Source organism: Tenrec ecaudatus, chromosome 2 (assembly GCF_050624435.1).
Source record: "Tenrec ecaudatus isolate mTenEca1 chromosome 2, mTenEca1.hap1, whole genome shotgun sequence".
Lineage (NCBI taxonomy): Eukaryota > Metazoa > Chordata > Mammalia > Afrosoricida > Tenrecidae > Tenrec > Tenrec ecaudatus.
In genome coordinates this window covers 250,220,343-250,756,764 of record NC_134531.1, presented here as the reverse complement: position 1 = coordinate 250,756,764, position 536,422 = coordinate 250,220,343, and the positions used below count along the sequence as shown (strand labels likewise).

The window sequence follows — 536,422 nt, the reverse complement described above, 5'->3', positions numbered from 1 at the left end:
GGAAGGTTGGCAGTTCAAATCCACTCAGAGGCACCTGCGAAGACAAGGCTGGTGATCTGCTTTGGAAAACTTCTAGCAGCAGTTCTACTCTGATGGGTCCTCCTAAGTTAGAATCCTCGACACCACCTAAGACCCCATGGCCATTGAGTCGATTCTTACTCCCTAAAGCAGAAGTGGGGAACCAGTTTTCTGCCGAGGGCTATTTGGATTTTCACATTATTCGAGGGCCATACTAGTCAGACATTCCATTCACTCACCCCTCGAAGAGCTTCTCTTGGGGGAGATGTGGGATGTTAACTGGTATTGGTGGTTTCTCAGCCCTTATATGGTCCCTGAACCGGACATGCCCCAGTGCTGCACTAAAAGACTGGGGAAGCCAATCCGCCCTTGGGTCAGACTGGGGAAGCCAATCAGCCCTTGGGTCAGACTGGGGAAGCCAATCAGCCCTTGGGTCAGACTGGGGAAGCCAGTTCAGCCCTTGGGTCAGACTGGGGAAGCCAATCAGCCCTTGGGTCAGACTGGGGAAGCCAATCAGCCCTTGGGTCAGACTGGGAAAGCCAATCAGCCCTTAGGTCAGACTGGGGAAGCCAATCAGCCCGTGGGTCAGACTGGGGAAGCCAATCAGCCCTTGGGTCAGACAATTTTCTGGAGCATCAGACAGGGCCCTTCCAGGAGCCTCCCAGCCAGTGGGGAGACAGGAGTAGTGGTTGACTCCTCTGTGCGCCAGCATTACTTCTCTCCCTTCATACATTTTCTTTTCTTTCCCTCGTAATAGTTTTACTGTCTGTAATAGCTTCTTTTCCCCCCAGGTCATTTCTACTCTGACCCAGCTATTATAAACACTTGAATGTTATTACATTAAAAACTAAAGCAAAAATCCCTCCCTCGATTATAACTCGTCAGTTTTGTGGAATGATCATGACCAATACACCCCAAACCAAAGCCCACCACTTTGGAGACGCTTCTGACTCACAGTGACCCTACTGATCAGAGTAGAGCGACTCTCTAGAGCAGTGATTCTCAACCTTCCTAAAGCCGCGACCCTCATGTTCCTCATGTTGTAGTAACCATAAAATAATTTTAGTTGCTACTTCATCACTGTAATTTTGTTACTGTTATGAATCGGGTGACCCCTGTGAAAGGGGTGTTCGACAACCCCCCCCCAAAAAAAAAAAGGGCCGCAACCCACAGGTTGAGAACCGCTGATCTAGCGTTTCCAAGTCTTTAAAGAGTGGCTGATGGGTTCCAACCACAACCTTCCAGTGAGCAGTCGAGTGCTTTGACCGCTGCCCCACCAGAGCTCCTTCCATTATCTACAGCCGTTCACATTGGGTTTACATGAATATAAAAATCCGCCCTCTCCTCTCTGCTGGATGACACCTACACAGGACCACCATGAGGGTTCAACCAGGAAGGCCGTGTCGATATGTCTCAGTAGCTTTTAAATGTTAAAGGCAATTCCCTGTAAATTGTGGGTTGACTCATCATCTGAAGCTCCAAAGTAAAATTTTAAATATCCAAACCATTCCTTATTTGGGAGAGAAGTTTTCAGCATGGCATAGGAAAAATACATTTGTATTTGAAAAGGTCATTTGTAAAAGTTTGAAATTGGTTGTGCTGCTCCCTGGTGTAGGTGCTGACATTCTAAAGAGATGTGTCTTGGAAGCAATCTGCAAAGGAGCAAACCAGAAAGTCAAAGGGCAGTGACCACCCATGCTTTCTCAATTGCTTCCCATTCGGCCCTGAAGAGAGAGCCAGCTGGGCCCAAGACATGTTTGCAAAGGAGAAATAAATCTTTTTCCAGCTTTTCACTTAGGCACATACTAACAGCTGCAGGTAATCTCATCTGGCTTTAAAAACCAAGAAACCATTCCAAGTCTGCTGTTTGCTTGCGGATGACATCCTTGACCAAGAGAGGAAACGGGGTGGGATTACAGTGATAGACTCCCATCTTTTCCTCAAAATTAGATGGACGCAGTTGGAAAACACACCGGTAAATGTGGTGTATTGGAAATGTGTCTACGTCCAATCAGAATCCTTTTTTACCATCAAGAAAACTCTCCTCTTGGCCTGTGTCTTCTACTTATAGGATATTCGAGTACCATTTCGTCTCAATTTTTTAAGAAGAGAAATGGGTTTATTAATACAGGATTCACTATTACATAACAAACTTTTTCCCATCAAAAAATGTTCCGACGTTCGTTTTTGAAGCTGGTAGCATTTATGTGGCCTAATACCCTTTGAGTTGGTCTTGTAATGAGTAAGGAGAATGCTGATTTGGGGCTGATGACTGACCGAGGGGCAACGTGGATTCACTGGGCTCCTTCTGCTGAATAGCTTCATTGAAATGGCTAGGAAGAAAATCAGATAACTGGTTTGTGAGACTGCATTTATCTGTACATGCTTTGGCTTGTCATTTCTACCGAGCAGAAGAGACATGGTCTCGGTAGTTAATCCAAATGGCCCTTTTCAAAGTAGCTTCCAACTTATTTATTGGTTGTTATGCAATTGCCTATATATATATATGTTTATGTGTGCATATTAACTATCAGGCATATGCTTCTAGCTTGTACATTGGAAAGGAGCAAAATTTATGCCAAAGACTGTGTATTCTACAATGGTGCTAATCTCAGAACTAAATGAATTACTCCATTTAATTTTTTAAAAGAGTTTTAAGTAATTATATATCTGGTGTTTCCCTTCTGAATGTTGCACATCATGTTAACACCGTTGTGTGAAAAACAGGAGAAACAATCATGCGTTCTCAACTCTGGGGATAATGCTACAATCCCTATTTAACTAGAACGTTTCCATGGGAAATGGACTAACCTATCATTATTTAAAGACAGAGTATTAGTGCAGTATGACATTCCCACGGGGAGAAGAATGTCTGGAGTGGGGGACTATTCTCAAGTATTTTACAGAATACTATGAGCAGTAGACTGGTGACTTTCATTTTAGTTCCCATGATCGAGTGGAGATTTGTCACTAGCAAATCAATTTTGTATTTAAATTTTTGTACTGATTTGAAAAGAAAAAGAGGTCTTATTAAATATCTTTAAAGTATGTTTCTTGTCTTGTTTTTATCTCTTGACCGACATTGCATAAATCTCAGAACTTGTCAACCCCCTATTGCATTAGTTAGGTGCTAGAACCAAGACCTAAAATAACAATAGCTTATACAGGACAGCTTACTTCTCTTTGACACAGAGTTCCAAGCTTAAGCAGTTTGGGCTTCACATGCTGGTTCTAGTCAGGGTCCCAGACTCCTTCTATCTCATGGCTCTTCCACCCTAGAGTGGTTGGCCTGATCATTAGGGTTCATCACAACCACACTCACGCCCGCAGCAGCTAAAAGGTACCGGAAGGGTGTCTTCTTTCCCATCAGCTGAAAGGTACCGGAAGGGTGTCTTCTTTCCCATCAGCTGAAAGGTACCGGAAGGGTGTCTTCTTTCCCATTGAAGAGTGAACCAGAAGTTGCAGACACCATTCTTTCCACACGGCGTCGATCTGAATGTCATCCCATCGCCATAAGTGGCAGGAGAAGGTGGAAAATTGAATATTCTGAGTTACTTGCTACAAATCAAGGTGTTTTTTTTCATAAGGAAAAGGTGGAGAACAGATATGAGGGGAGAATTGACTCTCTGTCATAGTGATCATAAAAGAGAACATGGCTGCTCTCATCTTTTACAAAAAATACCATCAATGACTCCCTCTCTGCTATGTCACTCTAAAGCTAAATTATTTTGTAAGGAGACAGTGGTGACTGGTCCTAGAGAGCAGAGGTAGGCTTGTTTCGAGATGTACAGGTTTAATAAGTACCAATGATAAGGAATGACTCCCTCGGTGATGAATTATCAAACCCCAAATGATCATAATTTATCAAATAGTAAATATCAAAAGAATATTACAGATGAGATTATTCAAATTTTTTCATATACCACCTGGATGGAAATTCAAGAGCACAGCTTCCATTCCCATATAGCTATTTCTATTTCATTTGGTGGCCAAAAACCCATCCATTATATCAGTCCGTCACCATGTTGACCTACACTATTGTCACAAAAGTGTACAGAAGTATGGATTCATAAGATGGGGGCTGTGTTAGGCAGGGTTCTCTAGAGAAATGAAACCAGGACACTTAGGGTTATATATATGTTCATATATATTCATCAAGAAGGAATATAACAGCTAATTAGTTCACACAGCAGTAAAGAGGCTTCAGTTCAACGTCTGTGGAAATTAATATACTGGAAGTCTTTCAACTCATGTGGGCTGCCAGGTCCGGCATCAAGGAAGCAGACAGCAGAGTCCTCCCCAGGTCAAGGCAGGCAGAGTCTGCCTGCAGAGAGCAGGGTTGGTCACCAACAGTCAGTAGATCGTGAGCTTAGTGAAACAGGCCCAGATGGGATATTGAAGGCAAACAATGCAAGGGGACAGGATCCACCAGCCTTAAGCTTAAGCAACATACACACCACCAGCGTGGCAAAACAGGTTTCAAAGGAGCTTCAAGCAACATGATCCACGGGTTGGCCTAGCCCACAGGTAGTATAGCTCACAGGTTTAGGCAGAGAACTAGCTACAGCAGCAGCAACCACGCTCCGGCACTTTCCTCTCTCATCACCAGAGAGCAAGAGAGAGGAGGCGGACCTTGCAGAGCCATTTATCTCTTTGCACTCCAATCAAACTGCACCTGATGAATCCAACATGTTCCTATCGGCCAGGTTGGCACGGTAAACCTAACTATCACAGGGCCAGAATGCTGGACAAGCAGGCAAAATCATCATCATGATGACTAAATAAAGTAACTGAAAAATATGTGTCATATTTACAGTGGGTCTACTGTTAGTTGCCATTGAGTCAGCTCTAACGCATATAGACCTTACAAACAAAGGAATGGCACTCTAACCAGGGCGACACCATGAGGGCCAATTTGCTTGAGTCCAGTCGTATACCAGACAATATTCTTTCGTGATATGCAGGGTTTCCGTTGGCTAATTTTCAAAAAAAGATCGCTAGGTTTGTTTTCCTAGTCTATCTTAGTCTGGAAGTTCCCCTGATACTTGTGCAGCATGGTGAGTAGTTACAATACTAGTGACATCGCTTCTGGCATCGTGACAGTATGAATGTTGCCACAACTGACAAACTAAAAGATGGGTGGTAGGCAGCGGGTCCATAGTAATCCTATAAAGAAACCAACACTAATAAAACAGCATTCTCAGCCTCTATATTCTGCTTGATCCTGCCAGACACTGTGAAGGGTGTGAAAGCAGCAGGAAGCCCACAGAGGGTTATGAAGTGGGAAGTTGGTTTCCAAGTGACGTACAAACAATTCTAGGATAGTGTGAGTGGATGTGTACATGCTAGCACAATTCTTGCTGCTTCCTTGCTAGGAATGTCTTCTCAGACCTGTCTGCAGGATAAACTCTTCCCAGCCCGGCAACACCTAGCTCAGGCTTCATCTCATCCTAAAACCTCTGTTGGACAGATTTCATCTTTCTCACCCATGTCTCCTCACTGCCTCCTTCCTTGTACCTTCTCTCTCTCTCTCTCTCTCTCTCTCTCTCTCTCTCTCTCTCTCTCTCTCTCTCTCTCTCTCTCTCTCTCTCTCTCTCTCCTTTTGTAACTTGGTCGTTTGCCTGTTCCCCTTATTCAAGTGTGAGTATCTTGAGAGCAGGCTCATTTTTCTTTCATCTTTGCATCCACAGTCCACAACAGAGTGCAGGTCCAGCACCATGGTTCACAGACAATTAGTCTCTCAAGGATGCAGCGGGCAGTATCCCTAAAATTGATGGGTGTCTCAAGTATAGCAGTGAACTCCCTTTCTGCTCTTGGATTCAGACATTATACAGAAGCTCAATATTGGAAGGACCTCAACATCCAATCATTTTCTGGAGGAGATGATTTTTAAAGAAATGTAGAACTTGGATGGGTGATGCACGAGGTAATAGAAGGAAGACCATCTCAAGAGGGATATTTTCTCTTTCAATAAAAGCAAAACCCAACTCACTGACATTGAGTCCATTCCAATTCATATCCACATGATAGTACAAGGTAGAACTGCCCCTATGGATTTTGTAAACTGTAACTCTTTAGGAAGAGGAGAAAGCCTCATCTTTCTCCTTCTATAATGGACAGAAGTGTGTGTGTGTGTGTGTGTGTGTGTGTCCTGAATGAGGGGAGAAAAGGCAAGAAGGCTGAGAGAAGGGAGGATAAGACTGAGATAAGATTGGAGGATCTATTCAAAGGTTAATAGCAAAAATATACTTTATAACTAAAGGAGATGTAGCACATCATATTACAAGTAAGAGACGTTTTTGTATTTTATCTAATAGGCAGTAAAAAGATACTATATGACCTAATTCCTGCTCACTGTCATTGAATCAATTCTAACTCCTGGTGAGCCTATAGTTCTTTAACTACGGAAGTAATATTAGAAATGAATATTTCAGAAAAATTACTTTCATGACTCTTTAATGATGGGAGGGAGTGCTTCAAGCACAAGGCTCCTAACTGAAAGGCTGGTGATTTGAACCCACTTTCGACTCCAGGAGAGTAAGATGTGGACGTCTGCTTCCATAACCGATCAGTGATCTACATATGACCCCCTCCCAGGGGGATGGACAACAGAAAAGCAAGTGAAGGTAGAGAGCGGTCAGTATAAGACATGGACAAAATTGATAATTTATAAATTAATCAAGGATTCATGAGGGAGGCAGGGTGGAGGAGGGGGGAAATGAGCTGATACCAAGGGCCCAAGTGGAAAGAAAATGTTTTGAAAATTATGATGGAAACATATGTACAAATGTTCTTGACACAATGGATGTATGGATGGATTGTAATAAGAGCCCCCAATAAAAATAACTTCTTTTAAAAAAGGAAATAGAAAATGTAAAAAAGATTACATTGGAAACCTGTGGGGCAGGTCTGCTCTGGCGCAAAGGGCCACTGTGAGTCGAAACCTACTAGACAGCAACAGGCTTTGGGTTATGAAGACAATATTGAAGAAGAAAAGATACAGTATCGCCAGAGAATCCAGAGGGTGGGTTAATGATACAGGGCCCTGCCCATCTCACAAGTAAGGGTCAGTTTGGGTGTTGTGTCAGGGTTTAAGGATTTCATAACAATAAAGCTATGTCAGGAAGTTGGAACCAAAATAGAGAAGAATGGGAAAAAATGAAGAGAGCAACAGAAAAACTGAACTGAACTTGAGGACACTGCCAGGGTGGTCTTAGAAGGATGAGAAGCACTATGAATCAAAGTTGGTTTTCACCCATTAATGAAGTTGGAAGACAGGAATAGTGTGACAGTCCACCATGGATGTAGGGGGCAAGCAGAGCCATTCCAGGCAAGGAAAGGAGGGAGATAACTGGTTAGTTTGTTGATATCTCAAACTTGACCTGATAGTGGGAGATGCCTGCGCATCAGACGTGCTTTTGGCAGGAAGATGGCAGGTGGGTCCCTGAACTGGAGAGGGGTCTGGTGGCCTATAGTAATATGGCAGAGGGAAAAGTCTGGCTGGAAAGTAATAGTATCATTTGCAGACAAAAACAATTAAGTGACTTTAAGCTATCCTCTTTAACTTATCCCAGGACATCAATTTTATTTAATAAATCCTTTCATCAAAGATTATAGTAATGGCCCATGAAGCAGACATTACCCCCTCTACATGTACATATTAACAACTACTGTGAGAGAGGAAACCTCACTTCAGCTTGCATCAGCTTTTCAAGATTGGGGGAAGATAGAAATGACCATTTGGTTGCTGCCTTACAAAACTGTGCTAAGGTCACCCCAAATCAATAGACATTCCTACCTGGGTGATTAGCAAAACTTACTGGAGTTTCAAGTCAAGAGGGTTGGAGGGGAGCATGCAGGTCTCAAAGAGCACACGTACATTTCTATTGGTAGAAAAATGTTGAGGATCAACCTCCCATCAAGAAAAAAAAATGTCGTCGGACAAGGCAAGATATGACAAAATAATTTATAAGTTATCAAGGGATTATGAGGGAGGGGGGAGTGGAGAGGGAGGGAAAAAAAGAGGACCTGATGCAAAGAGCTTAAGTGGAGAGCAAATGCTTTGAAAATGATGAGGGCAAAGAATGTACAGATGTGCTTTACACAATTGATGTATGTATGGCTTGTGATAAGAGTTGTATGAGTCCCTAATAAAATGCTTGAAAAAGAAAAAAAAGAGCTCAACAATACTTATAAAGAGCCCAAGGGGAGGATATGTCTGGTACCGTGTTCCTTATTAGCCACTGCTGACCTAATTTCTCTCCAGCCATTGGCGACCCTGTGCATGTACTATAGACAACTGGAACAATAGACCCTGTTTTTATGAGGCACACAGCATCCTTCAAAAGCCACATGGAAAGGACTTGATGCAGAAAACCCACGAAGTGAACAGGGCTCTACCTCAATTTCACCTGTAGCCCTTGGACTTAAGTCTGAAACTTCAGAGTGTGAGAAGCAGGTGGCTTTTATATCAATGATATAGAACTGGCACTTTGGCTCGGATCGCTTGCTTTGAGGGTGCCCGGTGAACGGTGCGCTGGGACTGCCATATATACTTACCATTCTAATGCCCTCCTTTTTTATGTATGAAGATATGTATTAATCTGGCCAGCCTCGTTCTGCCACTGTCAATGAATATTGCTGAATAACCATATTCATTAATTGAATAGTATTGAATATGGTTATTCAGTAATATTCTATGAATATGATTATTGAAAACTTGCCTGATTGCCAACCCACATTGTTTGGGGAAGTAGTGTCAAGTCACTTAGGAGGTCAATCTGTATAAGTCAATAATTCATGTATTGCAGTTCATAGCCAGTTTATAGGTGCCTAATCTTTTCTCAGCTGTGCTCTACATTCTATATCATTGGCAAGATTCATGACACTATCAACAGAATTGCTTTATGCCCTGCAGAGATGACTGATAACATTCTCTAACATGAAATGACAATGCTATTTCTAAGGTGAAGCAGATTATATATATCATGAATATATGGATGGACGCTGGGCTTGAACATAATTCTAGCCCCAATATAAGAATACTTAGTTCTTATTAAATGACCCTGCTTAATATTTGCTCTCATGAAAAGATCACTGAAGATATAGTTGCTATATAGCAAAGTGTGGTGAAGAAACTAGATGATGCCCAGCTATCAGAAAGAATGCGTCTGGGGTATTAAAGACTGGTCTTCAAACAAGCAGCCATCTAAGCAAGGCATCAGCTACGTCTACATGTAAGAAGCACAGCAGTCTGGGTGACCCTAAAATAGCCAATAGTATAATCCAGATCTGAGTGAGGGAATGGTATCACAGCTTAAATTTGAACACCCATTTTGAAGAAGGCTATAGATGACAGTGGGAGCCCGAAATGCATGTGCAGGGTCCACACCTAGATTAAGCCTCTGATTATTAAACAGGCAGTGTTGTAGAGATTATTGTAGTAGATCAAGTTAAGCTAAAATGTGGTCTTTTATTTGACCTCCCTTTTGACTTATTTTCAAGTTGTATCGGGTATTTGGTTGGCTGTGTGTTTTTAGTGTGAAGGGGAAATACACGTGGAGTAAGCTTCCAGTGACTCTCCTTTGCACACAGACTCGGCTATCATGCAGAGTACAATAAAAGTGGATCATGGGGAGTGTGGGTAGGCTAAAATTCCACACCTTATCATTTAATCTCCCTTTGGCTCATTTTAAAGTTGTATTTTTAAATATTTTCTGCTTTCTTTTTTAAAAAAGAAATCATTTAATTGGGGGCTCTTACAGCTCTTATAACAATCCATACATCAATTGTATCAAACACATTTGTACATATGTTGTCATCATCACTTTCAAAACATGTTCTTTCTGTTTGAGCCCTTGATATCAGTTATTTCCCGCCCCTCTCTTTTTTTCCTCTCCTTCCCCCACCCTTCCACTCTCATAAATTCTTGATAAATTAGAATTATTATTCTTTCCATATCTACCAACATCCACTGTTTTCCATCACCCATGTTTCTGTTGTGTCCCTCAGGGGAAGAGAGGGATTTAGTTATGCATCAATCATTGGAATCCATTCTCTCTTTCTTCCCCTTCTCCCTCCACTTTCCCCCTACCCTTATGGCAGCACTACTCCCATTATTGTTCAACAGGGGATTATCTGCCCTGGATTCCGTGTGTTGAGAGCTCTTATCTGCATCAGTGTACATGCTCTGATCTAGCCAGATTTGTAAGGTAGAACTTGCGTCATGAGAGTGGGGAGGGGAGGTGGCAGAAGAAACATTAAAGAACTCAAGGAATGTTGTGTTTTGTCTGTACTATACAGCACCCTGGCTGGCTCGTCCATTCCTTGTGACCCTTCTGTGAGCTTTATTCTTCTTTCTTTTCTTTCTTTATTCTTTTTAAAAATAAATCATTTTATTGGGGGCTCTTATAACAATCCATATATCCATTGTATCAAGCACATTTGCACATATGTCGCCATCATCATTTTCAAAACATTTTCTTTCTACTTGAGCCCTTGGTATCAGCTCCTTTTTTCCCCTCCCTCCCCCATCTGCTTTCTTCTCAATTAAGGTTTTTCTCTATTTTATTTTGTCATTGTTCTTTTTGTCTCTTTGGTTCTTGTTTTTGTATGTGTCTGGGCAGGTGGAATCTAGAATTGGTGCATCTATAGAGGTAGTCACTGGACAAATGGCTTGCTGAGGGTCTGGTAGGGGCTTAGAGAGAAATGGGGAGCTAATAACAAGGAGGGCAAGAAAGAAGAAAACGCTCTACAATTGCTTGTGGTGATGATCATACAATTCTTCTTGATTTGCTTAACTATTGAATGGCAATGATATATGGGTTATGTTCCAATAAAACTATTTTTATGTAAAAATAATACAAAATAAAACGATTTTTAAAAAGATACAGCAACAGTAAATTTCATTATAATCTATCTGCAACAATAGTGATTTCCAAATGAAAAGTTGACACAGAATTCATTTACATTTCAGGGGAAATATTCTTTTTTTTAATCATTTAATTGGGGGATCGTACAACTCATCACAATCCATCCATTGTGTCAAGCACATTTGTACATTTGTTGCCGTAATCATTCTCAAACATTTGCTTTCTACTTGAGCCCTTGATATCAGCTCCTCATATTTCCCTCTCCCTCCCCGCTTCCCCTCCCTCCTGAGCCCTTGATTATTTATGAATTATTAGTATTTTGACTATCTTACACTGTCCAATGTCTCCCTTCACCCACTTTTCTGTTGTCTATCCCCCAGGCAGAAGGTTATATGTAGATGCCTGTAATTGGTTCCCCCTTTCCACCCCACCTTCCCTCTACCCTCTTGGTATCGCCACTCTCAGCACTGGTCCTGAGGCGATCATCTGTACTGGATTCCCTATGTTTCCAGTTTCTATCTGTACCAGTGTACAGCCTCTGGTGTAGCCAGGTTTATAAGGTAGAATTGGGATCATGATAGTAGGGGTGGGGTGGGGGAGGAAGCATTTTTAAGAAATAGAGGAAAGTTGTATGTTTCATTGTTGCTACCCTGCACCCTGATTGGCTCATCTCTTCCCCACGACCCTTCTGTAAGGGGTTATCCAATTGCCTACAGATGGGCTTTGGGTCTTCACTCTGCACTCACCCTCACTCACAATGTTATGATTTTTAGTTCTTGGATGCCTGATACCTGGTCCCTTTGACACGTCGTGATCACACAGGCTGGTGTGCTTCTTCCATGTGGGCTTTGTTGCTTCTGAGCTAGATGGCTGCTTGTTTACCTTCAAGCCTTTTAGATCCCAGATGCTATATCTTTTGATAGCTAGGTACCATCAGCTTTCTTCACCACATTTGCTTATGCACCTATTTGTCTTCAGTGATCATATTGGGAAGGTGGGCACCCACTGATATGATTTTTTGTTCTTTGATGCCTGATACCTGGTCTCTTCTACACCTGTGGTCACACAGGCTGGTGTGCTTCTTCCATATGGGTTTTGTTGCTTCTAAGCTAGATAGCTGCTTGTTTACCTGCAAGCCTTTAAGACCTCAGACACTATATCTTTTGATAGCCAGGCACCATTAACTTTCTTCACCACATTTGCTTATGTACACATTTATTTCCAGCAATCCTGTTGGGAAGGTGTGTATCACGGAATGACAATTTAATGGAACAAAGTGTTCTTGCATTTAGTAAGTACTTGAGTGGAGGTCCAATGTCCATCTGCTGCCTTAATACTAAACCTATAAATATATGCATGGAGCTCTATTTCACAACCATCCTATATAAATATATTTACATATGTTCATGCCTATATTTGGACCTCTATAAATGCCATTTGCCTCTTAGTTATTTCTTATATTTCCCTTTACTTTCCTCTTGTCCCACTATCATGCTCTGGCTTCATTTGGGTTTCAGTAGTTTCTCTTGGTTACATTGCCCCTGCTGAATCCCTAGCAGGTCTCTCACACCCTCCTTGCCACTAATTTTGGATCACTTGTTGCTCCCTTGTCCCTGGGTTGTCAGCACCACCCCTTTTCCCCACCTCCCCTCCTCCTATGTGCCCCCACAACCATTGGTCCCATTGTTTTCTCATCCAGACTGTTCATCCAGCCTATTTTATCTGGATAGATCTGCAGAGATAATAATATGCACCCAAAAAAGACAAAGCAACAAAAGAGAACACAATGAGGACAACCAAAAAGAAAACCAATGACTCAGAAAAGAATAAATTAAAAGAAAGAAAGAAAAATTTAAAAGAGAAAGAAAAACCTGTTAATAGATCAAGGTCTGATTTTTGACCTCTAGGCATGTCCTCCAGTCAAGTCCGATGGGGTGCCACGCTCTGGCTCCAAAGTCTATCCTTTGCCTCCCCACCCCCACCCCCATTGCTCTGCTTCACGCCTTTAGTGTTTTGCCTTGGTGTCTCAGGGGAAAATAGTCTTCTTAAAGGTCTTCGTGACTCTTTAAAAATGTAAATCTTCAACTTCATCCCGTGTTGTCAAGAAGAAGGCGTCTGTGGCATGCCGTCTTTCGGCAGAGAGCTACAGAGGTTGTAACGCTCTCTGGTGTTTTCTTTGCTTTTCCAACCAGTATTTGTGCCAGGAGAGATTGCAGTCTCTGAAAAGTTGTTATTTGTAGTGTCAACATGGCTTCGAGTATGCTTTGTTGCTAGGCACATTTTTCCAAATTATTGGGAATAAATATAAAGGCACTAAAATAAAAAATGGGGACACACCATCCTGCTTTTAGTGAGTTATTCAGAAGCTTCTTGTGTGAATTACTGAAACACCAGGACCATCTAGTAATCACATTTTCCTTTGAGGCATCCTGTGGGAAGCCACAGCTCTCGCCGCCATTACAAGATGGCGCCAGGCAGTCAGGGCGGTGGCCCAGTTAAGTGGTAAACAACCACTTAGAGCATGCGCACTGCTTAGATGACGTAGTCATAACTCCACCCTGGAGTATGCTAATAAGGGTTCTGGCGAACGCACCAATCAATGCACAGCATGTCCCCATAGAGCGCATATAAGCAGCAGTAGTTTGGGGCTTCAGGGTCTTTTTCCGCATCTGCAAATCGAACCCCCATTAAATGCCTGTGGAAGAATCCTGTTGTGGTGCGTCCTTCTTGCTGGCGAGACTGAGTGCGCAACAAGTGGTGCCGAAACCCAGGAACAACCACCTCCGGCACGAGCGGAGACCCCCTGTCATCAGGGAGGATTCAGAACCGCACGGCATGGGAAGAAACGGTAAGTTCTGAGAGACATGAGCCTGAATGATTGTTAAGCCGCTTGCTGGTGCTTGAGTGTCGGCGTGTGAATACTTCCGCTTTCGGTTTTAATGGCGAACAGCCAGCCACCTTTTCTTTATCGCGCATAAATCGGGTGTAGATAAATCCGTGCGCGCCCGTGTGTTAAGTCCTTGTATAAGCAGGCAACATGGGGAACGCGGCAATAAAGACTATGGTTACGGCTTTCGATGCCCTATTGAGAAAGAGAGGATTAAAAATTTCAGAACAGACTTTGTGTAAATTTGTAAAAAACATAGATGAGTTAGCACCATGGTTTGTTTCCACAGGCTCGCTAACATCCGTGAGCTGGAATAAGCTAGGGCGAGACATAGACCGAGCCACTGAAGCCGGACGGCTGAAGCCGGGGATTGGACCCATTTGGAAGCTAGTGAAAGCATGCATTGAGGACAAAGAGTGTGAGCAGCCATTGCGCCAAGGGCAGCAGGCTTTAGAAGATGTTCAGGAGAGCATGTCAGTAACAGAGCGGGAGGAAGAACAAGGAGCTCGTAGGAAGCAGCACAAAGCTGTTAAAAATGAGGAAGCTGCGCAGTTAAAATTAAAAGAGGAAGTTGATCAACAGAAGAAGAGCCGTGCCCGCCATTCGGAGCCCTTGTACCTGTGGCGAGAACTAGAGCTTCTTGAGTTATCAGAGGAAGAAGAGGAACAGTTAGAGGAGGCAGCCGCTCGCTACGAGGAGGGACGGTCCGCGCCACCCCCTTATAGCGAGAACAGGCAGAAAGGGTGTGGATACTCCTTTTGCCCACCCGGTACCCGCAGAGCAATACAACAAATGTACCCAGTATTTGAGGACCAGAATAATGCTCGTTATCATACGCCTTTAGAGCATAAGCAAGTGAAGGACTTAGCTGAAGCAGTAAGATCTTATGGTGTCAATGCAAATTATACTCAGTCCCTGATTGAGAGACTTACAGGCAATGCTATGACACCTGCTGATTGGACTTTTGTTACAAAAGCAGTCTTGACGACAGGACAGTATTTGGAGTGGAAATCTTTGTGGCAGGACCTATTAATGGCTCAGGCTAGGGAAAATGCCGCGGCAGGGCAACCCGCATGGAATTTTGAAATGCTGACAGGTCAGGGAAGATGGGTTAACAATCAAACAGCCTTCCCAATACAGGTATATCAACAAATAAATACTGCCGCGAGCAAGGCATGGAGGACCTTGCCTAATAAAGGAGAGGTTAGAGGTAACTTAACTAAAATTATACAGGGACCTACTGAGCCTTTCTCAGATTTTGTCGCCCGTATGATGGAAGCGGCAGGAAAAATCTTTGGAGATCAGGACACAGACATGCCTCTCATTGAGCAGTTAGTTTTTGAGCAGTGTACTAAAGAATGTAGAACAGTTATAACGCCCTGGAAGTCCAAAGGACTGCAGGCATGGATGAAGGCTTGCAGGGAAGTTGGCGGTTCTTTGACAAATGCAGGATTGGCTGATGCAGTATTGGCGGCCCAAAAAAGAGGCCCCCTAAAATGCTTTCAGTGTGGTAAGGAAGGACACATTAAAAAACATTGCCCTACTGGCACCGCGAGTCAAACTGGGATAGGGACCAAAAGGACCCCAGGAGTTTGCCCTCGGTGTGGTAAGGGTAGACATTGGGCCAACGAATGCAGATCTGTGAAAGATAGCAAGGGGCGCCCCCTAGAGCAAAATGACCAGGAGCCAAAAAACGGGAAACGGGGCCCTCGTCCCCAGGGCCTGCAAATGTATGGGGCAATCCAGGAGGACAGCCTCCGCCCACTGGGGAGGCCACTCCCAAAAGGGCCACTGCGGGATCCGCAGGGGTGGACCTCAGTGCCACCACCAGAGCAGTACTAACGCCACAGCAGGGATGCCAGCCCATCCCTATGGATTTTTATGGTCCCCTTCCAGAAGGCACCGTAGGCTTGCTGCTTGGTAGGTCCTCCACCACCTTAAAAGGCTTAATTGTGCACCCAGGAGTCATTGATCAGGATTTTACGGGACAAGTAAAGGCAATGTGCTCCTCCCCACGGGGAATATATGCCATCTCACCTGGAGACCGTATCGCGCAGCTCTTGGTGTTGCCTAGCAAGCATGCACTGTTCCCAAGTACTAAAGTTAGTAGAGAAAAAAATGAGCTTTGGATCATCAGGAGAAGCCGGGGCCTTTTTCTCAGTACAGTTAGATCAACGCCCAACTTTGACATTGGACATTGAAGGGAAAACCTTTGAAGGTATATTAGACACAGGGGCAGACAAAAGCATTATATCCACCAAATGGTGGCCTTCCTGCTGGCTGGTAACACAATCTTCACAGTCTCTACAAGGACTCAGGTATGCATCCATGCCTATGATAAGCACCAGACGGTTGCACGGGAAAGCTGAGGAAGGACAATCAGGCCAGTTCCAACCATATGTCCTCCCCTTACCTGTAAATTTGTGGGGAAGGGACATGTTGACAGACCTAGGATTAGTACTAACCAATGATTACTCACCTATAAGTCAAGAACTTCTGCAAAAAATGGGATATGTACCGGGAAAGGGAGTTGGGAAACACCTACAGGGTCGTCCTGAACCAATAGAGGTAGCAGTGAAGAAAGATTGCACAGGTCTGGGTTTTTCCTAGGGGCCACTGCGGAGCCGCTACCCATTCCGTGGCTCTCAGCAGAGCCAGTTTGGGTACCACAGTGGCCATTCCCAGTAGAAAAATTAATTGCGGCACAAAGGCTAGTTAAGGAACAGCTAGAACTAGGACATTTAGAACCATCCGTGTCCCCGTGGAACACACCCATATTTGTTATTAAGAAAAAATCAGGGAAGTGGAGATTGTTGCATGATTTAAGAGCCATCAACGCCCAAATGTCACTCATGGGCCCTGTGCAGAAAGGCCTCCCATTGCTATCTGCAATACCTAAAGGCTGGACCGTCATTATAATAGACATTAAGGATTGTTTTTTCTCCATCCCTTTGCATAAGAAAGATAAGGAAAGATTTGCCTTTACCCTACCCTCCATTAATCATGAAGAACCTGACAAACGCTTTCAGTGGCGAGTTTTGCCACAAAGAATGGCCAATAGTCCTACTATGTGCCAGTTATTTGTGGACCACGCCCTAGCACCCGTCAGAGAAAAATTTGGTCAGTTAAAAATCTACCATTACATGGATGACATATTAATAACTGGAGAAGAGGAGCCAGATGTGCAGCAGGGATACAGCGAGGTAGTTAAGGAATTAGAATCCCATCAGTTAGCCATAGCACCAGATAAGGTCCAACAATCTTCAATTGGACAGTTTTTAGGAGCCACAATAAGCCCATGTCACATAACGCCTCAAAAATTGACTATACAGAAGGATCAGTTAAAGACATTAAATGATTTTCAAAAGTTGCTAGGAGATATCAATTGGCTCCGCCCATATTTAAAGGTATCCACTGCTGACCTTAAGCCATTGTTCAATATCTTGGAAGGAGAAAGCCATATTACTTCTCCTCGAGAAATCACTCCTCAAGCCCAGAAAGTATTAGAACAGGTTGAAAAGGCCATTTCTGAAGCGCAGTTAGATAGAATAGACATAAAATCTCCTTTTCAGCTGTGCATTCTAAAAACTGCCTGTGTGCCTACTGCCGTCTAGTGGCAGACTGGGCCTTTGTTGTGGATCCATGCCCACTCCTCACCTTCCAAAACTATTGAACACTACCCTTCTATGGTAGCCACAATGGCCCTAAGGGGTGTTAAGACAGCTATTATGCATTTTGGAAGAGAGCCTAGCAGCGTCATTGTCCCATATACTAGTGAACAAGTTTCTACACTGTGCACCACTACGGATGAGTGGGGAATTTTTAAATGCAGTTTTAATGGACTAATAGACAACCATTATCCTAAACATTCCTTGTTGCAATTTGTGACTGCTCATCCAGTAATTTTTCCCCGTAACACTGTTAACAACCCCATTAAGGAAGCTTTAGACATTTATACAGATGGCTCTAAAACAGGCAAAGGATGTTATGTAATTAACAATCAAGTGACTACATTACAATTTTTAGCTGATGCACCCCAATTAGTAGAATGTTTGGTGGTCTTAGAAGTTTTTAAGAAATTCACGGAGCCAATTAACATCATATCTGACTCCCATTACGTAGTCAACGCGGTGTCTAAGCTGGAAATTGCTGGCTACATTAAGCAATCCAGCAAGGTAGCAGACATCTTGTCTCAAATTAGAAAATGTATTTTGCAACGAAAACACCCATTTTATATTCAGCATATACGTGCTCATAGCTTGCTCCCGGGACCCATGGTAAAAGGTAATGATTTGGCTGATCAAGCTACAAGAGCTTTCCCTGTGTTAACTAAATCCCACTTTGAACTTGCTAAAGACTTTCATGAGCTGTATCATGTGCCTGCTGCCACCCTACGCATTAAGTTTCCAATTACTCGCGCAGAGGCTTGCACTATTGTGTTGCAGTGCGCCAAGTGTGCAGAATTTATTTCTAAACCCTCGGTCGGGGTAAACCCTCTATGCGTCCGTCCTCTCGACATCTGGCAAATGGACGTTACCCACGTATCTGCTTTTGGAAAGTTGCAGTACGTGCATGTGTCAGTGGACACCAGTTCTGGCATTGTACATGCAACACCCCTAACGGGGGAAAAATCCAGCCAAGTAATTCAACACTGCTTAGAAGCCTGGAGTGCATGGGGCAAGCCCACCATGTTAAAAACAGATAATGGGCCTGCATACACTTCCCCCAAGTTCCGACAGTTTTGCTTGCAAATGCAAGTGAAGCACTTCATGGGTTTGCTGTACAATCCCCAAGGGCAAGGAATTGTGGAACGATGTCATCGCACTCTAAAGCAATATTTATCAAAGCAAAAAGGGGGAATAGAGACCGTGACGGTCACTACCCCTAGAATGGCTTTATCTCTAACCCTTTTCACCCTAAATTATTTAAATTTGGATGAGAAAGGCCAATCAGCTGCAGACAGACACGGGCAATGGCCAAAGCCACCAAAGGAAATGGCCCGGTGGAAAAATGTCCTAGACAACAAATGGTATGGCCCGGACCCCATATTAATCAGGTCCAGGGGAGCAATTTGTGTTTTTCCACAGGAAGAAGAAAACCCGATTTGGGTGCCAGAGAGACTGATGAGACTAATTAAGAAGGAGGATGAAGATAGTGGGAGCAGAAAGAATGAAGAGGACAGCGATCCATCCAGCGCTACTATTGACGCTAATGGTGATATGGGCCCTGGTAGCACAGGGAATTAAGAACAGTATTGTGTCTCAAACCGTTGAAGCGTTACTGCAATGTCAGCGTGTGGATGCCCATCTGACCTCTGGCATTTTATTATTAAATCAAAAAACAGATTTGCTCCAGCAGCAAATCAACCAGCTTACCACTATGGTACAATTAAGCTGTGTCTCTTCCACCACAGCGCTTTGCATCACTCCAGTGTTATATGATAATTTTAGTGCATTGAGTGCTAATATTTCTCAGTATCTCACAGGACAATGGACCAAAGAGTTGAACCAGCTGCAAGAAGACCTCCCTGAATCAAGTTGTCCGATTGAATGGAACACGCGTGGAACCCCTTACCCTTGAAACTTTTTCTTTTTGGCTTTCATCTGCATTTTCCTACTTTAAGGAGTGGGTGGGGGTGTTTACATTTGCTGCAATAATGTGCTGTGGAGGAGTGTTGTTGCTATGGTTGCTCTGCAAACTTAAAGCTCAGCAAAGGCGTGACAAGGTCATCATTGCGCAGGCGCTCTTAGCGATTGAGCGTGGTGGTTCCCATGATCTTTGGCTTTCTTTGTTAAAAGAAAACTAACCCCCATAAGTTGTCAGCTCTTGCACCCCAAGGGGAAGACTCCATTGCACTGGGAAGAGTGACAGAAATTGGATCTTGGCCAGCCCTTGCACCATGCGGAGCTCTGCTCATTGCACGCATCAGGGTGACCAGATTTGGGTTCTTATATCCATCTTGATCTCCTGGGGCTGCTGGCGGCTCCGGGGTGGATCGATGGATTAGGCCTAAAATAAACAAGAAAGGAGGAGATGTGGGAAGCCACAGCTCTCGCAGCCATTACAAGATGGCGCCGGGCAGTCAGGGCGGTGGCCCAGTTAAGTGGTAAACAACCACTTAGAGTATGCGCACTGCTTAGATGACATAGTCATAACTCCACCCTGGAGTATGCTAATAAGGGTTCTGGCGAACGCACCAATCAATGCACAGCACGTCCCCATAGAGCGCATATAAGCAGCAGTAGTTTGGGGCTTCGGGGTCTTTTTCCGAATCTGCAAATCGAACCTGCATTAAACGCCTGTGGAAGAATCCTGTTGTGGTGCGTCCTTCTTGCTGGCGAGACTGAGCGCGTGACAGCATCCAGCACTTTTCAAAAAAATTTTTTTCTTTGCTATCTTCCTGCAAGTAAAAATAGATTTTTATTAGGATCAAAAGCATTTCTAAATTAAAGCTTATAATCCTGTGGAGACCTATATTTCACATGCCTTTCTCAAACCACCAAGTCCTAAAAATTAATTTTGTAATGAGTCTAGCCACCTCTGGCAGGGGAAGGGATGGACGGCAGCGGCGTGTACATCTGCTCTTCATTCGGGTGAGGAGAGATGCAATGGGGACAGCTGACTGTGTCTTTGAAACTCTCTAATTGTCTCCTACTATTAATAGTCCTTCTGCCTCCCCAGAGACCATGCTACTTTGGCCCATCCCCAGCCGCCAGGAGAGAGGAGATTAGGAAAAGTCTGCTGTCTGCTCAGAGACGGAAAACACACCTCAGCTCCTCTCCTGCCCCACAGGCGACCTTGACTCTGTTCCTGACCCTCCTTCAACCTCAGCTCACCTGCCAAGATCAAGTGCAGACATCTCTCTTCTCCCTGAGTCTGGATTGCTGACATTGAGGAAGGTGGGGAGAAAGAGGATCAGTGGCGACCACTACTGCGTCCCAGCCACACACCAGAACCAACTGTGTGTTTTTAGGACATTCCTTGTTGATCGCAGCTCCGTGATGATTCCCGCTTGATAGGCGAAAAAACGGAAACAGAGCCGCTGGCCTGGGAGGCAGGCAACATTCAAGGTCAGATTGGAACCCAGCTCTTTCTGGCAAAATGATTGTGGGCTTTGTGGCGGGCCCCGTGGCTCCACAGGAGAAAGAGGGAGCAGGTGATGTATCCAGGAAAGAGCCACCAATGGCCACCAGGTCCATTTCGACGCAGCTTGTGTCCGGGATGGAGGTCGACCGACTCCGTTGGCTCCTGCTGGTTGATCCCAACTGCGGGGCTCTCCGGTAGCTGCCCCGTGTGCTTCGCCCGATTGCCACCAGACCTCTCCATACACACGACCATCTAGAAAAACCTCGTAGGGCGCTTCTGTTCTGCTCCCTGGAGTCGCTGTCAGTTGGAACCCCTGCCTCACACAGGCCACACAAACATCTGGATGGCACTGTTATGCCACTCTTTCTGACATGATTGAATTATTGAATTATATGACCTGTGGAGGAAGTGCTAATAAAACTATTTTTTAAAATCTGGATTCACCGAGGGGGAAGGGAGACAGCAGCCAGTGTAAAATATGGAAATAATAATAATTTATAATTGATCAAGGGGTCACAAGGGTGGGAAGGGGAGTAGGGAGGAATATAAAGAGGAGCTGATACCAAGGGCTCAAACGGAAAGTAAATGTTTAGAAAAGAATGATGCCAACTCATGTACAAATATGCTTGATACAATTGATGTCTGGATTGTTAGAAGAGCTGTAAGAGCCCCCAATAAAATGATCTTTTAATGGACGTCTTAAAAATCTGGATTCGTAGTCCACTCTTAGCCATTGCACTAAGCTGCTTCAAAGAAGAAGATCACTTTTCTTCTGCCTAAGAAGCAAACTCACATACACACTAGTTAAGAGTCTGAATATTAACTTGCCAAGAAAGAGCTGCTCTCTGCTGTTGACCTTACCAGAGATGTCCAAAATATGCAGCAAAGGCAAGGCTATCGTGAGAGGGTCATGGTGATACCCCACCCCTAAAGACCAATAGGCGACATCATGATAAATGGAGAAAAAACATTGAAGTTGTCAAGTATTTCGTCTTGCTTGGATCCACAATCAATGCTCATGGAAGCAGCAGTCAAGAGATCAAACACACATTGATTTAGGTAAGTCTGCTGCACAAGATTTCTTCAAAGTGTTGAAAAAGATGATACTTTGAGGACTAAGTTGCGTCTGACCCAAGTGATGGTATTTTCAAAAGTCCCATCTGCGCAGGAAAGCTGGGCATTAAATAAGGCAGACCAAAGAACACCAGTGCATTTGAACTAAGATGCGGTTGCATAATTCTGAAAGTCCCATGGACTCCCAAAGGTGCAAGCAGACTGTCTTGAAAGAAACACAGTCACAATGCGCCTTGGAAGCAAGAGCAGTGAGCATTCATCTCCCATACTTCAGATGCATCCTCAGGAGTCACCGGTTCCTGCAGCAGGATAACATGCTTGGTACAAGTGTGGGGATGGTGCAAAATCTGAAGGCCCTCCACAGAATGGATTGACACAGTGGCTGCACTCATTGGCTCCAACATGAGAACAATGGTGAGGAGGGGGCAGGCCCTGGGGGCGTTTCGCTCTGTTGTGCATAGGGTCACCCCAAGTCAGAACAGACTCAATGGCACCGGACAACAACAAGGTACAAAGCCTGGATGTATTCACCTGCCAATTGTAATCGCCATCCTAGTGTAGATGGTCATTAGAAATGACCTCCAGCAAAGAAATCCTGGGCACCACCGAACAAATACGCACACCTGTGTTTATTGCAGCAGTTTCCATGACAGGACAAAACATGGAAACAACCCCAGACCCGATTCTAGAGGAAAGAATAAGCAGATTCTAGTGTCCTCATATAATGGAATATTATGCATCAGTAAAAAACATTGACAACGCTCCTAAACACCGTAAGACATCAGCAAAACCAGAGAACATTATGCTTAGCAAAATTAGTCAATCTTACTGAGATAAATATTTAGTAACACCATTATTATAAAAAAAGAAAAAGAAATGTGGCTTTTGCACCAAAAGAGAAGGCTTTGATGAGGATAGGGAAGTCAAGGGTGGGGTGGGCACAGAGAGGCGGGAGGGACAATATCCTGAGGCTAGAAGGGGGCAAGGTGGGCATGGGGGTGGGAAAGAGAACCACATGCATGGAGGGTCTCATGAGATATTGTTGATTTCATTTGTTGAGATAGGCTGTGTAACTATACACAGTGTGCATCTTTAAAACCCAAATAAATAAATAGTCCCTCCGGAGTCCTTATCTCTCAATCCTAAATATTGGTCTGAGTGGTGAAAAAATAAATTTTATCCAAAACGGACTAGAAATAAAACTGAAATGGACTTGGAGCCTTTAGAGACGAGCGAGTTCATTTCAAACATAGGCCAAAAGAGGAAGAGAGAAATGACCTCCAGCAGGCTCCTTCCCTTCTGTTGCGCACCGCTTTCAAAACAAAGCCAGAAAGGCTGTCCATTCTCACTGCTATATAGGGTCTCTGAGGTTGCACATCTCCATCGGAGTAGATTATCCTTCTCCCAAGAAGAGGTTAGTGGGTTTGAACTACCGCACTGGCAGTTAGCCACCCGATGTACCCAATGGTGCCACCTGTTCACCAGTTCCGTGAGGGTCCCAGCGGCACCCATGTGGCAATCCAGAAAGCACAACCCTCAGCGGGTGAGGCAAACCCTGCAGTGCTGCAGACTGCGGTGGGCACGGCTTCAAAGGCACCGCCTCTGCTTCAGCGAGCCTCACTTCTAGGGACCTAAAGCGCTGGGTTTTCGTTCCTCTTCAAGGTCGAATATCAAGGTCAAATATGTATTCTCTCTGCCAATGTTCTGTTTCTTAACATCAAGTTAAAGATCGGGGTTTTCCTCCTCGTCCATCTTTACTGAGCAAATTACACACTAAGATAAACAGAAGTACGTTTGGCTTCGGCCTCCTGACTTCACCAGACCCCGTGGGGAGAAAAATAACAATGTACCCTATTGGGGTTCACAGAAGAGTAGGATTATGGTTTCTACTACTTGCAGGTCCACACAGGACAAGGCCTCCCTCTTGTGGTCAGAGGAGGAACAGCCTCTCCACAATTTTATTAGGTTGACTGCTGTGGGTGGATCAAAGGAGGCCTGCACAGCTGGGCTGGAGAAAGATGAAGCTGTCTGCTCCTGCTGGAATCTGCTGAATGAAAATGGTTTGCTTTGTTCGAAAGTGGGTTGTCTGTGTCATGATGTCTGGGCCATCATCTGGAAGCGAGTCAACAGCAGAAATCTGAAGTCATCTAGAATTGTCTTTATTTACAGGTCTAGACACTGCTGCTGACTGCCTGCATTTGTGTCGAATGGCTCCTCTGGTTGGGCTAGTTTGTACTTTCCTCGTGTAAGGGCTGGGTTTAGGTGAGCATCCCAAGGAAGTAAAATGTACCGAACTTTTAAAGATTTAGCCTCAGAAATCACAGAGCATCATTCTACGCTAGTTTCTTGGCCGAGGCAATAAAAGCCTGCCCAGGTTCAAGGGGAAGAAACGGAACATAGACACCCCCACTCAATTGGAGCAGAGTCGAGATCACATTTTAACAAGAGTGTGAGATGAGTGAGATCGGCAGTCATCTCTGGAAAATACAAAGAGCCGCAATACCTATCAAGTTTTCTGGGATGGGTACTGTGCAAATCGGAAGGAAGTCTTATCTTTCATCCTTGAACTACACAGCAGGGAGGAGAACTCAACTCCACCTCGCCAGCTCAAGGTCTGTTGTCATGTGGCAGAGGTCAGACGACAGGCCTCCACATTCCACCCTTTTTAGGGTGGTCTGTTAGCAACATTTCTCCCACTCTTCGCTTCTATATCCGTTGCAATGATGATTCAGAACTCACAGACACTACTCAAGATTACGGAGGATTATTCAAGAAATTTACAGGTGTCCAAAAGCCAGGATCAAAAAACATTAAAGATACAGTCATTGAAATATATTAATTAATTAATTGCAAAGATACAGTCATTGGCCCAAAGCAACACCTCTCTTAAGCCAGCAGCCACGTTATTTTCTATTCCTCAGACTCCTTGGGCCAGGAAGCCGGCCCACTGCTCTGTCTCTTAGTCTTAACACTGCTCTTCTGTCTCATGGTCTTATGGTCTCCTGGCCTCAGCCTGCGGTCTTCTGATGGCTCCCATGCTCTGTCCTAGGGTCGCCATGCTGCACCTCTGCTGCCACTTCAGACAGAGACCTTGAGCATGTACTCCCATGGCACTTCTTCCTTGATGGTCCTCGGCATTCTCTCTGTTCCTGCTTCCGAAATAACTCATCCTTATAGCCAGGGGAGTACCAGCTAAAACCGACCAATCCCCTCTATTATAGTTATACATGCCCTATTCCCATTGCCCCACCCAATCATTTGATGGGGTTACAGGTTCATGGACAGAAGAGCCATATCAAGAAATGAAATTTCACCAGATACTCTCTGTTGGATATAGGAAACATGGGACACAAAGAACCACCCATTGCTTTAGGTCTATGTGCACACATTTCCCCCCAGGTCGCAGACTGCTACTTTACTCACTTCTAGCTCTTAATCCAGCCCAATGCCTCATTCGCCTGGATGCACCCACGGCCAGACCCCCACTACCATTGAGTCAATTCCTACCCATAACAGATTTGTAAGGCCATCAAGCTTTAGGGGAGGAAACAGCTCCATCTTTCTCCCTTGGAGTAGCTGGTGTGTTTGAAACACCAGTCTGTTGGTTAGCATTCGAATGCTTATTCCTTAGTGTCAGCAGACCTGCGTCCAAGTCTGTTTTTCCTGGTATCAAAGCACTCCTGCCTCCATTCCAAAGAGGTGATTACATGCATGTCTTAGAGCTCTCTCACTCCTCCTCCCTGTGCTCTAGCTTGCTTCCCTGACAGTCCATTTTCACCTCCTCCTAGCAACCTAAAGGCGAATCTGTCTTAAGCATGTCCCTTCAGCTTCTAGGGTTGGTCATGGGGAACCCTCCGTACATGTGAGCTGAGGTAGGTAATGGACCTGGAGCTCAGGACCACCTGTTCACATAACTGACTTGTGAGTCCTGATCCTGCTTGGAGCTGGTGGCGTATGTTTGTTCTTTGGAAGTCCCTGGTGCTTTCTATAGTCATTGCCCTCACCATCATTCAAATGCATCGATTCCTCTTCGTTCTTCCTTCTTCATTGTCCAACTGTCATAAGCACATGAGGCAATGGAAAATACCATGGCTTGGGTCAGGTGAACCTTAGGTCACCAAATAACATTCTTGCTTTTCAAGACTCTTAAGAGGCCCCATGCAGATTTCCCCAATGCAAGGTGTCATTTGATCTCTTGACCACTGCCTCCAAGCACATTGATTGTGGATCCCAGCAAGATGAACTCCTTGATAACTTTGACCTTTTCTTCATTTATCATGATGTTGCCCAGTAGTCCAGTGGTGAGGATCTTCATCTGCTGTACATTGAATTTTAACCCATACTGCAATCTTTGATCTTCATCAGCAAGGACATCAAGTCCTCCTCACTTTCAACAAGCAAGCTTGTGTCCTCTGCATATCTCAAGTTGTTAATAAGACTTCCTCCCTTCCTGTTTCCACATTCTTACTCATATAACCCAGCTTCTCCAATTATGTACTCAGTGTACATATTCCCAGGTAACTATAACCCTAAAAATTTGGCCAGCATTGCCCCTGAATATTGCTAGTTGATCTCTTGCCCTTTGGCATGTATATATTTTATTTGAGTATCCACAATACTTACCATTTCTCTGTCGCTCTCTTATGCCACCAATACAACGAATCGATGCGATGGTTGCACAATAGATCCACATCTTTTGGAACTATAGTGCCACAAAAGGAGGCAGAGTTAATTAGCTCTGAGAATGTTCCCAGCAAAATGCTCACAGCCCCGAGTGACTGTGAACTCGGTCTCCCTTTTCCTGATAAGAATTGAATAGAACACATTTATTTGCCTCATACAAACTCACGTATCACGTTTTGATTCTACTAAAGTTCTCATCAATATCTATGCTTTGGGACACCGTGTGATGAGTTCACAGTCCTTCAAGTACTGGTACCAGTTGCGTTTGAGCACATGCCACCCCATGATGACCCCACATATGTCAGAGTAGCATGAGTCGCCCCACGGTTTTCAGTGGCTGAATTTTCAGAGGTAAATGTTCAGGCTTTCTTTCAAGGAAACTCTAGTTGAATTCAAACCTCCAACTCTTGGTTAGCAGCCAAGGACATTAATTGTTTGCATTACCCAGGGTCTGCTAGTTACAGTGCCTGTGCCATTGAATCACTTCCCACTCAGAGTGGCAGCGTGTTACAGACCCCTAGTGTTTTTAAGGTGATAATCTTTACAGAAGCAGCCCACCACATTTTTCTCCTGTAGAGTGGCTGGTGGATTCAAACTGCTGACCTTAGCTGAATACTTAACCTCAGTGCCCCCAGGGCTCCTAGTTTAGAGTAGACTACTATCATTTGCCAAGGCCCACCTGATTATGGAGGAATCATGCTCTTTAACTGAACTACCCTTATCATTCAAGTCTTTTAGGTTTCTACTTATATGAGATATTGCTTCTGAGTTACAATTGTTGCCAATGAATGGGGTGGGTGGAGTCCATTTCAGGGGCTTCCATTTGGCCTTTCCTACCACAATGTAGGACTACAGAGCCAGAGGCCAGAGAGCCAACATGATAGTTTTATCTGCTGCTAGATATATCTATCTAAATCACAGCCACTGAGGAAAGGCCCATGTATAATGTTGCTCCATCTACTGGGACAATTGTGAAAGAGAGTCAGGCAAGGATTCTATTGTCATGCTCCTGTTTTCCTCCCTCTAAAGAGGGGTTGGGTGGCAGTTCAGGTTCCCTGATATCAGTGTCAGTTCATGGTGTATTTAAGGGGTGGTTATCCTCTGAACAATGACTCTGATCAATGACCGTGGTCCCCATAATAAAAGTTTAGGGAAATGTTTATTGTATATGCTTGTGGTATTGCAGGTGCATTTCTTTAAAGGGACCCATATTCCCTTTAACCAACGAGCTCTGAGTTTAAGACCTCAATCATATCTGGAAATAGGCCTAGAGATTTTGCTTTTCCTTTATGGCAGTTGACGTCAACCATCTGCTCACCAGCTTTATTTTTGTTTGTTACCTAAGTCAAACACTTCATCCATTAACTTCCTCTCTAGCTAGGAAAAGTCTAAGATATTGTGATATTAGAATGAAGTCCATGAGTAGTCCCAACAAATAACACACTCGTGCTAACAAAAGGACTGGTGTTTCCAGTTCATCTAGAGGTATTTCAGGAAAAATAACAAAAAACTTGGGAATCTACTTCCCCAAAAGTTAGGTATTCATATATCCCAAAGAAGTGAGAGGCAACACAAACAGACCTATGCTCTCCCATGTTCATTGTAGCACAGTTCACAATAACAAGAAGCTAGCATTAGAAGACTGGATACACAGACACTGGTACATACATGCAATGGAACACTGTGTATCCCTGAAAAGCAGTGATGAACACATGAAACACATCATGATTGGGAAGACTTAGCACCCACGGTGCTGAGTGAAATTAGTCAATCACAAAATGGCAAATATTGTATTCTATAAAATTAAACACCAGAACAAAGACAAGCTTCTGCTGTTTCCCAGGCAACAAGGTACTGTGCCTGCCTGGTACCCATGAACCATAGACCACCCCTTATGTGTATATCTGGAAAACCACTTCAGCAAGGGATACTTCACCTCAACTGAGTCAATTTCCTAGGATGCATGGAGAGGAGAAGACCAAATAATTCCTGCCATATAAAATTCTTCTATAGTCCCCGACACAACGGCTGGAGCCAAAGTGGGTGAACAAGTAAATGTGGTGAAGAAAGCTGATGGTGCCCGGCTATCAAAAGAGATAGTGTCTGGGGTCTTAAAGGCTTGAAGGTGAACAAGCGGCCATCTAGCTCAGAAGCAAAAAAGCATACATGGAAGAAGCACACCGGCCAGTGCGATCACGAGGTGCCAAAGGGACCAGGTATAAAGGCATCATGCAAAAAAAAAAGATATATGTGTGTATATGTATATATATATGTGTGTCTATATATGTATATGCGTGTATGTATATGTATATATGTATGTATGTATGTATATATATATATATATATATATATATATATATATATATATATATATATACCATATTGAATGAAGGGGGGAGTGCAGAGTGAAGACCCAAGGCCCAAGTGTCGGCCAATGGAGATCCCCTCACAGAGGGGTTCAGGAGAGGAGATGGGTCAATGAGGGTGTGAGGTAGTACCGATGAAGAACACAGCTTTCCCCCGGGTCCTGGATGCTTCCTCCCCCCAACTACCGTGATCCGAATTCTACCTTGCAGGGCTGGATAGGGCAGAGGTTGTACACTGGTGCATATGGGGGCTGGAGGCACAGGGAATCCAGGGTGGATGATACCTTCAGGACCAGGGGTGTGAGGGGCAATGCTGGGAGAGTGGAGGGCGAGTGGGTTGGAAAGGGGGAACTGATTACAGGGGTCCACGTGTGACCTCCTCACTGGGAGAGGGATGGCAGAGAAGGCGGGGGAGGGAGACTCCGGATAGGGCAAGATGTGACAAAATAACGATGTATAAATTACCAAGGGCACATGAGGGTGGGAGGAGCAGGGAGGGAGGGGAAAAAAAAAGAGGACCTGATGCAAAGGGCTTAAGTGGAGAGCGAATGCTCTGAGAATGATTGGGGCGGGGAATGTATGGATGTGCTTTATACAATTGATGTATGTATATGTATGGATTGTGTTAAGAATTGTATGAGCCCCTAATAAAATGTAAAAAAAAATATTCTATAGTCACCCCAAATTAGCAGACACTTCTACATGAATGATCAGTGAACCTCATAGGAAACCCAATTCAAGAAATGGTGGTGTGGGCATGTCTGTCTCAGAGAAAGCTACTTCACTTCAGTCAATGGGTAAACCAGGTAGGGCCACCTGCCACTGGGTTGCCATTCAACATTAAGTGTAGATAGCACCAATGGAAGAATAAGCCTAACATCATGTTCCTAGATGGACACAGATACCTAATTTTTATTCATCTTTGGTAGTTGTGTTTTGGCTGGGTTGACTAGAGAAACTAATCCTGTGACATTCATATATGTATAAGAAAGAGCTTTATATCATGAAGCTTTATTTAGCAGAAAAACATCCATTCCTGGTCCAACTCAAGTCCATAAGTTCAATACTAGTCCCTAAGTCCCTCTTAAGACTCATGAAGTCACAAGCAACAATGTAAATTGCAGGAATATTACAAGCTAGTGGGTGCAAAGTCTTGTGGATTCAGTGGCTGAGGACACATATCCATGGCTCTGGCTGCCGTGAGGGTCAGCCAGAAGGAAGGTGAAGGTAGAGAGGGTGGGGAAGGCTCACAGCACCTATCTTATAAGAAGGGCACACCCACAATCAGGCTGTGCCCTGATTGACAGACTGACTACCACCCCTACACTATTATATATCTTCAAGTTGACATGGAATTATGTAACCACCACAGTGACCCAGATTGTGTACTACAGACAATCAGGAATTTAACTGTCTTTTCTTGAAAGGACAACATCCTTCATAGACCACACTGAAAAGGTCTGATTTGGAACTGGATTTTACCTTAAACACACTGGCAACAGATTAAAGAAACCGAAACACTCCCTTGGTCCTAAGGCTAAAATGTGAGAAGAAGCAGATGATTACTATCCCAAGGCTATGGAGGAGGAAGTGATTGGACTTCCATTCAAAATTCTTGCCCTGAGAATGCCCAACAAATGGCAACTCAAGACTACTGTACATGTGCTATTTCTATGTATTCTCTTTGCCTTTTTATGACATTTTTAGTCTAGTTATAGCTTTATAAATTAATATTATTGAAAGTTTTGCCCTCTCACCAACCCTTATTGTTTATATAGTGTCCAGTTTACCTAAGTTGTTCACCTGTACAAATCAACAATACATGTATTTTGGTTTCAAAGAGTCCTATATATGTATACTTTTTTCTGAACAGTGTTTTAGATTGTATACCCTTGGCTCAATTAATTATACTATCAATGGAACTGCATGGGCCATGGGGATAATTTATAATGTCCTTCAGCAAATTAGTAATGATGTCTATAAAGTGAGCCAGAGGCTTACAAAACCAAAAATATGTGAATGGACTTTGAACTCACAGTTAGTTATACCCCTAATCTAAGAGCAATTAGCTCTTATGACATGATTCTGCTCAATGCCTTCCCCATGAAGTGATCACCCGAGATACGAGTGCAAGCAAAGTGCGGTGAAAAAAGAAGATGGTGCCTGGCTCCCAGAACGAATAGCAGTGGGTCTTAAAGGCTTGTTTTTTAAAAAGCAGCCATCTAAGTGAGGACTTAGGAAAGCCCACACAGAAGCACAACAGCCAATGTGACCTAAGAATTGTAAATAATAATTGAAAAAAAAAACCCAGAGGAGGGGACAGTAAAAGCCCAAAATTCATTCTCAGGGTCCTCCATGCAGATTGAGCCCAGGTGCATAGGCTATGACTGTGGACCAGGAATAGGAATGGCCTTGTTGGAAGATGACTACAGTTGGAGTTAGGTCAAAATGTGACACCTTGTCACTTGGTCAGCCTCTTGCTCCAAATGCATCATTATTCCAGTTTTTAATATTTTCTATCCTGTTTTCGATTAAGGTTTTTTTCTCTGTTTCATTCTGTCATTGTTTGAGTTCTGATTTAATTTTGTATGTTTTCCTGTAGATGAGACCCAGGATAGGTGTTTACCCTATGGAGACAATAACTAGATTAATAGTTTCCAAGGGTCATGGCAGGGGAGATGGGCAGGAAAAGGAGAACTAACAACAACAAGTACAAGGAAATAATATCTTGCAATTGATTGTGGTGATGCTTGCACAACTCATTAATTTGATTGAGCTGTTGAGATGGATGATATGTGAATTGTATGTGGATTTTGTCAAACAAAACAAAGCAATGCTGTGTCTTGCACCACCTTCAGAATTATTGCTCTGTTTGAACCCATTTCACAGACACTGAGTCAGTCCATCTGTGATAGTTATATAACTGTCAATTTTAAAGAATCATGAGTGAAGGGGTGGTGTCTAGTCTGTCAATTGGATCATAATCAATGAGGCTTCTGTGTAGGCATGGCCTTCTCGTGAGAATTCTGGGAAATCTGGTATTTCCTCCTTGGAGGTGGGAGACTCTCTGCCACTCCCTGGGAGACATAACACATAGACCCACCCTGATGCAAAGACCCCTGCCAGTGCTGAGATATTTCCAGTGACACTGGATCCAAAGACTTTCTACCCACTGGCCTGTGATCTTCTACACTCGGCTTCATTGCATGTGTTTTGTGAGTCTAAAGAGGACTTTATAGATTGATATCTGAAATATGGGTTAATATTGGACTTATGGACTTGATCTGGACTGGGCTGGGATGTTTTCTCAATGTTCAATTGCTCTAGTATATACATCTCTTTCTTGTACACATATGTTTGTCCATGGATTTGTTTCTCTAGTCTACCCAGACTAACACACCATCTTATTGGGGCTCTGCTGTTTGTCACTGGCACTCTATTGATGCAAGAACACTGACAAAATAGTGATTACAAGGTGCCCCACTAACTGCAAGATCAGCAGTTTGAAACCCCTAGCCACCACTCGAGAGAAATATAAGGTTTTCTACTTCCATAGAGAGTTACAGTATCTCATTAGGTAGTGGGTGGACATCGAGCCTGTGCTCAAGCTTCCCCTCAACACAAGAACACTTTGTTCTGACAACCTGACATTCTGTGATGCTCACCCTCCTGACACAATCGCTGAAGACATAATGGGTGCACAAGCAAATGTGGTGAAGAAAGCTGATGGTGCCCAGCTACCAAAAGATATAGCATCTGGATCTTAAAGGCTTGAAGTTAAACAAGTGGCCATCTAGCACAGACGCAACAAGACCACATGGAAGAAGCACAACAGCCCTTGAGATCATGAGGTGTCGATAAGATCAGGTAGTAGGCATCAGAAGACCCCCAAACAAACAAACAAAACATATTGTTGAGACTGAGGGGTTGGGGCAGAGATCCAAAACCATCTGTAGACAATGGGACATCCCCTCATAGAAGGGTAACAAGGAAGGAATGAGTCAACCAGGGTGCAGTGTAGCACCAATATAACACGAAACAATCCTCTGGTTTCTTGAGGCTTTCTCACCCCACACCATCATGCCCCCAGTTCTGCCTTTCAGTTCTGGCTAGACCAGAGCATGTACAGTGGTACAGGTAAGAGTTCATGATACATGGAATCCAGGTCAAATAAACCCCTCAGGAACACATATGGGAGTATTGATAGCAGGAGGGAGGAGGAAGGTGGGGAGAGGAGGGGAAGAAGGGGAAACCAAACACAATGATTGGCATATAACCACACACACTCCCTAAGGAGAGGAACAACAGAAACTGTGGGGGGAGACAGCAGTTGGTGTAAGATATGGAAATAATACTAATTTATAATTTATCAATGGGTAACAAGGTTGGGAAGGGGGAGGGAGGGGAAAAAGAGAAGCTGATACCAAGGGCTCAAATAGAAAGTAAATGTTTAGCAAATTATAGCAACTTATGCACAAATATACTTGATACAATTGATGTATGGATTGTTATGAGCTATAAGAGCCTCCAATAAAATGATCTTTTAAAAAGAAAACAAAATTACATTATCTAAAACCATAGGTATAGTCCTACAGCATCACCATGGTTAAGAGTGGACTTGAGGGCAGTGAATTGAGTTCTACTTGATCAACCATGATGTCCTTTTCCAGGGACTTGTCTCTCTTGATAACATGTCCAAAGCATGTGAGACAAAGTCTTGCCATTCTGGCTTTGAAGGAGCATCCTGGTTGAACGTCTTTTAAGAAAGACATATTTGAGGGGGGAAAAAAGAATAAAGAAAGACATATTTGTTCTTCTGGAAGCCAATCCCATAGTTTATATGCATCAATTCTTGTGTGGTCTTCCATTGTCATAGTCCATATTTCACGTACACATGGGGCTCTGGTGGTGTAATAGCTACACAAGGTCAGCAGTTAAAAACCACCAGCCGCACTGAAAGATGGGGCTTTCTACTCCTGTAAAGAGTTACAGTCTCAGAAATTCAAAAGGGCAATTCCTTGCTGTTCTATAGGGTTGCCATGAGTATATATCAACTCAATGGCAGTGAATTTTGTTCTGTTCTGTTTTGTTTTGGGGTGGGGCAAGAGGTTGGGGTGGTGGGACAGGTTGGGTCAGTTTAAATAAATGTCTTCAAAGTGCTCTCTTTGCTTTTTTAAAAAAATCATTTTATTAGGGGCGCATACAACTCTTTTCTCAATCCCTACATGCATCACTTGTGCCCAGCACATTCGTACATATGTTGCCATCATTACTCTCAAAACACCTGCTTTCTACTTGAGCCCTTGGCATTAGCTCCTCATTTTTCCCTCCCTCCATGCTCCCTGGTTTTTAATACTTTCTTGTGCAGCTTATTTACCCATGCATCATGAGCATGTGTTAGTCCAGGTAGACAAGAGAAATAAATTCATAGACACTCATATGTGTATAAGAAAGAGCTTTATATAAAGAGTAATCGTACATTAAGAAAACATACCAGCCCAGTCCAGATCAAGTCCATAACTCCAATATTAGTCTATATGTCCAATACCAATCTATAAAGTCCTCTTCAGACTCACGAAACACATGCGATGATGCCAAATGCGGGAAGATCACAGGCCAGTGGGTGGGAAGTCTTGTGGGCCCAGTGGCGTTGTAAGTATCTCAGCGCTGACAGGGGTATCCACGTGGCTTCTCCAGCTCCCAGGGCTGTGGCTGCATCAGGGTAGGTCCATGTGGCTTCTCCTAAGGGATGTCTCGCAGGGAAGTTAATGAGTGTCCCATCTCCAGCAAGCTATTTATCTCCTTAGAGCCTCCAAGTGAAGTCATCAAGCTGTGACCTGATTGACAGGTGAACTTCACCCCTTCACTCCTAAGTCTCAAAAGAGACAGCAGATTGTGTAAATACCACAGCATGGTTGTGGATCCAAGTAAAATGAAATCATTGACAATGTCAATTGTTTCTCAGTTTATCATGATGTTGTCTATTGGTCCAGTTGTGAGGATTTTTTATTTGATTACATTAAGTTGTAGTCTATATTGGACTATATTACTTGGTCTTCATTAGCAAGTGCTTCAAGTCCTCCTCACTTTCGGCAAGCAAACTTATGTCCTCTGCATACTACAGGTTGTTCATAAATATTCTTCCAATCTGCATTTTTCTTCACACAGTCCAGTCTCCCAGATTATTTGTCAATGTATTGCTTCAATCATTTAAAAATTACCTTCAGCAAATTTTTATTTGCATGTAACATTATTATTGTTTGATAGTTTCTGCACTCTGTTATATCACCTTTCTTTAGAATGGTCACTACTATGGATCTCTTTCAGTTGGTTGGTTAGGTGGTTATCTTCCAAATAAACTAATGCTTCCAGTGCTTCATTAGCTTGTTGAAATATTTTTATTGGTATCCTGCCATCAGTTCCTCAGACCTTGATTTTCACTAATGCCTTCAGCTCACCTTGACAGGAGCTACCAGAAATTCAAGCGAGAGAGGACATGGAAAAAAGGATATTATTGATGACGCCAGATGCATCATGGCTGAAAACAGGTAGTACTAGAAATATGCTTGCTCGCATTTTATTGACTATGCAAAGGCATCAGACCATTTGGATCTTAACAAACTATACATAATGTGTTAGAGTAGACTAGAGAAACAAATTCATAGACACTCATATGTGTGTAAGAAAAAGCTTTATATACAGGAGCAGTTGAATATTGAGAAAACATCCCAGCGAGTCCAGATCAAGTCCATAAGTCTGATATTAGCCCATATGTCTGATATCAATCTATAAAGTCCTCTTCAGACTCATGAAACACATGCAATGATGCCAAATGCAGGAAGATCACAGGCCAGTGGATAGGAAGTCTTGTGGATCCAGTAGCGTTGTAAGAATCCCAGTGCTGGCAGGGGTCTCCACGTGGCTTCGATGGCTCCAGAGGTTTGGCTCTATCAGCCTCTCTCCATGTGTCTTCTCTACAGGGATGTCTTGCAGGAAGTATGCAAGTGCCCCACCTCCAGCGAGCTATTTATTTTCTTAGCGCCTCCAAATGAGGTCATCAAGTTACTACCTGATTAACAGGCTAGACTCCACCCCTTCACTCTGAATCCTCAAATTTACACCAGATTATGTAACTACAACACATAATATTGAGAAGTCAAAGGTGAGCTGAAGTACCATTGGTTTTTGATCATATGCTAACTTTTGAAATGGCTGAATGATGATATATTCTTTTTGGTACAGTGACCTGTGCATTCCTACCATCTTCTTCTTCATCTTCTTTTTAAGTCATTTTATTAGGGGCTCGTACAGCCTTTCTCACAATCCATACATCCATCCATTGTGTCAAGCACATTTGTACATTTGTTGCCATCATCATTCTCAAAACATGTGCTTTCTACTTGAGCCCTTGGTATCAGGTCCTCATTTCTCCCCCCCTCCCCACTTCCCCATCCCTCATGAACCCTTAATAATTTATAAATTATTATTTTATCATATTGAGCAGTCATACACTGCCCGACTTCTCTCTTCACCCACTCTTCTGTTGTCCACTCCCCAGAGAGGAGGTTATATGTGGATCCTTGTAGTAATCAGTACCTCCTTTCTACCCCACATTTGCTCCACCCTTCTGGTATTGCCACTCTTGCCACTGGTCCTGAGGGGTTTATCTGTCCTGAATTCCCTGTGTTTCCAGTTCCTATCAATACCAGTGTACATCCTCTGGTCTAGCCAGATTTGTAAGGTAGAATTGGGATCATGATAGTGGTAGGGGGAGGAAGCATTTAGGAACTAGAGGAAAGTTGTGTGTTTCATTATTGCTACACTTCACCCTGACTGGCTCCCCATCATTCTTCTATCTATGTATCTATGTATCTATCTATGTATCTATCTATGTATCTATCATCTATCAATCCAAAATAGTGATGAATTGCTTGGAGGAAAACTTCCCCAGCTTAATGAATAAAACCAAGCAACTATCCAGGAGGCCGAAAGAATGCCAGCTAGACTGAATCCCAATAAGAAGTCACCAAGAAATATAGTTGTTAAACTATCCAACTATGAAGAAAAGGAGAAAATAATGAGAGCATCTAGGGAAAAACTAGAAACTACATATAAAGGCAAGCAGATAAGGATATGTTCAGATATATCAGCAGACACTATGTAGACTAGGAGACAGTGGAGCAGCATATTCCGAAAAGTTCAGGAAAATAATGCAAACCCAAGAATGCTCTATCCAGCCAAATCATCATCAAAGTTGATGGAGAACTGAGAGTCTTTCCGGACAAGGAAAATATCAAATAATATGCTAAAAAGAACCCAGCACTACAAAAGATCCTCACTGAACCAGTATGTGTATAACAACACTCACCTAACACATACAAGAGGCCACCACAAAGAACAACTCTACCCAGAGACCATTAAAGGGAAAACAGCTCCTAAGACAGTACAGGCTCAACCATGGAAAGAAGGCAAGAATGAACAACAAATACATGTATGCACAACCCAGGGTCTATAATCTTCTTTTGATGTTTCCTGAAATTGCTCGATATTTTACCCATTAAATTCTTCAGAATTACAACTCCGAGCTGATGATTTTTTTTCTTCAGTTCTTTCAGCTTCAGATATACAGAACATGTTCTTTCCTTTTGTCTGTCTAACATCAGGTCTACACACATATCATTATAATACTTTACTTTGTCATCTTGCTTTGCACTTTGAAATTTTCTCTTCAGCTATTTACTTCATCATTTCTTCCATCTGCTCAAGCTACTCTATTCAAAAACAAGTTTCAGAGACTTTTCTGACATCCACTTTGATCTTGTCTTTCTTTTTTTCCCTTTCTTCTTAATGCGGGGTTGCAATCCTAATCTTGGATAAAATTGTCCTCAAAGTGCAAACCATAAAAAGAGATAAGGAGGGACACTATATAATGCTCAAGGGAATTGTAGACAATGAAATCACAGACTTGACAATTATAGTGGATGACTTCAACATACCACTCACTGAGAAAGATAGGTCACAGGGAAAGAAACCCAACAAGGAGACTGGAGAGCTAAACTCCACAATTAGACAATCTGACCTGATAGATATTTACAGAGCTTTTCATCTAAATAAAAATTAATTCACATTCTTTTCAAGTCCCCATGGCACATATTCGAAGATAGACCACATACTGGGGCATAAGGCAAATTGACATAAATTTAAGCACATTGAAATAATACAGACCTCTCTCTCTGACCACTGTGCCATAAGGTTGGAAATCAACAAAAGGAAGACAAAGAAAACAAGAACAAACAATTGGAGATGAATAACTCTCTACAGCAAAAGGAGTGCGTACTGGTGTAGATAAGAGATGAAATCAGGAAATTTCTAGAAGCCAACGAAAATGAGCACACAACATACCAAAACTTATGGAACAAAGCAAAGACAGTTATCAGAGGAAATTTGATAGCAATACATGCACACTTGAGAAAGGAAGAGAGACTCATGATTGATATGCTGGCACAAAATTTACAACAACTAGAACAGAGTTCATCAGGACAATCCTACTAATAGCAAAAGAAAAGAAATTATAAAAATCAGGGCTGAGATTTAGGAGAGGGAAAATAAGAAAACTATGGAAAAAATTAATATTGCCAAAAGTTGATTCTTCGAAAGGATAAACAGTATCGATAGATCACTGGCAAACCTAACCAAAGAAAGGAAGGAACAAATTTCAATAGCAAGAATAAGCGATGAGAAAATGATTAGGTCAAAGAATGTACAGATGTGCTTTATACAATTGATGTATGTATATGTATGGATTGTGATAAGAGTTGTATGAGTCCCTAATAAAAATTTTTTAAAATGTTAAAAGTTAAATGGAGCTTTATAGGTCGAAGAGAAAAATTATGACAAATGTTCACTACAGTGTGATTGGAAATAAAATGTATTTTTTTACTTAAAAAAAAGAATAAGGGGTGAAAGAGGGGTCATCACAACAGACCCTAATGAAATCAAAAGGATAGTTACACAGTACTATGAAGGATTGTACTCCAATGAATTCAACAATTTGGAAGACATGGACAAATTCTTGGAAAAAAACAATCTCTCCCTAGACTATCCTCGATGGACGTCAGGAATCTCAACAGACCCATAGCAATAGAAGAAATACAAAAGGTTATCAAGGGATTACCAAAAAAAAAAAATCCCCTGGACCAGATGGCTTCACTGGAGAATTCTACCAAGCATTAAGGGAAGAACTAACACCAATCCTACACAAAACTTTCCAGAACATAGAAAAAGATGGAAAACTCCTGAACTCCTTCTATGAAGCTAGTATAACTCTGATACCCAAACTGGGCAAGGATCCTACAAGAATCGAGAACTACAGACCAATATCCCTAATGAACATTGATGCAAAAATCCTTAACAAAATACTAGCCAACAGAATACAAATGTATATAAAACAAATAATTCACCATGACCAAGTGGGATTCATACCAGAGATGCAGGGATGGTTCAACATACGAAAGACCATTAGTAATATTTGTCACATTGACATGAAAAACTATAAGAACCACATGATAATATTGATAAAGCATTCGACAACATCCAACACCAATTCCTGTTTAAGAGACTTGAGAAGATAGGAATGGAAGGAAAGTTTCTCAAGGCAACACAAGCTAGATATGTAAAACCAACAGCCAACGTGGTAGTCAATGGAGAAAAGACTAACACAACCCCACTGAAAAAGGGGACCAGAAAAGGATGTCCCTTGTCCCCACTCTTATTTAATATTGTGCTGGAGGTTTTAGCTAACAGCACAGGACAAAGAAGAGACATCAAAGAGACATCTGGGGAAGGAAGAGGTGAAATTATCGTTATTTGCAGATGATATGATTTTATATATGGCAAATCCCAAAAGTTCCTCAAGGGGAGTACTGGAAGCCATAGAGGACTTTGCCAGAGTGGCAGGATACAAGATCAACAAACATAAGTCCATCGGACTATTATACACATTGGATAAGACCACAGAAGAGGAGATCAAAAAGATGGTACCCTTCACAATAGATAAATGCAAATCGAAATATCTAGGGTGTACCTGCCTAAAAAAATAAAAAGATCTATACGGGAAAACTATAGAGTACTATTACAAGAAACCAAGAGCGACCACAAAAAATGGAAGAATATTCCATGCTCGTTGGTTGGAAGACTCAATATAGTTAAGATGTCAGTTCTACCAAAAGCAGTATATAAGTTTAATGCCATCCTGATACAATTACCCTCATCTTTCTTCAAAGAAATGGAAAAACAGATTTCCAATGTCATATGGAGAAGGAAGAAGCCCAGAATTAGCAGACAACTTGTGGGGGGAGGTCAGATGCTCACAGGCATCCTCCCTGAAGGTGATCAGTTGCCAGACTGCAGTGGGCCCCACTCCCTGCTATTAAGAACAATGGATGCCTGCAGTCATCTATTTGGTTCCAGTAGATAGGGTTTACTGGAACCCTACTGATAATGGTTCTTATGGAGATCTAGAGAATAGGTCAAAGTTAAGCTGCCATCCTAAACCTAGGGTCCGCCCATCTTGTCACATGTATACGCCCAATCCCTCCTCTTCCTATTGCGTGTATGTCCCTAGACGACCCCCTCTCATTACTGTATTACCTGTAGCACAACACCTTCCTGTGATGTATGTCCTCACCTGAAATTAGGGGGCTTGCATGTACCCAGAGGATATAATAAGCCTAGGCTAGCATTAAAGATGGCTCTTCCCCTCCACATGGACCACCAAGCAGGGCTGAGGTGAGCATGCTACCATGAATAGTGTCTGACTCCATTTATTTCAATACTTCTCTTCTCTCATGCTCTCTATAACTTTTCTATGATCTTTACTTATTATCGCTGTACAATTGCGCCTACTGGACCTGTAATGATGTGTTAGGGGCTGGCTTCCCCTGAAAAGAACTCCTCAAGAAGAAGGACACAGTGGGAGGGCTTGCTTTACCTGACTTTAGCACATACTATACAGCCACAGTTGTCAACACTGCATGGTATTGGTACAATGACAGATACTCAGACCAATGGAAAAGAACTGAAAACCCAGAAATAAAGTCATCAGCAACTGATCTTTTATAGGGACCCCCAAAATATCAAATGGGAAGCCGATGCCCTCTTTAACAAGTGGTGCTGGAAAAAAAAAAAAAAAGGATATTTACCTGCAGAAAAATGAAGCAAGACCCTTATCTCACTCCATGCACAAGAATAAACTCAAGGTGGATCACAGACCTTGAAGTTAAACCCCAAACTATTAAGGCCATCAATGAGGGAATTGGGATCAACTTGAGAACTTTGGCACAGGGAATGCACAGGCTATCAGCAATAGGGAAGGACACGCACACAGAGGAGGCACAAATTGACAAATGGGATATACTGAAGATAAAACACTTGTGTACATAGAAATAATTCACCAAGAGAGTAATAAGAGAGTCCATGGACTGGGAAAACATCTTTAGCAATGACACATCAGACAAAGGCCTTATTACTAAAATCTACAATACTCTGCTAGCTTCCAAAAAAAATAGCCCACTTGAGAGGTGGGCAAAGGACATGAATAGAAGTTTCACAGGGACAGAAATCCGAATGGACAAGAAACATATGAGAAAATGTTCCCAATCTTTAGCCATAAGAGAAATGCAAATTAAAACAACAGTGAGGTACCACCTGACACCCTCAAAGGTAGTCCAATTCAAAAAATCGGAAAGCAACAAGTCTTGAGGGGCTTTGGGGAGACAGGAATTTCCATCCACTGCTGGTGGACCAGTAAGTACGTACAGCCACTATGGAAATCAATCTGGTGATATCTAAAACAGATGGAAATAGAGTTACCCTATGACCCAGCAATTCCCCTACTGGGCATATACCCAGAAGAGGCAAGAAACAAACCAAGGCCAGACATCTGTGCTCCAATGTTCATTGCGGCACAGTTCACAATTGCAAGGAGCTGGAAGCAACCCAAATTTCCATCAACTGATGATTGGATTGAAAGCTGTGGAAATACATACAATAGAGTACTACGCATCACTAAAAAGCAGTGATGAACGTGTGAAGCACATAGCGGCATGGGGATAACTGGAGGAAATCATGCTAAGCGAAGTAAGTCAGGCACAAAAGGACAAGTACAACATGAGCCCGCTGAGGTATTAAAAAATATGCAAAAGGGGCATAGGGAAAAATCTACTATATACAAAGATTCTTGGGGTGAGGACTGTGTAGTATGACAGAGACCAGATCAACTCTAGGGATGCACATGGTAGATCCCTGGGGAGGAGGTGGGGAAAGTAAAAAAGAAGGATGAATATAAGAAAAGGGGAGCAGGGGCATGGGACGCTAACCCACCCAAGGGGAGGGTATTGTTTATATCTCCACAGGGAAAGAGGGACCAGACTTCAACCCAGTGCCTCAAGGTGTGAGTGCAACATTCCGGCGTGGAGTAGGGAACCAGTGGAGAGGTCTGGGAGGCTGGCCCCAGTACCAAATATTAAGTGGATTCCTGCCTCTCCCCCCAGAAGAATTTGTTTCAAATTATGACATTGATTCTGCAGTTCCGGGAGAGGGACATATCTGATCTGAGCACACGGGAGCAGATGGAGGGGGAGGAGGAGAGAGTGGAGCACAGCCTGGCTCACCAGGCTGTGCGGATTATGTTCCTGATTAGAGTAGCCAGTTCACAGAGAGGACAACATGGCTGGCCTCACTATGAGACATCATGCTCCTCACTGACCCATGGCGCTACAGATGACAGCGCCAGAGACACAGTGTGGGAATTGCGCCTGACCTGATCCCACCACACTGAGGCAAAGCACTGGGGGAGTGCAGCGGAACAGCAAGGGAATAGAGCGGCAAGGTCCCCAGGGAATGCTGAAAGTGGCCTTTGGGGCCAGGGCCTAGTGCCCCAACATACTCGACTGGAAAACACTTCTAAAGGCCAACAAATGACCCTTGAACTAAATATGAGCTTTCCTTTCTTGATGTGTTTTGTTTTGTTGTCAGTGGTTTGTTGTTGTTGTTTTGTTGTATACTGTTTCAATGTTTTCCTCTGTCTTGTTTCTTTGCATGCTATTATCTCCACAGGTCTGTCTAAATAAGATAGGCTGGATGAACGATCTGCAGGAAAAAATAGCAACTGGACCGACAGTTCTGGTGGGACTTGGGATAGGGGCAGGTTGGGGGTAAGGAAGTGGTGTTAACAAACCCAGGGACAAGGGAACAACAAGGGATCCAAATTGGTGGTGAGGTGGGAGTGGCAGGCCTGGTAGTGAATGATCAAGGTTAAGGTAATGAAGAGGTATAGCTGTAACCCAGGTGGGGCCGGAGCATGATAGTGGGGCAGGAGGAAAGTCAAGGGAAATAGAGGAAAGAACTAGGAGGCAAATGGCATTTATAGAGGTCTAGACAAAGACATGTACATATGCATATATATATGAGAATGGTGAAATAGATCTATGTGCCTATATTTATAGGTTTAGTACTAAGGTGGCGGAAGGATCTTGGGCCTCTACTCAAGCACTCCCTCAATGCATGAATACTTTCTTCTATTAAATTGGCATTCTATGATGCTCACCCTCCTGACACAACCGCTGAAGCCAAAGCAGGTGAACAAGCAAATGTGGTGAAGATAGCTGATGGTGCCTGGCTATTAAAAGAGATAGTGTATAGGGTCTTAAAGGCTTGAAGGTGAACAAGCGGCCATCTAGCTCAGAAGCAACAAAGCCCACATGGAAGAAGCACACCAGCCTGTGTGATCACATGGTGTCGAAGCAATCAGGTATAAGGTATCATCAGGGAAAAAAATCTTACCACAGTGAATGAAGGGGGAAGTGCAGAGTGGAGACCCAATGCCCATTTGTCGGCCACTGGAGATCCCCTCACAGAGGGGTCTAGGGAGGAGATGAGTCAGTCAGGGTGCAATGTAGCATCGATGAAGAATACAGCTTTCCTCCAGTTCCTAAATGCTTCCTCCCCACCAACTACCATGATCCGAATTCTATCTTGTAAGTCTGGATAGAGCAGAGGATGTACACTGGTGCAGATAGGAGCTGGAGGCACAGCGAATCCAGGGCAGATGATACCTTCAGGACCAGGGGTGTGAGTGGTGATGCTGAGAGGGTAGAGGGAGAGTGAGTTGGAAAGGACCAGATTACAAGGATCTACATGTGACCTCCTCCCTAGGGGATGAACAACAGAAAAGGGGGTGAAGGGAGACGTTGGACAGGGAAAGATATAACAAAATAATAATTTATCAATTATCAAGGGCTCATGAGGGAGGGGGGAGTGGAGAGGGAGGGGAAAAATGAGGACTTGATGCAAAGGGCTTAAGTGGAGAGCAAACACTTTGAAAATGATGAGGGTGAAGAATGTACAGATGTGCTTTAGACAATTGATGTATGTATGGATTGTGATAAGAGTTGTATGCGTCCCTAATAAAATGTTAAAAAAACAACTAGTCATAGCTATTATTGTTTTGGACAGTTCTTCAACTGAGTAGACGTGTATCCGTGGGCAACTGACAAGGCAAAGTAGCAAAACAAGTGATAGAAGAGATCATTCTTTCTATGAGGTGAAATTGACTCGACGGAAGTGAGTTGAGTTCTACTTGATCAACCATGGTGCCCTTTTCCAGGGGCTGGTCTCTCCTGAGAGCATGTTCAAACATGTGAGATAAAGTCTCACCATCTTTGCCTGTACGGAGTATTCCATTGACATTTTCCAAGACAGATCTGTTTTTTCTTTTGACAGTCCATGGTATTTTCACTATTCTTTGCCAGTACCTTAATTCAAATGCATCGATACTTCTTTGGTCTACTTGACCGAAGTCTTTTAATAAGGAAGACTTATTCACTGTCCAGGTTTCACATGCATATGAAGTGACACAAAATACCATGACTTGGGTAAGGTGCACCTCAATCCTCAAAGTGACATCCTTGCTCTTCAGCACAATAAAGAGATCTTGTGCAGCAGATTTAACCTAATGCAATACATATTTTGAATTTTTGACTGCTGCTTCCATGAGCATTGATGTGGATCCAAGCAAGATGAAATTATTATTGACAACTTTGATTTTTTTCTGTTTTACATTGGTATGGTATCCTATGAAGAGACACATATTTGTATCCATTTCAAAGAAAGGTGACTCAACAGAATGCTCAAATTATAGAATATTATTGATATCACATCCAAATGAAATTTTGCTTAACATCATCCAACAATGGTAGCAGCAGTACATTGAAAAGGACATGCCAGAGGTTCTGGCCAGATTCAGATGTGGAAACAAGGGATATCATATCTGATTTCAGATGGATCTTGGCTGACAGCAGGGAACACCAGAAAGATGTTTACTTGTGTTCTGTTGAAAACGCCAAGACTTCTGTGTGGATCATAACAAATTGTGGATAACCTTGAGAAGAATGGGAATTCTAGAGTATGGCATTGTGCTCATGTGGAACTTATACATTGATCAAGAGGCAGTTGTACAAAAAGAACAAGGGAATACTGCATGGTTTAAAATCAGGAAAGGTGTGTCAGGGTTGTATCTTCTCACCATACTTATTCAATCTAGATGCTGAACTAATCATCAGAGAAGCTAGATTATATTTGAAGAATTTGGTATAGGATTGGAGGAAGGCTTATTAACAACCTGAGGTATGCAGATGACACAACTTTGCTTGCTGAAAAGTGAGGACTTGAAGCACTTGCTGATGAAGACCAGGGATGGCAGCCTTCAGCATGTATTACAACTCAATGTAAAAAAGACAAAAATCCTCACAACTAGACCAACAGGTAACATCATGAAAAATGAAGGAAAGTCTGAAGTTGTCAAGGATATTGCTTTGCTTGGATCCCCAATCAATGGCCATGGAAACAGCAGTGAAGAGATTAAAAGATGCATTGAATTAGTTAAATCTGCTCACCAGACCTTTTTAGAGTATTGAAAAGCAAGGATGTCATTTTGAGGACTGAGGTGTGCCTGCCACTTACAATCCATGCCATTGCATTTTCAATTGTCTCATATGCATGTGAAAGTTGGACATTGAATAAGGAAGACTGAAGAAGAGTAAATACATTTGAATTGTGGTGCTGGAGAAGAATATTGAGACCACAATGGTCTGCTACAACGGACACACAAATCTGTCTTAGAAGGAATATGGTCCAAGTGCTCCTGAGAGGCAACAAAGGCAAGACTTCATCTCAGGTCTTTAGACATGTTGCTAGGAGAGACCAGGACCTGGAGAAGGATATCATGTTTGGGGTGAAATAAAAGTAAAATACAGGGGTAGCAAAAGAGAGGAAGCTCCTGAACAAGATGGATTGACAACATGGCTGCCCTAATGGTTTCAAGCATAGGAACAATTGAAAGAAAGGTACAGGACCAGGTAGTGTTTTGTTCTGGATTGCAGAGGGTTGCTATGGGTCAGAATCAACTTAATGGCACCTAAGAACATCAAGTCGTAGAATCCCAGAGGTAATGATCAACGTTATGCAATGCTGCTGTGAAGTTATGTAAGATAAAGACAGCAAATTGAATGTTGGTATTAGCCTGATTTAAGTCAATTGGTGATCTTTAAATTTTTTTTAAGTGTTTGAGTTTTTTTTGGTGATAATGCAAAACTTTATTTTTTGAAAAATCTTTTTTTTCTTAAACAATTTATTAGGGGCTCATACCACTCTTATCACAGTCCATACATATACATACATCAATTGTATAAAGCACATCTGTACATTCTTTGCCCTAATCATTTTTTTTCTCTTTTCTTTTTTTACATTTTATTAGGGACTCATACAACTCTTATCACAATCCATACATATACATCAATTGTATAAAGCACATCCATACCTTCCCTGCCCCAATCATTCTCAAAGCATTTGCTCTCCACTCAAGCCCTTTGCATCAGGTCCTCTTTTTTTTCCCCTCCCTCCCTGCTCCCCCCTCCCTCATGTGCCCTTGGTAATTTATACATCGTTATTTTGTCATATCTTGCCCTATCCGGAGTCTCCCTCCCCCCCCCCCCCTCTGCCGTCCCTCTCCCAGGGAGGAGGTCACATGTGGATCCTTGTAATCAGTTCCCCCTTTCCAACCCACTCACCCTCCACTCTCCCAGCATCGGCCCTCACATCCTTGGTCCTGAAGGTATCATCCACCCTGGATTCCCTGTGCCTCCAGCCCTCATATGTACCAGTGTACAACCTCTGCCCTATCCAGCCCTGCAAGGTAGAATTTGGATCAAGGAAGTTGGAGGAGGAAGCATCCAGGATCTGGGGAAAAGCTGTAGTGTGTTTGAGATTTTTAAATTTATTTTTAAAACATTTTATTGAGGGCTCTTACAATTATTACAATCCATACATCACTTGTACATATGTTGCCATCATTCTTTTCAATACAATTACTTCCTATTGAGCCCTTGGTATCAGCTCTTCTCCCCTCCCCCCCCACTCCCCTACCCTCGTGACCCCTTGATAGGTTATACATTATTATTATTTTCATATCTCACACCGACCACTGTCTCCCTTCCCCCATGGTTTGCGTTGTTCTTCTCCCTGGAGGAGTGCATGTAGTTATGTGACAATCATAATTGGTTCTCCCTTCCTGGAGTCGGCTCCAATCCATAGCAACTGTATACACAACAGAAGAAAACACTGCACGGTCCTGCACCATCCTATACCTGAGGCAACCACCATGTCAATCCATCTTGTCGAGGGCCTTCCTCTTTACCAGTGCCCCTCCACTTTACCAAACACGATGTTCTTCTCTAGGCACTGGTCTCTCCTCACAAGATGTCCAACATATGAAGACAAAGTCTTGCCATCCTTGCCTCTAAAGAGCACTTTGGTCATACTTTACACAATACAAATCTGTTTATCCTTTCATCAGTTCGTGGTACTTTCAAGATTTTTCCCCAGAACCACAGTTCAAATGCATCAATTCTTCTTCAGTCTTTCTTATTCAATGTATATGATGCAATGGAGAATATCATGGCATGTGTCAGGGGCACCTTAGTCCTCAAAGTAATAACCTAACTTTATATCCGAAAGAGGTTTTATGGTACAGATTTCACTATCTCTTCAATATCCGAAAGAGGTTTTATGGTACAGATTTACCTAATGCAGTACATCTTTTGATCTCTTGATTACCACTTCCATGAGCATTAATTGTGGATCCAAGAAAAGTAAATCCTTGATAATTTCAATCTTTTCTCCATCTGTCATGATGTGACCTATTGGTCTAGTTATGAGATTTTGGTTTTCCTTATATTGAGTTGTAATCCACACTGAAGGCTGCAGTCCTTGATCCTCATCAGCAAGTGCTTCAATTCCTCCTCACCTTCAGTAAGCAGGGGAGTGTCATCTGTATACTTCAGGTTATTAATAAGCCTTCCTTCAATCCTGATGCCAAACTCTTCATATAATCAAGCTTCTCTGACGGTTTTCTCAGCATATAGTTTGAACAAGTATGATGAGGATACAACTCTGATACATACCTTTCCTGATTTTAAACCATGCAGTATGCTCTGTTCACACAGCTGCCTTTTGATCCATACACAAGTTCCACATGAGCACAATGAAGTGTTCTGGGATGCCCATTCTTCTCAAGGTCATATACTGTTTATTACAATCTACACAGTCGAATGTCTTTGCACAGTCAATGAAACACATAAACATCTTTCTAGTATTCCCAGCTTTCAACCAAGATTCATCTAACATCAGCAATGATATCTCTTGCTCTATAGCGTCTTCTGAATCCAGCCTGAACTTCTGGCAGTTCCCTGTCAATGTACCGCTGTAACTATTGTTGGATAGCATCAAGCTCAATGATTTAACCTGCTGTAAATAGAGATAGTTTCTGATTTATAACAAGCCATACTTACCAGTCACACAACAGAAAATGGTGAGATTAAAATAAAAAAATTCTTTTCCTCAGTAATATAGACTACACTAAAAATTGGAGTGGATGTTTCAATCTTTTCGTGCTATCCTTTAAAGATAAAGATTGGATTTATAAAGATATTGCTACTAAAAGGCAAGGGTAATGAAAAAGGCACCAGCTTTACGGAATCGAGTTAGTTTGGAGGGGTGGAGACTTATAAGTAAGCCTGCCTAGACAAATTCTATTTTCCTCTACTTTGTGGTATTTAGAAGACCGGGATATATGCTACTAATCTTTAAACAACCACTCCAAGCAGTGCCGGTGCCCTGCTTGTGTTTGATTTTGTATATGATTTTCATTCGAGCGCACGAAGAACGTCTTGAGCACCAGAGTTCCCAGTTAACTTTATAGCTGGCCCCAGCTCTCGGCGCCCAGTGGCTTTTCCGCCCATCCGCGCCACTTCATGTTGAAGATGAAATGACGCTGTAATGTGGGCTTTTCTCTCATAAGCTGCAGTTGGATCTCTTTTAACTCCTTCAGTCCACAAAACGGGTTAACATGCAGCCTGTGGAGAGTGGGGAAGGAGGCTCTAAACTCTCAGGGCTACTTAAATCTCCGTGGTCAGAGCCTCCCATGAAGAATAGACTTTTCTTTCTTCATGTCGTCTAAAAAGTGAACAACAGGCTCCACAGTTCTGGTTACGTACCCGGGTGCACGTCTTGTAAGGGCAAACCGTACAAACACACAGATCTCCAAACAAGTGACACGAGCGAAAACACAAACACGTGCTCCATTCCTTGAAATGAACCCGAGAAAAAAATGTCTTAGCGTTCTGCGTCACACTTTCTACAATATATTTTCAGCTCATGAGGACCAATTAATTTTTTTCAAGATGGAAATATATCTTTGTTTATGCAGTTTATCGTCTTCGAATTTTGGGGGGAATGATTTTTGGGTTTCGAGATTCGTTTTACCTCGCCCACCGATTCAGATGTTGAAACTGCGGCGGACCTGACAGCGACTACAAGAGAGGCGGAGCGCAGAGTTGACGTCATCAGCGCGCGGTGGATGCGCCCGCGCCTGCGCAGTGGCTCCTCGTGCGGCACCGCCGGCTGCGCCACACGGACTCGGTTCGCTCTCTCCCGCCGCCGCTGCTCCTTTCCCCGGTGTCTGCTCGCTGCGCGTCCGGAGCAAGATGGCTGACGACCTCGGAGACGACTGGTGGGAGCACCAGCCGGCCGGAGCAGCCAGCAGCCCAGGTACCCACTTTGCGCGCGCTCCCGCAGGCCCCCCCCCCCCCCCCGAGACTGTGCCGTTCCCGGAGCCGCAGCGCGTGCTCCTTGTCGCGGGCGCCGCACGTGAAACTAAGTCGCATCTTCGGGCTGGTCCGCGGGGCTGCCCAACAGGCGGAAATCTTTCCCCGAACTTTTCTCTCCCGAGCTTGCATACGAGTTTGTGTGAAGGTTCACAACGCAGTGGGCTAGATTCTGAGCTCCCTGCCATGGAGTCGATTCCGACTTACAGTGAACCTCGGACTGGGGAGAACTGCCCCTATGGGCTTCGCAGACTGTAACTTGACTGGAGTAGAAAGCCCCATCTTTTTCCCGCTGTGCCGCTGGCGGTTTCTTACTTCCGACTTGGCGTTTGCCAGCCTAACAGGTAATCACTGCGCCATGAGGTCTTCAATACTTCAGTTCAAATCGCTGCTGCAACACTGAGACTGTGCGGTCGCATTCGTACTTTTTGATGTCTGCTTATTTCCTAAGGTGGGTGAGAAGGTAAACGGAAAGGTATCTGTGATACACTTGAGCATAGCATATTTGGCACATACTATGTGGACAGTAAATATTAACTATTGTTTTTCATGGTCATAATTTGGAATACTATTGCCAGAAAGGGGCTAAGTGTATTCGCTTATTCTACACATGAGGAAGATGAGACCCAAAGATGTCAAACAGTTGGCCCATTCACATAGCAAGTTACTGTCAAAAACACTAGACTCCAGGTAACAACACAGTCCACACATGACTTCTGTGTGTATCCACTCAATGTAGTGGGCCTTGTATCAAGGATTGGAGTCTCATAAACTAACTTCCCACCCAAGTCTGCCATTGAACTCTTTATGTCCCATCGGGATGAAGATGTAACGATGCTGCTATCACTCTATAAGATTTGCCTCTCTTCTCTGCCAAATTGTAAGATAAAACCAAAATCTAATTCATGTTTTCAGTTTTTACAAGCCCTTGAGGCATCTGTGTGCAAACTTTGGTTGTAATGCATTGTAAAAGATCCATTAAAAACACCAAAATTAAAAAAAAAAGACCACACCAAAATTCTGTTTAAACTGAATTGCTTCCAAAAGGGCTGACTTCATCATTTTATACGATGTAGCCATTATAATCCATGCTCACAGTTTAAAGAGAAAACTCACAGTTTAAAGTCTTGCTCCTAGCAAATATCTATCTGCGTCTGTAGCCACAATTCCCCACCCCCCTCCACCCCCCAGCACTGGTAGAGCCCATAGCTACTTTTATTCTCCCCAACTCTGGTACTATGGATCAAAACTCTTAAGGAAATAGTTGAGTTACTCTTTAGTAGTAGGGGAAATAGCATTGAATGAAGGATCTTAATTCTTGAATTCTAGTCTTGGCCTTCTAATCGCCAGGTCAACAGTTTGAAACCCAAGCTGCTCCATGGGAGAAAGATGAGGTTTTCTGTTTCTGTAGAGAGTTAGAGTCTCAGAAAGCCACTAGGGCAGTTCTGCCCTATAGGGTCAGTATGAGTTGGAATAGACTGTGGCTGTGAGTTTGGTTTTTTAGATTTTGAGTCTCATCTCTGCCCCTGTGACGCTCAAGTCTGAGGAAGAAAATCAGTGCATAGTATTATGTGCCAGATGTTTCCAAAAATCCATAGCATCCTTAAACAGTGTTGCTTTCATTTTGGCACGTGAAGAGCTGAGTGTCAAGTAATATTTTGGAAACATGAGAGAATAGCATTCAAAATGTGGTCTGTGATGTTTGGATTGGAGCCAAGAGGAGGAGGTCTTTGATCATTCATTTATGGAGGAGGTTGCCATTTGTTTTCCCCTATATTCCATTACCAAGAACGTTTCTAGTGACTGTTACCCCGGGGCTCAGCTAGAACCTGCAGACACAGAGTTGGGAATGACTGACACACAGATGGCTTACTTGCAAAGCGGAACTTCTTAGCAATGTGTGAAGCTCTTACGTCCCACTTCTTTTGAAGAGGGCTTTTATCATTCTGATTCTTTGATGTCATCTCCTGTCAAATGTCGTAACTAGAGAACTGAAGTGTGCAGATATTTCTGTGTGCAGTGATGGGGACAGGAGGGCTACAGACAATAATGCCGCTGGTATTCTTACTATGTGTCAGATACTTTTGATTGCATTACAGGAACTAAAAGAAAAAAAAGCCAAAACAACTCACTGCCACGGAGTTGATTTCAGACTGACATAGGATAGGGGAGAACTGCCCCTGAGTTTCCGAGACTGTAATGGGAGTAGAAAGCCTCATTTTTTCTGTCCAGGAGTGCCTGGTGATTTTGAACTGTCACCAGGAATGTAGCTCATTTAATCTGCTCAAAAACATCATTTCATAATTACTGTTCCATTTTATAGATGAGGATGTTGATTCTATCAAGTCCTGTTGAAATGTCAAGTGGTTTGTACAATGGAATTTACTTGGTAACTGGGAAGCTTGAATTCATATGCAACCATTTTCAAACCAGAGTTTGTGCACTTATACTTCTAGTAAATAACATTTTGGATTATCAGTGCTAAAAGTATCTAGAATAACTCCTTTATCCATATACACCATTATCAACTTATATCTGTTAAAGCCCTTAGTCTCCCACTAGTCTCATTCAAAGGACATTTGTCCTTCAGCTTCAAATAAGCAGTTTCTGCCATTGGACTTTGAGGAGTACCTCTGCCATGAACCTCCGTGATCCTGGAGTGTGAGACTCCCATCTTGGCTGCCTTTTTGATCTCTTTACAAAGTTATGTCATAGCAAGGTCGAATGTCATGTGGCCAAAACTCAACAATTACATTTATTCCCCAAACCTGCCTTTTCCCCGACTTCCTTATCTCCATGCATTAAACCACTGACTACTCAATTTCATATACCAAGGTCCTGATTTGTTCATCCATTTCCTTTGCTCTGCACATTTGATCTCTCAAGTCCTGGTGACACTTCCCCTTTAATTTATCCTGAGTCCCTACTTCTGGTTTTCTTTGTTATTATCACCACCAGTGTGTTTGTTAGCATTCTTTTTTGCCTTAACCACTGTAAGTAAACTCTGAGCCGGCCTCCTATTTTCCCTCTTGTTCCTCTATGGATCATACTTTATTCAGCACCCAGCTGAATCCTGGTAAAGGGATAGCAGGCCACATTCCAGCCTAGAGCCCAGTGGTCACAGAATACTATTTAGATTACTTTTCTAGATCTTCTGCCTGCTCCTCACTAGTGGTCTTTGTTCAAGCCGCACCGCCTTCATTTTGTTTAAACTCATTGCTGTTCCTTTTCCTATCTGTGCTGAACTGCTACTAACTCATAGCAACCCCATCATACTGGGTAGAACTGCCTCTGCGTTTTCAAGACTGAAACTTTATGGACGGAGCCCTGGCTGCATAGTGGTTAGCATCAGGCTACTAAGCTTACTTAAAGCCAGCAGTTCCAGACCACCAGCTGCTCTGCAGGAGAAAGCCTAGGCTCTGTACTCCCTTAAAGAGTTACTCTCAAATCCACAGGGGGCAAGTCTTCACTGTGGGAATTAACTCAGTGCCAGTGCTGGCCCGCAACAGCGGCTTTCTTAATAGGAAAACCTCAGTTCACACATCACATCTGTTAAGCCTGTTTAGAGTATCCGTGACCTTACACCATTATTTCCTCACTTTCTTTTAATTATCTACAGAGTCCTTAATAGCCAGTTATATTTGTCCTTGTTAAATTATTGTAATCCCCACTAGGCCACAAGCTCCATGGAAGCTTAGAGTTTGTCTTATTTATTGTTTCCTCAGGGCCTGAAGTCGTGTCCCAGTACATAGTACTCCCAAACCAAACTCACTGCCACCCTGTGAGTCAATGCTGATTCTTAGTGATGCCCCCTGTGGGTTTCCAAGACTGCCTGTTTGTGGGAATAGAAAGCCCAGTCTTTCTGTGCGTGGAGCTGCTGGTGATTTTGAACTGCCAATCATGAGGATCGCAGTCTACTGCTTAACCACTGTGCCACCAAGGCTCCTTTAAAAGATACTTATTAGCTAATAATTCATTAAATAACTGTTAGTAATTCACAGCCATACCCAAGAAACCTCGTCCTAGAAGTTCCCCACCTGAAGAATCTTAATGTGTTGGGAGAGTTGGTGGAAGCTTGCCCAGGCTTTGCATGTTGCTTTTCCTTTCTAGAAGTACATTTGAAGTCTTTGTTGTATAACAACAACCTCTATTTACGTTGTATACTAACCACATTTGGGTTTTGTTTGACAAGTTATGTTTATTTTAAAAGAACAGCAAACAAACTTGCCTTGTAAATGAATTCTTTGATACTTCTAAAATGAGTATTGCAGGTATTTGGTTATTGCTGTTGTAATATACCAGAGAAATATGGGGCTTTCTACTCTGTAAAGATTTCTTTTTCTCTCTCTCACTGTCATCGAGTCGATGCCCACTCATAGTGACCCTACAGGACAGGGTCAAACTGCCCCGTGAGTTTCTGAGACTGTCACTCTTTCCAGGAGTAGAAAGCCCCAGAGGAGTGGTTGGGTGTTCAAGCTGCTGACCTTGAGGTTAGCCGCCCTGTGCGTTAACCAGTATGGCACCAGGGTACCTTTCTTAAAGTGTTATAGTCTTAATCACTCACAGAGGCAGTTCTGTCCAATAGGGGCACTATGGGTCGGCTTTGACTCGATTGCATTCTAAGTTTATATTTTATTTTGATTTTTTTGTGATATAGTTTTGTATTACTTTATTCACGTTGTATCAGCTTCTATATCCTGTATTCCTGGAAATAATTAAGTGGAGGAACACCTTGCATCTTTCCTTTAAGCCTGAATAACTTTTAATTAATTTTTTCCTTTTCTCAGTCCAAAGTTAGTCCTATATAATCTTTTTATGTGTAGACAGCCATGCAGAACAAATATTGTGTTGCATTTTCTGTATATAAAATGTAGACTAAATACAGATGCTGATGACATATAACAGAAGGTCAGCTTCAGGGCATGCAGTTTTCAAAATTATTTATTGAGTTCTCAAGCTAGACCTTATTTTATACTGCGTAAAGGAATCTCAGGAGAGGAAAACCCAACACAATCAGCTTACATGGTAAGATTTATCCGTTAAGCATGAGCACAAAGACATTCAATCAAATGCCAAATACGATTCTTAAAACATGTTCAAGGGCAACTAACAGGAGCAGGATGGCTTTCAAGGGGGAAAGGGAACAGACAACTACATTTATCAGTCATGAGTCTGGACTTTAACACGTAACAAATGGCCCAGAGACCTCCATGGGCCTAGTTTATTCTATACACTTCCCAGGATTCTTGCAAATGACTGAGTATTCCTTGACAACAGTTAAGAAACTATAAAGGTACCAATTTGCACATCTTTTCCCAAATCCTATGTGAGTAGTAGGTCCCGATGCAACTTTGAAAACTAAATGTCTGTGAATCTTGAATAATAGCATTCAGAAGTTTGCATGGCCTGGAGAGACTTCTCCTTCTCGGATTCCAAAGCGGCACCTTGTGTTGTTCGTAGTGACTTTGAGTTGTGTTTATCTGATGTTCTTTAGTTGAACACTTAAATACACTCGCAGATTTATACATCTTATCAAATATATCACATATAGCTTGAAATAAAATTTCTTTGCTTTCATAGGATTTTAAAAATAATTTTTAAATTGCTAGTATTACTTACAAAAAGTCACTTATCAAGTCTCACTTAAGAGCTTATTGCATTTCTGTTAGTATGGTTCACACTAGGCCAGGATTCAGGCAGCTTTCTTTATGAAGGTTAGACAGCAAACATTTTAGGTTCTGCAGGTCAGGCTGTGTCTTTAACAACTACTCCACCCTGTAATTATAGCATGAAAGCAGCCACAGGTGACATGTCAAGCGATGGAGTGTGGTTCTCCTCCGATAAAACTTTACTGATGAACAATGAAAATTAAGTTTCAATCAGTTGTCACATATCACCAAAGATTAATTCTTTGAAATACCCCCCTCAATTATTTAAAGATGTGAAAACCAACTCACATACTACTCTAGAAGATAAAGGGAGGGATTTGACCTGTGGGACCTTTGCCAGCCCCTGCCAAAATTGGAAACACACCTGAGAGTCTTTTCATCAGTGACCCTGTCACCAAAGCATAATTATTCATATATTAGCTGATTTGTTTTCCTATTTAAATCAAGCACTTTTATTTCAAAAGGTTACAGAGAAATTAGTTCCTGATCTTTCTAGTGAAGCTAAATAAATGTAGGGTTGGGGAAAAGGGTCAGCATAGAAAAATCAGGCTATACATTTTTTACATTCTTTTATTAGTCAGATTTATTTTCATTCATTTAGATTACCTGCTTAATGTTTCTTTTCAGTGAATCCCTTCCAGAGTTATTAGCACAGCATCTTTTATTTTCATAGTTCTTCAGAGAAGCCACATTTCTACAGAAACAGGGCTATGCTCAGGAAGCAGTGATTTAAACTTGCTTGTGGTACAGGGCAAACCCCATTTTGTTGAGCTTAAAGTAGTACTTCTGGTTGTTAGTTGTAGTTACGCATTGCTTTGAGTAAGCATGGTTTGAGTTTACAATCCTGTTAAAATAGATCTTTGTTATTTTATAGACTTATCTTAATGGAATTCAAACTATTACCATTTAAAGATATGTTTCTTCTTGTTCCATTAGAAGTATAGTTATCATACTGCCTTATTTTGGGGGATTGGGTGAAATGATCATCCCCCCTACCCCCGTGCACCTGTTAAGATTTCCTGGGTGAGGGGTAAAAGGTTCAGCACTTGAAGGCTAGCCAGAAGATTGGCAATCTGAACCCTCCTATGAAGAGGCCATGGAGACAGGCTGGATATATAAAGGTCACACCAAAATAAAACCCAGGATCACTGCCATTGTGTTGAGTTCTGTGTTAGTCCGGGTTGACTAGAGAAACAAATTCATTTATTCTCCTAGGTGTATAAGAAAGCTGTATATAAAGAGTAATTGTACATTAAGAAAACATACCAGCCCAGATCAAGTCCATAAGTCCGATATTAGCCCATATGTCTGATACCAATCTATATAGATTCCTCTTCAGACTCTTGCAAAACATGCAATGACTATAAATGCACGCCTTTGTCAGTTGACACCGGATTATGTAACTGCCACAACTCTGATTCACGGTGACCCTACAGGAATTGCCCCTGTTGGTCTCTGAGGCTGTACCTCTTCACTAGAGCAGAAAGCCTCCTTCCTCTCTGAGGAGCGGCTTGTGGTTTCCCTCGGCTGACCTTGTGGTTAGTAGCCCATCTCGTATCCACTACAAGACCACTGCTCCAAAAAAAGGGGTACACATCTTGAAAATTCTGGGAGTGGTTCATGGATGGCTGTGAGTCAGAATCAATTCTTTTTTGTAGTGCGTTGTCTTTCCTGCTCTTCAGCATATTCCAACTTGAAAACATACTCTTTGGTCTCCGTAATTTCAAGTTTTGAAGCCTCATCTATATATAACGTGTGTGCTCCTGGTCAAGGTCAAACCTAGTTTGGGAGGGGCATGGGTGGGAGCCTCGTTCTGGCATCCTCCCTTCCCTGAGAATGTACCGAAGACTCCCTCTATGTCAGGCACAGTGCTAGCACTCCACATGTGCTTTCCCACCTGTGTCCGTCCCGCTTCCCTCCATCTGGCCTCACTCTTGGCTTGTTTTTGTTTTTTTATCACATTCATTTGTACTTCATTCCCTTTTTTTTTTTAAAACATTTTATTAGGGGCTCATACAACTCTTATCACAATCCATACATATACATACATCAGTTGTGTAAAGCACATCTGTACATTCTTTGCCCTAATCATTTTTTTCCTTTTCTTTTTTTACATTTTATTAGGGGCTCATACAACTCTTACCACAATCCATACCTATACATACATCAATTGTATAAAGCACATCCGCACATTCCCTGCCCCAATCATTCTCAAAGCATTTGCTCTCCACTAAAGCCCTTTGCATCAGGTCCTCTTTTTTTTTCTCCTCTCCCCCCGCTCCCCCCTTCCTCATGTGCCCTTGGTAATTTATACATTGTTATTTTGTCATGTCTTGCCCTATCTGGAGTCTCCCTTCCCCCCCTTCTCTGCCGTCCATCTCCCAGGGAGGAGGTCACATGTGGATCGTTGTAATCAGTTCCCCCTTTCCAACCCACTCACCCTCCACTCTCCCAGCATCGCCCCTCACATGCCTGGTCCTGAAGGTATCGTCCACCCTAGATTCCCTGTGCCTCCAGCTCCCATATGCACCAGTGTACAACCTCTGCCCTATCCAGTCCTGCAAGGTAGAATTCGGATCATGGTAGTTGGGGGGAGGAAGCATCCAGGATCTGGGGGCAAGCTGTGCTCTTCGTCGGTACTACCTCACACCCTGACTGACCTATCTCCTCTCCTAAACCCCTCTATGAGGGGATCTCCAGTGGCCGACACTTGAGCCTTGGGTCTCCACTCTGCTCTTCCCCCTTCATTCAACATGGTATATATGTATATACATATACATGCACACACACACATATATATACATATATATATATATATCCCTTTTTTTTTTTGCATGATGCCTTATACCTGGTCCCTTTGGCACCTCGTGATCGCACTGGCTGATGTGCTTCTTCCACGTGGGCTTTTTTGCTTCTGAGCTAGATGGCCGCTTGTTCACCTTCAAGCCTTTAAGACCCCAGACACTATCTCTTTTGATAGCCGGGCACCATCAGCTTACTTCGCCACATTTGCTTATGCACCCATTTGTCTTCAGCGATCCTATCATGGAGGTGTGCAGCCAATGATATGATTTTTTGTTCTTTGATGCCTGGTAACTGATCCCTTCGGGACCACTCGATCACACAGGCTGGTGTGTTCTTCCATGTGGGCTTTGTTGCTTCTGAGCTAGATGGCCGCTTGTTTATCTTCAAGCCTTTAAGATCCCAGACACTATCTCTTTTGATAGCCGGGCACCATCAGCTTTCTTCACCACATTTACTTGTTCACCCGCTTTGGCTTCAGCAGTTGTGTCGGGAGAGTGAGCATCTTAGAGTGCCAATTTAATAAAAGAAAGTATTCATGCTTTGAGGGAGTGCTTGAGTAGAGGCCCAAGGTCCTTCCGCCACCTTAATACTAAACCTATAAATGTAGACACTTAGATCTGTTTCCCCATCCTCATATATATGTTTGCATGTACATGTCTTTGTCTAGACCTCCATAAATGCCCCTTGACTTCCAGCTCTTCATTCCCTTCTATTGAAGTTCATTCCCTTCTTATGGCTCTCCTTTAACTTCGCTTTTCCACACCTGGCTTTTAACTTACTCTTATAGCTTGCCTGCTCAGGCTGTGACATAGTACCCTACACTTTGGCTCTGCCCCAGCCTGCAGCTCCTCCTTCTCCTTTAAATTGGGGTGGGTATCTGGTTAGTAGTCCGAAGTCTCTCCCATAGCACCACCGGGCTCCGCAATAGGGGTGAGTATCTCTTCTGTGCGTTGACCTGGGCTCGGCTAGAAAGGAGAGTGCGCCTCATCTGCTGCCTCTATCCCGGGACAGAGGTGCAGGAGCATGGTCTCGATCCTCTCAGATTCCTTCCATTATTGTGTCTCCAGCTCTCGGTGCAGGATCCCACAGAACCTTCAGGCCTGCTCTTCAACTCACAGCAGTTTACCTCTGGCCCAGGCGGTGTGAAGTGTAAAACTCCTGTGTCATCAGTGCCTATTTGACTTAGAGCAACCTCGTGTTCCTCTCGCCACCCAAAATCACATCTCTCGCTTGATTCAACCACAAAAAGATTTCAGGGTAATAAAAAAATAATTTTTCTAATTTACTGATGGGATTATATCCAGCCTTGTAGATAGCTAGTTGGACTCATAGTATGATACTTTTATTCCCATTTTAATTTTGCAGAGCAATGATTCATATTCTGTGAAATATATTAATATTGGCAACCTTTGAATCCACTGCCTTGATGGTTACAGAAAGTAGCCATGGCCACCTGACCTGATCCCACCACACCGAGGCAAATCACTGGGGGAGTGCAGCGGAACAGCAAGGGAATGGAGTGGCAAGGTCCCCAGGGAATGCTGAAAGTGGACTTTGGGGCCAGGGCGTGGTGCCCCAACAGACTGGACTGGAAAACGCTCCTAAGGGCCAGCAAACGATCCCTGAACTAACTACAAGCTTTTCTCTTGTGAACTGTTTTGTTCTGTTCTTTTTCAGTGGTTTGTTTTGGTTGTTTTGTTGTCTGGTTGTATACTGTTGCTTTGTTTTCCTCTGTCTAGTTTTCGTGCATGTTAGTGACTCCACAGGTCTGTCTGAATAGGACAGGCTGGATGAACTATCTGGATGAAAAACAACGGGACCGACAGTTCCGGGGGGACTTGGGGTGGGGGGGTAGGGGGGGTAAGGAAGTGGTGTTAACAAACCCAGGGACAAGGGAAAAACATGGGACCCCAAATGGTAGAGAAGGGGGAGTGGCAGGCCTGGTGGGAAATGATCAAGGGTAAGGTTGCTTAGAGAAGAGGTATACTCTAGCCCAGGTGGCGATGAAGCATGGTAGTAGGGCAGGAGGAAGGTCAAGGGAGATGGAGGAAAGAGCTAGGAGTCAAAGGGCATTCATGGAGGTCTAGACAAAGACATGTACATGCAAATATATATAGGAGGATGGGGAAATAGATCTTTGTGTCTATATTTATAGGTCAAGTATTAAGGTGGCGGAAGGACCTTGGGCCTCTACTCAAACACTCCCTCAATGCATGAATACCTTCTTTTATTAAATTGGAACTCTATGATGCTCACTCTCCCAACACAACGGCTGGAGCCAAAGTGGGTGAACAAGTAAATGTGGTGAAGAAAGCTGATGGTGCCCGGCTATCAAAAGAGATAGTGACTGGGGTCTTAAAGGCTTGAAGATAAACAAGCGGCCATCTAGCTCAGAAGCAACAAAGTCCACATGGAAGAACACACCAGCCTGTGTGATCGAGTGGTCCCAAAGGGATCAGTTACCAGGCATCAAAGAACAAAAAATCATATCATTGACTGCACACCTCCATGATAGGATCGCTGAAGACAAATGGGTGCATAAGCAAATGTGGTGAAGAAAGCTGATGGTGCCCGGCTATCCAAAGAGATAGTGTCTGGGGTCTTAAAGGCTTGAAGGTGAACAAGTGGCCATCTAGCTCAGAAGCAAATAAGCCCACATGGAAGAAGCACACAGGCCAGTGCGATCACGAGGTGCCCAAGGGACCAGGTATAAGGCATCATGCAAAAAAAAAAAGATATGTGTGTGTATGTATGTGTATATATGTGTATATGTATATATGTATGTGTATATATGTATATATATATCATATTAAATGATGGGGGAAGTGCAGAGTGGAGACTCAAGGCCCAAGTGTCGGCCAATGGAGATCCCCTCATAGAGGGGTTTAGGAGAGGAGATGGGTTAATTAGGGTGTGAGGTAGTACCAATGAAGAACACAGCTTTCCCCCAGATCCTGGATGCTTCCTCCCCCCAACTACCATGATCCGAATTCTACCTTGCAGGGCTGGATAGGACAGAGGCTGTACACTGGTACATATGAGGGTTGGAGGTACAGGGAATCCAGGGTGGATGATACCTTCAGGACCAAAGGTGTGAGGGACGATGCTGGGAGAGTGGAGGGTGAGTGGGTTGGAAAGGGGGAACTGATTACAAGGATCCACATGTGACCTCTTCCCTGGGAGAGGGACAGCAGAGAAGGGGGGAAGGGAGACTCCAGATAGGGCAAGATATGACAAAATAACGATGAATAAATTACCAAGGGCATATGAGGGAGGGGGGAATGGGGAGGGAGGGGGGGGGGAAAGAGGACCTGATGCAAGGGGCTTAAGTGGAGAGCAAATGCCTTGAGAATGATTGGGGCAGGGAATGTATGGATGTGCTTTATAAAATTGATGTATGTATATGTATGGATTGTGGTAAGAGTTGTTTGAGTCCCTAATAAAATGTAAAAGAAGAAAAGAGAAAAAAATGATTAGGGCAAAGACTGTACAGATGTGCTTTATACAATTGATGTATGTATATGTATGAACTGTGAAAAGAATTGTATCAGCCCCAATAAATTGTTAAAATAAAAAAATTAAAAAAAAAAAGAAAGTAGCCATGGCCATCTGAAATGGTTTGCACTAAAGTCTAGCAGCTTGATTCCACAGTGGGAGCATAGCCTACTGGAACATTGGGACAGAACGCTGCGCACGGGTCAGTATGATCACTGCCCCAGTGATGGTCAAGTAGACGGTGAGAAGATAAGTACAGCAGCTATGCGTTTTGTTGTTTCTTTCCTCGGAGCTAAGAATTGCCACTCTCCCCCTCCCTCCCTTTCTGTGTTCACTAGACAACTCATGGACTGTTCTAGTGAATTCAATCCTATCTAAGGCAGATTGGGTGGATTTGGTGAAGGGGAGGAGATATGCTTGGAATTGTGTATATGATTTTGTGTGTGTGTGTGTGTCTACACAAACATAGACGTCATAATTATAGATGAGCTGCCCTGTCTGGATGATCTGATCTTCACCAGGCCCATCCAGTTGTGAATGAATCAACTGCCAGTTGGCAGCTTCACCGGGAGGGAGGCACGGCCCTTCCTCGTTGGGCCTTTCATGCTGGTCATTCCCTCGATCCAGGTGCTGCTGTAGGCGATTGTATCCAGACGGTGCATTGGCATGGCTTACCTCTTCCCTCCCGTGTGGAGGAAAGTGTTGGAGGTGACAGTCTTTATGATGTGGAGCTTCCCCAAACCAGCCTGGCGAACAGGCTGATCCGGAGGTCCTGCGGGAGCCACGGCAGAACGTTGAGTGATGTTTGCAGATTTTGATTTAGGAATGCATGCTGGGATTCTCTGCCTGCAGCCCTCCTTTATCTGCAATGGAACAGAAAGACATGATTCTTAATGGTAGAGCTGGTGGAGAAGCAGACTTTCTTCAGAATGTCAAGTCAGCTGGGAGGATTTGGTTTCTTTGAAAGCATAAAACAAAAGCTAGTTAACCATAAACTGTTGAAGAAAAGAAAATTCAAAGCATTTCTGCAAACATGCTGACCATGTGCTGGTGTCAGATCTTTGGTAGTAGATAGCGAGAGAGACAGCGATGAGTAAGTATCATGTGGTACCTGCCGCCTGGCAAGCAGGAATAGCTGGAGATAAAACAAAGCACTGTGCCAAATTAAGCTCAAATTGCCACGAGGTTGCCAAAAAGAAGTTAATGCCAATTGAGGGGCCCAAGAGAGCGTCGGAGAAGAAGGTAGCATTTGATTTGAGTCTCCAAAGACTTCTAGGGTTGTAAACCGTAGAATGAGGAATGAGGCAGGACGTTCCAGGGTGAGGGACTACTTTTGCGAGAAAGAATGAGAAAGCTTGTGGCAATAATCCTGAGGTAGGCACATTGTAGACATGGCAGAGAAACTAAGTTTCTCCCAAATAAATCACATTTTAGAGGAAGAATGGGACTAGACTGTAGGCAGATAGTGGAAGTTGCACTTGCTGTAAAGGCAGTAAGTGTAAGGACCTGGAGCTAGGGAGGGATGGGACTCTGGGTTTTAGGGGAGATGGCCTGGAGGCAGAATGGTTGTGGTACTGTTTCTTCCCTGATTACTGAGGACTAAGAGGAATCTTCAGGAGCTTGAATGGTTTAGACTCAGGGGTTAGGTTAGTTGAGTGGGAAAGAGGGAAGACATACCATATATACTAGAGTATAAGCCAACCCAAATATCAGCCGAGGCACCTAAATTTACCACAGAAACTGCATGAAACATGTGCTGGCGATGGACCATAAAACTTTCCTTGAGTTCTTTAATGCCTCCCCTCCCCCATCATGATCCCAAATCTACCTTACAAATCAGGCTAGACCAGAGGATGTGTACTGGTACAGGTAGGAACTGGAAACAGAGAATCCAGGTCAGATAACCCCCTTAGGACCAGTGGCGAGAGTGGCGATACCTTGAGGGTGGAGGGAAGGTGGGGTGAAAAGGGGGAATCGATTCCAAGGATCTACATATAACCCTCTCCCTGGGGGACGGACAACAGAAAAGTGGGTAAAGGGAGATGTCAGACAGTGTAAGACATTGACAAAATAATAATTTATAAATTATCAAGGATTCGTGAAGGAGTGGGGGGCGGAGAGGGGAGGGAAAAATGAGCTGATACCAAGGGCTCAAGTAGAAAACAAATGTTTTGAGAATGATGATGGCAACAAATGTACAAATGTGCTGAAAATGGATATATGTATGGATTGTGATAAGAGCTGTAAGAGCCCCCATTAAAATGAAAGAAACAAAGACAAAAAAGGAATGAAGAAAATGTTCTAAAACATTGTGGTGATGATTGTACAGCTCTTCTAGATATAATTGAACTATTGAATTCTATGATATGTGAATTACATGCCAATAAAAATGTTGGAAAAAGAAAAATGTGCTGAAAAACTCGGTTATCCATGAGTATATATGGTAATTGAATTCAGTCACATAGAGATAGCTCTTATTTTCCTTTAAAAAAAAAAAGAAATGTTGAGAATGTGCGTAGCAAAACCACACCATTCAAGACCCAAGTCACAAAGCCCCCCACAATTCAAGTTCCTGCATGCACACTTCAGTGGCGTCGAATTGAACAGCATTTCCACCCTCCTGTTTGACATGAACTGCCCTGAGCTTTCTGACCAGTCTTTCCAGTTACTCTGCTCCCTTTGGTCCCATCTACGTAGTTCACAAGATCTTAATTCTCAAGGCACCCTGTGTTAGGCAGGGTTCTCTAGAGAGACAAACCAGATTGCTAGTAATTATATATAAATATATTTATAAATATAGATATAATACAAGAAATGAACCATTAAATTATATACAGATAGATAATACAAGAAATTAACAGTTAAATTATAAAGCAGTGAGACACTAGCAGTCCTTTAAGGCTTGAGAGCTGCCAGTTGCCAGTCCCCTTCTGTAGAGAGAGCTGGGCTATATATATCCAGGCAGCAAACAGCAAGGCAGGTCCCCAACTGTCATCAACTGTCGGTCCCCAGCTCCAGAATGAACATTCCAATCGTGTGGGCTTAAAGGGACCTCAACTTACAGCGACACAGTCCACAGGCTAGGCATCCCACAGGTAGTGTGCCCCTTTAAACTGAGGCACAGAACAAGCAAGGCGAGGCTCACCGAGCCATTTATCCCTCTGCCCTTCAGTTAATCCTACTTGTGTTTATCGGCCAGGCTGGCACAATGAACTATAGCACACTCTTTTTAAAAAAATATAGTTTACTGTTTGATTTTAAGAAAATTTCAGGGGATATTTTTTATCTTGGTTTCAAGGTTTAAAGATTATCTGAGGGCAGTGGTTTCTAGGGTCACAGCATCTCTCTAAGTCCTGAAAGATTGGATTCTATGAGAATTTGAAGTTTTCTTCTACGGTTCATCCTGAGGATTCTTTTATAATACTCAGTTACCATCTCGTTCTGCTGGTCTCCTGGCCAAGGGAGAGTAATTGTTCCTGGAGCTGGACGGTCACATACTCGATTTCCATCGCCTCTTCCTGAGGTCCCCTTTCCCTCTGCTGCTCCAGGTGATAGGAGAGACTGCCCTGGACAGCCACTTACAAGCCTGTGAGATGCCAGGCACGCAGCCAACCGGGAGACAGACAGAATCACTAGGTGTGTTATTGGCTCACTTAGCTGGATGCCTTATGAAATTACCATAAACTTCCAAACAATGAATGCTCTTACTTTTATTTTTAAGGGGAGAAAATTTTCTTGGGTGCCATTTCTTGTTGGTAAAGAGATGAATGAGAGTGCTCAGCTAACTAGCTCTTTCCCGTTGTAAATCAGAGCTGCTTCTTAATGCTTTAACCCCCTTTTGTGGCATCCTTCTGTTCCTGTGGTATGCTTACAAATGTAAGTGTTAGACAGCACATTAATACATCTCAGATTTATGAACGTTTTTGATGGGGACTCATCTTACACTGTTTTCCGTTCTTTAGAACTTGTGTTTCGGCAACAAATGTGCTTGACATAATGGATGTATGTATGGATTGTGTTAAGAGTTGTACGATCCCCCAATAAAATGATTTTTTTTAAAAATAGGAAAAAAAAATTTTTGTCGTGATAGGTGCAGTAAAATTCCTTTGTTTCACTATTCAAACTTTCTGCCAAAGTTTTGCTTTGTTTCACAGTGAGATAATCACTACATACACTTGACTGAAAACGTGGATCCTTTCGTTAAGGATCCTTCCCATAAACTGTACGGGAAACATGCCTTCTTTTGTCTCATTGTCTCAGTATTCTCTGCACATAGGTTCTACAAGAGTGCATGGCTCACTGACATCTCTGCTGTGTTTGTTTCTGAACATAGCAAATGAGTTGTCAATCTTATGAGACCGATATTCTTCTTATAAGTGGTGTTCCTGTCCACTCTAGTGCTAAATTGCTGCTTCGGCCTTTTACCCGCAGAAAGACATTTGTTTGTTGTTGTAGTCGTCAAGCTCAGTGCCGTCAGGCTTTGGTGAGATGGACAGCCTCAGTGCTGATTGTTGAGATCCATGGTGAGCTTTATTAAGTCGATAATAAATGGATTTTGTGGTCGCTATGAGTCGGCATTGAATCGATGCCAGTGAGTTGTTTCATTTTTGTTTTACCTTTGCCTTAACAACTTTGATATCTGTTCTCAGATTTAGTGTAGAACAAACTAAGTGGAGGGTCTATTAATTTGCAGTTTGGCTTCTTCCCCCTAGACACGGTGATTCCTTTGAACATCTTCAGTAGCCTCTCGGAGTCACTGGATGTGAGGTGAGGCAGGTGGTGGGTTCTGCTATTCGTGAACCATCTCTAGATGGAAGGTTTAGGATTTTTTTCACCGAATATTGCTTCCTGAAGCCCAGCAATTACCTGGAAGGATGCTTAACTGGAAGGGGGATTTTAAAACACTCCAGATGTTCAGTGTTCATCCCAGTACCCACTCACTTCGGTTGCTGAGCAGTGTGCATGTTGATTTTTAAGGCTCTCCCAGTGTGTTTGTTGGTAAGTGCTGTAGAGCCTGCTCCAACGCATAGCGACCCTGTACATCCTTCGCCACCCTTGAAATGGGGTTTAGGTCTGAGCCGATAGTTGCAGCCACTGTGTCACCCAGCCAGCCAGCCCATCTTGTTGAGGGCCTGCCACTCTACTTACCAAGCATGGAACTGATCTCTCCTAACAAGTCTGAAACACGCGGACGAAGCTCCCCATCCTTACCACAAAGAAGCTTTCTAGTTGTACTTCTTTCAAGACAGATGGTTTGTTCTTTGGGAAGTCCATGCTACTTTAAAATATTCTTCACCACCACCCAAATCCATATGCATCAATACTTCTTCAATCCTCCGGATTTCAGTGTCCAATTTGCATATGCATCTGAGATGATTGAGAATACTATGGTCCGGATTACCTTAGTCCTCAACAAACCATCCTTGCTTTGCAGCACTGTAAAGAGGTCTTGTGGAACAGATTTACGTAATGTAATGTGTCTTCTGATCTCTTGACTGCTGCGTCCATGAGCATTGATTGTAGATCCAAGCAAGACTTAAGCCTTGACAGCTTCAGTTTTTTTCTCCATTTATCATCATGTTGTCCCCTGGTTCAGTTGTGAGGATTTTGGTCTTTACATGAGTTATAATTCAAACCGAACCCTGCAAACCTTGATCTTCAAGTCCTCCTCACTTTCAACAAGTAAGGTTGTGCCATTTGCACATCACAGGTTGTTATTAAGCCTTCCTGTAATCCTGATGCAGCATTCTTCTTCATATAATCCAGTGTCTCTGATGATTTTCTCAGCACACAGATTGAATAAGTATGGTAACATTTCCTCATTTTAAACCATGCCAAAAGTGATTAATAGCTCCTAAAATCTGTTGAAAGGAGGGAGTGGTTTACTAATTGGGCTGCTAACCACAGTATCAGCAGTTCAAAACCACCAGTCCCATCGAGGAAGGAAGATGAGGCTTTCTACTCTGGTAGAGTTGCATTCTTGGAAATACACAGTGAGTTGGAATCCAATAGATTTGGATGTCACAGAGTTTGGTTTTGGTCTCTAAAATCTGCTGATAATTCAGTTTGCATGGAACGCAGTATTATTGGGGTTTCTTTTAAAACAGCATCGGTACTGTGTTTTTGTGAAGACAGTGTGGCCTCCAAATTCTTGGTGTCCGATTGTTTCTAACACACCTATTGTTTTAGCTCTGTTTTCAGTGCGTCGTTTTTACCTCTAGGTGGCAGCAAAGGTTGGCTTTTGTATTTACTAGGCCAATGCTAAAAGGTCATTTCCAAATCTTTAAGAAAATATTTTTTTCCCCTTGCATGAATTTTGTTCTTGGAAAATTTTCAGTATATGAGGTATGAGGCTTTAAAATTTGTCATCTCTTGGATCATTTTTATAGATCATTATGTCAAATAGCTCCAAGAAAGTTTTCCAAATTTGGAGTGCATTTTAGAAGAGGAATCTGCATATGGCTCTTTTAAGACCACACAGTGCACGTTCTACACCGACCTGAAGGCTTCTGGGTTTTATCAGAAAGCAGATGTCTTGGAGGAGAGTAAGGAGGAAAAAGAAAGACTAACAAAAATGTTTGACTGTTTACCATGGAGATCGTGTTTTGGAATGGGTTGCAAGTGTCCAGAGGATGCCAAGTTAAAGGAGCGCGGGTCATCCCTTCTATCTATCGAGGGAGCTGGAGAGAGCAAAAGAGTGGATTCATGAAATATTTTTCTTAAATTCTAAAGGTGTTTTATTTGGTCCACGGGTTCTTAAAACAAGAGCAATAAAAATCTTAGCCGTCTACAAGACTCCCTACATGCAGTGAGTCACTGATGGGATTGGCCAAAAATTGAAGAGAAAACTTCAACATGTCCACAGTTGAACTAGAAATCTTAATTTTCTAGCCTGCTTTTCTACTTGACCCTGTCCTCTTTCACATTCACTCACACTCACTCACTGCCATCGAGTTGGTGAAAATGCATAGTGACCCCATAGGACAGGGTAGAACTGCCCCGATGGGTTTCTGAGACTGCCACCATTAATAGGAGTAGAAAGCCCCATCTTTCTCCTGAGGAGCAGCTGGTGGTTTCAAATTGCCGACTCTGCAGGCCACTAGTAACCACTATGCCACCAGGGCTATCCTGAGGGGCAGGCATGTTGAACTGAACAGAAGAAAATCATCTTTCATGGGGAATTGGTTGGATCCTAGTGAGACAGTTGGAGTGGAGATGTTTCCTTTATTGCACATGAAACTAAGTGTGTGCTTTGAGCTTCCTGTAACTCTGTTGACAGTGTGTTCTATAGGAAAGTTGTGTTCTTGTGTTCCCTTGGGAGTTCTCTTGACTCCAGGGTCTGCGAGGCTCCAACCAAGACTACCAGAGACTTGAGATCATTTTGAGTTTTGTGCACCAGGGACAATTCAGGGCCCCCTAATTCCCTCAGGACCTGAACTCTGAGTGCTTAGTCAAGGCTACGTGCCATCAGAATGACATTGGTTTGTACTTTTGTTTTATCTGTGTTAGTGGAAAGGTACATAAGTCATGATGACAGATTCTGTGATAAAAGGAGGAAATGCTAAACAAAAAAAATCTGAAATATTGTCTCTTCTGTTGTCTTTTATATTGTTTGGCAAATCACTGCTATTTTGGGGGTGGGGGGGGATTGGGGATGAGCAGTGGAAATAACATCATGAATGTGGCTGATGGCCCAACGTTTCCTATGCTCCTTTGACTGCTTTCTCTCCGCTTTCTCAGCACTTCCCCATTATGTAGTAAAACGTTTATCACCCAAGGCCTTACAGTTTTATATGACAAAGTGCCTGAAAAGGAACTCCATCGTTTCATTAGCTCATGGCCATTCACCTTCTGTGAGAGAATACTGGGTTTTAAACTGAATACCAGACTGTGATTTATATGAGGAAGTTGTCTGGTTTCTGAGGTAAGGGCCAGAGTAACTTGGTCCTTTACGTTATAATGGAACATGGTTTCGTGGTCCTTCATAGTCACCTTCCAGTTCCCTCTCTTACACCTAGAGCCTGGGGGGAAGCCTGCGAATAAACTTTAAAATACAGTTTCACAATTCTCTTTAAGTCATTTGCTTTCAGAAATGTAATCACACATAAACGTGTTAGAAATCTACGGACCTTGAACAGTTGTCTTTCTCTGTTTACCCCCTTGGTATACATCTGTCAGGCCAGTGTTCTCTTTCCCTCGTGCCTTCATTTGCATGTCTCTGAACAGTTTTATGACAGATTTACAGTGTTAGTAGCGCTGACCAGCCGTATGTCTTTGAGCAAGCCAGGTAGCCTCTGCAAGTGTCCGTAGAGCCAGGCTTCTTGGATTGTAGAGACACTGTGTCGGAAAGTTGCTGGCACATCCAAAGGGACAGATGATGTTTGCTTTTGCTGATGCTATCACCATTGTCATCTTTGGTTTTCTCTCTCTATCCCTAAGATGCTGATTTTCATCATCATAAATTACCTCCTTTGATTGCCCTACTTGTTTCCTGTTGGATCCCTTCTATGCTTTCCTCAGGTGTGTGGCTAGCAGTAGGAGTAGAGACAGATGAATGAGTGCTGCTTGATTCCTGAGCTGTGTACCTAACCATCTCTGTTCTGGAAAAGGACCCCCCCTCAAGTATTATTTCCCCTTTGTGTCTTATTGGTCTGCTGGCAGTCAGGCATTCTTTTCAGAATCCATCCAAAACTATGCATGGAACAATTCTGCCAGACCACCTGTAAAGTCCTCCAACATTTTTGTGATCCTATGAAAAGAGCAAATACACACGAGCCAGCTTTGGCCACCAAGTGAGTCACTAGCCATGTGAGCCTTGTCACTGACCTACAGTGTGCCATGAGCCTTGGGGCCACAATGGTTACCCTATGGTTGGATTTTGTTCCTGAGTGTGACATAGGTCCTGCCTAATGTGGGGCAGCAATCCTAAAGTTTTACATACCTGAGACTGGTCAGGAAGCTTTTCAAAATGCAGATTCCTGTATTGGACTGAATAGTTATAGAAAAACACGGACTCCCCGGTGATCCTTCATGCAGGCGGTTAGGAGAAACCCTGCTCCAAAGGGTTTCAAACACACATGATAACAGATTCTCGTTACTAAAAGATTTTGGCATTATCGGATAGGGGTGAAAGATAATTAATTATAGCACAGACAGAGCAAAGTACTATGATAAGTGTATGAAGGGTTACTTTAAAAACCCTGGAATCTCTCAAAGCTATGTCTTTAAATATTTTTGCAAAACAACCTGTCACCTTCAAAATCCTCTTCATTACACTTAACACATTAGTCAAATCTGTGGTTCCATTCTTGGAAACATTATTCAAACTCATCTATTTGGATGGCTGACAGCATCCTCTTCATTTTTTTTCTTCACCTCTTCTACATGGTCAAAGCTGTCTCCTTTCATGCCCCTCTGCCTTAGCAGAAACAGAAGTCACACGGAGCGAGGTCAGGTGACTAAGGTGCATAGAGCATGAGAGGCATGCTGTTTTTTGTTTAACAACTGACACTATGATTGCTGTGTGAGCAGGTACATTTTGGTGGCATAACCATTCCCCATGTGCCACAAATCAGGCCTTTTTGGTCACACACTGTTGCGTAATCTTTTCAGAGCCTCTAACTAGAAACATTGATGAACAGTCTGACCTGGTGGACCAAACTCCAAATGCACTGAGTCAACATTTTCATCCTCTTGGAAAGTTGACGGACATCTAGAACAAGGTTTGTCATCAATCGACATTTCACCTACTTTGAAACAAGAAAATCACTCATACACTTGAGTTTTTCCTGTAGCAATGTCCTTGTAAATTGTGTTCAATATCACAACAGTTTCTGGGCATTTTTGTCCCCAGCAGGAAACACAATTTCAGTTGCACGCTGTTCTCTTAAATCAGCCATCACAATAAACGGGGTTTGAGCAAAACTGGTTTCATGAAACAATTCACTGTGACCAAAGAGAACCTTGCCAGGTGACGCCACTGGGTGCACTAACTCAGAGCGAATTGCCTGATGCAGCCTAATGTGAAAAATTCGCACTACAAGGGGTAACCCTTCGAAAACCCAGGGGAAGACTGAAATCAGAAATGATATTTGAAGAATGAGTGGGATTTGAGTGTGAACATTCCAGCTTTGGTAGTACAGTAGGCGACATGTTGGACTGCTGTCTACAAGGCCAGCAGTTTGAACCCACCAAGCTAGCTCCTCAGGAGAAAGGGTAATCCAGTAAAGAGTTACAGTCTCTGAAATCCACAGGGCCAGTTCTACACTGCCCTAAAGGCTCACCATGAGTCAGTTGACTTGATAATAGTAAGTGGTGAGGGTATGTCCCAAGTTTCAAATGTAAATAAGGCAAGAGCTGGGATGGCCATGGTAGACATTGTGGACTTTGACCTCTAATGAATGATAAGACAGTGATGGTGGAGGGAAGGAGGGATGTGTGAGTGCAGCTGGAGATTTGTCATGGTCAGAAGTGTGTGTGAAGCTATCCGCAACAGGAGAAAGCGTGATTAGAGGGAGAGGAGGGGGGAAATATTGAGTGTTAATTGCTTTACAGTACTGTCTGTAGCAGTCTGGACTTGGGTAGCAATAACGTAAGTTAAAAAGAGGAGTAGAGAAAGAAATTGCAGGGCGGAGGGGCTGATTGGAACAGGCAGGTACATGGAAAGTAGAGAGTGGTGAACCATCCCCAGAAGTAGGGCCAAGAGCAGCTCAGCAGACCCAGTGAGGGATGGGCACTCGCTGACTTTAAAGTTCCCTGTGCATCTGTTCGGGAGGCCTTGAAAAGCTGGAGATGGTGCTTTGAGGATCATCACAGAGAAGTTGTGATACCGCTTCAGTTGTGGTACACTGACCTGCCACCCTTTGCTTCCACATCCCCATTCCACAGTCTGAGAGGAGAGTTTTTTCCAGGCCCTGCCTTGTGCCCAGAAGGCCACCAGCCCTGATGGATTGGTAAAAGTGTAACTGGTCCTGAGAACAGGGGGCTGTTGGAACAGTGGGTTCCACGTTGAGCTGCTAACCACAAGCCTGTCAGTCCCCCCTCAAGGAAAAGATGAAGCCTTATGCTCCCATAAAGCTTTACAGCCTCGGAAACCCCAAGGGACAGTTCTATTTTCTCTTATACAGTCACCGTGAGTCAAAACCAACCCCTTGGGAGTAAATTTTGAAAACGGGCTCCTTTACGGGGAGGCATTTTCTTCCTAGTGCACAGTGACTGAACCATTGATTGGCCTGCTCAGTGGAGAGGAAATCCTGCCCTCCCCTCAGTCATTGTGTCTGAGCCTCGTAGACGATGACATAAACCTGGACTGAGCCACCTGCCATTCTGCCACGCTTTGCTGCAGAGGTGGGCATTAAGGACAGGGTGTTTCCCCCCCCCCCCCCCCCCCCGCACATTTCCTTCCTCACTGGCAGTCTGAGAAGACGAATAGGGCCATAGTTGATAGGTCCAGCCCGAAACATAAAAAGAAGTGATTGTCCATTGTTCTTCTCGTCCATTCCTTGCCCTTCTTAGAAACTAAAATCAGTGGCCTCGACAGCCTTTCCTGTGCTCTACATCCCATGAAGCAGGCATGGGGAAGCGGTTTGGATTTTAGTGGCCTGATGGCAGTGAGTTTGGTGGCCTTATTATGCTTTTATGAATTCATTTAACTTTTTCATATTTTCCAAAATTTCGGTAGTAGATAGGTATTCTGTGGGATACAGAGGTTAAAGCAGTCAGCTGTTAACCCAGTGACTGGGCAGTTTGAATCCACCAGCTGCTTCCCTGAGAATTCCAGCCTTGGAAACCTCATGGGACAGTTCGATCTACTCTGCCTACAGGATCACTGTGATTTGGAATCGACTCCTCTTGGTGGATTTTAGATATTTGTTATTTTCATAATCAAGAAAAAAATGTATGTAAGAACGTGGAGCTGCTTATCATGTGTCACAGGAGCTCTGGTGACGTAGTGGGTTACACAGTGAGCTGGAAACTGCAAGGTCAGCAGTTCGAACCCACCAGCCATTCCTCTGGAGAAAGATGTAAGGTCTTGTACATCCATGGGGCAGTTCTGCTGTGTCCTGTAGGGTTGCTAGGTGTCAGAATTTACTCCATGACTGGGTTTTGTTCCAGCCAGAGAGGCCTCCTCAGCTTGATCCCCCACTTACCCTCTCCCTGTTGGGTGTTTCGCTCACTTTGTGGACCCTTTGGTGATGTATGATTTTCAGGAACTTCTGTCTGTAAAATGGCAAACTGCACTTTTGGAAGTTTTATGTGGTTTCTAAACTGTGAAGCTTTTGCCGATTTGTGTGACTTCAGGACTGTCCCATCACATTAAATCTAGACAAGGACAGCATTTGCAGCCAGCAGAGGAGAGAAAGGGATCCAGCTGTGGGCGTGTTCAGAGAGGAGAAAAACCAACCGCTGGCCCACCAGTAGGGGAGAATAGAAATGTGGCTGCAAGTGACGTGAATTGTTGTCTGTTAGTGTGAAGTGGAGACTACTTAGAGGCTTTCCTTTGAAACTGCAGTTTTTATATGGGATTCTTTCTTGGCTTGTGTTGTAATCCTGAATTAGGATGAACAATGTTAAACTCCAACACATCTTCCCCTGAGCTGGGAAGCAGTGCTTATTTTAAAAAATGATTTTTGAGACTATCATTCCCTATTAAGTTATGATATTGACTGAGAGGTGGTTATCCTCCATTAGAGTATACCATATAAGGAGATTTTTCTAGGCTACTGCATAGTCTCACCCTCTCTGGGCTGAATTGGTGGTGCCTGCTTTTAAGAGCTAGACGTCGATTCAGGAGCCCTGGTGGCATAGTGGTTTACATGTTGGGCTGCCAACTGCAGAGTGAGCAGTTCCAACGGACCAGCCGCTCCGGGAGAAAGACACGATTTTCTACTCCATAGGGGCACGGTCTTGGAAGCCCACCAAGGCAGTTGTATAGGGTCTCTGTGAGTCTGAATCAACTTGATAGCAGGGGGAATTTTTTATTTTTAGTAAAGTTGTGTAGTTGGTTGTGCCACAAGGTCAGTTGTTCCAGTCCAGCAGCCGTTTCGAGGGAGAAAGATGAGGCTCTGTTCCCCTAAAGACCTACAGCTTTGGAAACTCTACTGCTACGGTTGATATCAGCCAGAAATGCCATGATGGCACTGGGTTTGCTTAGTTCTTGATGCCCTCTTCTGAAGGTTTTGAGTCATTATCTGGAGTCCCTGGGTTAACGTGCTTGGCTGCCGACCCCAAGCCCAGAAGTTCCAGTCCACCTTGGGATGCTACAGATCTACTTCTGAAAAATCAGCCATAGAAATCTCTATGGAGCAGAGTTCTAGTCTTGACACCTAGGCGGGTCACCATGAGTCCACATCAACTAATAATAGTTAAGAGTCGCTAAGGTGTATATGGCTGTGATGTACCCAGGGATCATGTTCACTCACATCTGATGCTTGCACTCCAGCTGTCTCCGAGGCCAATCTGGCAGGAATCTCCTACTGTGTAAACACTGATGGGCTGTCCAAGCTCATGGTTCATGCTTGGCATTTGTTAGGAGTGGGATAGATTCCCTGAGTATAAAACAACACAAACTCACTGCCGTGGAGTTCATGCTGACTCATAGCACCCCCTGTGCGTTTCTGAGACTGTTAACTGTTTACAGGAGTAGAAAGCCCAGTCTTTCTCCCAGGGAGCTGCTGGTGGTTTAGGGTTGCGAAGTGCTAATCATGCGGCTCGCAGCCCAGTGCATATCCACTACACCACCAGGGTCTGTCTAACAAGACTCTTGCTTCTCTTTAGTTCTGCTTTCCCCCATCTGCTATCCTGAGCACCATCCCTGGGGGTCAGCCTTCTCTGCGCCTGGCCTCCTTTGGGACTTAGTTTCTCACATTCATTATCTTGGTGCCCGAGTTATGGCCTCAAGGAAGTGGGACGAACCTGGGGAAGAGAGAGGCAACTCACTCTCAGCTGTGGCGATCACGGGAGGTTTCAGCAGAAATGAGGCTTGAACCATATGGGCTGGGATTCAGGCGATGGAAAGAGAACTCGGTCCGTCCATGGAGAGGAGTTGGGAGGAGGGAGGGCTGATTGGGGGCATTCTGGATGTTCTGGTGCAAGTGGCAGATTTGTGAGGCAGAGCATAGGGAGGGAGCGAGGGAAGAGAATTGAATACAATTTATTGTGCTTTCTTACTGAAGTGGCTTCTCTGTACATCGTCGAGGAATGAGGATGAGACAATGAGTGGAATCCTACCTGTGTCCACACCTCTCTCTTGCCACTGACGAATGGAATGGCCTAGAGCAGGAGTCCTCAAACTCTTTAAACAGGGGGCCAGTTCACTGTCCCTCAGACCTGTTGGAGGACTGGACTATAATTAAAAAATATGAACAAATTCCTATGCACAGTGCACATCTTATTTTGAAGTAAAAAAGCAAAATGGGGCAAAAACACCTGGCGGGCTGGATAAATGTCCTCGGCGGGCCGCATGTGGGCCGTAGTTTGAGGGTGCCTGGCCTAGAGTAACTTTCTTTCTCAGCATTTAACAATTTTTATCTCTAAAAATTGTGATTATATCCACTTCTTAGTGTTGAAAAAGTTAATGGAATTCTGTTATACGAACATTTAGCTTTCTACTTGCTCTTTTACGTTCCCTGACTTCCCATAAGCCTTCTGTGAGAACACAGTGCTCTCTCCAGCTCAGAGCCCTCAGAGCCTGGCCCGGCCCCGCCCTCTCAGCTGTGCTATCCTGTGCTGTTTGCTGCTCCTCAGGTGGCTTTCTACCATCTTCCCTCACCTCACACCCCTGCTTTCGTGGGCATCCTCCTTGTCTCCCTCTGTCCCTGACCGCCTTCATCCTCCATGCCCAGCTCAAATTTCATCCAGTTCTGAAACCTCATGCCTCCGCTCCCCCGCCCCAGCACACCAGCTCCTCCAAGTCCTATAGTGGAGCACTTCCCTTATAGTTCCTTCTCTAAGTTAGGTTTCTAAGTACCTTTTAAGGTAGACCTCAACTCCTACCTTACATTCCAAATCTTCCATCTTCACAGATGTCTAGCTAGCAGTCAGCAGCATTGGATGCTGGCAAATCAATATTTGTCAGTACATTCTTGTAGGTGATTTGTTCAGGACTGTATTTTAGTAGAATTAATTCATGCCTGTGGTAGCTATTATACATGGGGAATTGAAACTCCTTAGAGAGAATGCTTTAGAAAGGTTAAAACAGTAGAGAGGGATTTTTATCTCTGTAAAATTCTTTGGAATCCTGCTGAAACCCCCCTTTTATTTCCTCTCACTGAGGCAAATGTAGTTAATTGCCTAGCTTTCCCTCTCTCTCAAAGGCTTGCGAGAAATGGGCAGCTCATCCAGAAGTCTAGTGTATATTTGTCTCCAATAAAGGTCCCATTTTTAAGCAAGGTATCAGTACATCTGCAGATGTTTAAATATGCACGTGCCCTCAGCTAACCTGTCACTCTTTGGGGCAGGTTTTTAAATTTGCGGCTTCTTTTTATCTGATGGAAGGTTCCTCTGTGCGCACCAGGCAGGGAGTGTGCAAGGAAGTCATCACAGGTTTCCCATGGCAAGTGAGGTGAAAGAGGAATTGGTTTATAGAGTCTGTTGGTAGGGCCATATCGCTAATAGCTCTTCTCTTCCTGTGGCAATTTTACTCTCTCTCTCCACTCCCCAGAAATCTTTGTCTGGAAAATTTTTTTTTTGATGGCGCAGGGGGTGGGGGTCAGAGTGGAGACATTTTTGTTTGACACAGTTGGGAGGATGCTGGTTGGTAGCGACTAGAGATGCCCTTAAACACCTTGCAGCGCACAGGCCACCTCAACAACAAGACTCTAACCTAGCCCCAAATGGCAATAATGCCAGGACCAAGAAGCCGTGTTCCAATGACAACGGCCGGTTACAGCACGGCTTAAAAGAATTGAACTCCTGGACTCCCGGACATTTTTTAAGACTACAGGGTAGTTATGACACTTTCCTCTATCTGAGGAAAGAAATTGAATGTCAAGATTGTGTAGGGAAAGAAGCGCATGAAATAACTGTCCTGCTTATTTGTATCCCAAACTTGTTTCTTTCCAAAGGGATGCTAAATGATTAAAGGAGAGTTGGCAAGACTTAGAATTTTAAAAAAATCGCTGGCAGTCAGAATTAAACGTGATCTTAGAAAGCACTAAGTCCAGTTGTCTCATTTCATCGTAGAGCTTTAGTGCGTAGAGCTGGGCCTCAAGGCTGACTTGAAAAGCCTTGGCCTAGAACCTGATCATGGGTTCCCAACCTCTGTATTCCTCTGTAGCCCTCCTTACCCTCCAGTTTACTAGTAGACATTTCAAGTTTGTTACTTAATGACATGTTGTCAAGTACCCTTGTTTCTTAGCTCAGTTTCTTGCCCCTTTCATACTCCCTTTAAGGACGGAGAGCCTTTTTGGTGATATAGTGAGTTAAGTGTAGATCACTTACCTCAAGATTGGAGGTTCAAATCCACCAGCTGCTTTTCAGAATAAAGTGAAGTTATGTGACCTTGTGAAAGAATTAACCTCCAAAATCCCTAGGAGCTGTTCTAGTCTGGCCTATAAGTCTCAGTGAATCACAGTGGACTAGACACCAGTGAGTTGGCTTCTGTGTCTGGGAAAACCTGCCTCATTGCTGGGCAAGAGCTGGGCAGTTCAGTATGACACGATCAACGGATTCATCAGCTGATGTGAAAAAGGGAAGATGCTGCATGCCACAGAGCCAGCCGCGTGAGGGACGTACCACCTAGAAAAAGCACCTTCGCCCTCCTTGCTGCTGAAGGATAGACAGAGTAAGAGCAGCCCTGTTGATCTCGGGTCTACATTTACATACAGATGGCTAGTTATCTGAACATGATTTAACCTTTAAGGAACAACATTCTGCAGCAGGAAAATGAAAGAGGGAGTGCGGAAGTCTCCACAGGAGTCCCTGGGTTATGTACATAGTCTCAAGGCACTCAGCTGCTCACTGAAAGGTCAGGGCTTTGGATCTACCCAGATGAAGGAAGGCCTGGGGATTTTCTTTGGAAAAATTAGCCATTGAAAAAAGCTATTGTGAGTGGGTGAGGGGAGACGTTGGACGGTGTGAGAGAGACAAGGGTTCATGAGGAAGAAGGGTGCGGACAGAGGGGGAAAATGAGCTGATACCAAGGGTTCAAGTAGAAAGCAAATGTTTTGAGAATGATGATGGCAACAAATGTACAAATGTACTGACTCAATGGATGTATGTATGAATGTGTGTATGATTTTGATAAGAATTGTACAATCCCTCAATAAAATGATTTAAAAAAAGAAAAAAAGCCATTGTGACTGATATGCTGCTAATTTTTAAATTGTACACCAGTGGAAAGCAGAACTGGCAAAAATTGCGTGATACACATATTTACAATGATTTTAAAAGTAGAAATGGAAAGAGAGTAGGCCGAGGCTGCTTATGCAGTCATGGGATTTGGTTCTTTGTCTTAAAGTTTGAGGTCATGGTTTCCAGGGACATCCCACTTAATTGGCCTAATGTGTTTATGGTTTCTGCCTCACCTCCAGCTTCTTTGTGCATGGGGTTTTCAAACCTTGCAAGCAGCCACTACAGGCTACAGCAGTGGGTCTCTCTCTGTTCGCCTGGAACTACAGAGGAAGGAGAGGCCTGGAGTACAGAGGAAATGGCATGTGTGGCTAATTGCCTCCGTGAACAGCTACCTCCTTTGCCATGAGACCTGAAGAACAGATGGTGGCTATATACCCTTGCTGAACTTTTGGATCAAAGATGATAGACAAGAATCCTCATCAAAAGGGGACAAATGTAGAACAGATTCTCACATTCTTATGGAATCCAGCCTTTCTGGAATCATGGAAGCAAGAAAAAAACCAGAAACTACTGCCCTAAAATAAGCTTTTTAATCTTTACACTTAAACCAAAAATAGGCCCTAAAATCCTTTAAAAAACCTATAGTCCCCCCCCCCAAAATAGTTTCACTTAACTAGTAAAGAATGTTAGCCTTGTGCCTTGTGCTCTTTTAAGGTGGGCCTCAATGGGATGAAACGGATAACTTATGGTAATGGGAAAGGAAGGTGAAAATGAATTCATTCTGCATGTAGAAATTGTCGAATTGGCGTGTGTGTTCTGCTGTGCATGTCTCAACAAAAATCAAATATATACATAGAAAATGAAAGAAAACCTGATGAACCACAGTTCTAACACATGAGGGGGCACACTGAGTTGATTTGTGTCGAAATTGCATCATAGTTCGTTGGTAGTTGGTCTCAGGTACCAAACTAAAACCAAACTCACTGCCATTGAGTCAGTTCTGACACACAGTGACACTGCAGAAACTGCCTCTTATGAGGTTCCGAGACGGTGACTATCTTTGGGAGCTTTGAAAGCTCTGTCTTCCTTCCGAGGACGGACTGGTGTTTGAGAACTTCTGACCTTGCAGAAGACAGCCTACCTTGTAACCTTCCCCACCAGGACCATTGGCGCTGTGTGTGTGTGTGTGTGTGTGTGTGTGTGTGTGTGTGTGTGTGTAAGGCAGCAGGAAGCTTACTAAATTACCAAATCTTCCAAGAATTTGCTTAAAATATCAGATTCATTTATTTATCTTGCCCAGTGACTGACAGTGAAATTTAAAAATGAGACAGGAGGACTATCTCTGGGCTGACTACAAGACCAAAGGTTGGTCAGGAATATGCTGTTATGACAGTGTTGTGAGTGTAAAACCTGGTGTCCTGATGGAATGGTGACAGATTTGTAAGTACTGCCGCATGAAGGGTGTTAATTCATTATCAAATTAGAAAGTACTTAGGAGTTGGCCGGTTAACTTGCGGAACGCCTGAAGGATTCTGTACCCTGCAGTGTTGCCTTTGGGAGAAAGCCTGCTCCGCCGATGTGTGTGCACAAAAGGCTTACCTTATTGATGTAGCTCCAAAAAGTAGAAAATGCCTATCAACTGGAAGGCAAAGTGTTTGGAGTTTAAGCTAAAGGAAAATGAATTTGAAGGGGGTTTTAAGGTTTGGGAACGTTAGAAAATCGCTTGCCTTCTGCACATTTGCCTCACTATGACTTCAGGTGAATGGAGCACTTTGTTTTGGTTCACCCAACTGCTCTCTTTAATGTGTGTTCTGGAGCAGTCCCAAGGCAGGCTGTAGGGTTACATTGAGGGCCTGGGAATCTGGGAGAGAAGCAGAGCTGTAGGTGTCAGGCGGCCTGCCACAGCTCAACCAAAGAGCGTGCCCTCTAGGCTTTGCTACATTAGAGAACTGGGAACTTCCCCACCCAATAAAATGGTAGTTCTAACTGAGATTTCCCTTTTGAATATTAAGAAAGTGTGGGGGAATGAGCATTGGGTTTGGCATGCCAGCCACTTGTGGTTAGGTGCCATTGAGTCATAGGGACAGAACAAAGCACTGCCCAGTCCTGCGTGATCCTCCCAGCTGTTCTTATGTTCAAGCCCATTGTTGTAGCAGCTCTCAGCTCATCTTGGAGGGGCCTCCTCTTTCACTGACCTGCTCTACCAAGCATGATTTCCTTCTCCAGGGACTGGCCTATCCAGAGGATGTGAGACCGTCTCACTTGCTTTGCCTCTAAGGAGCATTCTAGCTGTCCTTCCAAGACAGATTTGTTTGTCTTTTGGCAGCCCACGGAGTTTCTCACCAGCACCATATTTACATGGATCAGTTCTTAGGTCTTCCTTACTCAGTGTCTAACTTCCACATGCTTAGGAGGTAACTGAAATGCCATGACTTGAGTCAGGCACACCTTAGTCCTTAAAGTAACCTCTTTGATTTTCAACACTTTAAAGAGGTCTTGTGGAACATATTTTCCCATTGTACAATGCATCATTTGATCTCTTGATTGCTCCTTCCATGGGAAAATCAGCAGCTTCTATTTTTATTCCATATATCATGATGTGACCTATTGGTCTAGTTTTAAGGACTTTGGTTTTCTTTTAATTTAGGTGTAATACATACTGAAGGGTGTAATTTTTGATCTTCATCAACAAATGCTTTGAATTCTCATTACTTTCAGCAAGCAAGGCTGTTATCTGCATATCATGGGTTAATAATGCTAGCCACCAGAGGGCGTTATAGTACCAGTTCCTGGACAGGTGTAATTCATCCTGTTGGCATGGGGCTACTCTCGGGACCCATTTACCAATGCCTATCAATACAGAAACTCCTGAAGCCATGAAACCCCAATTTTCTTGGGCAGAAAGCATGTTAAGATGCAGATTCTGGCGTCATAGCCCTCTGAGCTTCTCATTTGCTAGCTCTGGATAGGGATTCTCATACAGATGCCTTGGACTTTGAGAAGCACTCATCTTAAAGTTTGGGGCATGCATTTTTACCTGTTGATAACTTTTCTCTTGTGATTGCCAGGGAAAATAACTACCTCGAAGGGGAACAAAATAAAACCTTACTAGCAGAAACTAAGGGGCAGGGAAACCAGGGTGCTGGTTAGTTTAGAGACCTCCTTCTCCTGCCTTTGTCGTAGAGGCTTCAAAGGAGACTCACTTTGCAAAGATTCAGAATGAAGAAGTCACTAAAAACATGTTTTTGTTTTGTTTGGTTTTGATTTTTAAAACATCATTTTATTAGGGGCTCTTACAGCTCTTATAACAATCCATACATCCATTGTGTCAAGCACATTTGTACATATGTTGCCATCATCCTTCTCAAAACATTTTCTTTCTACTTGAGCCCTTGGTATCAGCGCCTCATTTTCCCTCCCTTTCCTCCCCTCCCACCCTCATGAATCCTTGCTAAATTATAAATTTTTATTATTTTCATATCTTACACTATCTTCTGTCTCCCTTCACCCGTGTTTCTGTTGTTCATAACCCTGGAGGCGGGGAGTACACCCATGGATTTGAAATCTACCTAAACTTAGAGTCAACTGCTTCTACAACTGTAAGTATTTTCTTTATTTTTGAAAATCATTTTGTTGGGGGCTCATACAATTCTTATCACAATCCATCCATACATCCATTCTGTTAACATATATACATTTTTTGCCATCATCATTCTCAAAACATTTGCCTTCTACTTGAGCCCTTAATATCGGCTGCTCATTTTCCCCCTCCCTCCCCACTCCCCCCACCTCATGAACCCTTCATCATTCATAAATTATTATTATTTTGTCATATATTACACTGTCTGACGTCTCCCCCCGCCTTCTTCTCTGCTGTCCCTCCCCCAGGGAGGAGGCTAAATGTAGATTCTTGTAATCAGTTCCCCCTTTCTACCCCACATTCTCTCCACCCTCCAGGCATCGCCACTTTCACTATTGGTCCTGAAGGGGCCATCTTTCCTGGATTCCCTGTGTTTCCAGTTGCTATCTTTACCAATGTACATCCCATCTTGGATTAGCTACAGGTGTGCCAAAAATGAGCTCCCTCTGCCCCCGGCTGCCTGGAGGCAGCTAGGAGAGGTCTGTACTGATGGGAATCCATTGGTCAGTCATCTCTATCTCATGGATGCGGCTTCATCCCTTTTTCTGTTTGTGCTAGTATGTAACAAAGGTTGGGAGCACAGGGAAGACTTTGTTCTTGAATGCCTTCTAGTTTCTTTTGTTGGTAATTTTCTGACCAGTTGATCACTGCCCTTAGAAACTCAGTGTGGACCTTCTCTTGATTTTTGTCTGGAGAAAGATCTTGTGCAACAGCATTGTTAAGGTCTACTTTGACGGGCACAAGATGAAGTGTGCAGGTCTTTCTAAAATTCCAGGTCAAGGTGGCTTAAAAATAGTTTTGAAAAACACTCAAACCATCATGTATTTTGTCAAACAGTTGGGTCACTGCTGATTGCCAAGATAAATGTGTTTAAACCGAAGCTTCCTCATTCATCAGCAGCCTCGGCATTCACCCAGATTTACTTGATGATGATGCAAGCCTGCAGCGCTGGTGTTGTAGTTCATCACCATGGAAGTGTTTCTGTCAACAAAGCCTTGCTTTGCTATCATGAAATTGATTTTGCAGGGGGAAAGAACATAACGCTGGAAGATTCCTTTCACTTTCAAAGATCTTCACAAGTTCGTCTGAGTGTCTAAATGAATGGTGCTTAAAAATCAATAACTGGCAACAAAACTGACCGTACTAAATTCACATTTAAAGGGCTGGGAAAGGGAAAATGGCGATGAGCTACTTTTTTTCTGAAATCATCTCTTTGGAATGTGGCTTAGGGACCAGCTTGGTAATTTAAAGCGTTCCTGAGAGCTGATGTTCTCTGCTCCAGAGGCTGTTATGCTCAGGGAGCCCCCTGACTTTTTCTATGAGGCTTTTCTCGTGTAATGTGTTACATACTTTGTGAATTCAAAATACATCTATAATAGTACAGCAATAATTGAAGAAATTCCCGGTACAGTTTCCCTCAACTACCCAATATACTGTACTGTATGTTATTAACTAACCAACCTAAACCCTGCTTATGCTAGTGTTCCTGTCTTTAGTTTTTATTTGATTATTGAAAATTAAAAAAACAAAAACAAAAATCCAGTACAAATAAATTGTAAAATGCTGAATGCAGGGCCACCTACTGACCAGGGAGGAATTCACATTGTTTTAGGACCCAATTAGGGAGACCGAAAAAGGGCCACATTCTTGCTTTCTTAGAGGTCAGAGCTAGTGGCTGACACCAGGTTTGGATGTAGACATAATGAAGGGCTTGATTGTCAAGGGAACTCCTACGTCTAACTGCGTTTTCCCAGGCCGCCTGCCACAGCTCCCAGCTGTTTGCGTTCACTGATAGGTTCTTACATGAGCATTATTTAATACTACGTTATCCAGTTATTTTTCGTGGACATTGACTAAGCATCTACTATGTGCCAAGCTCTGTGCCAAGCACTAGGGACATTAAGACATATCCATGTAGGTAGTTAATGTGCTTTTGAGATACTTCGATGGATGGATTTTGATATAGTTGAACCACCACCTCCTCAAACATGTCAGAAAGTTGACTGGGGGAAGTAGGTCCTGAGGTTGTGGTTATTGGAGTGTGTGTGTGTGTGTGTGTGTGTGTGTGTGTGTGTGTGTTCATAGGAAGGATTAAGTGACATAAACAAAAAATAAATTCTATGCATGCCAAAATGTAAAACTAAACGACCCCAAGAAAATCCAGCAAGCAATGGTAAAAATGACAAATTATTTACTGTTTTATAATGTTAAAGTACTTCACCAAGACACGTTGCAATCAAATTAATGTGCGTTATGGAAATGAAATACATAAAGATGTATTTATACAAGTGCAGACTAGACTACATATTTTCCATACAGGTATGTAAATGAAAAGATATACAGTAAGTGCACACTTGATGTGACTATGCAGGCAACAGTGAGTTTTAGATACTCTTGGAGAGTTCATGCACAAACCTTCCCAAAGTACAAGTTCGGTCAGTCTTTTGGGGGACTTGGAGGGATGTTATGAAAGGATTACGTTCCTTGCAAGAACATCAGCCTGGACTGAGTGCAAGTGGTCAGTTATATATATTACTTACTGTAATTTGTGATTGTCGAGGAAGAGGTGTGGCCGTTGGTGTAATAGTGATACTGCTGGTGACTTTATTGGGCGATTTGCTTAGTGCCCCATTAGTTAGGCCTGGAGTTCGGTTATCCTGCAGCGGGGCCAACGGGCTGGCCGGTCTCACGGGGTTGGCCACAGCTTGCACGTAAGGACTTCCTAAGTGAATGTGGATTTTATTATCCTCAGTAGTTATCACACTTGAACTGTTACTGTTTGAACGTTGGAACTGCCACGATGCCTGCCGGGAGTCTGGGGTGACTCTGAAAATTGCGTGCTTGGCACTGATTTCTATTGGCTCAGGGGAGCGTCCCTGCTCAGGAGAGCTAGCTGAACCAGTCACAGCCAAAACCTGAATAGGTGACATTGTCCTTTCGGGGGTTACAGAACCACAGGACTCTGGTGTCTGCGCTCTGGCAAAGGTTGCCATGGTAATCGGGGGGATGCCCTGCTCTAGGGTGGCAAGGCCTTCGGTAGAGGTTCTGGGTCTCAGGGGTGTTATGGAGGCATTTTGGAGGATGGTTATCCGCTGCTTTGGAGTGCCACAGTTCGGTATCACCGCTGTGCTGGTGTAGGAGTGCGGGCTCTCTGTAGTCGGGCTTGTGATTTCAAGAGTGGCTGTGTTCTGGACGTGGTCTGGAGTAACTTTTATGTGAAGCGGCTGCCCAGGTGTATGGCTCAGGACCAGATCTCCAGGCTGCACAAAGTTGCCATTGGGTTTAGTTTGTATTCTTCCATTCTGAGGGTGGCTCTCCTTGGCCTTCATCCAAGGAATCCACAGCTTCCTGTTAACAGGACAGGGCGCCGACGAGTTGCACGTGAAGGACAGCACTGGTTCCTCATCCGTAGGATCCTCGTCCTGGTCCTCGCTCTCCTCGTACAACTGACCGTTAATGACTGCTCGTTCCAGAGGAATGAGACTCTTGTAATCAGGTGGTTCATTATCTACTACTTCTGTCTGGACTTCTTTAGAAAAAACTTGAGGGTCAGAGATTCTTCTTCCATTGAGACTCGGCCGGAGGGTCTTACTGTAATGTCGGTACCGCTCTAACTCTTTAGTGAGGTTTTCGATTTCTCGTCCTAAATCCCTGTTCCTGGTCTCTTGTTGATTGAGTTTCTTTTGTAGAACTGAGTGATCTCCTTGGAGGTGACATAGTAGGTCTTTGGTTGCCATGCACTCGTGCATTTGCTCTTTTAGTGCGTCCACTTCTCTGGAGAGGTGTCCGGACTTAGTTTCCTCTTCTTGCAGCCTTTTGAAAAGCAATTGTTCGTGGCTGGACTCAGTCTTTTCTGCTAACTTGTGCTTGGCCAGTTCTAGTTTAACATGGTCCAGCTCTTCAGACAAAAACTGTGCTTTGTCTCGTTCGCTGGCGTACCTTCGTTCTAGGGTCTCGTACTCGTCTTCTGTTCTCATGAGGTCATCCTCAATGGCCTTCATGTCCTTCAGCTTCACTTTCAGTCTTTCTACTTCCTGAGAGAGCTCTTTAATCTTATTGTTTTCCTGGTGCAAGGTTGTTGTGGACTTCCCAGAATCCGGTTTGACCTTGTTTCTGAGGGAATCTCTCTCACTGGACTCCAGGGACTGGAGCCTGTTGTTTAGCATGCTAACTTTGGCCAGGAGGTCGTTTCCTTTCTCGGCCTCTGCCTGCAGCTTGTTTTTGAGGTCATCTCTCTCCTTGGTTACGCTGTATATCTTTTCTTCCACATCCGTTTTGGACTTGAGTGCCTGTTTAGTTTCCTCAATTAACTTCTGGGTAACCGTGGTCACTTTACTTTGCTCCACTTGAAGCTGAGACACAGTCGCTTGTAACTTGTCTTCCGTTTGCTTTAGTTTCTCACTCATGGTCTTCCGTTCATCTACAAGCATCACAGTTAACGTTTTCAATTTAGTTAAATCCTCTTTGAGGGTGAATTCGGCCTTCTCCAGCCGACTTTCAATGGCTTCGAGCTCTCTGATCCTGACTTTCAAACCCTCCAGTTCTTGAAACAACTGCTTTGTGGTTGTCCTCTCTTTTTCTAAATTGCATTTCAGAGAGTAACATTCATCTTTGCTTTTGTTGAAAGCATCTTCTAATTTTTCCAGAGCCGTAATCTTTTTACTGAGTTTTTCAACATCGAGTTTAAAGTCTTTACTCTGGGACGTTTCCTTCTCCAGCCTCTTATTGAGCTCTCGGCACTGCTCCTCCATCTTTATGAGCTCTTCGTCCTTCCCCTCCATTTCCAGCACGCGCTTCCGGAGCTCCTCCACCTCGGCCATGATACCGGAGTTCCCATACTCTCCGCTGCTGATTTTCTCTTTGATGTCTTGCAGCTCCTCTTCTGCTTTTCGTAAAGACCTGTTGGTCTCTTCCAGCTCATCGACTTGCCGGCTGAGTGCCGCCAGCTTTTGTCTGAGCTGCCGGTTTTGGCTGTCCTCGTTGGTGAGCTTCGCCATAATTGCTTCTTGTTTCTGGCGAAACTCTGAGGCCTGTGTTTGCAGTTCTTCCTCTCGTCTGGTGGCCTTCTGCGCTTCCTCCTGAGCTTTGGCTTCAGCAAAGGCTAGCTGAGCATGTGTTTGCTTTGCACTTGTGGTCAGCTCTTGGATTTTCTGTCTTTGAAGGGCGAGCTGAATGGTCAGCCTTTGTTGTTCGTCCACCACCATCAAAGCAAAAGATTTCAATTTGGTCAGCTCCTCCTTCAGGGCAGTGACCTTCTTTTCATTTTCCTGGTCCTTCTGTTCTTGGGATTCAGTTTCTTGGTCAATCAGCTTCTTTAATCTGGCGGGGAGGGGACCGAAAACATAGAGCACATTCAATTTTGTGATTGGCACTTAAGTAACCTATCAACTATGATCAAATATTTAATGATTTAGAAAGTGTATCTGTGTGCACAGAAGATGGAAAAGAATTTCTGAATTTGATGAGGGAGGAAAATCTTGATAACTGCTATCTCAACTTCACGTTTACAGTTGTTGGCTATTAACCACTCAGTTCATCAGAAGCTGAAATAGAAGGTTAAGACAAGAATATTTGGGTCAGATTGCTTGTATAACAGGTAATCATTAGGCAGCCTCGCCTAAAGGCTGTGAAATTGAGAATCAGTTGGGCCTGACTTTAGAATAGGCCTATTCATACTAACTGTTTAAGATGAGCATTATCTAACGTCACAGGCTGCAACTTCCTCATATTGCAAAATGGGAACCATAATTGCACTTACCTTGGGGGGGGCGACTTTAAAAAAAATTGAGAATTTTGCCTATGATCCTTCTCACAGTCTGGCATGCCTTAAGCATTTAATAAGTGCTGGTCTTTTATTATTATTGTGATTATTAGCATGCGTAACCAAATGGTGTGCTTGGATTATTACAATCTGTGGTACATTGATGTTTTATATTCAACTTCCTGCTTCTTAGTTAAGATAAAAGTTTATTCATGTTTCTTAGAAGAATGAATTGGGAATACCCTTCGCTCTGCCAAACTCAACTAGCAGGACACTGTCTTAGGAGCCCCTCTCTTTAACCCCCAGGCACTGTAGGGAATTTGAGAGACATCTGCAGGGTTGGAGTGCTCATAACATGGGAGAAGCATGGGGTCAGCGGATCTTTTATCAGGATTACAGCGATTCCTTCTTAAATATGACTATAATAACATGCTATCTCTTTCTTGTACATTTTAAGTTTGTTGGCATAAGGGGGGGCATTTTACATGCAATATAAACTCTCCTTGCCACATACTTTTCCCCCACAATTAAGATCAGACCTTCAAATTTGTGGCCCTCTTAATTACACTGGGAATGGACTGATTATAGGGAATGGAATTACAGAATGGCATATTGTTATACAGAAGCTAAAATAGAATGGAATGCCCAAAGAATTGAACTAAGAGATTTGAATGTAAGTATTGTTTTCTGGGAAAACAAACAGTTCATAATATTTGCACTTTTATTTTTTCTATGAAGAATGAGTTAGTGATCCAATTCATGTCTTTAATCTTTACCACCGACTGAATGGTCATTTTGAAAGTTGTATATTTAAGTTTCAGAGAACATTTTTAAAAGAAGCTAACTTGGGATTGTCTTCTTTCTTGGAAATAAAAGAGTCCTTGTATTTGAAATCCACATATATTCTGTTATGTGATTGCACTACATAAAAGAACATACTTAAAAGTAATTGTAAAAATAATTTTTGAAATTAATAATTGTTTACTGAGAAAATTGCCAGCTTGTGTGTGTGTGTGTGTGTGTGTGTGTGTGTAGGGGGGGGCTACACTACTTTTATTTTTTCTTTCTGTTTTGAGAGCATGGCAGGAAGCTGGCCTTAGGGGCTGCAGGCGGAGATTCAGAGGGTGCTAGAGTGATAAGGAGTTTAATGGTCATGAGTTTGGTGCTAACTGCAAGGGTAGCAATTTGAACCCACCAGCCTCTTCTTGGGAGAAAGATGGGACTTTCTACTCCGGGCAAGAGTTAATCTTGGAATCTCACAGGGCAGTTTCTACTCTGTCTTATGGGATCACTGTGAGTGGGTCAACATGGACTGGAAGGCAGTGAGTGAGGGGCGGGGGTGATGTTCTCCTCCAGGATGGCAGGGTTCTTGCTCATGGCTCTGGCTGTGGACAGCTCTGCAGCTCCTTCCTGAGTGGGTGTGAGACTTCACAGCCATGTGGTAGGGTCCATGGATAAACTGCTTTCCTGGTGAAGTAGTTAGAACAAACTTTGGCTGAGTGCCTCTTCCTTCCTCCTTAGCATTAGAATCACATTGAATGGTTTTGACAACGTGTCAAGCATAATTGCAGGGAAATATTTCCCCCTTTCTATGCCACCGTTCTATAGTTTCGAGACAGTTTCACAAAAATTTTCAAGGTGTCTTTTCAACTATAACTCAGCAATATGCATTTCAGAATGTAAGGTTGTTTTGCAATATAATGAGAAGGGCATCTGATGGAACGGCGATTAGTGAATCTAGGCAGCACAGTAAGGGCGAAAGACGCTTTGAGATTTTTTTCAGTGGTTTTCCTTCTGTTCAGTGCTTTCCGCAGTCTCCGTGCAAGCATGATGTGCCTTTTGTTGCCTTCAGCAAATAGACTGGCATTCTCCTCTGCTCGCAAGCACATCTTATATGGGGTTGAGTAGGCAAATAAAGCTGATGATTTGAGTACACTTGCTTCAGCATTTCTTCACTGCTTGTTTCTCAGTAACCTGCCATTTTCCTGGACCTCTCCTATCAGCAGCCTCGTTCTAGGAGGGAAATGGAGTCTTTACACACACACGGGCTTCAAGTTTCAGAAAAATGGAATTTTTCCATGCACTTTATGGAGTCCTCTTGGATTAACTAGGAACATTATTTTCCTTAAAAAAAACAAACCAACCCAAAATTTTCTTTATGAAAATGTGTTATGTCTTTCTACCACTCTGTATGAAGGCTGACTGTTAACTGTCTTTTAATCACTTGAGGTCTGCAGTGTCTCATTCAGAACTCTTGAACCCTGTGTTTTCAGAATTCTAAGGCTTGTGAAAGTTGAGAAAGGCGGTGAGGAGCATTCCTAACAAGGCCCTGGACTCCCGCCTCATAAGCCCACCCTGAACATTTCTGTGAACAGTTACACTGAGTGAGAGAAAAAACCAGACCAACCCCACTCACTGCTATCAAGTCGATCGATGCTCACTCAGAGCGACCCTGTACAACAGGGCAGAAGTGTCCCTGTGAGCTCCCCAAGGAGCAGCTGGTGGCTTCAAATGGCTGTCCTTGCATTGAAGCCGCCCAATGGATAACCACTACACCATACCACACCTGTTCACTTGGCTTTGCTGCCATATCAATTCATATAAGGAGAGGTTTGGTTGATGCACTTCCTCAAATGAAAGCTAACTATTTCCAATATTTTGGGGGAGTTTTGGGATTTCAGGCACAGGATTGTTAAGTGTGCAATAAACATGTACAAACTACTAGAGTCATTGTGTGAGATGGGGTTGAGTTGAGGTTTCAGTAGGATCGGGCTTGAGCTTAATTTCCTGTCTGTTGGCTTTCTTTGGATGTTGGGGAAGTGCTTTTTAGGACTTTTGACACAGATCGGAACTCTCCAGATCTGGAATTCTTCCCCTCAGAACTGTCTAGCACAATCATTGCTCCTTTTTTATACAAATCGTTTCTGTTGGCACCTTTCTCCGGGGTCATTATCTAATCTATGGCAGAGTGTCTCGGGCCCAGCATGTAATCCTTAGCTGTGGGCCATCTGTGTATTGCAGAATGTTCTGCCTTGTCCCTTACCCATTAGGTGCCAGGAGTAACTCCCTTTCCCCAAATTTGATAACCAGCAATGTCTCCTGACACTGACAGATGTCTTCTGGTGGCAGAATTACCTGTGATGAGAATCACTGATCTGTGCTTGGGTATGTGTGGTCGTGAATGGATACGTGTATTAGAAACTGCCAGTAACTTGGTATAGACCCGGGCTTCTCACAATGTGGTGTGCTTTTGAATCACCTGGGGATCTTGTTAAAATGCGGATTCCAATTCAGTAGTGCCTGCCCTCCTGACTGTATGGGGTGGTGCTCTTGTTAGGTGCCACAGAGTCGACTCCGACATAGTGACCAATGTATGACAAAACGAACGCCACCGGGTCTTGATTCATCTTCACTGTAGTATGGTTGTATCATTCACATAGCAAATATTTTCTGAAAACTGGATGTTGGCAGGATATTAACTCAGCCAATTGATGTATTGGTGTTTATTGATTATGCCCTGATATATAAACATAGACTACATTTCTGATGTACCTACATATGTGTTTTCTATTGTTTGTTTTTAAGAGCGGGCAGGGTGTGGCTAAGCGGATTGAAATCTATCTGCAATATGACAGCTAAAATTCTCATCTCAAAAGAGCAGTAAATAAATTTAACTTCACTTTGTGATTTTCCTGAAATTGCCCACAATACAGGAGATATGTAATGGCTACCGTTCTTTGATGAGTGTCTGTGCTGTGTTGTCAAGCACAGATGTTTGTACATCTATCAATTGTGATTCTAATGCTTTCAGGGTTATTTGCTCCATTTTAACACCATGGAAATTGAGGTACAGAAAGGTTTAAAAGGGGCAAAGCCTGAGCTGTTCCCCTATACAGATTAACCCTCCAACCAAGACCATCAACCACGGCACAAGACTGGCCACATACAAGGTGCCTTGTTCAAAGAACACTCTCTGCATAGAGAAATTATCCACTTCAAGGAAAAAGTCTCAGTATCATTATGTTTGCATTCGACCAGATAGTTTATATTGGTCTTCAAGTATTTGCTGAACTTCCTAAAGTAATTTTTAAAAGACAACCATCATATATTTTGAAGTTGACATCTAGAGTCTTTTTGTCCAAACTTAAAATAGGTGTAAAATATATCTTTTTAACGTCTATCCTATAACCTAGGAGCCTTAGTGGTGTATGGTGGGTTACCTGTTGGGCTAACCAGAAGGTCTGTGGTTCAAGTCCAATAGCAGCTCAGAGGGAGAAAGAGGAGCCTTTCTGCTCATAAAGACTTACAGCTCCAGAAACCCACAGGGGCAGTTCTGCTCTGTCCTAGATGCTTGCCATAAGTCAGAATTGACTCAGTGGCAGGGGATTTCGTTTTTTTCCGTTTGGTCATATAACCTGATGGTGTTCACTGACCAAATCAGCCAACTCAGATATTCTTTCTGAAAAAGCATGCCTTCATTTCTCAACTGAATCAAATGTGTAAGTACACATCCCTTCTAAAAGCAGTAAGGATGAAGCCCAGGATGGGTAGATCCTAGAGACAGCGACCAGGTGAATGATTCCTAGGGCTGTGGCAAGGGGACAAAACAAAACTACTTTGTCATCAGTACTGACTCAGAGTGACCCAGTCGGACAGGGTCAAACGGCTCTGTGAGTTCCCGAGACTGTAACTGTTCACGGGCAAAGCAAACTCCACTGTTCTCCCTGAGATGCTGCTGATCTCAAACCGCCAACCTTTGGGAATTGCAGCCCAACTTGTAACCACTCTGTGGCAGGGGAGCTTGGTGGAGGAAAGGGAAGTAATAATGGGTACGAAGAAAGTGTTCTAAAATTTATTACACAACTATTTGCAATGTTTTTAAACCACTGAACTGTATGGTAGGTGAAGTACTCGTCCATAAAACTGTCAAAAATGAATGAATAAATAAAGGCTGCAAGGCGCAGGTGCTTGCCCTGAGCTAGTCCTGGATGACAGAGCAGGGTGCTGTGCCACCCAGTGGTTCTTTCGGAAGCTGCTCCTAGGGGACTTTCCAGAGCAGGGCTTTTTATAGTTGCCACCACCTCCCTGCCCGCCCCATCCTCCTCTGCCCCAATTTTATTTTTGGTGGAAGTTTATACACCAAATTAGGCGCTATTATTCATAGTGGCGAAAACTTAGTTATTCACATAGCAAATGCTTACTAGGAATGGGATTTTGGCAGAATATTAACTCAGCCAGTTGTATTGGTGTTAATTGATTATGCCTTTTTTAGACTCCATTTCTGACCTGACTAGCCAAGTGTTTTATTACTGTTTGTACCAAAGGCAGTGTGTGGCTAAAATGGACGGAAATCTACCTGTGATACTGGGAAAAAGTCTAAATATCTTTGACAATTTCCACAGATTCCTCAGTGACAGTCACATGTATCACAGTGCATCAGTATTTCTCGTTCCGTTTGTTCCCTTTCCAGTGTTCCTGTTATCCTCTCTTCTTTGCCTCTGAGTAATTGTTGACCATTTGGTCTCATGACTAGGGCTTTGAAGTAGGTACTAGTCTTACAGATAGTATCTGTTAGCTGCTCCACTCCACTGTTTGCTAAAATGTGATCTTGGTTCTAGGTTTAAAGTGACCCAGGGAGGCCTCTGTTCTTTATTGTTTCTATTGATCTGGAGTTTTTTGAAGAAGAATTTGCGTTTTCCATATTGCTCTCTCATGTTCTCTGTGTTCAGCTACCGTGCGTCTGGTCAGAATGGTCAGTGGGGTAGCCGCCCGCCTTCTGACCTCAGGGCAGGTGAGAGAGTGCCGTGCAGACATGTCCCTTCTCGGAGCCTTGGGTTACCTTGTACTGTTTTGCTCCCGGCGAACAGAGAGAGTCCTAGTTAGTCTCCAATAGGCAAGCGTTCAGGACCCCAGCCAGGTAGCCGTCCCAGAGAGGCCTCCCTCCTAAGACGTTGCATCGTAGTGAGATTTTGCCAACTAAGAAGGTCATTTTGAAAGGATTGTTGAAAAAGGAGAATTCACATAAGACAAACACTTTTACTAGGAGAAGTGTTTTGAAGAAAATGTGTGTGTGAGAACTGAGCATGTGGCATGGGATTCCCTTAAAGCTCTCTATTCTCGGGGAACCCTGGAAAACCTTTGTGTGTCCTCAAGGGTACATGCACCCCACTTCCCAAATTGCTCTCTTGCAATACTCAAGTTCAAGTACTGACACCACGGGATTATAAGAAACATTAATTGAATCCTATCCAATAAAAACAGGTTGTGGAAGCTGGTTTCATGGACACAAATGTGAGGTAGTTAAAATCCAAACTGGCTTAAAGCGGTATCTTATTACAGCTTTTGAGTTTCTATAATTGGTCCAAAACTGGTATCACTTACTGTGGTTTATCACTATTATTATGTGTAATACCATTTCCATGTGTGTTTGTGTGCATGTTTTGTGTTTCCTTCAAAAATAACACATCTGTCATCTTGAGTGTTCTTTGGTACTAACAATAATGCTGGTTCTTCACTACAAATTATATATTTAGAGGTCTTTTTAGTTTTTATTTACTCACAACTATGTCAGCACACATGTGTTGCTGTAGTTTATCTCCCTCTATGTGTGACACTAATTAGTGTTAGTAATACACATCATATAAGACACATGAAACAGATGGTGCTTCTAAATGCTACAGTGCCGTGACAACTTATATGCAACTCTCACCACTTTTGAGTTTATCTTTGTTTTGCGCATCACCATCAGCCCTACTAAAATACAAGAACCCAAGTTTGATTGTCTGATTCATTTGTGACTCGTACAGTGTCTACCGCAAAGCTCTCATTACACTGGAGGGCTACCAGTGAATGCTGACTGGCTGAATGAAAGGAGGAACAGACAAATAGGTCTCTCTGTGACAATACTATAGCCTTGCCCTAAATGGTCTGACTCATATCCCTAAGAAGATAACGCTGGTATTTACCATAGACCTGGTTTTTAGGCTTTGAAGGAAACGCACAGTTGGTGGCTTCTAATCCGTGTATGATTGTATATGTCATAGCTGTAGAACCTCTAGACACAATCATAACTATGAGAACAGCTCCTTCTCTTCCTTCTCCAAGCCCTGCACTAGAACTGTAGAAGCATGCTCTCTTGAGGAGAACTGGTGGGTGGCAAATGCGCATGTCCCAGCCCCTCACCCTCCTTTGCAAACAGAAGAGTGACATTTTAATTTTTATCTGAGTCCACCATTCCAGTTGGACGAATGTTTGTTGTAATCCACACGGAACATTACATCAACAGCAAATGCAATTGAATCCGTTACAAACATCAGTGATGCTTCAGCTTTTTCAGATTCTCATGACAATTGGCCTGTAAAACTATGGGTGATTATAAGCCATTAGTGACCTTATTTTCTTTCTCTAAGGTTCAGATCAAACTATAATTAGGGAATACCACCGTGATGTGTTTAGCTTCTTAGCACTCGTTTGAAGGTGGCAAATAATTGCATTTGCTGTGTGGATTAGCTGTGTGCACATTCATCACCCCACCCCCTTTGCTTAGAACAAAGGGCTGTAAATAGTGCTCGGGTCTCGGCTCTGCACAGATGTACAGAGAGGGTTCCTGTTCTAGGCAGAGTTGGTAGGCTGCTGGGAAGGAGGGAATCGATCTGGTACAATTCCGTGCAGGCTCCTGAGCAGTGGCACAACTCATTTGGATTCTTAACAATCCTTGAGGACCCTTAAGTGCCTTGATTGTGTGGACTGTGTCAATATTTACTGAATTAGATACTAATGCTAAGATTCTTTTGAAGTATTTATTTTAGAAACATAAACTCATTGTACATTAAGTAACACTTTTATGGAAAACAACTTTAAAAACTAATTGAGAGGAGTTCCATTGCTTGATCCTTCTGCAAACTCTTTAAATGTCTGGCTTTTTGAAAGATCACTCCATATATCCCATTGGCTGTCAGAGAAATAACACCATCCATGTCACATAGCCTCTGGAAAAGTTCTTGTACACCGTGGGACGAGATTAGAAAAGGCAAGTAACATCTTAGTTTAATAGCGTGACCTCACAGACCCCTTGGAAGGGGCCTGCCCTTGGAGAAAAATTGCAAGTGGCTCTTCCTGAGGAAAAGCCTCTGAGTCAGCCTTCTGCTTCATCCTGCTGACATCGCTGTTGTCAGTGATTCAATGTTTCTGTCCTCCATAAACCAGTTGTTCACTGGTCCCTAATTTGGATTCTACTCAATGGCAACTAGTTTCGTTGTCTTGGTTAGTTTGCCGAATAAATTCCCAAGGTTGTTTATCCTACCACTATCTTTTTTTTAGGGGGTGGGAAATCCCCTGGCAATTAAAATATTTGTACCATATTCCATAATCCAGGATTAAGTCTAGGTATCTGCTTTTGCAGTCTTCCAAGATTGTTCCAGGGGTGGTGGGGTGGTGAGGAGGGGGCGGGCTATGTCTTCTGTTGTGGGAAATATTATTTTCACTCGCTTCCACCCCTTCCTGATTGAACAGGTGTTACTGACTGACTGATTTTGCATCTATCTACAACTCATGGAGAGACTGTGGCGGTCCGATAGTGATGAAATCTCACTAGCATTTCTTCTCTAAGATGTAGTTCTCATTATTGGATTCTAGTAATAGCAACTGTGCCCGTGATTTAATAGCCACAGGGTTATAGCAGTTTGCAGAATAATTATATGAAGTTTAATGAAAAGTTTCCTTGGGTTGAGATAACTTTTTAGCACTCGGGACTACACTTTGTTCAATGAAGATTTTCACTGGTTAGTGTGGTTTTTAGGAGCACCCATAGAAATAGCTGTGACCAATCCCTTGGATTTTCTTTATTCTAGGCATGCTGCTTCCTTTTATTTCCCTCACAGTTTTTTCCTTTTTTTTCAAATCACAGCTACAGCATGCCATAATCTTAATGTAATGTTCAACTCATTTAACGCGGTCAGCAAGATCCAGAAGAACAGCAACCCTTTTTTTGGGCATCTGCCAGTCGAGTGTGAGTGTATATCTGTGTCTACTTTATGTCCTTATTACTGAACATCCTGTCATCATCAAGATCATTGAAAGACACCATAAATGGGTCCACGTCCATTAAGCTAGGTTACTCTCTTCCTCCATTATGAAAATAAGAATTAGGCCCTGGCCCAGTGCAGGGTGCTTTAGGTTAATGTCAAGAGCAAATAGAGTGAAAAATGGGGTACTGTAAGTCAGGGCTCTTCAGCATCTGACCCTTCTTGTTTGGCTCCCCTGGGGTCAGGGAGTGAAATAATTAGATGCAAATCATCAAATGACCTATAATTAGAAGGTGCACGGAAACTTTTAGCAGAGAGGCAGAATTTTGAGCAAAGTTTAAGAAAGTCTCTAGTTGAACTGAGAGAATGGTCTTGGCAAATCTCACTTAAATAAAAAAATATTTAAGGGCAGAGAAAAGTGCAAAGGAATTGACTGGGACAAACGTGGGCCTCCTCAAAAAACAAACAAAACAAAACTGCTGAACCAGTGAGGCTCTAAGACCATGAGAGGCCAGTCTGAGAGACCATGGGCAGAGAGCTGGGAGAGTTGGCAGCTACAAGGACAATACTTTTATCTGGAGACCTAGAGAAGCGCCGTGGAATCTGGATTACGGAAGACCCTGTGGGAGACTTGCAGGAGTACTCAGCCTGGGCATGGGAGAGTCCGTGGGACCGGACTGGGCAGTGGCAGTGAGGGCTGGATAATTCCTAGGTACCCACAGAGCCTCGGTTTAGTGGCTTGCCCCAGGTACCTAACGGTTTCATGACCACTCTCTCTAGTCTATGCTCTGCGGTGTTTCAGAACATGTTCGTCGTATTCCTAACACATGATCCGTGACCTGTTAATCATCAATCCGTACTCTGATTTACGTTCTCTAATTTGACGGTGCGTCTCAAACCCCTACCCCAGCAAGTCCCCAGTTGTAAACAGCAGTGCACAGGACAGGCCGCTGAGAGACGTGCGGGAGGGGAGCACTGACTGGCAGGGAACGCTCGCACCTGCACCTGACTAAAATGTCCATGCTCCCACCCATGGCGAGTCACTCAAGCAGTGTAACCCAAAACCCCACTTTAATTTATGGAAGGACGGTCAGATTAAAGCCTTCTTTCTCCACAAGAGGGTCCTTCTGAGATGAAATAAAGTCATACTGAGGACACCTCCAAACCAAGAAAGCAAATTCACTTCAATTGAGCTGATTCTGACTCATAGTGACTCATAGAACTGCCCCTGTGGGTTTCTGAGACCTTTAACTCTATGAGAGTCAAAAGCCTCATCCTTCTTCCTAAGCACACCTAGCACACAATAAATGTCAGTTATTATTACAGGTCTTTAAGTGGTACAAATGGTCCACAGGATCAGCCGCCAACTGCGAGAATACAGGTTCAAGTCTTAACCAGGTGTGCCTCAGAAGGAAGGCTTAGTGATTCACTATTTCTAGTCAGCCGCCATTCAAAACCCTGTCGGACAGAGTTCTACTCTGACATACAGGGCTCATCATGAGTTGGAGTCCACACCACAACTGGTTTTGGACGATTAGAAATTGAAACCACCCCCAGTGGCAAGGCACCACAGAACACGTTAGCCACACAGGGGCGAGCTGGAGTGGCTAGTGAAAGCCCACTAGGACATAAGATATGGCTGTGTAACCCACTAATTGCCACCTGCCCTCAAGCCATTTAGAGATTTTCCAGCCACGTGCATCAAGATTGTCATTTTAGGGCAGGGTTTCTCAGTCTCAGCACTATTGGTTCGTTAGCCTGAATCATTCTCTGCGCCGAGCATTTTAGGATGATTAGCATCCTCCCTGGCCTCCACTTAGTATCAGTATCCCAGTAGTAGTCAGTAGTATCAGGAGGTCAGTTGTAATCAGTATCCCAGTACCTTCAACTCACCTTTGACAACCCAAAACTCTCCTGAGACATTGGCAAATGCCCCCTGAGGGGTGGTAAACTGTGTTACTCAACTCTCACTGTGCTGCCCTTGAGTCAGTGCTGACTTAGAGCAACCCCTGTGGGCTTCCCTCCCAGACTAACTGTAGAACGCTTAGCCTTTCTCCCGTGTAGCTGCTGTCATTCACATGGCAGCCCAAGTGGTAACCACTCCACCACCAAGGCTCCTTACAACTGTGCTAGGGCATGTTGATGTTTGGGAACACAACATTGACTCTGTGTGTTAGTTGTCTGCCACTGCTTTGTATCTGGGACTAGCCACTGGTTTTCATTTCTCTTTTTTCCACAGATGTACTCTTCTGCTCCTCTCCCTCCCTGGAAGAGAACAAGGCTTTGAATGTGCAGTAGCCAATGAGATGCCAGACTAACACAATGGATGTTAATAGCTGCCCTGCTCATCTTCTCCCTGCTCTCCATTCCTTGGGCGTGAATATGCCCTTTCTCTGCTGGGATCAGACACTCACCGACCTGTCTGGTTGGGGACCTAGAGGCGGGGTGGGCTGACTGAGTTGGCACAGGTCTCGAGAGACCAGCCTTTTTCTGTGTGTTCTACATTAAAAATTGTGGAGAAGATGGTTGGAAATATTTGGTGATGGTTTTCAAGCTGTTCAGAAGAAACTGCTCAGGAAATATAAAAGATTGTATTTGTCCAAGATCACTTGAGATTTCCATCTATTCATTTGGCTGACTTCATTTTTTATCAAATCTAAATTTCAGTTCTGAATATATCACAGGATTCCTAAGCTGAAATATTAAAATATTTTTATGTTGATAAATCCTTCTCTTCCAAAAATGTGTGTTAAGAGGTGCTGTGAAGGGTGCTTTTCACAGCCCATCCTGCATCTGCCTACTTGCTTCCTCCCTAACCTGGAACCACTGACACTAGACTTTTATATGCAGTTTTATATGGACTTCTGTAGTTTCTTTATATGAATAAACGGGCAAATATAAGCATAGATTCACTGGCAACACTTGCTTTTTGCAGTGAACCCTATCTCAGAGATCATTCCATGCAATCAGGCTCTTGGGTAGGAACAGGACAGGGATATCAAGATCTATACTGGCTGTTAAATGAATCTTTACCACCTCATGATAATAAAAGTAAAGACAATTTACAGGGGCTTGTATTTGTTGTTGTCACTACTGTGGTGAGATATGGGAGTCATGCACGTTTCTTGTTTGTAACTTTTAGTGTTACGTACATTTGGATAGTAGTTATCTGAGTGACGTAGATGGCACTATGGTGGTTGTGTCTCTTTATAATGTCTGGCTGTAGCACCTGCATTTGTTTTCTTCATTGAAAACGGAGGCAGCTAAAATACCATACAAGGCTGCTGATACGGTAGCCCGGGAACTAGAATGCAGCTGCTCAATCCCAACTGCTCTCCATGCCAGGCCTGGCTAACACAGTGGAGGAAACAAGCCAACTGTGAAACTGACTACTCTGTGCCACGTGATCTTATTTAAATCCTTGTAACTAACTTATTTGAGGTAAGTTGGAGTGTTCCCATTTTACAGGTGGGGGAGGGACAAACTAGGTTTTGCAGAGGGGCTCAATATTTTTCCATAGAGCACAAATAGACAAAACTAAAATTCAGGCCTTATCTGACCCAGGTCTGCAAAAAGGTTGAGTGCTCTACTGCTAACCCAAAGGGGTGTCGTGTCAACCCCTCAATGGCTTTGAAGGTGAAAGGACCTGGGTTCCCTGCTCCCATAAAGAGTACAGCCTAAGCAACTACACTCTAGGGCCATTCTACTCTGTCACGCAGGGTTGCTGTGATGCGGTGAGTCAGAATTGACTCACCCACATCTCCCTGCAAAGCCTGCTTTTGTTCCACTTCCTCAGGCTCCAAGTTAGAAAGCCCACATAGGAGGGTGGACCTCAGAAGGTTTACTGTTGTCTTCCCTCCCCCCCCCCCCCCCAATGGCATCCCTGCTCACCTCATCTAGTGCTACCTGGGTACTGTTTTTTACTTATTATCTATTGGCTGTCTCTTTACGAGAATGCAAACTCATGCAGGTTGTGTGTGTGTATTATTCAACTGTTGGTCTATTGCATTCACTGCAATTTTTCCAACTCAGTACCTCCTACTTAATAGTCAAGCAGGATTTGGTAAGGATTTGAAGAAGTTCCCAAATCAAATTATCGAGTTGATGCTGACCCATAGCAACCCTATAGAACAGGGTAGACCTGTCCATGTGCGTTTTCAGACTGCAACTTTGGGAAAGCCCTGTCTTTGTTCTGAGGGGTGACTGTTGGTTTCACACCGCTGACCTTAGAGTCCAACTCAGAACCACTTATCCACCAGGGCTCTTTCCTTGAAAAAGTACTTACTCTGCTTTTAAACCATGGCCCGGGCTAGGGGATGTGTGTAACTGGAAGCAATAGGAACAGAGGAGTTCTTCCTTTCTGTGGTCTGTGCATGATAGTATTGTCATTTATTGAGCAATTATTATATCCCAGGTATCATGCTAGGCATGTCATCCTAAAGAATAGTCACACGAGTAAGGAATCGTTGGCGCTCATTGAACAAAGAAGCAATTGAGGCTAAGAAGTTACCGAAGGTCTCAGAATGCCAATACAGCTTTGACTCCAAATTCTGTTGTCATCCCTCTGACATTCATGTGTTCCTCCTGCCGCAGATACTTTATGCACTACCTTCTCCTGTGAGTACGTGCTGTAACAGTCCGCCTGGCCAGGGCAGAGTCACCGCCACCAGCAATCGACTGTTTTGTCACAGGATTTTCTGTGGGTTCATAGCTACTTGAGCCTTGATCATGAGACATTAGCAAATAGTCTCTAAATGTAGTAATATAGCAAGTTTGGTCATTTGGCATAAATTCATAATTATTTTTGGATGGTTTAAGAATTGTGGCTTTGCCAGTAATAACATCTCATGTTCCCCAGAGGAGGTGAATTTGTCATAAATGCCATTTCCGCAGAACATTTCAAGGAACTTAAAGTTCTCGGAAAATACTTTTAACAGGCAGCCTTTTCTCAGAGACTTCAAGGGCATAACATGATATATTCATGTGTGTGTGTGTGTGTATGTGTGTGTTTAGCTCATTAAGTATGTTTTATATATGTATTTTATTGATCAAAGTCTGTTTCTATTTAAGTGTTTCTTTTGTGGCCTGAGGGAAGCAGAAATGGATGCTTCAGGAAAATACTGGTATAGCTGCAAAATGTCTTAGTTTAATCCCCATTAATCCCTTTTCTCTCTCTAAATCCCAAGTTATATATATTACAAATAATTGTTTTGGATGATTAGTATAACTCAGTTGCCTTTCCTTAAAAAAGAAAAAAACTTATAGTTTATCCTTTTTTGACTATCCTGAGCCAAAAAGGAAATAAAAACATAGAAGCCCCTGTTCTTGTAACGTTATTTATTCAAAATGGTTTTCCTCTTTTATTTGGTTTTCATACGTTAGTTCACTGGCGATCGTTTGTCAGATTGAGCCTTGGATGCCAAGGCAGGGGCCAGTCAAGTGCTGGAGTGGCTGAGTTCACTGGCTGTCACCTCTCTGGAGCCTGGCTGCCTACAGGCAGCAGATAACTGGGTGTGCTTGGGAAACCAAACGTTAGTGGGAAACTCGAACTTCAAAAATTTGAAAACCACTACAATACAAGCTTATCCATGACTGTAGCTGCTGAAGTCAGATGGTGTGCCGTGGGAAACAGACTAGATGGGAGACCAAAGGGTGTCAGATGTGGAACATTTTGATCCTTAGAGGACCTTCCCGGCCCTGCCCAATTTCTGTTACCTGACTAAATCAGTAGACAAGGAAATTGGGGGATAGGGACACTCAGAGGGCCACAGCAGCAAGCGGGTGGCACTCTGCTGGGTGAACACATCAGTGAGCATCCCCATATATGTAAAGATTATAGACAGGTTGGAAAGCATTATCCTAGAACTGTTTGGAACATAAGTGTAAAGGGCCGTTTTATTTTGCTGGTCTGCTTCATATGTCCTCTTGCATGCAGCATAAAAGCTAACAGTGGTTTGGTCATCTGAACCTTGTTTAAGTTCCCCTTGACTGACAGTCTAAAGAGCGTTTGGGTTACATTTTCCTTTTCTGCCATTTCGGAGCATTGGGAAGACGGTATGTGAACGTGGAGCTTGACCCAATGTCCTCTTTAAGTTAGGACTGTTAACGATGCAATCGTGGGTGCTTAAGGGAACTTTACAGCTTCCACCAAAACAAAACTCAACTGCCAGAGTTCATTCCGACTCATCGCAACCCTAGGTTACAACTGCACGTGGGTTTCCAAGACTGAAAAACTCTTCATGGGAGTAGAAAGCCTCCTCGTGCTCCTGAGGAGCGGTTGATAATTTTGGACTGCTGACCTTGCTGTTAGCAGCTCAATGCACAGCCGTTCTGCCACAGGGTGACCTCAGCTTGTCCAGTGAAGAGCGTTTCCATCGTGATGTAGTGGTCATGATGAGAGCAAGGACTTGGAACCTACTCTCTCGGCCCTGGGTCACTGCTAGTTCTGTCCCTAAGCAAGGGCCTTACCCATTTTGTTATTTTGCGTCTCTGGAGAAAAGGTCTGTTTATCGAAGAGTGAAAGTGCTATAGCTTACTTCATGAATGTGCTACTTGGGCTGCCATCCTTTTTGTTGTGCTGCCCTGTCTTAACTTTGTGATTTGAATTTTAAGACAAGACAAGCTATTTAGGTTTTTTTTTTTAAACTGGAAAAAGTGTTTTTGAAAAGGGCCTTTTAAAAGCACATTTCAAATGTACCCATTTTACAGCTAAACAAAAAAATAAAAGCAAAACCCCTGATGCTTGAATGAATGCAAAACCACGTCTCGGGAAAAGGACCAAATGCTGCTCCTGACTTACTGACTCTGTTGCCTATCACCTCTGCAACAAACAACACAGTGATCAATGAACAATACAATTCAACCAGTGGAGTGGATAAAGCCTCCTCCGATCTACAAAAACGATGATGCCCCCAGGCTAACCTTCACATAGCCGCCTTTCTTCCCTAGTGCCCAGGTGATGCTGTGTACAAAGCAAAATGGCAAACTGCATTTTTTTCCATCAGAAGAGGTTTTATGACTGTCGAGGCTATGGTTCATAGCTATATGGAAAACTTTAAATGGAATTTCATGAGATTCAGGTGTATTTTTGGTTAATATGTCAACCACTTGTCCTTGAAGTCTATAAATGCTCTGTAAAGGTAAAGAAGTAAATTTTGTTTCATGTTCTGACACTCTAAGAGCAGGAAACAGTCTTTTCAAGAAAGAACCTAAGATGTGAGGAGACTGTTAGTTTTCCAAAGAATCTTTATTGCTTGTCTGGTCTACATCATTTAGTCCAAGTTGTAAACCTTGTCTTGGAGGTTGATTTTTCACTGTCACTTGTGTGCCTCTGGGGTGTGGTAAGACTTACAAAGTGAAGCAGGGTAACGCCAGGCCAAGAAACCTGTCTCTGGCCTTTTGTCTTTAGCAGTCACTTTATTTCAGGCGACTGATTTTTTGTATTCCCCCTCCAGGTAACTGAAAAAGTTCTCTTTAGGAAAGTTCGTGGGGATTTCTGACAGGAGGGATTTCCTTCAGCTGTGGAATCAGGTTCACGCATAACCTGTCCTTAGAGTGTAATAAGGAGCCCTGGTGATGTCATGAGTTATGTGTTGGGCAACTAACCACAAGGTTAGCAGTTTGAATCCACCAGCCACTGCATGGGAGAAAGAAGAGGCGTTCCACTCCCTTAACGATTTGCAAGCACAGAAACCCGCAGGGGCAGTTTTACTCTGTCTGTAGGATCACTGTGAGTCAATGACTGACGCAACGCCAGAGAGTGGTTGTTTTTCGCTTAAGTTTGGTCACTAAGTAGCAATTTCTTCAAGTTTAATCTTTTATTTTGACTTCAAGTAATGCACCTGTCTGTGGCGTCCTATGAATGTCTATTTCCTGTCTTGACCATGGCTGGTCTTGAATCTGTTTAACCCTAGCGGTTTCCCTTGTTGAGCCCCGACAGCCCTTAGACCAGTTTCATGACGCAAATGCCCTATATTATTTTCTGCCTCTTGCTGCTTTTTTTGGGGGTGGGGGGAGGTGTTGAAGGAGCCCTGGTGCACAGTGGGTTAAGTGTTGGGCTGCTGGCCAAAAGGTGGGCAGTTCAAGCCCACCAGCTGCTCTGTAGGAGAAAGATGAGGCAGTCTGCGTTCATGAATGTTTACAGCCTCAGAACTCCCATGGAATAGTTCTTTCTGCTCGGCCCCATAAGGTGACTATGCATTAATTGACTCAAAACAGTTGGTTGTTTATTTACTTTTGCTCTAGCGGTATGCTCCTGAAGGACTGAGATCTCTGTATCTGTCACATGGGCTTGAATTTAGTATGTTCTTGATTGGGAAGTGAGAACCATTAGACTGAATAGTGTCTAAAGTTCTCAGAACTTGCTTCATGTTTTTCAAGCAGAAGGATATAGAAAACCATTCACTGGGCTGGATAATTTAACTCGGTCTCTGATTCATTGCTCAGTCCAAGGAATTGTATGTGATATTCTCTGTAAGAATGATGTTATGGGGCATACTTTTGGTGGAGACAAGTGGAAAAAAGTTCTGACCCTTAAATGCAAAGTCTCCATTTGTCCCAGAGATCAAGTCCAACTCACATCTACCGTACAGAACAGAGTAAACTGCCCTGTAGGGTTTCCAATTCTGTAAGCTTTTTGGAAGAAGACTGCTGCAACACCCCTCTGTGTAGCAGCTTGTAAGTTTGAACTGCCAATCTATTGGTAATAGCTGAATGATTTAGCTACTGTGCCACCATGGCTCCTTATAGAAATAATAACCAAACCAAATAATCGTGCCTTCGAGTCCATTCCAACTCAGTGACCCTATAGGACAGGGTAGAACTGGCCCTGTGACTTTCAGAGGCTGTAACCGTTGAAGGGACTAGAAGGCCTCGTCTGTCTCTTGTGGAACAGCTCGTGGTTTAAAAGTAAATAACGTTCCCTTCTGTAGCACAGGGTTTATCTTCAAATCTCCACGGAGTGACTCCACTCCCTTCTGGAATGTCCCGGGAACAGACGATCCAGGTGGGGATAAGGGACTTGCAAGCATCTCAGCGCATGGCCTGTAGTCTCCAGAAATGATCCAGAAACTTTCTCATACTCTCTCCAGGCTTGGAGGCCAAGCAGCTCCTTCCTGTTCTTCAGCTGCATGAGTAGCTTAATACACTAGTCTTGTCAGCCCAAATGGGATGAATGTTTTACATTCCTCTTAGGAGATCTCTGCTCAGAGATTTGTTTTTTGTTGTGATTTAACTTTTAAAAAGCATTTTGGAGAGAGAAAGGAAAAAGAAAAACGCACAATGTAGTTCACCTTTAAACTTGCTCCGTGGTGGGCCATGAGGCAGAGCTACCCAACTTGTGGGGCTGACCCTCATCTTTGGGGCTGCTCTTGGTACGAGATTTGGAGCTCTCAGGTTCAACTGCCATCCAACCCAAAGCAAACACACTGCCGGCGGGTCATTCCAGGCTCAGAGCAACCCTGTAGGACAGAGTAGAGCTGCTCCCAGGTTTTCCAAGGCTGTCAGTCTTTACGTCTTTGTCCTGGTGGGTTCAAATCACCAAGCACTTTGGTTGCTCAACCCTCTGCTCCACCAGGACCCCTTTTAAGTGCTACGATTATGCTCATCTTTAATCTGTACTAACTACAGATTTCTTTTCCCACAATCATCCATTTTCTGTAGCTGATTTCTCTCTATAATGATGACTTGCAGCTTGCTTTTTTTTTTATAGCTTCTGCCCTCCCTGATCAATTTTCCTCTGGGACTAGTGCCCACTCTATAGTTCTTACCTAATAGTGCTACTTAGAGGTGGATGTGATTGTTTCCCATGTCTCGCTTTGTGGAAGCCAGACCTGTCTAAGGCTCACCCAGTGAGCCTAGAAGAGTAGAGCTCGGACTTAGCAACCTTTATTCCTGCTCGTTCGTCTCACCAAGGAGTCACACCAGGGTTGGAAGTGGATGATCCTGTATTCCGATGTAACTTTTAAAACACTCCCACACTGTTTATCTTTACTTAGTTATTGTCAGCTGAGCTCTTATCTATGCTGCCACATCAGTCCACAGAGTGTAAGAGTGTCTTGATCGAAAGAGCAGGGACGGGGGCTGTGACAACAGCTGTGGACAGGCAACATCGGTGATCTTCACTCACTACCATCGAGGGAGCAGAGTGAAACTGCCCCTGAGGGTTTCTGTGGGCGTCAATCTTTATGGGAGTCAAAGCCACCTCATCTCTCTTCCCCAGAGCAGCTGGTGGATTCAAACTGCTGACCTTGTAGTTAAGCAGCCTAACTTGTAATCCATTCCACTGCCAGCACTCCGTTTGGTAATCCTAGTCCTTGTCATTACATGGTGCCTTTCTGTGCTAGTGGGATAGTGACCTGGTGTGATGTGTGCAGGACTTAGGCGCTGGGCCTGCTGGGCAGGCCGAGCACAGTGGTCTGCATACTCAGTAAGTGTCCTCTGACGACGAGAGAGTGGCCAATCGTGGGTTGACTCCACAGGTTAGCCTCAGAGTTCTCTAGCCTGGTCACTATAGAAAAAAAAACAAACCTCCCATCACATAAAGCCTGGGCAGATACGCTGGGCACAGAAGCCACAGAAATCTTAGAATCAAAAGACAATCTGCTGGTTTCCAGTTCCTGCAAAGACAAGCCGGCTGCGTCTCCCAGGCCTTGAGCGGAGGCAGAGAGATTAGGGAAATTCAGAGGAACCCTTCATTAAGGACAAAAACCAATGCACTCTGCTCTTCAGAGTTTGCTTCCATGCCCCAGGGCGATTCACCTGGACCGCTTTCACCACCTTCACTCTCATTATATTGGGGAGGGAGTTAAGTACGGTGGGTGGAGGTGGGCAGTGCATCGTGACACATCTGACTTGTTCTGCTTACACAACACACATCTCCCATCTAGTGCAAAGCAAATTCCACCTGCCGTGACTTCATCTGGGGCCTCAGTGGTTTTCTAGGTTTTGTGTTAGTAAGTCAGCTCTCTCTGGTTACTCCAAGTAGTGGCAGAAAGGGGTTTCAGCCTCTTGTGGTAAAAAAATAGTCTATAAGAAGGGACCCTGCTTAGCTCAGTTTCCAGAAATATGAATCAGTGTGGCTTACCAAGTGAGACACTTTTCAACTGTAAATCATTTGTTCATACAACAACCCTTCTATGACCTACCCACTACTTTTTTAAAAAAGTCCTTTTTAGCCATTGGGGATAAAACTGGTTGGAAACTGACCAAGTACTGCCTATAAGGAGTGTGTAGTTCTGTGGAAACCAACCAGCCAACCCTATCCAACCCATAGGAACCCTACAAGACAGAGCAGAGCTATCCTCGCGTAGCTTTCTCCAGTGGAGCGGCTGGTGGACTCAAACCATTCAGTTGGTAGCCGAGCACTTAAACCACTGGGACACCAGGGCTCTTTTAGTTCTGTGGGCACACAATAAGCAGTCAGCCAAGGTGTGGTTTCTGCCGGGGACAATGCCCGGTCTGAGGGAAAATACCGCGGTGTCCCCCAAGAGCTCCCAGCTTTCCTAAGGGACCTTCCTATAGTTTTTGAGGAACTTGTTTTAAAACGACAGTATGGAGTCAGTTTGAGTTTTGCTGGCAGGGTAGGTGTGAGGAGCGCAACATGTTTGTTTAACTGGCGGATACCAAGAAGCCACTTGTCAAGTCATGACATCCATGATCATGACATGCAAGCACACGCCCTCCCCAGGGCTCCTCTCAAGCCTCTAGTCAGGGACTGCGCTTTCAGCAGACCCAGCAGCGCTCAAGTGCATTGGTGGTTTGTTTCGTCTCTCCATTAGCCTCCTGCTTCACTGCTGTGACAAATGGGGTGTCCTCAACTATTAACCTAAAGGGTGACCTACGGACTCCTGTACTGCCTGTGGAGCAGGTCTACTCTGTCGCACACAGGGGTCCCTGTAACAGCATTGACAGGATGGCAGCAGTTTTGGCTTTGCAGTGTTGTGACCCAGGGCAACTCTGGGCGATGGGTCACCTCCCTCCTCCTCTGCTTTCTCTTGGGGCTTCCCACTTTCTGTCTGTGATGGGCTTTATCTCCACATCACCATTTACAGGGCCACAGCTGTTTCTGGATGTTCCCTTCTCTCTTGACTAATTTAAGGTGAAACAAAAGGTAAGCGGAGATCCAAGAATGGGGCAGGCTCTGGCTTTGCCTCTCAGTAACTCCATGTCTCACAATGTAGACATGAGTGTCTTCCGTAAATCACAGCACCTGGGTCAGATGGCCACCATGGTTTCTTCCAGCTGTCAAGTTCTGTGGCCACTCTGCAGGTGCGCATGTGTGTGCATACTCTCTGGGGTCTGGGGCATCTCACTGTCCACATGAAAAAGAACTTAGCAAGGCATTTCTCACACCCAAATGTGAGAGATGTGTATAGTAAGGCTCTCTTTTGCTGATAAGAACTATGCTCTAGGCTTGAAATGGTATAGTTATCTTAAACAGAAAGAAGGAATACGGTATATGTTCATCTGCACCTCTACCTATCGCATCCTACTTACCTACCACCTACCTACACACATACCCCTGCTACCCATATCTCCCACAGACAGCTATTCATTCATTACTAAATAAAGTCTCAAGAGTGGGTCTTCTTTTGGAACATAGGAACATAGGAATGTTAGGGGAACATAGGAATGTTAGGGTGTCCAGACTAATGGAAGAACACTGCTAATGTGTTATTCTCTGGTACTGAGAAGTAAACCTGCTACTGTCCCATCTGAACCTGCTAAAGCATCCTAGAGGACAAGCATGAGAGAGTGCTTCTCCCGTACCTGAAAAAGAACCAGGGGCTTTGACCTCTAGTTTTTCCCCAGCTTTCCCAGTTAGAGGTTATATTAGTGCAGATGAAAGTTGGCAGGGGTTGGAGAGTTGGGGTGAGAAAAGAATCTCAAAGCTGTTTTTAAGGGGGTGATGGTAAAAGAAGCATATGAGAGGATTTCCAATACTGTCGATAAGACCCCATGAGGAATCAGTACATGTAACAAAATGATTCACTACTTGAATGTCCTGTCTTACTCCAGAAGTAGAAACTGACCAGAGGAAGCTCAAAAAAAAAAAAAAAAAAACAACCAGAAAAGGAAACCTCAAAGTGATTGGCTTAATGGCTCAGACATACTTGAGTGATGGCAGCTACGCCGTAGAAGTATTTCTTGAAAGGTTTATGGTGCTGACTGCCTATGCAGTGACTCTTCATCTTCAAACCCCACTTAAATATCATTTACGGACACTAAGCCGTCCATTTGAAATTGAAGTTAAATGTGTAGTCACATTCAATTTAAATAAATCCAAAGAATTTAAATGGAGGCTATGCCCAAGAGAGTAAAGTAGTATGTGTTAGTTTTTCAAAGATACTGACATGGAAAGCAACAGATACGGGGCATTTCAGTTCCTGAAAGAGATGGAGGCCAATATGCTATTACGACTTCTATGACTGCTCAGTGTCCAATTTTATAAACAGTTCGCTCCAAGCCCCTATTCCTTCTTCCATAAAATAGGAGGGGCTGCATTTTTTCATCCTCTGTTCACTTTGTAAGGTTCTTCCTGGGCCCTGAAGCACTGGGTACAGATAGAGCATGGCCCAAGAAGAATGAACTTTATTAATTACATCAAGATCCATTTATTACCAGAGGCACTTTTTTGGCTTTTTTTTTTTTTTTGAGGGGAAGAGGCAACAGGGAAGTCTACAACTTCTTTTTGAGAAATCAAATTAGTGGGAAAAATTAAGGTCAAGGTTTGATTTGTATCTTTTTACTTGTTTCTTTCATATTGGCTATTACTGTAGACTTCCTCCTAGTATTGGAAAAATACAAAAACACTAGTATTTAACTGTTAAGGTTAGTCACCATAAATGGACAAAATTAGTTTCCACAAAATTTGGAAGTACATAATTAATGTGTTTTATTTGCAAGGGTAAAATTCACATTTTTCCCATCAAAACACATTTCTTTATATACATTGTCCCAAGGACTATGAAATACTCAGACCACTGTGAGAAACTGTAGCTACGATTAGTCTCATTTAACTTTCAGTTTTAAAGGGGGCTCTTAGAGGGTGATTGTTCTCTGAAGCATGCTTTTTAGAGTTAATAAGTGGGAAAAGGTGTGGAAAATTGAAGTATGTCATTTAAAATTTTTGTAAAAAGTGAAGCCTGCCGACTTAAAAAAAATTAATTGCAGACTGCGGGTAACACAGCTGGGAGAGCTTTGATAGAGGTTATGATTTTCAACAGTTGAGCTGTAGTTTATGGTACAGATGGTACTTTGGGTATAACTGAAACAATAATTAATGGTTTCTATTTCCCTCCTCCTCTATTAGATTCAAAAAAGCAGAATGACTTTTTTTCCCAAGGCAGGAATTTTTCCGTTTCCAATTACAGCCTATATCAAATAAACAACCTTTCTACTGCATATTCCGTACTTCTCCGCAGTGGCCTGGGTGTTGGCCCCTCTCTATCTTCTCATTATGGTAGGCTTCCCTTAGGTTTCAAATAATAGTTTTGGGGAAATCCTACTTCTCAGTGCTAACCTGCTGTTTATATAGTCTATCTCCAGGCCAAATAACATGTAATTTTTCTCTTGGTATACTAAAACCAAGGTTTGTATTGCACCATACAAAATTAGCAAAAAGGAAAAAAAACTTCTTATGAAGCAAAAATGATAGACACCGATGTCCCAGATTTTTAAAAATATGGAATCACAGGAACTACTAGAAGCATATATAGAGCCCCAATTTATCATAAATAAATTAGGATGTGACCTTGTATTGTCAAAGAAATATAACCACATTTGAATTTATGACACATTTCTGATAACTATGCTGCTCTGCTTTTTGGTAAACTTTTACTCTCCATTCCAAACAGATCCTATGTGTTAATTCAAATGCCAACAATAGTAAGCATTTTTCAGGCTTTTAGTGACTCAACAAAAGTCACAGCCCATGAATTCTGACTTTGCACGGTGTATACTTACAAAACATATACAAGGTTATTTTAAAAGGGGGTTAATTCTGTCACATAGTTCCTGAGCTTTATTTTACAGTCTGTTCAGGCCAGATAAAAATCGAATGATAAATCATTTTTTATCTCCTGTTCATTGCAGTGCTTTACGCTAGGCATTGCCTCTTTCATTTTCATCCCCTCTGTTGATGTTTCTTTTGATAGGTACAATGCTATGGGGACTTTAAGCATCTGCAGAGTGTTCAGTTATACGGGATAGCTGCTTCATAGCGGTAGCCTGCTCAAGGTGTAGAAGTGACTAATGATAAAACTCTTCTATACGGGTTTCCTTGTCAAGGATGTTTTTAGATAATCAACTACCATCCAAAGCTTCTAGAGAGGCTAACTTTATCTGTTTTCAAATGGTTGCCATTTGTCCAATGACTGAACTTCAATGGGAAGTTAAAGCTGGGATCCCTACTTCCTTGAAAAATTGACGTGTACTTTCCAGAAAAGCATCTGCAATTTTTACAACTTTTATTTGGTTTTTATTTGAAGCCATGTTTCGTCCTAATCCCAAATGTCTTCCAAACATTTCTTCTTCCCTTACTAAGATTTATAATAAGAAAGCCTAACAAGCGCACTACCATGTTCAGCTCTCTGTTCGTTAGCAAGGCACAAGGGCAGGAGTCTAAGACTCCAGGGCAAGATAAGATCAGAACATTGACTTGTATTACAATATATCCTCCCCCACCCCAGCCCCCTCTTTCCCCAAAGATTTCTTCATACAAGCAGGATTCAATGTGCAGCTCGCTTGGAAAGCGTATGTTAACAGCCTGCCCTGGCGTCTCAACATTTAAAATTAAACCCCAAATCTGGTTTCTTGGCTGCGGAAAACTCTGGGAGTCTCGTATAAACTGGAAAAAGTTTTGAGCCCAGAGTTACTGACCACTCTCAGCGAGCCTTGTGTGCCGTCGGTGGTGCCGGGACCACTTGAAAAGTCACCGCCGGTCCGCCCCGGGCTTACCTGAGCTGCCTGCGCAGGGCCGGGCCGGGCCGGGCCGGGCTGGGCTGCAGTCGCGCGGCGCCGCGCCGCGCTGGGAGCCGGCGGTGTGCGCTCCGGGAGCCGCCCGAACAATGCGAGCCGGACGGCGAGCGCGCCGGCCTATGGGCGTTACGTCACTGCGCTGCCTTATAAGGCGCTCCGCGTGTGCGGCGCGGGCGGCGGGGGCGCTGGTGACAGCCAGACCCTCGGCGGCGGCGGCGGCGTGGCCCCTCGCCAGGCTCCAGCGGACGCTCCGACCTTGGGAGCGGATCGCGGGCCCCCTGCTCCCGGGGGAGAGGCCCCCAGAGGCCCTGCTGGGCTCACCCAGGGTCGGGCCCATCCACTGCCCACTCTTCTCCCTCTGGGTCCCTGAAGCCTCTGTGATTAGTTTGGTTCCTTAAAACACACACCCTGTTATTCCTGTTGAAAGTCCCGTCAGAACACTTTGTTACATCTGGGGTGTTTTTGGTTGCTGGGGGGCGGCGCAAGAGGGAAGGGAGAAGTCAGTCGTGTTTTTGGAGACATTTCCAAGGGTAATTTAGACTTCAAGTCTCTTTCCTCTTTGTAAAGAGTAGGGGTCCTCAGAGGATAGTATTTTACTTCCTGATGATGTAACTACCAAACAATTCTTCAAGTGATGATGGGAAGGCCAGATGAAATCTGATTTTTTTTTTTTGCAGTGTTTCTCCTGAAAGAACCTCCCCATCCTTCATTTCTGCATGCTAGTGTTTTTAAGTATAGCAGATAAAAGTCAGTTTACTGGGTAGGGATAATATTTTCAAAGAAGTTTGATGTTTTGCATTGTGCCAGACAAAGTGTAAAAATAAAAGTTAGAACTATTTTAATCCATTGTGTTTTCTTCTACTAACCGACACAACAAATAAAGCCGGAAAGAAAACCAAACCAAACCAAAAACTGACCAACTGCGTATGATAGAATCAAGCCGCTTTCCCTGCTGAGCATCAAATTGACTTGTGGACATCCTGTTTCTGGTAAAGGAGAGTTACCCTCCTAACTACCTTGCAGATTAGGAAAAGAAGTGATTGCTAAACCTCAGCTCAACTGTATCAATCTGCTAAGTAAATTAGAGATGTGAATGCCATGTCTGTAAGCTCCAGATGAATCGAGTAGTTTCAATAGCTTGAATCTATTTAAAACTTTTAAAATGACATTAAAATAGAATTGCTTCCTATTAGGATGTGCTTATGTCTATGGAATTATTGTTTCCATATGTTTTGTCAAACAGGACTCACGAAAACAATGTGCTCGCTGGCTTTTCTCTGCGTAGAATGGGGGAAGACTGGTTGCAAGCGGTGTGTGTAGTTTGAAAACGGTGTGGAATCAAGGTCCGGAATAAACACTGCCTGCTAAACCTGTGTGCTCACTGTGACGGTTCTTCCAGATTACTCTCTCCAGACTGAGAAGCCTAAATTGGCACTGTTTCTGGGCAAGTACGTGACCATACTCTTCTGAATGAGCTTCACATGGGATATTTGATTTACAGCTTTCAGATTTGGGTTTGTGCATTCTATTGCTCTCAGTGACATGTAGTGTGATCTCTGCCTCCCATGTTTGCCTCAGACCTATGAAGACCTCTTTTTGAGACTTCTTAAAATTGTAGATGAGATCAAGTGACGGTTAGTCAAGTTCCACGAGGCGCAACTACCTGAAGCTTGGCTCTGAATTGGCAACATAAAGTGCCTTTCACCCACTACAGTATTTCTGTTGCTTGTTTTGCCTCCGTTTCCTCTTGATAGCCAAGTATGTTTCCTTCCGTTGGCAATGCCTGCTAGTTCTTTCTCATATTTTTGTAGTTACTCTGCCTTGAGTTTCATTCTGTTGGCTTCCAGTTCCCCTGTGAAATCTGCTCGTTTTATTTCCTTCTTTTCTTTGGCTTGGGTAACCGAAGCAAGGAGAAAGTCTAGGCTGTCTAGAGCGCGTGCAGGAAGGGAGAAGAAGATTGGGATGCCTCTTTCTTTAGTACCTTCCTTGGTACTGTGCTAATAACTCCCTGAGCCATTTCAAACTGAAGGGAGAGTAGGTGATTACTCTCCTTAGGAGGCAGTAAAAAAGCAAAATCTGTTGCCATTTAGTTGATCCCAACTCATAGTGATCCTACAGGACAGTGAAACTAAGAAGCTGACAGCCTCATGGGGTTTCCAGTCCTGAAATCTTTTCATGAGCAGACGGCCACATATTGGTTCTGCAGAGCAACTGGTGAATTTGAGCTCCACGTTAACTATCAAGCTACCAGGGCACCTTCAGGAATCAGTAGTAATATTTATTGGCCATTTAGACCATGCCAGACACAGTGCTGAGTGTTTTCTACATGCATTCTGTCATGTGATCATCAGAACACATTTCCTAGGGAGGCTTACCTATAGTTTGCAGTTGTAAAAAAACGCATTTGGAAGGGTAAAGTGGCTTGACCAATGTCACACTATAAGAAATAATAATTTTAAAAGTAACGATGTAGAAATTTAAACCAGTACATTACACAGCTGACTTTAGTGTAGATTACAACTCAATGTAAAGAAAACAAAAATTCTCACACCTGGACTAATAGACAACATCGTGGTAAATGGATAAAAGATTTTGCTCAGATCCATAGTCGATGCTCACGGAGGCAGCAGTCAAGAAATCAAATGAGGCATTGCATTGGGCAAATCTGCCGCACAAGACTTTTTAGTGTTGAAGAACAAGGATGTTGCTTTGAAAAAGGCTAAGGTGCACGTGACCCAGGCTTTTGTGATTTCATTTGCCTTGTCTGCATGTGAAAGTTGGACAAGGAATAAGGAAGACTCCGAAGAAGCGATGCATTTGAATTGTGGTGCTGGTGAAGAACATTGAACATACCATGGACTCCCAGAAGAAGAAACAAATCTGAGAAAGAACAGACGGACGGCCCCTTAGAATCAAGGTTGGCCAAACTTGGTCTCACATACTTTGTATGGGGTAGCAAGGTAAGACATCATGCTTGGTAATGTGGAAGGTCAGCAGAAAGATCATCAAGGAAGTACTCAACATAATGGCTGCTACAATTGGCTCAAAGCTGACAGAGATTGTGAGACAGTGCAGACTGGGCATCACTTTGTTCCGCTGGGCTGAATGGATGGTACCTAACAACAGCATTACTCATACAACCTTTGTGATTCAATGGGGTAGGGTGTTAGCGGTTGGTTCCATTCTACCATTCTTTCGGTGTTGCGTTGAGGGCGAAAGATGGCTTCTTTTGTAAAGACTTAGTTCCGTGTGGTTGGGCGGAGTCAGACTCAACTGGAGGGCAGTGGAGGGTGGTGGTTGTTCGGTATACAGCTGCCATCCTGCTTTCTCTTCATAGTTTTTTCTGAACCTCTCAGTATTATTGATGAAGGAATGTTCACATTTAATTAAGCTGTTCTGATCTTTATTTTCCAGAATGCTGACTTAGAAAAGTGAAGACGCTCCCCTTTCACAAGGCACACCTCAGAGCCACCCTGCCTGGCTGTTTAGTTACGCACTGAATAACCCTAGCAGATGTTGTTCACATTGTGGATTTGTTTATGTGCTGCATTTTCTGGAGTGTGGCAGCAAAGCATCTTGTTCTCATAAAATTGGGTAGTTAAGATCATTGTTTTCACCAGTAAAAGTCAAAGGGCGTGGGGAAGGGAGACTTTTATCTAATTGCCACAAGAACACCTGGTTTCTGGATCACCAACTGCAGCCCACCAGCCATTGTGGTCCATTGGCCGAGGGAGCGAATGAGCAGACTTCTACTTCCCTGCCTCTTTCTACTGACACTCTCTTTGGGAAGTAATTTTTGTTCTCTGTCATCTGTCACATATTTACTCTGAAAAGAATAGAGTTATGAGTCTTTGTCCCTTAGTCTTGGCTGCGAAAATGTTACTTTGTAGCCAGATTCTACCCAATTGTTGTGCCGCTCTTCATTTTGTAATCAGGAAATTCCGTTATACCTACAAATTAAGGTTCCTTTTACAGTTAGTACCATCACGAATAGCTTTAAGTTGTTATTTGGAAATTATAGTACAATTAGTCATTGCTCTCTAAAATGGTAGAGTGACTTATTGGTCAGTCTACTAATATTTTAGGGAACAAAGGAGAACCAAAATCTCAGCTATAATGTGTGGAGCAAACTTACTAAGTCATAAATAGAATAAAGACAACACAAACATAAAGACCCATCATCCAGATAATGGGAGGTCATAATGCCATCCAAGGAGTTAACATACCAAGACTGCCACCAAATTGAGTCCGACTCATACTGGCCCTATAGGCAGTAGAACTGCCCCATGTGAGTGTCCAATACTGTAACTCTGTATGGGAGTAGACAGGCCTGCATTTTCCCGCAGAGCTGCTGCTGGTTTTGAACTGCCGACCTTTTAGATAGCCCACCATGTAATATCCTTCTGTAAATGGAGCACTCAAAATTTAAGCTCTAAAACACTTAGCCACAGGTCAACAATTCGATTCCACCAACTGCTCCCATTGACTTCTGTGCTTCACCAGGTGAAGCAAGGAAACCCTTGTTCAGTAGAATCTGCTTGCCTCATTCACAGGAGGCTATGCTGTTCTAGTGAGCAGAGGGACTGGTGGAGAGAATGGAGAATTGATAACTTGATGCCACCATCAGAATACTAAAGGAGAAGTAGAAAAAGAAATAAAAATAAAGGAGAAGTAGGAAAAGCCTGCTGTTTAGGACCAGTCCATTTGCTTATTTATTCCTACAAACATTGGTTTCCTTAGTAACTAATAATAGTTTTGAGAAATTGTTGAACTCACAAGCATTACTGTAGGAGTGAAAACCCTTGAAGCACAGAAATTAGAGCTGGGAAAGACCCATTCGGTCATCTTTCCTGTAGGTTGCCAGCACACATTGTTCTTAAGACTGTCCAGTACATCTCTTAAAGGGGCCCTGTCAAATCAAGTGATGTCTTGTTTTTGTTTGTTTTTTTCAAAGAAGACAGAGATTTTCCCACATACATGTGGAGCTTCCTTGATTTTAGGATAAATATTTGTGGAGAGAGATCTCTTGGTACAAAGTACAATAATTAAACAGGTTACATTAGTTGAAAGTCAGTGGAAATACTTTAGAATTCTACTGGAATAGATTTGGCCACTAAGGGTAAAATGAGTGAGTAAATTGGGTTTATGTATTTCTTTCATTGTCACCAACTCAAATAGAACAAATATGCATGTGGAATCGAATACAAATCCATTGAAATGCACCTTAGAGGGCCGGGGGAAATAAAGCATTTTGGAAGATGAAGATTCTTCTTATGACGGAGTCATGTTCTAATCCCTCTTCATGGTCATTGTGCTTTGTCCCTTTAGATAGCTCACTGCTTGGTGTGAAGCTTATGTTCTTACAGTAAAGTCCTGTCCTTCTTTCAGGCAACTTCTTCCAACTCCCAGCAGAACAGAGTAAGCCTGTCTCCTCGATGCAGTAACCACTGCATTTTATCCGTCTAGATGTTTCTGTGGGAAGCATGAAACATGGAGACTGGCTTGATTAAGCTATGTGATTAAAATCGTCCGAAAGGGTGTATCTGATACCCTACTTAATGTTGGAACAATCTACCTAGGTTATACTAACTACAGAATTAGTTCTGCAACAGTGATGAGCTAACTATCCAGTTCATGGGTCAATCCGGTTTTTTGTTGAACGTCTTTTAAATTGGAGGTCTTTATATTACTGGTTAGCAACACAAGCCACTAATATTGGCCATGTCTTGCCAACTCTGGTCCAAGATTTAATGGAAAGGTATGAACATCCAATCTTAATTTATGTGTTAACATGTAATTCTTGACTACTGCCAGTTGGTTTTGTACATGGGAAATCGTGTCACAAGGCATCTCAATGGCATGATAAAATGTCCGCCTGGAAGAGATGTCAAAAGCCAGTAATCCATCCTTAGACTGAATGCTCTGTCAAGTGACCGTCATCCTCTGTACCAGGATGAGGTGTGCACACTTCAGTGTCATCTCCCCAGTGATACAAAGCCCCAGTGACTTATGCTTTCCACAGAGAGTCCATGCCATTCCCACTGTAAACAGACCGCTCTACCTTCCACTGGGTGTTGCTGGCCTTTTCACAGTGCTGAGAACAAATGCTTGACATGGCAGCATTGGAAGCATTTGAAGCAGTTTGTCCTGAATCTTCAGTTTCTGTGTGATGTAATCTGAGTCCTCGGATACTCTGATCCCAAAAGTTTAAACAACTGTGTTTCTGTATTATTCCCTTTTATAGGGACTAAATTTTTCTCCATAAATCTTTACCTGTTCCCTTTTAGAGTCAGTTTCTGTGTCTGTGTACGGTGTGTACACATAGGTTTCACAGCATTTTGGACAGTCGCCTCGTACTAGTCAGTCTGCCATTGGCTTACTGATAACCAAACTCCTGATGAACCAGCGCACATCTAAGTACTTTCATCATGTACTATATCCTGCTGGCAGCTAGGATAACTTCTTTGTAGTAGATCTGTGTTGTAACAGTGGCGCTGATGGATAACACCTGGAATGCTTAGTGGGTGCCAGGTGCTACTTCTTTACATCCACACGGTGACCCAGTGGGAGAGCTATGTGAGCAACCGAGAGGTGAAGTAACCTGCCCACGGTGCTAGTAAACAGTGACACTGACCGGACCTTGAATGCTGACTGATTTCAGCAATGTCCGGTCGCTTGGCTTGTGGTCGGATTTGGACGTGGTGGATACAACAGTATGGAGTTAGAACTTTGTATCTCTCTTACCAGGAGCCCGGTTCTTTAGGCCTCCACGCTGGAGTGGTAGAAGGAGCCCTGATAGCATGTTAACCTTCTGCCTGCTTTAGGCACTCTGTATGTACCCTACACAGGTGGCCTTCGGCCAACCTGAAATGGTACCTGAAAAAGCACTGTGAACCTGGCAGCAGGAGATGATAATCTATATACAAACTTCCACCTGCGGATTCTGAGCTGTTGCTTCATTTTCTATGCCATTCATTTCACTGCCACTTCTGCAGCCAATGTGTGTCCGGGATGCCAGTGGATGCTGTTTACAGTGATAAGATTTCAACTCGGGGAGTTTTAAGGCAGCTGCGTATTATATTGATAAAGCCTGGGTCTGGAAACTACTCTTTCTTGTGTTTACTCACCCTGGCTTCGTTACCTACCCTGCCCACAAATATTATTTACTAAGGGCACTTCTCCCTTGGGAAAACATATTTAGCCCTGGGAGTAGGGGAAGTTGGGTCTCTCGAGCTTGCTCTGCGGACTTGAGGGGTGAGGATGGCAGTGCCCAGTTTCCCCTCAGCTGTGAACCGTGGCGTGACAGTGACTTCTTGGCTAAAACACCATTTTAAACAGTACTGATAAAGACTGCTGCAGTTCAGTTCTGAAAAAGAGAAGTGCCTTTCAGGTACGATGCCTGGCTACTGCCTTAAGGAAGGGAGAAAGACAACAGCCCCGCCTCTCCTCCACGCTAAGTGCCGGGAGGACCACCTAGCCAGCTCTTGCCATTGACTCTCAGTGACTTATGATTTGGAATCAGATTTACTTCCAAATGCTAGTATGTCTTGATAAGACTGACAGAGGAGCAGATTTATCGCACGATTTCTACTCCGTCTTATGAGTCTGGCTCTATCTCAGCCGTCTGTCTCGTGCAGTTCATCTCTCCCCTTGCTGCTCAGGACGTAAGATTCTGTGTTTCATTTCCTTCAGGACCATTTACTCGAGTTGATACAGGGTTTCAAATCCCAAAGCCCATTAGTATCCTCCAAAAAAGCTAAGAACTTCCAAGCACTTTAAATCTGAGCACTCTTTCAACGTGTTTTTGGTTATTTCTTTTTATTTTTCTGTTTTTAATTCTTAAGATGCTCTCACCTTCTATTATTTTTTCTTTTTCGTCAATGATGTTTGACCTTCCCCCGCATACTTATCCATTTCTTTGCTCCGCATCTCTTTGTTTACCCCAGACTTCTATCTGGGGTCACATTTCTACATCCTTGGCAAGTGCTTTTGGTGGAAGTCTATTCTTCGCACATTCTCTGTCCATTTATTTGAAAATGTCTTTATTTTAGCCTTGCTCGGGTACATTTTTTTATTCAGTATAGACGTCTAGTTTGACAACTACTTCCTCTCAGTTCATTGACATTATTTCACTGACTTCTGACTTCCCTCATTAGTGTTGAAAAGTCAGTCAGTCATCTGTTTGTCATTTGTCATTCCTTTTCTCCTGCTACTTTAAAGTCTTCGCTTTGTCTTTGATAGGCTACAGTTTGACTCTGTTGTGCCTAAGCCCGGGGGCCATAGTTGATTGCATGTGGGACCACTAACTTTAAGGTTAACGGTTCAAAGCCATCAGCTGCTCTGAGGGGGAAAGAATAGGCTTTCTACTCCTGTAAAAAGATACAGCCTCAGAAACTCACAGGGGCAGCCCAAATTGACTCCATGGCAGTGAATTTGCTTTTTGGTTCAAGTATCATTTTATTTGAATTGATCCTTCCTGGTTTTCTTTGAGATCCTTTCATCTATATATTGTTATTTTTCTTTAGTTCTAGAAATTTCTTAGCCACGCTAACTTTTCAGATATTGCTTCTGGGCATTTTTTCCCTCTTCTTTCGTTTTGAAACTTAGGTTCATTAGACTTCTTTACTCTGTTCTTTACAGCCATTCACCATGGTTTCAATTGTTCCATTTCTGGCTCTTGATTCAATATATATATTCAATACAATTTCTTCAGATGTGCCTTCCAGTATACTAATTCTTATTGCTTGATCTGCATTTGTTGTAGCACCTAGAACTCATTAGCTATTTCATTATCTAGCATTTCATATTTACAGCAGCAGTAAAAAATGTCTATCCTACTCTTTCCTGCATGACCAATCTGTCTTACAGTAGCAAACACTGAGGCTAGCCCCGAGTGGTTACAGTCAAGTGTCAACTTAGTTGGCCCAAGAGTTTTCTGGTTGACGGTTACGAAATGAGGGAACGTGGCAGGTATGTGATCATTTAACTTGAGCGTTGGCTGGTGATGTAGCCACCCCCGATTTTGCGATCTGATGTGGAACCAAACCATGTTAGTAATTGAGCAAATGGTGGGTTTTTTGGTCATTTAAAAAATAATTTCTTTTTCTTTCAACTGATCATTTCCCGTTTCTATCTTTTATCATACTAAATATGTTAAGTGCTATCTGACAAACTTTATCTAAAATCCTAGTAGCTTTGCGGTTTCTTCAGTTGTTTGTCCGGGTCTCAGTCATTGTATGTTATTATCTGGTGCTTTTGGATTTTTATTTTAATATAAACGCATATGTCCTAGAACTTAATGTGAGAATTCTTGGATTTCAAGGTGACTTTCCCCGCTTTATTTCTGGTGGTAGGGCTTTCTACTCCAGTCAACAGCCCTCAATCCACTCAATGTGTCCGCATTGAGTGGATGGCAGTGAGACGGGGTCAGTTCAGGACCCCTTTAAAGTGCAATCTAAGGCCCAGAATAGTTTCCCAGACCACCCAGTTAGCATGGATTTTGGCTGCAAATTGTTACGTGGGTTGGCTTTATTATTACAAATTCTCAGTGGGGCTTATTTTCCCCTTTCCTTCCAGGGCCACAGTTTGAAGAAAGCGTTTTCTTTTCTTTCTTACACTGGCGACTTTGCTCTTTTAGCAGTCCTAGCATTCTGTGTCCCTGGAGCCGGGCATTTCCCATAGACAACGTCCTGTCTTAGAACTCTCTTGGGCTTTGTCCTCTGCCCTCGGGGCCCAGGGTTTCCATGAAGATTAAACTTGTCTTTAGCCTCTGAGTAGTCTGAATAACTTAATATCCGGTGGTCTTATTTAAAAAAAATTAATGGGTTCCATTTGTCATTTTGGGGGATTTTTGTTTTGTTTTGGATGTGATAGCTTGGTGTAATTAAACTTTCACTCAAAGAAATAGGCAATAGAACAATCTATACATAATAAAAAAACACACAAGAAATACCTAAAAGTAAATATTTTAAATTAATATGTTACAGTCAAGTATTTGGTCCTTTATTCTAAGAAATGGAGCCTTAGGTTTTATGTCAGGTTGTATGTTCAGTCAACTTACCAGTCAACCATATTGTACTTTCCTGCATAGCTTCATTGAACCCTTGGGAGCATTTGGAAACCATAGAGGCCTCACAGCGGATGCCCTCCAGTTGATTCTGACTTAGAGTCCCCCTAGAGAACTGTCCCTGTGCGTTTCCCCAACACTGTAGCTCTTTAGGGAGTAGAAATCCCTGTCTTTCCCCCAGTAGAAGCTGGTGGTTTTGAACCCACCACACCGTGAGGGCTCCTTCTCATGGAAATGATGTCACTCTGAGGAAGGGAGCTTATTTTGAAATAGAAAAACCCAAGAAAGGGAAGTTTTGTTGTAGCTGTGTTGTTTTTCGCAGAGCACTTGACAAATAGTTCGTAGAGCAGATCATGTATGGCTACTTAACCTGTTATCCTTCACCTGATACATTCTCCAGGTCTTCTAAATGGTCCAGAATGGGAGGAAATGGGATATTAATGTTTAGGACTCCCATTGATGCAAACAGTGGCAAAATGAATCTTGAATCACCTCAACAAAACTTGGAGGTTTGAGGCAAGCTCCAGAGGTGGCCTAGTGCCTCTCCTCCACCTCTCTGGTTCTCGTGGCTTTGTCTTCTCTCCTTGAAGGCTTCGTCACCACACGCTTAGGAAGACAGCATAACAGTGCCAGACACCACGTCCAGACATGCAGCACAAGTAGCAAAGGGATCATTTCTCCTGGTCTATCATTAGGAGCCAGCACACCTGTCCCAGAAGCACCCACTCCTCCTGCAAACACTTGTCCCTTTACCTAATTGGCTGGAACTGCCAGAAGGAAGAGGAGTAGCATGACTGATGTGCGGATCAACCAGAGTTGACCCTTGGCTTAGGCATAGGGTCACTCTACCTGAATTGTGTGAACAGGGGAGCACTTTCATAGGAAACAACCAACAGTGTCTACTATAGATCCTTTGTGTTTATTTTTATTTCATGGTTGAAATGTGTGGAAAAATTACATAGACATATAATTTAAAATATTGGAATATTAGAACAATAGTTCTAGTAGTTTTATTTTTATTCTGCAGGAATTCTATCCTATTTCTGCTGTTAGGCCTTTGTCCTCTCGTAAATCTGAAGTGGAGGCCTTTGTCTTCTTGTTCGTAGATCTGAATCAGAGAGCTGGAAATTCATTTAAGTAAAGGCAGTTTGAAACTCGACAAGGAATGTTATAATTTACTACTGAAATGTACTTATTATATGAAATAATATAATGTAGAAGTATTTCTATGTGTTTTCTGAAAGAGTTCTAGGCCTCCTTATACTTGTGCTGGCTGATCTTGTTTACTGTTTTACAAATGACTACAAATTGATGTCCATTTGCCTCTCCTGAGATCTAGATCCATTCACCTAACTTTTCCAGAGTTGCCTCATGCTAAATATGTACAGAAGTGAATGTGCTACTATTCTCTCCAGATCTGCTTTTCTTGTATTTATTAACTTCCTAGCACCACTGACTACTCAACCAGATATCTGGGAGACACCCTAACCCCCCATCCTCCCACCCCCCTATCCCTTACCCTCTCCTTTGGACCCGTGTTCTGCTTTCTCCCTCAGGTTTCTCTGACACCGGTGTGTCCCTGCCAATCCGTTCTTCACATTGTGGCCAGGATCACTTTTCTTCAAGCCCGGTGTCATGTATTCTTCTTGCTTCTATTCTGTCACCACCACTACCGCCACCACGCCCACGTCTCCATGACATCTAAGTCTGCGTACAAATTGCTTAGACCGGCACTGAAGACTCCAGCCTGGCCTCTGCTGATTTCCCTCTCACAGTCTACCTTCTCTAGGGGTCCCCTGTAAAGTGTCCGTGTCATTTGATGTAAATGGAAGTGAAGGTGTGTTCACTGTACATAGACAATGTCTCCATGAGTGGATGAGTTTCATTTCCCTCCTTATAAATTCTAAGGACACTAACCAAACCAACCAACCAGTTACCTTTGAGGTGAATCTGACTCGTGGGAACTCTTATTGCTCCAGAGCAGAGCTGTGCTTTCGAGCAGCCCTGCTGAAGGAGCTCAGCGGGTAAGTGACTGCCTGCTCACTGATGGATCAGTGGATTGAACCAGCCAGCCACTCCAAAGGATATTTACAGCTTGGAGCACCTCAAAGAGCAGGCCCACCTCATCCTATAGGCTTGCTCTGAGTTGGAATCAACCTGATGAAAACAGGCTTGGGTTTTCACCTTTGAGAAATAGATTGACAGACCTTTCTTCCCAAACATCTCGGAGTGGATTCAAACCCACAACCTTTTGGTTAGTAGCTGGGTGCTTTACCATCTGTGGCACCTGTGGACTTTAGTGGGTACACTATTGGTCTAAAATGACCTTCACTTAGATTATGGAGACACACAAAAACTCAGCACATTTCTGCAGCACAAGCAGACTCATTTAACTGGTATGGATGTTCACATTGTTCTCTTAAGATTTCCAGGTGACCTGTATATCATTCTGAACGAATGGATGGTCATGAGGTAGAAAATGGGATAGATTCCCTGCCTCTTGACATTTACGGGTGATAGTTGCTTGGAGGAGTATTAATGTGGAAGTGGAGTTGGCTTGGGGAAGAACGAATTATGCTTGTACATTAATGCAGTGTCCCTTGTGTGTGGAGGAAGAATTGCTGGGTGGAGGTGGTGGCTGGAAAATGTGAGAGTAAGATGGCACTCAGGAATTCTGTCGTGGAGGAATGAGATGAGCATTCACTACGGACGGCTAGTCTGGTGCCAAGGAGGGACCGACTGAGTAACTGCTGTGTCGTTCAGATGGTCATGTTTGTTCTTTCATCTGTGTTCACTGCTCTTTGAGCAGCAGGAGCCCTATGTTTTTGCTGTGGCACAGTAACACCATCGCTCACTCTCAAGTTTATCCCTGCTGCAGTGAATACGACCTGAAGTCGTAGTAATTAATCAATCTTATAAATACAGAGTTTAGATTATGTTTTAGGTCTGCTGGCTCCCTGTGGACCAGCTAAAAGCCTCGGCTCAAATAAAACCCAATTATTAGCAAATGTGGCCCAGGTGCTCATTTCAGACTCCAGGTGAGCCCCTTCCCATTCTACCTTGGCAGCCTGGAGCCGACCAGCCCAAAGAAAACAAAGTCACTCTGGATGTGATTCTTGCTTTCCAGGTGTCACCTTCTCAAGCAGGGTGCACGAGAGAACCGTCGCCCACAAGTCAGGTGCTCAGCCACTATTGGATTACCCAGTAGCAAATCAAGCACTGGCTTACTTGTGCACATTTACTGATCTCCAGTGGACAAATTCACTTTTTTTCCCACCACACCAGAGCATCTTCTTCTAGGTCTGACTGTCTCCTGCCCCTCTGCCAAGCCCACAACACCTTCTTACAGAATCAAAACCTTTTTTCAAATGTACAGAACAGTAAGTAAACACAAGTAAGACTTCACTTACCTAATGTATTAGTCAATTCACAGCTTATAGCATGCCTTCCTGTGTGTGTCGTATTGTGGCTACGAGGGGTAAACGTCACTGTATTGTATTCTGAGCTGTCCCAGGTTCAAGCATGTTCTTTTAGACAACTTGCATTCACCCATGTTCACTTTAGGAAAGCTGAAAACATCCCTCTCTGACAGATGAATCTTAATTCAGCTGGCTTTGCTTTGGCTTCATGGATTTTGTGGCCTGTCGCTTTTTACATTTTTATTTTTATTACTGTATCCCATAGTATAGGCACAGTAATATCAGTGGGTTATATTCAAGGTACTGTATTTCCTTTCTGTTCGTGGACAAGGGCTTAGTCTTTTGGCTGCTCTCCTTTTTCAGAAGAGGCCAAGTTTCTAGTCTTATGTGCTGGATATAATTTAAGGAATTTAGTTTAATAATAACTATTAATCTGAAGCAATATTTCTTGAGCTATAGATTGGTTTCAGTAAACCCAAAGAGGATTATCAATACAGATGGAAATAAGTATTCATTTCTTGTTACTGTACATATAAAAACCAGATTCCACATTTTATTTCCTTAAATCTTTGTTGGAAAACCCCTTCTTCTTAACTAATCTTCATCCGATTCTCATCTTGACTCAGGCCAGACCCCTGGCAGCCCAGACCCACGAAGCAGGTGCCTCATGAAAAGTAGGCAGTTCAATAAATGTTGGATAAACTCTAGCAGTGACTTCTGGGAAAGAATGTGGATGTTTGGTGGGGGTTTGATAAAGGAGCCTTCCTACTTCTTATTGATTAAGCATGGAGCTGTCAAGAGTCCTCCCCACACCCTTCCTAGTAGAAGCACGCATGCGGCTTCATGAAGGGAAGGACCATTTCTAAGCATGAGTTACGGATGTCTTTGTGATTACATATCCCTCCTAGCAATTGAGGAATAAGCTTTAAGGAAAAGGAAGTTAAGAGAAAGCAGAAGTGTGAATAACTGCTAATGGTGCTCTCTCTGGCTCCGGTCCGTCTGCCATTTCATCATACATAAAGGGGGTAGCTCAGAGATTCCTTTCCTGGCAAATAAGTGGCAACACATGTTGGAAACAGTGAATGGAAACTATAGGGGGGAAATGACAGGCATATGGCAATAGGAAGGCAAGGAAAACTTTGTTACCCTAATGTTAGCCACGTGACTGGTATGCTCTAAACCCAGAGGTGCTGCTATTCGTGAGAGAGTCCGCATGCCCCATTGGGTGCAGTGTTTCTGGGCAAGGAATGCATGTTTTCTGGGTGGTTTTTTTCTTTTCCCTTGAAAGGTGGTCCTCACCTTAAGCCATCGAGGCTCCATACCGAGGTCTTGGAAAAAGGTTTGCAAAGGTAAGGATAGAACCTAGTCAGGAAATAGGACCCTTTATTAAAGCCCGAAAAAAAAAAATCGGGCCTCTTTAAGAGCAATCACTTTTATGGGTTGAGACCAGAGGAATAGGCCCTAAATTACTGTCTTCAGAAGTGCTCTTCATTTAAGCGAATGCTTGTAATTCTACAAGGACGATGTTTATGATTCATTTGTTGCCATAGCAACAGAAACTTTGCTCCATACAGTTTCAGATTCGACCATGTACCTTAAAGGGCAAGGGCTTGATGTTTTTGTTCCACAAAGTATTCATTAATCAATGTTTATATTCCAACAAATTAAAAACACTGATTAACTTTGGAGAAGACGTGTTCTCAACAGGAAATCCTGTATTTGAAGGGCACTAAAGCCCCTTTCCATTTGTTTGCCGAACTTGGCTAATACCTAGGAAATGTATTTTGAGTCTCTAAAATGTAATTATAGCCCCTTATTGTGCTGAAGAAAAGTGCTAGAGGGAAATGGGGCTCTCTAGCACTCCTCAGAAATGACTGTGATATGCACTCTTATGAAGCCTTTGTTCCTAAGGTTTCATGAACTCTTTAATAAGGCTTAACCTCAAATTGGAAGTTATGAAGATTCAGTTAGAGGTATTATTGATTAGAGTATTAATAATAAATGGGTAAAATGGACAAAAATAATAGACTCATAAATATGTATATATCTATAAATATGCTTTAGATACATGCCACTATTGCAGGAAGGAACCCGGTAGTTCAGTGGTTCAGTGCTTAACACTAACTGAAAGGTTGGTGGTTCCAATCAAGCAGCTGCTTTGCAGGAAAAAGATGTGGCAGTCTGCTTCTGTTAAGATCGTTTCAGAACCCTGGGGGCAGTCGAATAGAACTCGACTGCATCAGCAGGCACCCACAGTACTGGGTTAGGCCATGGCTCAGAACCCAGCTACTCTCCCCACCTTCTCTCCACCACATCCTGTTCATTCTCTGTATTGTGTTTCTGTAGCGTTTGTACTAAATAGTACTATTCTGGGTCATAATGGTATTTCTATGCCATTTGCCCAGGAAGCACCATACCACTTTTACAGTCACACCAGCGGTGTGTGGGGGTGCATTCTCTCCATACCCACAACAGCATTGGTTTTCTGCTCTTTTGAACTTCACAGTCAATTCTGGGGTGAGGGCGGTATTTCATTGTTTAGATTTGCTCCTCTGGTATGTGATCACAATCATTTCTTAGTATGTTTGTTGGACGCCTGAATGTCTTCTTTGGTAAACTGTTTGTTCATGTCCTCTGCCCATTTTTTAATTAGGTGTTGAAGTGCTGTTGATCTGTAGACATGTTCTATAGATTTTAAAGATTGGTCTAGAGAAAGGGTTTTTTGGTATGTAGTTTTAAGAAGGTTAAGCTAGGGACTTATTCTTTCTCTAAAAATAACTCTTAAAGGTTCTGATGTTCATTGATCTTTATATTACATCATATAAAGAATCTGCTCATCTTATGTTGAACGGAACACATTTGGTTATAATTTTCAAAAGCAGGGTACTGGTTTCCAATGTGAAGTTATTAAACTTTGCAGGTGTTTTGGCTATTTCCTATCAGGATGCATCCTTCTAGGCTTTGTGAGCATTAGTCCTGCTCGAGACTCCAGAGCAGTGGTTTTCAACCTGGGAGTCTCGACCCCTTTGGGGGTCAACAACCCTTTCAAAAGGGTCACCTGATTGATAACAGTAGCAAAATTGCAGTTATGAAGTCTCAATGAAAATAATTTTATGGATGGGGGTCACCACTACATGAGGAACTATATTAAAGGGTCACACCATTAGGGAGGTTGAGAACCACTGCTCTAGAGTCTCAAGTTAAAAGAGGCCATTGTGCTTTTTAAGACCATATTGAGAGACTTCCCCTTTCAATCTTTTTACAAAGAAGTTCCCCATGGATGGTATCGCACAGACAATTAAAGTAGTCAAAACGTATTGCACACTAATGGAAGCTGTAGGTGTCTGAAATGACTGTGGCAGCTGTTGCTTTGGCACGCAGTCCCCAAACTCCTGTTTCCTTCCTTTTTCCATAAGATCTGTCTAAGATCATGACGTATGAAGTATATTGTTCCTAAAATGTGGTGATGGGCATTTTGGGCTCCCCGCTCCTTATGGATTGTGACTCCCCCATGACACTACCTGTAGAGTAGCTTATTTGAATGCACAGTATCTCCCAGGGATGCCCAGCACTCGCTCTGACCACACTCCCTTAGTGTGTATTTTGGGGTCTCCATTTGTGTTTGTGTGACCTCTCTGCCTCCATTCCCTTCTATAAAACGGGGATAGGAGAGTGCCTTTGTGGTAGTGTTGTTGTATTAGATGAGTCACTATTAGTAAAGGCTTAGAGTATGCCCGCAGCAGTGGGTGTTTGGTGAGTTTGCAGTTACTGTGCATTCTTAAGATGCTGTCAGTGGCACTCTGATTGTATTGGAGAGTCAAAGGCCTATAAGAATAAGATCAGAAACGTGTCTCAAAACTCACTGCATGCGAGTCAGTTCTGAATCATGGTGACCTCCGTAGGGCAGACTAGAACTACTCCTGTGGGTTCTGGAGACGATAAGTCTTCATGGAAGTAGGAAGTCTCATCTTTCTCCGCGGAGCGGAGAACTGCTGGCCCACTGCACTTTGCAATCCAACCCATAACCAACCACGATTCCTTTAGAAGCAGGTAGGCTAGTGGAAAATATGTAGGTTAGAAGGCTGAAGACCCTTAAGATCTTGATTCTGTAATGACTGTTGGATTTTAGGAACACCAGATAACATTTCTGAGGGTCATTTTTCAAAAATCGAATGATCATTAAAAATGTATAGGTCTGCCCTCCCGACACAACTGCTGAAGCCAAAGCGGGTGAACAAGCAAATCTGGTGAAGAAAGCTGATGGTGCCCGGCTATCAAAAGATATAGCGTCTGGGGTCTTAAAGGCTAGAAGATAAACAAGCGGCCATCCAGCTCAGAAGCAACAAAGCCCACATGGAAGAAGCACACAAGCCTGTGTGTTCATGAGGTGTCGAAGGGATCAGGTATAAGGCATCATCAGAAAAAAAAAATCTTACCATAGTGAATGAAGGGGAAAGTGCAGAGTGGAGACCCAAGGCCCATTTGTTGGCCACTGGAGATCCCTTTGCAAAGGGGTCTAGGGGAGGAGATGAGTCAGTCAGGGTGTGACGTAGCACTGATTTAGAATAAAGCTTTCCTCCAGTTCATAAATGTTTCCTTCCCCCCAAATATCATGTCCGAATTCTACCTTGCAAGTCTGGATAGAGCAGAGGATGTACACTGGTGCAGATAGGAGCTGGAGGCACAGCGAATCCAGGGCGGATGATAGCTTCAGGACCAGGGGTGTGAGGGACGATACTGGGAGGGTAGAGGGTGAGTGGGTTGGAAAGAGGGAACCGATTACAAGGATCTGCATGTGACCTCCTCCCTGGGACCGGACAACAGAGAAGTGGGTGAAGGGAGACGTTGGACAGGGCAAGATATGACAAAATAATAATTTATAAATTATCAAGGGTTCATGAGGGAGGGGGGAGCAGGGAGGGAGGAGAAAATAAAGAATACCTGATGCAAAGGGCTTAAGTGGAGAGCAAATGCTTTGAAAATGATGAGGGCCAAGAATGTACATATGTGCTTTACACAATTGATGTATGTATGGATTGATAAGAGTTGTATGAGTCCCTAATAAAATGTTTTTTAAAAAATTATAGGTCTGTGATTGATTTCAAGTGCAGTCATGCTTGTGATGTTCCTACCGCTATTCAATGGTATTTGGCTATCAGTTCCTTTCATTGTTGGTTTTTAATAGTTTGGTTTTTTTTGTAGAAGGCAAGGACAGAAACTGACACTCACCGAAGTTAGGTTAAGTAGGGTTAAGTCTGGTGCCCAGGTACTCAATGAGTTCTGGTGGTACAGTGGGTAATATCCACGTCAGGCTGGTCTGGGACCACAGGAGAGAGGTGAGCCTTTCAGCTCTTATGAAGATTTCAGCCTTCATAGGACAGGTCTACCTTGTCCCATGAATTTGCTATGAGTCGAGATTGTCTTGATGGCAGTGAGCCTGTTGTAGAGGAGGCAGGGCTGGGCCTGTAGTGCACGGCTGTGCGTGACTGGAAGGGCCTCAGGCAGGGAACTGGAACCTGGATTTAGTCCCATGTCGAGTCGCATAAACTTTGATAAATGACTTCACTACTTTCTGTATTCTTTTTGCCCCTTGCCTGAAAATGGAGATAGTCCAAACCCAGCTAGACCTATTTGGCAGGATTTCAAGATGAAATAAATATAAATGGGTATGAAAGCTTTATGAAATGTGAGGATGTGACGAGGGCAGAGATCTTCACCTGTTTTGTCTTTTGATGTTTCTGATGAATCTAGAACAGTGCTCGACGCATAATAGATGTTCAGTAAATATGTAGATACATCCACACATAATAGATGTTCAGTAAATATGTACATACATCCACATATAATAGATGTTCAGTAAGTATGTAGATACTTAACACACATAATAGTTGTTCAGTAAATATGTAGATACATCCACACATAATAGATGTTCAGTAAATATGTACATACTCAACACACATAATGTTCAGTAAGTATGTAATACATACACACATAATAGATGTTCCATAAATATGTAGATATATACACATATTCATACATGTCACACACAGGGGGACTTAAAAAAGTTCATGGAAAAATGGAATGTTTTTACCTTTTTTTAAAACATTTTATTAGGGGCTCATACAACTCTTATCACAATCCATACATATACATACATCATTTGTGTAAAGCACATCTGTACATTCTTTGGAACTTCTTTACTAACCTTTTGAAGCCTGTGACTGTTCATGTAACCTTTACAGGAACCCTTGTTTTATTGTTTTATTTTTGATTAATTTCTTATTGTGAATTAGGCGTGGGGGCTATATTTCAGGCTATAATGTATTCCAACAGTTCACACTCCCCTACCCCGCTCCATTCCATGTGCTATCCTTATCCACCCCCTCCCAGGTTAATTTCACCCTCTCTTGGACCTCTCTCCATTTCACTCAAGTCAGTACCTAGCAACCTTCTAATCCATCCCTTCATCGTCTCACCCTTGCCCACCCTCCTTGGGACCCACCAAAGTCTGCTCCCTGGGTTATCTTCAGTGTGCTCCAGAAAGCTTTTAGGTTAGGAACTAGTGTCCTACCCATTCAATAGACGAAGGAGAAGAATATCAGGTACTCGCTCGAACTGTATAACAAGCCTGTTCACTTTGCAGTAGACTGCCAGCCATCTTTCTCCCACAGAGTTAGAGGGATCTTATTCACAGGTAGACTGTGATTCAGCCTATCTCCAGTGGAAATGTAACATCTCAGCAGGGCCTCAAACCAGATTGAACCTATTCCAAGCCCTGGTTCACACAAGGCCACCTTTTAGTTAACTACCAAATACTTCACCATGGGCCTACCAGGCTCTTATGCTACATGTAAACTAGTAATTTCATAACAGTTAATTGGCCCAGCCTTTTCTCCCCCCACTTAATGTTCATTAGAACTTTCATAATGTACCAAATGTGCTGTTCTGGGTTTCATTGCCTAACCCTGCCTCGTTCTACTCACCCACACAGATCTGAAGGTTGGTACTCAAACTTGGCAGCCCATTGGAAATGCTCGAGCACGCTATCAATGGCCAGGTCTCAGAGATTCTGACTGATTGGTAGGACTATGAAAGCCCCTCTGGTGATTCTGAAGTGTAGCAGAGTTTGAGAAGCAGGAGGCTAAACAAAGGCAATGGCCTTACCCTGGAACGACTGGGAGCCGAGGCTCAAGGCAGTCTGAAGTGTTTCGTATCGGAGATTGTGGACAGATGGTGGAAATGGGATGGGAATGCTGGTGAAAATGAGTGTGGCATTTACCCAGTTATTGAACTGTGCATGCTATTCTTTTAATCTGTCATAAAAAAAGATGATCAAATAAGGGTTAGCATTGTTTTAGGGATGAGCTTTATATGCCCGTGAATGTATTCAGAAAGCTGAGTGGGAAAACCAGACTGGCCGCAGAGGGAATAGGATAGCATCTACCGTGAGCTAGGAGCCCTAGGGGTGAGCCCTGGTGCTGTAGAGTTGACGCCTTGGACATGGTCGGGAGTTCAAAATCACCAGCAGCTCCGCAGAAAGGCTGGGCCTTCTATTCCAGTAAACAGATACCGTCTCGGAAACCCACAGCGGGTTGGCACAAGTCAGCATCGACTCAATGGCAGTGAGAGTTAGGGAGACCAGTGTGCGGCTCCAATGAGAGGAGCTAGACTCTACCAAACTGTTTAGGAAAATTGTTATTTATTTCAATTGTTTATGGTTTATTGTCTCAAAACGTTAATGCCAATTCCTCAGAAATGCAGTGACGAGGGATGACTCATTTTAGCTCACGTCAAAACAATGCAGTTTTGTAATTTTCCTGTCCCTAGAGACACTAAACAAAATGTCTCAGAATGAAACTGATTGAGTGTTTTCAATTATGCACTTTAGCTTGGCGACTGGCCAGCTGCCCCACAAGTTCCCTGCACATGCAGACCGGTGATTTGCACTGACAACAACACTACACATTTTATGCTATCGTTGGTATGCATTCTCAGCCGAACAGTCTATGGGCAAAACAGTCTCTTTCCATAGACAATTTGTGTAACTGTTCTCTCGGCCAAGTGATTTTTCTTTTGTTCACCTTCAGACGGATGTATCTAATGCATAAGGTATTTTTCTTGCTGACAAGTAGCACAGATTCCAACAGGCTTAGGAATAGTCTTACATATGTCTGTATCTGTGTGTTTGCGTATATGTAATACATATATTGCATACATGTGTATATATATATAAAGATGTATATATGTATGTGTGTGTCTTTAATTACCAGCACCTGTCTTATGCTTAGTATAATGTTTTACGTATAGTAGGTACACAAATATATGAAAGAGACTTCTAAAAGTTTATGGAAAATTTCCATGATCTTTTTCTTTTCCCCCCAGGATCTTTTAAATCCCTTTCCCCATGAATTTTAAAAAGTCCTTTCTTATGTAGTAATGATAGTAGTGATGCCAATAAACAAAATGGAACAAGGAATGGCCTTGTCATTTTTCTTAGTTTTTGTCTGCCAGTTTTATATGAGGCCTTACAACATTCACTCTCAAGCCAACTACATTTTATTTTTTAGGAGCAAAATACTTAAATGGTCAGTTTACTTTTACTAGTCTTCTAAATAATGGAGCTATTTATGATGTAAGATCAGGTATTTCTAAGAAACATTTTCATCTGTATAATTGGCTGTTACAAGTAGTAATCAAGACGTGCTTGGTATCATGTGGGATATTTTGATTGGCATGTCAGGTCATTCATGACAGTTTGTATCACTCCCAGCATATAGAAAAGAGTAAGTTCTCAGTAAATATGTGTTGAGTTGAATTGAACACATGGATGTTAAACTCATATTCTACTCATCTGCCCAATTCCAAGAGCTCTGTTTTCAGATGCAGGTCTCTGAAAGGGCATCAGAAAGGTAGGAAAAACTTAAATAGCTTCTGAGTGATTCTGTGGCATGGCAATAGACTGTCACGTTAAGGAAACAATGAGTGTGATACGAGGAAACATAGACTAAAGGTATCCCATGTTGGCCCACTCTAAGATGGGAAGTGGTATGAAAGACAGTAATGGAAGTTCATATATATATATATATATATATCTTTTTATATATAACGTGCTTCAGGAAGGGATTCATGATCTTTTTTAAAAAATCATTTTATTGGGGGGGGTGTCATACACTCTTATCACAGTCCATACATACATCAATTGTATAAAGCACATTTGTACATCCGTTATCCTCATCATTCCCAAAATGTTTTTGTTTTTTGCTTTCCATTTAAGCACCTGGCATCAGCTCCTCATTTTCCCCTCCCTCACGGATCCCGCCTCCCTCATGAACCCTTGATAATTTATAAACTATTATTTTGTCATATCTTATGCTGTCTGATGTCTCCCTTGACCTACTTTTCTGTTGTCCCCCCCCCCCCCCCAGGGAGGAGGCTCTGTGTAGGTCCCTGTAATCGGTCCCCCCTTTCCACTCCACCCTTCTGGCATTGCCACTCTCAGAACTGGTCCCAAAGGGATCATCCATCCCGGATTCCCTGTGCTTCTATTTCCTATCTGTACTCCTCTGGTCTAGCCAGATTTGTAAGGTAGAATTGGGATCATGAAAGTTAGGGGGTGGGGGGAAAGATAGGAAGCATTTAGGAACTAGAGGAAAGTTGTATATTTCATCTTTGCTACACTGCACCCTGACTGGCTTATCTCCTGCCCACAACCCGTAAGGGAATGTCCAGTTGCCTACAGATGGGCTGTGGGTCCCCACTCCGTACTCCCACTCATTCACAATGATATGATTTTTTTTTTCTTTGATGCCTGGTACCTGATCCTATTGACACCACATGATCACACAAGCTGATGTGTTTCTTCCATGTGGGTTTTGTTGCTTCCAAGCTAGATGGCCTCTTGTTTACCTTCAAGCCTTTAAGACCCCAGATGCTATATCTTTTGATAGCTGGGCACCATCAGCTTTCTTCACCACATTTGCTATGCCCCCATTTGTCTTCAGCGATCGTATTGGGAAGGTGAGCACACAGTGGTATGGTTTTTATTCTTTGATGCCTGATAACATCCCTTCGGCACCTCATGATCACACAGGCTGGTGTGCTTCTTCCAAGTGGGCTTTGTTGCTTCTCAGCTAGATGGCTGCTTGTTTACCTTCAAGTCTTTAAGACCTTAGACACTATATCTTTTGATAACCAGGCTCCATTAGCTTTCTTCATCACATTTGCTTATGCACCCATTTTGTCTTCAATGATTGTGTCGGAAAGGTGAGCATCATGGAATGCCAGGTTAATAGAACAAGGTGTTATTGCATTCAGGGAGTACTTGAGTGGAGGCCCAATGGTCATCTGCTACCTTAATACTAAACATATAAATATATGCACATAGATCTATTTCCCTAGCATATAAATATATTTACATATATACATGCCTTTACTTTGATCTCTATTAATGCCTTTTGCCTCCTAGCCCTTTCCTCTATTTCTTTTTACTTTCCTCTTACCCCACTATCATGCTCAGTCTTCATTTGGTTTCAGTAATTCCTCTTGGTCACATTATCTTTGATCACGCCCTACCAGGCCTCCCACACCTTCCTCACCACTGATTTGGATCGCTTGTTCCCTTGGGGGTTCATGAACTATGTTTCAGTAAATATGTGGCACATCCGCATGTTTTATTTTCTGGTTGGAAACGTCTTAAAGAAGCACAAAAAGAATGATTATTAGGTGACAGCCTTTTGAAAAATAATGGTTAAGCATTTGAGTTACTACCACAAGGTCAGGAGTTCAAAACCACCAGACGCTCCTTGGGATAAAGATGGGGCTTTCTATTCCCATAAAGAGTTACAGCCTCCAAACCCAAAGGAACAGTTCTACCTTGTCCTATTGGGTCGCTAAGAATCAGAATCAACTAGATGGCTGTGTGTGTGTGTGTGTGTGTGTGTGTGTGTGTCTGTCTGTCTCTGTGTGTGTGTAAAATTTAAAATTAGATTGTCAATTGCAAAGACTACGTAGAAAAAACACTGCCAACAAGTTCGTTCTACCTCGTGGTGACCTTGTAGGAATGAGTAGAACTGCCCTATAGTGTTTCTGAACCTGTAGCCTTTTTAGAAGTTGCTGCTTCATGATTTTAAACCACCCACATTTCAGGTTGCAGCGCACACATAACCCACTGTGCCACCAGGGCTCCGAGTGCAGTAAAATCGATGACACCATAAGCAGTGGGGCAGGTCAAACCCACTCTTGTCCACTCTTGTCCACTCATGTCTTGGAATGGCTAGAACTGAAAGCATGAAGGAAGTACTTTTACTCAAAGGGCAGCTCATGTGAAGTGTTCTGCCCCTCTGGTTAAGAACATGGGCAGTGAAACTGTGGCACAGTTGGCAAGTGCTTGGCTGCTAACCCGGGTGGGTGGGTGGTTTGAACCCATGAAGCACCTACATGGTGCTTCTGCTACAATGGGGGCAGTTCTGACTCAGTTATGTGGGGTCACTATGAGTCCAAGTCAACTCAAGGGCATACAACAACTGTATCTAATTTTTGTGACCTTGAACACTTTCCTCTTTTAGAGCCTCAGTTTCTCCAATTGTAAAATGCTAATAATGATATAGGTTTCATTGGGTTATTATGAAGATAAAGGGTTATGTGCAAAACTCTTAACAGTGGCTTAAATAACCACTCTCTTGGTATGTCTGTGTGTTTGTGTTTGTATATTGACAGAGGCGGCTGAAATAGAAGTAGATTTATAATAATTTTGATATTTGTGGGTAAACCACAAATAGGCTACTCATCTTCTAAGCTTGCATCTTTATCGGGTCCTACATAGCATCCTTTGCAGCCCCCAACAGCAGCGGATAGGGACCCGGAGCTGGTTGGACCACGGACCTCGCCCCACACAGTGCTCATTCATTCTAAGGCACTTCCTCCCGAAAACAACCGTTTCCCACCTGCTTCATCTAGGTATTTGTACTAATTTGTCCTAAATGAAAAACTTCTTCATTTGGTAATAGAAAAGCATGGCTTCAAGTAATAAGAACAAGTCCAAGCTAATGGAGTTGCGCAAGAGTTTTGGCCAGGAAAAGTAACAATTGAGATATGCATCTTGTTTTTCTAAGCAAATATTCCTACTTCAGAATCTGAGTGGGCCTTAATCTGTTTACCTGGCTTGGGCAACCCAGTTTCCCTACAAGTACTTTATATTTCTGGCAGCAGTGAGTGTGATGGATGTTTTTGTTATTGTTGCTCTTAATAAGTGTGTGGTTTTTATTCTCACTGTACACACAGGTCTGTAAGAACCATAGGCCAGATGGTTTCACCATTAGATTGCACTTATTGTGTTCTTTTTATGATTTGCTAATGTATTCATTTCTAATCTTGGGAAAGATCTTTCCGTCAGGGAGAAAAGCATTGCTCTCCCATGGAATCCTTACAACCACTTTACATAATAGAACCTGCCTGGTGAAAATGAAATCCGTTCCTATCAAGACAGTTTTTTAGGGGGCCAGCGAAATTATTGAATGATCAAGCTAAAAAGGAGACCTTTAAAAAATATGTGTTAACTTGTGAAGGTCAACAAACAGACCTTGAACTATTTACAGGCTTTCCTTTTTTCATTGTTGTTGTTTTGTTTTCTTTTATTGCTTTGTTTTGCTGTCTTGTTTTTTGTGCATATTATTATCTTTGCAAGCCTATCTAGATAAGATAGGCAGGATAAACAATCCAGAGTAGAAAATAACGGGATGGACCGTTCTGGGGGGATATGGGAGTGGGGAAAGTGGGGAAAGAAAGTGGTGTTAACAAACCCAGGGACAAAGGAACAACAGGTGATCCAAAATCGGTGATGAGGAGGGTCTGGGAGGCCTGGTAGGGCTTGATGAAGGGCAGTGTAACTGAGAGGAATTACTGAAACCCAAATGAAGGTTGAGCGTGTTAGTGGGACAAGAGGAAAGTAAAAGGAAATAGAGGAAAGAACCGGAAGGGAAAGGGTACTTATAGAGGTCTTAATACAGGCATGTACATATGTAAATATATTTGTATATGAGGATGGGGAAATAGATCTATGTGCATATATTTATAGGTTTAGTATTAAGGTAGCAGATGGACATTGGGCCTCTACTCAAGTACTCCCTCAATGCAAAAGCACTTTATTAACCTGGCATTCCATGATGCTCACCCTCTCATCACAATCGGTTGTAGACAAAGCAGGTACATTAAGCAAATGTGGTTAAGAAAGCTGATGGTGCCCAGCTATCAAAAGAGATAGGGTCTGGGGTCTTAAAAGATAAACAAGCAGCCATCTAGCGGAGAAGCAACAAAGCCCACATGGAAGAAGCACATCAGCCTGTGTGATCACAAGGTGTTGATAGGATCAGGTATCAGGCATCAAAGAACAAAAAAAATCATATCATTGTGAATAGGGGAAATGCGGAGTAGAGACCCAAACCCCATATGTATGCAACTGGACATCCCCAACAGAAGGGTTGTCGGGAGGACACAAGCCAGTCAGGGTGCAGTATAGCACTAATGAAATATACAACTTTCCTCTAGTTCTTTAATGCTTCCTACCCCCCTCACCCCCATTATCATGATCTCAGTTTTACCTTACAAATCCAGCCAGACCAGAGGATGTACACTGGTACAGCTACGAGCTGGAAATACAGGGAATCCAGGACAAATAAACTTCTCAGGACCAATAATGAGAGTAGCAATACTAGGAGGGTAAGGAGAAGGTGCAGGGGGTGGGGAGAAAGGGGGATCTACATATAACCCCCTCCATCGGGGACAGACAACAGAGAAGTGGGTGAAGGGATATTTCAGACAGTGTAAGACATGAAAAAAAAATTCAAGGCTTTGGGAGGGAAGGAGGGAGGGGATAAAATGACCTGCTGATACCAAGGGCTCAGGTAGAACTCAAATGTTCTGAGAATGATGATGGCAACAAATGTACAAATATGCTTGACACAATGGATGGATGGATGGATTGTGATAAGAGTTGTATGAGGCCCCAATTAAATGATTTAATATGTGTGTGTGTGTGTTGAGTGTTTCTTTAAAATAGGACATTCCATTGAAATGAAGTTAAAAGGCCCAATTGTCAGCTTTTGGTTGTTGTTAATTTGACGGCCCCCTATTCTAAAACTAGTGAACCTTGGGAGACCCCTGCTTTTCTCCTGCATTTATTTCCTTTTCTTTATGTCTGTTAGGGCTTCTCTTGGATCTATTGACCCCTCTTTTGTAGAATTGTTCTGTCCACCTGGAGTCACACTCATTTTGCCTCCCCACTGCTGTCTAGCAACTACCTGCAGATTGTGCCCCAGGGCTCCTTGTCTTTTCTAGGACTTGGCTTCATTTGCCTTCTCTTATCGCAGTGTCTCCTTGTCTCGGTTAGCTTCCTTTCTCCATCTTCACTCTTCTATATTACCAGCCTTTTTCTTCCCTTCCAGTCCACGGCCATCTTTTAGAAAGAGAGTTTCCATATTCACTGCACCCACACCCCTACTGCCTCCCAAGCCTGGAGGTCTGGATCAGCCGTTTTGATGACATGCCTCCCCTGGAAGTCATTGGTAATGTCACCCTCCGATTCAGCAGGCCTCCCTCAGCTTCATTCGCTACCACTTTTCCATGCCCACTAACACCGTCTTTCTTTGACTGATTTTCTGTTTGTTTGTTTTTTTCTGCCTTTCCGGAGGAATACGTTTGTTTTTTCACAGTCCTTTTCTTTCTACACACCCCTCATTGCACCTCTTTGGCTCTTTCATATATTCCTATTTTTCAATGTACCCTTCCCAAATACTCATCTTGAGTTGTATTCTCATATGTGCAATCACTCCTAGATGTCTCAGGAGTTTCTCACATTCACAAATAACTTGTCTGCCTCTCTTCCTCGATTGCTGATCTTCTTCCTCTGATAAACCGTTGCTGCTTCCAGTCTATTCATCCCCAGCACGTGTGATATAGCATAACTTTGTAGTATAATCATTATTATTATTATCATCTGCATTTTTCTAATTATTGAGTTATGGCACAGTAGTTACATGTTGGCTTCTAACCACAAGGCCAGCTGTTCAAAACCACCTTCAGAGAAATATGAGGCTTTCTACCCGCATAAAGAGTTGTAGTCTCAAACACCCACGTAAGCAGTTCTACCCTGTTCTGTAGGGTGGCTGCTATGCGGTGAATCCGACTTCATGACAAGCTCACTGTTTATTTGCACATTATTTATTGTGTAACTTGCAAACAGATCAAGATAATAGACTATTTCTAACGGCAGCAAGCTTCCTTCTGCAACCTCCTGTTGATTTCTACCCATTCCTAGGAGACAACCACCATTTTCATTTCTATTACCATAAATGTATTCTGCCTGTTTTGGACATCCTATAAGTTGACTCTCATACTTTATGGGAATGAAATTTCATACAAATAGAACTCATGAGAAATGTATGTAAATTTTAGTTCTACGTTCTAGGCAACACTTGATATTGACTTTTTAATTTTTGCCTTTCTAGTAAGGAGATACTGGTATCACATTAGTAGTTTTAATCTGCATGTCCCAGATTAATAATGTTGAATTTTCTTTTCACATGCTTCTTAGCTATTTGCAAATTCTTTTTCATGAAATGTCTCAAGTTTTTCCCCTATATTTTAATTGGATTATCAGTCTTTCTCTTGCCTTCTTGATTTATCATTCTTTTTCCTTAAAAAATAGTTTTATTGACATATGACTGACATATCATCCATTTCCATAGCTCAGTTGTATTAAAAATGGTGTACAGTAATCACCACAATCAGTTCCAGCACCTTTTCTTCCCTCTTGTCTTTATTATTGGCGCCCCATAGAAGCTCTCTATATATTCTAGATGTGACTCTTTTGTTGCTTAGGTTTGCAGATATGATTTTTCATCCTGCTACTATGTGATTACTATTCAATCTCTTATTTATGATTAATGCTTTTTCTGCCCCTTTAAAGAAATCCCTACTTTTTTCAATGTCATGAGGATAAAACCAAGGCACAGAGAGGCTAAGGGATTGCTAGTTGTCCTCCAAACATCAACTGTCTCATTCCGCTTGGACATGTGTATGCCCAACCAGACATGACTGCCTTTTGCTCCACCCAGAAGTACTGTGAGTTTACACCAACGGAATGTGAACAGACAAGACAGCCATCTCCAACTTGAAAGCGAGGCATGTTTCGTGTATTTTGCCCATTGCTCCCTCCTGCGTGTGCTGTAACGAAGACATGATAGAGCCTCAGTTTGACCACTTAGATGAGACAGCACTCTGCGTGATTTCACTGAACAGAGCGTGCTCAGAGTTGACTTAAATAACATGGGGTTTTATTTAAATAATTCTTAACCTTTTCAGATAATGAACATGTATTTAGGCACCATACCTTGGAGGCTCTTTGCTAAAGTTATTTAGGCTTTGCTCCAAGAAATACTCAGACACAGTTGGTATGCAGTGGGAGCAGCCCTACAACCTGGACCTTTTGTCTTGTTGTGTTTTGATTACTTGGCCACACTGCCATTGTGCTGCTGCAGTGTTTCCAAACTTCCGATCGATTTCCCTCTTCATTTGGCACTTGTAGCTAGCCTTTGTTCTCTGACACATAACATGGCAGTGTCCACTGTTTTTCCATGTCACCTGTCCGTAAGCCAAACCTCACCCACACTCTTTCCCAAATTTGAGTCCCTTTTTGCTCTGATCACCTTCCTATGTGCCATTGTTTCAACTTGTTTCCCATCTCTTTCCATCACCCTCTGACCTATGCCTATCTTTCAGTATGCACTTGTAATGGCACCTTTTCCACGAAGCCATTCTTGATCTCCTAATCAGCTGTCCTTTCTTGATTGACTGCCTGGATGAGTCTCTGCTCTCAGTAACTACTTTCAAGTTCATTAATAATGAGTGACATGATAGTGTAAGATATGACAAAGTAGTAATAATTTATAAATTATCAAGGGTTCATGAGGGAGGGGGGAGGGGGGACGGTGGAGGGAGGGCGAAATGAGGAGCTGATATTAAGGGCTCAAGTAGAAAGGAAATGTTTTGAGAATGATGATGGTAACAAATGTACAGATGTGCTTGACACAATGGATATATGTATGGATTGGGATAATAATTGTATGAGGCTCCAATAAAATGATTGAAATAAAAAAGAAGATATGTGAATATTCCAGGAGCTAGAGATATCGAGTTAATATTTAAAAGTGTTCATCTAGTCCCGCATTGAGTTTAGCTGTAAATTCACGCTCTGTCCCCATTAGTTCTCTAGGGGAGGTCTGATTTTGTAGATCAGAGCTGGCAAACTTCCCGTGCTGTGTTAACTTCATCTGCCTTAAGTATCGGGGTATCATGGTGCTAAGCACTGACATACTATATACCATGACCGTGACCCCACTAGTCTTTTAGCAAACAGTGCTTTCTGAGTGCGCTACAGTGAGGAGCGGCTCAGATGAGCAAAGAGAAGCTATTTTCTGTTCGAGGGATTTGACGGAAACCACTATGTGACCAGCTGGCTTTACATGGGCTCTCTTGGCATCTGGAGAGAACATTTGAACCATATTTGAGATGCCACCGTGTTCCTACCTCCAAATGCCATAGTTGGAGTTTCTGCTTCAATGTGCTTGGGGTTGGGCGCAGAAAGCTGCATTTTTAAATAGTTCTCCTGGCTGTTCTGCTGCTCCCTGATTTAGCTTTGGGAACCGCAGTCCAGATCCCAATCAGACCCGAGTCCTACTTCTCTTCTACAGTTAGCAGCAGCGTGTCCTTGGGGTAGAAGTGGCTTCGTGCCTCTGAGCGTCAGTGTGCTCGTCCGTAGCATATGGGTCATTAAAGCACCTATGAGGATGCAGTGAAGCACTCCATCTCAGATGGTCAGTACAGGGCTTAACAGTAAGCAGTCAGTCCAAGGTGACTGGTATTGCGCTTGCTACAAATTCTCAAGTTTTTTATATCTACCTTTGTATTGTTTTTGGACCTCACTCACTGCCACTGAGTCAATTCTGACTTACAATGGCCCTGTCGACCAAGGTAGCTTTCTGAGACTGTAACTCTTCATGGGAGTAGAAAGTCTCAACTGTTTCCCGAAGAGCAGCAGGTGGTTTCAAACTAATAGAATTCACCATCTCTACCAATGTCTGCGTGCCCTGTGTGTGTGTGTATATGGTCTCTCTCCTAATGACTTTCATAGCTTTACAGGTGCCGCTGAAAGTCTCAGGTCAAAATCTACTCTGACCCTTGTTCCTCTCCTGAATAATGCACTAACTAGCCACTATATACTGAAGAATGAAAACAACAACAATAAACTATTAAAGGATTGGGGGTGTGTGTATAGGGCAAAGAGAGTAATTTTCAAATAAGTGGAATAGCTCAAGTGTCATAAAGTAAAGGAGGCCGTTTCACATTGCAGCTGCAGATGGGAAAGTACGGAGAACCAATTTTTGTGAAATCTTTACCTTCCTCACAAAATTACTTCTCTTTTCTTCTTAACCACCAATCGAGAATCTTCTGACTGTCCAAGAGAGAATGGAACAGAGGCTCTCTCTCTGCACCAGGGCTTGGTATCAAAGGAAAACCATTCCCTGTCATCAAATCAGTGCCAGCTCCTAGGGGCTCTATAGGACTGGATAGAACTGCCCGCCCCCCCCCCCCCCGTGGGTTCCTGAGACTGTAACTCTTTTATGAGAGTAGAAAGCCCTGTCGTTCTACCAAGGATCAGCTGGTAGTTTCGAACTGCTGACCTTGCAGTTAACTTGCAAAATAAACTTTGTTTTGAAGCGTGTTTCCATATCTTCATTAAGGAGTGATGTGGAACCCTTGGGGGGGAAGGGAAGGGAAGGGCCAGGTAAGGCTGGGAAGAGCCCTGGCATCACAGGGTTTTAGAGCCACTCCCTTAAGTCGCCATTGTTCGCTAGGAATTTATTCCCAAGGGTAACAGTGCCTAAAGAAGAGTCAAATTTTGGAGCAGAAATATGCTTTCCGTGAAAATGGCAAGGTGTCTTGGTTAAAGCAGCAAGTCTCCAGGGCAAGGGAATGGAAGGACTGGCCTGAAGAATTTCCTTTGCATAAAGAAGTATTTATGTGACTAACTATAATGTCAAATGAGGACGTTATTATATTTGGGCTCATGCATCATGCCATTTCTCTTCATGGTTTGAAAATCCCATCTTATTGAAAATTTAAGGGAGCCCCTCAGAATTCCTGTTGCTATCAGCTCTGAGTAACTTCCATAATATGTACTTATAGTCTGTCACATTTTGATTCCATTTACACTCAACTAGTTATTGAATTCTCATCTTGTCGCAGGAGTAGATGATGAGTGTCATGGTCTACCACTCCCTTCCTGTGCTGAAATTTTAATTAGTTTGATTGGTTGAAAGTTGTGGGCTTCAGTTTGGGGTAAGTTACACCTCTCTTGCCCCATTATTCTATCACATATCAGTTACTAGAACCCTTGGGATTTTAAAAATATACTTTTTACTCTTTGACTCATATGGACTTAAAAGCTTGTCTAAAGCTGTGTGTGGATTTCAGAGGCTTAAGGAGGATTAAAAGGGCTATAAAAATTTAAATAACTTCATCCAGTGAGCATGTTTACCTAAATGTGTCATCAAATATCTCAGCTTTCTGGTTAGAAAACCGGTTTGGGACAGACTGACTCATGCTGTCAACTGATAGAATGCAAACACGTTCAGAGTTCTCCTGGCGAGACAAACACAAGAGTCAGAAACAAGAGTCCTGTGAGCTTTTAGAGGTGAAGCGTTTCATTTTCTAATAAATCTTCCTATCACTAAGATCTTTCAAAATAAACAAGCACATGTCTTCACAGTCGTTAGGTGTGAGGTGAGGTGACTTTTCACTACTGTATCCTGTGCCTCTTTGCCACTTTTAAAGGAAATCATTTTAAAGGTGATGTGAGAAATATTAGTAGTTAGTCTTTACACTGATAAAAATGTTCAGTTATTCTAACATGTTTCCTCCATGTGTAAGTGAACATTTACTATGTGTACATTTTCACTGTTGAGTGGAAGATTGCAAATTCATTGCCAAAATAGGTGTCTACAGGTGTTTTTCTCTGTTAATCCTGGTTAAAGGTGCGAAACAGTATGAGTTTGGCCGCTTTACAGATGGCAACGTCCCAGCATGCATGCTTCATTGATTTACTCAGGTGACCCACAGCTTGGGGCCAAATCTCAGAGGAAGGATGGTCAGCGATCCCTCAGCCAGTGGTATTCTCTAAGTAAGGTTAGCTGGGTAACCCTGTTAGGACAAAGAGATGGGGATGGGAATGTCTTTTTGGCACCATTGAGGGTACAGTTAAAATAAATTGACGCTCCTATTCCCTTCTCTTTTCCAGTTAGTCATATCTCATTGCAATTTGTCCACATCTTGCTGTAATTTGCCAGGTTCAGGACAGAGAAAAGGGATGAGATAGCATATACCCACACCTCCTTTTCTGGGATTGAAGATGGAATGAGGTTTAGTTTTCCATTTACTTCAGCCACAGAAACGTGTATTCCAGAACAGTCAGAGATTATATACCCACTTCCAGGAGATAAGCAGGCATGTTTCAAGATTACACTCTTTTGTTTCTGTAGGTGAATACACGACCTGCCATTCAGCGATGCTTGGGATGACATTTGGTCTGATTTCCTTCGCTTTGTTATTAAGGAGGCATACACGGCTGAGAATTTAACACCTAGGACATGAAAGAGTTATTTTCTCCTCCAGAAGTTTTTGATATTCTTTGCCTCTTACTTTGTTTATTGTCCCTCAAAGGAATGGTGAGATTAAGCAAGGGAATTTTTCTGCACGAAGGAGCCGTAGAGTTCTCCATCTGTAGGTACACAAGTAAACATGTGAAAAAGCCACCATGCAGCCTACTCTTCATGCTCCCTAATGGCTTACTGCTCTCTTGTTTGCACATATGGCTAGAAGGCAGCCAGAATGTTCTTGAGTAGATGATTAGCTGGGTTTTGATTCATCAACCAATCTGTTTAGAGGCTTAATTTACCACAAAGCAAATGGCAGGTGACTCCACAGGGGAATTCTATTTTCAATGACCACTTCTGCTTTAGCTCCTCTATTGGTTACAAATTTAATATCGGAATATTTGACATCTTGAATAATGTTGTTGTGACAGTCACACGTGATTTTTACCCTGCCACATTTTTCCATTATATGTAATCCTCTGCTGTGATGGCACTGCTGTCGTGAAGAACTTATCTACTCAGAGCAAAGCAGAAAACATTAAGCCATAAAACTGGCAAAACTTATTTTGCTGGCAGTCAAGATGGCGGCCTGATCACACAGAGAGGGATCAGCCCTTACTCTACTGTTCTCCATCCCCTCCCCACTTCATGATCAGAAGAATCCACCATTCATTCTTCCACGGACATCACCCAGCAGTTAACTATCCCTTACACAGCCCCACCTCCCTGCCACCCCTAACAGCTGCACCACGACGTCAAAGAAATCACAGAAAGAAAATTTGGGTACACACACACACACACACACACACACACACACACACACAGCCACAAGAGACACAGACACAAATAAGTGAACAACACCCAGACCTAAACGAGTTGCTTATTTAAATCTGGTTAATGTGTTTCTTCTAGAACATAACTCTGAACTACCCCTATATCAGAGGCCTCAAAGAGGACTGCCAATGCTGTTGGGTAAGCGCTGGGCTGTGGAATGCAAGGTGGGCAATTCAAACTCCACCAAGTACCCAACAGAGACTGTCTGCTCCCATCGAAATTTAGTCTCAGAAGCCTGATGGAGGGTGGCTACAAGTCCCAAACACCTCATTGACTGTGGCCTTGGTTTGGGGAATTTCAGTCACAAAACACTCCGATATTTCAAGCTGTTATCACTTTATATGTTTTTTAACATCACGTCATGTTCAACAACCCCCCTGGCTGAGGTATATGGTTAATATATTTGGCTGCTAACCAAAATATTAGAGGCTCACCCTACCTGGAGTTGCGTTGGGAGAATGGCCTCACTATCTGCTTTGGACATTCATGGAAATGAGTTGGAAAATACCCTAAAAAGTGTACACATTTGATAAATAGGGAGAGATTGAGAATTGGTGAGTAGGAAATGAGTTACATAAGAGAAATAGGGACGGATTCTTACCCACTCCAAACCGATTGAACTATTCAAGGGGAATCCAACAAAGAGAAATGGGGATTCAATAATATCAAACATGTTAAACTTGTCAGGATCATTTATGACCCCCCTTCTTCCCCCCTCCACAAGTATTGTGAACTCTTGCTCAATGCTTCGTTTGGTGGAGAAGATAAGCCTGGATTTGGACACTAAGGTTTTGTAAAGGCTTGTTAAGGCTTTGGAGCTGGCAGAGAAAGAGAAGCAGAAGTAGCTTTGGGAAGACTGTGCGGCTTGAATTTAATGAGGAAAAGAAAATATACTGAAATCATATTGGCAAGTATATAATACTCCTGGGGAATGTTATGATCTTTAAGCTGAGTTTCATTATACATTAGATTTTGTTTGTTTCTCTCAGAAATAGTTCACCTCTAAAATCAAAGCTTAACTCAGTGGGTAGTCTGATTCTTGTTAGTACAATCTTTTCTTTTTTTCCCTCATCACATCGTGTTTAAGGCACCCTTGTTGGGGCAAATGGTTACTGGGTTGCTTACCCAAATGTTAGAGACTCCCCTCCCCCTTACCTGGAGTTGCCATGGAAGAAAGGTCTCGCTATCTACTCTGGAAGAATACGCCGTTGAACATCTCCTGGGGCACAGGTGAACTCTGACATACTTTGGGGTCACCATGAAATGGAATCAGTTTTGTTTTGTTTTCAGTGATGCATAAAGTGACTAAAGACTAGTCCTAGGCAAAGTTAAGAAGTAGAAGGGGTGTTGCTTGTTAGTTTGTAGTTATTCTATAGCTAATGTTCCTGCTGGAAGTTTTTGCTTTCCTTGCTTTTTTATTTCCCTTTTTGGATCATTCTTTTCTCCAGTGTCTTGACAAAGGACACACGTCTTCCTAAGTCTGCCCTCTCTGGGACAAGCATTGTCTGCTTCTTCTAACCCTCACAGTTAGGCTAAGTAATAGGAAGTAACCCAGAAAGTCATTCATAAGATACCGGTGGAAAATCATAGCATGAAAAATAGCAACATTCCTGTATTTCATTTGTTCTTTCCAGTGTGTGTGTGTGTGTGTGTGTGTGTGCTTTAACTTCTTCCATGTGTTAGACCCTGCAGCAGGAGCTGGGAACAAAACAAATTTCAAGCCTCGCTACCCTTTGGGGGAATATGTGATTTCTGACAAATGATTTTAGGCAGAAGGTGTGCATGCAGTGGAGGTTTTGGCACATTAGCAGAGCCTTGGTTTTTGTATATAAGGTAGGCTGTGCGCTTCACAGTACCATCACACTAGGCTTGCCTCTTAGCCAAGTAGAATGATTCCCAATAAAAGAAAAGAAGTCTGGATGATTTTTAAAAAGTAAAATTAAACAGAGTTCACTGGGCAATGTTATGTACGTAACTCAGCGTCAGGGTGTGAGGTCATCAGGACAGTAATGGAACCTGTGCTCTGAAGGAAGTAAATGCAGCGGTGCCTAGAGGATGGTCCCTCATCTGAAGCTCCCTGGTCCTTCTGGTACCAAGAATGCAGCGGTGCCTAGAGGATGGTCCCTCATCTGAAGCTCCCTGGTCCTTCTGGTACCAAGAATGCAGCTTTGCACTTAGCGTCCGTTTCCTGTGTCCTAGAAAATGTGCCCCTTGAAGAGAGGGTCTGGCTTGTAGTCAATGTCACATCCTTAGTACGTGCAGTGCAGGGCCCATCTTTTAGAGATTAATTACATGCTTTCTGAGCAAATTGAAAGCGTGCACTGGTGTGGTACAAGGTACATATGTAAATTAACTGCTTTGAAGAAGGATGCAAACGCTCACTGAATGCCTTCTGTGTGCTTGGCACTATATGGAATATTTTATAATGCTGTGTACCACGGGGCTTCAGAAACTTTGTGGAAAAATTCTACGGTCTTTTAATTCAACTTTTCCACCAACTTTTCGAGTCCCCCTTCCCTCCCCTTTAATAATTTGGAAATCACAGGGACCAATGAGATCCATATTTTTTTCTTTTCTTTAAACAAATGGTGAACATGAGATTTAAAGAGATTAAATGCATTGCTCAAGGTCAAACAGCTAAAAGTGGTGAGAACCTTGGTCTAATACTGGAGTCAGTGCTTTTACCTCAGATACAATATACTCTTCCAAGGGAGGGCCCGTCTAAGCAGTGAATCTTACTCCTTCCTGCTCACTCATCACTTGTGCCAGTCATCTCCATCAGCAAGCCTGGCTGGCCAAAGCTTTTTGGCTTCCTCTTTTTGTAATCTGAAGAATTAATACTAGCCAGGAAAGTTTACCTGTGAATGACATAATCAGCATATAGTTTAATTCTAATGTTCCAACTTGATTTCCATTTCTGAGGTCAAAATTTCCATTTTGATACGGTGTAATGACTCTTCTTCCTCTTTATGTTTTATAGTCCGGATGGGACAGGGGTTTGGAGTTGCCTTTCCACATGCAGTCTTTGGCTTCCTGTTTTACTGGGTTGTTAAGCCAGTCGCTGCAAACTAGTTAGTAGATGTATTCATCCAGGCCTGTATGTCCTGCTTTCTCCTGAAGCTGTGCTGCCGCTCGAGCATTACAGTCTGTAAGCTGAGTTGTGAATGGCCACACTTGGGATGTATCATTAAAACAGTGTCGATGCCATAGAATCAACATGTGCATCCCTCCCTGAATTATCTATAAAGTACTCAATGGTGGTCTTTTCAACTGCATTAGGATCCTGCTTTAAATTTTTCTGCGCCTTCCAGAACACCATCCAAAAGGCTGGGGCGTTTAGTAGTGCTGGTTCTGAAATCTAAGCCAAACTACTGCCGTTGAGTTCTGACTCATAGTGACCCTATAGAACAGAGTAGAAGTGCCCCTGTGGGCTTTGAGGCTGTAGATCTGTACAGGAGCTGAACACCTCATCTGCTGAGTTTGAACTGCTGGCCTTGCGGTTAGCAGTGCAATGCATAAGCCACCTGGGCGCTATGGCTATTCCAGAAGCATCAACTATGCTATGAGAACAACTAGATTGTGGTCTAGCTCTACTGAGATTTAGCAGTGCAACTTTGACATTTCTTTGCTAGAACTCAGTGGGTCTCACTTTTCTTGATTCCAAAATCAGAAGGTGGGTTTAGAATGCTGTGTTTTATAGCTTAAATTTCAGGACTCTCAGATTTCTGTAATTTTCTATAGTTGTCTGACAGATTGATTCATTGTAGTGGCATAGCATTAACAGGAATAGACAGTTCGTAAGTGGAACGGATTTGCAAGGTGATGTTAGGTTCCGTTGTGAGTATGTAGAACATTTGAAGAACAGTCTGGAGAAAGATGGGCTTTCTATTCCGATAAAGAATTAGTCTCAGAAACTCATGGGGCCGTTCTACCTGTTCTGTAGAGTTGCTGTGAGTCATTATGGACCTGATGGGAGTACATTTGGTTTTGGTCTGAGGCTGTACACAAATCTAGACGTCCTTTAAGGATGGAAATACAAACATGGACGTGAAAGTGGTGGTAGGTGCACCATAATTCTCCCTGACCTCTTGTGGAGCCTGGGTTAGAATCACAGGCTTGAAGTGAAAGGCTTACTTGTAATGATCATAGAAGTACAGATTTTCAGATCTGAGAGAGATCTCCAAATCATATAGCCTGTTCCCTTTGTTTCATACAGGTAGAAACGAAAAATTTGAAACATTGAAATCACACAGCTAGTTTCTGATCCGAGACCAAGACCCTCACTGTGCTTGTTGCCTTTTCTTTTAGACACTGTTTAGAATTTTTGTAATATTCTTTTGTGAGCAATCAATGAACTAATCATTATACATCCAGACTCAGACCCAAAATGATATGTCAAAGGGAAGGCAAAATAATCAACTAATATCATCACTGAACCCCAATTTGGACCTTTACATGGAAACCCCTGAATTATATAAATTGTAAGGATATGGTTTTGTGGCATCTGTAGAAAGTTAAGTCATGGTGTACAGCCTTTCCCTCAGAATTGTATGATGTAGCTAATCTCTCTGCATCGCCACCCAGATCTTATGCTAGGTTTGGGGGCTGTGAGGGCAGGGCTGATCACGTTGGCTGTATAGAATTAACAGTACCGAAACACATTGTGGTTGGTCTCCGTGTTGTACTTACAAAGAACTGTATTCCATGACAGAAGTCAGATGGAGAGCTGGTTTCCATTGCACCGCCTGCAAGACGTATTCTTGAAGCTGTGGAGTATGTATAACCCTTGCCAGAAAACGGAAAGGAAATGATTGCATTTAAGGACAACGTGTGCCGCAACAATAGTTTAGTGTGCATGAAATTCAAAACTGCTGGCTTTACAAATAATGATCTAAAAAATACTGAGTTATGCTTTGGGGCATATTCTTTAAACCTGAGATTTAAGACCTTGAAAATCCTAAGGGCGATGGTTGTAAGACATCGGATTATCTGGTAGAGCATCCCCGTTTAGGGTGCTGACTGACTTGGCCTGGGTGTTCTGTCTTCACAAGAATCCCATGCTCTTAACGCTGTTTTGCATGGCGGGGTCCTTTCCCCCTGCATATTGTGATCTCAGAGTTCCTTAATGCCATCTGCAGTAGTACCTTTGCTTTGCAGAGTGAAGAAACTAGTCAGGCTTGGATGCAGGTAGGGACCATATCTACTTTCTTCACCTGTCTAGGGCAGGGCTGACTAGTGACAGGTATTTATCCATGCAGCTGCCCTAAAGTCTGCTCGAAGCAAAATTCTTACTCCTTCATGTAAATACTTCAAGGAAATACCCAAATCCTCAGAGAGGAGATTGGATGTTTTTGGAAGAGAACTTTACAAACAACCCAATGTCCTGAGCCAGCTCACTGCCATCAGGTTGATTCTTACAGGTTTCTGAGACTGAACGTCGAGCGGAACAGATTCCTTCCTCCCACAGAGTGGCTGGTGACCTTTCTTTTTTTTAAATCATTTTATTGGGGGCTCTTTACAACTCTTATCACAATCCATACATCCATCCACTGTGTCAAGCACATTTGTACATTTGCTGCCATTACCATTCTCAAAACATTTGCTTTCTACTTGAGCCGTTGGTATCAGCTCCTCATTTTCTCCCCTCCCTCCTCGTTCCCCCCTCCCACATGAACCCATGATAATTTTAATATTATTATTATTTTGTCATGTCTTACACTGTTCAACGTTTCCCTTCACCTACTTTTCTGTTGTTCATCCCCCAGAGAGGAGGTTATATGTACATCCTTATAATCCATTCCCCCTTTGTACCCCACCGTCCCTCCACTGTCCCAGTATCGCCATGCTCACCACTAGCCCTGAAGGGATCATATGCCATGGATTCCTTGTGTTTCCAGTTCCTATCTGTAACAGTGTACATCCTCTGGTCCAGCTGGATTTGTAAAGTAGATTTGGGATCATGATAGTGGGGAGAGGGATGGGGAAGCATTTAAGAACTAGAGGAAAGTTGTATGTTTCATTGTTGCTAAGCTGCACCCTGACTGGCCCATCTCCTCCCCGTGACCCTTCTGTAAGGGAATGTCCAGTTGCCCACAGATGGGCTTTGCTTTCCCAATCTGTGCTCCCCTCATTCACAATGATATATGATTTTTTGTTCTTTGATGCCTGATACCTGGTCCCTTTGACACGTCGTGATCACACAGGCTGGTGTGCTTCTTCCATGTGGGCTTTGTTGCTTCTGAGCTAGATGGCCACTTGTTTACCTTCAAGTCTTTAAGACCCTAGATGCTACATCTTTTGATAGCTGGGCACCATCAGCTTTCTTCACCACATTTGCTATGCACCCGCTTTGTCTTCAGTGATCGTGTCAGGAAGGTGAGCATCATGGAATGCCAGTTTAATAGAACAAAGTGTTCTTACATTGAGGGAGTATTGAGTGGAGGCCCAATGTCCATCTGCTACCTTAATACTAAACCTATAATTATATGCATAAAGATCTATTTTCCCATCATCATAAATAAGTCTATATTTATATGTACATACCTGTATTTAGGCCTCGATGAATGCCCTTTGCCTCCTAGTTCTTTCCTCTATTTCTTTTTACTTTCCTCGTCCCACTATCATGCTCAGCCTTCATTTGGGTTTCAGTAATGCCTCTCAGTTACATTGCCCTTGGTCAGCTCTACCAGGCCTCCTATACCCTCCTCACCACCGATTTTGGATCAGTTGTTGTTCCCTTGTCCCTGGATTTGTTCACACCACTTCTTTTCCACCACCCCCCCATCTCATGTCTCCCTGGAACCATCAGTCCTGCGTTTTTTCCTCCTGATTGTTTATCTAGGTATGCTGATAATAGCCCAGTGCTTACTCCAGAGTGCCACTCAAGGCAGAAGCAGGGTCAAATATGGTTCTGCTTAAGAGAAGAAAAGGGAGTATCTCAAATCATCTTTCAGCCGCTCTACCTGATGCAATCTGGAAAATAGGCCGGTCATAATGGAGGCCATTCAAGTGATGAGAAATCTAGGTTTACAAAGTTGCTTCAGCCAACCAGAAAGATGTCGATATGCTTTGGTCTTTACTAATGTCTAAGTAGCAAAGGACAGGGCTCAAGGTGTGGTCAAGGCGGCCTGGTACATCCTGGCGACTTTCTTTCATAGGCTTTAATCCCCTTCCCACTGTTCCATCTATTGCGACATGGTCTAGTCAGGAGAGCAACAAGGCGTCTAAGCTTCCCATGACTCCTCCTCATTCTGTGGCTTGGAAGAAGCCACCATTTGAACTTCTGCTTTGTCAAATCGAAATGTCAGCCTACTTGGCCAACGTACTATGAAACGTAATTGAAGGACCCCCTCCACACACACATTATCATGACCCTAATTTTACCTTACAAATCCTGCTAGACCAAAGCATTTACACGGTTACAGATCAAAGCTGGAAACACGGGGAATTGAGGACAGATAAACCCCTCAGGACCAATAATGAGAGTAGCGATGCCAGGTGGGCAAGGGGAAGGTGGGGGGAGAAAGGACGGAACAGATCAGAATGATCTATGTATAATTACCTCCCAGAGGGACGAACAACAGAAAAGTGGGTAAAGGGAGACATTGGTCAGTGTTAAGACATAGAAAAATATTGATAAATTATCAAGGGTTCATGAGGAAGTGAGGGTGGGGTGGGGTGGGGGGAATGAGGAGCTGATACCAAGGGCTCAAGTAGAAAGAAAATGTTTTGAAGTTGATGATGGCAACAAATGTACAAAGGTGCTTGACACAACGGATGGATGCATGGATTGCAATAAGAGCTGTATGAGCCCCCAATAACATGATTTTTTTTTAAAAGAAAAGCAATTGAAGGCTGTAAAGAGAATTCATGGTGGAAGCCATGTTGTTAGATTTTCCTTAACGTTTGTTTCCCACTTTAGTGACTGTCTCAAAACCAAAAATGGAGTCCAATTTCTGGTTGGTTCAGATACATGGCTGTTTTAGTAGTCTGAAAAAGAATGCATGGTTTCTTAAAACATGGCAACTTTTTCTTTTGCTTCACAACCTCCCCTCCCCACTCCCCCAGGGGAAAGAAAAAAAATGCAGAAGTCTTTTGAAAGTACAGGCAAAATTGGCATTTCACTTATGGGAAAATTTTGCAAAGCTACACTGACTAAAAGTGAGTTTTGTTTTGGCTTTTCCTGTGTAGCCATCCAGGAAGGCCAAAAATCACTGGCATTGCTTTTGTGTAAAACCTTTCACATAGACTCCACTTGTCATCCAGCCAAATACATATTCAGGTCATGGGTGACACACACACACACACACCCTGGAGCCGGTCATCGAACAGAAAGCCGTCATGACATGTGGATATAATCCTACCTCATGGACAGATGCAAACCACAAAGGTTACACCAAAGGAAACTTTGCATTAACGTCCTTGGGACTGGGGTTTCCTGAACTGATCCTTGCCCCCACCCACCCTCCTTCAGTAGAAAAGCCAATTGCTTACTGATTACAACAGCGACATCACTTGGCAAACATTTTGGCCTGGACTCAAAGTGTGACATCAGGCTCCTTTCGGGTTTTCCACATAAAACCAATTCTCCAAAGAAAACTCAGAAAGGGAGCTTTAATTTTAAATTCAGTTTTGCATCCTCTTAAGTCTCACTAAGACCTGAATACTGTATTTTTTAATTTTTACTTAATTTCCAAGCATTCCAAGTATTGTTCAGTACTTGGAACACAGTAAGTGTTAAACCTTGGCCACGTTCTTCAGAGCTTCAATCAGATAGACATTTACAGCTGTGCTCACCCACCCGCTTTTTGGGGGTGATATCTTACTTTGATTCTCTCTACCCAGGGTCGTGAGTTGGGTGTAGCTTGCGCTGCTTTGTTAAGAGAAGGAAGTAAACATTATTCTTTGACCCCTTTGGACAACTTAATCTAACTTTTGTGAAGGGTGGCTGTTTGCTTGCAAGGAAGTACTCTGAAATGTGAAGGAATCAATATCTGTGTTTGCCATGCGTCAGGCATCAGCATCCGTGTTTGCCATGTGACTGGCCCCTCCTCCTCTCCGTGTGTTACCTGAGATCATTCAGGTTTCCTCTACTTCCCCATCTGAAGTGGAGTTCATGCTTAAACAGGAAGAAACCATTTCGGTCTCTATAAACTCCATGGCTTCTTCAGGAAAGCAGGGGAATGAGGAGGGCAGATGTTGCAAACATGTAAACAAGGGGCGCATGATATAGACACTATGAGAGTTGAGAATAGGTTTAGCCTTCTCATACCCTAGCCTGGGAGCTCCACCTGGAAGCTGTTCCTTGACCAACAGAAACAGTTGGGCATTTTCTTCTGTAACAGCAAAGAGCAATCTGAGTATCTTAGGCTGGGTTCTCTGGAGGAACAAAACCACTGTAGTGTCTTCATGAACTGGCTTCACAAAATTCATGGAAAGATTCCATTATCTTCTAATTTCAACTTTACATGAACTTTTCAAAGTCTCTCTCATATATAATAAGTATAGAGAGAACAATTTATTTGAAAGAAATGGCTCATGCAGTTGTGTAATCTGACAAATCATAAATAGGTGGGTCAGGTGTCAGGCTGGAGGGTTCATCTGGCTCACGTGATTGTGGGAGCTGGTGAACCCAAACTCAGCAGTCAAATGACAGAGCTCAACTGGTGATAATTTAGAGGTCAGGGGACAGTGAATCCCATGCAGTTTGAAAGAAAGTTAGCATTGCCAAAACATCCATCTATAAGGTAAGGTATTGCTACTAGGGTTCCAGATCATACATGCACAATTTATTCCAAACACAACACGTGAGCAGTGAGTGACTGCAGACAGGTGCTCTCAATAGTAAACTTGCTTTCGTTTTGTTAGGGTCACCTTGTAAAAACAGTGACTTTCAATGGGGATCTGTAAGCCAGTTAAGTTCAAGGCAGGTCCACTCAGATGGTTATGGTGACTATTTGAGAGAATTCTCAAGGGATACTCTGGTAGATTTTCTAGAAGAGTGAAAGGCTTATTATAGAGAAACTTTAAGGAAGCAGAAAGTTACATTGCTGAGAAGAAGATTGAGGATTTCCCCCCATCACAACAATATACCTGTTTATTTTTCGAGGAAAGCAAGGACTGTCCTAGGAGAATTTCATTGGGAAATCTTCCATCTACCCTACAGCCTGACTGTTCCTAAAACTTAAAGAATGTATATTTTAAAATAACATGATATGAATACCTTTAGGATGTCCAAATTGCTGTTTTTATGTAAATTGAAGAACAAAGCATTCTTCCATAAAGTATTAAACTGTGGAGAATATGTTAAGAAACAGTAGCTTCCCATTGTGATATTTGTGTTTAATAAAGGTTTTTACAATTTTTTCAGTAATACTTTTTTAAAAAACTTGTGTGTGTATTGATCAGGTCATCGCTCCAAGGAAAATTATGTTTTTACAGCTGATTGACTTTTCAGCTAATTGATTGCTCACATCAGATCACAAGATGGAGGATGATTATATTATGTTATAATATATTCATATATTATATAATAGGCATTCCTATATAATATACTAATATGATTTGTTAATATATTCTATATAATATAATATATGATATATATATATATATATAATGTCATATAACACATTAAGAAAGAGCAATCAGTCCAGTGCCAGCCAAACTACTGAAAATTATAGCCAAGTTGACACATAACATTAACCACCACAGTCACTTTTACCTAAGCCTGGGTAATGACATGTTCAATTTAATTATGTTTCAATACAAAGAAACCTTTCTTATTAATGTTTTTGCCTTACAAGGCTAAGAATATTATTTTCATTTTTTCTCCTATACTCCTATACTTGTAGCTAAAATATTCTTCTTTTTAAGACATTTTATTAGGGACTCATACAACTCTTATCACAATCCATACATATACATACTTCAATTGTGTAAAGCACATCTGTACATTCTTTGCCATCATCATTTTCAAAGCATTTTCTCTCCACTTAAGCCATTTGCATCAAGTCCTCTTTTTTCCCCTCCCTCCCCGCTCTCCCCTCCCTCATGAGCCCTTGATTATTGATAAATTATTATTCTGTCATATCTTGCCCTGTCCGGCATCTCCCTTCACCCCCTTCTCTGCTGTCTGTCCCCCAGGGAGGAGGTCACATGTAGATCCTTGTAATCGGTTCCCTCTTTCCAACCCACTCTCCCTCTACCTTCCCAGTATCGCCCCTCATACCCCTGGTCATGAAGGTATCATCCACCCTGGATTCCCTGTTCCGCCAGCTCCTATATGCTCTATCCAGACTTGCAAGGCAGAATTCATATCATGATAGTTGTCGGGGAGGAAACATTTAGGAACTGGAGGAAAGCTGTATTCTTCATCGGTGCTACATCACACCCTGAACTGACTCATCTCCTCCCCTAGACCCCTCTGCAAGGGGATCTCCAGTGGCCGACAAATGGGCCTTGGGTCTCCACTCTGCATTTACCCCTTCATTCACTATGGTAAGATTTTTTTTTTCTGATGATGCCTTATATCTGATCCCTTGGACACCTCGTAATCACACAGGCTGGTGTGCTTCTTCCATGTGGGCTTTGTTGCTTCTGAGCTAGATGGCCGCTTGTTTACCTTCAAGCCTTTAAGACCCCAGACACTATCTCTTTTGATAGCCGGGCACAATATTCTTAATATATTGATTCCATTGTGTACACATGGTATTCCTCCTAGTGTTTTTCTTCTCCTTAGCCTGCGGTTTTTATTTGTTTCCACTGATTCTGTTTCTATTTTTCCTCTTTCTTCTCTGAATTAAATCTACAACCTTTCCCTTTCAGTATTACTGCCCTTTCCCTCACAAACTCATCCTCAAATTTCTTCTGGTATTCACTCCAGTTTTTCCCAGAAGATAGTAGAGACAACAGTAATGACCAGAACGACCCCCCCCCCCCCGTGGCCCTCCACATCCCAGACAGCCCTTTTCCTTCATATGATAAGCCTGTAGGTAGAGACACACAGCCCATACCTCTTTGTTGCCCGTGACAAGCAGCACTCTGGCCATTGTCAGTAAGTGTTAATACTAATGAGAGATGAAGGGAAATGTCTGTGTTCAGCAAATTAGTGCCAAAGAACTGTCAAATGAGCCACAAGAGACAAGCCACGTGAGTTTAGAATTATGTTTTATATAGCTTTGTCTTCTTGAATATCACATCTTATATTGGAATGTCTTAGTCAGATCTACCCTTGATACTGTACTTTCTGTATTCCTCCAATCTGCCCTGTGGCTATTTATTTCAAAGATCCTGAGGATGAAGTTAGTTACCAAGGCCCTCCTCCAGGTAGTGAGTGGAAAACGAACCTATTCATGAATATGGGAAACATAGACTTGATGTGAGAACTGTGAAGTCTCTGGAACCCTGGTCAAGTGTCTACTATAAGATGTATTTGGAAGAAAAATGTTTGCCATTTGCATCGATATTGGTGCAACGTCAGTTTTCTAACCAGCAGATGAATTAGAAGTAGTTAATGAAAACAGCGAAGACTTGCGGCAGTCTTCAGAAAAGGGAGCTCACTCGGAATGTTTACCCCCCTGCTATCCATGATGGCTGGAATCCAGCATCATCAGTTCAGTAACTCACATAGGAAGTCCACAGGAAAATAACAAAAGTAAAATGAGGGCCCTGTAAGAACTGGCGTTTTATTTTCTCTCTTTAGGACCCATCTGGAGAATTGGTTGTCCTTTCAACGTCGCCTATGTACTCATACTTTATCAAGTGATTCAGAATAGTGCAACAAAATGGAGTCCCCTGTTATAAAATGCTTACCAACCAATTTCTCTCTTTCTAGCCCAACCTTCCCGAAGGAATGGTCCACCTTTGAAACTTCTGTGTTCTCATTTCTTTTTCAGAGTTTGGCTCCTCCCGCACTGTGTTATTGATGTGACTCAGTATGTTTTCCAATGTCCTCCTGATCTCTACATCCTGGGGCATTTCTCATCCTTTTTGGGGTTTTTACATTATTTACTGCTATTTGACTTCCCGCTCTTTCTTCAAAGTTGTCCCTTGCTTGGTTTCTTATTTTCTCTTCTGGCTGTCCTTCACCTCCACCACTCTCTTTGACTAATTCTCTGGAAAACCACCAAGCTCTGCTTTTCTCCAGGGTTCCACTTTCAGCCTTCTTCTCTCCTCACTGTGTCCACACCCACACATCAGCTGCCACCTGCTGCAGATGTGGAGTGAAACACATCCTTTTCATACCTCGATTCCCACCTGTGGCTTGTCTTTATCATTTTCCCACACTGTACTTTGGAATGCACTGCGGGTACCTCCTACCCAGATGTCTTAAGCAGAAATCATCTCTTACCTTCCTCTATGTTAATGCTTCTCCCCCTTGGATGAATAGCCAAGTGCACAGCTGTGCGGCTCATCCTGCCCTCCAGTATCTCATTGGCCACTAAATTATTTGGACTATGAAGTAGACTTGGAAAAAGACCTGATGATGTATTTCCGAACACTCCACCAACGTGAATCCTCTGGTCGATCCCATTGTACATTGGGTTGCCCTGTGTCAGAGGCCAACTCAAGAGCAGCAAACAACACCAGCAACAAATACATCACAAATATTGCTTGTGTACAGCCCAAAGGAACCTATTACGTTGACCTTTCTTCTCCGGGGATTTGCTTCCTACATGGTCTTCCAGGCCCCGGTCTAAAGCTCCTTGAGTCCTACTTCCATGTTGTGTCCACATTTTTCAAAGAAAGCATATCTGATCATCTCATTCCCCTTATAATTTTTCATTTGCTCTGTCTTGCTATATGCCTTCCTATAATATAAAGTGCAGCTGCTCATGGCTAGCCTTGATTTTTCTCATCCTTCAGTTCCAGCGCATACTACATTATAGCCACGTCATCACCCTCTGTCTCCGGAGGATCCATTCCCTCCGTCGCCATAGGTTCTTAGCTTTGCACTGTTAGAAAGGAGCCCAAGGGGCACAATGGAGCACGCATTGAACTGGTAGCCACCAGATGCTCTATGCAAGAAAGATGAGGCTGACCTGCTCTGGGAACATTTTCTAGTCTTGGATACTGTATATAGGGTTTTTGTGAGGTAGAACCAGCTCTATAGCGGTGTCATTTTTTGTTTGTTTGTTTGTGTACAATTAAACTTACTTCTACCCCTGCCCTAAACGAAGTGTCCTACATGCTCTCCTACACCCCTATCCCCCTTAGCGACCAGACCCTCGTCATCTCCTTTGAACACATCATGCAGGGAAGCTGCCTGGCAGAGTTAGGCCCCCTCCCTGTAGGTTTCCCCAGCCCACTTCACATCTGGTTATTCCTGCGTTGTGCGAACGTTGCCATTTCCTAGTGCTGTACTGGGAAAGCAGCGACAGACAGTGTTGCATTCCTCCTGATCTACTTGGCACCTGGTGCAGTGCCGTAGCACCGAGTGAGGGGTTAGGCTGTCTGGGTTTGCAGAAGGGGTCTTGTCTTCCTCAGGGCAGCCTTACCTTTCACACTCCTGTTCCAGTAAGCTCATGAATTCATCACTCTTCTTCATGTATTCTCGATGCTTTCTCTTCTCGTCCTCCAACTCCACCAGGGTTTGCCGGTGGGATTTTTCGACTAGTAAAAGCTGTTCCAGGATTCGACTGTAAGATTCCTTATGTTTTCCCACAACTTTGTCCAACTACAAAAGAAAATATATTTGTAGCTTGTTAACCACAAGGTGTTCATAATATGGTTACTCTTTGAAAGACCTAACTTTTCACGCATTAATAACTGAGAAATGGGCTTTGGCTTCCTTGTGTGGTGTGCAGCCTGACTTTTGTTACTTGACACTTGTCACGTGTATGAACACACTCAACACAAATGCCATCTTTTTGTGGTGTTGCGGATTTCTAGAGCGAATAGCTGGAACCGGTAAGAATGGACTTGATTGCATACAACAATGGCCAACATGGGAATGCTTAATTTCCACATACCTTCCTTTTGACTCTGGTCCTTTCTCCAGAGAAACAGTCCTCAGTGAATGATAGAAATGATGAGAGTCCTTGGTTGACCCCGCGGAGGCCCTAACCCCCTGTAGTCCTTTACAGTATAAGTCTCTGGACATTTCAGACCTGTACCTTTCCACCTTACTCACCCAACCTGCCATACACTCGAGTATAAGCCGACCCAAATGTTAGTCGAGGAGCCTAATTTTACCACAAAAACTGCACTAAAAATGTGCTGAGAAACTCACCTGATACACGAGTATATACTGTAGGTTACATCGAACCAACAACCTACGTGCTGTCTGAAGCCTAGAAACTCTTTCCCCCTACTCCTCCTCAACAGCTTTCCTCTATTGCTCTTAGGTAGAATGTTTGGTCTTTCTTGTCAGCAAAATGCCTAGCTCTCAGGGCTTTTTTTCCTCATATCCCGTGACTACTGAGGGATGACTTCACATTCAAGCACACTATGGATTCTGTACAGCCACCACGGAGGTCACGCTTGTAACAGCAGTGATCAGAAAGCTGCGCCGAAGAAAAGGAGAGATTTACTGATTCTAAAGATGTTTTAGATCAGACTTCAAGTTTGACTCTGCGCCTTCATTTCTCCATGCCCAGAATGCCTCTGAGAGACTGTGCTAAGACTGAGCGAGAGAAAGAGAGAACTAGGTCTGAGAAGTCACGGTTTTCACTTTAGTCTCCTTCGCATTCTCGATAGATCAAACTGTGGGCCTGGTCCCACCTGAACTTTCAGTTTTCACCATGTGTACGTCTGCGTGTAGCCAAGCCACCTAACTTCTGTACTGCAGGTTTTTCAGTTAGTAATTAAGCACTTGGGTTTGGTACTTTCTAAGATTAGTCCCAGGGTTTTACAAGTCAACAAGTATTTATTAAGTGCCATTACCTAGTAATATGATAGTTGCCATGGAGAATATAAGAGAACTTTGAACTCTAAAGTGTTTAGACTCTTACTGAGATAAGATAAGCACATATAAAGCCACTTAGCAGAAGGAGGTCGGGTAGGAGCTCTCTTGAGTGTAGTGGGTTACAAGTGGAGATGCTAACTTCAAGATCAGTAGTTTGAAACCATTCGCCACTCTGCAGGAGAAAGGTGGAGCTGTCTATTCCTGTAGCGACATAAAGTCTTGGAACCTAAACCCACAGCCATCCAGTCAACCCTTACTCAGAGCAACTCTACCGAACAGAAAAGAACTGCCTCTGTGAGGTTGCAAGACTGGAGGTGTTTATGGGAGTAGAAAGCCCTGTCTTTCACCAGAGGACCTGTGGGTGGTTTTAACCGGTCGGCCCTTCAGATTGCAACCCAGCACATCTAGAAGACTGGTTTTTACTCTGTGCCATAAGGTTGTGATCGGCTCAATGACAGTGAATTTTATTAGTTTATAAGGTGGTGTATCATTAAGTACTAGTGAATGTTGCCATTTGCAGGCTTCATGATCTGCCAATCATTTCAGTAAGTGTCAGAGAGTAGAAAGACAGCTGTTAAATGTTTTCTGGGCAATGACAAACTTCCTGTGAATCAATTCAGCCTCTCTGATTCAAGTCCTGTGCCAACCCCGTCATAGAATCAAACTGCTTGATGAGGACGAAGGAAGCACAATGTATTCTATATTAGGTTGGAATTCTGATTAGCCTGTCTTGGACAGAGGGGATGAAAACCAAAGACAATTTGCATTTTTGGTTGCTTTTTATCACAATTTTAATGTCCATATTCATTTAATTTTGAGCTAAAGAAAACTGTTTCAAAACTCCCAGAATCACAGGCCACCCGATTAGGGTTTGAGGGATTTGACCTTCTCTTTCTACACGGCTCTGGTTCTCTGGTCCTTCCATTGGCTCCCAGGAGCATTAGCATCCTTTTCTTTGATTGCACTGAACAGACTGGGGATCTAAAGCTGGCCCTGAGAACAGAGAAATTGTTTGACCTTTTCAGTAGATCAAAGGTATAAACTATACTATTTATAGATGTCCATCTTCTTCCTCTCTCCTGAAACCTGGCTTTCCTTGCCAACACTGGAATCCTTAGATAGAGGCTGTTTGTTCGCTCGATGCCTCATTATCTCAGAGTCAGGAGATGGGGGCGTGATTGTCATGGCTCTGCTCTGCCATGGCTAGACCCCTCCTCATTTGATCCTCCTTCTGAATGGGCATTCTGCTTTCCCATTCGCATCCTGGTCATCTACTGAGCGTGAGGTCAATTGTCCTTGATTTTCCTTTCCACCCTTAATCATGGTATCATTTCGGGTGATTTTTAGATTTAGCTAGAACTTCCAGATTTAATGGAATCTTCTTGATGTAGCTGAAAGTTTCATTTCTTTTTTCCTCAAAGCAGTCATTTGGAACAGATTTCTCCCTCTGAGTCCTGAGACCTCAGCTTATCTTTCCGTTCTTAATCTTAACAAGTGCTTCATTAAGAAAGGGCCCTACTGGCACACATGCTCTTAACGCCTTCCCCTCCACTTCTGGTGCTCTTAACTTACCTCTGCATGCTTAACCTCTTTATCTGTATGCGTTTTTCTGCCTGTCTTTTTGTTTCTTTCCAGAATTTGTTCTATGTATGAGTCTCCCTCTCAGTTTTGGCCCTGAAAACTGCCTGCAAATATGATGAAATCTTCCCTTTTGAAAAGCACATAGATTTGCTCAGACACGAAAGGAGAAACTATGAAACGAATGAAGCTTAAATTTCAGGGCTCTTGACTTGCTCAGGTGCCTCCAACACCCCGTGAGGCTCCCAGCGATATGCTTGCCTCGTGCTGTATTGGGAAGAAGATGAGACTTTCTGAGTTAGAGTCTCTCTGCAAACCCACAGGGGCAGTTCTACTCTGTCCCATAGGGTCTCTGGGAGTCAGAATCGACTGCAACGCAGTTAGTTTTAGTCCCGTGTTGTTGTTTTTTTAATGTGTAAAAGTAATACATTTTAATTAAGAATTAGGAACCCTGTCCTTCCCTCCCCCCCCCACCATTTTGAGATATTCTCTCTCAGAATAAATTGTCTTGGAATAACCCTGAACATTTCAGGGGTTCTGATAAGGAGCCCTGTTGGTACAGTGGTTAAATGCTCAACTGTGAACGAACTGAAAGGTCAACAATTTGAACCCCCCAACTGCTCCACAGGAGCAAACTCTGGCTGTCCACTTCTGTAGCGGTAACATCCTGGAAAACCCAAGGGCCAGATGTGTCTCTTCTATGGGTTCCTTATGAGTCAGAATTAACTCAACAGAAACTGAGTTTGGATTTTGGTTGGGTAAGAAGATCAGTGAGAGGTTAGAGTGATGCACTCTTATGTAACTTTTATGTGAGCCGTCTTGGTCAAAAAGGCTTCCAGGCAACCCTCTTAGCCGCCACTGTGCTATGTCACTCAGCCATTGGACAATTGCAGGGATGGCACTGCGAGAGAGCATGCCCTTCAGTTCTCAGTGCTGGAACTTTGCTTGGGGAGGGACAAGGTTAAAGAAAATCTATGAAGCAGGAAACCAGTCTGGAAATTTCCCTTTTCATTCTGGCTTTGGGATTTATTTTTTTTTTGGTGGTGGGGGGCTTTCATGCATACACTCGAGAGGGTGCTCTTTTATCTAATAATTGTATGTATTTTCTAGTTAGAAGATTTTATGATACATAGTTCACAATTGTATTAGAAATAGAAATATTTTATTCTCTCGACCTGACTAATCCTATTCCTCTTCTGGATTTTTTACTTTCCTGACTATCTAAATTTCATCCTTCAATTATATTCTCACATAGAATTTTGTATTTTTTCCTATGAAGGTTAACATAATGTGTAATTCTATACTCACTGATTATTGTTTGTCTGTCAGTCCTTTAGATATTTAATACCCTGAAAGCAGGAATCACACAGTTTTTAAAGATCAACTCTTTGATTAAAAACTAATTAAATGAATGAATAAAACTAAACTTCAACGCTAAGTTATCCATTTGTTTAAAATAAATACTTTAAGGAATGCCCCCAAGATTATGCCTTTAAGGTGCTTACATTCTTTTACACCACCTTGATAAGTTCAAAATCTATGGCATTTTCAGTGGCAGTTTTTTTGGGAGAACAAAGAATACTTTAGGCAATTGATTCTGGGTTTTTTTTGGTGGGGGGGTTGCTTATTTATGGAGTCTTAAATGAAATGGAATAGATTCTCTCTGCGGCATACTCTTGACTTTGACTTCTTTCTTTCCTTGCTCTGACCACTTTCCATCCCCCGTCGTGTCCTTGGTCTAGCTCACAGGCCATCACCAGCTTTGCATCATGAATCACGATTGCTACCCTGTCATGTAACTGAGAGCTGCTTGCTCTTTTAAGTCATTTTGCCTTAAGAACAGTTAAACCCTCTGTAGTTTACCCTGGGCAAGGTTAACATTTTTCAGACTTTTAAAAGTAAAAGGAGGGAGATGGTAACAGGCCAGGCAGGGTAGGGAGCAAAACTAATGGTAGGATGATGACAGCAGTCTTACACAAATAACATGTGCAGTTAGTTCTACACTCTTTGCAACATGTTGGTTTCCATGTTATGTACATGTGCATGTTATTTTGGTAGGCACATTATGTACAGAAAATAGGATTGTTAGTGTGCAAATTCCTTAATCTGATGTACAGATAGTGTAGGTCCCTCCGTTTCTCTTTTCTTCAGCCCTATCTGGGGACTCAGACTTAGGATTCTGCCTTACTGTTCGTTGTCTGAGTATTCCTCTCAGTTTCACTGCGAACTGTGAAGAAGAGGACAGACACGAGATGGTGAGGCAGCTGGAGATATCTGGGCTTCAAGGAATTGGAGCGGCAGTTCAAGGAGAAAAGGATATTTCAAAGGGGAGAATGGAAGGCAAGCAAAAGGAGAAGGTTAAATCATGAAAGCAGGAATATGAACTTTGCTTAATTAGTCTGTGTGTGTGCATGTGTGCAAGAGAGAAAAAGAGTCTATTGAGAGAATAATTTTTAAAATGGGATTTACAAAGCAGGGTTAGATTATAGATAGCTTTTAGTGGCACTTTGTGTAGCTAAGATTCCACACCCTTGGAGAGTCCAGAAAATTTCAATTTTGCATGTGTGTCACAGAATTATTTTGTAAGCATATCTTTGGAATTATTCTGTTTAATTGTACATTGAAGTGTTGAGGGGTTTTGCCTTTTGTGGAATTTTGTCATGAAGTTATTCGGTGACCATTAATTTGCATTTGAGCTTATACAGACCGGAGAATTTGTGTCTGCTGTTATTTCACAGTCAGTATGTTTAGAGCCAGACACAGTTTTAACACTATGGAATAGAATTTAGCTTCAGCTCCTCTTGTTTAAAATTTGGATTAAAGCACAAGTCAACAGACGTTGGGTGGTCGGTCGCCTCCTCGTCCCTCATAGATCCAAATCCACATGACCAAAGTTCTTCACAGTTTGGCAAGATGGTCGTCTCCTCTCAGGAGACACCCAGGCTGTGAATAGCAAGGACATTAGAGGTCAGTGCTGAGGGAGGTTTGCCAAAGCTCATGTGGGGGAAATTTGTCCAAAACTGCTTTCACTTTATCCAGCCTTCACTCCTAGTCAGTTCTTCTTAGCAAAATTGAAAAATTATAAAATTTTCCATTGAAGTCTCAGAGGAAAAGAGAATAAACTAAGAGTGCCAGAGAGCTTCAGACATGTCAGCAAGTGAAAGCGCAGTCAGTACCCTGTTTGTCCACAGTGGTGGCCACGTGGAGACTCTGCCCTCTGCCATTGTAGTGGTGGGGAACACTTGGTGGGGGCAAGCTTCTGGCTGCCATTAAAATCTCACAAAAAAGATGGTACATGTGAATCTAAACTCTTTATGTTTTAAAAAGCTCTATTTCTTGGGCATTTCTTCAGATCATTTCCCTTCATGCTAAAAATTAACTTCTTAGTCAAATTTAGTCCTTTTTAATTTTTTTAATGAAGCTTGAATAACCTTCAGACCCCCAAAGAAGTCCAGGCTCTTTCCTCTATATGCTGCATTGTCTACCCAACTATTTCTTGGAAGAAAACTCAGGTGATCTACATATGAAAAATCAATCACTGAAAACTCCCTGGAACACACGCCTATTGGAACACACTATGGTGGCTATGAGTCAGGGTCAATTGGATGGCAATTGGTGATTGTGGTGTGTGTGTGTGGTGGTGGTGGTGTTTCAGGGACAGGACCTGGAGAGAAGCAAATCCTCTTATACTGTGATTGATTTCTGTCTGCTGTTAAGAACCACACCTAGTGGAAGCACCGTCACTGGGATCCAGTCCTCTCTGTCGGAGCGTATGTAGTATTTGAAGGTTATTGCAGTCTGGCCTGATCTGATTCTGCTTTGGGGAGTTTGTAGACACCTTAAAGTAAAAAGAAACTGCAAAGGAATTACAGTTCATGTCCCCCACCCCAGCCCCAAGGCCTCATGCGTGGCTGGCACCCTCTGATGTGCCAAGTACCTCATTCATTGGTTTCTCATAGATGTCCTCCTGCCAGGGGGCAGATTTTGCTTGAAAAGCATCCCGTTGAAGAGCCTCGAGCACCTTTTTTGGAGTGACAAACCCATACTGAGCTTCCAGCAAAGCCAAGTCCATTTTTTCAGCCTTTAAAACACCTATGACTTCATCTCGAGCCTGTAGGAACAAAAGATATTTCAAGAAGCCTGCTTCTCTACCAACGTCTCAGCAAGGGATTTCTTGATAGCTGGCAGTATTTCTTATTATTCCCACCCCCGCCCCCAAAGGTAAGCATATCATATTTGATTAGAGCGCCTTTTGGAAAAGATAGCAAGAATGGTGCCCTTTCATCCTTCTTTATAAACGATTGACGCATTAATAATTCTTTAAAAAACGATTGCTGCACAGCAGTGTGTGTGTGTGTGTGTGTGTGTGTGTGTGTGTGTGAGAGAGAGAAAGAGAGAGAGAGAGATAGATAACATGATACCCCTCAGTGAGCTGGCATGTGTGTTTTCAGCATTAGAACATAAGATTGTTCTTCATTCTAGTAGCTATTTTTAGTTTTTTGGTTGTTGGGTTTAAAAAAATTTTTTTAATGCAGATTAATAATACCAGAGTGAGACTGGGAGCCAGTTCACATAGAGTACAAAGGCACCTATTGTTATTAAAAGCAACCCAGAAGTCATCTGGAATTATTGTTACTGATACATGCCTTTGTGCTGAAGCTCAAGAGTAACATGGGCAGAGGATGTGACCTTTTACAACATGCATTCCAATCCCATGTCATAACGACAGCCCTTTTAAATGTGATTAATTGCCTTTCAAGCTAGCAAAAGAGAATCCTGCGTATATGTGCATACTCTTTGCTTACATGTACACACAAGTATGAACCGCTATTACTGTGGTGGCATGCACCCCCAATTCATAGTCAGCCTTCCCTTGAAACATGATGGGAAGGACTCCAACCAAGCTAACCTGCAGTTCGCCTTCCAGAATGCTGAGGAGGAATAACAGGTCATCTCTTGAGAGGTCTTGCCCTTGGTGGCCATTAACCTGGTGTGAATTCTCGGGCTTGGGACATGGAGCGATTGCATCCAACTCACTGGCTAGGCCTCTGCTTTGCTCTCTGTGCTTCATTCCCTCGGGACCTTGGGAACTATGGTCTTTACTCTGTCCCCCAAGTTGCTTTGCGGGTGAGCCCGCCTTGTCGCCGCTTTTGGAACGCATTCTTTAAGACCTGGGAAGAGGAAAACCAATGTGAAACTCTTAGTGGAAGTGGGATTTTAATAGGGGTACCAATTACTGTTTTTGAACAACCAAGCATTCTTTATATTTACCTCCGCCAAAGACGTGATCTTTTGATGTCTACAGCAGAAAGGGGCATTAGCAGATTCATAAATCATGGTCTTATTTACACTTCTGCTTTTAAAATGAACACTTTAAAAAAAAGTCTCTGCTTTGATCAAGCCCACTTATGTCCATAGATAAACATTCTGTGTTTGAACTGTGTCCCGCAAGCATTCCAACTCAGGGGCCCCGGTCAGATCTCCAGCCATGACTTAAGTGGTTACTTAAGTTGACACTTACTTAACATGATTACAGAATGGTAAGTTGTTCATTGTTCTAACTTTCTGCAGATTCAAATTATAGTGTTTCATTAAGCAGTTATTTATGTATTTGGTTATGAACCTTTTAGTCATTGGTATGTTAAGGCAGAAGCATCAATGTGGGCTTTTTTGTTGTGAAAACCAACCCTAGTGTTAAAGGAATGAAGGCCTGGTTGCTGATGTAATAATTATCCGAATTCATGTACAATGGCAAGAAGAATTATTCCACCCTTGAGACTTCTAATGGAGAAAATATCTGTTGAGCCTTGAGTCATCTTCGTGCTGTGCAGGCATTCTTCCTTGCACGTTCACCTTCTTCTGGACTTTATCTTTTCTTTGTAATAATAGAGGTTTCAAAATAACAATAATTATAACAGAGGTTTCTCCTGCTGTCTGAAAGCAGAATATTCCTATGAAACTCTTCTTAAACTGAGATGTCATAAAGCAAAGAAGCAATTGCAATTAATTTAATTAATGGGGAAATTTTTTGAGCATTTCCAGACCTGAAAAAAATTATCTACCAAATCATAAAAACTAATATAGAAAACATGAACATATAATGATAAACCAACATGAACATATTGCATTAACAGACAGTGCAAAGTTTAAATATGAATAAGAGGTGAGTTATTTATATAACTTAAATAGTGCATATTCATCAAAATGCATAAGCACAATGGAATAAGTATAAATATGAATCTCAAAAATATAATCATGAAAGGAAACACAAGTTGCAAAAGACATGTTAGCGGTGTTGTTTGCATATGGTCTGAAAACACGCAGTGCAATACTAGATGCATTGTTAAGGTGAGGCACTGGGTGTGGCTCCAGGGACGGAACCTGGCAATGCCTCTCCGGCTGCTCAAGGTGTGTGCTGCCTCAGTAACAATTGAATGAAAAACCAACACTCACGCGAAAGTGGAACTCCTCCAGATTTATTTCACTCCTTGAAAACTGGTATTAATACAGACCTTTCATGAAAGTGACATGTCATAAAGTGAATGTTTGAAATGTAGGCTGTAAGATACAAGTATGGACTGTTGCTGAACAATATATATATAGTACTTGCTTTGTTGTATGTTTTCAGACCTAATGTAAATGACACATTTTTGAGATTTATTCAGAGTGCTTTGTAAAGTAGATTACTGCAGATGTAGTTAGGTTAAAACATAATTCCTCTGGGCATCTACTCAAGTCCTCTCTCAACATAAGAACACTTTGTTTTAATAACCTGGCATTCCGTAATGCTCAGCTTCCCAACACGATCCCTGAAGACAAAATGGGTACGTAATCAAACATGGGGAAGAAAACTGGTGGTGCCCGGCTATCAAAAGAGATTGGGTTTGGGGTCTTAAAAGCTTGAAGATAAACAAGCGGCCATCCAGCTGAGAAGTACCAAAGTCGACGTGGAAGCACACCAGCCTGTGTGCTCATGAAGTGTCAATGGAATCAGGTATCAGGCATCAAAGACCCAGAGCAAAAAATCATATCAATGTACATGAGGGGGAGTGCGGAGTGGAGACCCAAAACCCATCTATAGACAATTGGACATCCTCTTACAGAAGGGTCACAGGAAGGGACGAGCCAGTCAGGGTGCAGTGTAGCACCAGTGAAACATACAATTTTCCTCTAGTTCTTTAATGCTTCCGCACCACCACCACCCTCTATCATGACCCCAATTCTACCTTACAAGTCCAGCTAGACCAGAGCATGTACATGGGTACAGATAAGAGTGGGAAACACAAGGAATCCAGAGAGATGTACCTCTCAGGACCAATATTGAGAGAAGTGATACCAGGGTGGTAAAGGGAAGGTGGGGGAGAAAAGGGGAACCATTCACAATGATTGGCATATAACCCCCTCCCAGGTGGATGGACAACAGAAAAGTTGGTGAAGGGAGACATAGAACATTATAAGACATGAAGAAGAATATTAATTTTTAAAAACACTTTATTAAGGGCTCATACAAAACTTATCACAATCCATACATATACATACATCAATTGTATAAAGCACATCTGTACATTCTTTGCCCTGATCATTCTCAAAGCATTTGCTCTCCACTTAAGCCCTTTGCATCAAGTCCTCTTTTTTTCCCTCTCTCCCCGCTCCCTTCTCCCTCATGAGCCCTTGATAATTGATAAATTATTATTTTGTCATATCTTGCCCTATCCGGCGTCTCCCTTCACCCCGTTTTCTGTTGTCCGTTCCCCAGGGAGGAGGTCACATGTAGATCCTTGTAATCGGTTCCCTCTTTCCAACCCACTCACCCTCTACCCTCCCAGTATCGCCTCTCACACCCCTGGTCCTGAATATATCATCTACTGTGGATTCCCTGTGCCTCCAGCTCCCATATGCACCAGTGTACAACCTCTGCTCTCTCCAGACTTGTAAGGTAGAATTCACATCATGGTAGTTGGGAGGGGGGGGGTGGGAGGAAGCATTTAGGAACTAGAGGAAAGCTGTATTCTTCATCGGTGCTACGTCGCACCCTGACTGACTCATCTCCCCTAGACCCCTATGTGAGGGGAACTCCACTGGGCGACAAATGGGCTTTGAGTCTCCACTCTGCACTTCCCCCTTCATTCACTATGGTAAGATTTTTGTTGTTCTGATGATGCCTATACCTGATCCCTTTGACACTTCATGATCACACAGGCTGGTGTGCTTCTTCCATGTGGGCTTTGTTGCTTCTGAGCTAGATGTCCGAATAATATTAATTTATAAGTTATCAAGGGTTCATGAGGGAAGAAGGGAAGGGGAGGGATAGGAAAAAATGAGCTGATATCAAGGACTTAAATAGAAAGAAAATGTTTTGAAGTTGATGATGGCAATAAATGTACAAATGTGCTTGACACAGGGATGGATGTATGGGTTGTATGTGAGCTGTATGAGCCCTCAATAAAATGATTAAAAACAAAAACAAAAATGTAATTCCTCACTATATGATGTCCCCTTTGACCAATTTTAAATTCCTTCCCATTTTTAATATTTTTTGCTTTTGTTTTTCTCTGTTTTATGTTGTCATTGTTGTTAATTTTTTAAAAAATTTTGTTTTGTCTTTTATTTTTGATTTGTATGTTTTTCCATATATGAGATTAAGGAGAGGTAAATCGACAGAGACAGTAACTGCATTAATAGTTTTCTAGGGCCATACCAGGGAGGGTGGGGGAGCTAACAAAAATCAGGAGCTAGAATTACTGAGTATGAGAAAGAGAAAGTGTTCTAAAATTGACTGTGGTGACAATTGCACAACTCTTTATAATACAATCGAACTGTTGAATTTATGATATGTGAATTATATATCAATAACACTGTCAAATAAATAAATGATATATGCCCCCCAAAAGAAAATAGAATTGTTCCATCTATCTATCTATCTATCTATCTATCTATCTATCTATCTATCTATCTATCTATCTGTGCACTTTTGGAAGCCCCCTGCTATGTCCTTATTCTCCTAAAGGGAATAACAACTTACAGCAGAGCTGGAAAGTTCTCTTTGTTCTAACTCTTCATCACCAATTACTTCTTGGATTTAAAAGATTTCCAATTTGATCAGAATTCAATTTGCTTGAATTTTGCATCTTAGCATTATTAGTGAGATATGAAATCTTTTCATATGTTCTTTTCGGGTCGTTTGAGTTTCTTATTAAATTGTCTGTTCCATTGCCTGCCTATTTTTCCTTTGTCTTGTTTCCCCTGCTACTCTCAGTACATGTAATACATTTTACTCCAGTGTTTCATGGAAATAACTCCTAAAACAGGGGTCATGACAAGTGCCCTGAACTAATGAAGTCGAGCGAAAGCAATTCTGACACTGACCGACCATCTGATTTGGTTAAGACAGCGATCCCCTCTGGGCCCAGGGACCTAATCTGTGAGGCGAGAGGGGCGGGGACGTGATCGCCCTGACTTCTTGTACCTGGAATTTATAATGGTTTCTCTCCACCGTGGCTTTCTTCTAGTAAAGACCACCATTAGTATATTTAACAGAGATGTTTGTGTGCATCTACATCTTACTGGAAACCCACAGGAATCTAAATGCTGCTGGAGGATATCAGTGAACCTTTATTCGACAAATTCCACCAGAGCTGAGATTACAGTTAAGGAAATAATCCTGGTACTAATTTTCAGCTGAGGATAATTTTCTTTCCGCACCATAGCAATCAGACAGGGCTTGAAGGTGTTTATTGCCTTACATGTTTATTGTTACATGTTTTATTTGTCACTTGCAGACCAACTATCAACTGATACTAAAGAGACACCTTGCCTTAAGAGTGCAATATCCTCCTGGAAACGTTTAACCCCCCCCAATTTCAAAATTGACTAAGTCCTATAGTGTCCTTTCTGGAGCCCTAGCAGCATAGTAGATTACATGTTGGGCTGCTACCTGCAAGGTCAGCAGTTCAAAACCAAGAGCCACTCCTTGGGAGAAAAAGGAGACTTTCTGCTCCTGTAAAAATGTACAGCCTCAGAAACCCTTGGGGATAATTCTGCTTTGTCCTATGGGGTGGGTTGTGAGTTGAAATCAACTAGATGACAATTATATATATATATATATAGTGTGTGTGTGTGTGTGTGTGTGTGTGTGTGCTTTCTGTAAGACTCACACTCCTCAGTTCACTGTGCTACAAGTTTATTTACTCTCTTGGCTTTTGAGGGTAGAAAGCTGGTGGTGGAAATTGTAGTGATATTCTTATTCTTCATGGTCATCAAGTCAGTTTTGACTCATGGTGACCTGTGTGTGCAGAGGAGAACTGCACCACAGGTTTTCCAAGCTTTGACCTTTGTGGAGTAGATGCAGCCTCATCTTCTTTGACTCCCCTTAATGAACTCAAGCTGTCAATATTTTGGCTAGCTGTCAAGCACTTAGCTCTCTCACTACCAAGGGACTTCAATAATATAGATGGCTATTAATTATTGACCAACACTTGTCTGTCAGTTTTCCACGGTAGCTTGTGTGTTGTTGTGATGCTGGAAGTTATGTTACTGGTATTTCAAACACTGTGCCAAAACCAAAGTGAAAAGGTTTCAGTGGAGTTTACAGACGATGAAGAAGGAATGAGCTGTTCTCTGCTGAGGAAGTAGCCACTGAAAACCTGATGGATAGCATGTAAACCTTGTCAAATACTGAAGGCCTATATAGACAGAAGCTGAACATTGTCAGAGCCAGTGCCAGAAGATGAGCCCGTCATCCCAGAAGGCACTCAAGATATGCCTGAAAAAGAGCTGCTTTCTCAAAGTACAGTTAACTGTAATGGCATGGATGGAGTCAAGCCTGTGAGTTTAAAGCCTCAGGACCTTCATTTGCTGATAAAGGCAGAACTCAAAATGAGAAGAAACAGCTGCAAACATACGCTCATCGGAACTTGTACAGAGTATGATTCTAGGAACAGTAGAAGTTGTCCAAATTAAGTGGAATGCATAAAAATTGATATCTACAACATCCACGAACTCAAACGCACTGTTAGTGGTCATTTTCAATCAGAATGTCATATGGTTTACTGTGCCAGGAATGACACAATCAAGAGGAATGATGTTGCTTTCATTGCCAAACGGACATTTCAAGATCTAGATGTACCATGCTGTCTATGATAGGATTTTCTCTATCTGCTTTAAAGGAAATTCAATCAATACAACTATTCTTCCACCAACTATTTACCAACCACTAAAGCTTTTGATGTAAAAAAAAATTGAAGAATTCCTGGAGATTGCACAATGAACTTTTGGAAGATGAACAACTTCATTGCAAATAACTTCTCCAAATGGAATACATAGATCAAATTGACTATATCTGTGGGAAGAGAAGATAAATATCACCAACTAAAACCAGGCCGACATTTAACTGTGGAACAGACCACCAATTGTTCCTATGTCAGTTAAGGTTGAAGATGAAGAAAATGAGAACAAGTCCACAAGAACCAAGATATGACCTTGAACATATCCAACCTTGATTTTGAGAACATCTCAAGAACAGAATTGCTACATTGAACACTAATGACAGAAGACTTGGTCAGTTGTAGGAAGACATCAAAAACATCATTCCCGAAGAAAGCAAAACTCATTCAAAGGACAGGACAGAAAGGACCAATGTGGCTATCAGTAGATACTCCCAAACCTTTTTGCTTTGCATCATATACTAGCTAAGGCAAATGGGAGAAATGATGACGTCAAAGAGCTGAACAGAAAATTTTTAAAGAGCAGCTCAAGAAGATGAAGTAAAATATTATATTGAAATGTGTAAAGACCTAGAGTTAGAAAACCTCTCAGCATCTCTAAAATTGAAAGAAATCAAGAGAAAAAAATCCAAGCTTCAAGTTGCATTATTAAAAATGTATGAGTAACATACTGAATGAGGTTGGAGGCATCAAAATAAAATGCATATAATATACACAACCACTCTACCAAAAAGAACTAGTCGATATTCCACCATTTCATGACATAGTATATGATTAAGAACTAAGCTGCACTCAAAGCATTAGCCTAAATTAAACCTGCAGGAATTGATAGGATGCTAATTGAAATGACTCAAAAAGCTGATGAAGCACTGGAACACTTACTAGTCCAAGCCAGGATATTTGGAAATAACTACTTGACCAACTGTCTGGAAGAGATTCATATTTGTACCTATTCCAATGAAAGGTGACCCATTAGAATGCATACATTATAAAACAATATCATTGATATCACATGCAAGTAGAATTTTGCTGAAGATAATCCAACAACAGTTTCAGCAGTATATTGACAGGGAGCTGCTAGAGGTCCAAGCTGAATTCAGAAGTGGATGTAGAAAAAGGGATATCATTGCTGATGTCAGATGGACCTAGCTGAAAGCAAAGAACACTGAAAAAAGTATTTATTTGTGTTTTATTGACTATGCAAAGGCATTCAACTGTGTGGATCATAACAAGCTAAAGATAGCCATAGAAGAGGGGGAATTCCAGAGCACTTCGTTGCACTCGTGTGGAACTTGTACATGAATCAAGAGACTGCAACGGGAATAGTTATGGGAAATACCTCCTGGTTTCGAATGAGGAAAGATGTGTGTCAGGGTTGTATCCTCTCACCATACTCATTCAAACAATATGCTGAACAAGTCATCAGAGTATCTGGATTATATGAAAAAGCATGCAACAGAATTGGAGCAAAGCTTATTAACAACCTGTGATAGACAGATGACACATCCTTGCTTGCTGCAAATGAGGAGGACTTAAAACAACTGCAGCCTTTAATATGGATTACAAGTCAAACTAAAGCAAAATCAAATCCTCACAACTGGACCAATAGGTAACATCAGGATCAATGGAGAAAGATTGAAGTTGTCAAGGATTTTGTCTTGCTTTGATCCATAATGTATGTTCATGGAAGCAGCAGACTAGATATTAAATGATTTATTGCACTGGGAAAATCCGTTGCACAAGACCTTTTTAAAGCGATGAAAGCTTAGGATGTTATTTTGAGGACTAAGGTGCACCTGACCAAAGCCATAGTATTTTCTATTGCCTCATATACATGCGAAATTTGGATATTGAATAAGGAAGGCTGAGGAAGAATTGATGCATTTATATTATGGTATTGGTGAAGAATAGTGAAAGCACCATGCTGACTGCCAAAAGAACAAACAGATCGGTGGTAGTACAGCCAGCATGCTCCTTAGAGACTTCCTCTCACATTCCTTGGCCAGAGATGCTATACCATGCACTGCCAAAAGAACAAAAATCTGTCTTGGAAGAAGTACAGCCAGAATGCTCCTTAAAGACAAGGATGGTGAGACTACATCTCATATACTTTGGACCTGTCCGGAGAGACCAGTCCCTGGAGAAGGACGTTAAGCTTGGTAAAGCAGAGGGGCAATGAAAACGACAAAGGCGCTTGATAAGATTGATTGACACAATGGCTGGCAGAATGGCCTCAAAGATTAGAACAGGACTGGGAAGCATTTGTGTGGTTGTAGATAAGATCACTATTAGTTTCAATTGACTCAATAGATCAAAAATAGCAACAATATTACTTATTGAAGGATCCCTAGTGACTGTCAGATAAGTATTTGGCTGCCAATTTCAAAGTCTGAAGTTCAAATCCACTAGTTACTCCAAGGGAGAAATATGAGGCTTTCTGTTTCTGTAAAGATTTACAACCTCAGAAGTCCTATACAGGATTGATATGATTCAGGATTGACTGAGTGGGAGGCCTGGAGATCTACTTCCAAGCTGATTCTCACTCATAGTGCCTCTATATAGGGCTCCCACGGGTGTAAATCTTTAAGGAATAGACAGCGTCATCTTTCTCCTGAGGAGCAGTTGATGCATTTAAAGCACCGACTTTGTGTTTAGCAGCCTGTGCCTAACCAACAGTGTCACCAGGACTCCTTCAGAGTATATCTGTTCAAAACATGAATATCACAGACTGCTTTATTTAGAGACAGCTTAGTATATAGAAATAAGAGTCATTCCTGTCTTATGCTTAATCTCCATCCATGTCTTCAATGCGGTGCCTGCATTGGTATTTCATAGGTTAATGCTACTTCTTCTTCTCTCAGATGCTTATTTATGCCTGACAACCCACCCATTATAACGATGCTCATCATTCTGTGAATCAATCCACAGTTTGAATCATCTTACAGCTCCGCTGAAGCTCAATGGTTCAAGGTGGGCTTATTTACATATCTGGTTATCAGCTAGGTGAGAGAGTGGCCTCAGCTAGGTTTCCCATATTTTCCACATGGTTTCTCATCCCTTAGTGGGCTAGACCAGGCTTCCCTACTTAGTGGCCTTGAGGCAGATTCCAAAGAACATGAGCGCTGAAGCTCCCAGGCTTCATGTTGCTAATCAAAGGAAACCACACGGCCATCCAGATTCAAGAAGTGGGGAGAGAGATTCCACCTCTGAATGAAAAGAGTGTAAATTCAACTGCCAAAAGCCTGGGAAGCGTCACTACCACAATCTACCAAAGCTACAGACTCAGCTTTCCATGGAGTCTACATCAAAGGGCAGTTTTAAAGAGAGGTAGGGCACTTTTTAGTCCTGACTTCCTTTCTTTTAGCTCCCTAAAAGTCCAAGGTTATTTCCGGGATGCCACTGATACAACCCTGTGTTTTTGAAACTTGCGCCCACATTTTCCCATGTGGAGCAATGGCCTGTTGGTCAGCCTCACCATGCACCCTGGTGATAAGGATTTCTCTGCCACCATTAATTTTTCAAAGTATGTCATCTAGGATTCTCAGACAGTTTAAGGCCACCCTCCACGGAGTCAGACAACTTCCGGAACGGAGCTCTGCACACCCCTCAGATGCCCTCACCTCACGCCTGAAGCTCTACCAGGAGAGGGTTTGCAAGGGTTGATATGTATTAGCGGTAAAAGTTGACGTCTTGAAGCATTTTTAGTATTGTGTGTATTATTTTTTTTAAGTGGCCAGGGTTTTTCTGAGGCCACCAATCCTCTTTGGGACTAGCGGGTAGAGTAGCATCGACGATTAATGAAGTGGTGCTCACATTGGATACGTGAGTTGCTCACAGACCCGTGGGGTGCAGACTTCTGGTCTTCTGAAGAATGTGTGTCTCTGTGTTGACTGTGGTGGAGTTTCCTTGCCCTCTGCCAACAGCCACAAAATGTGATCCAGTAATGAGAAGTAATTAAGTTTCAAGAGGAAGAAAGCAAAGACATGAATTTGATGACACTCTCATGCTACCTATTATCGGTGACTTCATCGTTTCTCTTGGCAAATTCTGAATGCACCTGTGCTTGACACAGGAGAACGGACTAGGGAAAAGAAGATAATTTTATAATAGCAACAGTGGTTCGAGGTTTCCAAGTTCACCACGCCGCGCCCCCCCCCCCCCACCACCACCACCAAGGAAAAAAAAGCGGCGGGGGGTGGGAGGGTGGAGCGGGTGATGGAAAGTTGCTTTTGTTTCTACCAATTATGATACACACTTTTCTCTTTTCAAAAAGTGCTGTCAGTGCCACAATGCCTGATGCTTTTCCGAGGAGAAAACCTGCATCGTTGTCAGCTTAACAGAGTGATAGGTGTTGTCTGACCAGCAGCCATAGAGGCAATCAATGCAGAGCGGTGTGCTGAGGACCAGGAAACCTGGGTTCTGATCCCAGGTCTGCCTTTAATTAGCCAGCCTCTGGGGTTGTGGCTTATAAAATGAAGATTTGGGCTACCTTGTATCCCCCCTCCCAAGCCCCACCCCCAGGGTCATTTAGTACCAGAGTTTCTGTCCCTTGACCTCTGCCCTCTTTCTCACCCCGCTGAGGGCAGGGTTCGGCACGAAACTGGATGATCTCTGGGGTCCTGGGACTTCCCGCTTTAGAAGTCTGCCATTCTCTGTTGTCTTGTATCTATGGCTACAAGTACAGTGCCGTTGGCAGTAGAAGTGGTTTCTGCTTTGTTTTTCCAAGTGGTGACCTCGGTCAATTGTTCTTGCGTTGAGGTTGGTTGAAATTATGGGGAATCTTGGTAAGGCTGGATCCATACAGGAGGAGGACAAGGGGAAAAGTTACTAAATTAGTTAGTATTTAATTTAGTTATAGGAAATGGCCAATGTAAATAGAAGGTCCATTCTACCGGTCTCATTCACATACACATCTCTAGCTAACTCCTTACCCAATTCTGACTCATAGCAACCCAATAGGACAAAGTAAAACTGCCGCTGAGGTTTTCCAAGCCGGTAACTCTTCATACAAGTAGAAAACCTCATCTTTCACCCATTGGGCAGTGGTGATTTTGAACTGCTGACCTTGAGGTTAATAGCCTAATGCATAACCACTACCCCTCCAGGGCTCCTTGATAGTCAAAACTTACCACATATACTCGAGTATAAGCCAACCTGAATATCAGCCGAGGCACCTAATTTTACCACAAAAACTGCATTAAAAATGTGCTGAGAAACAGCTTACACACGAGTGTGTACGATCTGTGTTACTGTGTGTCGCTGAGCCAATTCCCACTCACAGTATCCCTGCGGACCAGAGCAGACGTCCTCATAGGATTTCCCAAACTGGAATCATTACAGGAGGGGATGACAGACCTTTCCTCCCACTGGGTGGTGGATTTGAGCTGCCAAACTTTATGTTAGCAGCCACGTTTTTAACCACTTTAGTTCTTTCTAAAACTGCTTGTTATCCCCATTTTCTAGAGGAGGAAACTGAGACTCAGAGTTCTTAAAGAAGAACTGCTAGAAACTAAGAGAGCCACTGAGCAGCCTGACGCCGGCAGTTTGACTCGAGCCCACTGAGTCGTTGGGCTTCATCTGCTTAGTCATGCTCTCCTAAGAAAGCTTACCTCCTAAAGCCTCAGTATGGTTTCACGTTTGTGGATCCCATGACCATTTGTGGAGCACCTTCCAAGTCAGGTATTATGGAAGGCAATTTTGTCTAAATTAACCTATTTTCATATCCTGATTAATGTCATAAATGATAATACAGTTAGAGTGAATACTGCTTATAAATAACTACAGAAAAATCGGAGTAATAAATTCATAGACCCCTGGCCTTTCAGCATTTGGTCTGTACAGTGAAGATCTTTTCCTAAGTTATTTGTATATATAAGTTACATTTGAATTCATTATTATTCTTGAACTATATGCTTTTAAAGCCACCTTGCTGTCATTTTGGCATGGCAGGAGCCCTGGCCTAAGAGAAAGAGCAGGAGAATATAGGCAAGATGGAAATAGCTTTAAGTCACAGCTCCCCAATACTAACACTGTGGCCTGGAACAAGCTGCTAAACTTCCCTAAGTCTTCCAATGTAAAACAGGGATAGTGACTCCTGCTAATAACTTTATTGTTCTTATCTGGGCTTTGTCGTTCTTGTGTGTGTTTCTGTGTCCAACAGAGTTAGACCTCAGAAGAGATTTATGAATGACTGATCGATGCAGTGCTGGTTGGCGCTGAGTAAGAATTCCCTCCCTCATGGTAATAAGCACATTGGGTAAACAGAAGAAAGGTACTGAGAATCTAGAAGTAGCCAAATACTACTGTTTTCAGTGCTTTGAATGTATTACCTCATTTAATCTTAAAGTAGGAGCCCTGGTGGCACAGTAGTTAAAGTGCCCAACTGCAAACTAGAAGGTCGGCAGTTTGAGCCCACCAGCCGCTCCATGGGAGAAAGATGTGGCAGTCTCTTCTGTGAAGACTCACAGCTGTGGAGACCTAGTAGAGCAGTTCTACTCTGACCTATCAGGTCAATAGGAGTCCTGACAGGGTTTACTCTCAAAAGAGTTCTAGCCTCTAGTACATTAAAAGACTGGAGGAAAAGGTTTGTTAATGGTAAATTCCTGGTGTAGACTCTCATAAGAGATATTAGAGACAAAAGAAATAATAATCTTTCACTTTCAGGGGAGTGCTGGTACATACACAAAGCTCGTAGAATCTCTGTCTGGGTTAGTGTGGGGTGTGTGTGGGTGTGTGTATACTATTAGGTGGTGAAGTGAGATTAGGTCCCTAGGACTAACTAGAAATATCTGGCTTTTGTCAATGAATTTGGAACAACTTCTGATCCCTTCTGCTGTAATTCTCCCAGCTCCCCATTACATACCCTTACATGCATAAAATGAGCTGAATATTCATGAGCAAAACTAAATTCATTGCCATCACTCAATTCTAGCTAATAGCAACTATATAAATTACAATAGAGTTTAGAGTACCCCTATACAGTTTCTAAGGCTGTCATAAACAGAGAAGTAGAGTGTCACATCTTATGAAGCAGCTGGGGGATTTGAACCATAAACCTTTACATTTGCAGCTAAACTTAAATGACCAACTTGCACATACATATGATGCAATGTAGAAAACCATAGCTTAGATCAGGCACACTCTAGTCCTCAAAGAAACAACCATGCTCGTCAATACGCTAAAGAGGTTTTGTGCAGCAGATTTACCTAATGCAGTATGTCTTTTGATCTCTTTATGGCAGTTTCCTTGAGCATTGATTGTGGATCCAAGTAAGACAAAATCCTTGACAGCTTCAACCTTTTCTCCATTTATCATAGTGTTACCGATTGGTCCAGTTGTGAGGATTTGGGTCTTTACATTGAGTTGTAATCCACATGAAGGCTGCAATCCTTGATCTTCACCAGCAAGTGCTTCAAGTCCTCACTTTCAGCTTGCCAGGCTGTGTGATTTACATACCCCTGGTTTGTTAATAAGCCTTCCTCTAATCCTTATGCCTAGCTCTTCATCTAATCCAGCTTCTCTGATAATTTTCTCAGCGTACAGACTGAATAAGTATGGTTAAAAGACACAGCCATGGAAAACATTCTTCCTGATTTTAAACCATGCCTTCATTTCCATTTTCTGTTTGCACAACTGCCCCTTGATCCATGTGTTAAGTTCCTCGTGAGCACAATGAAGTGTTCCGGAATTCCCGTTCTTTTCAAGGTTATCCCCAGTTTATTCTGTCCACACAGTCTTTGAGTAGACACTAAAACAGAAATAAACATCTTTCCGGTGTTCTCTGCTTTGAGCCAAGATCCATGTGACATCTGATCAGAGTGATAGCTCTTGGTTCAAGTCCTCTTCTGGATCCGACCTGAACTCCTAGAGTTCCCTGTCAATGTGGAATGATCATAAGTAAAGCTTGTGTGCAATATCAGCGATAACCTTCGATGGCTTGAGCATTCTATTGAGTCACCTTTCTTTGGAATGGGCATACATTGAATAGGGAAGACCATAGAAGAATAGGATGCATTTATTTCCCTGCCTTTTCTTTTTGGTAGCACTCCTAATAATTATTAGCTTTGTTATTTTTTTATCTATCTGTCTGTCTATTTATTTATTGTGGGGTTTTGACTTTTCTTTTTTATTGTGCTTTGGGTCAAAATTACAGAGCAAATCATTTTTCCATCCAACAAATTATACACCTTTTTGTTTTGTAGCATTAGTTGTAATCTCCTCAATATGCCAGCACTCGTACCACTTCCTCCCATATCTGTATGTCCTTCTTCCCTGTCTCAGCCTGTCGCCTGAGCTTGGTTTTAGGGTAAACACTGCCTTTTGGTCTCGTGTAGTTGATTGTTCAGAGGAGTACATGCCCACAAGTGTTACTATTTACTTTATGGGCCTGTCTCCTTGTGTATTGGCGCAAGGTGATCTCCAAGGGTGGGTTTAGTTCCAGGTTTGAAGGGTGTTTCAGGGCCATAGTCTGAAGGGTTCTACCAGTTTCTATCAGACCAGTACGTCTGCTGTTGGCTTGTTGTGTTTTAGTGATTTTGAATATTGTTCTACATTATTCTCCCATTCTGCTCAGGTACTCTACTTTGATCTCAGAGTAGTGGAGGCTGATCCCTTGTTTTTTTGAGTCTTAGATTTCCTTCACTCTTTGGTCTGGGAGAGACCAAGAGTTGTATCTTAAATTGCTGCTCACGACCTTTGCAGACCTACAGTAGGTTGTGGGACATCTTTGTGAACTGTGTTTATGCGATTGATTCCATTGTTTTCTGAAAATGTCATCCTAAGGCCCCAAGTCAAGTTGCTTGCCTCTGGCTACATATTTATCATTGCTCCCTGTTTATTCTGTTAGATACATGGATATATTTTCAGCACATTCAAATACATATGTGAACATATTCTCTGCCAAGGCTGGTTATGTGCCTGGGCATAGCGCCATTGGCCTGCCCATGCCTGTTTAGATTGTATGTCTGTTTATGTATTCATCCATTGATTATGGTTTGTTATTACTGACATTGCAGGATCATGTCTGTAACAGGATTTACCTTTGTTGTGTGTAATTCTTTTCCCGTAACTCAATATCTTCTTTTGTTTTAGTGATAATGTACACCTTGCATTGTGTACAATGCCTTTCCCTTCACCCCGATTAATATGTTTGCTACTTTTCTGTACTTTTTATAGCAGTACACTAATTGTCCTCTGTGATTGACTTACTGCATTTAGCGTGATGTCTACCAAGCTTGTCTATGCTGTGAGTTGTTTTCCAGGTTCATTGTTGCTCGTGAGCCTTGTTTAATAGTCCACCATGTGTACATACCATAGTCTGTTTACCTATTCATTTGTTGATGGCCATTTAGGTTACTACCATCATTTTGCTCTTGTGAATAATGCTGCACTGATTTTGGGGGTGCATATGTCTGCTTGTGTCCCAAGCCGTATTTATCTAGGACATATGATACCTAATAGTGGGATTGGTGGATCAAATGATGTTTCTTTTTCCAACGGTTTAAGAAAACATCCCGCCATGTTCCACAATGGTTGCATCATTCTATAGCCGCACCCCCCACCCAGCAGTATATGAGACGTCTATATCTTTACACCCTTGCCAGCATTTGTTCTTTTCTGTCTTATGTTGTTTTGTTAGCCATGCTGGGCTGAAATGTTATCTCCTTGTTGTTTTGATTGGCACCTCTCTAGTGTCTACTTTCCCCAAGCTTTTCTTAAGGTTTTCTGAGACTAATCCCTCAGAAGTGGACAGCCTGCTTCTTCTTTCACGTCTATGCTTTGTGTGGAAGCGCCAGTGAAACCTGTTCGCTGGAGTTTCAAGGACAGGGGCATAGCTTCCAGCATCACAGCAACACACAAACCACCACACTGTGTCAAAAAGACAGACAAGTGTTACCAAAAAGTAGCATATGACAAAGAACAAATGACATTGAAGAAAGAAGTTCAAGCCATACTGAAAATCATGGCATAAAACAAGAATCCAAGAAATGATAGAATACCAATGGAAATGTTTCAAAAAATTGATGCAGCACTGGAAGCATTCACTAGTCTCTGCTAAGAAATGTAAACAACTACCTGGCAAAATAAATAGATAAATAAATAGACAAACAAACAGGAAGAGATCCATAATGTTGCCCATTTCAATGAAAGGTGACCTAATGGAATGATTGGACTATAACAATATCAAATGCAAGTAAATTTTTTGAAGCTAGGTTTTACATTATTGCAGCAATACAACACCAGGGAGCTGCCAGAATTCAAGCTGGATCCAGAAGTGGTCATGACGTGTGGGATATCATGACTGATATCAGATTGATCTTGCATGAGATCAGAGAACTCCAGAAAGCTGTTTACTTGTGTTTACTGACTGTTCAATGGCGTTTGTTTGGATCACAACAGAGGATCACACCGTGAAGAATGATGAATTCTGGAACACTCCATTGTGCTCATGCAGAACCTGTACATGGACCAACAGGCAATTATTTGCATGAAACAAGGGGCTCCTGCATTCATTAAAATCAGGAAAAAGGTATTTCAGCTTTCTATACTTTCACCATACATATTCAATCTGTACACTGAGCAAATAATCCAACAGGATGAACTCTATGACGAACACAACAGCAGGATTAGAAGAAGGTTAATTAACAGCGTGCAACACGCAGATTACACAAGTTGCTTGCTGATGAGGAGTTAGGACTGAACGTACTTGCTGATAAAGACCAAAGAATACAGCCTTCAGTATGGATTGCAACTCAATGTAACGAAAACAAAAATCGTCACAACTGAAACAATGGACAACATCACAGTCGATGGAAAAGAGACTGACGTTGTCGCGGGTTGCATTTCACTTGGATTCACAATCATGGAACACTCGTGGAAGCAGCAGTTACAACAAATGTGATGATGGATTGGATTGGGCAGAACTGCTGGAGAAGACCTTTTAAAGAGTGAAGTCCACTTTGAGGACTAAGGTGTGTATAAGCCAAGCCACCCCTGGTATTTTCCATTACCTCATCTGCATGTGCAAGTTGGGCAATGAATAAGGAAGCTGAAGAAGAATTGATGCATTAGAATAGGGTGTTATCGAGAATGATGAGGGAAACGAATGTACAAATGTGCTTTATGCAATTGATGTATGTATATATTGTGATAAGAGTTGTATGAACCCCCAATAAAATGATTAAAAAAAAAACAAGAATAGGGTGTTATCGAAAGTACCATGGTCTGACAAAAGAACAAAGAAATCTGCCGTAAGACACAACCAGAATGTTCCTTAGAAGGGAAGATAGTAAGACTTTCTGGCCTGTACTTTCGAGATGTTATCAGGAGTGACCTGTCCCTGGAAAAGGACATCGTGCTTGGTAATATAGCAGTAATATAGAAGATCGGTGAAAAGGAGGAAGACTCTGAATGAGATGGGTTGACCCAGTGGCTTCAACAATGGGCTCAGATTCACAATGACGGGGCTGGTGGGAAAGCAGCTGACATTTAGTCCTGTTGTGCTCAGGGTCCCTATGAGTTGGAACAGCCATGTGACACCTAATAGCAATTGATGCCACCAAGCATTTCTGCATGTGTTTCTTGGCCCACCTGATGTCTTCTATGATGTCGTTCTTGTTCCTGTCTTCTGCCCATTTTTTAATTGTATTTCTTTTTATAAGTACAGGACATTTAAGGCAGTGCCATTTAAGCTCCATTTGTTGGGAAGTTTTAGGGATGGATTATGTTTATCGCTAAAGCAAGTTTGTACTAATTGTTGGTCTCTCCTAGCCAAGGGACAAAGCTGAGAATGATCTAGACCCACAGTCCGAGCGTGCTTGATATCCATGCTTTGCTGAGTTTAGGGAGCAGGCTGTCTTCTAGCTTTAAATGGCTGTTTTCATGTGCATGGAAACGTTAAGCTGTAACTTAGGTCCCTTGAAAGGATATGGAAAAAGATGTGGTAAGATTATGGGGTTCTCAGCAGAGGTGGCTGGCCCTTCATAGTAACTGTCTCATGGTAAATGTGATTCATCTATGAAAATACCGGCTGTAAGTAGACATTAGCAGGGCTCAGTTGCTGAACAGCCAGGCTGTGCCTGCAGAGCCACATGGGGAAAGTCCTGCTGAACATTTTATTTGGTATATATATAAAATCGTGTCTTCTTATTGCCATAGCTACTCACATCTGAAGATACCAAGCCTAGCCTGCTGCAGTAAAGCTATCTGATTACTAAAAAAAGACATGTTGAAAATAGATAACCTAATTTGGCAATCGACCTCTTTATCTTTTCCTCCCATTTTCAATAAAAGTTACTGGAACATTTCTCTTAGTGATATTTTCCCTTGTAGGGGTATGGGCAGAGCTTCAGAGAGGGGAATGTTAAGTGAGGTAGTCTAATCCGGGTCCTTATTCCCAAGGATTCTGTTTGAAGAACATGGTAGTTGCAGAAAGAAAACTGAAGCAAGAGCTTTAGAAGCCATCCATCCACACAGCACTTAGCTATCCATTATACACAGCCCAGCATGTCAGAACGCGCCTTTCTTTACTTGAATTAAACTCCTGGTTCTGCCTCTGGTACTATATCGATCAAAACCAATCTTCTCGCTACTCTGCAGCCCATCAGCAGGAGGTCTGTGTTCCTTTTCCCAAATAGTGTACCCTCACTTTCTTCAGCCATTCCTTCTACCGCCTAGTTTTGCCCCCCACCCCCCCCCCCACAGTCCTCGTGCACATGCTGTCCTCATGTAGACAAACACTTCCATATACTTGGGTCTTTCTTGGAGAGATGTGTGAAAATAGGCCTTTCCTAAATATGAAGCACAATTAGAGTAATGAATTAGTGTGAGTAAATATTTAGAGAAGACCTCAGCAGCCTGACATAGGATTTTAAGTACAGTTCCAGAAAGTTGATCACTGCTGTCGAGTAGATTCGGATTCATGGTGACCCTGTAGGACAGAGTACAATTGCCCCATTGTGTTTCTGAGACTAACTCTTCTCTAGGAGTAGAGAAAGACATTTAATAGGAGGTGCTTAATGAAAACGTCCAGTTTAGCTGACGGTGAGTACTTATAATAATCCCTTTCATGTGTGCATTCCTTGATACCTCCATAGAGCAAGATGAGGAATTTAAGTTTCAAAAAATATGTGTAAATTGAGCTAATAGATGCTGGAGGCAGAGAAACCTGGTAGTCTGGTGCCTCTGGGTTCTCTGTTTCTGTGCTAGAGTAATGGTTGCCCACGTACTTTTTTCAGCTTAAATGGCCTTTTTAGTCGCTTGTCCACTACATGTTGAAATCAGAACAGCTGGGCTGGAGATGCAGAATAAACAGCCTGCCGCTGAGGTCTCATAGCGCAGACTTAGATCTTGGCTTTTCTCAGCCGCACGTTCTGAAGAAAGGGCTCAAAAGAAATATAAAAATCTCAGAGTATAAATAGTTGATTTATCCAAGTTTTCCATTACAAATCAGTGGCTCTTTAAAGATTCTTTTCTCATTTAAAGTTGAAACAGCATTGGGAATGTTTTCCAGATCACGGTGGACTAGAGCAGAAAAAGGAAATTATTCTCATACAGCCTAGTGTAAGTGCATTTTCTAATGCCACATTGCCTGTGCGAGCTCAGAACTCGTGAGAAAAATCGTACGATTCTTTTAACAGTGTTCGAAGGGCATTGTGGTCTGTATTTCTTCCCACTCTTATTTCTGGTTTTCCTTAGAAATACAGCAGTATTGAGCCAGTCACTTAACCTTTCTATTCTCTTTGAATTATTGTCCACATTGTCTGATCCCCTTTGTCTGTAGCGACTGAGTGACATTAACCCATAAGCCGTTAGTCCCATGAGCTTACACTTACATTCAGGACATACACCAGGACTCAAATCTTTTGCCTACTGTTCTGTGGCTGTTTACATTGAATTAGTCCCTGCTCATCGGCCAAACCCTCCTTCTTCCATCCAGCTCCTGGAAAAATATGATTGTTTTTTGAAAGATATAATGCATCTTCCCAAAGACTTAAATCCTCTCATACATCTGTGTTAACTTTTTCACCATGTAGGTAATGGCAGATCACCTTGAATACCTATAAGCCCCCTCTTGGCTTATACCTACCCCAGACTAATAAAAGTCTCAGAAATGAACAAGAGATTCCAAGGAGGTCAAGAATTCCTCTCTCTAGATTGAATGTGCTCACTGTCTTGTGTCCTCCTTTATCTAAGCACCCGTGACTTAAACAGAGAGATTGTGTGATGCAGAGAAAAAGCTTGCAACCCGAAAAGCCCCTGGACCTTGTGGACCTTGTCACTTCGCCTTCTTTCCCAGCATCTCAGGGGTATTCTTTAGCAGAGAGTAAGCTTGCCACCTTGCCTCCCAAGCACATACATCTAGACGGACACATTTCGACGGTCTCCTATTAGGAGAGGAGAAGGAAGCTAACTTCCTGAAAGCTCCTTCTCTCCCCAAGCAAAAAGAAAGGAAGATCAACGATATTTGAATATGGAAATTATTGTTAAATACTGCCATCTAGTATCTTTCCACCGATTCCAAATTATTAATTGTGTTAGATGTATTGTTCGTGAGAGAGTATCCTTTTATTTTTTTGCATGGATTATGAGGTATTCAGCATGAAATAGCTTAAGGTATTGGGTTTTACTTTGAAATTTCTAAAGAAAATAAAGGCACAGGTAGGGCTAACAGTGGCCAACGACTGCAGGTTGTTGAAGATTGGTGATGGAAACATGGGTTTTGTTATATTCTTCTGGTCACTTTTTGTATTTTTGAAACCGCACCAGGGCATAGTATTGCACACGTAAACATTTTAAGAAATGGTTTTCTTGAGTTTTGGGTTGTGCGTGCGTGTATGTGCACGTGTGCGCGCGCGCAACAGCGGAGTGGTGACCCTGGAGGAAGACTAGATGTGACGCAGCATCAGGGTTCATGTTTGAGGCAGAGACAGAGAAGCAGCAGACTGAGCTAAGAGAGAGAAGGATTTTAAGGAACAGATTTCTCATTGACCTAATTTTGACAAATTTTGCCACTGCTCAGAAATATTTTGGAACTTGGGTTTTGGAGTTCTCTGCCTTAGCCATAGCAAGGCCTAGTCCTACGAAGGTGGAGTTGATTTCTCACAACTGGGAGCGTTTCTTGAAACCAAATATGGTCCATTAAGGTTTTGTTTGGGTGAGCTAATACTGGTTTTAGCCAGAAGAACAAATTGTGATGTTAAAAATAATGGCATTGATTTGGTGGATGAACTTTGAGTGAGTTCTGAAGGCATTTCAAAGGCAAGCTGCCGAAAATGTCCACCATTATTCTTAAGCAGAACAAACTGTAAGGTAAAACCTTGGACAAAGTCACACGTGTTGAATTTTACTCGTCTATCTACTTTAGTTCCTTGTGCAGTCGTTGGTATCTTAGAGCGCCTGGTTGTTTTCTAGCATCCACCTGTCCTCTCTGGGAGGGGGTGGAGGAACGAGCACCGGCTTTGCACCCACCAGCCCGGGTTTCAGTACCCCCTCCATCACAGCAAGCCACGCAAGCGCTCTGAGAGCACAATGTCTTGCAGAGTTTTAGGGGAGAATTTCAAACCAAATTTGCTGCACTAATTCCACCTCCTAGTGACCCTTTGGGGCAGAGTAGAGCACTTACATCAGCAAACAGCCTCATCATTCTCCCTCGGGATGCTCTTGGGTGTGAGCCGCCTGCCTGTGCTTAGGAGCCCAGTGCTCAGGCCATTATGCCAGTAGAGGTCCTTGGGGAAAATTAGTGGTGTGGCACAGGAGAAGCGAAATTGAGTATTTCATTCTAGCAGAGATGTGATAATGATTACAATGTTATCACTTTGGGTTTAGCTAACACACTTGCCCTTCCTCTTGGGAAAGCAGATAAGCAAACACAAATGGATATTTGTCTGGCAGGAGTGTAGCACTTGGCTCTATCTCCCTGAAAGAAGACAGTGAAGATTCAGTGGTAGAATTCTCGCCTTGCATTCCAGAGGCCTGTGTTCTCTGTCCACCCAGTGCACCCAAAATGCAGACACCAGCTGCCCATTAATGGAGACTTGTGGGTTGCTGTAATGCTGAAACATAGTTTAGCAGAGCTTCCAGACTAAGGCAGACTAGGAAGAAAGGCTTGCTGATCAACTTTGCAAAATCCGCCAATGAAAACCATGTGGTTCAGTCCCACTGTGCGGCCACTGAATCAGGAGGTGCGTGAGCCAGTGGCACACCTAAAAGCTCCAACCACCTCACTAAACGGGGCATTGGTGGTTCCGGAGTAGAAGGCTCCCTCTCCATGCAGGAGGCTTAGACTAAGTCAATCTAGGAAGGAAGGCTTGGCAGTGTACTTCTGAAAATCAGCCAAGGAAGACCCCCTGGATCATAGCAGCCCGACTCCCTACTCTGATTGTGGATCTGGCTTAGGCCTGGGCAGGGACTCGTTTTTTGGGGGGTGAGGTCACCACAGCTCGGTGGCCACCCCAGTGATAGCTAATGAACAACAAGACAGACCCCCCGGCCAAGAGATGGCCCCATGCATGACGGAATTCTTTCACAGTCATTGCCAAGCCTGTATTTTTAGAAAGTGCCTTATTTTGCGCTGAGCTGAGATAGAGATTGGGAAGTGGAGAAATTGGATTTGATCAGGAATCAATGCCTGTTTAGCAGAAAGGTGATAGGGACCGAAAGTCCTGCTAGTTTGGAGAAACTTGACCAGAGGTGCCGGGCTTCTTGGTTCAAACAGGCTAGAAGTGATCCATCAAGGTGGTGAAGGCTGCTGACTCAAAGCAATGTACACACGCAGGCTTTTGCTGGCCAGCGCTCCCACCAACCAACGCTTTAAACCCTTCTCACGCAGGAGCCCTGGTGGCGTCCTGGTTACTTACTGGGCTGTGCTTTTTAAGGTCAACAGTACACCACCAGCCTCTCCACAGGAGAAAGATGGGGCGTGTTCTGTTCCTATAAAGACGGAAACTCACAGGGCCAGTTCTGCACTGTCCTGTAGGGTCACTGTGGGCTGGCATCGACTCAGCGACAGTGCACTTTGTTTTTCCAACACAGCAGTAGCATGCAATGTACCGTCAGTCTAGCCAGGCCCTGTGCTAAAGTGCTACGCACACAGTATTTCCTTTGATACTTAAAACAGTCCTCTGGGACCAGAACTACTAATAGTCTGCACTTGATAGGAAACTGAGGTTTTAAAAGGTTAAGTCCGTCTGCCCCAAGCCACAGAGCTGGTAAGTAACCGAGAGTAGGAATTCCAACTGCTTTCAAAGCCCACCTGGTGTTTGCAAGCCTATGTTGTAAGGCTGAATAATGATGTGTGTGATGATGGGAGAGACATCCCCTCAGCCATTATGGTGTCACTCCAACCGCATCTGCATAACTCAGAAGAGCAGGGCCTCTCGCCTGCAGCAGCACTCTTAAGGAGAAAAGAGGCCAGGGAGAGCGTTGGAGGGGCAGGAAGGCAGGTGTCTGTTTGGACGAACCTGGGCTTGAGGCACAGTAGGAATTAAGATCATGCCCCATTCCTGCTCTCCCATTATTGAGCCGTCTCATCTAGACGGTAGGGACAGATCTACTTTAAGTCAAAAAGCTTCCAGGAGGGTGCTGTGGAAACCACTTACCACAACGGAACACCTGCCCTAGGTATCGTGGCTCTGCTAGACCCAATGATTTTGGCTCAAGTCCTGGGAGCTGAAATCCAGTGTCAAGCTTCTCCTGTCCTCCTCCAAGGCAGGATGACCGCCCCATTCAGCTTCCTCGTGCTCGTTAGTGAGGGGAGGGGAAATACTCAGACTCCTTCCCAGTACTTTGAATAGATGTGGACTTTGGATACTCCCAATTGAGCCGGGCCTGTGAATAACATGAACCTGGGAGTCTGACACCCACTGTTGCAGCATAGGACAGCCAAGAATGCATGTTGACCATGGAGGGTGGCCGCTGCCAGGAGCTATAAGTAAATAAATGGATGTCAGAAGCTTACAATTACAGAGAAGTGGGGTGGGGTGGGGCAGTAGACAAAGAATCATTACTCTCCCCTGAGTATGTTGCTTTGGCTGTTTGGGTAATGATTGTGAAGCGTTTACATAGAGACTAAACTAAGCTCTTTGTGTTCTCTGCAAAGTGGAGCGCTTGCCAAGTCAGTTTCAGCATGCAAAACCCAGACCCTTCTTCTTCTGGCATTGAGGGGCTGCCCCTGCGTTTGCTGGGGGTCGGGGCAGGCAGCCTACCGACATAGAAAGGCTTTATAAGGAAAGAGAAGGCAACTTTTACCCTCTCTGACAAAGCGGGTAGAGGCGCACTCCTATCCTCGACTCGGCCTTTCCCACAGAGCCCACAGCCGGCCACAGGAGCACCACAACAGCGTGTGACTCATCCATCGTCCTTTTCATTTCCTCTGCCCGGCAGCTTCGTGCGAAAGGATGTATTTCTTCTGTGTGCGCATGCAGGTGGTGGGTAGCTTAATTCCTGGTGATAGCCATCAAGAAGATAACGTTCCGCGATGATGGCCTTGGTGCCATGGCTTAGGATGTGCTTTGCGGTTAATGGTTCACAATCTTCGAGCCCAGGAACCCCTGGGAGCTTTGAGATCTGGGCCTCTATAGTCCATATACCGAACTCATTGTACGGAGGCCAACTGCATAAGATGTCTCCAGCACAGTCAGAGCCAATAGTCTGGTCGACAGCATCCAAGGCATTTACAAGTTTGCAGATTTGTGGTTAGATCTCGTCTCCATCAATGGCTGGAAACGTTTCAACCATGGGAAATTCTGTTTTGGGAAAGGCAAGGCTGGGCAGACAGTGTCTGAAGGTCTTTCATGATAGCAGTTAAACTTGAAGTTCCCATTTCCTTATTACATCCAATCGACTGTCTCTCCAGGACAAGTTATCATGTGTACTGCAATGACTTTCAAGTACAGGACATTAGTATGACTTAGCTTGATAGTTTCTGCCTGTGTCCTGAGGCCTGGATGCAGAGTATTGTTATGTGTCCTGGCTATTACCCGAGAGAGATTCTTTCTTCCAGGGTGCCGGCTGCAGCTTTTAGAACAGCGCTTTGCTGGCTTTCTAATAGCACCATCTCACCAGCTGTAGGCTTGCTCTCCATTGGGGGTTGCTGGGGCAGGGTGGTGGGGAGGATCGGTGTGTGCACCTCATTGCACAGGTGACAATACGTCCTCACCTTCTACTGTGAGCGCTTTGTTACTGTCATTCCTGATCGCTTTTCTTCGTTCTTGTCTGGCCATCGGAGTCCCCAGCGGGGCAGTGTTTACCACAAAACTTGGCAGTGCGACTCTGCCCAGAGGCACCATGGGAGAAAGGCCTGGCCATTTATTTCTGAAGCTCAGCCATTGAAAACACCATGGAGCTGTTCAGTTCTACTCTGATACACATTGGGTTGCCATAAGTCAGGATTGATTGACTGCAAATGGTTTGGTTTTTTTTTTTCCTTTTAAAAATATTCTTTTTTTCCTAATTATGAAATAATCTATGCTCTGATGAAAACATCAGAGCAAGGGAAAGAGAACCAAACTCACTGCCATCACGTTGATGCTGAGTCATAGCGATCATGGAGGGCCGAGTAGAACTGCCCCTTCGAGTTTCTGAGAGCAAACTCTTTAATGGGAGTAGAAAGCCCTGTCTTTCTCCCCCAAATGGGGGAAGCAAACCCAACTAGTAATTTTAAAAAAATTGAACCTTAATCCAACCATGCTTGAAATGACAGCCCTTTCCCTTCTGTGTTCTTTCTCGTAGGCTTTTGTCTCTTAGTCTGTGTTAGTCTGGGTAGACTAGTAACGTGACCAGATTTCAACATTGGCAAAGTGGGACACCAGTGGGACACCACTGATAAAACTCATATCCTGGCGAAATAGCCACATGGCAGCCGAAAACTGTTTACCCTAGCTGGTCATGCATTCTTTCTAAAAATCGGGACTGTCCCAAGAGACACTTATATGTGTATAAATCCAGAGACACTCATATTTGTGTAATCAAGAGCTTTATATTCAAGACCTTTATATACAAGAGCAATTGGATATTGAGAAAATATCCTAGCCCACTCCAGATCAAGTCCATAAGTCTGATATTAGTCCATATGTCTGATACCAATCTATAAATTCCTCTTCAGACTCACGAAACACATCCAATGATAATGAATGCAGGAAGAACACAGACAAGTGGGTGGAAAGTCCTGTGGATCCAGTGGTGGTGGAAGCATCTCAGTGATGGCAGGGGTCTCCACCTGGGTCCCCCAGCATCAGCATAGCTCCATCAGGTTGATTGTCAGTAACGTCTCTCAACAAGTGAGAGGGTGTCCCACCTCCAGTAAGCTATTTATCTCCTCAGCTCCGCCAAATGAGGTCATCAAGCTGCGACCTGATTGGCAGGCTAAACTCCACCTCTTCACTCTTAAGTCCCAAATAGCACACAGTCTATGCAGCATGCAAGACAAGGTGACCAGACATCCGCTTTTGGCGGGACAGTCCTTATTTTGAACAATGTTTCCCACGTCCTGCGGCGGTTTAAAAAAGTCCCGATTTTTGGAAAGAATGCACGACAAGCTAGGGTAAACAGTTTTCGGCTGCTATGAGGCTATTTCGCCAGGATATGAGTTTTATCAGTGGTGTCCCACTGGTGTCCCGCTTTGCCAGTGTTGAAATCTGATTTGGGGGTTCATTATCTGCCATGGTTTTTGTTGGCTGCATAGTACTTCATTGTATAGCAGCAGTGTTCTTTGTTTAACCTGTCTCCTATTATTGCATATGAAGTTAGACATCCCCTTTGCGGTCCTGTTTTGTTTTGCTTGTTTTATTTCCTCCTTCCCCCTTTCACCTTAGAAGTCTATGCTCTATGGAAAGCATTCAAGATAAAGAGGAGCATTAACCACTTATCTAGACGTTATGAAACTGGTTGGAGACCTTTGGGAACTGCCCTTGACTCACAACGATATCTGTGTTGTTCAAAAATTGTGGTTATAGCCTCTGTTAGGCTTCATCACAACTCACATTTTTCTGTCTCCTCTACACATGAAACACTCAAAATGATTTTGAACGTTAACAAAATATAGAAATCTTTAGATGTTATTCAAGTAGCCACTAGACCCTCTTTTCAGACCCCAAACGTTGATCATTGGAAATGAAGTACAAATTGGGATATGTGTCCAAGTACTTTAAACAGTGATTGGGTATTTATGTTCACACTTTGTTTTCCCTTCATAGAAGTGGCTGCTAGTATAATTACAGATGATTTCATTGTGTATTTTAATTCCAAAGATGAGATCCAGGGGGCGGGGGAGTGTATTTCCAACAAAATTAAAAGCAAAGCAATGGAGACACTAGTGGTAGTAAAAAATAGTTTTCCTTTTAAAGCAACAGCCTTCTATCTCTGATTCCTAGAGTTAGTATGTCGTCATTTTAATACTTCTTTGTTACCAAAAACAAGACTTGTGTATAAAACCATAGTTACCAAACCACGTGCCAAAAAGTACCATGCCGCTTGCAACACACACAGGGCACCAACTTTGTTCTAGAAAAGATGGCATCGGAATCATCAGATGTCATCAAAGAGTGATGAGCCTTGGGGTGTTCATCCCAGCCCCCCTCTACCTAGCCTCGGGTGGGTCTGCCTCTCTGACTAGTGCTCACCGCTCTCTGAGAGCCGGACCTTCCTAACAAGGCGGTCTTTGCAAACATGACCAATTCTTTTAAGTGGTGTACAGAATTCCTTAGCAATTCTATTCCCCAAACACTGCTGCTAGCTGAATGCCATGGAATAGTCAAAATTTTAGCATGTACATTGCAAAAAAAAGGCTGAAAGGAAAATTTCCTAAAAGGGAAAGGAAGGGAAAAGTTCCGTTTGAATCAATAGTGAGAATCTAGTAACTTAACAATTGGTTCACTGCTCTAAAGACCATTTTAAGTATAAAAAATGATAGCCTGAAAGGTAGTATATTATTTCATACAGTTAATATGTAAATGAGAACAATGAAAGAGATTCACAAAACTAGATTATGTTTTTAGAAAGTTTTAAAATATTAGTAAGAACTAATTTTTCTCAGGTATTAACCTGAGAAAAAACAATAGGGCTTTCATTTAGGATTTTTCTGTACTGCTTCCTGACTGGCGTCCTCACTTGCAGTGTTCTTCGCTTTCAGCCAGGCCTCATCGGCTGTGTGTTTTCTCCTTAAGCATCTTTGCTCTGTTGGAGGGAGCCCCTTCCTTTAGAGGGAGACCGAGGAGAAAATAGCCGTGCTGGACAGATGAGAAGCAGCTGACTACTCTTCTCTGAACATAGTAAGGTTATCTGTAAGAAACCGCTCCACTTATGTTGAGTTTGCAGCAATTGTTCTGACAAGACTTTTAAGCTCTTTGAACACTTTCCAGACTGGCATAATTCACTCAATATCTCGTGGGAATTTGCAGTGGGTGGGACACAAAGCTGAGACGTTTGACAGCACGTCACCCCTGATTGTTCGGCACTTGTGCTCTTTATGTTCAATGCTTGTGTACTGAAGTATTAGACACACGGGGCTAAACATGTATTGTTTCATCGAAAGAATAACAAGATTTATGAGATGAATAAATACATATATTAAAAGCTAGTTCCTTCTAGTTGTTTATACCCTTGGAGGGAATTAGCATTATTACTGCAGGGACTTGGAATCCGCAGTTGCATGGATGACCACTAAGAAAGAACATCGAATGTAAATTTGTGATGTCCACATTGGGTGGCTGCCCCGCCACCTACCTTGGAGAAAACCCCGATTACAAGTGCTATTTAAACTACCAATTCACCTAACGCAACCAAAAATTAGGTATCAGTTCTGCCAAACCAGTGCGAAACTGGCTGAATCCCACCACTTACCTAGAGAAGACCTGTTGACCTATTGGTATTTTCATGTTGTTTGTTTTAATAAACAAACTTTAAATAAAACTCTTTAGCATTGGCAGCTGACTACATACCTACTTCCTTATGCTTTAGATTTTTTTTCCTTCTGCTCTATCTAAATGCTCGCTTGGCTCAGTTAACATGGTTCATTTCTTCACTTGGAGATGTCAAGGATACCCGACTGTCTAGTTTTCCACCAATAATGCCAACTTCAACAGGCCACTTCACTCTCAGTATGTTTGATCAGTTAATGACCAGAAAAGCAAATGGCCCAACCGGCAAGTGAACTTCTTCTCTGAACAATAACATGGCTGCGTTTCAAAGTACTTACTGTTTTCCTAAAAGGTACAAAGAAATGCACGGTGCTCATGTAACATTTTCTAATCAAAATGTACAACCCATTTGAACGGTAATTCCAATTATACAATAGCATATTGTTTTTGTTCTTTTAGCCATTCTATGCCAAAATCTAATTTCTACTTTTTAGAAATTCTGAGTTCTGTGATTCAGACCAAGGCTGATTTTATATATGTAGAAGTAATTATTTCCGTCTATGTTACAAATTCTTCCCTTAAATCCAATCCAAATGATTACCAATGAGCTTCTTTGCAACTGGTGTGTGTGTGTGTGTGTGTGTGTGTGTGTGTGTGTGTGTGTTTGAGAGAGAAGGAATGTGTTGATATTTTTAAATTTATAGATAGACACTTAAAATAATACAGAGTAAATATGATGTCACAACAAACAGGCATAGGTCTCCTTGCCTTTGGTTTTCTCTCACTTGGAGTCGCTATATTAGAGGACTATAAGTTGGCAACATTTACAAAGTACCATTAACCACAAGGAACACCCTAGGAGAACAGCAGATAAGACTGTGCCCTAGTTTCCTGCCTGATTCCCACGCACTATTATCATCTTGCTGGTCCTACGCATGGCGCGAAAGAACCAGGAGAACTGTGCCGAGGACTGTCCCCAACACGACAAAGCACATTCCTCGCTCATCAGAAAGCACGGCTGTCCTACGAGGATTTTGTTGGGACACTTGATACCATGCAACCCACTGCCTTGCTCTCTCCCTTCCTCACTTCCTTTGATTCCCCGGGCTCAGAGTACATTTCACAAGATGCTGACGTAAGTCCCTCAAGGAGACCCAACTTACCACGTGGACGTGGTTTACAGGGAAAAGCGCAGAGTTCCTGGGAGTAGTGTAAGAGAGATGGAAATAATACCCCCTTCAAATATGGATAGGCCTAGATAGAGGATATGCCGAGATAACATAGTTCCACATTTTGATGTTTTTGTTGAGTAAACGTTTGTGGCTTCACAGAAATGCATTTTGACTCATCCTTGTGGACCCTTTCTTTGGAATCGGCACAAACATGGGACTCTTCCAGTCAGTTTGCCAGGTAGCTGTCTTTCCCCCCAATTTTTTAAAAATGTCTGTTCCCAAGTGCTTCCAGTACTGTTTGAGTTTGCTGAAACATTTCTACTGGCATTCCAGTCTTGCTTTTCGCCCAGGTTTTCAGTGAAAGTTAGACTTCTTCATTCCATACCGTCCTTTCTTGATCATGTGCTGTCTTTTGAAATGGCGGTAACTGATTCTTTTGACAGCACCTGACTGCTCCTTCCATTATTGACTGGCGCTTCCTGCCTCACACAATCTCACTCATCGAATCCTCCACTACTGTGCTTCTTGAAGCTTGAATATTTTCTTCCTTCCGTTTTGCTGGAGATGTGTTGAACATGTTTTTCCTTTGGGGTCTCTTACTCTCTGTCTTTGCTCATTTCATTTTTATAGTGCTTTACTTTCTCACATTGTCCTTTGAAAATTTATTTTCAGCTCTTGAACTTCATCATTTCTGCATTCCCTTTAGCTACTCTATGTTCAGGAGCAGGTTTGAGAGATTCTTAATGGTATTCACTGTAGTCTGATCTTTATTTTCTGTCGTTTTAATGACTTTTTTATTTCCTCCTGTCTGGTGTTCTTGACTTAATTCCACAACTCATCTGGTTTGGTCATTAGTGTCCAATGTGACAAATGTGTTCTTGCGGTAATCTCTAAATTCAGATATAGAGAGACCCCTTTAATACGCCTTAAAAAAGACAAAGACTAGACAAAGAGAATCATCCAGATGAGGGAAACCATCGACATTTTGTCTAAATGGTTTCCAGTGAATTCATGGCTATAGAGCTAATTATAGAGGACAGGAAAGAAAGGCAGTCACCACAAAAGCAGTATGGACAACTGATTAACTCAGCACTGCTGCAGATGGGATTATGGAAGCAGGGATTATGGAAGCAGGGAGAGGAGAGAATGAAATACGTAATTGTGGCTTTTAAAGGTTCACAGGATTGGGTCTGGGCCGTCAGCCCCCTGACTACTTGGGGTTCTGAGTCATAAGTTTATGTACCCCAACCTTAAAAAGATGGCATGTAGTCTTAGCCCAGAAATCATTTAAGAACACACCTAGCCAAGTTCCCTAATTCTCCTGACAGGCCCCTGGGGTAAAACTGCCCCTCTCTGGGCTAACCAGGGAGTTGTAGTCTCCTTTCCAACACACACTGCCTAAGGTCCAAGCTGACAGACACATAGCAGGTGAAAGGTCAGAAAGGACCCAAAGGGAGGCTGAGTTTATGTCAAGACTCAAAATGGAATTAAGGCTTTTACTGTAAACCACCACTAACCACTGTCATCGAGTATAACTCATCGCGACCATATATAGGGTTTCCAAGACTGCGTATCTTTACTGGAGAAGCCAACCTCCCATTTCTCCCCCAGAGTGAGCTGGGCCCCAACACTGACCCCCCAGAGTGCCACAGCCTTCCACAAATCATGTGCTGTAGAATTAAAGGTACAGCTAATACACCTTTCAGCTATAGAATTTTATAAATACTATCAATAGAATTCTTAAAATGTCCTCTTCTGTGGTTATTTGCTGCTCCAAGCAGGAAAGGTCCCGTGGTGGCGGGGGTACTGCTACCCAGCCGTCATTGCTCATCTTCACATCCCCGGCAGTCAGAGAGCTAGAGCACCCATTCTTGCCACACGTTTATAAAAGCTACACAGTGCAGTCTTGTCATTGTGCCTTCTCTTTTTTTCTTCTCTGCTCATTGAATTTGGTGATGAAGGCATAAATGGAAATTCAGAAAGAGCTCTTTGGGCTCAAGAATTTTAAAAATAGCCTGAAGACAGTACCCTTAAGAGTGTCAGAAACACTGCTGCCCGAGATGACTGCATTTGACTTTGTTCTCAGATGAATCAAACCTTGTTATTAGGGTCTCCAAAGCCCTGCTTGATTTGGCCCACGGCTTCAGCTCTTACCACTCCCTCTTCAACCTGCTGCTGCTGCAAATGTGGCCTCAATCTCCTAGTCACTCCGCACTCAGCTTTCTGCCGCCCACCCCAGCCTGTGTTCCCATGGTCCTCTGTACTGACCACTGCCCTTCACTCTGCATCTGGAGAGCAACTCCCATCAGCCCTCAGCTCTGGTGGCACTTCCTCCGAGAGAGCCTCTCTTATCTTTTTGACTCGTTCTTAATTCTTCAAACTAGATCCTGTTGCATCTGTAATTTTTGCTCACCTCTGTGTTATTCTCTAAAGAATGTTTGTCTTCCACTAGCTAGCTGGTTCATACTAGCTGTTTGATTGTGGCCCAAGGTCTCTTTGCTCTGTTACATTTCTGGTACCTAGCTCTATGCTTATTATGGACACAGCCAATTGAATGAATGGGTTTGTCTTGAAGTTATCATCAGATGACCGGATCTTGTTTAAGTCCAGTTTCCCTGGTATAAACCTCATGGCCCAGCGCCAGCTGTGGTCATGTGTTAGAATACAAGATTGAAAAACTTGGGAAATAGCAAGGAAGCAGTACTTGTGTGGAACCTTGACTGACTGGCCTTATCTCACCACCACCATGTTGGGCTCAACTAAGGGATACTTCCTTTTTATTTTTTTCACTTCCTTCCTAATAAGTGGTTCAACTGGTGCCTACGTCAGGGGTCAGCAACTTCTGTAAAGGATCACACTTTGTAAGCTACATGGTTCTTGGAACAACTGCTTAGATCTGCAGTAGCCAGAAAGCAGCCATGTAGCTTTATGTAAATGGACATGACTGTGTTCCAAAAAAACTTTATTGATTTGGCCATATGGTGCTGATCCCGGACTTATATGACATTGTGAAACAATCTGACGGGACCAACCTAAGCAGTTGAGTATGTCTAAGTATATACAGAGGAACTAGTATTGACTTTGACACTATAAAATAGAATAGGTTGATGTATACAAGCATTACCAGAGACTGTGAATGTGCTGAGGGTACATGGACTACAGTCTTGGCATTGCAATTATGTAATAAGGGCAATAACATCTACAACATCTGTTGTATTCTCTCTGATCAGAAACAAAATGGGTGTCCTAAGTCAAACCAGGGCAATGTGAATGGAGTTATTTCGGGCCCTGGCTAGATGTCTAAAGTATTTTCATACGGAGTGAATTATAGTATTGGACTGAAGAATTTGAACATTTCCCTCAGCTGTTCATCAATAGTCATCTTTTCTGTTCAAATCCAGGAGACAAAGGAGTTTTCTCGTCCCCACCCACAGCCAGTCCTGGGCCTTTGGGGCTCAGCTTAAGGGTAGTCCCCCTGGGACATGGGGGTACTGTTCATGGTGTGACCCTTTGCTGGGCATGCCTACACAGTAGGGTATGCTAGGTCCTCTAGGGTTTCCCCTATGGGCTCCACTAAATTTCTTTTCTTCCCTTTTGCTTAAAAAAAGAGAAAGTTTTCTGACCGATTCTACCCCCAGCCCTGCAATTTCCGACTCTAAAAACCAGTGTAAAGAATTCATCATCCTATTCATGGCTGTTTTGGTCATTGTGGGAAAGGAGCGTTCTCAGTTTGTTACATTTCTGGTGCTAGGAAACACTGCTAATTCTCAAGAAAGGATCATTTTCTTCTTCCCACCCCACATTTCTTTATAAATCTGTGCTTGTTGCACTGACAAAACATACAACTTTCCTCTAGTTCTTCAATGCTTCCTCCCCCCACTATCATGACCCCAATTCTACCTTATAGATCCGGCTAGACCAAAGCATGTACACTGGTACAGATGAGAGCTCTCAACATAGGGAATCCAGGACAGATAAACCCTCAGGACCAATAATGAGAGAAGCCATACCATGAGGGCAGGGGGAAAGTGCAGGGAGAAAGGGGGAACTGATCACAATGGGTGAAGGGAGACAGCAATTGGTATAAAATATGAAAATAATAATAATTTATAAATGATCCAAGGGTTCATGAGGGAGGGAGGGAAGGATGGTGGGGGAAAAATGGAGCTGATACCAAGGACTTCAGTAGAAAGAAAGTGTTTTGAGAAGAATGATGGCAATATATGTACAAATGTGTTACACACAATGGGTGTATGGATTGTGATAAGAGCTGTAGAAATCCCCCATGAAATGATTTTAAAAAATCAGTGTTTGTCAGGCATAAAACCAACCAAACATCTAACTCACTGCCGTGTGGATTTTGAATCATCTCTATCCTATCGGACAGGGTACAACTGCCCCTGTGGGTTTCTGAGTCTGTAACTCTTTATGGGAGAAGAAAGCCTCATCTTTCTTCCACGGGGCAGCTGATGGCTTCAAACTGCTGCCCTTGCAATTAGCAGCCCAGTGCACAGCTCACTGTGCCACGCGAGCTCCTCAGTGTTGAGCTAAGAGGGCTGAAACCGACAAGTTTATTCCAAAGAGAAGATGCAGCTGGCTTTATTCTTGCAGATTTGATTTAACTGGATCGCGTTAGTTGAGAATAATGTTCATTTTGAATTATGGTTTTTGCTTCGTAGTGGCAAAGTGAAAATGCTAGGGACTTGTATCCCCAATGTGGACAACAGAATTACACATGGTTCTGGAGAGAATCCAGAGTAGAATCATTTTGATTTGTGTTTGAAGGGGTTGGTCTATGAAGGTGAATTTTCCAACTGTTGCTTTTTCCTGTTGAATGCTAGAACTTTTTTTCTAAAATAACCGTTTTGATTGAAATATTTCCCTGCTAACTTACAAGGTTCAGTGTTATTTGTATTAGCAACATTTGAGGCATTAAATAATAGCCTCTTGGGGTATTTTGTTTCTCTCATGCCTTTGTATCAAGTCTAGAAGGTACTATGCTCGTATATACCCAGTCATTGGTTTACTGCTCCCATCTGCCTCTACTTTCTGCTCTTCTTCTAGTTTTTGCCTCTAATCTACCATGGAGGCAGCAATCCTGTGCCAACACAGTGCTGAGGTGTGAAGTGGTTCCTTGGCTGCTGAAGTGTAGGAAAAGCTCTTTTGGCCACAGGTGTCTTTACATGCTTTGATGAAGTTTAGGGTTCCAGGAGAATTGTGTCACAGAGAAGTCTTCGTTGGCACAGTGACCCATTTTGTCTTTGAGTACGGTTTTAAATCTGTACATTATAAGATGTAAATCAAACCCAGCCCATCTCTGCCAAGGTAGCCTACTGAATGTCCCTGTCAGGGCTATACATATCTTAGGAAGATACCACAAATATCTTTGTAACACTTGTTCTTCATCCAGTTCTACTGGAAAGTAATTTTCATCGTTAGGGAAGCTCAGTTCCTTTCCTAGACACGGGATTTATGCTGACGAAAAAGTGCCTCAGCCTACCCACATGAGCAATAAGCCACATTGTTCAGTTGTAGCCTTCTAATCGAGACCCCAGTGGCGGTGTGGGCTACACGTTGAAACCAGTTGGAAACCACTAACCAGTCCACAGGTGAAAGATGAGGCTCTCTCCTCCCATAAAGATTTTCTGTCTTGGAAACCCATAGGGGCAGTTCTACTCTGTTCTATAGGGTCGTTATGAGCCAGAATCAACTCAATCTGTGGCCGTCAGTTTGGTCTTTTCTTCAATACCCAAATCTCCCCAATCTGAAAGTGGAAGGTAGCGAGGCATCTCTCCAACACTGACCTGCTCTGTGGTTGATCTAGCTTCTTTCACCAAATAGCACATCTCTTCAACCACTCCTGCAGTCCGCTTAGAAGTCTTTTTATTGCACTGGTATCAAAGTTCTTTAATTATACATACGGGTGCCTCTTGAAGAGCAAAAGGAGGAGGAATCTTCAGTTTGTAGCAAACCACAGGCTAAGTGCGCTGTCTGTAATGGGGTCATTGCACTGAAGCTTGTTTTATAGCGCGGAAGCCGAGGCTCAGAGGTGAGGCGCATAACCAGTGTCACAAAACTTACAGATTGCCGAGTAGGCTTTGCGCCCCGGCCCTTTGGTTCCACAGCCCACTTATCTCCTGTCTTTCTAGGGCCCTGCCCCCTAGAGCCATAGTGGGCTGCTAACCCAAAAGGACCGCAATTCAAAACCACCAGCCACTTCTCAGGAGAAAGATGAGGCTTTTTCCTCCCCTAAAGGCTTACTGTCTCAGAAATCCACAGAGGCAGTTCTACTCTGTCCTGTAGGAATCGATTTGATGGCAGTGAGGTTGCCCCTAGCACAGAAAAGAGATTAATGGCAGGTACACATTGAACTAATTTGTAATCTCCCCTCCAACTCATGGGATAGCTGTCTCAGTGAGAGTAAGGGCCCTGGTGCTGGTCGTACAGGAGTTAATGGCAGAGTTATAGCAGGAACCAACATTCTCAGTTCTTAGCTTCTCCAAGCCTCAACTTCCTCATCAGAAAATAATAATCATGGATTCTAGATTGCCGTCGCAACAAAAATGAAGTGATTTTTGCAAAATGCTTAGTATCGTGCCTGGCCCTCAATAAATGTTATAGGAGTCTTTGGGAGGGACCAACAGTACTCAGCTGCTAATGAAAAGCTGCAGTTTGAGTTCATCTTGATGTGCCTTGGGAAAAATCCCTGGCAATCTATGGACTACAATTCTACCCTGACACATAGGGATTCGCCATGACTAGGAGTCAAAATCGATAGCAACTGCTCTTTGTGTTATAGTTAGTTATTGTAGCACAACAAAGGTAAAATGTCTTTGAAAAGGAAAAAAAAATTCTCCTCTACTATAATACATTTGGCTGTTACAAAGATCAAACAAAAAACCTCCAAATTCACTGCCATTAAGTCGATTATTAACTCAGTGACCCTCTAGGACAGGGTAGAACTGCTCCTGTGAGTTTCCAAAACTGTATAACTCATTACAGGAGTAGAATGCCCTATCTTTCTCCTGAAGGGTGGCTGGTTTCAAATTGCTTAACTGTGAGGTTTTAGCCCAATGTGTAACCACTATACCATCAGGCTCCATTGCAAAGGTACTATTATACTGATGGTAAATGAATGGATGTCTTCTCTCTTTTAATATTAAAGTTAGTTCAAAGCTTTATCCAACTCTTAAGGCAGTGTATCCCAATGTGGGTGATAGCGCCCCCTGGGGGGCATTTGAGGGAGCCTCCTGTGCATCTAAAGCAGATGCCTACACTTTATCCTCAATTGTGGGCTCTAGAAATTTCAGAGGTGGCTGCTGAATATACTTTTCTTTTCCTTTCTGAGAAGGAGACAGTAGGTCAAATAAGTTTGGAAACTAATGGAGTGATTATACAAGTGGTTTCAAGTCCTCTTCCAACTCTGTGACTACAATAAACAAACAAACAAACCCCACTGCCACTAATTCAATTCCAACCCTATGTAGGGTTTCTCTCTAGAGCAGTGGTTCTCAACCTTCCTAATGCCATGGCCCGTTAATACAGTTCCTCATGTTGTGGTGACCCCCAACCATAAACTTATTTTCCTTGCTACTTCATAACTGTAATTTTGCCACTGTTGTGCATCAGGTACCTCTGTGAAAGGGTCCTTTGACCCCCAAAAGGGTTGTACCCCACAGGCTGAGAGCCACTGCTCTAGAGCATAGCAACCCTATAGAGGGTTTCCAAGACTGTTAACCTTTATAGGAGCAGACAGCCTCATCTTTCTCTTAAAGAGAAGCTGGTGGATTTGAACTGCTAACCTTGTGATTATCAACCCATTGCTTACCCCACAGGGCCGCCATACTCCACAATGCCAACAATGTTTTTTGGTTATTTTTGTTTGTTTTTCTCATTAAAAATTCTAGGTTTGCACTCAAGTCTTCTCTATAATAATGAAGTAGTATACTCACCCAGTGGCACAGTGGTTACAGTGGTTGGCTGTTAAGCATGAAGGTTGGTGGTTCAAACCAACTAACCTATCCGTAAAAGAAAGATGAGTCATTCTGCTTCGGTAAAGAATTCAGCCAGGTAAACCCTGTGAGGCAGTTCTACTCTGTCCTACAGCGTCGCTCTGAGTCAGCATTGACGGCAACACGTGTGGATTTGTTCACACAGAGGACGTGAGCAGGGCCCGTTAGCAAAGCTGACCACGGCTTTGATTTTCAGAGTTGTAAATGGCAGGAACAAACAGTGAGGCCTTTGGAGTATTTGTTTTCCATGGGAAGATAAGATTCCAGCAGCATTTTTAAAGAAGGAACACAAGTGCAGATCATTGATTTTTTTTTTCCTTTTTAATATTTTTTAGCAAAGGCCTGTAAGGAAATATTTGTTCTGTGCTTGGTGTCAGGAGACAATAAATAAAGGTAATTATCGAACCGGAATTCAGTAGTCTGCATTGCATCAGGAAGCCATTTCACCGGAATAATTCTTATTAATGCTTGAGATGCTAACAAAATCTACAGCCCTAGCCAGGCATTTTATTTTGTGTGACTGTCTGGGAGCACTTTGGCTTCTACCATGTTTCCTTGGCTGTGTCAGTGTTGCCCATCTCACGGGTCGGGGATCTTAAGAACCAATTGTTAGACTGTTAAGATCTCTGGCACCAAGCCTACTGCCATCGAGTCCTTTCTGACTCATGGTGAGTACAGAAAACAGTAGAACCGCCCCTGCGGGCCTCTGAGGCTGCCAGGCAGCCCAAAGCACAATCCACTACTCCACCAGGGCTCTTGCTTCAGTGCCAACTTGTGGATTCAAATGATTTTAAGTTGAATAAAGTATGTACCTTCTCCTTACAGTATCCTGGAGGTAGTAAGGTGGAGTTCTCAATAGTCTCTTCTTCATTTTTAGAGCGTACAGATAATGACCATGTGAAACAAGGGCCCTGGTAGCATAGTGGTTACACTCTAGGCGCTAACCACCAGGTCAGTGGTTTGAAACTACCAGCCCCTCCTCAGGAGAAAGATGAGACTTTCTTTTACCTTAAAGATTTGCATTCTCTGAAACCCATACGGGTTCTGCTCTGTCTTATGGAGTCAGCAACGACTGGATGGCAGTGACTTTGGTTTTGGGAATCATGTAAGCAGCTCAGGAAAAGACTCACATATCCTCCTCGGGTTACATGCACCATCTTCATTCTCCCCATGCTCCCAGTGCTGAGCTCTGGCACCTGATGCACTGTGCTATGGTCTGTTCTCTGGCTTGACTCCCACCTGGACTCTGGGGACCTTTTTAGCCATGACTGAAAGGTCCCTAACACCGTTCCTGGCCCTTTCAAATTTTCACAGCAATTTGTTGACCGACTTGACTGATGAACTTAGATTGTCTTTAAGCTTCAAGTGGGTCCGTACTGTCAGTAAGAGGTTCGTTCATTCTTCGTTGCCTCTGACTCATCCCCAAGTCATGATTCCAAACCTTTTCCACCCCGTTCACGCTCACACACTAACCACTCTTGCCCTTGACAAATAGGCATACCTCTTTGTTTCCTTCCCCGCCACAAAACCCCTCCACTTCTGCAAAGATTTTTTTCTTCTTTCTGTATCGGTATGGAGGAGTGGGAGAGGAGACACACAAAACCTCCTTCTGGATTTCCACATCTTCCTCCTCCATTTGAGCCTTAGGTCATGGGCCTCTCCTGTGGAATCCTGTCCCATCAAATACCTTTTTTTTCTTATCGGTAGCTATAGCGCCTTTCTCACTGCTGCCTCATTTCCCTCCCTTCCCAACAGCTCTGAGTGTCCATTTTTCGGATATAACTTCAGCCTTCACGGGCCACCCCTCACCACCAACGCGTCCAACTTCTCTCCTACCTTTGCATCCCCTCAACTTGTTGGGACCTTCCCCTGACTTCACACCCGCTACTGCCCTCAACAACGGCTCCCTATTTTCCAAACTAGGATTCTCATGTGTTCTTGTGCTTTTCCGGGCCTCTGAGGACACTTTCGTTTTTTTCCTGCTACCTGGGCTAGGAATGTTTGGTGCCTCCACCCCCACCCCCCAATCTTCTATTTCACATCTATCCCTCTGTAGGAATGTAAACATTGTGTTCATATTTTAGTTTAGTTTTTTTTTTTTTTTATACTCGGGACAACATGAGATAGTACATAAAGCCCAAGAGTAACTTGGGACCATTCGTCAGGGCATTCTGATTGGTCAATGAGATGTTGGTGTAAGCAAAGAGGCAAGCCAGTGGGAAAGTATGGAGAGTAGCAAAGGCGGCAAATGAGGCCACATACACGGGGCGCAGGGGAGTCTTATTTTTAACGTGTCGAGTGCCGCACATGCGAAGCACTGACAGAAAGCATCTAGCTGAAGAAAGGCCAACCCAAGCAAGACTTGGAGCCAGAATGTTCTGGTCTCTCCCAAATAGTTATGACATTTTCTGGAAATGCGAATGCAGAAGTTATTTATTTACATACATGTACAAGGTACTCATTATGTTCCTGTGTGGTAGTGTCACCATGATTTTTTTTAAGGAACCAAAAACATTGCTTTTAATCATTTCTTCCATGCCATTCATAATTAGGAGATTTCCTCTCTGGGCGCCCCCACCCCTTCCCTCCCACCACGTGAACCTCCAAGAGCAGGCTCAGCTCTCAGACTGGTAGTTCAGCTCCCTGCACTCATTCAGCCTGCTTCTCTCCTTCTTCCTTTTGCAAAATTAAGCCGCATGCCCCGGACCACGTAGACCCTGGTACTCGATGGAGTTGGCTCTTGCTTTCACGCAGAATGGAAGCTCAGGTTGAATTTAAAAGAGTGATAACTGGAACCCATCTGTGGCTGCACCGATGGACTCAAACCTAAAGGACCAATTGTGAGGCTGGCCCAGGCCCTGGCAGTGTTCCGTTCTGTTTACATAGGGTTGCTCTGAAGCCGAACTGCCTCGCTGGCACCCGACAACAGCAACAGAAAGGGCTATCACCCTTCTACCATTGTGCCACCCTGCAGTGACGTGTGTGTGACCGTGAGACTAGTGGACAGGTGACAAGGAGCCTCAGGCTAAGATAGACTAGGAAGAAAGGTCTGGTAGTCTAGTCCAAAAGTCAGCCAATGAAAATCAAATGGATTGCAACAGAGTACTGTCCAGTATGATGCTGCAAGGTAATCCCCTGGGGTAGGAAGTCACTCGTGAAGGTGACCTAGGAATGGGCAGTGTGTTGTAAGGTTCCCATGAGTTCAAATTTAACTGATTTCAACTCACGAAGGAGACCTGGTCATGTAGTGGGTTACAAGTTGGGCTGCCAACTGCAAGGTGAGCGGTTCAAATCTACCAGCCACTCTACAGGGGAAAGATGAGCTATTCTGTTCCCATAAAGAGTCCCAAAAGGACAATTCTACCCTGCCTATAGCATGAATATCAGTCCAAATCGGTTAGAAGATAATGAGTTTGTTTTTTTGGTTTTTTTTTAAGGAACAATACCAGAGAGACAAATAACCAGTCCCCAACTTCTCTCCGTGTCTGTTTTTACTGCTCCCACATGGGCAGAGCCATGAAGACTGTAGAGCAAGGACTTGCTGGTACACCAGCCACGAGAGAGCTGCTGCAGTAGTCGGGTGTAACTGGAGCCCAGCAGGAAAGTGCTTACACAGGACTCAGTCTCACCTACATGGAAAGAGGGTGTGTGCTGTGCTTTCCCGGGAAGGGTAGAAGCGGCTCTGAGTGGCCCAGTGGATGTGTGAATCTACACTGAACAGAATTAGATAGCTTTTGAGAAAATGCTTCATAAGAGGTGAAACTAGATTTCAATCATGATATTCATGCAGAGGAAGAAGAGAGTTTGAGAGAGAATTGGCAGTGTGCGCATGGGGCTTAGAGGCCCAAACAGGGCTCATTTGGGGAAAATGCTCAGTGGATCTTGACTTCGAGCTTGAGGTGTGGGGAGGCTTGCGGTGTAGTGTGAGTTGGGAGAAGCCACCAGCAGGAAACTTCAGAATGAACTGAAGATTCTTTCTGGCCTTCACATGACGTGGATTCTGACCTTATGACTTTATGTTAGTTAGTGGGAGGGCATTAGATGTTTCCAAGCACATGTTCTTTCCATGAAACGGTGGTAATGAGCTCTGTACAAGTAGGTACTTGTGAGTAAATGAACAGCATGTTGTCATGCTTTGATAAATATTTATTCAATTTTTAGTGATGTATGAGCTATAAGTCTAATAGAATTGGAAGGCATGTTAGAAAGTGATCATCATTTTTGGCAAATGTCTTTATCTAAATGGTTAAGAAATTCCTGTTTTCCTTAAACAAATATTATATGCTCTCCATGAATATTAAAAAAAAAAAAACAACGAGGAAGGGTTTGGAAATTGTGCTTTTTCGCCTGGCTCTAATTTATTGTATGGGATGCATCACTTCAGAAGGCTTTTTCTTAGTTTCCCCTGTGTAAAATTTCTTTTGCAGTCCGATAAGTTGAATTGATTACTCTGCAGGCCAAAATGCTGCAGTCCCTAGAGGCTGCAATAAAGACACTGCCTTTCCAAAGACAGAGCTTTGTTTGTGTTATTTTTTAACTTTTATTGGGGGTTCTTACAGATATTATAACAGCCTATAAATCAATTAAATCAAGTGAACTTGTAACTATGTTGCCATCATCATTTTCAAAACATTATCTTTCTACTTGAGTCCTTTGATATCGCCTCCTCTTTTTTCCCTCTCTCCCCAGATAGAGCATTTTTGAACAGCCAGTGGACCACCAAATTGGCTCACAGAGGCCAGGGAGCAGTTATATAAAGAAGAATTTAAGGAAAGAATTGTCCTATTATAACATTTTGGTTTTGTTTAGAATTACATAGCAGTAAGATTATGAATAGAATTCTCTGGCTGAGACCCCAAGCTGATAAACTCTGATACAAATAAGACTCGGGCCACCCCAGGACATGCAGGGGAGGACATTGAGGGGCCTGCTTGAGCCTCTTGCAGAAAAGAGATCAGGCTAATTTAAACATGGTTTTTATTTGTTTTCTTCCTATACCTCTGACTTTTATAGTTATGAACTCTACCACCACCTGGTTATGTACAAGATAGGAAAAGTTGGGGACCTCAACCACCTGGACACTAGACACAGAAGTAGCTCTTTTCTCTTTGAACAAATAGGCAATTATTACGGATTCCTGTGTGTGCAAGGATGTGTACACACATTTGCATTGAGCTAGATTGCACACCTTTTAAATTATGCCTCTCAAAACCCTCTGAAGTAGGCTTCGAATCCCCATGTTATAGCTGATGGAACCCTCATTTAAATGTCAGAACCTGGACCTTCATCCAGAGACCAAGACTCTCAGCCTGGTGCCCGTTCCATGCCTGCTCAGTAGTTAGACAGGCACACCTTTGTCCCTGCAGCACTAGTGGAAGCCACAGTCTTGATAAGGAATATAAAAACCCAGGAGGCTGCCCTAGTTTATCACTGTGAACGGAATTTTCCTCCATCCTATTTCCTTACTGACCCTGAGCTTGCCAAGTCTTTCTTGAGCTCCTTCTTCAATCCCTTGATCTCGCCTGCAGTGGGTGGAGACAGGGCGCTGGGATAAGGCGGAGAAGGCTCGGGTTATTGTTCAGGCTTCCTTTTAGATGAGGTAGTAGTTTCTGTTACTCGTTTTATGTTTATTTACTGTCTGAATCCACGTCAATTTATGTGCCCTTGGCTCCGCACTGTGGCTTATGCATTTTTGCGTTGTTAATATTTCTAATTGGTGTTTTGAAAGCAGATGTACGCTGCGTGTTTGGCAGATCAACAAAGTGGAATGTACAAAGAGTCGATTTTTAAAAGTAACCATATAAGGTGAAAAGTTCCTTATTGTGTGGGTGCGTGTGTGTGGAGTGCAGGTTTATCAGGCATGATATTCATGAATATTTATTGTGGCAGTTTACAGTACAGACCCTTGAACCCCTCTGGGTTATGCACAGCCTGAATGATGTAACCTCAGAACATGCAGTAAGTCTAAAATTGAAACCCTTTCTCCTCACGGGAAGTTCCTTGAAAGTTGTAAAGTTAAACTGCCTCTTCCAGGCTGAGTGGGGTGGGATGCAGAATGCCCCAGGGTTTCAGGATTTACTTCTCAGGTGACTTGTCCCCTGGTTGGAATACTGGGTTCCATTATTTTGTGGCTTGGAATCAGTTAGAAGGCAGTGAGGTTTATTTTTAGAGTATTCTTCTGTGGTGACATTAATGTGCAGCCTTTGAGACTTTGTATGTTCCCAAGGTTAGGCCCTTATCCTACATTGAAACCATGATAATATGTCAACATTTTTTAATTTTGTGAAAAAGCTTGAGTTATTTTGATGCACAGGACCACAACAATAATAATCTCAAACACTAATAGGAATGTCTTAACACACACACACACACACACACACACACACACACACACCATCTGCTTTGGGGAGGTCAGCTTGGGTTGCTACCAATTGTGACTACTTACAATGGGAATTGCTCTCCTAGGTTCCTGACACTGTCAGAGGTTGAATCTGCCTAGAGAGGGTACGATAATTCGAGCAATGGTACATCAGAGAAGATTTTAAGTACTCCTGCTTCCGGGGAAACAAGTTGCCCAGCAATGTTGCCAGGCCAGTGAATGCTGCAAACTGTCCATGTCCATGGCCTGAGTCCCAGGCTTGACACCTGCGTGGTTTTGCTGGAGCAGAGTTGGTTGATCCAGCATTTAGATGTGTTCAGATGATTGCTCCTTCAGGGCAGAAGGGGAGAAGATAAGTAAAGAATGAATCGAGGTGATCATCCATTGAACCTGTGCTGGAAAGTCCAGGAAGTATAAACAGGATGGACTGGTATTTAAGGATCTAGCAGAGGCTGGGGGATGGGGGTATCTCTGGGTCCAGAAAGAAGTGAGGTGGAAGTAAGGGCTTGAAAACATCCAGTGTGCCACAGGGAGTACAAGGACTGAGCAAATAGTTTGACTTTGGTTTCAGTGGAGGGTTTTAAGACCCCTCCTTACTTTGGTCACTATTATCTGAACATGAATCAATAAACATGTATCCCCAAAACCACAATAAAAATTTTAGCTATGCGTCATCCCCTGGCCCCCTCAATCTGGGCACCTATTGGTATGAACGAAGACACAAATTACGTTAGCTCGTGTAACATGTGCACATACGGTTTGTTCTTTAAATCTGGCTTTATATTCATTTCTACTAAATATCATCTTGTTCATTGTAATTTACATCTCTCCAGCCTGGGAAGATCTTTTGGGGCCCCAATATATAGACCATTGATATGAGCCATCTTCCATCCAGGTTCATTTGATAAGTTTGTCTTCATCTAGGCTAGCGATTCTCAACCCGTTGGGGGTCGAACAACTCTTTCCCAGGAGTAGCCTGATTCATAACATTTGAAAAATTACAGTGATAAAGTAGCAACAAAAATAATTTTATGGTTGGGGGGGGTCACCACCACATGAGGAAGGTTGAGAACCACGGACTTTGGCCCTAATAAAATGGTCAACTAGAACAGGCCAGAGCTCTTAGGTACAACCAGTCAGGTTGATGTTTTAATTTCACATGACTTTCTAAACTTCCATGCCATGTTTGTATATTGAAACATGATCATTTGCTAGTTCCTTTGCATACTTAAATGAAAACAGAAGTCATAGATTAATTGTTTATGCTGTAGATTTACATTCCTAGTAAGATGTGCCATGGAGGTTTTTAAACCACTCACCCATTGCCATAAAATCCATTCCAGTCTAGTGACCCTACAGGGCAGAGTAGAATGGTCCCTTTGGGTTTTCAAGGCTGTAAATCTTCACAAGATCAGAAAGCCTCCTCTTCCTTCCAAAGAACAGCTGGTAGATTCGAACTGCTGACCTTGCGGTTAGCAGCCCAACACACAACCCACTATGACACCAGGGTACCTATTGAGGCATTTAAGCAATGATAATGCTCAGTGATATAAAACCATTATATTTTATTTTATTTTACTTTTACTCATTAATTTGTATAGTTATTCATGAGAAGGTCAGGTTTGTAGGTTCCTTGAGAACAGGGGCTATCTGTAACTTTCCCAGTATCATCTAGCCCAATATAAGGCACATGGTATTCAGAAATAGAGTTGGAGTGATCTTTAGAGGACAGTCTACAAGCATAACAGATGAGGGAGTCAAAGACCTGGCAGAAAAGTGGGAGCGCCTACACTATGGAAATAAGTAGATGCTACAAAGCAGACTTTATACACATACACACACACAAATACACATATGTTTATATATTTAAGTACATACTTTTCTCTTTCATCTTTTTTCCCCCTCTTGCTCCACTGTTAGGTTTACCCAGCACTTACCTCTTAGTAATTGCCCTCAGATACAATTCAACTGATCAGACATGACCAGAAAAGTTTTGCCCTACTCTCCATCAATTTTAGAATATTTAGCTCCCTCACCCCCCATGCCCCTCAGGAGCCATCGATTCAAATGTTGACTTTCTTAACAGTTCAATTGGCATGCAATTCAATAGTTCAATCACATCATTAAGAGTTGCACAATCATCACCATATTTAATTATTTATCTTTGTATTCCCAATCAGTCCTTAATCATGTTAATGATCAGCATCGGACCTTAACAAATTTTGCACCTCTCCGTGTTGTTGCTGTTAGTTGCTTGAATCAATTCACACTCGTGAGTTGATTTTCATTGGTGGCGAACAGTGTGTTACAAAGTAGAACAGCATTATAAGGAGTTGTTGGCGATTAACTTAGTGAAAGCAGACGGTCAGTCTTTCTTCCATAGTACCTCTGTGGGCTGGAACTGCCAACCTTTGTGGAAGCAGTGGAGTACAAACTACTTGTGGCACCACTCTTTCACAGTAGCTAGTTTTTCATACACACATAGCTCCGTTCTTGCTCGCTTTCTGTTTCTATTCTTTCTCCTCGTTTTCCTGGGGGCTCATAAGGCTCTCAGAACAGTCCATACATTGGTTGTATCAAGCATATTCTCCTTTTCTTCGTTTCTCCCCCTTCCTCTCCCCCTTCCTGTTCTCCTTAGGGTAAAGCCCAAATCCTTCCAGATATTTGTAAATTAAAATTTTTTTTACTCTTTGGCTATGTAAAGTTTTAAGACTTAAAACTTATCATTCAGCCTCGTGGATTTCTCCTTCAGAAATGACTACTGTTCTGTAGGGCCCCATCAAAATAGTTTGGACCCTTAGTCAGAGTCGTAATAACTGCAATGTGTCAGGTTAGAAAAACTCGTGGGAGCACAGCGTCTCTGTGAAGTTATTCGAGCCACCTGTATGAGACGTTACTGAAGAGAATGAACTCAACGGAGCACGCCGTACTTGGACAACACTGCCGTTTACTTGAACGGAATTCACTCAGGCTGGCAGCGCGCATTCGGAGCTGGCTTGATGGAGAGTCCTGGATGGAGGTCGGTGGAGTATGCTCAGTTGAACCTTGTAGCACCCCGGAGCTGCTGAGGTGCAGTATTGGATGGCTCCTAGGTGATCATTGCCTTCTTTGGAGGTTTCCTTTTAGGAAGGAAAAAGTCTTAAAGAGAAGGAAAGGGGGACAGACAAGAACTGTCCAAATGGAGAAAGGATAGCGTTCTCAGGCGGTCTTTACCCCTAAGAGAGACTGTTCGGAAAGCTTGGATTCGGTCCGGCAATGGATACAGGCACCAGACTTCTGGATACTGCTCCTGGCTCTTACTACTGCCTCTGACTTTCAGCAAGTCAGCTGACTTCTCCTGCTGTAAAGTAATATTCCCACTGACATTACTACTTAGCTCATAAGGTTATCAAGAGGATAATGGTGGTAATAATGTCTTGTGTTTACACCATTCCTTTTACAGGGAATTTGAAGTACTTTATATATGTTGAGCATGAAGCATCTTCTCATGAGGCGTGTTCACTTTAGGAAATGATCTGGGGCTATCGGGTCCTGCGTTTAAGGCACTACAGGGAGAGAGATGGTCCACAGTGATCCAAAGGGTCAAGTGCATTTTTCAGTCTGCTGAAGGCTTCAACTTTTTTATGTGAATTAAGCAAATGTGGGGTCCTCATACATCTGGACGGGAGAGCTGACAATGACATGGGCAATCAGGGTAGTCTCTAGTGCTATTAATTGGATGTTTTTATAGGCATATAGAATTGACCTTTCACAGATAACATTGTACTGAGAGACAACTCAGTGTTCCTTTTAACGATGAATGTGACGCCGTTTCTGTCATTCCCAGAGTAGTGTACCATATGACTGTCCAACTCACAATGCACAACCAATCCAGTGCAGCTCACCAATACCTAGGATATTTCTCTTAATGTGTTCCCTTCATTTTTGATGCCTTCTAATCTAAGCATATTCATCAGTGACCTACTGTGTTTCTAATTTCCCTGTAGACTTTAGTATATGGACAAGAAGGGAAGAGAAGTGTAGACATTGAGAAAACAATCCAATTCATCCAGAAAATGACAAGATGTTCTATACATGGGATATGAATTGGAGATGGTATAAGAAATAAAATAGGTAAGAAAAAGCGATAGTGCTAAAGTCAGAAGCTAGAGCTTTTTGAAGGGCCTTTCCCCCATTGTAAAAACATAAACATCCTCTCTACTCTAGCCAGCCATTAAATGGTTTTAAGCAGCAAAATGCTTGAGCACATCATGGATAAATGCCTGCAAGCATGAAGTTAAAGGGCGAAAGGACTAACGACAAGAGGATGAATTAGAAAGCGATTACTGCCATCCCTGTTAAGGAACAGGGCTTGGCCACAGTCCCGCCTGTGTGATTGAAGAGGAGGGGTTGCATTAATGAGAACTGGCGTTTGTGCCTAATGGGATATGGGATAAGAACGCCAGTAACTGAGGTAACCACACAGAAAGGAAGCTTGTTTGGAGGGGAAATGGGAGGCCTCTGGCATACATTGAGTGTCTGGGTCTGTAACATCCAGCTTGACTTGCAGATCGGTAGCCCACAAGGGTGGTCTTACAGGAGATGCCTTACTTCCAAAGCTTCCACTTTCCTGGTCAGTACTTATCCTGCGGCCACATCCTGATCTAAGTTGCAACCAAAGTGTGGAGACAGAGATCTAGGTAGTCTGTGGCTTTGGACCGAAATCCAAAATCAAATCTACTGTTGAGTCAAGTGTGACTCACGGGTACCCTATATAGTGTCTCTAAGGCTGTATGTGTATCTTTATGGAGCAATAGTTTCAGCTTTCTCCTGCGGAGCTGCTGGTGGATTTGAACTGCTGACCTTGTCATTAGCAGTCCAAAGCTAACCTGTCAGTGTCACTGGGACCCCCAGTTTGGAGCTCCCTGCAAAAAACAAAAAAATTCAAACTCACTTTCAATGAGTCAATTCTGACTCATAGTAACCTTAAAGACCCACATACAATTGCTCCTGTGGGTGTCTGAGGTTTTAAATGTCTACAGGAGCCGAAATCCTCCGCCTATCTTTCGTGGAGTTGCTGGTGGATTTGAACCGCTGGCCCTTTTGGTTAGTAAGGTTAGCATTAACCACTATACCGTATAGCACCTTAGCTTTGAGCGCAAACTCAACACTCACTGACATCGAGTCTAAGGGAGCTCATAGTCAATGGACAGGACAGAACTGCCCTGGTGAATTCCTAAGACTAGAACTGTGTATGAGAGTCGCAAGCCCCTTCTTTCTCCCGCAGAGAGGCTGGTGATTTTGAACTGCTGGCCTTGCTGAATATAGCACTACACCACGGGTGTTTGGGCTCACTGTAAACTCAATTCAAGTTCACTGCCATTGAGTCAATGCTGACTTATAGTGATCCCCTGTGGGTTTCCAAGACTAACTGTTTACAGGAGTAGAAAGCCCAGTCTTTCTCCTTCAGATTTGATGGTGGTTTTGAACTGCCGACCATGGTTAACCACTATACCACCAGTGTTCCATGGGCTTTTGGCAAGGCTGACTTAATTAGAACCTCACCTTATCTAATCATGAAAAAGTCTAAGACGGAGCCAGTGGCACCTACTGACCTCCAGTTACTTCCCCAAAACATCATCCTCTCACCCACAACAAAAGGAATAGCATAGATTTGTAGCGTAGTAAGAGTTATAGTTTTGGAAACCCACTGGGACAGTTCTACCCTGTCCTGTAGGGTTGCCATAAGTAGCAACCAACTCAATGGTGGTGAGTTTGGTTTTGGAGTCCCTGACATAGCCATATACCATCTGTGTAGTGGGCATATATCACTGGGACACCCATTGGGGAGCATGTTCAACAAAGGAGATACATGGTTTTCTACTAGAAGGAGCCGGGTGATTCAAACCGTTAAGCACCCAGATGCTAATGGAAAGACTGGTGGTTCAAGCCCAGCCATCAGCTCCACTGATGAAAGTGCAGACAATCTGCTTCTCTAAAGATTCCGGCTAGGAAAGCCTTGTGGGAGAGCTGTACTCTGTCTCATGAGGTGGCTCAAGGTCGTAATTGCCCTGATGGCACCCACGGACAACACTGATAGTACGAGTAGGCTTCAGCAAGCTTGTGGACAAAGTGAATTAAATGATAATGGAATGTTCCCATGATCTACTTGAAGTCTGGGCACCTGAAAAGTGACATCAGTGTGACTACTAGAAGGATCTGGTATAACAGGAATTCCTGGGTAGTCCAAGCAGTTGATCCGCCAACTGATAACTGAAAGGTTGAGATTCCAGTCTACCCAGTAGAAAGGCCTACAGATAAGACCCAAGAAAGGCCTCCAGGTCCCCTTCTGGAAAAGTCAGCTACTGTAACCCCCTCGGAGCGGTTTTACTCTGTTTTATACACCTGGCTGGGGGTGGGGGATGGGCTGCCATGAGTCAGGATCAACTCATTGGCAACTGATGCTGGTAGTTGTCTTAACAGTAGGTTCTGAGGGTAAAGGGAACATTGTAGAGAGAGATAAGTAGAGGGGATAGTCCTTGAAAACAAGTTTCTAAATAAACTTAATAAATCCCTTGAGGGACTGGAAGACAACCAGTCTTTCCTTTTCCCTGAGGTTGAAATAGACTTGACTCAATGGGGCATCTAGACTTGACCATTTACTGAATTGACTTAGCTTCCCAGGATTTGCATGGGGAAAAGTAATGCCAGGGCAGGATTACCAGACTGTAAATTCATCAAGATGTCTATGATATCATACACCATGAGACGCCAGTGTCCTGCAGCCGCATTGGAAACCTCCCAGTTTGATTTAATACTGGTAATCCATTTTATTCCTCTCCAGTGGTTATTGCAATAATAACAGATTGGTGGCACAGCCCGCTTTCTGCCTCTAGTGCTGTCTACTGCTGGGCATAGCTGCTCTCAGTCATTCTTTCCAGGGTAAATAGCAGTTCATGTTTCCAGGGTCTGTCGTGAGATCTTTCTGTGCTGTGAATGAGCCCGTGTCACCAGACTATTGGGAAAGATTTAAGGGACTGGTGAAGGCAAAGACCTGCCTAGAACAGCCAGAGAGGCATCCCCTCTGTAAGCTAGGTTATTTTATTTATTTTTGGGGGGCTCCTAAGGACATTGAGATTGATGGGGTGTTAATGATCTGAACTTCCATGAGTACAGGGCAAGAAAAGTGTATCACTAGCAGGCTTTTATTTGGGGACTTTTTCTTTCATGTTAGATATAAAGAATGAACTTCTTTGTTGTGAGAGGGCGTGTTACAAGGCAGTAAACACGTCAGTGGAAAGCATCTTTTGATCTTCACGCCTTTGGCAATAAAAGCTGAGAGCTGAAACAGTCCAGAAACTGCTTAAAAAAAAACATTCTCTTTTATCTATTCACAAAATTAGGGCAGTACTATAGGTGTAAGGATGGAAAGTCATGACTGAGAAAGATGCAGGGCAAAATGGGGCCACCTGATTGACAGAAGCTGGACTTTGTATTTCAAGATTTTATTACTAACTTGTTAAAACCTGCCAGAAACCAGGAGTGCAAATCAATTGCTTTCGTTCTTCCTATGATTGCTATAAGAAACTAGTGGATGTATTTATAGTAGGGTGTGTGAACATTTTTTGAGACCCAGTTTGAGAATAGTTTTAATAAGTGGCTAATAAATAAACACTGAATTGTGCACGTGCATTTATAGCTTTAAAAGCGGTCCTGTTTTACTGTACTAATTCTGTTCATCTCATCTCAGAGTGATTGTTAATTCAGTCTCCCTTTAAGTATTAAACCATACATTCACCACAAAAATATCCGATGCAGACACAGATGAGAATTAGTCTTTTACCTTGCTCATTTTCACATTTTAAATTGTGTTGTCACTTTTTATTGATAAACATTTTATGTTTGCTTCAGTACATGGAGCTTGTGCCCCTCAAATCTTATATGCATTCTGTTAAGTGATACCAAAAGCCAAACTTAATCCGTGGAATCATTTCAGACTCATAGCAACTCTATAGGACAGAGTAGAGTTTTCAAGCTCCTTTGAGTTTTCAAGACTGTGAAACTTTCAGTCATTGACAGCCTCTTGGCCTCCCACTATACAACTATTGTGTTCAAACTGCTGACTTTGTGGTTAGCAGCTCAATTCTTGGCCCACTATGCCTGTAAGGCTCCTAGAAAATTAATAGATACCCCCCCCCCCACACACACACCAAAAAATAAGTTCATCATGATAAGACAAATCATGAACACATGATATACTTGCTAAAGGATAAATGACACTCCCCACCTTGAGTAACAGCAGTGAAGGCCTATATTTGCGATGTGGGCATTCAGTCAAATATCCACTGCCTCTCTCTGTAAGCCTGACGTTTGAGTTTCCAAGTGAGACCAGTGAGGGTCTTCCTTTACTATAGAAATTAACTGTCCTATCCCTTTATAGAAGGGGCACACGGAGGAGACGAGCCAGTCAGGCTACAGTATATTACCATTGAAACATACAACTTCCTTCTAGTTCCTTAATGCTTCCGCCCTCCTACTATCATGACCCCAATTCTACCTTAGAAATCCGGCTAGACAAGAGCATGTACTCTGGTACAGATAAGAGCTGGAAACATGGGAAATCCAGGACCTACAAACCCCTCAGTATCCATATTGAGAGTAGTGATACTAGGAGGGTAAAGGGAAGGTGCGGGGAGAGGGGGAATAGATCACAGTGATCTATCTATAACTTTCTCCCAGGGGAATGGGCAACAGAAAAGTGGGTGAAGGGAGACTGTGGTCAGTGTAAGACATGAAATAATAGTAATAATACTTTATAAATTATCAAGGGTTCATGAAGGAGGGAGGGAGGAAAAAATGAGAACCTGATACCAAGGGCTTAAGTAGAAAAAAAATGTTCTGAGAATGATGATGGCCACAAATGTACAAATGTGCTGACACGGTGGATGGATGCATGGATTGTGATAAGAGTGGTACGACCCCCCAATACAATGATTTAAAAAAAAGAAATTAACTTTCCATCGTGGATAATATATAATTAATAAATAACTTTCCAAAGATTCTGCATGATTTTCAGGTTTCTTTCACTTACTATTCTTGTAGTTTACAGTTCCAAATAAAAGAGAATTTGATGCAATGTACCATATTTCTTTCAAGCTGCAGACCAAACAGGTACTCCCTGAATGTTTTTTGGCGACAAATTGGAGGACTGTGCTATTTAAAATGGCTTTTTAATTTAAAAGTTAAACTTAGTTCTTGTAATTGCTTGTAAGTATTGGACAACATGAATATTTCCATTGGATTATATGGAGAGGACAATTTATCATGTGAGGGCTTGTCACTTTTATCTCCGCGGAAGCGGGTGCCAGTATATACAGTTTGTACTTTCAAGGCCAGGTTGATTTATTAGGGTTTGGACCTGCAGCCTTGAAAGGGTTTCTTAAAGTGCTGATTTCTTTGTAACCTTAGTAAAGGCCGTGCTTTACGTTGTTGACTTTTAAGGTTTCCACTATCAGGTCAAGCACATTGAAAAACAAGAACAAAGTCCAAATTTTGAGGACACAGCCTACTGCTTTATGATATGTAATTAAAATTCATTACATATTATTCAACTGAAAGTATAACTTGGCCCTCAGGAATCCAGATGAGCTGAGAACGAATGGGTGGAATGAGCTTCAGGGAGAGACCGCGAGCATTTCAGTGTTCTCTTCACATGGTCTTTGGTGTCTGACACACCTGGGCTTTTCCAGGCTAGCTATTTCCTAACTCTGTCAATGTGGACATATTATTCAATCTATATGAATTTGGAGACTATGAACGAAATACCACCTTCACATAGTTATTAAAGGAGTTAATGTGATAACAAAAATCAATAGTTACCATCAATTGTACTAAGTATTAGTGTTCTAGGGACTATGCTGAGTATCTTAAATGGTTGGTGAATCCAAAGTATCTTTCCAGCAACAGGCCTTCAACTCTCACCTGCTTCTTCTCCTCTTCACGCTGAGCTTACCAGATTCCGCAAGGGAAAGACTTGTTGCTCTAGAGGTACTGGTTTTACTCACTCATTTGTTCATTTTCGTTTTTTTTAATTTAATTTTAATCATTTTATTGGGGGCTCATACAACTCTTATCATAATCCATACATCCACCAATTGTGTAAAGCACACTTTCACATTCGTTGCTCTCATTCTCAAAACATTTTCTCTTCACTTAGGCCCTTGGCATCAGCTCCTCATTTTTCCCCCTCCCTCCCTGCTTCACCCTCCCTTATGAACCCTTGATAATTTGTAAATTATTGTTTTGTCATATCTTACACTGTTCGACATCTCCCTTCATCCACTTTTCTGTTGTCCATCCCCCAGGGAGGAGCTTATATGTAGATTCCTGTAATCGGTTCCCCCTTTCCACCCCACTGTCATTTTCAATTAATCCATTCCAGTCTATTCCATAAATACACAATGAACTCCATCGACTACACAACAACAACTACAACAGCATTCCAAGTACTGGGGATGCAGTAACAGGAAAGGTTTCCACCTTCCTGGCAGGAGTCTGATGGCAGACTTGCAAACAAAGAGTGTTCTGATACTTCAGCAGTCATTGCTGCTAGCTGCCATCTAGTTAGGGTTCAACCCATAGCCATCCTATGCACAACGGAATCAAACACTGCACGGTCCTGTGCAATCCGCACAATTGTTCCTGTGCCTGAGCCCATGGTTGCAGCCACTGTGGCCATCCTCTTTCTTTTTCCACTGGCCCTAATCAATACTATAAAAAACATAAATTAAGCAGATAGCAAGTGATGGTCAGAATAGGTGAAATGGCGGAAGAGAATGCTCTATTTTGGAAAGAGTAATTGGGGAAGTAGCATGTCAACAAAATCTTGAGTGTTGTCAAGATCATTCAAATAGTTATAGTCTTACAATGTGAAAGTCAATATACACCACACCAAGGCAAAACACTAAGGGCGTGCAACAGAACAGCAAGGGGAACAGAGCAATGAAGTCCCCAGGGAATACCAAAAATAGACTTTGGGGCCAGGGTATGACACCCAGCAGACTTGACTGGAAAACACTCCTAAAGCCCAACAAACAGTCCTTGAACTATCTACAGGCTTTTCATTGTTGTTGTTGTTTTGTCATTGGCTTTTTGTTGTTGTTGATGTTTTTTCTTTTGTTGCTTTGTTTTGCTCTGTCTTGTTTTTTGTGCACCTTCTTGTCTCCGCAGATCTGTCTAAATAAGGTAGGCTGTATGAACAATCTGGAGGAGAAAACAACAGGACTGACGGTTCCTGGAGGACATGGGAAATGGGGAGGTGGTGAGAAAGGAAGTGATGTTAACAAACCCAGGGACAAGGAAACAACAGTGATCCAAATTGGTAGTGAGGGGGGTGTAGGAGGCATGGTAGGGATTGATCAAGGGTAATGTAACCGAGACGAATTACTGAAACCCAAATGAAGGCTGAGCATAATAGAGGGGCAAGGGGAAAGTAAAAGGAAATGGAAGAAAAAACTAGGAGGCAAATGGGCATTTATAGAGGTCTAAATAAAGGCATATACATATGTAAATATATTATATATGAGGATGGGGAAATACATCTATGCACATATATTTATATGTTTCGTATTAAGGTAGCAGATGGACATTGGGTCTCCACTCAAGTACTCCCTCAATGCAAGGATATTTTGTTCTCTTAACCTGGCATCCCATGATGCTCACCTTCTTTACATGGTCACTGAAGACAAAGCGGGTGCATAAGTAATTGTAGTGAAGAAAGCTGATGGTGCCCAGCTATCAAAAGATATAGCATATGGTGTCTTAAATCCTTGAAGGTAAATAAGAGACCATCTAGCTGAGAAGCAACAAAGCTCACATGGAAGAAGCACACCAGCCTGTCGAAGGGATCAGGTATCAGGCATCAAAGAACAAAAGAATCAAATCATTGTGAATGAGGGGGAGTGCAGATTGGGGACACAAGACCCATCTGTAGGCAACTGGACATCCCCTTACAGAAGGGTCGTTGGGGGGAGATGAGCCAGTCAGGGTGCAGTTTACCAATGATGAAACATACAATTTTCCTCTGGTTCTTAAATGCTTCCTCCCCACCACTTATCATGATCCCAGTTCTACCTCACAAATCTGGGTAGACCAGTTGATGGACACTGGTACAGATAGGAACTGGAAACACGGGGAATCCAGGACAGATGATCCCTTCAGGACCAGGGCTGAGAGTGGCGATACCAGGAGGGTGGGATGGAAAGGGGGAACTGATTACAAAGATCTACATATAACCTCCTCCCTGGGGAATGGACAACAGAAAAGTGGTGAAGGGAGTGGGTAAGATATGACAACATAATAATAATTTATAAATTATCAAGGGTTCATGAGGGAGGGGCATCGGGGATTGAGGGGAAAAATTAGGAGCCGATACCAAGGGCTCAAGCAGAAAGCAAATGTTTTCAGAATGATGATGGCAACAAATGTACAAATGTGCTTGACACGATGGATGTATTTGTGGATTGAGGTAAGAGTTGTGGGAGCCCCCGATACAATGATTAAAAACAAACACACAAACAGAAAAGCAAGTCAATATGCATTGAATTTAGACAGAAAGGTCATTTCGTTATTGCCGCTGCATTCATGGTCGCATTGTTTTCTTTTTGAAATGGACTAGCAATCAAATAGTAACACGGTGCCTCTTTCATTTGGTATGAAATAAGGAAATAGAGCATAGTGGAGCTATGCAATTGTATGGTATTGTTAGTCTGCTTGATCTCATGGCTTGTAAACACTTGTCAGTCTTGCTTGTAATTAAATAATCACACAAAAATCATATATAAGGACTAAAATAGAATGGTCAACACCAATAGCCAGACTTCTGTTGGACCAAAGCTTCACTCCAAGAACTGGCACTTTTGCTCGTTCATTTCATCCCTTTAAAAATGTCACTTCATTACCTTTTACCCTCCATAATTTCTGAGCAGAAGTTTTCTAGAAGTCTTTGCTTTACTCTTCTGTGTATGTCTTTTTTTGGCTCCATTGCAGATTTTTTTCTTCATTTTTAGTTTTCGGTAATTTGATTATTATACGATGATGTTATGCTAAGTATTTACTGTACTCAAGTCTTCGTTTCTTAGCCTTATGATGTGCCTCCGATTATTTTGTTTTTTTTGTTTGTTTTTTTTTAGTTATGGCTTCAATTTGCTTCTTCTGTTGTGTTCTCCCTCTTTCCTTCCTAGAATTGCAGTTAAACATATGCTAGGCTGCGATTGTCCTTCAGCAATTGGCTATTCTTCTCTGGGTGTTTTTGTTTGAGGTGGGGTTTTTGTTTTGTTTTTCATTCCTTTGTCTTTGTATTTTAACTTGGATAATTATGCTTACTTGCCTTCAATTTCATTGAGCTTTTCATCAGTTCTCTTGCGGCTATTGATAGACCTGCCAAGGCTATTAATGCGCTCATCATCTTTATTGCCATGTTGTTGTTTTTATTTAAAACAATCCCATTTGACTTATATTTTTCACCTCTCATATGAATTTCACCATCTGTTCATTCATGCGGTCCACCTTTCCTGTAGAATCTTAAACACATTACATATAGTATTTAAAATTCAATGTCTCAGTCACCTCTGCATGTATTTAGTTGATTTCTTTGTATCTTGTTATTGTTTTGTTTGTCTTTCTTGTGTGTGTCTTATAAATTTTTTACTGATCTCAGCCATTTTGCGTAGGGTGGCAAAGACCAAGACATTCCCTGTGTTACAGCAGAGACAAGGTTGAATCGCATGTATACCTAGAAATAGGCATGTTGCTTCCCTGGTAAGCAGTTGGTTTGGAACATGAGTTAATCTTACCAGCAGGTGGGCTAGGTTTGCGTTTGAATACTTTCCCCACACTCCCAGGTGTAAGTTCTTATAGTGATAGCCTGTGGGGACTCAAAGGCCTTTTTCAATTGTATCACTGCTTTCCGCCTTCTCGAGGTACACGTGCACCGTAGGCGGGCTTCTCACTTTATGCTCTTGCAACTTCCACAACAGCAGATTGCGATGCGTGTCCATCATTACTGGCTCAACTGATGTTGTGAGACAGCGATGCTCTCTGTTGTCGTGTTTCAGCCTTAGTCTTGGCAAGGTCTTGGGTCTTTGATCACGGACAGTGGGCTTTCTCACTTTTCTTGCCCTTCTTCCCTAGAGTATCTTTGGTGGATCTTGTATAGGAGAGGAGCTCCTTCCCCTTCAACAGCAGTACTAATTACTGTCAGGTTGATGCTGACTTCTGATAACCCCATATGCAGAGTGGAACATACTCTGTAGAGTTTTCAATGACTAATTTTTCCAAAGAGCATCGCTATACCTTTCCGTCATGGTGCCTGTGGGTGAATTTGACCCACCAACCCATGGCTAGCAGCCAAATTAATCACTTACACCACCAACAGGAGTATTGGTATGATGTTAGGTACTATTAAGTCAGCTCTAATTTATGATGACTTTGTACAATTGAAAGAAACTTTACCCAGGTTTGTCCCACCCTCACAATCATTGATATATTTGAACCCCTTGTTCCTGCCACTATGTCAATTCATCTTATGGAGGGGTTTCCTTGTTTTCTCTGAGGTTACACTTTACCAAACATGATGTCCTTTTCCAGTGGTTAGTCTTTTCTAATGTTTCCAAAGTAACCCAAAACCAAACTCACTGCCAACGAGACCGTGCTGACTCATAGCAACCCTGTAAGACAGGGTAGAACTGCCTCTGCGGGTTTCTGAGATTACAGTTCTTTTTAATTATTATAATTTTATTATAAATCATTTAATTGTGGGTTCATACAACTTTTATCACAATCCATACATCCATCCATTGTGTCAAGCACATTTGTACATTTGTTGCTATCATCATTCTCAAAACATTTTCTTTCTACTTGAGCCCTTGGTATCCGCTCTTCATTTTTCCCCTCCCTCCCCCTCATTCTCTTGATCATTTATAAATTAATATTATTTTTTTTTATCTCTTGCACTGTCTGATGTCTCTCTTTAGCCAATGCAATTCTTTTTGGGAGGTGAAAGTTCCATCTTTTTCCCAAGGAGTGGCTGGTGGTTTTGAACTTCATACTTTGCAGCATAACCTCTGTGCTACCAAGAATCCTGTTCATAGCAAGACAAAAACTCAAACATTTGCCCTCTTCACTTTTTAAAAGTTTTATTGGCATATAATATATGTACTGTACCATTCAGTGGTTTAAATATATATATTAAAAAGATTTGTGCAGCTGATACCAAAGGCTCAAGTAGAAAGCAAATGTTTTGAGAATGATGTAGGCAACAAATGTACAAATGTGCTTGACACACTGGATGTATGTATGGATTGTGCTAAGAATTGTATGAGCCCCTAATAAAATGATTAAAAGTAATAATAAACTACAGTGAAGAAAAGAAAGAGTTGTGCTATCAGCATGCCATCAATTTTAGAATACCTTCTTCATTCTAGTGCCCCTTATTACAACTTCCCATGATCGTGCAGATTTCCCTGCCATAAGCTAAGGAACTATTGACTCTATGGATTAGCCATCTTGAATTTCATATAAAAATCATATTAAAAAATCCCAACAATAACACCAAAATGAAAGAGAAAAACCTCAATCCATAAACTAAAACATTAAAGAAGGGTCCAGAGGGAAAAACAATACCATTAAATTTTAAACTAACTATAGCCGCTGCGATCCACTCTCCAGGTGTACTATTCACATCCCTAGTCTAACAGGATCTGAGGGAATCCACATGGGGACTGCAAATGAATTTTGGACTTTACTGTCATCCATCGCCTTCTGCAAACTGGAGGATCAGAATTTAATGTCTATTACAATTTCCTCTTTTGATCCTGGATCTTCTTATTTATACTCCTTGGATACGATGGGGTGCTGTGCTTCTTCCATGTGGACTTAGCTGCCTCCCCAGGTAGATGATTGTTTGTTTTAACCCAGACTTTACGACCTCCGAGCCACGCTCATTTTAAGTATTCTGACCGTACTTCCTCCACCACACATCTGCTCATTCTTTTAGCAGTCCGCGGTCTATTCAGTATTCTTCTCCAACCCTAATTTCAGTACATTAGATCTGCTTCATTCTTCCTTTATTATTGTCCAACTTTCACATAGATAGGAGGTGAATGAAAATACTGTACCTTGAGCCAGGCTCACTTCAGTTCTCAAAATGACGTCTTTGGTCTTTAGCTCTTTCAAGAGGCCCTGCAGCACATTTTCCCCAGTGCAATATGCCATTTAATTCCTTGACTGTCATCTCCATGGCTATCGATTGTATATGTACAGTCCGTGGCCCACAGGAACAGAAGATCTTTAATTGGGCTGGGATGGTTTTCCACTCCGCTTTCAGGATGATTTCCTACTCCACTTTCAGGGATAGAAGGCAATTTTCTCTTTGCCCTTTCCTTAGCAACAGGGGCTCTTCACTTTGGCAAAGGGAGCCATGTCCCCACACAGCTTAAAGCTTCTGGGTGGAAATTAGGATTGTCATACCTTTTCCTCACTGGGGACCAAATTCCTAGTCTAATCTCTCACCAGAGAGGGGGCTTTCTCTGGGTTCTCACCTTGACCCCAGTCTTTCTCGTGGTAGATCCAAGGAGAATAGACTGTGAATAGGTTTTCATTCCCCTTTGACCCTCCCAGGAGTCCTACACTTTTGTACTAGCTTACCATTGCATTTCAACAATTTTAATACGTGTAATTGAATCCTGCTGAAGTCCTTGCAGTGCCTTGTGCCTCATTCTCTGTCTCTTGTCACAGGTGAGCCAACTGCACATTCTACATTTCCTTAGAAAGGCCTGTCCATCCTTCGATTTTAGACTCTTTATTTGTCCTGTTACGTCAGTATTCTAGGATCAAGAAAAATGTGATTTTTGAATTGTACCAGGATCATTTATTTATTGAAGGGTGGAGGTGATACTCTTTCCAGTTTTTCATCTAATGTGTAAAATCAGAATTATAATCCAGTTGTGTTAAAATTTTTCTGCAGATGTGCTGTAAAGGTTTCACCAAAAACTGTAATTCTACTTTTATAAATATTTAAATTTCAAAATTGCCATAAAAACAAAGTAGCATTCCAACTTTAAAAATATATAGCATTCCAACCTAAGTAATAGTGCTCTTCTGTCAGCGTGCATTTTCCCCCAGATCTTTTGAAGTCTCCTCCTACTTTGTCACATTATCTTTGAATGCCTGGCACTCATGGTATTGAAGAAGGATGTGGTCTGCATGGCCAAATTCAGCCCCATACATGTCCATACATGTCCCCACATGTCCACACATATCCATACATGTCCACATGTCCACACATGTCCATGCAAAGGCCACGTCTGCAAGCCCACATATACAGCACTCAGTTATATGCCACAAAGTGGCAATAATACCTATCTTTGTTCCCTACCAGTTGAGGCAAGAACAGTGATTAGGTAGAATATTGCCTCATGGCAATATGGTGGAGCCACATTTTGTTTTGCTCCTGGTGTGCACTTAGCAGAAGCAACATAAGCAGTTTCTTGATATTTCTAATCATTCTACTTTAGGTTAAAAAAAAAATTCTTGCTACTCCTGTTTCAATCCTTTGGATCAATTTCAATGAAGGTTAAAAAACCTTTTGCCACTATGTATCTATGTGAATGGAAAGTTCCTTGACCTTCTAATAAACAATAATGAATAGGCAAGGTAGAGTTTGAGGACAATTGAAGCCTGCAATTACCATTTTCCAAATTATACATTTTTGTATAAACCTTCTCATTTCTTACACTGACAACCTTATGACTACATTATACATTTCAACTTGTAAAATAGATGTAAACAATTCAAAATCGCTTTATGAATCTATTTATTATAATTCTGGATAATGTTTGATTTTCAAGAAGCAATTGTTAAAATATACCACCTCCCAACCTAGTACCGAAAATAAATTTGATTTTCACTGGCCTGCTGGAAATAAGAATAACAATATTACTAATATTTGAGAAGAACTTACAGTGTACCTTTAATTTTCTAAGTATTTTACATATAATTTATACTCATGTTAACGCTATGAAGTAATTAATATGATCATCTCAAACAACCAGATGAGAAAACCAGACATGCAATGTGTGTGATATCACACAGCTAGTAATAGAGCCAATTTAGGCATTCTGGTTCCAGAGCATGAGTTGCTACCATGAATTATATTGATAGACAGAATGTTAAAGTCTGATTGCATTGTGAAATTTGATTTCTTCAAATGTTGTTTTTCTTACTAGCTCTAGCCTTTCCTTCTGTCTCTGTCTCTATCTAATCTCTGCCTCTACGCCCCCCCCCCTCCTCTCTCTTCTCTCTCTCCTCTCTGTTGCTTTACTTTTATTTCCACTTGTAGATTAAGTGAGAAATTTGTTAATTATCCTTGGAGATCAGTAAGACTGAAGAAGTTAAATTCTTTTTAAAAGTAAAGGCCAAACTATTGCAACAAGATTGGTGTAAGCAAATGGGCTTTGTTCTGCTCCTAATTTCTGAATGAATATAACATAGTATTTATATCAACAGAGACTTTGTCATTCCCACTGCTTCCACGTGTAACTGTGGACATTGTCCTTCCTTCTGCACTCTTGCAGAATCAGTCAATAGCAAGGGGTGGAAGATTAGGTGGACTTGGACCTCTATATCTACTGCATTTTGCATTTTTGGACTCAACCAACCAGGCATTGAAACTAAAAACAACAGCAAAAGACAATTGTTAAAGAAATCCTTCATAAGCTAAAAAGAAGAATAGGCTATTTACCTAGCATTTACACTGTTTTAGGTACTGCAAGTAAGCTACAGATAATTTTAAGTGTACAAGAAGATGTACATAGGTTATATGTAAGCACACCAAAACCAACCACACTCACTACCATTGACTTGATTCCAACTCACAGTGACACAAAAGACAGAGTAGAGCAGCCTCCTTGAGTTTTTAATACTAGCACCATCTTCCCCCTTGAGTTTCTAGATAGCATCATCTTTGTCCCATGGAGCAGCTGGTGGATTTGAACTGCTGACATTGTAGTTAGCAGCTTACTATGTAATCCACTGCACCACCAGCATTGGTTGAGTGTAAAAAATACTTAAAAACCTAAACTCCCTGCCATCAAATCAATGCTGACTCATAGAGACCCACCCCCAGTGGGTTTCTGAGACTGTAGTTATTTATGGGAGTATAAAGGCCTGTCTTTTTCCGGCAGAGCTGCTGGTGGTTTTGAGTTGCCGACATAGCAGTTTGCAACCCACTTTGGAACCAATATACCACCTGGGTTCCTCCATTTATATAAGTGACTTGAGCATCTACAGATTTTGGTACCAGAGATGGTAGAGGAGCCAATCCCTGGGCGTACTGAAGGATGATGGCTTTTCCTGAAAACATGACTGAACTCCTGGGAGTTTCTTTCTCATTCACAGCTCTTGGAGCTCACAGCTGGAGCTGTGTGGGCTTACTAAGTGATGGTCAAAGTCTTTCCCATGGAAGTAAAATCCCTGAACAATAGTATTTAATTTTAATAGATATATGTTTGGCTCGGGTTTCTGGAAAAATAGTCTTTCTAGAATGAAGAAATTAAGCAAAGTGCTTTTTAAATTTTTTAATGAGTCCACATGTCAGAAAAATCAAGTCATTGAGAATCATTAAATCAAACCCAGGATGAACAGAACCTGAAAGGACTTTAATTCACTTTCACAATATGCCTATTAGTTTTATTTTTGCTAAACATGATGGAGTTGAAAGAGGGAAAATAATTATATCCAACAGCTCTCATGTATTTTCTCTGAAATTCCAGACATTTTCATTCAGATAATCAACTGGTATTTTAGCCTGGAAATAAAACATCACATAATAGTCATGAGAGGATACTTTCCTAGACAGCTATACTTGGCATAAAACATTGAAAATTTCACATTAAAGGACATGATTTTCCCACCTAAAGTTCATTAGGTTTACAGGGTAATATTAAACATGAATATATATTTTGCAGAAATCATCATTCAAAACTTGGTCCTCATTTTGCAGTATAGCATAAATTGAAGACATTCTATACACATTATTTGAAACTAACTTTCATTCATAATTTGATCATTTCTCTCTGCAGCAGATTCTTTTTAACTATCACTTTAATGGGAAAATAATTTTGATGAAGGATCTTCTCCAAGTAATGAAGAAACGTAACTATTTGGGGTAGCCATGTTAAAGGAGTGGGAAAAGTAAATCAAGAATCCTAATGATAGTACTTTTTCTTTTAACTATGCAGTGACTCAGACTCACTGATACTAACATACAAACCAACTCTTTTTATATGAGCAGCGTATGTTGTGTTGTTATTAAGTGTCATCAAGTCCGTTCTGACCCAAAATGACCCTGTGTACAACAGATCAAACATCGCCCTGTCCCGCACCATCCTCACAACTATGTCTCTGTTTGAGCCCCTGTTGCAGCCACGGTGCCCATGTGCCTTGTTTCAGGGTGTTCCTCTTCCTCACTGACATTGCACCTAATCAAACTGGATGTCGTTTCCAAGGTACTGGTCCAAAGCATATCAGGCAAGTTGCACCATCTTTGTCTCTAAGGAGCATTCTGGCTGTACTTTTTCCAAGACAGACTTGTTCATTCTTCTGGAAGTCCACGGTACTTTCCATATTATGCACCAACACCGTATTTCAAAGGCATCAAGGGTTCCTCTTTCTTATGCCTTGTCCAGTTTCGACATGTGCACAAGGTGAGGGAAAATGCTCTGACTTAGGTCAGGTGCACCTCAGTCCGCAAAGTGGCATCTTTGCTCTTAACTCCTAAAAAGTCGTTTGCAGCAGGTTTTCTTTTTTTTAAATCATTTTATTGGGGGCTGGTACAACTCCTATCAATCCATCCATACATCCATTTTGTCAAGAACATATGTACATTTGTTGCTATCATCATTCTCAAAACATTTGCCTTCTGCTTGAGCCCTTAATATCTGCTGCTTATTTCCCCCTCCCTTCCCCCACCCCGTGAACCCTTCATCGTTCATAAATTATTATTATTTTGTCATATGTTACGCTGTCCAACGTCTCCCCCCCCCCCCATCTTCTTCTCTGCTGTCCACCCCCCAGGGAGGAGGATATACATAGATTCTTGTAATCAGTTCCCCCTTTCTATCCCACATTCTCTCTACCCTCCAGGCATCGCCACTTTCACCACTGGTCCTGAAGCCTGAAGGAGTCATCTGTCCTGGATTCCCTGTGTTTCCAGTTGCTAACTGTGCCTATGTACATCCTCTGGTCTAGCCAGATTTGTAAGGTAGATTGGGATCATTATAGTAAGGGGGTGGGGGGGAGGGAGCATTTAAGAACCAGAGAAAAGTTATGTTTCATCGTTGCTACCCTGCACCCTGACTGGATCATCTCCTCCCCACAACCCTGAAGTAAGGGGGTATCCTATTGGCTACCAATGGGCTTTGAGTCTCCACTCTCCACTCACGCACATTTTCAATGATATGAATTTTGTTCCTTGATACTTGATACCTGATCCCTTCGACAGCTCGTGGTCACACAGGCTGGTGTGTTTCTTCTACGTGGGCTTTGTTGCCTGAAAGCTGACATTGCCCGGCTATCAAAAGATATAGTATCTGGTGTATTAAAGGCTTGAAGATAAACAAGCGGCCATCTAGCTGAGAAGTATCAAAGCCCACATGGAAGAAGCACACCACCCTGTCAGACCAAGAGGTGTAGAAGGGACAAGTTATCAGACATCAAAGGGACCAGTTATCAGACATCAAAGTTATCAGACATCGTATCAATGGGTGCCCAGCTCCCTGATACGATCAATGAAGACACCAGGGGTAAAGCAACCCAGTATCAACCATGTGCACTTCCATGTTGTGTTGGAAAGAGCAGAGGCTAGAGAGACAGGCAGAGCAAGGCAGGGAAAGAAAGCCTGCCACGCAAAAATGCTGGCACTTCTTGGGGACCATGGCAAGCCAGTGAGTGATAAAATTTATACCAGAAATAAAAAGGGAAGCAAAACAATGTGTTTGCAATGGCTTGGCAAGATTTGAAGAGGATCCACAGACCTAAACATGGGAGACCTGAGACTAGTTGAGTGGTTCAGAGTTAAGAGATGTTAAAGAGCGAGTAAATATACTTAAGTGATCTGTTTTCATCTCTAAAAGTAATTCAGTTAGGTGGACCCTTCTGTGGTGTTTCCATGAAAGGAATTTCAACAGCAACAACAACAAAAAATGCATAGATGATTTTAGCATAAAGATCCTAAAATATGGAGCATACACAGTACAATATCCTAAACAGACTTACTTCAACTTCAGATTTTATTAAAATAATAATAGAGTGGTAGCCTTTGGATAGAGAAAGATGGTCAGGACTTAAGGTGGATTTCTTTATGGACCAGTTGACGTACTTTGTTGGATGGCCTACTCCAAGCCATTCATTTACAAAAGTATAAGGAATAACAAAGAGATTCATTACCTTTGCTGGAGAGCCAGTTTGAAGCACGTAATATGCATGTATACATCATGAACCTAAAAGAAAGTACTGCAAGAAAAATAGAACAAGGCCAGAATTTCCATGTATAAATTATTATGCCAGATGGTCCTTTTTAAAATTAATATTCTTTTTTTCAGTCCCTCATAATTTTACCTAATGTCATCCTTTACATAAAATAAGAAATGCAAGGATATATATTTTTAAAAGCCTCACCACTGGAAAGTATAAGAAATAAATTAATAGAATAGTAAAGCATTCAGGATTTATATCCTAAAAACAGTATATAAATACATAATGCCATTTTTAGTAATTCTCTCAAATTCTTTTATTTTGTAGAACTTACTTGAGAGAGAGGGTTCTACCTAAACTTTCTTTATGTTCTTTCATGACCATCTTTATGAGTAACAGTAAAAAGATAAAGCATGCATCTGGGTAACCAAATTTCTTAGATGAGATAGATTCTAAAGCTGTTCAATTGTGTTCCGTTTTCTCATGGGATAATTTCTATAAGGGAATTGATTTTCAAGGGTGATGAACCAGAATTATAGTTAGGTTGTTCATAGTGGAAAAGATCAATGTTTTCCCATGTTTTTCGTTTGTTTGCTTTTTGTTTTGGTAAAGGCTCAGTCTCATGCAGAATAAGGGGAAAGCCACTCGTTATGAAAATCCCACTTGAAAATGGTTGTGATTTAAAAAGGAAAGGATCAAATCTGTCATGGAATGAATGTTAAATGCCTCTCTGCGTATCAATTAAAAGCATTCAAATAGTGTTAGCTGTTTATTCTTGCAAGGAACATGTACAACCGCACCATTCAAAGCACTACGCAAAGCTGCTTAAACTGTGGCTCCAGAGCCCATAGGAGGTCTCATAACTGAATGGGGGGGGGGCTTTACAAAACACCTGGCAACTGTACACGGTTTCTGAACACAAAACGTCCAAAAATTAATTCAAAAGCAAACGTCTAATTAATCAAGGTGTTTGTGGCTTGCCCGTGTTGAAACTTTTTCAAGCGACAAGGGGTTGCCAGTGGAAAAAGTTTAAGAAGGCCGCTATCAATGGACACATTTAGTTAGGGACACAGATGAGGACACAAGTAACCCAAACCAGAGGTTGAACTTGGCTCGAGCTCTAAAAAGGGAAAACCCAAAGCGTTATGAAGAGTAAGGTGGAAGAAACTCATGTGTTCGTTACGTTGGGAATGTGAACCCGAAGGATAGGGAGGAACAGTTGAACTGCTCTAGAGGATAGGGTATTTGGAACATGCATTCCTTAGAAGGTGCAAGCAGGTGATGAGACATCTGCTTCGGGTGCAGCCTTACTAAATGTAGGGAGGCTAATAAAGTGACGCAGTGCCAGAGAGCTGGTAAGGGCTATGGAGTGTACTGGACACTCGGAGCAAGTTTAGCGACACGAGAAAAGATTCTATGGGTCACAGCCAGATTGCCTGGATCTCAGACTGGGATCTACTATGCTGTGTGACTTTAGACAGCTTACTTCCTAAACTCTTTGTGTCTTGGTTGGCTTATTCCTGAAAAGGGGATCATGGTATGTGAAAAGCTAGCGGAAGTTCATTTTTTTTTTGTTTTCCAAATTTTAGAAAAATAATGTACCACAATGTGTTGGATATGTTACATAGCTACCCCCCCCTCCCTCCAGCAAGGTCTAAAGCAGCACCTTTTAAACCACTATCTGTATTCCCACATTGAACCTTCTGTGAATTTACAGTAAATCAAATGAAAATGACACATAACTTCATACACATGCAGTTGTGCTTTTGCTCAGTGGCAAAAACTTGTGAAAAACCACAGGAACCCACTGCTGTTTGGGATTTTGGAATTGTAGGTAAGGGGTCTGTGATGCTAGTGTCACAGAATGAAGTGAAACTAAGTAAGACCATCTCTTTACAGGGCTCGCACCCTGTCTTGCCTTTGGTAAGTGCTCACTGCCAGTCTCCCTTCCATTGTGATCAGTGGTCTGTCTGTCTATCTAGGAAGAGCCGGAGAGAGTGAGTAGATCCAGGTTGGCGGCAAGTAACCTGACCCTTCAGTACTGGTGAAGTATAGTATCTGATGGGCACCGGGAATCCTCTTCATGCACCCGTGCAGGGGCCGTATGGCATCATGAGGTCAGGCAGCACTCTGAACTGGAGTGAGCAGAGGAGCTAGTCAGCCCAGAGAGGAGGCCACTGGAGTTGTCCAACCAGACGAGGTAGCATGTAGACCCAAACTACAGAGGAAGAGATGTCGAGGTTGCTATTTTCTACAATACTTATCATCTCTAATTTACAATATTATGTAAAATTATGTATATTATTTATTGGTTCTTCCACTAGCATATAAGGTCCATCAGAGTGGGCTCTCATTTGTCGTGTTCATTGATATAGCCCAAGCACTTAGAATACTGTCCAATGCGTAAGTATTCAATGAGAACTTACCAAGCGAATGAAAATGCTAGAAGAACCAAAGTTGACTCATGGTTACCATGGGTGAAGGAGGAAAAGTTTTTGCTTAGGGGGGCACTGAATGTATATTAATGGTAGTGGAATAATTTGGGGAAAGGTATCGCTAAAAGTTGTACAACACAATATATAATGGCACTGAATTATACATGTAGAATTTGTTAAATTGGAGAATGTTTAGTTGTGTATATTTTGCCACAATTAAAAATAATTACACTAATAACAGTGAGTACAAGGAATAAGAATGTTCTAAAATTGACTGTGATAATAATTGTATAATTCTTCTTGGTGTGATTCTTCTATTGAATTGTATGATATGTCGATGAAGTTCCAATAAAACTTTTAAAAATAAGAAAAAGAAGATGCTAGGAGTAAAAAAAGCTCTGAAAGCAGTTGTATAGCATTTAGTAAGTTTATACGAGTTAGCAGAGTCTAAAATATTTCGTGAAAAGAGCAATTATTAAGAGCTGCAAATATCCTCCTTTTTGACTAAAAAGCAACTAAATAGCCCTAGGTACTCCTGTGTATCTATGTGAAGAGAGAGAGAGAGCGCAGGATTTCTATGTATGTGTGCTAATTATGTACTTATATAGGGTTGTGGACACAAGCACATGCTTCAGTATCGCAGCATGAGGTATTTTCCTATGGCAGCCATGTTTATCCATTTCACACCTTCCAATTTAACCTGAGGCTGCCTTTATAAGTAAAGCACAGCATGCTCTTCAACTCATTTTAAAAACCATTTTCAAATTATTAGACTGTTAAATCCTGGAGGTAATGAGACTACCGTGCATTTGCATGGCTTTTAATGCCTTATGTAGTATTCCTTCCTCCCTTTTCAAAAATATGCTTTTAAATTTTGCGATGACAATTGAACTGCCCAACCCTATGAAATGGTAATTTATGCAGCAATAAAACGTAAATAAGTCCATGTACTGTGGCTTCCTGCTGAAGGCAGCTGTGTTAAGCATGTTTTTTAGCCTTTTACATCAAAGGAATGCATACATGCTCCATGAGCAAGTGTGAGGTGGTGTCTGTGAAGTACCCACATACTCGCTGTGCTTTTGAACCCACCGAACAAATATGAGACAAGTCATTGTTCTACGCCCTTCAGAAATAATAAGTACAACAACGAACATATTTTAAAATGCTTTTCCTTTAGAGCTTAAAGTCTTTTTATACAGCTGTTATCTCGACTTGCCTTCAGCACCTTTTGACAAGAATTTCTCAGGGACATCGTTTTCTAATGTTTCTGAATTATTGAAGTAGCCAAGAAAAAAGTATCAGTAGCATCAATGTGGAGACAGTGAAGCACCATGCTATTTGCCAAAAGTCTCTGTTCCCAATTATTGGAGCCAGCATTCCATATACCGTGACTGTTGTTATGGGGAGAAATAAAATCATGGGAGCAAAGAAGAGACCATCTGACGAAATGATTTCAGAATGTCGAATAACTTGCCCAAAGAAGTAGGAACTCTGCTTTGGTCTGAAAACAAGCTGGAGAAAAGCCAGGAGAGTAAAAATTCTCATGGCACATGATACATGTCAGTTACCTAGTAGATTTTCTGTTAATATTTTGTTGATTAAGCTCTTAAATTCTATGCTTTGCTAATGAACATGAAAAGGGTATGGATGAGAGACAGAACATAGATGTGTACATTCAGTTAAAATAACATTGAGTTCTACCGAATGCTCAGGTATGTTATAATTGACCCTTGATTCTGGAAGGACATCACACATTAGCTTAAGTTGAATTTTTGAGTGAACTTGGAAGATGATTGTTTGGGTGCCAAAAAAAATCGATTCTTTTAGCATAATTTTACTAGTAGCAATTCATTTATTTATTATGTAGGGTGAACTGTCAAGCCAAGTTAAATGTTATATTATGTCTTCTCCAGTTGTAATTTCAAGCCAAGAATGAAAACCACATAATATATCTGGGGGATTAAACCATTTATTACTGATAGATAATGACAGAGTTGAAACAGAAGGCACCAGTTAGTCTACATTAGCTCATAAGCCCTGGATAACTTTTTGTGAACTCTCAAGATTCATGAAATTCTATCCTTGCATTAATTTTTTGATACATTCCTGATGGAGGGAATTGTCTTCGTCCCTGATCACTGTAAGCCATGCTGCCCTGAGGTATTTACTCTCAAAGGATTTTACCAAGAATAAGCATTTTTGCCAAAAAGGCCAAGCAGTTCCTCTTGTCATTCCCTTTAGCCACTTACAAGAGAGGCCACACCAGCAGCAAGAAGGGAAAGAACGGTGCAATAGGAGTACCAATCCACGATGCAGATCCTGTTTGCTGCCCAGTTCAGTCTCAATGTTGAGAAAGGAGGGGCATCTGGCCTACTCTGACTGGTGAAGGGGATGGAGAATTGCCATCACCATCAGCCCAAAGCTTGATTCCTATGAGGTGACGGTCAGGGATACATACACCCTCTATACAGTCTGTCCACTAACTCTAGCACCAGCTGTACTTCCCATGGTTGGGTTCAAGAACTGGTTGCAAAAGTCCCACAGAGCTCAGAGGCTATACTCACAATAATGGAGCTTACTAGAAAACAACAGGTTACAATTCAGGACCAGGAAAGACTCAGAATATAGTTCTTTGTAAAGAACAGCCTCTTGTTAGCAAAGCCTCTCTGTAAGCCTCGACCTCTTGACCCGCCAGCCTGTGGGACCTCTTGACTGAACTTGCAAGTGTTTCAGAGCTCCGTAGCTCCATTGTAGTGCCCAGGGGCACCCTGCCTGATACAATCAGGAATCATTTATTCAGCTTGTATTTGAGGAAAGTTTGTGTTGTGAAACACCAGTCCCAAAGAACAGTATCCAGAACAAAAGTTTTCAGTAGCAATAGATATTAAAAAAGTATTTAGGCGAAAACAAGGCTATTGTTGGCTGCTGCCAAGTCCATTCCAACTCACTGCAACCCTTGTGAAAGGGTAGAGAAATTCAATAGGGTTTTCTTGTCTTTAGTATTTATGGAAGCAGAGCCCCAAGTCTTGTCTCTTGCAGGGCCACTGGGGGTGGGAACTACCACCCTTTCAGCTCGCAGCTCAGCCCTTCACCGCGTGTCCCCACTAGGCACTGCATTTTAAAGACACTCAATCCAAGCAAGTGTAAGTTATATCAGTAATTAGCTATCGCATCATACCTTCCCATGTGGCAGAAATATACCGCCTCATCATAGTATTGTGAGAGAGGAAGGGGAGATTCAAAACTCTTAAAATTATGTTTGTCAGGGTACATATTGTCAGAGGCCTCTGCACGGATGTACCAACCTGCTCCCTACTTGAATTTGGTGATATTTTACAACCCATGTATGTATTCTTCATAAATGTATCCATGTACAAGGATTCTCATTGCACAGTGCGCAATAACAAAATAGGAGAGAAGAAATGTCAAACTGAAACAGCTCACCAAAGGAGTCAGGATAAAGTCTATAGCTATTAAAAACAAGCACCCTAGATCTACTTCTGTCAGCATGGATACTTTTTAAAACATGGAAAGGGTAAAACAGCAAGCTGCAAATGTACTAGATCAGTGGTTCTCAACCTGTGAATCACGACTCCTCTGAGGGTCGAATGACCCTTTCACAGGGGTCGCCAAAAACCATCGGAAAACACATATTTCCAATGGTCTTAGGAACTGAGACACCGGTCGTCTGTCCATCTCCAGGCGGGTCCGCCCACATGCAGAGATGCCCATATATGAGTACCCGGTGTGACGACTGTTGCCCATGCTACACCATGCTTCCAGACAAACTTTAACTTATTTGTGATTAGAAATAAATATTTCATAATATATAATTGCATATTATTTTTGTGATGAATCACTATGCTTTTAATTATGTTCAATTTGTAACAATGAAAATACATCCTGCATATCAGATATTTACATTAAGATTCAGAACAGTAGCAAAATTACAGTTATGAAGTAGCAATGAAAATAATTTTATAGTTGGTGGTTACCCCAACATGAGGAACTATATTAAAGCGTCGCAGCATTAGGAAGGTTGAGAACCATTGTAGGAGATAATTTTAGTACTGTCTTTATAAAAATAGTATTTACTTAAATATCAGAATAAGAAATCTTTGATAGAATTTGAAAACTTCTAGATTGTATTTACCTCTGAGAGAAAGGGGAATAGAATGTATGGAGTATTTCAATGTATCTACAAGAGATACAAGAGATCGGTATGATATCCTTTTTAAACAGAAAGCTCTGGAAGAAATACCGTGTATGCTTCTGTATAAGCCAAGTTTTTCAGCACACTTTTCTGCAGTTTTTGTGGTAAAATTAGGTGCCTCTGCTGATACTCGGGGCCGGTTCATACTCGAGTATATTCGGTATGTGAAAATCAAAACTTTATTTAACCTTAGATGAGTTATATACATTTGAAAATCAGTCTACTCTTTTCAGTGTTTGAAAAGTAATTCTCTTTCGTGCTTGTTAAAATTCAACATCTTAATGGGAGGAAGGAGAAGTGTCATAGTGCTCTAAAAGTGGAATTGGTTTTCTAGTAAGATAATGTCACCGGACAGCAAGTCAACAGGAGCTAGCTTCAGTGTGACCACAGAGCACATTTGTATTGGAATGCTGTGATGCTCCGAGGAATGCTCCGCAGTTTGATCTGCTGATGAACCAAAGTCAGTAGTGTACTCACAGATGAGCTAATTACATAAGGCATTTTAAAATGGCTTTGTGCATGTCTTTAATTTGTATACAAAGAAAAAAGCTGCAACTTTTCAACTCCTTTAAATAAAAAGAACATATCACAAATGTGCTGTAAAATTATAAGATGAGGAAAGTCCACCAGTGGCTATGAAATGGCTAACTTACACCCAACAGGATGGTAGGTAGAAGTTGCTCCTGTATCCTTATTGCAATTGAATGTGATATGACCTCAGATGAGGCAGTTCTTCATGAACTTTGCAATATTCAGGAGGAGCCCTGATGCCATCGTCGTTACGCTTTGGGCAGCTAATGGCAAGATCAGCAGTTCAAAACCACCAGCTGCTCTGTAAGAGAAAGTGACATTTTCTACTCTCGCTCAGAGCTACTGTTAGGGAATCCCACCGGGGCAGTTCTTCTCTGGCCTGTAGGTTCTCTGTGAGTTGACATCTACTCAAAAGCTGTGAGTTTGGTTTTGGAGTGTTTCTGTGGTTATAAAAGTCCGTGTCATCGTGACATACAAAGAATAATACTATCTAAGTGTTTGATAGTTTTTACATGAAAAAAAATCAAAGTAATGTGTATTCACCAGCGTGAATTGTTTTTAACAACCTGTCTGAGAATTCATAAGTGAAAGCAAATAGTTCGCAGGGTTGTGGGACACCTGTGAGGGTCATTAGTTAGCATGTTTACCTTTTAAGTTGATAAAATAAGATGTTTGTCAAGTAGGATGAATTCAAAGAGAGCGGGAAAGATTTAATGAAAGTGCAGCACCCAGAGATGGCAGGTGGGTATTTAAGCAAGTACCTAGGCAGAGAGAAGAGAAAGGTCTTTCTCCAGTGGTTCTCAACCTTGGAAGGACAATTTAGGCCCACCGCCCACTCCCCACTCCAGGTCCGTTGTTATCAATGACTGGATGCACTTGGGGTTATCACAATTAAGGTTTGAAGTGCTATAGCATCTAGTAGATAGAGGTCCGGGGATCCCACCAAACATCCTAACAATGCACTGGGTTGTCTCCCCCAACAAAGAATTATCTGATTCAAAATGTCTATAGTGCTTGAGGTTAGGAACCTTGGTATTGTTAAGAAGCCCAGAAAATCTTTGGGTACCATACCAAGAAGTATTCAGGTATAAAAGATCTAAACTGAGGAAGCTTGAACCCTATGGCCTTAGTTTTATTAAACTGGAAAGCCACATCAACTGACAGACGAACAATGGCTACTACCATGAATCAAACGCCTGAATTAGTTTAGCACAATTCTTAGACTTAAGTTATTTTCTTTATGGGTGCATGTAATAAAGTGAACGTATTATGAAATTCCATTGTAAATTGTATGCATATGTTCAGTGAGCAAGTCAGCAAAAATGCTTTTTGTTCACTTAAAAATAACACTCTAGCAGTACACTTTTCATTAGCTTTATCTGGCAAACAATAATCCACATAGTTCTGAAACAGATGCCAATCTCTTGTCCTGTTGTATTCTTTTGAGGATTGTAGTCTTCCAGGCCATTGTGCTAGTTTTCCTAATTAGAATACAGAAGAAGCTGCTCGTCCGGAATGCGAGGACGAACTGTGATTTCCTTGTATGTCCATACATGCTCCCCAATCCGGACTTTATCATTGTTCTGTTGCAGCGAACTTTCTTAATCTATCATGAACTGATAAAAATGACAATAATTATTGTGACATATTTACTTTTAATTCATACTATTTAAAACTGAAGAAGAAGGAAAAAGAAAGACCAAAAAGGAGTCAGAGGTGGCTGAGACCTGCTCTTGTGAACACAGAGTACCGAAAATGAATGGAAGAAATTGTGAGGTCAGTGAGCTGACCTGAAGATTTCAAAGGGCAGCTTGAGAAGAGAAAGTAGAGTAATATAGTGAACTATACAAAGTCTTGAAGTTAGGAAATTACTACCCACCCCCCCAAAAAAAAACTAAACTAAATTGGTTAGCATATTGCAAGCTGAGAGAACTAAAGAACAACTTCAAGCCTCAAGTTAAAAGAGTGAAGGATTCAAAATATTGAATGATCCAGAAAGCATCCAATGGAGAGAGAAGGAATCCACAGCAGCACAGTGCCAAAACGACCTTCAACAACAAGAGAATAAGAATTGAGACATTTAAACAAACAGATGCTATGCTGGAGGTACTAGCTCATCATGTCAAGAAATTAGCAAGCTGCCTGGCTAGCCAACTGGAAGAGACTCATGTGTGTTCCCATTCCAAAGAAAGTTGATCTAACAGAATGCAGAAATTATCAAACATGAGCGTTAATATCACGCAAAAGTGGGGTGAAGATCATTCAGAAATGGTTGCAGCAGCGTGTCAATAAAGAATTGAGTCATGCCAACCGAAGGGAAAGCTGCTCTGTTTACAGTCAGAAAAGCTCTGTCAGAGTTGTGCCCTTCCCCGTACTTCTGTCTGCTAAGTCTGCTAAGTAAATAATCCAAGATGTTGACCTAATGAAAAAAGAACACAGCGTCAGGGTCTGAGGAAGCCTCATTAGCAAGCTGTGGTATGCAGATACCACACTTGCTTACTGAAAGTCCAGAGGACTTGAAGCACTTCCTGGCGAAGCGCAAAGCCTACAGCTTTCAGCATGGATGGTACCTCAGCATAAAGAGAACAAAACGATCACAAATGTACCTGTGAGGAATATTGTGTCAATCAGATACAATACTGACACGGTCAAGGATCTCGTTTAACTTGGATCCATGCTTGTGGGAGCAGCAGACAAGAAATCAAACAAATGATCACACTGCTGCAAGCAAGATAAGTCTTCCAAGGGTTGTAGCCCACACAGAGATAGTAGTCCGAGCACTCACATGCAGCTGCCTCAAGCCAGGATCTCTCATTCAGTTTACAGGCGTGTGAACGCTGGACAGTGAACAGATGAGGTAGGGAAGAGTTGATGCCTTTGAATTACGGTGCTGGGAAAGAGTACTGGAATTACCATGAACTGCCAGAAGAATGAAAACATTCTGTCTTGGAGACTGTACAGCCAGAATGCTCCTCAGAAAGGAGGCTGGCAAGACTGATCTGCCGTACGCGCGGTGTGTTAGCAGGTGGGAGCAGTCCCAACGGAAGCACATCATGCTTGTCGGAGATCAAGAGGTCCCTCAAGGAGATGGATTGACATCATGGGTGCTACAGTGGGCCCCAAAACATAGCAACCAATAGAGTGGCACAGATTCGTTCTGTGGTGGGAAGGGTTGCTATGATTTGGAATCAATGCCGTGGTCCACCTACTAACAATAACTTACTTTTTCTTTCAGCCTGAAATCCCCCCTCAGCCTTCTGAGTTTCTCCTACCATCATCAAGAAAAGCTTTGTTTTGCAGGCCTTTTCTAAAGTCTTACTGCTTATTTTTCAATTTGACTTTACCGGGCAACTAGATGGTGCGAACAAGCACACAACAAAATCAAGCCTCTCAATCTTCTTGGTTCCCTTAATGTAGACAGGTGTCATTGTCTGGACTGCTCTTACACTTTTTACAGAAACACCTGTTACAATGAAATTCTAATTTACAATATCAACCAGTTGTCCTTGGGACCAGTTCTCCCCTTTTATAATGTATAGCTTAGTCATAAAACTTGCAGGTACCTCCATTCTCCCACCTTTGTTTCTAGTAAAATGTATTTCAAATAACCAGAAACTTTCTCTGTCACCAGATTTCTAGACAGGAATGTGGTGTGACCGTGTTTATACATGGACCTTTACAGGAGAGCCACATTTTTTGTGTGGACTCCAAAGGAAAATTTAAAGAAGTCTTTTTTGTTTGTTTGTTTTTGTCTAAGCAATTTCTTCAGTCTCACAGTGAGTGAGAATAAACTGACTTGCCATGTGCCCAGTGACTTCCAATCCATAGAACACTTTGATGCTTGTCATCTCATTGGGACCATGCCACAGCTGTCGGAAGTAGGTAATATTATTATTATCTCCTGTACTTAAATACACTGTAAGTTTAAATGAGGCTTGTTGCTCCAAAGCTCACACAATCCGAGTGAACCTCTAGAAATGAGCGAGCAGGGGTCCTGGTGCCTGCGTTATACATGCTCGTTTTGCATTCTACTCTGAGGAACGTTGGCCGTGTGTCTAGGACTCTAGATAGCAGATGCATGGAGAGTGGTTGGGGCCCAGACAGAAGCACTCTCCCTCCCTAGCTAAGGAGATCATCTCTTCACATTCCTGAGACCTGGGTGCTGCCCCATCTCTTCCTGGTGCCCCAGTATCACAGTGCTTCTAAGTCATTGATCTCTCTGGTGGTTACAGTCCTCTGGCTCCATTTCAATCGGGGCAAGAACCCTGTCCTCTTAGTTCTGTTCCCGCATTCCCCTGCAAGCTACCCTCCTTATAAACAAGCAGACTTAAAGGACAGAAATAATATATTCAAGGTGGTTTTGAAGACATAGTCAACAATGTAGTGCCCTCCTTATCTTGCAGCAGAACACCTAAGCTGCAAAAACAAGGGGTTTTTGTTTTTAATATTTTAGATTATAAGTTAGGTATCAATGTGATGGAATATAAAGTAAAAATAAGAAACTTGTATTTAGGTAGCCTGGTTACACAAAAACTCATTACTGAGCATAGACACTCCTAGAATTTGAGGTAGGTAAAATAGTTCTATCAGTTCTAAATCTTTTGGGATCTTCTTAATAGTGGAAGACCAAGGCTCTGGTGGCGTAGTGGTATGCATTGGGCTGTCCTACAACGTCAGCATTTCAAAACTACCAGCTGCTCCAAGGGAGAAAGATGGGGCTTTCTACTCCTATAAAAGTTACAGTCTCTGAAACCCACAGAGCCAAGTTCTACTCTGTGCTAAAGGGTCGCTATAAGTCAGCACCGACTTGATGACTTGATAGTGGAAGAATAAGCAAAAACACCGTTGTTTTGTTTATGAAAATAGTCTTCAGGAGGCTAAGTCTTAGAATATCATGAAATGATTGTTTCTGCACTTCACACTGTGTGAGAGACAAATATATTCCACTTGAAAGCATATTTGCTAACTAGCTATTTTAGATATTGTTTTAAGCTTAGGAAGAAAGACCTGGCAATCCACTTCCAAAAACCTGTCAGTGAAAACTATAGATCCACAATCCATCGTGAGGATGGTATCGAATGGGGTAGTGTTTCTACAGTGATCCTATCCACAGTCCATCGTGTGTTTAGTGTAGCACAGAGCAATGTCTCGTTCCATTTTGTTCATGAAAGACATGAGTCTGAGATCCACTTGAGAGCAGTCCACGATAATTTCCTTAAGTCCAGGAATACAGTGATGAACAAGACAGAAAATGCTAGTCCTAAGGAATGTCCACTGGTTAAGAGATGAACAATAAAAAAAAAAAACTTTTTATCATATCATGCCTTGAGCCAGCAACCATAATGAACCAACTAAGCCAGGTCACCCAATCATCAGCCAGCTTCCAGCCAACCCCTTCACCTACCCACAAGCTAACATTACTGAGAGTGAGCCCTACATCATCAGATACTTGCTAAAGCTGCTGAGATAACGAGGTGTATATGCATTGAGTATCTTTGCCAGTCACATTCCTCACCACTTCACATCATCAGCAAATATTTGTGGAACATCTATTATGTGCTTCAGCAATTGTTTTGATTCTGACCATTATTAAGATTGCTGGAACACTTTTTAAAAAATCATGCTTAGGTTCCACTTAAAAGCAATTAAATCAGAATCTTGGGGGTGATATCTTAGTATCAGTATCTTTTAAAACCTCGCTGATGTGATTCTAATATGTAGTCAGAGGTGAAAATCCTTTTTCCATCAAGTACCTAACCAAACTTACTGCCATCGAGTCTATACCGACTCGTAGAAAACCTATAGGACACGGTAATGTTGGATTCAAGGTGTTAGGGGCCTAGGAAGCCTCGTCTTTCTCCCTCAGCGCTTACTGGTGATTTTGAACTGCTCACCTTGCAATTAGCAGCCCAACTCATAGCCACTGCACCACCAGGGCTCTTAGATGCGTAAGAAAGGGAGGAAAAAGAAGAAGTGGGGCAAAAGTGTTAATCTTCACTTATTTGTAAAGGCAATACCTTCCCAGGATATCATAAAGGAGGGAAACCACAGAAGGGTTACAAGGAAGGGACAAGGGTGCAGTACCGCACCGACGAAGCACACATCATTCCTCTAGTTCCTGAATGCCTCCTCTACCCCACTACCATGACCCAGTTCAACCCGGCTAGACCCGAGTATGCGCACTGGTACAGATAAGAGCTCTCTACACATGGAATCCAGGACAGAGAAACCCCTCAGGAGTAGGAGTAGGGATACCATGAGGAGAGGGCGAGGGTGGGAGAGGGGGAGAAAGGGTTACAGATTACAAGGTTGGTTATATAGTCCCCTCTGGGAGAAATGAATAACAGAAATGTGAGTGAAAGAAGACAACAGATGGTGTAAGATATGAAATAACAATAGTAATCTATAATTGATCAAAGATTCGTGAGGGTGGGGTGTAGGGGAGGGGAAAAAAGAGGAGCTGATACCAAGGGCTCAAGTAGAAAGAAAATAGTTTGGAAATGTTTATGGCAACAAATGTACAAGTGTGCTTAACATAAATGAATGATGGCTTGTTATAAGAGTTATAAAAGCCCCCAATAGAATGCTTAAATTAAAAATAATAATAAATAAAGGAGCAGAGTGCTTAACTTTCTTCCCCACTTTTATCTAACAAATGTTTTGTTGAGTCTGTTTATAGGCAGAGAAGAAATGACAGTTTAAGAGATACCCCTTCCTTCAAGGAACAAGCTTTGGCTGGAGATAACCATCTGAGTTTCCTGAGAATTAATTAGATAAGAATTAGATGTAAGAATGCTCAAGAAATATCCACAAGTGACCAATGACACAAATGACCTAAATTCCTATCAAGAAAAGGAGCTTGCAGGGTCAGCAGCCTTTGTGATGCAAATCCAAGAAAATCTTTTACTCCCAAATTTACAGTGAGTGAAATAATTCACATGCTCATTAGTTTGGCAGCACCACAGTCCTGCTCCCACAAAGCAGCCGTGTCTTCCTTAAGGAAAGGGTCTTCTCATTAAAAATAGGTATGACCGTTTTCAAAATGCTGCACCCTCTGTTTGTGATCCCCATGCAGAGGCACCTACACTCTCCAAAAGGCTTAGTGCAGCCAGCGGAGTCCCTGATGGGAACTAATAACAATCACGGCTCCAGGAAATATCACTGTGATGGAAAACATATGACGTGAATCTATGTGTTGATCTGTTTTGAGCCGCAGGTGTGTTATTGAGAAACTCTCTCTCGCACCACTGAGCAACAGTAAGCCGTAAGTGAGAGAAAATTGAACCAGGTTTTGCACATACGTCTTCCAAGCCCTCCCTAAACAGGGCTGTCTACTCCGTTAAGGGTTACAGTCCATGCAACCCACCCGGGCAGCTCTCCCCTGTCCCGGAGGATCGCAATGAGTCAGCATCGACTCGATCAGCCATGAGCTTGTTTTGTTTTGTTTTGGCTCCCAAGTCTCAGTGAGTCTCTACCTTAGCTGCTTATCAAAGTACGAGAGAACATTTAAAATTGAGTCGGGATCCAACTAAATCATAACTCTCACCATCAGGTTTGTGGTGGGAGATGAGGGGCACCCACTGAGTCGATGCCGACTCATAGCGACCCTATAGGACAGGGTAGATTAGAACTGCCCCTGTGAGTTTCTGAGACTGCCTGGTCAGGAGACTAGAAAGCTCCATCTTTGTCCTGAAGAACCAGCTGGTGGTTTTGAACTACCACCCTTTCAGATCACAGCCCAAATCGTATGCATTATGCCACCAGGGCCCCTGAGGGGACAGCACAGGTGCTTCCCAAAAAGAAAATGGTATTTTAGTAATCATTACTGTTGCCACTTCTGAAGTGAATAATAGAATAGATGTATTAATGATTACATTTTTATACATAGAGCTTTGAAACGAGAATATTTATGAAAATATAAAAGAAAAGCATGTAGAAATAGAGTTTTGATTTCCCATAAATACCAAATATCTGACAACCGAATTCACAAGTCAATCTCCTATTTCAACAATATAATTAAAATGTAAGTTAAAATATAACATTCTGAAGATAACCTATTTTTAAAGTGTGGGTTTCGGCTTTCTACAGCAGTGATCAAGGTCAAGCTGAAGAAAAGTTTACAGAACTATTTCAGACCCTTCCTAGAGTATAGAATTAAAATCAGTCAATCATGGGTAGATGCAAAATCATACTGCAAAACTGGAAGAGTATTTAATCCAAATAAGATCTGTTATCACATGAGAAGAATGCTTAGTTCCATAGACTAATAATCATATTTTTAAGGATACATTTATCCTAGTAACCCGTATTTCAGATCTTTGAGTGTTTTCCTAGTAATGCTTTCTAACTTCAAAGTAGCCTATTCAAATCACTGCCAATCAAGTTAAGTTTTCATCCATTTTGTATGTGTTTCAGTATATCTATATACCCAACACATTCAGTGACTAGAGGGGCTATATTGGCATACATATCCAAAGAATGTGCCTTTCTGGATGTAGACATTTGCCAAACAGTCCAATACCAAGGAAGTAGGATCTGTGGGTGGTACCACTTTTTCAGAGAAAACGTGCAGGCCATCCCCATTCTGAACACCTTCATTCTTCTTTAGCTTTCCTGGGCCTTTGATCGTGCTCTGGTTTCCTGGCTATCTTTTGATAATATGATTGCTTACTAAGGTTTTTGTGGGCCAATTCAAAAGATAGATGAAATTTAAAACTGTTCATTTTCCTATTAACCACCTGGTATTATGTTGCATTTTCTAGAGAGAGGTTACTTTTGGCCAGGTCAAATTCATTTCATCTGCTATACATAATCTTATAACGCAGCGGTTCTCAACTGGCCGTGACCCTTTAATACAATTGCTCATGTTGTGGTGAACCCCCCCAACCATAAAATTATTTTCATTGCTACTTCATAACTGTCATTTTGCTACTGTGATGAATCGGGCGACCCCTGTGAAAGGGTCGTTTGACCCCCCACCCCCAAAGGGGTTTCGACTCGCAGGTTGAGAACTGCTGCTGTAACTGCTATTTTCGTGGAAGATTTATGTAGTCAAGCAATCTCTTATTGGTATATATAGCCTCCACTCTTTTTCCCCCACCTCAGATTTTTACATCTTCTCTAGAGGGAGGGTAGATGAGGTAAACTCCTTCCATCTCTTTCCCCTGTACTCCTGTAGCCATATCTGCATCCCATCCACCTCTGTTCACTTCTTAGCCAGTGCAACACCGCCAACACCTTCATTTTTCATGACCAGTGGGCACTTTCCTATTCTCATTTATCTTATACTTCAACAACCCTGTAGACCACTCTATGGTTTGGGGATGATTTCTTCTCGTCTTTGCTATGACTCGCTTGGTTCCAGGTTTCCTCCTACTTCTCTCACTGTCGACTCTCAAACCCCTCTGGCTCACGCATCTCTGTCCATCAATTAAATGACCATATGTAGCCAGCATCGCCACCAAAGTTTTTAGGGGGGTTGCTTGTTTGTTTGTTTCAACAATGGGAGAGGACAGAATCATTTCTCTCACAGTGTTGTGATCTAAGCAAAGGCTCAGTAAGCATAGGAACAATGGATAAAACCAGGAGGGAAGTGGTTCACAAAACACACACCACTGCCAGTTTTTGCCAACCTCCTTCATATTGTATAGTGCCCACTCTCAGCTTGTGACTTCCCCTGACTTCCTCTCCCATCTCTAGTAGCCATCAAATACTGTTCTTTCAGTAGGGAAACTCATTTTTTACTGTCTTTTTTACTGGCACACGTAATTTGTGTGCTTGACTATGGCTCTCAGTCACCTTCTGGTGTAGAATCAAATTCACCCTTGTGGCTCTATGTTCATCCAAACCAGGGGTCCTCAAACTTTTTAAACAGGGGGCCAGTACACTGTTCCTCAGACCCATTGGAAGACCGGAGTATAATTTTAAAAAAACAACTATGAACAAATTCCTATGCACACTGCACATATCTTATTTTGAAGTAAAAACAAATGGGGCAAAAAACACCCCACATTGTTTGAGGACGCCTGATCCAAACAGTGGGCAGGTCTATAAGGGACAATAGCACTCCTGAGCTACAGCCACCTTAGAATAATCAGCCATATCCAAACAAAGGACCACTTTTCTCCAAGGACAAAGTTCAAATGAGTTAGGAAAGAAGGGGCAACGCAAGCAGGAAGCACCAGGAGGAAGCAGGATAAGTGGTGTTATACTGAGGGGATTGCAGCCAATGGGATGACATTAAATGTGTATGGATTGTTGGCTCTCTGCTCTGGAAACCTTCACCCAGCTCAATTTCTAAAAATTGTTTTTTAAATATCTTTACCTGCAACTGCAGCCTCACTACCCCCTGATCTCCCCTCACTGCTCCCAGGCCAACTCCTCCCCCACCCATTATTCACTTTCCATAATGCTTCCTGAGAGAAATAGTTCTTAATTTCTTTTTTTAAAAAACATTTTATTAGAGGCTCATACAACTCTTATCACAATCCACACATATACATACATCAATTATATAAAGCACATCTGTACATTCTTTGCCCTCATCATTTTCAAAGCATTTGCTCTCTACTTAAGCCCTCTGTTTTGCATCAGGTCCTCTTTTTTGTTCCCATCCCTCCCTGCTCCCCCCTCCCTCTTGAGCCCTTGATAATTTATAGATTATTATTTTGTCATATCTTGCCCTATCCAGCGTCTCCCTTCACGCCCTTCTCTGTTGTCCGTCCCCCAGGGAGGAGGTCACATGTAGATCCTTGTAAGCAGTTCCCCCTTTCCAACCCACAAACCCTCTACTCTCCCAGTATCGCCCCTCACACACCTGGTCCTGAAAGTATCATCCACCCTGGACTCCCTGTGCCTCCAGCTCCTATATGTACCAGTGTACAACCTTTGCCCTATCCAGTTCTGCAAGGTAGAATTTGGATCATGTTAGTTGGGGGGTAGGAGGAAGCATCCTGGATCTGGGGAAAGCTGTATTCTTCATCGGTGCTACATCACACCCTGACTGACTCATCTCCTCCCTTAGACCCCTCTGTGAGGGGGTCTCCAGTGGCCAACAAATGGGCTTTGGGTCTCCACTCTGCACTTCTCCCTTCATTCACTATGTTATTATTTTTTTTGGATGATGCCTTATACCTGATCCCTTTGTCACCTCGTGATCACACAGACTGGTGTGCTTCTTCCATGTGGACTTTGTTGCTTCTGAGTTAGATGGCCATTTGTTCACCTTCAAGCCTTTAAGACCCCAGACACTATCTCTTTCGATAGCCGGGCACCATTCCTGTAAATAGGTACAGTCACTATAACCCACAGGGACAGTTATACTCTGTCCTATGGGGTGGCTGTGAGTCAGAACTGAGTCCAGGAGGCAGAGTTTGGTTTGAACAAATATTCAGTCATTGAAAATGTGCTAAATTCAGCATGATGGGATAGTAAAGGCACAGAGATAACAGAGGTGGGCAAGAGGAACTTTATCTTATAGTCTTACAGCACACTATTGTCATTTGTCATCTATGACTAAGTTTATTTAGAATTAGGGTGTAGAGTGGGAATGTGTTAGTGGCTGATGATTTATATCTTTACACTCAATAGACTAAATCCTTGCCTTGGGAATTTCTGCTTGTGGTTCAGCAAGCCTTGACTCTTGACTGAGCCATTTCAGTCAGCCTTTTGCTAAACACATCAAAGAATGCTGTCACTTGATGGTTCCTTTGCTTTATAGCTTGCCAGAGGCTCAGGCAAAAGGTCACCATTAAAGGATCTGTGTTTCCCCTGCTCTCTTGCTCAGTGGTGAAGAGAGAATCCTCAAAGCCCCATCACACCCCCAAGTACTGCTTCCAGTTAATTTTGTCAGATTGGAAAAGAAACATTTTAATTATTTCAGCGTCACACATTCTGACTCCTTCTATTCTCCAAGGCTTTGTTCATACTGATAGAAAGGTAGCTGTAGACTCTAGAGCAGTGGTTCTCAGTCCTGGCTTTAAAAGCAAAGATTGGGATCTGCCCCCAAAGAGTTCCCTGGCCTGTGGTGGGCCCCAGGCATCAGCCATTTTTGAAAGTGCCCCACCCCAACCCCCAGTAATACTAATGTGTAACCAGATTGAGGACTCAGGCCTAGAGTCACGGACCAGTGAACTTTATCCTTGCCATGGGGTTTGCTTCACAGAGTCACCTCCTCTTCCTTCAGTTCTCTTCTCTCAATAGCACTTCTCAGAGGGGCTTTCTCCGCCAGCCTTGGGACATTGACCACAATCTAAAGTAACTTGTAAGTGGGTCTGCTTTCTTTCCTGGTTCTACCGCAAAGTCAGAAAATTCAGAAAGGCAGGGACCTATCTGTCTGATCCATCACTTAATCTTAGTGCCTACCGCCATGCCTGGGGCAGTGAAGGTCAGCTGTGGGCCAACCAGTAGATGGGTTTGGCACAGCTGCTAGGCTGACTTAAGTAAGGGAGATGGAGTTGGAAGAGAAGAGAAGCAGGTGAAAGTTTGAAGGCAACTTAGAAGGTACTTATCGAATGCCTTCCGTGACAGATTTAAGTCAAGAAATAGTTATCAATTGCAGGGCCCAAAATTGACTACCCCAACCAATTCTCTACAAAAGAAAAGTACACCAAACAGAACACGCTTCTTGGGGGGGAAATACAATACTGAAAATACTTCAATAATATTGCATAATATTGCCAAAAAGTGAAAGGCACACATGCACGCGTGCACACACATACACACACCCACACAGTTCCTCACGAGTAACCATTGTTTATCATTTGGAACACTTTATTGTGTGCTATGTTATTTGTATATATAATACACAGACTGGTTTTAAAACATTTTAAACCATTACCAGGTCACTAAGTTGTAAATAAACATGTAGCCAAAGTCTGTACCTGCCCAACGGCAAGACACCTGTAAGGATAACTTGATTTTGGGCAGACTACATGTTTGTAATATTACTTAGTTATTGATGGAAAGTTTTGTGAAAGTGTTCAATTACTTCTGAATAATCCTGCATTTTCCACAAATGCTCTTCTTGAAAATATTGTTTTATACCTTCCATTAATGAAGATTATTTTAGACATAACTTCTCCCACATTTAGGGGGAAAGATTGGGCTTTCTGCTTCCTTAAACACTTACAGTCTTGGAAACCTTCCCAGCGGGATCACTATGAGTCAGCATTGACTCAATGGCAGTGAGTTCTCCCCAAAAAATGGAGCTTAGATTGGCAAATGGGGGTACTACTTATACCCTCTCAGGTATTTGGAAACATCCTAGTTCAGAGGTTAGCAAACTATGTCCTGCAGGCTAAACTCCACTCTCCTCATGTTTGTATAAATAAAGTTTTATCAGCACATGCACACAGTTGTGCTCATTAATTTCTACATTGTCTATAGCTGTTTCTGTGTTTTAATGGTGGGGCAGAGTAGTTAATGACAAGAGGCTATGTGGACTTCTGGCACTAATTAATGAAAAAGATTAGACCATCAGCAAACAAACGGAACAGCTCCACTGGACCCCATGTCTAAGCACGTGGCCAGGGTTCTGGGATTTTACAGCTAAAGAAGGAGCGGCGTGGCTCTGGGTGTCAGATTGATTTCCACAGGAACGACGTTTGCCAGGACATTTCTAAGTGGTGGAATGGAGGAGTGAGGAGGCGCGCTCCAACGAGTTGCATCTTGTCTTCCTGTCAGGCGGATCATACCTTCTCTCTTTCTTTTCTGTCCTCCTTCCAGGGGCCCAATATTTGTGGCAGTGGGGCCAAGGTTTTCAGAATGCCTATAAGTTAGGTCCTCTGAATTTAAACAAGCCTGCATTGTCTTTGCTGCCAAACCTAGTAACTCATTTGGCTCAACAATTAAGGGGCTGGGCACCCTGCTGAGTGCTGTCCCAGGGCAGGGAGATGAACCCCCCACTCCCCCATCACTCCCCATCCTCTCAACCTGCAAGGTAGGAGACCACACAAGGTGTCTGCTATGAGGGAAGCGCCTCACTGCTTCCACTGGGCTCATCCACATTTCTTCTCCATTCCGAGTTGTGTTGGCAAGTGCTTTTCTCCAGACATACCAATGCAAAGCCTCCAGTGACAGGTGCCTGTGTGTTTGCACTGGCCAGTTCTGGAAAGGCAAGGGGCAGTGCAAGTGGAAAGCATTACAGCCATGAAGGCTCACCGAAGCCGGCCATCTTCTCTGTGTTCTGCACTGACCATTGTCTCTCTTGAGTCTCTTGGGTGTGGGACTGGTAGGTCTTGGATGAATCATGCACAGACTGGAACTGGCTTTTGTTTAGTAAGACTACCCCTTTTACTTTATGAATTCTTTGAAGCCTGGAGTACCCCCAACCCCAACCCGCTTAACTCTGCATCCTTGGTAACTCCTTGTTGCTCAGAATATTGTTCCTGCAGAAAATACCTATTTATTCATTATATCTCCTGATGAGTACATGCTGTTAAGCTTCTCTAACTTAGACTCAATGCTCACTGCAATTAAAGCAATTCAATCCCCATTAGAATAAAAACTCCAAACCGCTGCCATTGGATTGATTGTGACTCATTGCAACCATATATATATACATATATACATATATATACATATATATATACACATACATATATATACACACACACACACTTCATAGACTATAAATCTTTATGAGGAGCAGATGGTCTCTTTGTTCTTCCACAGATCAATAAATGGGTTTGAACCACCAACTTTGCTATTAGCAGGCCAAATCCTAACTCACAGCACCACCAGGCCTCTTTGGATTAGACTAGAGTTTCCCTATAACCCCAGGTGGGAACATTCACATTTTCTAGAATCATCAGTTGCTACCTTGCAACTTTTTTCTTCTTCTCACAATATTTGTACCCAGCTACACAGAGTGGAGATAGAGGTGTCAAAAAACTCCAAGTGCCCTAGATGATTGTTGTTGTGTGCTGTTTCATCCGTTCTGGCTCATGGGGACCCATGAACAACAGAACGAGACACTGTCTGGTCTAACACCAACCTCACAATTGTGGTGATGTTAGACCTCATCCTTGCCGCCACTTCTCTGGGACCCTTTCCTTCGCCTTTCACATGTCTACTGCCCCTTTCCACGGATTGGTCTCTCCTAATGACATGTCCAAAGCACATGAGATAAACTCTTACCCTTGCCTCTAAGGAGCATTCTGGCTGTACTTCTTCCAAGACAAATTTGTTTGTTTAAATATCCTTCGCCAACACCATAACTAAAATGCACCAATTCTTCTTCAGTCTTCCGTATTCAATATCCAACTTTTACATGCATACAAGGTGATTGAAAATACTATGGCTTGAGTCAAGCGCGCCTCAGTCTTCAAAGGAACATCCTTCTCAAAATTTTAAAGCCAGGGTGTAGTATACCACCAGCAAAACACACAACATTCCTCTGGTTTTTAATGCTTCCTTCTCCCACTCACCCCACCATCATGACCCCAGTTCTACCTTACAAATCCAGCTGAACTGGAGCATGTACACTGGTACAGATAAGAGCTCTCAATGCACAGAAGCCAGGATAGATAAACCCTCAGAAACAGTAATGGGAATAGCTACAACATGAGGGGAGGGGAAAGGTGGAAGAGGGGAGAAAGGGGGGACCAATGGCAATGATGGATGTATAACACACACACACACACAGGGTGGCAAATCACAGAACCATGGGTGAAAGGATACAGTGGATGGTGTAAGATATGAAAAAATAATAATACATAATTTATCAAGGGTTCATGAGGATGGGAGGATGGGGGAAAAGGAGGAGTTGATACCAAGGGCTCAAGTAGAAAGATGATATTTTGTAAATGATGATGGCAACATATGTACAAGTTTGCTTGGTATAATTGATTTATGGATTGGTATAATATCTGTAAGAGCCCCAAGTAAAATTATTTAAATTTTAAAAAAGCAAAAACTTCAAAGAGGTCTTCAGGAGCAGATTTACCCAATGCAATGCCACATTTGCTCTCTTGACCGCTCCTTCCATGAGCATTGATTGTGGATCCAAGCAAAACAGAAACCTTGACAACTTCAATCTTTTCTCCATTTATCACGATGTTACTTACTGGTCCAATTGTGAGGATTTTGGCCTTCGTTAAATTGAATTGTAATCCCCTTTGAAGGCTGCAATCCTTCATCGCCATCAGCAAATGTTTCCAGTCCTTACCACTTTCAGCAAGCAAGATTGTCATCAGCATATCACCGATTGTTAAAAAGCGTCCCGTCAGTCCTTATGCTGCATTCTTCTCCAGATAATCCAGTTTCGTGGACTATTTGCTCAAGATACAGACTGAATAAATACATAAAGAGGATTCAACCGTGACGCACACCTTTCCTCTGTGACCTGGTTAGCTGAGAGTAAAGAAAGCTGAGTTTGTGTCTGACTTATCTGACCCTCCTCATATGGGTGTGATGACCTAGATTGTAACTGATGAGACTGCAGATCATCTCATTGTGTCGCTGGAAATGAGGCTGGTAGACCTGGAATGACTTGTTGAAGATCACGATGACAGTTCTGAGTCCTTGGGGCCTGGCGGCACTAGATGACTTCATCTATAGGTACATAGCCCAGCCATAAGCGTTCTTCTCTAGAGCATCGTTTGCACAAAAGGAAATCCCAGAAACTTCATTGTGGGTCCATCTTGCTTTCTCTGATGAGTGTGTGTGTGTCCTTGGGCTCTCTCTGCAGTCTGCAAATCAGACATTCTTGCAGGCTTGCATCACAGTTCAGGCGACATGATTGATGGAGAAAGGGCAAGGGAGGGGTGACGTAATGGCTCGTGTAGCATTTACCTGTGAATTATCTCTGGCTGTGGACTGCTTGGTGTCTGTGTGACTCATGTCCTGAGGCCTTGCCATCCCCTGTTACTCAGCACTGCAGCCTCACACTTACCTCACCCTGCGTTTCTCTCCTCTTTCTTGCCAAATCTGATTAGAAGCACTTTTGTTTAAGCCCGTGTTCGTGAAGCCATAAGTGGACTTTGTACGAGTGACCAGGCGGAGAAAATAAGTGTTAGAACAGGCATTACATATTGACGTGGTCGAATCCGCTCAGCGTCTATCTCCACATAGCTGAGTAACTGCGTGCTCCACACTGCCATGCTGACGGTCAGTCTCTGCCCTGAAATGACTCTTCTGACTCTCAGCTTCAGTTCAATAAATTCCCATAGAACAAATCTGTATCAGGTAACCACCGTGTGTTGGATTCATCCATGCACTCTTTTTTCCCTTTCTTTTAAACTTCATTGCTATTCTGTGGAGCACTTACTTCTGGTACCCACTTTAGAGGTGATGACACTGCCCATGTACTTGGTTCAGTAAAGTTATCTGTAGATCATTTGTGATTGGTTCCTGATTTCTCCCCCACCTTCCCCTTCCCCTCCTTGGTATCTCTACTCTCATTGGTCCTGATGGCTTTATCTCTCCTGGATTCCTTGTGTTTCCAGCTCTGACTGCATCCTGACTGGCTTGTCTCCTCCCCGTGACCCTTCTGTAAGGGGATGTCCAGTTATCCCCAGATGGACTTTGGGGCTCCACGCCACACTCCTCCTCATTTGCAATGATATGATTTTTTTGTTCTTTGATGCCTGATACCTGATCCCTTCAACACATCATGATCACACAGGCTGGTGTGCTTCAGAACAATAACTACTTAGTTCTATAGGGGAGTTGCATCATATTGACATTTAATTTGCTCTGCCCCCCCAAAAAAACCTTTAAAAAATAGTTTACATTTTCAGTCACATCTGCTCAGGTTCTAGCTCTTGAAACTCTCCCCTGAAGTGAACCCAAGATGGGAGATGTGTATTTGCTATGTTCTCAGTCTGTATCAGTTTCCACAGCTCTCTTTCTCAGTGTGAGAATTGTGCCTTGAACTTAGTTCCTTAAGAAATATTTTTGCCTTTCAGCACTTTAAACCAGTCTTGTGCAGCATATTTACCCAGTGCAATGCATCCTTTGATCTTTTGAGAGCTGCTTCCATGAGCATTGATTTTGGATCCACGCAAGATGAAATCTTTGACAGTTTAAATCTTTCCTTCATTTATAATGATGTTACCTACGGACCCAGTTGTGAAGATTTTGGTTTTGTTTTTTTTTACACTGAGTTGTTATCCATATTGAAGGCTGCAATCTTTCATCTTCATCCGCAAGGGCTTCGAGTCCTCTTTACTTTCAGCAAGCATGGTTGTATCATCTGCATATTGCAGGCCATTCGTAAGCCGTCCTCCAATCCTGATGCCATATTCTTCTTCATATAAGTCAGCTTTGATTATTTGCTCAGCATACACATTGTGTAAGTACGGTGAGAGGATGCAATCCTGACACACACCTTTCATGATTTTAAACCTTGCAGTATGCCCTTTTTCCATTTGCACAACTGCCTCTTGATCCAATGACAGGTTCCGAGTGAGTTCTAGGATTCCCACTTTTATTAGTGTGATCCATAAAGCCTAATGGCTCAGCATACATCAGTAAAGCACAAGTAAACATCTTTCTGGTTTTGTCTCATTTCATCCAAGATCTATCTGACAGCAATGCTGTTCCAGGCCCTTTTTTGGCAGCTCCCTGTCAGGGGACTACGGCAACCATTGTTGGGTGATCTTCAGCAAAATTTTACTTGCATGTGATGTTAATGATATGGTCTCGTAGTAATGCCTAAAAAGCAAGAGTTGGGGGTCGAAAAGCAGAAGTATATGGTGTCATCAAGAAAAAGTCACTTCTGAGCTTCCTCAAATGGTGGGCTAGACCTGGACCCAGAGGCAGCAGAAGCAGGAGAATCATTGGTGTCTGTTAATAAGCAGGTTCTCATAGTCCCACTGGATATTGTATATCAAGTGTTATTACTCTCCTGTAGAGATTTACACTCTCGGGAACCTTGTGATCGCTATGAGCTGGAAGCACTCAATGGAAGGGGGGTTGATTTTGGTTTGGTTCGGTATAATCTTTATGTAATTAGACCTCTCCCCCGCCTCCTCAGAGCAGCTGAGTGGATTGGAAACCCCAACCTTCAGGTTAGCAGCCAATCACAAACTCCGTGTCCCACTCCGGCTTTTCTAAATAGTTAGGTTCCAATATGCTTGCATTATGGGGAGCCCAGCCTGGCCCTGCAAGACCAGTGTTGGGTGGGGGAAGGAATGTAGTGCGCAGGACACAACAGAAGGGCAATGAAGGTTCAATTCTCATGAACAGAAGTACCAATTCATTCATAATACCGAACCTGGTCATCTTCCAGGAAGTGGCATTTCAACCAGGGTACCTCCTTTCCTTTCCTGTATTTGTGTAGCTGTTGGCCTCTCTCATTGTTAAGAGTGAAATCCTGTTGGTGATCATTTTCCTTTTTCTGATTGTTTACCTCGGTGTTTGGCTAATATTGAATATGAGCTGTGGGAGACTACTTAACTGATGTCATAGGGACGCAGGCTGCCTTGGGGAAGCTGAAGCTGAGAGACTGTGGGAGTCACTTTCGGATTGGGGGGGATCCGCAGCTTGGGGCCCCGCTACCTCCAGAGTTTAAGAATCCCTTCCAATGCTTACTTAACATGTGGATTCCAGGCACCCACCCGAAACCTGCTAAATACAAATCCACAGGTCTGGCTTAGGGCTATGAATAGTAATGAACATCCCTGGGGGCGGTTTATGAAGCCTAAAGTTAGAGCCGCTCATTTAGGAAATGTGTGTACGGTGAAATAAGCCCCATTCTAGAAGGGAAACACACAGATGTATTCTGTAGTTAAGTTTCAAAATTCAAGTTCCGGCCAGGAATATTTGTTTTAAAGAAATTTTATAAACTTTGTGAAACTCCGAGGAGGAAGTTTTAAATACAAGGCACATGCAAAATGTTAAGGGTGGTGATCAATTAAGCACACTTGAGGCTGAGGAAAGGAGTGACTGTCAAGAACTCTGAAAGGCTTTATGAAAAGGTACCGAAGAAGAGGAAGGGGTGACAGGGGGCATGGCACAGACAGACACTCCCTGGCTTTGAAGGTCTTAAGTCCTTGCCCTACTTGATGCCAACTGCAGCTGCTTTCTACCCACAGTCCCTTCTCCACCAGTCAGCCGTTCCCTCATTCTCCCAGCCACTCTACTCTTTCCTTCCGTACCCACTGGAGCAGCAAGGAGAAAAGCAATTGATGGGATGAGGAGGACTTAACAGAAGAGGAAAGAGCAAGGTGGCTGGGTTCTAAAAAGTCTTAAAACTTTACAGCAGAAAGCTGTTACCCGTTTATCTCTGAGTAAAACCGCTTGTAAATATAAAATTCTGTGGGATATAGAAAGGAACAGTGTGCAATCACGAGGTGTCAAAGGGATCAGGTATCAGGCATCAAAGGACAAAAAATCATATCATTTGTTCACCTTCCTGATATGATCCCTGTAGACAAATGGGTGTATAAGCAAATGCGGTGAAGAAAGCTGATGGTGCCCAGCTATCAAAAGATAATAGCATCTGGGGTCTTAAGCAGCCATCTTGCTGAGAAGCAACAAAGCCCACATGGAAGAAGCACACCAGCCTGTGTGATCGTGAGGTGTAGAAGGGACCAGGTATGAGGCATCAAAGAACAAAAAATCATATATAATTGTGAATGAGGGGGAGTGCAGATTTGGGACCCAAAGCCCATCTGTGGGCACGACATCCCCTTACAGAAGGGTCTCGGGGAGGAGATGAGCCAGTCAGGGTGCAGCTTAGCAATGATGAAACATACAACTTTCCTCTAGTTCTTTTTTAAAAAAATTATTTTATTGGGGTTCATACAACTCTTATCACAATCCATACATACATCAATTGTGTAAAGCGCACTTATACATTGGTTGCCCTCATCATTCTCAAAATTCGCCTTCCTCTTGGGTTCCTGGAATCAGCTCATTTTCCTTTTATCCCTCCCCCTCCCTCCCCACTCCCCCTCCCTCATGAACCCTTAATAATTTATAAATTATTTTATCTTATCTTACACTGCCCGGCGTCTCCTTCACCCACTTTCCTGTTGCCCATCCCCTAGAGAGGAGGCCATATATAGATCCCCAAAATCTGTTCCCCCTTTCTACCCCCCTCCCCTCCCGGTATTGCCACTTTCACCCTTGGTCCTGAGGGGTTCACCTGTCCTAGATTCTCTGTGTTTCCAGATCCCATCTGCACTGCTGTGCATCCTCTGGTCCGCAAGGTAGAATTGGGATAATGACAGTTGGGGGGAGGAAGGGTTTAAGAACTAGAGGAAGGTTGTGAGTTTCATTATTGCTACACTGAACCCTGAGTGACCCATCTCCTCCCCACTACCCCTCTGCAAGGTCCTCTAGTTCTTAAATGCTTCCCCATCCCTCCCCCCACTATCATGATCCCAATTCTACCTTACAAGTCTGGCTAAACCAGAGGATGTACCCTGGTACAGATAGGAACTGGAAACACAAGGAATCCAGGACATATGATCTCTTCAGGACCAGTGGTGAGAATGGCGATACTGGGAGGATGGAGCAAAGGTGGGGTAGAAAGGGGGAGCTGATTACATGGATCTACATATAACCTCCTCCCTGGCGGACGGACTGCAGAAAAAAAGTGGGTGAAGGGAGACATCAGCCAGTATAAGACATGACAAAATAATAATAATTTATAAATTATCAATGGGAAAAATGAGCTGATACCAAGGACTCAAGTAGAAAGCAAATGTTTTGAGAATGATGATGTCAACACATGTACAAACATGCTTGACACAATGGATTGATGGATGGATTGTGATAAGAGTTGTATGAGTCCCCAATAAAATGATTTAAAGAAAAGAAAGGAACGTGGTGGTACTATTGGTCAGGCATTGAGCTACTAACTGCAAGGTTGGTAGTTTATCCCCTTCCTCTCCAAGGGAGGACAAAGGAAGCTGTCTGCTCCACTAAAGAGCTGCAGTCTCGGAAACCCTCTCCGGGAGTGGGTTCGGTTTCTGGTGGGATAGAAGGTGGTGTTGGGTGTGAAAAGTAGGGATCGTAAGAAAGATGGCCTCCACTTAAAACCTTCTCAATGTCTAACTTCAGCGATCTCTCCCTTGCCCTCATTGTACCTTTGGCTTCCTTTTGAATTTTTGTTTTCCATGTCTTTGAATCATTTTCCTCTGTAAAGTAACCAATCTGTTCATTTCTTCTTGACAGGAACCATTTGGTATGCCTTTTGACTACTTCCCTCAATACCTTTCTCCTTTCCTGTAATTAACAGCACTGGTCACAGCCCTGCCTTGGGGTCAGTTCCACTCCTAATTACCCTCCAGGGTTTCTGAGACTTGCTCTTCATGGGACCAGACACCCGTGATCTTCTGCCCTCTAAACAGGCCTTTATGTGTTATTTGTCATCTTCTTCATGCTCTCAGAGAGCCGTCATTCAAATCCCAGAAGTTTTCATTTCTCCCCTTTTGTGTGTGTGTGTTATTGAAACTTGGCTTTGGAATGATGAGAATCCAGCTTGTTGATCTTTTATCTTTTCTCCCCCCAAGGGAAGTTTCAACTTGGAATACACTCAGTCCTTAGCATAGTGACTCCAGAATTTGCTTCATCAGAAATTAAAGCAAAGACCACATGTTCCGGACTCTGTTTTGAATCAGGTAATCAAGCGAATGATTGATTGCAGCATGTCAGCCAAAGTCAGCGAGCCGTCTTGATGGGTAGAACGGTGACACGCTGTCTTCAGCCGGCTGGTTACTGGCCACTGCCAGCCCTTTGAATTGAGGTCTTTAAAAACGTGCGCCACGAGAGAGGAAAATATTTGTTTGTGCTGTTTCATGGTCTTGTTTTTGATATTCTTTGTCCTATGCCTGCGCATGTTCATCTTCATGATTCTCTAAGCATTTACTGACATTCTTCGCGCCTTTAGCGTAAACTTCGAATGTGAGGGTCACACCATCTTGTGGCCTGTGATTGTCCCTGACTCAGTGTCTTTCTTGTGGCCTTGGCACTCATTAGCCTGTTGGCCAGAGTTTAAAATAGATGGAAAAGGAGAAATCGCCAATCACTTGTCCTTTCTGTTCAAAAGGCCTTTATTACTCACATACACAAAAAAAGTTGAGGTCATGCCTAGTTATTGATTTGGGTCTCTCAGATTGACCCTGTATATTGGGGGTCAACATTTCTCATTTCGTTACCAGCTTTTAAAAATTGAATAGAATAGGGTATGTTACAGGAGAGCAGAAACCCTGCAATGTGTCTACAGATTTGAGTTTCCCCATGTTTCTCTGATCCACTTTATAGAATATTAAAATCTAGGAACCTTTGCTTGTTCATCTACCATTGCACCCCCCACCCCCAAAAGGTAGCACATCATGAAGAGATCTGATACGGAGTTTAAGGGATCAAACTCCAAACCAAACTCACCACCATCGTGCGGATTCTGCTTTCACTTGAATGGGTGAAGCACAGTGGAGCCCAGCACTGGCCTAGAAAGTATACTAGTATTATCATTGAAGTTCAAGGTCAGTAAAGGATAGAAGACAATGGGTTATATAAGCAAAGTAGACCCTTTTGTTTTGACTGTCTGATAGTTCGGAAAGCTATCAGTCAGTCAGCTGCTTTTTTATGTGACCCTGATGGCGCTGTGGGTTAAGCTTCAGGCTGTTAAACTAAATGGCTGGTGTTTCAAACCCAAAAGATGAGGCTCTGTGCTCCTGTGAAGACTTACAGGTTGGGAAACCCTATGTAGGATGACTGTGAGCAGAATCAACTGGGTGGTGGTAACTGGGGAGGTTTTCCTGGCTGCTGGAGGAGGTACCAGCAAGGATCTGACTGGTTGCCATGCAGATTCTCCTAACCTCTCACGCAATAGTGTGAGCTTATTAGCTTTGTCAGTAGGCAGGCTCAAATTTGCTTGCAATTTGGGAAACTGAGCATCCCTGGGAATTTGGGGTGAGGATTGGTTTCTCCAACACAACCTTGCCTGGGAACCTCTCCACGGCGTGTGCCCACCCCATTCTTCTACCGAGCAGTCTAGCACACCCACCTTCCTTGTGTTTGTTCTAACCTAATGACAATAAACGGCGGCTGCTCGTGCAAATAATCTCTTTTTTCACATCTGCGTTTAAACCTTGCTCAGTAAGGCTGTTGAAGCAATAGGGAGGAAGGAGTCTTTCCTGATAAAGGTAACTCCTCCACCCCCTCCTTCCCAATCAAATCCCTGCCAGCAATAGCATAGACTTGAGCCAATGCCAAACGTTTTAATGCCATAAGGACCACTTGATAAAGGCTTTGCATGGCAAAGAAGAAGAAGAAGAAAAATCAATCTAAAGTTCCAAAACTAAAATTTTCCATGATTCCATATGGGATGCAGACAGGGCACCCTTCATATAATTGTGACCATGTGTTTGCTGTAGTCATTGGTACCTTGCAGTCCCCATATGCCAGTGCTTCCAGAGATTAGAAATTGTAGGAAGTGCTGCCCAAGCCAAGATGGAAATCTACTCCGGCGGCCGAGAATTTGGTCTTTGACACACATACAAAAACGGACAATGTCACAGACAAAGAATAACTGTGGGATTAATACTGTAATCTTTCCAAATACTTACTAAGTAATTATTGGCCTGTTAGCAGCACTCAGTGTTGTGGTTCATGGTTCCTTTAATGTTTTGCATGTGTCTATGAGCCTTGCTTCCTTTGATGGATTAAATGCTGGACCAGGAGAAGGATTTTCATCTTGCTCAGGCTCTTATATGTTGCGTACAGAACTAGCACAATAGAGGAAGAGCCACCACTGACTAGTTAAAGCAAAATGGTTTCATAAATCCCTGGGGATAGGTACTCAGACACTTCAGAAATCTGGACTGACTGCCCCAAATGTAGGCAAAAGACAATTTTCCCTGGTTGGCTGACAGTTTTCAGATCTCATATGCAATGATAATTTTAGCTTCAACACATACCAAACCTTTTCCAAAGTTGCTAATGAGTTCACTGGTTTGAGGTACAGTCTAAAGGGAAGATACGTGATTTGTGGACCTTAACTAAGCATTAGAACAACATCTCTAAATGGCAATTCAAACTGAATGCAGATGACTAAATGTTGTAACGCGGTGGTTCTCAAGCTTCCTAATGCCGTGACTCTTTAATACAGTTCCTCATGTTGTGTGACCTCCCCAACCATAAATTATTTTCGTTGCTACTTCATGACTGTCATTTTGCTACTGTTATGAATCAGGCGACCCCTGTGAAAGGGTCGTTGAACCCCCAAATGGGTTGCAACCCGCAGGATGAGAACAGCTGTGGAAGGCCTTTGTTTCAGCCTGGCCTTTCAAAACATTGCCTCCCGTTGGAAGAATCTAAAATCCATCCTCAGTTGCCTGTGTTTTCTTGGAGCAAAGTGGCAGCTAGTGTATTTCCCCGTGGGCAGTGGTCGGGTAGGTTCACTGAGGGCGTTAGCGCTCACAGCGGTGGTCATCGGAGCGGTAATAACGTTAGACGCAGGAATGACTGCCTGCCTTCTCCTGTTAGCCACTGGAGCTGTCAAAGACATCAGTGGACCATGAACCTGAGAGGGCTGGGGGAACCGTGGCTCGGAGCTCACATACACAGGCAGCATAGGCAGGCACAGTCTAGAGGGCACTTTCATCACCTCCACTACACTGAGCCTTTTCTCTCGCGAGAGAAAGTCCTTCATTCTCCTAGGTTGTTAATCTGGCACCTTTCATGAACATCACCGTTCACTTATGGGGAGAAATTAAAAAAAGCAAACAGCCAAAGCATCTAAGTGTTCAAGGGGAAAGAAAATCAACAGAGGAAATTGCCATAGCGTTTGCTTCCATGGCACCTTTTCCCTGAGCCGTGAGGTATTAGATATTTGAGCGTTTGCCTCTTGGACAAGCCTTCTTTAAGACCGACACCAGAGAACAGCTCATAGGCTGTCGCCGTTTAGCTGTGGCCTTCGTATACGTATGCATCTGCATTTTCAAAACCAACCTCTGAAAATATATAGGAGAGCCAAGTGATTTGGAAATAAGTATCACTTCCTCGCCTCGTTGCTTTTGTTCTGTGTTTGCAATTTCCTTTCTAACATTTAATTACTGTTTCCACCAGGGCTGGGGTTTCCTGGCCTGGTATGGCCTTTGTTTGCTTTGGACTGTCCTTCGATTGTTAAGATAGCTACCATGGGTTTTGGAATCTGCCTTTTGGTTGAGTTTGAGATGATACTTGGTTCTCACTCTTTCTCGCTCTTATTTTTAGGTAAGTCAACTGATTGGAATGGCTTTTCATTGGAAGGAATTTTCCATTTGGTAAAGTACTACTATTTTTATCATATTATGTAAACTTTTGTTTTTGTAATTTCCCAATCTGTAATTTCCCATGCCAGTGACCTTGCTAATGTACTATGTTTGGAAGGGGGGAGGGGTATTCTGGGAGAGGACTTTGGGAAACAAGGTAAAGGCCTAAACTAAATACACTTATATGTCAAAAAGCAGTTTTGATAGAAAGCAACTGCTTTGTGGCAATTTTCAACTTTCTAATTTGAGGAAGTAGGTATGATATTATATTTAGTTCTATGTAGAGAAGATTGGACTTGCTTTCAGAGACTCCAACCAAGTTTAAAGTTGTGGCTTTTCAACTGTGTTTGGTGAAAACCGGGTGTTCTTCAAAAGGTTTCCAGAGATGTTGGGGAAAGTGTTCTATATTTATTACAAGATCACGTATGTTTGGGATCACAAGTTTGAGTCATCAGGTATTTTAAGACACAGTTATTAAATAAATGTTTTTGTGTGCCATCTATTCATATCAACTCCTTGCTACCCTATAGGAGAGCATAGAGCTGCCCCATGGGGTTCTTAGGCTGAAATCTATGCAAACCAATCACCAGCTGTGCTCTCCCACAGAGCAGCTAGTAGGTTTGGTCCACTGACTATCCAGTTAGCAACCTCTTGCCTAACCATTGCACCACAAAGACTCCTTGATTATCAAATAAATGACAAATTCACTGACATCCTGGAGGTTCCAACTCATAGCGGCCCTATGGGACAGTATAGAACTGTCCCTGTGGGTTTCTGAGACTCTAAGCCTCATCTTTCTCCCTCGGAGCGGCTAGTGGTTTCAAACTGCTGACCTTCTGATTAGCAGCCCCATTATTAAATAGAAGAAGCAAATACACTATTTAGAGACAGTCCAAAATGAGAGATCAAAGCCTTTGAGAGTGAGCACAATGAGATGGGCTAAGGGGTACTTCACAACAGCAATGGCTTTTCTCCGCCAGTTCTGGATCTTTTTGCTAATAAGAAGGCTATCTGTATTTGGTATACTGTCTGCAGAGTGACGTAGTGGTTATGAATTGGGCTGCAATCCACAAGGTTAGCAGTTCAAAACCACTAGCTTCTCGAAGGAAGAAAAATGGAGCTTTGTACTCCTGTAGAGCTAGAGTCGCAGAAACTCAAACTCAAGAGGGGTGTTTCTATCCTATCCTCTATGGTTGCTATGACTCAGAATTGACTTGATGGCAGTTGAAAGGAGAAGAACCTGCAAGGTTAAGTCATGGATCCCAGCAATTCTTTTGCTCTCCATGAACTGGTTCCCTTCTACAGAACTGGGCACCTATTAGGCTCCAGAAACTCATGTTGGTTATAGTTCAGTTGTGGAACAGGCAACAAAAACCTAAATTTTACTACCAAACCTGATGTATTTTCCCACATGTTTTTTGACTGGTCTTCCATCGGAGGTTTTCTTTCAGGGACTAACTAAAAGCAAACCAGAAAATGATATGCCTTAAAACACCCGCAGGACCACTTTAATTCCTTCAACTCTCCTATTCCTCTATCTGCTCTCTTCCCAGTTTAAAATGTTAAACTAAATCCAGGCATTTATAGTTACCAGTCCTGTTGAAACCATGAACATTGGCATTCTTGGATGAAGCAGTGATAGGTTAAGATTGACCGTTTTTCAAAGTTTAGTGATGGAGACAAAATTACTTCCTTAGCAGTTGGTTATCCATCCCAACCAGGAGCTCACCTCTGTCCCAGTGGTCCACAGGTTGGGAACCATTTGTGTTCTGAAAAGCACTATACTCTTGATTGAAAAAAAATGTGTTGATGTGTAAATGTATGCATAGATACTAATATTAGACATTTTTAAATGGACAACTTACATCTATAAGCCCATTTGTAATATAGTGTGGTTTCCACCTCATGTTGTGATTCTGCTAACATAATTCCCACATCAATCATCATGCCTTGAAATTAGGTTTCCTTTGAAAAAGCATTGTAGTGGGTTGGTAAGTGGAGAGCAGGAAATTCAAGGTGTTCACACTTTGAATTGGATTTTAACATCCCCCTCACACATTTTTATTTTAAAGTGATGATGTACATAACCATTCCTATGGTTCCTTTCTATCTTTACTCTAGAAGGGAGCTCGGTAGAACTGACATCTTGTCAACCATCCATTGGGTTATATAAAAATAAAATTAACTTGAGTGAATTTTCCCTTTGTCTTTGCTGGAAATCTCTCTAATTTTCTCAGCGTATCATTAAAGGGCCAACCCAAAATCAAACACGCCTTTTCCGAATTTTCCAAGAAACTGGTGATTCAGATTAAATGCTAGCTTTCTATGAAGATAATTTCGAACCTGAAGAAAATCAGAAGTCCTTTGAAGAATTCATACATAGTAAACTATGCCTGCCATTTGTAACCTAATGTCTAGGAACATGTAGCAATAAGCATCCTCCCCAATACTGTGGAGAAGATGCTTAGGAGGAATTCATATTCCCCACTCCACGCCAAATGAAGTATTTCATAACCCAGGTCAGCTTCCGCTCTGCTAAACTGCCATCGCGAAAGGCATCACCTGTGATTTCCCCAATTATAAAATAAGTCGATATCAAGTTCTCCAGACCAAATCATCGCTTGCGGGTTGACTAGATCCACGAAGCAGATTCTGCCAGCAATCCATTTTGCAGCCAATAAATTAATTGTATTAGGAAAAGTATGCCAAAAATACTGAAAATTAACTGTAATTGAAAATTCAATTATGTTCCGTTCTAAAATAAGTTCCTTCCAAACATTTGAACCGTATTCTGTATGCATACTTAGTATCCAGTTTATTGCTTCTAAAATTCTGACAGTCCTTGAAACTGAATGCTGAGGTTGTTGATGTAAAAGGAACTACAGCTATGACTGAGATTATAGACTAGAAACTGGTCCTTCCATTCTCTTGAGTCTCACTGTCCACATCTACTTGATTTCACCAGACTCCACGTCTACTGAAGTTAGCGACTGGGTCTGTTCGCATTATGTATTGTTGAAGCTGTTGTACTTGCCATGGTGCCTGCTACACAGTAGGTCTTCACTGACTATCTGCCAAGTGTGGGAAGGACTGTAATGTGTAAAATCATCTTAACCTCTTGTGATGGTTGTGAGGGATGACAATACAATGTGTACAGCAACCGGGTGGTTCTACTCTGACAACTCTTGTTATAATTCAATTCTGATGTCACTAGAATATTTCTTTTTTAGTTTTTATTATTATTAGCTTAAATTATCCGTATCTTTATAAAGCTTAACATCAAACATCTTGGAATGAACATCTGAGAAAGAAAACATCAGCAAATTGTACATGGCAGCCTTGTATATAGTACATATTAATAACAATAAGATGCACCCGTCAATCTTATTATAAATCTAGATCTATCTATGTAGATGTAGATACAGATATCAATAGTTTTAAGTGCAGTTATTATAACTAAAACACATCATAGGTTGGGACTACCTGTACACATTCGGAGGACTAGTCACATGATTTGCAATACCTGATTAGAGAGCTACAGTTGATTACACCCCTTGGTGCCTCCCTACTATTGAGTAGATCTACCCAGCAGAACTAATTACAAGAAAATGCTGTATGAATGAGGTATTAGCTAATAAATTCCCCTTATGCCGCCCAAGGATATTTTAAAAATGTATTCTTAATTGGAAGTTAATACATATGTAATTCCATAGTTCAGTCACGTCAAGCAGAATTATGCAATTGTTACCACAATCAGTTTCCAAACATTCTTTTTCTTCCTGCTACTTCTTGACACTGTCTTCCCACCACTACCACCACTGTACCACCCCCCACCACCCCCCAACCGTACTCTATTTGCTGAGCTTCATATACCGAAAACAGAAAAAACATAGAACACAACCTCAAGAGGGTGGCCTCTAGGGACATAAGACCCTACCATGAACGAACACAAACAAAATAGAAATACAGAAAATATTGAAAACCAGATCAGGTCCAGCGTGCGTCAGAGGGAAGATCAACTGACAAAGTTTTAACTGTTCCCGTCAGATTTATCCCTTTGTTTTGCTATATACAACTCTCCAATGCCCTCTCTTTAGTAACCACTTTCTTCCCATCCCTCAGCGGTGAACAGAGGGAGATCACTGCAGGCTTGTTTCCTGTGTATTCCCACAAATGGATCTTAGGCTCCCACTGTCATCCGTGGCCTTCTGCAAACCAGAATCTCACAATTTAGGCTCTGAGAGTAATCCCTTCTTCGACTTCAGAGTATAGGATTTATAATCCTTTGGTGACTGCTGTTGATGTGCTTCTTCCAAGTGCACTTAGTCGACATCTCACTTAGATGGCTGCTTGGTTGGAGACAAGTTTTTAAGAGCCCAGCTGTTGTTTTATCTGATAGCAGGGCACCATCTAATTTCTCACCACATTTTGCTGTAGCACCCATATCTAAGTATATTTCTATCTAACATTTAGACCATACCTGCCTTAGACAATATTTAATAGGCCGACAAGGTCTTATAACCCCATTCCTTAGCTTTCTCATAGTCTGTTATAGCTCCAGTGCTTCATGCTACTTATCACCTGATTTGGCCGGAGGGGGGAGGGAGGGGTATTTATTCTGCTCCTAAAAATGTCATACTTATCACCTTTATTAGATTTGGAAAAGCAACCTACACTCATTTCTTTTAATAAACCCACAACCTTCCAACCAGTTTGATTTGTAGCCTTTTTCTGACCTCATCCTCCATTTGGATCTAGACAGTCACCTCGCACCTTGGACCAGTGTGTGCTCTTGTTTGGGAAATAGTATCATTGGTGATTCGGAATCCCTAGAACAGGGCTCCTGTGATACACTTTAATAACTGTGTGTTCAATGCCTAGACTGTGAACCTGTTATGATTCCACAGTTAATAGCATGGATCATGACCGTGTATTAATTATAAAGCAAGAATCATATATTTTATCTGTATTCTAGAAATCACCTCCCAGAACAGGAAGAAGAGTATGAGAGAGATAGCCTGCAAAATCCCTGCAATATTGTTTGCCTATAGTTCCCAAAGTGTGTTCTGTGGAGCTAATTCTTGAGGGTGTCCTATCCACCTATGTTCTTTGAAGATTCACAGTGTAAAGTAGATAAGCCTGGTGAAGACTCTGAAATTATATAAAGTAGTGATTGTAATTTTGCTAAACTAATTTCATTGGCAGTGCATTTTGGAGAAAACAAAGAACCTAGATGACCCCTCTAGAAGCTTTTCCCTCAGCCCTTTAAATTCTAATTCCACTTACTGGTTCTATATTTTGTGAGTCGGAATTCTTAGTCTTCTGTTCTTCCTTCATGCTTATCCCCACTTCCTGTAACAGGAGGTGTAAATATCCTTTTGTTTATTTTGCTGATAGTGGAAACAAGAGCAGAAGAAGGGAGGAAAGAAGGAAGTGTGTGTGTGTGTGTGTGTGTGTGTGTGTGTGTTTATTTTTTTGTCATTGTATATATGGTCATTTCATAGCCTTTAGGCATTTCAAAACTTCTCATTTACACTCCCATGATAAAGTATATTTCAACTAGAAAGCAAATGCATTGTGTTTGTTCTATTATGGAACTAAAAACAAGACATTTTATTTTGGTTCTATAGTGAGTGATATTTTTGAATTTCAAATTAGATAGGGAAATTGCTACTGTTTATGTCTTCCTGTAAGTTGAGGAGCCCTGATTTAGTGTTTTAGTGGCATAGTGTTTATGTATTGGGCTACAATCCTCATGGTTAGCAGTTCAAAACCAACAGCCACTCCTTGGGAGAAAGACAGGGCTTTAGAGATACACTGTCCAAAACCCACAGGGACATTTCTACCCCTGCCCTATAAAGTCACTATGAGACGGCGCTGGATGGATGGAGTGAGTTTGAGACTTCTCTGTATTATGTATTTTCTCACTCACTGTCATCGAACCTACAGGACAGGACAGAACTGCCCCATGTGGGTTTACAAGAATGTTGTTCTTTATGAGAGGAGAAAGCCTCATCTTTTTCCCACAGAGTGCATGGTGGTTTCAAACTGCCAACCATACAGTTAGCAGCCACCAGCACTTCGCTCTACCCTCGAGTGTCTTTGAGTAGTGAATTTGGACAGTAGATTTGTTTTAATATTTAGAGAGTCCTTCCATCCCTGATCCTCAACACCATCATGCATTATTTTAATAGTCCCAGATGAAAATGTTTCTAAAATATTTTCATTCCTTTGCCTTAAGAAAACATATGCTGGCCATAATTTAAATGTTTTTGATGAGCCAAGATCGTTATTCATGTGACTTCATTTCAGTAAGCGTCTGTTTAACACCTGGTGTGTTAAAACAGTAATAAAAGCAATAGTATTTCATGAAATGTGACCGTCATGTAAAATGCAGATTTTAGCATCCATCGTGGAAGCTTAATGAGCATACAGCCATACCTATTTGTTTACACGTTGCCTTGGTTGCTTTCCAGCCACAGTCGCAGGTCAAACTGACAGGCAGACCCTAAGATATTTGCTAATCTAGCCCTCACAAAGGAGTCGTGATGGCATGTAGCTGAGGAACCAATGGTCGGCAGCTTGAGCCCAACAGCCACTTTTCTAGGGCGCGATGGACCCATCTGCGCCTTGAACAACCACGTGCACGGGACAGCTCGGCTCTGCCCTACATGGCTATGATGAACTCGGTGGCCACGCATTTGGTAGGATTTTTTCATTTTCTGCGTCTTGATCCCCTCAGGCCCTTTTGGATACCTCGGGTCTGTTGAGCATTGCCTAAGAGATAACTTCTGAATGCTTTGTACTGGGATTCCTGGGTCAACTCTTTATAGCTTCTCTGATTTCTTGACTGTGAAGACTAACAGAGGGCAATGAATGTACAGATGTGGTTTACAAAATTGATGTATATATGGACTGTGATAAGAGTTGTATGAGCCCCAATAAAACGTTAAAACACATGTATGAACTGTGAAAAGAATTGTATGAGCCCCAATAAATTGTTAAAAAACAAAACCAAAAAAAAAAAACATTAAAACACAAAACAAAACACAAGACTAACGGACTCCTAAGGGAACCTCCCTTTGTGAGGTGATGCTTTCGATCTCTTTGTACTTGAAAAGGAAATAACTACCATGTGTTACAACTGTGCATAAACATCGAACATCTATGGAACTCGTCATAGATTTTGGCTATTCCCACATTTTTTTTTATCCTTTTGCTTATTTCTTGAGTCACTGACTTGTTTAGCCATTTTAAGTGAGTGACATGTTGCTATCAATTTGCAGACGGACCTTTCCCTCGTCCCTGGCCTTCCCAAGCCTCCCGGGACAGGACAGGGGCAGGTCTTCCGACACCCCCCTTGGTGCAGTCCACCGCAGAAGCGAGAAGCAGCTGTGCCCGAAGCAGCAAGCTATCCATTTCCTTCCCGTTATCATCACAGCACTTTTAGGAGCCATTGCAACTGGGATGGAGAGATCAGATTCATTTTGATGTTCTTCTTGATCAAAACGGGTCCTGGAAAGGCCTATCCTTTAGGGAGATTGCAGCTTGGTTTTGTTGTTTGTTTTTTTTTTTACATAAAGAGAATTAAGAATTAGTATTACACATATTAGTTTAGTTGTGTGGCTCAACGTGATTATCAGATCTGCTGTCAACGAACTGCATGCTAGAGAGAAGGCCAACCCAGTCTGGGCTTGAAAGAACTAAAGTCAGCAAAGGGTTCCAGGGCTCTGGCGGAGCCTGGAGCCAGGAAGCGAGAAGAGGTTTCTTAGCATCTCCTAAGGAGCCGTTAGAGTGCTGCAGAAGCTAGGGTGACAGGCCTTCATCTTGCACACTTTGGACATATTGCCAGCAGAGACCAGTTTCTGGAGAAGGACGCCATCCTTGGTGAAGCGGAAGCAGCAAAGAAGAGGAAGGCCCCCAGCAGGATGGAGTGCCGGCCGTGTCTTTGGCAGTGGCTCGGGCAGAGGAACAGTTGTGAGGATGGCCCAGGACCGTACAGTGTTTTGCTCTGTTGGGCATAGAGTCGCTATGGGTTATTTTGAGACAATTTTTAAAAGCTCAGGTAGTGAGGATATTTAAGAACCTTGAATTATCTGACATTTCAAGCTAAATTGCATTGTTTGGATGTATTTAAATGATAATAGCAGATACTGTTTTTTTTTTCCTCTCAAAAACAAAACAAAAAAACACCCTAGTTCTTGACATTGTGAGTTTAGGTGCGGACTATTTTCCCATTCCTTTTCTATGTAAAAGGCTTCTCTTTTTAAGCAGTGCAAATACCAGCCCATAGGGTTTGTACAAGAGTGTGGTCGACATGCTGAGCGCTCTGATCGTTCCTTCACACTGGTATCGCCAAACTGGGGAGTGAGAGTTTGTCATCATAGCCTCGTCTAAATCTGTGCTCATCTTGGATTTTTTCCTGCCTTTTAAAAAATTCATTCGGAATTTGTGAGCAAGAATACCAGACCCCCCCCCCCCCCACCCGCTTCTTCTCAGTTAGAGGCAGTGGCTAAAGTGAGGATGGGGGTGGGGAGACATCGCCTAAGAAACTGGCTTGAAAGGCCCATATATCATAAGCAATTTTATTTTCTCAGTAATATCCGTGATTCAATAATCACCCTGGGTAGTGGCCAGACAATTTTTCTTATTCCCTGGAAAGCCTTACTATAATCAAGAACTTTGCTAGCATATCATGTACCTTGTAATTTTATTTTCTATAATTATGTGGCATTTAATGTCTTCATTTCTCCATGTAGCCTTTCAGAAGTCTTGTATCTTCATTTATTTCATTATTCCCACCCCCTCCTTCTATTTCACATCATTTTTTGCTATTCACGTGTAAGGGGGGAAAAAATCATTCACAGATTTTCTAAAAGCTGGACCATCTCCTCAATAGCCTAGTGCTGTGGTTTCTTAGTCAAGACAAATTTACAACCGGATGCTCAATTCAAAATGTGTTCAAGCTTACACTAGAAAGAGAAAATATTCCCTCTTAATCACGGAGCTTCCAAGGGAAGATAGCTACGATCCACACTGAAGCCGAATCAATCCATTGATTGAGATCTGACGGTGGGCCTGAGCCTGAGTTAGGGTACAGGAGACCCAGCACTGCTTTGGCAGTTCTCTTGTGTGCACTGCAGATTTGTCTCTATGAACGTTCTTTACCCATGACCTACAGACAAGAAAATGTTCTTTGCCAGAAAGGTAGCCTCTCACACCCTTTGTCAGTAGCTGCCTATTCCTGGCCCCTGTTCATGGGGATTCCATGTACAACAGAGCAAGGTGCTCCCCGGTCCTGCACCACCTTCGTGATCATTCTATGCACAAGTCCACTGTTGCTGCCGTGGAGGGGGCCTTACCTTCAGCACTGTGCCACACAGTGTGCTGCCAGGTTCTAGAGGGCATGCGTTGGCTTATTCTCTGACACACAGCAGCAGGCCTGCCTACCGAACCTGCCCTAGTCAGAAAACGCTGTGGAGACCTGTCCGCTGGGGGTGGGGGGGTGGGGGATGTGGGTGACCCTGCTGGTACTGGAAGGACCAGTGGCACTGCAACACTCAAGCCACCAGTTTCTCATCTGACTCTCAGTAAGAGGAATAGCAGTTGGCTGAAAATTAACATTAACCGCTGATATTTGCCAATGGCCTTAAGCATGCAAATGAAATGTTTTGATTAGTAATTTAATTTTAAAATGGTCAAATCCATATACAGGTGACTGTTTATGTACTAAGAGCTCGCTATATTAGAAGGTAGTAATTTTTCCCCCTTTCTTAGTTTCCATGTAATCTATTTTCCAAGACCTATGGCTTTGCTGAAATCCTTGCTGCAAAGTGGTCTCACAGCTCAGTGGAGGACACAGCTACCCCGCTGGCCAGCTTTTCCAGGTTACACCCTGTTGAAGAGGTCTGCGCCCTGGCCACGAACTCTGCAGCTCTTCTTAGACATAAGAAGGCCGTCCTTCCTTGGGGTTGGTAACAAATGAGATGACATGGTGCCACCATCTATAATGCTTGTGGAGTCATTGTTACCTTCCAAGTTGGTCATCTTCAGCATCTTAATGCTGAAAATAACCTATAGTGCGTAGCAAGAAGCTACAAGAGAGAAAGAACCCTCCCCAGAACTTCAGAGTTGCCACATTGGAGAAAAAATTCCTATCGTGTTTTGTTTAATTTGGAGAATTTAAGGGTCAAAAAGAAGGAAGAGATTGAAGAAGCACAATTTTGTGCTCTTGCACGTGAAGCAAGAGCTGCTTCGAGATGCCATTTTATTTTTTTAAAACTGGCCTGCATCAAAAAGAAGCTAGTGAATTCTGTTCCAATTGTCTTGGGAGCTTGTACTTTAAGATTTTCAGTATAGATATTAAATTCTCAGAACCACGCCGAGGAAAGCTTTATGGAGGGAACCTCCCCTGCAGTCACTTCTCACGCTTGTGGTCTAGGTGCTGTCTGGGAGTTCTAGACATTCCCTAATTGGAGATTGAAAAGCATATCTGATACGTTCTGAAACTAATCTCTTTCATACAGGAAGAGTAGCTCAGATACTTTGTGTGTGTGTACATATGTACGTACATAGGGCCAGACATAGTTAGAAAGCATTTGTAGTTAGCTTATGAGCAAAGCATATGCAAAACTTACACATCAATGTTTAATATCAAATGAAATTACACAGGGAAGATAACTTTGTATCTCGCAAGCATCCTGCAAATCTTCTGATTCTGGTCCATTAGCTGCCTGTCCGCGTTCGACTTTCCACTGTCTCTACAGTTACTGGACCCAATTGAACCAGGTCCACGCCCACTCTCCACCCCGGGGCTTTCCCTGGCCTGTGCATTCTGTTCACTCAAGTCTCTCCTCTCTGCACACACGCTCGTTGTGACCGACTCTGCCAGCGTATTCATTCCTCAGCTTTGGAGATGTCTGCGGTTGCAGTAGTCGCACATCTCCTTATGGAATGAGCGTGACTTTGGAAAAATCGTGAATGCATCTTCTGCCGGAACTGAGCATTCCAGAGGGCATCCAACATCACCTTCAGTGTATGATTCTGTTGATTTACAGGTGCTGCCATAGGCCGGGCATGGATGCGGGACACCCAGAAACTGGCCAAATGAAGGAAGTTCCCATTGTACCTCCCTCAGTTGTGAGATGTGGGAAACCTAAGTCACCACCAGCAGGTCCATGCTGGCTCAGAGGGACCCTTTGTGGGTTTCCAAGACTATAACTGTGTATGGGAATAGAAAACCCAGTCCTGCTGGTGGTTTCAAATTGCCAACCGTGCAAATCGCAGCCCAAGGCATAACCACTACACCACCAGGGCTTCTTGTAGAGAGCCCAAGGATCTTTTTATCCAGCAGTCACCATTTGTTTCCATCATTTGTTCCCATGGTAACTATCCGCTGCCCAGTTGTTATTTGTACTTCTTTGAAAACATCACTAAATGAGCCTCTAGAGACAAAGAGAATTGAGGTGTTCCACCACAGTCTGAGGAAATACAAGGGTTGGGGCTGAAGTCCCACCTCTGAGCTCATGATTTTTATTATACCGTACTTGGCGAGAGATCTGACACTGGATGCACCAGAGCCACTGCAGCAAGGGCAATGCCTCCTAGATTTCCACTGGCGTTTGGCCTGTTATTAGAGCAGCCCCACCTTTGTATGGCATTCAGGTGTTTTAGACATTGAGGGCAAAGAAGGGAGGAGGATGGGTGGTCAAGAGCGGGTACCTGAATAAAAGGACCCAACATGAAAGTGGAGTGTATGCTACTGCCGTCCAACCCAAGCGCACGGTTGGGTGAAGATGATTGTGTTGCCCCCCAGTGCTGTCATTTTTGCAGTGGTAATTCCTCCCAGTTTAGCCTCCATGAGTATTGTGCCTTGTTTTGCTATAGTGCTTGTCAAAATGCTATGACAACTGGTTGGCTTTATGCAAACAGAACCTGGCTCTCAAGAGACCGTGGGTGTGAAAGCCAAATGGGGATGGCAGCCGTGGGCACACGGGAGTCAGAAAAGCACAGATTGCTTTCTCGTTGGGTGAATGGCTTAGAGCAATGTAAAGTCAATTGAAGAATTCCTTGAAAGTGAAGTCATATGAAAAGAAATGCCCCGAGACGGTCATTTACTAAATGTGGACGATCTGTACGTGGTAGTGAGATTAAAAGAGGTTTGGTTGGTTGTTTGTTGGGGGGGGAGCATTTTTGTAAACAGGTCTGGCTTCTATTATTGGTGAGGCCATTTTAATTATTTGCTCTAATAGTGTCGATCTGGAGAAGAATCTCTAATTAGGTAAGGTTTGATTTATGGAGTTGGCCTCATATAAACCATGATGTCATGGTGTGCTGCAGAAAATTACAGGCCTGGTCTCGCCGTTGAAAACTACTATTTCTACCGAAGACCACGCATTCTCTGCGTGGCTCCCTTGCACAGTGCATGTTCTCTTTTGTAATGCCACTTTCCAGGTGAGTTCTAGCTATCCTGTTACTAATCAAGTCCCGTGTCAAACATAAAAGTGCTGAAGGAGAAAGGGGTGCGCACGGGGAAAACGCTAGCACAATGAACGAGGCTTTATTCTTGGGAACGTATTGGAGGCCGGCTGGTGACTCCCTGCAGGAATGAGTACATTCCCTTTAGCTGGCAGAAAGGCAGGACAGAGTCGATTATGCAAAGTAGAGTCTGCCTGAGCCTTCCTCTCTCCACCCTGCCCTCCTCTTCTCTCTCTCCTGCATTTCAGCCCCTTCCCAGAAAGCCGTTTCAATGTCACTGTTGCCGATTCCGCCTGGTTTTGAAAACGAGCATGAGAGTCTCTGTAATACGTCACTGAGCTTCTTATTCCCTTTTCCATTGCTGCAGAAGCCTTGATGTAGGGCCAAGGCCTTTTCTTTGATTATAGGTCTGCTGATTACAATTTCCTGACATTTTTCTTGCATTAATTATGCCTTTAATGACTGCATTTTCTGTGGTCTCCAGTTTCAATTTTGTTCAAGTCAAGCAAGACTTTAGGGAGGGGTGGGGAGATCCTTCTGGGTTCAAGAAAGATGTTTTCTAGTGTATTCAAGTTCCCTAGTCCACATCTGACTTGATCGCCATTGTAAGTGATCTGCCTTTATCAGGCCTTTTCAATCTAGTCAGCCTTTTCCCCAAAGCCTTTCTCCATCATGTTGTACCCATTTACATAACATCTGGTTAAATGATGTAATAGCACGTCCACCCAACATAAACAGGCCTGGGAGCAGAGTCTTTAAATTAAAGTGGAAGAAGTTTGTGGGGGCACACTGGAAAGTAGCTTAATGGTCTCCATTGTTCCATAGGTCAAGGGCCATGACCCTGTGTTAAACACTAGGTCTAGATAGGCTCAGTGGAGCTCAGCTCCCAGAGCTTCTGAATCTATTCTTTACACACTCTTCATTTTATAGCCGGGACCTAGGGAGCTTATCTGATTCGCCCAAGAGGGTGAAACCAGTTGATCACCAAGCTGGGAGCCTGGAATTCCAAGCCACCATTTCCTTTGTGCCTCGGGAGACATGATATCCTGAGCCCTTCATTCTGCTTGCCTGGCTTCTGCCTAAACATGGGATGCAGGTTTACAGACTTACTACCAAAGAGTATCTGTCTTGGTGTTTGTTTGACTCACAGTCCTAGTGCTGCTGATTGACACATCTGTTTCTTTATAGTCTTTCTGATACTAAAATTGATCTTTAGTTAATCTAGGCTAACATATCTATTGTGTTTGTCTGTAAATGATCACATTTATATAAAAGAAACCAAGATGGTATGTGGAAGAATGCGCCTATGCTTATAGTACAGTTTAAAGCAGCCTGTTAACCAGAAAGTCGGTAGTTCGAATCCTCTAGCCACTGTTTAGGAGAAAGATGTGGCTTTCCACGCTTGTGAACAGTCTCAGAAAACCCTAAGGGTAGGTCTGTCTTGCCCTTCAGGGTCAGTATGCGTTGGAATCACCTCCATGGTAGGGATAGTAAAACTTAGGGAGAAAGATGGGGCTCTCTGCTCTGATACAGAAACCCACCAGCAACTCTGACAGAGGATGATGAGGCTGGCTGTTCCTGTAAAGAGTAGCAAACCCTATGTAGGGTCACGACGAGTCAGAATTGACTAGAAGGAAATGGTTTGGGTTTGCTTTGTTTTATGCTAAGGTTTGCCCTCCTTGAAGTCTACCACCTCGTACTGTCCGGGGCTGCTTTTGTCTGCTTAATGGCCATTTTTAAAGGGCACTGGACTTTGGAACAGAATGACTTATAGGGGGCCCAGGGAGAAGATTCCTATTTTCTCTTTCATAGCCCATCTAATGCTGACTTTCCTAGTATCAACTTATAAACTTTTTTTTAAATCGTTTCCTTCTCCCCTCCCTTCCTTTAAAGGCACCCCTTCTGTCCTACCTACTTGCAGAAAAGATTGGATGTTGGCTGGAGTCATCTTGTGTTCAAATGGGCAGTTGGCAATAAAATCAAACCCCTTAGGAAACCTATGAAGGTAGGGGGAAAGGGACACTAGACTCCCTGGGGAAGTGTAGTTTTGCTGTTACTAAATATTGTGTTTGGCACTGAGCTTCCTTTAGGGAAAGCAAAGCGTAACATTTGGGTTGACTTTATTTGTATTTGCTAACTGGAAACATAGCTCCTATTATACAGAGACATTGTCACCAGGTACTGTATGCTAAGGTGGTGGACACTGTGTAACCACCTAAAGCAGGCTACCTTTGTTTGTAAAGGGTCCAATAGTAAATGGGTTTTCAGGGGCATACGGTTTCTGTTGCAACTACTTAACTACCACTGCAGTAGAAAGGCAGCTGTCACCCCAAAAACAAACGAACAACGAAACCTAAGCCTAGTGCCATTGAACTGATTGTGGCTCAAAGTGATCCCATATTGGGTTTCCATGACAACCGCAGACCTTGCTCTTAGTCGCCCAACACATAACCCACAGAGCCACCTAGGCTCCTTTAAACAGACAATGAATGGATGCAGCTGTTAGAATCCATTGTACTTACAGACAGCAGATGGATGGTGGGAAGAGTTTGCTACCCCTTAATCTAGAAACGTGATCCTTGAGTTTTAGTATTATGCTTAAGAATATCTTGCTAGTACCCAACGCAGAGAGTCTGGGGGTGAGGTCAAAGAATTTGCTTTTCCAATACTTAGCAGGTAATGGAATTGCTGCTACCTGTCCCAGGTCTGTTCTTTTGAGATCATCTAGCCCCTGTGGCGCACATGTAGTTCATGGGCCAGCAGCATCCCCTGGGAGTGGCTCTCAGGTTCCACCTCAGTTGTACTGACTCAGAATCTATATTTTTACAATACCAAGGCTGTTCATATGCACATTCAGGTTCAAAGGTGCTCCTGGAGTCTTGTCTCCTTCCCTTGTTGATGAGGTACACAAGCCCAGGCAAAACAAGTAATTTGTCAATGTGTATCCAACGTGGTGAGAGGAGCCCCAGTGCACGCCAACCTCACCTTGTTTGTTGAGTGACAGGAAGGTAGTGAGTGAAGTGTGCTTGCTGGTCCTGGGACGGAGCTTTGGAGACAAAGACCATGAAATGAGCAAGGGTGTTAGCCTTGAACAAATGCCATTTCCCACACAACTCCAGTTTTTTCCAGTCTCGGGAACCGCAGTTCTAATCTGCCCTAGGGTCGCTCTGCGTCAGAATCGACTTGATGGCAGTGAGTTTGTGCCGTTGGAAAGCTCTTCACTCTGAGGCTACACCACTACCCCAGGTTGCTGTCAACTTTCTCGGCAGGGGTAATCAAGAATAATAATACACACTAGCTGTATCCTTTCTCTATCCCACTTGTAAGTAAGTACTTTGTTTAAAAATGTCCCCCTTTCAGTCAAAATTGTGGATATATTTATGATATACTTTTGTTTTAATGAGTATGTGAGAAAATTTCAGGCAGGGATCCTTAGCTCAAGCTGCCTCCAAGAGTCTGTTGGCACAAACAGCAGTTTATACCTGCCAGGTAAGACAAAGGAGGGGTGGGGACCTGGCTGAACTAACTAAGAGACTGGCTTCTGATCTCACTGGGTTTTGCCCTGTGAAAAACTCAGATGTACTGCTCACCAGATCTCTCAGGGAAGCTAGAACTCTGTATTACTAAATTAAATCTGGTTTTAAATGTTGACAACTGCTTTCATCCATAAACTCAGCCAGAGACCTTGGAATCATCCTTCATGTTTCCCTTCCTTTCCAAACATATATCCAATCCTTTAGGACACCCGGTTAGTTCTAGCTCTCAAAACCTGCTCGGAATCTGATCACTGCTGAGGCTCTCTGCTGCCCTGGAGTCATCCAAACTATCACCACATGCCTCTAGGATTGTCGTTAGCATCCTCCTCTCAGGTGCTTTTGCTTCCAGGCTGTCTCTCCCGCCATCACAGGGAGCCTGCAGAAGCTTCAGTCAGATCAGGTTCTTCTCCCCACCAACACCTGAAAGGCTTGCCTGTCTCTCAGAGTGTCAAGCAGAACCCCCAGGACGACCTAGAGGTGCTCTGGCCTCATCTCCTCAGTCACAGAGGCCTTCTCCCTGCTGCTCCAATACACCGCCCCTTCCTCCATGGGGTTGGAGCCCTTGCCGCCCTGCTCTGTTCCCAGGTATCTAGCTCTGTGACTCACTTGCCTCGCCAACACTTTGCTCACATGTCACGTTCTCTGTGCAGCCTTCCTGGCCACATGATTATAAATCATAAACACATCCACTACCACTGATGAGAAGTGATGGCATAAAACTAGAATTTTGAAAAGCCATTCTCTGCTCTATTGCCGGATAATATTGCTTTATTGGTTTCAATTTTCCTTTATGTGGTTATTGTACAGTAAAAGAATGATTTCAGCCCCTTAAACATCTTGGAAAGGCCAACCAGTGGAGCCTTTTAACATTTGTGGTTTTATATGTCCACTCACTTTTGGCAGCTCCCAGCCTTGAACTATTCCCTGTCTGAACTTGCCCTGAAAGAATGCTTCCTCCCACCCTGCCTCTATCAAGTGACAGCCAATGAAAAGTCCACGGGCTGGGCAGCTGCAGCTCTGGCACGTTTCCATCAAAATCCTCATTCCCACATCCCCTTTGAAAACCCCAGGTCCTGGAGCTTGCTGTTACCTTCTGGAAGGTTATGACTAATACTTATTGTGAAACTTCCATAGCTAGTACTATCGGTGAGAACCCAAAGACAAACGTCATTTATTGCCCCGCCACTGATGTACCCTACATTCTTACCTGGGAAAATGCAAAATACAAAATTCAGATGGAAGTTTAAAGTGGAATGTTGAATGAAGTACATAAAGTGCCTCTTTGAGAAATCAGAATTGACTGAAAACCTCTGTTATATTGAGCATGTAAGGTGACTCGGCTCTGTTTCTTCCCTTCCAAATGTGATCCCCCCCCCACCCCTATAAATTGCTTTTAGGATTCAGAGCTCAAGTATCCAGTATCTTAATCTCAGAGGGAACACTTCCACTTTTCCTAAATGTGTCTGTGCCTATGGGTGAGTGGAGGGGACAGAGAAGGGGGGGTGACTTTTTATGTGTGACTGAATGATACCTAAATTCCACTTTGAGCTAGTCTTTCATATGTGAATCATGTTATTTTATCCAGATTTCTTGGAAGCCACAACCAGACAGAGTATGTATATTTGATTGAAGAAACATGGTTGCCATGATTCATCCCCCCATGCTTTCGTTTCCTTACAGTAATGATCCATTAATACACTTCAGAGAAAGTCTATGTTCAGCACCATCTATTGGCATCACCAGACTGGGTGCCAGTAATTATGGACCCATGATTCCATCAAGAGATAATTTCTACATGAATCACAATATTGGGTTTTGTTTTGGGTTTTTTTTTTTTTTTTTTAGAGCATCCCACAAGTATGTCTGAGCACTCATGAGGAAGAAAAAGAAAAAAAAAAAAAGCCCTACCGTCAGAAAACAAATATGTGCTAATGAATGCACCACTTACTGTCTGGAGACAAGACACACTCCTGGGAGCAGTTAGAAGTCATTTGGTCTGCATTTATTTACAACGCGGGCCTGCATTCTGATGTGCCACTTTTCGCAGAGCTTTACTAAGGAGTGAACTTTTTGAGTCTTCATAGATGTGAAGGTAGTCATTTAGTTCCATTCACCCCGAGTTCTTTCTGTTGCTAAATGATAAATGAAATAATGTGAGGCATTAAATTCCAATTGAATTGACTGCTCTTTGTGACTGAAGCATATTTCCTTTTCAATATAGCCTGAGTAGATGCATCTTTAAGGATCTGATAGAAAATGTCTACTTTTTAGGTAAGGGAGTGAGCTCAGATTTACTGTAGGTAAACCCTCATAATTTCGAACAACGCTCCCGGTAATCATCTCGATAAAGAGTGTCAGGGTCAGTTTTTCTAAGGGGAAGAGGGAAGGATGGCTGTATAATCCAAGATTTTCCATTCGAAAGCAATCTCAGGAGAATGTTCACGTTGTCAGTAAGCAGAATATCCATATAAATATCTGGCCAAGATGCTTTGTTCCCAGGCTGGGATGTCTCAATGACTCTGCATTCTTCTACTTTTCCTGTTTGATATTTTGACTATCAGTTACTTAAGCATCAGGAAAGAGCTTGGAAGGTCAATAAAAGACCATCTTTATGATTTCATCAGTAAAATACTGCCAGTTTTCCCCCCTTCTGCTAGTTCTTTCAATGTAATACTATCTTTATCAATGTCATACTATCTTTCGTATGGTGTTTAATTAGATAACAAACATATATTCAAAATTTTCACCCAAAGTATTTGTATGTCATGTTTATTGTTTCCGACGATGATTATGCTTGTGGTTCAATAGTGAAAAGCACAGCAGTTTCAAATTCTAAATCAAATGCATTCAAAAAATTAAATTCATCTATGAATGCCATTCTGCAATGAGTTTCTGTGCTAATTCCATTGTTTTCACTGTTGAAGCGTTTGCACGAACCTTAGACTACCTTTTGCCACCTGGTCATTTAAACACCACCATTTTCCTACCACACCAAACTGATAAAGAAATTGAGCCAAAGAGAAGGCAAGAACTTTTGTTGTGCATGTAAGGAGTATTTTTTAGTTGCTTTAATTAAAAAAAAATCGTTACTATAGGACATTTCAACAATAGAAAGAAGAATGTAGAACCCCAGTATGCCCATTCCTAGTTATAAAAACCATCAATTCATGTATCTTAGTGGATACTTGGGCTGTAACCTCTGGGAAAAGATGAGGTTTTATACTCCTGTAAACAGTTACAGTCTCGGAAACCCACACGGGGTGGTGTACCCTGTCCTGTAGGGTCACCATGATTGCCTTCACTGTAACTCAGAGATTCTCAACCTTCCTCATGCTGTGGCCCTTTAGTACAGTTCCTCATGTTGTGGTGACCCCCAACCATAACATTATTTTTGTTGCTACTTCATAACTAATTTTGCTACTCTTACGAATCATAATGTAAGTATCTGATATGCAGCATGTATTTTCATTGTTACAAATTGAATGTAATTAAATATAAAGCATAGTGATTAATCACAAAACAATATATGTTGTGAAATGTTTATATTTTCATATGATCTTTTTTTTAAAAATTTTTTTTCCTTTTTCTTTTTTTTTTCTTCAGATGATCTTAGATAACCCCTGTGAAAGGGTCGCTCGACCCTCCAAAGGGGTCGCGACCCACAGGTTGAGAACTGCTGCTCTAAATAAAGCCAACTCAGAAGATGTAAATCTAAATAGCATGCCCCAAAGACACTGAGGAGTGTCCCATGTTTTGTCACAACAAAGTCACAAGAGGGAAACTTCATGTAGTACTCCTCCTTCTCAAAATGTAAAATAGCAAGAATTTATTAAATCTAGAAACCTTTTTTGTTTTTAAAATTCTCCATCTGTAAAGTGATGCAGGCCTGCATTGGCTTTGGCTTGATAACATTTGTTGTATCCATTTGGCTTGCTCTGTAAAGTTCCTTGCATAGAGCTGGGTGTAATTGCTACGCTTAACTGTTTCTCAGAGGAAATTATGGTGATGATAACTTACCCAAAATACACATTATGGTTTGCGCAGAACTGAAGCACTCGTGGAGATTTCTATCTCCCAGTTACTTCAGTAGCTGCACAGGCTACTTGAAACCAGGTGTCGGCCTACCTGGTTCTGTAACAGCTCATTTTTGTTTCTTTTCTTCTCATCCAAATAGAACTTTCACCGGAGTAATGAGACTGCAATGCATTAATTAGTCTTATCATTTTGAGCGTGTCAAAAAAATGTGTCCTACTGATCACAAAGAAAAGCAAAATATTCAATTATCCAAGACTCTTTTTAAAAAAATTTAAATTAAGACAGACATTGGAATAGCAAAATCAGTAAGGGCTGATTAAATAAATATGCTAGATCACAAACAAAGATGGAGGAGTTCCTTATGTATTGAATGATATGAAAAGATCTCTAAGGTACAGTCCAAACAATACAATCGCAAGCAATCAGCAGGGGTCCTGATGGCTCGTGGTTACTTGGGCTGTAACCTCAACATAAAGATGAGGTTTTGTACTCCTCTAAACAGTTACAGTCTCGGAAACCCACAGCGGCTGATCTACCCTGCCCCATAGAGTGGCCATTGTCAGAATTGACTCAAGGATAGTGAGTTTGGCTTGATTTTAGAGCCATTTCTATTGTCTGCTTCCACTCGCAAGTAATAAACTTAGAAAACTCCAATTCACTTACTTTGAGTCAATTCTGACTCATAGTGACCATGTAGGACCCAAGAGAACTTCCCCTGTGGGCAGTTTCTAAGACTGTAAAAGATGGCTTCGAAGACTGAGCATGATAGTGGGACAAGAGGAAAGACAAAGGAAATAGAGGAAAGAACTAAGAGGCAAAGGACATATATCGAGGCCTAAATAAAGGCATGTACATATGTAAATATATTTATACATGAGGATGGGGAAATAGATTTATGCATATATATTTAAAGGTTTAATATTAAGGTAGCAGGTGGACTTTGGGCCTCCACTCAAGTACTCCCTCAATGCAAGAATACTTTGTTCATCACAAAAAAAAAAAAGAATACTTTGTTCTATTAAACTGGCATTCCATGATGCTCCGGACACAGCTACTGAAGACAAAGCGGGTGAATAAGCAAATGTGGTGAAGAAAGCTGATGGTGCCCGGCTATCAAAAGATACAGCATCTGGGGTCTTAAAGGCTTGAAGGTAACAAGTGGCCATCTAGCTCAGAAGCAACAAAGCCCACATGGAAGAAGGACACCAGCCTGTGCAATCACGAGGTGTCAAAGGGATCAGGTATCAGGCATCATCAAAACAAAAAATCATATCATTATAAATGAGGGGTGTTAGTACGGAGTGGAGAACCAAAGCCCATCTCTAGGCAATTGGACATCCCCTTACAGAAGGGTCTGAGGTAGGAGACGAGCCAGTCAGGGTGTGATGTAGCAACGATGAAACATACAGCTTTCCTCTAGTTCCTAAATGCTTCTCCCCCCCTTGCCCCTCCCCCACCACCTTCACTATCATGATCCCAATTCTACCTTGCAAATATGGCTAGACCAGAGGATGTACAGTGGTACAGATAGGAACTGGAATCCAGGGCGGATGATCCCTTCAGAACCAGTGGTATTAGTGGTGATACTGGGAGGTGGAGGGAGGGTAGGTTGGAGAAGGGGAACGCGTAGACTCTATGGCACAGAGGCAGTTCTGTCTTTCCTTGTAGCGTCGCCAGGAGTCAGATTGGACTCTGGCAGTGAGTTTGTTTTTGTTTTTGAGGTGCCTGGGAATAAAGGCCTGGCATTTACCTTCCCCAGAAAATCAGCCATTGAAAACCCTTTGGGAGCACAGTTCTCCTCTACAGACGTGGGGTCAACATGAATTGGAATGAAGTCAATAGGAATTTGTTTTTTAACAGGTAAAAAGTAGTGCCTGACTTGGGTGGAGTCCTACTGAAACACCACCTCCGTTAGCTACTTCATGGAGAGTGACCCCACTGCCATCTGCCTTTTGGGGACCCCGGGAGGGTTTCCATTGGCTGATCTTTCTTCTACTGACACGGAGTAGGAGGACAAGATGTATTTCCAGCTAGATGGTGTAAGATCAGCCTCATGTGGGATACCAAGAATATCCCAGGAAAGGCAAAACTTTTAGGAGTCCAATAATATCTAGAAGAATATCCTTCCTGGACTTGATATTTTCATATATCACCAGATCAGTTTACATTCCAAAGCCTCAGTTATGCCCTCAAAGAGGTTTTTAAAGGGCATTTAATAATCCCTTTTTCCGTCCCCTGCCCTACCTTCTGCCCCCTCCACAGCCTCTTGGATCTTTTGTTAATAACTTTACCAGTCCACCTGCATTTTAAATATGGATAAATAAGTCACTCCAGGAACTCTGAACACTCCTTTTCTGTCTGCACCTGCCATGATCAGTGAGCAGTAAGCACCTATAAGCAAGCCTTTGGAATAGGTAACCATCTGCTAATCACTGCTAACAGAAAATTAAGGAGAAGTGTTTCTCCTGTGGCTTATTTGCATGTTTCATGGCTCTCCAGTACAAGTCCCTGTTTCAAAACGATTTTTATTCAAATGAAGACTGCTCAACCAGCTGTAAGAAGAATTCTGTGTTTGGTTCCTGGTACTAACACTGCATTCTCATAAGGCCGAGTACACAGATGTGACAGTGCTTTGGGGAACAGCGTAGGTAGCGTCAAGAAACATCTGCACATTTGTTGGGCCATCTGAGTAATTAAGCAGTGATGTCCACACAGTTCTCTGCATCTGCTCTTTCAGGCCTTTGTATTCCGCCCATAGGAATGATGAGGTATGTGCATTCCGGCAGCCGTAGGGACCATCTGGCTAGACATAAATCGTAACTCTGTGGCATTATGAAACCCCCACTGGGTGTTCACCATGTAGTTGAGGGCTGGGTATTTTTGAGAGGGTGCTGGCAGCTGTGTGGGACTCTACCCATCACTGCCAAAGCGCTTGCTGTTTTCTCAGGATGTGGGACCACTAGCTGTAAGGAGAAAAACCTTGAGTCAGTTACTGAGTACGAGGTGCCCCCTCAAATCTATGTTGTACATTAACAGAAATGATTTGTCTGCCTTAGAGAAAAGTGGAGTCTCATTGTCTTTAAATAAATAAAAGACCATCTTAACAGGCATTTCATTCAAGCACTACACCGTGTGTGTTGAAAGATCTGTCCTGAAGCATCTCTCTGCTGCCAGATCCCAGGCGTCACAGTTCCCTAAGTTGGCTTTGTGTGACCTGCTGCATTCCCCTTAGGAGGTTACATGTGAGCACACGGCAGTGACTGCCAAAGCTTTCTCTCAACTCAGATATAACCAAAGGCAAGAAATCACTTCCTGACACCTTTCTTCTCCTGCCCCACCCTGAATCACCATTTTGGAACATGTTATGAGACCCACCAAATGGCCTGCCAGTGTTCCCAGTTCTCTTAGAGAATGGCTTTTTATGGCTGGTTTGCAATCTCTTTAGAAAAGCACAATCCTGATGGAAACACTGTGACATCCTAAGCTATAACAAATGAGCTGCTCTTGAAGATAAATGTAACTTCATGCCTACAGAGCTAAATATTTACTTTCCAGATGATTTAGTATATCTTTGTTCCTTTCCACACTGAGCTGGTTCTTTCTCCAAGCTACTTTTTGTAGCCCTGTTATATTAGTGTTTTGTGATGTTACAAAAAAGCAAAGAGGGTGAGATCAAACTTTCCATTACATATCTCTACAGGAATGCCAGGGAACCCAGCCAAAGTAAGCCTACAAAAAATAAAAATTACAGGAAAGATGATTCATTAATCAACAATTGCCTTACCCCAAAAAATAGAGTTTGCAGTATGCAATTGGTCTGGGAAAGGAACTCTAATGGCACAGTGGCCACTAACCTAAAAGTCGGCGGTTCGAACACATCAGCCGCTTTGAGGAAGAAAGACGTGGCATGACTGCCATATAAATATGTGTGCATGGGCCAATGCCTCTGTTGTTATGAATTAATGTGTTAACACATGGACACACCAATGCTTATACCTCTAGCCATAGCTTCACTTCCTAGATTGTTCCTCTGTTTCCTTTCACCTTCCTCCTGCCCCAACCATCACGCTCAGCCTACTTCTGCCTCTTCTTAGTAATTTCTCTCGGCTAGGTTTCTGTTGCCCCAGCACCCTCAGGATCTTTACGTCCTAGTTGTCATTGATTTTAATTCCCTAGTTGTTCCCCTGTCGATGGCATTGTTTGTTCACTGCTCCCTTCTCCCGAAAGGAGACAGTGGTCAGTGTAAGATCTGAAAAATAATAATTTATAATTTTTCAAAGGGCCTCGAGGAAGGAATCACAGAGGGGAGAGAGGAGTTGACACCAAGGACTCAGTAAAAAATGTCTAGAAGATAATGATGGCAACATATGTACAAATGTGCTTGCTACAATTGATGTTACAAGAGCTCTAAGAGCCCTCAATGAAATGTCTAAAAGAAAGAACATCTCCCTCTGTGAAGATTGACAGTCTTGAGTACCTGATGAGGCAGTTCTGCTCTGTCGTGCATTAGAGTGGCGATGAGTTTAAATCAGTTCAATAGCTGTGAGTTTGGTTTGGTTTGGTTGGTGTATTTGGTTTTGGATAGTGGGAGGATGCAGACAGAACAGCTATTGGACTAAGGCAGCCCCTCCGAGGGTTTTTTAAACTATAAAATTCAGAGAAAAGAAGACCTCATTTCATACACTGATTTCTCTCAACTCCTTTCAGAATGAGATGATCTCGTATGTTGCCCTCAATTGCAGTTGAACTAAAAGGAGAATAACATCTAAAAGAGTTGCTGGCAAGTACTGGTAGCCATAACCAGAGCTTTGCCCTCTTCTCCTTTCCCGATTCCTTGGTCTTTGTTACTTCCCCTTCCTGGAATGTCAGGTTCCTGCTTCCCTGTCTCTTTCTGTTGCCATAAGTTCAGGAGCTTGTTCCCACTCTCAAACCTTTCAGATCAATAGAAATGGTAAAATTTCATCTTTCAATATAATTTGGTTTAAACGATAAGAGAGCTGGAAAGGGCAAAAATCATGAGGTTACAGGGGAAAGTAATTAGTCACCAAATTAGAAAGAACCCCCAAGCTCTTAAATTCCTTTTGCGAACAAACAGAATGACCTGATTATAGAACATGTACGTGGTGGTTATGTACTGGAAGGTCTGCCGTTCAAAATCACCAGCCACTCTGAAGGAGAAAGCCAAGACTTTCTACTCCCGTGAAGAGTTAGTCTTGGAAACCCACAGGGGCAGTTCCAGCCTGTCCCAGAGAGCCACTTTGAGTCAACTCGATGGCAAAGTTTGTTGAGTTTTGTTTGTCTCTAGTGAAATGTCAGCCAGTAACAAATTCAGCTGATCCTGCGACCGACCAGCCAATACTAGCTACAGTGACCTCTGGTATCTGATGTCTCCTCAGCCAGCCTGTGAGTCCCAGTGAGTGATGAAATGTGCAGATCAGTGACCCAGATGTCTGCACGATCCGTGTGCACCTCTGACTCATCAAGGAGTAAGGAACTTAGGGGCCTTGAGCATTTGACTGCTGAGTTTATTTTGTTTTATCTCTTTAGAAATTGGTGATCCATGTCTGGTTCAGACACGGTTAACCAGAAAAGGTCTGTAATTAATCAGGAGAGTTCCAGCTACGTTGGATGATACGGAACTTTGAGTTATTTTGTTGCCTTTTATGGAGAAATAGAGACAGGGTTTTTGGTGGGTTTTTCTTTTGCCAAGTAGCTAATAATCCAGTTTTTATTGCCATTTCATCCACTCAAAGTAACGACACAGGAAATAAACATTGAAAAGTTTCTACATTGAGTGTTCCTGTGAGAAGCTGGGACATTTCAAGACAAGAAATAGATCGCAGAGAGGAGTAGAGCCGAAGTTCTCAGACTTTAGCATCAAGGGCACATGGAGCACATCCACATTCGTCAGAGAACAATGTGGGGTCCGGTGCCTTCAGAGAAGAAAACTTGATTCTGTGGGCAGAACTAGGGAGATAAGGGTTTAATGCAGCCAATATTGGGCAAAAGCCCACCCCTCCATGTCAACATCACTGACCACCCAGCAGAGAGGGTTTTCCGAATAATTCAGGTACAAGCAACCTTCCTAGATCTCAGATGGGAAAAACTTGCTATTCGACCCTCAGAAAAGTTCTTTCGGGACTTAGGAACAGTGCGCTCTTTACCCCATATCCGCTCCACACACACACACACACACACACACACACACACACACACACACACACACACACGAGGAAGGAAAAGGTTTGTACAGAAGACAAAGTCTACTGATGTACAAATGCTTTAATTTTAGTGATATATTGAAGTTTGCTTCTCGTGTGTGTGTGTGTGTGTGTGTGTGTGTGTGTGTGTGTGTGTGTGTGTGTGTGTGTTCCAAAATCTCTTTGCCTTTGCCCTTTTCAGCTATAGTACAGTTTTGGTTCCTTGGTTTTTCTCTCATTTTGTCCAGGCTTATAGCTGTTCTGCCATGTTTAAGATCTCTTTTCCAGCATCCATATTATTTCTATTCTATGACTACTCATGCACGACAGTAGATGTTGTTGATGACAAAAAATGCTATTGATTTCTCTCCCCCACCACCTCCCTGCCCCAAACGAAATTTTTTTAACCATTCAGTGACCTGTCTGTCTCGTATCTAACTATGCATCCATCCATCCATCTGAGGAAGTAAAGAAGTCAGGACATCCCTGGAACAGTTTGTGATGTGTTGAATTTCTAAAGACCTCGCCTGCTCAACACTATTTTAAAAGAGTCTAGAACAAGACAGATTTGGCTTCAAATCTTACGACCTTCTGCAAGTTGCTCGCCTCATTAAACCAGCAGTGAGTGCTTTCCTTGTGCCATGCTCTGTGCTAGGCACTGCAGGTGCAGTTACTTGCAAGGAAGGCATGGTTTTTGCCCTCATGAAATTTATAAGCCTGACCTCATCAAGGAGACCAAAGAACACACATTTTAATTGTAGTCGAGCTAAACAGAGACACGAGGAAGGAGTGCAAAGTGAGCGGGTAAGACAATGTTGTGAAATGGTGTTGAAACCAAGGTTCAAAGAATAAGCATAGAGGCTAGCCAAGTCAAAAGAGCGTATGGGAACGACACAGATGGAAGGGTGGTCTACTGAAAATCAGGAAAGGACTTGGTACAAAAGGCCATTTGAGAGGAGAGGACATGGACTAGAAACTAACGCATGGGAATCCAGCAAGATACAGAGGTTTTAAAGCCAGTGTGTGCGTGTCTTGAAGGTACTGACACGATTTTCAGTCTTCTTTAATAGCAATGGATAGGCAGCCCCTGGAAGATTGTATATGGTGGGGAAGCATGAGAGTTTTGTTTAAGTCATTGTAGTTGTACATTGTCACACAGTGGATTCAAGAAGAGCAACGAGAAAGCCAATGAGGAGGCAAGAGATGATGGAGAAGTGGATGGGTTTAAGGCAGATGTATGAAGTAGAGTTGCCAAGGCTCGGAGGCTGGTGGATGCTGGGGATTGCGGAAGAGGCGAGTGTCCCTAAGGACTCCAGTTGTTTGATGTGAAATGCTTTTCTTTGTGGTGAGATCTTTTGCTGGAGAGTCTGCTAGAGGCAGGGGTGCAGGGAGATCCTAAGTTCCATTTTGTACATGGTTGATCGGAGACACTAAGAGACTCTTGCCTGAGCCTCAGATATCTCATCTCATGGAAGCAGTAATTTATCCCAGTAAGGAGGCTGAAAGGCCTGTGCACTTAGTCCAGTGTTCAGAGTATAATATATACTCAATTCAAGGTTATTGCTCTCATTGTTATCTGGGAGAATCTCGCCACCCCATTGTCTAGGATGAGTTGGTCCCAGTTGACTGGGAGGAAGAAAAGTGAATCCGGGTATGAGGGGATGAAAGCTGAATCTGTAAGACTCTAAAATTTGAAATAAAAGCATTAGATTTTTATAGTGCTAGCCTGTTCAATTTTTATTTTTGCTTGAATTCTATTCCCCAGGCAGCCTTCCCTTTGTGAACTCAACTTGAAAAACAGCAAAAATCACTGCTATCAAGTTGATTCCAACTCAACCTCTAGGATAAAGTAGAACTTCCCCTGTGGCTTTCTGAGACTGTAAACCATATCTCTCTTGCAAATAGCTGGTAATTTTCAACGGTTGCCCTTGTGCTTGGAGCCCAATGAGTGACCCACTATGCCACCAAGACTTCTTCCCTTGCACACACATCTCCAAACGCACAACCTTCGAGTCGATACTGACTCCTAGCAACCCTGTAGGACAGGGTAGGACTGGACCTGTGGGTTTCTGAAACAGTAACTTTATGGAAGTAGAAAGCCTCATAGTTTTCCCAAAGAGCAGCTGGTGGTTTCAAACTGCTGACCGTGCAGTCACAACCAAGCTCCTTACCTTGCAAAGAAGCCCCTGTTAAATCTCCCCCTGGGAATCGAGGTTCTTCGTTTTTCTCAGTGGGACATCCTGAATGACTTTGGGGACTGACATCAGGTTCATCTCTTGGCAGGTGCTCGTTGTTGTTGCTACAGTGACTAGTTAACTTCTCCAGAAATGTCTAAATGTTCTTTTGGTCACATTATTTTTAGGAAGGCATACATAGCCTTGACGTTTGCAGACAGCAGCTTCGCTGTAAATGTGGGGAGACCACAGAGCTGTGTGCAACTGTAACACGTTGCACATGTCTACAAGGCCATCTGGGCTTCTTTGGCATTGCTAATGATGATCATGATCCCACTTGGTAGAGACAGACCCTCCCTGCAGCTGGTGTCCTTTCTGCACAGGGATGAGGTCATTGTGTGCAGTGGCGGGGGCTGGTGTTAGGGAGGATGAGAGAAGGGAAGGGGCAGAAGCTGTCAGGTCTGCATTCTTGGTAGAAAAATAGAAACACATTTGCCACATGCCCGCCTTATTTATTTACTTTAAAGCCGAGTGTGAAGAATTGTAACATGGTGACAGCGTCGCTTTCCCCCATCAGGGTGCATCATGAGTCGCTAATAAGGACTTCCCCAGGCACTGATCACCCTAGGAATCGAACTGCTAGTATATTTGAAACTGCCCAAGGAAGGCTCTTCCAACGATTCCGACCCCAGTAACTAGTTTAGCGTTGTATAAGTGCCTGGTTCCCAGTTGTTCCAAGTAGTCAAAGCAAGAGAATTTGGGGCCTTTTTCTTAGGTATCAGACCATTCCTCACCAGTCTTGTCACTGAGAACAAACAGCCGATTCTCAGTCTACCGGACATAGTCCAACTGATATCCCATAATTCTATTTCGAGAGCTGGGGTATAAAAGTTTGGATTGCTCTTATGTTGTTAGGTTTGGGGGTTGCTGTTGTAGTTGCTTGTTACTACGGGTTTGGGTCGGGAAGAATAGGCACTTTGACAGTTTGGGAGAACACCTCAGCCTGGGGACAACCAGCCAGTCGCAGTCTTTTGTGCTAGGTCAGGGGCTGGCAGTTGCGGCTTCTGAGCCAAGTGCAGCTCTTTGGGTACGTACACAAGACTCTGAAGCAGAAAAATGTTAAAGGATATTATTCAGACAATGGTGATCTCATTTGTTTGTAAAAAGTATATATTTATGACTCTCACATAATGTGGAAATCATTTTGAAGGGCACAGTTGTTTCTTCCATCTCAAAATTGCCCATCTCTGCCCTAGATAATAGAAATGGGTTGCTACTGACAGATTGAAGGACATAGTCAAAGTTCTCTCGATATGTTTTTTGAAATGTGGAATGAAACCCAAAGGCTTACTGGGTCAGAAGGAGACTGGTGGAACCTCTCAGACTGTGACCCTCAGTGGTCCTACAGGCCTGCGTGGGACTGAACTCCCCCCTGTGCCTGAGTTTTCAGCCAAACAACAGACAGGTCTATATGGGGTAGGATGCACAGTAACACTGGGGTGGAATTTGCACACTTTAGAATAATCAACCATTTGAGAGAAAAGGGCAGCATTTACCCAAAGACAAAGTTCAGAAGATGGAGGAAACAGGAGGAATGGGAACGGGACACACTGAGAGGATGTGGGATGAGTCCTGTTACCTTAAGGGAACTGTAATCAATGAAATGAAATGAAGCCTGTGAATTGTAGATTATAAAACAACACCCAATGCACAATAAAAAGATTAACAAGAGGGAGAGAGATGTTTGTAAACTCCCAGGCAATGCTTGTCTGATTAGCCAAGGGGGATGTCTCAGCCTGAGGTGTCCACTTAGTAAGTGGTCAGTGTGGCGAGCGGGCAATCACTTCATAAGGACAAATCACCACCAGTAATGATGTGGAGGAACAAATCCTGTGGTGAAATGTCTTCAAGTTGCTTCCAACTCCTCCTCGATCCTGAAAAATGAGCCTGGGTCATGGAAGCTTCATAGTTGAGCCTGGACAATGCACCTGACTTAGGTTTTCACAAGACAGTGTGAAGAACATTGGACTGGAAGTCTGAAACCTCATGATGGGCAAGCCACCAACTTTTCTTTCTTTCTTTCTTTGAAAAAGGTTAAAATTTTTATTGACATATAGTATATAAATCACACAATTCAATGGTTTAAACATATTAAAAAGAGTTGTGTAAGCCACTAAAAATTCTTAACCTCGATTTCCTCACCAGTAAAGTGGAGAAAATAATATTTCTCTGTCTACCTCTTAGAATTATCTTGAGGATTAAATTATAGTAAGGAAGCAAAATTAATAAGAGGTAATGATTTACAGTTGACTTCTTTAATAATATTAAATCTTTAAACATTTTTAGATGGGAAAAGTATTTTGGATTTCGTGAAGAAGAGGCGCTTTGAAAATTATTTTTATCTAAGAACTAATGACAACCCTCCTCTTTTTCTGGGAAGATTCTATGACTTAACTCCAAATTATATGTGCTTAAAAACAAAGTATTTGGTACACCTTGAAAAATACCGTTAATAACTTCTGGACCCAGGGGATATTATGAAGTTACTGACTACATGGTCACAACTAGAAGCCAGACATTACAGCTTGTAAATTCTTAACCCGAAACATGTACCCCTGTAAGCAGTTATTCAGCATGTATCTATCATGAGGACAGTAGAGTTTTGTCCTTCTCGAAAGAGCCCTGGATGTGAACTCAGGAAACAATAGTTCATCTCCTTCTTAGTTCTCCCCTTAATCAATTCATTTCCGGTCAGCTTCCACATCTGACAGAGTATTCAGTAGCTCTGTATCAGGAACTCACTCTTCCTCACCAGGGCATTTTAAAAGAGGAAGGGCATATCCGGTTGCCAAAACTTCAGGTTGGGGAGAAAATGATTCATTAGAGGTTTATTGCTGGCATTCGCTGAATTTTACGCAAGTACCAGGGGACTGTGAAACATTTGTGAACAAATTCTCCGAAAACCCAAAACACACTGCCACTGAGTTGACTCCAAATAATAGTGACCCTACAGGATAGAGGAGAATTGCCCCTTTAGATGATCAAGTCTTTCAAACTTCACAATAGACACCCTTAGCTTTCTCCTGTGGAGGAGCCGGGGTTTGAACCGCCATCCGTCTAGTTAGCAGCCCAATAGATAACCCACTATGGCTCCAGAGCTCCTTCTATTAGAAAAATACTCTATTCAATTTTTCTATGCACTTTTTGAAGTCCCCTCATATACCTTGCTGAAAAACACTGGGCAGGATCCTTTACAGTGAATAATACACAATGATAAAAGACTACTATATTCATTGCCTGTTTAAGTGACTTGTATTTTTAAGCTAAATTAATCAAAACATTCTCTCTGTACCATGGTTTTCTGCTCCGTTTCTGACTTCAGACTACCGTTGCTTCAGGTTTTAGAGGAAAGGGGGAGGAAAAGCCATCTTTTAGTAGTTATCCGGTGTTATATTTAGAAATTAACTAGCATACAAATAAATGATTGTGTTTTTTCATGAACAGAGGTATCGGTATATATGATACCAATATATTTCATAAAACTGGCTCTTTGGGTTGCAATTTTATTTTAATTTTTAAATTGCTGTACATGCTTGTGTTAAGTATGGTGACAGTGGATGGACTTGAAAACCAACAAATAAGATAAAATAAAATTTGGGGCTAAAACTAAATAAATGAACATCAGAGGCTGAATTTTAAGCAGGAATTAAAAAACAAAACTGTCTAAGGCAAAGCAAGGAGCTCTGAGGTGCAGTGGTTATGAAGGGGCTGCTCCCCGAAGATCAAGAGTTAAAACCACCGGTTGCCCCATGGGAGAACAATGAGACGCTGTACTCCTATAAAGAGGCAGGCTCTCAGAAACCCACAGGGGCCATTATTTGACCTTGTCCTAAAGAGTCACCATGAGTCCGAATCCACTCAATGGCAGTGAGCCTTTTTGTTTCCTTTTGCTTTTGAGAAGGCAAACTGCGATATGGGGACCACTCAGACACACCCCAAGTCCGGTTTTGCCTGCACCGTCATCCTGCATCCTTACCTTGTCTTCCCAAAGTGACAAGATCCAAAGCTCTGCCGAGGGAGAGGGGTGGGGGGTGGGGGGTGGGCAGAACCAGCTCTTCCCTGCAGCTGCCACTAACCAGAGCAAGCCCCTCCAATTCACCCAGTGGCCACCCTGAAGCCCTATTTGTGGGTGCAAAGTTATTGTGACATATTTTACCATGGAGTGTGAGAGGAGCACCTGGGCATGGGAACGGACGTGCCAAACCATCCTGACACCACCACTTTTTGTACTGCTGTCTGGAGAAGAAAAACAAGCGCCAAGTCCATTGTTTTTACTCTGCTGTCGCCTCAGCTGAAGGAAGCAGGGAAGTCCAGGTGGATTCTAGGTCCTGCAGCCCCTGAACGTGGGCCGACACTGGGACCCAGGGCTCTCCTGCCTGGCCCAGATTTTGCTCCTAGTTAAACGTACCTTCATCTTTCTCAATGGTGTTTCCCTCTTTAAAGAGAATCTGTTGTGCAGACTTGTAAGAGGCTTGCCATGATGGGCCAGACTAATTGCTTAAAGATGGAGTTGGACCATTGTTGAAAAGCGCTTTTGTTTGTGTTATGGAATGAAAATTACCACATACACAATAGTCTATTTCCAAAACTAAACAAATTACGTCTTAAAGGAAATAAAAGAGGGGGGGGGGAGGTAAGTAAATAAGGCATAAATTTGCTGTGCACAAAACAAAGTTGATGTCTAAATTACATTGGGAAGAACTGTGGAAATTTGCCTCAGACCCAGACAGCCAGTTCTATTTCCTGTTGCTGATTTAGGATGTTGTCCCTTCTCCCCCTACTGTTTGAAGTTATGCCTCTCCTTTATAGGCCAGTGCCCACTGTAAACCATGGTAGCAAACAATCCCTTAGGGGCTACCTCAGCAGGAAATACCCTCCTATAGCCCCTCTTTTGACAGGCAAGTGACCCAGCAAGGACAAGAGGCTAGGACATTGCTTTTCTATTATTTTTATGTAATTCTAGGGCTTTCCAGAATGTACCAAGAGGGAGAGGTTTAATTAGGGCAGAGCTTTGGAGAAAAAAAATTCAGAATGTTACAGGGTACTAGAGTATCACTTAAAAAATCATTTTATTGGGGGCTCGTACAAAGAATGTAATTTTTTAAGGGGGATTCTTTTTATTTATCCATTATACCTCGTTTCCAAAGTATATTATATATGTGTATATAATATATATCATATATCATCTTATACATACAATTTACCAACAAGTACAGAAGAATAAAATAGTTGAGGGAATCAGAGTGATTGAAATGTAAAGAGAAGAATGGGAAGCATATACACTATGTGGCCCTTTACCATCATTTTACCACAGAAAATTTAGTGTCTTGGTGACCCAAGTAAAAAACAAACAAACAAGATACCATGTTAGTCACCCAGATTCCATCTGTGAAATACATTTATTAAGGTCATTGTTCAGGGCCAAATAACTTTTTACTGGATCATCTATTTGTCAACATTGCTTGCACCTTCTGCTGTGTCAAGACCATGCATTGACAGAGAGAATTTAGGTCATATTAGAGAAAGGCATTTATTTAGTATATTTGTGTGAAAGGCTCTGTAGAGAGATATAAAGTCTCTTCAATTGATCTTAACCCGCTTTTAACTTTTAAAAATACATTTGATAACAAAAATTTTAAAATCGGGTCACTGTTATCACGATTTTCTTCTTTAACTGCTTTTTAAGACATCTCTGGAAATTCCCGCAGATCTTCTTAAATGACTACCACAGAGCCTAAAAGTGCCTGTGTGAGATGCAGTCCTTGGAAAACAGGAGTGGATAAAGTCTTCAGACTCTGAATTTGATCTAAAAGCCTATTTGATCATAATGCCTATTACCAAGCTTGTTTTTAAAGGCTGGGACAGCATAGCCCTATCCTGCTGCGAACAGCGTCACGCTCAACCTCCACTTAGCTTCAGAAAACTCATTGCTGGGGCTTCTAACTTACAGCAACCCTTGAGACAGAGAAGAACTGCTCCCCAGAGCTGCAAAGGCTGCAAATCTTTACCAGGAGCGACCGCCCCATTGTTCTCCTTGGAGTAATGAGTGGATTTGAACTGCTTCTTTTGTAGGTAGCAGCCCAACACTTAACCCATAGTACCACCAGGGTTCCTGAATCTTCATAGAGAAAAATAAAAAGGACTGATTTATTAATACAAAATTCTTATAATATTATCACACGACTAATACCTACTTCTTCTAAGAAGTAGATATCTTATAAGTATGAGAAGAAGGACTCAGTTCTTCATTTGAGTGGAAAGATTATAGCCTTCAGTTTGGATTAAAACGCAATGTAAGGAAGACCAAGATCCTGACAAGTGGACCAAGAGGGAACATCATGGTAAATGAGGGAAAGTTTGAAGTTGTCAAGGATTGTGTCTTATTTGGATTAAAAGTAACTGCTCTTGGGAGCAGCAGTCAAGAGATCAAAAGACATATTGCGTTAGATAAATCCGCTGCACACGACCTCTTTAGAGTACTGAAGAACAAGGATGCTATTTTGAGGAGTAAGGCATGCCTGTTCCAAGCCATAGCATTCTCCAGTGCATCATCTGCATGTGAAAGTTGGACACTGAATAAAAAAGGCTGTAGAAGAATATCGATGCATGTGAACTGTGGTGCTAGCAAAGAATATTGAAATTGCCATGAACTGCTAAAAGGACAAACTGATCTGTTTTGAAGGAAGTAAGGCCAGAGTACTCCTTACAGGCAAGGAGGGCAAGACTTCATCTTACGTTCTTTGGACATGTTGTCAGGAGAGACCAGTCCCTGGAGAAGGACATCAGGTTTGGTAAAGTGGAAGGGCAGCAATAAAGAGGAAGAGTCTAGATGAGATGGATGGACCCCGTGGCGGCATCAGTGGGCTCAGATATAGAAGCAATGGTGAGGACGGCACAGGACCAGGCAGTATTTCAGTCTGCTGTGAGTCAGAGCCAACTCGATGACAACAACCTGAAGCTCATGGTGGAGACCACGGAAGCTATTTCCCTAGATCAGAAGTGGAATGGATGATAGTTCTGTCAGCCTAGCATCTCGCTGTGCTTTCCATATTGTTTTGTTGCAACTTTAATTTATTTTTATGAGTCATACTTGCCTCATAAAAACTTAGCTTCTCATGTTGCTAATAACAGAAATATCTTATTATATATTTTATTAAAACTAATCTATGCAGTATAACTATATCATTTAGCATTGTGCGTTTTGTGTCTTATATAAATATAATTTATTCACTTGTATACTTCTATAATATGAGGAACCCTGTATTGGCAGTGGTAAAGCGCTCAGATTCTGACAGGAAAGTTGGCAGTTTGAAGTTGCCAGGCTGAAGGCGAAAGCAGAGGTGGCAGTCTGCTTCTGTAAAGATTTACAGCCTCTGAAGCCCTATAAGACAGGTCTGTTCTGTCCTAGAGAATCAGTATGAGGCAGAATTGGCTCAGTGGCAATCGGTTTTTGTTTTTGTTTTGGTATATAGAATGCATTATAAGAATATATTCTGTGCGATTATAGATGAAGATATGTTAAAAAAATATAACAAATATTAAATACATCACCTTGAAAGTGCACAGAATTTACAAACATGCCCCTAAATGTTCTTTGATCTACTCTTCTGACATATATGTTGTCCCCGTGCTTTAGGCTATAACCGGCAGTAGATGGAGCAGAGGACTCCGTCTTCTGCTCTCACTGATCTGGATCCCCTGGTTCACACTTACCATGAACAGCTGTGTTCAAGTTTTTCCTGACTTGTAATTCAGTATGATACACATGTTTTAGCTTCGTACATTCTCCTGGAGTTATATATACTGTTTGACACAGCGTATGAGCATTGGCCAAGTAGTCCTGGTGGCCTAGTGGTTACGAGTTGGGCCACAATCCTCAAGTCAGCAGTTGAAAGCCACCAGCCGCTTTTCTGGAGAAAGGCAGGGCTTTCTACTCCTAGGTAGAGATTCAGTCTCAGAAACCCACAGAGGCAGTTCTTCCCTGTCCTGTAGAGTCGCAATGAGTCAGCATCCACTTGATGGCAGTGAGGTTGGTTGGTTGATTAGTTAGTAAGCAAGCAGGGGCTAAAAGTCAGCCAAAGACTAGCCATAGCAGTGTTCTTTTGAACGACTGGCCCGTTTATACGAGATTCTTTTATGTGCACTCAAGGGGCAACAAGAGCTGTTCATCTGACGCCTAGTGGTATATGATGTATATGTGTCCTTGTTAGTACAAATTAACAAGCCCGTCATCTCCAGTGTGCTAATGTTTGACTTGTAGCATATTTCACATTCTTGTTTCTGAAGGAGACTGGGTGGCATAGCCCTGTGCGCTGGGCTCACAATCTCACGGTGAGCAGTTAGAAATCGGAGATGGGGCTTTCCTCTTCCCTTAAGAGTGACAGTCTCAGAAACGCACGGGGCCATTTCTACGTCATGCCACAGCATCGCTGTGAGTCAGAATCGACTGGCTGGTGGTGAGTTTGGTTTCTTTTTGTTTCCCTTTTCTTCTGAAGATAGTTTTTAGAATATAGACATAGTAGTATATTTTTAAATAAAATTCAAATATGATGGATTTTTGTGTAATTTTTAAACTACTCTGAAGAAATCTCTGTGCTAGCGCCAAGCAGACCCCGTTGGTGGATGTTGCTAATGTCATCCTTCGTGGTGTTCACTTGCTTGGTGCCATCCAGTGGATGCCGGCTCAGAGCAACCCTATAGTTGTGTAGGGTAGAACTGTCCCTGTAGCTTTCATGGGAGTGACTGTTTATGGGAGTAGAAAGCCCTGTCCTTCTCCCTCTGTATTCTTCCCGTGGGTTTATTAACTGCCACTTTTAGTGCAGTGGTAACGCCTCTTCTGTCTCCTAGGGTTTACAGCAGAGACATGCAGACACAAAATCAAAGAGAAAGGATTTAAACTGCGGAAAACCGAACTCAAAATTCATGGCCGTTGAGTCAGTTCCTACTCATTGCAACCCCCACCCCACCCCCTCCAGGAGAGGGTAGAATTGTCCTGGTGGGATTCTAAGACTAAATTTTAAGACAAGTAGAAAGAAAATGCTTTGGAAATGATGATGGCAACATATGTACAAATGTGCTTGATACAATGGCTGTATGTATGGATGGATGGATATAAGAGCCCCTGATAAAGAGCCCCTCATATTTCTTCCGCAGTCGATAAAGGTTTTTTTTTCTGCAACCATATTTTCAAATAACTGCATTTTTAATTTTTTAAAAGGTAGAGTGGATGGCAACCCCCTCCCACTCCCCTATAACCATGTAAGTCTATTATTTGCATGTACAAAGGACATTTTTCTGTATTTGACATGGAAGAAAGTTACAAACAAATTCATGTTTAGGCTGGTCTTTAGATGTGTATTTTAAATTTTTAAAAACCTCAAATGCCTGTTAAATATTTGCTAGGGCTTGGTCCTACACACACACTAATAGATAACTAAGTTGGGTTTAGAATAGAGTGGAATTTTTAAAACCAGCAATGTATAAATTCCCTGCAATGAATAGAGGGTTGGGTTTTGTTTTTTTTGTGTGTGACAATTTGACAACTCTAGGATAACACTCTGTATAGCACTACTGGATTGGTGTTTGCCAGCTCTCCATTTGGTTACCAGCTATTATTTCTCATTTCCATTCTTCCCAGGCTTTGTTGACCATAGGCTTCCTGTGCCTTTATCTATTGGACCCTGCATATTCCTCCAATTTGAGACCTAATTTGGTTATTCTGTAACTCGCCATAGCAAGTCTGATACCCAAAGAGTGGCTTGGAAATACGTAGGGAGTACGTTACCTGCTCTTACTTCCCTGAGCATATAGCGTGCTACCCTCGATCGCTTTTCCTTCCTTGGTCACAAACAAAGCATTCTGGAGCATTCCCGCCACTTTGGCTGTGGATATTTGGTTTTACTACAATATCGTTCTTGTCTGGAAACCTATCCAAAGCCACAGAAACCCTAACTAATCAATTATTGGGTCAGTATGTAGCATATGCTGAGTCTGTATCATTTTACAAATTGCCCCTGGGGGCCAGATTCCATGTACAACTTCCTATTAGAAACAGTTAATTTCATGCAAGTGTTTCCAAGTGTTGCTGCTGGCCCACACTTCACTTCTTCTCAAATTCTTTGCTTAAGTCTTTGTACATCTGGACATTTATCTTCAGCATAATTTTACCTGCCTGTGATATTAATGATATTGTTTAATAATCGCTGTATTCTGTTGGATCTTTGTTCTTTGGATGGGTACATATCTGGATCCTATCCAGTCGGTTGGCCAGGAAACTGTTCTCCAAATTTTTTTAGCATTGACAAATTTGCATCTTCCAACATTGCATCTTTTGGGTGAAACATCTCAATTGATATTCTATCAATTCCTAGGATCTTATTTTTCACCAGTATCTTCAGGGCAGCTTGGGCTACGTTTTTCATAATCATCACATCTTTATCGCCCTCTAGAAATGGTTGAATGTCCACCAATTATTCTTGGTACAATAACTTTATATATTCCTTCCATCTTCTTTTTTAATTTTTTATTTTAATAAATCACTTTATTAGGGGCTCTTACAGCTCTTATTACAATCCATGCACACAGCCATTGTATCAAGCACATTTGTACATATGTTGCCATCATCATTTCCAAAACATTTTCTTTCTACTTGAGCCCTTGGTATTGGCTCCTCTCTTTTCCCCAACCTCGTGACCCCTTGATACTTTGTAAATTATTTTTATATTTTACACCACCAGCTGTCTCCCTTCACCCACACTTCTGGTGTTTATCCCCCTTGGGGGTGGAAGTGTTATACATCGAACATTGCGATTGGTTCCCTCTTTCTCCCCCTTCTCCCTCCACCTTCCCCTTCCCCTCATGGTATTGCTACTCTCATTATTGATCTGGAGGGGTTTATCTATCCTGGATTCTATGTGTTGAGAGCTCTTATCTGTACCAGTGTACATACTCTGTAAGGTAGAACTGGGGTCATGATAGTGGGGGTGGAGAGAGAAGCATTAAAGAACCAGAGGAATGTTGTGTGTTTTGATTGTGTTATACTGCACCCTGTCTGGTTCGTCCCTTCCTTGTGACCCTTCTGTGAGGTGATGTCCAATTGTCTACACATGGACTTTGGATCTCCATTCTGCACCCCTTTGTTCGCATCAATATGATTGTTCATTTCGGGTCTTCTAGTGCCTGATACCTGATCCTGTTGACATCTTGTGATTACAGGGGTTGGTGTGCTTCTTCCATGTGGGCTTTGTTGCTTCCCTACTAGAGGGCCACTTGTTTAACTTCAAACCTTTAAGACCCCAGATACTAATACTTGTAATAGCCAGGCACCATCAGCTTTTTCACCACATTAGCTTATGCACCCATTATCTTCAGCAATCTTGTTGGGAAGGTGAGCATCATAGAATGAATGCTAGGTTACTAGAACAAAGTGTTCTTGCATTGAGGGAGTACTTGAGTAGAGGCCCTATGCCCATCTGCTACCTTAATACTTAACCTATAAATATATGTTCGTAGACCTATATCCCTATCGTTATATATTAATATATTTACATATGCACATGCCTATGTCTCTATAAATGTCTTTTGCCTCCTTGTTCTTTCCTCTATTTCCTTTTACTTTTATCCTGTCCAACTATCATGTTCGACCTTCATGGTTCTGTTTACTTCCTCTTGGCAACATTGCACTTGATCAAACCCCACCGAGTATTCTGTGCCCTCCTTGCAATTTATTTTAGCTCTCCTGTTGTTCCCTCCTTCCATCTTCTTTTGATAATTCCTATGTTACTCAATTGTTCCCCTATAGAATCCTTCAGTATTACAACTCAAGACCTGAGTTTTTTCTTCACTTATTTCAACTTGAGAATTCTGTCTGGTTTTCTAAACCCAGACCTTTACACATTTCGATATAGTACTTTGCTTTGTTTTCTCAAGCAGTTCTTTGAAATCTCTGTTCAGCTCCTTTACCTCATCATTCCTTCTTTTCTGTGTAGCTGCCTTATGTTCAAGAACAAGTTTCAGGTTATTTCCTAATATCCATTTAGGTCTTCTTTCACTCTCTCTTTTCTTTCTTTTTAATGATCTTTTTGCTTTCTTCATGAATGATGTCCTTGATGTCATTCCACAAGTTATCTGGTCTTCAGTCATTGAATATATTCTTCAGATGGTCTCTAAATTCAGGTAGAACAGCCTCAAGGTTATATAATACCATTATTAATATCACATGCAAGTAAAATAAGCTAGAGATGGGTTTTTTTTAATGGTTATAGTAGTACATTGAAAGGGAACTGCCAGAAACTGAAGCTAGATTTGTAGAATGAGGTATATCATTACTGATGCCTGATGGATGGTGACTGAAAGCAGAGAATCCCAGGAGGATATTTACCTATGTTCTATTGAGCACGCAAAGGCACTTATTTGACTTATGGCTTTAGAAAATATTTCAAAGAATTGGAATTTAAAAATATTTCATCGTGCTCTTGTGGAACATATAAATAGAGGCAGTTACTCAAGTACAACAAGGGGATGCGGCACGGTCTAAAACCAGGAAAGGTGCATATCAGGGTTGTATTCTCTCATCATACTTATTCAATCTGTTTGCTGAAGAAATAAACTTAGGAGTCAAACTATATGAAGAAGAACACAGCATCAGAATTGAGGAAGACTCATTAATGGCCTGATATAATCTTGCTTGCTCTAAGCATGAAGAAAACAAAAATGTTCAACACTGGACCATGTAACAACATTATGCTTAACGGAGAAAGCTTTAACATTGTCAAGGATTTCATTTTGCTTGCATCCCCAATCAGTGCCCATGGAAGCAGCCGTCAAGAAATCAAACACCATATTGCATCGATCAAATCTGTTGTTGCACAAGACCTCCCTAATATGTTAAAAGACAACGATGTCCATTTGAGAATGAAAGTGCACGTGACCAAGCCATGGTATTTTCATTCACCTCCTACGCATTTGAAAATTAGAAAGAAAGAAAAAGAAAATCCGCCAATAAGTAAGGAAGACCGAAGAAGAATTGATGCCTTTGAATGATGGTGTTGGCCAAGGATGTTGGCCATGCTGCAGACTGCAAGGAGGAGGGCCACATCTGCCTTACAAGAAGTATAACCAGAATGCTCCTTAGAATGGAGGCCGGCAGGACTTCGTCTTACACCCTTTGGACATTATCTGGAAGGGACAGACCCTGAAAAAGGACAACATGCTTGCTAGAGAATCGACACACAGAAGGCAACCTTCAACAGGATGGACTGACACACTAACTGCAACACTGGCCTCTAACATGATTGTGAAGATGGCACCAGATAAGGCAGCCTTTCCTTCTGCCTGCCAGGATTGCTATGAGTCGGAACCAATTTGAGGGCACCCAACAACACCACTACAGGCACTGGGCTCACTGAAACTTGTGGATTATTTTCCCAAAAGCATTAGCTGTGAAGAGCTAAATTATCCCAGATTCTTTTGCTTCCCAAGGTGCTAGGATTCCGGCAGCTAGCCAAAGGTCAAATATCTATGTGCTTTCAAATAGCATAGAATGCCTGAAGTTGCAATTGTCCTGAGGAAAGACTCTTGGGCAAAGGTTACACATTAGCCCAGAGCTCACGTTCTTCCCCAGATATGTTTACTTTGACAGACATGGTGGTTTCTAATAAACTGAATTGGCTGCCAACAACAGCAGATTTCAAATAGACATCCAGATAGCTGGCTTTTCTTAAGAATTCAGATGTGGCCGCCCTGGAGCCACACTCCTGCAGCCGGCCAGAGACCCTTGAGACCAAGTAAGTGCTGTCACCTGCATACACCCCCACCCGTCCAGTCTGGCCCACCTCACTCATTTGCATAATCTCCCAGCCCCTGGGCCATGTGCGCTTTCCACTCCTGGCCCAGGGTTTAGGAATTTGATCTTAATGTTCCTCTGGGGTGGTTCAGTGGGTCCTTAGTGCAACCCAGGCCACCCTCTTGTGTCCCTCCCTGTCTTCTGGCAGACTTGTGCTATTGTCCCTCAGTACAGAGGTGAGATAAACACCTCACACCTTCTGTCCAAGTGCTTTTAGACTCCATGTCCCTCCTTCATTCTCTCACTCTCCGGGCCTGACCTTGAGTTCAAATGCAAGGGCTGACATTTTCAAAAGTGAGAGGCAATGTCAGGCTCATTCTCGTGTTACTCTCTTCAGCTTGGATTTTACTGAAATATAGCACAAGCCCGTCCAGAAACTTTTCGTACCCCCTTTCTAGCCCATGGGACCTCTTCTGGACTTTATTGACGGTGGAGACTCTGCTTCTTTGACCTCCCTCTTTAATACTTGGCCAGCTGTCTGTGGACCTCAGGTCAGGAACACTCTGCTAGAATTCTCCCACTTCAGGTTCAGGACTTCCAAGTCTGATTCTGCTCTCTTGTAATAGGGTGTCAGAAGGGGTGACACAAAAATGATGCCACAGTCCTCTGCCTTAGGCAGGGAGGCCCTCGAGGCAGTGGGGCACTTGGGTTGCTATTAGCCATCACTCAGCTCAGTAGCTGGTCTCTACCACCTGCCACCTTTCATCCCAGCTGGTCTCGGTGCAGACAGCGAGACCACAGCATAGTTGGGTCCCAGCATGACCAATAGAAAAGGGAGGAGCTGCTTGGCATTGGGTCCAGTGTCAGGACTGGGCAATGGCCTGGGCACTTGTGGTAGTCTGAGTAGACTAAAGAAACAAATCCATAGACACACATATGTGTTTAAGAGAGAGATTTATATACAAGAGCAATTGAACATTGAGAAAACATCCCAACCCAGTCCAGTCCAAGGCCATAAGTATGATATTAGCCCATATATCCGATACCAATCTGTAAAGACCTCTTCAGACTCACGAAACACATACAATGAGGCCAAATGCAGGATGATCACAAGCCACTAGGTAGAAAGTCTTTGGGTCCAGTGACATTGTAAGCATCTCAGTGCTGGCAGTGGTCTCTCTGTGACTTTTCTGGCTTCCGAGGTCTAGTTGTGTCCATGTGGCTTGGCTTCTGCAAACATCTCCCATTTGGAGTAGCAGAGAGAAAGAGGTGTCTTCTGCCTCCAAGGAGGGAAGTACCAGATTTCCCAGAATTCTCAGGAGAAGGCCATGCCCACAGAAGTCTCATTGGCTATCTCCAGATTGACAGCATGGACTCCTCCCCGACACTCTTAATCCTTAAATTGATACCACATGAGGTGACTACCACAACACTCCATTCACAGCTGGGCCCACCCACCCACAGCTGGGCCCACCCACCCAACAGGATGGGGAAGTCTACCCTACTGATGCCACGGTCTCAGTCTAAGGCTTTTGTCTCAAGCGCTAACCTCAGGATCCTGAACAGTACCTCTTGAGCTTTCTTCAGAGTCTCCTATTTGTCCAGGAAGTCCCCTAGTCCTTCCTGTCCCCAGCACCACTGTTACACTCAGTCCATCCCCACTGCCATGAGGACCCTCCCTGGGTAGGGTTTCTGAGTCAGTATATCTTCATGGGAACAGAAGGTCTCTCCTCTCTACTGTAGGATAGACTATATCACAGATCCTGGAGGACCCTGTAGACAGAGTCCTAGCTTAGTCATGGTATCCAAAGGAAGGAGCTCACAGCAATCTGGCTGAGAATATGTCAGCTATAAAGAGATTCATGCTTGCCTGAGGTAGTACGTAGTTGCCAGGTCAGTTATAGATCATGAGTGCCAACGATAGGAGCTTATAGGAAGGAACAATCCGTATGGCTGGGGAAAATTCAGGGTGGGCTTAAAAACAGGAAAAGACCAGGAATGAAAAACCAAAAAAACTAAACTCTCTGTCATCGAGCCATGTCCAACTCCTAGCGACCCTATAGCTCAGAATAGAACTTCCCCCTGTGAGTTTTCAAGACGAAATCTTTATGGGAGTAGGAAGCTTTGTGCTCTTGTGGAGTGGCTGGTGGGTTCAAACTGCTGACCTTGTAGTTAGCAGCTTTATGGGTAACCCACCAGGTCACTAGAGCTGGAGCGGGGAGAGAAAAGGCATCTGGGTACATTGTGCAATGGAAAATGTTAGGGTCCCAAGAATTATTACTGAGTGAAGGTGTGCTGAGACTCTGGCCAAAAAGCAAAGTTGACTCCCAGCTCTGAGAGACACTCCATTTCCAATTGATACACTGGCAACTCTCCCATACATCCTTCCATTACTATAATTACAGGTTAAGGGTTTTGTTTTTATGAGACATCTATTTACTAATCTCTGCCTATCTTAAACAAAATAACTCAGTATTTTGCAGTAAGTCAGTTTTTGAATGCTTACTACCAGGTGACTGAAAGCGGTTATATTCGCATCAGGCCAAATAGAGATATTGCTGTCCAGATGAGAAGTACTTCTAGCCTGGTTGGGTTATATACAGGTGATTAATAAGAATTTCATAATATGATTAACACAGCTAATGTTGAGTTCATGAGCATCTATAAGTGATTGCATTGTCTTGAATAACCATTCAAGTGGGTGGCAGTTCAAGACTCTTGAAAAAAAAATGGCTCTATGGGTGGACCTGATGGTGGAGTGACTCAGGACAGTGGATTGTAAATTGCAATTGATTGTAGATAGCAGTGGAACTCTCTGGACCCGGAGCCTGGGAAACTGGTGCTGGCCAAGCCATTGTATAGCTGTATAATCTCAGCACATGGCTTTTCCACCCCTCAAGTAGACAGATAAACTTTAAAAACTTATTGTAATATTCTGTGACTCAAAATACTCCAAGTGAGTGCAAAATCCTTGGGCAGAAAACCCAAGACTACAGTGAGCTGTCACTTTAAGGGAAGATGATGTGATCTCTAGTTTCTAGCTGCTTATCCAGCCTTGGGCGTGTCCACTTCATACTCATTACATCATCAGGGAATAAGGCCAATAAAAGCCTAGACCTCTCAGGCTGCAGGATCGGCTTATAAATTGGAGTGGACAGAGTAACAGTGGTGTCGCCAAGCCCTAGCGTTACATGTTCTTGGATATTACTAAAATGTATTTGGAGTTCTGCATCTCGTTAAAGTTCTCGTGATGTATCCTGTAAATGTCTGCTGGCCTCCTGCGAGCCGGGAATGTGCCTTGGGTTATCTGTTACTGGTTAGCTCAGCTGGGTCAAATCCAAGGCTGTGGGATGGCTCCATATGGGACAGTTGGCTTTCTGCAGAGTGCCACCACCACCACCACGCCCCCCCCCCACCTGGCGTGGCTGCCTCGGAAATGCATGCATTTGATCACAGAGGGCATAGGTATGAGAGGGCTGGCTCAGCCGAACCTACCCCTGCTACTGGCAAAATCTCTCAAAGCCATATTCTTCTGACGGGTTACTGACCCTGTCTTTGTTTGGAACTATCAACTGAGCACAACACCAGGGCAGCTTTTATGTTGTCATCAAAGATCCTGATGACCCTTCACCCAACCAGATCTTTCTCCCCAGTGAGACGGTGGTGAAAATAGCTGACTTGTGGAACCTGACCCTCTGTAAGGCACCACATGCCTTCACCGGATCCTCAAAACCGTTCCACAAAACTCTGTGCTGTTTGCATTCCTCTCTTCCAGGTAAGCATACTTTGTCGGTTGGAGGTCACATGGACTTCCTAGTCAACTCCCCTACAACACACACACATACACACGCACACACATGCGGTCACTATCAGAGGCTCTAGGACCCCATAGCCCATATTGTTACCCTCTATCCTGCTCCTCCTCAGGTGTGTCCTAGGACACTGACCAGAGCGTTTGACATTTTAGAAGGTGATAGCCCGCTCCTTATGAAATGAAGCTTTGTGCTAGATTCGTGTGTCAAGCCTTAATTTCTTGAAGCGAAAAATCAGGTCACCTTGGCAGACAGACGGAGAAAACTTGGCAAACCGTTCGGTGAGGCTGATGACTGTACTTGGAGATTTCTGCAAGGTTACTATTAGTGACCTCCTCTCTGTTCCCCTGTCCCCTGTGTTGCCCAGGCCCCTGCCACCCCAAATTTAGCCTGAAGCTCTGGGTCCTGAGACTTTCGCTTCCAACTCACACTAGGACCATTTAGTTGGTCTCCACTCATTCTCTGAATCGTACCACACTTCCACCAGCAATGTCATCCACTATCTATCTTCCCACCCAGAGGGCATCTAAGACCTGGAGGCCCACTTCATGGGACTGCTCAGGGTAGGGAGGCATAGAGGCTTTTCAGTAGAAAGAGGAAGCTGCAAATGGGGGTCCACTGCAAGGAGCCACTCCTCGCCCCTCCTCTGGCACCACAAACTCAGAGGAGACTGCTTCGCTAACGTTGAGTCATCAGGTGTTGTGTTTAGTTCTGGAACCCTGTCCCTCCTGACCTTCCCCACTGGTTTGCCCTTGAGGGGAAATGGGCAGCTTGGATAGTGCGGAGAAGGCAAGTCTAGGAAAAGGTCCTAGGTGTCATGTGTATTGCCTGCAGCATTTTTCTTTTGAGATCTTGAAGTTAGCCTTCAATTTCCCTCTTTCCCTTTTCCGCAGTACAAAGTCAGGCTCAAGGCTTCATGGTCTGCTCTTTTAAAAAGCCAGCCTGGCGCCACCCTTCACTGTGGACACACTCAGAGCCGCCTTCGATGACTCACATTGTTTCTGGTGTCCAGCTTCTGGGACACTGTCATCTGAAAAATGAAATATCTCTTTTCTTTGTCTCTCTTCCATGGGCACGGCTTGGAGGGCCCTTTGTGACCTCCTCCAGCTTCCTCTTGCCCCGAGGCAGGATTCACACATGCCTCCACATTCCATCCTTCTTGACCTAGTCTAATAGCACGCTTCCTCCCTCTATGCTGGATCCAATGATGCCTTACAATGGCCACACAACACTCACAGAGGACGCTCTTCGTTATGGATGCGTATTAGGGAACTTAATAAGTTACCACAAGTCAAGTTTAGTCAGCAGTGACGATGCGGTCTTTGCTTCACAGCAACACCTCTCCTCGGTTGACAGCCAAGTCTTTCTGCTCCCTAGCCTCGTGGGCCCTGGGCCCCTGCCTTCTGCACCTGTTGCTCTGTCTCACAGTCCCATACGCTCCGCACTGCACCTCTTTCTGTCTCACAGTGCCATACACTCCGCACTGCACCTCGTGCGCTGTCCCATGGTCTCTGGGCCACCATGTCTGGTGGCTCTGGTCTTGGCCTCCACTTCAGACAGAGATCTGAAATGTGCTTCTCTGATGGTCCTGGTCTTTCTCTCTCTGCTGCTGCTTCAAAGATGGCTTATCCTTATAGCCAGGGTAGTGGTCAGGAAAACTGACTGATTCCCCTCTATAAAATATACATGCACTATTTGCATAGTCCCACCCAATCATTTGGTGTGTGTTCTATGGAGACCTGAGTAGAAAAGCCTGTTTAAGATTTAGCACCCTATCATTTGATCTCCCTTATGATTTATTTAAATTTGTTATGGTTTTTAATATTTTTCTGCTGTCTTTTAGATTGAGGTTTTTAATCTGTTTCACTTTGTTATTGTTGTTAGTTGTTGGTGCTTGGTGTTTCTTTTAATGTTTTTCTGTTTGTGAAATCCAGCATAGTAAACCTATAGAGACAGTTACTGGATTAATGTTTCCTTGGGGGTGTAACTGGGAAGATGTGGGGGAAATGGGAAGCTAATAAGAGGAGTACAAGAATGAAGAAAATGTTCTACAAATGATTGTACAACTCTTCCTGATGCGATTGAACTATTGGATTGTGTCATATGGAAATTATATGTCAATAAACCTTTTGAGGGGGAAAAAGAAATTTATTCCAGCGCAATATCCTTTTCCAGGGACTGATCTCTTCTGACAACATGTCCAAAGTATGTGAGAAAAAAGTCTTGCAAACCTCACTTCTCTGGCACATCCTGGCCATTCTTCTTTCCAAGAGAGATTTGTCTATTCTTTTGGCAGTTCCTGGTACTTTGAGTATTCTTCACCAACACCGTAATTCAAATATGTCAGTTCTTATCCAGTTTTCTTTATTCATTGTCCAATGCTAACATAATATTTAGTGACTGGAAATATCATGGCTTGGGTTAGGTGTCTATAGTCCTTACAGTGACATCCTTGCCCTTCAACAGGATAATGAGATCTTGTGACACAGATTTACCCAATGCAATGTGTTGGTTGTATTCCAGACTGCCATTTTCATAAGTGTTGGTTGTGAATCCAAACAAGATGAAACCCTTGGCAACTTAAATCTTCTCCCCATTTATATGATATTGTCTAGTGGTCTAATTGGGAGGCTTTGGGCTTTCTTTTTATTGAGTTACAATCCAAACTAAAGGCTATAATCTTTCATCTTCATCAGCAAGTGCTTCGTCTTCCACACTTAATGCAAGCAAGGCTGTGTCATCTGCTTTTGCGGGTTGTTAATAAGCCTTCCTCCAATCCTGATGCCAAACCTAATCCAGTTCTCAGCATACAGATTGGAGAAGTACGGTGACAGGATATCACCCTGACACATGCCTTCCTGGTTTTCATCCATACATTGTTCCCTTGTTCTGTGCCAACAACTGCCTCTTTGGACCCCTGGACAGGTTCCTCATGAGCACTCTGAAGTGTTCTTGAGTTCCCATTCTTCTTAATGTTGTCCGGAGTTTGTTATGAGCCAGAACGTCTTGTGCAATGGGGCAGTTCTACTTTGTCCTGTAAGGTCGTTCCAGGTAAGAAAAGACTCAGCAGCACTGACACTGAATCTAAACAACATTCTGATTTCAAACATCTTAAAGCAGGAAGAAAAAAAAATGAGGACCATGTATGGCAGGCTTGTGGGAATCCAATTTTCTTCTAAGTTGGGAGTGACTGTGAATAATTTCTGCCTGGATACTCTACATCCACCCTACCTCCACCATGGTTCAAGCCTCATCAGGTCCTGGTCTCCCAAACAAACAAGAAAACCAAACTCACTGCCATTGAGTCTACACCAACTCAGAGAGACCCTATAGGACAGGGTAGAACTGGCCCCTGTGAGTTTCCCAGACTCTTTACGAGACTAGAAAGCCTGATCTTCCTCCGGTGTGGTTTCAAACTGCTGACCTTGAAGTTCACAGTCCAACTTGTGCCACTATGCCACCAGGGATCCTTACTGGTCTTCCATTTCCCAGGTATATAGACAAATAGGACATGACAGTGAATCTTTCTGAGCCTGCTGGCTCGGAGGTTGTGTTTAAGAGAGGAGCATAGAAATAGACATGCTTCCTTAACTTGAGAAAGCTGAAGGTTCTCATTGGGGATGCAACTTAGAGGTGGTTGCTGATGAAGAACTCAAAGCTCCATTAAACATTTGTCACCCTTCCCCTCTCAGCCTGTTTCCCAGGTTGCAGAATTGCCAGTGCCTTCCCTCGCGACTCTTGACCATCAAGAGCTGCTTGCCCTGGGATTGCGCCTCTCCTCTGCTTGTTCCCAAATGACCCCTGGTCATTTCTTCTCCTTTCTGCCCAACTTAAAAAAATCCAAGAGAAAAATTTAAAGCTGATTCTCCCCATAATGATTTTGCCAAGCTGACTCCACCTCTTAATGAAATAATGATTTCAGCTAAGCATTCAGGATTTGATTAGGTTATTTCTGGTCATCTGAATGCAGTATTGGTATTCTTACTATAATTACTATATCTGTATTCTCAGTTCTTACTGCATTAAGACTAATGGCCTTAATTTTTGCTGTTGAAATCATTTGTTGTTATTTTTATAGCCTACATTTACCCCCCCCCCCGAGCTTTTACCTCATCCTAAATATTTAGAAATGGATGTTCAAAATAGAATAGTTTCTCGTCCAGTGTTTGACAATATTCTAGAGGATATTTTAAGGATTATTTTTACTTGGATGCTTGACTTTTTATGTTTTTTCAAAAAAGAAAAGCCCATATGTGGATCTTTCCTAATTTAGCAGGTCAAAAGACAAAAGGTGAGCTTGTATAAAACTTCATGAAATGCCTGGGCTTTGGGACCCTGGAGGAAAAGTCATTTTTGAAAGCCCCTAATTTCTTCTTTTTGTAAAGAGGGTCCCGGTAGAAAGACACATTGGCTCCATGAAATCTGGAGGAGAAACCTTTTGAAACTCTTTCCAGACATATCCCCTCCTTCCCATCAAGAAGATCACTAATTGTGCCAACCCAAACCTTTGAACAGTGTTGCTGCCAGTGCGAAATGTTCTCACCTGGCTCTGGAAATGTGCGTCTAGCAGCCTCATGGGACCAGTAGAAGCAGGTCCAGGTAGAAAGACTGGGATGTCAGTGCTACCCACAAGCACAGCCCTGGAACTCCTGCACAGCGGGTCTGTGTCCTGCAGCTTAGTTGAGCATCAGAATGGATAGAATCCACTGGCAGCAGTGAGTTAGTTGGGTTGGAAGCAGGTCAAAGAGCCCGTGTTTTGTGCTGTCCCCTATTTGTTTCCTTGCCTCTGATTTCAGAGGTCCCGGGGTGTTGGGGGGTGGGGGGTAAGGAGTGGGGAGCGGTTTGGAAAAGGAATTTAAGGTCTCTTAGAAACCTTCCCTTTCTCCCTGTGCTTGCAGCGTCGCTGGGTGGTTTTGTGCGCTTAGGAGACGGATTGGGAAGGAGGAGGATGTACCAGAGTAAACATTTCATGAACTTCTGCTTTGCAGTTTAATTTACTAAGTAGACAAAACCTCCGAGTATTTCCTGTGTATTTTAAAGACCAAATTTGTCACCGGCTCCTCAGCCTGATGATGCCTCTGTTTTGCAGCTTACTCGCCCCGCCCCACCCCACCCCACCCCACCCCCACCACTTTCCACTTTGTTTCTTCCCTTTTCTTTCCTGTGTTAACATCAGGTGTGGGACTGGTGCGTGTGCTAGCCAACACGGGGCTGGATTAACTGCGCCGTGACCAACTATATGACCATAATGTAACCATAATGTGTTGTATACTCTGGTCCACATCCTTTATGTTTTGACAAATGTGGCCCAATGCTAAATGCAGAGAACTCAGAGAGCCCCTGGCCCTCCAGGGGAATGACAGGCCCTGCAGTGAGGCAGTGAGGAAGGGAAACTCTGGCAGAGGGCTTGGAAAACGCTTCCTACTCAAGTGGAACTTGTGATTTCTACTGGCTGATTTTCTCATTTCGCCTCAGAATCCTCAAGGGCATGACGGCAAAGTGCACTCGTGCATAGGAGCACTTCTAGTAAGTTCCGCTGGCCTTCTACCACATGAAACAGGTTCTGCCAGACAACTAGTAATTGAAGGCGTCCAGCAGTTGGTTTTCCAGTAGTAGATAGAATGGAGAGCAGAAAGATGAGCAACAGGAAGCCTAAAAGCAAACGTGTCTTCCTGTCGCTATCTGGGCAGCATTGTGTGTGGTACAAGGGGAGGAAGATGCCCATCTACACTGGTATTTCACAGAACAGCAGTGAGGACAACGCAGGACTCGGCAGTGTTTCTTTCTGTGGTACTTAGGCTTGCTATGAGTCAAAAACAAGCTCAATGGCATCTACCAACAATTACGAAGCGCCATGTGTAATATGAGGAAGAATAAGATAGACTTCTGCTTTGAAAATCCTGATCTACAACAAGACTACCACAACAGATGACTACAACCATAACTCTCTCTCGCTCACTGGCAAGGCGACCATGCCAGGCACTCATAATGACCCCAGGAGACAAAGTAGAACACCCCGGGAGCCCGACTGTAACTATTTATGGGACTTGTTGACTACAGTCATCGGGTACAGAAAATAACATAACTGTGATGCCCACTGAGCCACCGATCTAGCATGGTGTTCTGGCAGCCAGGTGGCTGCTCCAGTGCTACTCAAAGTGGTGCATCAGTGCTGGGATGCAGGTTTCAGTCCCCACTCCAGCCCCCAATCCACGTCTCCCAGGGTGGGACCCAGCACCCAGCATTTTAATAAGCTCCCATGTCTTAACGCATCTCAAGATGATTCATAGGCTGCAAATGTTTCAGGACCACTGCTCCAAACTGCAGTTTCCAGGGCACTCCAATCAATCCTTTTTATAGGCATGATTATAAAATTCACAGGCAGGCAAATGGTGAACCGGAGAAATTAAGGGATTTTGCCTAAAGCCATACTCCTAACATTATGGCAGCTTAGATGCAACCCTAGTTCTGTTGACCCACATAAAACCTGTTCTCCTCCCCCTCCCTCTGCTGCCTCAGCCTAGACATTGCCAGCTGTGTAAGCCATTTTCCTGAGGGTTTCATTCTTGGTTTTCTTCTTCCCATCTTACTCTTTCTGCCCAGCTACAAAGGCACTCACTCTAGTTAGGTTCAGGAGCCCTGGGGCACAGTGGGGTTAGCAGTTGAAACCAACCAGCTGCTCCACTGGAGTAGATGAGCCTTTCTACTCCCATCCAGCTGTCCCTTCTTGGAAAGCCTGTGGAGTAGTTCTGCTCTGCCCCACGGGATCTCTCAGTTGCATTCCATGGCACTGAGGCAGGTGGTTAGTTCTGCACTGTCGCCATGCCCACAGCCACCATTACTGTGATGCTGAGATGCAGACATGCCCCTGGTTTGTATTCCCTGCTAGCTCATCATCAGGTGGTATTGGCCGAACTGAGAGTGTTTTGTTTAGTTTTAGTTTTTTTGGGGGGGTGGGAGGGCCCTGGGGGTGTAGACTAAATTTTGAAGCCTGACCAATCGCCAGCATGCCATTGACATTCATATTGGCCACGGGGAAGAAAATGTTGGAATCCTGTTTAATCGACAAATGTAACACACATTTGACCAGCTGTCTATGCCTAGTGCTATGTTCAGTGCTGCCGGGCAGTGACTCGCACAGACTAGTAGCGGGTACAGCAGCACCACTGGGCACTTGGTAATGCATGCATGCTCTCACACCTTGCCCTAACAATCAGAAACTAGAGGTGAGGGCCAGCAAACTGTGTCAACAAGCCCTCACGGTAATTCTGATGCCCCTAGGCATCGAGAACCGCTACTGGAAGGGTGGTGAGAAGTTGTGGGGGAATGACCTTTACTCTCTGAGAGAATTTTTAAAAACTAATTCAAGCCCATTGCCATAGAGTTTGTATGGTTTCACAAAAAGTAAATTTTTCTGGGAGCAAGCAGCCTCATCTGTGTTCAGAGGAGCAGCAACTGGATTTGAACTGTTGAACTTGGCAGTCAGCAGCCCAATGCTTATCCTCCAGTAGCATGATTTTGCCCTCCCTGTCAATGACTGGAGGAGCACTGACAACATAACAGTTCCAAGTTGGACGGCTAACTGCAAGATCAACAGTTTGAAACCACCAACCCCTCCTAGGAAGAAAGTCGGGGCTTTTTACTCCTGTAAAGAGTTACAGTTGGGTTAATTAGGGTGCGAGGTAGTACCGATGAAGAACACAGCTTTCCCCCAGATCCTGGATGCTTCCTCCCCCCAACTACCATGATCCGAATTCTACCTTGCAGGACTGGATAGGGCAGAGGCTGTACACTGGTACATATGAGGGCTGGAGGTACAGGGAATCCAGGGTGGATGATACCTTCAGGACCAAGGGTGTGAGGGGCGATGCTGGGAGAGTGGAGGGTGAGTGGGTTGGAAAGGGGGAACTGATTACAAGGATCCACATGTGACCTCTTCCCTGGGAGAGGGACAGCAGAGAAGGGGGAAAGGGAGACTCCGGATAGGGCAAGATATGACAAAATAACGAGGTATAAATTACCAAGGGCACATGAGGGAGGGGGGAAAGGGGAGGGAGGGAAAAAAAAAAAAGAGGACCTGATGCAAGGGGCTTAAGTGGAGAGGAAATGCTTTGAGAATGATTGGGGCAGGGAATGTATGGATGTGCTTTATACAATTGATGTATGTATATGTATGAACTGTGATAAGAATTGTATGAGCCCCTAATAAATTGTTAAAATTTAAAATAAAATTTAAAAAAAAAGAAAATGATTAGGGCAAAGAATGTACAGATGTGTTTTATACAATTGATGTATGTATATGTATGGATTGTGATAAGAGTTGTATGAGCCCCTAATAAAATGTTTAAAAAAAAAAAAGAGTTACAGTTTTGGAATTTCACAGGGCAATTCTGCCTGTCCTGTCGGGTCGCTGTGAGTGGGCATCAAATTGATACCAGGGAGTCTTTGGTTTTGGTCAATGGCTGCATTCAGGCAGTGGGTTTTGGAGAGTCGACAAGGTTGTCATGATTTCCCTTCACTGTCTCCGAAGCATTCAGGATGGCCTCCTGATGCTCTTGGTGGACTTCCCCTCCCCCTGACCTTTCATGAGAGGCACTCATTTTTAAAACCACTTACAGAGATTTCAGATGGCAATTACACATTTTTCTCTCTGCAGAGGTCTCAATTGCAAGGACTTCTCCGAACTAAATTATGTTGTTTATGTAGGCTGTCGTTTGCCATGTGGTAAGCTTGAAAACAGACTAAATAAATGGTTTGGATGATGATGTCATGGGCAGTGGTGATTAAAGCAGGGATAATGTGTAAGGCTGGGCTTTCTTAAAAACTCGGGGACCAGGCCAACTCCTGGGTCGTAGTTCCATGTTCAGTGTGACTCTCTATAGCCCCTGTTTCCTTTCAGAATATTTTATTTCTAGAAAAAAATCTGTTTGTGTTTTTCAGTGAGACACCTGGAATGCTTGTTCCACGCAGACTTCCTGCCTGTGCGTGCTTTGAGCCAGCGTGAGCTGCAGAGGGGTGGGATGACTAGCCGCAGGGCCACTGAGCTGCACACTCCCAGGGTACAGTCACGTAGAATTAACAACCTGTGCGACTCAGAGCCCTGATTGCACTCTTGATAGGGCCACCGAGCCAAGGCCACTTTCCCTGTGGGTGTCATTCATTGTCATTCTCATGTCAGCTACCAGGAGCCGACTCCCATAAAGCTCTGTGAACAAAGGCATGAAAGACTGCCTGCCCCCCCCACACCATCCCCAAATCAAACCATTGTGATATATTGATAGGGCTTGCATAGTTAGATTTCCCAAAGTAGACCATCAGGCCTGTCTTCCTACTCTGTAACCCACACAGCCTCCTCTGGTAGATGGGCGGTATCACTTAAGGAATCCCTACAGACTGAGTTACCTGTCTTCTTTCTTAGCATTTTTTTGTGTGTGGGGGTTATTTAGGTCTCTCCGGTGGCACAAGGAAGAGTATTGAGATCTCAGAAAGATATTAACTAGTACCTTGGTCGAAGCTATTAACTAGCTATACTAGCTATTAACTAGTATTTTGTGTACAAAAAGTAAAAAGGTTCCGAATGTCTGTTGAATGCCTGGGTCAGATTTGCCCATTACCCTCTTGAGGTACATGATTAATTAAGAAGAGCGATTGACTTGAGGGCGAAGTCTGATCTAAAGTTACTTCCTCTAGAATGCTGTCAGTCATCTGGATTTCACAGATAGAATATTCAGTCATAGGTTGTGTGATGTTGGTATGACTCTTTATAGGAGGGGAAGCACCTAGGATTCACGAAAGCATCTGGGATATCCACCATACAGTAGTGTGCTAGTTTGGATATTATGCTGACTAATGGTCCATTAGTTTAAAAATTCTGTACTGAGTACATAACAAATGCTCATGGTACTAGTTTAAAATACATTAACTGTACTCTCTATCAGGGGCCCTTGTGGTATAGTGGTTTAGGTGTTGGGCTACTAACCACAAGGACAGCAATTTGAAACCACTCTGAGGGAGAAAGAGGAGGCACCTCGCCAAAAAAAAAAAAAAAGGAATCCCCCCCCACCCTCCCAAAGCTATATTTATATATATTTACAAAACAACCTTACCACCTTCAAAGCCCTCTCCATTACACTTAATACATTTGTCAAATCTGAGGTTCCATGCTTGGAAACATTTTTCAAATTCATCTCTTTGGATGGCTGACAGCACCCCCCTCATTTTTTTCTTCACCTCTTCCATGTCCTCAAATCACTGTCCTTTCATGTCCCTCTGCATTCACGGAAACAGAGAAGTCACACAGAGAGAGGTCAGGTGAGTAAGGTGGGTGGGGGCAAGAGAGGCATGCTGTTTCTTGCCAAAAACCGGCACACTGAGATGGCTGCATGAGCAGGTACATTGCCGTGGTGGCAAAAACAAACCAGGTCTTGTTTGTCACACACTGTTTACGCAATCTTCTTCTCAGTATCTCAATGCAGAGCTTGATTAGCAGTCTGACCTGGTGGAATGAACTCCAAATGCACTACTAGTTGACATTTTGATCCGTTCAGGAGAAGTTAATGGATGTCCAGAATAAGGTTTGTCATATCAATCGACATTTCACCTTTTTGAAACGAGAAAACCACTTGAGTTTTTCCCATAATGCTGTCTGGATCAAGCAAAACTGCTTTTATGAAAAAATTCACTGTGACCAGAGAGAACTTTCCCCAGTGATGCTATTGGGTGCACTAACTCAGAGTGAGTTGCTCTATGCTGACCTAGGGGGGTGCGGTGGGGGGAATCGTACTACAAAAGCTCCACCCAGCAGAGCTTTTTTCGGGTTTGGTTTGGTTTGGGGGTGCCGCCTCCATTGTGGTCTCCGAAACCCCCAGGGGCAGTTCTACCCTGTCCTGTTGGGTTGCTATGCGTTGGAATGCACTCTACGGTGGTGAGTTAGTTTGTTTTGGGTTTGCTTGGTTTGGAGTAGTCTCAGTCCAACCCTTGAGCCATGGGGGCACCCCTTTCAAAGAGAATTTGAAAGGTGGTCCCCCACACTACCCTGGCTAGGCTATATGATGAAGGTGGGTAGGTGGGTAGGTAGGTAGGTGAATGACAGATAGATACATAGATGGAAAGATACAGTGCTTTTCATCATTTTAAGATATATATCTCAAAAAGAAAACATAAGGGACATGTAAAAAGATTGTATTTCTAGATTTTTTAAATCACACTATTAATTATTATAGGAAAATAGAAAGCATTTACATGGCACAAACACTAAATAAAAAGTAGTTTCCTTCCTACTTACTAACTGCGGTCCCTGGTGGGGCACATTGGTTACAAGGTGGGCTGTTAACCATAAGGTCAGCAGTTTGAAATCACCAACTGTTCCTTGGGAGGAGCTTTCTGTTCCCACAAACAGTTAATCTTGTGGAAATCAACAGGGGCAGTTATATTCTGTCCTACAGGGTCGCTGCTATGAGGCAGCATTGACTCGATGGTGGCGAGTTGGTTTTTTTTTTTTTGGTTTTTTTTTTCAGTTTCACGTTTATTCCTGTGGCCCCTGCCCCATCCCTGAACCTCACCCCCAGTGCAACTATGAAGAAAACCAAGGCTGAAGATGTTTAAGTAGCTTGTACAGAATCAAACAACCAAGATGGGGTGAGACCTTTAAAGAGTTTTATGCAGGTCACTCTGTTGCTTCTTTTTCATTAAAAAAAAAGGCTGACTTGTTCAGGCCCATAATCCCCTTATGCTCAGTTTAAAAATCCTGAAAAGCACTAAGTTTGTTGTTTTATACAAACTCATTTTCCAGCAAAACCTGACCTAGAGAGCAGGCGGCTATTCAGAGCCCTTAAACCTTGGAGTGTGGCTATCCATGTGTTCAACTACGAGAATTATAATGTTTGGTTGGTGGGTCGTGCCCACAGAACCCACTAGGAATATCTTCTAAATACATAGTCTATGCACCATTTCACTGTTCTAAAACTGGAATCACCCTGAAACTCACCCGGAGATTCAAGTAAGACATTATGGAACTTCCCACGTACCAACAAGTAGCCCGGATGTCAAAGTGGTTACGCACTGGGCTCCTTCTCCAGCCAGGAAAAATCAGTCCATCTGTTACTTACAGGGCAGGTGGACACTCCTAAGAGAGGGGCTCATTTCTTTTTAGCATGCCAGCGTGGTCTCTAAAGCTTTGTCGGACAGATAGTTCTGTTGCCATAATTTGTCTTACGCGACCTGAAATTTTGTTGTTTGCAATGTGGACCTGGTATTGATCGTTCCCCTGAAAGGGTTCATCGTGAAGATAGTATCGCCTTCATCGAGAAGAGACGCTGTGTGTTCTTGAAGGTGGTGTGAGCTCTGTCCTGCTATCAAAGGCATTCATGGAAAGGATCAGACCACTACAGAAGGATGCCAAGAAGCTTCCTACAGTGGGTGGAAACGGGGCTTGCAAAGACTGAGGTTTTTCCAGGAACTTTTTGAAGCCCCATTGTATGTCACTAGTTATAATACCAGGGCTGGCTACATATTATGTTCGTTTTAATGTTCCCATTTCCTGTTTGGACATTCAAAAAAAAAAAAAACACTCAACACTGGGCTAGGACATCAGCAGGAGAAATCAGGGGTGTCTCCATTAGCACTGTGGATTGGAAAACTTCCCACCGAAAGGAAGCTCCAGTTCGCTCCCGCCTTCACCCAGTAGGTGGCGCTGTGAAGCAGCGGGATAGCAGCCTTTCTGTTCCACAAACCCAGGTGCAAAGTGAGCAAGTACCCCAGGGTTCCGGCACTTCATACTGTTTCAGCTGAAATAAGTGCAGGTCACCCATCCAGTGCCTCAAACGAGATTTAGTTAATTTAGTTTCAAGTCTTCCACAAAGCCCTTTAGGTTCAGCGATGGCGCAAAGGATCACACAGTGGAGCTCTCAACAAACCTAGCTCACTGCCATTGAGTCAATGCCAACTCTTAGCGACCCTGTAGGACAGGATAGGACTGCTCCTGTGGGGTTTCCAAACTTTTAACTCTTTACCGGTACAGAAAGCCTCTGCTCAGCAATCACTCAAGCCTTTTGAAGAACTGTAGTTCGAATGTGCACATGGGTATTAGCATGTGCTGAGACGTCCTTACTCTCCCTTTCCAGGTCTGGGGTGTGTTACCCTTCCTGGTTGGGGAAGGAATCATTACCTAGCTGAGTGACTGGCCTGATTTGTCTTACAGTCTTCACCAAGCCGGCCATTAACTACCTGCTCAGCTACTGTGCTCTGGGCGAGCAGGTGAGTAAGAGTGAACGAGGTCATGGTCATGGCCTCTGTGTTTCGCAGCCCTTTCTTTTGGGAGCAGCACTTAGTTCTTCCCCTCTGACCGTAGTGTCGGTCTGGAGCCCAGTGGTCCCATCCACGTGCGGTCAAGCCCAGTGGTCCCATCCACGTGCGGCCTCCTGGGGCACCCGATGGTTTATGTGCACGAGAACGTTTGCTTCTTTTTCACAGACATTAATAGTTTCCTGGCACAGCCTTTCAGGAAATGTCGTCATGGTCTGGCGGAACCAATAAAAACACAAGTAACCTGCTTTGACAGGTCTCTTTTCTGCCAGAAGATTTCAGAATCGAGGCAGGGGAAGGAGAGGAGCCAGTCTGTTTGAGAAAGCAGAAATAGTGGATTTGCCACAAGAAGGGGAACTGACAGCTGCCGGGGACAAGAGACAGCCCCACTGTTCCCCAGTCAATTCCAATTTGCAATGACTTGTTAGAACAGAGAGGAGCTGTCCCCAGAGGGTTCCCAACGCTGTAGCGTGCATGGCAATAGACTGCCACACTGTCTCTCTCTCCCAGTGTTTGGTTAGTGGCCGAGCGCTTAACCACTGCACTACATGGCCTAGAAAATCCCCCTGGAGCAGCTCCACCCTGCCATGTAGGTCACTATTGGTCGGAATTGACTTGGCATCGTCCAACCACAAAACTGAAGGCAATTTGCAGCTCCTTTTGACACACTGGAAAACCCAAACCTCAGCTGGTTTCCTAAGACCATTAAGGTCTATGACACATTGTGAGATTTTGCTAACTTTCTCATTCGTTTTCCCCCTTCTCAGTTCAAGCCCAGTTCTTAACTCTAAAGCTCACACATTACAAATTAACAGTGTTTCATTATGGATATGCACGTGGCACTGCCATAAGATATGCAGAAAAGAGGTGGAGTATTGGGATACTTACTGCCAAATGGCTGATACCGGAGGCTTACCCCCCATTTAAGCCAGAACATGATTTTGAATCCCTTTAGTGTGAGAACTATTCATCTCATCCCAGCAGTACTAGTTGAAGTGAGAGTTTCCTTGGGGGTTAATCACCAAAATACTAAAACTATGTGATATGAGTAAAACTGAAATGCATGTATGGTTATTTTTTATTTTTTTAAACCAATGATTAAAATTCAGTTTCATGCTCATGTTGATTTTGAATACTCTGCTTTTTTTAGACTAGAGCTAAAAATAATGCTGCTTTACTAATCAGTTTAGGCCTCTAAAAACGTATGTACATTTGAGAGAAATCTCTAACAGATTAACTTTGTGCCAATTTAGGACAATTTTTCAGCTTATAACCCAACAGATGCTTTCCCATCTCCATCAAAAGCTGCTTCATGTTAGTGATCTTTGTGGCCCTCTTTTGTGTGATATTCCTTATTCACTTCTCTCCTATGTTCTGCTATTGCTTTGTTTTGCTTTTAGCTGCTGTTATACAAAAAAGTTTATATAAACAAGACAGAAAATGTTTATAAGAGAAATTTTTGAAAATGTATTAATAATTCTTATTATTTTATTTAGAGAAGTTATATGCCTTTCAGTTCCTTTCAGTTCAGGAACTAGTGTTTCCAAATGTCTGTGTTATGGAATGTCTTTATCATTGTTCCCTATTTCAGACATGCCATTATCAAGATGCTCTCAGTACTTTATGATGGAGAAGCCGAAGGGGAAAAGTAGGTGATATTCTAATTCTCTCTCATGCAGCCCAACTTGTAATTAAGAGAGTGCCTTTGCTAGACAACTCTCTGTGGACGGTGGAGGCCTGTGGATGTGTCCTGTCCTTCGGAGAATTGTCACCAGAGATACTTACTGTTGTTGGCTGCTGTCGAATCAACCCCTGACTCCTAGGACTTCATGCACAATGGCATCAGACCACTATGACCCCATTGGGGTTTTCTTTGCCTGAATTTTTAGAATTAGCTAAACAGACCTTTCTTCCTAGTCATCTTAGTGTGGAAGTTCAGCTGACATGTGTTCATCATCCTAGCAACACATCAGCCTCCATTGGCAGGCAGGTGGTGGCTGAATGTGAAGTGCCTTGATCAGGCATGGAATGTGAGTCTCCCTGCACCTGCCTGGAAGGCAATCTTACTTGACCACAGAAACAACCGATGTGTTTGTTCGCAGCTAGCCTTACTCATCTTACCGTAGCCTGAGGCAGGCACCAGAGATGTGTTTCCTTTTCCCCAGTAGCCTTGCTTACAAAGCCTCCTTGAACAAGGTCGTGCAAAAGGGACTGGAGGGAGTTCAGGAAAAACTCAAGGGTTCTCTATAGCCCTGGTTCCATCAGAGCCAAGCTTCATCTTTGCTGTTCTGGAACCAACGATGGAGGTAATTGTGAGGGTCCTGGCTGGAACCATGCCCTTGTGCTCCTCCAGATGGGACCCACAGGATTCCTCTCCAGATGAACCCCCACCCCCAGCTAGCCTTCCCTTCTAACACCAGGGCATCTTGTCCTCTTCTGCTCCCCTTCCTGTGAGCTGCCACTGGCTCTTGGTTTCCTCATGAAGGAAGTCTCTATGACAACTTTGAACCTGGAGAGGAGATTAAATCTTTGAAGGTTGGCACTCTGTACTCACTGCTGTGTTATTTGCAGCTGTGCACCAGTGTCCTATCAAGCAGGTAGGCTCGGGATTTTACCACATCCGCTAATGACATTTTTATAATTTGATACCCTGAACCTCAGACTTAAAATGAACTACACTGAATTCTTACTGCTAGATATTCATTGGGCCACTGTTACCTGTGGGAAGCTAATCAATACACATCACAATAAAATTATTGCATCAGATGACCTAAGCCTGCCGGGCTTCCAGATGAGTACATTGAACCCAGCACCCTCTTGAGTTTTGCATGGACCATAGTTTAGGACAGAGCTCTGGACAATAAACTCTGAATTGGCGTTCCACTGGTCACAGCCGTAGAAGCCCTGGCAGCAATAGTTGTTTATGAGTTGGGCTGAGAGCGCTAGGTCAGCAGTTACAAACCACCAGCCACTCTGGGAGAAGGAGAGGGCTCTACTCCTGTAGAGGCACGGTCTCAGACTCGCTCAGGGCCAGTTCTGCCATGCCCTATAAGGTCACTATGAATTGGCATGGACCCAATGGCAGTGAGTTTGATTTGGGTTTTGGTCTTAGCCACTAGAATTCAGAGCTATCTCCCCACGCTATTAATGAGCCCTGTTGGCCTAGTACATTACCCCTGTCTTATTCAAATCCCAATAAGGCTGTTGGCTCCTGTGAAGATTTCCAGTTTCGGAAACCCCAGGGAGCAATTTTATTTCGACATACAAGGTCACTGTGAGTCGGAATCAACTCGATGACAGCGGATCTGCTTTTTCTTCCCACACCATTGATTATTTGGCTGGGAATGGAATGTGCATAGACTTTATGGGGGACAGGGGTTTGGGGCTGTGTGAGTGTGTGTGTGTGTGTGTGTGTGTGTGTGTGTGTGTGTGTGTGTGTGTGGATCCGCTGACCACCTCTCCCACTTGGGTCCCTGCATTTTGACTTTTCAATCTTGCCTATCTAAATCGAGACTCAAACTTGAGCACAGCTCTGAGATTTCCTTTGGCTCAGCTTTGGCTGAGAGCTGGCGGCCTCACTCCCTCCTACCTGTGTAGAAAGTCATTCCCGCTGAAATACACGATTAGGTGCTGGACAGAAGTGGTGAGGACCTCCACCCCCTGGTCCCCGTTGATGATGTGTAGTCGTTTATTTTGGATAACTTGCAAGAGCATGAAGGTTCTTAAAGCCTAAGAACCCATGAGCCACTTCAGTTGGAAAAAGAACCGTCTTATCCCTTGATAAACTGCTTGCCCTATTTCCTCTCAGTTGTCAATGCCAACCTTGCCATAATGAGTAACCACTGCGACTGCTTTGGGTGAGTCTGAGGGTGAGACAAATACAACGATAGCATACGTTTGAATAGCATCTTTCACAGTATTTTCCTATTCACTAATTCAAACCTGTCTTGCTTCATCTCAGCAGCAGAGCAGAGTTATTTCATGTAAATATTCTCAGTATTAGAAGCCATTATGTTCCTTTTCTTTTCCCAGCACCTTTTAAGAACCCTCTTTGAGAATAGCAGAACTGACAGCCACCCATTGCACACTGTGGCCTAGAAGCCAAATATTAACTATGGCTACTTCCCTACGACAGTGGAGAGCTGAGTTCTGCCTAAAATAATTGTCATCATCTAGAGTCTGGGGCCTTACCGGCTTGAAGGTAAACAAGCGGCCATCTAGCTGAGAAGCATCAAAGCCCACATGGAAGAAGCACACCAGCCTGTATGCCCACGAGGTGTAGAAGGGACCAGTTATCAAGGATCAAAGAACTAAAAATCATATAGGTGGATACCCACCTTCCTGATACGATCACTGAAGACAAATATGTGCATAAGTAAATGTGGTGAAGAAAGCTAATGGTGCCTGGCGTCTATCAAAAGATATAGCGTCTGGGGTCTTGGAGGCGCTAAGATAAACAAGTGGCCATCTAATTCAGAAGCAACAAAGCCCACATGGAAGAAACACACCAGCCTGTGTGACCACGAGCTGTTGAAGGGATCAGGTATCAAGCATCAAGGAACAAAAAATCATATCATTGTAAATGTGGATGAGTACAGAGTAGAGACTCAAAGCCCAATGGTAGCCAACCGGGACACCCCTTTGATGAAGGATTGTCGGGAGATGAGCCAGTCAGGGTGCAGGGTAGCAACAATGAAACATATAACTTCCCTCTAGTTCTTAAATACTTCCTCCCCTCCTCCATCATGATCCCAATTCTACCTTACAAATCTGGCTAGACCAGAGGATGTACATTGGTACAGATAGCAACTGGAAACACAGGGAAACCAGGACAGATTGAATCCTTCAGGAACAGTGTTGAGAGTGGCGATGCGTGGAGGGAATGTGGAGTAGAAAAGGGGAACTGATTACAAGAATCTACGTATAGCCTCCTCCCTGAGGGATGGACAGCAGGGAAGAGGGTGGGGGGAAGGGGGGAGAGACGTCGGACAGTGTAACATAGGACAAAATAATAATAATTTATGAGTTATGAAGGGTTCATGAGGTAGGGGGCAGTGGGGAAGGAGGGGGAAAACAAGCAGTCGATATTAAGGGCTCAAGTAGAAGGCAAATGTTTTGAGAATGATGATGGCAACAAATGTACATTTGCGCTTGACACAGTGTATGTATGTATGTATGGATAGTGATAAGAATTGTACGAGCCCCCAATAAAATGATTTAAAAAGTAATTATCAACCCTTTGCCGAAAAGCTTGTTGACCTCTGGCTTATAGCAAAATGAAGCAAGCTTTTCACGTCACAGGTACCAAAATACAAATGAAGTTAACTTTTGCCAACAAATTCATTGGAAATTTTTGGGGAAAGGGGATAAGGACCAGAGTATGGTGTGGAGGGATGCATGGGAAATGGAAAGGTTGAGGTTTACCCTTCACATCTTGAGTACAAAGCCACATAAAAAGCTTGGCCCAAGGCTCCAGAGAGTACATTCTGTCCCTCAAAGAGTCCTGGAAAGTTGCCTTCTGCTTTCCTTAGGAAGGTGCCAGTCAATATGCATTTCAGCCTTTGAAGCCAAGAGCAGGGTGCACACTGGGCAAAACCTTCCATTTCACCCCTCTAGGTTTTGCCACCGGAAAGACTTTGTGAAAGAGCCCTTTCCTCCCACTTCTAAATCTTCTTAAGCTTGTGTCCTTTCCCCTTTAAGGCCCTGGACCTCAGCATTCCCTGCCTCCCTTTTGATTGCCCACTGCAGCTCTGTGGCACAGAAAAGGGGGTGCATTCCCACGCCCTTCCTAAGGACCCTGGGCTTCTCCTTCATGCCCGGACAGCAAGGTCTTCCACAGTTAAATGCAAGAAAACGTTTGTGGGGGCTTTTTTTCCCCTTGCCTACCCCACAACTGGAAAAAGTGAGGCAGATCCTGTTTACGTATGTCGTAACCTCGAAAGTAGCTGATATGCTGTTTTCATTAAAGAAGAATCTGAGCTGCTCTGCAGCGGAGTGCCAGAGCTTTAAGTCACAGGGAAGCTGGCAGGCTGTGGAGGCACGTGCCTGAGGGGGGGCAGGGGGGGTTCTTTGCTGCCCTTCCCTCATCCCCAGGCACCTTTGAAGCCCTAGACAAAAACTTCTGCTACTGAATGGGTTCCCTGTCACCTGGGAACAAACAAGATGCCAGTGTTAGGACTTCATTAAAAAAAGAAGAAGAAATGAAGGACTTCCTTCCTTTGACTCTAAGCCTTTGGTAGTCTCTTTTCCAAGGGCCTCTTCCCCAGGGAAATGTAGTGCCGATCTTTCTGCTGCTGCTTCCCTGAAGTCCTTTTACCATTTTCCAGAAACCCGTGGTGAATCTGTTCTACACATTTGGCAAATCCCAATAAAATGAGCTATCCCTTTCTGAAAGCTAGTAAAAACTCCGCTTTGGGGAATTAATTTTTCATTTGAAGTTGGGTCCCCAATAGCTCTTCATTCTTTCTTTTTACTTTTGGTCTCGTTATTTTTAGTGCATGTCTAACATTTCATTTTATAATAATTTTTCATGAAGCTGTGCTTATAGAAAGCTACTGTAACTTTTTAATCGATGTTTTTTGTCTATGTTGTATTGATTCATGTGAGCTCTGTTTGGTTTGGGTTTGCCTGGTGGACAAACCCGGATTGTTCTTCACCCCGCAGCTCTCCTGTCAGTCACTTCTCGCAGGGAGGACTCTATAGCCCAGAGGAGAATGGCCTGTAGGCTTTCCAAGACTAGGAGTCTGTCGGGAAGCACATTTTCTCCCACGGACTACCTGCCGGTTTTGAACTGCGACCTTTTCGTTAGTGGCTGAGCACGTTAGCCACTGCACCACGCCCTAAGGAGGTGGAAGAACTGCCGAGCACACACCGCAGAAATGGTGCGGCAGGAACCTTTCCACGGTCTGCATTCTGTCCCTGGGCCCATCACCCTGGAAAAGCCAACAGTTAAGAGCCTGCCTTTTTCGAGAAGCTTAGGTGTTAAGAAGAACCATAGCTGGTTCCTTCTCCACCTTCTCTTCCTTGTATGCGTTCACTTTCCAAAGAGGAGCATGACGAAGACTCATGGGATTAAGCCAAGCCCTGGCTTTCTTTCGAGGTCAGTGTTTGTCCATGTATGGTTTAGGGAGTGGGGTCAATGGAGTGGTTTTAAAGGACCTTTCTGTCCAGGCTGTAGCTTAACTTTATCCACACAAATATCTTTTTCTCCTAACCAGAGGCTAAATGAGCCCTGGTGGGACAGTGGTTAAAAGTGGTTTGAGCCCAGCAGCTGCTCTGTGGGAGAAATCCACGGCACTCTCCTCCCAAGCAGAGCTCAGCCTTGGGAACGCTGTGTGGGCAGCGCTGCTCTGTAGGATCCCTATGAGTCCAAACCAACTCAACAGCAGCAGGTGTGGTTTGGAAGCCTAGGCCAGTCAGTCATTTCTTGTCTTCCTGGCTTATCTGCGTTTTCTCCTTTCTACTCAATTTCCCCTCCTTTTATTTCTTTCCCGTTTTCTCCTTTATGACAGAAGATTTAATGAAACAACTACTAAAGTATGAAGGAACCTTTTAGAAATTGCATCGTTACGGAGTACCTAATCTATAAGACCGATTTATAGAATTGAAGAGAGCTTCATGTCGGCATTTATGGGTGCCTGGCCTTGGCTGTTGCTTTCTCTGGACCCCAGGTTCCTCGTGTATAAAACGAGGCACTTGAACTCCATGTGCTGCTCAGTATTCTCTTTGAGGAAGAACCAAGCTGACTCTGAGACAGCTTCGTTTTTAACAAAATCTTTTGTTGATTCTGAGTCAGGTGTCTCTGAGACATCACTCTGAATACCCCCAAACTGGATGGTCTCTCAATTCTGTGATCCCGAGTCTTCTGTCAACGGACATGACAGCGCAGGATTGAGGATTTCTGTCAATTCACTTTTTCATCTGCCATACGTATAAGGAAGAAATGTATTTGTTTATCTTGGCCGGAAAAAAAACCACTTAAAATATAAATAATAATTTCAACCAGTGTCAAGTACCTTTTTGCCATTGCTCAGCAGACTTGTATTTCATCTCTTTCATCTTTTATCATGTGCCGAGCCCTGGTTTTTTTAAATCCATTTAAAGTTCTTAGGTGCCTTCATCTCGCTGAAAGAATTGTTCATTCCCAAGCTGAGATGCAGGTGCTGGCACTCCTGGGTACAGGGGCTGGGTTGCTTTTGCTCACCCTTTGCACTCCCACCAGCAGGTGCCAAGACCTTGCGGCCGGCAGCTCCACACAGTGGGCATCCTAAGCTAGATCAGCCACTTTGCAGAATCATGCCTGCTCTGTGGGTCCCAGTAGCCACTCAGTTGCGTCTGGATTACGCTCGAGGTTTCATCCACCACTGAGTGTCCCCTTCTGAGTCAGTGTTTCCTAGAGGCTGTACTTCATTGTATTTTACCACACTGAACTCTTGATGTCCTCGGCCACCCCTGTTTCTAGGCTCCACAGATCCCTTCTTATCACCTTGGTTGCTCCTACCATTTCCAAATTTCCAGCCATCTCAACAACTTATTAATGTTACTCTCCTCAAGTTTTCAAGCTATGAATTAACAACATGATTGATGAGATGACATGTGTGGCCTGGGTAGTAGTGAGGCACAGCTGGGCTGTTGTGGCTCTGTTTTCTTTTCTTTTCTGACACTGTGTCCTGACTCGTCCAGGATATAATACAGACTAAGACTGATTTAAAATTCCAGTTCAAACAGATGCTTCTTCCCCGGAACCCACATGAGAAATCAAAGCTCTCATTTGGTTAAAGACGCCATGTCATACAACACTGGCCAAGGAACACTTGCATAAAGTTGTTTACAGAGTCAGATCAGGTCTCCTCAGGTCACAGAGCTGCATTTTGAATTCTGCATCCTTTGTGAAAGGGTGGGAGCTGGGATAAAGCTTACTTGACATGCAAAGACCATAAAACATTGTTCATAGGTTTTGTGCAAATTGCAGCACACCACCATGCAGAAATCCTCTCAGCCTGGATCCAAGTGAGGGCCCACACGGGGAGGTGTGCACTGTGTTCTTGAGAGGTAGACTCAAATCTCTCTCCCCTTGTTTTTCCCTCTGAGAAACAGAAATGTGTACACTCAGTTTCAGTTCAGGAACCAGTGTGAAAACATAAAAACAGTTCATCAACAAGGAAGTGTTTAGCTTCTAGAGTGTGCATGGGTAGATCCAGTCTTCAAGGAGTTCAGAGCACAAAAAGTTAATGTGCAGCCGAGCGTATTTAAGAAAAGGGTGAATTACGTGAATGGAACAGGAATAGCCTTCCCAGTGGCAGAATAAGATAGCCTCCCCCCTCCCCCAAAGCTAACATAATCATTAACCTAGAACGTAACTAACACAATGCAATGGATTCCTTGATCCTAACAAGAAATGGTAAAAATTCATGCTGGCGCTTAAGCAGAGTGTATAATGGCCGAAACTAAGATATTCTTAATTGCATGAGTGATATGGACTTATCCTCTTTATAGCTTAGAGCTGACTTAAAAAAATACTGTTATCAGGTACTGTTTTGATAACACTCTCAGATGGTTAATGGGCATTTTTTTACTATGTGGAGCTCTTTTTAAAAAACTCATTTTACTGATGGGCTTTCAGAAATCTTATGACAAGCCGTCAACATTTCCGAGACGTTTTCTTTCTACTTGGACCCTTGATATCAGCTCCTCGTTTTTCCCCTTCTTCCCCACTCTTCCACCCTCGTGAATCCTTGATCAGCTATGTATTATTGTCATTATTTCATGTCTTACACTGCCCATTGCCTCCCTTCACCCACATTTCTGTTATTTGTCCCCCCCGAGGGGGCAGGCTATATATCCATCCTGTGATGGGCTCTCTCTTTCTCCCCGTCTCTCCCTCCCACTGCCCCCACATGTGGGGTTCTTTATGCCCTTGGTTTCATTGAAGTAATTGGAATGGTTACCACCTGATGAAAGATATAATTTGTAGTTTATGGAAAATCAAGAGTATTTTATCATGTTAGCAAAATAAAAGTTATTTTTAATTTTATGAGGTATAGCAAACATCACCTGCTTATTGCACTTTGAGATATAGAACAGACATCGCATCTGGTTATTTAAATTTTTTCTAAGGGTGTGCAATCAGGACCATCTTTAAAATCCTTCTGGATTGTTTTTCACCATAAGATTCCATTATTTTATTTTATTTGCTGTCAATACCCCAAACATTAGATACCTATATTTACATTTAACAACAAAAATTAATACCAGAGTAAATCCCTGATTTGGGGGCTCACCAGCATTTTACACTTTCAGTGTGCCTATTTATATGTTATCCTAAAAATATGTTCCCAGTATTTAATAACTCATGTGGGAATAAAATAAAAAGATTCAGGGTTATTGTTTTCTTGGTGTTAAATTATAATTAGCCCAGATATGGTATATTATCTCTGTCCATTGTTATCATGGCATGTTGGAACTTAAGGTGAATGGATGAAGCCATTCAAAATGCACCATAGGAGAAATGAAATGCAATACCAGTTTAACACGGTCTCAACTTAGAGTCTTCTACAGCCTCTTCTAAACAAATTTAATTCTGTTGAAATAAGCCTGCCTCTATTCTTAACTCTCTCAGAGCTCTCCTCATAGGCTAGCTTCATGCATTCACTCACTCACTCACTGCCATGGAGTCAATGCGGACTCATAGCAACCTTACAGGACAGAGTAGGACTGCTTCTGTGGGTTTCTGAGGCTGTAACTTTACGGAAGTAGAAGTCCTGGGCTTTCTCTCTCTGAGCGGCTGGTGGTTTCGAGGTGCTGACCTTGCAGGTCACAGCCAACCTCTTAACCACGGCACCACAAGCTAGCTTAGAGGACATCTATAGTATGTATATATCCCTAGAGCTTTTCCTGTGATCCCTGCCTGGACTACTCATTTAAAGTGCGTTTCTTAGAATTGCAAGAACATTCTAGCACCTGATAAATGTGTTACCAAGCAGATTCCTGAGGACCCTTGGATCACTCCAATTCTAAAGCAAGAGGTGGCACCCAGGAATCTGCATGTAGAGTGGTACCCTCGGTAGTACAGATAGAGGTGACCATGGGATCGTATCTTGAGAAATCCTTCCTACTGATGCCAGGAGCACTGAAACTGATGCCTTGTCATGTTCCGACACGGCCAAGAAACTGTTGGGGGCGGCTGGGCAGGGAGGTTGTGTTTGGGTTCATGAAATAATTTGAGGTTTTGTCATTTCTTGGACTAAAGTAATTCTTTGTTTGGATTGGAGCTGGAAGCTTTCTGAGACTAGATATGGGATGTTCTCATTTTTTTTCACCAGTTAGCTATTACCCAAAAAGGCATGGGCTGATTTTTCTGTGTTGACTCCTATTTGGAGATAGATGTGTGTGTGTGTGTGTGTGTGTGTGTGTGTGTATGTGTTTTCTAGCCATGGTTACCAAAGAAATATATTTTAAATTGGCTCATACTGTTCTCCTAAAGTGTGCATTTAGAATATAAATTGGTTTACGGACTCCCTTAGAAAGGCAAGTCACATATTTCTGGCCTTCTTTATTTATTCAGTAAATGTCCATTGAACAGCATGTGTGCAGAAGGTGATGGTCTGGGCCCTGTCCATCAGTAGTGCTGATGTTCCTGCTGCCTCTTTTGATGGGGCTCTGTGGTCTTTAAGTGCCTCAGTGGTGCAGTGGTGAAAGGACTCCAATACTAAACAAAAGGTCACTGGTTGGAGCCCAGCAACCACTGCCTAGGCTAAAGAAATGCCAACCCACTTCTGTAAAGACTTGCAGCCTTGGAAACGTCGTGGAGCAGCTCTAGGCTCTCACTCTCTATCAGAATCTACTCGACAACAATGGCGTGGGGTTTGGCTTTGGCTTTGTATTTGGTTGAAATGGCCTTTAAATTTAGGAAAGGATTTCAGGACTTTAGACACAGCCATAAGCCTGTCTCCAATGGTTCGGGGCCACGTCTGGCTATAGAAGGAGCAAGGAGAAGCCAACTCTCCATCTGCTCGAAATGATTCCTTAGAGGCGGAGATCAGACAGACTACCCTCCTTTCTTCTGTCCCTACCCTGACACTACCCATTCTTCTCGGGACACTGTACTTCTCTACCGGGTTGGGGAATTTGTTGCCCTAGAGCCACCTAGAACTCAGAGAACAAGACTGGTGATTTTAGGACTTATGAGGGAATCTGACAGGCTACCAAAGGTTAGGGATTTGGTTCTTTTGTCCACAGGGCCTTTGATCAGCCATGCTGGCAGGCATGTTTCTCGTTGTGATCTATAAAACCATGTGGTCCCTTGGCCTCTGCCTCGTTCTAACCTGCCCACAGACGAGATGCTTCTCCTTGGCTCTGTTTTACAATCTCAGTGCTACAGCCTCTGGGGCCCTCCACCACTTCAGGCAGGGCTCTCATGCCTGTTCCACTGGCAGCACTACTTCTTTGATGGTCCTGGGATTCCTCCCTGTGCATCTGTGATAGCTCGATTGTATACCCAGCAGGGTGACCAAACTGACCAGTTAATAACCGTCTATACCTTATGGTTCCCCACAGTCTTTGGGGACGATTTAAAAAAACAACACTATGGATAAAAGAGCTACACCAAGTAATTTCACTTCACCTCCCCACCTAGTCCTTCCGGCCACAGAATTTTCAAGAGATGAAGACTTTCTAGTACAATTTTATAGTCTGACTTTTTGTTCTGTTTTTGTTTTTGTAATTTTCCATCTATGGATTAACCTAATGTCAATCCCTCTTGATACAATTAAGAAAGGCTTTCCTTCTTTTTTAATCAGCAATAAAAATAGAGAGTAGTGAATCACCTTCCATATAAAAAAGATTTATATTGAAATTTATTATTATATAGTAGATATCCCTGGAAGCCTCACTGTATCTTTGAAAGCCTGGTGTCATGTCCTTAGGGCCTTTAATCTTGACTCTCTTAGAAGAGTTTGATGACTTAGCACCCTTATCTTCCACAATGCACAAGAATGGAGACATTTGATAATGCTGTTAAGAAGAATATTGAAAGTATCATGCATTGCCAAAAGAACTAACAAGTCTTTCGTGGAAGAAGTATAGCCAAAATGTGCCTTTGAAGTCAGGATGACTAGATTTAATATCTCTTACTTTGGTTACATTATCAGGAGAGCCTAGTCCCTAGAGAAGGACATCATGCTTGTAAAGTGCAGGGGCAGCAGGACAAAAAGGAAGAATCTCCATGAGATGTATTGGCACAATGGCTACAACAATGGCTTCAAACATGACAATAATTGCAAATATGGAAGAGGATCAGTTATACATAGAATTCTGTTAACCAAAGGGTTACTATAAGTCGGAACTGACTTGCCTAACAACATCATCATCTTCCATGTATATTTATGCACAAAGAGCTTTTTGTGAATAGATTAGAGAATAACTGCTTGTTTCTTTTCTTTAAGATTACTGGGTTTAAGGCTGAAATCTCCTTGTCACTGGACCTCTGTACCCTGACTGCAGCTTGCCTGAAGTACACTTCAATTAAGTTTGATTTTATTAATATGACAGTCACACTGGCAGTTAGGTAATGGTTTTTAATTCTTTTCTACCAGTGAGAAGTTATTCATCTCCATTGACTTTCTCAGAGAAGACAGCCCCTACTTTCTAGCTAAGGGATAATCTAGCTTTGCAGGCCCAAAGTCTCAGCATGATCTTCATAATTCTGTTAAAAAAAATGTAACTGTGGGAAACAGGGCACCCCAGGGTAGACATTTTTGGGTTTATAGTCAAGTTACAGCAAAATTTTTTTAGAGAGATTTTATAGACACACCCATTTTTTAACTACCTCTGCTTAAATTTATTGTTGCATGTTTCTGTTTCTGTGAGGTCTATAAATGTCACAGAATCTGCTAGTCAGCATGATAGTCAAAGACTCATTATCTTTGTTGATTTAAGACACCACCTAGTTTGAAGAGATATAATTCACCCCTGGAGTTTATTTTGTGAGACTGACTTATTGTACATTCCAGAATCTGTAGAATTAGCCTGCTTGTGGTTTCCAAAGAAGACTAATTGGAGAGCGCTTGCCCTTGTGGTTTTGTTTAATGTTTAGAAACATTCAAGTTTAATCTAGTAATTTGGAATGTATACGTTTCACTAGCTGTACTTATGAAATTATGATGATGTGTTATCCCAGCCTTTAGCAGCAATTTAAAACTATTAAAAATTATGTATGGGGTTTTATTGTGCATGGTCAAATGTGTTGGTAGTCATCAGTACCACACAAAGTCTGAAGTGTCTAAAAAATGGTGATTCAAAGAAAGTTTTTACTCAGTGCTTTAATGTAGACTCTCCAGGTTACTGAGCATAAAAGATTTAGCTAGGTAGTTTTTGTGACCATGCAACCATGCATGGGTTTAAGTATATGCCGTATATACTCATGTATAAGCCAAGTTTTTCAGCACAAAAAAAATGTGCTGAAAAACTGGGGTTCGGCTTATACACAGGTCAGTGGTGCCCCAGCGAGGTGTAACATCTCGCTTGGGCCCTCCCAAGATAACGGGACGAGCTCCCTTTCTCTCGCGGGTGATTGCCATTTCTCTGCTGTTCATTCAAAGTCCTGCTGACACTGCAGGGCTTTAAATGTTTATTTACTCACATCTAACCAATCAGAGCTGTCCTATCACGTGGACGGCTCCAATTCGCAGAAGGACCCGTAGTGATTCACTTACACCGGCAACTGAACTGGTAAGGATATGTTTGTAGCTGCGCTCCGTCTCTCCCCTCTGGTCTCTGTGTTAATTCACATCCCGCATCGCCCCCCCGCACAGACTCCCCCCTCCTCCCAGCTAACACATCGCCAGGCGGGGGTGAGGGGGCCATTACCATGAAAGTTCTTTTTCAAAGTCTTGTTTTTTTATCCTATTAGAAATGGATACTCTTGAACCAAAACCAAAACACCGGTCATATGAGGCTGGTTTCAAAATGATGGTTGTGTCAAGAGCAGAAGAGAGCAATAACAGTATTGCAAGTAGGGAATTCTGTGTTGATGAAAAGCAAGTGAGGGAGTGGCGGAAAATGAAGGCTGACTTGTGTGGTTTTACGTCTTTTTATGGGGTTCTAGAGAGCAAATTGCATAAATGGGTTATGGAGTGTCGTCAAAATGTTTACTGCATAACACTCATGGGAATCCACATACATGCTCTTCAAATGGCTAAGGATGACAAACATAAAGCACCAGGTATTGAAAAGTTTGCTGCGTCAGCAGGATGGTGTACCCAATTTATGAATAGGTTTGGCCTACTATGTTTCAGACAAGGAACAAAGATTTCCCCAAAATTGCCACAAGACCTTGAAGAAAAATTTATGGCATTCCAGTCATTTATTATAAAACAAAGAAGGATTTATAATTATGACCTGGCAGATATTGGGAATATGGATGAGACTGCCATGACTTTTGATCTTCCAAACAACAGAACCGTGGCAAGTTTAGGAGAAAAAAACATTTTTCTCAAAACCACAGGAAATGAAAAAAAAAAACACTTTACAGTTGTTCTATCATGTGTGGCTAATAGAACTAAGCTGCGTCCTGTAATTATTTTTAAAAGAAAGACCTTGCCAAAAAAGATCAATTTCCCACCAAGAATCACTGTGCATGCACATGTTAAAGACTGGATGGATGAAGACGGAACAAAAAAATGACTGGAAGAAATTTGGAACCGACGACCAGGAGCAGCCTTAAAGAAAAAGCCATTGTTATGTGTTTGGGATATGTTGAGAACCCACCTATCTATCAGATGATATAAAAAAAAATTGGCAAAATCTAGTAAAGTTACGTTAGCCATTATTCCAGGCTGGCTTACATCTGTACTGCAGCCTCTGGATGTATCCTTGAATAAGCCTTTTAAAGACTGTGTGCAAAGGATGTGGCATGAATGGATGTCATCTGTTCAACTAACTAAAGGAGGAAATCTCATGAAGCCTGACATAGACTTAACAGCAAAGTGGGTTCGAGATGCATGGGAAGACATTCCAGAAGACATGGTGCGACGTGCCTTCCAGAAATGTAGTATTAGTAATGCTATGGATGGCAGTGAATACTGTGCTTTGTATGAAAATGACAGCAGTGATGGTGATGACGGCGATCTCAGTGAGGACAGCGTCTATGATGACCTCACACCAGTTGAAGCTCTGCATTGGGATACGGATGATGATGAGGAATTCAGTTTTGAAGGATTTTAACTCTGCATTTTAGCTTGGTTGCTGATTGAGCTCAGGGAATAGTATCTTAAGGTATCATTGTTTGATACCTTATTGTTTTTGTTGAACCTGTTTTCCACTTACTCTGCTGGTCTACTAATGTTAAATGACTTGTCCTATTATTTATGTTTTTTATTTAAAATAAATTTTTAAATACATTACCCCACTGATGTCTCAATTTTTAGTAATTTTCATTTGTTTTGATTATTGGAACTCACCAATAGCTTCTGCATTTTCCACCCTAGGCTTATACTCGAGTCAATCAGTTTTTCTGGTTTCCCAGGTAATAATTAGGTACCTCGACTTATACTCGGGTCAGCTTATATTCGAGTATATACGTAACTGCTTACCCCCCATCCTCTCCTTCCCCCATTTTGACCAGCTGGTTAATTGTCAAACGAATGTTTAAATGAGCAATTCTCAAAGTAGGGCTGTTTTCAGCAGCAGCAGCAGCAGCAGGGAATTTGCTATTGTTAGTTAGCATTGAGCTGGTTCCATCTCACAGCAATAGAATAAAGCACTGCAGAGCCCTGTGCCATCCTCATAGTCAGTGCTACATTTGAGCTCCCTGGTGTAGCCTCTGTGTCAATCCATCTATCTCGTTGTGAATACTCTTCTTCTTCAATCCCCCACCCCTTGACCACACGTAATGTCCTTTAGAGACAGGCTACTCCTGATACCATGACCACAGCCTAGGAGAGGAAGTCTCAACATCCTGTTTTCTAAGGAGCATTGAGGCTGTAATTCTTCTAAGACAGATTTGTATTTCTGGCAGTCCATGTTTTATTCACTATGCTTCCCCAGCACTATAATCCAAATAAATACCTTCTTTGGTCTTCCTCACTCATTGTCCAACTTTCCCTTGCATATGAAACAACTGAAAATGCCATGCTTGGGTCAGTCAGGCACACCTTAGTCCTCAAAGTGACAACTTTGCTCTCTTTGTTTTCAGTCATTCCAATATCACCTGTGTGTAAAGTAGATTATATTTCAGGTCTATGATGCACAAAGCCTTTCCCGAGGTGGGGCTGGGGGAGTTGGGGGGCGGGAGAGAAGGGATAAGGAAAAAGAAGGGGTCTAGACCCATTTGACTCCTGCCATGGAGAACCATAGTGTCGGTAAAAACAACAGTTTTTCTTTAAAAGGCCCGTCACCTTCAGTCCAGTAACACTGTTTGCTGTTCCTTTTTGGTGGACGCTAACACAGGTGGTCAGGTTCTGTCACTTCCGAGTCCCCACTGCCCAGGAGAACGGAGTGGCCCTCGTCCAGGGCGAACACGTCTGAGTCCTGGTTTTGGCGTGTGTGCTTGACCCCCTCGCTGGGCGTGGGGGTGGTTTTGTTGCGCAGGTTGCATTTGTAGGGCTTGTTGGTCTGCACCAGCATGTTATCCATCTAACTGCCCTCCTTGAGTGTGCACAGTTCCAGCGTCTGCTTGTCCGCCATGGTGTCCGTGTCCGAGCTGTGGCTGAGGCACACGTGCCGTGCCACCTGGTTACCCCTTCAGAAGCTCTAGTCTCCAGTGCTGCACTTGAACAGCTTCCCCGTGTGGCTGTCCGTGTGCTCCCACCAGTGGCTCTTCTGGGTGAACTTGAGCCTGTAGATGGTGCACTCTTACTTGTCCCGCTTCACCTCCCGCTCAGTGTTGTCCATGTTGGCATTGTCTGAGGGAGGCTGCGTCTTTGACTGCTGCTGCCAGTCGATGAGCGGTGAGTTGGACACGGGCTGCAGCTCCGTGTCGTTGATCATGCCGTGGCTGTGCCCTTGCCCAGGTCGGGGGCGTCCGTGCACAGGGCCCCGGGCACGTGGCCGCCCTCTGGCTGGCTGGCTGTGAAGGGCACCCTGGAGTGTATCTGGAGGTGCTCCTGCAGGCCTCCCGCACAGGTGGCAGGTGTCGTCCTTGGGGAAGCTCCAGTTGCACTTCCTGATGCTCTGCTTGACGTGGGTGAAGGTCAGCAGGGCGGTTTGCTCCTCCAAGGAGAGGCCTCTAGGTTGGATTCCTCCCTGGGGGACGGGGGCAGAATGGGAGTGGAGCGAGTTCTGGAGACAGGGAGGTCTGCAGCAGATCCAAGGGGGTCAATTGGTTTGGCTTACCTGGGGCGGGTTCGGGGTGAGCTGGGCTCCTGGCTCACCCTGGGTGGGGGAGCCCGAGGCTCCTGCCCCAGCTTCTCGGGTATCAGCAGAGGGATCTTGCTGGCCTGTCTCAGCTGATGGTCGGCAATCCGGTTGCAGTACAAGGAGGAGGCGAGTGGGAACACCTGGTCGGGGTGCGTGAAGGCACCCTGGCTGGCGAGGCTGGCTTCCTGGGTGAGTGGCTAGGCGTGCTGGAGCTGGATGCCCTGCTCCAGGCGCACTGCAGCAGATAGCTGAAGATGTCAGACTGGATGTCCGTGGGCTTCAGGCAGAGGCACTCGTTTGTCTGGTGGACAAACAACATCTTAAAGTAATTGGGGAATGAAGCAAGAACTGATTTGTGTGCCTTGCAACCTTGCAGCCACACCAAATTCTTGCTGCACATTTGACTGTTGCAGTAGAATAAGTCCGTGGTTAGCCAAATGCATTAAAAAAAATTCTCCCTAGTGTTATTGCTCCCCTTTAGACATGTCTGTTCTTGGGCTGAAAACCGAGTCCCGGTGGTGAGTTCAGTTCCAGGTGCTGGGAAAGGTGGCGAAGAGCAATAGTCTCGAGAGTTCCACCGTCCTGTATCTGACCAGTCTGGCTGGGCTACTTGGTGATTTTGAGTTTTGTTTTGCATGTTTCTCTCACTCTGCCCCAGGACTTCGGACATGATCTTGTTTACAGCAGTCCTCCGTGGTAGCCGGGCATCATCTAGTTCTTCTGGTCTCAGGATTTGTAGAGGCTGAGGTTTGTGTGATCCATTAGCCCACTAGACTAATTGCTTCCTTGAATCTTCAATTTTCTTTGCTCTGTCGGCGGTGCTGCTGCCTCTGCCTTGCACTGCTCCTGCTCCTGCTGCCGCCGCCTCCGTCGAGCCCGTGACTGTTTCTGTCCTGAGCCATGAGCGGAGCTACTAGGGTGAAGAGGCAGAGAGCAGTTCCCGTGGGGAGAGGCGGCCAGAGCAGTGATGGCAAGAGCCCCTGCCGCCCTCCTCCCCGCAGCCACTCCCCTCCCCGATAGATCTAAATGAAGTTAAATCCTTGAAAACGTCAATATTTTCTCCATTTACCACATTGCTAATAAGTCAAATTGTGAGGATTTTTTGTTTCTCTTATGTTGAGGTGTAATCCATATGGAAGACTGTAGTCTCTGATCTCTATCAGTAAAGTTTCAAGTCCTATTGATATCAGTAAGCAAGGTTGTGTCATCTCCATATTGTAGTTTGCTAATAAATCTTCCTCAAATTCTGATGTTGCATTCTTTTTCATGTAGCCCAGCTTCTCAGATTATTTGTTTAGCACACAAGTTGGGTAAGTTTGGTGAAAAGATACAACCATTAATCATACCTTTCCCGATTTTAAACCACTCAGTACCCCCTGTTATATTCCAACAACTGCTTCTGAATCTTTGTACGGGTTCTGCATGAGCACCATTTCATGTTCTGGAATTCTCATTCTTTAAAATGTAATCCATAATTTGTTATGATTCACACAGTTAAATGCCTTTGCATGGTCAATAAAATAGCTATAAACATCCTTACAGTATTCTTTGCATTTGGCCGAGCGCTTCTGATGTCAGCAGTGACATAACTCTTTCAGTATCCCTGTCTGAACCTGGCTCTGTTTCAAATAGTTCCTTGTTGATGTACTGCTGCAGCTGTTTTTCATTTATCATCAGCAAAATTTTCTTCTGTGTTAACCGTATTGCTTGATATTTCCCCCATTCTGTTAGATTACCTTTCTTTAGAATGGACCCAAACATGGATCTTTTCCAGTTAGTTGTGGAGTCCTGGTAGCATAATGGTTACGTGTTGGGCTGCTAACCATAAAGCCAGCAGGTCTAAACTACTAGTCGCTCCGCAGAAGAAAGACGGGGCTTTCTACTCCTACAAAGAATTACCAGCTTGGAAACCTACAGGGCCACTTCTACCCCTGCCCTAAAGGATTTCCATGAGTCAGAATTGACTCAGTAGGAGTGAGTTTGGATTTGTTTTTCTGTTTCTTTGTGGCAAAGTAGACCATACTGTCTGAATAAAAAAATGTCTAATAGCAATCCATTTCAGTTCACTAATACTTAGGATTTATTAATTAAATCTTTATACATTTTTACAACTTTAAATTTTTCTGGAGTCATGCTTTATACAGTCCATGTTCTGTTCATTAGTGGATATTTGCAGCTGTTTCTTTTCATTTTGAATCATACCTCATCAGCAAATAAATGACTTTTAATGTCTTTAAGGCCCACTCTACTCTAAGGAAGCAGCTCTTTCCTAATGGTCTTTTCAGTGCCCTCAGGCACTATATCAGATAGTGTTAGAACTTGTTAAAAATGCAAATTTACGAGTGATCCCTGGGCCTTATGAATTAGAAACTCTGAGGCCCTTTAATTTATGTGTTAACTAGCTCTTCTGGTGAGTCTGAACAATGACTACTCTGAGAACCATTGCTTTACATAATTATCATCATTGTGAGTATTTTTCCCTCCCTGATTTGGTTGTTCTTATCACTAATGCCTTTAAAAGCAGAAAGTTAGGAAGCAAATAATATTTACTTAGAGACAGGCTTCTTTATCTCCTCTGAAATATGAGGTTTACATTTATTGTCACATTAAACACAAAACAGCTAGTACCAGAATAACCTGTCTTAACTGAGTTATGCTTCTAACTTTTTAACATTGTTTTGGAGATCTCCAGTTCTCTGATATCTTGTCATCGAAGTTTCACAGTAGCAGTTGCTTAAAAGCATTAAGGTTGTGTGCCTAATTCTCAAAAGATAAATGATGGGTCCTGAAGCTGACGACTGGTTTACAAACAACATTTCACCAAGTCATAGTTAATCTGTCTTATTCCTTTCATAAAATAATGGCAATGCTTTTATTAAGATTTTAGTTACTCTACTACCCTCGGGCCAGGAGCTTTGGTGGTCTAGTTTGGTGGTTCTTTGTTGGGCTGTGATCCAACAGGTCAGCAGTTTGAACTCATCAGCCACTCCAAGGGAGAAATTCAGGGCCTTCCAAGAACTCTCTTTAATAGTTCGAGTCTCAGGAACTCACAGAGCAGTTCTACCCTGGCCAATAGGGTCACTATGTGTAGACATCAACTCAATGGTGCTGAGTTTGGCGTTTTGCTATCTTCAAGCCAAGAGAAAGATCCAAATCAAAATTAAATTCCCTGCCACCGAGTTGATTCTGACTCATAGTAACCCAATAGGACAAAGTAGAACTGTCCATGAGTTTTGGAACTGTAATTCTTTCTCTTTTTTTATTTCTTGATATCATATTCACATATTATACACTTCCATAGTTAAATTTCTTTTGAAAAGAATTATGTATACATCATCACAGTCAGTTGCAGTGCTCCCTCACCCCTCCCCCATTCATTGGTTGCTCTCCAACTCACATTACACCCCTGTCACATATAAGCAATTGTATCAGTTATTCTGTCTATGCATCTGCCTTGGGACAGAGTGATGCCTGTGCCTTTCTGACCAGGTATCTGACCTTGACATTGGCCAATAATTGCATTGTCATTATTGACCTTTTTTGGTTTGGGGTGTGGTTTTTTTTTTAACCATGGTATTTTCTTATTTATTTATGTATTTTAATCATTTTGTTGGGCTCATACAATACATCACAATCCAAACATACATCAATTGTGTCAAGCACATTTGTCCATTCATTGCCCTCATCATTCTCAAAACATTCACTCTCCACGTAAGCCCCTGGCATCAGCTCCTCATTTTATCCCCTCCCTCCCTGCTTACCTCTACCACATGAATCCTTGATAATTTATAAATTATTATTTTGTCATATCTTACACTGTCTGACATCTCCCTTCACCCACTTTTCTGTTGTCCGTCCCCCAGGGAGGAGGTTATAGGTAGCTTCTTGTAATCAGTTCCCCTCTCCAACACCCTCCTTCCACCCTCCCAGTATCTCCACTCACACCACTGGCCCTAAAGGGATCATCCATCCTGGATTCCCTGTGTTTCCAGTTCCTATCTGTACCAGTGTACATCCTCTGGTTTAGCCAGACTTGCAAGGTAGAATTGGGATCATGATAGTGGGGGTGGGGGGGGGGAGGAAGCATTTAGGAACTAGAGGAAAGTTGTATGTTTCATCGTTGCTACACTGCACCCTGACTGGCTCATCTCCTCCCCGTGACCCTTCCATAAGGTGATGTCCAATTGCCTACAGATGGGTTTTGGGTTTCCGCTCTGCGTTTCCTCTTATTCACAATGATATGATTTTTTGTTCTTTGATGTTTGATAACTGATCCCTTTGGCACCTTGTGATCATGCAGACTTGTGTGCTTCTTCCATGTGGGCTTTGTTGCTTTTGAGTTAGATAGCTGCTTGTTTACCTTTAAGCTTTTAAGACCCCAGATGCTAAATCTTTTGATAGCTGGGCACCACCAGGTTTCTTCACATTTGCTTATGCACCCACTTTGTCTTCAGCGATTGCATTGGGAAGGTGAGCATCATGAAATGCCAGTTTAATAGAACAAAGTATTCTTGCATTGAAGGAGTACTTGATTGGCGGCCCAATGTCCGTCTGCTACCTTAACACTAAACCTATACATATATGCACATAGATCTATTTCCCCATCATCACATATAAATATATTTACATATGTAAATACATGTATTTAGACTTCTATAAATGCCCTTTGCCTTCTAGTTCTTTCCTCTATTTCCTTTTACTTTCCTCTTGTCCTACTATCATGCTCAATTGGTTTTCTGTAATCCCTCTAAGTTACATTACCCTTGATCACGCCCTACTAGGCCTCCTACAGCCTCCTCACCACCGATTTGGATCACTTGCTTTGGATCTCTTGTTTGTCAACACCACTTCCTTTCCCCCCACCTCCCCCTCTCACATGTCCCCCTGGACAGACCTGCAGAGGTAATATCATGCACAAAAACAAGACAGAGCAAAACAAGGCAACAAAAGAAAACAACAAAAAGCCAATGACCAAAAACCTGTAGTTAGTTCAAGGACTGTTTGTTGGCCTTTAGGAGTATTTTCCAATTGAGTCTGATGGGGTGCCAAGACCTGGCCCCAAAGTCTATTCTTGGTATTCCCTGGAGACTTTGTTGCTCTGTTCCCCTTGCTGTTCTGTTGCACGCCTTTAGTGTTTTGCCTCGCTGTGGTGGGATCAAATCAGGCGCAATTCCCATGCTGTGTCTCTAGTTTTGTCCCCTGTAGGACTATGGGTCGGTGAGGAATGTTGTGTCTCATAGTGGGGCCGGCCATATGGTCCTCTCTGTGAATTGGCTTCTCTGAGCTGGAATCTCATTGTCAAGGACTGGTGGGCCGGCCAGGATGTGCACCACTCTCTCTTCCTCCCCCTTCATTTGCTCCCATCTGCTCTGATCAGACATATCCCCCTCCCTGAGCTGCAGCTTCAGTGCTGTCCTCTGAAATAAATTATTCTGCGGGGAGAGACTGTAACTCGAAATCCCCATCTTTCACCCATGGAGCAGCCAAGGTTTTCAAAGTACTGACTTTCCAGTTCTCACCCAAGAGATAACCCCTACACCATCAGGGCTTCCACAAAAGGATATTCAAAAAAATTTTTAACCATTTCAAAATTTATTAAATGTGGAGCTGTGGCAGTAAGGAGATGATGTGTGCAGTTTACAAGTCAAAGAAATACAGTGTTCCTTGCTCTCAGAAAATGCTTTGCATTTTTAGACACTATATGTTTGCTTCGACTTTCTTTTTTTTAAATCGTTTTATTAGGGGCTCATACAACTCTTACCACATTTGTCCATTCATTGCCCTCATCCTCAAAACATTTGCTCTCCACCTAAGCCCCTGGCGTCAGCTCCTCATTTTTCCCCTCTCCCTCCTCCCAGAAGGATATTCAATTTTAAAGGAAAACCTTTTATCCCATTGCTTACTTCGTTTGCTGCATGTCTAGACAGCTACATTCTGCATGTGCCCTACAGTAAAAGAAGCCTCCACCTTTACTTATGTGTCAGTAGTTGTAACATAAGTGTGAGTAGTTGTAACACCAGCCTTTTGAGTGGCTCATTTTAAAAGTCTTTATGAGTTTCTGAGACTGTGAAAGTTTACAGGACTTAAGTGGAGAGCAAATGCTTTGAGAATGATTGGGGCAGGGAATGTATGGATGTGCTTTATACAACTGATGTATGTATATGTATGGATTGTGATAAGAGTTGTATGAGTCCCTAATAAAATGTAAAAAAAGAAAAGAGGAGAAAAAAAAGAAAATGATTAGGGAAAAGAATGTACAGATATACTTTATACAATTGATGTATGTATATGTATGGACTGTGATAAGAGTTGTATGAGCCCCTAATAAATTGTTTAAAAAAAACAAAAAACTAACAAACAAACAAACAAAAGTTTACAGGAGTAGAAAGCAGAGTTACTGGTGGCTTCAAACAGCCGACGACATGGATCGCAGCCCAACGTTTACCCACTACACCACCAGGGCTCTTTATTTTTTTACTACTCGTGATACAAAAACTGACTGCCACCAAGTCGATTCCAACTCTTAATGACCATGTGGGGTTGGATAGAGCAGAACTTCCCCATGGGTTTTCAAGGCTGTAACTCTTTCCGGGAGTAGAAAGCCAAATCTTTCTCCATTAGAATGCATGGTGGTTAGAAATGCTGACCTTGAGGTCAGCAGCCCAACACATAACCACTTTGCCACCTACTCCTCATAGGTATAGATTTGGGAGGATTTGTTTTTGTTATTTGAGGTTACACACTCAAAAGTGTACAAATACGTTTAAGCTAAGACAAACAAAATTGGTTAGGTTGGGCCAAAAGATCAAATCTAATCAAAGGTGCTTACAAATGTGCCTTTTGGGTTCTCTTTGAGTTGCCTAAGGAGCTTTGGTGTTGCTGTGGGTTAAGCATTGGGTTGTTAACTGCAGGGTCAGTAGTTCAAACCCACAGCCCCTTCTTGGAAGAAAGGTGAGTCTATGTGCCTCTATAATGATTTGCCATCTGAGTTGGAGTGGTCTTCGTGGCAGTGGGTTTGGTTTGGGGGGGTTGAGGAATATAGAGAAACTCAAGAGTATGAGGAAAGCCTTTCACAGACTCAGGGGTTTGCTTAAAGGGAGCAGCTACTGATAATTGAAAGGCATTTGGGGAAGCAAGACCCTTATGGCCTCAGAGTTCCTTCATAAACAGGAACTTCTGTGATTTTACTCTATGTAGACAAGGGATTTGGCCCTGTAATCATAATCTCTAAAATACGTAATCACTATGTATAAACACCAGCATATAGGTGGACCTTACTTTGTCCACTTAGATGTGTTTCTAAAATATCCTTTTATAAATGAAAATGCACTTTGCAGTTGGCTCATATTATCATCTCAGAAGTGCCTACATGGTTTTGCTTACTCTAAGTGGGATTTAGGAGCCCTGGTGGCACCGTGATTAAGTGCTCTGTTGTCAACGCGAACTGAAAGGCCAGCACTTTGAGGCCAGCCACTGCACTGGAGAAAGACGTAGTAGTCTGCTTCCCTAAAGATGAAAGCCCTTGTGGAAATCCTTGTGGTGCAGCTTGCATGCGTCACAATCGACCCTAGAGCAACGGGTTAGGTTTGCTGGGAGAGAAATGAATTTTGGATGAAATATGAAAGCTTCCCTATCACTGCTTTATGAAGGCCAGCATAGCAAGTCATAATTGGGCCTCTACTCAAGTCCTCCCTCAACGCAAGAACACTTTGTTCTAATGACCTAGCATTCTGTGATGCTCACCTTCCCAACATGATCACGGAAGTACAAATTGGCGCATGAACGTACCCATACCGGCATGAAGCAGAAAACCAGTAGAAACGTCTGAGGGGCTGGCCCCTATTCAAACTATGTGGACAGCGGCCCCTCCCCCCAGAAGAATTTACTTCAGAGGACAGCACTGAAGCAACAGCTCAGGGAGAGTGACATGTCTGATCAGAGCACATAGGAGCAAATGAAAGGGGAGGAAGAAAGAGTGGAGCACATTTTGGTCCACCAAGCCTTGCGGACGATATTCCCACTCAGAGCAGCCAATGCACAGAGAGGACCATAGGGCCAGCCCCAGTATAAGACACAACTCCCCTCACTGACCCATAGCACTATAGGGGACAACACTGGAGACACAGCATGGGAAGTGCACCCGATCTGACCCCACCACACCAAGGCAAAATACTAAGGGTGTGCAAACAGAACAGCAAGGGTAGCAGAGCAAGGAAGTCACGAGGGAATACCAAAAATAGACTTTGGGCCTAGGGCATGGTACCCCAACAGATTCAACCAGAAAATATTCCTAAAGGTCAACAAACAGACCTTGAACTATTTACAGGCTTTTCTCCCTTTTTTATCAGTAGTTTTTTTTAGCTTTTGTGGTTGTTTTGTTTTCTTTTGTTGCTTTGTTTTGCTCTGTCTTGATTTTTTGTGTATATTATTATCTCTGCAGGTCTATCTAGATAAGAAACAATCTGGAGGAGAAAACAATGGGACATGGTTCTGGGGGGGGATGGGGGAAAGGTAGTGGTGTTAACAAACCCAGGGACAAGAGAACAACAGGCAATCTAAAATCAGTGGCAAGAAGGGTGTAAGAGGCCTGGTAGGGATTGATCAAGGGCAATGTAACTGAGCGGCATTACTGAAACCCAAATGAAGGCTGAGCATGATAGTGGGACAAGAGGAAAGTACAAGGAATTAGAGGAAAGAACTAGGAGGCAAAGGTCATTTATAGAGGTCTAAATACATGCATTTACATATGTAAATATATTTATATGTGATGCTGGGGAAATAGATGTTTGTGCGTATATGTATAGGTTTAGTATTAATGTAGCAGATGGACATTGGGCCTCCCCTCAAGTACTCCCTCAATACACGAACACTTTGTCCTATTAAACTAGCATTGCATGATGCTCACCTTCCCGACACAATCGCTAAAGACAAAGTGGGTGTATAAGAAAATATGGTGAAGAAAGCTGATGTAGCTCAGCTATCAAAAGATACAGCGTATAGCAGGTGTCCTCAAACTATGGCCCGCGGGCCACATGTGGCCCTCTGGGTGGTTTTGCCCCCATTTGTTTTTTTACTTCAAAATAAAATATGTGCAGTGTGCATAGAAATTTGTTCATAGTTTTGTTTTGTTTTTAAACTATAGTCGACCCTCCAAAGGGCCTGAGGGACTGTGAACTGTTTAAAAAATTTGAGGACCCCTGGTCTAGGGTCTTAAAGACTTGAATGTAAACAAGCGGCAATCTAGCTCAGAAGCAAGAGAGCCCACAGGGACGATGGTATCAGGTATCAGGCATCAAAGGAAAAAAAAAATCAAATCATTGTGAATGAGGGGGAGTGCAGATTGGGGACCCAAAGCCCATCTGTGGGCAACTGGACATATCCTTACAGAAGGGTCACTGGGAGGAGATGAACCAGTCAGGGTGCAGTGTAAGCAACAACTTTCCTCTAGTTCTTAAATGTTTCCTCTCCCCCTACCCTCACCCCCACTATTATGAACCCAATTCTACCTTACAAATTCGGCTAGACCAGAGGATGTACACTGGTACAGATAAGCACTAGAAATACAGGGAATCCAGGACAGATGATCCCTTTAGGACCAGTGCTGAGAGTGTGGATATTGGGAGGGTGGAAGGAGGGTGGGGTAGAAAGGGGGAACTGATTACAAGGATCTACATGTGACTTCCTCCCTGGGGGACTGACAACAGAAAAGTGGGTGAAGGGAGACGTTGAACAGTATGACAAAATAATAATAATTTATAAATTATCAAGTGTTCATGAGGAAGGGGAGCGAGGAATAAGGGGGAAAATGAGAATCTGATACTAAAGGCTGAAGTAGAAAGCAAATATTTGAGAATGATGAGGGCAACAAATGTACAAATGGGCTTGACACCAGGGATATATGTATGGATTGTAATAAGAGTTGTACAAGCACTCGATAAAATGAATTTTAAAAATATTGGTGCATGTGCCAATGTGGTTAAGAATGCTGATGGTGCCCAGCTATTAGAAGATATAGCATCTGGGATTTTAAAGGCTTGAAATAAAACAAGCGGCCATCTAGCTGAGAAGCAACAAGCCCACATGGAAGAAGCACACCAGTCTCTGTGGTCATGAAGTAGCGACAGGATCAGATAACAGGCATCCGAAGACCTAAAACAAACATATTGATGCAAATGAGGGAGGCCAGAGTAGGAACCCAAAGCCCATCTGTAGACAATCGGACATCCTCTCATAAGGGTCACAAGGAAGAGAGAAGCCAGCTAGGGTTCAATACAGCACCAATGAAAAACCCAACATTCTTGTAGCTCTTTAAAGCTTCCTCCCCCAAATATCATGACCCCAGTTTTACCTTACAAATCCACAAATCCAGCTAGACCAGAGTTTGTGCAGTGGTACAGCTAAGAGTTCTCGACACACAGAATCCAGGACAGATGAACCCCTCAGGAGCAATAATGGAAGTAGTGATACCATGAGGGTAGGGGGAAGGTGGCAGGGAGAATGGAGGAACCAATCGCAATCATCGAAGTATAATACACACACACCCAAGGGGCCAAACAACAGAAATGTGGGTGAAGGGAGACTGTGGATGGTGTAAGATATGAAAATAATAATTTATCATTTATCAAGAATTCATGAGGTGGGGAGGGTGGTCAGGGAGAGGAAAAAAGAGCTGATACCAAGGGCTGAAGTAGAAAGAAAATGTTTTTGAAAAGGATGATGGCAACATTTGTACAAATGTGCTTGATAAAATTGATGTATGGATTGTTATAAGAGCCGTAATACCCCACCCCACCCCAATAAAATGATTTATAAAAAGAAAATACTGGTCATTTCCATGAGAGAAAGTAACCCAGATTAAAATGTATTTAATGTAGTTAACACAAGATCTCTAGACAAGTCTGCTACAAGAATCTCATATTACTGCACTTCCCTTTATTGCATTTATCCTATTATTTTCTTACTTGGGCTTCAGTGACCTTTTCCTAATGCTTCCATACACACATCCACAAGCTAAACCATCCAGTGAAGTTACTTGGTTTCGCATTTGTTGTTTTGCCTACTCAATGATTATTAGCTGACTTCTTCAACATTAAAGTTCTTCTTTAGTTTGATTAATTTTTATACAAGCGATGAACTAACCGAAATCAAAGCTTTATGGAATAGTGTCATGAACCTTTTCCTTCATATTTTATAGGTTAACCCCTCATTCAGCAGAAAACAGCTTTTAAAGAATCATGCCTTAGTTTAATAGAGCTGAATTGTTAGTGCTGTCAGTTGCTGCCAATCCATGGCTCCCATATATGGAGCAGAATAAAGCATTGCATGGCCCCGTGCCATCTGCATAGTTGCGGGATGTTTCAGTGCTTTGTTGTGGATGCTCTCACCTAGCTCAGAAGGCCTCCTCTCTTATGAGGCAACGGAAATACCAGGACTTGCTACAAGAAAAACTGCAGTCTCCATTTTGCACCTTTTCGCTAGCCATATTATCTTCTGTTATTTTGGGTGAGATACAGAGATTGGATTAGATGACCTGTAAAGTCTGCTCCAGTTTTAAACATATTTGGGGTAGAAAGTAGAAGTCATGCACCTCTCTTTACCCTATGCCCACACCAAACCAGCCAGTTTCCCATAAAGAAGTAGCAGTGTGTGCAGCCACATAAACTTTATTTATATTTTCTCAAAGTTCCTGCCTCAAGGATTCCATTGTTGTGGGTGTCCCCTGGGAGCTTTCTGCTCCAGGGCAGCTCCCCTGACTGTAAAGTTCTGCACTGGGAGCCCCACTTGTAGAAAAACCCAGGGCAGAGGAGCCTCTGTCTGCCAGGGTCCATTGCTGGCTGATGTGTACTATTGTCTCCTTCAAGTTTCACATGTAATCGTCATGCTCTTCTCAGTATTTAAGACAGTCCAGGGAGGATTCGCTCACTGAAAATAATGGAGAACACCTTTGGAAAAGGGCAGCTGGGAATACAAGCACAGAGCTCTGTCATGCTGATCATGGTTTTTCAAGGAAGGGGCCATTCCTCTACCTTATAACATTTTCTAATAAATGTTGTACTTAGAGAAAGCAGTTCCGTCTCAGATTTTCCAAGTCATGGACTTTTAGAGCGAGACGAGACCACAAGTTGTGTGACTAGCTGAAGTCCTCCCGGATGGTAGGTTGTAAAAAGGTTCCCGAACCTGGGCTCTTTCCAAAGCCGTGCTGGCATCCTGGGGATCAGTCACATTCTCTTGAGCACCTCGAAGCCTGTGCCTCTGTCGCTCTGAGGGGGCGGGGGTGCTCCATGCCATTGAATCGATGCCGACTCTTTGGACAAGGTCGAACTGCCCCAGTGAATTTTGGGGGTAGAAAGCCCCATCTTTCCTCCGAAGCATAGCTGGTGGTCTCAAACTGCTGACCTTGCAGACTGCAGAGCAGCGCATAGCCACAATGCCTTTAGGACTCTGTGAGTTGTCAAAAGAAGAAAAAACCCATTTCCCCCAAGTCAGTTCCCACTATAGGTCAGGGTTTCCAAGATTAATATTTCTGGAAGCTGACTGCCACGGCTTCCTGCTGAGCTGTTGGTGGATTTGAACCATCAACCTTTCAGTTAGCAGCCAAGCACTTAACTCTTGCAGCCCCAGAGCTCCTCAGCCCACCTGGATTTCAAACAGAACTCTTTTCCAAAGCAACTTGATAAAGTTGTATGGCCACTGCGCTCCCCGTGGCTCTTTGTCGGTGTATCAGTGCTGACAAGCCAGGCCCATCCCTCAGAGTGTGCAGTCTCCAATGCTCCCCAGGGCATGCCTGCTTCATCTCATCGCATGCAGTTTAAAGTATATTTCAAGAAAACATTAATTCACTTTTTACTTAGGTTCAGAGGTTAAACATCTGCAAAGCAACATTGACTTGCAATTCATTTTAAATTGAGGTGATTTTTGAAAATGTCATTCTTGGAACCTTGCCTGTGAAGGGTGTTAGATGTCTGTTTGTCCACCCATTTCACTCACAAGCAAAATGCCTTATGAATCAATTTTATGGAATTTGATTGAGAAAACCTTACATTTCATGAGGGAAGGCATATGGTGTGGGAAGTGATGTAACAAGAGAAAACATCTTGTTTTAAAGATTGCATTTACTGCCTGCCAGCCATGGCTCCTACCATCTTCCCAAGTAGTGAACATCCTAAGTTATTCTGTCACTCGAAGTACATAAATGTACTGACTGAAATCACAATTTATCTGGCATCGCTAAAAGAGAAGAGAAAGTATATTTTTTACCATTTGGCATAAGCTAAAATCCCCTGCCCGGCATGTTCCAGCATTTTTCTTAAGTCAGAATAACTTCTCATAATTTAGAGATTCATTGTTCTGATTCTAATTCAGGCTTGAGTAAATATCATTTGAAATTTTCAAAAGAAATGGTAGTTACACGCTCAGGTTCTGAAGCCAGATAGCTCAGGTTAGGATCTTAATCTTGACCCTTACTAGCTGTGTATTCTCCCATCCAAGTATTTACCAGGCCTCACTCTGCTTAGCTTCCAAGATCGGGCACGTTCAGGGTGATATGGCCGTAGACCTAGCTGTGTGTTCTAAGGCAAATTGTTTGAACTTTCTGAGTCCCAATTGTGCCAGCGCTCTCTTGATATGAATATCTTCCTCATAGGATTTCCCTTGAAAAATATACTTTCATGTACTCCCAAAGAATTTAGAAAAACTATAAGACATTTTAAAGTTGTTATCTAAAATTTTCATTACAGGTTTCAAAGTTTATTATTATCATTATTAATAATAATAAAGAACAAGCCCACTCCCCTCGAGTTGATTCTAACTCATAGACACCCTGCATAGTTGTGTTAGTATGGGTAGACTAGAGAAACAAATCCATAGAAACTCATGTGTATAAGAGAGAGTTTTATATAAAGTGTAACTGTGCATTAAGAAACCATCCCAACCCAGTGCAGTTCAAGCCCATTAGTCCGATATTAGCCCATATGTCCAATACCAATCTTTAAAGTCCTCTTCAGACTCAGGAAACACATGCAATGACACTGAATGCAAGACGATCACAGGCCAGTGGGTAGAAAGTCTTTGGATCCAGTGGTCTTGTAAGCAGGTATTTCCACGTGGCTTCTCCAGCTAAGGGCACTAGCATCGTTCCAGATGTCTTGTCTGTAGAGTGTCTTCCAGGAAGTGTGCCAAGAGATAGAGTTATAGTCTCAGAACTCTCAGGAGGCAGGCAGTTCTACCCTGATCTATAGGGACAGCACCGACTCAATGGCAGTGAATTAAGAGTTTTTATTATAATAGGAAGACTAACATGAAAGTACAAGGGAGGTTTGGGCTGTTACCAAACTCAAAAATCCCAAACTCTCTGCCATTGACTCTATGCCGACTCGTAGTGACCTGATCGCGTAGAGTAGACCGGCCCTGTGGTTATCTGAGCTTGTGACTTCCTATTGGAGTAGAAAGTCCTGGCTTTCTTCTTTGGAGCTACTGGTGGTTTTGAACTCTTATGGTTAGCAGCCCAATGTATAACCACTAAGCTACCAGGGCTCTTTTGGCTATTGCGGAGAACAGTCATTGTTGTGCATCGTTGAGCTGATTCGGTTCGTGGTGACCCTAATGAAGTGCCTCATATTCCTGGGCTGCGGTCCTTTCCGGAGCAGATTGCAGAATCTTGTCTCTCGCCGTGTGGCTGCTGGGTTTGAACTGCTAACCTCTGTGTTAGCAGGGAGCGCTTCCAGGAAAGGGAAGGAATAAAGATGACAAGGGTGGATGCTGAATCAACTATAAAGGATAAATAGTGGTTCTTGGCCAACGCTCTGTGGGTACGAGAATGCAGCAAACATGGTAGTTTCCACCCGCACTTTTCCTGAGCTTCTATGTAACCCAAGAAGAGTTCAGCTCAGGGCATGGGTATAAATTACCAAAGCAGCTAAGCCAAATTCATTGCTAAACCTGTGAAGGGGGAAGAGGCCCTCTCCGCAGACCTTTAGATTCCCGGGCTTGCAGTACAGGCCCTGGTCAGCTGGCTGTGTGCGGATTCTTTCTGCCTTGGTCATGGTCCTCTGAGTCTTGAGAACACAGACCTGTGACCTAAATCATTGCTCTTTAAACAAAAGTGTGGATTGCTAACAGTTTTGTTTAAAAGTCTATAAAACGGTAACCACATTGCTCCATCTCTTGGGGCATCTCAAACACAATGCGGTTCAATTTTTTTTTCTTTCTAAAAAACGAACTTCAGAGTTCTTGGATAAACAAAGACAACTGTTAACAGGCTGAGTGTGACCACAGCTGTGTCATCTTGGTCTGTTTGGTGCTTTGGGCAGTGTTCCAGGTGAGCCGTTCAGCAAAGAGGTCTCAAACCTCCATCTACAATCTAGGCTCCACTTACTTTGCCGGAGGCACGCTCCAACCCGCTCTCCCTCTGGGACTTGGAGGGATTTCTGGGGGAGCGGGCGGGGTGCCTTTTCTCTCTCAGGCTGCCAACCCAACCACACACAGACAGTTGTTTTTATTTCAGACACAGAGAAGCCACCTCTCCTCAGACCAAGACTAGGTGCCCCAGTTTGGTGGCGTGGCCTCTGGTCTACCAGCCAGTGAGGGATGCCCAGTGGAGGCTTCTGCTGGCAGAAGCCTGTCATGATGCAGCCGGTTCAACAAGCTACTGGGAACTGTGGCAGAGCCATGTGCATGGTTCTTATTTATAAACAGGGGCCGAGCTCTGCATGAAAATTAGCTGTGCACTGACAATGCCTCCAATATGCAAGGTACAAAGACCTACCCCTTTAGGATAGAACAGATAGAGCCATCTTAATGAAAAAACCACGTGGTCCTTGAAAGGGCACACTCACTGCAAGGCCAATCAGGCCCAAAGGAAAGTTTTCCCGGAGTGAATTCCCAGGAGGCAGATTATAACAGCTGCTGAAGTGACTGTGCTAGGACTTCTAATGTAGCCCATGTGGCAGCCGACACACATGTCTCCACCTCGGCGTTGACCATTGGCTGCTCCGGCCTCTTTTCCCACTCACCCCTCAGAATGGTTACTATCACCTGCCCCAGGTATTCTTTCAGCTTACTTATGGGAAACCTGATTAAAGCTTTGAGGGGGAAAGTCCTAGAGATCACGGGCTTCATTCACTCAGAAGGGTCCCTGCTTCAAGTAGCCTTAATGGTTATGTGTTGAACTGCGGACTGCAAGATCGGTGGTTAGGAACCACTAAGGGCTCCTTGGGAGAAACATGGGGCTATCTGTTCCCATAAAGAGGTGCGGTCCCTGAAACTCACGGCTGCTGTGAGTCGCATTTGATCAATGGCTTAAGTTTGGGTTTTTGGATTCCGTCATTGGTTTGATTCAGGGCCAGATACCTGTGTGGCAGTCCCCAAAGGACCAGCAAGCCTTCAGAACAGAGCTGCTTCAGAACTCGGCCTCCTGCTCCGCTCAGGACCGGTGAAGCTATGTGATCAACCACCCGTCACCAGTTAGTTCCCTTTTACAGTCCGGTAGCCTAGGCTCAGAGGGTGTTCAGGGATGTACAAATGCCGGGAAGGTATTTTACTGAGCCTAGATCCATGCACCCACATTCAGATAGTCGGCTTCTTTTTGACGGAATTCGGCATCCTGAGGCTCAGCCATCTGCATCCTCCTCCTCACTGTGTGGCCATGATCAGAGTGGCATTACACAGCTTTTCCCCTTGAACTGCTCCTGCCAATTTGCTCCACCCTGGCACACGGCTTGGACTTAGATGGCGAGACTATTTTTGATGAGAGGGCTTAGCCACTTTCCCCAGACAGAAAGTCTTTCTCCTAACCTACTCAAAGAGAACACTCTTAAACTAATATAGTCCCTGCCCCCAGAAGAAGCTGGCTTGTTTTGCAAGCTGTCCTCTCTAGTAGTCAAATAAAGCGCTTAGAGGCCAAAGGAATCACCGTGCTCCGGAGTGAAAGCACGGGGTCATATATCCCCCCCTTTCTGAATCCCTGCCCCCTTGTAGGTTGTCTCTGCTTGTAAAGAGATGACCTGTTTAACAATCCAGGCCCCAGAATTTCTTAAATTCAAAGAGTACACCAGAAACCCAGTTCCACAGCAACAGCTGGGGTGGTCTCTCTCTGCACACCTGCAGTTTGTTACTGTGCTCACGTGGTCCCCGTGCCAGTCTCTGCTTGGTCAGCTGTTGGCTGTCCAGTGCAAGAGGTCCCATCTTTCTCCTGAGAAGCGGCTGGTGGTTTCAAACTGTTGACCTTTCGATTCACAGCCGAACGTATAACCACTATGCCACCAGGGTTCCCTTCTATTATAATAGTTTCCTGTTTCTCACTTTCTCTTCATGATAATTGTGGTTAGCTTCATTTATTGTTTCTTCTATTTTATTTAGCTATAGCCATTGTTCTTTGGGCCTAGTCTTAGAGTTCACTAGTGTGGTTTAAATGTTATCCACTTTCTGCTAAGAACCTAAAAATATGGATGCTTCTAGATTTGTCGAAGAACCATGGTGGTGTAGTGGTTACAAGTTGGACTGCTAACTGCAAGGTCAGCAGTTTGAAACCACCAGCTGCTCCTCCAGGGAAAGATGAGGCTTCGCACTCCTGCAGAGTTAGTCTCAGAAGCCCACAGGCCAGCTCTACCCTACCCTATAGGTTTGCTATGACTTGAGTCTTTTTGAAAACCTGAATTGGGCCACATGAATTGAAAATGGAAAGTTTCACCACATGGTGGTTTGGGAGCTAGCAGCATTCAGTTCCCAAGTGCATGACACACAGGCAAGTAATAGGAATTTAGACGGATAACACCTTTTTGACATTTCCCGAAACCTCAGTTTACCTTCCAGGAAGACATTTCTTATATATTAATGTCTATTATTAATTTATATTGTCATATTTTACAACTAAGATTAAATGTTAATTTTGAGGCAAAAGAGAATTCTAGGGAGGCTCAGTAATCATTGAACAGGGTAGTTAAAAGGCCATAAGATTAACCAGGTTTATCAAAAGTTATAGCAGTCTGGGGCCTTAAAGGCTTGAAGATAAACAAGTGGCCATCTAGATAAGAAGCAACAAAGCCCAAGTGGAAGAAGCACACCAGCCTGTGTGATCATGAGGTGTCAATGGGATCAAGTATCAGGCATCATCAGAACAAAAAATCCTATCATTGTGAAAGAGGGGGAATTCGGAGTGGGCACCCTAAGCCAATGTGTAGGCAACTGAACATCCCCTTACAGAAGGATCACAGGGAGGAGATGAGCCAGTCAGGGTGCAGTATAGCACCGATGAAACTTAAAATTCTCTTCTAGTTCTTTAATGCTCCTAAACCCCACTCACTATCATGATCCCAATTCTACCTTACAAATCTGTCTAGACCAGAGCATGTGCACCGGTACAGATGAGAGCTGGAAACACAGGGACTCCAGGACAGATAAACCCCTCAGGAGCAATAATGAGTGGGTAAAGGGATACCAGGTGGGTAAAGGGAAGGTGTGGGGAGAAAGGGGGAGTCCATCACAATGATCTACCTATTACACCCTCCCAGGGGGCCGACAACAGAAAAGTGGGTGAAGGGGGACATTGTTCAGTGTAAGACATGAAAAAAAAATAATAATGTATAAATTATCAAGGTTTCATGAAGGGGCGGGGGGATGAGAAGCTGATACCAAGGGCTCAACTAGAAAGAAAATGTTTTGAGAATGATGATGGCAGCAATCGTACAAATGTGTTTGACACAATGGATATATGTATGGATAGTGATAAGAGTTGTATGAGCCCCACATAAAATGATTTTTTTTAAATAAAGATGAACCAGTTTTAATGTATAGCAGGGCATTTCTCGTGTACCCTTTCAGCAATTTGGACAGGGTATTTCCTGGAGATTAGTGAGTCTGAATTAATGGGCTGAGGGAAAGTCATTAATCCTTACACAAAGGTGGATTGAAAAGTAAACCAAGCATCAGACTCACTGCCAAGGTGAAAAACAACAGCCTAGGAGGTCAAGCTGACCTCCTCCCTGGAGCTGCTTCAGGAGTTCCCTTTTCAGAAGGGGACTTACTCCTGTTTCCATTCTCTTCTCTGCAGACTGTTTGCAGCCTCCTGGGAGGCACTTAGGTTTTTGCAAGAAGCTTGTGATCTCTCCTTTTATCACACAACATCCCTTTTGACCAGTGAGCTTCCTCTTCTCACAGCCAGAACCCTCATGATCTGGGAAGCACTTCTCTCACCATCAGACCCCTTTGATATAGACAGGGTTGTGTTTGGAGGGGGGGGGGGAGGTTAGATTAGATAAAGCATATGTGCTGTGTACATGACATGTTGAAACTCTGAAACTAATGCTGGTGGATTGATAGGACAATCAGACACAGATACCATGTAGGTTAATCAGGCCAATTTATCTAAGGGATTCAGAGACAGATTGGTACAAAACAGGGGGAACTTCACGCTTCCAACTGCAGGGATACATGAAGATGATAACAACGGCCTTTGTGGGAAGTTCAGTCCTTTTCCAAAGCCAACCAAAGCTGAGCCAAGTCTGCATGTAGGCTAACCTAGATATGTTCTAAGGACTCTCTCAGTGACCACATACTTTTTTAAATTTTAGGATTATGCACATATAGGATGACTTCTAGAGAAAAAGTATACGTGGTTGTGTTAGGCCGAGTTGACTAGAGAAACAAATCCAGAGACACTCCACTCATATATGTGTAACCAAGAGCTTTAAATCAAGGAGTCACTATACATCAAGAAAACATCTCAGCCCAAATCACGTCCCTAAGTCCAATGCTAGTCCATCGTCCCTCTTCAGACTCACGCAGTCACATGCATTGATGCGGAATTATAGAAACATCACAGGCCAGGGGGTGCAGAGTCTTGTGGATCCAATGGCAATGTACGCATCTCCAGGGCTCCCCACTGGTCTCAGCATGACTGGTTAACAGGAAGGTGAAGGCAGAGGGAGAGGGGGAGGTTACCAGTTCCCTCTTAGGAGGTCATACCCACAAGGCACCATCAGGCTGTGACCTGATTGATAGACTAGACACCACCCCTACAATTCAAGTTGGCAAGAAATTATGTAACTGCCACACTCGTAGGCTTGGGACAAATGATGGCAGTGGTGGATCTGAACCCTACAATATTTGACTATGCTTAAGTTCTTTACGCAAAAATTATTCAGGGCAGTTTTCCATATAATTCTCCACAGAATTTTTTATACGATTCTATCTGTCATGGAGTGCTGCTATCGCAGAGATGCCAAAAGTGGGTGGTTTTGTTGTTGTTGTTAGATGCCATCGAGTTGGATTAAAGGTAGGGCTGAGAATCTGGTGTACAGGGCCTGTGGTCAACCTTCCAAAGGGTATGTGCATGTTATTGTTAGATGTCACTGAGTTGCTTCCAACTCATCATGGCCCTGTGCACACAAAATGAAACACTGACCCGTCCTGCATCATGCCCCGGTCGCTGCTATGATTGAGGCCATTGCCGCAGCCACTGAACCCATCTCTCTCCCTGAGGAGCTACCACCTTTTCAGTAACCTTCGACTTGACCAAGCATGCTGCCTTTCCCGGGATATCTCGTGAGATATGTCCACAGTACCTGAGATGAAGGCTTGGCATCCTTGCCTCCAAGGAGTATTCTGGTTGTACTCCAAGACAGAGTCGTTTGTCCTTCTGACATGCCGTAGGGCTTTCAATATTTGACAGCACCATCATTCAAAAGCATCAAGTCTTCTTTGGTCTTCCTTGTTCATCAGTCAGCTTTCACAGGCCTCGGTTTGGTACAGGTTCATCTTAATCTTCAAAAGCACATCCTTGTTCCTTAACACTTTGAACTGATCTTGTACAACAGATTTCCCCAATGCTGTGCTGCTTCCATGACATCTCTGACAACTATTCACTGACCATAGTTTTGCCAGTTGTGAAGATTTTTGTTGTCTTTACAGTGGGTTGTAATTCATACTGACTACCTTAGTCTTTATCTTTATTGGTAATTATTTTCACGCCCCGTTGACTTTCAGCAAGCAAGGTTGTAGTGAAGTGAAATTACTTAGTGTTGCTCTTCTACCATATTTGGAACTCCAGTCAAATGGGCCAGAGAGGAGTATGCAAATAAGGTAGAAAGGACTCTGAGAAGGAGCGGAATCAGTTATGGCTTACTCTCAATGAGCCACCTCAGAAGACAAAAGAGAGAGACTCAAGAACAATCCGGCTAGATCAGAGGATATACACTGGTACAGATAGGAACTGGAAACACAGAGAATCCAGGACAGATAATCCCTTCAGGACCAGTGGTGAGAGTGGCGATACCAGGAGGGTGGAGGGAGAGTTGGGTAGAAAGGGAGAATTGATTACAAGGATCTACATATAACCTCCTCCCTGGGGGGCAGACAGCCAAAAAGTGGGTGAAGGGAGACATCAGACAGTGTAAGATATGACAAAATAATTTATTATCAAGGGCTCATGAGGGAGGGGGAAAATGAGGAGCTGATGCTAGGGGCTTAAGTGGAGAGCAAATGTTTTGAGAATGATGAGGGCAACGAATGTACGAATGTGCTTGACACAATGGATGGGTGTATGGATTGTGATAAGGTTTGTATGAGCTCCCAATAAAATGATTTAAAAAAAAAAAAAGAAGGATGAGCCACCAGTGAAGAGAGATCTCTGTGTGAAGTGACAGTGGCAGCAGAGATACCAGTGTCTACGGCATCAAGACCTTTAGACAGAAGCTAGGCTCTCCGGATCAAGTAAAGCTGAGTGTCCTTTGGGCAGTTAGCAATACTTGTCCAAGCATAGAAGAGGTCAAAGGGCTGTATGGCGAGAGAACCAGAGAGACATGCCTGCTGATAGGGCTAAAATGAGGTGCTTCTGCAGCTAAAACAACGGTATCTAATATTTTCTGAATATAGCTTTTAGTAACTTGTGAAATTCTCTACAAAGCAGTTCAAAACTCACCACCATCGAGTCAATGCCACCTCATAGTGACCCTATAAAACAGGGTAGAACTGCCCCTGTGTGACCATTTGGTTAGCAGCTGAGTATTTTAATGAAGCTCCCAGGGCTTCTATTGACACATTAAAAGATAGTAAATTTAAACTTCATAAGGGTAACATAATGGAAATCAGTGCAACAGTATAGTCAAACATACAGTGATGTATGGAATATATGAGATGGCTTCAAAAAGTTCAGGGGAAAGTTGTCTTATGACAGCAGGAAGCACTGTCTTTGTCCCTTGGAAGAGCTGACCATACTTGTGAGTATTGTCCGTGAATTCTGTGTGGTCGTGGAAACAGATTATTGAACCTGCCAGAGAACTAGTGTGCCTTGGGATGATTGGTGTCAAAGAAGACATGTCTACCTCTGCTGGAGTTTGATTCTCGCTCCCCCTTGTCTAGCTGGAGGGGGTCAGATGTGGCTGTAGCACCATTTCCTCACTATCACAGGTTGTTAGGGGCTACAGAAAGGTTATTCCTCAAGTTGCTCACCCCTGCCCCCCATATTAGATGCTAAACCCAAGATGCTGTTTGCTAATACCTGGTCAATAGCTATACACTTGGAGGTCAACTGCTTAAAGTTATCTGTCTGCGAGTTATCAGCCATCTAGAACAATCAGACTCTATAGTTTGTCCCACCCTAGGTGGGCCCCACTTCCTGCTGATAAGGATAATGGATTGTTCCCCTGAAGGAGAGTCTAAAGACATGGTCAAGCCAACTCAAGGAGGATCATGGTTAGGCTGCCTGCCATCTTGACTTTTGAGTCTGTGCATCTTGTCACATGTGTACCCCTAGTGCCTCCCCTTCCTATTACATGTACACCCCTAGCTCGCCCCCCTCCTATTGCACGTATGCCTAGGATACAATCCCCTTCCTGTTATGATGTAATTAGGGGGGCTTGCATGTCCCCTAAGTCTATATAAGCCATGATTGGAAATATATTTGCTCTCTCTGCACGAACCTGGCTACTGAGATCATGGCCATCCTGGAGGTTAGCAATTGCACGTCTTATCTTGTCTGATGTCTCTTTAGTTGTACTCCTCAATTACACAACCGCTCCTTGGATCTGTTTAATTGTGGGGACTGGTACCCCACCATTTGTGAACCTTCCTCCAATTTTGATGCTGAATTCTCTTTCTATTGTCCAGCTTCTCTGATTATTTGCTCAGCAGGCACCTTTCGCGACTTGAAGTCATACAACATCCTTTTGTTCTATTCCAACAGCTGCCTGTGGGTCCAGGTATAAATCCCTCATGAACACAATTAAGTGTTTCATCATTCCCATTTTTCAAAATGTTTTCCATTGGTTGTTATGATCTGTACAGTTGAAGACTTTTGCATATTTAATGAAGCAAAAGGAAACATCTTTTTGCTATTTTCTACATTCAGCCAAGATCCATCTACTCTAAGATCAACAATGATATCCCTTGTTTCACATCTTTTTTTTGGATCTGACCTGAATTTCTGGCAGCCCTCTGTGATGTACTGCTGAATGATCTCCAGTAAAATTTTACTGGCATTTGATAGTATTGATATTATTTTATTATTTTTGCATTTTGTTCCGTCACCTTTCTTTGGAACGGACAAAAATACGAATCTTATCCAGTTGGTTGGCTGTCTTCTAAATTTCTTGGCATGAGTGGGCGCTTCTAGCCCAGCAACAGATTTTTCGAGCGTTTCAGCTGGCCCCATCAATTCCTGGGGCCTTGGTTGACACTCCTGCCTACAGTGCAGCTGGGACTCCTTCCTTCAGTACCATCGGTTCTTGATCCTGCACTAAGTCTTGAAATGGTTGAATGTTGACCAATTCTTTTTCCACGGCGCCTCATAGTCGTGCCTGCTTCACTGAGTCTTATTTACATTCCACAGCTCTGAATCCAGGACCAAACATTAGCTGGGGAAGGGGAAGTCAGAAGGGGAGGCCTGCTTGCTACGTGGTGTCATCTCTGGTGTCTGTGGGCTCTTGTTGAGGGTTAGCATGCCAAGCTTGCACCCTCGCCTGTGCTAGAACATGCGGCACATGCTTGCACTTGCAGTCTTCTCACAGGTCAGCCCCATCTTATTTACCCAAGTGTTGTCTGTCCCATTGTTCTAGCCCCAGCCCCAAACTCCAAGCCCTGCACTATGGTGTCACATGTTTGGAAAGTGGAAGGCGCCAGAGGTCATTTTGCAGCTAAAAATAATAAAAGTATAATAAAGAAAACCTACGGGGGAAAACCTTTAATAATGAGTAAGGCAAACAAGGTTCTGGGTGGCACAAGTAGCCTAGCCCAAAGGTCCAGAGGCTCCTAGGAGGAAGGCCAGCAGGCTGCTCCTGAGAAGTCACGGACTTGAAAACCCATAGGTACCGTGCTTACATTAGGCCATCGTGAGTCCAATCAGCCAGAAGAAAACCAACAGCAACAACATCAGGGCAAAGAGTAGAGATGCATTGAAAAAGCAGCTGGCATTTTGACAGGACCAAGAATCTGTTCTAAACCCGGAAGCATTCAATCCTGTGACTCTTATAAGGGAGCCAAGTGATGGAAATCCGCAGTCAGCAGTCTAAACTAGCCTACTTGTCTTAGTATCGCCAGCACAGGTGAACTTGGCATGTTCTTTCATATGCTGCAGCAAGCAGAAGAGGGGGGATGTGGGGGGGGGAGGAAATCATTTTTGTATATGCAGATTAGGTTCCCAAGACCCCTAGCAGGACCCATTGAGTTCTCATTTCAGCTGAAATTGCCTTGTACAAATGAGCAATCCAGATGTGGATGGGAGCATAACAAGAGAATTATGTGCCAAAATTACTAGATTATTTAGGTCATGATTGCAGTTTTATGATGCCATCTGGGAAAATGCCGAAGTGCATGTGAATTTGAAATAAATGAAGGTCCTTCTCCTCCCTTCCCCAGGCACGAGCGCCCTTCTTGGCACTCTGTTAGTAGTGGAGCTGCCTGGTCACTGCCTGTTTCGAGAGTGATGGAGACACACTGTGCCATGGCTGGGACCAGGGCCTTGCTTTCACACGCTTGGCAGATACTGAAGGCGTCGGTACAGTTTCGGAAACAAGTGCTGTCTTTCCAAATTAGGCAAGAGCGAATAAACTGCGTGGGAGTGCCTTGTTTTAAAAGGAGTAATGTGAGGCTCTGCCATTAACATTCTCCCCAGGTACTGTTTCAGAAAATAATTACTGCTGGACAGGAAGAGCCGTTTCCCATTCTGGAATAATGTGCAGCCTTTAGGAATTTCATTGTCTCCCCAGAATTTTCTGAACTGCAGGGCCATAAATTAACACGTCTTTTTTTAATTTTTAATATGGAACTGCCACAACATAATTTCAATTGTATCGGAGAAGAAACAGTTATTTGCTTACAGCCAGAGAATCCCTCTAAGAAAACAAAGACCATGTCTACGTCTGTAACATTGGTCAAGGAGATGTATAGTTCCCTTTTGATAAAGAATTTGCCATTTTTAAAATGAGGAAAACCACAAAATTGAGCATTTTAAATGTATGCCTATCTGTGGGCATGTGGTATATAGAATAGTGTTCTCAACCTAAGTAGGGTCACAAAGAAAATGCATTCAAATAATTGTTGAGTCCATTCCGACTCATGGTGACGCTGTAGGCTCCCAGAAGCGGACTGCTGTTCTTTCTCCCTCAGAGTGCAGACGGTTGAAACTGCTCACCTTTCTGTTGGCAGCCCAGTGCTTGAGCACTGGACCACCAGAGCTCCTTATTCAAATGCCCTTTCCCTGAAAAGCTCTAGATCAGCGGTTCTCAACCTGTGGGTCTTGACCCCTTTAGGGGGGTGGAACGACCCTTCCACAGGGGTCACCCAATTCATAACAGTTGCAAAATGACAGTGGTGAAGTAGCAACGAAAATAATTTTATGGTTGGGGGTGGGGGGGCGGTGTTACCACCATGTGAAAGGGTCGCGGCATTAGGAAGGTTGAGAACCGCCACTCTAGATAATGTTGCTCATCAATTCCAGCTCACAGCACCCCTACAGGGCAAGGTAGAACTGCTCCATAGAGATTCAGGGATGCAGTCTTGATGGGAGCAGGCAGCCTTGTTTTGCTTTTGTTTTTAAAATCATTTTATTGGGGGCTCTTATCACAATCCTTACATCCATCCATTGTGTCGAGCACATTTGTACATATGTTACCATCATCATTTTCAAAACATTTTCTTTCTACTTGAGCCTTTGGTATCAGCTCATTTCATTCCTCCCCCACTCTCCCTCCCTTATGAACCCTTGATAATTTATAAATTGTTATTTTGTTCATGTCTTACACCAACTGCTGCCTCCCTTTACCCACTTTTCTGTTGTCCGTACCCCTGGGATGGGGTTATCTGTCCTGTGTTGCCAGTTCTTATCTGTACCAGTGTACATGCTCTGGTCTAGCCGGATTTGTACGCTAGGATTGGGCTCTTGATAGTGAGGGGGAGGAAGTACTACAGGACTAGAGGAAAGTTGTATATGACACCCTTGTTTTTAACTGGGTCCGCAGGCTCCAAAGTTTTGTGTTTGCATTAATTGTGCCCATTTCTAGGTCTCCTAGCTTTTGTCAGCTTCTCAGAAGGGCCTAGCATACCCCATTTTTTTAAGATGGAACACTTTAGTATCAATGTACACTTACTATGTGCAAATTGTACTTAACACTATATTTTCTTACTAACTGCTTCCACCAGAGGTATTTTTATGGATGGAGAAACTTAAAAGTTTGAGAGGATAAGTAACTGGGTGTAGGAAGATTAAATAGAATGGGGAGAAGAACCCAATGAAACCATTGGGAAAAGTCTGTACTCTTAACACCATATCTAATACATCCTTTAACATTTCTTAGATGTGTAGTAATGAAGAACATATTCATTTAATAGCTTAATTCTGACTTGGAAATGGTTTGGAATCAATTCCTTCCATTCAAACCGCACATTTTGGTCTAGTGGTTTGGTGTAACTTCTTATCTGGGTTATGCTGCTACGGCTATTGTGGTTAGCAGCCTACAGATCTGCCCCACCCCCAAGTCGTGACAACCCCCCTGCAGAACTGAAGGGAAAGCTACCTGGTCCTCACGGTCCCCATGAGGAGTTGGAAATTGTGACCTCTAGAATCTTCATTGGCTGACTTTCAGAATTGGGTCTCAAAGCCTTCCTTCCCAGCTTGCCTTAGTCTAGAAGCTGTTCTGAAACCTGTTCGGCAACCTAACAGTATTCAGGTTTCTGCTGGCATTCATGCGATGGCTGCGCAGGAGGTGCACTGGCCATGAGTAGGGTGCAGTGTCCCGAGGAAGGCAAGAATTATACCACTAACCCCTCCCCCCCTCACTGGCCTAATGTAGGTGCTACTGTATTATAGTGGCACAGTGGGGTAAGGGTTGGACTGCTAGCCACAAGGTCAGTAGTTCAAATCCATCAGTCCATCCACAGAAGAAGATGTTGTTTTGGAAACCTTAAGGAGCAATTTTACTTTGTCTTACAGGGTCACTGTGAGTCAGAACTGACTCCATGGCAGTAGATTGTTGTAATACAATTCCTAGATAAATATTGGATTCTAGAGCCAACGAATGGGTCTGGCACATCATTTTTTGGTTACATTAATAAGTAAAAAATTGAACAAACTGTTTACCCTCTCAAAACCTGGCCTGGGTTACCATCTTTTCTTATATTCTGCCACACTGCATGCATTACCTAATAATGGTGGTGGGGATGGCTGTAGTGTTTGACAGCGGGATGTAGTAATGTCTGTCTGACTATTGAATTCAGATTTTATTTTCTTGTAACTGTGTGATTGTTAGAAGCCAGCTGCCTTTGGCCAGTTTCTCGACATTGACATTTGGAAGGCAGCTACTTAAGAGTTTTGACTACCATGTCTTTTTCATTAGGCAATACAATATTGACAGTGTTACACAGTAGTAATTGGAGAATTAAGTTCCTGAGATATATTGATCATTTTAAATGATCTCTAGAAAAACAAGCAAATCTCTCTGCCAGTAAGTCATTCTAAGCCCTTAGGAGAACTTCCTCAGGCCTCAATTCTGCCTCTGTAAAATGAAATACATAGATTATATCAGTTATTTGTCAAGCCTTTCCATGCTCCTGCTTGTTCTAGTGTGCTAACGTTTTTTAATCTCACCCCCACCCCCGCCCTGTTCCTGCCATTTGAAAACTTATGCAGGAATTTCGATCCATAGGCACTGTGTTAGTCCAGGTAGACTGGAGAAACAAATCCACGGACATATGTATATAAGAACGAGGTTTATATACAAGACCAACTGTATATTGAGAAAGCATCCCAACCCAGTCCAGTGTAAGCCCCCAAGTGCTCTACTAGTCCATATGTCCGACACCAATTCTATAAAGTCCTCTTCATACTGGTGAAACACATGCGATGACACTGAATGCAGGATGACCACAGGCCAGTGGAGAAAGTCTCTGGATCCAGTGGCATTGTAAGCATCTCTGGCAGGGGTCTGTACGTGGCTTCTCCAGCTCAGGGTATTCGCATAGTTTCATGTATCTTGTCAGCTGCAATGTCTCCCAGGAAGTGAGCAGAGAGAGAGAGATGTCTTCCATCTCCAAGGAGGAAAATACCAGATTTCCCAGAAATCTTTAGGGGAGGGCCATGCCCACACAGAGGCCTCATTGACTATATCCTGATGGACAGCCTAGACTCCACCCCTACACTCTTAATCCTCAAATTGACAAACGATTATATATCTACCACAGGCACTAAAGCAGAATATTCTGGTGGGAATTTAGGACAGGAAGTCTCCAATACAGAGCCATACAGCTGGAAATGGTGAATTTTTAAAAATTAACTTATGTAGAACTTTCATACCACAAAGTTCACCGCTTTCAGTATGCAATTCTGCAAGTCTTTAGAAATTTCATACCATCATGCAGTCACTGCCGCAGTCAAGACAGCTCCGCCACCTGCTGTCATGACCCTTCGTAGTTGACCCCTTGGCCAATGGCAACCTCTGATCTATTTTCCGATCCTATAGTTTTGCACTTTCAAGAATGTCACATAAATGGATTCGTTCCGTATGCCACCTTTTTAGAACTGAGTCATCTATGTCATTGTGTTATCATTGGTATCTGTGTTAGGCTGGGTTGACTAGAGAAATCCAGTGACATCCATACATGTGGAAGAAAGCACTTTCTATCCAGAAGTAATTATATATCAAGAAAACATCCAAAAGTGTGATGCTACTCCATAAGCAAGTCCCCCTTCAGAGTCACGCAGCCACATGCAATGGTGCACAATGCAGAAATATCACAGTCTGGCGGGTGAAAAGTGGTGTAGAACCAAAGTGGGTGGGAAACAGGGCTCCCGCATCTCTGGGTGTCCAGCAAGCAGGAAAGGAGAGAGAGAGAGAGAGAGAGAGAGAGAGAGAGAGAGAGAGAGAGAGAGAGAGAGAGACCTCTAGAGAACTATATTTTATAGTTTCACTTCCAAGTGAGGTCATGAGTCTGTGATCTGATTTGCAGGCTGAACTCTACCGTATACTTTTATATAGCTTAAAATTGACATGAAATTATGTAACCGCCACAGAATTGCTGTATAGTAATTCATAGGATAGCTGTACTAATTCATACATAACTTGGCTTTTCCACTTAACAGTTGAAGGGCATTTGGCTTGTTTACCATTTGGGGCAAATTAGAACAAAGGCACTAAAAATAGACTTGACATGTTAAGGTTAGTGATGCATCATCGAAGGAGCCCTGGTGGTGCAGCCGGGCACACTGGGCTGCTGACCTCTCAGCCAGCAGTTTGAAACTCCAGCCACTCCAAAGGAGTTTCAGTGTCAAAAGCCCACGGGGGCAGCCCTACTCTGTCCAATAGAGCCCCTGGGAGTTGGAATCAACCCCATGGTAATGAGTTTTAATTTTGAGTCTGGATGCATTCCTTAGCTGTTGAATTAGATTAGGAGCTATCAAATGCAAGTGTCATTGAGTAAAGAAACAGGCACTGTTATTTGTCGCCATAAACACTTCCTTCATTACACAACCGCAAATCTAGGATGGAGTCCATAGTGACTTTGCTACTCATTCCCACCCTTCAAAATGCTGGTGATCAGCCTTGTTCATGTTTGAAGAGGAAAGATTAGATATCATCCTAAGTAGAACCAATCCCAAATTATCACTACCATCGAGTCGATTCTGAGTCCTGGCGACCCTATAGGAAAGGATCAAACTGCCCCTGTGGGTTTCTGAGATCATAGTTCTTTATGGGAGTAGAAAGCCCCATCTTTCTCCTGCAGTTAACAGTCCAATGAGTAATCCTATCCCAAGCAAAATAAGAAGAATTATGTCTGAGATCAATGGACATTTGCACAAATCGTCATATGACGAGGCTTCCAACAGTTGGCAGAAAAATAGAATTAGCAGGTAATGGAATTTTCCCTCTAGCTCTTTGATGTCCCATTGGAGATTGCCCTAGCTCTACCCAAATAACTTTGCTTCTTCTTCTTTTTTTCTCCTGTTGTTCTTAACTAAAATTTTGCCAAACAAGGATTTAGACAGAAAAGTTGTGATTTTTTAAAATTAAGTTTTAAATATTTTTTCCTTCATTGAAAAACATGTGTCTTTATTGCAACCCCATGCTTTCCTCCTGTCAAACAAATTATGTTTGCATTCGTTGGACAGAAATCCTATTTAAGTTTTAAATTGTTGACCTACTAACTGCACCTGCTGAGGATCTAAAAATGAGGTAAAAAACACCAGGCTTAACCCCGCATGCTCCCTGATCAAACCCAAGGGTTCTTAAAATAGCTTCCCTGTGGAGATGCTGGGAGCAGCTGAAACTGGGAGCCTGTGTCCTTGCTCACAAGCTGGCAGATTAATACCATGGCTTAGGGGCAGCTGCCTGCGTCTCACGCAGTGTCAGGGCTGGGCCAGCTGCTTCCGACAAGCACAGAAGCAGCCTTGATCCACTTTGCTAGCTCCTCCTGAATTCCACCTTCTGAGTCAAGAGGGTGCTCCTAGCTCCACCACGAGACCTATGAGATCCATCCCTAGCCACCAACATGAGAGAAAAGTAGCCCAACTCTCTCAAGAGATTCAAAATAATATTCCAGGAAGACTCTAAGAAGTGAAGTCCTTGTGTATTTGCTTGGTCATAGCTCCTAATACACAGTACTTGCTTTGTTTGGTACCCTACATAGTTACACTCAGTATCTTAGTTACCAGCAGATCTAGCTTACTCTGTTAAAATCCATCAGAAAGCCCTTCATTCACATAACGCTGCTCAGCTCAGTTCCAGCTGTCTTGATACAGCTCTCTGTTAGCCATGCTTACTCTTTTTCCATAGAGAGTGTTTTTTTCCTGTGATGTTCTCTCTCTCACCCATCATCAAGTGCTTCTCCACAAAGGGCCCACTTATACTTTCACCAGAAGCAGCATCTGGACAGAGTAGACCACTGGGCTAATCTAATGTGAAATGTTCTGTTTCCAGGCTGGTGGCGCTCGCCAGCAGTTTAAAATTCCATTCCCACTGGCACGGAGGTGAAGATACTCTTTTTCTGCCTTAAAAAGTCACCAGACTTTTGGTAAAATCATGAACAAGCCGGTAATGTTTTTTCTTTCACTACTCTCATTCTGAACGCACACACATATTTTAAAATTTCTTTACAGTGGCGTTAAGAGTTGGTTTCGCGCTAACAGGCCAGCCAGTTCTTCCATATTCAGCTTCACTTTTCTACCCATGGAAAGGAAAAGTCAACAAGTTATATCTGCTTTAGCAGTTAGACTGTGAGTTTTGTTTTTTGTTTTTTTCAAAAGTCTGAGGGCAATACTCTGGGGAGAAAGCCCAGAAGGAGAATGGGGTCAGGAAGAAGATTGGGTGAGAGGAAGTACTCTCCACTCTGAGCCATTTCCAGTTGCTACCACCACCTTCAAATTGTATCCCAGACCTGCGTGCATTCTTCGTGAAAACTCAGAATTGCATCTAGTCCTTCATTCAGTGAAGTGTTTCGTGGCACGATGCATTCGAGCGAAAATCAGCTGGCCTAGTCCTTCGGATGTCTGAGGCCCACTTTGTACATCTATTGAACAATAGGTGGTAACCCCTGCCTATCCGGTAGCCAGTGTCACCACGAGGAGCGTGTGAGGGACTTGTTCCTGGGACAGTGTAAAACACAGATAAGATTGTTTTGCTCTTGCAATATAGAAGGGCTGGTCAACTAAAGTGAGCAATGCAGTCCTGCTATTTTTTTGGGAGATGATCCCTAAACGATAGCAAGTCTCCCACACACGGGTTAGACAGAAACCTCTTGAACTTCCACCAGACTTGAATGTGGGACAGCTGGGAAGCTATGTAACCAATTCTGTCCTACAGTATTCCTTACCACCTTCCTGTCCGACTCACTTTTGAAGACACAAACAATATCAGCGTGTGAGCCTTTGTCTCGCATCTCTAGCATGGAAGAGAAATATTAGCATCCCCCAAAGAAGGTTCAGGTACCCGAGGGAGCTTCAAAAGGTTCATTGGAAAATCCCATTTTCCCATATACTTTTTGAAGCCTCCTTGTATGTATTAAGTCTATATTCCACCTTTGGGTTTTTTGTGGCGCCAAGTTGATCTCTAGAATTATTAACATAACTTGCAAACTCTAAACTACCCTTTGTAAAATGGGGAAATAATCTATTGTCTTTAACTCTTGTTTTAATCAGTAATGAGGAAGAAAATATGAGGGTGTTTCAAAATGTTCATGGAAAAATGAAATGAAAAGACAATGGGAGGGAAGATAATGAACATTTTCAAGAAAAGGTTTTGAAATATCCTGGTGTACCTACCATAGGAAATCTAGGTGCAAAATATACAGCTTCAAGCCCCTAGTTTGCATCTCTGCAGATTCCTGCCCTCTGGGAGTGTGGAGACCACGTTTGCCTCATGCACTTCAGAATATTTAGCAACAAGCACAGCACTCAAAAATATTTGATAAGTGGATGGATGGAGGGATGGATGGATGGATGGAGGGAGGGAGGGATGGAGGGAGGGAGGGATGGATGGATGGAGGGAGGGAGGGATGAGTGGACGGACCATTGAACAAGCCCTAGTGGCATAATTGTTATTACTCTTTGGACTGCTACCTACAAGGTCAGCAACTCGAAAACACCAGTCGCTCCCAGAGATAAAGACAAAACTTTCTACTCCCATAAAGAGTTACAGTCTCAAAACCCACAAAGCAACTCGACCCTTTCCTATATAGGTGGCTACGAGTCAGAAGCAACTCGATGGCAGTGAGCTTTGAGAGAATTCTAACTAAACAAACTCTGTGACGTGTAAATGATTCATAAATGCTGCCAGTTAGCAGTTCGCTCTAAGGAAGGCAAAGTAACCTTTTCCCTGGAATGTTTTGCTAAAATTTAAATATTAATGCTTTAAGAGTAAGATATTGGACAGGGGAGGGAGAGGTTTCAGTGGCAATTTTAAAGTCTGCTTTAGATTGAGACAAAGAATATTGTGAGCTCTATTTTTAAGGGGGGAGGGGGGGTCCATGTTACTTTTCCCCCAACCCCATATCTTTGAACTTGCCCAGCTCTCGGCAAGTTGTGATGTTCGTCCTCCCACTGCAATGTTCTACCAAGAGCACCATCATTTGGAAGAGATGTCAAGGTTATCTCTTTCTCCAGGGACAATGCTACTACCCAAGGCCAGTGTGTGCCTGACAATTCTTCCTTTCATTAAGTTAAAGTAAAAACGACAATTAGACATGAACTGTAGCTGAGCTAAATCCTTTCAAAGAAAAGCTAGCACTCCCTTTCTTTTCTTCTTCTTCTTTTTTATCCCTTTCTTAACAATCAGTGCTAATCACTCTTTTCCTGTGCCCCAGATTTGTCAGCTGATGTCCGTTCATTGGTTACCACAAACTCTGCATGGTTCTGAGAAAGTACCTGGAGAACTCTCTCCAGAGTGGACCTGTCTTAATTGCTTGCATGTTGTAAGGAAGTAGAACTCACCCATGAAAATTATTGCTGCCTCAAGAAATTTCCAATAGCAAGCTGCTCCTGGTGCGTGCTGGTTTTGAGTTAGGCCTGGTGGAAATTTCCTAATAGTTTCAAGTGATAACTGTGAGTCTTTCATGTGAGGTGTTCGTTTCTGAGCAGTAGCAGATTGATTAGTTGGAAAACGCCACCACAGGAAAAGCATTTCCAGTTGTAGCTGGAGGAACGCCGCCCTAGTTTGAATGAGCCCTGTCTTCTTGTGTGCAGATTGAATGCCCACATAGAATATGGTGAGTGCAGGTAAACAGTCTGTGTATAGCACCTCTCCCGATCCTTCCTGAGACGTATGGGGATACTGAAAGTAAAGTGGCCAGTTGTTATGAATGAGTAAATATGTCAGAGTGTTTTAACGAAACACGTAGCTGTTAGATGAGACTCCTGTGTTTAAGAGTATACCCCCAAACCCTCCAAAATCACTGCTGTGGAGTCCGGACTAACTCATAGTGGCCCCTGTGGGTTTCCGAGACTGGAACTGTTCACTGGGTAGAAAGCCGTCTTTCCCCTGGGGGGCGACCGGTGGTTTTGAACTACTAAGCATGCCGATCACAGCCCACCCTGTGACGACTGGGCCTCCTGCTCTAAACACTGAATGAATGATACTTTCATTGAGCAAGTGTGGTGAACAGAACTTTCTCTGATATCAGTTGGCAGCAGTCTGCCCACCTTGGCACTATTATCCCCTTACACGGAGGGGTGACAGACATGCCCGTGGAGGTCCAGTCACCGTCTGTGGGGTGAGTCAGAAAGCAAGCTCTCAGTGGGTTATCTCCCAGGACTTTCCACGAACCCTGTCTTCAAAACCAGCTTCTGTTGTCTTGTCTCCATTTACCAACACTTATCAAAGAAATGTCAACAGTGTAAAATAAAAAAAACTCAAAACAATCTATAAGCTATTTTGAAAGTGACGATTTTACCAATCTTTCCCAGAAAAGAGAATCTCTTCTCTAATCCAACTATCCAGAATACATCTCCATCATGTTGTGATGATTTTAAAATTAAAGCATCCATCATTCACATCTGCATACAAAATCAAACAAGGAAAGTCATTTGCCCCAAACCATTTCTTAATCTTTCACCACTTATCTTACTGTTACAAGGGGAGGAATCTAAATTTCTATTTTGACTCTGTTTCCTTCTAACCAATTTTTCAAAACTTAACTACTGTTTGAATAGTTCACTGCTCATGGATCTTACTCTTATTACCCTACAGGTCTCATCATTAGTCATAAACTCTTATTCCTCCTTGAGAGTTACCACATTCCTTCAAATAATATGCAGAAGATCCTTCTCCTGGTGAACAGTGTTAGTAATACCCGGCTGTTCCATGTCAGAATCAACCCCAGACTTACTTCCCACACTTACCTTCTTGTGCAAGGACCTTTGCTTGATCCCATGTGGTTGTTCTCTCTTCTTAAACCACCTAAAGTCCAGTAGTAGAATCCGGGGATCACCAACAATCTTTTCTTTTGGGGCACCCACTTCGTGTTTCTGTTGTGAGCTTCAAAGCCACAGAGAGTTTGCAACCAGGGGTCAACGATAGTTCTGCACGTTTTGCAAAGAATAGGTAGCGGAGAATCCACTACAGACTGAGCCCAAATGCTAAATATAGTCCTCTTCCTTCTCCGGGCAGCGTCCTTCATAACTCGGAAGTGAGGTGACCTTCCCAAAGCCTCACCTCACAGTTTGCTAGTCTCCACGGGCAATCAACTTTGATAGGACTAAGCTGCAGGATGAGGCGACCCAAAAGCCAGGAGCCATCTGCACAGAGCAGGCAAGTAGAGGCATGTATAGAGCCTGTGAGTTGGTGTGTGTCAATGTGTGAGTGTCGCTGTGTGCTTGCTTTCCTGTGCCCAGCAGCTGCTCTCCAGATTAGAAGACACCACTCTTTGGCAGGCGGCTCTGAAACAACCTCTTGGGTAATTTCAGATACATGTTGACTGAGAGTAGAGGCCTCCCAGGCACAACCTGGGCCCCCTTCCCTGTGTTGTTGCTGCCCCAAATCTTGTGAGTCTGCACCAGCATCCTAACAACAGATGCTCACATGGACATGAAATTGTACCTCGCAGCCATGAACTGATGTGAGCCTTGTTTGACATTTAAGGAGCAAGGGCATGACCTCTCCTTTGACAGCCACAACCCAATGCACTGTAGAGATGTGCTATTCTTAACGCTGTGCTAAACTTTAACTACACTTTAATGCCTGTTCTTTCCATTCAGTATCACTTGAGACTGTAGAGCAAAGTGTTGAAAAACCTCTAAAGCAAAAACCAAATGCATAGTGACATCATTCTTTCAGATTTCATAGTTGTGTTACTCAGGTTTTAAAATACTTTTCATGCTTTAGATTGCAAACTCTGGCTTTCTTTACAGGACAGCGCTTATTCAGGTGAGAGGAAGGTGTTTGGTCCTGTTTCCAACAAGATTGGATTGTATTGTGGATAAACTTACTACCTGCCAGCTTTATCACTGGGTCCGTTTTGACTCGTGGCTCCCTGTGTGTGTCAGTGTAGAACTGTGCTCCATAGGGTCTTGAATGGCTGATTTTTTGGGAATAGATAACCAGGCTTTCTTCTGTGGCACCTCTAGAAGGATTCAAACCTCCAGCCTTCCAGTTAGCAGCCAAGGACATTAGCCACTTGTACCACCCAGGGAATCTTTTCCATGTCTACACTATCCAATGTGTACAATACATATATGGAGCGAGTTCACATAGCGCTTTCAGGCTGACCATTCTTTGAAACAGAAGCCCCTGGGCCACATGGCCGGCCCCACTTTGAGACATGACGCCCCTCACTGACCCATAGCTCTACAGAGGACAGCACCGGAGACACAGTGTGGGAATTCCACGTGATCTGATCCCATCACACTGAGGCAAAACACTAAGTGAGTGCAACAGAACAGCAGGGAATAGAGCTGCGAGGTCCCCAGGGAATGCTGAAGGTGGACTTTGGCGCCAGAGCATGGTGCCCCAACAGACTGCACTGGAAAACACTCCTAAAGGCCAACAAACAATCCTTGAACTAACTACAAACTTTTCTTTCTTATTGTGTTTTTATTTTGTCCTTGGTTAGTTGGGGTTTTTGTGTGTGTGTGTGAGGGTTCTGAAATTTTTAAAAAATAATGTTATTGGGGCTCATACAACTCTTATCACAATCCATACATACATCAATTGAGTAAAGCATACTTACTCATTCATTGCCCTCATTCTCAAAATTTGCCTTCCGCTTGGGTTCCTGGAATCAGCTCATTTTCCTTTTTTCCTTCCCCCTCCTTCCCCGCTCCCCCCTCCCTCATGAGCACTTAATAATTTATAAATTATTATTTTATCTTATCTTACACTGCCCGATGTCTCCCTTCACTCACTTTCCTCTTGTCCATCCCACGGAGAGGAGGTTATATGTAGATCCCCGAGGTCAGTTCCTCCTTTCTACGCCCCCCCTTCCCTCCTGGTATCGCCAATCTCACCATTGGCCCTGAGGGATTCATCTCTCCTAGATTCCCTGTGTTTCCAGATCCTAACTGTACCGCTGTGCATCCTCTGGTCTAACCTGGTTTGCAAAGTAGAATTGGGATCATGATCGTACGGGGGGGTCGGGGGGGGAACATTTAAGAACTAAAGGAAGGTTGTGAGTTCCATTATTGCTACACTGAACCCTGAGTGACTCATCTCCTCCCCACTCTGCCTCTGCAAGGGATGTGCAGTTGGGTCCCCATCATGCACTCCCCTCATTCACGATGATATGGTTTTTCCCCCCTGCCTTTGTTGCTTGAAAGCTGGTCCCCTCGGCCCTTCATGATCACACACGTGGTGTGCTGCTTCCATGTGGGCTTTGTTGCATCTGGGCTAGATGACCACTTGTTTACTTTCAAGCCTTTAAGTCCCCAGATGCTATATCTCTCAATAGCCGGGCACCACCAGCCTTCTTCACCACACTTACTTATGCACACATTCGTCTTCAGCATTTATGTGGGAAAGGTGACCACACAATGATGGTTTTTGTTCATTGGTGTCTGCTACCTGATCCCTTCAACACCTCTTGTTCACTTAGGCTTGTGTGCTTCTTCTCTGTGGACTTTGTTGCTTCTGAGCTAGATAGCCGCTTGTTTGCCTTCAAGCCTTTAAGACCCCAGATGCTATATCTTTTTGATAGCTGGGCGCCATCAGCTTTCTTCACCACGTTTGCTTATGCACAAGTCTGTCTTCAGCAATCATCTCGAGAAGGTGGGTATCATGGAATGACCATTTAGCTGAGCAAGGTGCTATTGTATTGCGGGAGTGTGCGCAAGGAGACCCAATGTCCACCTGCTACCCTACTACTGAACCAATAAATATATACACATAGGTCTATTTCCCCCATAATCATAAATATATTTACATATGTACATGTCTGTATTTAGGCTTCTCTGTATGCCCTTTGCCTCCTACTCCTTTCCTCTATTTCCTTTCGCTTTCCTCCTGCCCCACTACCATGTGCAGCCTTCATCTGGTTTCAGTAATTCCTCTCAGTTACCTTGCCCTTGGTCACTCCCTACCAGTCCTCCCCTCCCCTCCCTCCTCTGGTTTTGAACCACTGGTTGTTCCCTTGTCCCTGGGTTGGCCAACACCTCCTCCCTTCCCCTACCTCCCACACTCTCATGTCCCTCCTGGACCGTTGGTCCCGTTATTTTCTTCTCACATTGTTTGTCCAGCCTATCTTTTCCAGGTGGACCTGCAGATATAGTAATATGTGCATAAAAATGCAGATGCCTTTGACAGCACCAAAGTGGCACATAAGAATGTAGTGTCGACAGCAGCAACACCGACATGCCAACAAACAAAAAAAGCCAGTGACATACAAAATTTAAAAGAAGAAACAAAACAAAAAGAAAACAAAAAAAACCCTGTTAGTAGTTCGAGGTCTCTTTGTTGACCTTTAGGAGTGTTTTCTGGACAAGTCTGATGGGGTGCCACAACCTGGCCCCAAAGTCCATCCTTTATACTCCCTCGGGACCTCCTTGCTGTGCTTCCCCCACCACTCCATTGCATACCCCCATGTTGTTGTTTTGTTGTATATTGTTGCTTGGTCTTTCTCTGCCTTGTTTTTGTGCATGTTATTATCTCTGCAGGTCTGTCTAAATAAGATAGTCTGGATGAACAATCAGGAGGAGAAAACAAAAGAACCGACATTTCCCTGGGGACATGGGAGAGACAGAGGTGGGGGGAAAGGAAGTGGTGTTAACAAACCCAAGGACAAGGGAACAAGTGATCCAAATTGGTGGTGAGGAGGGTGTGGGGTCTCTGGTAGGGCATGATCAAAGGTAATGTAACAAAGAGGAATTGCTGAAACCCTGGACGGACTGAGCATGATAGTAGGACAGGAGGAATGTCACGGGAAATAGAGGAAATAGCTGGGAGGCTGAGGGCATTTATAGAGGTCTAGATAAAGACATGTATACATGCAAATCTATAAGGGCAGGGAAATAGATCTATGTGTATATATTTATAGGTTTAGTATTAACATAGCAAAAGGACATTGGGCCTCCACTCAAGTACTCCCTCAATGCAAGAATACTTTCTTCTATTAAATTGGCATTGTATGATGCTCACCTTCCTGACACAACTGCTGAAGGCAAAGTGGGTGAATAAGCAAATGTGGTGAGGAAAGCTGATGGTGCCTGGCTATCAAAGGATATAGCGTCTGGGGTCTTAAAGGCTTGAAGGTAAACAAGCGGCCATCTAGCTCAGAAGCAACAAAGCCCACATGGAAGAAGCATACCAGCCTGTGCGATCATGAGGTGTTGAAGGGATCAGGTATCAGGCATCATCAGAACAAAAAATCTTACCATAGTGAATGAGGCGGGGAATGCGGAGTGGAGACCCAAAGCCCATTTTGTAAGCCACTGGAGATCCTCTTGCAGAAGGGTCTTGGGGAGGAGACGAGCCAGAGGGGGTGCGACATAGCAACGATGAACAATACAACTTTCCTCTAGTTCCTAAATGCTTCCTCCCCCACCCCCCACCCCCCGTCATGATCTCAATTCTACCCTGCAAATCTGGCTAGACCAGAGGATGTACACTGGTACAGAAACACAGGGAATCCATGGCAGGTGATTGGCGATAATAGGAGGGTAGAGTGAGGATGGGTTGGAAAGGGGGAACCGATTATAAGGATCTACATGTGACCTCCTCCCTGTGGGTCAGACAACAGAAAAGTACGTGAAAGGAGACGTCGACCAGGGCAAGATATGACAAAATAATAATTTATAAATTATCAAGGATTCATAGGGGTGCGGGGAGGGAAGGGAAAAAATGAGGACTTGATGACAGGGGCTTAAGTGGAGAGCAAATGTTTTGAGAATGATGCCAGCAATGAATGTATAAATGCGCTTTGCACCATTGATGTGTGAATGGATTGTGATAAGAGTTGTATGAGCTCCTAATAAAATGATTTTTTTAAAAAGAAGAAAGAAATAGGAACCCTGGTGGCATAGTGGTTACACATTGGGCTGCTAACTACAAGATCAGCAGTTCAAAACCACCAGCTGCAGGGTCAGTTCCACACTGTCGTATTGAGTCGCTATGAGTTGGCATCAACTCAATGGCAGTGAATTTGGTGGGGGTTTGTTTGTGTGGTGTGGTTTTTTTTGGGCATAGTAATAGGAGAAGTAATTTTTTTTTATACTTTACAGATGAAAATGCTGAGGTTTTGAGTGATTGGTTGATTTTCAAATCAGCCAGGCTAATCCATAGGAGACCTGGGATTTGAATTTAGGTTGGTCTGAGGCTGAGTCCCAGCTCTTAACACATGGATTCTATAGAAAACGACGAGATGAAATTATCCATCAGGGTGCCTTTCAGCAGGAAACATGATTTTCCAGATCTCAAATGGAAATCCTCTTAAAGAACTGTGCTCACCACCGACCACTAGCCATATGTGGCTAATGTGAACCAAGATGTGTTGGAATCATGAGATACCAACTGGATTTCAAAGACTTAGTGCTTAAAAAGTAAAATATCAGTAACACTTTTATTACATGTCCAAATGGTTAAGTTTTGGGGTATACAGAGTTTAATGGACTATATCAGAATGATTTTTACCATTTATTTTTATATTTAATGTGACTGTAAGAAAATTCACAGCACAGTGTGACTTGTACTACATATAATAATAGAGTGGCGTGATAGGATTTGCAGCTTTGGAAACCCAAAGGGGGCAGTTCTCCTCAGTCCTCCAGGTTCACTCTGAATCAGAAACAGTTCAGGGACAGCGTGCACAGTGCTGTGTTATTAAACAGAAAAATACATCCCCTTTCACGTGGCAGAAAGTCTGAGCTACTGTAACTGGTCTAATTGGTACCTCTCCCCTTCTGATAAGTCAGCTTTAAAACAGTAAAAAGAAAGTCTTCCCTCTTTTTACCTAGAATTATATTTGCAACATAGACTTTTTTTTCTTGTTTTTTTTAAAAATCATTTTATTGGGGACTTGTACAATTCTTATCACAATCCGTACATGCATCCATTGTGTTGAGAACATATGTACATTTATTGCCATCATCATTCTCAAAACATTTGCCTTCTACTTGAGCCCTTAATATCTGCTGCTCATTTTCCACTTCCCCCTACCTCATGAACCCTTCATCATTCATAAATTATTATTTTGTCATATATTACACTGTCCGGCGTCTCCCCCCACCTTCTTCTCTGCTGTCCATCACCCAGGGAGGAGGCTATACGTAGATTCTTGTAATCAGTTCCCCCTTTCTACCCTACATTCTCTCTACCCTCCAGGCATCGCCACTCTCACCACTAGTCCTGAAGGAGTCATCTGTCCTGGATTCCCTGTGTTTCCAGTTGCTAACTGTGCCTATGTGCATCCTCTGGTCTAGCCAGATTTGTAAGGTAGAATTGGGATCATGATAGTGGCGGGGGGTGGGGGGAGTATTTAAGAACTAGAGGAAAGTTATATCTTTCATCGTTGCTACCCTGCACCCTGCCTGGTTTATCTCCTCCCCACAACCCTTCAGTAATGGGTGTCTGGTTGGCTACCATTGGGCTTTGAGTCTCCACTCTGCACTCACCCACATTTTCAATGATATGATATTTTTGTCCCTTGATGCTTGATACCTGATCCCTTCGACAGCTCGTGGTCACACAGGTTGGTGTGTTTCTTCCATGTGCGCATTGTTGCTTCTGAGCTAGATGGCCTCTTGTTTATCTTCAAGCCTTTAGGACCCCTGATGCTATATCTTTTGATAGCTGGGCACTGTCACCTTTCTTCACCACATTTGCTTATGCACACATTTTTCTTCAGCAATCATGTCTGGAAAGTGTGCATCCTGGAATGCCAATTTAATAGAACAGAGTGTTCTTGCATTGAGTAAGTGCTTGAGTGGAGGCCCAGTGCCCATCTGCTTGCCTTAATACTAAACCTTTAAATATATAGACTTTTGAAATACAAATAACCTTATGAAATAATAGCCATTTACTGTTTTCAAGTTATTTATTTACCCATTTGCATGGTCTCCCCTGGGTCTCTATTCAAGCACTCACATAATTCTCTCTGCTTATGTACAATTCTAAAATATAATTATCCAGTTCAGCCCATGGAAGTTTCCTTGGGTCCCCATGAAATTGATATTTATTAGCCTAATATTAAGCTTTAAAATTTGAGCCCAATACAGACAGACTATCAATAGCTACAAAAAATGGGTACTGGCCCAGGGAGCAAATGGTAGAATGTATAGACCCTTGCCCAACAGATAACTGGGGGGATGTGTACGTGTATACAAGAACAGTGTATCTAAGGGTGTTGCACTCCCACCAGTTGGTGGGTGACCAAGCATTCAAGTAAAGAAGGAAACTAAAGAAGTTAAAATATTTTTTAAAAACAAACTTTGTACTCTTTGATGGCTATTTTTCCATGAAGCATCTGAGCGTCACTCCCGTCTGTGGAGGTTTTGTGCTGAAAAAGCTAATAGTTCAGTTCCATTTTAGAGCTGACCATGTGTGAGCCTGTGACTTGATGACTTATAGGTTACCCAGGAAAGCACACCCCTTCTTTTTAACTAGACTTCTACTGACAATTATGACAGTAGGTTTCTGCAAGGTGTCATGAGAGATATACGGGGCTAGTTCTTGAAAACATGGTGTGCCTTACACAAAGTTGTTCTCTTGTTGTTTCCTTGGATGTACAAAAGAAAGGTGGGGCTCTCAGGAACAGAGCTGCATCACAGGACACTACAGGCATGTTCCTGGATGCACCCCTCTTTTCCTTGACTCGAGTCCCACATCCCTTTCTTCCTATTATTCCCATCACCCTGGGGTGGTTATACTCCTTAGGAACCCAGTACTCATCCCATGTTATCCCCTCTCTGTTGTCACTGTTGCCAGCACCTTGCCTCTCACCTACTAGGAGAGCAGACCACCCCTCCCAGCACCGTAGCCTAGCCCATAGCACACAGGACATGCCCAGTAAGGGGGCGGGGGGGAGGATGAAGAAACACTGCCTCTTTGCCCAGGATGAGAGTGAAGCACCCTTAGAACAACATCTCAGGTAGCTGGAAGGTGAAGAAATAAGAAGAGCACAAATGTTTAAACTTATTGAAAGGTTTGTAATTACGGGGTTTTGAACTCTTTTCCTAATAGTCTTTTCTGTCAAGCAGCAAAGTTGATGACTTTGAATTTCAGATATCATCCTCTGGAGAGAGTGGGAGTGATGACCTAGGTTGTTGCTAGGTGTCAGCAAGCGGCCCCACGTGGCCCAGTGCTGCATCACCCTCACCATTGTTCCTCTGCCCGAGCCTATTGATCCAGCCATGGTGTGAGTCCGTGGCCTTGAGGGTCTTCCTGTTTGTCCCAGGCCCTCGCCTTTCTCCAGAGACTGGTCTCTCTTGGCAACACATAAGACAAATTCTCACCACCCTGGCCTCCAGGGAGCCCTTGCCCTGTAGAAATGAAAGTCCCGGATAGTGAACAAACTAGAAAAGTAGCGCCAAATCAGCCAGTCTGCTGAGAAGAACAGACTACCCGTGGACAGCGTCTGTGGAGCAACACACGTTTTTGAGGCTCCACACACTTCGAATGTGTCAGTGAGACTGAGCAGTTACCGACAGCCAAAGAGTTTCTTGACCTCTGAATCTTGTTGTGGCAAATAAGCTGTGTTCTCTGGTTTCCAGGGACTGTTTCTTCATATGCTTCAAGCATGCCAAAGCACCAGGTGACAGCTGCTCTGGCTCTAAGCTATTCCTCAAGCGTCCTGTTTGGATGTCGTTATATAACACTGTCTCTTGGCATAGCTCTCTCCACTCACAGTCCTTGTTGATAGATACCCTGCTGAGCTTTCTCCACTTTTCAGCCCTATCATCTTGCCCAGCAGGCACTGGCTGACTGACGATGAGAGGAGGCAAAGAGAGAGAGAGAGAGAAAGAATCATTCCAATAGTATCGCAGATTCGACCAATGTTTGCTCCTTGGCCAGAAAGTTCTTTATCAAGCCAGAAAACACACGGCTTAGAAGCTTCTCTCCCTCCTCCTTCTTTCTTCTCTTTTAGAAGGTTTTTGCATCCTCATCTTGTTCCCCGTATTCATTGCACATCTTAACAAGAAGGGCTCTGGCACTAACTCTATACAAAATGTTAGAATTAGCAAGTGTTGTATTACACATGTTTGCCATCGTTGTAAAAAAGTCAATTTCACGTCTGTACTAATCCTTCAAAAAGAAAGGAGGACATTACATGTTTGTTTGTAGCTTCTTCGGGATGGTGATTAGAGTGGAATAAAACTGATAAGATGTTACATTATAGATATCATCATCCTAAAATCCCATGATTGAAGAGACTACTTATAATAAAATAGCAATTATAATATTGTTTTTTTTTAAACAATTTATTGGGGCTCATACAATTCTTATCACAGTTCATACATATACATACATCAATTGTATAAAGCACATCTGTACAGTCTTTGCCCTAATCATTTTTTTTCTCTTTTCTTTTTTTACATTTTATTAGGGACTCATACAACTCTTACCACAATCCATACATATACATACATCAATTGTATAAAGCACATCCATACATTCCCTGCCCCAATCATTCTCAAGGCATTTGCTCTCCACTTAAGCCCCTTGCATCAGGTCCTCTTTTTTTTCCCCTTCTCTCCCCATTCCCCCCTCTATAATATTGTTTGCTTCCTTTTTTTAAAAGTACTTAGTTGGGTTCCCAGCTCAATTCTTGCCTTAGTTACTGTTGTCCCTGACATCCTAAGAGCAAGTGTACGCTTGCTGTCCAGATTATACTTCAGCGGCTGTTTATGGAGGGCATGCCACATACCATGACCTGTTCTAGGCCTTGGTGCTCAAAAGGCAAAATAAAATGCCACAACCTGTCCCTAAAAATTGATAGTCTCCTGGGTCTACTAGGAGAGAGACATCAACATTCTAGGCATGCTATGCTGACCATTATAATGTAGGAGTGGACATGGTCCTGAGTCTTCCTGTGTTGGAGGTCACGGAGGCTTCCCAGGGACAGAGAGAGGGCAAGGTGCTGAGCCTTTGAACTGGACACTTTGGGCAAGGAGGCCGAAGCTTCTGCCAGAAGAAAGGGGCATCCTAGGCAGAGGACATGGTGTGAGCCCAAGAACTCTGGCAGGAAATCACATGACGGTGCAGGAATGACGAAGACCGCATGTGTGCTGTCCAGTTCAGTACTGAGTCAAGTGGAATGTTCCATTGGGTCCAGACTGGTGCCTGAAGCTCTCATTGCACGCTGCACACAGTGAGGAGCCACCAGAGACATTGTAACAGGAAGTGATAGACGGGGAGGCGTAGTAGGAACCTCAAGGACTTGAAGCCAGAAAGTGTTTCCCTGGAACGTTGAAACACCTTACTTGCAAAAGAACTTGGAGATCAAGCAAATCTTTGTTAATTCAACTTTGGCTTTCGCACCATATGAGTTCCTAGGTGGAGCAAATGGCTCCTGCTCTCAGCTGCTAACGAAATTGTGGGAGTCTGCCCAGAGGTTCCTCAGCAGAGGGGCCTGGCCGTCTCCTACCAGAAAACCCGCCACTGAACACACACTTCTGTTCTGACACACACAAGCTCATCATGCGTTGGAAATGTCTCCATGGCAACTAGGTCTTTTGTTTTGTGGGGCTTGGTCTCATTTTCAGTGAATTGCTCACTGCAAGGCTGGCAGTTCAAACCCACCAACCACACCACAGAAGAAAGATGAGACTGTCTGCTCCGATAAAGATTTACAGCCCATATAAGGTTTCTAGGAGTCTGAACTGACTCAGTGGCAGTGGGTTTGGGGTTGGAGAAACCTTTTATGTTATAGTTTCCGAAAGTGCTCCCTAGATCCACACAAGGTCATCCCTGTGCTATGGAGGCAGGGAGGTGTAACAGGGTAGCTAGTCAGTGCTATGTCTGTACATGGTGTGGGATGCTGGAATTCTAGAGGCTGGCTTTGGGGAGAGGTCACAGAATGGGTGAGGCCACCCCAGCTAGGGCACCAGTAGCCCACATTGCAAGAGGAGTATTCCAACCCTGCAGAGAACATCCTCGGCAGTGGCTAGCAACCACGAAACCAGAGAGCAATACAACATGTACAAGAGAGCAGCATCCCACCCACACTAAGTTTTGAGCAGAACTATTGTAACTAGAAGAGAAATCAGATACATTTAGGAAAACAGGGAACTGTCCTAAGGGGCTGAGCAAATCAGAGAAAAGCTATCATTCATCTAGTGTACTCGAGACTCAGCCTGGAGCCTCCAGAAAGCATCCCAAATCAATAAGATAATTCCAGACCTTCCTGGTGTAGCTGGACTCCTAATGTCCTGCCAGCTATGGTCTTCACTGGCTGACGAACCAAACAGGGCACAGGCTCAACACGCACGATCTTGATTTTAGTCACTGGACAGGGCTGGCATCCAGGGGACTCCTGGGTTTGCAGGCAACTCAGTGGTTCAGCAGCCCAGATCAAGGCCAAGGGACAGAGTGAGGCTGGCTGAACAATAACTCCCAGCACTACATTGTGCTGTCTGCTATTAGTGGTCTGATGCCTGCCTTCAAGGTTTTTTCCCAATTTGTCTTAGCTTGAGGAACACTATGACACATATATAATAGAAACTCTGCTTCCAACCCCAAGTATCAGAAGGGCTAACCACTTCTGACCACCCCCACCCCCACCCCCTATACAAACTGCATTGTGTGCCAGACCTGGGGTTTGAAAGCACTCAGTTTGAAGCTTTCTAATTGTAGCCATACATTTGGTCTCCATTCTCTCAGCCTCTCAAGTTCAGTCAGGGTGGTCCTGGTTGAAATGAATACATGAAAAACCTATACCAGAAAGTCAGGATTTATGGGAGTCCGGCTGTATTTATGCTAGTATAAACATGAAATAAAATAGAAAGGTGTTTCTCTGGGGTTTTTTTTGTTTTGTTTTTGGCTTGATGATTTCAATTATCTATACCTTAGTTACTCGTTTAACCAAAATCCATGTCTGTCTCGCACACTAGGGCCAAAGAAAACCCAATCCACGTCGGTTCCAACTCATAGCGACCTATTTGCAGAGGAGAACTGCCTCTGTGCATTTCTGGAACAATCACTCTTTACAGGTGTTGAAAGCCCCATCTTTCTCCCCCACAACAACTGATGGTTTCGAACTCCTGACCTGTGGTTAGCAAGCCAATGCATGACCGTCCATAAGGGTCCAACTGCACACTGGGGAAGCGATATTGAAATGCAGATGGTATCGGGCCTTGTGTTCTCTTGGAGCTTCAAATTTGAGGCAGCAAAGAGTTTAAAAACCAGAAAGTAATCAAATGAATCATGAAAAATGGAGAAAATATGGAAGTTGTCAAGAATTTCATTTTACTCGGCTCTGCAGTAAATGCTCATGGAAGCAGCAGTTAAGAATTCAAATGGCGGATTGCATTGGGAAAGCCTGCTGCGCAAGACCTCCTTGAAGTGGTAAAAAGCAGAAATGTCACTTTGAGGACTAAGGTGCACCTGACCTGAGCCTTGGTATTCTGAGTTGTCTCGCTTGCATGTGAAATTTGTGGACAATGAATAAGGAAGACTGAAAAGGGGGTAATGCATTTGAATTAGAGTGTGGGTGAAGAATATCAAAAGTCCCATAGACTGCCAGAAGAACAAACACGTCTTTCTTGGAAAAAAAGCACAGCCAGATGCTTCTTGGGAGCTCTTGTGGCGTAGTGGTTTTGAGTTGGGCTGTGATTTGAAAGTGCAGAAGTTCAAAACCACCAGCCTCTCCCAGGGAGAAAGATGGGGCTTTCTACTCCCATAAACAATTACGATCTCAGAAACTCAAGGGCCAATCCTGCCCTGTCTCCAGGGTTGCTATGAGTCGGCATAGACGCAGTGGCAGTGCAGGGTTTTAGTTGAAGCGAGGAGAGCCAGAGGCCACCTCATGTGCTTCATAGGCTTTTTATCCCTGGACAGTGACATCACACTTGGTGAGGCGGAGTGTTAGTGATAGAGAAGAAACCCCTCAATGAGCTCCGTTGACATAGGGGCTGCCACGGTGCACTCAAACATTACAACAACTGTGAGGACAGCGCAGAACCTAGCGTTGTTTCCTTCGGCTGTGCCCATGTTAGCTCTGGGTCAGAACCGACTCGGTGATACCGAGCGCCAACAGCAAAATGAATCTAGTGATTCTAGTTGGCGATAAGCGCTTTGAAAGGAAGTTGTGACAGAAAAATGAAGTGGGTCAGGGAAAGTCTGCTTTAGGTTATCGGGGAGACCCCACTGAAGACAGGAAATTTAGCTAAAACCTGAGTCTAGTGTCAGGGCAGGTGTGATGACTGCTAACCCCAAGTCTCGGAACATGAACTGACATGACCTGAAAACCCAGGGCGGTCGATGCGGCTGCGTGTAGTAGACTAAGTACGAGGGGGAGAGGAGGCGAAACGGGTGCCCAGAGCGTTCATCTTGGCCTGGAAGCTACTCAAAGCCCAGCATCAAGTGAGCCATTCTGGGAAGGACCCTGCCCTTCATGTGCCCTTTTCCCTTGGTCAAATTCGTGTCATGTTCCCACAGTTCTCCAGCGCTGCTCTTTCTGTGTGAGGAGAAGCCATTCAGCAAATGTTTGTTAAATTGATTTTACGTGAATTCCTCTTATTCCAGGGTTCGGAGCTAAAAGGACCCGTTGAGGGAGAATAAGAGCGCCCCAGAAGTTACTTCCATTCGGTAGATGGTGTGTGTCAGTGGGCCCCACAGCTCTCAAAGAGCTGCTATTTCCAGTATATAGTGGATTCAGTTCAAGGGTCAATAAAATGACTCTCCACTCAAATTAAACGAACTGTGTACTTGAAAATTTCTTTGAGCATCTGTTTGAAGTTTAATGTGGCTGAAAATAATCACTGCTTTTTTTTTTTTCATGTTTCAATTACTCAAGTGTGGTGCTTTCTTTTTAAGGGTACACTGGAGATTTTCCAAAATAAAAACTCTGAGGTGCGAGCGATTTCAGCCCTAACAATAGCTTAGACACTGGAGACAGGACTGGGCATCATCTTTCCCTTCTCTCCTGTCACGGAGAGTCCATCTGGAGTCAGAAGTGAGAATGTGGATGGAAGCAGGTTGCTCTTAACCTTATCAATAGGCCCCAGTGATTCAGAGCCCCAGCGAAGCAGTCATTGGGTGAATCTTCGCCCCACCCCCACCCCAATCCTCCCATCCTCCACCCTCAGCTTTGTTATACAGGTACCACCCCAGAAGAGTAAACATGTCCTCAGATGGCAAAAGGCCACCTGCGAGGCCCATAGGAAAGACGGCTTCAGGGAAGTGAAGTGATAGGCAGAAGGCCTTGGTGCCACGCCTGGCACAGAGCACTCACTCAGCACACAGTAACAACTGCTGAGGCTTTTCTCACTGATGGCAGGGGCGGGCGGATGAATTGGTTGAATGTATATGAAGGATCCCTGGTGGCTCCATCAGGTAAGCGCTGGACTGCTAACCGCAAGATCAGTGGTTCAAACCCACCAGTGGCTCAATGGGAGAATGGTAAGATTTACTTAGAAACCCTGTATGGGGTGGCTGTGGATCAGAATCTGTTCTATGGCATTGGGTTCAGTTTGGGGTTGTGGTAGACATGTTGAATCTCACATTGTGATGTGCCAGTTTTCAGATCCATGGGTTTCCTCTCTGTTCCTCACCCCACCAGCCCTCAGGAATGCCTGTCACTGCCCCTTAATGAGGACTAAGGCCTTCATTTACCCGATATTGATGGCTCTCTCAAGGAGCTCTGTGGGTGGAGTGGATTACGAGTTGGGCTGCTCACCTCAAGGTCAGCATTTCGAAACCACCAGCCGTTCCACTCCAGACACACACGTCGGCAGTTCTACTCTTTCCCATAGGATCGCTGTGAGTTGGAATTGACTCAGTGACAGTGAGTAGGTGGCTCTCCTCATGCCCACATGTCTCCATTTAACCACTGCCATCCCTTCCCATCACTGCTCTGGATCTCTTTGTTGGGAGAGGTTAGCTTTCTGAGAGGGTCCCTGGTGATGCAACAGTTACCCATTTGGCTGCGAAACAAAAGGTCGGGGGTTCACACGTCCCCGGATACTCCACAAGAGAAAGAGCTGGCAATTTACTTCCATGAAGATGAGTCTAGGAAACCCTAAGGAGCAGGTCTACTTTTCCACATGGGTTAGAATGCACTCCGAGCCACAAAGGAACAACAAGCCTTCAGAAGTCAAAACACGGCCATCTAGCTCAGAAGCAACAAAGTCCACATGGAAGAACACACCAGCCTGTGTGATCGAGTGGTCCCAAAGGGATCAGTTACCAGGCATCAAAGAACAAAAAATCATATCATTGACTACACACCTCCATGATAGGATCGCTGAAGACAAATGGGTGCATAAGCAAATGTGGCGAAGAAAGCTGATGGTGCCCGGCTATCAAAAGAGATAGTGACTGGGGTCTTAAAGGCTTGAAGGTGAACAAGTGGCCATCTAGCTCAGAAGCAAATAAGCCCACATGGAAGAAGCACACCGGCCAGTGCGATCACGAGGTGCCAAGGGACCAGGTATAAGGCATCATGCAAAAAAAAAAAAAAGATATGTGTGTGTATGTATGTGTATATGTATATATACCATATTAAATGAAGGGGGAAGTGCAGAGTGGAGACCCAAGGCGCAAGTGTCGGCCACTGGAGATCCCCTCATAGATGGGTTTAGGAGAGGAGATGGGTTAATTAGGGTGTGATGTAGTACCGATGAAGAACACAGCTTTCCCCCAGATCCTGGATGCTTCCTCCCCCCAACTACCATGATCCAAATTCTACCTTGCAGGGCTGTATAGGGCAGAGGCTGTACACTGGTACATATGAGGGCTGGAGGTACAGGGAATCCAGGGTGGATGATACCTTCAGGACCAAGGGTGTGAGGGACGATGCTGGGAGAGTGGAGGGTGAGTGGGTTGGAAAGGGGGAACTGATTACAAGGATCCACATGTGACCTCTTCCCTGGGAAAGGGACAGCAGAGAAGGGGGGAAGGGAGACTCCGGATAGGGCAAGATATGACAAAATAACGATGTATAAATTACCAAGGGCACATGAGGGAGGGAGGAAAGGGGAGGGAGGGGGAAAAAAAGAGGACCTGATGCAAGGGGCTTAAGTGGAGAGCAAATGCCTTGAGAATGATTGGGGCAGGGAATGTATGGATGTGCTTTATACAATTGATGTATGTATATGTATGGACTGTGGTAAGAGTTGTATGAGCCCCAATAAATTGCTTTAAAAAAAAAGAAGTCAAAACACTACGAGGAAACTACAAAGAGTTCATGGAAAAATTCGATGATCTTTTCATTCTATTTCTACAAAGACTTTTTGGAGACCCCTCATCCATGTCTGTCTTATTTCTAACCATTGTCCCCATAGGAAATAGTGTGTGTTGTGCTGCATTGAGGGGAACCCTGTGGAGCCCTGAACTACTGGCCCAAAGCCTGGCAGCCAAACTCACTCAGATGTGCCTCAGAAGAAAGGACTGGCAACTTGCTTCTGAGGGGTCACACAGCCTTGAGCACCCTCTTCCTCCATAATTTACTCTATACACGCCAGGTTGCCGTGAGCTAGCATCAACTCAACAGGCATGGGCTTGAGGTTTTTGTTCATACCGCCCTGATAAATGCATGTTCTCATCGGGTCAAAAGCATGTCAGGTGCCTGTTCCTAAGGAGGTGGTAGCTTCCCGGTGTGTTTTCAGCAAGCCTTCCCACCATCCATTCATGCTCTGGCTGCTACTCTTTCCTGTCTCCTGCTACTCTTTCCTGTCTCCTTTCAGTGCTTCTCCAGCCAGAATATAAGTTGGTTCAATCCATCTGTCATTTTGGGCACTTTGCCAACTAGCCCTGGGCTCTCAGGTCCCAGGCTTTTCTGGAAAGGCAGATGGACACAGCTAACCCTTCACCTCCAGAGGCTGGAAGTAATCATTTCATGTAGGGGCCTGGAGACTCGCCTGTCGTAGAAGAAAGAGTTTGCATCTCCCTCCTGACTGCTGCCTTCCATCTGCCCCCAAGCCCACCCTTGGAAGTCACAGACTGGACCTCTCTCTCAGTGGAATACATGGTGTAATGGGTCAGGTCATGATCAGGCAGAATTCTGTTTGAACTGTAACCGGACTCTCACCGCTGACCTCACAGAACGGATTTCACGTACCATGTCACCTTAGCTGTGTGCTGGCCTAGAAGTGGCCCCTTTCAGCCAGATTGCTGTTGCTATTCTGGGCTTGTCATGCTGATGAGTCAGGTGGTCCTACACTCTTCTTGTGGATGAAAGGGGCATCCTGGCTTGGTGCCTTTCCTGCATATGTAAATTATAAAGAGGAAAAATGCTCTGGCTGTTCCTTGGCAAAAAAATAAGGGAAACTGGAGGATTTGAGTGAGGAAGGTATAAAATAGCCAATATAAATAAGCCCTAGCCCCAGGGCCTGAATGTGGCAAGGTGCATAACACAGAAAATGGCATTGGGGAATAATGCTTTTCTGTCTTAGAAACAGTCATCATAAGGAACTTATGATGTAAAGGTCGTGTTAATATTTGCCACCGAACCACCACGTTAAAGCCAATTACAAGAAGAAGCATAACAGCTCTGAAGATCGGCTATTCCCGTGGCCGCAGTGGGTGGGTTTCTGCCTCCTCCGCGCAGTGTGCAAGCTGTCTCACGGCCCTTCTCCCCTCGTGTCAAACCTCTTTTGGCAACTGGTGAATTCACTGGGGTTTTGCCTGTTTTGATGACTGTAAATGGAATTTGGTTTGCTTTTCGTGTTCATTAAACCAGGCCATGGTGAGTTCATATATATTCCTGAACGACGAAGTCAAAACCAGAATCACCTTTGAAAGCCTGGTTCAAAGGTTTTCCATAAGCAAAGAAAGCTGCTGTGTGTTTTGGCTCCTGTGGTAATTACTCAGGAGTCTGGGTGGCACCATTGTTATGCACTGGACGACTAGCCAGAAGATGGTTGGTTCAGCCCCACCCGAGGTGCCTCAGAAGAAATACCTGACACTCTGCTTCTGATAAAGCACGACCATGAGAACCCTAGACAGCTCAGTTCTCCGGAAACACATGGGGTTGCCGTGGGTCAGCAACTGGTGTGTTGTTTGTAATTGTTGTGTTAACCATACTACAACACCTACTGCCATCTAATTGATTCCAATTCGTAGGGTTTCTCTGTACAGGAGCACACAGCCTCATCTTTCCTCCTATGGCATGCACGGCTGGTGGGTTAAAACCACCAACTTTGCTTATCAGCCCAACGCTTACCCGGCAGCGCCACCATAGTCAATAGGTGCCCTCAAATCGGTCCCCACTCATAGCGCTTCAAAGAAGGAAATGCACCAGCCTCATCACCATTGCTATGTTTGAATCCACTGTTGAAGCCACTGTGTGCCAAGCCATACTCTATTTGAACTGTTCTTTTTCTTTTATTTTATTTATTTTTTTTGAACTCTTCTTTTTCTGAGGGTGTGGCAGTTACACAATAATCTCCTGTCAGCTTGAGCGAAGGGGTGGAGTCTAGCTTGTCAATCATGTCATAGCTAGTGGTGCGTCTGTGTAGGCATGGCCTTCTCCTGAGGATTCTGGGAACTCCTGTCTTCCTCCCTGGAGGCAGGACACACACTCTTCTGGCTTCACCTTCCTATTGGCAAGCCACAGGGAGTCATGCTGATGGCAGCCAGAGCCCTGGAAAAGATTCCATCACCACTGGATCCACAAGACTTCTCACCCACAGGCCTGTGATCTTCCTGCATTCGGCATCATTGCTTGAGTCTGAAGAGGACTTTATAGACTGGTATTAGACAAATGGGCTAATATCAGACTTATGGACTTGATCTGAACTGGGCTGGGATGTTTTCTTAATATGCAATTACTCTTTGATAAAAAGCTCTCTCTTATACACACATGAATGTCCCTGGGTTTGTTTCTCTAGTCAACCCAGATCTGCTAACACAGAGGTCTTGAGTCATTATTGGTGGTGGTGGTGGCATCACTTGTTGTAGGCTCTGGATTCTCTAAGTTTCTCTTTTCACATTGGCTCTTATAGAAACTTAGAATCAAATTTTTGCCCCATCAATAGCAATATACAGGCCTTTCTAACAGTACTCTAACTCTGGGATTGATTTCATGTTTCACCTTCACTTTTCTTTATTCACTGATACTTTTCATTTATATTATCTTATGATTTTGTAATCTATAAGCTGTCTTTGTATTCTTTCACCATATTCATTTAATCTATATGCTGAGCAAATAATGAGAGAAGCTGGATTATATAAAGAAGAATGCAGCATTGGGATTGGAGGAAGGCTTATGACACAACCTTGCTTGCTAAATTGAGGGGTTGAAGCATTTCCCAATAAAAATCAAGGATTGCAACCTTCGGTGTGGATTACAACTCAAGATAGAGAAGACCAAAATCCTCACAACTAGACCGGTAGGCAGCATCATGATCAATGGGGAAAAAGTCTTCATCTTGCTCGGATCCACAATCAGTGCTCATGGAAGTAGCAGTCAAGAGAACATTGCACTGGGTAAATCTGCCGCAGAAGACCTCTTTAGAGTGTTGAAGAGCAAGGATGTCACTTTGAGGACTAAGATGCGCCTGACTCAAGCCATAGCACTTGAGTCGCCTCATATGCATGTGGAAGAAGTACGGCCAGAATGAATGCTCCTTCGAAGCAAAAATGGTGAAACTTCATCTCCTGTACTTTGGAGCTGTTGTCGGGAACAACCAGCCCCAGAAAAAGGACATGATGCTTGGTAAAGTAGAGGGGCAGTGACAAAGAAGCCCCTGGACAGGCTGGATTGACACAGTGGCTGCAACGATGGGCTCAACATCAGAACAATTGTGAGGATGGTGAAGGACCAGGTAGTGTTTTGTTCTGTTTTGCATCGGATCACCATGGGTCAGAACTGACGGACCTGACAACAACGTCATTCAGTAGCTTTTATTATCCTTTAACTTTTGCTGCCTTAACTTTTTGTTTTTAACAAAGCTACCTGTAATTCTTTCTAAGATCATCCATATTTAGCTGGTCACTAGATACTTTTTTTAAAATGAAAGAAAACGGAGAGGGAACTAAGAAAAGGAAGCAGTCAGTTGAAGTAGGCCAGGCTCAGTAACTTAACCCTTCCGAGACTCTGTTTCCTCGTCTGGAAAATGCTGACCCCAGCATTTTTGTGGTGGTTAAGATCATTTCTAGATGATAAATGTGAGCGCATGCTGTAAATGGAAGAGTTTGATATAGCTTTGTTATAACTATTTCAGTAGCATTATTAATCGATGCAATTCTCTGTTGTCATGCCCTTGGCCTTATCTTCATCTCTATGTAATAGAAAGAGCTCCCTGAAATGGTGCTTCTGTTCTAACAAGGCCTGGGGCCTCTGAGAGCCTCCCTAAACCTTGATCCATTGAGCCACAGGAAGTATGACCTCACGCCCTGATAGACCTCAGTGCCTTAGCCAGTCAAGAGTCTCCCACATCCCACTTAGAAACACGTAGGGCCATTGTCTCATGGCCCACCCTCATCCCTAATTCAGAATAACCTCTTGGGGGAGACAGGGATTTGAGGACTAGCTGATATAGAAAAAGGTGCTGGGGGTCATCACTTTGGCACTACTGCTAATGATTTCGTTAGAAAGACTTTTTGTTCTCAGGTGTGCCCAGGCAGGGAGAAGGAACAAGAACATCTGAGAATAAAAGCCTACCTGATCTATTCTTGTCTCAGTCCTGTTGTCTTCCTCAGCCAGATTCTGGTCAGTATCATGATCAAGTGTGGACTCCTCCCCAGCATGGCAAATTGGAAGCAGTGCAACACCCGGGACGAGAGTGAACACCCAAACTATCCGAATGGGAGCATTTACCCACTGCATCACCATCAAGTGATGGGCTCTGTACCTTACCACACCATGGTTCTGAAAAGTACAGATGGCACAAGAATTCTGCTGTCCATGTAAAATACATAGAACAATCGCAGGCCAGCTGCCTACAACCTGTCTCCAGCCCTCCCTAGAGCTGATTTTCCCATAGCACCCCTCTGGGCATCTGGTCCCCCCAGGCTTGTCTCCAGTTTGTGACTTCACTTATGTTGCTCTGGAATGCTCTGCCTTTTCTGGTGTGCATATTGAACTCTTGTTCTTCCTTCAGCGTCCAGATCCACAAAGGCTGTCCTTCTGATAGACGCCAGCAGATGCTCAAACCCTGCACAGCCCAGGGTTCTGGCTTCCTTCATCCCTGACTGTTGCATACACTATACAGTGCATTTCTATTATTCTTGCCATAAGATTTATTATCAACTGTTGTGTTTGTCTCATTAAGAACCCAAATAAAACCCTGATTTATCTTTGCTTTTAATTTATAGCATATGGTTGAGACCATATGTTGATGTTTTATACAACTTTAACATCATTAGAATGTGTCTACTTGAAACACAAGACGAGACAACCACCGCTCTTCAGTTAACTTGCGCAGCTTCCAAAGACAGGTCATTATGTGAAATCATCATTATGCAAGAATCAGGCTGAGCCCCCTCTCTGCAGTGTCATTGTCCCCCCTCTCCACACACCCTAGTTGGTCACCACCCTCCAGTCATTCACCATGTGTCTCACAGTGCCTGCAGCTGCCTTGGGAAGGGTGCAACTATCTCCCCAGGCCACCATGGGTGGACAGCCCCTGTAGCCCTCTTCCACTGACCTCTGGCACATTGTGGCCCTCCCCTTGGGTCCCTCCACCCTCCCAATCTGAGACATCACAACCCAACAGAAAGGTATCATCCAGTTATCATCAAGACCTCAAGAGTACCATTTGGGGTGGCCCAGAGATGGTGGTGCCCAGGGCCTAGCCACGGCTATGGTTGGGTCCCAAACCATTGAAAGCTCTACCTAAGAATCTTTTCACTCAGTGCACAATGTCAGATAACAAGTGGTGTCTTAATTGGTTGTTCCCTACTTGATCCCTAGATTCTAATATCCATTGTCATGGTTGCACAGGATTCACAACCAAAACTCGTGATTTGAGGGTTTAATAAAGAAGTTAACAACAGGCCGTAGTGCCAGTGAGAAATGCTCAGGGTTGCCTTGTTTTATTAGGACACGTGACAAAGTGCTTTTGTTCTGTCAATAAATACCCAGAGGGACATAGCGACCCACTGTAAACCTCATCCCAAAAGCAGTCAATTCAGACTCTGTGGGTCAGTGGTTAGTCTGGGTACTTTATAGAAACAAATCCAGAGAAACTCATGTATAAGGGAGTGTTTTATATAAAGGTTAAGTGCGTATCAAGAAAACATCCCAACCCAGTGCTGCCTAAGCCCACAAGTCCAACATTAACCCATATGTCCAACACCATTCCACAAAGTCCTCCTCCATCTCAAAAAAGAGAGGAAATGATGCCAACTTCAGGAGGAAAGCTGAGTCAGTGAATGTGTAAGCATCTCAGCGCTGGCAGGGGTCTCCACACGGGCACTCCAGCACACAGGGCTCATCGGGGTAGGTCTATGTGGCTTCTCAGGGATGTCTTGTAGGAAGTGGGCTTTGTGGGCTGAAGCAGGGAACTGCTAATGCAGCTTCACCCTATTCCAACCATCAGAAACCAAGAGACCCAAGAACTAGAATGGAAAGGCTCACTGAGCCATTTATCTCTCTGCCCTTCAATTAACCCCACAATGTATTTATCAGCCTGGTTGGTACAATAAACTCACTCAGTGAGCAAGCCCAACTCCCTGAATTGAGTGCCCAGAGGCACCTTACTTCTCAAGCCAGCCTCCTGCGAAAAAGCATTCTGCTCTACTTGCTCCTGGGCTGGGAAGTCCACCACTTGCATTAACTGGTTTTCCTTGTTAGTGTCTGGTCATTACCCTGTCACCACAATCTTTTCTTCAGGATAGTTATTGAAATGTACTCTGACGAGGGGCGCAACACCATTCTTCTGCAGTCAGACATTCTCAGCATGGTTGACCATATTGTTTTCTGATTAAAACTTGTCAATACCAGTCCATTTCAGCTCACCAGTACCTAGGATATCAATCTATGTATTCAAGCTCATTTTTGATGACTTCGAATGTTCCTAGATTCGTTCTCTCTCTGTTCTCATACCAGTTATTAATCAATGTTTGCAGCTGTTTCCTCATACTTTGAGTCATGCCTCATCGCCAAATGAAGGTCCCAAAAGTTTTGCTGTATCCACGTCATTAAGGCCAACGTTGAGGAGGCAGCTCTTCCTCAGTCATGTTTGGGTTCCTGCTAGCCCGAAGGCTCATTTGTCGGCACTATATCAGACAATGTTCCACTACATAAGATTTCACGGGCCAGTGTCCTTAAATGTAAATCACTAGTCCTTCTTAATCTGGAAGCCCCTCTGAAATATTTTCACCACAGGGGACCCTACTGGTATTTGAAATACTTATGACTCTACCTTCTGGCATCGCTGCAACACACAAGCCACCACTGTACGACAAAGTGACAGGCAAGTGGTGGAAGGAAAACCTAGCTCCTTGGATGTGATGAAAAATGGTGAAACTGATCACTACAGATTAGAAGTAAGCCCTAGTGAGCCTGAGCTTACCTTTCTTACTGGGTAATCTCTCCCTGACAAGGTCTATAAATTTGAAAAGTGACTTTGATACTACAGGAAGGTGCTGTGGGGTTGGGAGCGAGGCAGATGCCAACCATACCTAGAAGCAGAATCTTTGATGTGATGAAAAAAAGTTAAAGTTATTTATGACAGGTTAGTACATAAGCACAAGTAAGCCAGTGCTTGTCTTGCGTATTTGGGCAATCTGTCACTGATTTTAAAAAATTCTAAAGAGCGTTGCCTGGTAATTGCCATTAGAGAATACAGCAAGTTATACAACATGAGTTATCACTCCATTTAAGGATTTCAACAGATGTTTAATTACAGTAAAACTATTCCTGTTAAGTCTGAACATGGAGGGGTGAAAAGTCGAACATGCTGCGTGGTCTATTGCCTCCTTATAAGTAGCTTGTAGCATTCTAACATTCTCCCGCAGGGGCTTTCACATATTTTCCAGGCATTCTTTGGTCTGTTCAGACCCTCTGCTCTGTATTTAAAGAAATTCAATATTTACAGTTGCTTTTGACTGAAGTTTCTGTTTCTATTTTTCCCCTGAATAGTGTCATCTTTATCTAAAATTTTTTACCAAAGCCACAATCTCTGCAGGTGACACTTGAGTCTTGCAGCAGCGCTTTCCCTAGAGCATATTCACTTCTTCTCCATTTAAGCTTTCTTTTCCTGTCTCGGTGTTTATCAGTGTTCCCTTTCTCATTCATCATAATGCTGGAATGACTGTATGTGCTTCCTCAGCCTCTTCATTCCACCCACCAGGACATTCTCTCTTGTGAACAGAGTCCTTCGCCAGCGTGATGTCACAGTTCTTGGAGCAAATAAATCCTCTCCATATGCTTAGCATAGACCCAGGAGCCCCCTTTCACAGCAAGATTGGGGAAACAGCTGCTTCTCAATGCCTATAAAGTGTGTCCCGTTTTATAGTCCACCGTGGACAGTCCGAGTTTGATATCTGCAATATTACTTGGTGCTTGAAATTGTGTGAATTTCCAGGTCCTGAATTTCCCTCTCGTGTTCAGAATAGAAAGATGTTCTGATATGTTACTACAGAGGCCATGAAGTCTACTGTGTCGTTCCTTTTAGTAGCTGCTGAAGGGCTCACGGCATAAATGCCTTCTTCGCTGACCCACAACAAAGGTTTTAACTGTTGAGACTCAGATTATATGATCATCTCATTCCGGGTTTCAGCAGATGGTTATTGACAATATAGCTGCCAGATTCTACACTGCAGGCAGAACAGGCAGGATGAAAAGGTACCCTGCCCTTGGGTAGCTCACAGAGTAATAGGGAAGACAGGGGGTTATGATGCAATAGAATGAGTGTTCTAAGCAAAGGATAACTGAGCTGTCAAACGATTAGTGGTGTAGTAAGTGTTAACCCAGAGTATGGCTGCCTGTGAGTGTGTAGACAACTTCTGTAGCGCACCGCCACCTAGGGCTGTGCGGCTGTGATAGAGCTTGCATGAGCGCAAGCCTCAAGTGTTTTCTTTGTGTTCCTGTAATACAAAATTTGCACACCCCTGGCTTAGAGGAGGGAGTACTAATGATGTTTGGGGTCCCCAAAGAACAGGAGAGTGGAAGACAGCCTGGGGAATGCAGCATGTTAAGGAGTAGGTGTAGGAAGAATACAGGAAGAGATGGACCAAAAACCAGACATCATGTGCCAGAAAACAATGGAGAAAGCATCCAAAAGGTGATGAGGAACAGCGGACCAAATGCAGCAGCGCAATAGATAACGGTGGTGGTGGTGGCGGTGACGATGATGATGATGACAATGACCACTATTGCTTGAGAGTTTACTTATGTGTCATACTGTGTGTGCTAAACTCAAGCCAAAAAACTCACTGCTGTAGAGTCAATTCTGACACATGGCAACCCTATAGGACAGGGTAGAACACCCCTAGTAGGTTATTGAGACTTGTAACTCTTTACAGGAGAAGAAAGCCTCATCTTTCTTCCCAGAAGCAGATTTTGTGCTCAACCGCTCAGTGTGTAGCACCCGGCACCACCAGGACTCCTGGTAAGACACCGTTATGTTCATTAACTCAAGACTCAAGAGAGCAAACTTAGAAAGGAGGCTCCAGTAACATACCAATTTAGTGGTCCGATAAAGAGGATGGTCGTTGGTCACCCTCCAGGTCTGAAACTGAACTCATGGCTGCATTAGAATAATCAAAGAGTTAAGATCAAGGGCAGCATTTATCAAGGACCGAGGGTTAAGAAAGAAAGAAGAATACAGACAGAAATACAAGTTGGAGATGGGATAAGTGAAGATAGGTTGAGAGAACTGGAATGGATGAGTTAAAACAAAATGTGTATAAATGGTGAAAGTAAAACTGCTGATCTGCTCTGTAAACTTTTAAAATCACAATAAGAGGGTTGTGTTTCAGGTTTTTTTTTTAAGTAACATAATTCCATCAAAAATGGGTGCTTAAGTTGTTTTGACATTGTCTCTGGGTGGTGCAAAGAGTTAACATACTCACCTGCTGTCTGAAAGATTGGAGATCCCAGTTTACCCAGATGTGCTTCAGAGAAAAGGTCTGGCAATCTGCTTCCAAAAAATCAGCCACTGGAGCACAATTGGGTTCTGACACACGGTTCTGGTCTTCATGACTTTTTGTTGACTTGATGGCAGCCTGGTTAGTTCGTTTGTTTAGAATAATATTGACAAATCAAATGTCATCTCACTTGTTTCTTTGTTACTTTGGACGATTACATCTCAGGAATATGCCATCCTATCATGTAAGACTTCAGAATTGTGATTCTTGTAGGTCATCCCAAACACAGACACTTCTCTGTAACTTGCCATATAATTGGGAATTAATTGATTGGCTAAATTTTAATAAATCATTTTATTGAGGGCTCTTGCAGCTCTTATAACAGTCCATGCATCTTTGGACATATGTTGCCATCATCCTTTTCATAATCTACTTGAGCCCTTGGTATCAGCTCCTCTTTTTTTCCCTCCCTCCCTTGTGTACCCTTGATAAATTATTAATATTTTCATATCTTATACTATCCACTATCTCCCTTCCCCCATGTTTCTGTTGTTCATCACCCTGGGGGTGGGGGTCTATATATCGATCATCTTATACTATCCACTATCTCCCTTCCCCCATGTTTCTGTTGTTCATCACCCTGGGGGTGGGGGTCTATATATCGATCATCGCAATCGGTTCTCCCTTTCTCCCCCCACCTTCCCTCTGTCCTCATGATATTGATACTCCCATTACTGTTCCTAAGGGGTTTATTTGTCCTGGATTCCATGTGTCAAGAACTCTTATCTGTATCAGTATACATGCTCTGGTCTAGCAAGATCTATAAGGTAGATTTAGGGTCATGATGGTGGGAGGAAGCATTAAAGAACTAGAGGAATGTTGTATGTTTCATCAGTGCTATGCTGCACCATGGCTGGCTTGTCCCTTCCTTGTGATCCTTCTGTGAGGGGATGTCCAATTATCTGCAGATGGGCTTTGGGTCTCCACTCCAACCTTCCTCATTTGCATTGATAAGATTGTTTGTTTTAGGTCTTCTGATGCCTGATACCTAATCCTGTCAATAAAGCCCACATGGAAGAAGCACACCAGCCTTCTTGTACACAAAGGCTGGTGTGCTTCTTCCATGTGGGCTTTATTGCTTCTCAGCTAGATGGACGTTTGTTTACCTTCAAGCCTTTAAGACCACAGGTGCTATATCTTTTGATAGCCGGGCACCATCAGCTTTCATCACCACATTTGCCTATACGCTCATTTTGTCTTCGGAGATCGTGTCAAGAAGGTGAGCATCACAGAATGCCAGGTTATTAGAACAAAGTGTTCTTACATTGAAGGAGACCTTGACTAGAGGCCCGATGTCCATCTGCTACCTTAATACTTAATATATAAATATATGTACATTGATCTATATACCTACGGTTAAATATAAATATATTTACATAGGTACGTGTCTGGATTTAACCCTGTATAAATGTCTTTTGCCTCCTAGTTTTTTCCTCTTATTTCCTTTTACTTTCCTCCTGTCCCACTATTATGTTCAACCTTCATTCACCTCTCAGTTATTCCTCCCGACTACATTGCACTTGATCACCCCCCACCAGACATTCTATACTCTCCTTGACATTGTTTTAGATAACTTGTTCCCTTGTTCCTGGGTGTGTTGGTTACCCATTTCCTTTCCCCCACCTCCCCTTCTCACTTGCCGCATCCCCTCCCAAACCATCAGTCCTGTTATTTTCTCCTCGGGATTGTTTATCCTGCCTATCTTGTAGACAGAGACATGAAAGGAAGGGGGTAGGGAGGGGAGGGAAGCCTATAAATAGTTCCAGGTCTGTCTGTTTACACTTATGAATGTTTTCTGACTGAGTCTGATGAGATGGATTAGCTAAACAATTTAAAATAATTTTGTCAGTAAGAAACTATAAGGATGACACAGTAAATTACTTTATCACAACTATACACAAAGCAGTTAAAATATTGCTTTCTGAGCTGATGGTGTCCCACTATCAAAAGTTATAGCATCTGGGGCCTTAAAGGCTTTCAGGTAAACAAGCAGCCATCTAGCTCAGAAGCGACAAAGCCCACATAGAAGAAGCACACCTGCCTGTGTGACCACGAGGTGCCAAAGGGATCAAGTATCAAGTATCAAAGAAAAAAAAAATCACATCATAGTGAATGAGGGGGGTATTGCAGAGTAGGCAAAGCCCTTCTGTGGGCAACTGGACACCCCCTTACAGAACGGTCTTGGGGAGGAGATGAGCCAGTCAGGGTGCAGAGTACCAACAGTAAAACATACAACTTTCCTCTAGTTCTTAAATCCTTCCTCCCCCCCCCCCCCCACTATCATGATCCCAATTCTACCTCACAAATCCGGCTAGACCAGAGCATGTACACTGGTACAGGTAGGAACTGGAAACACAGGGAACCCAGGACAGATGATCCCTTCAGGACCAGTGGTGAGAGTGGGGATACTGGGGTGGTGGAGGGAAGTTGGGGTAGAAGTGGGCAACCAATTACAAGGATCTACCTATAACCTCCTCCCTGAGGGGCCAGACAACAGAAAAGTGGGTTAAGGGAGACATCGGACAGTGTAAGATAGGACAAAATATAATAATTTATAAATTATCAAGGGTTCATGATGGGGAGGGAGGGGGAAAAGTGAGGGGCTGATATCAAGGGCTCAAGTAGAAAGATATGACAAAATAATAATATATAAATCAAGGGCTCATGAAGGAGGAGGGCACAGGGAAGGAGGGGCAAAATGAGGAGCTGATGCCAGGGGCTTATGTGGAGAGCAAGTGTTTTGAGAATGATAAGGGCAAAGAATGTACACATGTGCTTTAGCCAATTGATATGTGTATGGATTTTGATAAGAGTTGTATGAGCCCCTAATAAAATGATTTTAAAAAATAAAACAAAAAAAACTCTCACAAGTAAACCAATTAGCAACATTATATATTTAAAAAAGAACAAAAAAATATTGCTTTCTGAAGCAGGACATGCAAATATTCTACCCACCTTTAGCCATTCATAAGATGTACATTAAGCGCGTGCATTAAGTAATACAATGGGTAGCTATCACCTCTGTGAAGGCAATAGAGTGGTTTAAACAGAGTGATTCCACGGTAACATCGGTCTTACTTGGGACCACACTTTGTTAACAAGGGTAATTGGGTAACAGCTCTAGCTACAGCTTCATAGGCTCTTTGCTCCTGAAATTTCCATTCAGGGGACGTGATGTCACTCCCATAACCATGTCGTAGGACCGTATTCATCTATGCATATTTTTAAGTTACCCTATTCCTCTTTCCTTCAGTATTCTGCCTCCCTCTGGGAATCTTGACACACCCAGGGTGTACAGCATTTTCAGTAGAAGTTGGCCTGAACCCAAGAAGAATCATCAAATCACAACAGCCTGAGTTGCCCAAGATTACAAACAATAGTAGAAGTTAGTTCTTCTGAGACATCATGCATGTCTTGCTACACAATACGGCACACCCCAAACTGTAGGACACAGATTGCTGTCCTGGAAGGTCTCCGTAGAAGAAAATTGCCTTCGAGGTGTCGCATACCCTCACTTGGAGAGTCATGGTGCATATTAAGCTTTGATAAGAAAACCCTTTGCCGCTATTTCTTGGATGCACTTGCACAGACAACCTCCTCTTCCATGCATCCCTCTTAACATGCTGCCCACTGATGTGACCCACCGATGTCAGTGGAGGACTGCCTGCCGACTAGTGGACTGGGTGGCCCTGACATCCGATTCCAAATCTTGTTCTCACTTTGTCTTGCTCCCTGTCTATATCCTTGTGTGGCCTAATTACCTTCAACTAAACCCATTTTTTGCCCTTCCTTATAATTTTCGTGTTTTAAAATCATTGTATTGGGGGCTCATACAACTCTTATCACAATCCATACATCCATCAATTGTGACAAGCACATTTGTACATTTGTTGCCATCATCATTCTCAAAATAATTGCTTTGTACTTCAGCCCTTGATATCAGCTCCTCATTTTTCCCCTCCTTTACCCCCCACCCTCCCTCACAAACCTTTGATAATTTATTAAAATTTTTTTCATGTCTTATACACTGTCCATCGTCTTCCTTCACCCACTTTTCTGTTGTCCGTCCCCCAGGGAAAGGGTTATATGTAGATCATTGTGATCTGTTCCCCCTTCCTCCCCTATCTTTCCCTTACCATCCTGTTATCGCTACTCTCATTGTTGGTCCTGAGGGGTATATCTGTCCTGGATTCCCTTTGTTTCCAGCTCTAATCTGTACCAGTGTACATCCTCTGGTCTAGCCGGATTTATAAGGTAGAATTGGGTGAGAGGAAGCTGCACCTTGACTGACTTGTCTCCTCCCTGTGACCCTTCTGTATGGGGATGTCCAGTTGCCTACAGATGGGTTTTAGGTCTCCACTCTGCACTCTCCCTCATTCACAGTGATATGATTTTTGGTTCTTTGATGTCTGATACCTGATCCTATCGACACCTTGTGATCACACTGGCTAGTGTATTTCTTCCATGTGGGCTTTGTTGTTCTGAGCTAGATGGCTGCCTGTTTACCTTCAAGCCTTTAAGACCCCAGATGCTATATCTTTTGATAGCTGGATACCATCAGCTTTCTTTACCATCTATGCTTATGCACCCATTTGTCTTCAGCGACCGTGTCAGGAAGGTGAGCATCATGGAATGCCAGCTTAATAGGACAAAGTGTTCTTGCATTGAGGGAGTTCTTGAGTGGAAGCCCAATGTCCATCTGCTACCTTAATACTAAACCTATGCACATAGATCTATTTCCCCACCATCATATGCAAGTATATTTACATATGTACATGCCTGTATTTAGACCTCTATAAATACCCTTTGCCTCCTAGTTCCTTCCTCTATTTCCTTTTACTTTCCTCTTGTTCCACTATCATGCTCAGCCTTCATGTGGGTTTCAGTAATTGTTCTCGGTTATATTGTCCTTGATCAAACCCTACCAGACCTTCTACACCCTCTTCGCCATCAATTTTGGATCATTTGTTCCCTTGTCCCTGGGTTTGTTAGCAACCACTTCCTTTCCCCCACATCCCCTTCTACTATGTGCCCCTGGAACCATCAGTCCTGTTGTTTTCTCCTGCAGATGATTTATCCACCTATCTTACCTAGATAGAGATAATAATATGCACACAAGACAAAGCAAAAGAAAGCAACAAAAGAAAAACAACAAAAACCAATGCCAAGAGAAAAGTTTGTAAATAATTCAAGGTCTTTTTGTTGACTTTACGGAGTATTTTCTGGTTGAGTCTGATGGGGTGCCATGCCCTGACCCCACATTCTATTTTTGGTATTCCCTGCGGACTTTATTGCTCTGTTCCCCTTGCTGTTCTGTTGCACACCCTTCATGTTTCGCCTCAGTGTGGTGGGGTCCGATTAGGCACAATTCCTCACTGTGTCTCCAGTGTTGTCCCCTGTAGCACTATGTGTCAGTGAGGGAACATCGTGTGTCGTAGTGAGGCTGGCCCTATGTCCTTTGTATGCTTTGACTGCTCTGGGCAGGAATATCATCGTTGGGGCTTGGTGGGCCAGGATGTTTTCCACTCTCCCTCCCTCCCCCTTCATTCACTCCCGTGTGCTCTGATCAGACATGCCCCTCTCCCTGAACTGTAGCTTCAGTTCAGTCCTCTGAAGTGAATTCTTCTGCGAGGAAGAGGTATACAACTATCTTATCTAGATAGGCATGCAGAGACAATTGTAAGCACTAAAACAAGACAAAGCAAAATATAGCAACAAAGGAAAGCAAAAAACAAAATGACAACAACAGAAAAACGATGACATGAAAAAAAAATCCTATAAATAGTTCCATGTCTATTTGTTGACCTTTAGGAGTGCTTTCTGGTTGATTCTGATGGGGTGCCAAGCCCTGGCCCCAAAGTCTACTTTTGGTATTCCCTGGGGACTTCATTGCTTTGTTCACCTTGCTTCTCTGTTGCAGACCCTTAGCATTTCACCCTGGTGTGGCAATTTCACTTTTTGTGTCTGACTTTTACCATTTTTGTAGATATATTGATTTTATATTGGTTAATTCCTAAAATGGTTCTATTAAGAAATAATTTTATAATTTTCTGTAGTATTAAAATAACGTGCAGTTCTGGCCCCCTGTAAAATGACCACCAATGATCCCCACCCCCAATAATCTAAAATGAGCCCCAGTGATTCCCTACCACCTGGCTCTTTGGTAATCCCTTTTCCTTGAATGTGGAATGGACTTAATTGACTTCTAAAATAAGGCAGAAGTGATAGGAGGATGTCTCTTCAGAGATGTGGCTATCGGTGGATGACTGGTGCCGAAGGAGGCAGATGCTTTTGTTGTGAGTAGGCAGCGTAGAAGCCCACAGTGCAAGGGCTGCTGACCTTCAGTCAAACCAGCACAGGAGCTCAAACGGACAACTGCCAGCAGCGTTTGGAAGCAGATCCTTTGATCGCGTTCACATTTTTAAGTTTCTGCATCGTCAGCTGTCAAAAGTTGAGACCTTAAACGAGAGGCACCCAGTGTGCCCTTGGAAATATATGCAAAAATGGCAACATGTTTTTTTGTTGTTGAAGTTGTTGCATTTAGGGGCAGATTGGCATCACGGCTAAGTGTTAGGCTGCTGACCACAAGGTCAGCAATTTGAAACCACCAGCTGCTCCTCCCAGAAAGAGTACAGGCTCAGAAATCCGCAGAGGTGGTTCTGTCCTGCCCTGTAAGGTTGCTGTGAACTGGAAGAGACTTGATCGAAGTGAGTTTGGTTGTTGTTTTTAAATAGATAATTAGTGCGCAGACATCTGTAAACATTTAAAAAAACAACCACCACCACCAAACTTGTTGCCATAGAGTCAATGCTGACTCATAGCAACCCTTGTGGGTTTCCAAGAAGGTTATTGTTTACTTTTGGAGGACTTTAAAAAAAAATAAAAAGCTTACCCCACTGTCATCAAGTCAATGCTGACTCTTAGCGACCCTCTGTAGGGGTTCTGAGGCCATAAATCTTTACAGAAGACGGGGTCATCAACTTTGAAGCTAGCAGCTCAACAGTTACCCAACAGCGCCACCCACTGCTTTCAAGTCGATTCTACTCATAGTGACCCTGGAGGCCAGGGTCGAACTGCTTCTGTGGGTTTCCAAGACGACAAATCTTTGCAGGAGTAGAGTTTCATCTTTCACCTGTGGAGCAGCTGGCGGTTTCAAACTGCTGACCTTGCGGTTAACATCCCAATGTATTACCTCATTATCTTAATTATCTGAACAGCGTAAGAAGGGTAATTATTTCCTAGTCCATTTGTATACAGGTTGTTCATTTTCTGCACTGCCATTTTTCACTGGTAACTGCACCGGCAACATGGAATGACTGGCTCATCAAGCAGCCTACAGGGCCAACAATATCACCTTATCCCCAAACCATCCCAGATGGAGAGGAGTTAGCAGGCCTGAGTGACTCATGTCCAGAAAGACTTTGATTTAATCAGCGAGCACCCTGCATGCTGTTCTGGAAAGGAGACCATTGGTTTAATCGTCAGAAAGAGGACCAGTTATCAGAGTTATTTTCCAGAAGTAACCAGATGTTAATGTGCACTTCTCCACTGGCCCTGACTGCACGTGGCAAAATGGTGGCAGCAAGGAAAGGAAGCAGTGGAGGTGTCTAAATATACCTGAAGTATTGTACTGTAACTGTGAATCACATTATTTATTTCAAAATGTTAAGTCCAGGACAGATACTAAACCAGATGGGATGTGGGGATGACAGCCATAAACCAGAACTAGCGTAGGCAAAATGTGATCTATTTCCTCCCCATTAAAACTACCATCTTGGAAGAAGGAGAGAGGAAGGACAGGTGCTGACAGATATCTGGACTAATTGGGTCTTTTTTTGCGGCTGGGGTCAGGTGATGAGGAGAAGTGGGCTGTCTACTGTATGTAGTAGCTTTGCTCCAACACGACCTTTTTCTGACTTAATGAATATGAAGTTAAATGAGTGCTATTCAACTATAATAACGAATGTTATTTTGTTAAACTGCCCTTTGCCCACATAGCCTCTGTGAGTCCCTGGAGAAGGACATCATGCTCGGTAACATGGAGGGCAGGGAAAAAGAGTTAGGCCTTGGACAAGATGGATTGACACAGTGGGCTGACACAATAAGAACAATTGTGAGAATGGTGCAGGACCGGGCGGTGTTTCATTCTGTTGGTGGTAGCGTCACTATGAGTCGGAACTGATTCAATTTCATCTAACCACCACCAGCAGCCGATTCTTCAGGGAAGGAAACAGAATATGTTTTCCAGGTGAAACAGGCTGTCTTACAGTGGAGACTCTGGACCGATCTGCTTAGATCCAAGGTCTAGCCCTCTTTCTCTCCGATTAACCTCGAGCAAGTACCTCAGTCTCCACAGCTATAAGCAAATGATAATAATAGAACTTGCCTCGTAAAATTGGCGTGGGATTGAAGGAGTTCATGACTGCAGGGGATGTAGAGCAGTGAACACTGGGCATCTGCACTATGACATAGCTAACAAAACTTCGTTCGACTCCAACTGTAGCTCAATTTCTATGATTCAGTACACTCTTCAGATGAAACGCTGGGTCTTCTGGAGGGTTCTTCATTCCAAGAACAGAGATTTCATGTACCAGTGCTTCCAAATGCATCAAGTGTTGTTTTTGTTGTGTGGCCTCAAGTCGATAACCACCTGATAGGACAGAGTAGAAGGAGCCCTACAGGTCTTCCAAGATCGTCAGCTTTACATCAGCACACTGTCACATCTTGCTCACCTGGAGCAGCTAGCTGGCGGGTTCAAACCAGCAGCCCTTTGGTTAATGGCCAAGAGCTTCCCCTCTGCGCCACCAGACTTCCTGGGGTCCAGTCTGCTCAACCAGCGAACAAAACAACTATCGCAAGACCCAGCATTCCAGTGCAGCACCGTGGTCCTAGTCACCTAAAGCCACCTGCAAAAGTTGCCCATGAAAGGCAAATCTAAAGTATGTATTTGAAAACCACATAATTATTCCAACCTCCAAAACGATCTGAGCAAGAAGGTCAGAACTTTCATGCTCATGACTAGAGGTGAGGTCGTGTGGCCCCAAATTGGCATAACTTTGCTTTTTTCCTTTCTGTAATCTAAAGCAGTAAGATAGAAAAAGGAGGTAGAAGGGCTGTTGCAGAACAAGCTGGCCTCTGAACACACAGCAGGCAGGCCCTCCACGCTGACTTCCAGGGGAACGATCTCCTGAGAGGTCAGGTTTCTGGGGCTGAGATGGCCTTGCCCCAAGAGGGGCTGGTGGCTCCTGAGGACACATTTATTTCGATCAGTGAGTCATACAGCCCCAGAGTTAAGCCCAGAGCCTGTCTTGTGTATACACTTAAAAATAAATAAATCATTACTAAGCTGGAGCAGCCAACCTTTTGGAAAAATAACCTTCACGGTTCAGATCTGCTGACATGTAATTGACAGAAGAAATTTTGCAGCTTCTAACATCCCCCACAAAAAGAAGGGGCAACGTTTGTTTTTTTCTTCAGTTGTTTATTTTTGAGACTGTTAGGTTGGTCTTAGAAGCCCCTGCATGGCGTAAACTGTTAATGCATTTGATTGCTCTCTGAAAGGTTCTAGGGCAGGGCCATCTCAGAGGTCCCTCGGAAGAAAAGACTGGTGACCGGAAAACCAACCTTTGAAAACCCTGTGGTAAACAGTTCTACTCCGACATACACAAATCAGATTAAATGAGATGGCAACTGGCTTGGTTTTATTGATCTTAGTACTTCTCAGATCATCAGCACTTCAGAATCCTGCCATCTCATTCCACATTTTCTAATTAAATTGTTTTGTTTTGTTTTGTTTCCTCTGTGGAAACTGGCAACTTGCTTTGTAAGTGAACTCTGGATTCATTGCTAAGAATATCCTCAAGCCATGAAAACAGCAACGCTTTTGGCATGAGGACAAGCTACTGCAGTTGCTACTAGGAAACAACAGAGTTAACGAGGGAACCAGCTAGCATCCCTGCTCCTCATTTCGGTTCAGAGCAACAAGAAAATTCCAGAATCCACAGGGAGAGTGATAGCCAGAAGCAGGTGTTGTGTAGACTTCGGAGGTTGCCAAGGTTGGGCGGGGGGGGGGGGGGGGGGTGCGGTGGCGGGGGAGATGAAGTAGTAACTTGGAGGGAAGGGGTCTTCTAATCCACTAGAGGGAGGAGAGAACAAACTCAAGGAGGGGCAGGTGGTAGTAAGATACTGGGGGTTGTTGATTGTTGAATACAAAATTCATCTGAAATGTAAGCCCAACCGCACCTAATTCACGATAAAACATTATTAAAACAAGCAAACAGACAAAACTTTTGGAAAGAAGGACAAGCAATCTTAAGAACACTGCAAGATGGAAGGGATATGCCATGCTCACTTTCTTGCTGCAAAACAGGAAGGACCCGAGAGCAAAAAGAGAAAGATAGTGGCTATGAAAAGCAAAACAGTGAAAACTGGGAGGGCCATACTGCCATGCTGCCAACACCCCAGCCTCATGCTAAGGGGGCCCCATAGCTGTGGGCCACAAAAGGCTGGGTGATAGAACGCAGTGCCTGCCTGAGCTGCTCCAAACCCAAGACCAAGTGTCCGGGATTGTGCCTCACTCCCGGCCGCCTCCTGCACTGGATTCGTCCTAGATTTTCATCCTAGATTCAGTTCTCTTCCTCTGCACAAATCGTTTTCCCAGTGAAAGTTGTAACCGCCCGCTGATTATAACCCCCAAGTAGCCTTTCCTCTGCCTTAGGAAGGTCTTTACAGGGCAGGTGGATTGGGTCTGGATTTTGGAGAGTGAAGGGACATTTTGATAGAAAGCAGAGGACACACATAACGGGAGAAGTAGGTGTTCTGAACAGTCCGGGAAAGCGACATGACCTCAGACGGGCTGACTTTGGGGAGTGCCCTCAGTGGGTCAAAGCCTTTGAGAGATGGGCTGTGTTGTGTGAGGTTTTGCCGTGGCTTACTTGTAGCAATGACTGTAGGAAGCATGCGGAAGCAATGCCAGCGGGGGTTTCCTTCGCTCCACAGCCCTTCTTCATGCAGGGGAAGTCAGAATGGAGGGTCCAGCCTGCCAGTCCTGGGCTTCTCACTGCTTGTCCCTGTGCCTTCCCCTCCATTTCTCCCCTGCAGTCTGTATTGCTGGGTTGGATTTAAGGCCTTCACAGGGCTCCAGCTCTAGGGAATTGTGTTCTTCCCTAGTGATGCTGGTGGGAGCCTCTTAATGAGCTGGGAACATGGTTCTTGAAGAGCAGTTCCCGACCCTGATTATCCTGGCCAAATAAAACATTCTGGCTCCTAGGGATGAGTAATTGTAACAAAACACTTTAGACTGTTTAAGTACAGCTGAGTCTCCAGCATTAATTCCCCATGTCTATAAAACAGACAGCCCAGAGCGCTCTACCCCGACCCCTGCCTAAAATACCGGAGCCCAAAGCCACGCCAGCGACCACCGAGTCAATCCTACTCACAAGGACTCCACATGAGCCCATGTGGAACCGCACTCCCCAGGGTTTCCCATGAGACCCACATACAAAACTGAACTAAATGAGCAAGATAGACTTTATTAAGAAAGCGAGTCTCGGCATGATACGAAATAGAATACATCAACAAAAAGATAGAATAATTCCAAATTGTATGACTATGCCTCAAATGCAGACACAAAATATGTAAATAAAAGCTGGTAGAATTATTAGGAATAAATAGACAAATTTAAAATAAGAGTGGTTGATGTTAATACACGCAAATACTCAAAAGGATACAATAGATTTGAATCACAATTAACAAGTTTATCTATGATTATATAGAGAACACTGCACCTAACAAAGAGTATCCATTCTTTTTACAAAAAAGAAAAAAACAACCTTGAAACATTTAAAGAAATTAATCATGTATTAAAAGCCACTGCTATTGAGTCAATAGAATTGTTAGTGACCTTGCAGGACAGTGTAGACCTTCTCCTTACGGTTTTTGAGGCTTTAAATGTTTACAGAAATAAACTGCCTCATCTTGCTTCTGCAGAAAGGCAGGTGGATTCAAGCTGCCAACCTTGCATTTAGCAGCACAACACTGGATCCACTGTGTCACCAGGACTCCTCATCATGTACTAGGGGTTAAATACTCCAAAAGGAACTGTTTCCAGAACATATAAAAACTCTCAAAACTCAGTTATCAACCCAGTTCTTAAAAATAAGCAAAAGACCTGAACAGACATTTCCTCAAAAATGGTATATACACGAAAAGAGGCTCACTATTCTTAGCTATTAGGGAAATAAAGCCTGAAACCAACAAATAAAATAGCAAGTTTTGGTGAGGATTCAAATCAACTAGAAGCCGTTTTGTTTGTAATCACCAATAACTGGTAGAAAGAGTTCCATGTTTCTAATGGTAAAAGGATAAACAAAATGTGGTACAATGTAATAAAATAGTCTTTGCTAATAGAGGCAGCTCTATTTCTTTCCGTATGCCTTTTATTTTTCCTGCCTGTGGCACTGTTTTGTATGTCCAGTACAATGTTGAGTGGATGTGCTAAGAATAGACATCTTTGACTTGTTCTTTATTTTCAAAGGGAAAGTATTCATGCCTTTACCTTAACTATGAATGGTGTGTTAGGCTGGATTGATTAGATCAACAAATCCAGAGACATGCTATATGTATAGGAAAGAGCTTTATATGGAAGAGTAATTGTATATTAAGAAATCATCTTAGCTCAGTCCAGATCAAGTCCATAAATCTGATATTACTCCATATGTCAGATACTAGCCCATAAATTGCTCTTCAGGCTTACATAGCCACTCACAATGATGCCAAATACAGGAAGATCACAGATGGGTGAAAAGTTTGGGGGATCCAGTGGCGGTGGAAGCATCTCAGTACTGGTGTGGGTCTTTGTCACAGGGCTCACTTATGGTACAGGGAGTGGGGTAATAGAGAAACAAATGTGAAGATGGAGAGTGGATGCTTGTTTGACGTATGGTAGTTTTCCTTTGGCTAGCTGGAACAGCCATACTGTTTACCGATTATTTTCTGAAAAGGACATGGGAAGTGAATGTTTTGATTCCTAGAAGTTGTTTTTAGCTATTCCTGTCTGAAATGGTGAAAATGCATGTGAGAAATGTGAATCATAAGCTCAGGGGTCAAATCGCTCCTTGAATTTCTCAGAGACCATACTGTTTAGTCAAAATGGCTGTCAGGAGGTCAAAATGGCTGTCAGGAGGTCAAAATGGCTGACAGAATGCCCTGGCTTGATGCTTTCCTGAGGCCATATTTCATATATCAATTGTTTAGATGAGGGTTAAGATAAGAATTGAACTTGACTGTCTTAAGAATTTACGATGTGGCTATACTAGGTTTATACTGTTTTGTTCTGGCTATTGTTATTGGTCTAAGATTGATAGAAATGATTATTGGGAATAGTGAGTTTGTAAATCTACTTGCCAAAATTGGATCTTTAAATGTGTGTAGGACATGCCTACAAAGAAGGCTCTGAAAAGATAAGCCCCACCCAGTGTCTTGAGTACTCAGGACATTCAAAATTTAAAGAGACTTGCCTACGGGGCTGTTGACAGACTAAAGGGGAAGGGGGGAAAAAAAGATCCAGTTGGCTTTTTGAATTTTGAACTAATGGTTTGTGCCTGAAGCTGGAAAAATCTGGAGCCATGAAGAAACTCTCCTCTCTAGTACTGAATGTTAAAGGGAGCTTTCAAGTAGCCTGAAATGCTTGTTAGGTGACCCCACCTATCCACTTGTTTAGTGGAAGTGGGAGAAACATAGCAATAAAGAGATGGGTTGAGTCTGGCCACTGACACCCATGGACTAGAGAAAAAGAAGAGAGTGGGTTGGCTGATCTGAAGTTCATGACCCTAGCACAAGGAAACTAGGATTGTTGATAATTTGTGATGGGGCCCATAAGGACGATGGTCAAAGGCAAGTCCACCAATGGGCACGCTGAGGAGGCTGTGAGGCAGCCCACATTGAACCCGACCAGATAAAGAGATTTTTGAGCCTGTGAACTGGTGCATATTGCTGCTGAATTTATGGACAGCCGGTCCTGATTTGACTTTGTTTATGGATGCAGACTCACAAGGTGACAACTAGACTGAAAATTCTTTGCATCCAAGAACACGCTTGTCTTCTCAGAGTGCTGAGTTGATGTAAGTGGAATGTATAGAAATTGGTTACCCAAAATGGGGAGGATAAAGGCATGAAGAGGTTGACTTACACACTTCCATAGATGGAGTAATATGTCGATAGGATTATAGTATTATGGTGTATTCACATAATTGCAATAGTTAAGTATAGAATATTTTTGTTTTGTTTGTATATAGATTATTATGTTTAAATGAGGCTAACACATTTTAAATTGTAAGCACTTTAGTTTAATCCTGTTAGGCACAAATATTGTTTTACTACTTTGTTTTTTAAATTATATATGGCTAAAGAGTTGTGTAAAAATGCCAAGTTGACAAGGTGTGGTCTGTTGTAGTTACCATATGTACTCGTGTATAAGCCGACTTTTTTCAGCACATTTTAAATGTAGTTTACGTGGTAAAATTAGGTGCCTCGGCTGATACTCAAGTTGGCTTATACTCGAGTATATACAGTATATAATTTCGTATCAACTTGATAAACACAGTGAAGAGGTGGAGTTTAGCCTGTTGAGATAGTTAAAGTTTATTGTGCCAACCTGGCCAATAAACACATGTGGGGTTAAATGAAGGGTGGAGAGATAAATGGTTCCATGAGCCTTGCCTTTCTAGTTCTCGGATTTCTTGCTTTTTGATGGCCGGACCAGAGTGCAGCTGCCTTAGCCAGTTCCCTGCTTTAGCTGGCAAGGCTCACTTCCTGCAAGGCTCACTTGCCTGAGGAGAAGCCACATGGACCTACTCTCATGCAGCCCTGGGTGCTGGAGCAGCCGTACTAAGACCCCTGCCAGTGCTAAGATGCCTATACGCTAATGGATTTGGCTTTCCTCCTGCAGTCGGTGTCATTGTGTGTGTTTTGTGAGATTGAGGAGGACTTGTAGATTGGTGTTGGATATATAATTGTGGACTTACGGGCTTGGGCAGCACTGGGTTGGGATGCTTTCTTAATGTACACTTACCCTTTATATAAAACTCTCTCTCATACATATGAGTTTCTGTGGATTTGTTTCTCTAGTTTACCCAGACTAGCACACCTGTCCATCAGGTCACAGCCTGATGATGCCTCCTATGGGCATGACCTTCTCATAAGGATCCTAGGAACCTCTTCTCTTTCTCCCTGGAGGCGGGCCACCCTCTCTCTGTGCTTCATCTTCTTGTTAACAAAGTAGAGCCATGCTGATGGCAACCAGAGATGCGTCCACCACCATTGGATCCACAGGACTTTCCACCTACCAGCCTGTGATCTTCCTACTTCGTCATCTTTGCATGTGCTGCATGAGTCTAAAGTGGAATTTATGGACTAGTATCAGACATATGGGCTAATATTGGCCTTATGTCCTTGATCTGAACTGGACTGGGATGTTTTTTCAATATACAATTGCTCTTTGGTATAAAGCTCTCTCTTACACACATATGAGTGTGTCAGTAAAGTTGTTTCTTTAGTCAACCCAGCCTACCACTACTGGGATTCAAAAAGTTCATGGGGAAAAAAATTCACGGTCTTTTTAAAGCCTCCCTGTAATGTCTCACCTGTACTTTTTTTTGTAGGTATCTTTAATCTATTTTGTCAAATACTTTTATCTGTTGAAATGATGAAATGGTTTTTAGTCTAGGGTCAGTTGATTATTATCATCATCATTTTTATTACTACATTTGAAAAACTATAAAGCCACTATGTTTAGTAGATCCTTACCTTTTCATTGAAAAGGTACTTGCATTTAATCTTATCATTGTTTCTGTACAACATTATGTTAAAGGTATAGTTTGGATAAGTCAAAGAAATGAAATATGTGCATGCTGGAAAGAAATAAATTGTATTTGTTGTTTCAGGGGATAATATATCATATCTACATGGATAATACAAATGAACACACAAAACAACTGTGGCCACTAATAAGAGATTTCAGCAAAATAGCTGGCCAGGGAAGAGCTAGGGCTTAGAACGTTTTGGCGCTGTGGATTAGGCAACCTACTAATCGCAAGTTGATGGTTCAGTGGGAGAAAAATTAAGCTGCCTGCGCCCATGAAGATTTACAGTCTCAAAACCCAATATAGGGTCCCATCACGTTGGAATCAACTCATTGGAGTTGAGCTTGTTTTGTTTTGCAAAGCTTGTGTCATTTGGGAAGCCCTCTCCTGGAAATCAGGAGAACTACATATAACCAGTACAAAAGAAATTATTTTAAATGAGAAATGAATAACCAAAAATACAATATTTAAAAATCCAAACAAATAACATTTTCATTAATGGACTTCCTGGCATACCTCTAAAAATTGTTTTTGCTGTATGTTTTTATTACCGGCTCTTGGATTAATTCTTCAATTAACAATTTTGTATTAAGTTCTATAAAACGTAAGAGAGAAATTCATACTGCTTCTACCATGACTGATTGGAATTTTATTAGTGAAATGGAGACACATAAAGCATTAAACTCCACAGACCAATGTCTTACTGGTCACAGTATAGTTGTAAGTGGAAATTCTGATCAATTTTATTTCACTCATTACCATCAAATTAAAAAAACAAAAGGGAAAAAAGTGTGGTTTCTGGGAGGTTTTTTTGGTGGTGGAGGGGTGACAATTTTATCCTAGTTAATATACAAACAGGAGCATCGCTACAGCTAATTTTAAAACCCCGCACAAATATTTGTCCAACCCCAGGAATACACTCTTACGGTGATTCTGAAGCAAGACACTATTAATGGTAGAGGAAATGTTCAACTGGTGCTTGTACACTGCACTTTATACTATCATTAACTCTAATTTATGATAAATTAACTTGGTATTAAGAATTAGCCTGCCACATCTCCAATTTGAACTTCAGAGTTATGCTAATACATTTGCAGATCTGCCTGGCTCTAGCACCTCACTCAAACCCTCACAAAACTTGAGGTCACCCTGGTTCTGGGCACCATCCAAGAACTGTTTCATCTCAGAGTGGCAAGGGCTAAATTGCCCCTGCTGCTTTTCTGGTTGGATTTATTGAGGGTTCTGGTAAGTGATGTCAGGCTTTGGGGACTCAGCATTACTTCCTCCACCAAGGAGTCCAGTGATGGCCTGACCAAGGGTGTGGTCAACAGCAGAGACAACAGAGACACTGACCAGCAGACCTGGCAGCAGGTGACCCAGATGTAGACGGTGGTGCCACCACTGGTGGCTGTGCTGCTGGTTCTGGCCTGGTGGCTGGCTGTCCAGGAAGGGTAGCCCCGGCTTCCTGGAGATGGGAGACACAGGACACACCGACTTCTAGCTGAGGCATTTGTGTGGTTTCTTTATACATTTACTATATATTTAATATATTTCCATCTGGAGAAAGCTTCCATTTTGAATAAGCAGAAAATTATATATTATTCTCTACTTCCAGTTGGAAGGACTTTCCACCAACTAAGTTATGGTTTGGTGTCTCTTCCCCTTGCCATGTAGTTCGCATGCTATTAGTATCCTAGTGTACGGCCTCTGGCTTGCCCCTCTGCAGCAGAATGTCCAGAGAGTTGGCACAGGGCAGTGAGAGTCTTCCCAGACGCCCCAGGATATTTAGCAATACTTTACCTACAGACAGAAGTAACATAAATGTCCCGTTACACTGACCAGCTGAATATACAGTTCAACTTCCTTTAACTGGATTACCAAGATATGAATAGAATGTGTGAGAGGTGAAGTGTATGTGAAAATAGATCTTGACATGTTGTGAGAAAATTATCTTTCATTTGAAAAATAAAAACAGAACATTTCATTATATGATCCTGTTGCCCAGGGCCTATCATGGGCTTATATTCAGGTTAATGTAAGACTGCTAACCACAAGGTTAGTGGTTCAAATCCATCAGCTGCTCTGTGGGAGAAAGAGACGGCTATCTGCTTACATAACAATTTGCAGCTCCCAAAACCTTATGTAGGTTTGGTATGAGTCAGAATTGGCTCAGTGGCCATGGGTTTGACTTCTTGGTGTATTTCTCAAAGAGAGAGAATGCCAGGATTGGGAGAAAGGGAGACGCTGGCAGGTCCTTCTATCATAGCTTGCTCTTTTTTGCCATGGGCTGATAAGGGACAATGTTCTTGATTCTTGTTTTTGGAAAAATTTAACCAATTCAGCAAGTCTATTGTTCTCTCTCTCTCTGTTTCTCTCTCTCTCAATCTCTCTCTCTCTCTCTCTCTCTCTCTCTCTCTCTCTCTCTCTCTCTCTCTCTCTCTCTCTCATTTTAAGAAGTTTTTCAAGGAGTTTGGGAAGAGTTGGCACTGTTGTGAAGACACCACTGTATGGCGTGCATTGACCACTAGTACTGAGTGGCACCGGCATGGCCCAGCAATCCTAGAGGAGACGGGGGCCAGGAGCCAGGGACAGGAGGCTTGGATCCCATGCTTGTCTTTCGTCTGTCTCTCAGGGGAAATTGCAGAAAAGCCGTTTTCTCTTCTGCAGCCAAAGAACATTATAGACACAGGAAACAACTAATTTAGTCAACCCACAATGATGTGAAATGATCTCATCTTATATGTTAAAAGGTTTCATATGAAGGAATTTTTTTGAACGAGAAATAATTCTATTTAGAACATTTAATTAACAAGTTATTTTAAATACTTTCCTGGGCTTTTGTTGCTTAAGAGTCACTTATCTTTAAAATGTGTTATTTATTAGCCACAAGATTGCTTAAACACAGACTTTGCTCCTCCGTTATCGGATTCCAGGGATTAGAGGAATCTAGAATTCAAAAGTGTTCTTTTTTTTTTAAAGACCTTGGTAATTATTTGTGAGCCATCCTTTTTATCTTAATGTGTTTTAATAAAAGTATGTAAAGAAGCAAGAACTTGAACTTTGCTGTTCTTTTTGAAGAGTGGTTGTTGCTTTTGTTGATTGTTGTGAGGAGCCATCAAGTAGGTTCCAACCCCCAGCGACCTACATGGAACCGAAGGAAACACTGCCCATACCCGAGCCATCCTCACAAGGGTTCTGTTGGCGCTCATTGGTGCTGCCACTCTATCAGTCCATCTGAAGACCCTTCCTCTTTTCCACTGCTCCTCGGCTTTGCCAAGCATGGTGTCCTCCAGGGACTGGTCTCTCCTGAGAACATGTCCAAGTCCATAAGAAAAAGTCTCACCATCCGGGCTTCTAAGAACCATTCTGGCTGTATTTCTTGAAGACAAATCTGTGTGTTCTTTTGGCAACCCCTGGTACTTTGGATATTTTTCCCTAACACCAAGGTTCAAATGTGTTCATCTTTCTCCCATTTTCCTTATTTGGTGTCCACCTTTTACATGCCTATGTGGCATCTGAAAATACTATAGCTTGGACGAGGCACCCCTTAGAGGAGCATCCTTGCTTTCCAGCACTCTAAAGAGATAATGTGCAGCAGATTTACCGGATACATTGTGTCACTTCATCTCTTGACGACTGCTTCCATGAGCATTCATTGTGGATCCAAACAATATGAAATCCTTGACAACTTCCATCTTTTCCCCATTTATCATGATACTACCTATTGGTCCAGTTGTGAGGATTTGGGCCTTCTTTACAGGGAGTCTTAATCCACACTGAAGGCTGCAATCTTTGGTCTTCATCAGCAAGTGCTTCAAGACCTTCTCACTTCCAACAAACAAAGTTGTGTCATCTGCATATCGAAGGTTAATAAGCCTTCTTCCGATCCTAATGCCATATTCTTCTTCCTTTAAACCAGATTCTCTAGTTATTTGCTCCACTTACAAATTGAGTAAGTATGGTGGGAGGATACACTCCTTCCTAATGGTAAACCATGCAGCATACTTTTGTTCAGTTTGAAAGACTGCCTTTTAAGGAGAGCTTATCGATGTTTAAAGCATCCAACAGATAGTTATTAGGATCTGACTGTGCCAAGGAGTGACTTAAGGACTAATCATAGATGCATTCGTGAACAGAAATTTTTAAATTCTAATAGTCAGAAATAAATGTTGTTAAATTATATACCAAATGAAGATAATAAATTCTATGAAAGAAACAGATCAGGTTAAAGGGGGTTGAGAATTCAAAATGAGTTAAAATTTTCCACAGGACATTTAAGAACATGTCAGGTACACATAAACTTAGGCTCAACAAGTTCAACTGTAGGCGTGTGCCCAAGAGTTAGATTTTTTTAAATGGCGCAAAACTGTACATATTAAATATTCATGTTGTGTGGGGGGAAGAGAAATGCAAGAATCAGCCAATATGATATTGGTTGAATAAATTCTATTCATTATTCATTATTTTAAAATAATGAATTCTTAGAATTATACTCAGTGTTCATAATTAATATGTGTTACTGCAATGAATGGTATGAACTTATTTGAATAAATAAGGTAACTTTATGTACTGAGAAGGAGCCCTGGTGGCATACTGGGTTATGCACTGCTGCAAGGTCAGCAGTTCAAAACCACTCGCTGCTCCACGAGAGAAAGACAAGGTTTTCTAACTCACATAAAAAGTTATAGTTTCAGAAACAAACCCACAGGGGCAGTTTTACAGTACCCTATGGTCGCTTGATGGCAGTGAGTTTTGTTTTTTGTCTTTATATATACTCTCAGGTAAGGGTTAAACTGCTAGCCACAGGGTCACTGGTTCAAACCCACCCAAGGAGAAAGATGCATAACCTGTATGTGCTAATGTGGAAAGATCCCCTGTATATACTCCTGAATATCAGAGGCGAGGTTTAGAACAAGTTTAGAATTTGTTTAATTTTATTTCAACGAAGGGGCTTCAAAAATTTCATCGGAAAAATGAATTAACATGACTTTTTGACACTCCCTCAGCCATTGGCAAATCCTGAGGATTTTTTGTTGGCTTCATTTTAAGAAAAAAAAATACAAAGAAGGTTAACAATTTGGATTCCTTGTTTTCTTTGTTTGCTTCAGGCTGGAATTAGCATTGGAGAGCAAGGCTACTTGTTTTATATTTTATACCCTGCAGTGCTATCTGAACTCGGTCAAGGGCAAGTGTTACAATTAACTTTGAGCAAATCAGTGAATTAGGAGAGAGGCAATTGGTTAAATAAATAATACTTCTAATGTGGTTTAATGGTCTCAATTAAAGAACTGGTAAAGATTTTGAATATTTAAAAATCACATGTAAAAGAACTTGACTAAACCAAAACCAAAGCAGTAGCTTCCCGGTTGAGTCAACTCCAAGCCATGGTGACTCCATGTGTGTCAGAGTAGTACTATGCACTATAGGGTTTTCAAGGGCTGTTTTTTCTGTTAGGTATGTCTCTCAAGGTGCCTCTATGTGAATTAGAACCTCCAACCTCTGGCTAGTAGCTACATGCTAACCTAACAGAAACCCCTCGTTTGATATGGCAGGCTTTTGTTAGGGCTTCAATTTGTGTTCCCTCTGGGATTTCTGAGTTGCCAACTTTTTCCAGCTCCAATACTAGGATATCTGAGGAAGAACAAAACCCAGGGAACTGTGTTATTCCTTGGGCTGACTGGTCCCTCCCCGGTCTGTCTTCTCTCAGCCTTTTAGTGGCTGTTCTATGTTTGCTTTAAACGGATTGCTCAGGATTTGGGTCAAATTTAGTGGTAGAGCTAGGGGCAGTGACTCTTTTAGAGGAGACTCTGTTCCTCTCACTCCAGCTGTTTCTCACTTCCTGTTGGTCCGTAAGCATACCCATTGTCACTGCTACGCTTCTGACTCATAGTGACTCCATATGCTACAGAGCAGCACATCACCAGGAGCTTGTCTTGACTGTAATCTCTTCTGGAAGCAGATTGCCCAGCGTTTCTTCCTCAGAACACTGCCAGCCTTTGGGTTAGTAGTAAGTGCAAAGCATCTGTACCACTCGGGGCCAAGTTCTCTCTAGACATCTCCCCCTCCCCATCCCCCAAGTATTCAATGCTCACCGCCGCAAATAATTTGGACCAACATATGATAAATATTTCACATGTTGAGTTCACTTTGAGATATCTGTATAAAGAAACGCAAAGTGGCTCAGTAATAATGTCCTTTGCTTGAGGCAGTGATTTACTTAAGATGAGCAACTGCTGAAAACTGGGAAGCAAGGTGGCATTATCGGAAGTAAGAGCCATATGGTCACAAGAGCTTTCTAGACAGAAACATTGTTACAACTTCTATTTTTCCTGATAGAAAAAGAGTTCATCTTTTTCATAGTGGAAAAATAAAGAACATTCTTAAAAGAGTGCCTTCTTACCTTTCATCCTTGTACCATGACTGTGATATTTCCCTGGGGGCTGGCACCTGGGTCTCAGGGCTGCTGGGGGTGTAGGCCTTGTAATTTATAAGGGAGGTCGATGGCCTTTGGGGGGCCATGGATTCCAACTGTATGAATGGGTAACTTATCCCTCCTCTCTAAATGGTTATTTTCTTATCTGAATTTGGAGTTTGATGGCTGTAGAATCAGTAATAATGTTGTAAGAATTAAACACATTAATATCTAGATGAAGCCCAATGTTGATTATGTAGTGATTGTACAATAAATGGTAATTATGATCATTTATAATTGAGATTTTTGTCATTGTAAGCTTTGAATAAAAATTTTATTTTATTTTTGTTTATTTTATTTTATTGGGGGCTCTTACAGCTCTTATAACAATCCATACATCAAGCAGATCAAGCACATTTGTACATATGTTGCCATCATCATTTCCAAAACATTTTCTTTGTACTTGAGCCCTTGTTGTCAGCTCCTCTTTTTTCCCCCTCCCTGTCCCACCTTCCCACCCTCATGAACCCTTGATAATTTATAAATTATTTTTATTTTCATATTTTACACTGTCTGCTGTCTCCCTTCACCCACGTTTCTGTCGTTCGCCCCCCTTGCCAGGGGGAGGGGTGTGTTGTACGTTGATTGTTGTGATCGATTTCCCCTTTCTCCCCCTTGAATAGACATTGTAAAGGCTGCCAAGAGTCTTATTGTATTAATATTCCATAAATATGTAACATCTCTTGTTAGGCATGAAGATAATCTTCAGTTCTTCAGCTTTATAAGTAAGAGTCCAATCTTGGTACTTAAGTCTCTATCATTATTTGGGATTGTTTCCTTAAATTCAGTGTCCTAGAATGGAGTTATTAAGTCAAGGTATAGAACCTTCTAGAAATGTTGCACCCCTCATAGAAGCGAGAGAAAGACTCCTTTCTAATGTTAAAATTTTACCTTTGCTAGAAGCATCAGATGGTGAAGGAGGAGGAGGCGGCACAGAGATGATGCAGCAGGAGACAACTCCAGTCCCTCCCCAGGCAAAGAAAACCAAACAGGTAAGTGACAGTCACCATGGGAAAGGTGTTGTTGTGGGGTTCTGAAACCACCCTCTGCCCCCTCTTGTTGTTATTGTTGTGCACTATGAGTCCAAGGACTCACAGAGACCCAGTAGGACAGAGTCACCTTTACAGGAGCAGATTGCCACACTGCCCACCTTTGGGTTAATACCTCAGGACTGGCCCCTTCTTTCACCCCTCTTCAGCATTAGGGTTTATGGTAATGCAAATGTACAATTAAAGTTTATTATAATGATATCTTCAATTTCTGTATCACTTTTCCCCAAAACATATAAAAAATATATTCTTTGTGGATAAAGTTCTGAGAAGGTGTGTTAATCTGGGTAGACTAGAGAAACAAATCCATGGACACACATATGTGTATAAGAAAGAGATTTATATACAAGAGCAATTCAACATTGAGAAAGCATCCCAGTCCAGATCAAGTCCATAAGTTCGATATTAACCCATATGACTGATACCAATTATAAAGTTTCCTTCAGACTCACGAAACACATGCAATGACGCCGAATGTAGAAGATCACAGGCCAGTGGGTAGAAAGTCTTTGGATCCAGTGGCATTGGAAATAACTCTGTGCTGGCAGGGGTCTCTGCATGGCTTCTCCAGCACCCAGGGCTGCATCAGGGTGGGTCCATGTATCTAGTCAGCTGCTATGTCTCCCTGGGTGTGAGGAGACAGTCTAACCACCTCCAGGGAGGAAATACCGGAATTCCCAGAATCCATAGGGGAAGGTTATGCCCACACAGAAGCCTCATTGACAGGCTAGACTCCACCCCTACATGCTTAATCCTTAAATTGACAGTTATACAACTACCACAGGAGACAAATAGCATAAAGAGTTGCAAGATTAACCCTCACACGAACCCATGAAGGGGGTGTCACACATGCCATGCTGCCAGCGGACAACTGGCACCTTGTTTCTCATCGTGAAGTTCTGTCTGAGGTCGGCTTACCAGAGACTGTTGCTTCCATCTCCCCACAAACGGCCCCTGGAATAAAATTTCACTTCCTGTCCCTATGACCTTTATGGCCTATTGGATCATTCTACTGGGCTTTGAAATGCTTCATTGAGTTGCAGCTCTATCATTGCTGAACTGATGCCATCACTACTTTCTGCTTTTTTAAGGAGCCACTTCGCCGTCAGAAGCGATCGTCTTCGTAGCACTGCTTCGTGAGCTTCTTCCTATTGTAGGGCGCCATACATGCATTCCACTCTCTCAAAAGTGTGTGGTGCTGACAAGCTGTGTGATCTTGGGATAGTCACTGAAATTCTCTGTACATCAGTCCCATTTTAAATGATCACAACCGTATCTTCGTGTAAGATTGTAGCGCAGGTTCAACGAGTTAACAGTTGTGAAGGACTTCAGACAGTGGTTGACAAAGCACACGCCCTGAAATCCTGCTTAGTATAGTTAAATGTCCCTGTCATTTGTTCATGGTTTTTCTGTGTGAGAAAGAGAATGCAGAACGTATGCATATGTATTCTCTACGTCCATTGAGTATTTTTGCTCAAACGTTCTTCCTCGGTTGTAAGTTTAATCATTCTTTCAAAGACCTACAGGTTACCATCCTTAAATTTTTTAATTAATTTCCTCTCAAACCAAACTCACCATGATCAAGTCAATTCTGGGCTCAGAGTGATCCCACAGGGCAGAGTAGAACTGCTTCCTTGGGTTTCTAAAATTATAAATCTTGACAGGAGTAGAGAGCCTCATCTTTCTCCCATGGAGCAGCTGATGGGTTCAAACTGCTGCTCTCGCAGTTACTAACCCAATACATAATGCACTGTAACACCAGAGCTCCAACCTAGAGCAACCCTATGCACCACACAACGACACGCTGTACGGTCCTGCACCATCCTCAGTTTGTTCCTGGGCCTGAGCCTATTGCTGCCCCCGCTGTGTCCATCCATCTTCTCTGGGCTTTCTCTTTTCACTGCCCCTCTACTTCACCAAACTCAATGTCCTTCTCCAGGGCCGGGACTCTCCTGACAACATGCACATAGTGCATGAGACAGCACCGTCCCGTCTTGGCTTCTAGGGGGCACTCTTGTCTGACTTCTTCCGAAGCAGATCTGTTTGTCCTTTTAGCAGTCCGTCATACTTTCAACATTCTGCTCCAGCACCACAATTCAAAGGCATCAATTCTTCTACAGTCTGCCTTATGCCAGGTCCAGTGTTCACTTGCAGAGTGATGAGAAGTTTGTCACACTGGGGTGGCTTGTGTGTTGCTATGACGCAGGAAGCTATGTCGCTGGCATTTCAAATTCCAGCACAGTCACCCAAAGTGAGCAGGACCCCGTGGAGCTTCCAGATTTACTTAGCGTAGGAAGAAGGGCTTAATTTACTTGAGGGTGTCCACCACCATCACGCCTTCTCTGGTATTTGCCCCTGGTTAGTACCAGCATGCAGAATTTGGTTATGAATCTTTTTCTTCATGCATCTTTAACTTTCTTTTTCAATAGTTCTTTCCTGGATTTTTTTCTTGTTAGTTCATCACTTTTTCAGGACCCATCAGTAAAAGGGTCAATTGGCATGAATAAACTCACCGGAGCTTGCATTTTCACTGTCTTTTTATGGGTGGGACCAACAGCAATGCTAAATATTTACCTGCTTTTTATCTGCTTGCTCCTTGGATTTTCTTTCCTGTAACCCTCATGTGAGAAAAATAGCAGAGAACAACAGGGAGAAGAGAAAAAGTGGGCCGAAAGTGAGGAAAAGGTATTTGTCATTTATGTGGTTTCCACAGTAACGTTGTTGTTAGGTACCATGGAGTCAGCTCCAGCTCATAGGGAGCCTGTGGGCAACCGAACAAAACACTGCCTAGGCCTGCGCCATCCTTACAATTGTGCTTATGTTTGAGGCCGTGGTTGTACCAACTGTGGCAATCCATTTCTTCAAGGGCCTGCCTCTTTGGGGCTCCTCCGTTACTTCACCAAGCAGGATGTCCTTGTCCAGGAACTGGTCTCTCCTGACAACATGTCCACAGTACATGAGAAAAAGTCTCACCGTCCTTGCCTTTAACGAACAGTCTGGCTGTACTTATTTCCAAGACAGATTTGCTTGTTCTACTGGTAGTCCATAGTACTTTTATTTTTTTTTTTGGCATATAATTCACATATACAATTCAACAGTTCAATCACATCAAGACGCATTGTACAATCATCGCCACAGTTGTAGAATATTTTCTTTGTTTTTGTACTCATCCTTGTTAGCTTCCCAATCCACCCCAACTTCCTCTGCCATAACCCCAAAGAACCATTAATCCAGTTACTGTCTCTAGAAACTTAACTATCCTGGAGTTCAGAAACAAGGGGGGGGGGGGAATATATATATATATATATCCGGCCCCATTACCAATAAGTGAACAGCCCTCCTCCTCCAGAGGAACTCATTTCTGAGGACAACTGAAGCTACAGCTCAAGGAGAGGTATGTGTCTGATCAGAACACACATGAGCAAACGAGGGGGAAGAAAAAAGAGCAAAGCCCTGAGGACAATATTTCTGCTCAGAGCAGTCAATGCACAGAGAAGACCATAGGGCTGGCCCCATCGTGAGACACGACGTCCCTCACTGACCCATAGCACTATGGGGGACAACACGGGAGACATACTGCAGGAATTGTGCCCGCTCTGACCCCACCACACCGAGGAAACACTAAGGGCATGCAACAGAACAACAAGGGGAGCAGAGCAATGAAGTCCCCAGGGAACACCAAAAAATAGACTGTGGGGCCAGGGCATTGTGCCCCATCAGACACGACTAGAAAACACTTGTAAAGGACAACAAATAGACCTTGAACTATTTATAGCCTTTCCTTTTTTTGTTGTTGTTGGCTTTTTTGTTGTTGATGGAGCTGTTGTTTTATGTTCTATTGTTGCTTTTTGTCTTTCTTGTGTTTGTGCATATTATTATTGTCTTTTCATGTCTATCTAAATAAGATAGATGGATAAACAAGCCAGAGGAGAAAACAATGGACGACAGTTCTGGTGGGAAATGGCAGAGGGGGAGGCAGGGGAAAGGAAGTGGGTGTTAACAAACCCAGGGATAAGGGAACAACAAGGGACCGAAAAATCAACTACAAGGAGGGTGTAGGAGGTTAGGTAGGGCTTGAGCAAGGACAGTGTAACCTAGAGGAATTACGGAAATCCAAATGAAGGCTGAACATGATGGTGGGACAAGAGGGATGTAAAAGGGAATAGAGAAAGGAACTAGGAGGCAAAGGGCATCTGTAGAGATCTAATATAGCCATGTGCACATGTAAATATATATATGACAATGAGAAAATTGTTCTATGTACTTATATTTATAGGTTTAGTAATAAGGAAACAGATGGACATCGGACTTCTACTTAAGTACTCCCTCAATACAAGAATACTTTGTTCTCATAATCCAGCATTCTGAGATGCTCACTTTCCCGACAAGATTGCTGAAGACCAAGCGGGTGTATAAGCAAATGTGGTGAAGAAAGCTGATGGTTCCCGGCTATCAAAAGATATAGCATCTGGGATCTTAAAGGCTTGAAGATAAACAAGCTTCCATCTAGCTGAGACGCAACAAAGCCCACGTGGAAGAAGCACACCTGCCTGCGTGTTCATGAGATGTTGATAGGATCAGGGAGGTATCAGGCATCAAAGACCCAGAGCAAAAAATCATAATGTGAATGAGGAGGGAGTGTGGGTGGAAGCCCAAAGCCCATCTGTAGGCAATTGACATACCCTTACAGAAGGGACATGGGAAGAAGATGGGCCAGTCAGGGTTCAGTATATTATTGATGAAACATACAGCTTTCCTCTAGTTCTTTAATGCTTCCTCCCTCCCCACTATCATGACCATAATTCTACCTAACAAATCTAGCTAGACCAGAGCATGTTCCTGGATACAGATAAGAGCTGGAAGCACAGGGAATACAGGACAGATAAATTCCTCGGGACCAATATTGAGAGTAGCCATACCAGGAGGGTAAGGGGAAGGTGTGGGGACAAAGGGGAAACCGATCACAATGACCTATCTATAACCCCCTCCCAGGGGGATAGACAACAGACAAGGGGATAAATGGAGACATCGGACAGTGCAAAACATGAAAAAGTAATAATTTATAAATTATCGAGGATTCATAAGAGAGGAATTATGAAAAATGAAGAAGCTGATACCAAGGGCTCAAGTTGAAAGAAAATGCTTTGAAAATGGTGATGGCAATATATATACAAATGTGCTTGACACAATGGATGGATGTACGGATTGTGAGAAGAGTTGTAAGTGTCCCCAATAAAATGATTTATAAAAAGAAAACAAAATCAATGGCAAAAATAACAATAAATAGTGAGTTGGTTTTCATTTAAAAAATAAAATAACTTGAGAAAAGAAGAAAAGGCATTGGTTAATAGGCAAACTGCATGGTATATTAATTATATATCAATAAAGCAATAAAGACAAAAGTAAGACAGAGGGAAAAATATATAACAAAACAAAACATTAAAACCTCAATCAAAAATAATTTTAAAAGTAGAATATTAAAAGCTAAAACTGAAAATATTAAAAACTAGCTAGTATTTAAATGAATCATAAGGGAGATCAAGTTATCCATAGGGTGCTAAATTTTAACCTAACTGCATCTGTAACAATCCACTTTCCAGTGCACTCTGCATGACAGCAAGGCCATTCACATCCCTGGTCCATGGCCAGAGGGGGTTCACCAGTGTATTAGAGGTGCAAGCCTACTAGTGCACTCCACAAGAAAAAGATGAGGCGGCTTACCTCCATAAAGATGTACAGCCTTCACCACCCAGAGGGGCAGTTCTACTCTACCCAGTAGGGTCACTAGGAGTTGTAATAAACATGACAGCAATGAGCTTAAGTTTTGTTTGGGGGGAACAGGTTCTAACACCCTGTTATTTGGTAGACATGACTGAATATTTTTTGTTTGTTTTTTTTTTTTAAGTGATGACTTGTTTTCCTTGGATTAAAGAGAAAGAAAATTTTTAAAAGAGAAAATGTTTCTTTTCAGCTGATTTAAATCTTTTTCTTGTGATTTTGTTTTGTTCTGTTTTTAAATTTGCGTAGTTGCTTTGTTGATTCTCAAGTGTTTCTTCCTGCGTGCCCACAAGCTGCCTGGCCATGTGCTCCCAGGTGTACTATCCACTTAGGCTCCAATTTCACCACATTTTGAGGTTTTTGTATCCTTTCTTTGCTACAGCTGGGCCTCACATTTGTGTGACGTAGTGCATCCTCTAATCTGTCCAGTATTTCAAGCAACAAATTTATAACTATAAAAAAAGTATCCATACAAGTACATCATCTTTAGAACCACTTCACATCTAAATAATCATCTTGTCCTGCTTAATAAGTAAGTATAAAGATTTGCCAGCAGTATTTTTTCCAGATATTGCTTCCAAAGTAAATGATGAATTTCCCTACTCCTAGAGATGACATCATCCCTTTCCCTCCACGGCACTAGCTGTTTCAGAGCCAGCCATAGTGACTCTGTAATTATGGTTCCCAGAATAAAATCCCTTACGAGGGATTTCATGACTTTGTCTTGATGCCTCCATGATGTCAGTAGCCTTTGGTGGTTCCATGACCTATCCTTCCTTGCTTGGAGACCACACTGCACTTTTTTCTTCAGCTAGCCATTTGTTGATATTTCTGGACCGGAAAGGAATTTGCATCAAGTAGTTATCCCTTTTCCCTCCTCATTCACTCTCTACCACTGTATCTTCTTGCCATTCCCTTATCGCAACACTGATTGTTTTACATCCCAGGCCTTCCTCCCACTCCGTCTCTCTAATAATAATCTTGGCCTTTGCAAAGAGAAAAGAGAACTAGCCAATCCTGAAAGGGTCTTCTTCCTCCCCAGGCCCATCTCTCCATTTGGTTACTCTGTGCATCAATCTATGGTTTTGGAATAAAATCCACAAAATGTAGCCTCTTAAAACAGTAGTTTTTGTTTTCTCACAGTCTTGCCAGATTGGTGCCTCTACCTGTACATCTAACATCAAGCACCGTTATGTCATGGGCCGAGGTTAGGGCCACAAGTGGGAAGAGACCATTCATTACTTAGCTGAAGTTTTGTTTGTGGGGGACAGGTTCTAACTGTCCCCCGTGTGAGCTACTTCTCATTCATAGTTTGTCCCACGATGTGGCAGCTGGCTTCCCCTAGGCTGGATAATGCAAGAAGAGCAAGCCAGAGGACTCAAGACAGAGTCTATCTAGCTATTGTTGAATGAGTGATTTCTTGTAGCTTTTTATTATGACTTGGATCTATCTATCTGTTAAAGCCTTTTATTGTGAATTATGTAGCTACAGGTTAGATCATTCTTTTTGTATTCAACAGTTTATCCAATCTCCCAAGACTTGACCTAGTTCCATCCATCTTCCCCACCCCACCCCCTTGTACTTGTTGGATATGACCTTCCCTTTTCTCCTTCCCTTCCACCACTGGTAATCATCAGTGTGTTCTTTTGGTATATAAGCCTTTCTTGATTAAAAAATAAAATCACAGTGGTCTCGTAAAAATACCTGCCCTTTTGTGGTTGCCTAATTTCACTCCGCATGATGTCTTTTAATTCTACCCAAGAGCCATAGTCTTTTTTTTTTTTACATTTTATTAGGGGCTCATACAACTCTTATCACAATCCATACATATACATATACATACATCAATTGTATAAAGCACATCCATACATTTTTTGCCCTAATCATTTTCTTTCTTTTTTTTTTAAATCTTTTTATTGGGGCTCATAAGGCTCTTATCACAATCTGTGCGTACATCAAATGAGCAAAGCACCCTTATACATTCGATGCACTCGGCACTCTCATAATTCACCTTCCACTTGGGTTCCTGGAATCAGCTCGGTTTCCCTTTTTTTCCCCCATCCCCCTCCCTCCCCGATCCCACCCCTGGTCCCTTGATAGTTTATAAATAATTATTATATCTTATCTTACACTCCCCGGCGTCTCCCCTCACCCGCCTCCCCCTTGACAATCTCCCAGAGAGGAGGTTACACATAGATCTCCGAGATCAGTTCTCCCTTTCTACATGCCCTTCCCTCCTGGTGTCGCCTCTCCCACCGCTGGTGTTGAAGGGTTCGTCTTTCCTAGATTCCCTGTGCCTCCAGATCCCCACTGCACCGCTGTACATCCTCTGGTACAACCAGGTCCGCAAGGCAACGTAGGATTGGGGTCATGATGATTGGGAGGGGAGGAAGCGTTCAGGAACTAGAGGAAGGTTTTGAGTTTCATTGTTGTTACACTGAACCCTGTGTGGCCCATCTCCTCCTCCCTACCCCTCTTGAAGGGGTGTTCAGCTCTCTACAGGTGGGCATTGGGTCCCCATCATGCACTCCCCCTCTTTCACGGTGATGTGATTCTCACCACCACCTCACTTTTGATGTTGGAGACCTGGCCTCCTCTGTCCTTCATGGTCACCTATGTTGGTGTGCTGCTTCCGTGTGGGCTCGGTTGCTTCTGGGCTAGATGGCCGCTTGTTTGCTTTCAAGCCTTTAAGTCCCCAGACGCTATATCTCTCAGTAGCCGGGCACCATCCGCCTTCTTCACCACACTTGCTTATGCACACTTTCGTCTTCAGCCATTATGTGAGGAAGGTGATCACACAATGATTGTTTTTGTTCCTTTGTATCTGCTACATGGTCCATTCAACACCTTGTGTTCGCTTAGGCCGTGTGCTTCTTCTCTGTGGGCTTTGTTGCTTCTGAGCTAGATGGCCGCTTATTTGCCTTCAAGCCTTTAAGACCCCAGACGCTATATCTTTTTTTGATAGCCGGGCACCATCCGCTTTCTTCACCACATTTGCTTACACACACGGCTGTCTTCAGTGATCATGTCGGGAAGATGGGTATCCTGCAATGGCTGCTTAGCAGGGCGAGGTGCTATTGTATTGGGGGATTATGCATGAGGAGGCCCAATGTCCATCTGCTACCCTACTACTGAACCTATAAATATATGCATATAAATCTATTGCCCCCATAAACATAAATATATTTACATATGTACATGTCTGTATTTAGGCTTCTCTGTATGCACTTTGCCTCCTACTCCTTTCCTCTATTTCCTTTCGCTTTCCTCCCGACCCATTACCATGTTTGGCCTTCATTCTGGATTCAGTAGTTCCTCTCAGTTACCTTGCTCTTGGTCACTCCCTTCCAGTCCTCCCCTCCCCTCCCTCCTCTGGTTTAGAACCATTCGCTTTTCCCTTGTTTCTGTGTTGGGCGACACCTCCTCCCTTCCCCTACCTCCCACGCTCTCATGTCCCTCCAGGACCGTTGGTCCTGTTGTTTTCTTCTCTCATTATTTGTCCAGCCTATCTTGTCTAGGTGGACCTGCTGACATAGTAATATGTGCATACAAATGGATATGACTTTGACTGTACCCAAGTGGCCCATAAGAACATGGCTTTGACAGAAGCAACATCGACACGCTGATAAGCAGAAAAGCCACTAATATACAAAATTTACAAGGTAAAAAAGAAAACAAATTTAAAAAGACTAAGCAAAAAGATAGCAAATATTAAAAGAAAAATTGCTAGTAGTTCAAGGTCCTTTCGTTGGCCTGTAGACCATCCTTTATACTCCCTCGGGCTCCCTCTGCTCTGCTTCCTCCGCTGCTCCATTGCACGCCCCCAGTGTTTGCCTCAGTGTGGCGGTGTCAGCTCAGTCGCCCTTCCCCCATTGTGTCTCAGGTACTGTCCCATGTAGGGCCATGTGTTGGTGCAGGATGTCATATCTCGTAGTGTGGTCAGCTGAATGGTCCTCTCTGTATGACGGGCCCTTCTAGCTGGTCTATTGACTTTGGGCTTGGTGGACCCAGGTGTACTCCACTACGTCCTTTCTCCTTCTTTTGTTTCAGCTTCCTTCTGGATGTGGTGTGGTGGGTCAGTTCCTTTCCGACTCCAGACGATCTATTTTTGTTTTCTGTGGTATTCCCTTCGAGTGTGGGGGTCAGCCTAATTCTGGTTTGGGCCGGCTTGTCGTCCAGCCTCTTTGTGTAGACCTCTGTACTTTGCGTTGCCCTCCTTGTTTGGTGTGTCGTGTTGGGGTCCGTATGCATGTTCCAGATCTGTGGGGACACAACCGATACTCTCCCCCGGGTGGGTTAGTACCCTGCCCCCCCCCCCATACCATCCATTCAGATTCTTCCCCTCCCGGTTCTCCCTCTCTCTACCCCACTACTCATTCTTTATGCTGGGCTCTCATGCACCTCCCTAGGTGTGGCCTGTCCTCCCTCCAACTATCTATGCTTCCTCCCGTTTATTGTGGTATGGATGTTTTTTCTTCTATTTCTGTCATGCTGATTGTACTTACCTCAGGGGACTCATATTGTACCTGTCCCTTTGGGTCTGGCTTACCTCGCTTAACATAATTCCTTCCAGCTCTTCCCATGAAATAACGTGTTTCATGTGCTCATCTGTGCTTTTCAGTGCTGCATAATACTCCATTGTGTGTATGTGCCAAAGTTTGCTAATCCACTCGTCTATCGATGGAAACTTAGGCTGTTTCCAAGTCTTTGCTATTGTGAATTGTGCCGCAATAAACTGGGTATATGTCCAGTAGAGGGATGGCTGGGTCGTAAGGTAGATCAATTTCCATTTTCTTTAGGTATCGCCAGATTGCTTTCCACAGTGTCTGTACAAATCTGCACGACCACCAGCAGTGGAGGAGGGTTCCTACTTCACCACAGCCCCTCCAACACTTGTTGCTCTCTGATTTACTGATCTGGGCTAGCCTCAGGGGTGTTAGGTGGTATCTCATGGTTGTTTTGATTTGCATTTCTCTATGGCAAGGGACTTCGAGCACTTTCTCATATATTTATTGGCCATATTGATCTCCTCTCTAGTGAAAGTTCTTCTCATTTCTTTTGCCCACTTCCTTAGGGGGTTAACTGTTTTCCTCTTTTTGCAGGTCATGATAGTGTTGTAGATTTTAGTAATGAGCCCTTTGTCTGACGTGTCATTACTAAAAATCTTCTCCCAGTCTGTGGGTTGCCTTGTCACCCTCTTGGCAAAGTCTTTCGAGGTGCACAGGTGTTTTATTCTTATTAGATCCCATTTGTCGATTTCCAGATCACCTGTGTGTGTCCCCTTCCCTGTTGCAGTGAGCCTATGTGCTCCCTGGGCCAGTGCTCTGAGATTAGTCCCGATTCCCTCCTTAATGGTCCTGATGGTTTGGGGTTTGACTTCTAGATCTGTGATCCACCTTGAGTGTATTCTTGTGCATGGGGTGAGGTAGATGTCTTTTTTCAACTTTCTACATGTGGATATCCATTGTTTCCAGCACCACTTATTAAAGAGGGCATCTGCTTCCCACTTGACGTTTTTGGGACCCTTGTCGAAGATCAGTTGTCTATATGCTGATGATTTTACTCCTGGGCTTTCTATTCTTTTCCACTGGTCTGAGTGTCTATCATTGTGCCAGTACCATGCTGTTTTGACCACTGTAGCTGTGTAGTAGGCATTAAAATCAGGCAGGGCGAGTCCTCCAATTGTGTCCTTCTTCTTGAGGAGTTCTCTGCTAATTCTGGGTTTCTTCCCTCTCCATATGAAGTTGGTGGTCAGTTTTTCCAATTCTTTGAAGAAGGTTGATGGTAATTGGATTGGTATAGCATTGAACTTGTAGAGTGCTTTAGGAAGAACTGTCATCTTTACTATGTTCAGCCTACCTAACCATGAGCAGGGGAGGGTCATCCATTTGTGAAGGTCACTTTTGGTTTCCTGTAATAGGGTTTTCTAATTATGCTTATAAAGGTCTTTAGTATTTTTTGTTAAATATATTCCTAGGTATTTCAGTTTGTTCTTGGCTACTGTGAAGGGTACTTCCCTCTTAATCGCCTCTTCCCTGGCCCTGTCCGATGTGTATAGAAACCCTACCGACTTCTGTTTATTGATCTTGTATCCTGCTACTCTTCCGTATTCCTCCATTGCTGTAAGCCAACTGTGGAGTTATGGGGGTCTTCAATGTATAGGATCATGTCATCTGCAAATAACGATAGTTTCACCTCCTCCTCTCCCAACTGGATCCCTTTGATGTCCTTCCGCTGTCTTATGTTGTTAGCCAGAACCTCCAAAACGATATTGAATAGAAGAGGGGACAGGGGGCATCCTTGTCTTGTACCCTTTTTCAGTGGTATTGTTCTTGTCTTTTCTCCATTGACTATGATGTTGGCTGTTGGTCTTTCATAGATAGCTTGTATGAGCTTGAGGAACTTACCTTCCAATCCTATCTTCATGAGTGTTTTGATTAGGAATGGGTGCTGGATGTTGTCAAATGCTTTTTCTGCATCTATGGATATTATCATATGGTTTTTATCCTTTTTCTTCTCGATGTGGTGTATGATATTGATGGATTTTCGGATGTTAAACCATCCCTGCATCGCTGGGATGAATCCTACTTGGTCATGGTGAATGATATGTTTGATGTTCCTTTGTATTCTATTGGCCAATATTTTGTTAAGGATTTTTGCATCTATGTTCATTAGAGATATTGGTCTACAATTCTCTACACCTGTGGGGTCTTTTCCCTGTTTGGGTATCAAAGTAATGCTGGCTTCGTAAAATGAGTTTGGGAGCTTGCCGTTCTTTTCTATGTTATGGAATACTTTGTGGAGGATCGGTGTCAGCTCTTCCCTGAATGTTTGGTAAAATTCTGCTGTGTAGCCATCTGGCCCTGGGGCCTTTTTCCTTGGTAAGTTTTTGATGACACGCTCTATTTCTTCCTTTGCTATGGGTTTGTTGAGGTTCTTGATCTCTGTCTCAGATAATCTAGGGATAGATTGTTTTTCTAAATATTTATCCATGTCTTCTAGGTTTCTGAATTCATTAGAATACAAACCTTCATAGTACTTTATGATTATCCTTTTTATCTCATTGGGGTCTGTTGTTATTGCCCCCGATTCATCCCTCATCCTGGCTATTGATGATTGCTCCTTTCTATCTTTGGTAAGCTTTGCCAGGGGAGTGTCAATTTTATTAATTCGTTCATAAAACCAGCTTCTAGTTGCGTTAATCCTTTGCATTGTTCTTTTGTCTTCCCACTGGTTTAACTCCGCCCTGATTTTTATTATTTCTTTTCTCTTGCTATTGGAGGGGTAGTTCTGTTGACTCTGTTCTAGTTGTTGGAGGTTTTGTGTTAACATATCTGTCATACGCCTTTCTTCTTTTTTCATATATGCATTCAGTGATATCAAGCTATCTCTGATAACTGCCTTTGCAGTGTCCCATAAGTTTTGATATGTTGTATGCTCGTTCTCATTAGTTTCTACAAACTTCCTGATATCGTCTCTGATCTGGACCTTAACCCATTCATGTCGCAGGAGATCGTTGTTTATTCTCCAATTGGTGGCCCTTGCTTTTCTGGGTGCCCTCCTATTAATCTCCAGCTTTATGGCATGGTGGTCTGAGAAAGACGTCTGGATAATATCTATGTGTTTGAATTTACTCAGGCTGGCCTTGTGTCCCAGCATGTGATCTATTCTTGAGAAAGATCCGTGTGGATTGGAGAAGAATGTGAAACCTTTTGCTTTTGGATGAAAGGCTCTATAGATGTCTATCAGACCCTGTTGCCTAATTACATTGCTTAGCTCTCTGGCCTCTTTGCTGAGCTTCTTTCCCTGTGACCTGTCTTTCTCTGATAGTGGAGTGTTGAAGTCCCCCACTATTGTTGTTTCCGTGATTTCTTCTGTCATTTTTTTAATAGTTTGTTTGACGAAATTTGCCGTGTTATTATTATGTGCGTAAATATTCAGTATGCTAAGTGCTTCCTGGTTTACTGAGCCTTTGAGCATTATGTAATGTCCCTCTTTGTCTCTTTTTATGTTTTGGATCTTGAGATCCATTTTGTCGGAGATTAAGATAGCCACTCCTGCCTTCTTGGAGTTACCATTTGCTTGGTAAACTTTCTTCCAGCCCTTTATTCTCAGCATATGCTTGTCTGCTTGCTTAAGGTGTGTCTCTTGCAGGCAGCAGATTGATGGGTTATGTTTTCTAATCCAATCCTCCAGCTGCTTTCTTTTAACATATGAATTGAGCCCATTTGTATTCAAAGTGATTATTACAATCTCTGGCTTCATGGTTGCCATATTCTGTTTTGTGTTTTGCGTCTTTACCTATCTTCCTTCATATCAGTGTACTGCGTTTGAGTGGAGGGTTTCTATCCTGTCCTCTTTTCCATCTGAGACCGTGTTGTCCTGGTACGTGTTGCTGGCATGTTGGCTTCTAGATGGAGATGGGCTATATGGTGGTCTCCTGGTGGTTCTAGTTGGAGCTTGATCTTCTGGCCATAGTGAGTCAGCCAGTATGTTCTGCAGGGTCGGGTGACTTGCAGTATATTTTTTGAGTTCTTCCTTGTCCTGGAAGACCCTTATCTTACCCTCTATCTTAATGGATAACTTGGCAGGGTATAGGATTCTGGGGGAGGCATTTTTATCTTTCAGTTTTTGGAAGATGTTGCTCCATTCTCTCCTCCTCTTCATGGTTTCTGTTGATAAGTCTGAGCATATTCTTACCTGCGCTCCTTTGTATGTGACTGTCTTCCTTTCTCTTGATGCTCGTAAAATTTTCTCTTTTTCCTCTAAGTTGGATAATTTTACAATTATATGTCTTGGAGTGTTCTTCTTGGTGTTTAGCTTAGCCGGCGTCCTCTCTGCTTCCTGTATGAGAGTCGGATTCTCCTTTGTTAGGTTGGGGAAATTTTCTTCCAGAAATTCCTTTGCTATCTTGGCAGTCGATTTGTGTGTTATGTTGTGTTCCGGTAGACCGATTATTCGAATATTATTCCTCTTCATAGCATCTGTCATTGATCTCAGGCTGTCTTCTGTTTCTTTAATTTTCCTATCTGATTGTTTTTCTCGCTTGCTTCATTTGGTTTGAGCGTCCTCGAGTTCACTGATACGGTTCTCAGCCTCCTCAAGCCTAGATATAGCTTCTGTGACCTTTTGTGTGGCCTCTGCTACCTCCTCTGTTAGTTTCTGCAGTTCCTTTTGGTGGATAGTATTCATCCCCTCTATTGTACACTTCATCCCCTCTATTGTGCATTTCATCCCCTCTATCGTTGCGTCCTTATTTTGGTTTGCTTCTCTAAGCTCCTGTATTACTGCAAGCAGAGTTCTGAAGATTTCCTTTTGTGGCTGATCTATATCTGTTTCTTCTATGAGTGACGTTAGGTCTGTTAAAGTGCCTCGTTTCTCTGGTTTTTTTGTTGGGAGTGATGTGGTCTGTTGATTTTTCCTTGATCCTTTCATAGGCCCCATGCTTCTGGGAGACAGGAGTAACCTTATTGTGTGGAGGCTCAGGCCACTGTGCTGTCTCCTGGGGTGGCTGGGGCGGGCTGCGGCAGGCTTAGGGCTGGAGCCATAGTCTTTGATAATCTGATTTCACAAGTGATGTCTCCACACTTATGCCATATTCTCTTGGTTAGATGCAGGTCACTAAATCCAATTCACACTCAAAAGATTATATCAAGCCATGGATACTAGGAGACTGGGGCCATTGAGAATGATCTTGAAGTCTGGCTAGCCACATTCTGCCCTCTGGCATATGCAGAATATATCCACTCTGCATCTCTGTCTCTCAAGGGTTGCAAAATGTTTCCTGAACAGTTCAACACAGTGCCCAAAATCTCATCATCTAAATGAAATCCACATGCCGTTGAAGGTCCTCAAGTCTAGTTCCTTAAGCATGGCTCTTTGAGAACATCGTATTGCAACCTGTGAAATTAAGTGGGCAAATTATGCCCCACCATTACCACGACCACTACCACTACCAGATATCCAACCTACAATTCTGGGGCAAACATAGATGATCTCTACAGGTATTTGTATTTAAAAGATGGAAAGCATGGGATATAAAGGAGTTGTTGATCCATAGCCACTCTGAAATCCAGCAGAGTAAATGTTGTAAGTTTTTTTTTTTAATTAAACCTCTAGGCAATACAATAATTCTCTATGGTTTTTCGCTTTTTGGAGATGTATCACTGGCTTGCAGCTGATCTCTCCAATCCAAACTAGAGGTGTTACTGCATATATGTCTATTAAGAACTTTCTAGGCCTCCTCCATTACTCCTAGTCCATTAGGCAAAAGTCCTACCCACACGTTTTTCTAGATGGGTCTTTTTTTTTCTATATTTGGCCCCTGCTGAGACAAACAAGGGATGATAGCCCTACATTTCCTAGAAGAAGCATTTTGTTTAAAGACGGCAAGTCTCCCTCTTCTTTTAAGTTATTGAGTGGAATGCTGAGGCGCTGCCTTTTTTCTCTGAAGTCTTAACAAAATTGTTCTAGCACCACCTTAAACTTTAACAGTAACTCATTGTGACTTGACCTGTACCCAAGTGAACCAAGTGGCATCTTTAACATTACTTGGAAAGCTCCTTAGCTAGAGAACTCATTTCATTAGGCATATTTTCTAACTTCCACATGACAGCAGACAGTCATAATCCTAAACTTTCTACCATTAAAAAAGATCCTACTTTTCTCCAGTTTCAAAGATTTTTCTCACTTTCTGCTAGCTCTCAATCATAATGCCTTCAAAATCCCCAAATTTTGTAACACTGTGTTCAAGGCACAGTATCCATTCATTAACCCATCTTAATTTTTACACATTTGCTAAATCAGCAGATTCCATCCACAGACACTTTAGCATTAGCTAAAAGTCAGTATTTGTTTTAAAGTGCTCTTTATGAGTTAGCATACAGTAAAATGCACAAATGTTGAGTGTGCCAGTTGTGAATTTTCAAAAATGAATAGAACTCTAAAACACAAGCCCCATCAAGAAAAAGAACATAGTATCACTCCAGAACCCTTTCGTACCTCTCCCCAGTGATTCCCATGTCAAGTCCCTCATTATAGCGACAACCACTGGTTCTGATACTTTTCCTAGAATTGAGTTTTGCCTCTTCTAGAACTTCATATAAATGAAATCACACAATATAGACTCTTTTATTTATAGCTTCTTTCATTCAATATATTCAATAAATATTCACCCATATTTATTGATAGTTCGGCATTCTTTTATATTAGTGAGTAAAATGCTATTGTATGAATATGCCACAGCTGGTTTATCTGTTATGTTCTTGAAAGACACATGGGTTATTTCCGGATTGGAGCTACCACAAATAAATCTTCAATGTACATGCATGCATTTTTCATTTTGTGAACATGTATTTTGTTTTCTCTTGGGAAAATATGTAGGGGTGTTATTGCTAAGTCACGTATAGTTTTATAAAAATGACAAACATTTCCCCCAAAATGACTGTACTTTTTGTACAGTCACCATCAGTATATGAGAGTTTTGTTTGCATCGTATGCTTGCTGACATTTGGAGCTACTGATCTTTTAAATGTTAGTCATTCTGGCGAATGTATGTTGACTAACATTTGACCATGTAGAAAAGGCACTAAAAAGTTCCACTTTTATATGAGCACGTTCGTTATGGCAATTTCAATATTTTTATTTTTAACCAAAGTAATCGATATACACCATTAAAAAAAAAACTTTTTATTAGGGGCTCATGCAACTCTTATCACAATCAATACATATACATACATAAATTGTATAAAGCACATCTGTACATTCTTTGCCCTAATCATTTTCTTTTTTTTTTTCCTTTTCTTTTTTTACATTTTATTAGGGGCTCATACAACTCTTATCACAATCCATTCATATACATACATCAATTGTATAAAACACATCCATACATTCCCTGCCCCAATCATTCTCAAAGCATTTGCTCTCCACTTAAGCCCTTTGCATCAGGTCCTCTTTTTTTTCCCCCTCCCTCATGAGCCCTTGATAATCCACAGATTGTTATTTTGTCATATCTTGCCCTATCTAGAGTCTCCCTTCCCCCCTTCTCTGCTGTCCATCTCCCAGGGAGGAGGTCACATATGGATCCTTTTAATCAGTTCCCCCTTTCCAACCCACTCACCCTCCACTCTCCCAGTATCGCCCCTCACACCCCTGGTCCTGAAGGTATGTCCACCCTGGATTCCCTGTGCCTCCAGCTCCCATATGCACCAGTGTACAATCTCTGCCCTATCCAGTCCTGCAAGGTAGAATTCGGATCATGGTAGTTGGGGGGTGGAAGCATCCAGGATCTGGGGGAAAGCTGATATACACCATTTTAAAACCCAGGCATGACGTCCTTTTTTCATGAAAAGGAAGGCCATCCCCTTGCCCACCCTGCCCCACCCCCCACCCCCGGGCTCTTTCCTGGAGGTAGTCGCCGTCAACTTCTCGGAGCCGCTTTCCTTACTTACCACGTTGTACTTTGTGCTGCTGTTTCCTGACATGGTATATGGTGACCCATTCTCCATCTGCCCGTAGTCCCTCTTCAATCCCTACCTCCTCTGCCAACACCATAAGATCACACTTTTGGTAAAAGTAGTCATCACTCTTACATTATGCTGACCATAGGGATACAACTAGAAAAGGATAAGCTGTGATCATCTATCTTTTCTTATCTCTCTCAATTTACATGTCGTTACTAATTCCCTCATCTCTTCATTTTTCTCGCTTGTTGTGTTCCTACTTTTAATTGTTTCCTTGTGTTTCCACTTCTCTGCCCCATGCCCATGAATAGCATTCTCTATGTGCTCAAGTACATCTATCGTTCTCTTTCTTGTTGATCCCCATGCTCTGACCCTGTTCTAAACTGGTTATTCTGCGACTGGCTGAGCCCCTGAGACTTCTCTGAAGTATCCCCTTCAGTTGTCTTGTGTTGGATACTTGTTGAACGCAGTATGTTCCTTCTTCTTAAGGTAGCCCCTTGGGCTTCTGTAGCACAGTCTTCAGTATCTGGCAGGGAGGAAAATTTTGATACCTTACATAGATGAAAATATCTATTCTAGTCGCCCACTTGATTGGTAAGTAGTTTGGCTATGTATGAAAATGTAACTGGCAGTGCTGTCAGCCGTGGCGCGGAATGGAGGGAAGAGACCCAGATAGGGTAGCATTTGAAGCTCGGTCTTTGCTTGAACTAGAAGTATTGGAAGAGATATAAAAGGGTACCCTTATGCTTCTCAACCATGTAGATGAAGTTCCTGATGGAGCTGTCAAGCCACCCACAAACAAACTACCCATGCTCTTTTTTGGAACTCAGGAGACTGCGCTTCTAGGCCCAAAAGATATATTTCCTTACTCTGAAAATAAGGAAAAATGTGGCAGACCAAATAAACGAAAAGGTTTTAATGAAGGTTTATGGGAAATAGATAACAACCCAAAAGTGAAATTTTCAAGTCAGCAGGCCTCGACGAAGCAATCTACCACATCTTCTGATGTTGACACCGAAGGAAAGGAAACTCGTCTAGTTTCCAAGGAGGATTCTGACCGGGAAGCGAAGGGCAGCAGTGAGGATGTGACTACAGGAATTGACAGAACTACCCCGAAAGCTGCCAGAAGAGGGAGAGAGAGGAAGGCAGGAAAGCACAGAGAAAGCGAGGAAAGTGGAGCCGGTCACCAGCCGGAGCATCCGTCCATCCGAAAGCAAGTCCAAAGAGAGGACGGCCTGCAGCTACAGAAGTCAAGATTCCCAAACCACGAGGCAGACCCAAAATGGTAAAATCGCCTTGCCCTTCAGAGAGTGACATGGGAACCGATGAAGAGAAAAGTAAGAAAAAAGGGCACGAGGAAAAGCAACTGAAAAAGGAAGAAGAGGGCCAAAAGGAAGAAGATAAACCAAGAAAAGAGCCAGACAAAAAAGAAGGGAAGAAAGAAGTAGAATCAAAACGGAAAAATATACCCAAAGCAGGGTATGATCAAGAAGAAGGGGATGATCAAGAAGGTGAAAGGAAGAGAAAAGGTGGACGGAGCTTTCCGACTGCTTCCCGGAGGAACGTGCTGAAAGGGCAGCGTGAGAAGGAAGCTACAGACGGGAAACGCAAGCAGGAGGCGCAAATGGAGACTTAGCACATTAATCCAGTTACTGAAAAGAGAGTACCAGTGGAGCAAACAAGAGATGAAGATCTTCAGACAGACTCATTGGACTGAATTTCCCCTCCCCCTGATGGAAGAATGTTCCAGACTCTAAAGTGAGGGCTTCCTTATAAATGGCATTATGACTGTGTCATGATGGTTTTAAAAATTACTGCAAGGTACACACTGCATACTAAAGTCAGCCATCATTCCTGTCACAGTTATTAGCAAGCTTGAAAATGAAGCTTTGTATATTTTGAGTTATAACCTGCTTAGCTGAAGGTGGTGATTGTGCATATAATTTCATTTATAAAATACAAACCTACATTTTGTTTTGAAGCTGGGTATTAAACTTGGAGTAGCTATACACCCCTGAGAAATGGGCAGTGCCCTCACCCTGACCTTCCTTTGTTGTTAATTCTTTAAAATATTGTTTTTTTAAATCCTGAGAAATTAAACAGTAGACTTGTTAAGAAACAAAAAAATGAAACTAACCAAAATTTTAAAATAAAAAGTTGGCTTTTTTCACAAAAAAAATATAACTGGCAAGTAATTTTTAAAAATACTTTTAGGGCATGGTTCACAGCATTAATTCATTGTTGCTGTTGAGAAATGTGACGCCATTCTTTCCCCCAGTTCGTGGTCACACATTAGGCTGCTACCTGCACAATCAGCAGTTTGAAACCACTTCAGGAGAAAGATGAAGCTTTCTACTCCATAGAGTGTTACAGAGTCAGATACCCACAAGAGCAGTTCTCTCCTGTCCTATAGGGGTGAGATGAGCCGATGGCACTGAGTTTGGTTGAGGTTTGGCGGTTTGTTTTTATTTGTTTGTTTGTTTGTTTGTTTGTTTTTGCGTGTGTGTGCTCTGAAATTTGATGATAATGTAACTTTATACAGGTTTTTTTTCCTTATTCATTTTACTGGGTACCTGATGGGATTTCAATCTGGAATTTTATATTCCAGATGTTTTTTAATCATTTTATTGGGGGCTCGTACAACGCTTATCACAATCCATACATACATCCATTGTGTCAAGCACATTTGTACATTTGTGGCTCTCATGATTCTCAAAACATTTGTTTTCTACTGGAGCCCTTGATATCAGCTCCACATTTTCTCCCTCCCTCCCCATTACCCTTCTCTCGTGAACCCTTGATAATTTATAAATTATTATTATTTTGTCATATCTTACACTGTCCTATGTTACCTTTCACCTACTTTTCTGTTATCCATCCCCCAGAGAGGAAGCTATATGGTAGAGCCTTGTAATCGGTTCCCCCTTCTACCCCACCTTTGCTCTACCCTCCTGGTATTGCCACTCTCAGAACTGGTCCTAAGGGGTTCATCTGTCCTAGATTCCCTGTGTTTCCAGTTCCTATCTGTACCAGTGTCCATCCTCTGGTCTAGCCATATTTGTAAAGTAGAATTGGGATCATGATAGTGGGGATGAGGAGGAAGCACTTAAGAACTAGAGGAAAGTTGTTTGTTTCAGCATTGCTACCCTGACTAGCGCATCTCCTACCCGCGACTCCCCCTCATTCACAATGATATGATTTTTTTGTTCCTTGATGCCTGATACCTGATCCCTTCAACACCTCGTGATCACACAGGCTGGTGTGCTTCTTCCATGTGGGCTTTATTGCTTCTCAGCTAGATGGCTGTTTGTTTACCTTCAAGCCTGTAAGACCCCCAGATGCTGTATCTTTTGATATCTGGGCACCATCAGCTTTCTTCACCATTCCAGAAATTTTTTCATTGTATTTTTTCCCTTTGATAATGACTTCTCCCACTGTGTTATGTGAGCTATTTTTTCTGTAATACCTTATATTGAAATATTGAATCTTTTGGGATGGTTCTCTAATCTTCTTAACTATCTTCTCTATTTGTCTTTCTTTATGGGAGATTTTCTTTACTTACATTTTATAATCAAATTCTCTATTTGTTTTGATATTTAAATATTTTCTGACTGTTCATTTATATAGTATCCTGTACTTGGAACCCTGGTGGTGCTGTCTTAGGTATTGGGCCAGAGGTTCAAACCCACCTACCACCCCACATGAGAAAGACGAGGCTGTCTGCTGACATAAAGACTGACAGTCTCAGAAATCCTATGTCGTGTCAGTACGGGACAGAATGAACTTAATGGCAGTTGACTTTTTTTGTGTAGGGGGGAGTTTATTTCAAAGCTATAAAATCTTTCATTATCTCTCTTTTCTCAGGGCTCTTTGTTTATTGGCTTCCCTCCCTGTGTGCTTGCTTTTAGCTTTTTCTGTTAGGTTAGAGACTTTCCTCAGATGCCTGATGAACTATCTAGTCATATTGTTGATGGGAAGGTTTTGTGCATGAGTGGGGCTTGATAATTAGTAGACTTCATGAGTGAGTGATAGAATAACAAGCTGGGTTTTTATCATAGGGATGTCATACTGCCATTCGGCTTTTCCAGAGAACAATTCCCTTGTCTCCTGCCTACAATGTATGTCTGGCTTCAGACATTCTGGAACAAGGACAGGTGGTGGAGATGAGTCTCAATCACTGCCCTCTCTCTCCACTGGGCCAGAGTTCTTTTGATTCTCGTAGCACCCACTACCCCACCCCTCCCAGTTTGCTGCCAAGAAGGACACGGTGGAGGAAGTGGTGCTTTTATTAGTTGTCTTGACTGCCTGGGTAAGAGACACAGCCCAGTGGGGGTGGAGGGGGTGGGTGGGGGAGAGTGGGTGTAGGGACTATGTTTTCTAAATGTAAACCTTCAATCAATCTCTTTCTTTTCAGTTCTTCACTGTCTCTAGGATCTTATGCTTCCAAGTACTCCACCTTTTCAGTCTAGCAGGTCAAACACACTAAACTTACTGTTCGTTCTGCCTCTCCAGACACTACCATTCCCTTGGCTAAGTCTTCTACTTTTAATCATTTTTCCCTTTCCAAAACGTTGTTGAAATTTCTCCACTGCAAGTAGTTTCTTGGTCCTTTGTAGATCCATACCATTTTAACTTCGTTCATCTCTTATTTTAATGGAATTTTGAGATTGGTTTGCCAGAAGAATCATTCATAAGAGATCCTTTTCTTCTTTTTAACGATCCTTTCTTTTTGTTTTCTTTTACACTGCAAAGAACTGAGAACATGAAGTGTTTTCTTTCTTCATTCGACACCTTTATTTATGTATTATGTTTTGAGGAAACTGTTGGCCTTCAGACAGCATACTTACCATTGCTACATTCCATAGAAATAAATGGAATGACAGGGACTTCGGGCAAGATGGCAACCAAGAAAGGGCGAGAGGGACCAGACCTCAATCTGGTGCGCCAAGCCTTGAAGGCAACGTGCCAGCATGAAGCAGGGAACTAACAGAGAGGTCCGCAGGGCTCGTCCCAGTGCCAGCTACGTTCAGCCCCTCCCCAGAAGAATGCTCTACAGAGGACAGCACTGAAGATACAGCCCAGGGAGAGGGCTGGGCCTGCCCCCGACCACACGGGACTAAACTAAGGAAAAGAGAGGAGGAGAGAGGCGGGGAGAAGACTGCACCCTGGCCCACCAAGCAACAAGGACGACCTACCTGCTCAGAGCAGCCAATGCACAGAAAGAACTGTAGGGCTGGCCCCACCACAAGACACGCATCACCTCACTGACCCATAGCACTATGGGGGACAGCACGCAAACTGTGCCGGGTCTGACCCTCTGACACTGGGGCGAAACAGGAAAGGAGCACAACAGAGCAGCAACGGGAGCAAAGCAACAAGTCCCCGAGTAATCCCAAAAATAGACTTTGGACTTAGGGGTCTGAAAGCTCCACCCAGCGGAGTTTTTATTCCCCTTTTTTTGGGGGGGGGTACCCCTTCATAAATGATTCAGAATTGTATTTTTATTTTTCGTCCATAATTGGAGAGTCTGTGTATCCTTATAACTGAGTTCATTTCCGGATTTGATTTGTGTGATGTTTAAGTTAATTGGCTTTGTAAACCTGACATAGGCTGGCAAGTTGAGCATACTTTGAGAGCAAGCTCATTTTCTAAATTAGAGAATAGAGCACATTTCTAAACCTGCTTCCCGAGACCTTGCTATTGAGATACTGGAGTTTGTCTTTAGGGGATCTACTAATTGTATCCAGGCCTTTGCCTTAGGAGCATGAGCTGAATGTTGGCCTCATTTGTAATTGGACCCTTATGACTATCTGGCAGCTTCTGTGACATATTAGTGTCCTTGGCCCAGCTTCTAATTGGCATGTACCAGCATCAAATTGGCATATCCGAATCCAAAAGGCAGCTTAACTTTCTAAATAAGAAATTAGGTCATAAGATCTTTCTTTTCTTTAGCTATGATGCAATTGCTCTTTTTGCTTTTTTTTTTTTTTTTGGTGCTTTTTTTTGTTTGCTTTGCTTTGCTTTTAACTGAGAGGAGAGCCCCACATTTCAGGACTCTCCTATGTTACTTTAATCCCGAACCTTTAGAATCTACAGCTCCTCTAACTGAAATGGAGTCTAGAAACTGCCAGTCCTGGCTTCATGTCGTGAAGAAATTATGTAGTGTTATGTCTCTCCCTGGCTCCAGGCCACCATCATTCTTAATCTGCAGGCCGTCTGCAAGTTTGAGTAGAAAGATTCATCTGTAATCATTTTACCCAGAGTCAGTCTGGTTAGTAGCTCATTAGCTTAAGCTGAGTGCTTGTCCACTTGGATTGGAAACTTAAGGGGAAACTCGGAATGTTTTCACTTTACATTTTCCATCTTTCTTGGCAACTTGTTGGAAGTTGTTGAATGAAAGATCCAGCACAGGAAACATTTTGTATTCCTGCTTCTGACTAATCAATATAGAATCTGAGGCATTCTTTTTTATAAATCAAGGTCTCAGTCCAATTTTACCATTTTTCTACAATCAAGAACAAATAAAAATCCTTGGGATTAAAAAATAGCACTCAACTATATAGGGTACTAAATAGGCAAGGCAACAGACAAAATAGATTATTCTGGGTGCTGTGGACCAAGACCATCAGCAAAAACATTCACTTTGTAGTCACCATAGATGAAACTGCTTTTATAAAAATGTCAGTAAATATATCCTGTTTTAGATTTTCTATGCTTATTGAAAAGAGGAAGGACAGTTGTATTTTGGACAATGCATGATTTTAAAATTAAAAAATAACAGTGATGTGAGCGAGAAAAAAATGAGGAGCTGATGCCAGGGGCTTAAGTGGAGAGCAAATGCTTTGAAAATGATGAGGGCAATGAATGTACAAATGTGCTTTGCACATTGATGTATGTATGGATTGTGATAGGAGTTGTATAAGCCCCTAATAAAATTATTTTAAAAAAAAACAGTGATGTGAAATGCAGAATCACAGATAACTAATTCATGGAAAATCCCACTCTAGTCAAAGACTATCCTATTACATCTTAATCATATATATTTCTGCCTGGATTTTATAACCCAGTTCACTATGTTAATCTTGAGTGCCTTATACTGCTCCCGCAAATGGTCATATACACGGTTACACTGGTCAACACTTGTGCACAGGCTTCCCAGCCGGAATTCCTCGGTCCTTTTTGTCTGCCCCGTGTTCTCCCAACCCAGCCCCTGCATTACAGTCTACAGTGAGTGTCTGTCTCTGCCGCGATTTGTCTGTAGCTGTTACCAGGAGATCCTGAAGAATACATGCATGGCATGGGACGTTTAGCGATTGATACCATTCACTGACATCTCATATAAGATGAAATTTTTCTTCTTTGTATCTCTTCACAGCCTAAAGAATGTTTCTTGATACAACCAAAGGAAACAAAGCAGGAGGCCACAAAGACCAAGAGGAGGAAAAAGGTAATCTTAATAATTGCGTATGAAGTGGGGCCTCTTAGGATTTTCCTCACACTTGTACACATGGTACTTTGAGAAGGCAATCATTCTAATACTTCAGAGATAAGGACATTTGTCAGGTTCAGCACCGTATTTCTGCTGTCGCTAAATATTGTTTTATTTTATTTTTCTGACTTCTGTCCGTCTCGAGGAGCATCAAGCCTCTCTGCCATCTACCCTGTTTTCACTCTGGCGAAATGGTCAGGCTTGCGTTTCCAACTCTGGAAAGGGCCTACTGCCATCTTGTCCTCTAGCCTCTCCGACTCGGGATGAGCTGGAGTGCAACCATCATGAATCAGATTTCCCAGAAAAGAAACTTACCAACCTTCCTTTTCTTTGGAGTCTAGTCTATGGAGTCTAGTCTTTCAGACCTTAGACATTTGAGTACTAATACAAGGAAATAATAAGCAGCTAAAGGTAGTATAAACATAGGTATTTCTGACCCTAATTTGGAATTTCAGGCTACTAAGCTCCCTTCCCTTTTCACATTTGCCTGTCCACGTAGGGAAGCCTCTTTTGCTCCTACACAAGCTGTCTCATGTTTCAACCTAGGAGAAAGAATGCTTAGCTTTGGCCTTCCACCACAGTTGCGCAAACAGCAGTGTGATTCTCTCCCTGCCAAAAAAGGTCCTCTGCTGCAGTCAGCAGAGGAAATATGATTGGGATTAGAGGAAAGAAGATGGACTCAACCCAATTATTTAAACAGCAAGCTTTTAGAAAACTAAGAGGGTCTGTGCATATGTTTTCTTTTCTCACAAATGGCCAAATAGGAAGACAAGAGATGCCAAATTGGTTGAGGTCTGGCAAGCCCTTAAAGAAGTGACTAACTTCTCTTTGATAGTTTGCACACTAATGGCTTTCAGGAGTGTTAACTTCTTGGTGGCTCCAGGTCAGAACTCTCCCTAGAGAGTTTAGCCTTGCCTTAGGTCACATTAACATGTGCCCACTGATGACATATTTCTAAGTTAATTCATTTGACAAAACCTTGACCAATCTTGGCAGTGGTGTAGTATTGAGAATGCTGCGGAAGGAAGGGCAATGGCTGCAGGGAGGAGAGGGAGGAGACAGGGAAAGGGTGCTTTCTGGATGTTTGGTGAAACCTTAGAAGGAAGTGAGAAGGGAAGTTTATGCTGAAAATTGAAGGAACAATTGTGTGTTCCTACACTGCAGGCATTCATGAAGTGCTACACAAATGAGTCCAAATCAAAATAGATGTTGTAAATTATTTCCTGTAAATGTGGTCTACTTCCCATAGACTATTTTATGACAGTCTCCTAAAACTTGAGAAGCCTAGGTCAAACACCACCGTTCACTGCCGCCTGTGCTCTGAGTACTCCTGAAATTTCTGTTCTGATCCCAGAAACCCAAAAATGACAGACTCAGCACCTCAAAAGTCAGGTTGGGCAAGAAATTCATCCTCCAAGAAAAGCAAATCAGCTAGTGTTCCATAGCAACAAGATTTCCTCATTTTTAGCAGAGTCATATCCTAGTCCAGAGATGCCTACAAGAATTTCAGTTCTCCTCCAAGCCCTAGGTCCAATCATTACTAGTAACCCCTTAGCTCTTCTACTGTGCATTTTCCAAAGTGATAGTTTTGTCCAAAAAAATATTTGTCAATTTTTTTTCAAGTTCACCTAAGTAGACCCACATTCACACTTGACAACTAACAAATGCTACATTCAATTTAAATCAACCTATCCTCAACCAAATCCCATTCTAATATATCTTCCCATTTTTCCTCATATCTTAGAAGAAAATTACTGATATTCTTGCAAAATCAGAACCCAAACCAGGAGCCCCTGAAGACCTACAGAAATTGCTGAAGGACTATTTTAGCAGCAGTCGTTCCGTGATCGAATTGGAAGAACTGACCCTACCAGGTAAACAACTAGTTTTCTTCTTCTCCACTATTCACACCCCCTCTCCCCACCTCCACTGACAGCAGTCATCGAAGTGATCGCTCTTCAATTGCTAACAGTTTCCCTGATGATAAGGGATGGACAGAGCAAGTTCATCTTTCCTTTTTACTAGTTAGAGTTACACATCTCTCAGTCATAATATATTTTCTATGTACCAATACCCCTTTTCCCTAACATAATATAATCTCTAATGAAGACTGAAAACCCAAACCAAACTCTGAGTGCTGCTCCTGGTAACCCCTGTGGGTTGGTTATGAGACTGTAATTGTTTACTGAAGGAGAAAGCCCAGTCTTTCTTCCACGGTGGAGCTGCTAGTGGTTTCAAACTGCCAACCATGTAGGTTGTAGCCCAAAGCATAACCACTGCACCTTCAGGGGTCCAATGAAAATAAAACCAAAATACACATTTACACATATAACTATGAAACATTGATTTATTCATCCCCTGTAGACAAGACTCTAGCACTCAGAAGCATCTTCGTTTTTTGATTGTTTTTTTTCCTTCCTTCCTGCTGTTGTTTGTTTTTTTTTTAACAATTTATTGGGGCTCATACAATTCTTATCACAGTTCATACATATACATACATCAATTGTATAAAGCACATCTGTACAGTCTTTGCCCTTTGAAAACAGATAATTGTGATAAAAAATCATCGGTCTTGCCTTAAATGCTTGGTACATACATTTGAATAATAGCTGCATTAACTGGACTTCCTTATAGGTGTATAGACATCAACTTATCACAGACTGCACTGACCTTTTTTGAAATCTTCGTTGGGTTAGTTTCCCAACCTCTTGTACGTAGATATTGTACCAATGAATCTAGAGTCTTTGATACATCGTCCTTAGTGGGTCCAATCAGCATAATATCATCAATATAATGGATCTTCCCCTGTGGGTTTTCTGTAACTGTAACACTTTATGGGAGTCGAAATCTTCGTCTTTCTCCCATGAATGTGCTGGTGGCTTTGAACTGCTTACCTGTGGTTAGCAGCCTGACATAATAATCCACTATTTCCCTGGAAATGGGTGGTTATTTCTCTTGTGGAAATAACTAGCAGCGGAATTCCTGAGTCCAGTGTAGATATAGGCTTAATTGTATAAGAAACTGCGAGTTTTCCAAAGGGGTTCTACTATTGTATGCTCTTTCTGGCTTGTTGCTTGACCATCATCACAGTATTAAATGGTATTGCTTGAATTCCAAACACAAGAAGGAAAACAGAGGCAAAAGCACCATTGCTTTGCTTTGGTTAGTTATTTTGTTGGTTTCAGATGATCTTCTCATGAAAGGTTCCAAGTATATTTCAATTTCACTTTTCATCTTCTTCTTTTTTTATAAGCCACTCAAACCATTATTTAGGTTTGAGGGATAAGGAATCTGGGGATTTTCCCCCCCCAAAGAAACCTATTATATATATATTTATTTCATATCATATTAAAGCATCCTTGCTTTAATAACACTACCAAGAAACCTCACAAAATACTTTTTCTTTTTGTTGTTAGATGCCTTCGAGTTGATTCCAACGCATAGAGATCCATGCACCACAGACAAAGCACTGCCCAGTCCTCCATCACCTTCCACTTTTTTGGTTTGAGTTCATTTTTGCAGCCATAGTCAATCTATCTCGTTGAGGTTCTTCCTCTCCTTCACTGCCCCTCTACTTTACTAAACCTGGCCGCCCTTTCCAGGGACTCCTCTTGATAAAATTCTGAATGTACATGAGGCAAATTCTCTTCATCCTCACCTTCTAAAGAGCATTCTGACTGTACTTCCTCCAAGACAAATGTGTTTGTTCTTCTGGCAGTTCATTAAACTTTCAATATTCTTTGCCAACACTATAATTCAAGTGCATCAGTTCTCTAGTATTTCGTATTCACTGTCCAATTTTCACATGTGTGGAGTGATTGAAAATCCCACGGCTTTGGTCAGCTGTACCTTATCCTCGATGTAACTAACATCTCTACTCTTTAACACTATAAAGGGATCTGACCCAATAAAATGTTTCGCTTGATTTCTTGACTGCTGCATTCATGAGTGTGGATTGTGGATTCAGCACAATGAAAATGAAATGTAAAATGAAATCATTAACAATTTCACTATGTCCTCTAATTATCTGTTGGTCCAATAGATACTGTCTATTGGTGGTGAATTTTTGTTTTCTTTACATCGAGTTATAATACATACTGAAGGCTAGCATCTTTGATCTTCAGCAAGTATCTCAAGTCGTCCTCGATTTCAGTAGGCTAGCTTGGTCATCCACCAATAAAAATAAAACTCAATCTCAGTGCCATCAAGTCAATTCTGACTCATAGCTACCACATAGGCCTGAACTGCTCCTATGAGTTTCCAATATTATGTATAACTTTTTATAGGTGTAGAAAGGCTCAATTTTTTCCTGGTTAATTCTTCCTCCAATTCTGGTGCCTTCTTTTTCTTTAAATGGTTTAATTTTAATTATTTGTTCATCATACAAATTGAACAAATATGGTGAAAGGACATGACCTTGACACACAACTTTCCTGATTTTAAACCGTGCAGTAATGCTCTGTTAGAATTACTGCCTCTTGTTCCATGAACAGGTTATCCATTAGCACAATAAAATGTTCCTCCTCCAAGACACATTTGTTTGTTCTTCTTTGCAATGTTAACCATAGTTCATTTTGATCCACACGGGCAGATTCTTTTGCATAGTCAAGAAAACACAAGTAAGCATCTTTTTGGTATTCTTCAGTTTCAACCAAGAGCCATTCAATGTCAGCAATGATGGTCCTGGTTTCACATCTTCTTTCCCTTAACTAGTCAGGTCTTCTGTCTTTTGTGATCAATGTGTCAAATCTTCTCATGAGATATTCTCTAAATTCAGGTGGGGTGTATTCAGCTCATAGGCTTGTTATAATATGATTCAGCTTCAGCTTTAACTTTCATATGAGAAATTGATATTTCTTTTACAGACTGCCCCTGGTTTCACATTGTCTGCTAATACTGAGCTTCTCCATCATCTCTTCCCATGGATAGAGTTAATTAGAAACCAACAAATTTCATCTGCCAAGGTCCATGTATATAGTCACCAGTTATGCTGTTGACAACAGATAATTGTGATAAAAAAATCATCGGTCTGGCCTTAAATGCTTGGTACATACATTTGAATAATAGCTGCATTAACTGGACTTCCTTATAGGTGTATAGACATCAACTTATCACAGACTGCACTGACCTTTTTTGAAATATTCTTGACAATGAATGTGAACCTGTTCCTGTTGAATTTGTCATTCCTGGCATAGCTAACTATATGATTGCCTGATTCAAAATGGCCAATACCAGTCCATTTCAGCTCTTAAATACGTAGGCTATCCATTTTATGTATTCCATTTCATTTTTTACCACTTCCAATTTTCTAGATTCATACTTTGTACATTCCATGTTTTGATTAGTAATGGATGCTTACAGCTGATTCTTCTCCTTTTGGGTCATGTCCCATGAACCAATCAAGGTCTCAAAAACCTGCTCCATCCATATAATTATTGTTGACTGTCCAATTGAGGAAGCAGTTATTTCTCAATCATACCTTGAGTGCCATTCAACCTGAGGAGCTCATCTTCTTCTTCTTTTTTTTTTAACAATTTATTAGGGGCTCATACAACTCTTATCACAGTCCATACATATACATACATCAATTGTATAAAGCACATCTGTACACTCGTTGCCCTAATCATTTTTTTCTCCTCTTTTCTTTTTTTGCATTTTATTAGGGACTCATACAACTCTTATCACAATCCATACATATACATACATCAATTGTATAAAGCACATCCATACATTCCCTGCCCCAATCATTCTCAAAGCATTTGCTCTCCACTTAAGCCCTTTGTATCAGGTCCTCTTTTTTTCCCCCTCCTTCCCCGCTCCCCCCTCCCTCATGTGCCCTTTGCAATTTATACATCGTTATTTTGTCATATCTTGCCCTATCCAGACTCCCCTCCCCCCTTCTCTGCTGTCCTTCTCCCAGGGAAGAGGTCACATGTGGATCCTTGTAATCAGTTCCCCCTTTCCAACCCACTCTCCCAGCATCGCCCCTCACAACCTTGGTCCTGAAGGTATCATCCACCCTGGATTCCCTGTTTCTCCAGCCCTCATATGTACCAGTGTACAGCCTCTGCCCTATCCAGCCCTGCAAGGTAGAATTTGGATCATGGTAGTTGGGGGGAGGAAGCATCCAGGATCTGGGGGAAAGCTGTGTTCTTCATTGGTACTACCTTGCACGCTGACTGACCCATCTCCTCTCCTAAACCCCTCTATGAGGGGATCCCCAGTGGCCGACACTTGGGCCTTGGGTCTCCACTCTGCACTTCCCCCTTCATTTAATATGGTATATATACATACACACACACACACACACACATATATCTTTTCTTTTTTTTTTTTTTTGCAGGATGCCTTATACCTGGTCCCTTGGCACCTCGTGATTGCACTGGCCGGTGTGCTTCTTCCATCTGGGCTTTTTTGCTTCTGAGCTAGATGGCCGCTTGTTCACCTTCAAGCCTTTAAGACCCCAGGCATTATCTCTTGTGATAGCCGGGCACCATCAGCTTTCTTCACCACATTTGCTTATGCACCCATTTGTCTTCAGCGATCCTATCATGGAGGTGTGCAGTCAATGATATGATTTTTGTTCTTTGATGCCTGGTAACTGATCCCTTCGGGACCACTCGATCACACAGGCTGGTGTGTTCTTCCATGTGGACTTTGTTGCTTCTGAGCTAGATGGCTGCTTGTTTATCATCAAGCCTTTAAGACCCCAGTCACTATCTCTTTTGATAGCAGGGCATCATCAGCTTTCTTCACCACATTTACTTGTTCACCCCCTTTGGCTCCAGCCGTTGTGTCGGGAGAGTGAGCATCATAGAGTTCCAATTTATATAAAAGAAAGTATCCATGCATTGAGGGAGTGTTTGAGTAGAGGCCCAAGGTCCTTCCGCCACCTTAATACTTAACCTATAAATATAGACATGTAGATCTATGTCCCCATCCTTCTATATCTATATTTGCATGTACATGTCTTTGTCTAGACCTCCATAAATGCGCTTTGACTCCTAGCTCTTTCCTCCATCTCCCTTGACTTTCCTCCTGCCCTACTACCATGCTTCGTCGCCACCTGGGCTAGAGTATACCTCTTCTCTAAGCAACCTTACCCTTGATCATTCCCCACCAGGCCTGCCACTCCCCCCCTCTACCATTTGGGGTCCCATGTTTTTCCCTTGTCCCTGTGTTTGTTAACACCACTTCCTTACCCCCCCTGCCCCCCCACCCCAAGTATCCCCGGAACTGTCGGTCCCGTTGTTTTTCCTCCAGATAGTTCATCCAGCCTGTCCTATTCAGACAGACCTGTGGAGACACTAACCTGCACGAAAACAAGAGAGAGGAAAACAAAGCAACAGTATACAACCAGACAACAAAACAACAAAAACAAACCACTGAGAAAGAACAGAACAAAACAGTTCACAAGAGAAAAGCTTGTAGTTAGTTCAGGGATCGTTTGCTGGCCCTTAGGAGCGTTTTCCAGTCCAGTCGGTTGGGGCATCACGCCCTGGCCCCAAAGTCCACTTTCAGCATTCCCTGGGGACCTTGCCACTCCATTCCCTTGCTGTTCCGCTGCACTCCTCCAGTGATTTGCCTCGGTGTGGTGGGATCAGGTCAGGTGCAACTCCCACACTGTGTCTCCGGTGCAGTCCCCTGTATCGCCCTTAGTCACTGATTGGCATCATTTCTCATAGTGGGGCCAGCCATGTTGTTCTCTCTGTGGACTGGCTGCTCTACTCAGGAACATCATCCTCACGGCCTGGTGGGCCAGGCTGTGTTCCACTCTCTCCTCCTGCCCCTTCATCTGCTCCCGTGTGCTCTGATCAGATATGTTCATCTCCCGGATCTGCAGAGTCAATGTCGTCCTTTGGAACAAATTCTTTTCGGGGGAGGGGCAGGAATCCACTTAATTTATGGTGCTGGGGCCAGCCTCCCAGACCTCTCCACTGGTTCCCTCCTCCACGCTGGGATATTGCATTCACACCTTGCGGCACTGGGTTGAAGTCTGGTCCCACTTTCCCTGTGGAGATATAAACAATACCCTCCCCTTGGGTGGATTAATGCCCCATGCCCCCGCTCCCCTTTTCTTCCTTATATTCATCCTTTTGTTTTCCTTCCCCACCCCCCTCCACCATTGTCTACCATGTATATCCCTGGTTTTGGTCTGGTCCCTTCCATACTACACAGTCTTTACCCCTAAAATGTTTGTATACAGTAGCTTTTTCCCCTATTCCACTTTTGCTTTTTAAAAATTTTTTAATTCTTACCTCAGCGGGCTCATGTTGTACTTGTTCTTTTGTGCCTGACTTACCTTGCCTACCATGATTTCCTCCAGTTCTTCCCATGCCGCTATGTGCCTCATACGTTCATCACTGCTTTTTAGTGATGCGTAGTACTCCATTGTATGTATACACCACAGTTTTTTAATCCAATCGTCAGTTGATGGAAATTTGGGTTGCTTCCAACTCCTTGCAATTGTGAACTGTGCTGCAATGAACATTGGAGCACAGATGTCTGGTCTTGGTTTGTTTCTTGCCTCTTCAGGGTATATTCCCAGTAGGGGGATTGCTGGGTCATATGGTAACTCTATTTCCATCTGTTTTAGGTATCGCCAGATTGATTTCCATAGTGGCTGTACATACTTACAGTCCCACTAGCAGTGGATGAGAGTTCCTGTCTCCCCACAGCCCCTCCAACACTTATTGCTTTCTGATTTTTTGAATTGGGCTACCTTTGAGGGTGTCAGGTTGTACCTCATTGTTGTTTTAATTTGCATTTCTCTTATGGCTAAAGATCGGGAACATTTTCTCATATGTTTGTTGGCCATTCGGATTTCTGCGCCTGTGAAACTTCTGTTCAAGTCCGTTGCCCACCTTTCAAGTGGGCTATTGGTTTTTTTCTTTTTGGAATCTAGCAGAGTATTGTAAATTTTAGTAATAAGGCCTTCGTCTGATGTATCATTGCTAAAGATGTTTTCCCAGTCTGTGGACTCTCTTATTACTCTCTTGGTGAATTCTTTGGATGTACACAAGTGTTTTATCTTCAGTATATCCCATTTGTCAATTTGTGCCTCCTCTGTGTTTGTGTCCTTCCCTATTTCTGATAGCCTGTGTATTTCCTGCGCCAAAGTTCTCAAGTTGGTCCCAATTCCCTCATTGATGGCCCTAATAGTTTGGGGTTTAACTTCAAGGTCTGTGATCCACCTTGAGTTTATTCTTGTGCATGGAGTGAGATAAGGGTCTTGCTTCATTTTTCTGCATGTTGATATCCATTTTTTCCAGCACCACTTGTTAAAGAGGGCATCTGCTTCTCATTTGATATTTTTGGGGCCCTTGTCAAAGATCAGCTGTGTGTATGCTGATGCTTTTATTTCTGGATTTTCAGTTCTTTTCCATTGGTCTGAGTATCTGTCATTGTACCAATACCAAGCAGTTTTGAGAACTGTGGCTGCATAGTATGTGCCAAAGTCAGTTAAAGCAAGCCCTCCCACGGTGTCCTTGTTCTTGAGGAGTTCTCTGCTACTTCTGGGCTTCTTCCCTCTCCATATGAAGTTGGTAATGAGTTTTTCCATTTCTTTGAAGAAAGATGATGGTAATTGTATCGGGATAGCATTAAACTTATATAGTGCTTTTGGCAGAACTGACATCTTAACTATATTAAGTCTCCCAATCCAAGAGCATGGAATATTCTTCCATTTGTTGAGGTCACTCTTAGTTTCTTGTAATAGTGTTCTATAGTTTTCCCTATATAGATCTTTTGTTTTTTCAGTCAGGTGTATCCCTAGATATTTCAATTTGTGTTTGGCTATTGTGAAGGGTACCACCTTTTTGATCTCTTCTTCTGTGGTCTTATCTGATGTGTATAACAGTCCGATGGACTTCTGTTTGTTGATCTTGTATCCTGCCACTCTGCCAAACTCCTCTATTGCTTCCAGTACTCCCCTTGTGGAACTTTTGGGATTTTCCATATATAGAATCATATCATCTGCAAATAACGATAGTTTCACCTCTTCCTTCCCCAGACGAATACCTATGATGTCACTTCTTTGCCTTATGCTGTTAGTTAAAACCTCCAGCACAATATTAAATAGGAGTGGAGACAAGGGGCATCCTTGTCTGGTCCCCTTTTTCAGTGGGATTGTGTTAGTCTTTTCTCCATTGACTATGACTTTGGCTGTTGGTTTTTCATATATAGCTTGTATTGTCTTGAGGAACTTTCCTTCCATTCCTATCTTCGCTAGTGTCTTAAACAGGAATTGGTGTTGAATGTTGTCGAATGCTTTTTCTGCGTCTCTTGATATAATCATGTGATTCTCATACTTTTTCATGTCAATGTGACTAATAATACTAATGGTCTTTCGTATGTTGAACCATCCCTGCATCCCTGGTATGAATCCCACTTGGTCATGGTGGATTTTTTTTTGGCGAGCCAGCCAGGAGACGAACCTGAATTATTTTTTTATATACTTTTGTATTCTGTTGGCTAGTATTTTGTTAAGGATTTTTGCATCAATGTTCATTAGGGATATCGGTCTGTAGTTCTCGATTCTTGTGGGATCCTTGCCCGGTTTGGGTATCAGAGTTATACTAACTTCATAGAAGCAGTTTGGGAGTTTGCCATCTTTTTCTATGTTCTGGAAAAGTTTGTGTAGGATTGGTATTAGTTCTTCCCTGAATGCTTGATATAATTCTGCAGTGTATCCATCTGGTGCAGGGGATTTTTTTGTTGGTAATCCCTTGATAACCTTTTCTATTTCTTCTATTGCTATGGGTGTGTTGAGATTCTGGATGTCCACCGAGGAGAGTCTAGGGAGGGATTGTTTTTCCAGGAATTTGTCCATGTCTTCCAAATTGTTGAATTCATTGGAGTACAATCCTTTATAGTATTGTGTAACTATCCTTTTGATTTCATTAGGGTCTGTTGTAATGACCCCTCTTTCATCCCTTATTCTTGCTATTGAGATTTGTTCCCTCCTTTCTTTGGTTAGGTTTGCCAATGGTCTATCGATCCTGTTTATCCTTTCAAAGAACCAACTTTTAGCGATATTAATTTTTTCCATAGTTTTTTTATTTTCCCTCTCCTGAATCTCAGCCCTGATTTTTATAATTCCTTTTATTTTGCTATTAGTAGGGTTGTCCTGCTGACTCAGCTCTAGTTTTTGTAAATTTTGCGTCAGTGTATCCGTCATGAGTCTCTCTTCTTTTCTTAGGGGTGCTTGTATTGCTATGAACCTTCCTCTGATGACTGCCTTTGCTGTGTCCCATAAGTTTTGGTATGTCGTGTTCTCATTTTCGTTGGTTTCTAGAAATTTCCTGATTTCGTCTCTGATCTGGACCAGTATGCCCTCCTTTTGCAGTAGAGAGTTATTCATTCTCCAATTATTTGCTCTTATTTTCTTTGTCTTCCTTTTGTTGATTTCCAGTCTTATGGCACGGTGGTCAGAGAGAGAAGTCTGTATTATTTCAATGTGCTTAAATTTATGTAGATTTGCCTTATGCCCCAGCATGTGGTCTATCTTCGAATATGTGCCATGGGGACTTGAAAAGAATGTGAAATTTTTTATATTTGGATGAAAAGCTCTGTAAATATCTATTAGGTCAAATTGTCTAATTGTGGAGTTTAGTTCTCTAGTCTCCTTGTTGCGTTTCTTTCCCTGTGATCTATCTTTCTCAGTGAGTGGTGCGTTGAAATCGCCCACTATAATTGTCGAGTCTGTGATTTCTTTCTTAATCTTTTGGAGTGCTTGGTTGACGTATTGAGTTGGTCTCTCATTCGGGGAATATATGTTTACAATGCTTAGTGGTTCATTGTCTATCATTCCCTTGAGCATTATATAGTGTCCCTCCTTATCTCTTTTTATGGTTTGCCCTTTGAGGTCAATTTTATCTGAGATAAGGATTGCAACCCCTACTTTTTTTGTATTGCTGTTTGCTTGGTAGGTCCTTCTCCAGCCTTTGATTCTCAGCCTATTTTTGTCTGTAGCCTTGAGATGTGTCTCCTGTAGGCAGCAAATTGATGGGTTGTGTTTTCTAAGCCATTCTGCTAGTCTCAGTCTTTTAATGCCTGAGTTCAGGCCATTGATATTCAGGGTTATTCTCTCCATGTGCGGACTCTGTGATGCCATTTTATACCTTTTGTGTTGGGAGTTTTCCTACTTTCCTTTCTCATTAGTGTGTGTATCATTCTTGATTTCTTTCCATCCTTAAGCCATTGCTATCTTGGGGTCTGTTTTCTCTTTGTTGTGCTCTGGGTGAGGTTGTTCTATGTGTTGGTCTCTTATTTGTGCTTGGTGAGTGTTGTTCTTCTGCCCATACTGAATCGGCGAGGATCTTTTGTTAGGCTGGGTTTGTTGTAACATATTTTTTGAGTTTTTCCTTGTCTGGGAAGACTTTTCTCCATCGACCTTGATCGATAATTTGGCTGGGTAGAGTATTCTTGGATTTGCGTTGTTTTCTTTCAATTTTTGGAATATGTTACTCCACTCTCTCCTTTTTTTCATACTTTCTGCTGATAGGTCTGAGCATATCCTTATGTGGGAACCTTTATATGTGTTTGCTTGCTTTTCCCTAGCTGCTCTCATGATTTTCTCCTTTTACTCAAAGTTGGATAGTTTAACTATTATGTGCCTTGGTGATTTCTTCTTGGGGTCCCGTCATGCTGGTGTTCTTTTAGCCTCCTGGATGGTTGCTTGGTTTTAATTCATTAGGCTGCTGAAATTTTCCTCCAAGAATTCTCTCGCTATTGTTGCAGATGACTTCTTTGTTGTGTCTTCCTCCGGTAGGCCAATAATTCTAATGTTGTTCCGCTTCATAGCATCAGACATTGCTCTCAGGTTTTCTTCGGCTTCTCTGATGCGCTTATTAGATTTTTGTGCACGTTTATTAAAGCCTGCTTGGCTGTCCTCCACGACACTGATGCGGTTCTCTGATTCCTCCAATCGATTCTCAAGGAACACGATTTTGCTATTGTTTTTCGTTTTCTGCTCCTTAAGCTCCTATATTTCCCTTTGGTGTATGTCTTTTATCTCCTCTATCCCTTCATCCTTTTTCTGTATTGTTTCCCTCATATCCTGCATGGCTCCAATCAGCATTCTGAGAGCTTCTTTGTATGGCATCTCAATGTCTGCTTCTTCTATGTATGTTGCTGTGTTCAGGACATCTTCTGCCTTCGTCTTTTGTTTCTCCTGTTTTTTCGTTGAGGTCGTTGTGGGTGATGGCTGTTTGCGTTGAGTTGTTTTTGAGGGACCAGGTGCCATTTTCTAGTCTCTCTCTGGAATACTTATAGGAATGCTTCTTCGGTCTGCCTACAGCTGATTTTGCTATGGGATTAACCTACCACTTTATCTTCCTGTAGCTTCCCTATCAGGGGAGTGCCCCAGATGCCAGGTCGACTGCCTGCCCCAGTGATGCAGAGGCTGTGCTGAAGTTCCCGCTATTGGTTTGAATATTGATAAGTGTTGCCAGGGCTGCCTTATATCCCCAGGTACACAGGCAGGAACTCCCTGGTGAGAAGTCTGAGGAGTATCCCCTGGAGAGCAAGCAGGCCTTTCCCTAGCCTTGGGTTATCTATGCAGGGTGGAGCTCACCTAGCTGGGAGTGACCCAGGCGCAAATGCCCTAGGGCAATGGGAGTGCCCTGTAAGTCTGCAATGGAGTGTGAGAGAGCAGGGCAGGAACAAGGGGGGGCGGGAATGAAAATGTGAGACTAGGCTGTGCAGGGGTAAAGGGAAGCAAAAGAAACTATGTAGCTGAGTCCCACTCCCTGCCTGTGGATCTGAAAGGGCTTACTCCCTGCCCTAAACCCCAGCGGTAGTCTGCAGCTGAGCCCCAAGAAGGGTCGCAAGAAAACTGCTGAGCAGCCCCCAGAAAAGTGGGGGGACAGAGAGCAGAGATGTTAACAGATGCCGCAGTGTAGCTGAAGCTTGATCCCTGCCTATGGAGCTGTGGGGGTTTAGGTTTAGTCCCTGCTCAGACCACGCGGCCGCTGCGGCTGTGCGGCTGTGCCTTGAAAAAGCCCCTGAGCAGCCCTCCAAGGCTGTGTGGGAATATAAAGCAGAGACGCAAACAGAAGCAACAATGTAGCTTAACCCTGATCCCTGCCAGTGGAGCCGCAAGCGTCCTGTCCCTGCCCTGAGGCAGATAGGGGAAAACTGTGGCTGTGCGAGACCAAGCCCTGCTACGGGCTCCAAATGGTCCTGGCTTGGGCAGATCTGGCAGCTGGACTAGGGTCGAGCCCCAGCCGGCTTCCACTGAGGTAAGCCAGAAGCCCCCAGCCCCTCAAAACCCCGTGGATCTGTGCCTACTTATCTTTATGATGCACCTCCTGCGATCCAGTGGCGTCGAATTTCACTCTGAGCAACTCTCCTGGGCTGGATTCTGCGGAGTCCCTCTGGTGTGTGTCACTCCGTCGCCATCTTCCCCTGCTGTTGTTTTCAATCATGAATCCCAAGTCATGTTTCTGGCTTTAGAGTAGTGTTTCTATCCCAGCCCAGCCTTTTCCATACAGACGATCTAGAAATAGGGGCTGAATTCAGCCTGGTTAGCAAGTCTCCTTAAGCTCACTAGAGTTTGAGAATCACTGCCATCAAGTACCTATAATTATGCAAAAGATATTGAAAAAAATCTTATACCTGCTCTATTTATTCAGTTATGCTACATCCTATAACTCTTCTGAGACTACAATGGAAGAAAAGAGATGCTATAGCATTAAACCACACAAACTTTGGGTCCCACTGCTTTAGGTGAACTGTTTCTAGATCACACAGGACATCTCATCCTGCCTTTAGAACAGGTCAAAGGTAGCTTGCGTTCCTTTTCCATTTCATACTTTTGAAAAGCTGAAAACCAGTCTGTTCCCTAAATTTTTTTTATTCCTTTGTGATGTGCTTTTGAAAAACATTGGGTTTGGAGACATATGTAGCCTTGTCTGCCTCTTCTCCAAGAATATCCATTAGGGAATTGAAGGAGTGCATTTCCACATGAGTGAGATCTGGATTTTCGGCTTACTGAGCCCAGACAATTCTTTTTTTTTTGTTTTAATCATTTTATTGGAGGCTCATACAACACTTATCACAATCCATACATACACCCATTGTGGTAAGCACTTTCTACATTGTTACCGTCATCATTCTCAAAACATCTGTTTTCTACTTAAGCCCCTGGCATCTGCTCCTCAGTTTTTCTCCTCCCTCCCCTTTCCCCCCGTCTCTCATGAACCCTGGATAATTTGCAAGTCATTATTATTATTCTGTAATACCTTACCTTGTCCAATATCTCCCTTCACCTACTTTTCTGTTGACCAACCTCCAGAGAGGAGGTTATATGTAGATCCTTGTAATTGGTTACCCTTTTCCACCCCTCCTTCCCTCCACCCTCTCAGCACTGGACCTGAAGGGTTCATCTGTCCTGTATTCCCTGTGTTTCCAGTTCCCATCTGTACCAGTGTACATCCTCCAGTCCAGCTGGATTTGTAAGGTAGACTTGGGATCATGGCGTGGGGGAAGCATTTAAGAACTAGAGGAAAGTTGTCTGTTTCATTCGTTGCTACACTGCCCCCTAACCGGCTCGTTTCCTCCCCAAGGCCCTTCTGTAAGGGGATGTTCAGTTGTCCACAAATGGCCTTTGGGTCCCCACTTTGCACTCCCCCTCATTCACAATGATGTGATTTTTGATGCTTGATACCTGATCCCTTCTATACCTCGTGATCACACAGGCTGGTGTGCTTCTTCCATGTGGGCTTTGATGCTTCTGAGCTAGATGGCCACTTGTTAACCCTCAAGCCTTTAAGACTCCAGATGCTATATCTTTTGATAGCCGGGCAGCATCAGCTTTCTTCACCACACTTGCTTATGCCACCATTTGTCCTCCGTGATCGCATCAGGAAGGCGAGCACACAGTGATATGATTTTTCATTCTTTGATGCCTGAAACTGGATCCCTTTGACACCTTGGATTGGAAGACTCAATATAGTAAAGATGTCTATCCTACCCAGGGCACTTTATTAGTTGAATGCTATCTGATTCCAATACCAACAATCTTCTTCAGAGAATTGGAAAAAACTGACCACTAATTTCATATGGAGAGGGAAGAAGCCCAGAATTAGCAGAGATCTCAAGAAGAAGAGCATAGTAGGAGGGCTTGCTTTACCTGACTTTCACACCTACTATGAAGCCACAGTGCTCAAAACAGTGTGGTAGTGGCATAATGACAGATACACAGACCAATGGAAAAGAGTAGAAAATCCAGAAATAAAACCATCAGCATACAGACAACTGATCTTTGACAAGAGCCCCAGAAGCATCAACTGGGAGGGCAATGCCCTATTTAACAAGTGGTGCTGGAAACAATGGAAATCCACATGTAGAAAAGTGAAACAGGATGTCTACCTCACCCCATGCACAAGAACAAACTCAAGGTGGGTCACGGACCTAGAAGTAAAACCACAAACCATCAGGACCATTAGCGAAGGAATCGGGACAAACCTAAGAACCTTGGCCCAGGGAATACAAAGGCTCACTGCAATAGGGCAGGGTACACACGCAGGGGAATCTGAAATCGACAAATGGGATTTACTAAGGATAAAGCACCTGTGTGCATCAAAAGACTACCAAGAGGGTAACAAGGCAGCCCACAGACTGGGAGAGGATTTTTAGCAAAGACACAACAGACAAAGGGCTTATTACAAAAATCTACAATACCCTCCTTACCTGCAAAAAGGAAAACAGGTAACACTTTGAAGAAGTGGAAAAAAGAACACAGACAACTCTTTTTTTTTAAATCATTTTATTGGGGCTCATACAACTCTTATCACAATCCATACATACATCAATTGAATAAAGCACCCTTATACATGCATTGCCCTCATCATTCTCAAAATTCGCCTTCCACTTGGGTTCCTGGAATCAGCTCATTTTCCTTTTTTCCCTCTCCCTCCTTCTCCGCTCCTCCCTCCCTCATGAACCCTTAATAATTTATAAATTATTATTTTATCTTATCTTACACTGCCCAGTGTCTCCCTTCACCCACTTTCCTGTTACCCATCCCCCAGAGAGGAGGTTATATGTAGATCCCCGAGATCAGTTCCCCTTTTCTACCAGCTCTTCTCTCCCGGTATTGCCACTCTCACCGTTGGTCCTGAGGGGTTCATCTGTCCTAGATTGCCTGTGTTTCCAGATCCCAACTGTACTGCAGTGCATCCTCTGGTCTAACCAGGTTTGCAAGGTAGAATTGGGATCATGATCGTGGGCCGGAGGGGGGGGGGGGAAGAAGGAGGGGGAAGCGTTCAGGAACTAGAGGAAGGTTGCGAGTTTCATTATTGCTACACTGAACCCTGAGTGACTCATCTCCTCCCCACTCTGCCTCTGCAAGGGATGTCCAATTGTCTACAGATGGGCATTGGGTCCCCATCATGCATTCCCCTCATTTACGATGATATAATTTTTCCCCCCACCTTTGTTGTTTGAAACCTGGTCCTCTCGGCCCTTCATGATCACACATGTTGGTGTGCTGCTTCCACGTGGGCTTTGTTGCTTCTGGCCTAGATGGCCGCTTGTTTGCTTTCAAGCCTTTAAGTCCCCAGACGCTAGATCTCTCAATAGCTGGGCACCACCAGCCTTCTTCACCACACTAACTTATGCACACATTCGTCTTCAGCATTTATGTGGGGAAGGTGATCACACAATGATGGATTTTGTTCTTTGGTGTCTGCTACCTGATCTCTTCAATAGCTCATGTTCACTTAGGCTTGTGTGCTTCTTCTCTGTGGGCTTTGTTGCTTCCGAGTTAGATGGCTGCTTGTTTCTCTTCAAGCCTTTAAGACCCGAGACGCTATATCTTTTTCATAGCCAGGCACCATCAGCTTTCTTTACCACGTTTGCTTATACACACATTTCCACGATCATGTCGGGAAGGTGGGTATCATGCAATGACCGTTTGGCTGAGCAAGGTGCTCTTGTATTGAAGGAGTGCGCATGAGGAGACCCAATGTCCACCTGCTACCCTACTACTGAACCTATAAATATATGCACATAGGTCTATTTCCCCCATAATCATAAATATATTTACATATGGAACACAGACAACTCTTAACAGCAGTTTCAAAGTACCCCTCTCATCACACGAGATCTTTTGGTGGCGTGCTATCTCCCAACTGCTCTGAAATCTAGTTAATAATAAAAACTCTTCTAAGCTGAACTAGAAGCTCTACTGTGATTCAATGGTCAGTTTTCCTCTCTAATTCTTTGTAGGGGTGTACTTTCAACTTAATGAGAATGTGTGAGTAAATGTGACCACTGTTGTTAGTTGCTGTAAAATCAATTCCAACTCAAGCGGACCCAACGTGTACAGAGCAGAGAACTGCTCCAAAAGGATTTCACTGCTGTGGCCTTTCAAAAACAGACATCCCCCACCCCCAACACACACAGACATACCTTTACCCCCTCCCCAAACCCACCCCAATCTCTACACAGACATACCTGTACCATCTCCCCAAACCCCACCCCAAATCTCTACACAGACATACCTGTACCCTCTCCCCAAACCCTGCCGCCAATCTCTTTCCAGAGGTGCCTCTGTGTGGGTTTGAACTGCCAAACATTTGGGTAGTAGTAGAACATTTAACCATTTGTGCAACCAGGGATGATTTCGGTCTGTGAGTTCGTGGAGCACCATGAGATGCCTTTGCTCTCTAGCATTACAGGAAGTCAAAGGTCTGAAGAAAATGGAGTTTTTCTCTTTTTTTCTTTTTAATCATTTTATTGGGGGCTAATACAACTCTTTTTTTTAAATAGTGAGGAAAAAACAAAATTTAATTCAGCATATGCATCAAAGAGAAAAGACGTGGGAAACAGCCTGACCAGCCTGACACATCATCAAAGCCAAAACCAAACAGCCTCAATTTGCTCTTTTTTTTTAATCGTTTTATTAGGGGCTCATACAATTCTCATCACCATACACACATACATCAATCATGTAAAGCACATTTGTACATTCATTGCCCTCATCATTCTCAAAACATTTGCTCTCCACCTAAACTCCTGGGATCAGCTCATTCCCCTCCCTCCCTGATCCCCCCTCCTTCATGAACCCTTGATAATTTATAAATTATTATTTTGTCATATATTTCCCTGTCTGACGTCTCCCCTCACCCATTCTTCTGTTGTCCATCCCCCAGGGAGGAGGTCACATGTAGATCCTTGTAATTGTTTCCCCCTTTCCAACCCACTCTCTCTCTACCCTCCCATTATCACCACTCACACCACTGGTCCTGAAGGGATCATCTCCCCTGGATTCCCTGTGTTTCCAGTTCCTATCTGTATCAGTGTACATCCTCTGGTCTAGCCAGATTTTTAAGGTAGAATTGGGATCATGATAGTTGAGGAGGAGGAAGTATTTAGGAACTAGAGGAAAGTTGTACATTTCAACATTGCTACATTGCACCCTGACTGGCTTGTCTCCCCCACAATACCCTTCTGTAAGGGAATGCCCAGTGGCCTACAAATGGGCTTTAGGTCTCCACTCTGCAATTCCCCCCTCATTCACAATGATATGATTTTTTGTTCCTTGATGCCTGATACCTGATCCCTTCGACACCTCGTGATCGCACAGGCTGGTGTGCTTCTTCCATGTGGGCTTTGTTGCTTCTCAGCTAGATGGCCGCTTGTTTACCTTCAAGCCTTTAAGACCCCAGACGCTGTATCTTTTCATAACCGGGCAGCATCTGCTGTCTTCACCACATTTGCTTATTTACCCGCTTTGTCTTCAGCGGTTGTGTAAGGAAAGTGAGCATCATAGAATGCCAATTTAATAGAAGAAAGTATTCTTGCATTGAGGGAGTACTTGAGTGTAGGCCCAATGTCCATCTGCTACCTTAATACTAAACCTATAAATATATGCACATAGATCTATTTCCCCATCATATATAGATATATTTACATGTGTACATGCCTTTACTTAGACCTCTGTAAATGCCCTTTGCCTCCTAGCTCTTTCCTCTTATTTTCTTTTACTTTCCTCTTGTCGCACTGTCATGCTCAGTCTTCATTTGGGTTTCAGTAATTCATTTGGGCATCAGTAATTCCTCTTGGTTACATTACCCTTGATCACTCCCCACCAGGCCTCCTACACCCTCCTCATCACCGTTTGGACCATTTGTTGTTCTCTTGTCCCTGGGTTTGTTAACACCAATACCTTTCCTCCCACCTCCCCTTCTCCCATGTCCCCCCGGAACTGTCAGTTCTGTTGTTTTCTCCTCCAGATTATTCATCCAGCCTATCTTATTTAGACAGACCTGCAGAGATAATACCATGCAAAAAAATAAGACAGAGCAAAACCAAGCAACAATATACAACAAAACAACAACAATAGCAAACAAACAACAAAACAAAACAAGAAAGAAAAGCTCATAGTTAGGTCAAGGACTGTTTGTTGGCCTTTAGGAGTGTTTTCATGTCCAGTCTGTTGGGGCATCAAGCCCTGGCCCCAGAGTCCACCCTCGGCATTCCCTGGGGACCTTGCCGCTCTGTTCCCTTGCTGTTCTGTTGCACCCCCTTCGTGTTTTGCCTTGGTGTGGCAGAATTAATCGGGCACATTTCCCATACTGTGTCTCAAGTGTTGTCCCCTGTAGGACTATGGGTCAGCAAGGGACATTGTGTCTCATATTGGGACCGGCCTAATGGTCCTTTCTGTGGATAGGCTGTTCTGAGTGGGAACGTCATCCTCAAAGCCTGGTGGGCCAGGATGCGCTCCATTCTCTCCCCCTCCCCCTTCATCTACTCCTGTGCTGTCCTCTGAAATAAATTCTTCTCTGGGGAGGGGCAGGTGTCCATGTGGTTGGGATTGGGGCCAGCCCCTCAGTCTGAAGAAAATGTTAAGATGTCATTTCAGTTCTACCAAGAGTCTATGTTATATTATTGTTATATTAGAGTTCAATGGGCAAGAACAGTATGGTCGGGGGATGGACAACAGAAAAAGGGGTAAAGGGAGATGCTGGATAGGGCAAGATATGACAAAATAATTTATAAATTATCAAGGGCTCATGAGGGAGGGGGGAGTGGGGAGGGAAGGGAAAAAAGAGGACCTGATGCAAAGGGCTTAAGTGGAGAGCAAATGCTTTGAAAATGATTGGGGCAGGGAATGTAGAGATGTGCTTTATGCAATTGATATATGTATGGATTGTGATAAGAGTTGTATGAGTCCCTAATAAAATGTCAAAGAAAAAAAAAAGAATAGTATGGTCATCAGTTGGTGTAACCAAAACCAAACTCCCTGCCATCTAATTGACTCATTGTGATCCTAGAAGGCAGGCTAGAACTGCCCTGGTGACTTTCTGAGACTGGACCTCTTCAGGAGAGTTGCCAGCCTAATCTTTCTCCTGAGCCACAGCCAGTGGTTTCAAACTACTGACCTTGCCATTAGCAGCAGTTAGCAGCCCACTGTATGACCACTACACCTGCCCCCAGGGCCCCTCTGTGAATTGGGATGGCAGGGGAAGAAAAGTAGATTAGAGATATTCATAGCCAGGAGGAAGAGGGCTAGCTAGCTCCTCCAACTGGGATATTAGGCCATTCGGAGACCCGTAGGAAAGTTTAGGAGAAAAGGCTCCATCCCTCTAGAGATGAGCCTAAGGACAGAGACACAGTCCATGCTAGTTGAGGGAAATACAACTGGTTATGTGAAACCGATTCGGGGCTGACATAAATAAAAGGTGGGTATAAATAATAAAATATTACAGCTATTTTGTTTTCCAAATGTCTAACTTGGTTTGTGTTTGAGGTTTTTTGTGTCTTTGGGCAGGAACATGTCTTTTCAATTAATATGGTGCACTGTACATTGTTAATGTCTTACACATGGGCACTTAATTAGGGTTTCTAGGCAAGAGTTGCTTGCAACTAATTAGACTCTCAGCTCTCCTCTTGTGCGCTCTCGTATGGCTTTGATCTGTAGTTCCTGAATGCCTACAGGCCAGCTGCACCCGAATCACCAAGGCACGTTTTAAAAAGCCAGATTCCCAGACCCACCCTAAGGGATTGTGACTCACTGCCCAGCACACTTTTGGAAAGTACTCAAGGTTATTCTGCTCATACCCAGGGCTGGGCAGTCAGTTCTAACGCCCGTCAAAGACTGGCTCCACAAGGCATAGGGGCAACACCTTTGAAGTAACGGACATACTGTAAGTTATATGTGCTGGGTCCCAGTAGGAATTTCATTTCCTTTAGGGCCACTTGTCTTCTTAGCACCCTGCTGTGTTTATGAATACACCTTTTCTTTAAGAAAGAATCAGTGTGGTAAAACATGATGCTGGTTTGTTTTCAAATCTCAAATACAAAGTTGATCACACCACAAAGTTGCTAGACTGATCATCATTGGGCCTCTCACGTTCTTGCTGTGTTGTATTTTTGTAATATTACTGTCATTCTTTCCCAGTCCGTATGCCCCTGTTTCCTTTCTCTGTAAGCATTTCCTTTAACATGTGGATCTGTTTTTAATGTTCGTATGCTTTTGAAGTGTATCACGTTGTTGCATGTGCAGGTTTTACATTAATCTAAGTGGTTTATGCTGAAGCTCTCCTTCTGTTTCTTTCCTCCTTGAACACTGTTTTGTTTTTATTTTTGTTTGTTTCAGTTCACTGCTTCTAAGGGCTACATAATATCCATTGTTTCCATCTACCACATATTACTAATCAATTTTCCCATACATGACCTCACTTTCTTCTAGCCCTCACTATAACTCATGCCAGGATCAATCGTTATTTGTGTGCCCCTAATAAACTACACACTAATTCTTTGCATTATTTACCCAACAATGAAATTACCGTAGGTAGGCGTATACATTTTAATTCTACTAAACACTTTCCGAAATAGCTAGACCTGCATACATTTCCAACTACAGTTCAGAAGAGTTTCTTCCACCCTTCTTTCTGAACAAACCTTGGTATTAAACATCCTGCCCATTTTGGCTCTTCTAATGAGAACATAAAGTATTGTCTCATAGCTATTTTAGTTTATATTTCTGTGGTAGTTCATGATTTTTAGCACCTCTTCATAGACTTGTTTCAAAGATTTAAACTTCTCCTTTATATAGTCCATGGAGTTGACAAATAGAGGTGTTGTGTTATTCTAAGAAATTACGGGCAGCTCAGTAGAGGGTTCTGTTATTTTAAAATACTAGGCTCATTCTCATGCTAACAAGTCTTTGCTGACTCATAGCAACCCCCCCTGGATTTTTGAGACTGTAACTGTTTACAGGAGTAGAAAGTCGAGTCTTTCTCCCAAGTAGTTGCTGGTGGTTTTGAACTGCCAACCCTGCTGGTCGCAAACCAAAACAGATGACCAGAACACCACCAGGACATCTCAAAATACTACACAGCACTTCAAAATATGTCATAAGTTCCTCTCTCACTAATGTTTTAAAAACTTAACCAAAAATACATTTTCCACATGTAATCTATTTTTTGTGTATGTGTGTGTATGCTTGAAAAATTATCAACAAAATGATTTTCATATTTCTAGACTCCTGTTTCCTCAAAGCCAATGACTTGACTCACAGTCTTTCGTCCTACCTGAAGGAAAGTAAGTAAACACTGATTAAAAAAAAAATTATTCAACCATTCTAATTATACTCTTAAAAAAATAAGGGTCTATAGCTTTAAAATAAAATTTTCTAACTACATTTAAAATAAAATGTTTACCTTTAAAATCAATCTTAAATGGAAGCTTTTTTTAGCTCCATCTTGATATTAATCATTTCTCATATTTTCGTGTTTAGCAGTGAGAAGCATTGGTCTCGCATCTCAGTCACAGGGCCACCACTGATTTGCTGTTTGGCCTAAGACACATCACTGAGTTCTCACTCCCTAGGCTTGGATTTTTGTTATCTCAAAAATAAAGGAGTTGGGTCATGTGATCTGGACCTGTTGTGGTATACAGATGTTCTTGTCAGTTACTCAGAACTGAAACCATGGCTATTGGTTCTTAAGCCATTTGATTTTTTTTCAATGCATATTAATTATTAGGGTGGCCAGGATAACTAGACATTTCCAGCTACAAATAATTTAGGTGTGGAGATTTAACATTCTAATTTGAAGGGCTACACAATTTAAACAATATCTGGCTTGAATTCATAATACCAGTTCTACCACTTACAAGTGGAGCGCCCTTGTCGCTTAATATCTCTCAGCCTCAAATTCCGCAAATGTAGACAGTAATGGACTGAGAGAACTAGAAAAGGCAGTGCATATAAAATGCCCAGCCCATGTCAATATTGAATGTTTGTTACTCTTTAAATGTCTGGTCCATTTCAGATCTTATTCCGAATGTTCCTTTAACATGTAACATTGTTGAATCAGAGTTATTTTCTTGCGTAGTCACCATTGCCTCCAGCATCAAACATAAAATATCAAAAGTGAATTATTCCACCTATCTTTGCTAAGCTGTAAAACTAATCATAAGTAGCTACTTGGTGTATTAGACATCCTTTAGATTAATGATACCTCATTTTCAAGCGAGTATCTGGAACCACCAGAGACGAGAACCTAAATGTTTTTGATTGCTCTTGTTTGTTTTTTGCTTAAACTCTGACAAAGAAATAGTTGGAGAATGTGCAACTCTGAGTACCCTAGTTTGCGATATCTTAGGTAATTTATGTGTTTGCATGACATTTTTTTCCAGTCTGTCCTAAGTGGGTAAAACTTCGGAAAAACCACAATGAGAAGAAATCAGTCCTGATGCTGATTATCTGCAGCTCGGCCATCCGAGCCCTAGAGCTCATTAGGTACGAAACATGCTTTACCTGTGCTGCTTTGTAAATGTTTTCTGCGCAACTCGGTGTCAAAAGGAACTGAGCTACATACTGGAGCTGTAACAGTGAGCAAATCAGACAGGGTGCCTTGCCCTCTATGAAGCTTACACTCCAGTTAGATAGACAAAACAAATGAGTTAATATGTATGTCAAGTAGTAGTATGTTACATAAAGAAAAAAAATAAAGCATGATAAAGGGATAGAAGGAAATGGTTACTTTTTATTTGTTCGCTTATTTTAAAACTTTTATTGACATATAATTCATGTCATACAATTCGATAATTTAGTCATATTAAAAATAGTTGTATAATTATCTCCACAGTTTTAGAACATTTTCTTCTTTCTTTCTGAATGATCATTGGTATCAATTCCCCACTTCCCCCTAACCTCCCCTGCCGTACCCCCAGGAAAAGCTCCACAGGTGAACCCATCTTGGATTTCACATGCAGAGAAACAGAGAAAAATTACACACACACAAAGCCGCTGCGCCCTGCATGACAGCAAAGCTACTCACATCCCTGCACTGTGGTCAGAGGGCTAAAACGGGGGCTTCATCCATGTGTGGATGCTGGGAACGGATCTGGGGTCCCACTGTCAATTCACAGCCTTATGTGAATTGGCTGTTCACAATTTAAGCTCTGATACAATTCACTCATTCAGATTTGGATTTTATTGTTTGTAATCCTTGGATCATTCAGGCTGGTGAGCTTCTTCTGTGTGGGCCTAACTGATGCCTCACTTAAGAAAGATAATCAGAGAAAACATCACCAACAAGACCTTTGAGCAGAGATTTGAGAGATTGAACTCTACCACTGCACTTCACAGAGGTTCAAGTTGACAGAAAATCCAACTGCAACAGTCACTTTGGCTGCTGTGTGAAGAACGCACCATAAGAGGCAAAGGTGAAAGCAAGGGATCTGTGTCTCTGTTAGATTTGGGAAAGGAAGGCGAGCTCACCTTGGACGCACTGAAGAATCATGACCAGTTGAGATGCAAAAGCGGCAAAAGGAGTTTATTTGATAGCTCGAGCTAGGGCTTCCTCCCTCCGCTGCCCGGTACAGCGGGGACCCAGAGTCCAAAGGGAATGGGACAAGGGAGCAGTCCAGGGTTGCTATTCTTTGAACTCATTGGAGAAAACTTCTTCCCATGCCAGCATTGTCTAGCGGTGATTAGTAAGTAGGTTCGCGTGTGCTTTCCTGATTGGTCAGTCACTGGTGGGCTGTCACTCGAACTCTATTGGCTATGGTGTCATTAGGCGATGTCCCATTGGTTAGGTTGGATCAGGTGATGTCAGGAGATGTCCCATTGGTTAGGTGGATTAGGTGATGTGTTGCATCAGTGACCAATAACCTGAGACCAAAACCGAAACCAAAACCTAGGCCTACCTCAAACCCCAGTTTCCATACAGTCTGTTTTAACTTTTACTCTGCTGATTCTAGCAGTTGCACACCTGTGCCCCACATCTCCATGTGACTTGTCAGAAGGAATGTCTCCCAGGGAAACAAAGCAGAGCTAGTGTGTCTGGCCTCCAGTGAGCTACTTATCTCCATCATGCCTCCAAATGAGGTCATCAAACTGCGACCCAATTGACAGGCTCAACTCCACCTCTTCACTCTTAATAGTCTCAAGTTGGCACCAGATTATGTAACCACCACAGGATTATAGCAGCAACCATTTAGAAGAAAAAATGTTTTCTGTGTAACTAATACATGTCAAACTGATCCAACATAAGATGGTAACAAGGAAAGATAAAATACCAAGAAATAAGCTTTAGAAAAGTCTATACAAAGAAAGCATCATGTGAAGGACAAAGCAGATCTTGAACAAACAGAAGGCTTGCCTTTTTCTTTAATAAGAACACTCAACATCATAAAGAGATCAATCTTCTGTAATATATAATGATGCAATTCATGGAGAATTGTTATTTAAACTAGTTATACTAATTTTAATTCATATGGAAATATACACCGGAAAAAAATAGCCCGAGACGTTCTGATAAAGAATATTAATGAAAGGAGATGGCATCCATCTTGGTTACTAAAAACAAAGTAGAAACAGTACTCAATCCTAAGAATGAACGCATGGCAAATGACTAAGGTGACAAATCAGTAGGGAAAGAGATTGTTTCAGGGAGGGTGTTGGAACAACTAGGTGGACATTTGGCAAAATAAAATTGGATCCACGTTCTCACTTCTTCAACCACAGCAAATTCCAGAAGAACCAAAGATTTAAATGTAAAAGCTATGTTTGAAAGGTGATTTGGCAGTGCTTTACTTAGAGCTTGGTCACAGTCAACCTACAGAGAAGAACCATCCGAGTGAGACAAGACTGACTGGGACCAGCTCTCTCCAGGAGCCAGGCTCCTAGGGAAAGAAAGGGAATTCCAAGTCATGGAAATAAAGCCTGTGATCAAATAGACTAAGGTGGAAATGTAGAGGCTGAGTATTGACTTAACACCTTTTTAACAATAAAAACTGAGGCATGGAAAGTAGATGTTAAGCTTTATTAATAGCACACCCAACCCTCCTCTTCCCACCCAGACACCCACACTGAATATGATCACACACCCTCCCAGGATCCCATGAGTGTTCCTTTCAAGTACTTCTGCTGCGACCATAATTGACCGCCAAGATTCCAAATGCTTCTAGCTGAAAAATCACAGTTCACCCTGACTATTCAGTGTTTTGATAAGTCCCACTGGAGAACTCATTTCGGAATCAAGCACCGAGAGTCAGCCCCTGAGAAAGAAATTATCAAGTTAATTTCAGTTTTTCTGCACCAACTTCCTTCTTGAAGGGCAACCTTGTTGCCACACATCCTTTACCAATTGTCAGGGTGTTTCTGTGATTCCAAGCATCTTACTATGTGTTTCAAGGCTAGGTGGTTTGTGAAAGGGGATTTCAGAGCAGACATAATGAGCTCTATGCATCAGCATCAACTTTGACTAGTTCTAACTTTTGTAGGAGCCTCTGTTCTCCTGAAACCCATGAGTTGCTTTCAACATGTCCCACAATTGTCTTTCTAATTCACTGTGCCATGGAGAAAGCTTACTTGTAAGTGAAAACTCAAGTACAATAAAAAAAGAGCACCATTACCTATTTTGCAGGCTCACATATTCCTACTGATCAATAACATTGCTCAAATTCTAATAATAATATATAAAGAATTCCAGGGCAATATTCTTATGTTTGGTCTATCTGCAAACATAGGTTACAAAGGATATATTTGTTTGTTCACTTGTCGTTATTTTGCCTAAAAAGTAATGAATACGGTGATATGTAGAAATACATACAATAAGTATAAATAGGTGGAAATGGAGGCAAAGGAAAAGAGTCCTTTGGGTACATAGATTTTCCTCCGTGACAAGCATAGTGGCAGTGTTCGCAGGGTTACAGCTAGAGTGAAATGATCAACCACTGATGTAACATGCCCACTTGTGGATCTTCTCTTGGTTCAGTCTGGAGGGCCTGCTGTCAAAGCTGAATTAGTAATGACAATGACAGAAGGCACCAACGAGCGTGATCTCAGGAAGGCTACATTCTGGATTGATGTAGGACAATCCAGAATTTTGAATAGCTGTCTGGTGGTGTAGGATAGGCCTGAGCTTCTAACCACAGGTCAGAAGTTCAAACCCACAAGCCTCTCTGCAGGGCAGAGATACAGCTTTACAATCTCAGAAACCCTCTGTATGATTGCTGTGGGTCAAAATCGAGACCCTGGCAGATTTTGGATATAAAAATCTAGATGTTAGCCTTCTTTGAAAATCAGGAGGCCTTGTAACACTGGGCCCGTGGTCTCACAGCATAACTGGCTACACTGTGTCTAAACAGGGCACACACGCCTGCTCTCCTCAGCTCACACCCTGCCTCATGCTGCCTCATTTGTTAATGCTACCCACCATCTCGGCTGTCTCGGAGGTGGCCATCACTTTTGACAACCGTTTTCTTCACTTCCCTCTTCCTCGCTCCTTTCTCTTCTTGGCAGAAGCCTTCCCATAAATAAACTCACAGAGGAGGACTCTGCTAAGTAGATCAAAAAGAATCTGCTCGGAGTGGAACAGGGTATAAACCTTCCTATCCTTCTCATCAGTTCAGCCCCAGAATTTCCCCACCGACAGCCACTGGCAGACTCCAGAGATGCCCTGAGCTCCACAGAGCAGGCCCTGCCATCACTGCTCAGAGAGCTTCCCCACCACCAAAGGTGCGCTGAGAACTGCACTGCGGAAATTGAAGATTAGTCTGTGCCAGGGACCTGAAATACCAAAGTTCTGTATTATAAGTGACGAACTTAGAGTCAAGGAAGTTAACCTTTGTGTTAGCTCCTTCCAAAGTTCAGCTAACCTGAAAATAAATTTTTGAAGAATTTGTGTGTGCATGCACACATACACGAACATGCATGCATATGTGCACATTTTCTTTTGAGTAAAGCAAGGCACAAAACTCAAGTAGTCGATTTTCCTGGAATGAATGGGTTTTCTCATGCATTTTTCTTTTCCTCTTTATTAGGTCGATGACAGCATTCAAAGGAGACAGCAAAGTTATGAAATTATTTGCAAAACACATAAAGGTCAGCAGGAGCCTGTGATGCCTCGTGGGTGCTGGGAGGACACTTCTAATGATCCCCAAGGGCCGCTCTCAGATCCCAGGCTTTTTCTTTTCCAGTTCATCTTCTAGCAAGCTAATATTGTGTGTGTGTGTGTGTGTGTGTGTGTGTGTGTGTGTGTCTTCATTATATAGAGGTTCTGATGGCATAGTGGGTTACTTGCTGGACAGTTCAAACCCACCAGCTGCTCCATGGGAGAAAGATGAGGCTTCCTGCTCCCATAAAGAGGCCTACTCTCAGAAACCCACCGGGACAGCTGTGCTCTGTCCTTACACGGTCACTATGAGTTGGAATCAACAGGGTGGCATTGAGTTTTTAGCTTCCTTATATAACACATTTAAGAAGCTTCCTGGTTTTCTTTGCTTTTCCCCATCTCCACTTCATTACGACTCCTCACAGAAGCCCTCCATCCTCTGGAATTTCTGTAGAGAAGCTGAGGGCTGGCTCCTGAATGCTTTAAGGAGGTGTCCTCAAACTACGGCCCTAGGGCCACATGCAGCCTGCCAAGGACATTTATCCTGCCTGCCGGGTGTTTTTGCCCCATTTGGTTTTTTTTTTACTTCAAAACAAGATATGTGCAGTGTGCATAGTAATTTGTTCATAGTTTTTTGTTGTTGTTGTTTTTTTTTTAGCTATAGTCCGGCCCTCCACCGGGTCTGAGGGACAGTGAACTGGCCCCCTGTTTAAAGTTTGATGACCCCTGGATTAAAGGTTCTGCTCTTCTGTTGGCCCTAAACAAACCCTCCTTTGCTTTTTACTACATTGGCCTGTGATCACATAGTTTGATTCTTCTCTTTCTTCTTTCTTTCCAAATCTTCAAATAGGTCCAGGAGCAGGTGAAGTTGCTTGAGAAGCATGTGGTGTATCTGGGTGTAGGCACACCAGGACGGATTAAAGAACTCGTTAAACAAGGTATGAAAAGAGGTGGTGAGAGTCCTCCCCAGAGCTGGGAGTCTGCCTTGCCTGAAAGACTGTTTTAGAAAACCATATGTGTTGTCTGAACACGAGTGTGTGCATAAGTAAGTGTGGTAAAGAAGGCTGATGGTGCCCAGCTATTGAGAGATATAGTGTCTGGGGACTTAAAGGCTTGAAAGTAAACAAGTGGCCATCTAGCCCAGAAGCAACAAAACCCACATGGAAGCTGCACACCAACATGTGTGATCATGAAGGGCCGAGGGGACCAGGTTTCAAACAACAAAGGCAGGGGGGAAAAATCATATCACCATGAATGAAGGGAGTGTACAATGGGGATCCACTGTCCATCTGTAGATAGCTGGGCATCCCTTGCAGAGGGGTAGTGGGGAGGAGATGAGTTACTCAGGGTTCAGTGTAGCAACAATGAAACTCAAAACCTTCCTCTAGTTCTTAAACGCTTCTTCCCTCCCCCCTCCCGCCCCCCAATTATCATGATCCAAATTCTACCTTGCGGACCTGGTTAGACCAGAGGATGCACAGCGGTACAGTAGGGATCTGGAAACACAGGGAATCTAGGACGCATGAACCCCTCAGGACCAGCGGTGAGAGTGGCGACACCAGAAGGGAAGGGAGTGTAGAAAGGAGAACCAATCTTGTAACCTCCTCTCTGGGGGATGGGCAACAGGAAAGTGGGGGAGGGGAGATGCCGGGCAGTGTAAGATAAGATAAAATAATAATTTATAAATTATTAAGGGCTCATGAGGGAGGGGGGAGGGAGGGGGAGGGGAAAAAAGGAAAATGAGTTGATTCCAGGAACCAAAGTGGAAGGCGAATTTTGAGAATAATGAGGGCAACGAATGTATAAGGGTGCTTTACTCAATTGATGTATGTGTGGATTGTGATAAGAGTTGTATGAGCCCCAATAAAATGATTTATTGAAAAATAAATAATAATATATGTATAAACATTTAGTAAAATATCTGAAATGCAATTTAAAAAAAGGAAACTCCTCTGCAATTTCTGCATAATACATTCTAAATAAAATTTTTTTAAAAAGAAAACCATTTGTGTTGGGCCAGGTTGTCTAGAGATATAAATCCGTTGACACCTATGTATAAGAAAGAATTTTATATAAATAAGTAATTATATATCGAGAAGGCAGCCCAACCCAATCAAATTCCGCAGCCACATGCAATGATACAGAATGTAGGAAGATCACAAAGTAGTATGTCTCTAAGATCAGTGGAAGCATGGCAGGACACTGGCAGCTCTCAAGGTCAATGTCAGAGTCCCAGTGATCAGGAAGACAAAGAAGCAGAGAGAGAGGGTGGCTCTCTGCCTCCCAGTCCTGATCTCATCTCCATGCCTCTTACAAGAAGGCCACCCCTACCCCCCAAGGAGGCATCATCAGGCTGTGTGTGACCTGATTGATTGCTTGGGTTCCAGCCATACACTTTCGTACATTTTCAAGATCACAGAAAATCATCTAACTACCACACCATATTATTATTGAAGTCAGACTTATGAGTTCACTCAGGAGTTAGAAGCTCTGCCTTCAAGCTGTAAAGCAGTGCTTCCCAAAGGGGGTGATACTGGCCCCTGTGAGAGGGGGCTGCCAAAGCAGGTACCTACACTTTATCGTGGATCATGGGCTAGAGTACAACATTTTTTCATTGCCAGGGGGAGAGCACCGAGTAAATTTTTTTTCTTTTTCTAAAAAGGGAGTAGTGGTCCAAATAAGTTTGGGAACCTGTACAAATCAGCCAGCAGGAATGACAGGGACTGAGGCAAATCCAAATCTGAAGGGGCTTCAGAAATTCCTTGGAAAAACAGAATTTAAAAATAGGGAATTCTTCCATGAACGTTTTGAGGCTCCCTTACACATGTGCCTACTAAGTACATTCATATTCCAATTTATTTAGGCAGGTTGTTGAATCCAACAGACTCCATTCTACCACTTGTCAACCTCTGGATTTTTTAGTTACATGTGGTCAGCATTTTCCTCTGACTTCAAGTCTTGGCTGAGGGCTGGTATAAAACATGTTGGAACAAAAATGCAGTTCCTGTGAATTAAATGCAGGTATTTGGAATATTTCTCCAAAACACATTTCCTTTTTTTAATGCTCTACCCAGAAAATATTCCGGATAATATACACTAGTGATTTTGTAGCTTAGTTGAATTATTCAAAGCCAGCAGGCTAAAACCTTGTTGATCTACTGATGTTCGACCTGCCAGCCAGTTTTACAGAATTTACTTTCAAATTACTTATTTAATACAGTAATAAAACTTTTCTATAAGTGCCTGAACTTATTCCTGCCTTTTCTTTTTCTGTACATACATTGAACTAATATATTCATCAATATAGCAAATCAGTACATGGTTCTTTGCCAGGAAGCCAACACTGAAGAGCCTGTTGCTCTGCAGATGAACACCTTCCAGAATTAATTACTGTACATACTCAAATATAAGCCAACCCGAGTATAAACAGAGGTACCTAATTATTACCTGGGAAACCAGAAAAACTGATTGACTCGAGTATAAGCCTAGGGTGGGAAATGCAGAAGCTATTGGTGAGTTTCAATAATCAAAACAAATGAAAATAAAATTACTAAAAATTGTGACATTATTGGGGTAATGTATTTAAATATTTATTTTAAATAAAAGGACAACAACTCATTTAACATTAGTAAACCAGCACAGTAAGTGGAAAAGAGGTTCAACAAAAACAATAAGGTGTCAACAATGATACCTTAAGAGTACTATTCCCTGAGCTCAATCAGCAACCAAGCTAAAATGTAAAGAGCGAAAAATCCTTCAAAACTGGATTCCTTATCATCATCTGTAGAGCTTCAGCTGGGGTGAGGTCATCATGGACGCTGTCCTCACTGAGATCGCCGTCATCACCATCACTGCTGTCATTTTCATACAAAGCACAGTCTTCACTGCCATCCATAGCATTACTAATACTACATTTCTGGAAGGCACGTCGCACCATGTCTTCTGGAATGTCTTCCCATGCATCTTGAACCAACTTTGCTATTAACTCTATGGCAGGCTTCATGAAATTTCCTCCTTTTGTTAGTCGGGCTTGACCAGATGACATCCATTCATGCCACATCCTTCACAATGGTCTTTAAAAGGCTTGTTCAAAGATACACGTCATAGGATGGCTCTGATTGGCTAGATGTGAGTAAACAAACATTCAAAGCCCTGCAGTGTCAGTGGGGCTTTGAATGAACAGCGCAGAAATGGCAATCACCTGCGAGATAACGGGCGCTCGTCCCGTTACCTCGGGGGGCCCCAACGAGATGTTACACCTCACTGGGGTACTACTGACTCGTGTATAAGCCGAGCCCCAGTTTTTCAGCAAAACTCAGCTTATACACGTATACGGTAATACCGAACATATGTAGGGTTCATGCAGATATAGTGACCCCAGACCAGTAAGGGAAACAAACATTCCTACTTCTTCTGGGAGCCACGAAGACACCTTTACAGGTGTCCTCTCCCCTAGAACCCACAGCCACCCTGCCGGGTGACAGTTTTATAAAGGAAAGCCAGGTCAAGTGACTCCCACAGATCTCACAGGCCAGGCCTTTCTGGCCCCTGAACCTTTGCTCTTCAGGGATCTTCTGGTCCAGATGAGGAGATAGATGAACATAAAGTGAGATTGACAACACTGCTTAGGAAGTAAGTGGGTGCTACATGCATGCTTCTGATTGTAAAGCCTGTTGTCATTTTACCATCAAGTGGATATTCACTCATGGTGACCCCCCGCCCACCGCCCCCAGTGTCAGAGTAGAACTGCTCCATTGGATGTTCAAGGCTAGGACCTTTTTGAAGGTAGACCACCACACCTCTCTTCCCAGGTATCTCTGGGTGGATCGAAACTGGCAAGCTTTAAGCCAGTAGGCATACATCTAAATGTTTGTGCCAGGCAAGGATTCTTTTTTTTAAAACAAACAAAACAGTTTTATTGACACTTAGTCCACATTTCACACAATTCAATAATTGAAACATATGAAGAAGAGTTGTACAATATGACCACAATCAATTTTAGAATGTTTTCTCCCTGCCTTCCTGCGAACCCCCACCCCCCATGGTCAAATCACTTGTAAAATGATTTGTGTAATCACCATCAGTTCTTGTGTTCCCTCCTATATACATTGCTTACTTCCCCAACCCCCTCACTCTCCATGCCCACCCCTACCACCATATAAACTCTTGAGATAGATTTTTTAATCATTTTATTAAGGGCTCATACAACTCTTATCACAATCCATACATACATCAATTGTGTAAAGCAAATTTGTACATTCATTGCCCTCATCATTCTCAGACCATTTGCTCTCCACTTAAGAGCCTGGTATCGGCTCCTTATTTTGTCCTCACCCTCCCCATTCCCCTCTCCCTCATGAATCCTTGATAATTTATAAATTGCTATTTTGTCATATCCTACACTGCCCGACGTCTCCCTTCACCTACTTTTCTGTTGTCCATCCCCCAGGGAGGAGGTTATATGTAGATCCTTGTAATTGGTTCCCCCTTTCCACCCAATCCTCCCTCCAACCTCCCAGTATCACCACTATCACCATTGGTCCTGAAGGGAACATCTGCCCTGGATTCCCTGTGTTTCCAGTTTCTATCTGTACCAGTGTATATCCTCTGGTCTAGCCAGATTTGTAAGGTAGAATTGGGATCATGATAGTGGGGGACCGGGGGAGGAAGCACTTATGAACTAGAGGAAAATTGTATGTTTCATCGTTGCTACCCTGCACCCTGACTGTCTCGTCTCCTCACCGTGACCCCTGTGTAAGGGGATGTCCAATTGCTTACAGATAGGCTTTGGGTCTCCAACCTGCACTCTCACTCATTCACAATGCTATGATTTTTTTTTCATCTTTGATACCTGATCCCTTTGACACCTCATGATTGTACAGGCTGATGTGCTTCTTCCATGTGGGTTTTGTTGTTTCTGAGCTAGATGGCCACTTTTTTACCTTCAAGCCTTTAAGACCCCAGATGTTATATCTTTTGATAGCCAGGCACCATCAGCTTTTTTCACCGCATTTGCTTATGCACCCATTTGTCTTCAGCGATCGTATGAGAGAGGTGAGCACACAATGATATGATTTTTTTTGTTCTGATGATGTCTGATACCTGGTCCCTTGTATACGTCATGATCACACAGGCTGGTGTGCTTCTTCCAAGTGGGCCTTGTTGTTTCTGAGCTAGAAGGCCGCTTGTTTACCTCCAAGACTTTAAGACCCCAGATGCTATAGCTTTTGTTAGCCAGGCACCATCAGCTTTCTTTTCCACATTTGCTTATGCACCCGTTTTGTCTTCAGCGATTGTATCAGGAAGGTGAGCATCATGGAATCTTGCGACTTTTCTTATCCCCATATATCTGCTCCTTCTGTGCTTCACAAACTGGAAAACCCAACTGAAACAATGAAAACAAAAAGAAAATAAGATGGTAAAGATAAAATAATAATAGAAATAAAATTACAAATAATGGGTAAGAAAGAAACGTCCACCATGGATATGTAAAGGGCCAGGGAAGAAAATTTTGTCATGGAACAAGCAAGAAATACTTGCACCTAGAAGTATTGGATTCAGAGGGAGGTCAACTGATGAAATTCTTTATAAAACTTAAAGGACTGGACATGAGAAAGTGAGGCTTTTTGGTGGCTACAATCTGAAGGTAAGGCTTTTCAGAGGTAGAAGATCTTTCATTGGTGTTTGACATTGGGAGGATTAAAATAGACAGGCAGATGTACATATATTTTATGGTAATAAAATGAGGTAGTGGGCAGACTTTGGGCCTCTGCTCAAGCTTACCTCAATGCAAGAACACTTTGTTCTAACAACCTGGCATTCTGTGATACTCACCCTTCTGGCACAATTGCTGACAAAGTGGGTACCCAAGCAAATATGGTGAAGAAAGCTGATGGTGCCAAGCTATCAAAAGATAGTGTCTGGGGTATTAAAGGCTTGAAGTTAAAAAAGCAGCCATCTAGCAGAGAAGCAACAAGGCTACATAGAAGAAGCACACCAGCCTGTATGATCTTGAGGTGTCTACAGGATCAGGTAACAGTCACCAGAAAACTCAAAACAAACAAAAAAAACCCCATATTGTTAAGAATAAAGGGGGGCTGGAGCAGAGACCCAAAGGCCATCTGTAGACAATGGAACAATCCCCTCACAGAAAGGTCACAAGGAAGGGATGAGTCATCCAGGGTGCAGTTTAGCTCCAATGAAACGCACAATATCCCTCTGGTTCCTTGAAGTCCCTCGCCTCTACTATAATGACCCCAGCCCTGCCTTTCAGTTCTGGATAGACCGGAACATGTACTCTGCAATTGTTGAGTCTGTTGTTTCTCTGCCCTCCGCATTCTCAACAATATGTCTTTTTGAGGAAAGCATTCAGAAAGGAGCAAGCCAATATGCGTGGCATATTTAGACTACACAGCTAATAGACACTTGAGGTCCCAGAAACCACAACCCACTCCCTCAGAGTTGATTCTGACTCAGCCACTGTATATAACAGAGCAGACAGAACTGCTTCCTAGGGTCTCAGAAGCTGTAAATCTTAACAGGAGGAGACAGCCTCCTCTTTCTCCCATGGAGCAGCTGATGGGTTTAAACGGCTGACCATGGAATTAGCAGCCCACCACCTAACCTACAGCAGCCCCACGTGAGCCCCTTGATGTTGAAGTTAGGTGTCCCTGTTACGGATTTAAACTTATCCATGCAAATCTGCCGCTGACCAGCTGTGTGGATCTTGGCAGCAAGTTAGGTAACTCTGTAAAGCCTAGTTCTTTATCTGAAAAACGATGATAATACATAGAACCCAATTTTCTGGTTTGACCCAATTCTGTGGGCTATAGTAGCAGGTGATTCAACTGGGGGGGGGGGGGGAGCAAGTCAGACTATGAAGGGGGAGGACCCTGCAAAGTAAGCTGAGGAGTTTTGAAGTAGGTTGTGTGGACCTAGCTGGGCACTGACAGATAAAGACCAGATCAAAGAAACCCATCATCCTTCCATGAGACAGAGTGATTAAAGACTGGGCGCTGGATGAGATCACAGGTGGACTCACCTTGCTCCTGCTTCCCTTACTGTTCTTAGCCTAAGGAGTCACTTCTCCCCATCCCCAAATCCAAATGGTTGTGTCACCTGCCACAGGGCCACTCTTCTCTTTATTTAGAAGACAGCAAGGGAGCAAGGAAATGAGACGAGCTAGAATGCTGAAGTTAGATTTCTGCAGAGTTCAGAATTAAATGTAAAGGCTTATTTCATACAGGTGAAAAATACTTTTAAGAGTGGGGGTTTAGGTATTATTAGTTAAAATAACTTAATTTCTGACTAAGGTTGGATAGGTGGTTTCATATTCTATTTAAGCACATATATCACAGCTATTAGACTACACCCAAAAGCAACAGTCTGGGTACTGTAGAAGCTGGAGAGCTAATAAATTGAAACCAACGGCCCATAGCTCCATTTATGTAGTGGTTGATAACTTATAAGAGAAAAACAAACCTCACTGCCATCGAGTGGATGCCAACTCATAGCGACCCTACAGCACAAATTTCATGACTCAAAGACATGCAGGGCATTGGGTGCTGTACATTTATAAGCGAATTGTGCAGTTTTGATATAGTAATGAAGGGCATCTGACAGAGCCTTTGAAAAATGAACTTTAGAGATAATCCCTTGTTAGGTAATCCTTAAATATATTTGCTTTCAGTCTTTTTTAAAATGCATTTTTATAAAGCAGAGATGATACTCTATATCTTAATACTGTACTACTTACTTTTTTCCCATTTAATATAGCTCAGGAGAAATTTCCATGGCATACGGTATCAGTTTCACATGTAATGGCTACATGATATTCTATTACAGAGTTACGTGGTTCATTACAGTTCTATTATGGTAGGATAGTTCAGTTATCTCAATCTTTTGCCACAACAAATGATCATCTTTGCATCTGCTCTTTTCATTGGACTCTCTCCTAGAAGGGAAGCTGTTTTATCAGCAAGAAGCAGGTTCAAGCTCTCCCTCTACCAGGCTTCATTGTCTTACAATGAAGCTGCACTTATTTGCTCCCCACTGGCAGGAAATTACTTTTACGGGAAGGCTCTCAACCCATTGTCTTTCTCAATTCATCATTTTGGTTTTAATTTTGAAAAGAGAGTTAAAAATATGAGACATTGCAATTTGTAAAAAGCCCGAGTGAGTATTTGCGGGTGGCGAGAAAGATACTAAAGTCACCAACAGCACAGAGTAGAGGGGCATTTCTGCGGTAGAGGAAGAGTTCTGCCACCGGTTCCACGGGTGATGTGGGTGTGTCCAAGACGGGGAAGAGCACGAGGAATGGGAAAACTGGAGCGTAGTGAGGACCAGACCGTGTGTGAGGTCCCACTCCTGCCCTCATGGTCCATATTTGCCTTCTAGACTAGAGAGATGATAAAAAAGAGAGTCCTTAATTGACCGACCAGTCTCATCCAGAGTGGGCAACTTTGACTAGAGCCTCTTCATTTGAACTCCCCCTTCTGCCTAAAATCGGTCACTTCCCCCTACCCACCCCTGTTCTCCTCCTTCGGCCTCCTCGCTGCCTCGGAGTCAGGGCAACCCTAAGGGGCGTCAGCCCTCTGAAGAACCACCACCCAAGACTGCAGGCTCGATCTTATCAAATCACTGTCAAGAGCAAGACTTTACCCTCTCTGAGCTTCAGGAAGCAGAGGCTGGGAGCGGATTCTCTGCCTGCCCAAGAGCATTGAAGGAACTTAGCAGGAGCAGCTTGTCTGCTGCCCGCAGGACCACTGATCGGATAGTCGGGAGAGCATGTCTCTGAGCACGGCATTTGTTTCCCATCAGGCCAGGGCCGCGTGCTGGGATGAGTTGCCAGGGGAGAGGACCGCCCGGGAGGCAAAGCCACCAGAATAGAAGATCGGTTGATGAGGCCTTTCCTACAGCAGCTCTCGCCCTGTCTCTTTCAGGTCGCCTTGATCTGAATCCCTTAAAGTTTCTGGTTTTTGACTGGAATTGGCGAGATCAGAAGTTGAGGAGACTGATGGACATTCCGGAGGTACCGTCTACTCAGCAATTGCCCTTAATCTTTTGTGTCTTACCCCCCTCCCCCATGTGAACTTGAGTTCAAAGGAAGAAAACCTGGAAGACCAGGCACATTTGCTCTTTCTTTTCAAAAATGACCCTCTTTCTTTTTCCTTCATCCTTACGCATGAACTCTTTGAAGGGCACAAACCGCCTTGTGTATGGTCCACATCCCCCAAACCTGCTTACTTGACGTAGACAGCTATTTGGATTTTCGTGCGGTGGGGAAATTTTTCAGTGTCTCAGTGACTTAAAAGTGAAGGACTGAGTGCCTTTGTGAGCATGGTACCAGCTCGCAGTACATATGCAAGAACATCTGTTATGACCATGATGTGAAACACTGCTTCTCTATGCTGGGTTATCTTGGAGCTGACTTCCCAATCCAGCTGTTAGAGAAAAAAGGGTTTGCACAGTAATAAACACAGCTGCCAATCACCGGCTTGAAATCAATAAGGACAGTAACTATTCAAGAAGCTTGGAAATAACTCTTTCAAGCATACTGAATGAATGAATTTGTCATGTTGTAAAACTATACAACATCAGGATGTATACTATACATCCTGAATTTATACTATACTATATTTATGTATTCTATACATCCTGAACTATACAACATGAATTTGTCATGTTGTAAAACTATACAACATCAGGATAGCCTGATGATAATTAATCAGGGAGGTATATCAGACACTGGTGCAGGTTAAACGATAATTTGCTTAGTTCCCTACACAAGAGGGCTTCAGAAAGTGCAGCGACAAATGGAATCAAGAGATAATGGAATTTTTCACAGACTACTTAAAACTACCTCCTAAGTCTGCACATAGGCCCACCTGAATTGACCAGTTTTTTTTTTTTTTTTTTTTTTTTTTTTTTTTTAACAATTTATTGGGGCTGATACAATTCTTTACACAGTTCATACATATACATACATCAATTGTATAAAGCACATCTGTACAGTCTTTGCCCTAATCATTTTTTTTTCTCTTTTCTTCTTTTACATTTTATTAGGGACTCCAACAACTCTTACCACAATCCATACATATACGTACATCAATTGTATAAAGCACATCCATACATTCCCTGCCCCAATCATTCTCAAGGCATTTGCTCTCCACTTAAGCCCCTTGCATCAGGTCCTCTTTTTTTCCCCTTCCTCCCCATTCCCCCCTCCCTCATATGCCCTTGGTAATTCATACCTCGTTATTTTGTCATATATTGCCCTATTCGGGGTCTCCCTTCCCCCCTTCTCTGCTGTCCCTCTTCCAGGGAAGAGGTCACATGTGGATCCTTGTAATCAGTTCCCCCTTTCCAACCCACTCACCCTCCACTCTCCCAGCATCGTCCCTCACACCCTTGGTCCTGAAGGTATCATCCACCCTGGATTCCCTGTACCTCCAACCCTCCTATGTACCAGTGTACAGCCTCTGTCCTATCCAGCCCTGCAAGGTAGAATTCGGATCATGGTAGTTGGGGGGAGGAAGCATCCAGGATCTGGGGGAAAGCTGTGTTCTTCATCAATACTACCTCATACCCTAGTTAACCCATCTCCTCTCCTAAGCCCCTCTATGAGGGGATCTCCATTGGCCGACACTTGGGCCTTGGGTCTCCACTCTGCACTTCCCCCTTCATTTAATATAATATATATATACACATACATATATACATATACACATATATACACATACATACACACACATATCTTTTTTTTTTTTTGCATGATGCCTTATATCTGGTCCCTTGGGCACCTCGTGATCGCACTGGCCGGTGTGCTTCTTCCATGTGGGCTTATTTGTTTCTGAGCGAGATGGCCGCTTGTTCACCTTCAAGCCTTTAAGACCCCAGACACTATCTCTTTTGATAGCCGGGCACCATCAGCTTTCTTCACCACATTTGCTTGTGCACCCATTTGTCTTCAGCGATCCTATCATGGAGGTGTGCAGTCAATGATATGATTTTTTGTTCTTTGATGCCTGGTAACTGATCCCTTTGGGACCATTAAAAGTGGTTTAACCAATTGATGTTAGGTAGATGAAGCTATGTTTGCTGATTTCAGTCATACTGTTAACACTGAGTGATCCTCCCTTACTTTTCTCATTACAATAATAGAAACAGTTTGGTTTTTTTATCCTGTTTGTTACCCAAGGTTGTCTTTATTATGTAGATATCATTGTTGTCTTCGCTGGTTGGTGCCAGTGAGTGGATTCGAACTCCTAGAGACCCGACTATGGTGGACAGAGTGAAACGCTGGCTGAGCCTGCACCATCATCACAATTGTCCTCATGTGTAGCCAGGCTGTAGCCACTGTGCCGGTCCATCTTGGTGAAGGCCTTCCTCTTTTCCTCTCCCCCTCTGCTTCACCAAGCAGGACGTCATTATTAGCCATCATCAAAACGCAAATAAAAGTACTACATTGAAATGCGGTATAGAGCCTGGGTTATAGAAAGCACACTTTAGGTGCCTTGGAATCCCTTCTGTAGGGGGGTTTCTTTTTAATGACGGCAAACAGAAGGGCACTACTGAAACTGATGTTTATGTTGTACCTCTTTCTGGGCTTGTGTAACTGTTACCCGTGCATCTAATATGGTTTAGAACTTTTGCCCTTCTCCATTCCGATGTCACAGAAATAACAAGGCATCTAGTGGGTTGGAGTCGTTTGTCAAGACCATCTTTTGTTGAGCATAACTCTCCCCCCGCCCCCATTTTTTCTCATTTAGATAAGAAAGGAGGTTTTTGAACTTCTGGAAATGGGAGTCTTCGATCTGTGCAAATCTGAGTCGTTGAAGCTGGGCCTTTTCTAAGGCTGGCCCCGAAGGCAGACCCTCGATTCACTTCTCTCTTGAATGGGCCCGGCCCACACGGAGCACTCAGTCAATGTCTGCTCGTGTTTTATCAACAGCACCACCCATGGATCGCTGGGATGGTCTCACTAGGGATTCTCTGCCCGAAATCAGTCTTTTTTGCTAAGTCCCTTCCTTGCCTAATAAAGTGTCGTCGGTTTGCCTGAGATTTTTATCGTGTGCACTGAGTTTGTCTCTGACCAACTGACCTGATGCGACTGTGCAGAAGAATGGGTAGAGCAGTGTGGAGACCCGAGGCAAGTCCCTGAGCCCTCAGAGCCTCTGTCTTGGCATCTGTAGAATGGGAGTGATCTTGCATGGGAGCAGTAGTGGTCCAAAGAACCGCAGGTGTATGTGGTACGTTGTCAATGTACCTGAGACCACAATGTAACTAACAAAATGCAGCTCTCCTACTCCCTTTTTTTAATGTTTTGGGGAAATGTATACTAGCAGAAGAGTTGTAAGAGTAGCACAAAGAATTCCCATATACCTTCACCCAACGTTAACATCTCTAACATCTCACATGACCATCATACCGTGATCTAAACTAAGAAACCAGCACTGGTGGGATGTAATTGAACTCGATTTGTATCCACATCCCAGTTTTGTGCCCCTGGTGGCCTTTCCTGCTCAGGTCGCGTGTTGGCATTTTTCCTGAGTTTGCTCACATCACTCACAGTGCCCTGGCCTTGTTCTTCACGACCTTGACGTGGATGAGTATTTAATTTATTTATTTTTTAAATAATTTTATTGGGGCTCATACAACTCTTATCACAAGCCACACATACATCAATTGGGTAAAGCACATTTATACATTCGTTGCCCTCATCATTCTCAAAACTCTCTTTCCACTTGGGTTCCTGGAATCAGCTCCTCATTTTCCTTTTTCCCCTTCCCCTCCCTCCCTGCTCCCCCCTCTCTCATGAACCCTTGATAATTTATATATTATTATTTTATCTTATCTTACACTGCTCGGCGTCTCCCTTCACCCACCTTTCTGTTTCCCATCCCCTAAGGAGGAGGTTATATGTAGATCCTTGTGATCAGTTCCCCCTTTCTATTGCCCTTCCCTCCCGGTATCGCCACTCTCACCACTGTTGAGGGGTTCATCTGTCCTGGATTCCCTGTGTTTGCAGTTTCCATCTGTACCGCTGTGCATCCGCTGGTCTAACCAGGTTTGCAAGGTAGAATTGGGATCATGATAGTTGGGGGGAGGAAGCATTTAAGTACTAGAGGAAGGTTGTGGGTTTCATTATTACTACACTGAACCCTGAGTGACTCATCTCCTCCCCACTCCCCCTCTGCAAGGGATGTCCAGTTGTCTACAGATGGGCATTGGGTCCCCATCATGCACTCCCCTCATTCAGGATGATATGATTCCTTCCCCCCTCCCCCGCGTCTTTGTTGCTTGAGACCTGGTCCTCTCGGCCCTTCATGATCACACATGTTGGTGTATTGCTTCCATGTGGGCTTTGTTGCTTCTGGGCTAGATGGCCACTTGTTTACTTTCAAGACTTTAAGACCCCAGACGCCATATCTCTCGATAGCCGGGCACCATCAGCCTTCTTCACCACACTTACTTATGCACACATTCGTCTTCAGTGTTTATGTGGAGAAGGTGATCACACAGACGTGGATGAATATTTTAGAGAGCATCTCTCGATTTGGGTTTCTTTATTGTTCATAGGTTGAGCTTTATGCTCCTTTGATTACAGAGTGACATGTCCTTCTTGATGCATCATATCCCAAATCAAACTCACTGACAGCCAGTCAGTGCCAACTTAGTGTGTTAGACAGGGTTCTCTAGAGAAACAAAACAACAACAACAAAAAATAAACAAAACAAAAAAAGAGAAACAAAACCAGGACACTAGTAATTTTGTATAGATTTAGATAGATAGATAGATAGATAGATAGATAGATAGATAGATAGATAGATAGATAGATAGATAGATAGATACAAGAGAATAAACAATCAGTAAAGCACTAAAAATGGCTTAGTACAACTCACTCCGTGAGACAGCTAGTACACTGGCAGTCCTTCAAGTGTTGAGGGCCGCCGGGTAATCCTCCATGGAGCAATTCAGGCTATCCGGGCACAGGCAGCAAACAGCAAGCAGGTCACCAACAGTCAGCCAGATGACAGGGTCCGACAGTCCTCAGCCCTCAGCTCAACAGATATACCTTCCAGTAGCATGGCGAAGCAGGTCTTGAAGGAACCTCAAGTTACAGCGACACCATCCATGGGTAGGTGTCCCACAGGTAGTGTAGCTTGCAAATTGAGGCACAGAATGAGCAAGGCAGCCGCACACTTGTCTGATGATCAAGGAGCAAGAGAGAGAGGCGAGGCTCGCTGAGCTATTTATCTCTGCCCTGCAACCAATCTCACGTGTTCATTGGCCATGTTGGCACAACAAACTTACCTATCACACTTAGGGTGACCCTATAGAACAATCAGGGTAAAAAAATTAATGCTATGTCTTATTATTGATTATGTCAACCTTGATCACTTGGTTAAGGTGTTATGTCTCAGATGCTCCACTGTAAAGGTACTATTTTAAGAAAAAAACACTTCATAAATCTGATGGTTGGGCAGGAGGGGGTAAAAAAAATCTGATGGTTGAACTGTGTTCCCCGCACCCCTAACCCCCACCCAAAAATGTTAAAGTTCTAATCCCCAGTTCCTCTGACTTTATTTGGAAATACAGGCATGTCTTGGCAATATTGCAGGCCACCACAGCCTAGTGATATCCCAGTAAGGGGGGTGGGGGGAAGAGGGAGTCACACGAATTATTTGGTTTCCCAATGCATATAAAAATTATGCTTATACTATATTGGGGCCTCTTAAGTGTGCAATAGCTTGAGGAAATTTTGTAAATATCACGAGAATTACCAAATTGTGACTACAGAAACATGAAGTGAGAGCACTCGCTGTTAGAAAAGAAATATCACTCACAGACTCGTTGCGCACAGGGTTCCACGTGTTAAAAATAAAAACAAGCACACACACTCCCCTATCTGGGAAGTGCAATAAAATGAGGTGTGCGTGAGCACCGGCCTGTGGCAGATCCCTGCGGCCCCTCCAGTGACCATCCTCTCCCCTGTGGTCACCTCCTCTTCTTCTCAGAACCCAAATGTACAGCTTTCTCCCCCAGGGATGGAAGCCCTGCCAGCTTGGGAACCCTTGGCACTGTCCACTGTAGGCCATCTTCAGAGCTTCCAGAGTGGAGGGACAAGGGGGCTGGCAGCCTGGATGGCTTCATCCTCCCAAACTGTGTAGAAAACAAAGGTAGGATGTCACCACCAAGACAAAACTAACCAAAAACTAGGGATGCCTGCATGGCCTTTCCAAGTGTAGAGATGAAGCTCTTAGGACAGGCCCTCATCCGATACGAGTGTTGTCTGTTAAAAGAAGACGAGGCAGGACACAGTACAGGGGAACAGAGAGAGTGCCCGGTGAAGACAGGCAGAGAATGGCGTGATGCATCTGCAAGCCAAGGAATGCTGGGGGCTGTCCCAAACTAGGAGAGAGGTATGAACTGATTCTCCTTCGGAACCTCAGAAGAAATCAACACTGCTGACACTGTTTTCAGACAGGGAGCCTCTAGAACTGGGAGAGAAGACATTCCTCTTGTTTTCAGCTGCCCAGTTTGTGGTACTCGTGACCCCAGGAAACTGCTTTCTCAGAGATCCGTTAGGCTACGCTAATCACCTGCTGCTCCTCAGACTCTTGCCCACTAATTTTCAGCAACTGTGGGCAGAGATCTTGCCGGCAACAATTATTACTGTGGTGATTTTTTTATCTCTCTGTCTGTTCCTTCTACATTTATTTGCTGGAATTCTTCTGCTGTCCAAGTAGAAGACATTGTTTTCAAAAGGATGATGACCAAGGGCTCAATTAGAAAGCAGGTGTTTTGAGAATGATGATGGCAACACTTGTATGAATGAACTGGACACAATGGATGTATGTACGGATTGTGATAAGAGTTGTATGAGCTAATAAAATGATTTAAATAAATAAAATAAATAAGGATGATGGAAACATATGTACAAAGGTACTGGACATGATGCATGGATGGATGGATTGTGATGAGAGCTGTAAGAGCCCCCAATAAAATGATTTTTAAAAGAAAGCTGTCCCTTTCCACACACCCTTATTTATTCAGTTATTTATTTGCTTACGTATGGACTTACAGGTGTAGATTTTATTCTATGCATTACCATCTAACACGATTGGGTTTTGTTTGGTCCCTCGGATGGACTTTTCAAACTTCCTTCAAGGGCATTTGTCAATGGCACACTATGTGCCGTCCAGTGTGTCCCTACTTGTGGGGTCTGTAATCTCTACTCCTTGCAGTAGAATAAAAAGTGTTTCAGCAACCTCTTAGAGACAACAGAACTGACTCTCAGAAAGGACAAACACTACAGTTTAGTTTTATTTTATTTTTCTCCATACTAGTTCAAGTAGCAGGTCTCTTTCACACCCACGCCTCCTATGTTCATTTCAGAATCCCATGATGGCCTGTTTGGGGACTCAGATATGTACAGCAAATACGACATAATCAAGTAAACAGATATCAATACTATTATGTAAAAACTCCACATTCAAATTCTGATTGCAGAACTTTATAAAGAGCTCAGCAGGCTATCAGGGAACTCTGGTGGGGTAGTAGGATATGAGTCAGGCTGCTAACCACAAGGTCAACGATTTTACTCCCTCAGCCACTCCAAGGGAGAACAAAGATGAGACCCTGCTCCTGTACAGATATGTAGGCTCACAGACTCAAAGGGGGCAGTTCTACTCTGCCCTGCGGGATGGCTCTTGAGTCAGAATCAACTCCATGGCAGTGAGTAGGTGGCAGGCTAGCAAATCAAAGCCCAGTGGTTAGAGAAAACAAGGACTTAAAAAACACAGTGAGTTTAGGCTTCTAAGACTTTCGATCTCAACTGGTGGGCTCATACCACTGACCTGCCTTCGGTGCTATTTGGAATCATGGCTAGTGTAATTTTTGTTGTTTTACCTAAAAAAAAAAAAAACACTCCAAAACTGGGAACCACGATTGGTATTATTGGACTGTCCCTTTCACCAAGTGTGATCTAATATAATCCTTCCCAGTGTTGGGACGGGGGGACCAGGGGCACTGCGTGCTAAGTGTTGAGCTGCTACTTGCAAGGCCAGCAGTTGAAACCCACCAGCCACTCCACAGGAGAAAGGTGAGGCCCGCCTGTCTCCATAAAGATTGACGGTGTCCAAACAGGTCCACCAGGAGATAGAATCTATAGAGAGCTATGGTGTGTGTTTTTGTTAATTGGCTTTTTTGTTTTCCTTTTAGCTCTTTATTGTGACTTAGGGAAAGGGGTATAGAGACGTCTGTCAGGTTGACTAACAATTCATAAACATTGTATTTCAACTTATCCACTGCAATCCCTCAATGTCCCATCCCTTATCCTACTGCCTCCCTGTGTTTCCTGTTTCCCTTCTTCCTTTACTAAACCTCTGAACTTTCCCCTTGGGTGAGCCCTGCCTTTCTGACCTGAAATGGTTGGTCAGTCTAACATGAGGGTGAGTTCAGTCCGAGACTTGAAGGGTGACTGAAAGCTATCATCCTGGGGCTTCCAGTCTCTTATCAACCAATGAACCTGGTCTCTTTTATACTTTTTAGTCTTTTCACAGTTTTCTCCCACTCTATCCAGGACCTTCAAATGTGACCCTTCCCGGGGTTGTTGGTTGGGTAGCTCTGTGCATTCTGGGGCTCGTGTGGTCTATACACCCCCTGGACTAATTGTTTCCATGGTTTCCAGTCTTCATCACTCTTCTTTAGATTGGGAGAGACCAAGAGTGTCACCTTTGGTGGCTGCTCATGAGTTTTGAAGACCCTAGTCACTATTCATTGAAGTAAAACATTGTCTTTGTGAACTAGGTTATACTAACTATCTTTGGGGGCCCCATGGACTACAGTCCTTATCCGTCAAGCCCAGAAACTCATTCTCTCAATGCGTCTTCTTAGGTGTAAGAAGTTATCATAGTGTGGCCCCCTGTACACTCCACTACATTCATGGATATTTTTGTGTCAAAGGTAAATCCACATATTCAAATATCCTCCATCGAGCTGCCATGCATTTGTGCGCACACTCCCATTATCCCTTCCACGCCTGTCCAGCCTGCATGTCTGTACAGGCAGCTGGATTATGCATATAACAGTGGTTGCCTTGGGCTCTTGTCAACCTCTTAGTGTCTTCCCGCCTCCATCATCGTTTGCCATCCTCCCTATTGTACATTGCCTCCCCCTGTTGGAACATATACTTAAGCCACAAACATACTTCATATTTCATAAGCCATTCCTGCACATGCAATCTAATCTCCTAACCTGTTAGTGCCTTTTGCTCCCATGCTCTTGACCATATGTATTCAGTAAAACAAATAGTAGATGTGAACTAGAAGTATTTGCTGCTTTCTCTTTCGATGCTCCCTGATACTAGCAGCCATACTGGTTACCACCTCCAGGCCACATTCCCCACAGTGTTGTGCGATATTTTTCCATTTTGCAAGGGAGCATCTTTGACTTTGACTCAGAAACCTGCTGGTATAAGTTATTCGAGAGGTTACCGAGGGGGATCCAGCCTGAAAGAGAAACGGGCAAGAGAGGAGCGAGACCAAGCAGATTCTTGTCAAGGTCTCTCTTTATTGCTACACAAGCCTCTTTTTAAAGGGTGAGGCAAACAAAGGAATTCCAAGGGAAGGTAAAAAAGGGAAGGGAGGCGGTTAAAGCACACAGGGCAGACAGACACAAATCTACGGTTGGAATGTCTGGTGCTGGAGTAAACAAAGGTGGGCCATCTGGTGTGTGTCAGGATAAGATAAGGTTGAGGTGATGTGGCTTTAGCCCTGCCGGGCAGACAGTATGGAGTCGGTCTTGTCAGGCTGATTATGTCCGGTTCCCAACATCTCCCCCTCCCTTACATTATTAAAAAAAAAGGGGGGTACGGCGTGCAGTGACCATCCTTCAGGGAGTTCCGTCTGTCTTACGTGGCTAGGGCGCAACTCAGTCCGTACCCGTCATCGGCTAGGAGGCCCTCTTGGGGGCCAACGCCTGTCCTGGGTTGGTAAAGAGTGCCCCCAGTCCTTACCCGTCATTGGCTGCAAACTCAGCACTGAAGGTCTTACAATTGACAAATATGCCGCTCTTGGTCTTACAATTTAGTCAAATATGTCACCCCGATAAGGGCAACCATGGCCCGGTCACGCGCCGCAGGGGAGGGAACAAAACGGATGTTTGTATGCACTGACAATGTTATCAATGGCTTTTAGCCCAATTCCAGGACCGAGGGATCAACCGTGGAGGCAAGGGTGGAAAATTGCAGCCCGGGGGTCTCTGTAGCTCGAGACACGCCCTCGGAGGATTCCTCTTCATCAGCGTCCCGGGTGTTGATCCGGTGGTAGTGGACGGAGACCGGCTTTGTGCGAAGGGCTGCGTCAATCTGTGACTTAACGAAACTGGTTAACTTATTAAAGGCCCAAGGGCCGAAAGTTAAAAGTAGGATAAGACCTGCAAGAGGTCCCAACAAGCTGGGGAGTAAAGTGGAAAGCCAAGGGGAAGAAGAAAACCAATTTTTATACCAAGATTCCTGCTGTTCTCTTTCCTTTTTCCCTTTTTCCAAGCTATCTCTGACCTTTTGCAAACTATTTTCCACCAATCCTAACTTATCCACATAAAAACAACATTCTTCCTTAAGCGCGGCACATAGGCCGCCTTGTTGTAAGAAAAGCAAATCTAGCCCCCTTCTATTTTGCAAGACTACTTCGGCGAGGGAGCTCACTGAATCTGAGATTGGCAAGCCCCGCCTGTAGGTCTTGAAGATCTTTGTGGATAGCTGCGCTTAACTGGGTGTACTGTTGATTGGTGGTAATCAATGAAGCAATTCCAGTACCTGCCCCCGCGGCTCCGAGGCCGAGGACCACAGCTAAGGTGAGTGCAGTGAGGGGCTCACGTTTGACTCTTGAGGGGGGAGGTGTTTTTTGTTCCCAAAACTGCAAAAAATCTGCGGGGCTGTGGACAGTTAAATGGGGCAAAAGTAAAACTTGAACACAATATTCCTTATTCTTTAAAAAGGTGGCAGTGATTATGAAGGTGGTTAATCCTGAGGAGCAAGCAAAATAGGAATGAATTGTAGAAGAAACGTACATAAAAGAAGCGTTCACTATAAGGGTTTGGTTACAAATATCAACGAATTCTTTGGGTGGCAACATGCGTGGTCCTAGAAGACAGAGTCCCGCCCCTGAGATCTGTCCGAGAGTGAGGCCCTGCTGCTCCTCGGGGTCCCATCGAAGCTCAGTAGTTGAGTTGGTGAATACTGGGTTGCCAAAATGAGCTACTCCTTCATAAAAAGGGGGAAGGGAGGAATAACACACCCAACAGTTATCTGAAAAGGTAAGGTTAGATCTTTGAAGGGCGTGCACTGAGGCGTTAACTACTGCCAACAAAAGATCCGCGGTTGAGGGGGACCCTACGGGGAGGGTAGGTTGAAACAATGCTGAGGGATGGATGATAGGGGGGCTTTTTGTAGGAGCAGCCGGATTATGCCTTAGTACAGGGGCTTGGCCATGGCCACGACCATTGAGCTCTGGATTGGGGCCAACAGCGGCCTTGCTATTGGTGTTTGGAAGCGATTTTGTTAATTTAATTTTGAAGGTGAGCCCTATGTCCGGCCCGGACCTGTAAATACGGAGGCCCCACTCAAACCCTCGAGGGTTGTTTTCCCAGTCACGTAATTTTTCTTTTCCTTTATCGGTGAACGAGATGCTAATAGGCAGACACCACTGACCTGTGGTGCAGGAAGTGTGCTCTGGGGTCTCAGTGACGCTTATGTAGTCCCAGGTAGAGCTGGGCTTCCAATAAACGCTTCCAGTAGTTTCGCAACCCCAGGAGGCACAAAAATAAGCTGGGGCATACCCACATTTATAATTAATGCTTTGAGGCCGGTGGGTAGTTCCTGGGCAAACGTAAATTCCATAACTATTCTCACGAAGAAAGCCTCTTGCTTGTCCATTGTTACAGGGGCCTCTGGTGGTTCCGTCACTATTACGTTCTGGTGCTTGTTGTTGTGTGGCCAAAAAAGATCAGGGACTCCCCATATTGGGTCAGCACCAAGTGCCAGAATGCATAGATCTGTTTGGAAGGTAGGCCAATGGGGGGTGGAGAAAATAATAAAATTGAACGGCAATTCTGGGGAAAAATAACCAATGCTTTGATTGTTAATGGCTCGCTCAACCTGGGCTAAAGCTTGTTGGGCCTTGGGGGTGAGCGTGCGAGGAGAAGAGGGATATGTATCTCGCACAATGTCAAATAAAGGCTTAAGTTCTTTGGTAGTGAGCTTTAAGTAAGGGCGGAGCCAGTTAATGTCCCCGAGTAACCTTTGGAAGTCATTTAAAGTATGCAAGGAGTCAGTACATAACTGGATCTTTTGAGAATAAACTCGATTAGGTAACAATTCAAACCCCAGAAATAATTGTGGGGGGTGGACTTGAATTTTCTCTGGGGAAATTTGGAGACCCCTATTTTGGAGGGCAATGATGAGTTGCTGTCCAACCTGATGGAGCTGTTGCTCGCAGGGCCCTGCCATCAAAATGTCGTCCATGTAATGGATAATATATAAGTTAGGAAATGACAAGCGGAAGGGGTCAACCGTTTGTGCCACATATTTTTGACACAGGGTGGGGCTTGTGGGCCCCCCCTGGGGGAGGACTCGCCACTGAAAACGAGGGGAAGGCCCTACGCAATTAATTACAGGGAGACTGAATGCAAAACGCTTGCAATCCTCAGGGTGAAGAGGGATAGAAAAAAAACAATCCTTAAGATCAATAATTAGTTTAACAAAATTTTTAGGAATAGCTATTGGCAAAGGAAGACCTGGTTGTAGGGCGCCCATGGGAACCATGGTTTTATTAATTGCCCTTAAATCTTGCAATAACCACCACTTCCCTGTTTTCTTTTTAATAACAAACACAGGCGTATTCCAGGGCGAGGTGGAGGGTTCAATGTGTCCAGCCTCCAGCTGTTCCTGCACCAACTGTGTGGTGGCAGACAACTTATGTGATGGGAGGGGCCATTGGTCAATCCAGACAGGCTCATCACTCTTCCATGTAATCTTTTCTGCCTGGAGTGCAGGAGGAGCAATGGCCCTTACAAAAAATGATTAGAAAATCCTAAGCCTGTGCCATCATTTTTTGGGACAGCTGCGATGGGCGTTGAGTCTCCCACACCAAGTCTGCCCAATCCCTGCCCGGGCAAATAACCCTGGGAAAGCATTTGTTGGGCGACAACTTCGTTAGGGCTGCACATAAAAACCTTCATCTAAGAAAGGACATCCCTGCCCCAGAGATTGACGGGCAGACCGGGAACAATAAAAGGCTGAATTGTACCTGTATTGCCCTTGCTATCTTCCCAGGTTAGAAGTTGGGAACTTTGCAGGGTATTTTTTGACTGCCCAATCCCTTGCAGATGAGTTAGAGAGGCCTGTAAAGGCCAAGCAGAAGGCCAGGAGCTTTGAGAAAGGACAGTGGAGTCTGCTCCAGAGTCTAAGATGCCCTCAAAGGCCTTTCCCTGGATCTTAAGAGTAAGTGTTGGGCGATCCTTAGTAATAGCCTGGACCCAATAAAGGTCAGAAGAGCCCGGTTGGGAGGCACCACGAGTGTTGCTCATCGCCGGGTGAGAAGTGTTTAGAGGCAGCGGTAGGGCCTGGGCCAGGCGCTGCCCCTGCGGGATGGAAACAATACCTTTAGAAACACTTGCCAAAATCTTTATTTCTCCTGCATAATCACTATCTACCAATGAGGGGTGAACAGTAATGCCATTTAGGGTGGTTGAAGCGCGTCCCAAAATCAGAAAAAAGGTACCTGGTGGTGGGGAGCCAAAAATCCCAGTGTCGATAATTCGCACTCCATCTTCGGGGGTTAATATTGTGGGGGTGGCGGTACACAGGTCCACTCCTGCGCTTCCTGGGGTGGCCCGGTACAGGGAGGGTCGGGCTGCCGGCTGTTCCCCGAGGCCGGAACAAAGGGAATGGGTTGAGGGGCCCGGGGCTGGCCCCGCTGGCCGTTTCCCGAGAGCGGAGGCAAGGGACGCCCGTTGATATCGGTAATGGAGCGGCAGGCAGTAGCCCAATGCTTTCCCTTTTTTCATCGGGGGCAAGGGGTGGCGGGGATGGCGGGGCGGGCGCTCGATTCCACAGGGGAGGTAATTTTAGTGGAGAAGGGGGCCGCGACAGGGCACTGCCGGGCGAAGTGTCCCGGTTGGCCGCACTTAAAACAATTTTTCGAAGAATTATTGACCTGCAAGGCGGCGCCCACTGCAAGATGAATGGCCTGGGAAACCTTAGCGGAAAAAGGGTGGACATCCTGGCACAAGCGCAACATTTCCTCAAGGGTCTTATCTCTAGCCTTGCCGCGCATAACCGCCCTGCAGGAGGAATTAGCATTTTGATAGGCCAGCTGTTTAATGAGCTTATCACTAGCAGCCTCATGGCCGAGGGTCCATTCTGCCCCTTCCAAAAGGCGGCTAACGAACTCATTGTATGGCTCCTGCAGCCCTTGAGTTATCTTTGGGGGGGGGGGGGGATGGCCGAGCCAGCAGTGGGAAGCGCTCGCCACGCGCCAAGGGCGGCATTGGTAGTCTGGGCTAAGAGACCGATTGGGAAGCGTAGCTGGCGTGTTTAGGCAGCATACTTGCCCTGCCCACTAAGCTTTTCAAATGTCCAAGCAGCTGAAAGCGACCGAGGGGATTTAAGGTTGGTGGCGGCAATAGACTGACATCTATCAAAAAAATCGGCTTTCCAGGTTAAAAATTGGGCTCGAGTCAAAACAGCCTGCACTACTCGCGTCCACTTGGCGGGAAGCATATGGCCCCCGCGGGAGACCGGCGTCTAAAACACTTAACGTGTAGGGGGCGTTGGCTCTATAAGTTCGGACCGCGGTATTGAGTTCCCTTAAGTTTTTAAAGTGGATCTTACGGAATTCTCGAGCTTTAGAGCCAGTCCCCTGTACGGGCGGCTCCTCGTCTTCGCTCCCGCTTTCATTTTCGTTCTCAGACCCCGACGCGTTATCTTTCTCCGCCTCCCGGTCCCCGTCCCCAGAGCCCACGGGCGGGGAGCCAGCGGACTCTGCCTGAGGGTTATCAGAGGTGGAGCTCGGGGAGGACCTGGTGGAGCGGGTGAGAACGGGGAGCAAGAGCTGGGCGGGTTCCGCCTTCTTTGTCTTAGGGACACGCTCTTTAGCGGACCCGCGAGGGTGTGCTGCCTGGCAAGGTGAACAAAAAATAGTTTCTCGGAGGGACGTTTGAAGGGAGGAAAGTTCCGCGGAAAGGCGGGCGAAATCCTTTTGGAGGTTTAAAACTTCCTTCAATTCAGCGACTTGGGAGGAAAGTTTTGCCTTTGTCTCAGTGAGGGCGGGCATCAAGGCGGCGGGAACCGGGAGAGCAGGGGGGGGGGGGCGCATATCTGATTGTTGTAAGGTGGAGGTCTGGTTAAAAGGACAGAGGGCCCGTCAGGGTTATGGTAACGTGCCGCTTCTTCCTCCAGAGTGGCCACCCCCTCAGGGTCTAGGGGCTCGTCATTAGTGGCTTTGGAAAACACGGGGTAGGTAGCAGGCAGATTTTTGGGGCTGTACTTCTCTTGTGGGAGGGGAGGGCAACAGGAGGTGGGGGGGGGGGCAGGCTCCCCTGCAGCGGGCTTTTCTGAGTCAGGTTTCTCTGAACCTGGCACTTCTATGATTACCGAGGGGGATTTGGAGGGATTTGGAGGGCCAAGCGAGAAAGTGGGCGGAGGCAATATTCTGCCACCGAGAGAAGTTGTTGCTTATCCGGGTCCTCAGAAGCGGCCTCAACAATGTCCCTGATCAATCCCCAATAAGAAAAAAACGCGGCGGGAACAGCATCGGGTCCTTCTTTATGCAGTTTGTCATTTAAATCCCTCCCGACCTTTTGCCATTTCCCATGATGAATTTCAGGCCCATTCACTAAAAACCATGGACAGACTTTGTCTACAAAAAGAAAGAATCTTATCAAATCCTTTTTCTTAACTCTTACTCCTCTCTCTCTGAGGGAAACTTTAAGGTCCTTTATAAAGACCATCTCTTTAGTTAGTTTTTGGCCCATCTCTATGGGACGGACGAAGTTTTACTCACCGAGGCTGATCAGTCTTCGTGAGCGGCGAAGACAGTCCACGACTTCTTCTTTATCTCTTCATCGGGGCCCGGCCGGGCGTCTTCTTCCTTCTTCTGGGAGCTCTTCTGGAGCTGGGGGTCCGTCCGGCAAGGGTCCACACCTCGGGCCCCACGTTGGGCGCCACTTGCCCCGGGCCAGCGGGACTCAGTTATTCGAAAGGTTACCGAGGGGGATCCCGCCTGAAAGAGAAACGGGTGAGAGAGAGAGGAGCGAGACCAAGCAGATTCTTGTCAAGGTCTCTCTTTATTGCTACACAAGCCTCTTTTTAAAGGGAGAGGCAAACAAAGGAATTCCAAGGGAAGGTTTAAAAAAAGGAAGGGAGGGGGTTAAAGCACACAGGGTAGGGAGACACAAATCTACGGTTGTAATGTCTGGTGTTGGAGTAAACAAAGGTGGGCCATCTGGTGTTTGTCAGGATAAGATAAGGTTGAGGTGATGGGGCTTTAGCCCTGCCGGGCAGACAGTATGGAGTCGGTCTTGTCAGGCTGATTATGTCCGGTTCCCAACATACTGCATCTATTATATATATATATATATATATATAACTAGGTACATTTGCTTAAGTCATAGCCTTATTTCAAATCGTCCAGCATGGCTGCTCTACCTCATGCCAATAATAAGAGACACATAGATACCAACATGCTGCTTCACTTTAAAAATCCTGTCTACTTCCTTAATGCCAGCTTTTAAAAAGGAGGAAGTAACTGTGAACAGCCTGAGGATATGATATTAGTAGATGTCTAACATCTAAAAATCTCCGAATCAAACCAATATTACTGTATTTCATTGTTGACCTTTGAGTGGGTCTGCTGCCCTCTTCCTCTCTTTGGGACGCTGCAAAGTATAAAATCCCTTGGGGAAGAATGAGGAAGACACTGTTTTCAACTTACGTTCTCTGCTCCAGTCTTAAATGGATGTAAAATTGGGAGCTGCAAAGATTAGACATCTGGGTTCTACAGTTCCCTATTAGCCCCTGCCTTCCTCATCATCACACGTAGCCAAGTGTGCTGTAATCCAAGAGCATTTTTCCAGTTGACTTAGGGTTCATGTGAGCTTCAGGATCAACCCCAATAGCCCTAACTCCTTTTTCCCCCTTTGAATGAATCTTCAAGGATTTAGGCAAATTCTCAAAGAGACCTGCTGTCCCTCTTTCAGGAAATAATACATTGGGGCTGCTTCCCACTGTCACCAGACATAGTTTTACAGGCCTTGTTGGGGGGCTTTTCGTCCAAGGCATAGCATTTAGCAAAATAGTCTTTTTTGCTCCTTAGACAAATCTACCTAGAGAAGATGATCGAACGGGGCCCCAGCTGATAGAGCTCTGGTGGTGCACAGGGTCCCACATAAAGCAGCTAACGGATCAACTCAAAGCAGTGAGCTTGTTTGCTTGGCGGGGGGTGGGAGGGGGGGTTGGTGTGTTTCTTAGCTGATGAGCAGCTCTGGATCACAAATAATTCCAGGAAACAAGTGCAAAGGAAGGTGCAGCCATATTTTAGATCATGTGAATATTCCCACTATGAGCAGGGATATTTCTGCATGTCCCCAAAGCGTATTGTTCGAGACACTTGCAGGACCAAAATGGGGTTGAGAGGCCAGGAGAGCCCGTCCAGGATGCCAGACCACACTGCACTGAAGCAGCAGCAGTTGCCTGCCTGCCAGCTCCACCTCTCCGCTGCCGGAGTCCTCTCTGGCTTTTTCGCCCTGGCAGTGTTCTTCCTGGCCCTGGGCATCATCCACATCCTGTCTACCAAGAGCACGGGAAATAGAGGTTTGTCCCATCTGACATTTGTAATCACTTGTTGAGAACGTTCCGTTTGGGGCTATAAAGGGAAGTAGTTTGAGGGCACAATGCATCAGGGGGGAATGAGACAAGATATCTCTTTCAGGTACCAGGCATGGCCAGCGATGGTAACAGGACTGGTTTTGTCATTCTGACTCTCCAAGGTGGCCATTATGCTGGTCATGTTGGTATAAAAAACAAACCCACTGTCAGCGAGCCCATTCTAACTCAGCAACCCTGTAGCACAATGTGGCTGCTTTGGGTTTTGGAGACTTCAGTCATGGGAAGAGCAGACAGCTTCCCGAGGAGGAACTGGTGGATTTGAGCTGCCCATGTTATGGTTAAACAGCTCCATGCATAACCCACTGTACCATCAGAGCTCCTTATTGGTGTACAAGGATCTGGAAAAAACAGAAGCTTTTCCTGCTGGCAGAGGACCGAGACAAGAGACTGGTCCAGGTGGGAAGAGGGCAGGAAAAGTCAAATAATTGTTGTGGCCGAGCAGTCGCGTTGCTAACAAGAGGTGAAGAATCAGAGACACAGGTCTTCAAGTTCACCCACTTTCAAACATTTTGTCTTTCTGTTTTGGAAAGGAACTTCATCTGAGATCATTAGTTTAGAGGAGGCGACAATCCAAGTCTTTCTAGCATGAAAACTTGGCCCAATACACGAGGTTCGGGCACCTGTCTCAGGCCCATCTCTGCCTCTTGCCAATTCAACTACCAAGCTGTTGGAGATGAGACTTCCAAGGGGAGACAAGAACTTGTCTAAGGCACCGTCAGCCATGTCTGTATGTCATCGCATGCATTACATCAGTATTCCACCCAAATCCGCTCTGAACAGATTACTTGCCATCCAGACCAAACGTGACCTCCTCTCTGAAGACAGGCCCTGAACACCAATCTATTTCTGCTCCTGAGAAGCTGTGGGTGCTGAGTCAAATAGCGCTGATGTAATAGCGATGTGTATCTGAAAGCGCTAAGAGCTCGGTGGAATGAGTCAGAGTTGATTCCTCTCCTCGGTGAATTAATGGTAGTTTGTGATAAGAGAACAGAGCTCAGGTATGACCGACTTGTTCACTGTCTCCCCAAATCCCCTTCCAAGCACATTTCCCAGCACAAGGCTGGTGAAGGAATGGCTTAGGGCAAATCGTGAGGATTTCCAAGACTAAAATGGCTTTCCAGGTTCCACACCCCCCTGCAACACTCTACTATCTCCTGACTTACATTTTCAGCTGTTTCTAACCACCGCCGCCACCACCCCCACCCCCACCCACCACCTTAGCCCTTGGCAGCTTTTCTCTGCGAGAATTAAATGCACATAGGTGCCCTGGTGGTGTCATGGGTTGTGCATTGGGCTTCTAAATACAAGCTAAGCAGTTTGAAATTACAAGTTCCTTTGGGGGGGAAGATGAAACCTTCTCCTCCCAAAAGATATACAATCAGATATACACAGCAGTAGTTCCACTCTGTCCTATAGGGTCACTTTAAGTCAGAACTGACTCGATGACAATGAGTTTGTGGTGTTGTTGTTGTTGTTGTTTGAAGTCCCGTGTCTCTCCCAGTTTTAGATTTACACCCTTCTCTTCTCCATAGCAGAATATCAACCTTTGCTTCTTCCAGTTCATTCATTATACTCTACTCTCAAATGAAGCTCAGACATACGGCCAGTTGCAAGGATGGTGCAGGGCAGATGGTGTGTCCTTCTGTTGTGCAGAGGGTAGCTGGTGCCTAACAACCACACTCTCAAAATGATTATGTAATAGTTTAACTGATTCCCACGATAATTTAGATACCACTCTAGGTCAATATGTTATTTATTCCTTCCAATCCTTTCATATTTAATTGAACATAAAAGACCAAACCTGTTGCCCTAGAGTCAGCTCTGGCCCCAGCAATCCCATGAGTTTCAGAGTTGAGCCACTCTGCAGGGCTGTTGAAGCTGTAATCTTCTCAAAGTAGATCTGGGGGTTGTGTTCTTTTTATTTTTTAATGAAAAAAATACAATATTTCTTAATTTTAAATTAAAAAATCATTTTATTGGGGCTCATACAACTCTTATCCATCCATCCATCCATCCATCCATCCATCCATTTGTACATTTGTTGCCATCATCATTCTCAGGATATTTGCTTTCTACTTGAGCCCTTGGTATCAGCTCCTCGTTTTTTCCCCTCCCTCTCCACATCCCCGCCCCTCATGAACCCTTGATAATTTATAAATGATTATTATTTTGTCATGTCTTACACTGTCCAATGTCTCCCTTCACCCACTTTTCTGTTTTCGGTCCCCCAGGGAGGGAGTTATATGTAGATCCTTGTAATCAGTTTCTCCTTCCTACCCCTCCTTTGATCCACCCAGCACTGGTCCTGAAGGGTTCATCTGTCCTGGATTCCCTGTGTTTTCAGTTCCTATCTGTACCAGTGCACATCCTCTAGTCTAGCCCGATTTGTAAGGTAGAATTGGGATCATGAAGGTCGGGGGTGGGGTGGGAAGGAAGCATTAATGAACTAGAGGAAAGTTGTATGTTTCATCGGTGCTACACTGCACCCTGACTGGCTCATCTCCTCCCTGCAACCCTTCCATAAGGGGATGTCCTGTATACTTAACTGTCAACTTTTCAAGAATTCCTATTCTAAAAGTTAAATCGTAATAAGTAAATTTCATGGATGATGTGAATATCATTTAATAATTCAGGAAGCCCCTTAGACCTGCTTCATATAGGACAGGATTGTCTTGCTGATAACTTGTACTGTGACCTACAGTCTGTTTTGTTTTGCTTTCTAAATATGGAGGTGTGAGAATGGAGTACAGGGGTCTTGCTACTTCAGAGCGATCTACTGGATGTTACAAAAATATATCTTACCTGCTTGTGAGGGAGGAGTTGTGGAGACTTGAAGCGATTTGATGAAATTAAACAAAAACTGATCCTTCACGCTGAAAGATTAACTAATGAAGAAAGGATTGGGACTGGTTGTCACTGCTGAGACTGAGGAGTGATTTTAAAGGCTTCCCTTCTGGGAAGGACTCAGAGGTTGCCGTTCTAGAAAGGGGACCGAGGCTTACTGTGCAGGCCCACAGGCTGAGGAACATCTGCAGATGTTCGCTCTGCTGCGGGACTTTCAGAATGAGAGATTCTACTTGCGAAAGTCATTTTACCCAAAATAAACATGGGACCCGATTTCCTCCCCAGCTTCCTCTGACCCCCAACATTCTGAGGTATACATCTTAAGAATTTATCACATCCTTTGAAAGAGGAGCGCGAAGGTAGCAGACTGGGTCACTGAAAACAAATACAGGTCCAAGAGGCATGTGAATGAAGAATTGAGACGAAATTCCTGCAGAACTCCCCACCCTCCCACCCCAACCGCACCTGGACACCCCCACCCCACCCCAGTCTGCATCCTAGGTGATGGGCTCCCACTGAAACAATGGAGCCTTGACTCCTCCCAGCAGGCAGCCTGGGTAGCTGATGTATGTGCTAGAATCTATTGCTAGGGCAGCTGCCTCTTTGCCACAGAAGAATTTTTGTGATGATATGTCTCCTTGTGTGTTAGTTTTTTTTTCCAATCAGAAGTACATTTTCCCATGGATTTTTTAAATTCTATTTGATACAAGATTGTGGTAGATATATAATCATTTGTCAATTTGAGGATTAAGAGTGTGGAGTGGAGTCTAGCTTGTCAATCAGATCATAGCCAATGAGGCCTCTATGTGGGCATGGCTTTCTCCTGAGAATTCTGGGAAATCCGGTACTGCTTCCTTGGAGGTGGGAGACTCTCTGCTCACAGCCTGGGAGACATAGCAGCTGACAAGACACATGGACACAACCTGATGCAGAGACCCCTGCCAGCACTGAGATGTTTCCAATGCCACTGCATCCAAGGACTTTCTACCCACTGGCCTGTGATCTTCTACATTCGTGTCACTGCATATGTTTTGTGAGTCTGAAGAGGACTTTATAGATTTCTGTTGGACATATGGGCTAGTACCGGACTTATGGACTTAATCTGGACTGGGCTGGGATGTTTTCTCAATGTTCAATTGCTCTTGTATATCAGTCTCTGTCCTATACACATATGTGCGTCCATGGCTTTGTTTCTCTAGTCTACCCAGACTAACACAAAGATGAATGACAAAGAATTCATTCTTCCTCTTCTCACCTAGGCCACAACAAGGAAGATTTATCCTCTTTGTCGCTTACTTTAACTAAGGAAGATCATTTCCACCGCTCCAAAATGCCACACTATGTATAGCTATGGGTTTGCATGGCTGTTTGGCGGCAATGTAAAGAGTGCTGCCATAAGCAGGAAATCAAAGCTATGTTTTCCTCGAAATAAATACTGAGTGCTGAAAAGCACCTAAGGTGTGATTGAATCAAAGAGCATTTGATCCTGAAACAGGGTTTTTCTATTTCTGTATTGATTGACCCTCAATAGGAATCCATGGAAGAGAATGTACACTTAGATTAAAGATGCAGAACACAAACTCATTGATCAAATAATTGCTACCAAAAAAACCAATGCTGATGGACAAAATGTGGACAACCATGAAGGTTTAATATTTAACTCAAGATCAGAGTTCAATTAAATTCAGAACAAAATCTAGAACCCTACTTCCTTCTCAAAGTCTAATGTGCTATCACAATCAGGACTCAACTTTGTTCCTTAGTACCTTTTAATAACTGGCACAAATATTTTCTAAACAAATTCAGGCCATACTGTGTATTAAAAGAACAATTTATGTCAATACTGTCCTGATCTGAGTATAGCTAAGCAGTCTTTTCATAATTGCACCCTGACACACTCGTCTGTCAGTCTGATGTCCTACAGTAACTTGCATCTTTCCTTGAGGCTGAAAGCTATGCCACTGATCTTTCAATTACTAGCAGGGTCACGCAGGATAGATAGATTTCAGCAGAGCTTCCAGACTAAGAACAGATTGGGTGGAAGAAATATGCTGTCCACTTCTGAAGGACTATCCACTTATGAGTAGCAACAGAACATTGTTGGATATAGTGCAGGACAATGAGCCTCTCCGGTTGGAAGGCACCCAAAATACTACTAGAGAAGAATTGCCTCCTCATAATAGAGTCGACCTTAATGACATGGGTGGACCAAAGCTGATGGAGTATGGTTTAGAATAAGAACCTATGGCTGAAAGCATCCATTAATAATCAGAACATGAAATGTATTAAGATGAATCTAGAAAAATGGGGATGTGTTAAAAATGCAATGGAACACATAGGGATCAATATCCTAAGCATTAGTGAGCTGAAAGAGACTGGTATTGACCATTTTTAGAAGAACAATCGCATGGTCCACTGTGCCAGGAATGGCAACTTCCAGAGGAATGATAACTCCTTCAGCACCAAAAATACCATTTTGAGATCTATCTTAAAGTACAACGATGGCTGTGATAGGATACTATCCCCACACCTACAGGAAGACCAGTTGATCCAATTATTATTTATGCACATTTATGCACCAACCACTAGTCGACAAGGACAAATATCAAAGAATTCTAACCACTTCTTTAGTCTGAAATTGATCAAACATGCAGCTAATTGGCACTGATAATTACTGTGGATTGCAATATGAAAGTTAGAGACAAAGAAGGATCAGTAGTTGGCAAATAGAACCTTGGTGAGAGAAATGAAATCAGTGATCCATAATAGGATTTTACAAGACCAATTACTTCACCATTGGAAATGCCTGTTTTCAATAAGGTAAACAGTGATAAGTAAGATACACAAAAATCAAATTGATTATATCTGTGGGAAAAGATGATGGAGGAGCTCTATTCAATAGTGGGGAAACTTTTTTCCCCCCAACTATGCCCATTTGTATATTTATGAATCATACAAAATTATCAACTTAGAACTAGTCAGCTACATTAGTTAAATTTTTTAATGAACTCACTCCTCATGTGATGGCTGGGGCTGCGTCTCTTTGGTGAGGTGTGTGGTGTTGGCTCATTTTGATGATTTTGCAGGCTTTATACAGCCTGAGGGCCAGATGTTCCCCACCTCTGCTCAGTATCATTCACCAAAACAAGGGCAGGGTCAGCTAGGGAACAGATTGCTTATCTGCAAATTGAGATTAAAGTTCAAGAAAATTAAAGCCAGTTGATGAAAGACACAATACGACCTCCCAGTACATTCAGTACCTTCCACCTGAATTTAGAGAACATCACGAACACATTTGATGCATTGAACACTAATGACAAGAGACCAGATGAGTTGGTGGATGACATCAAAACATCATACACATACAGTAAAGCGAACCCTAACTCTAACACTTATCCTAACCCTAACCCCAACCCTAAACCTTACACCCACCCAAACCCTAACCCACAACCTAACCCTATCCCTAACCCAAAACCTAACAATAACTCTAACCCTAAACCTAAGTCTAACACCAATCCTCACTCTAACCCTAACTCTAAGCCCAACCCTAATCTAACCCTAACCCTAAACTTAATCATAAGTCTACCCCTACCTTATCTATAACAATAACCAAGGCACTAAGCTAAGTGTAAATTAAGTCAAACACCTAACCAAACCTGAAAATGAAAAAGAACCCTAAATATAACCCTGAACCTAACCCCAAGGCTAACCCTAAACCTAAGTCTAACCCTAACTCTAAGCACAACACTAACCCTAAAACAAACCCTAAACCTAAACCTAAGTCTAGACCTAACAATAAACCTAAGTCAAACCACAACCCTAATATTAACCCTAGCCATAACCCCAACCCTAACACTGAGTCTACATCAAGCTTAAACTTAACTCTAACCCTAAACTTAAACCTAAATGTAAACCTAACCCTAACGTTTTATGAAGCTCACCTTCCCAACACAACTGCTGAAGACAAAGCAGGTGAATAAGCAAATGTGGTGAAGAAAACTGATGGTGCCTGGCTATCAAAAGATATAGTGTCTGGTGTCTTAATGTCTTGAAGGTAAACAAGTGGCCATCTAGCTCAGAAGCAACAAAGCCCACATGGAAGAAGCACACCAGCCTGTGCGATCATGAGGTGTCGAAGGGATCAGGTATCAGGCATCATCAAAACAAAAAATCATATCAAAGTGAATGAGGTGAGGAGTGCAGAGTGGAGACCCAAGGCCCATTTGTAGGCCACTGGACATCCCCTTACAGAGGAGTCTCGGGGAGGAGACGAGCCTGTCATGGTGTGATGTAGCGACGATGAAACATACAAACTTCCTCTAGTTCCTAAATGCTTCCTCTTCCCCCACTATCATGATCCCAATTCTACCTTACAAATCTGGCTAGATGAGAGGATATACACTGATACAGATATGAACTGGAAACACAGGGAATCCAGGGCAGATGATCCCTTCAGGACCAGTGCTGTGAGTGGCAATACTGGGAGGGTGCAGGGAGTTGGAAAGGGGGAACTCATTACAAGGATCTATGTGTGACGGACAACAGAAAAGTGGGTGAAGGGAGATGTTGGACAGGGCAAGATATGACAAAATAATAATTTATAAATTATCAAGGGTTCATGAGGGAGGGGGAAGCGGGAAGGGAGGGAAAAATGAGAAGCTGATGCAAGGGGCTTAGGTGGAGATAAAATGTTTTGAGGATGATGAGGGCAATGAATGTACAACTGTGATTTACACAATTGATGTATGTCTGGATTGTGATAAGAATTGCATGAGCCCCTAATAAAATGATTAAAAATAAAACCCTAATCCTAAGTCTAAAACCAAACCTAACCCTAACACAAACCCTAACCCTAAGTCTAAACAATAACCCTAACTCTAACCCTATTGTAAGCAAAACCCTAACCCTAAGTCTAATCCTAAACCTAATACTAACCCTAAGTCTAACACTAACCGTAACTCTACTTCTAACACCAAACCTGAAATCTAACCCTAACCCTGACATTAACCCTAGCCATAACCATAAACCCAAGCCTAACGCTGAATCTACATCAACCCAAAAACTAAGTCTACACCTAACCATATACCTAACCCAAAGTCTAACACCAAACCTAACCCTAACCCTAAGTCTAAACTGAACAATAACTCTAACCTAAACTCTAACCTTAAACCTAACCCTAACATAAGCCTAACACTTACCCTAACTCTAACACTAACCCTAAACCTGTCTAATCCTTACCCTAAACCTAACCCTAAGTCTAACACTAATCCTAACCCTAAACCTACCCCTACCCCTAAATCTAACACCAACCCTAACACTAACCCAAACTGAAATCAAACCCTAAACCTAAGTCTAAACCTAACCATAAACTAACCCTGTCTAACACCAACCCTAACCCTAAGTCTAACCCAATCCGAAACCTAACAATAATCCTAAGCTAAACCTAAACTTAACCCTAAATCTAACACAAACCCTAACCCTAAGTCAAACAACCAACCCTAAACCTAACCCTAACGCAAAATCGAAGTCTAACCCTAAACCTAACATCAGCCCTAACCCTAACTGTAAAGTAAGCCTAAGCCTAACTGTAACATAACCTTAAACCTAAATTTAAACCTAACCCTAAGTCTAAGACTATCCCTAACCCAATGCTAACCCTAAGCCTCAATGTAACCCTAACCCTAAGTCTAACATCAACCCTAACCCAACACTAACCCTAATCTTAACCCAAACCATAACCTTAAGTCTAATCTTAACTCAAAGCCAAACCTTAAACCTAGGTCTAAACTTAATCCTAACCCTAAATCTAACACCACTCATAACACTAACCTTAACCCTAAAGTTAACATGAACACTAACCCTAAGCCTAACCCTTACCCTAAATTTAACACCAACTCTAACTCTAATCCTAACCCTAATTCTTTTTTTTTTTTAAACATTTTATTAGGGGCTCATACAACTCTTATCACAATCCATACATATACATACATCAATTGTATAAAGCACATCTGTACACTCGTTGCCCTAATCATTTTCTTTTTTTCTCTTTCTTTTTTTACATTTTATTAGGGGCTCATAAAACTCTTATCACAATCCACACATTTACATACATCAATTGTATAAAGCACATCCGTACATTCTTTGTCCTAATCATTTTCAAAGCATTTGCTCTCCACTTAAGCCCTCTGCATCAGGTCCTCTTTTTTTTCCCCTCCCTCCCCGCTCCCCCCTCCCTCGTGAGCCCTTGATAATTTATAGATTATTTTGTCATATCTTACCCTATCCGGAATCTCCCTTCCCCCACTTCTCTGCCGTCCATCTCCCAGGGAGGAGGTCACATGTGGATCCTTGTAATCAGTTCCCCCTTTCCAACACACTCACCCTCCACTCTCCCAGCATCGCCCCTCACACCCCTGGTCCTGAAGGTATCGTTCACCCTAGATTCCCTGTGCCTCCAGCTCCCATATGCACCAGTGTACAACCTCTGCCCTATCCAGTCCTGCAAGGTAGAATTTGGATCATGGTAGTTGGGGGGAGGAAGCATCCAGGATCTGGGGGAAAGCTGTGTTCTTCATCGGTACTACATCACACCCTGACTGACCCATCTCCTCTCTAAACCCCTCTATGAGGGGATCTCCAGTGGTCGACATTTGGGCCTCGGGTCTCCACTCTGCACTTCCCCCTTCATTCACTATGGTATATATATATATACATATGTATACATACATATATACACACACACACATATATATATATATGTGTGAGCTAGATGGCCACTTGTTCACCTTCAAGCCTTTAAGACCCCAGACACTCTCTTTTGATAGCCGCCTAACCCTAATTCTTATCCTAACAATACCCTAAACCTAACCCTAACAAACACGAAGCCTAGTCCAAACCCTAAGACTAACCCTACACCTTAACGTAAGTCTGACCCTATCCCTAATTCTAACTCTAACCCTAAAACTAAACTTAAACCTAATCCTAACCCTGACCCTAAATTTAACACAAAACCTAAATCTAAACCTAAGACTAAGTCAAAACCTAAGCGTAAGTCTAACTGTAACCCCAAGGCTAACCCTAACCTAAGTCTAACCCTAAGTCTACCACCAATCCTAACCCTAACACTAAGTCTAACTCTAACCCTAAGGTTAATCTTAACCCTAAGTCTAACCCCTAAACCTAAGGCTAACACTGACCCTATATCTAACTCTAACCCTAAGTCTACCTCTAACCCTAACCCTAAATCAAACACCATCCCTTACCCTAATCCTAAACTTAACCCTTAGTTTTACCCTAACAATAACCATACCCCTAACACTAAACTTAATCCTAAACCTAATCCTAACCCTAATACTTACCCTAAGTCTAACCCTACCCAAAGTGTAACCCTAATTTTAACTTTAAACCAAACCTTAAAGCTAAGTCTAAACCTAACCCAAAATCAAACCAACCCAATTCTAAATCTACACTAACCCTAAAATTAACTCTAACCCTAACTCTAAATCTAACCCTAACACCAACTCAAACTCTAACACCAAACCTAACCCGAATCCTTACCCTACCACTATCCCCAAACCTAAATCTTACGCCAAACCTGACCCAAACCCTAAACCAAAGTGTAACACCAAACCTAACCCTAACACCAAGCCTAACACTCACCCTAAGCCTAACCTTAAGGTTAACCCTAACCCAAACACCAACACTAACCCTAACCCTAATCTCAAACCTAACCCTAATTCAAACCCTAACACTAACCCTAATCTTAACACTATTCTAACCCTAACCCTATCCTTAACCTGAACCCTAAATCAAATCCTAACCCTAAAGCTAACCCTAGCATCACCCTAAGTCTAACCCAAATTGAATCCTTACCCTAACACTAACCGCAACCCTAAACTTAACACCAACTCTAAACCTAAATCTAATCCCAACCCTAACCCTAAATCCAAATCTAACCCTAAACCTATCCCTAACATCACCATAACTCTAACCCAAAGACTAACCCTAGTCCTACAACAATCCTAATCCTAAATCTAACCCCAAAACCCTACCAAAAACCTAACTCTAAATCTAAACCTAACCACAACCCTAATCCTAACCCTGTGTCACCCAAACCCTAACCGTAACCCTCAAATAAACCCAAACCCTAACACCAAACCTAACCTTAAGTCTAACCCTAATCCTAAATCTAACATCACCCTAAATCTAACCCTAACCCTAAGAAAAACCCTAACTATAACACCAGTCCTAAACCTAAATCTAAACCCAACCTTAACCCTCTTAGTCTAAAATTAACCCTAACCTTAAACCTAACCCTATCCCTAACATCAACTGAAGTCTAACCCCAAACCTAACCTTAACCTAACCCCTATACCTAAAAACAACCCTTCCCTAACAGCAACCCTAAACCTAAGTCTAACCTCAGCCTTTACACTAACCCTAACCCTAAACCTAACCCTAACATCACCATAACGCTAATGTAAGACTAACCCTAATCTTAACCCCAACCCTAACAACAACCCTAATCCTAACATTAACCGGAAACCTAAATCTAACCTCATCCCAACCCTAACCTTTGTTGCCCTCTGGGTGAGGTTGTTCTATGTGATGGTCTCTTATTTATGCTTGGTGAGTGTTCTTCTTTCGCCCATACTGAGTCGGCGAGGATCTTTTGTAAGGCTGGGTTTGTTGTAATGTATTTTTTGAGTTTTTCCTTGTCTGGGAAGACTTTTACTTCTCCATCGATCTTGATTGATAATTTGGCTGGGTAGAGTATTCTTGGATTTGCGTTGTTTTCCTTCAATGTTTTTGAATATGTTACTCCACTCTCTCCTTTTTTTCATAGTTTCTGCTGATAGGTCTGAGCATATTCTTATGTGGGAACCTTTATATGTGATTGCTTGTTTTTCCCTAGCTGCTCTCATGATTTTCTCCTTTTCCTCAAAGTTGGATAGTTTAACTGTTATGTGCCTTGGTGATTTCTTCTTGAGGTCCCATCGTGCTGGTGTTCTTTCAGCCTCCTGGATGGTTGCCTGGTTTTCATTCATTAGGCTGGGAAGTTTTCCTCCAAGAATTCTCTCGCTATTGTTGCAGATGACTTCTTTGTTGTGTCTTCCTCCGGTAGGCCAATAATTCTAATGTTGTTCCACTTCATAGCATCAGACATAGCTCTTAGGTTTTCTTCAGCTTCTCTGATGCTCTTATTAGATTTTTGTTCACATTTGTTAAAGTCTGCTTGGCTGTCCTCCAAGTCACTGATGCGGTTCTCTGATTCCTCCAATCGATTCTCAAGGACCGTGATTCTGCTATTGTTTTTTTGTTATCTCCTCACTAAGCTTCTGTATTTCCCTTTGGTGTATGTCTTTTATCTCCTCTATCATTTCATCCTTTTTCTGTATTGTTTCCCTCAAATCCTGTATGGCTCCAAGCAGCATTCTGAGAATTTCTTTGTGTGGCATCTCAATGTCTGCTTCTTCTATGTATGTTGTTATGTCCAGGACATCTTCTGCCTTTGCCTTTTGTTTCTCCTGTTTTTTCGTTGAGGTCGTTGGGGCTGATTGATGGCTGTTTGCGTTGAGTTGTTTTTGAGGGACCAGGTGCCATTTTCTAGGCTCTCTCTGGGAGGCTTATAGGAATGCTTCTTCGAACTGCCTACAGCTGATTTTACTATGAGATTAACTTCCCACTTTATCCTCCTGTGGCTTCCCTATCAGGTGAGTGCCCCAGATGGCTGGTCGGTTGCCTGCCTCAGTGTTGCAGAGGTTGGGTTGAAGTTCCTGCTATTGCTTGGAATGTTAATAAATGTTGACTGAGTTGCCTTATGCCCCCAGGTACACAGGCAGGGATTCCCTGGTGAGAAGTTGGACGGAGTATCCCCAGGAGAGAAAGCAGGCCTTTCCCTAGCCTTGGGCTATCTATACAGGGTGGAGCTAACCTAACTGGGTGTGGCTCAGGCGTAAATGCCCTAGGGCAAAAAGAGTGTTCTGTAAATCCCCAGTGGAGCGTGAGACAACAGGGCAGAAATAAGGAGGAGGAGAAAAATTTAAAAGTAAGGCCCTTTAGACTGTGCAGGGGTATAGGGAAGCAAGGGAAGCAAAAGCAACTATGTAGCTGAGTCCCACTCCCTGCCTGCGGACCTGCAAGGGTTTATTCCTTGCCCCAAGCCCCAGCGGCAGGCCCCAGCTGAGCCGCAAGAAGAGTCGCAAGAAAGCCGCTGAGCAGCCCTTAGAGAAGTGGGGGGACAGAGAGCAGAGTTGTTAACAGAAGCCACCATGTAGCTGAACCCTGATTCCTGCCCGTGGAGCTGCAAGAGTCCTGTCCCTGCCCTGAGGCAGGTAGGGGAAAACTGTGGCTGTGCTGAGACCAAGCCCTGCTGCTACCGGCTCCAAATGGTCTAAAGACAAGCCCCAGCCGGCTTCCACTGAGGTAAGCCAAAAGCCCCCAGCCCTTCAAAACCCCGTGGGATCTGTGCCTACTTATCTTTATGATGCACTCCTGTGATCCAGCAGCGTTGAATTTCCCTCTAAGCAACTCTCCTGGACTGGATTCTGCGGAGTCCCCCTGGTATGTGTCACTCCGTCGCCCATCAAGCTCTCTCTTATACACATATGAGTGTCTATGAATTTGTTTCTCTATTGAACCCAGAATAACACACTAGTGTTCAGAAGGATGCTTACAAAAAGATCTCGTAACTTGCAAGTCCTTCTTAAATAATTTACACGAGCATGTCATTATTGATTTATCCAAAATATCCAATCAGAAGTATTTGCTTTAGCTATCTAATCAGAACACTTTTACGGTTAGTTTCTAATAATTAAGTGCCTCTTGATTCTGAGTTTCCAAGTGGACTCAAACATACAAATGATTATGAAGGGCACAGCACTGGACCAGGGTTCCTTAAGTTATATACCATATCACTCTGAGTTGGAGTCAACCCAATGGCAACAGACAACAATAGTATGTGCTATCATTATGAACATTATGGAGATAGACATGGCATCTTTCCCACTCAGGTTATACTCTGCAGGACTGGACTCCTGCTCTGATAGAAACAGGAACTCAGTAAATGTGAAATTGAAATCGAGGTCATAGAGCAATGCCTACTAGATCACCAATAGATGATTTTTAGAAAGCATTTTGATGTCAGCTTTAATAACTTGGTAAGAATGTCAGGTGAATTTTCCTATGCACAGTTGCTTCTAAAGTGATGTCCTTATTGTCGGTTGCCATCAAGCCAATTCCCATTCATGGTGATTCCACAGGGTTTTTGTGGCCATGACCTTTCAGAAGCATATCTACAAGTCTGTCTTCTAAGGCGCTTCTGGGTGGTTTGAAGCCACCAATCTTTTCATTGGCAATCCAGCGTGAAACCCTGAGAGTCCTTTAAAGTGACAGAACGATGTTTGATTTTGTTGTCCCCCTCTTGACAGTTGCTAGAATGGGTCCCTTACAATTTTGCTTACATTCTTCATTTGCCTCGTAATCTCTTCTTTCACCCCACCTAGATAATGCAAAGTAAACAACCACCAGTCAGACCCCCCTCTAGATCATCACAAATTCCAAATAAGAACAGTTTGAATTAATGAGGTTTAAAATTTTTTATTGTTTTAGTGAAGTCAAAAGATAAACAGCTGTCACTTGTCTGGGCCCCTAGACAGTGAGCCCAGAACAATTCCCAGGCTTCACGTGGGACTGAGGGCTTAACTCCTGGAAAGGAAAAAAAGGGAAAAGATGGTTCTGGGGCCTGACCATGTGAAGAGAAGTTTAAATTGTTAACTTGAAGTTGAAAGGAAGAGAGTTGAGTCTGTTCCTGTCACAGGTGTGCTCTCCAGAAGCAGAAGTGGAGTTGGGGGCAAGATGTTTGCTAAAGGTTGACACCTGTGGAAGGGAGAAGAAAGACCAGGGATAGGGTAGAGGGGAACCCTCAGCCACAATGCATTGGAACTTGGTCAAACCAACCAAAATACAAAAACTGCAGGTAGAATGGCCCGTATTCAGCAAAAAAAAACAACAACAACAAACAAACAAAAAAAACGGCTTGGCCCTTACAACCCACTACCACTACACACTTGCTTAGTTCTGGGATGGAATATGTGCCACACTAGGAAAGGGAGGCCCTCTGGCCAGATTGCCTCAGCTGCTGAAGTACTCCCTGGGGGGTGGGGGTGGCAGTAGGGGGAGTGCCACTGACTGTTTCCCACCCTCTACAGGTGTGTCTCAGAAATCGAGAGGCAAAACTGGTTGTCAGTTCGCCTTTCTCCAGATGGTGCCATCCTTCTCCTGCTCTTTACATAATAGTGTTCATTAAAGAAATGTTATCAGCCACCAACTACATGGCACTTACTGTTCCAAGCCTGGGAGATACAGCAGAGAGAAGATGACTGATTAGTCCTCACTCTCATAAACCTTCTATTCTAAAAGACATGCTATTGAACTATCAGGAAAATGAATTAATTACATGTTTGAAAAGTTCACTCAGGTCACCCCCAACTTATGATGTATTCAAATTAAAATGAACCACACTTAGGATCTTCTAGGAGAGCTGGTGGTGTAGTGGGTTCTGAGTTGGGACCCAAACACAAGGTCAGCAGTTTGCCTCCACTAGCTGCTTCCCAGGAGAAAGATGAGGGTTTCTGCTCTCACAAAGATATACAGTCCCCAGAAACACATAGGGGCAGTTTTACTCTGTCCTAGAGGGTTGCTAAGTTTTTGTTTTGTTTTGGAGTTTTTGAATCATCTGGTGGTGGGTTTTTGGTCTGGGGTACATCTTGTAGTAGTAATATGCACCATATACAATGTTGCAGCATGTAATTTGCTGATGTTATTGTTCTCAGATGCTCACTCACAGATGTTACATTTTATGAGTTACTGTTCAAAATACTGCTGCATACATCTAATTGCTTAAAAAGATAGATGCAAGCATTGATTGTTATGCTAAAATTCAATAGGTAGATTCAGGAAGAAGTAAGCTGTTACTGTGAAATACTTGTCTATTGAGGCACTGGAGAAGGGACCATATACATAACTTTCCTTAATTTTCTGACTGGATACATTATCCTAATTACTAAGGATAATTCACATGATACAGAACCTTCCACAAGTGGAGTTATTACCACAATGACCAAAATGCCAATACCATCCAACTCTTCTTCATTGTTGAAGTAAATTTTTATGGTTTCTGTATTTTTTATGTATAAAACCAAATGAAGCCCATTTCTATTGAGCACCAGGGCTCCTTATTTGTAAGTATGTATGTGATTAAGTGTTGAATTTCTAACCACAAGGCCAGTGGTTCAAATCCACCAACCACTATAAGAGAGAAAGAGGAGGCCATCTACTCCTTTAAAGACTTAACAGTCGATTTGAAAGATAGAATTGAGTTCATGATAGTGGGGTGAAGGAAGTACCAAAGAGCTAGAGGAAAGTTGTGTGTTTCATCCCTGACTCACTCATTTTTTCCTTGTGACCCCTCTGTGAGAGGATGTCCAATCGTCTACAGATAGGCATTGGGTCTCTACTCAGATGTCCTCACCCGCACCCCTGCCCATTCACCTTGGGTATGGTTTTATTTTGGGTCTTAAATGGCAGAATACCTGATCCCATCAACACCTCATGATCACACAGGCTGCTGTGCTTCTTCCATGTGGGCTTTGTTGCTTCTGAGCTAGATGGCCACTTGTTTACCTTCAAGACTGTAAGACCGCAGATGCTATATCTTTTGATAGCCGGGTACCATCAGCTTTCTTCACCAAATTTGCTTATGCACCTGCTTTGTCTTCAGCGATTATTGTGTCGGGAAGGTGAGCATCACATAATTCCGGATTGTTAGAACAAAGTATTCTTGTACTAATGGAATACTTGGGTTGTGACCCAATGTTCATCTGCAGTCTTAATTCTTAACATATAGATATGAGTACATAGTCTATTCCCTTCTGATTATATATGTAAAACATGGGGAAAATAATCTATAACTTATCAAGTGTTCATTAAGGAGGGTGGCGGGGAGGGAGTGGGAAGAAATGGGGAGCTGATATCAGGGGCTCAAGTGGGAAGAGAATGCTTTCAAAATGCTGATGGCGGCATAAGTGCAAATGAGCTTAACACTAGATGAATGCATGGATTGTGATAAGAGATGTAAGAGCTCCCAATAAAAGCCTTTTTTAAAAAGACTTAACAGTCACTATATAGAGCTGCCATGAGACAAAATTAACTAGATGGCAGTGGGTTTGGGTTCGGGTGAGTCAAAAAGTATTGCTATAAAATCAGAGTAACTTTATTATTAAACAAAATTATAGAAATGTTAAGCTATTATTTCTCCCTATCCTCCATCTACATCTGTACATTTCTGAGTGAGATGTTCCCAGCTCTTGGGCAGAAGAACTCTGCCCTCTTCATTTTATGCTACATCAAGATGGCAGTTTGGGCATCCTCGAAAGACTCATGTTATGCTCCTTTTATAAGTTCTCTGCATTTTGAGAACAAAAGCAAATCTGAAGAGGCAAGATCAGGGCTGTAGGGTGAATAAAGTAAGGTTTCCCAATGAAATCTCCATTGGACACACCTTGTTACCCTTGAAGAATGAGCAGCTATGATGCCATAATGGGAAAAAAAATCCTTGGCATAACTTTCTTAGAATTTTTCTCACCAGTGCAATTTTCAGTTATCTTAACACTTGTTCATAATAAGCCTTCATGATTGTCCTGTGTCCTTTGTGGAAAATCTAGCAAGATTAGCCCTTGGAATCTTAAAACACAGTTGCCATAATCTTCTGAACTGACTAGAATTGCAATGACCTAGAAGGTCTCAGAATTCACTTTGGATTGAGTCTTTTTCTGAAGGCACACCAAGTAGATTAAGAGAAGTGTATTACAGAGAGAATTTGTCTGCCGCCATCCTATGATCACCGACACATGTTTAAGCATGTTTAGAACAAACCCACACATGCATGGAACTCTAGTAGCAATACTTTTTACATGTCTTCATATGAAAATCTATCTGTAAGTTTGTATGTAATCCTTCCAACCCCTAAAGATAAATGAAGGGTGATTAAAGACTCTTCTAGGCAATAATAAAGAAAACTAGAATAGAGGTTTTGATTTTCTGTCAGAACTGATTAACAGTGGAGTTGTTAGAATGGAATTCCACACAAGATAAGTACACTCGCATCATCCAAAAAAAAAAAAAATACCAGAGTGAACGAAGGGGGAAGTGCAGAGTGGAGACCCAAGGCCCAAGTGTCGGCCACTGGAGATCCCCTCATAGAGGGGTTTAGGAAAGGAGATGGGTCAGTCAGGGTGCGATGTAGCACCCATGAAGAACACAGCTTTCCCCCAGCTCCTGGATGCTTCCTCCCCCCAACTACCATGATCCGAATTCTACCTTACAGGACTGGATAGGGCAGAGGTTGTACACTGGTGCAGATAGGAGCTGGAGGCACAGGAAATCCAGGGTGGACAATACCTTCAGGACCAGGAGTGTGAGGGGTGATACTGGGAGAGTGGAGGGTGAGTGGGTTGGAAAGGGGGAACCGATTACAAGGATACACATGTGACCTCCTCCCTGGGAGATGGACAACAGAGAAGGGGGTGGAGAATAGATTGGACTGGAGAATAGTCCTAAAGGCCAACAAGCGATCCTTGAACTAACTACATGCTTTTCTTTCTTGATGTGTTTTGTTTTGTTCTTTGTCAGTGGTTTGTTGTTGTTTTTTTGTATACTGTTGCTTTGTTTTCCTCTGTCTTGTTTCCGTGCATGTTATTATCTCCACAGGTCTGTCTAAATAAGATAGGCTGGATGAACTATCTGGAGGAAAAACAACGGGACCGACAGTTCTGGGGGAACTGGAAATGGGGGAGGTGGGGGGTAAGGAAGTGGTGTTAACAAACCCAGGGACAAGGGAACAACAAGGGATCCAAATTGCTGGTGAAT

The 536,422-nt window shown here is 43.1% G+C and overlaps 2 protein-coding genes and 3 pseudogenes across 2 annotated transcripts; 2 read left to right on the top strand and 3 right to left on the bottom strand.

Moving 5' to 3' along the window:
- The first annotated feature begins 49,965 nt into the window (after window positions 1-49,965).
- Window positions 49,966-502,759, top strand: CMSS1 (cms1 ribosomal small subunit homolog). The gene is made up of 10 exons (XM_075542419.1): window positions 49,966-50,147; window positions 434,463-434,554; window positions 460,226-460,297; window positions 462,084-462,213; window positions 483,836-483,895; window positions 484,994-485,096; window positions 489,629-489,689; window positions 490,550-490,637; window positions 499,641-499,729; window positions 502,470-502,759. Exons 1-10 carry the CDS (start codon window positions 50,084-50,086, stop codon window positions 502,551-502,553), a joined length of 843 nt encoding a protein of 280 aa, XP_075398534.1. The 5' UTR covers window positions 49,966-50,083; the 3' UTR covers window positions 502,554-502,759.
- LOC142439007 (filamin A-interacting protein 1-like) lies at window positions 62,264-171,533 on the bottom strand (annotated as a pseudogene).
- FILIP1L (filamin A interacting protein 1 like) lies at window positions 85,153-113,997 on the bottom strand. The gene is made up of 2 exons (XM_075542418.1): window positions 113,846-113,997; window positions 85,153-88,423 (listed from the first exon to the last, which is right to left on the bottom strand). Exon 2 carries the CDS (start codon window positions 88,306-88,308, stop codon window positions 85,624-85,626), a length of 2,685 nt encoding a protein of 894 aa, XP_075398533.1. The 5' UTR covers window positions 88,309-88,423; window positions 113,846-113,997; the 3' UTR covers window positions 85,153-85,623.
- LOC142441417 (zinc finger and BTB domain-containing protein 2 pseudogene) lies at window positions 348,683-350,084 on the bottom strand (annotated as a pseudogene).
- On the top strand, window positions 453,594-454,486 carry LOC142439002 (PC4 and SFRS1-interacting protein pseudogene; annotated as a pseudogene).
- Window positions 502,760-536,422: the final 33,663 nt, after the last annotated feature.

Bases quoted from the DNA above. Each gene is read 5' to 3' on its own strand.
- CMSS1 (XM_075542419.1), top strand. From the start codon at position 50,084: ATGGCTGACGACCTCGGAGACGACTGGTGGGAGCACCAGCCGGCCGGA. The intron at 462,214-483,835 runs GTAAACAACTAG...TCATATTTCTAG, and splicing joins GGAAGAACTGACCCTACCAG to ACTCCTGTTTCCTCAAAGCC. The intron at 490,638-499,640 runs GTATGAAAAGAG...TGTCTCTTTCAG, and splicing joins TAAAGAACTCGTTAAACAAG to GTCGCCTTGATCTGAATCCC.
- FILIP1L (XM_075542418.1), bottom strand. From the start codon at position 88,308: ATGGTGGTGGACGAACAACAAAGGCTGACCATTCAGCTCGCCCTTCAA.